The sequence below is a fragment of the Lepisma saccharinum genome, chromosome 4, assembly GCF_977018435.1.
Source record: "Lepisma saccharinum chromosome 4, izLepSacc3.1, whole genome shotgun sequence".
Taxonomy (NCBI): domain Eukaryota; kingdom Metazoa; phylum Arthropoda; class Insecta; order Zygentoma; family Lepismatidae; genus Lepisma; species Lepisma saccharinum.
This window is the reverse complement of record NC_139232.1, coordinates 63892504-64358790: the sequence shown is the minus strand read 5'-3', so window position 1 is coordinate 64358790 and position 466287 is coordinate 63892504. Positions and strand designations below refer to the sequence as shown.

At 39.1% G+C, this 466287-nt stretch overlaps 3 protein-coding genes across 8 annotated transcripts; 1 reads left to right on the top strand and 2 right to left on the bottom strand.

The window, feature by feature from the left end:
• Positions 1-31303: 31303 nt before the first annotated feature.
• Positions 31304-308176, top strand: LOC145986526 (transmembrane protein 47). Of its 4 annotated transcripts, XM_083120640.1 has the most exons (7): positions 31308-31446; positions 168456-168497; positions 191033-191102; positions 283678-283867; positions 290715-290864; positions 297304-297366; positions 304605-308176. In XM_083120640.1, the coding sequence occupies exons 3-7, from the start codon at positions 191052-191054 to the stop codon at positions 304763-304765; spliced, it is 615 nt and encodes a 204-aa protein (XP_082976766.1). In that variant the 5' UTR covers positions 31308-31446; positions 168456-168497; positions 191033-191051; the 3' UTR covers positions 304766-308176. The 4 variants fall into 4 exon arrangements, with proteins under 4 accessions (XP_082976764.1, XP_082976766.1, XP_082976765.1 ...); XM_083120638.1 differs by lacking the exon at positions 168456-168497 and having other exon boundaries at positions 31304-31446; XM_083120639.1 differs by lacking the exons at positions 31308-31446; positions 168456-168497 and adding an exon at positions 111273-111333.
• An 832-nt stretch (positions 308177-309008) lies between these two features.
• On the bottom strand, positions 309009-372414 carry LOC145986525 (aromatic-L-amino-acid decarboxylase-like). Of its 3 annotated transcripts, none has more exons than XM_083120636.1 (8): positions 372245-372414; positions 337702-338041; positions 334961-335012; positions 333383-333453; positions 321993-322229; positions 318427-318963; positions 315781-315946; positions 309009-311097 (listed from the first exon to the last, which is right to left on the bottom strand). In XM_083120636.1, exons 2-8 carry the CDS (start codon positions 338014-338016, stop codon positions 310679-310681), a joined length of 1797 nt encoding a protein of 598 aa, XP_082976762.1. In that variant the 5' UTR covers positions 338017-338041; positions 372245-372414; the 3' UTR covers positions 309009-310678. The 3 variants fall into 3 exon arrangements, with proteins under 3 accessions (XP_082976762.1, XP_082976763.1, XP_082976761.1); XM_083120637.1 differs by lacking the exon at positions 372245-372414 and adding an exon at positions 351499-351585; XM_083120635.1 differs by lacking the exon at positions 372245-372414 and adding an exon at positions 357307-357528 and having other exon boundaries at positions 309010-311097.
• Positions 372415-382211: 9797 nt separating this feature from the next.
• Positions 382212-392738, bottom strand: LOC145987179 (tyrosine decarboxylase-like). The gene is made up of 8 exons (XM_083121691.1): positions 392628-392738; positions 390750-391117; positions 389888-389939; positions 388518-388588; positions 387599-387835; positions 385654-386190; positions 384399-384564; positions 382212-382896 (listed from the first exon to the last, which is right to left on the bottom strand). Exons 2-8 carry the CDS (start codon positions 391062-391064, stop codon positions 382583-382585), a joined length of 1692 nt encoding a protein of 563 aa, XP_082977817.1. The 5' UTR covers positions 391065-391117; positions 392628-392738; the 3' UTR covers positions 382212-382582.
• Positions 392739-466287: the final 73549 nt, after the last annotated feature.

Sequence of the window (466287 nt, the reverse complement as noted above, 5' to 3'; positions counted from 1 at the left end):
AAAGTTCTAGGAACCCATAAATTCTAATGGGTTCTATTGGGTCCCGCTGCAGGACCGAAACCTATTTTCTCGCACAATTTAAATTCGGTACAAGTTGCGTATTGTTACATTGAAAAAGGTTCCTGGACCGAATTTAAATTGATGAGAGGAAAAAAGGTTCCTCGATCGAATTGAAATTCTTCCGGAGAAAAGGTTCCCGGACCTAATTGAAATGCTTTAAATATGAAAAGGTTATACACTGTCTAGAACTCATTTACGTTTGCTGATTTTCTCTCCCAGTCCGGAATTGAAATTATTTACAATTCTTGGGCCAGGGTTGACCGATTAAACGTTGCCTTCTAAAAATGTCCGCGAGTACGTTTTACATTGGAATGTCACGCTGCTGTTGCAGAAAGCGTAGCACAGAATAAATAATAACGCTGTTGTTCTCTCGTGGGTCAGATTCAAAAACTCCCTTGTCGAAGAGTTGCTGTACATAACGCAATGGACTATATTAGCATGGCGTCACATTGAGCTCAGACAAACCTATTACGTGTTGCTCAGGCATCCGATCCAGGAACTGCAGCCAATAGGAGCCGCCCAGCAGATATCACAACAGGGAGGTGTTGCTACAACCAAGTGAAGGACTGGAATAAAGATTCCCAGACCAAATTTAAATTCATTCGGAAAAAAAGGTTCCTGGACCGTATTTAAATATGTTACAGATAAAAAGGTTTTTTATGGTCCAGAACCCATTTACGCTTGCTGATTTTCTCTCCTGAACCGGAATTGAATTTATTTAAAATTCTTGGACCTTTAACAACCCTGCTGAATATGCCTTGGTTCACCAGTTGCCGTATCTACAGTGTTTACCATGAAATTCATCAGATGACTGTAGCTACTAGACCCTGATGCGGAGTGTAATCGAGCATGCACAGACCACTTGGATCCTAATTATAGGACCATTGAAGCAGGAGCAGTGCCAGGTGGTCACAAAGGGGTGCTTGTGCACCCCCTATTCAAAACCTATGTTGATATGGTTACCAGACGTTTGGATTTTCCTGGACATGTCCTACATTTTTGCCTTATATCCGGGAGGAATTTGAAAAATATCATAAAAGTCCTACATTTTGAGCATCACTTAATATATTAACTAGGAAAATACGTGATTCAGTTAAAGTGAAATTATGCAAGTTACAAGTATATAGACTGCACTCCCAAACTCAATAGTGAAATTTATTTTTATTCAGTCATTGCCCAAAAGAAAAGAAAAGTTTCTGCTAGAACAAAAACGAAAGCAGTTAATGAACAAAGTTTTGGGGCCACATTCTGATGATGTCACTGTTTATTGCCTGAGTGGAATGTCTTGCCTTGGGGTTTATACTGATGGAACAAGGTGTTTCCCATTCTTATTCAATATTTTGGTTGTAAAGCATGGGGTATAGAGAACAAAGTTATTGAACTACCCTAGATGAAACTTCTGAAACCATTTCAAGTTATGGTAATTGCTCAATATTTGTTTGCCATTCCAGGTCATAATGAGAGAGTACTTTCATTACCATGAGCACAACAGAGTCATGACAGAAATATTTTTTTTCAAAAAGTCTGTAGAAAGTTTGGTACTGGAGGTCAGTATAATTTCAAAGAGTTCGACTGTTCAGTTTCTCATAAATATACTTTGTTATACTTAAAATTTTGATAAAATTTGGCTCCTCTGAGAAGTACGAGTTAAAACATGTGTACTGAGAAGTGTATTGTTTAGTATTGATTACAGGTTTGGAAATTTTGCATTTTAAGAATTCATTGAGATATGTTTTTTAAAAGCTGCAAACTGTAAACTTTACATTACTTTCTAACGTGTTCTAGATATGTGCATTATTTATTGTGAATGTTAAAGTGTCCTACATGTTATAGCGATCTGGTAACCCTATATGTTGAACACATTACCTCTTGCAGTCAGAGCCGTCTTCTGAGCGCATGCGTCAATTGTGGGAAAATAATTATTACTTTCTTTCACTTCAGATCCAAGAAATGTAATATAAGCTTAGTTGAGCGCTCTTGTGTAAAATAAATACTTCTCCTATATTCCTATATGAAGAAATTAGAATGTAGAAATGCTCATTAATGTCGTCGCAGAGCAAGCTGTCGATGGACCGCATAAGCGAAGGAAGATTTTAACTTGGGGCTAGCGCTGATTGCTTCCGTGCTTCTCCCCTTCTTCCCCCTCACAATGCGTGAATATCGCGTTCGCTGCATGCCGTGAGGTGACAGCTACAGAGAAGTGTGTGCTTGTTCTTTCGTTGAACAAAGAGGTGGCAGCGATTCATTTTTCTCCTTGGAAGTACAGTGCAATGCACATTTAGTTTTAAAAGTTTGGTTTAATTTTATTTCTGTCTCTCTTTCAAAGTTCCACATGACTTAGTGCAGTATTTTCCCGAAATATTTTTAAAATATGACGGAAAATGAAACAGAGGGTGTGATACAGGATTATTATTATTATTTGAATTTGTAAAGCTAAAGAGAATGAGTTGATTGCTCTCTATTCTTCCCCCGAGTTTGAAAATAAACATGTACATGAACTAGTACCATACATGAACACGAACAATATTCATAACATTAATGTGAAACTTACAAGTTGGCTACACTCATTTTGTCAATACCAGCTTCAACTGCATCAGTGTAACGATCTTTTTCAGCATTAAGAGGAATTAATAATTATATTAGAGCAACCCAATCGCAAGAAAGATTAAGTGCGCTTGGTATATTATCCATTGAAAACTGAAAATTAAAGCATTGTCCTCATTTTACGAAGATGTTATAAGGAGCAGAATTTACATTTAAATTATTTTAATTAAGTCTGGTCTTTTGTTCCTGAATCTCTGATTGTAATTTATGCCTCTACTATAATGTTATTTGCATAAGCCAAGCAAACCTAAATTGTGAATCTCCAATGTAAATATAAACTGTTTATAAATATCAAGTGATTTTATAATTTTATGAAGACTTTCACATCAGGCATCAAACCTGGTGAGTTTTAAACTTTATTATCCATATTTCATTACTTTTTACGTTATGCAATATTTAGTAATGTTAATGTGCAAATCGTCAACTATTGAATATGTATAATGCTATCCCCCATTCCATAATATATACGTTTTAAAAATTTTGTGTACAGCATGCCCTTTATGAAAATCCAGGATACGCCACTGCTTGCAGTGCCATATGTCAGTTGCATTGAGTGCCCGAATGTTAGGCATTGTAGTGATACCACTGTTATTGTATGCAACAGCCAAGCATTGAAAGAGAAGCTGCATATATCTTCCTGTACTGTCGACAGTCTCTATGAAGATGAGAGGCCGTTGTCTTTTCTTTCGTCAGTATTATTGTTAAGAATTGTTTCTTCTTTTGTTTTAAATGGCCTGTTTGTGTTTTTCGGTATTTGCTTACAGCTGTGAGGGGCGCATTGGAACAAAAATATTAGGTGCTTTCAAGATATCATAAGGTCATGGTCGGGAAATTATTTGACGCGAGTTGTATCGTGACGGGTAGTTTACCTCTTAGTATGTGCTACATGTTTAGTAAAGCACCATTTCAGACTTTGTTGAGGAGCTCAAAGTTCGCGAAGAAATGTTACAGTTCGTTGATGGGGATAGTGCGCCAGAAATGGATTTTAACACAGATGAATTTGCAGTGCACTTCGCATTTTGTCCTGACACCGCAGCATCTGGGGCAACCACAGGGGGCAGGGAGGCATTACCCCCAACCTTGGTCGGAAATAAATTCTATGGGGGGGGGGCAAACATTGAAGTAGAAAAAATCAAGGCTAGCATAATAATCTAAGAGTACCAGGACAATATAATACTCAATATTGGAATTAGTTTTCATGTATTTCTTTATTTTTCTTCCAGGTGGCCAAGAGCACCTGCAGGGAAGGGGGGGTGGGGGGCAGGCCCGTAGCCAGGCAGGGGTCAAGGGGGGTTCAGCCCCCCTGACGCTGCCGCCAGCCCCCTTGACATTAGTCAAAACTATTTTGAACTCTAATTTGTTTGAGGTGAAGAGTGAAAATGTAGACAGAATATATATTTTGTTCACAACTTCGTTCGTTCATCTTGTTTATGAGCAGAAGTCTAAGCAGCGGCAAGTGTTTAGAAGATTCTCTAGACTTTAGAAAGTTCTTTCATAGGGGAGCTTCTTTATCTGTACCTTCTCTGGCCCTGTTGCAGCCTCTCGTTTGACAGAAATCTTTGACTTTGATGTCATTATCCACATTCCTTCCGCATCTGCGTCAAATGTCAACAGATCCCAAGTCTTATTGCTTTGGCCGGGGGTAGAATGTACGGTAGGCACTATGATTGAAGTGAATATTGTATATTTTAACATGTATGATAAAGGGTCCCGGGTTCGAATTCCGGTCGGGCTTGGTTGTTTGTGAATGTCCATTCATCAATTTCATCATTTCATCACTCATCCCCATCTTCGCAAATTAGCCAAGAGGCACAAAACGCGAAGTAAAATAAACTATATCAAATCAAATCAAATCAAAACATGTATGATAAAGGGCCTCCCCGATGGCGCAGTGGTAGTGTCGCCGCCTTGTAATCAAGGGGTCCCGGGTTCGATACCCGGTGGAGGTACAAGTGGTTCGGATCCCACTTTAAACTGTAGGTCCAATCCCGATTAGCCTTACTGTGCATAAAGTGGACTTAAAACACCAACTCAACAACATGTATGATATAAATATCTGTATCATCAAAAATAGTATGGAGTGTGTATTAAGGGATGGTGTCAGTAGCAGTCATTAGCACTTCAAGAGATGTTTTAGAAGATATATAAAAAAAGAACTGTAGTATTTGTATGATATTTCAGAATTTTATATTAACTTAGTGCCCCCGACACACACAATTTACCTTCATTTAATACTACGTATTAAATTTTTGAAAAATGGTCTTGGTTTACAAAGCCCCCCCCCCCTGATAACCCGTGAGCCCTCCCTGGAGGTCAGTTCTAGCTAAGGGCCTGAATAAGGTGTGTTTTAGACAGCGTATATTGATTCAATTGTAGATTGAATTGTATCTTCTGCAAATATGCTCTATAAAGAAACAAACTGCCTGAGTACTAAGTGAAGTGAGTGTACATGAAAGTTATACATGTCGTAAATAATTATATTCGTCATTCATTTTCTGTCTTTCAAAAATACAGTTTGTGTGCTTGTTTTCATTTATTATCTAATGTGAAACTGAATGTGTTGAAGAAATATTTCAATCAACACAACTGCACCGACTTCTCCTCTTTTTGCATGTTTTACGAGGGTGATAACGTCTTTGATACTACTACTGCTATTGCTGCTACTACTACTACTACTACTACTAGCCCAAGATAATATTTTCATCAGTCATTATTATTATTATTATTGGCACGTTTATCCTGGTACTTGCTCCTCTCCAGACAAAAATTCGTGGTTGCGCCTCTGCTAAAACATGCATGCATATTTCATGCTTTCTTTATTTTCAACATCGCCCCCCCCCCCTCAGCACCCCCAGATGATTAATCCTGGCGCCGCCACTGCATTGAAGTGTTGTATTATTTTCCCAGGCAAGTGAATCTTCATATCATTATCTCTTATTAATATCAAAACTGATGTAATAGCTTAGGCTGTGTCCGAAAGCTGCAAGACCATACTTGAAGCGAGCATACTTCGAGAGCATACTCGCAGTGCGGTCTTGAAGCCTGGAAGCGGAAAGCTTTCGAACTGCACTTCGACTGCAGCGCCAACACAAGTGAGGAATGCAACAAAAGTTGCTTCGAAACTAAAATTATCAAACATCGACTGTATGTGCCACTCTTGTTTTCCGTGAACAACACACACATGACTCGGCGTGCAGTTTATATAACACAGCACGTTATTAATTATAGAAATATGAAAGAAATTTTCACACATTCCGCAACATGGTTTACGATCGCGGGAAAAGAAATTGTTTTCTCACTTTTAAACACCTTCTCACTATAGGAGAAAGAAACCACGCATATATGAATAAAACCAATAAATAAAATTACATAGTATTTTAAAAACTTGTTTACTTACATTTCCACACAATGGAAGAACTACAACTAGCAGCTGATTGACTTCAGACGTCCATTTTTTTAACAAATGAAAAGCAAGCACAGATCGCAAGTGTGCACCGCTCGTGTGCTGCGTCCTCTGGTCTTGTACACTCGTTTGCTTGGCGCTTTCGAACTGCACTACGTGACGTCACTTCCGTCAAGACTGTACTTCAAGTATGTACTTTGTACCTTTTGGACACAGCCTTAATATCGAAGTGCTGTTAGTGTACACTTCGCAACATCTTATTTGACCGCCCGGAAAGAATTCTAAGTCCCGAAATCGTAAACTTAGCAACATTGCACTTCAGCTCCAGGCAGTGACGTGCGGTGACGTCGACACTTGGGGTAGCAGTCAGTGGCGTGCTCAAGGGGGGGGGGGGTTGGTGTGAGTCACACCCCTCCTCCCTTTAGGGCCAGTATTCCTTCAAAAAAGAAGAATGTCATAACAGGAAAAGATTGCAAAATTATGAATGAGTAATAGAAAAAAGTACACGTAACCCCCACCCACATTCGAAAATAAAAAACTATTTGATTTGACTCTAAGCCAGAGATCCTGGGTTCGAATCTCGGATTGGCCATTTGTGTTCTTTGTGTGTGTTACTTCATCTATTTTGTTGTGCCAAAGGTGGCGGAAAAGCGAAGTAAAATAAACCAATTTGAGCAATCAATCAATGATTTGATTTCATTTTTGTTACTTAGCGTCGCTTTTTTGTCACATTTGGTTAATTGTGAAGATGATACGATGAAACTGATTAAGGGACGAGCACAGGGAACACCCATGCCAGGGTCGGGGTTCGAACCCGGAACGCCTGGTGTCGTAGCGTGCTGTGATAACCACTCCCCCGCGCTTGGTTGATTTGGTGACAGGAAACAAAACACAACACACTTTTTGTAGTTTCTTCAATGATATTCATTTCACTTTTTGAGTTCTGAGATACATTTTTCATTCCAAATTATTTCATTATTCACTGCAACACATAGGACAAGAATGCGCACTCATCACGGGTTCGAATCCTGGCCTGGATTGTTCATATGAGGTCCCTTCACCAATTTCATCATATCATCACTCAATCCTCATTTTCGCGATAACCAAATGTGGCAGAAAAGCGAAGTAAAATAAACCAAACCAACAACAATATGAACACGCGTTCTCTTGCCCAAATAAATACAGCCGTATTTATGACTGTTACAGGCCAATATATTAGTATATTTAAATAAAACACTACTAAAACGAGAGTCAGAGAGAGCCTGAGCACATATTTGTAATTTAATCATTATATATTCCATATTTGAAAAAGAAAAAAAGAAAGAAAGCATAACATTATTGTCTGCACATAACACGTTCCTATTTTATAAATAATAAAACTACATCCCATATTATACATACACACATATTGTACAACGTGTAAAAGGTTGTGTAAATACAGAGAACATAAGTACTGCAGAAAATTTTACCCTGTGTTCTTTAGAGGATTTACAAAAAAATTATGAGAAACCAATCCCCTATCTGTCCTATAGGAGATAGACTGGGGGACCTGAAAGCCTGGGCTTTCAACCATTGCAGCGGGGGGCGTGGGGGCAAGGGAACTAGAGGTAGAAATCTTCCTTTTCCTTGGGCCGGCCGTTTCTACCTGGAAACTGGCCTGGCTGAAGAAGAGCGAGCTAGGGTATCCAGCCAGCTTTGCCCGCGGAGAACATCGATGGACGAGAAGTGCGTGGAAAAGAAGGTGTTGCATATGAGCTGTGGTGGCTTTAACAAGACAATAAATATTGTGATTTGAATATAATTCGAGATGTGAGATTGATTGATCTATCTCTGCTAGACTAGCTACTCCTCAGTGCACGTCACTGGCTCCAGGTGAGAGTAGCCAACTTTGAGTAGGTCCTTCCACTATACGATAAACGCTGCGGTGATAGGTTTTCAATTTAACACTTCCCATGAACTTAGAAACTATAAACCGCTATTATAATACGCAATCAAACAGAAATAATAAATTGGAAAAAGAAACTTGAAGGTTATTTACGATTCTGCTTGCTGGACTTGAAATTTGGGGGGGTTTGAAACACTGAATAGAGTTTGTCTCAACCTGGAGAAAATCGCCATCAAGTTTGTGCAGAACGAAGCAAATTTGTGAGGAGTTGATGCGACATTTCATTTACAATACCTTGCATAATATCGAACAGTTCTCAAAAAAATATATTTTACACGACTTTTCGAGAAAATGTGCTTGAAACACAGGAAGGTGGGAGTCTTCATAAACGTCAACATGTTTTTAAGGGTATAACGTCATTAAGTTAACGTAAGGCAGTTGGTTAGGCATGCTGTCCTTATTTTTCATCAAGCGTGGAAGGTCGCGGGTTCAAATCCCACCTTCTCCTCTTTCTTTTTTTTTTTTTGTTTGCTGAACAGATACCGTTGATGTTAGAATATTTAAAAAATGAATCCGATGCACACTTGAGGGACGTCCCTTCTGCGCATATTTCCTCTTAGAAGTTGGAGATTTCCAAGATTTAAAGTTAAAACATTTATTTTTAGTTATTGTTCATATGTTGTGTTAACACACACTTCATGATTAATTCACAAATCACATATATGTATTCAGGATGCAAAATGTAATGTTATTTAAGTTATGTATTGTTTGTTCTTCACTGACACCTAAAATATTGATTATTTGATTTCGATATACTAAAAGAGATATACAGTTATGTTAAGTAGTGATGTAGTGCAGTACTCTAACGATGGAGAGAGTTCAATGAGTTCAAGTTGCTAAGATTGGTAATTTTATGTCCGTTCCTTCGTAATGACTGTTATCAATCCCCTCACCACCATCTTACCATGCGTCTAAAACTAATAGTAAATCGCTTATTAACATAAATAAATTGTTATTGCGACGAAGGCCCATTCGATAAGAAACTACTAATAAGTATTTATATAGTGAGTGACAAACAAAGAATTCAAAACCTCATAATGATCGTAATTCCTCGCTGCTTTGTATCTAAAATGTTTGTCTTCTTTGAACAGAAAGTACGAGAATCAGATATAACAAACTTTCCGCACTAACTTTGCAATATTCGAAACCACATTACAGACTTAGCTCTATGTAACTTGATTCTGCGCATTCCACGCGGCATCGAAATAACTTTCTCTTACTATTTCCTTTCCTCTCGTGAAATACAGAGACCAATGTTAACTTCTTAGCACGGTGGATAAACTTTACACCCAACGATATACTCCTGAAAAAAATCTTGCCTATGTTAAGAATCGAACCTACGACCTACCTCGTAAGAATCAAGCACGCTACTTCTTCTCCAGGTAGCTTATGTTAAAATTTGCTACCAGTTTGAAGAAACCAATTCACACATAATGTCATATCTATAATTTCCTCATGGCAATTTTCAGGAGGAAACGAATTCAGATAAAATCGAGAAACGCTGAAAGGAAAAATGATGAACATGTCTATTGGCGTTTTGTCATATTTTGTAAATTGTGTAAAAATTCCGTGTTTTGAACAAGCAATCGGTTAGTTACGAAGTACCGTGCGTCCATTTCGATCTTCATCCGAGAGATCGGGAGAAGCGTGGCGGGCGGCGCTGACGGAGATGCCGACATTTGCGGCCTTTAATGCCCGCTTATTTTTATGGACATATGCAGACATTTACATAAATATTGCAAGAAACGAGCACTAACCTGTGTTATAACACGCAAAAGTTATTCTGTAATTCATCCAAGTTCTGCTCTTATATACACAAATAAATACGCTATAGAAACGATGTTAAGAGCCACAGATAATAAAGCATTTTAATCATAGTTTTGATCAGTAACGTCCTGCTTAAGTTTATATCCTTGAAAGAGTTTTTTGGCCATGGGAATCGTTTGGAGGTTTCGAATGTGCAACACTGTATCAAGATTACGCTGCAGACGAAACCGTTAAAAGTGAATGGTTTTCGTAAGCTTCCTTGCAATCCGAAATATCCGAGCTCGAGTTTTTTTGTTCCTTCGCGTCTAGATGAAGACAGAGTTGTGAATATAGTGGCGAGCAGATGTAAACCAAGAGCGTGTTAATTTCGTACTGTGCGCAAGAGTGTTATTCTTGGTTACTTGCTGTTATTCTTGGTTACTTGCAGTTACTTGTTTGTGTTATTGCAGTGTGTATGTGTGTTGTGTCAGTGAGACGATTGGAATGCCAGCCGCAAGGTTCACGTTAGAACAAAGATTTTTTATGTATGACACGTACGTGAAAACAGACTTGTGTCGAGACGTGTGTAGGCAATTTGTACAGAAATTGCCAGGCGTTTCATCTCCACATAGAGATACGGTTAGACATCTTGTCCTTAAATTACGAGAAACTGGATCGTTAAATTTTAAAACACCTAAGCAAAAACGACGGATTCTAACCGAAGCAAAACCCGATGATATTGGTGCAGCGTTAGAACGTTGTCCAAACAAACCTCTACGCCGTGTTTCACAAGAGGTGGGCGTGTCAAAATCATCGGCACATACAGCCACTAAGCTACTAAAATTAAAACCGTACTCTTATAACACAGGTTAGTGCTCGTTTTGCAATATTTATATATATGTCCATAAAAATAAGCGGGCATTACAGGCCGCAAATGTCGGCATCTCCGTCAGCGACGCTTCTCCCGATCTCTCGGCTGAAGATCGAAATGGACGCACGGTATATTGTTGTTTGTTTAAAGTTGGAACAGGAGAGCGAAAAGGAGTCACTTGAACCAGACCCCGTTTGACAAGAAACTTCAGCTTTTTTCCAAAGACTGTATGAAAAGAGAGAGGAACGTATGAAATATAAAATATATGTGAAATTAAAACAATGCAAACCTTGAAAGATAATACTAACGAACTTCAAACTATGAAAAACATATTTTCGTGGTGGAAAACTCCAAGTCATTTTCGAAATATGAACTTGATGTTTTTCTTTATTATGAAGTGGAGATATGGGACGATACGATCCCTCAGCAAGAAAAATTTTAAGTAAGCTACCTCCAACTTTTTCAATGGTCATAATTACTAATTAGGGTCCGGAAGTTGACGAAAAATTAACTTTTTTTCTGACCATTAAAAACAATGCTAAAACTGATATCATGTCCGTTTCCATTCAGTTAGAGCCGGAAAACACTTCCTATTTTACATTTTTTTTGCATTTTTCGGCCTTATTTGGCTTTTAGTTTATTTGTCAGTATTTTTAACAGTTTTTGTTGCATTTTTACTTATTTTTGAGGTTTATTTATCTCCTCCCCTGTTGTTTCGTGCATTTTAAATGCATTTACTAGTAAAACATACATATTTAGATTTCTTGACATGGTCCTTTTAGCAAATTCACCATGAATCGAAAATACGGTCAATGGAAAAGCATAATATTATTTTTAACTGAAATGTTTGGCAATGGATTATAATACTTTGTGTGAAGATCTACTTTGAGGTTCTTTTTCTGGACACTATTATCGCTTTAATCTGTACTTTTAAAGTAAAATTAGTCACAATATTAAATGCAATTACACTCTGGTATACGCGAAGCAGAACTGTATTTTCGGATGCTGGCCGACTACAGTATCATAGAAGGCCCACTCTGAAAGGAGATGAATTGGTTGATTTGGTGTTTTAAGTCAACTTTCTGCATAGTAAGGCTAATCGGGACTGGACCTACAGTTTAAAGTGGGATCCGAACCGAGTGCATAAAATAACGTGAACCGTGTGGTGTTGGGGGATCGTTTGCTTATGGAATGGAAGGTCATGGGTTCAAACCTACTTCTTTGCGAAATCTTTTTCGGGAAGTAAACGGCTTTGGACGAGAATGCTTAGCTACGTTTCTTGGATATTTCCGTTGATATTTATGCGATTTATGTCCAGCATTTCCGGATGCAGAAAGTTGACATGTAAGTTCTTAATATGTGTTAACGTATAACAGCTGAATGAAAGGAAAAGTATTTCCTAAAATCCTGCCAATCACTGAAAGATTAAAAACATTAGTAGAAGCATTACTTGAGGCATGCACAGTGGCGACGATTATGGAGTGTGGAGGGGCAGATGACCCAGCACTATGCTAAACATAATCTACCAAGAGAAAGAAACTGTCCTTGCCCTTCCCCCCCTCCACCTTGCCCATCAGTTTTGAAACCCACTCGCCGCCACTGAGCATGCATCGCATAAATATTTACAGTAATATTATATAATATTATATTACGTTATTAGAACACTTCGTACTCGGTAAATAAAAGGGAAAAAATAATAAGAAAAGGGTGGGATTTGAACCTACGATGTTTCGATCTTGACGAAAACAGTAAAAAAACGAAAGTGCTGTCATCTAACCAACTACTCCAGGAGATTGCTAACAGAGAGCTTAGTAAAGCACGTTAATCTCTTTTGAAGCAACATTGTGCCGGAGTTTTGAACCATTTTTTGCCAAGAACCAAGGAAAAGACACAAATTGCAGAATCGTTTGGTGTTGTGCAAGGTGTCTTTACTAAACATTTCGCATAACATCATCATAAATTTGCCTTCTTGCATTCAAATGTGACCGCAATTGTTTCCAGGTGGATGAGAACCTGTTCAGTGTTTCACAATGCACATACATTTTCCTATTTTCAAATCCAGAAGTAAGAATCTTGAAACATTTTCAACATTCGTATTTCTACTTAATATTTTTCTGTCTACTCATATATTTTATTACTGGTTTAGGGTATCTTTACTTTATGGAATGTGAATTAATGAAAAAAACACGAGCGTTTTCATTCAGGAAGAAGAAATATTGCAAAGTTGGCTACTCTTAGTTGGCTCTGAAGCGCTATGCTGCCAAATTTACGAATTCCCGACTTTGAAATTTTTCAGGGCGGTCAAATAAGATGTTGCGAAGTGTACCTTCAACACACAATCAGGTTGTTCCATCATGTTCCATTTTGAGGAATAGGGACCATTTCATGGCCCAAAATGTGAAATCTGAGTGCATACATTGTTATTACATTTCTCCTGTTAGTGAAAAGTTGTTCAGATAATTACACAATTATACATTGTGAAAATCATTATTTTATGATGATAAATCTTTATCTGCATCATGCATCTTTTTATAATTTCTTTGTAGTATGTATTAAGTGTTTTGTATTTTTTTAATATTTGCAAATCATGTCACATTAACCTTCTCTTTTTATTAGACTAAATTGTCAAAGCATGGGCATAGCTTATTCGGGTGATCTACTTTAGAGCTGATGATTTATTTATTTACCGTCCATTGGATCATTTGTTGTACAGTTGCACATTGATATTAAGCAGGTCAATTTTACATCTCTAAATTATCTAAATATATTGTAATTTGTAATGTACAATTACATTCAAGTATGGGAAACTCTCATATCCTGTGATAATATGCAGTTGACACAGGAAGAAATAACAGTTTTGTTGTACAAGTTATGCAAACATGACACCATATGCATTTAAGAAAGTAACATAAACAACCAAAACTAAACCTATGTACAATATGATATACTTAGTCTGTTTAATATGGTGTTTCATACTTTTAATGGTTTTAAACTTTGCTAGATTATCATAAAGAGGAAGAAATTCGACTTGAAATGGTGTAAAAATAAAACAAGTTCAAAATGCCAAGATAATAAGGGCGATGATAATAATAATAATAATAATAAAGATGATAGTAAGTTATACTGTAGGGTACATTTTATTTCTTCGGGCCCTCCAAAAATCTGAGCGTATGATCAATGCTCAACACAAAAAACGAAAATACCTTTGATTTCTTCAGCGATAAAATTACACGCCATTTAAACTGATAAGGGAATGGATTCCACTGCTTAATTGTTCCACGTTTACTTTCAAATCGTTCTTCATTTGACGGGGAGAGTCCCATTACTTTTCTTGCTCCGATCCCTATCTTTTACAATGGGCCCGTTCCGAAAGTCGCACGAGTTTAACGCGTTAAACGAGTTATGGTAACTGGCCGTTCCATAAGTGCTTCCGTGCGTTTCGTGAGTTTCATTATGCTGTCCCAAAAGTCGCATTCCGTGCGTTTCGTGCAAGAACGAGATTCACCAAACGCACGGGCCAGGATGCTGGTTTGTTCCGTGAAAATCGTCTGCTCCTTGCAGACATTGCGCGTGCTGATGGATTCAAACTGCACTAGTTCGGAAAATGTATTATAATTTTAACAGATAGCGATATGAAGCAACATGCACAAGATAAGTATGCCTTGACCGTTCTTAGAATGTGATTAAAATGAGTAACAGTGGCCATAATAGAGTTTATTTTTGCCATAAGGACATTCCTTCCGCTGACGCCATGCGGAAACTTTCTCTAAACAAAACGCTGCGCCTGCGCTTTCGCCTAGCGTGTCCCATAAGTCTGTAAAATAACTGGTTTCACCAGATTCACGAGCCCAGTTATTTTCGTTGAATGCGTTCGTTTCGTTAAGACTTTCGGAACGCACCCAAGGACTTGTTTCTCCCTGTTCATTTAGTGAAAGGAATCGAGGGTAATGGCAACACTGTTTATATCTGATGGATTCAAGCCAACATTCAGTGAAGTGGTTTAAAAAAGAACCGCCAGGCAAGAGTGCAAATGGGAGTAGCGGCGGTTGGAACGGGAACAACAAAAATGGTTCGAGTGCTTTTGTTGTGTCTGAAGTGTGGTGCACCAGCACTCGCGAGTCTGCTTAACTAACAGGTTTATTTTTAGGAAGAGAGTGTTTCCACGGTAACTCAAAAACACCTAAACCACAGAATTTTTAGTTTGTGAGAAAAATGGATCAAAATGTTTATTTTTTTAGCTATTTGTAAAATAAACAGTTTTTGATTCGGGAGGGAAAATAAATAAGCAACCACAATTTGTTCTTCATGTGTAAACAAAGTTGTTAATGCTTTCGATTGTTCATTGCAGATATAGCCTATATTCTTGTTCGACCATCAAAGCACCTCGTTTCAGGTACAGCTCCTAGCAGTGATGGTATTATTTTTTTCACGAAGGCAACTTTGCTTACGGTCTATCCACTAAGGTTTCCGGTTCGATGCCTGGCTAGGTCAATGGTGTGTTTGCGAGTGTCGCTTTATCACTTTCGTCTCATCATCATCATTCATCCTTGCCGCGATTATCCAAAAGTGGATGAAAAGCGACGTAAAGTAAGAAAAACACAAAATGTTTGGAAGGAGAACAGTTGGGTACCAATTCTTCCATAGAAGTATGTGAAGGCTATAGATTTTATTGAAATGTCACTTTGGCCTTACCCTTTGGCCTTAATTGATATGCTATCGGGCTTGAACAACATCGAAATGTCCTCGAATCCCCCTAAAAATATACGAGACATGTCCCGAAAGTAGTAAACGTTTGGTAATACAAAAGTACTATTACATGAACTATTCCTATTTTTCTACATAGGCACTTATCGTAACTGGAGACAAGTTGTTGTGTACCCTTGTCATACACTTCTGCTGCCAGTCCATTAAGAAATGCGGTTACAGTTTGGTGGAGCTCTTCGTTGTCATTAAAGTGATATTCTCCCCAAAAAACTACTTTAATTTTGTAAAAATATGATAATCGTCAAGGGCGAGATCGGAAATGTAGGGCGGGTGCTCCCAAATCTTCCATCGAAACTTCTGAAGCAGCTGTTGTGTTTCTGCGGCAACATGCGGCCAGGCGTTATCGTGGAAGATGTTCCCACCACACTGTCAGACAAGAGACCTGTTATGCGATTTTGAATGACTCTCCTCAATCTCTTCTTGTCTCACAATATGATTTTGCATTGATGCATTGACCATGGGGCATAAACTCAATAAGGAGCGGACCATGTCTGTCCCTGAGCCTTTGGTGAGAGAACGCGGATGAAGCCATGCCATGGATTGTCGTGTACTCTCGGACGTAGAGTCGGCAACCCGGGTTTCGTCATCTGTTACGATGCGAGACAGAAAGTCATTAACTTTGTGTTTGCGTATCGTGTCAAAATGTCAATGTAGCTCCCATGCGGTTTTATTTTTATTTATTTATGTATTCTTATGTTCCTCGGTAAGCAGGCGTGGCACCCACCTTTCGGGAATAAACACATTGAATTTAGTGTATCAAACACATTGGTCAAGATATGAATTGCGAAAGCTACAGAGAAATAAAGGCATTAGTGGAAGCAGTGACGTGCGGTGATGTCGACACTTGGGGTAGCAATCAGTGGCGTGCCCAAGGGAGGTTGGTGTGGGTCATAATCCCCCCTCCCCCCTTCAGGGCCCAGTATTCCTAAAAGTAGAACGTCAAAGAAAGGAAAGGATTGCAAAATGATGAAGGACTACTGAAAAGAAGCACGTGTTAATCCCACCCACTTTTGAAAAACCAAAACATGTTGATTTGACTATTAAGCCAGAGATCCCGGGTTCGAACCCCGACCTGGGCATGGGTGTTATTTGTGTTTGTCCCTTCATCAATTTTATCGTATCATCTTGACGATTAGCCAAAAGTGTAAGAAAAGCGAAGTAAAACAAACCAAATGAAACAATCAATCAATGATTTGATTTATTCTACTTAGCGTCGCTGTCACATTTGGTTAATTGCGAAGATGGTAATACAATCAATGAAGAGACAAACACAAAAAAACACCCATGCCGAGGTCGGGGTCGAACCCAGAACTCCTGGTGTCATAGCGTGCAGTGATAACCACTACCCTGCGGTTGGTTGATTTGGTGTTTAAGTCCACTTTATGTACATAAAAGCTAATCGGGACTGGACCCACAGTTTAAAGTGGGATCCAAACCACTATGTGCGTCCACCTGTACCGATCCGGGGCCACTTGCACTCCCCCACGAAGGTCGGCCGACAACAAATATGAGTGGAAAGCTCTAACTATTCGGATACTTGGGTATCGGTAAAGCAAACTGCGTATTTACTCAGTGATACGTAAATTTCAATTGGATTTTTGAAACACCATATTTGCATATGATTAACGTTTTTCCAAAAAAAATGCATTGGTTGATTTCCCTCATTTCTTCATCTCACGATCTCGTTACTGAAGGATCCAGGCTCGATCCCTGGCATGTGCATGAGTGTTCCTTTGTAACCACTTTTCATCCGTTTAATTTAATCAACGTTCATCGTCATGGCAGAAGTTAGGTAAAGTAATGGAAAAGCAACGCTGAAGAAAGGAAAAAGAAAATACAAATAATTTCCTCCCAGTGCATCTGCAGGGCACTATGAAATCAGGAGTCCAGAGTTCTCTGTTTATGATTGTCCCTCGTGACTTCCATAAGTTCATTAGCTACTTATCGCTGGAAGGTGGCAAAAATGAAATATATTAGAAGGGATGAACAGGTAACAAAACACACTTTTTTGTAGTTTCTTCAACAATATTCATTTGGCTTTCTCAGTTCTGGGATACATTTTACATTCCAAATTATTTCATTATTCACTGCAGAGTACAACACATAGGAACAAGAATGCACGCTCGTCACGGGTTCGAATCCCGGCCTGAATTGTTCTTTGTGAGGTCCCTTTATCAATTTCAATATATCATCACTCATCCTCATTTTCGCGATAACCAAATGTGGCAGAAAGGTGAAGTAAAATAAACCAAAACAACAACAATTAGAACGCACGTTTTCTTGCCCAAATTAATACATCCGTATTTATGACTGTTTAGCTTACCCATTTCTTTTTATTGGAGGCCAAATTATTAGTATATTTAAATAAAACGCTACTAAAACGAGAGAGAGCGTGAGCAAATATTTGTTATTTAATCATTATATATTCCATATTTTATAAAAAGAAAAGAAACCATAACATTTTTGTCTGCACATAATACAAGTACGTTCCCATTCATATACAAATAAAACTACGTCCCATATTATACATACATATTGTACAACGTTTAAAAGGTTGTGAAAATACAGAGAACACAAGTACTGCAGAAAATGTTCCCCTGAGTTATTTAGAGGATTTACAAAGGAATTGAAGGGAAACCTATCCCCTATCTGTCCTATAGGAGATAGACTGGGGGACCTGAAACCATGGGCTTTCAACCTTGGGGGCGGGGGGTGAGGCGGAAAGGGAGGTACAGGCAGAAATCTTCCCTTTCGCTTCGGGCGGTTGTCTATACCTGGATCTGGTAAGGGTATACCTAGGGTATCCAGCCTTGCCAGCTGATCACATCGAGGGACGAGAAGCGCATGGAAAGAAATGTTGCTTATGAACTGAGGCTTCAAGATAATAAATATTGTGATTTGAAAATAATTAGAGACGTGAGATTGATTGATCTATCTCTGCTAGACTAGCTACTCCTCAGTGCACGTCACTGAGTGGAAGACAGGAACAAATGGAAAGGAGGAGATAAAGGAAATATGAAGCGAGCAGGTGGGGGCTGGGGGGGGGGGGGAGATCAGAATTTGCGAATAGCAAAAATGTATTGAACAAAACAACCTCCGCTCTGCACACTTAAGAATAATAATACTTGTCTTCCACTTTTGCAGAATATATATTTTTATGTGTGTCTTTATATAAGGGGTGTTGTGAAAGCACCTAAATGCCAACCTTCCTACACGTAGCACACCCTGGACTGCATTTTGCAGACCAGCGAGGCTCTGGATTCTCAGCCAGTGTAAATAATCAATCCTCTATTGAGCTCATGCTGTGTCGTTCATATAAGCTACTCGTATACTTGTGATTGTCCCTTCATCCACCTAATCATATCACAATTCATCCTGATCTTCGCGATTAACGAAAAGTGGCAGAAAAGCGAAGTAAAATAACTTAAAGCATTAATCATTATAATACTAATTTTCATAAACGGTGTGCATTTACCCTTGTACAGTGCGTTCGTTTTGTTTCTGGGCCGAGATAGCGCGTGAACAACTTTGAAATAACACAGGATAGTACTCGTTATGCAATATAAATATAATTGTCTACATGCTAAAGACATGTGCGTAAATAAGCGAGACGTTACGGGACGAAAATGCCGGCATCTGCGCCATGTCACGCGCTATCTCGGTCCAGAGCCAAAACGAACGCACTGTATGTACCTTATATACATGTGTGTATCCTTAAACGTACATATTTTGTGTATGCTATGCATGTTTTACTCTGAACCTGTAAACGGTACCGAATCTCCACCTATATAACCGTAACTCTGCGTCTGCCTATGCTACTCATATTATGCGCATCCAGAAAGTAAGTTTCCCTGGGGTCGTGCACAAAAAATAAACATTATTTCATCAAATGATTTATTGTCACAGATACAGCACTTGTTCAGTTACTAGTCAACATAATTCCCGCCGGAATCCAGGCACTTGTCATAGCGTGGGACCAACTTCTGTATACCTGAGTCATAGAAGTCCGCCGACTGGGCGCCGAACCACTGTCTGACAGCCGTCTGAACCTCTTCGTCGCTGTGAAAATGTTGACCGGACAGGAACTTTTTCAGGTGCAAGAACTGGTGGTAATCACTGGGAGCGAGATCCGGGCTGTACGATGGATGATCGAACACCACCCAGCCGAACCTGTCCAGAAGGGCCGCAGTGCGCCTAGCCATATGCGGCTTCGCATTGTCGTGCAGCAAGATCACTCTGGCACTGAGCTTACCGCATCGCTTATTCTGAATGGCTCGTCGCAATGTCCCCAGTGTTTCACAGTAACGGTTAGCGTTCACAGTCTCGCCTCTGGGCAGAATCTCGATGAGCAGGATGCCTTTTCTGTCCCAGAACACCGTGCACATCACTTTTCGCGCCGACACAGTCTGTTTGAACTTCGTCCTGCATGGAGATCCACTGTGACGCAAATGCATGGACTGCTGCTTGCTTTCTTGGGTGCTGTATGAAACCCACGTTTCGTCCCCTGTGATGATCCGGTTGAGAAAATCGTCATCATCATGGTAACGCTGCAGAAATGTCAGCGCCGTGCCCATGCGTTTTCCTTTGTGTTCGGGCGTCAGTTGTTAAGGTACCCACCGAGCACACAATTTCCGGAACAAGAGGCGTTTGGTAACAATGTCGTGCAACAACGACCGAGAAATCTGCGGGAAATGGCTGCTGAGTTCCGTTATCGTGACGCGACGATCCTCCAATATGCTGCTTCACCTGCTCCACAAGCTCGTCCTTAACGACCGATGGCCGCCCACTGCGCTCGTCGTCATGCACATTTTGCCGGTCTTCAGCAAATGTCCTGCACCAACGACGCACCATCTGCTTGGTCATGACGTCTGGCCCAGCTGACGATGAATTTCGATCGGCTGTATGTTTTGTGCGTTCAAGAACTTGATCACCGAACGTACCTCGCACGCGGCGGGAGATGGAATAAGAGCCGACATGTTTCATCGCTGCCGCGACCGTACTTTCGGGAGGCGTCTTCTAGGACATTCAGTAGCTAGGGCATGTGCCTCTCACGCATGCACAAAACCGGTTTCAATACGCATGGCCTGCCACCTGTGGCCGAGTGGGAAACTTACTTTCTGGATGCACCTAATGTACATTATTAACACTGAGGTACACTCAAATTCAAAGCTACGTGACCGCAAAGTGCCCATCACAATTTTGCTTCAATCTTCTTTTAATATCTCCATAGACATATGCGAGAGGGTTTTGTACAGTCACGGTCACTTCTTCTTCAATTTTTCGAACCCAACATTTCCCAAAACAAAATTAATTAATAATATGCTGTGGAGAACTTGTGCACATCGATCTTTGAACTCGACGGCCAAGATAACAGTAGGCAAGTTGATCATCGCTATTTTCGATTCTGTCTTCTATGTAGTTTTAAAAAATGAAATGATGCTTATTCAGAAATAGACTTGTCCTTTGCTTACTTGCGGTTTTTTTTCTTTTTTTTCATGATGACCCTCGCATCGCAGAATACAGAATGAGTGAACACTGTGCTGGACAATTACCATACCTTTGCAATTGGCTTTGTAACACCAAAGAAATCTAAGAAGTTGCAGGGTGGGAAGATACAAATTTCCCACTGAAATTAAATCTAAACACACCACTGGCATTATCTGAAAATATAATGAATATCTTCTGGGATTCCATTGGCCTTCCTTTTCCTACGAGTTTTTTCTCAGTTTTCTCCCATTTCCTCTGAAGAATGATCTTACCATATCTCTCATCATTTCCTTCACTGAATCAATACGTTGTCACAAGAAGCATGGGTAAGAAATAGGCATGATTTATTACTTCAAACAAGCACTTACGTTTTACGAGTGAACCAGGGAAAAAGAAAAACCGATTTCACGTACTTTGATAAGAGCTTATTGTGAATTCAAAATTTCCTGAGCTGGCAGCTCTTGTGAGACGTTTGGTATCGTAAATAAATTACTGAAAACGCGATGAAATGTCACGAATACCCTTTATCTTTCGGAATCGCTTGTTAGTAATTAATCGACACAGTTTATTTAATATTGAAGAACAAGAACGGCACATGCCACTTCATCATTCTCAAACCAACATTATTTTAAATTTCATTCAAGGAGGTGGTATTTTTTAATGACCCATGCACATATTTCTATCATTGAAGTTACCGAAGCAAATTCAGTAAGATACTATCTCGAAAACTACTCTGGTACTAACCTTGTGAGAAATCAAAAGGCAACATTTCATTTGTACAAAAGTGTCAAAAGAGCATTTCTTTCTATTTGTTTTATTGCTATGATGTGGACGTCAGGGACGAACTGGTCAACAGGGATGCATCCTTTCCGGTCCTCCCCGATGGTGTAGCGTTAATTCTATCGCCTTGTAATCAAGACGTCCTGGGTTCGATTCTCCGTGGAAGTATGGTTAAGATCCCACTCTAAACTGTAGGTAGAGTACCGATTATCATATATGTGTCCCCTTGGCCCTCTCTGGTACCGCCACTGTCATAAGAAAGTTAATTTTACCAATGCGACAGTACTGTTACGTTTACTATTTTGTTTGTATTGTGATTTCTTTAGTATGTTACTTCGGTCAGTCGGGTATCTGAAATTATTTCGTGCTGGCACGCTACTGATTTTCCGCTTGGGGGGGAACATCCACCATGTGAATTATAGATATGTAACATGTTCATTTTTTTCTTAACGTCACTTTACTGTGACCCTTTCTTATCCGTGACGATGAGATTAAACCATGGACCCAGTAATTTATCCTCCCCCAATACCTCTCAAACTTTTCTCAACACTTCCTATTTTTTCATAAAAGGCCGATTTACGTATGGGCATTTTTGGCTACAAATATACCCTTACAACTCCCTAAATGCAAACCCCCAAATGGAAATCCCGGATCCTTGTCTGCTATATATGTAGTTTTGCTAATTGTACATGCCTCCATTGGGGTAAATGCTATTCCCATAGTCTACACTCCATTTTAATATTCACACGAAAATAGCAACTCTTTAACCTCGTAATGATCAACAATTTTGTTTCATCTGCAATACAACAGCACTCTATTGTTGATTTATTGATTGGTTTGCTTTACTTTACTTCGCTTTTCGGCCACTTTTGGCTAATCGCGAAGTTGAGGATGAGTGATGATATGATTAAGGGACGCTCACAAAGAACACCCATGCCCAGGACGAGAATCGAAGTCATGGCATCGTAGCGCGTAGTGCTAACCACTCCGCCACGAGGGTCGGCAGAACTATTTTGTCCCCAGCACCAAAAAATCTTTTAGTTTTCGTTGTTTAGCATCGCTTTTCTGTCACTTTTTGGCTAATCGTAACGACGATGATGATTGATGATTAGGTACACTTGATAAAGGGACACTCACAAAGAATACCCATGTCCCAGATAGTAGAGGAAATATACGGTTTCACCCGAAAGTAATTGCAACACAAATGTTTATTGTGCCATATTGTGCGGAATGGTATAGTGAATAATATATTAGAAATTCACCATCCAAATGTTTGGGGAAAATCCGACATCTTGGAAAATGGCGGCAAAAATTCAACTTAAAAATTTAGAAAAATTTATATCTCTAAAACGGTACATTGTACACAAACAGTGAAGATAACCAAAATGAAAGAACATAAAATTTGATAAATTATGTTTTTTGTTTGATAGAGCTACCATAAATCTTAATTGAATTAGAAAGATTCAAAAATTTTGTTTAATTAGCGTAAAAATTGGTTTCTGACACAAAAAACAGCAAATATATAAGAAACTATGTAATTTACGTCCTAAAGTTACTGAACCAAATTCATAGCTCATGATTTTCTCTAGAGATTGGTTTTTGTTTTGTGCTTCTAGACTCAAGGGTTGAGGAGATATGTAGTCTAATGCAGAGTCATGTGTTTCCTTAAATGTATGTGTTCCATTTCTTATGATATTGATTGATTGATTGATTGGTTTGCTTTTTGTGTCACTTTTGGCTAATTTGCGAAGATGGGAATGATTGATGATATGATGAAATTGATGGACACTCACAAATATCCATGCCCAGGCCGGGATTCGAATCAGAGACCCGTGGCGTCGTAGCGCGATTATGATATTGGCGAGAATGTAATACATTGTTTTATGCAGTGTTTCTTTCGTTCACGTGGCGTTTGTTACTTACATGTTGTTTTTGTTGTTTAAAAATGTGTCCACACAGTGGCGGCGACTAGGTGTCTTAACTGAGCAGGGCGGAGGAGGGGGGGGGGGGGGCGGCGGCAAGGATAGTTTACTTTCTGCTGACTGCAATTAGGGAGAAGCGTATTGAAAATGGAATTCTGGCAGATGATTTTGGGTCAAATCCACTGGTAAACAAATCTTAGCATTAAGAGACCATAGTGCGGGGACAAAACGTGTGTATTGGGGGGGGACTGCTCCCAATTACCCCCCTCCCATCCCTAATCGCCTAATATGATATGGTAAAATACGGTTCTAAACCATTCATTTTGCCTTAGAGTCCATTGCAGAATTTTTCGTAGATACCTGGTGCTAACATGTTAAATTTCATCATTTCCTCTACATACAGATGTGCACTTGTAGCACAGGTGTTTCTCCCTGATGCAGCAAAAGGAGAACATTTGCGTAACTGATTGAAGATGTAATCTCCACTTCCCAATACGCTCGGGTTTAATGAAATTCCGAAGAATATAAGCATCCTAATGTATTGCAGCCACATAGCAGCAGTGTCCTGTTATCTTTCAGAGTTGAACGAAAAGCAGATAAATATTTTTCAGCACCTCAGAGCTTGAACTTACATTAGTGCCTACTTCTGAATTGAGTAGGCTAACGATTATTGAACGTATCTCAGAAGTATGTTCATTTGCAATATACACTTTGCTTCTTCCAGTAGCGTGAACAGTGCTACATAAACTTTGAAATGGCCCCCTGTGCCTCTGGCTATGGCTTTTTCGGATTGATTTGATTGGTTTTATTTTATATTACGTCTTTTGCTGCCACTTCTGGCTAATTGCGAAGACGAAGACTGATGATAATATGCTAATATGGATGAAGGGACATTATGGACAACACGAGCCCCACAGATGATTATACTGACTGTGAATCTAGGCCCCAGAGCCTCGCTAGTCTTCAAAATGCAGACTAAGGTGTACTGCTTGGAAGTGAGGCGCTTTTCCTGTGATCATAGGTTGAACAGTATTACCTCTGTATATGATCTCGAGGATTTGTTGAAGACTTGAATCTGCCAATAGATAAACATCGGCTTTTTCGTTTATTTGCCCCAGAACCTGCCACAGAAGGACTCGTGTTGTGTCTTCCATATATGTGTGTGATTGTCCATTCATCCATCCTATCTTCGTGATTGGCGCAGTGGTAGCGTTGTCGCATTATAATCAAGGGGTCCCGGGTTCTATACCTGGTGGAGGCACATTGCACAGTGGCTCGGATCCCACTTTATACTGTAGGTCCAGTCCCGATTAGCCTTACTGTGCATAAAGTGGACTTACAACACCAACTCAGTGGTTCAGTGACTTTAGGACGTAAATTACATAGTTTCTTATATATTTGCTGCTTTTTGTGTCATAAACCAATTTTTACGCTAATTAAACAAAATTTTTGAATCTTTCTAATTCAATTAAGATTTATGGTAGCTCTATCAAACCAAAACCATAATTTATCAAATTTTATGTTATTTCATTTTGGTTATCTTCACTGTTTGTGTACAATGTACCGTTTTAGAGATATTATTTTTTTAAAATTTTTTAAGTTGAATTTTTGCCGCCATTTTCCAAGATGTCGGATTTTCCCCAAACATTTGGATGGCGGATTTTTAATATATTATTCACTATACCATTCCGCACAATCTGGCACAAAAAAAAACATTTGTGTTGCAATTATTTCCGTGTTAGGCCTCTTTTTTTTTTTTCGTTTGTTTCCTCTACTAAGACAGGAACTCAAATCCAGGCCCGTACCCAAGAGGGGAGGGAGCATGATCCCCCTCGAGGTATGGAATATTTTAATGTGAACCTATAAAAACCTATCAAAATAACGTTCATGAGCAGTGGCGGCGATTGGGTTCCAAATCTAAGGGGGCAAGGTGGGAGGTAAGGACAGTTTACTTTTCATTGGTATATACGTAAGGTTTAGCATATTGCGGGAGCTGCAACTTTTCATGAGTTTTCAAATTTTGCAAGAACTTAGATTTTGTCCTTGCACAAATGAATGGGTTGTTACTGGAGAAAGGCAGGCTCCAGAAGTCTGCAATATTTAGTAATTTTAGGTTTATAACCATTGATGCAAGGCTAACAGACGATTAATCGTCTCGACTAGGACAGTACTTGCTTTAAAGGAAGATTCTTGCACCACTTTATGTAGGACATTCTGTAAATTACTGTGTACATTGCAGTGATCTAATTGGGCCGGTATGAGCCGGTATGGCATACCGGTAGTAAATTAAGATGCCGAAAAGTAAACCGGCAGTAAATTTTTAAAACTGTCACTTATTTATTGGAGCTGATCGCGCAAGTAGCTACGCAATGGCCACAGAGGCGTAACGAGACTCAAGGGGTTCCCGGGGCAGACTATTCAAGGCCTCAGTTTCTGTTGTTATTATACGAATAAAAAAAATGCGCAACTTTTGCATATGAGGCGAAAGCAAATATAATTATCTTTATTATGATTAAAGATGTGTTTGTTTTTGGTAAATGCTAGAGACTAATAGTACAAAATAACTAATAAAATAGGAACTGTGAAATACATTATTTACTCATTAACAACTTAAGATTAATTACAATGCTTACATTACAGATCAGTTTATTATTATTTACGACAAAATAGGGATGTGCCGAAGCCGATTACAGATGTATGAAAATCGGCCGAAATTGACACATCGGCATCAGTATCGGAATCGGCAAAAATCCGATATTTAAACCGGTACAGATTATACTAGAGTCTTTACCTTCTAATAAGTTTTATATTCTAGTTTTGTAAGATTTATTGAAAATTTGGTTATGATTCGTCATTATTGTAGAGTTTTTGTAATAAAATTATTGCAAACTCATTCAGAGGATCAACCTAACTATACATCGGAAATAAAACAGTACATTGCTGAACCAGGATCTGCATACAGATCAAACCTGAAGCAAGTCCTGAGAACATACTTGGGCATACCTGCTGCATCAGTATTCAGTGATTGAGTGTTCAGTGTTGCTGAACAGATTTGAGATATGAGAAGAAGTAGGTTACTTCCTGAAGTGCTTCCAAATCTCGTGTTTCTGAAGTTGAATCTGGCAGAACAGGAATTCATTTTGCATTTCAAAGAACTGCTTGTGTTCTAATGTTTAATCTCTTGAGAATTCATGTTCTTCTTAAAGGTTCACATAACATTTTGTAGATGCAAATGTACATTCGCATCTCTTGAGAATATATATGTATATACATATGATATGCAATAGAAATGTACATAGCAAATCTATTTTTGTCATGCAGAAAATAACATCCCATTTCTGTTTAATAATCTTATGTAGGAATCGGTTAAATATCGGCATCGGTATCGGTTCCAAAAATTATCGGTGAGTACATCGGCATCGCTAAATTTTCAGCTTCGTCACATCCCTACGACAAAGCATAACAAACTTGATTTTTTTGGCTCTGTCATTTTCAGTTGAAAGTAAAGCCAGGCCACTATGATGTTCCTGACTTGTAGTACTGCCTAAACAGGTTTTTATAATTTGAAATTTGGAAAACGATCTCTCTGCCTCAGGGATGCTCATCCCGCCCAATATCATATCATGCGTCCCCGCAAATCATATTATTCGCGCCCTCAAACCATATTGTAATCCCTACAAAGAATTTAATTACGACAGCGTGCCTGCCGAAAGCAACTTTTTCCTTAGCTTTACTGAACACTGTACTTGATCTGCCCTTCCTCCCTAAACAGGGGTGCCCATCACTCAAGACCACCCCTAAAAATCGTTCATCATAATGGAGATTATCGAGAATATCGCTTGTCTTGTAATGCAGCTATAGTATAAAAAACTTCACATTCACCTCATTAAAGCACCAAATACGCATCCTAGCAACACATGCGAGCGAAACGAGCAAGAAAATGTTTACATCCATTTCTTTGCAGGCTTTCAAGAATATTAATTTAATGGGCTGCCAATACTTTCTTAGGATTCCGCGATATTTACTCTCTTCCAGCTTCTCTTTTCGTACTTTCGGAGCCGAAAACGTGTGGATACCGTATCGCTAAATACAGTCTCCAAAATTTAATTTTCGAATTCTCTCTCCATTACAGAAATTCCTTGACAATCTACGATTTAACATTTTATCAAGATCTTTCTATCTCCCCCTTTAAATGGGCCTCCCTGATAGCGCAGTGGTAGCGTCGTCGCCTTGTAATAAAGGGGTACAGGGTTCGATACCCAGTGGAAGCACAAGTGGTTCGGATCCCACTTTAAACTGTAGGTCTAGTCCCGATTAGCCTTACTGTGCATAAAGTGGACTTAAAACACCAACTCAAATAATCTAAGACCTAGAGTTGGATACTGCCCCCCCCCCACCATAGTTTAATTCACAATCCCCTCCAGAACCCACGTGTCAATTAAGGCCTAATATGTAAGAGTTGGATATTTTTCCACCCCCCCCCCACCCTTCGATAATATCCTTAAACACTTTCCTTTCTTCATCTAATAGATTAAATATGGTGCATTTAAGGTGTAAAATTTTTACATATATGTTGGAAAAAGATATAAATGATACATTTTATATTATCTTAAGGGGAAAAAAATAACAAAAATCTCGATGATGCAACCTGCGCCATAATTACCCCTGCTCTGCATTTGCTACTGTTAGAACAGTAAGGTATAGTCACCGGCAATAAAAATGGGACACCTAGATTCTGTGTTATGTGTGTTGCCTAACTACGACGATACTAGCAGATCTTCCTATTGCAGGAAAACCAATATTTCAGAATATAGGTGTCCCATTATGGAGCCGCGGTGGTCTAGTAAGTAGAGCGTCTGACTGCCACGTGAAAGACTCCCGAGGTGGGTGATCTAAGGTGAGATTTTTTCCGACCTTGTCCGCGAATAAAGCGTTTCCAGGGCTCACCCAGCCTGGAATCAATGGGTACCTGAAGGATAAAGGCGGCCATCGCAGAATACTGTTAACAAAAAAAATATATTCATTCTGAAGTTTCAAAAAAAAGGCTCTTGTCCTGTAACCTTCTACAACATTAATACAGTAACTACATTTAAATTATGAATATCGCAATTTTGAGGTGCGTTTCTTTGCTTTGTACGTGCACCGATTTTCCAGCCAGCATTGCAATTCTTACTTAATTGTGTTAAAATCCCCATAATTTTACCGCGCTGACGTTCTTTGCTTAACATATTTGAAAATTATGGCATGCGTGTAGCTCTACGAAACTACTAACTTTGGGCCTCATACTTCACTATAATCGTGCCATAATAACAAAAACATAAGTCAGAAAAATCCATTACAGTCACACGACGACCTTTCGGGGCTCCCTTTATCTCGGGAGCCCCCGGGCACCGCCCCGGCTGCCCCAGCCTAGTTACGCCTTTGAATGGCCAGCAATATACTCGCAAACCCGACTAAGTTTTATGTATGTACAGTCCAATTATCATATTCCTTACACTTCTTCATAAAAGGACAGAAATTCACTTCAAAGTACATCAATCATTAACTTTGCAATGCCTTTTCGGCGCCATAATGAACTAAGCTGTCAAAACTTAATTTAAACTGCGGACTGAACAGATAGGCACCCAAGCTTCCTATACATTGGAAGAGAAAGTTAACTGAAATTCAGCTCTTTCAGCAGACGGCGGCGCCATCGTGAAGTCAAAGATCTTTGCAGCATCTTCTTGTAACTCGATGACTGAAGACTAAAATTGGTAAACGCTGTAAGTGCCACAATAATTCAAACACCGTTTTCCACGTTAAACTGTGAAATGTGCCATGCTTTATAATGTGGTAAACGTGAAAAGTGGCTGGTGCCCCTCTAAGTAGTTCAAAGGGCGTGTGAAGAGGTCACTAGTGTGGACGTTCTTACGGGCTGATGTGCGGAACGATGCGATTTCCCAACACTTTCGCTTTTGGCACTTACAACGTTTACCACTTTTAGTCCTCAACTCTTGTACGTATTATCGAGAGGGATCGGTTCAATGTACAGGTAGATTGTTTTGTAAAATGAACATTTTAAAATTACGTCCACGCATTTAGATAGAAATAAAGTCCAGGATAGTATAGTCTTAATCATTTCTTCTTTCCCACTCGATTTCAGGACATTTGTGCGTCCTGAAGAAACTAATTAGGACACTGGGGCAAATGATACCACTCCGGGACTGCCCCGGAAAATCCGAGACGTACAGAAACCCTACAGGTATGATCTGCCACCACAGAAAAGTCCACAACTTTATTAAATTAGGTCTATCTACGAACTTCTACCTTCTCTATATAAAATGATCAGACAGTGCTTTTAAAAAGCTATTCGCAGCTTCACTTTCAAAAAGAATTACTATTAGAATCAGTCTTTTCCTCCTTGTTGCAAAATTTAAAATAAAATCATCGGTGTTATTTTAATATTCCTATGTACATTTAATAGTGCAGGGTCCATTAGTCGAGTATTTAGTTGAATTTCGAAGACATGATTTCAACCTTCTTAATATTGAAAACATCCTCTCGGGTGTTGCAGTTAAACTGACAGTTCAGCCAAGATCACCAAGAATTTGTTTATATTTTGGTAAAAAAAAGCTTGTCAAAATATTCTACTGCCTATAATGCAATCCTTGACGTGTCTTTTAGATTACTGTTTGCAGCTTCTTTGCTAGATTTGTCAATCAGATTTGAAAATGTAAAAATCATCTTCCAGTTCAACCAACAGTTTTTGACACACTGTTCCAATGAATAAGAGATAGCAATTTCACATTTTTGGAAGAAGTTATTGCAATTTTGCAATGTGCTTACTGTGTTCAGAGAAACGTGACTTCATTTCTGCCATAAAATGGACGATAGAGGTTTACCTTGTAATATTCTTTCGTGCTCTCAGCTGGTGCATTATTCCTTCCGATTTGACGGCTGGATGGATGTTCTACTTAGGTCTCTTCATAAAGTTCTCTCAACTACCTCTTAGTTTTTCTATAATAAATCTGTTACAATAAAAGGTCCCGGGTTCAAATCCTGCTCGGGCTTGGTTGTTTGTGAAAGTCCACTCATCCCCATCTTCGCAAATTAGCCAAGAGGCACAAAACGCGAAGTAAAATAAACTAAATCAATCAATCAATCTATTATAATACTGACATGTTCACAGTACTAAACAGTCCACCTTTTGAGGGCTGTTGCGCCACGGGTTTTAGTATTACATTAATCGTTACTTGGTATCCTGCACACAGCCTAATATCACTAGGAACAACTCATGTACAATAAGTACATATTTGATATAACTTAGAGCAACCAAATCTTTGCTTTCGATCTGTTTCTATGCAAATAGGGCTCACTTAAATATTAATACCCAACAAGTTATCTGGTTAATGTCTATATTGTAAGAAAAAGGTACACAACATCGGTGCAAATCGCCGCTCCCCCTTTTCGGCGACCCTTCCTGCTAATACTCTGCCTCCCAATAAAATATTCTGGCGTATTCACAGCAAATGAAATAATATTAAATTTTACAATGAATGAACTTCAGCTTGAGAAATAGACTATTCTATTTCCACTGTATAAATATTTCTTTACCTTGCTGTTTTTATATTCAACATCTATCAACATGAATGTAGCAGAAGCAGCTGTATGTAGCAGACGACTCATTCGCAGTGCAAGTTTCATTCGCTGAAGCTGCCGAAAGATCCCGCTAGGTGGCAACGTTTACGCTGCGACGCCATATTACAAACATGTATGGTTCATCTCGTGGTAGTGTATTGGGTGGATTTAGTTTTGAGGGAGAATCTCTCCCAGATTTTAGTGAATTTGACACAACGTCTATAGTGTTGGAGTATCAAAAAGAAAGGTAAGGTTTCGTGTTTTTTACTTGTTTAGTTAGTTTTGCATGATGCTTTTTGTGGAACCTAGGAAATTTGTTCTAAATATAGCTTGCACCGGGAATCCGTACCAGAAGCTAAGCGTACAATTTCGGAGACGGTGAAAACTTTCTTTTCACTAAATTGTTTGTGGATCGTGCACCATGTTACGAGGACAAATTGTTAGTGACAAGCGATTGAAAGTGCAGGTTATTTTATTGATGGTCTAAAGTGACAGAAAAAAACTTTCTGAAAGTTACGAAAATTAGGTCAATCTTCGACCTAACTTCATCCGTCCGAAACTTGAAGGAACGCCTCCTTCACGTTGAATCATCGCATGAGAATGCACCGAGGTATACGTTACGACATCGTACTTTTTGAAAAATGTGTTTACGTTACACACATATTTTGTATCTGTATTATTTTATTTATTTCAAATGACTAAACCTTATAGCAAAACTCGTTTACATTTTCATTTACAAAATCTATTTTGTTATTATTAAAACATATATCTTCCCAAATTACTTAGTATTAGTACTTTTGTACAATGTATACAGTACAGAATTTGATTTTGACCGCGGTTAGGATATATGTTGTGTATGCTACCTTTGCATTAATTGGTGGAACTTATTTTCGTACGCAAATATTCTACATAATATATTTTTTTATGTGTGGTTTATTGGAAGAAACATATTAGATAGCATCCTTTCCGATGCCGGGGGGAGGGGGTGGGGAAATGGGAGTCGTGATAGTGACCCATTAAGATTATCAGTGGTTTCTCCAGGCAGAATTTATAATATAAAAATTAAGGATTTTACACTGACCTTTATTGTTGTAAGTATTTTTTGCTTTAAAAACATAGGCTGTTTGCTGATTTTAATTTTTGTAGTTTTCCAAAAAGAAAATACTAAGGTGATAATTTTCATAAACTATGTCTGTGCAACAAACAATTCCACAGAATTGTGGATTATTCCTATTTTATGTAATTCATGCTTATTCTGCCCTTATTTATTTCTTCCTGTTTTCCATGGTGGAGTTAAGGTTTTGGAGCCCTTTTTTCACTTGACCATTTTTACATATAGATTTTTGTACATGGGAGTTTAGCAGACTACATACATTACATCAGGTGAAATGTTGAAAAACAGAAAACAATATAAAAAATACAACGTATGAAGTGCAACATGTTAGGTTCTTTGTTGATTACAGAATTGGTTTTTGCATGTATTGTAAAGGTATTTGTGCTCAAACAGAACATCACTTGTCAATAGTTTGACTGGGTGAATGCATATAGGGGTAATTCCATACAAAAAGGGACGAAATAAACAATGTTTGCAAATACATCTAGTGAAATGTTATCTGTATGGGTAAATAGTATACTTTCCATAGTTGTTTGGCAACAGTGTAAAATTCCCTACTTTCCACATGGCAGCTACGAAAAGTTCCCTGTAAAGTGACTGCTGGTTTCCAAGAGAATTTCTTTATCAGGTAATGTTTTTTTTCATTTGAATACATAATGAGGTAAAATTTTCGTATCACCAAAACGTATTTCTTCAATTTTACAGGAGAAAGTACTTACCGAAATGGGTTTATTTATACTTTAGGAAGGTCTTGGAAGTTTGCTTTCAACTCGTTGAAATTTTTTTGCCGATAAATCATGTAATTTTCGACATTAATGTCCCTCCGATGCATGAAAGCTGTTCCCTTGATGTCCGTCTACTACGTGAACCAAATATTTGCGAGCGTTTCATGACGTAACAACCGGTCAATGTTTCCAAATGCGCGGTTTTGTAACTGTGTAACAGTTCTAGAACGTAAATAAACGTGAGTTACTGTTCATCATTTCTGATTACGAACTTGCGACAACATGACGTGCACAGGATCAGTGGCGTGCTCAATGCAAGGTTGATGGGGGTGATGACCCCCCCCTTTCACCCAGTATCTCTAAGGCTATTTATGAATGGTTCGTGGGCTATTTATGTATGGTTCGTGGGGCTATCAGTGAATGGTTCGTGGGGCTATCTGTGAATGGTTCATGGGGCTATCCATGAATGGTTCGTGGGGCTATCCGTGAATGGTTTGTGGGGCTATTTATGAATGGTTCGTGGGGCTATCTGTGAATCGTTCGTGGGGCTAGCGCCAATGGTTCGTGGGGCTATCCGAGAATGGTGTGTGGGGCTACGAATATTTTTTTTGAAACCAATTTTTAACTATTGAAACCTTTGCGTGGCCCTACTAACCTATCCACGCGCCAATGGTTCGTGGGGCTAGCACCAATGGTTTGTGGGGCTAGCGCCAATGGTTCGTGGGGCTATCTTTTTCACTATTGAAACCTTTGCGTGGCCCTACTAACCTATCCACGCGCCAGTGGTTTGTGGGGCTAGCGCCAATGGTTCGTGGGGCTATATTTTTAACTATTGAAACCTTTGCGTGGCCCTACTAACCTATCCACGCGCCAATGGTTCGTGGGGCTATCTTTTTCACTATTGAAACCTTTGCGTGGCCCTACTAACCTATCCACGTGCCAATGGTTCGTGGGGCTAGCGTCAATGGTTCGTGGGGCTAGCACCAATGGTTCGTGGGGCTATCTTTTTCACTATTGAAACCTTTGCGTGGCCCTACTAACCTATCCACGCGCCAATGGTTTCAGTTGCTTTGTTTTATTTCAATCACTTATCGCACAACACTCTTGCTACCTTGCGTTCTGACGTCAGCAGACTGAAGTTTATTTTTAGGCTAAAGGCCTATGTTGTTATCATTAAAATTTCAGTAACCACCAAACGTCTCTAATTCCCTTATTTTCGTATTTTCCACATTCATACTTACGTATTCTCCATACTAGTACCTAGATATTTTGCTATCAAGAAGGTCGCAACACTGCATAACCACTGATCATGGACTACGCTAGTCCATGTCGCGTGTAACGCAAGCAAAAGCGAAGAAAATAAAAATACTCCATATTTCGAAAATTGAGATTATTTGCCTGCAAAAAACCAAACGCGAAATAGAAGAATCCTTACGAATGCAGAATATGTAAGTATCAATGTGAAAAATACGAAAATAAGGGAATTAGAGACGTTTGGTGGTTACCGAAATTTTAATCATAATGATATTTAGGCTTTGGCTCTGTGGTCATCTAACCCACCCTTGATTTCGCAAGGAAATTTTTTTCTTATGAAGATTATGTGTTGCTAAGTGTGAAGAAAGAAATTCTGGAGTGCGGAAAGTAATTTTTGGAGTTCTACGTGCTATGAAACTTACATTTTTTAATATTTAAATTCCTTACCTATGTAACGTTCCTATGATTTTCCATGGCTTCCATCATGGCTGTGCATCATGGATTCTTGTCACAGGTGCATGTCTACATATTCTTTTTTTCTGCTTATGATTGACTTGTGGAATGGGATAATTTGCGATATGTTGTTGTGATGTATTGGCAGGTTGGACATTTCAGACATTACAATTGATTTGTGATCCTCAGCATGTGTAAATACGTTATCCTGTGGAACATAGTGCACATTTTTTTTTTGGCAACTGCAGGCTGTAAAGGGGAGGGTTGTATTTTCTGAATGACTTGTGGGATGGGATAGTTTGAGACTTCTTATTTTTATGATGGAACGGAAGAAAATAGTAGTATTCTGTGGAAAAGGACAAGAAATACTATTGACATACGACTTACTTCTCTTTTGGACTTTGAAATTTAATTTCAACCTGCAATTCAGTGACTGGCCTTGGAAGAAAGAGGTAAGTTACCTTCTGAGGTTAAATTTTAGCCTTAATTTTTTTGTACCTTCATCTGTCAGTGCGGAAAATACTGTTCGGGGCAGGTGGTTCAGCCAGTTTCTAACATGCCTTCCAAAATAACTCTATAGAGACAGACGTTGCCACGATAGCGGTTGCAGGTGACAAGTTACTTCAGGAGCGGAGCCCAGAATTGGCGGGAAATTTTGACAGCAATTTTCGTGACATTTAGTACGGGTGCTACGAAACTAACATGGCCGCAAGTAAACTTCCACCTCGCAACTTCAAACTTTTGTATCTCAACTATAAACGGCTGTACAGTACTAAATACTTCTTTCCGCGCTCCAGAATTTCTTTCTTCACACTTAGCAACACATAATCTTAATAAGAAAAGAAAAAAATCTTCCGAAATCGAGGGTGGGTTTGATGACCACGGATCCTAGGCTTTACAAAGTTAATTAATGGCTAATTTGCTTCAAAATTTAGTGATGTGCTAAGGATTATATTTATTAGAAGTTATCTAATTTAGCAGGTTTTTGTAGGTAGACTAGCTTGTAACGTACTTAGTAGCTTGTAAGCGAGTGCTGAAAAAACAGCTTACCGCAAGCAACTAATATCTAGTAACAGTAACCTGAACTTGTGTAACGTAAGTGACCAGTACTTTTGCAACTTAAGTGACTAATTGTTTTACAAATTAATTGCTGTTTAAAATTATATAATGAGCCATCTATACATGGTTTAATTTAATTAATATTAAAAAAAATAAGGTCACACTTTTACTTTAGTAGATTTTCATGAATTTGTCTTGATAGAAGGTTCCTTTATAATCATGAATGGGCCTCTGGAGTTGAATAAAGTAATTCTGTTGCCTTGTAAAAAGAAGGGGCCGGAGTCTTTATTTGCTTCAGTTTTAGTGCCAGAGTTTTTCAACCACCAGGCTGCAAAAGGTCCGCTGTGCTAGGGGGTTGACGACTAATTTAAATGTAATTTTATATTTGACAGCAAGTCTATACATAATTGAACTATGATTATGCCATAGTTGACATATTAATATTAATTAAGGTTGCATATTAATTTCCATATAAACTTTAAAGATCATAAATGTACACTGCCCTCCAGAAATTAAGCAACAACAAGAAAATGTGAGGTAAAAGAGAAAACAGTTGGAGAAAAGAGAAGAAGAGTGGTGGGCACGCTGAAAGAAAACAACGAATGCGTTAGGGATCATATTCCTTATTAGTGTCAGACAACGGTCACTTTCGTTACAAATAAAATATGTACACCCTCCGGCCTTGCGTTTGATTCTATTGGATGATCACCATTTGTTGCTTAATTAATGGAGAGCAGTGTATATATGAGTGAAATTTTTGGGTTTATGGCATCAACTTGTAAGAAATAATTTACTGGGCTGTGGTCTCACAAAGGTTGAGAACCAGTGCAACAAGCAGCCAAAATACACCACTAAGTACCGCGTGACTAGGTTTAGCAGCCTTTTAACCAAATTCTACATGATGTCTTTCAAAAACCTGCTAAATTTGATAACTTCCAATAAATATTATATTTAGAACATCACTAAATTTTGAAGCAAATTATCCATCAACTTCGTAAAGTCTAAATACTAAATATCATTATGTATTCAAATGAGAAAAACATTACCTGATAAAGAAATTCTCTTGGAAACCAGCAGTCACTTTACAGGGAACTTTTCATAGATGCCATCTGGAAAGTAGGGAATGCTGGGGAATTTTAGACTGTTGCCAAACAACTATAGAAAGTATACTATTTACCCATACAGGTAACATTTCACTAGATGTATTTTCAAAAATTGTTTATTTTGTCCCTTTTTGTACCTGGGGTAATTCCACGGTCACTTATGTTTGAATTTTTTATTACTCACACACTAATACCCTCTTCCTAATTCGGACTGGTAATGTAAGTGACTGTTATTTTATTTTTTCTCTCTTTACACATTAGTATTTTTAATACCTCAAAATAGTTTTGAGTTCCAAGATACTATATCTAAGTTGACACAAAGTTATATTTTTGAAATCGTGAAAACAGAACAGGAATAAAATTGCAAGTTTGCTTTTCACATATTACTGTCACATTTTGTGTAACGTAAGTGACCTTTTTATTTCATTTTTTTTCATTATACAATGAATAACATTGATCAAATTTGAGTGAGAAAGTTGAATTATAATTTTAATTAAGCTAAGGAAATTTTAAACTGTGGTAGTAAATTATTGTGAAATCACATTTCAAATAATTTTATCTTCTCTGAATGTAACGTAAGTGACCGTGGAATTACTCATAGTGGTTCAGATCCCACTTTAAACTATAGGTCCAGTCCTGATTAGCCTTACTGTGCATAAACTGTTAATTTAAAATACATTGTTTGGTGCAGTTTCATGTCACCAAGTTTACTCCTTTTGCGTAAGAATACAATACTACTTGTGGTATACACACACACACACCGCTAGTACATATGTACAACACTGAGTGTTTGTTTTCTGTACTATGTCATTTCTACAGAAGATACAGATGTTGGCTGTGTGATGCAACAGTCCCTCCTTGAATTTTGTGAATTTTAGTTATTTTTCTGTGAATGTTCAGTGTTTTTGTACCTTAAGAGTATGAGGTATTCACTACAGGCATTTGAATGTATTCTGAAACTTTTCAGATTTCACAGTACTGCTTACTAAATTGTATTTAGTAATTATTGCATGCTTTAGATACATCTCACCAAGATTAATTCACATGGTCGGTGGCGGTGGTAATCACAGCATGCTGTGATGCCATAGGACCTGTGTTCGAATCACGATATGGGCATGGGTGTTCTTTGTGAGTGTTCATTCATCAATTTCATCATTCATCCTCATCTTCGTGATTAGCCAAAAGTGGCAGAGAAGCAAAGTAAAATAAATCCAATCAATTGATTCACATGTTCGGAATCGTAATGCGTGGATCAATGGTAAAAATTATTAAATTTTGAGAACCGTAGAACCTAACTGCCTAAATGTCTTGTTGATTATGTTGAGAGAGAATAGCATAACTACCAGTGAGAAAACTAATGTTCCTTGACAGCTACTAGCCTATAGCTGTTCACAACTCTTCAGTATTTCTTTTTCTGCTTTGTTTGATATGTTGTGGTGATTGTTAGGTTAGTATGTGAGTCTGTATACCCCCCATCCGAATATTTGTTTCCGTGGTGGGGCAGCTTGATTTTCCTTCTTAAAGGATAACTAATGTTTTCCCTGTTTATTTATGATAAGGTTTGGATTGTGAAATGATTGTTCTGTGTTAGAATTCAATGTTAATAATGACATTTGACAATGATTTGTCAAAAAATCTGATATATTACAGGATAGTTGTTTGATGCAAGTTTGTGCACTATAAAAAAATTGATATTGTCTTCCAAGCAATATATTCTTGTAACAATAAAAAATCAAGGGGGTGGGGTTGGCCATATCCAGACTAAGTTTTTCAGTTTTGGTGCGAATAGTTGTTGCAGTCAATGCCAAATGCCACCTAGATATATTGAACTGGACTCCATGGTACAGCAGCCCTTTGAGGGCCAAATGTAATGTGTGGTCAGCACCAGTGGCGACTCGTGGCTTTTTCGGAGTGTAGGAAGAAGTTATGGTAAACCGAGGAAGGTTTGAAAAATGGGTTCAATTACATTCACACGTCTTGCTTAGTACTACCCATTGCATTTAGAATGTTAGCTGCAGACCCATGCTCAAGATGTGGCAAGGGGCCCTTGCTCCTCACTTTGAACTATAAAATATTTAAATGTGAATCTATAAAAATGAAGGAAAATAACATTGGCGATATTTCAGATTTTGCAAGAATTTAGATTTTCTTCCCCCTCCCTGTCGTGTGGATTGACGATAATAAAAAAAGTGTTGCTTAAACTTCAAAATTATGCTAAATGCTTCTAAATTGTGGTAGGATTTATTATTAATTATTTTTTTTTTTTTGGATATTTGTAATTCTGCATCTGCTTCTCTAGAGTTATCAACTTGTGTTACTTATTTTTAACAGTTTGTAATAGTGTAAATCCCTCCCCCCCAATTGTTTAAAATGGTGCAACAAACAACATGGGTTCAACATTGAACATAAAAAGGTTTGAGAAAATTATTTACCCCCAACTTTCTACCGATTTCCTACCATAAAATCTCCTGACGAACTAAATTGGGCAGGATGAAGAAAAGATAGAGGATGGATTGTGACATGGTTGTATAAAAGCTTTCCGCTGGATCGGCATACTCCCTTTCGTTTGAAGCATGTCTGCTGGTGAAGTAGAAATAAGATTTGGACACAATTTTATTTTTATTTCCTGAAAACATATTCCTTTGAATTCGATTTCCCTCTCCCAGGGGTTGACGTTTACAGATTATGCTAGAAATTGTGCTAAGTGCCAACAAAGATCAAATTGTGCTTGGTTGAGTAACATTTTGTTGGGGTTGTCATTGCTGATTGAGGAAAGTCTTGCTGGTTCCTCGATCGTCGTAACCTTTCCCTACTCCCTTGCACTGCCCCTTCCACCCCTCCCCATCTGTCTGTAGGATGACCGCCGAGATTCCTCAGCGATCGGCAAAAAAGCCAGTGTTCATCATCTTGGGTGTTTGGACTGCTACTGGAACGAGCGAGAGTAGTCAACTCTTGACAGTAGCTAACCTAGGCAATAGCACGTGCATTGCGTTCATAATTTTATAACACACATTAAACTCCTAAAAAGTAGAGAACTGGAAATAAGTAAAAATGAACTGTAGGAGGTTCCTCACTTCCTACATGGAGGAATCTCCTCTGGTCAGAACATTTAGTCCCATTTCTTCTGTTGTCTAGCCTTCTAGCGCAGTATATTCCTTATACCCTTTCGTTAACCTTACTCATTAGCATATACCTTCAACTTTCATTTCGTTTATGATAGGGCTGAGCCGATACCACTTTGAACTGATGCCGATACTCGTACCGATTCCCACCGATATCGATATTTGAAAATTGCAATGATTAAAATTTGTTCAAAATATTGATCAATATTGGTGTGTAAATATTCTTTTCCAATTATATGCATCAATTTACTAAGAAATTTTGCTTTATAATATTCAAGAATTACACCAGAATATTAAAATACGTATTATGTAATCATAAAATTTTCGGGCAAATTTGGTGCAAAATGAATAGAAAGTTTCAATTTTGCATAATTTCCAGGATAATGAAACACCATGGAAGTATCACCCAGCATTTTTTGCTGACCCCATGAAAGACCAATATGCGGGAAAAGTATCTGTAGAGGAATTCATACAGATACTTTCCACCACTGGTATACATCAATTACCTTGGTTTCACGTGATCACTTATATTATTGAGAATGGGCGAGGGCGAGAATATCTATGCAACTCAGCATTCTATCACCATCATTTGACTGCTATAATAATTTTATGAAAATGTGTAGGCCTACAGTTAATTTTAACACAACCTTCACTACCTATATTGGTTGAGATCTTCACGCAGGTCCTTAGTAACATGAGATCTGCCTTTTGTTATCAAAACCAATATGGAGGAAGTTTACTTAACATAATTTCAGATTTCAAAGTGTCGAGTCTCAAAGTTAGAGAAAACATGGTCTCCACTTATCGCTGCATGAAACTTCGCGTATACCCTGTGAACATTTTGGGACTACAGCACTGTCGTGTATTATTAAATCAGAATAATGGCCTCCCTGGTGGTAACCCTGGACCACTGATAAATCCTCCCTGGCACCTTCATGTACAAGAGGTCCTTGTAACCGGCAGACGAGGTGAAGCCTTGGCTCCGGAGAGTAATCCTCCAAGGCAACCATTTATTCTCACTCTCCATATAGACAACGTTCTCAAACACATCATTTGTCCAGGGATTGAAGTATGATTTAATATATTACACACTACCCTGAAGACGGAAGCTGAATCAGCCTCCGAAATGTTGGTATTTTTAATATTCACACAGTGGTAAAAAGTCCAAAACTAAGAATGCATGAATTACCACTGATCAGCTACAAAGAAGAATCTATCAAATATTATATGTAGATCTTATCATGATTTCATGTTCACAATCTGGTAATTATATAATTACTCAATTCTGAAGTGAACTTTGTGTTCGGACAGATCTAGGGATACCATGTAGAATATGAAAATTGAATTGACACGCTATTTTATGAAAAACAGGTTTTCTTAATCTCCTTTTCAGTATATGCTGGCACAACTAAAAGCCATGTAAATTATTAAGCTGCTTTTATAAGATCAAAAAATTAATGGTTAATTGATTAACGCTACTTTAGATGGATATTTAGAAAAGGGTGGGGATGGTAGAAGTTAAATGGATTATGTTGGTAGGTTATCTTTCTTGGTGACTAACTTTTCCAGAGCAGTTTTCTTGTCCTTCTAGAAACGTCTCTCGACTATTTCTATCCTTACACACTGAGTCTCATACAAGTGACCAGTATCGTGTCAGGTTTGTGTCCTTTGCTAACAGCCTCTGTGAGATGTAATGCATGTGGTACGACAGTCTTTAAGTGACTACAGAAGATGAAATTTCCAATTGTGGAAAAGAAAATATCAGTGATATGTTCTCATTTCCAAGTGTTCGTTTTAACAATTTATTTTATTGAAATTCTTTAAGTTTTGCTTTCAAGACTAGGATTTACAGCAACAATGATGTTCTGTTGTGCTCTGTTTGCAAATCTATAATGATCAGTAACCTCTGGTGTAAATCATTTCGCATGGGTGGATGGTTTCTTGCAGTAGTTCATTGATATAATTCATTACAATTTCTTCAAGCACTTCCTTCATGTTTAAATTTCTGGAATATTTTACACTGTTGGAACATGTCTGTGTAGGGTTGTCGCTCACATGAATCTGTTGGAGGCCACTGTTCTGATCTTGTCTAAAAGTAAATTATATAATGTACATGCTTCTGATGAGAGCACTTCCATCATCTGCATCGTACTGATAAGGAGTGGACAGAGCACTTGAAGATTTATTTAATATGATAGTGACTCCTGATAATTATGACATACTAGAATGTGATAGATATGCTGTTACATTTTCCTCCTCACAATGCATTTTTGTTTTGTGTTTAGTGGCATTTGACTGTAGTGTATGGTCCAATTTTCCTTAAAGGATTGTCAGAGGTATGGAGAGATCATAAGGAAAGTATCACTGTTGCATACCCCTGCTGTGGTTGATGTATAAAATTAAACTCATTATTTCCGCCTCTCACTTAATCGAGGTGGCTGGTGAATGACAAGACGTACAATTGGAATTTGAAATTTGTGACATACAAGGTTGGATAATTTATTAAAAAACTAGCTGATTGGCCGGGTATTTATTTATACCAATCTTCTATTAGACAGGAAAATAATGAATTCCAACTATAGTGTAAAATGAACATGGAGTTGAACGACATTGGGAGTGTCACTATTAATCTTGGCGGCTCCGAAAACTATGGATTCCACACTAATATCCGTCGTTTTACATGTCATCCTCTTCCCACCTCCACCCCTAGGAGTGCCAATGTAACTAATTTTATTTACAGGTAAATGTCATCGTGAATGTCACGAATTAGCTTAGCGACTCTGAAAACTATGGATTCGACACTAATGTAGTTCATTTTTGACATTTTTTTCATCCCCTTTTCATGCCGATAGGTGATGAACTTGGAGTTGAACGACATTGGGAGTGTCGCTATTCATCTTAGCTACCCTGAAAACTATGGATTCCACACTAATGTCGGTTGTTTTATTTTTACATGTCATTCCTTCCCACTCCCACCCCTAGGGGTGTCTTACCCCCATAGTATTTCTTTCGAGATTGCAAGTGATCCGTGTACCAAATTTGGTTGAAATCGCTCCAGGTGTTCGAGAGTTATGCCAGAACAAACACACATACTGTATATAAACACATACATGCATTTTTATATACGAGGCGCATGTAAAATAAAAGGGCCGATATTTTTTAAAAAACAAGAAAATGATAGAAGAAATTTATTGTGATTGATAAACAAGTACATACCTTGGCTATTTTTCGACGTAGTCACCATTAACCTCCAGACATTTCTGATAGCGTGGCACAAGCTTCCGTATACCCTCTGCGTAAAAATCTGCTGCCTGAGAGTGCAGCCAGTCAAGAACTGATGTCTTGAGCACGTCACTGTCGTTGAAACGCTTCGATGCAAGCCACTTTTTCAGGTGAAGAAAAAGAAAGAAATCGCTGGGGGCAAGGTCGGGACTGTAAGGGGGATGATTGAATAGTTGATCGGGATGGTGGAATCTTGATGGATGTCAGCTGCATTCTGTCCTTTGGCGTTCAGAAATCATGTGACAGATCTCACTTCACATTTGGCGGGATTTTGTATTATGGCAGGCATTTCACGTTACTGCTACTCGCACGTACGCAACCCCACTCTGACGATTCTATCTCTGTTGCAAGCACAGAAAACTAGCGCATGCTCTACTTCATCAGTGTTGCCAACCCCGCGTAAAAAATTATCGGCCTTTTTTTTTTTTTTTACATGCGCGTCGTATATAGAGATTAATGTCTTACAGTTCCCATTAATTTGCTTCCAAAATTCATGTGTTACTGTAGTCATAAAATAATATTTAACTGTTTACACAAGTACCACATCCATTGTCTGTAGTGCACGCTTTTCCATTGTAACAATATATGCACAAGTTTAAAGCAACAAACAACAAAGCATTCTCCGTCTGGCAAATCTTCAGTTCTGAATTTTTCAAGGTAATATAAAGTAACAAAGTATCATTACAAATCTAGTGTGTTCGGGAAAAGTCACAAACTGTTGCTTTCATTGAAGTCGGATTGAATCAATTAAAGAAAGTTTTATGAGTATATGTGCATATGTAAATATTCTAAACAGTTGAAAGAGTACATAAAAGAACTGTCTACTGTAAAGTAGAATTTTTTGACTCTAAGTGCTTTTCCCCGAACATCTTAGAATTATTCTTGTGATTACGGTAACTTGTTTTGTTAATCTCGGACTAGTTGCTCAAGTATGTAGAATAAATAAATGTAGAAATTCCGGTTTCCATGGAATGGTGATGTGATCAGCCTACACCAGGCCACACTGATATCTATCCATTCATGAGAGACTGGTCAAATTGAGAAAATTCATATCAGAGAACCATTCCGGGAATCGAATCGGGACCGCCACAGCTCATTTTGAAAGAATATATATATATATATGGCATAGTTGAAGGTTTGTAAGAAATAGGCCGGCCTAGCAATTCGGTTGTGTGTCTTCTTTCGGATAGGTGGCTTGAACACCGGCATTTACATTGGGATAACTGTGTTTGTAAGCGTGACTGTCCGGAATGAGAGTGTTTGGGCGTCTTATCCATAGCTTACTAATCTTTATCACCAATACGTTTCGCAACTTCCAGTAACAAGTGACGAGTAGGTTGAGCGTAAACACAGGTTTCTTGAACATTGAGAACTTGCTTCTTGATGTTCAATTATTATGGTCAGATATCTAGTGCTCCAAGTGGAAAGTTTTAGGTGGGGAGATGTTTGCTGGAAACTTGGGGTTGTCTGGTGATGCTTCTATATTTTAAAATGGTGACAGGTGAGAAGATGCTTTGCATAAATGTTCCTAGCACCAAGGAGACTGTGTAATGCAGTTCTTTGTCGGGTAATTTCTAAGGCTACGAATGCTGTCACATTACCAAGAACTATTTAATTCCGAGTTCATCAAAATTCTAAATCGTCGTAATATAATTTTGCTAATTAATGAGGGACCCTTTTCTTTTTATGTCAAGTGTTGAACGTGGGACTTCCAGTGTAGCCGGAGAGGATTTTTAATAATAGTAATTTAATCTCCGAAGGACGTCACATTGATTGATTGGTTGAAAGCGAATTACTCCAGCTTTTGTAAGAAAAGCAGGGGAGTGAAGAAGGGTGACAGTGAATCTCTGGGGATTCTCTGAGTCGTCTTCAGCTACCCTCGTCATCAGGCTTTCAGCGGACGTAATTGTCAGCTACAGTGCTTGCCACAGAGTCACGTGATGGATTTAACCAGCTAGATTGATACACAGAAGGAATGATATGATGTCGGGGAGTGCCAACGCGTCAGCTGTATCTCCAAGGCTCAAGCACCTCCCACCTAAAATCATCTTCAAGCAGTGGTTGACTTGTTTGTCTTAGTAGAAACGAATGTTGAACAGTTGTTTTTTTATTGGTTTTGTGTGTTTGTTTCTATATTTCCATGACATAATAGAAATAGTAATTAATATTGTATCATTACTACATTTTAAAAATTGGAGTACGTGCTCTTGCTAAGGTTAGGGCAGCTTTTGGTTAGAACTATCACAGTAAATAAAGATACTGTTGTTATTGCCCCCATTCCCTACCCTGGAATACATAGCTTGAGCTTGATTGATTGAGTTGATGTTTTAAGTCCACTTTATACACAGTAAGGCTAATCGGGACAGCTTAAAGTGGAATCCGAACCACTATGTGCCTCCACCGGGTATCGGATCCGGGACCCCTTGATTACTAGACGACGATGCTACCACTGCACTATCGGTGAGGCACAGCTTGGGCTTCATAGCCTATTTCAAATGAAGGATATCAGGGCTCCCGCCTTCCAATCCCGGCCTGAGCATGGGTGATCTTTGTGAGTGTCCCTTCATCTATTTCTTCGTATCGTCACTCATCCTCCTCGTTGTGATTAGCCAGAAAAGCGAGGTATAATCAAATGAAGGACATTTGAGCAGGTTTAGAAAAATACAGGGCGCCCGATCGCCATAGCGCAAATATGTGCCAAGAAAGACATGAATCCAACTAGGATTAAGCTACACATTTTAATGTATTAATTAATACAAGATTGGATTGAAAGTAATTAATTCTTCCGCCAGAGTGACATTCCCAAAGGCTCAACTGGTAACAGCATGAATAATCGCAGCAGATTTTAGAATTCGTCTAGGAATAGTGAAAAAAAATATAATGGCATGTGTATTATTCTGATTTGATGATACACTTGATACAGGAAAAAACACATACTGTACTCGTTATTTTTTTTTTAAAAAAAAGGTAATGCAAAGTTCCATAAGCGAACTACTAATATTAAAAAAATATATTTTTTGACACTGAATTTGAAAATTCAGGAGGCAGGTGAAAATTTTCAGACGCTATGGCCACGCATGTAGTTTAAACCATACTTTGTTTGTGTGTGTATGTATAAAATATATACATACATGAGGTTCTTTACCGGCTCATCTTAGGTTGGTGGAATAATTGGGAATGCAATGGCAAACGTTGCCAAGAAAATATGTTTCATCAGCTATTCGGGATACTGTTGCTTTGTACTGCAACCCTTTCTGCTATGCTTTTATGTTATAATGCGAGCATTGATAAGTTTCCTCTTGCCAGTTGGTCCGTTTGTAATAAACGGCGTCTCGAGTTTACAGCCTTTGTGAGCAGCACTACCTTAAGTAGGCGTAGATCGTTATGAACCTGATATGCACGCTATTCGCATGATAAACCTTTACATACGTGAGCACGTGTTGTTAATAGCTTGGACAAGGCTAGATCAAGTAGCAACAGAGAAATGAAACATTCGTTCGCCGATAGAGCAGGCAACTGCTATCATGTCGAAAGCAAACATAGCCTAATCTAATGTACCAGCGCGTGTCTCCTATGCAGGTAGAATTCAGTCGATTGTGTAAGGGAAATAATTGAGTACCTTTTGAAGGTACGAGGGGCGATCAGGTTGCTCCGACCCTAACATAGAAGGAATGACGTCACGATTGATTTTTTATTTTGTTATTGTTTAGTGATCCTTTATATGCTTTCAATCTGAATTGCAAGTCTAAGTAACGTACAGTTTTCTTTTTACAGGGGTTTAACTGAGTGAAGTTGTGTCAATGTGCCAGAATGGAGAAAACTGAGGCGAGAGCTGTGATTAAATATTTTGTGAAGAAGAAGTGGACGGTATCCAAAATTCATGAGGACTTGGTGGATACATTAGGGGACAGTGCTCCTTCATACAATATGGTGAAGAGATGGTGTCGTGAATTTAATTGTGGGAGAGAGTCGTGTGAGGATGAACATGCAGGTGGAGCACCAAAAACTGTCGTGACGACCGAAAACATTAACAAAGTCCACGATATCGTGCTGAAGGATCGTCGAGTCACTATCCGTCATGTTGCTGATATGTGTGGTCTGTCATATGGCACTGTGCAAAACATAATTACCCAGGAATTGCAAATGAAAAAAATTGCTGCAAGATGGGTCCCTCGAAACCTCACCCTAGATCAGAAGCGCACCCGAGTGCTCATCAGTCAAGAACTTCTTGACAAGTTTCGTGCTGATATAGACGATTTCCTTGCCCGATTTGTAACTATGGATGAAACATGGGTCCATCACTTCGACCCAGAAACAAAATCACAAAGCATGGAGTGGAAACACCCACATTCTCCACCAACGAAGAAGTTCAAGGTGCAAACGTCAGCCAAGAAGGTGATGGCCTCAATTTTCTGGGACTGCAAGGGTGTCCTTCTTGTGGACTATCTACAAAGAGGCCAAACCATCACTGGCACATACTACAGTGACCTAATCAAGAAATTACGTGATTCCATCAAGAAAAAGAGGCGTGGGATGTTGACGCGTGGTGTGCTCCTTCACCAGGACAATGCACCTGTCCACACCTCACGCATTGCGAGGGCCGCTATCGCAGATGCATCGTTCGAATTGCTGCCCCACCCACCCTATTCCCCAGATTTGGCCCCCAGTGATTTCCATTTGTTCAAACATTTGAAGAATGACATTCGTGGGCAAAAATTTTCTGATGATTCTGAGGTGATAAGGGCTGTGGACTCATGGTTGGAGGACCAGTCGGAAGATTTTTTTTTGCAAGGTATCCACGCGTTGGAGCACCGATGGGAGAAGTGCATTGGAGTTGCAGGGGAGTATGTTGAAAAATAAAAATAAAATTGAAACCCTATTGCCGCTCTTTCTATGTTAGGGTCAGAGCAACCTGATCGCCCCTCGTAATAAAGGCGTTGAATTTAATCATGCGGGTGTAGACCTTGGATAATGGAATAGTTGTACTTTGTAACAATGAACGTTGCTTCATTTATAAATTTGTCACTTAAGCATTTTGAATACTGGTAGAAGATGGAAATATGTTGCATTAGAAAATGAAATGCGGAATAATTGTGTGCTTGTTTGTTTGAGTTCAGCTTTTAAGTTCACTTCATGCACAGGTAGTCTAATCGGGACTGGAGCTACAGATTCAAGTTGGATCCGATGTGCCATGTGCTTCAAAACGCATGATTTTTACTGGAATATTACAGATGCCTATTCTGGCGCTAGGGTTACGCGGCTGAAGCCAAAGGTCAAAGAGGGCCTCCGACATGGCGCAGTGGTAGCGTCAGTGCCTTGTAATCAAGGGGTCCCGGGTTCGATACCCGGTGGAGGCACAAGTGGTTCGGATCCCACTTTAAACTGTAGGTCCAGTCCCGATTAGCCTTACTGTGCATAAAGTGGACTTAAAACACCAACTCAAACCAAAACCAAACCAAAGGTCAAAGAAGGAAATAACTTACACAAAATGCTTGTGCTATTGTTTTCGCCATTTTAAGAGTATTTTTTGCTTCTTGAAATTGTTTTAAAATTCCCCTGCACTGAGAGAAATTTCGTTCCAATTACCACCACAAGCAATAGCTTCACGAACGTTGAGGTAGTAACTGACATGAATGGAAAAAAAATAAAGATAAATGAAATATGGAATGGTTAGTATGCTCGGAGTCTTGAGAATTTTAAATTGGTCGTGCATCTGAAAACTGTAAATTTCAGTTTATTTGTGAATGTTGAATGGATAAACCACTCCACTAGGATCCCAGTGCAGTAAAGTTTACCTGCATATTTGTCTTTTCATGTCCTTACCTACGCTCCTTTCCAACATGGATAAAGGATTACCAACACATTACTGCTGTTCGACTTTGACGAGGCACGGATTGGTAGTCTGTAGGGTTCTTTACGGTTACAGGGAAGTATAGGATCGTGCTGGATTGTGCATTCCGGAGATTAAGAATACAATCTTAGAAGGCTTTCAGTGGATCACGATTCTTAGGGTGAGAGAATTCGTGTGATGACACCTCCGTTACCTGGGTGAATGCTTTTTGTAACATGCATCCCTCTAACGAGACGCGATGTAGTTTTTCTCCCCTTGCTTTATCTTCGTAGGCTGCGCCTAATTACTTTCCCCCCTGAAACGAACTTTAGATTAAGGGACTTGTAGAGTGGAGAATGGGTATCTTGTGAATGAGGAATGGGACTGGAATTGCCAAATTATCCAGGCTGTGTCGAGTTGATACTGTACTAGAAAGACAAAATCTCTGCTGTAGGGTGTGATAAATATTTCGCCTCAGATATCATTCCTTCCACAGTATGTGGAAGTGGGTAGTACATGATGTGAACTTCGAAACGAAACTACAACTAAGCTACACTCGTTAAAGAGTTGCGCATAATTCCAAATTCCCCTCTCTTTCGTCGTATGATTTTTTCAACCTAATAATTTAACACTTTAAAATTACTGTAATAACACAGCCAGTATAAGCTAAATGTTAACTGTTACCTTAAAAACTTTCTCAATTTTCTTTTCATTTTCTTGCGAAGTGTACAATTTGCTACCAAATAATGTTTATTATCTGTTATTTCCTCCATTCATTCAATCAAACCTTATATTCCTGTGAATTAATGTTTGATTATTAATAATAGAACTTTTGTGAAGCAAGTTAAAAATTGGGTGGAAAGGGGAAATTTTGCTCTTGGTCGTTGCAACACTGACAAGGGCTACATGTGGCAACCGTGGCCTATCTGGAAGATTGAATCGTTGCTTGCAGCTGATTTCTAGGAGAGGTACAATGGACAATTTGGACAAAGCCTTTTACCTGATCGGAAAATAGAAATAGTCACTCCAGGGTGGAGGATGATTGACATGGCTATCGAACACCGTTGTATGCAATATAATGCGTTTAGAATGTAGTATTATACACATGAACAAAATTAATGCGGTAATTATGTTGCTGTTTTATAATGCTGAAATAACTGTCATATTACGTTTGCCGAAACAAAATCACGGGAGAATCTGTGGTAAGCATAGTCCCGTATGTTCTGTAAGTAATGTCAAAGTAGGTCGTTCATTCGGTTTCTTCCAGCATTCAGTTGATTATGGAGATCAGTGCCATCTGTTGATCACATGCTTAGTTACAAGATCTTTGATTGCCTGTTAATTTATTTCAGTAATCAGGCTTCTCTGTCAAAAAGGAATTTAAATTATAGGGATTCTAGAGCTTGTTTTTAAGGATTCCATATTGGTAATTGTCTTCCGACTGTGCAGTGGGTTAACGTAATAGCCATGTTTACTCGAGAAATGAACGAAAATTGCGTGCTGGGGAGAGGACAATATACTCGGGCAATTTCCTTCATCCTTGCCTTGTAAACAAAACCCAGCTCTTAGTATCATTTCAGAGTAATTGCGTTGACTTTCTTGCTGAAATGTAACAGGCCAGAGAACACTCTCCGGCACAGTTTTCGTTCCCTTGGAACTTTCGGGAAGTCCTGCACAGCATCATAAATCTTGGTGTCGCATAAACTTCAGCAAGACGCTGCTCCGGACCAATACATGGTGGCTGTTTTGGTGAGATGCCATTCCGGGGAGCGAGATAAGTTCAAGATAGAATTTGCGAGGGAGGGACGCGATTACAATCGGGGCATGTTTCCCTCGCGAGATTGCCTGGAGGTTCTGGTGAGCCGATGAGATGACTGGCCCGACTTGATCTTGCGGAGTCCGTCCGTATCGAACCGTCTTCCTTTAGGCAAGGATGCAACCATAGGACTATGTGACCAGAATTGCAAATCCACCTCTCCACACTGCGCAATTTTGCTTCGTACTTCTCTTTGAAACAGTCCAATTCGTATAGGGAGGTGTGCAGTGACTAACGTTGTTGCCTTGTGATCAATAGATCCCTGTGGAGGGGTGTTCCCCAATAGTTCAGTTATTTCAATTGTCGTTTTAAGTCCACTTTGTGCACGGAGAGGCTAAGCGGGACTGAACATACAGTTTAACGTGGATTTCAACCCTTTGTGCAATGTGCCTCCACCGGGTATCAAACCCGGGACCTCTTGATTATACAAGGCGGCGACGCTACCTCTACGCCATCGGGAGGCTCCTACAATGGTTCGAATCCCTCTTGCAACTGTAGAGCCAGTCCCGGGTAGCCTATCTGAACATAAGTTCCACTTAAATGTCATGTACAGTCAACGGCAAAGATAATAGTAGATAAATTGTCCATCGCTATTGGCATTCTTTTCTCTTCTACACCCTGTGCTGTTTTAAAGAAGGGAATTCTGTTGATTTTAAGGAGATGTTGGCCTCCTCCCGCATGTTCGCTGTTTTATTTCGTGATCTGTTTCTTGTTGGTTACTGACGTCAGTGCAATCGGCTAGCGGATGGGTGTTGTGCTGCTTGCAAGAGGGAAGATGGAGGAAACTGCAGTGGAATGTCTGACGATCGCAAGGTTCGCTGCGTGGCAATGTGCATTACACCCAGGGACGGCGCTACAGGGGGAGCTAGGGGGAACTGAAGCCCTCCCGGTAGCCCCCCTAGATTTTTGTAGTACGGTAGACGCATTTAAACCGAAAACTTAAAAAGTGAAATTTCAATTTTCCATTATGAAACTTCCATTGGGGTAAATACAATGTTGAAGTACATTTTCTAGTTCGGTTAGGTCGCAATTACTTAATTACGTTGTGTTCTGAAATCAATGGGCCACTGGTCATTCGATACTAAGTAATTTTCCAATCAGGAGTCGCCAAACTTGCTACGAAATCATCTGCCTGCCTGGAAGATGGACGTATTCAGTGGCTGTGAGATTGTTCTTTGATTGTCGTTGGCAGCCTCTGTAAACCGTATCACTATATTTCGGAATAGGTCTAACAGGTACAAATGATTTTTTATAAGAAGGACGACTTTCAAAATCTAAAGAAGTTTTATATTTCCTTTCTGTTTGTTTATTCCTCATTGGAGTACCGATAATTGCATGAGAGTTAGAGATAGATGTTCTCTCATTGGTTTCATCGTTACCTATATATATTCTTAAGTAACTAATTCTCCAGCATTCTTAAACCCGAAGGTTTATGGCTGCAGCAACACAAGCCTTCCTATCCTTATCACTGCAAATATTCGAGAGGGAGAAATACGAAGTTAAAGAATGAAAGAGGTCACAAACTACCTAATTCCTAAACGCTAAAACATTGGAAATATTAAAATTGGCCTCCCAGCCGCCATGGTCTAGCGATGCTGGGAGGCCAATTTATATGCTGCTTTATATCAAGGGGTCCCAGGTTCGATCCCAGTGAAGGTAACATTTCATTAAGTCATTCAGATTCCACTAGAAGGTCTTCCTCTATGTCGTAATGGCAACGTCGTCAACTTGTAATAAGGGGTCCCGAGTTCGATTCTCGGTGGAGCCACATTGCACAGTGGTTCGGATCTCACTTTAAACTGTAGGTCCAGTCTCGATTAACCTATCTGTGCATAAAGTGGACTTCAAGAAACAATTCAATTCCGCTAGAAGCTGTAGCTCTCTTCCCGATTAGCCTCTGTGAATATAATAGACCTTAATACAAATTCAATGAAGTAATCATTGAAATATCAGCAGGCTTGGGCAATTTTCTTGCTCGCAGTCCTAGTCTTACGTGTTAATTAATTATAATTTGTGAGGTTAGGAAATAATTTCTGCAGTACCACCATAGTGGACAAACTTGATTCTGTGCAGAAGAATCAATCTTTGAAGCAAATCTAAAACTATTGATCCAATTCTATGCAGTATTTATACACAGTATATTCTTAAAAAAAATCTTCAGTAGTTATAGGTATTTTCACTAATAAAAATGCCCAGTGTAAGAGTTGCAACTATACTCATTGCTTTTATGTCAATGTATTTCTCTCCTAGTGGAGGCGAATTTGTAGTGAAAATATGTTTGTTCCTTGAGAGTGGCACCTCCTAAGTGGACGGTATTTCTCGCATCCTCCCCATTTTTATCCCTAAGTTCTGAATTCCAGTTGTTGAACAAGGAAAAAATAAGATATTTCATCATAGCAGAGAAAATGATATCATTAACATACGTACTTTCTATTCAAGGGTGGTATTGTTTATTTGATGCCTACTTTATTAATTTAGTTCCGCTTTTTTGAAGCACGAAAAGCTTACAATCTTTTCGCTGGTCCCTACTATTGTGATTTGAACAGTTAGTTATGGCACACTGAGTCAGAAAGGAACTTAAAATAAAGACCCTCCAGTAGCTGCTTGTATTGGTTGAAATATTTAAAATTGCCTTTTACGAACTTTATATAAGATTTATGTTATTGAAATGTGCCCACCCCCCATCAACGATTGCTTACGGCAAATCAAGTGTTGCCTTCATAATCGAAATGGTAATGAGAGGTTGAATGCCATATCTATTATGTCCTTTGAGGAAGAGCTTGCAAAATCTTTGGATTTAAACAAGGTTGTAGCTGTTCATAAAAACAGACGTACCTTATCGTAGTTTCTTGCTGTGCTTATTTTCTTATTTGAACAAAAAACTACTTACATTTTTTACATAGAAAGAGTGTTGTGTAGTATTTATACATATATTCAGCGAGTTGATAATGAGTGTATTTTTATGGTGTATTTTGTTTACTGTTCATATGAATATTAAGTATGTGATACTATTCCTCTCGATAATGGCTTAGCAAAAGAAACAATACAATTATTGCATTTTATTTGACATAAAAGATTCGTGCCTGTGGAACAAAATGCTACATAGCATCTCAGTGATTTATCTTTGGATCTGACTGTAAAGTATGTCACTGGTAAAATTATACCGTATTAAAGTATTACTTTAATACCTTTTAGCCGATATTAGTTAGCACCCCCGAGAATTTGACTCCGATATCTGTAGCCCCCCCCCACTTATTTTAGGCTGACGCCGTCACTGAATACACCCCTTCATATCATCTCATACGCACAGGCATATCGTCACATTTTCAATCAGATCCAGTGTTGCCAGTTGTATTCGAATTATGATATACCAACTCTCGCTAGGGTATTCATTTCTAAACTTATGCTTGCTGTTTCGTTCTTTCTGTTATATAACAAGAGGACTTTTAAAAAGATGTGTTCTCTTATATAGATATATCCGTATTGGGCTTGCCTGTGACATGAAAAGTCATAGATTTGAAAAAAGTAAAACTTATAAAAATCATTTCGAACCACTCCCGCTTAATCTTAATTACAAAATGTCCAGAATTATTGCAAAAAATATACAAGAACAAAAACTCCTTATCGTTAGTTCAATGTATCAAATACGTTGTAAATTATGGGAGGCGTATAGTAGAAATAATTAAAGAAGGAAATGGAGAAGTACAGAAAAGAGAATTACAATATATGTAAAATAAAACCAAGTATTTAGTTTCTGCGTGTAATTGTAATTGACATTGATCAATTGTCCGTCATCTAAGTATAAGTTTCATTTTCACTTTTCCTGAACCTACAGTTTTAAATTGATTCCGAACCACTGTGCCTCGACCGGGTATCAAACCCGTGACCCTTTGATTACAAGGCGGCGACCTTACCACTTCGCTATAGGGGAGGCCAAATTCTCGCAGCACGCATATTTCGGGTTTCTACTTTTCAAGTAAGTTAGTCATAACCACCATACCATTTTATTTTTTTAATATTTCACAATTTGGTTAGATTTGTGGTAGCTAAGCAGTACACCGTTTCCAGTTTTCTGTATTCAGAAAGTTAAACATACAGTAACACTGTATTTTTTGTTTCAAATTGTCTCAATTTTCTTAAAGCCACATTGCCATAAGTAAGCAGCATATCGATTTCCAGGTTCTACTTCAAAAATTAAAATTGGCACCATGCTTTTCCAATTACTTTAAACTCAAGAGAGTGTTTCGAATGAAACGACTCCGTCATTTGTCCTCTGAACACATTGAATCACTTTTCCTCTGCGCGCCTCACATCTTTCTGGCATTCCGTAGGTCGAACCGATTGTCTGCAGTAGTTTGGCCAATATCAGTTGCTCGAACTATTATTCCGGACCAAAACTCACCTCCGCCGTGGCGTGGACTGTATTCTCAAACCGATATGTCGAACTGTTTCCCCCGAAACTGGTTTCTGAAGTGGTGCGAACCTGAATGCTCTTGCATGAGGAGCTTCGAGTTTCGGTTTGAGTGGGCACGAGTAGAAATTGCCAGCGTCAATTCCAGTTCGAGTCCGAATTACCTATCCGATTTCGGTCGGCAGCGCCGAACCAGAACTGATAAAGCGAGGAGTGACTCAGTCTGACCCGAACCAGAACTCGAACTGAATTGAATTGCAGTCGCGATCCCTGTCCACAACTCCTTTCGCTCTCCCCCCTTTGTTGTCTATTGTATGTTTTAAATTAGAATAATTGTTCTGGTGTTGTACAGTCATGGATACTTCTGGGTTGTGACAATGTCATTGATTTTCGAGCCGACTTTTGTGCCTTATCACTAGGGGGCGGATTTATATGCTCTAAAAATAGCCAAAATGTGCACTAAAAATTTTCAAAACAACCTATTTTAAGGTTCTGTACGCCTTACATGCAAAGTAAATGTATCAGTATCTCGCTGAACGCAATTATAGAAATGAAAGTGTGATAAATTGTGCTATTTAGTATCACCAAAAAATACTAATTTACAAATGTTTTTAGTCTCATGTAACAAAATGAATATATTACATGCATTTATTTATCTGAAGGCTAGCTCTAAAATCTGCAATATTGCAATTATAATTATATACGCGTATCTTGTTGGAAACATCTTTTTGTTGTATTAATCAATATCTTATTATTTTACATTACCATTTCAATACACTAGACATTATTTATCGTTCTTTTCATGTAGACGGCATTAGATATATTAATAAGTACACAAATCCCACGGACGCTATCTCAGTTTCTATAGGACTGCCATCTTTCTCTTTCCAATTACTAGCACTTCAAATCACTACTACTTTCGTGAAGAAAAGCACCCAAAAATCATGTTCAATCCTCACCAGTATGTTGTAGAATATTTAGCTGTAATCCATTGACAGATATAATCGCAAAAAAAGTTATTGTATTTTTATTATGTCTAATTTAAGAATAAATACGCTCATAGTGCATATTTTCATCATCTGACTATAATTCCTTTAGTTTCTACTGTCTTCTAATTTTGTACACAAATAACAGAATGATCTTTAAATAGATTATACAGCAGCATTGTCCGCAAAAATAACATATGTTTAAAAATAACAGTGTCCAGGCCTACGCAGGCAACAAATGCTTTCTGTTACCAAGAATTAAAGCCCTGTTTCAGCATGGTAAATTTGCATTTCGGAAAATTTCCATTCAAGCTGTCAAAAACTACTCTAAATTCCTGAAATGTATTGCATGTTTAGAGCATACTTGAGAATGAATAACTCTGCCGGCAGTGGTAAATGCATCATTGCCTTCTACCCACTGTTGAAGCAATATGCTGTTACTTCTTCTCTCCTTCGGCATTTATTGTCACTTCTGCAGCACACACACACACACAGACACACACACACACACACACACACACACTTTTACCCACTCTCTCTCTCTCTCTCTCACACAGATTTATCAAGATGTCACATTAACAGATATTTCTCAAATAACGCGACCCCAGTGTTGTCCCTGGTATTTGGTAATGTGACTCACATCTCTGAAAGATCTTTCATTGGTTGATGAAAGGGTGTGGGTTTTCTCTATTTCCGCAACCAGAGCACCTGCAACGCTACTAGATGAGTTTTGGAATGTCCTTGACCCAAGTAGTGCCCAAGACCAGACGAAGTAGGCTATTTTTTTAATGCTGACACAAAGAATGGGGAGAATGAAGCAGACAGACTTGAGACGAACAATTACATGAAAATTGCTCCCAAATTCCCAATATACCTATGCAAATTATATGAACTATAAAACTTCACCAAAGTAATCCACATCAAGTGAAATGGATAAATCCGTTGAGAGTATATGCATTTCTCTTAAGGAAAAAGGTCTCGGGTTCGAATCCCGGTCTGAGTATGGATGCTCTTTGCGAACTGCCAAAATCACCAAAAGCGACGCCAAATAGCAAAATTCAAATTAAATTCATCGACTTTCAACCCAGCAGTGTCCGTGACTGTACGACGACAGTCCTCACCTTTTTTTGGTGTTTATCTTTTCTTGAACTTTTGTCGCCCTTTGTACAGTCATGTAAAATTCTGGGTTGTAATGATGCAATTTGCTTCTAATGGTATCGTTAAAAACCAGAAGTGTTCGTTGACTGTACAACTCCTGATTCGGCGATGCAGTCTGTACATGTGCGCACGTTTTTAAGGTTGCTATTTTTCGTCTTCTCTGTACCTCTCGTTAATAGAGACGATGAACAACAAACGATGTACCTTTGGAATATATGGGATTATGAGCATATAAAGCACCCACATTTTCCCCAGATTCGAGCTCAGGAGCCTTCACTTCACAATTCGTGAACTAAAGCCAGTTGTTCACTAACAGTTTTCAGATTTTACACCTCCAGAGAACGCGACCCAGCGTAAAAGAAACTGTTTCTTGTAATATTGAAATTGAGAAATGTACACTGTCACGTGATGATTTTTTTGTAAGAAATAAATATCTTTATGCTGCAGTAAGCACAACGTTGTGCAACTAATTAGAACGCAAATGTTGTATTGCGGAGTGGGCTTTTTTTGGTAGATAAACTCAGGGTTGCTGATTCAGCACAAGTTACACGTGTCGAGATATACGGCCCTGTTGAGTGCCATATGGTGCGCCAAATTTATTTCCTTGGTTGGCACGTAGCTCCACCATCCCGGCTTGAGCATTTGGTTATGTCACATTTACACGGCGATCTTGTCTGCAGACTGTCTTCCAGTTCGACGGTGTTTATTTCAAGTTTCAAGTTGTGCAAAAATCTCCCTAATAACGTGCCCCAAAATAACAGATTCGGGGTGTCAGATAAAATTCCTGAACTTTTGTGTTCTCAGTCAGGGAATTGTTTAAAGTATGCGAAACCGACAAACAATAGTCCGGCTACGCATCAGACTTTAGCCAAAAAATCAATACCCTAGCACGTGTGCTCACATGGTGATGTGTAGGATATCTGTTGTGTGTACTCCTAAGTTCGCATTGTTATAATGTGGGTGGAAGCGTCCATAATAAAAAAGATTTCATCCACTTTTCAAAGAGATCAGGATCCGAATTTTCCCCCAACACCTTTGTAACAGATCTAATGGTTAAATTCATTTTTTTTAGGTAATCGTAAATGCACGTTTCTTTGAGTTCGTTACTCCGAAGGCCAGTAGGAACTTGTAATTTTTCCGATGATTAATTCACAACCCTCAAGCTATTGGCGTAGTAATAAGAGGTCTGATTTTTCGTGGTAAAAATGTGACCCTTTGTTAAAATTTTGTGCCCTTTGTGAAACTGGAATATTCCCGACACATTTGAGTCCTCGCCTTCCTTCATATGTCAGATTTTCCGTGCCATGCCTCTGCACCTAAAATAGTTAGTAAGATAATAACAGGACGGGAATTGGATATTGTCTTGTATTGTTGTAAATTTAGAAGTATAAGATCACAAAAAGAAGTATATGTCTTGTGTGATTTATTCCATCGCTGTGGTCAGTCGGTAGGTCGACGGACTACCATGCGGGAGGCCCGCGGTGGTGATCTAAGGTAGGAAATTTTTCTGCATAAATATACTCTAGAGGCTCATCCAGCCTCAAATCAATGGGTCACTGGTGGGGTAAAGGCGGCCGGAGCGTGATGCCGATCACATCTATTGCCAAGAGACCGAGATCGAAAATGTGTTCTTTTGCTTTTCGTGTAATAATTAATATTATCAGTAATAATAAGACACAACGAATAATATATATAATAATATACCCACTATATAAGCGTGATACTTATCGCATCACCTCCAAAATAGCAGAGATCAAGATGTGTGCGGCCCTACCCCCTAAAATGTGCCTTCATGGCACGGTGCTGTATGCACGGGGAACTTTACCTGTACCTTATTGAAAATTTGAACTACCTCTATAGTGTATACATATTGCTTTTTCACGGTACATCAATAGTTTTGTTTTTTGTGTGTATGGCGTTCCCTCCAGGAATCATGACGTTTAGTCTGAAGACCCCATATCAAGGGATTTGTATAGGCTTTACTTCCCAGAGGGAGTCATATTTCAGTTCCCATTAGCTATTGTGCATTACTCCCCTTGAAGTCTTGAGTTGTGCCTTCAATTTTATATCCTCGGTTCATTGCCTGGAGATTGTAATCCCCAATCAATCTGCTGATGACCACGGAACTTCTTTTACGCAGCTAATTACACTTGTGCTCTACTGTTAAGCCGGAAGGACGTTGTTTCTTTTCAGTTTTGAAAGGTCTTGCTGATGGAGAGGTGCAACTGTGGCAATATTTCGCCCTTAACTTGGATTAATGTCATTTTAATGTCTCCGCTACCGTATCTGAAATGAAAGCAGTTAAGTGACTCTGTGCTAATGGTGGGCATTTCCCATGAAACATGGTATTTGAGGATCCATTATACGGTTATCAAGTTGGTTGTTTTTCCTGACCTAGATTTTGAGTTCCTCGGGTAAAAGGAACTGTGATGTTTCATCACAGGTCTTCACTAAAAGAACAGAAACGTGTTTCCTCTGTTGTAAAACATGGCGTGTACGTATTTTGTTCATATTGTATTGCGAGCATTCGGATAATTACGATATTATGCGTTTTTTATTATATTTTGGGTACTCTATGCTACAGTGTAGTGTTGTTTACGCTGTTGGCTGCATTGATAATGAGATCAGCAGTTGCAAGATGTGATGGTAGTTGTGAAGCTTTGTGTTTGGTCCAAAGGTCTGCGTATTTTGGGTGTCCGTTTCTTTGCTTTCTTTTGATATCATTTTTCAGGGCGTGCGTACAAATATTCACTATATCGCCAAAATTTACATGTAGTCGCAAAACTATATCGCTGGTATCGTGATAGGAAAGGGTAAACTAATGGTAAATCTTATGGTTATTGACAATTTGTTTCTTTTCTTTTGTTTGTTATCTATGACCTTTAAATAGGATAATGTGCTATTGATATTACTATGGAAAATTTATAGTTTCTACGTGAAGGCTAACACAGGAGGTAGTTTACAGTTTGAGATTGCATTATTTATTTAATTTTGACACATTATTGTAATATCACACCAGCAGTAAACGAGATTTTACCATAATGACATGTAGGGCCTCCCCGATGGCGTAGTGGTAACGTCGTTGCCTTGCAATCAGTGGGTTCCAGTTTCGATACCAGTTGGAGTCATACATAAGTGGTTCGGATCTCACTTTTAAACTGTAGTTCCAGTCCCTATTAGCCTTCTGTGCATAAAGTGGATTTCAAACTTCAAACCAAACTGACATCATGGATAGCTAATGGGAGATGGGTAGAAGAGCTTGAAACTGAGTGTTGGTCGTACGAGAACATGGAATTCGAATTAATTTACTTATAAGATTTTGATCCAGTCAGACATTTTTTGTCAAGCATGTTGATATTATTGATATTTTTTATGCGGAAGGCGTGTGTTCCAAACAATAGCAGGAAACCATATACATATTAAATGATATAACAGGTAACCAGACGTTGTATGACAGGTAACCAGACGTTGTATGAAGTAACAAAAGTGACTGGCATATCGTCACGTATCATCTATTTGGTGTTGCAGCAACGGAAGTTGGAACCTCCTTCTTTGCCCGATGCGGATGTGTGTCCCCGTGTTCGTTCTCATTTGCTTCACTGTTCTTAATGAATATATTATGAATATTAACTGAATTTATTTGTTCTGCAAGGAGACTGGAAAGTGAGATTCGATGTATTGGTAAATTGATTAAAAGTTTTATGAATGCTTGCTTCTGTTACACTTGAATATTTTGAACAGTGAAGAAAAATTCCCTCTGTGTACCTTTCGCAAGAACATTTACTCGTTATGTGTAAATGAAAATTTGATATTTATACTTATGTAATGTTCTAACGTAATTTTAACATTTGTGTGTTTCTTAATTTTGTTTTTTTTTCAGTGCTTTCCATTCTAAATCCTGCGTTGTCACTTTCGCCCTAAACTCAATGTCAGCTGTTGCTCTGGCAGTGGTTGCTATTCGAATGTCAATTTCCCCCGCGGCACCCATTTCTACATGGGGAGTTGGAAGGGGGGGGGGCAATGTTTACTTGGCAACTGTTGACATTGGGCTGGTGGTCAGGATGCGCAACCCAATTGCAAGGAGCACAATTGCCAATTACAAGTTACACGTTTCATGATTGCATTGACGCAGGTGTGGTATTATCGCAGTTATACAGAAAGTAAAATCAAGCCCATATACGTACATGTGAAGTTAGATAAACTGTAACATGAAAATCATATTGTTAGATTTCTTACTAAATCGGTATAAGCTTGTTTGTAAAATGTATACAAAGTCATAGCATGCAGGGAAAATCCTTCCTGGCGACCGTGATTGAAACGTTTTTACCCCTACAAATTGGGGAAGGCTGGGATTTTGAATAGACTTTTCTGTGTTTTCCTTATTTTACGTCATATTTCTGCCACTTGAGACTCGTTGCGATGCTGAAGGAGCGCTCACAAGAAGATAATTCCCATACCCAGGACGGGACTCGAACCTGAGACCTTACTGCGAGATGTTATTCGATTCATGTTGGACCACCAAGCAGCTCCGTGCATTTATGTGTTTCCTTTTTCAACTGACTAATCCTATTGATTCGCATCTCCACGATTAACCCATTGAGACGAAGGCAAAAATAGAGAAATACTTACATGCAGAAGAACTCTCTTTTTTAAAATTTTATCAACACACAAGTCTCAGTCCCTGTTTCGTTATAAGGTAGTGATTAGGAGAGTTTACACGATATGAGCTTAATATATTCCAAATAACTAAACTTGTTATAGTCCCCTTCCATATAAGATCCGCTATAATAAATAACTATAGAAGAAAAATATTACTAGCCCTATAAAAACTAAAGATATTCAATCAAAAATTATTGTTATAATATTTTACCCATTTAAACTAATGTTTCATTCAATAAAAATTATGGAATTTTCAATTAAGAATTATATTCCTAGTAATAATTAAATTAATGTGCTAATTGAAGGACTCGGGGTGTAAAACATGGTAACATTTTGGTAATTTTTGACTTACAAAGTAAAATGTGCCATCATTCAATCTTCGAGTGAAATTGGTAAACACAACACGAAAATAATTTATCTACAGTTTAGCTTCTAATAACGTTTTTTTTAATGAACTCGGAAATGACAAAAAAAATTCACTTACCATGTTTTAAACAACATTTTAAACTAAGCAACCCAATTTACACAACGCGTTGGTGGGTTGCGTGTAGAGTTAGGCTCAATTTCAGGGTTGCCACATGCACAGTAGATACTTATGAAATACGCGAAACAAATAACTCTAAGTATTATTGTATAAAACTAGAAAAAATATCAGTATTACATTTATAGCAAATGAGAAATACGAAGAGGAAAACGAGATGAGAGAAGAAGAGTTTTGAGAGGAGAGGACAAGACTAGAAGAAGGGAGTGGATAGTAGAGAAAAAGAGAAGAGTGTAGTGCAGTCGTAAATCGAAGACAGGAGAGGAGAAGAGTGGGATCTAGATAAGATGCGAGAAAAGTAGGGAAGGCAATATGAGATAAAAGCAGAGGAGAAGGAGGGGAGAGAAGAACAGAAAAGACTGGAGACGAGAGGAGAGAAGAGGAAGTTGCAGAAAATATCGTCTCAGCTTCAAGAATTAATGCATTCGACATGAAACATTCAATAACATTTTGAAATGTATTAGAGAATGTATTAGATCGGTGCGAAATGCCTTATGCCCGAGTTCAGAGCAAGAAAAATCTTCCATGTAAGATCTTTGATTTTACCTGCGATTAACGTATGGTGAAAAAAAATTGAACAAAAAGAAAACGCTGTGGTCAAGGGCAAAAACGCACAGATGTATTTCGTGTGCTGGTTGGTATACAAGGGTGGTATCTGAACATCAATGAACAAACACATTCACACCGAGTCTGCTGGCCTTGCGACAATTTTGGGGCACTTTCTGCATAGATGGAGCAAATGTCGATGGATCAACATCGTGCAAGCATCTGCGGATCCGTTGGATGAGGGTTGCAACGGTTCGTGGTTGATAATTATTGGCATACACCATCCGCTTTAAATTTGCCCAGAAATCTTCAATGGGCCGCAGTTGGGGAACATTAGGGGGATTCTGTTCTTTGGATATGTAAGGGATACATACCTAAGTGCTCCATGGCGGCAAGACTTTATGCAGCGTAATGGCAGCTGGCTAAATCTGGCCAAAAGACAACATTCTCCCCACGATGGTATTCATTGATAAACTGCTTCACTTTAGGCAAACAGAACTTTACATACCGGTCGGCGTTGAGTGCAAGGCCAGCCTTGAAAAACTGAGGGTTCGACAGTCCTTTCTCACTCATGGCAAGCCATAGCAACACCTTCTGTGGGAATTTGGTTTTGGCAGCAAAACGCACTGGATCGGGCACGGCAGCAGTTCCAGGATCATAGTAGGTTTTCGGCTGCCACTCGTTGCCATCTAGGGTGAAATAAATCTCATCGTCCATGATACAAATCACGTCATTTGTTGCAGTGAACGTTTTTGTCACAAGGGTTCGTAAACGCTGTTTCTGGACAACAACTTGTTGCTCCGTCACTTTTGGCATAGTTTTTCGTTCATATCTCCGTATCCCCATCTTCTGTAATGCTTTCTTCACTGTGTTTTTATCACACTGAAACCTCCTGCCAAGCTCACGGTAGGATTTTGCCACCTTACCTGCAGTAACACGTCGCAGTTCTTGCAACACTCTGGGTTCATTTAACTTCGACTTCCGTCCACTGCCCGGCTTTCTTTGTACATTGATTCCCTTCTCCAATTGTGACACAATATTATAAACCGTACGACGGGAAAATCCTACACGTTGAAAATGTTTCACAAGCTCGGACTTTCGAACATCAAGATTCTCTGTCCAATATTGCACGATCATTTTCCGACGGTCGTCTTCTTTCATCTCCATACTGACTTGTTTTTACACCAACCTTCTCTTGCTCTTCACACTACATAACTGGTAGACATACAATCCAACACAGCTCAAATGGTGTGTCAGTGTTCAATATTGCCAGTTCCGCAGGGTTGCAAACTTTGTGCAAATTTTTTTCACCATACGTTATATCACTAAAAGCATGAATGTCATTTTAATATTTATAAGAATTATCCAATTTTTCTCCACTTCTCGGTTCGTTGAAATGGAGATGTTGTTATTTAATATTTCCCCTCCCCCCATCGTTAATTCCAAACTGAATCATTCCGTTTTACACGGCGTGGTAAATGTACACAATGGGATATGTCTAAAACTTACGAAAATTTTCTGCCATCTAAGGGGTTTGATCCTACGACCATCAGGTTGACAATCCTTAACGGTAACCATTACCCTATAAGCTCTCGCTCCTGAAAGCAGGTAGAAGGAACCGACCAATGTGTGGATGCAACTCTCCTCCTACATGTAATGTGCATGGAATACTTGTTTGTAACAAAGAAAACGAAGGTAGTACGAATCGGCGAAAATATTTAATGGAGAATTGCACATGATGAAAACTCTTCAGTCGACATTTGTGGAGGTATCTTTGCATTGAACTCGAGTGGGAAAATGGGTAATATTAGTATGTGCTAAAGTGCCACAAATATAAATAGTTATTTCATTTATATTTGTCAACGAACCGAGAAGTGGAGAAAAATTGGATAATTCTTATAAATATTAAAATGACATTCATGCTTTTAGTGATATAATCGCAGGCAAAATCAAAGATCTTAGGTGGAAGATATTTTCTTGCTCTGAACTCGGGCAAAAGGCATTTCGCACCGATCTAATACATTTCAAAATGTTATTGAATGTATCATGTCGATAATTTGATCAATGCATCAATTCTTGACGCTGAGACGATATTTTCTGCAACTACCTCTTTTCTCCTCTCGTCTCCAGTCCTTTCTGTTCTTCTCTTCTGCTTCTTCTCTCTCCCTTCTTCTCCTCTGCTTTTATCTCATATCGCTTTCCCTACTTTTCTCGCATCTTGTGTCCATCCCACTCTTCTTCACTCCTCTTTATCTCCTCTCCTTATCTCCTCTCCTGTTTTCGATTTACGACTCCACTGCACTCTTCTCGTCTCCTCCCCTCTTCTCCTCGTTTTCCTCCTCTCTTCTCTTCTTTGCTCCATTTTCTCATCTTCTCGAATCTTTTTCCCTACTTCTCCTCTCCTCGTCTATCCGCTCTTTCTTCTCACCTCCACTTTTCCTCTTCTATAGACTTTCGTTTTCTCTTCCTTTCTCTTCTCCTTTGTCACTTTTCGTTTCCTCTCACCTCTATTCCTTTCTGTAGACTCATCAGCGATGAAATACTAGATAACCTATTTTTCTTTCAGAAGGAATTTTCTTATTTGCGATATAATATTGAGATTTTTATAATTTTATATAATAATACTTGTTTTTATTTTTTTCGCGTATTTCATAAATATCTTTGTGCATGTGGCAACCCTGGAATTGAGCCTAACTCTACACGCAACCCACCAACGCCTTGCATAAATTGGGTTGCCTAGTTTAAAGTGTCGTTGTCCTAAAACTTTTGACAGACACTGTACAAGAGAATGTGTACACTTGTGATATAGTGCATCTGAGAGGGATGACGGCAGACCTTCCGATCGACCAGCACCCCATTTCCACCAAACAAGACAAACTTTGAAATGTTAGCGTAATTTTTACCCAAAATATATTTGTATGGTATTTAGGGATATATTTAATTTGTTCCCCCCTCCCCCGAGAGTTCAGATCTCTGTTCGCTTTTTGAGAAATTCATGTTTCTAGCCCTGACTCATGCTGAAAAGTAATTCGTTCGACCCACTGCAGATACAGTTAATAGTTATGTGAGAGCATTCTCCAAATAGCCATTTTATGTGTAATTCGATTGCAGTTGCTTGGAAAAAGCCATCCCACAAATTGTCAGTTCTCTCTCTCCGCTGATTTCACACACATTCTGTTTGCTTTTAGAACAGATGGAAAGTTTTTAAAGCTTCTTCCTCCATTTCAACATTTCGTTCGTTTAGTGCACCGTGAATTTTTCGTATTATTCTTCCGGTGAATATACGCAGAATTCGTAAATGCGGAATCGATTGCGCAGAGTGCGTTGCGATGCGGAGAGTGCTTGGGGTTTTGCTTGGAAGAGAGGGCAGGATGAGGCTGAAGCAGCAGCATTGCGGATGCGAGCTCGAAACTGATTTGGCGGGAAGGAGGCCAGGGCATGTTTATTCAAAAGACCCCGTCGCCACTGAAAGCCGGCAGAACATGTGTTGGCTTAGTCGGTCGGTCGGTCTGTGACGTGACTTTTGAAGGGCACGATTTTTTGTCTGTGTCGCCTAACTTACTTTATTTAGCATAATGAACATCCTAATGCCCGGATTTGCGACCCGGTTGTCTTTCCTCTCACGCTTTGCAAAGTACTCCGGATTACATGCTCACACAGTCCGTTTTACATTCTCACATGTTGCAGATTGTAGGTTAATTTGACGCCTTGCAGTTGACTTAGTTTTGAGTTTTCGCATCATTATTTTCTAAATCCTTTGGCTGATAATGCATTCCAACTTTTCTTAATAGTATTGTGCCACAGCAGTCCTCGAGTTAACAGATTCCTGAAGGACATTCCTTGTGGTAAATGTTTATATAACTAGTGAGCCAAACTAAAATATTGGAATATATTCACTTTAAAGTAAACAACACCTCCGTGATATAGTTGCGTATTAGGATGCGAGAGGCCCAAGGTGTAAAGGTAAGGCAAGCCCCATGTTCACTCATCCCATTGCGTTTGTTACTACATTTCTTTTTCCGAGTGAAAGATGAATGCAGTTGAAATGTGATTGGACAACAGAAATATTTGGAATGATGGTTTCTTTCCAAAGTTATTGAAAAGAACGGTTCTTACTTAGACATTAATTTTGTTCCTCAGCTGTTGAAGAGAGTGTAGAGTGCTTAGTCGTAGTCAGAGATATCTTCGTGTTGTTTTCATTGATTACTCTCCTCTTCAGTATCGGACCCCGTAAGGAATACATAGAAAAATTGTATAAATTTTGTTTCAAATGTGCGCGGAAAGTAAGAATAAAAAAATCCTGCAACAAAACGTTCGAAGTGCACATGTGGCTTTTAGTCTGTTCTGCTGTGCAATTCAGATTTCGTTATTGCTTCATTGAATTAGGTTATTTTACAATCCTTTTCTGACACTTTTTACTAATCGCGACGATGATGGTCATTGATGAAGAGAGACTCGTGAAGAGTCACCTATATCCAGGCCAGGACTCTTACCCGGAATCCCTTGAGTTGTTGCGCGCTGTGCTAACCACTCTGCCACGGAGAGCGTCTGCTTTGCGTTATTATCTAGCATATTAGCAACATTATAATGCAACATTCGTATTTTTATTAAAAAGCAGCTCTGCTCAAACTCTTTCACGCTACTTTTCGTATCACATCTTCATTAACGAATTATACGAATTATTCAGACGAAACCGAAGTAGTGTCAGTTTAGTTAATTTAGTAGTGTCAATACTTTTCCCGAGGCTCAGCGTTATTTGCTCTTTTCCGACTGTCTTCTTCCTCTTCCTTCGCTCGTCAGCTACTGCTCAACTGTCGAAGAGTTTCCAACTTCTTGGTTCATCTTCAAGCTTTCCGTCTGAAGTTTGTAAGTAATGTCAACCAGAATCGCAGATAGTTAAGGGCATCAGTTAGTGCAGTTTAATTTTCGTAAATGGAAGAGTTATTATTTTTTTATTATCTTTGAGGCAACAAGCGGCCCAAGAAACACGGAACGGGACCACTCTTTAGTTTATTTTGTGTGTTTCGAATCTTTCCACGATAGATAGGGATGGTGAGACATTTCCCGGTCCACAGAGAGAAAAGACATCGCGGTCTTGTCTCGAAATGTATGGTATTTTAAAATTGTACCTAAACGAAGTTAGTGTACTATGCGACTTATTCAGACAACCCAAGCAGATAACCACCGTTTTATTATTTAGATATATTATGTTGTTTATCGTAATTGTGAACCAGTGCCACGTGGTTGCATTCATTTAGGATAAATTTCCATTTTCGATGGGTCATTGCATCGAAACAAAAATTTGGTATGGTTCTACGTCGTAGAAAAAAGGAACAGGTTTGGTTCAGATTTTTCATATCCACAAACAGCCAAGAAGATACTGGCACGATTACTAAAAAGACAGGTACTGGTGAACAATTGTTTATTGCGTATTTAAGCAAGTATCTAGTTACCAGAGACTAACTTTTGGTCTTCCGAAACAAACTTTTTTTTGTGTGTGTATATGTTGTATTTGCTATAGCTATATTTTGAAAAGTGGACAGGTGTTTATGGGCCCGTTCCGAAAGTCGCACGAGTTTAACGCGTTAAACGAGTTATGGTAACTGGCTGTCCCATAAGTGCTTCCGTGCGTCTCGTGAATGAACGAGATTCACCAAACGCACGGGTCAGGAGGCTGGTTTGTTGGGTGAGAATCGTCTGCTGCTTGCAGACAACGCGCGTGCATGATGGGTTCCAACTGCACTATTTCGGAAAATGTACTATAATTTTAACAGAGAGCGATATGAAGCAACATGCGAAAGATGTGTGTACCTTAACTCTTCTTACAATGTGATCAAAATGAGTAACAGTGTTCGCAGCAGAGTTTATTTCTGCCAGGAGGACATGCCTTCCGCTGGGTACCATGCTGAAAATTTCTATAAACAAAACTCTGCGCCTGCGCTTTCGTCTAGAGCGTCCCATTAGTCTTTTAAAATAACTGGTCACCAGGTTCACGAGGCTAGTTACTTTCGTTCGATTCGTTCGTTTAGTTAAGATTTTCGGAACGCACCCTATAATTCGAGAAGGGAATGACGCAGGCTGCGCACTCGGGACGGGAGACACTCGACCAAGTCTCATAGAGACACTAAACAATTTATGTGGTCGAAGTTTCTCCAAGTAGAATTGAACTTCATATATGCATGGTAGTGTGCAAGGACTCGGAGATTTTGCGTGTGTATTTTTATCGCTTTAACTTACGCATAGGATGAGATGGAGACGTTAATTATTTCATCAGCACCATGCATAAACACGTGAAGAATTACATGCTTGGGTGCTCAATTTAGCCTTTTACCTTGACCGTGATCTGAGATTAAGATCAGCGGAGAATTCTTAATGAGGCTGCGCAGTTATGTTCTTTGCTTTATTGGCTTGCAGACATAATTCCGCTGCCCATTGTAATTCTATTCACTGTCGTATATCATAACGTGGTACAGGATGTATTTTTTTTAGAGGAACCATATTAACTTTTGTGAGTCACTTTTATTTTATTTATTTTTTACAACTTCAGCAATTCCTACGTTGTTTTTAATTTTAGGGTGGTTTTCAAGTTGGGGAATATTCACTTCTTTATATATTACTCGCTTCTATTAACTGGTATTTTTATTTTTAAGAGTAAAAATACTGACTTATAATATTTTCAGTGGGAAACAAAGTGAACTTTTAATTCTCTGAATATTAGTGCATTGCTAATGTGACCTTTTGCTAAACATTTTATATTTTATGATGTACCCTCCCCTCGAGAAAAGCAGCATATTTGTGGCAATTCGTATGTCGCAGAACTTTCTTGGTATTGCTTGTTGCAGCTTGTTACGCGTGGGAGGCAAAGCCGTTAGTGCCAGGATGAACACTGGGAGGGGATTCCTTTTGTCACGAGCCGGAATAAAATGCTGTATAATCAAAAACGCCAGACGAGAGGTCGCCAGAGAAGTCTGGATCGAGAGGGCGAAGCGCGAAGGTGTTGCGAGTGACAATGTCAAGGTTTGGGCGAAGCCGCTGTGGACACCTTCGATGAACCGACACAGCGCCGCGTCATGACTCAGCCGAGGAACCACGAAATAAATCAGGTAGAGTGGTGACACACTGGGTTTATCATTATCAGTGTTTAGATATCTTACTGGCTTGTGTGTGGTCATCTCCCCACTCGCTTGTATAGTCTATGCAATATTGGTAAAGGGCGATGAACGTAAATTATACCATTCCTCAAACACACATCCTCTCGCAGCCAAGCAGTTTAAGCCGGCGAACGGCCTAAACGTCGTAACACTTTAGTTTGCATATTTTCCAAGCGTATAGCAGTGACGGCGCCAGGAAAAAGTGGGGGGAAAGGCGACAAAATATTGTTGAGGCTAGTCACATTAAAACGCCCGAAAACACTACATATATAAAAACAGGGTGGCTACTCACTGTGAATTCCGGGAATTATGCATGAATTCTGCTTGAATTTTTCTCCGTGTCTTGAAAAATTGCAACTTTAATTAATATAAAGAATTCATATATTTACAAATGCCCCGAGGCAAGTTTTTAACGGCGTAGCTTTCATTTTTACCGAAGAAGGAAAGAGGAAGCTGCGTGAACAATAAAAGGGAATTTTCTCAATCTGTTTACTTTGTTAGTGTCCTTTGCAGAACAATATAGCTGATAGGGAGAAGATTATTGCAAGATAATAGTATATCTTGAAGTTGATTAGGTAAATTTGAATTTGAAATTCTTTCACAATTAATAATTTTTCGTAGATTAGTAGACTATAACCCGCAATATTTGTAACTTTTGTTTGTAAATATATTTCAAATCTGAGTATATGAAGTGGCAAATGTAAACTCCGCGCCTTAAATTAAATATTATAAATAGTATATATGCCGTTTAATTGAATTACACTAGAAGTTTTGGATAAACTAGAATCACACATACCCTTATATTGTTAATATATTTGTGTGTGTGTGGGGGGAGGGGTGGTGAGAGGCGGTAATATGTAAGGTTGAAATAGAGAAAATACATGTGCTTGGACCCTTGAATTTTTGGAAAGTTTTGCTTGAAAACCGGGATTTATACTTGAATTTTATCATGGTCCTAGAGTGGCCACACTGAATAATAATAATTAATATTATTATATTCATCTATGGTGTTTGTCCTTTATTGAGAGTGGACGTTTACTGCCTAAATTTACTTCTTGATTACGAGTTTATCTCTATATGATTCGCTTTAATAAAGCGTTAATTCTTTTGTTTATTCGTGGGAACTGCCGCAAGTTGCATTGTTTCTAGTGGCCTATTTCAGTATTGACTTACTTGACTTATTTCCTGTTACTCCTCTACGGAGCATAGGGCCTCAACGAAGCATCGCCTACGGACTCTTGTTTCCAGCCATCTTCCCTATCTCGTTCCAGGTCTTTCCTGCTTCCAATATTTCTTGCTCTATTGTCCTTCTCCAACTCATTCTTGGCCTTCCTCTCCTAAGTTGTCCTTGTGGATTCCAGCTCAATGCTTGTCTCTCTATTGCCGATGGATCTTTCCTCAATGTGTGGCCAATCCACTTCCACTTTCGTCTTTTGATCTGTATTGCCACCGTTTCCTCTTGCGTACGTTTCCATAGATCTTTATTTCAGATAATATCTGGCCAATATATTCCCAGAAGTTTCCTTAGGCATCTGTTTATGAATGTCTGTAGGTCTTTAGTAATTTTCTTTGTTACTTTCCAAGTTTCACATCCATAAAGGAGAACTGACTTCACATTAGTTCTAAAAATTCGCAGCTTAGTTCTTATTGAAATTTATCTGGCTTTCCAAACTTTATATAGCTGAATAAATGCCACATTAGCTTTCCTAATTCTTGATCTAACATCTTCTGTTGCCCCTGTATTTATCACCAAACTCCCCAGATATGTAAACTCCTTAACCTCTTCAATATTTTCCTCATTCAAGTGGACATTTTCCATTTTTTTAACATTTGTTCTTAATGATTTCGTCTTTGTACTATTTATCTTTAAACCAACTCTTTTCCCTTCCTTATCCAAATCTCCTAATTTATTTTCCATATTACGGTATGTGTGAGACAGCAGACAAACATCATCTGCAAAACACAAGTCTTCTAGCTATTGAGTGAGACTCCAATTTATACCTCTCCTTTTTTCTTCCGTTACCCTCTTCGTTACTTTATCAATTACCATCAGAAATATTGTTGGTGACAAAATACATCCTTGCATTACTCCTGAAATAACTGGTATTGGATTCGTAAGTATTCCCTCATGCACAACTTGGCATGTGGAACCATCATAGGAGTTTTTAATAAGATCAATGATATGTGCTGGAATGCCATATTCTTTTACAATTGTCCACATTTTCATTATATTTACAGAGTCAAATGCTTTCTGGAAGTCCACAAATATAAGGTACATATTAGAGAAGTATTCCATACTCTGTTCTATAATAATACGCAGTGTATTTATCTGATCTATACAGGAACGGTTGCTTCGAAAGCCTGCTTGTTCTCTCCGGATCTTTTTCTCAACACATCCTTTAATTCGGTTTAAAATAATTCTACTTAGAACTTTACTAGGAACTGAAAGTAGTGTTATGCCTCTCCAGTTATTGCAGTTAGTAATATCTCCCTTCTTAGGTATTTTTACTAGTAAACCTCTTTTCCAATCTTCTGGTATTGATTTTGTTTTCCATATTTTTGCAAAAAGTGGTTGTAATATTTCTATTGTTATCTCCATGTCTTCCTTAAGAATTTCTGGTGGAATGTTATCAATTCCAGGTGCTTTACCACTCTTTTGTTCTCTCAATGCTTTTTTAATTTCTTCTTTTATTGGTTCTTTAGTAGTTATTTCATCTTCTATTTCATATTGTGGCATTTCTTCCGGTATTTGAAGCAAATCTTCTGTCCCTTCTATGGTTTGGTCTAATACTTCTGAAAAATGTTCTTTCCATCTATTGAGCTGATTTTCCTTATTCGTAAGGAGTACTCCATCTACCGTGCGTCCATTTCGATCTTCAGCCGAGAGATCGGGAGAAGCGTGGTGGGCGGCGCTGACGGAGATGCCGACATTTGCGGCCTGTAATGCCCGCTTATTTTTATGGACGTATGCAGACATTTATATAAATATTGCAAAACGAGCACTAACCTGTGTTATAAGAGTACGGTTTTAATTTTAGTAGCTTAGTGGCTGTATGTGCCGATGATTTTGACACGCCCACCTCTTGTGAAACACGGCGTAGAGGTTTGTTTGGAGAACGTTCTAACGCTGCACCAATATCTTCGAGTTTTGCTTCGGTTAGAATCCGTCGTTTTTGCTTAGGTGTTTTAAAATTTAACGATCCAGTTTCTCGTAATTTAAGGACAAGATGTCTAACCGTATCTCTGTGTGGAGTTGAAACGCCTGGGAATTTCTGTACAAATTGGCTACACACGTCTCGACACAAGTCTGTTTTCACGTACGTGTCATACATAAAAAATCTTTGTTCTAACGTGAACCTTGCGGCTGGTATTGCAATCGTCTCACTGACACAACACACACACACACTGCAATAACACAAACAAGTAACTGCAAGTAACCAAGTATAACACTCTTGCGCACAGTACGAAATTAACACGCTCTTGGTTTACATTGCTCGCCACTATATTCACAACTCTGTCTTCATCTAGTCGCGAAGGAACAAAAAAACTCGAGCTCGGATATTTCGGATTGCAAGGAAACTCACGAAAACCATTCACTTTTAACGGTTTCGTCTGCAGCGTAATCTTACAAAACTCTTTCAAGGATATAAACTTAAGCAGGACGTTACTGGTCAAAACTATGATTAAAATGCTTTATTATCTGTGGCTCTTAACATCGTTTCTATAGCGTATTTATTTGTGTAAATAAGAGCAGAACTTGGATGAATTACAGAAGAACTTTTGCGTGTTATAACACAGGTTAGTGCTCGTTTTGCAATATTTATATAACTGTCTGCATCCCAGATAGCACATAAGTTATCTGTTATATGTCTATAAAAATAAGCGGGCATTACAGGCCGCAAATGTCGGCATCTCCGTCAGCGCCGCCCACCACTCTTCTCCCGATCTCTCGGCTGAAGATCGAAATGGACGCACGGTATTTCTCACTGGACGATTCCGTATGGTTTTCTTTTGAGACAAGATCTTTGTAATTTGGTATACTTCCTACATATTTCCCTCATTTACTGCTTTTTCAGCCTTCCCGGCTAACTCACTGGTCCATTTTCTACGGTCAGCTTGCGCACTATATTTCACTTCATGATCTTTTTCCCTATATTCTTCTTGTAACTCGGCTTTCTTTTTCCTAGTTTTACACATATTAATCTTCTGCTTAATGTGTTTCCTTTCTTCTATTTTCCTACAAGTTTCCTCTAACATCCAGTTCTTTTTCTTAGGGTTTCTATATCCCAAATAGTGTTGTCCACGGGACGAGACGGGACAGGCTTTTAAAAATTCGAGACGAGACGAGATTGACCATGTGTCATGAGACAAACGAATATTTTCGAGACGAGACATGCCAAAGTCTCGTCTCGTGGGCAACACTAATCCCAAAACTTCTTTTGATACCGTTGTAAATGTGTATTTTTCACCTTTTCCCAGTGTTGTTCCACCTCATCACCATCCAGCTCCCCTAGTTCTTGATATTTGTTTTGAAGTTGCAACTTGAAGTCCTGTTTTACACTATTATTCTGTAGTTTTCCAATGTCAAACTTCGTGCTTTGTTTATTAAATTTCTTCTTTGCGGCCATAATTTTTACCCTAAAACTGGCTGCCATAAGATGATGATCACTGCTAATGTCTGCTCCACGTTTACTTCTCACATCTAATAAAGATGTTCTCCATTTCCTACTTATAGCTATATGATCAATCTGATTTTGAGTTCTATGATTGGGGATACCCAAGAGATTTTATGTATATTTTTATGTGCAAATAGTGTACCTCCAATAGTCATTTCATTTGAGACACACCAATCTACAAACATTTCCCCATTTTCATTTCTAAACCATGCTTGCCAATCACTTGCTCCAGTCCAACATTTTCTGAGCCAATTTGGCATTTAAATCGCCCATTACAATAATAACATCTTTCTTCTTAACCTTATTTTTAGTGTCTTGTAATTCTTTGTAGATCTCTTGTTTTTCTTCTATTTCTGCTTGGTTTGTAGGTGCATAGCATTGTATGATGCTCACAGTTCTAACCTTTGCCTGTAATCTGACCATAATTATTCGTTCAGATACAGGCTTCCAGTCCAATATACTTCGAGCAGTCTTCTTGTTTATGAGTATGCCTACTCCATTACGATGTTCATCATCTTCATTTGGTCTACCTGAATAGAGGAATATCATACCACTAGATGTTTTCATCTCTCCAAATTCATTCCAACGCACTTCGCTCATTCCCAGGATGTCCAACTTATATTTCTCCATTTCTGCTTCTACTTGTTGCAATTTTCCTGCCTCATATAATGTTCTAACATTCCAAAACCCCACTAGACTTTTCTTTTTAAGTCCAAAGGTCGTCAACAGTTTGTCCGTCCGGCTATTTCCTCGTTTGGTTTATTTTAAAATAGATTATTAAAGAAGCCAAACGAGGAAAATTTCAGTATTAGAAGCCATTTATAATTTTGATAGTTTTTCTTGATGAAACTACTGATATAAATATTTAAGTTATAATATGATAATATAAATGACGAAAAAACGTTTCAAAGAGTTTCGTTTTCTTGCGAAATAAACATGACGTTGGGAGAAATTAATATTCTTTAAGTATTAGTATTAGAAACAAAGAAAGTCACTTAGTGAAGTGCAATTCTTCTGTAGGACAATTCTACTGTATGTGCTTTGGAGAACAAATTGCCCACCTTCGGCACGTCCAGGACTTGGACATTTCTTAATAGCAAGGACAGCCAAATGAGGCAGCTGGCATCCAGCATCCTGTTTCGAACAAGGCTTTTCAAAGGTTTCAAACAAGAAGAGGTTCTTTCACATGCTGCATTGGAAACTGGGATTGTTACAAAGAAATAAACTAGTGTGTGAACCTTGTGAAATGCCCACTTTTACTTTCCTAGGATTTCGAAGAAATCCATTAAGTTGAGTACTTTCGTTCAATCTTCGTAACGCTGAAAAGGTTTGGGCAAAATCTGCGTTTCACCTATCAGGGAAATGTTATCACGGGAATAGAAATCTGAAAAAAAATACAGTTATCTTCTTCAAGGAATATTCTGACCCTGGTGCACCTCTCACTCCACCACTGCAACGTATGTTTGTGCTACACAATTACAGACATGTATGGAGTTCTTGGGAAGAAGTTCTTCCATTTTGATACGAGAAAGAGCGAACCTGCATCTAATGATTGAAGAGTGGCAATCTTAAGAAGCGTTCTTTTACCTGCCCGCGAAACAAATACTCGTATCTGTCCTGTTCCCTTCTCGCAATGCCTTTGTTTCATCTGACATCGTGCGAATACGTTCGCTTCTTCCACTTCCTGGCTTATTTTGTTGAGAATAAGTGTGGACATTACGCAGATTAATTTGTTTTGAATCTAATTTTGAGTGTAATTTGCATTTTAAGGTTCAAGTTCAATACATTTCCGAATAATATCCCCTCATTTTGAAATTAACTTCAAGAGTATCGAAGAAATTCCCTTTGTTAAGGTTTGCTTCAGACTCATCCCGAAAATCAAGTCCCTGAATAGTAAGAAACCGCGATGCATCCACAACTGACATGTAATGTCGGTTTTCTTGGATCACCAATTTAAACTGTAGGTACAGTCCCGATTAGCCTTACTGTGCATAAAGTGGACTTAAACACCAAATCAACCAACCAACCAAATCTTGAATCACCTTTGAATGTCTGTTACTAATTATAGCGTTGTTACTAATGACCCACGATTATAATAATTTGCCTGTACTACAGATGATGTTTTGTGGTCCTCAGAATGCTTTCTTCTAGTTCTTGAAACTGGTTAAAACTTAGGTTAATCGGACGATTACAGGACATGAATGAATAAGGAATCGCATATGCCCAGGTCGGTGCTCTAATCTTGAACGAAAGTCACACACACATATAATAGCTATATACTAAAACAAATTAATATTTGTTAGTCAAGTTTGTATTATAAGCAGGATAAGTGATATCATGCAGAATACACCACTTTGAAAAGGTGATAATCGTCATACTCTTAGAAATGAACTATTTTACTAATGGATATTTATTTCATTAACTTCAATTGAAGGGTGGGGACGAAGTGTCGGACGGGGGGCGGCCCCCCCTGCCCCCTCTAACGTCGTCACTGGTGTATAGGTACATATTATGTGACAGTAAAGTTGATATGTTTTTTTCCTCTACGAATGACGTAGGATCATGCGCGCCTATCAGCTTTCATTTATCTGCTGGTGGAACGTGTGAATTGCAGTCCCCTGAGGCACGCACATTAATGTTTTGGTGGGACATAACTTTGTTAATCTGTACTAATGCAGCATGCGCACGCCTACCTAACTACCCACCTTCTGTTTTGCATTGAATTGTTGAATGTCTGTATTCGAAGTAGAGCCCAGCGAACCAGATAGGACTTTAAGCTGGGATCTCGGAGAAGAGGTGTGTTGTTAAAAAGTTTGCACACAAGTTGAACGTTTAGAATTTATAAAATTAAAGTTTGGTAGGACGGGTACGATTAATCCGTCACTGTCCTTCCCCCTTCCCCAAAAATCGTTTGTAAAGGCGTGATCTATTTTTGTTCGTTCGATGACCTTTGTTCGCGTGATAGTTCACGGTGTACAAGGTATCGATTATGCTGCGGTTTTGAGTTAACGTGCACACTCGAAGCAAATTGCATGTTCCCCCCCAAACAAAACCTTCTTGTTAGCAGATTTCTCTCCTTCATGAGGATTCATGTGAAGGATGTATCCATTCCTAGCTTGTAATGTTTTCTCCTTACTACAGTACACCATTACCATAAATTGTGCGATATGAATGGATTGTGTGCCCCGTTTTATGTAGTGGTTAACGTTGTAACCGTGTAAACAACTTTTTTTTAGTTCGATTCCCGCTGACACACACTTCAATGTTTCGGATCAATAAAATATCCGTGGCCTATTTGGGAAACGAACGCACAACTTTCGAGCTGGCGACTCGACTACTCAACGCACCGTTAGAGGGAGTAAATTACTTTGAAACATAATGGTGTATGTATATCATCCCCCAGGGCCACTGTAGGAAGCATCCTCACATCCCCTACAATGATAGCGTGTAAGTAGGGTGATAATCCTTTGAAGTGGAAAATCAATATGAGACTACTTTAGAGTGTATAGATTTTTACCATCTGTTGGATGACTGTGGAAGGAGTTGGCTCATTTGAAGCCATCAATTCTTATCAGCAGTGACAGGGCAAACAAAGGACGCAGCAACCTCTTACTGGTGACATTCCCTGTTCATCATCAGAAATAGGCCTCGTTCAGCAAGTTTCGAAGCTTCACTTGGAAGATAATTGGAAGGTTTGTTTGTCCTGTACGATATGCGAATGGCATCTGGTTTCTTTGTCCAGTCTTTCGTGGGCTCAAGCACGATCTAAGAAAATCATAGCTAAAATATGAGTCGCATATTCGAAGAAGTTTTATTGTTTCTGACGTGGTATTTGCAAGACAATTTTACATTGTTTGCTTATTTCAGTTTGCTTTTTTTATCCGGTTATACTTCGCCACCTCTTCAACGTGAACTAGATGAATGTTCCATAGCGAAAGTTGATTTGCAGATTCCAGTTCTGAATTTCAGTTCAAGTATCCAGGCGTCGAAGAATACTTTTTATTTATTGAGTTACTTTAAGTATTGTACAGAGTTGTACAGCCTGAACACACTTTTATACGCCTGTGTCCCCTGATTTCTTAAAACATGAAATCCAAACCCAATCGTGGAAAATGGTCAATAATACCAGTAACACTAACTTTTTACATCTTGGTTTATAACTGTGCAGTTTTTATGTTCGTGACAACCACTTGTTGTTAGATTAACTAGATTGGTCCAACACATTTGTTAATTCCTCTTTTATGTAACAAAAGTGCATCGAACAAGAACTTTAGGTTTAATTGATGCTTTCACTACCAGACCCGACACACAAACAATTTTAAATTTTACACTGGAATATGAAGGAACGAACTCGCACAAAATGGATTTTCGATTACAGTTTGTATTGTAAGTAGCAGAGAAGAAAATGGACATAGTTAATATGTTTTTTGGACGTCTTCCAAAGTTTCAGCGCATACACCATGCACAATGAATCTTAATACAGTCTTGCTTTCTGTCCTTTGGAAGTTTTCCAGACCGGAATTACGCTGTATTCGGTCGGTGTTGAGTTGGTGACTACAAGAAAAACATTATGGGTTGAAAATAAATTAAAAGAAGCAGAGATCTGAGGGTTCGAACCATCCCGGAGAACTCTTAAATAACTCATTTCAAGCCTAATAAGTAGACCTAGTGGCCCGGTACTGAATCATCATTTGAGGCTCGTGAGGCTCGATCGCCTTAATGGATTTGTCTCGTAAGGCGCAGTGTTGCCAACTCTTACCCGAAAAAAATCACCAAGGTTGTGGCGCTCGTCGTAGCCTTTTATGATGTATATTTTGAGGGCAGAGTTGGCAACACTGTGGGGGCACTGTAGCTTTTTATGAGGGGGGGGTTTATTGCCCTCTGTTTACATCTGGCAACACTACCGTAGATTGACAGTGTTGTTAACCTACTGGGTTTTTTTTTCACTGTAAATTTTCATCAAAGGACCTGAGGGGTCCATGTATTTTTTATGTCTGGCAATACTGTTGGGGGCCTAGTGTTGGCGACACTGTGGGTTTTTACTGTAGCCTTTTATGAGGGGGGTCTATTGTCCTCTTTTTATATTTGGCAATTTTATTGGATGTTTTGTTTGAGGCTTGGGTTTTGCCAACCCAACCGAAGAAAATTCTACTATATGATCTTTCACTGGCTAAGCTAACCTACAAATAGGAATTGGCAACACTGACGAGTCTTGAATTATTATTTGAGACTCGTCGGTGTTGCCTACCCACTCTACAAAAATTCTACTATATGATATTTTGAAACTTTTGAATGCAACTTATCGTAATTTTCCAACTGTGGGACCAAATGTTTATATATCGTGACTTTTGTAAACCTCTTTCGGGAACAATGTGTCGCACACACACACGTGCGCGCGCGTGCCTGTATTGTGACGCAAGCAAACAAAAAAAAAACTTTGCGTGTCATTACAAAAAAAAAACTTTGACCGTATTCTTAAATAACTAACAAAGACAATGAATCTTTTTGGCTTCCGCAAACAGATCAACATGGAGACTGCACCGCCAAATTCCAATAACCTCTTACCTTCCGTATTATCTAAACTCAATGGTTTACTGATTGTTCATCTCAACAGCATTTGGACGAAACTGAATGACGATGTGGGCAAGATGTTTTATGTTTTTAATAACAATTTACATTTTTACGAAATTCCGATCGACGGGAAACTTCAAATCACCGTGAATCCGGAAAACGCAGGCGAAATCAAAATTTCTACCGGCAAGAATATTTTTCGAATCAAGCACGACAAGATGCTTTCTAACATTACGTACGATGTTTCTGCAGGAGATTATCTTTACATGGAACTTCTCGGAGATTACGACAAACTCATTCCTCTCTTTGTAGAATTACGAATCGTCTATCCTATTATAAATAACCGTTAACCAAAAATGCCTAACGATATTTTCGGCAACACCAAGCGTGTAGACCACGCAGAAGAGATTCTCATGTTGGACATTCGAGTTAAGAAGTTGAGGACCGATTTGATCGCTTTGCAGGAGACCTTAAACAAAAGTTTAGAGTCGGAAATCGCTACGCTCCAAACGCAATGTCTCGACCCCATTCTGAAAATCGATTCCGAACTGAAAACGCTCATAAAAAATTATGTCGACGTACCTTCTTACGACAGCGTTCAAAATATACAGTTGAGCGTGGATTCGCTTCAAAATGATTTGGCCAAATTACAGCAATTTCAATCGAAAAATGAAGATTTGGAAAAACTGAAACTCGAAATCGAAGAACGAACTTCCGCAATAGAAAAGAATTTCTCCGAACTTCAAACCGTGGTGAACGATATAGACGCAGAACGCTTGCACGTCGTCGTTTCCAAATTACAAGAAGAATTCACCGGCACGTTGGAAGAAATTAAATCCAAGTTGCAGACTTTGGAAGATACCATGACGAACCTACCATCGTCGGACGAACTGCAGGTCATCGGTAAAAGCGTCGCGAACATAAAAATTCAATTGGAGGCCTATCAAGATTTCGAACACATTCAAACCACCATCGCTACGCTTCAGGCGTCCTTGGAATTGATCAACGAAGAAATTAAAAATATTCACGCCGAAGCGAGAGCGTTGACGAGCATTCAAGACACGTTGAGCACGGTTCAGCATAAAATCGAATATTTAGAAAATTTAAACGTCGAATCCAATCTTGCTCATTTTCATCACGTACTGGACAACATACAGGGTGACTTGGAATCGTTACGGACGAGCGTGCCTTCGAGCGAAGATTTGGAAAATTTGAAAACGGCGGTGACGGCACTATCCGAATCGAGCGACATCAAAAGTTCTTTGAGCGATCTCGAGAGTAGGGTGGCCAATCTCCCCACCTCCAAAGAATTGCACGCTTTGAAAAGAAACATATCTCGAATGCTGAAACGACTAGAAACGGAAACGGCGAACGTGGAACAGATTGGAGACGAAATTAGTTCGCTGGTGTCGACGCTGCCCACTTCGCAGAGCGTCGCCGACCTTCACACGCAGTTTACAGAGATGCGAAGCATCGTGAACGATCTTACCGAGAAGAGCTCGAAATTGAATCAAGTCGAGAACCTTCAGAACATCGTCGTCAACATCAGAGATCAAGTCGGAGTGCTGGAATCCACGCAGGAATCGACGCTGGCTTCTTTCGGTGCCAAGTTGCAAGAACTCAACGAAAACTACAAGCAGTTGAACGTGGAAGTGAAAATCAAACCGTCGTTTTCTGCCGTAACGGATACCATAATCGAGCATTTGCTGCCCATCGAAAATAAACTCGGACAAGTTCACAGTAATCTGCTCGGCGTCGACACTAAATTCGCCAAATTGTTCACCCTGCAAGCCATCGAAATCAACAGCGTACCCAATCAACAGAGAATCTCCACGTTCGTCGAAGGTAACAAACTGTACATGTTGCATCCTTATCATCCGTACTACAAGTTTCTCCTCGATGGCACGATTCAGATAAACGAATTTTCGTACTGGTCTCACGGTAGAAAAGCTAGCGTTCCCACCATGACTTTGATATCGAATCGTGGTGTCCAGAAAGCAGGAAACATTCCTCTGGCACGTTGGAACGAAACGCGCAACATATATGAAATACACGAAGACGAAGATCTCACCGTTTTCGACGTGAGTGCCGGCGATAAGCTGATCATTCAAAACACGAGCGAAGTGCCACCCTCTTTGAATCCCATCACGCTTGTGCTTCTCTTGAAACGTAATCTCTAAGAAAAAATGTCTAGGCAAGCCATCGTCGAAGAATTGCATAAACCTGCACGCCGCAACTACGAACGTTTGGCTGTGGTAACCAAGGGCATCGACGACCTCTGGCAAAGCGACCTCGTGGAGATGAGTAGCGGCAATTTGAAAAACGTACATAAATTGAACAAGGGCAACAAGTACCTTCTCACCGTCATAGACACGTTTTCGAAATTCGCATGGGCTCTACCTTTGAAGGCGAAAACGGGAACGTGCGTCACGGAAGCATTCAAGACAATTTTTCGCGAAAGCGGTGGCAGACGACCACGGTTTCTGCAAACGGACAACGGTAAAGAATTTTACAACGCCGTATTCCAAAAGTTTATTCAAAAACACAAGATTCGACATTATTCGAGCTTCAGTCACATCAAAGCCAGCATCGTGGAAAGATTTAATCGAACCTTGAAAACTCACATGTGGAAACGATTCACGCTTCGGGGAAATTACAAATGGGTCGACATCCTGCCGGAACTCGTCGACACCTATAATGATACGGTACACAGAACGATAGGCATGAAGCCAGCCGACGTTACCAAGTCCGACGAGCAGCGTTTAATTTCTACCGTTTACTGTCCAAAGTACACTCCCACGACAAAAAAAGCTAAATACAAAGTTGGAGACCAGGTGAGGATCAGCAAATTCAAACGCACCTTCGAGAAGGGATTCACAAAAAATTGGAGCACGGAACTCTTTACGGTGGTTCGAGTTTTACCTGGAAACCGACACACGTATATAATAAAAGATAGTAGCGGCGAGATTTTGAAAGGAAGATTTTACGAAGAGGAACTCTCTAAAACAAAACACCCCGACACGTACCTCATCGAGAAAGTATTGCGTAGGAAAGGTGACAAACTGTTTGTCAAATGGCTGGGACTTCCGGAAAAGAGTTGGATCGACGCGAACGAAGTGATCTTGTGAGTACGTGGAACGTGGTGAAGCGTCTACCGGATCTGGAAAGTCAAACGAGAAAAAAAAAGAACGGCGAGCTGCTTCCCGACAGCATCCGCTGTCTGATCGTAGGTCCTTCGGGATGTGGGAAAACGACACTGCTCGTGGACAATTTTCTCCTCGCACCGAACTGGTTAGATTGGAAGAACAGGCACCTGTACGTGTTCTCGAAAAGTTTGGAGCAATCCAAATACCAGCAACTGATGAAACTGTACGATGGTCTGGACATTGCAACGTTCGCCTCGGAAATAAAACCACTCGACGATTGTCGTGAAAATTCAGTCGTCGTGTTCGACGACGCCATCCTGGAAAATCAAAATGAAATTCGGAACTTTTTCACGCAAGGTCGTCACAAAGAAATGGATTGCTTTTACCTAGCTCAAACGTTTTCCAAAATTCCAAAACAGTTAGTGCGCGACAACGCTAATTTCATATGTTTGTTTCGTCAAGATCACACCAACCTCAAGCACGCGTACGATGACTACGTAGGCGGAGACATGAACTACAATCAATTTTCGGAACGCTGCTGCTCTACTTGCTGGAACGGTGACGATTTCGGATTCGCTACGATTGACATGACGAGGAAACCCAACGACGGAAAATACAGAAACAAAATCAACGACTTTCTAAACGTTGCAACGTTGTGAGAAACGACGTGTATAAATAACGTCATGACGAAACGAAAAATCGAAGACGAAAATCTCAAGCTTCGCGATTACCTCGCGAAACGCTTCAAAGGTTGGAAATCCGAGAATCGCGGATTCTACGAAGAGAAGAAACGTCAGGATCAACCCGTGATCGATGCCATCAGCAGTCTAGGTAAAGAAATTAAAAGTGTCACGGAACAAAATAAAAATTTGATCAACGAACTCGTACCGCTCGCAGCTAAAAGTTACGCCGTACCCACGCCCATTTCGAGCATTCCTTCGACGCCGTTCGAACTGAAGGATGCACCGGCACGACGTCGTGCCATAGGCAGCACGTCTTCGGATAAAATCGAGTTGGGACCTTTGGCACGAGACTACCTGAGCACGGGGAAATTCGACAAGGATGAAGTGTTCGGATTGTATCCCAGCATGGAAACCAGCGAAGGCGGCGGTGTGGTGTGGAAGATTGGGAAATCGAAGGTGACCTTCGAAGGCAACGACATTAAAGTCAATTTAGGCGACAAGGATAGTTGGAACAGGTATCCGGGTACGGCGGGACTGTGGGAACTCGTCGCCAAAAAGCAGCCGAAAGATTACACCGACGAAGATTACCAAAGTTACAAGGAAATTCTGATCATGACGGATGCCTTGTACCAGAACAACGACGCCTCGCAGAATAGGGTGAAATCGAGCAGCGGCGAGAAGTACAGGAATCTCATCAAACCGATTTGGAACCAGGTCAAAACAGGCAGCGGCGTCAAACGCTACAACACGTTACCCAAAGAATTCGTTTGGGTGGACGACGTTAGGAAGCTCGTGGACCGATTGTTGGTGATAGCCGGCGAAGAGAATGCAGGCAACCGTAATTTCTACAACGAGAAGGTTGGCATCGTGGACATGATCAGCACGAAACTTTCCAACTTCATCGTGAACGACGACAAGGGCATAGGTTACCTGATCAAAATCATCAACACGCTGCCTCCGAAATTTTGGAACGTGGCCGAAGGAAAGGGACTCGTGAACGACATCATCAACAAGTTACCTTTCGAGATGCATCTACCTGGCTACCAGTACTGCGGACCGGGCACCAAACTCGAGAAAAGATTGGAGAGAGGAGACAAGGGTGTGAATCCGTTGGACGCGGCATGCAAAGATCACGACATAGCCTACAACACCACGCAGACGGATCTGGACGCACGTCACGAAGCAGACAAAAAATTGGAACATGCAGCTTTCGAAAGGTTCGTGAGCAGAGACGCATCGTTGGGTGAACGGGTCGCCGCACTGGGTACCACCATCGCCATGAACACGAAACAAAAATTGGGGTGGGGTATATAAATAACATACCGTAAAAAAACTACACAAGAAAAAATCTCAGAATATATATATAAATAACATACCGTGAAAATAACACATAGAGCATCAACATGAAGCCCAAGGGTGTCGTGTACCAGATACCATACTCCAATCTTAAAAATCTAGGTGCCCTCGATGGGTTACTCACCAAGAAACAACGCGAGAAGAAACGTTCTTGCTTGTCGAAAGGACACGGAATGAAATTGCTGCTCAGCACACCTCAATTGAAAAGATTGCAGCGTTCGCGGAAACAGCAAAAGATCGGAGGTTTCATATTCAGCATCCCGGCCATCCTGGCAGCATTGGGGGCCGTTGGAAGTTTGGCCGGCGGAAGTGCCGCCATCGCGAAAACCGTCATCGACTCGAAGAAGAACAAGGCCGAGTTGGAAGAACAGAAACGTCACAACCTGGCTATGGAGAAGAAAGGAGGAAAGGGCGTGATGAAGAAGTTTAAAAAAAAGAAACAGAAGCACTCACCAACCGAGACATTGAATCTCTGATCGAACCGTTACAAATCAAACACTTCAGAGGAGTTTTCATGTCCGACTCGTTACCTTCAAGCGTTAAAAAAAGAGAATGCGGAGTAGTCAACTTGGACGGTCAAGAAAATCCAGGCACGCATTGGATATGTTACCACAAAAACGACAATGATAAAGCATTCGTTTTCGATTCTTTCGGAGGTGTCCCACCTACAAATTTAATTCATTATCTGAAAACGAACAAAACCTCTATATACTACAACGACGAACGCATTCAAAATTTCGGAGACGTGAACTGCGGTCATCTCTGCCTCTCCGTGCTCGCGTTTCTCTCTAAAATAAATAACCCTACGATCGAGGATTTCCAGAAAGCATTGTGGAACCTCAAACAGCATCACTAGGATGGGCGTGTTCCATCTCACGAGCGAATCTTCAATCTTGAAACTCACGCTGCACGACGACATCGTCTATCCTAAATCCGTGGCTCTGCGTGCATTCTACAGCATGTACCTCATACCTAATGTTACGCAGCACAACAACAAAATTAGCGTCGGAAGCGAACACATCGTCGTCACGCCAGGACAATACAATCTTTCCACTTTGCAAGCTCAATTACCCAAAGGCACATACCTTTCTCAAAATTCGGTCACGCACAGAGTGGAAATCCTATCCGCGACGGAGACCGTGGACCTGGGCACCATGGGAGAACTTTTAGGTTTCGAGAACGACACCAAACTCGAAGCTGGCATCAAGCACGTAGCAACCAACATTCCTAAATTCTTGGCCATAGAGACTCTGAACGTGCACTGTAACGTGGCCGAAGGTATGATCACGAAATCTTCGGACGGATTGTTAGGAAGTCACAAGCAGACGGGAATCATAGCCACTTTCAAACCAAGTTCCGAGTTCATGGAACCGATCATCTACACGCCCTCTTCGCCGATCTATTTTCCAGTATGTCGCAACCGCATAGACGACATAGAGTTGGTGGTGACGAACGAGAAAGGAGACGTGGTGGATTTCGCAGGTGCCACTACGACGGCCATCGTGGAGATCAACGTATAATAAATAACCATACATGTAAAATGGAGCAAATCGAAAGTTACGAATTGCAATCTTTCCCTCCCAACCGTCGCACGTTCGCCAATCTGAACGAAGCGAACAGGGAGATCGAATACGACGTGGACGTAGGCGACGGGTTCATTCATCCTCACAGAGCGGACCTCTACCTTCAATTCGACGTGGTGAAGAAGGAAAGCGGAGACGCGTTTCCCGCAGCAGCAAACTTGATACTCGTGGACAACTTCGTGCCTCACCTGTTCTCGCAGGTGGAGGTGAGGAAACACAACACCGTCATCGACAGAATAGATTATCCAGGCATCACGTCGACGGCGGTGGGAACGTTGAAATTATCCAAAACGGACGCAGCGTACTACCAGGCCGGGGGATTCGAAGCCGGAACCAAAATATCGACGAAAAGTCACACGGTGCTCTTTCCCATGCGTCTGCTGCCTGGTTTCTTCTCGGACTACAAGGAGATCATGTGGAAGGGAGGACTGAGGATCACGTTTCGAAGAGCGGCCAACGACAACGACGCACTGATGCGATACGCTACTTTGGGTCCGGACGGCACCACGCCGATAGCCAACACTTTACCCGAAGCAGCGAAATGCGTCATCCGGAGCATGGAATTGAGAATGCCGGTGGTGGAATACGAAACGAACTACGCCCTCAAGTACAAAGCGGAGATCTTGAAAAGTCCGCAGGTGCCGATTCACTTTCACGGTTACCAGTGCGTGCAGAAGATGGCGTCGGGAAGTCACATGGAATTCGACGTGACGACGCAGTTCAACAACATACAGTTCGACATGCCAGATTTTGTCGTAGTGCTTTTTCAGACCGGACGCGATAACGATCAGGAAAAAGATTCCAGCAAGTTCGACGACTGCAAGATCAAGAACGTTTATCTGAAGAACGGTAGGAACGAAGTGTTCCCGCGCGAGAATTACAACCTCGACATGACCAAAGACGATTACCTCAAACTTTACGAAGCTTACACGGCTTACAAACGCGTGACCGAGGGAAGCGTGGACGTGTACTACGCGCCCAGCGAATTCAAAGCACGGAGACCCATGACCGTCATCAACACATCTAAGAGGAAGCAAGTGGTGGTCAACGATCGTACCAACATCAAGATTGTATGCGAGTTCCACGATGCCTTGCCTGCAGATACTCTGTGCAGTGTCATTCTTATTGCAGAGAAAACATTTGTGTATGACGTCAAGAATGAAAGAGTGACTGAACAGTTTTAAATAAATAAAAAAAAAAATAGCACACAATAAGAAATGTGGAATTTTATATATATAAGTACAAATTGCAATTAGCAGTTTCCAGAAGTTTAATTTTGCTGTGCCATGCGTGCATGTAATCGAGGAAGTGGAAGTAAATTAAAATTGTTTTTTTTCGCATTGCCTATTACTTTTTGTTACACTCTGGGCAGGTCTTACTAGTTTGGAGGCGATAGTGGCCCCACGGAAGTGTATGGACCCCACATTCAAGAATACACCTCTTGTCGTCGTGTGCATCCAGAGCAACTTTCCTGACAATATTAGTTGTAAGCACATGATCGACGCTTTGGATACGATGCTCTTTTTGTAGAATGGGCGATTTTGTTCTGAGGCACTCGAGGTAATCCTCAAACTTGAGGTGCTCCCGAACCACTTGCCTGCTTACACCCTTTGCCTTTTTTGTTACAGAACCCTCAGCCCGGATCGCATAGGCTTTGGCACGAAGTCCAGCAAACTCCACAATCACATCCCCGTCTTTCTCGTCCTTGAGTTTGCCGGGTATTTTTTTGTTCCGGGGCAGAATTCCATACCGGTTTAGCTGGGGATAGCCCGATGTGTCGAAGAGCTTGACAAGAGCTGGAACTTTGGCTATATCACCATACGCATCGGCCGTGCGAACATGGTACACCAAGCTGTCTGTGTCTGTGTAGAGGAGCGAGATATTGTGGTTGTAGTGTGCACGTAGTATGCCGTAATATGTCTCGAACATGCACAACTTGCTCAGATCCAAAACTGCAGCTCCCACATAGATGGGCTTGTTGAGTAGCACCTTGCCCCGGTTCATGTGAATCAGAGACATCTGTTCGTTGTAAATTGTTCGAGACCTGAACAGCGGGCTTGCAACAAGTCGACGACACTGTGTTTTCTTCGTCACCAACCTCACATCAACGCGATTTCGCACATTCTCCATGGTCTTCCCAAATACCGCATTGTTCATTAATTTGAAAAAATCGCGATCAAGTTCCGAAGTGGCAGCAGTGCGATGGTTGGTGTTCAGTTCGATGTACGGCTTCAACCATGGAGACTGCCTGAACAAGAGCACGTGGTAAACTGCTTTGACCGAGACCCCTTGCTGCATTAACCACTGGAGGTTCCGGTAGTGTAGCACATAATGCTTTTTGGGCTCCAAGTCCATGACTAGCTTCGGTTGATCCGAGCCAGGTGGGCACTTCAATTCCGGAGCAGGCGAAAGGTCACAGAATGTATCCTGCAGCTTCTCGGGGAAGTCAAGGTCCACCTCGGCAAAAAACCCAAACTCGTCGCACTCTTTTTCGATGTCGTGGTATAAAGGATCAACCCACTTAAACTGTCCTGTTGGGAGTGGCTGCATCATGGAGTGCCCGTAAAGATTATTCACGTCAGTGTACATGATGTAGCTTGATGGTTGGGAGGGGTCGTAACCAGTGGCCATGTGGTGATTGTTGGCGTGTGCGAAGCGTTGCGACACTTGGACCATGCCGCCCCGGATAGCTCTCTCGATGAAAAGCATGATATCATTATCGGAGATAAGTGAAAGTTTAACTTTAGTCAGCAGGAGCATGGCCGACCATGCCAGTCCAGGAAGGCTGTAAAAATATACAGGGTCCAGGTTGTAAATATTTATCGCAGTCGCCCGAAACGCCTGGAACACATCGGCAAGAAGCGTCACATCAAGCTTCAGGTATGCATCGTGGTAATCACCGAAAGTTCGGCAACCCAACTTGACCCACATAGACTGAGCATGCTTGTACTCCTCGTCGGTAATACCTGAATCTCTCAGCTGGCTGTAGAACTTATCCTGGGGAGGCAGCAACTCTTCTTCGAACTTGGAAGGGTCTGTGACGTATTCGTAGGGGTAGACCCCTTTACGCCTGATGAGTGCGACATCTAAGTTCGGGAAACTTGATGTAGTAATGGCTAGTTGGTCGTCTCTGAGCTTCCCAGCAAGAGCATCGAGGCTTGCCTGGAGGAACCTCAGAGAGTCGAGGAACCGAAGCTCGATGCTGCTGCTTTTTGAGTCGGGGATCGGCACCCACTTGCTGACGCTAATATAACGCTCCTCGTTCTGTGCCAGGACATTGATTCTCGCATTGTCGTACCCTAGATGTGTGACCAAGTGATGGAAATCATATCCCGAGCCATTGTGAAAAAAGACCGGTATGAAGCGCGGGTCCCTGGCTCTCAAGTTACATCTGTTGCACCACGGGCCAATGTAGCTTCCACTCCCATAATGGTCATGGTGGTGGACCTTTTTGTTATCGTCAGTGAAGACCGAGTTGCAAACAGGACAATTTAGAGCCATTTCGTGCTGATGCTTGTTTTTGGGAGACAGAGGCAGCATGGGCTTGGGGGCCAACAGCACCTTCCCTATCTTGATGGCTTCCTGTTGCATTCTCTCCAGGAAGTGTTTGACCGGGTCGGGACCGCGATACACATAGGGCTCGGAGGCAATATGTTGGTCTCGCCACACCACAACATAGGAGTAACTCGAGGCCTCGTGGATTTGGAAAGGAATGGTAGAGGATGTTTCGGGGTTGGGCTCGCAGTTAGACAGAGGTTGAAGAAAGGCCTCGAAGTCTGCTACAATATAGGCAGGATGCTTCACCATAGCACTGTGCATGCGAAAGCACTCTACTGCACCAGGTTCGGGCAGGATAATTTGTGCAGGCTTGTTGGTACCACAATAGAGCATGTGGCGAGCTAGCTTCTCAGCAGCAATATTGGGTCCTCTGATGCGCCGGTAATCCTGCTGTTCTCGATTATGAAATATAGACAAGCACCTGCGACATACCTCGACGTGGCGACTATCACTGCTCCGTTGGGTCGAAACAAGCCGAGAGAGGGAACGGATAAGGGTGTAATGGTGATGGGTCTCGTCCTTGATGAGCAGGAGGTTGATTTCTCGTACCTCGTTGTTGTTGCTCACGTTGCTCACCCGAATGGGGTGGACCTCATTTTCGTTCTCGGTGAGACCGTAAACATTGATGGCTAATTGCAGGCCCAACAAGTCACGAGCACGAACCTCAAACTTGCGAATATGCGAGACTTCTACAGGGTAGGCAATCCCGGCCATTGCAACCTCCAGTTCCGACTCATACTGCGTGTAGTGGTTAACACGGCGTGGATTGTTTTCCCTAGGTATAGGGTGCAATGCTGCCAGCACCGACCAGAGGAAGCATTTGGTGTCTTTGTTCTGAATATTGAGAACAGCTTTCCTTGCTTCAACCTCGGGTGGCAGGGCAATATAGCTAGACCCTGCCAGTGGCAGGGACTTGCTAAGTTTCAGACGAAGTTCGTGGGGGTCGCCACACAGCGAACCGCCCGAGCCTTTAGCCTGATGCTCCTCATGCTTTGCCACAAACTCCTCGACAAACTTGTCGTAGATGCTGTCGAGGTCAGTGACATCTGCCTGATGCAGTGTTTTTGCTTTTGTGGCATGGAAGAATTTATATATTTCATCAGACGGTTTCTTATACTTGCAGCATAGCACAGCATAGAATTTAGTGGAGTATGTAGCCAATGCATCGTTGAGGATGGATATTATCTTAGCTCGCTCGCTCTCCAGAAAACTACGCACATCGCAGAAGCTGTCTGATGTTATGTTAAAGTCTTCTAATAAATGCTCAAACGCAATTCGGTCTGCTTTCTTCGTCAGCTTGACGCGTTTGGTAGGTGGCGATGCATCGAGGGAGGTTACTTCTACCTTTCGCTTGGAAGGTTGCGGTAGAGATGTTCCAGTGCTCTTGCAAGTAAGCTGGTGTCGCTTGAAGTTGTCAATAGAAAAATTTATTCCACACTTAGAGCACAGTTTGGTCGCACATATTCGCTTTCCCGGCACACAAGTACGACAGTGTCTTTGAAAATTTTTACTTGACACAGCAATTTGGCACGTAGGGCAATTTTTTTCAGAACGCATAATGCAGAGATTTTTTGGGGGTATGTTATTTAATACCTAATGCTGTGCAATGCAAAATATAATTGTTCACTTTTTTTTTTAACTATTTTCTATGACCTTACTTGGTTTTTTTTTTTTCGCCAAATTATATGCTTCTAGTCTCCTATACAATACAATATACGTACAATATTGTCAACAGTATTATATTTGAGCAGGTCGCTTGTCACCTAAACACTACAGCTCACAGGTTGGTAAAATCTGACATGAAAGCAGATAATACGCTTATGCCTTATTTATATATAATTTTCACTGGGCGTTCAATATTGTCAACAGTATTATATTTGAGCAGGTCGCTTGTCACCTAAACACTACAGCTTACAGGTTGGGAAAATCTGACATGAAAGCAGATAATACGCTTATGCCTTATTTATATGTAATTTTCACGGGGCGTTCAATATTGTCAGCAGTATCATATTTGAGCAGGTCGCTTGTCACCTAAACACTACAGCTCACAGGTTGGTAAAATCTGACATGAAAGCAGATAATACGCTTATGCCTTATTTATATGTAATTTTCACGGGCGTACAATATTGTTAAGAGCGTCAGTTTCCGTAGAGCTCTCTTTTTCCATCTTCCCTCTATACAGTGAAGCTGTAGAAGACACAATTAGCTAGCCTAGCATACAACATACTTTCCTAATTAATATGGATATTGTCACACATTCCTCTTATTTTATACTGTTGTAAATGGAAAAGATTATGTACGGTAAATGTTTTGTACATTATAGGGAAAAAATGCAAAATATCCCCCAACTTTAATTCGATCCACCTCTGAATCGAATTTTTTACATATTTTCACGCCGCCATATGTTGTTCTATTTTGCTTCTTTTACTTGCCTTGCTTAATTAACTCTCGCTAATTAGCATTTTGTACACGCAAACATTCACATGTGCTTTTTATTATTTTGTGTTCGGTAAGTACAAGTATATTCTTACATAAATTATTGTTTAATTTAATAAATTGTAAACTCGGAGCCTGCTATACTAACATTCCTTCTGTCTATTGAAAGCAAATGTTGCATACATGCGGAAATAACACAGAAAAAAAGCGGATGGAAGCAATTTAAAATCAGTGGAGCAAGGTTAGTATTACGAGAGCGTAAAAACATGTGCTTTCATTCAACTTCGAAAAATAAGAATAAATGTGTGCATACAGAACACATATGCTTTCTTTTCACAGTTGTAAAATCATATAAATTGTACATGAAGTAAGTTGCGGGAAGGCTCTCTCTTTTATGTCTGTGTATATGTTGTACAATTAGGTACAAGTTGTTGTACAATTAGGTACAAATTGTTGTACAATTATTTTCCCCAGTTGTCCAGTTGGAGTTGGGGGCACAACACTGGTACTATTTGTAATCACAGTGCTTACTCATGTATTTTGTTTAATATTTTATTTCAAATTCACTGTCAGAAACTAGTGTTGCCAGTTCCTGGATGTAGGTTTACCTACTCTGTTGGTTGTCACTGTCAAGCTTCCAGTATTCGTACAGCATAAAAAAGCTATAACCCCCTCTCAAAATATATACATTGTATACGCCAAGATGCTCAATAGCCTAGCAACACATCATGAAAAAACATGCCAAGAGAACCCAGTGGGTTTATAAGTCAGTGCTGCCAACTCATATTTGAGCAGGTCGCTTGTCACCTAAACACTACAGCTCACAGGTTGGTAAAATCTGACATGAAAGCAGATAATACGCTTAACTCTTCCCTCTCTTTCTCTCCTCTCTCTTTTTTTTTGTAAAAAGCTGTAGGTAGGCTGTCGGTTGTTTAACTCTTCCCTCTCTCTCTCCTCTCTCATTTTTTTGTAAAAAGCCATGGCAAAAGTACCAGTAGGTTGGCAACCTTGCTTTAGGTTAGGTTAGACAAAAAAAAAGCTGTAGGTGGGCTGTCGGTTGTTTAACTCTTCCATCTCTCTCTCTCCTCTCTCTTTTTTGTAAAAAGTTATGGCAAAAATACCAGTAGGTTAGCAACCTTGCTTTATGCACTGTAAGGCAAGCCTCAAGCAAGGTTGCCAGCTCCTTGCTTTAGGCTAGGTTAGACCTGGTTAGGTTAGGTTAGGTTAGAGTAGGTTAGGTTAGGTTAGGTTAGGTTAGGTTAGGTTAGGTTAGAGTAGGTTAGGTTAGGTTAGAGTAGGTTAGAGTAGGTTATGTTAGGTTATGTTAGGTTAGGGTGGGTTAGGTTAGGTTAGCCAGTAAAAGATCATATAGTAGAATTTTTGTAGAGTGGGTTGGCAACACCGACGAGCATCAAATAATGATTTCAAGCCTCAAATAATAATTTCGAGCCTCAAAAAAAAAAGGAACATCCAATAAAATTGCCAAATATAAAAAGGGGGCAATAAACCCCCCCCTCATAAAAAGCTACAGTAAAAACCCACAGTGTCGCCAACACTAGGCCCCCAACAGTATTGCCAGACATAAAAATACATGGACCCCTCAGGTCCTTTTATGAAAATTTACAGTGAAAAAGCTTTCATTTTTCATGATGTCAAGAGCATCTACCTCTAGCGCAGGTTGCTTGTTGCTGACTTACAGACTGATAAGAGCTTATGCAAGAGCACCCTGCTTGCCGAGCTGTAGAAGCCACAATTACCTAACCTATTTTTTTAAAAATATATTTGTAAAATCCATCTAATGTCTGAATTTAAAAAAAATATATATTATATTTGTTAACTGTTTAAGGAAAATTTTTGCAAAATACCCCGACAACGTTTCAGCTACTAGGACCTCATTACCATGAGCCTAATCCTAGTAAGCCACATACACACCTGTTCTTCGTATCGCATATACTAGTAAGTCAGATGACATCATGGGAGAATCACATTTCCCCCAAGAAGACCACCACAACAAACGTCGCACATGCTAGAAGAAACAGGATCAGGATATTTTATGCTAAATTTACGGCTGCCTGTATGCAGTTATAGGCAAATCATTAAAAGAGCGCTCTAATATACAATGATTTCTCCTACCATGTACCCTAACATACAATTTAACATAACAAATAAAATTTCGATTCGTCTATATATACCCAACAAAACTCAGAAACTGTCATACGCGAGAGCTAATATTTTGCAACAACTGTAATTACCCAACACTAGCAACAAGAACAAAAAAAAATATATCAATTATTTGTATAATATTAATTAGTAACTTTAGATAATATTAATTATTAGTTTTCAGTTGTAATTAATTTTAAAAAACAATTAATAACATCTTAGGTGATGATAACCAAGTGCAAAAAGCATTGCATTTTTTTTTACACACAAACAAAACACCACATAGTTCACAAAACCTCTAACAGATGGCAGATAGTTACATGGTTCTAGTTAGGATGATTTTTGGGTTGTTGGATTGGGGTTGAAGAAGACTATTTGTTGTAGTGACCACAGTATTGTTTTTTTTTGTGTGTGTGTGTGTTTTCTGTTCTCTTACGAGAATTAATATAGGTTGTCATAGAACCCTCCAATTCATGACTTAGGAAAAATCTGTTTGGTGATTCATCTAGGAAAAATCTGTTTGGTGATTCATCACGTACACCTATATGTGAGAAAAAGTATGAATAGTGGTAGTGTTGCCAGATGTAAACAGAGGGCAATAGACCCCCCTCATAAAAGGCTACAGTAAAAACCCACAGTGTCGCCAACACTAGGCCCCCAACAGTATTGCCAGACATAAAAAATACATGGACCCCTCAGGTCCTTTGATGAAAATTTACAGTGAAAAAAAAACCCAGTAGGTTAACAACACTGTCAATCTACGGTAGTGTTGCCAGATGTAAACAGAGGGCAATAAACCCCCCCCCCTCATAAAAGGCTACAGTGCCCCCACAGTGTTGCCAACTCTGCCCTCAAAATATACATCATAAAAGGCTACGACGAGCGCCACAACCTTGGTGATTTTTTTCGGGTAAGAGTTGGCAACACTGCGCCTTACGAGACAAATCCATTAAGGCGATCGAGCCTCACGAGCCTCAAATGATGATTCAGTACCGGGCCACTAGGTTATTGTGTTTTGTATTGAGAGAATGTCGTGATCTCTGTAAAATCGAGACTTGCTGCCTGAGACGCTCGTCTCGTACCATACTGCAGTAAATAAGTTTGGAAATTTTGTACGAACCAAAATTTGCTGTATTTTGCGGTTTATTCGGATATACTAATGTTTTGGGTAACATTACTTTTAGATATGCCATTTATTTTGTTTAATGCAATTGTAAACTTAACTGTGGAAACGTGCACTCCTCGGTTGCATACATTCAGGATAAAAATACAGTTTCTCGAGTTGCGTAGTGATACTGCATATGTTACTTATATTGTATTAAGTGCTGAAACGTGAATCTTATCCTGTTGTCACTAAATACAGATTTATATTGATGGAACTCCGTTCAGGATCGCATGATGTAATGGTTGTTGTAATAAAATATACAATGAATTGCACCACGAGAATGTTCGAATAACGTGTGCATTGTCTATTATTGTCAGGATGTAAAATAAACAGAATACAGATGAACGAAAAACCTTTGTATTAACATGGGAAGAAAAATGTGGTAGGAACATGAATATGGAATATATGTCGGAAATGTTTGAGTATCTGGAAATTATATGGAGAAATAACTAACGCAGGTAAAGTATATGCTAAAAGTTTATATGAAAAAATAGCAATTTTCGAGCTTATGTACCACGGTTCGCAAAGATAATACAAAGTAATTGATTTTTAGCATCATACCAAGATATGAATTTACATATAAATCTGTTCTCTATTTGCGATAGCTGAAAAGCTTTCCGAGAATCTTTTAGTTTTGAAGGTCTCTATTACCTCATTATTGATTTCGCAATTATTTTGTCGTTCGTATTGTTCACAGTACAAATACACACATAGGCAAATGCTTTTCGTAAATATGGCCGTCTCCTCCTTTTCCTTCGCGTGAATTGTATTTACAACAGATTTATTCTCCACGTTAATGTTGACCTCTCTGTGCTCTCGCGGTTAATTGCACATCCAATATTAGTGCTTACACACAAATGCATACCTTGGGCAAATGCTGATTTATTTTTCTCTTGTTTTTTTTTTTCAATTGATTTTTGAGAATACAATTCTTCTACCATTCCGCAGTTGTTACCGTGCTGGCGCCACTTCATACATTTCAATGAAGTTCTGCGAGGACTATTTTTCCCTTCAATTTCTTTTGGAGAATAAAAATATCACCAGGTCATGTCCTTAAGGATTCGGTTGAAGAGTCACGAAGATAAGAGGCTGTGGCAGAAGGTGACAATCGCGATGAAGATGGAGTGATAGAAGGAGTGATTCACAGCCAGTGGAAGTGATTGCGAGTTTTTGCGTAGTTTTCAGTTGACGTAGCGAACATCAATATTTCACCTACAGATCGCGACGCGTCTGAAAATAACTTCTGGTAGTGTGTTGCAGAAATTAAAAAATTTCGCATCCCTAGCTTTATTATTATTTATTTTTTTCAGCACAGGATACATTCCCCAATTATATTGAACATAATATACTATGCATAGAAAAATAAAAGAAAATATAAAATGAACATCTTTATACACAATATTTACACTAATGTATGCACTTGTTATGTGTTTTTTTCTTCAGTGCACTAAATGAATCTGAATATGTTACAGTTTTTAATAGTTCGTTCACTGTGTCCTGCATTTGCACTGAAGGTAAAAAAATTTGCACGTTGACTCTTGATTTCTGTGTGTAGAATAATTTTCGTTGTCTTGCACTGTGGCGGCCTACATTAAAGGTTGTAGTTTGTAATAGCTCGGATCAGATAATACCATGACAGTGGTAACAAATCTATATGTATTTCAAATGTCCTTAGATCTGTTACAGTGGTATAGAGACTTGTTTTCTCGTATTTATGAAAATGAAGAAAGTTAGATTTCAATTAGTTATGCAAAACCACTCTTCTTAGCCTCTTTCTTTTCTGGAGAACAAAAGCTTCACCGAGAGCGTAGTGGTAACGTTGTCGCCTTATAATTAAGGGGTCCCGGGTTCGATACTCGGTGAAGACACATAGTGGTTCGGATCCCACTTTAAACTGTGGGTCCAGTCCCGATTAGTCTTACCGTGCATGAAGTGGCCTTAAACACAGCCACCACTTTTCTGGAGAACAGTAGAACACTATTCTGCAATAATCCTGCTAAAACCATATCAGTATTGCGTCTGTGACAAAAGAAGTAGGAAATCTGATTCGATAGATCCCCAATGAAAACTGATCGTTCCTCCTCCTCAGACGTCCCCGAATTTTGCAAGTTGAATGCCGAAAATTGAAGTTTGGCGTTTGAAATACGATTTGAACCGTGCAAGAAAGTGCTTTTCCCCCGGCATTAGATTTTTCTCTCACTTACGTACATAATAAGAAGTAAAGGACATGAATACATACAGAGGAAAGAATATTCAAGAGTCGGCTGTGTACCGTATGGCATGGCTGAAAGTACAGTAATTGCCAAGAAATGACCTTGTTTCAACGGGGTTAATTCCGCTAATTGTCCCATAAGTGCTCTCCGCTGGTCCGAGCGAACGAGCAAATGAATATGCACGAATTGCACCTTCCCTTCCTTGAAGGCATAAGAAGGTCGCCTCGTTGCTAATAATTCTTTGGCAGGATGTTAGCACGGATTCTTCGTCCGGACAAGATGACGTGCAGAGAATTTCACACGCCATTTGTCGTGACTGAAATGCGTACAGCGAAACGTCGACCTAACCATCTAGGTGGCGACCAAGATGTTCTTGCCTTTCTCTGATTTTTTTTTGCTCCCCTGTAATTGCTTGCGCATACTATGTCCTTTCAAGGTTATCCCCCGTTTTGGTGCTGCTGGGAGATCGATAATCACATGACTATGTTTCTCCATCCAGGGTTGTTTCAAGGTCCAGGAACATAAATTCTAATGGATTCTCACACAATTGAAATTCGGTACTAGTTGCCTATTGTATCATTGAAAAAAATCCTGGACCGTATTTAAATTCTTCCGAAAAAAAGGTTTCTTGACCGTATTTAAATTCTTTCGGAAAAGGGTTCCTGAACCGTATTTAAATTGACCCGAAGAAAATGTTCCTGGACCTAATTGGAAATACTTTACAGATAAAAAGGTTCTTTACGGTCCAGAACCTATTCACGCTTACTGATTTTCTCTCCTGGACCGGAATTGAAGTTATTTAAAATTCCTGGACCTTTAACAACCCTGTCTCCATCCTCACGTGATAGCTATGGAAACGACACACCATCTGAAATATTGACTTTCTTCTTGAATTTCCCCTTTCCAATGATTTTCTGTCTTCCTTTCTTCTTTGCCCCGATTAACCCAGCAGTAAAATTTCAAGTCAAGCAATAAATCCAACCCATGCAAAATTATAATATTGAAGTATATTTCACTTGATTTCGTTTCGTGATATTTTCCATTTCCAGCCCTGGATGGGTCACTAGCAAGGTAGCTTGATTTAAATCAAGATTTAAATAATCAGAATCACTTTTGGTGAAAGTACATTCATCTCGTAATCATTTGATGGTGTTTATTAGGCTCTATGAAAATAAAGGAAATAAAATATATGTACTTCTGGTGTGAAGCTCATACGAAAGAAAATGTAAACACACATTTATCTTGCTTTAAAATTCAATATTTTTATAGGCAAAAATAGCAAACATTTTGTGTTGAAAAATATTCAAAATAACAGTTGGGCTGAAAAGTTCGTAGGCTGACTCATAGATGGCGTTACTAGAATTAAATCCATGTGATTTTTACTTAGTACTAACCTTCAAAAGATACGTGTATAAATTTCACAGCTGCCGGATAATTAGTTCGTGAGATATACCATTGTGAGTGAAACAGCTTTTGTTATTGTGAAAAAAATGGATAAAAACAGAATTTCGTGTGTTAATAAAGCATTGCTTTTTGGCGAAAAAAATACTGTTGAAGCCAAGGCTTGGCTTGATAAAGATTATTCGGACTCTGCACCAGGAAAATCAACCGTTGAGAAGTGGTTTGCTAAATTTAAACGAGGCGCAATGAGCATCGAAGACGATGCACGCAGTGGACGCCCCAAAGAGGCTGTTACCGACGACAACATCAAAAAAGTCCACAAAATAATTTTAAATGATCGTAAAGTGAAGTTGATCGAGATAGCTGAGATTATTACATAGCGTTGTTGGAGCGTTTAAAGGATGAAATCACGAAAAAACGGCCCCATTTGAAGAAGAAAAAAGTGCTGTTTCATCAAGACAATGCACCGTGTCACAAATCAATGGAAACGATGGCAAAATTATATGAATTAGACTACGAATTGCTTCCCCATCCACCATATTCTCCAGATGTGGCCCCCAGTGACTTTTTCCTGTTTGCAGACCTTAAAAGAATGCTCGCTGGAAAGAAATTTAGCACTGATGAAGAGGTAATCGCCGAAACTGAGGTCTATTTTGAGGCTAAAGAGAAATCGTACTATAAAAATGGCATCGAAAAATTCTATGACCGCTATAATCGTTGTATCGCCCTCAAAGGCAACTATCTTGAATAATAAAATCGAATTTTGTCAAAAAAATATTTTTTACTATGTTAGCCTACGAACTTTTCAGCCCAACTGTTACTAATCATGTTAAACCATAAATAGTGTCATTATCATTAAACTGTGAATAAACATGGTAGTTGACAAACTATCATCAAAATAATCTCTAAAATTCTGCAAGGCATTAATAAATAAATAAATAAATAAATACAAAGACTATAAAAATATTTAAGTTAATATTTTAAGTTACAATTATGGAGTACATCCAGAATGTTTTATTTTCACTGGAAGAAAAGTTACTGAAATTATTATAGTTTCATTAGCACATTCAACGAACATTTCCATAATAGGTACAGTATCAGAAACAGAAAAATGGTATATTTACGTATATTTTTTATTTGTTTTAATCAAACTGTTCAAATATTTTGCAGGGCTGTTTGCTAGAAAGAAGCCTTTCTATATATCTATGGTGCCAAAAGCCATACAAGCAATTTTAAGCGTGTTTTTTAATCCGATTTAAATAAAAAAAATTAACAAACTATTTTTTAAAATAAAAATCATGATTTTTATCCACCCTGGTCACTAGTATTGTCTTCGCCATGTTGAATGCTTAGCAGAACAGCAAACGAAATCTTAGGAGTGAGAGCTCCTAAGTAGCAGCCACGAAAGTGGCGTTTGGTCAGAAATGCAGTGTTGCAACTTATGAGAAATGCATTGTTGCCACCTATGAGAAATGCAAAACGAGCAAAGCGAAAGAATCGCTAGTTTCCGCAGACAATATGGCAACGTTGACATGCGGTGTTGACGAAACCAAACGTTCCGTTTCTCTCTCTGCAAAGGGAAATACACAGATGGCATCCATAGGCATGGCCAGAGCCAGAGCCTTGGTAGTCAGCAAAATGCAGTGCAGGGTGTACTACGTGGAAATGAGGTTGACATTTGGGTGTGTTTAGAAAGGGTTAGCCCCTAACAGTGGATAACAGACGTAAAGTTACAATAATATTAAAATCAATCCACTGCAGTACATCGTGTCAGGAAGGCACATATAGGGCGTGGAAGTAAGGTTTCAGACATTCTCGATCTGGTCATGGTGGAGGGGATTTAATAAGTCACCTTCAGCCTCACAGGCGCCCATTGATTCGAGTCTGGGTAAACCCCAGAGCCGTTATAAACGGACATATTGTCGTAAAAATATCGTGTACTCAAAATATAGTTTATAGTATTGTAATAATGCAAGAAATATGCACTAATTAAAAACTAACGACGTAATTGGAGTGTCACCTTCCCGCATTGCAAGGAATTAAGATTTGAGTTGTGGCTCATGTAAACTTCACGATTGCGTATATGTTGAAGGATGTTTATCAGAACCTGTTAAACTTGGCACAGATTGGCAGTAACTTGTAATTTCATCGTTCTTGTATATATGAACATGCTGCACGAATTTACGTAAGCCGGACATCTTGAAATGTTTCATGTTTAGTCTTTGCTAGAAATAGCGCATAGCTACTTAAATATTTAGTCGTGAGGGCTCGTTTCTTTCTCGTCTCTCTGTCGGCCTCATCCCGTTCTGTCAGGTCGTACCACGTTGGACAATATATTTACACTCCAAACATTGATGGAAGAAAAACTGAAGAAAAAGAGAGGGAAGCTATATACCTGTTTTGTCGACTTCCAAAAGGCATTCGATACTGTAAATAGAGAAAAACTTTGGGACAAACTGTGGGAAATGGGAATGTCGGCCATGATGATAAACGCAATAAAGGCAATATATTCAAAAGTCGAATTCTGTGTACGGTGTCAAGCGGATACCGTGACAGAGAAACGAAAATCGGAAGCGGGGGTAAAGCAAGGATGTGTTCTGTCACCCCTGCTCTTCACTCTCTATATAAATGATATAGTGGCATATATAGATGGTGAACAAGCCGACACCCCCAAGGTCGGGACGACAAGGGTACCGGCGCTCTTGTTCGCAGATGATGTGGTTCTGATCTCAGAGACAAATGGCGGCCTACAAAGGGCTCTGGACGGGTTGGAAAGATACAGCAGAGAATCCAAACTGCAAGTAAATCTTACAAAAACAAAAATTATGGTGTTCAAGAACGGATATGTATATGGAAGAGACGAAAGGTGGACTTTCAGAGGGCAAGAATTAGAAAGGGTAAAAAGAATAAAATACTTGGGATTAGTTCTCACTATGGCAGGGACATGGACAGGACATATGCAAACGGTACAAGGAAAGGCTGGGGCAATAACAAATGAAATAATGCGGACAGTATGGAAATTGGAGAAATACGATATACATTTTGTGGAAAAACTGTATCGTACATTATTAATAGGGTCAATAGGGTACGGGAGGGAGATATGGGGAGCAAAGGGGGGCGATGCACTAAACAAAATCCAATGCACATTTTACAAGAGGGCTCTGCATATCAGCATGGGCACTGCAAACTGCGGCGTACTACGGGAACTTGGATTGGTAAGGGAGAAAACATTGTGTATGTTGAGAAGGGTTAAATACTGGGCGACATTAATATCGAGAAGGGAGAACTCGGTAAAAGGGCAAGCGCTGATGCAACAGGTACAAGGGGAGGAAATGGGAACATGGGCGAAAGAGATCAGAGGTAAACTATACGAAATTGGACTGGGATGGATCTGGGAGGGGGAACACGTCGACCAGGGGACATTGCAATTAGCGAAACAAAGATTAGAGGATCTAGATAGGCAGGAAATAATAGCGGAATGCGAAACCAAGAGATCGCTCGAACTCCAAAGAAGGGGACCGCGGGAATGGGGACAAGTACCGTACATCAAGAAGGTGAGCATGGTGGAAAGAAAGGGGTTGGCATGGATGACGCTAGGGGGATGGAGACACAACACAGTAAAAAATGAGGAAGGGTTATATAAATGCGTATTATGCAATGGTGATGATGGGACAGAACATTTATTCTTATGTCAGGACACGCGCGTTCTGCAGGAGGAGAAGCTACGCAACATCAGTTTAGAAACTGTGTTCAAATCAATCGTAGTGCAAAGGAACATGGAACTATTGGAAAAAGTGGGGGTATATTTACAAACAGTTAGGGGGAAAAGAAGTGTTGCACAGAGACGGGATAAGGAAGAAGAATAGTGTTAGTTTAAGTGAGAACAGTTAAAACGACCAGAACTGCTATTTATACGGAATGTAATGGAAAGTGGAGTCTGTAAGGAAAATCATAGTTGTGTAATACAAATAGATGTAGTGCGCACAGCCGATGGCTCGCACATGAGATAAGCAATAAATACTTACTTACTTACTTGGATCTACAGAAAGTAGATAGTTTTAATATGACAGAAATGTCATTTTCCTTTAGAAAATTAGAAATCCTTCTCAAAGAGATATTACGTTCTTAATCTTCAGCATGTGATTCTCTCCAGCAGATGAGAAGATTTTACTGACATTGTATGTAAGTTTCTCCTCGTGCTAAGAATCAATCCATTACATATTTATGTGGACGCGGTATTGATCTGAAAGATGTTTTAAAAAGGAGACTTCGCTCTTGTTAGATGAGTCAACAATGGAATGCGATATCGCAAGAGAATTTTTGCTAATTTTGTACAACGTTTCATAATGTGATGGCCGAGACGATAGGACTACATTAAAGTAATTGAAATGAACTGGCTCTGTAAATAATTGACGGTATTGTACAAATTTCCCGCCTAAGGTCGTGGTCTCAAGTTTCAATTAGCCTGTCATTGTCAATTCACATGTTCATTTAACCCACCATCTCATATTTTCTTCAACTTTACTACATTTGTTTCTCAAGTGGTCCTCACAAAAAAATCAAATTTTATATATACTTGAACATTTGGTTCAAAAGATTCAGGTGTGTAAAGTTTGCCGAAATACTCATCCGACAAAACATTGATATCATGCATGAATTATTTCCAGACTTCATCGCTCCTCACTCAATGGATATAATTTGTTTAAAATGTGCATCTTTTTTTAAAAAAGCAACCGAATTTGCTTGAAAACATACAATCTTATGAAATGTTCGACCTTCAAAAATTCTCTCTACTGCTAAAGACAAAATTTTCAAATATTTAGGGGTTCATTTCAAGTTAGTTTTCAATCATGAGCCCCGCTTTGAACATCGATGGAAATTGCCACAGTGATGCGTATATGTATATTAACAAGACCAAAATCCATAATGGAGAAATGTGAAACAAAACTACACTTTTTTAATCTCCTTCCACTGTGGCAAGTGAAGACCGGAACACACTGCTCCTGAAGTGGCATCAAATGTTTGGCGTATATCCTTGTTTGAATTATTTATGTTGTGTTGGATTCCTTTTAATCTAAACACATGATTTTCGTTCAAAAAGAAAAAAAAGTGATTCAAAAGTTTGGCACCGTAGGACAACTCCGTTATTATTGTAGATATTGAAAAATGGTAAGAGGGGAACGTTTTATTTAATGATTTTCAATTTATTTATTTATTTACTTGAATTTTAAATGTAGAGAATGTACCGTTAAGACTACACACTGGTACGATCCCCAACGAGTAAGGAAAATACCTTGTTCCATATGCTTTGTATTTGAAGGAGACATTTACATTACCTTTCCTTTGGTGGCGGAATCGTTTAGCACTCAACGCACAGCTAAAGAAGTTGCTGTCATATTTATTCTGTGATGTGCATAGAGATCAGACTATTGAGTTTAAAGATGGCGTTGTGCTTGAAGATTTGATTTGGCGAATGCTTTGCCCACTTTATTTCTATGTTGTTCGCTCTATCATCCAGGTTGAGGCGAAGAAAAAAAAGAAACCTTGCTCATATGAGCATGAGGAATTACTTTCACAGTTGAGTTCGCTGTGTGCAAAATGATTTCCTGCGGAGGCGGGACTGTCAGAATCAACAGCGTGCTTCCTTGCATCGCAACAGACTCGGCCTGCCCTCCGAGGTTACATTTGATTTCACAGCCGCGAATTCCAGAGCGATTGCTGTTGGGGAAGCTCCCCTCCCTTGGCATGCTGCTGGGCGTCAAATTGAATTGCACGGTCTGTGACCAACCGCCTGCAAAGCAGGTCTTGTTGTGCGCAGATTAGCATGTAATTTCCTTTTTCACACTGGCCAAACCCGTAACGAAGTGTGAAGCACCGCCATCGCTAAGTGGCAGCTTTTAAGGAGAAGAATTTCGTGATTAATACACTCAATTTTGAGGATGTAAAGCGTTCTCCCCAACCTAGACTTGTCTACGACCAGTGAGCGTATAAAATATTAGTACACCAGGAATGTTCGATTGAAAGTGGCAATTCCTGCCGTAGTTTCGGTCATATTGTTAAATAACGCTATAAAGTATGATAGAATGCGATGTTATGATTTGACTTGCATAAAATATTTACGTTAATTACAATACATAGAATGGATGATACTTAATGGAGTCATGCACTTTAAACCCGAGGAAGTCGAGTTGTAGGAAGACCAAGACTAAAGTGGCTGAATGACGTAGAGGATGATCTGAAAACTGTAGGTACACAAGCATGGAGAGAGAAAGCACTCGATAGAAAAGAGTGGTCGGCAGTTCTGAGTGAGACTAAGGCTAAACTAAAAAAGGCCGCAGAAGAAGAAGAAACAAACACATGTAAGAGATTATAATAATCTCAAAAGTATCACAGAAGATACGCAAGAAGTATTTGTACACCCACGATACCGCCATGTTAAATGTTATTTTTTGCATAAATATACACTCTCGCTTCCCTACTTGGATCTGTAGGGTCTAATTCTCGATATGATGAATTGGTTAGAAGCTAAACCTTGCAGCAGCGAAGCTTCAAATGGGAAGCTAAGAAAATTATTCTGTTGTGTGTGTGTGTTTTGGGGGGGGGGTGCAGAAATGACTGAAAACTAAGCTTCATAGCCAATGCAAATCGTCACATGATGTATCAAGGCTTGAATGTCAAGTTAAAAAGTACAATCTAGGATCAATCTTTTTGAAGCAATCTATATTAGAAAACACGACCGAAGTACTGCACGCCCTCAACCTCTGGTGTCAGCGACATTTGTTATGGCGATAGGGTAAGAATCTGGGAGTAAAATAGGCCGATACACAGAATATTGTTGGATTACGAAATGAATCCTTTAGAAATGTAACATGCCCTTTGCTCAAAAAATTCCAAAATAGTATTTTCGGAAACGAATAATTATTATTCACGAAAGCGAAGATATCATCTTGGAATAGTAAGCCATATATTTTGCGACAGTAAATATGAATTCATTCCCAACATAAGTACGTCATTCTTACTATCAAACTATAAGCTACAAAATTAATTTGTAAAATCCTGGACGACCACGCAGGCGATAAACTGATGTAGTACTGTCCTCGAATAAGGATAAAATTAGCATAATTTTTCCTTGCGATGAGAGATTTGCTTCGAGTACCAATATTACCAATATGAATATTTGGTAATTTTTGGCGAGTCTTCTTCTCTTTTAGCCAGTAGTAAATAGTTATTTCCTTGCGTTTTCATTTCCAGTGTCGTAAATCGTTTAAGTAATATCTGCATCGTAAAGTTAAATGTGATTGCATTCGCGTGTGTGTTGTAACGCGTGCGTGAAAGTGGTACGAAAGTCTAAAACCGGGAAAGTCTCTCCGAGATGACAATCTGAAGTTTCATCGTTAAGTCGTAAAAAAAAAAAAAATGTGGAAGAGGATTTTGGATCCAAGGAAAGATGATTTCCTGTTTATGTTCCACTTTTAACAGTCCCCACGAGCCGACGTGTGAAAAGTTCCCATCCAGTGGAAAGCTAGCTCGGTGCCTGGGAATTAATAGTGCGAATGTCACACGGAGAGAGCTGCGCTAAGTGAACGTGGATCACTCTCGTTACAGGAGCTTGTAGCGGTTGTTTGTTTATGTTGTTCAGTTTGTGCAAAATCTGACTCGGATGTTAATGGTTTGGCTTTGCGGTAACTTCCTGTTTTGGCTCTTCACACTGTTGGGTGTATCGTAGTATCATCTGCAATCTGCATAAGGTAAGATGAAAGATTAAAGTACCATTGTGCCTAAAGTTCTAGGCTTCAATCCTTTCTAATAGCTAGTTTACACCGATACGAGTATGTCGAAAATAAGAACTGGGATTCAAATGTGGTTAGTGTCAACAGGACACTATGTAGGATACAAGCATAAAATCAATTTAGACCGGACGACCTCTGTGTCGGAGTGATCATCACAGTGCGCTAGGACGCCAGGAGTCCCGGGTTTGAATCTCGGCCTGGGGATTGATGTTCTTTTTTAGTGTGTCCTTCATCAATTTCATTATATCATCGCGGTTAGCCAAATGTGGTAGAAAACAGACTTAAATAACCTAATTCGATTACTCAATCGGTTTACACTACCTGAGTTACATCTGAGTAGCCACTGGATCATACAATTAAAGGTACTCGTTGTATCGATGTTCCTGTGGTTCGTATGAGTCCCATTTTCCGAGCTACTCGGATCGATGTAAACTTGCTTTAAGGCATTAACATTTCATTGTGTTTGTTTCCTCATCTATTTGTGTTTGTTTCCTCATCTATTTCAACAATCACCTGATACCGTAATCGGAGACCATGGATTCGATTCCCCGTGGGGCACATTGTACGGTGGTTCGGAAACCTCCCTAGTGGAGTTGTGAAGTTCTCAGCGTAACGCACTACGAGGCCAGACGCTTCAGGTTCGAGTCCTGGCTAAGGCAGTGGTATATCGTTGTGTTTGTCTCTTCATCCTCTTCATCATTTCATCAGTCTACCTCATCGTCGCAAATAATCCAAGGGATAGAAGAAAAACAAAGTAAATAGAAAGCCGATCCCATCATTCCTGATTAACTCGTCTGAAGATAGGCAAAAATGGATTTGAATCAAATTTTACTGAGCATTACGTCAATTCATCATTCATCGTCGCGATTAATCTAGAGTGGTAGAAAATCGGAGTGAAATGAACTACAAATACAAGAATGACGCTCTGATTGTAAGTAGTTGATTGATTGATTTTACTTCGCTTTTTGTGCCACTTTTGGCTAATTTGCAAAGATGGGGATGAGTGATGATATGATGAAATTGATGAATGGACACTCACAAACATCCATGCCCAGGTCGTGATACGAACCCGAATACGTCGTAGCGCGATGTGCTAGCCACTCCGCCATGGGGGCCGGCTTTATTGTAAGTAGTGAAAAATTACTAGTTTGTCAGTGCTTTGTGTTATACCAACTTATAATGGATTTTGTAGTTTTGTAATTCTGTACATGTGGTTTTGTGCACCTATGTTATTTGTGCCAAACAAACACAGCTTGTTTCGTGAGTTTCCGAATGAAGAATAGAGGGTATTCAGTATGAGTTATTGCGTATTTTTTGTGTGGATTTCGACATTATGTAAACCTGGACTCGAATCCGGTGAATAAACCCATCGAACACAATCGATGTTGGAAACCCTCTCTTGCGTTTTACTTCAATTATTATTGGTAAACTCACAGTAACCATATGGAAAGGCAAATGATGTTCCCTACATTTTTTTTTCTCGTGAGCTTTTGAAATGTTCATTTGCGTTAAAGAGAGCTTTTACCGTGAGAAAATTGCAGAGTTGTTAATCCCCTTATGGAATGGAGTGAGAGCGCTGTTTTGCGTTTCAATGGGGACGTAATTTAATCATTTCAAAAGCTGTATTTCATGTTCATTTTCATGAATGGGATGCTCAGGAAGAAATGGTTGAATGGAGAGGATAATCAGGAAGTTTCTGTTGCTTTTTCCCCTCTCTCTTTTTATTGTTTTATTTTTGGTTCGTTTCGTTAATTTGTTTGGAAAACGTGTGTTGCAACCAATATGGTACGTGCAGTCCTGCGGTACATCACTGAATAATAACGAATCCACTTTTTCATTTCTTTTTTTTATGTTTATTTTTTTTCTGATTGCGTTGTTTTCCGGGACACACTCATATCTCCTAACAGTCCCCCCTTCAGCGATACGATTTTGGGGAGAGTTCAATGTGGCAATGGCTTTAGGAAATTTTTAACTAATGTGGAATCAACTAAACTGTCCTTTCTCCCACCATTGCAGTACTCCTAAGAACACAACCACTTTTCACCGTAAATTAACCTGGCCACAATCGATGGAACAGTTTGTTATTTATAAGTTCACTTAATGCTGAGATAGGCTAATCAGGACAAGGATACGAATAACTGTGCAACATGCCTTCAACACCTGGATTACAAGGGGACAGGTTAGCCACTATACCACTCGGGGAAGTCCACATTCAGCCATGGAAACTTAGACAATGTTCACTGAATATAAAACAAGATAATTTATTTCGGCTAAATAATATATATATATGTACCTTACAAATACTACGCGTTTCCAGACACCGGTTATTGTATTTCACAAAGATGGGAAATTATTGTATTCTTATTGCACTGATCGCTTCTTGTGCACACGGGCTATTGCAGATTAACACGCAATTAAACCCAGGACCTCTTGATACCAAACTTATTAGATGTGGTGCAGCCACAGGCAGATGCTTTTTTAAAAAATACATTGGCATGAAGCAATATTTAAAGTGTTATACTTTCCAGGATTTTGGAATGAAAAAATATAACTTTTTCCTTGAACCAGCTTCTTGATGGGAGTGTGTGTGTGTGTGTGTGTATTCTGGTTTTTCTGTTTATTTTTGTTCATTTATTTTGAACAAATTCGAATAAACTCTATTCTCTTCAACAGTAAGTGTAGCTCAAAGCTTCAAATTTGGTTGTTAGCACATCGAAGCACCACGGAATAGTCCGGAAATTAATTTTAGTATTTCCTGGAAAGCTTGGAAAAATCAGTGGAACGGTGATTGGGTTCGAGTCCCAAGCGAGGCACGGATGTTTGTGCTTTTAATTCATTGCGTGGTCATCATTGTGTTTATATAATTGCACCGTATAGGGCTACCAGAGACCGCATGCAACTGTGTATCAGACTTGATTTAATAGAAGTAATGTTATATTACAGTCTGGTGCAAGCCTGTAAGTTCCGTTGAAGAAATTCTTCGTTAGTTGCTCACCATGTAAACAAGCAATCGAGAGAAACCGTCTTGTGCTTGGCGCTGTTTTGGGCGTTAGGCCACGCGGTAAAAAAGAAAGAAAGACGAATCTGTTCTGTTTGAGCGGCGCGTTTGCTGGCCAGCTCAGTGGTAAGAGTTTCTTCTTGGAGGTGTGTCGAGGACTCCGCAGTCATGGCGGAGACGGAAGAGAGGCGAGTAATGAATTTTAAATCACTTTTGTTTGCTGCATGCATGTGTAAAAATGCTATGCCGTTCCAAATTTCTACGAAACGAAATATACGTGTTCGTTTTCGCTGGCTACATTTCAGCCTAAACTCGACGCTCTTCTTCGGGCCAAACATATTTCATTTCATGAGCCTCCCAGATGGCGTAGTGGCAACGTTGTCGCCTTGTAATCAAGGGGTCCCAGGTTCGATACCCGGTGGAGGCACATAGTGATTCGGATCCCACTTTAAACAGTCGCGTTTAGCCTATCTGTGCATAAAGTGTACGTAAAACAAAAATAAACCCTTACATTCCATTTCATCAATAATGAAATATTCGATATATAGAAATCACAATAGGTAAAGGCAAGAATAAATATATCCCTTGCATTTACCGTGCCATAAAGGTACATTGGCATATGGAGGTAGGAGTCTAACACAGTCTCGATTTCTGCCGTATATCTCACACCCCGGGAACCGAACCCAGTTCTCCCGTATTTTATAATTGAGAACTTCCGCGGAAAATGGACCCCAAGTCCACTTTTTGTCAAATTGAATTTCCCACCGAAACACGAATTCCAGTTTCGCCCAAAATGGCGGACCACCTGTCAAATTTGATTTTCTGACGTTGATAAGCCCTACATAAAGAGAAGTCACCATTGAAAAGGTTCCAATCATCCATGCATTGTCCTTCCGGTAATCAAATCTGATTCTGGTGAATGTACTCAGTACTCAGTCATAAGCAGTCGTCTCTCAGCAGTTACATCACTGGCGTACGACGAACTTGATCACAGTTGCGACTAGTGTGTGTTGACCTGTCAAGTTTATTGAGCGGAGTGTCGAGTTACCTACAGATGATGATCATTTGCTTTTGTTTATGTTGTTCTCAACGGAGCTTGTTAGTGGTAATTATTTGGGTTTAGAATTGGCATAGTTGATACTCGGACAACAAGCTGCGTTGCAGGGTGTTGATTCTTCTTTCCAGAATCCGTGTTGTTTGTTTCCAAGTGATTTTGTTCTGTTTTGGTGATAAACATGTTTATAAAGTTACGTTAGCAATGCTGCTGAAGTGTCAATATCGCATCAGATACTACGATACAGCCTCTTGTAGACCAGCTGTCGAACTGTGAAATGTGTAACATGTTTGTTGTTTGTCCAGTTTAGGCTAAATCGGACGGTTTTAAAGCGAGTTACCAGTGTGTGTTCCCACCGGGATTCGTACCCGGGAAAATGTGTGCAACACCTCTACCTGACTTCGACACTGCTAATACACCGGCTGCGCAGAGCCGTTTACAACACTCTAATCACTTTAACAAAGTAAACGGCATTGTTATGTTTACCCATGATTGCTAGCATAAATAAACAGTCGAAGAACACAAGATTCTAAAATACCTCTGAGCTTGCTGGGTGTGTAAATGACCAACAAGGTGACCATTACGTAGGTGACTAACTACACAGTGAAATATGGAAGTTCCAAAAGATAAGAAAAGGTTTTATTACAAATTTTAGCTGATTAAAACAGGTTTTCGTAATTTTACAAAAGGCTTCTCTTTCCTACGGAGGTATCCGGGCTCTATACTAACCCAGTGACAAAAATACACCCTTTTCTATAACATATTTATCTCCGTTAGGCACTAAATAAACAACTGTAACAGTAAAAACAACTTTATCTTAGATAGAAACAACTTCATTGCCAAATAACAACCTTTACTCAGTTAAGCAAGCTGGATTTATTCTAACCAGATGAGCCAATCTTAAATTTTTAAACCTGTTTATTTCAGTTAGATTTCTGACCCACTTGAGACATTGCCTTGTTAAATGAAAGATAAACTTTTCCCCCTCTGCCACCTTTCGAACATATGCTTATTAGAGAAAAGGAATAGGGGAAGAAAGAACCGACCGGGGACTTCCCGGTGTTTGAACCTGGGAGTCTGTTCCTTAAACTAAAAGAAGGGAGAGAGAAAGAACCGGCGGGGGCTACCCGGGTTTCGAACCTGGGAACCGAAACTTTACCGGGGCGCATCAATTACGGGGGTCTGTTCGGGAACTACCCGGGGTTTGAACCTGGGAACCAGAGTCCTTGGGGAGACCCAGCCGAGGCTTCCCGAGGATTGCTCCTGGGATCCGGGTCGTTAAGGGCTTCATCTCTTACGGAGGGACCTGGTCGGGGGCATCCGGGATTTGAACCTGGGAACCAAGTCCTCCACTGCTGTTGCTGGGCTTCTCTGGCAGGTAGGCCTTTCCCTGGATGTCTGCCAGTTAACATCTGGGAGCCAAAAAGAGACTCAGCTCTCGGCCCGTGTGAGCTTCTTATATAGGAAATGCAGGTGGCGCTGCATTTCCTATACGGTATACGTCACAGATTTACACGTAGCAAACCCTATATATTTACATATTGCTAACTGAGAATATTTAGATTACCCAATTCCTTACTATTAAAAACCCTAAAGTAGGACATCGCCAGAAAATATACATGTCCGTGAAACACAGCTGATATAAAGCATTTACGAATTGTTTAAACAACAATGAGCAACGGCGGAGCGCAGAGCAGATAAGATAACACGACAATGGAAATAAATGGACCCCAATGCAGTACTTCAACAATTAGAAATCGGAGTTCTCAATTCTCAGCTGACAAAATCAAACAGTGCGTAGAATTAACATACCTTGTAACTGCGGGCACGTTACATGTGTCGGTAGTGTCCGTTGTACTTGGAAGTTTCGCTAGCAGTGAAACGTAGTTCGGTACAAACTGTCGATTCCTTCGGTCATGGAAATTACAGCAACGACTGGGGGTTCGTCGTGTTGACCACTACTGGTTTGGTGATTTGCCGAGGCATGTGAGAGGGAGGCCGGCATACTCCACGGGTGCATGAACGTACTAGAGATGCCCACAAGACCTGGATATCCAGATTTTAAATTATCCGATATCCGTTTCGGATGCAACGGATAATTCGGCGATAAGCGAACTTTGTATTTAAGATTTACTATTGATGTTCGTTCATCGTCGTAGAACTTGGCAACACGAGAACTCCATGCAAGGATGCGAGGATTTCAGAATATGTGTGGGTCTCATTTATATTGCTGGCGTCTGTGAATTTGAAACTAATATATTACTTTGTCATTGCATTTTAGTATTATCAGGACTGGAGCTATTTATCTCGCGCTCAAAAGCAGCAGTGTAGATCAAGACAGTAACAAACTCACGGGCTGGCTAACAGATAACCATTCTAATAGAAAAATAGTGAATGCGATACTACATGGCAATTCGACCAACGTAAAGGAAAACAAGCCTCACTCTGGAATCGTATTTAAACTACTTTGCAGTATATAACCGGTTCTAGAATTCTCACGTTATAATTTTTGTTGTGTGTACAGGATGTAATATATTGGTTCAGTACTGAAATACGAGGGGATATCAAGAAGTAATTGAGTAAATTCTTTACAGCCAAACGGAAATGTATTCACAAAAACTGAAATATTTGGAAGTACGTGTATTTTGCCACCTTTTCACGAGATGGCAAATGTGTGCACCTCACGCACGCCGAGATGCCATTGTTTCAAAGTGACAGTTGAGCTGCGGAGTGTGATTCAGTTTCTTTGATCAAAGGTACAGAAACCACCTGAAATCTATTGTGAGTTGTGTGTAGTGTATGGTGACACGTGCATAGACATTCACAAATGTCTGTAACTGGTGTGCAAAGTTCAACGCAGGGCGTGTGAATGTCTTCGATGAACCACGTGGACGGCCTCGCACATCCCACACACAGAGGAAGGCATTGATTCAGGAGGGCCTGCGGTCAACAATCCCAACAACAGCGGATGCAGTGGGCATTTCATATGGCATGAAGAACTTGGGTATCGCAAAGTGTGAGCGAGATGGGTCCCCAGACAGCTCACACCTCAACATATGGAGGACCATATGGGATACAGACTTGAGCATTTGCTCCGGTGCCATAGGGCTGAAAACTGATTCCTCGACCGCATTATTACCGGGGACGAATCGTCGGTTTTTCATTACACCCCAGAACGAAAGCGACAGAGTATGGTATGGAAACACCACATTCGCCCCCACCCAAAAAATTCAGGACAACCCCGTCTGCAGGAAAGGTTTTGCTTACCGTTTTCTGGGACAGCCAGGGTATCATTCTTGCTGTTTTTGGGGTATAAGGAGCAACTGTAAATGCTGTTGCATATTCTGCCACACTGGATCGTCTACGAGCTGCTCTGCGCCGTAAACGTCCCAACAAAATATGTGGATGCGGTCATCGTTCTCCACGACAATGCTCGTCCCCATGTGGCTGCATCAGTGACGCAAAAGTCAATTCCTGGCATTGGGAAATTCTCAAGCATCCAGCATACAGTCTAGACCTGTCCCCATCGGACTTTCACCTGTTCGGCCCTCTGAAGGAACACCTTGCTGGCAACTGCTTCAGCTGCGACAAGGAAGTTGTGACAGCCGTGCGTTGTTGGTTACGCGTCCAGCCGAACGATTTCTACCGAATGGGTATCGAAAAATTGGTGTCACGGAGAGACAAATGTATAAATATGAATGAATGTTATGTGCAAAAGTAGAGCAATGTTCAACCTTCAAAATGTATATTTCCGTTTGGTTGTTAAAAAAATACTCAATTACTTTTTGATATCCCCTCGTAGGTGACTTATTTTTATCGTAATTTGCCGACCTGAATGTCTGACAGGGGTTTGGCACAGTTTGCTCGAAGCGAAACAAAATAAGCACATGAGAGTCGTCACTTGTCGTTCACGTTTTCACCAATGTGCCAACAGGAGCTGCTGTTCCTATTTGCCCAAACCAAACGTCCACATTCCACAATTTAACTAAAATTACTTCTTTGTGTTATGGAGAGCAATTGACGGTTTCATCCTTTGGCTTCTAATGGTTCATTACAATTTTACCTCAATTTAAGGCGTGATTTTCCCCTGTTCAACGTGCAAAGTTGTTCCTCATTTTCGTCAAGTTTTTCCCTCCTATGAAGAAATTCGCAATTCACAATCAAAACTCTCATCATATTACTATTCCTGTTCATCAATTTTCGTCCGTATAAAAAAAAAAATGTGCGTGTGGAGGTATAGAGTTCCACATAATCCTGATCTCGGCCATAGTTGGGATGATGTGATCAGCATCACGCCCGGCTGCCCCCCCCCCCCCCAGGTACACATTTATACGAGGCGGGGTGTGCCTCAGAACCGCCCAGAATCAGGGAAATAACTGGGAAAATTCCTGGTCCAGATCACCTGCCCCGGGATTCGAACCCACCCGCGTGGTAGCCAGATTCTCTACCAACTTATTTTATTAAGCAATAATATCCCCCGTTATTGTTTTTTTCTCAGTTTACACGTATATAATAATAATAATAATACTAATAATAATGCAAGCGTAAAGGATGTCTTCTTAAAAGTACTCAGTGTTAGCAAAAATATGAAACACATGCGAAATCCTGGGGGAACGGGAGGATTTCCCCCAACCAACAATCTTGGCCTAAAAAATCCCCCTCACCAAAAATTTCCGGGGGGGGAGAGTTTTTGTCATAAACAGAAGATAAGGAATTGTTTTTAATTTCAAATAGGCTTTACTAAGAATAATATCGAAAACACACACAAATTAGTGTAGTTGTAAATATTTAATGCTCTCTCTCTCTCTCTCTCTCTCTCTCTCTAAGAGACATCAATACGCACAATAAAAGTACAACAAGAATGCAAAACAATAATATCTATGAAATCTAATTGATTTATATTAACATAAAGCACAAACTAAACAAAAGCTTACACATAATACCACTTGAGCAATTTCATAATTTATTAACATCTTTAACCAGTTAGTTAAGGAATTAGTTAGCTGCTTTGCAATATCTGATATGTATAAAAGCAACAAATTAATTTCCTTTATGTAATTAATAATAATAATAGCTATATTTTTAATTGAGTAATATATTTGTACTTTTAATAACATTACAAGTATGCATATCGTGTAATTTACACATACCTATGTTTGTGGGGGAGGGGGTTTGTCGATTAAGAACTTTCTCCCCCCCAACAGTTTTCAATGATTCCGCACCCTGGCTGCACACCCCTGCAAGCAATTATGCCGGCGCCCATGCTTATGAGTCCCATGAAGTGGGATATCCTTGAAGGTGGGTCCTGGATGGTTGAGAACCACTGGTCTACTTGGTTGAACATTTTCTTCCAGCAACCTGACACCCTCATACACCTCCACTACACCTAGGGTCAAGAAGTGGAGCGAACTAGACAGAGCTATTGACTCTCGATGGAATCGTTACAACCCAGAATTGTCCGTGAGTGTACTACGGTTCATTTTCGCTCAGGTCTCTTGAAGATATTCAGACGTGGGGAAATTGCTGAAGCACAAGACAAGTTCAAGTATAAATTGTGCCAAGGTCAGCCTTGCTGTTTCAGATTCCATGTCGGAGCGGCCAATGGCTCCCAAAGAATTCCCAGCAAGGCAGCACGAGATAGTAAAATTACAATACGCATTAAGTCTGCATGATGAAATATTTACTTGGCACGTAATCGCCGGTCAAACATGCAGTAAGTTATAACTCTTCTCTCGCGCGTGCTTCACACTTCACGGATCTGTTTGAAGTGAAATGTTTGGTTTTCATTCCTCTTTATATTATTTGCGTGTTGGAAGATTTGTAGAGCGAACCCGAAAGAAGCCACGGTAGCTCAGTTGTTAGAGCGTCTGACTTAATGTCCTAAAAGTAACAAAATATGACAATTTTGGTATTACACTATAAAATATTGCCAAAAGTCAATAAACAGTGTTCCTTAATACGAAGTATTTTTTAAATATTGTGTTGACCCTCTAAAGGGATAAGTTGATCTCCGTGGCGGAGTGGTTAGGAGAACGAGCTACGACGCCATGGTCCCTGGTTCGAATCCCAGCATGGGTGTTCTTTGTGAGAGTCTCATTATCAATTTGATCATATCATCCTCGTTGCAATTAGCCAAAATATGGAAGAAAATCGACCCTAAATAACAACAATACAAAATACTATAAAGGGATAAACTGGATTAATATTTGTGGATAAAGAACAAAGAAAACAAATCAGATACCCTTAGCAACAATTTGTTTCCTGTTTTCTCCCTTCAGTGTAATTCTGACATATTTATAAGACAAAGAGAACAAGGCAAGCAACATTCCTTTGCATACCTGCTAATGGTTTTACGTACATTATCTGAAGAAATGTTAGGAACACCCTGTGTTTGCCCAGAAATGTGTTTTATACCATGCTTTCTTCAAAATGGCCTAAAGCTAAAATACAATGATTGATTGATATAGGGACACTCAGAAAGAACACACATGCCCGGGCGGGGATTCGAACCCGGAACCTCTGGTGTCGTATTGCGCTGTGATAACCACTCCGCCTGGGAGGTCGGTAAAATATAGTAAATATGTGAATTTGTGCACCTTAAAACAGCATCATCGTGTTCGCAAAAGCCAGAAATGTGTTTGTTATTTTAGGCCAGTATCAAACCAACCTCATGATAATATTCAATGCAGATCGAAAGGAACTTATGCATTTACTTGGTGTGTTGTCGGTTCTTTTTTAAGTACGCCGTTTTCATTCTCCCCAAGATAATTCTTCCTTGCGAGATATTGTCAACAGAGCGTGTGGGGGTGGAATTACAAAGGAAAGAAGGACATGATGGAGGTTATTGGCCGTTTTGCAGATGAACACAGAGGGAGCGGGGCTGCAGAAGCAAAAATCAAGGGTCTTGGAAACAGTGCTCGCTTTTGTTTTTGCAGGCCAACAAGGATATGTTTACGCTCTGCTGGTTTCTCGATGGATTCTCGGGATTCTCATCCCGGCAATTCTCACGCGAACGTTATTTCACAATATCCTGATGAAATGCTCTTTGTCAATGTAGAGGAAACAGATGGTTGCAGGATGTTGGTTTCACCACAAACGAGTCGTTGGTTGCTGTAGATTAAAGGGTGAAAAATCCTTTTTTTTCTTGTATGTATGTGTGTATATGCGAATTAGCTTGTTTGACAAAGATGGAAGACAGTTCTAATTGAGAAGACTTTTTTTTATCAACATCAGTCATATCGTTCTTCATCTCATATTCCGTTGGCTCTCAATCGAAACTAGTAGCAATTACCTTGAGTGCATTATGTACAGCAAAGTAGGTTTTAAAAGTATCACTGTTTTGTAAATCCAGTTCGATAGCGAATTCTGCTAGTAAAAGCACAAAGTTTGGTGCGTTCGCCCTTTCCAATTTTTATGTACCAACGGATTAAATTTCTTGTTGATACGGATATAGGTAATTGATAGGGATTCCCTCACCGTTGGAAGATTCATCACAAAACATTGATAGATTTTTTGGTGGAAATTGTACAGTGGAGTCGCGTTTCAGCCGGCTTGGGGACCTTTACGGCAGTGACCCTCTGTTGCCGCGTTTACCTACGAAGGAACTTGCGGTCGAACAAACAATTAGGCCTACGTCTTGGGCTAGAAGCGGCAACCTTAAAATCCCTCCTTCCCGAAGCAGCCAGTAGGGAAACCAGATTTTGTCAGATAAAAGAAGAAGGTTTTGCCCTTTGAATGGGCACCGGTTGATACAACGACTTCACTGTAAGGATAATCACCAGCCTGCAATTTTTTTTAAAAAACATCTGATGATTTCAAATCAATAGGTGATTCTGAAAGTATTTTGAGTGCTGATCATGGAAATGACATACATTTTACTCCATCGCGTCAGGATTTTTCACAATTTCACAATCAAAATTTCTCATTTTTGCAATTCCATTACGCCTATTACAGAACGCAATAAAATAAATTTAAACAAAGGAAATTTCTGTTATTTACAAACCAATAGGTGATTCTGGAAATATTTTGAATGGTGATGACGGATATGACATAAATTTCTTCCCATCACGTCAGGATTTCCCCCTAGATCAGGATTTTTCTCCGTCATTAAGTTCAATCAACACACAACATTATAACATTGAGTTTTGGATATTTTGTGAATGAAATTTTGATGAGAGATTTGAAAATGTAACTTACGTAATCGAAGTTTACAATTTTCATGACAATGTGTCTTGTGAAGATAAAAGGTGGATTAAATGCTTACTATTCTATGTGCATTTGTAGTTCAAAATTGGAGGATTTATATTCTAGAAAACCAATATTTTACCATTATCTAAACAGAGCCATCTATTGAGGAAATGGAACTACACATTTGATTGTGAAACTAAGGCAGTTAATATATTGCTATTTTCTGGGGGGGGGGGGACGTGATGGGTAAAGATGGATTTAATTTTTTGAATCAGTATGCTGAAATTATTCAGGGACAGTCATCTGTGAGTCATCCAAACCCATGCATGCCTGTGGTAATCGACGTGTAAAGGTCAATAGTGTTTCAAAGCAATTTCTGTCGCCTCGGTGACCTAGCTCGTTTTGTTGTGGACTCACGATCTCGTCACCGAGAGTTCCGGGTTCGAATCCTGGCATGGGCATCTGTTTTATCCCGTGGTCATTTAATCTCATACTTGGGATTAGTCCAAAGGCAGAAAAGCGACCTGAAATACAAGAAGATGTTGGTGTATTCCTCAAGATGAAGGTCCTCTACTTATCAATTATGACTTCTATGAAGATTTGAGGAGATTTATGACGAAAAACTGGCTTCTTTCCTTTTCAAATTCGACTCGGTGGCAGCGATTAGGGGTCAGTTTCCCCCAGTCTTTGGTTTCTTAATGCTAAGCCTTGCCTATACCAAGAAAAAGTAAACTGTCCTTGCCCCAACCCCCAGTTTTGACACCCAATCTTCGCTACTGATTCGGATTGTTTTAAATGAATAATTCAAGGTCGTTGAAGCCTAATTAATATGCAGTATTACATTTGAATTAGGTGTTCGAAAGGTGAGGAGCTAAGTAGCACTCGTTGGTTACGTACTGTTGTATCCTCATTTGTGGCTAAGATTGATCGTTGAGTTTGGCTCGTTACGCCTTATTTTTGGTTTGGATTAACCTAGCGACACTACACTTAATATATTTTCCTCGTCGGTGGAATTATGTCCCTCCACACGCAGCGAATTAACCACATCCCCCTAAATTTTTCTCAACACCCGCTGAAATTCTCCCCAAAGGCGCAGTTTGTGGTTATTTTGACACTTAATTTACACCCTTCCAAAACGGTCTACCCCCTTTCCTCCTCTCTCTACCTTTGTAGAGATTTGAAACGGCAAAATGTGGATGAAAGAAACGCTGGGTTGTTCTTCCTCTTGTCTGCTGCCGCTGAGCCATGGAATCCCAAGGTTCCCTGCAGAATTGAACCCTCGAACGGATTCTCCGTTTGAGCAGAACAAGTGGAACTCGCTGACGTTCCCTTTCCACTTTCTAGCTTTGTTTCCGCCCTCCTTTGCTCTCTGTGGAGCAGCCCGAAGTATCTGCATGTAATGCGGTTTGGTATTCTGCATGGTGCTTTTGCAGTTGGAGCGAGTGCCTTGGCTCTCTGCGTCAGGCGAATGGGGAGGCTGGCAATTTGATTTTTGACTCTTCATCGCCGGTTGAGTGTCGTCGGTTGAGCAGTTGCGAGGGCTATTGTCAGTCTGTAACAGACTTGCGTTACAAAAAGCGAATCTATCGCTCATGCGCTCGGTTATTTCAATGATCTGATCTCTTGAGTGAACGTTAGAGAGATAAAATACACAAGGGTGACTGTGTTCGTTTGATATCTTAAACTTGTGATCCAAATCTAAGTGAGGTTCAAGTGTCGACACCTCTTCTACCCAGGCATTTTTAGAAGTTTGTTAACACAGAATAACAATGTCCATATCAAGTGAAGGAAGATATATTTCAAGTTTGTTGCCACTAAACGTTCTTCGCTTAATGGTACCGAGACAAGATGAGGAGACATATACAATATCACGGCGCACCGATTTTCACGACATAATACCTACAGGTCATTAAGACAAACAACTTTTCGCAATAAAGTTTTGGCTTGATGCCTCGTTTCAACGCTACGAGCAGTCTAAAAATACGGATTTATCGTGAATATATACAACCACTCAGCACAAGTTAAAAGTTACACGGAGGCCTCCCGGACGGCGTAACGTCAGCGTCGTCGCCTTGTAGTCAAGGGGTCCCAGGTTCGATACCCGGTGGAGGTACATTATGGTTTAGATCCCACTTTAAACTGCATGTTCAATCCCGATTAGCCCATCTGTATATAAAGTGAACGTAAAACAATAGAATTGTCAATAATGGATTGACTATGTAATTACTGTGAACAAATTATGTGACTTGATATGACTGAAGAAGCTGCATAATAAAGTAAATTTTGTTTAGATAACTTTTTCAATATCGCACATTCACGGACAATAACGATAGTAACACCATCCCTATCGTTTATTTATTTTTAGATCCATATAAAATTCACTTAAGGAGAATGAAAATTTTAATAGTTAAATTAAGATGTAAGACTGACGTTTTGAATGTATTCGGCCATAAGTGTCTAAAAATGATTGTTTCAGAAAATAATCTATCGTTCACCGTCTGAGTGCATTGGCTTGCAACATGAATTTAATACATTCCACAGTTTAAACGGTGACTCATGTGGTTGAATTTAATTTTTATTTCCTGGAAAATTGAAAGCGCTGCTCCTCCTTCACTTCCTCTCCAGTAGCGTGGATCCGCCCTTCCGGTTCTGTGATGATTGTAATTAAAGTATGATGTCGGCGTTTCCCGAGACAAACTTCCATCGATATGGACTTGCATTCGTTGCCAGAACGTTGTAGCAGGTAGAATATGAATGGACATGCACAAATATTTCGATTGGTCATCGTTAACTGCGTAAACTCAAGCTGACAAAACTATAGGATTTCAAATTTTGCTATTGAAAGTACTAGTACTTGGAAGTTGAAAGAAAACGTGTTGAGAATAAAACATCTGTGTAACATGCTCATAATCTCTTGATTGTTACGGTCAGTGTCGAGTTGCAATGCAATTTCTTTTTAGTTTTATAGTTTTCTCGTGTGAAAATTAAAAGTAATTGTGTAAATGCTTTTATTACTTTTATCACGGCATGCAAAACAGTCTCCACGGGCTCTTCCCCCGTGGCAATGTTGCCAACTTAGCTCTCTTGGAGCCAGATCTGACTCTTCCGTGCACTCGTTTGGCTGTGAACTGGGGCGCCTGCCCCCGTGCCCCACTATGATGCCATCACTGGTTCCAGCCCACATAGACCAACTTTTGCCATGATTGTACATTTTGCACGTGACGTGATATTGTTATATTGGCTGCGTCGCCCCACCCCCTCTTACCAGATACTTTCTTTATAGCGCTGTGTTGACGTTAAATTGACATAATATTGTTATCAGGGAATACTTTCTTTTCGCTTTCATACGACCTTTGGTGGATTATTGAGATGGGTGATGATGCCACCGGATCTAAATGGTGAAAACTAATAATAAATTGTCATAAATTTAGAGTTAACGGTAATAGCAGCGCCCCATCCCTTTGACAAGTAACATTACCCTAGGAAGCATTTTATCCAGCCTCAGGTTTTGCAACACTGCCAGGGTGGCCGTAGGAGGCAAGGAGAAATGCATTGGGCTTATGGGTGTATTATTTGATTTATTCTCTTGGGAATATCAAACTTCCGATGGAATAGAAAAATATATCAACGGGAAGAGAGCAGTTTGAAGATGAATTTCACCAGCGGAAAAGTCGAAACTTCCATTTGATTAGCCGTAACTTGACGTGGAAGTTGATTCCCTAGAAGGCATACATGGGATTCCGAAAATTCTTATTCATCATATTTTTCAAACATCGTGTCCAGCTTGATAAAAAAAAAAAAAAAGACGCTTCCACTTGCGACATGGAGAGAAATTCATACTCTTGGATACACCCAGTTTTTTTTTTTAGTAGCAGTGCCCATTCGGACGATATTGAAATATATGCACAATTGGTGCGTAACTGTAACTCCTCCCCTTAAAGCATTGCAGGAAAACAGAGAGAACCCTTTTTTCGACTTTATTCATGAGTCATTCCATGCCAAATCAACACAGATATGTGTAATTTTTAACCTGACCATCTCCGATTTTCATGAAATTTGGGGAGTTGAAACTATGCATAGAACTTAGTAACTATGAAAATTTTTAGTCTCGTGCGTCTTGTAATTGTTAAATTATTCAAGGTCAAAGTTTGCAGAAATTGCCTTTTTTGAGCCCGCTTAGCTATACTAAATCTGCTGTAACTCCGCCCCTATTTCGCCTAGGAAGCTCAAATAAAGCTTATTGTACAGGGAATTGAACAAGCTTTCCAGTGATATATAACAAGCCTACCTTTGGATAAAAATATAATTTTGTCACGTGACCTTGACTTTTGACCTTGAATATCTCAAAACATGTCATCACCAAAAATCGTGAAAAAATATATTTGGTCCCTCATACCATACTCTAAAACATATCAAAAAATCATTCTGGGACTGCAATGGGATCAGAAGATACAAAATAATATGTGTAACTATGTGACTGATAAAAGCCCGATTACATGAACTATGCAGAGTCAAATGTCCCTTAACACCCCCTACAAAATGTGAAGGAGTTATCCTGGGTATAATTGGTCATGAAAGAAATAGGTTAGGCACAGGGAGATCCCTAGCCGTGTGTGTCAAGCGCAGATCCGGCATATTATTGACCGCCATATTGAATTCAACGCAAAAATTTGAAAGGAAAGGGGGTGATGTGATATATCAAATCAGGCTAGAATTTCACGAGAAATGAAGTGACGAAGGTTTATCCAACATATATTTAACCAGCAAAAATTTATTACTGCATGCTTGTAACCATTTTCTCCTTTTCGATGTGTTAAAAACAAAGCATTGGAATGCTCCTAACGTGTTAGGAACTCATCGAGATACCGCGGACACCTTTTTTGAGAGAAAGAAGTATACGCACCATTGCATATGATTTTAATCAGCTACATTCACCAAATAGTTGAATAGTGAAGAATATTGGGAAAAGTATCTCAAACAATTACGTGACACTTCCTTTGGAATGAAAAATTCTTCAGTGACGAGGCAAATTTTTATGTTCACGTTAAATTAATAAAAATAATATGCAATACCTGTGATTTGCTCAGTCGAATGGTTGTTGCTGGTAAGCTAATTATGTGGTATAATGTATGGCGAACGGAAATGGTTGGTCCATATTCAACAACGGAACCTTAAATGGTGAGGGCTTCTTGGATTTGTTAAGTGAACAGGTTTTTTCACCCTTGCTTACGGGATATGTCACTTTTCGAGAGTTTTGAAACAGGACAGAGTGTGACCACACTATGTAGACATTTTCGCAATTTCTTCATGGTAATTTTCTAGTTAGAAATATGGGCACACGGGGATCTATTAAAAGGCCTGCACATTCCATAGATCTAACATCTTAGGAGGACTTTTACCTTCAGAAACATTTGAAGAGAATGGTGCATGCACTAAAAGTCCCTGATCTTGACCGTCATAGTTGCTGCTTGCGATGTTGTTGCACATGCTACATTACCAAATGTTCTATGCGAGTGTGAGAGACGTCAACGAGTGTGCTCACAGGAACATTGACAACATTATAATGTGCACATATCGTAAGTGAAAGGTATGTGTATAACTTTTTGCTGGCGTAAGATACGTTGGAAAATCCTTCGTCACTTCATTTCTCGTGAAATTCTAGCCTGATTTGATATATCACATCACCCCCTTTCCTTTGAAATTTTTGCGTTGAATTCAATATGGCGGTCAACAATATGCCGGATCTGCGCTTGACACACACGGCTAGGGATCTCCCTGTGCCTAACCTATTTCTTTCATGACCAATTGTACCCAGGATAACTCCTTCACATTTTGTAGGGGGTGTTAAGGGACATTTGACTCTTCATAGTTCATGTAATCGGGCTTTTATCAGTCACATAGTTACACATATTATTTTGTATCTTCTGATCCCATTGCAGTCCCAGAATGATTTTTTGATATGTTTTAGAGTATGGAATGAGTGACCAAATATATTTTTTTCACGATTTTTGGTGATGACATGTTTTGAGATATTCAAGGTCAAAAGTCAAGGTCACGTGACAAAATTATATTTTTATCCAAAGGTAGGCTTGTTATATATCACTGGAAAGCTTGTTCAATTCCCTGTACAATAAGCTTTATTTGAGCTTCCTAGGCAAAATAGGGGCGGAGTTACAGCAGATTTAGTATATCTAAGCGGGCTCAAAAAAGGCAATTTATGCTAACTTTGACCTTGAATAATTTAACAATTACAAGACGCACGAAACTAAAAATTTCCATAGTTACTAAATTCCATGCATAGTTTCAATTCCCCAAATTTCATGAAAATCGGAGATGGTCAGGTCAAAAGCTGTGTTGATTTGGCATGGAATGACTCTCATGACTCAACAGTAGTAATTTCCCCATGCTGTCACTGTTCTGTACACTTTATTTGATGTACTTTTCGCACTGCATGGAATTGTAGAACTTCAATTCGTCACCAACCCCTTATAATCTCGCAACTCACTTATGCAACAAATGGCATGTTGCATACATTGTAAGGATATGGTTGGGATTGGACAACGAATGTCCCAAGAGACTCGGGCACTTGTATTGGTCAAGACACACCGTCCGATATTCTCTAGCATAGTGTACAGTCACGGACATTGCCGGCTTGTAACGATTCCATTGAAAGTCAATGCATTTATTACAAGCCGGCAGAGTCCGTGACTGGACAAAGATATTCTATTGTGTTTGGTGTCTTCCACGTCGTCTGCTAATATCCGCTGTATTGCACAGTGAAACTACAAACTAAAACGTAAGACGAAAGAGACAACCACCCTTGCATTATTGCAAACCTTTCTTTGACGTGCCAGTTAGCTGTTACTTTCGAACTGTACACGTGTCGGTTACATGGTTTATTCAACCTAGTCGCGCTTCTTTATTTCCTTCCTTCGGCACTTCTGTTGGCGCTTGCCCAGATTTTTGGTGTGTTGAAAAGTTCTATTCTTATTGTATGAACGTTGTCATAATAATTGTGGTCGTCCGATATGCTGATTGTGGATATGTGGGGTCTTTGTGAAGCAACAAATTTTGAGCCGCCGACAAGCATCGGTAACATGCACTATACACGCCCTAGTAATTCAAACATGATGCTGGCAACCGTGCCTCAACTCGGGACAGACGTTTCAAACTGGCAGGAAAACACTGCCCAGGCTAATTTAGGCGGTTCGGTCATCATCAGAAGCGAGGAAGTTTGTAAGAGCTTCCTTATGTGAAGGTACCCAAGATGCTCTCTGCTTACTTCACGTGCAACTCGCCTCTGCGTATTCTCCAATCAAGGAATTTCTGTGTAACACACGCTCGCATATATATACATATAATCAGCGTAATCATTTCTTTGGTTTGTGCTATCTTCACTGTCAGAATTCCGCATTCGATTGATTGATTGATTGATTTATTTTATTTCGTTTTTGTGTCACTTCTAATTGCGAAGATGGGGATGAGTGGTGATATGATAAAATTGATGAATGGACACTCACAAACATCCATGCCCAGGCCTGGATTCGAACCCCTGGCGTCGTAACTACTTCGCCATGGGGGTCGGCAATTCCGTATTCGAGAACGCCATATGATGATGATTGCTAGATTTATTCATGTCATCAACCAACATTGCATATTTCCAAAAATGCTCGAAATTATCTTCTGTCTGTGTGTATCTGTCTGTTGTGTAGTTAATGATTAAAATTTAATTGTACATGCGGTTTATATGTGATTTGCAATTATAATTTGTGTCATTTTACATCTTATTTGCGAATTCTCATTTCAGGCACGAAGCACCCGTTCCCTGTACGTACCTTTTGGTGAGGGTGTGTGTGCTTCTGTAGAGTAACTGCACAAGCTGCTATGAATATACACAGTGCCCTCGTGGACAATATACATTTCCACCTTTTGCTTATTTCTGAGGTTTTTCAAAAGGTGTGTTAGAGCATTACTTTCGCTACAATTTCACAATGAACTTCGATACATACGTAGGGGAGGCGGCGATTTGGGGTCGTGGGGCTGTTGTACCTTTTTGTCCTAAGCCTTTTCTACCAAGAGAAAGGAAACTGTCCTTGCTCCCCTAGTTTTGGCACCCAATCGCCGCTATTGGTACGTAGATTACGAGCGGCAGTGCGCCAATGGAGCGAGTGTGTGTGTCACGAATTTTGTGTGCACACCAGAATAGTTTTTAAGCTGGAAATTCTATAGATATAAACCTTCGTGAATTGGTCTGGTATTACATTTGAGAGAAGTATGTCAAGGCATTTCAAGATGCACCGTGAAAAAATCTTTGGAAAATACACGTGACGCGGTTGACACGCGGAAGAGCTATTCCATTTGCGACAATTCTGACGATGCGGCAGTGTACGTAACTATGACATTATGCAGCAACGCATGTTACAGGAAAGAAAAATATTCTATGATAAAATTTCTGCAAGTAACAAGAATGCCTAATTTGAGTGATTGAAAAACACTTTTCAGAACTTTAGGTCAGTGCTCGCCAAACTGCCGATCGCGAGCAAATGGCGATATTTTCATTCGCTCCTGAATGATTGGATTGGATACACAGCGGATGTTAGCAACGTCTCTTCATGCTGTTTGCACCCCTCCCCACCAAAATTCTAACAATAATCCTCCAATATGCTAGAACCATTCTCAGTATCACACGCAATTAACCTCGACATTGACCTCATCTCGCGCACCAATAAAAATAACGCATTTAAGTTTCTGAACAGTAGAGCTAGGAAAGAAGAATACACTTGCGCCGTTCATATCTGTGCATCGGTATTTCAGCTACTAATAGAGAAAAATAAATGTACTGATCAACTAATAGCTACATACATTAACTTCAACGACCTGTCTGGCTCTGAAAGACTAGTCAACCTGACGTGATTTGTGGATATATCAGAATCAATAAATGTGAAGATGTAAAACTTCCTACGTTAAAAATTTCGTATTTTATAAATTTGACGCGACATAATTTTTATTGTCCCGTTTCTCTTGTCCATTGAAAAGAATAATTTCATTACATCTCACAGTTTTTATGAACAGCGAAATAAATTGTCATAATTGAAATAATTGTCATAATTGTCCTGGGGCAATTTGGCGATGTATGTCCAAAGATTTGTTGACATTTTTCAGTAACGTGAAGCTGACCTCCGTGGCCGAGTGCTTATCACAGCACACTACGAGTCCCGGATTCGAATCCTGGCATGGGTATTCTTTGCGAGTGTTCTTTCATCAATTTCATCAGCCATTCTTATCGTCGTGATTAGCCAAAAGTGAAAGAAAAGCGACGTAAAATAACCTTATTCAATCAATCATTGACGCGAAGGCCATAATTACTATAATATCTTTCCCTCTGTGAGTTTGTCTCGTGTTCTTTAGTTTTGAAAATCTGGCCGCCTTAAACTTTCAAGATTGACCATAGGAAGTGCCCGACATACAACATGATTTTTGATGCCGCAAAACGTTCATGTTTGTCAGCCTTCTACGTCCTTCAAGGTTCACTGCGGCGTAGGTGCGCAAACCGTGCTGTAAGCATTCCAGTCCTTGCCTGCCATCTGTGGGTCGATGCGGAAACTACGGGCAAGAGGCATCGCTCGTGTGTCGGCGCACTCGTGAATCGATTAACATGCCCCGCTGTGTATTCTGGTGCTTTTTCCAGCGTTTTTCTTCCGTTGGCTGAATCTTCGGCGGAAGGGGCCGTGCATGCTAGGACACGCGAATACAATTCAAATCGAAACGCTCCCACAATGGGAGATGGAAACTGGATTGGGCACAGATTTACAGGGAAGCTATTTCATTCGGGAACTGGCCTCGTAACCCCACGTTGTACTTAATAAAGTTTCATATAAATATTAACAATCTAATGTAAAGTTACCACAGGCTATTTTAAGTCTGCCTATTCGCGTAGTGATAACGTCGCCGCCTTGAAATCAAGGGGTCAACGGTTCGACACCCGGTTAAAACATACAATGATTCGGATCCCACTTCAAAATGCAGGTGTAGTGGAAATTAGCCTTTATGTGCAAGAAATGAACTTAAAAACACACTCAAACAAAGTGTGTGTAAGGCATGTCAAAATATTTTTAAATGATTACATGTAAATTACTTGAAATACGTATAAGTGTAATTATGTAGCTATGCTATTCATAGCCATATAAAAGTTTAAATAATAAGTAAATAATAAAAATGATCCGGCGATAAAAATCCCCGGTGGCGTAATGGTAACGTCCTCATCTTGTAATAAAGGAAGCACATGGTACAATAGTTCAGAACCACTTTAAATGTAGGTCCAGTCCCGATTCATATTCTTTGCATAAAGCGAAAACAAAATCAATCAATAAATCAATTGAAGTATAATTAGGATAAAAGCAGCATTTTCTACCCAAAAGTAGCTCTTTACATCATGCACAATTTTTTTCTGAATTTTTGTTTCTTCTTTTCGCACTAACTGTTTTAAGGTTCCAGTCTGTACAATCTAGCGGTTCCGGGTTCGAATCCCTACCTGGGCATTGGGTGTTCTTTGTGAGTGTTCCTTCATCAATTTCATACCTGTTTGTCACGTTACTTAGCTTTTGTGTGTGAATCACGTTCTCTTTTGGTCCCGTTTTGTCATTTGTGAGACCTCATTTCCACTCTGCCGATCCCCGTGGCGGAGTGGTTAGCACATCGCGTTACGACGCGAGGGTTCCCGCGTTAGAATCCTAATCCGAGCATGGATGTTTGTGAGTGTCTATTCATCAATTTCAATATAATCACTTATCCCCATCTTCGCAAATTAGCCAAAAGTGGCACAAAAAGCTGAGTAAAATAAAGCAAATAAATCAATCATTTCCATTCGGGGCCTCCCCGATGTCGCCTTGTAATAAAGGGATCCCAGGTTCGATACCCGGTGGAGGCACATAGTGGGTCGGATCCCACTTTAAACTGTAGGTCCAGTCTCGATTAGCCTTACTGTGCATAAAGTGGACTTAGAACACCAAGTCAATTCATTTCCACTCCGGCCTAGAATTTGATAGAACGACATTCTTAAAATTAAATTGTCCTTGTTCGTTACAAGCCACACACACTATTAAGCCTTGTTTCCATATTAAAACCACTACAGATGCTGGCAAAGGCAGTTTTATTAAAACTAAAAGCACTTTACATGTTACGTTTCCACTATATATAAGGGTCTCCTTCAGACGGAGAACGAAACTGATTACTAGTAAACTAAACTTAGTTCTCCTTCAGAAGAAGGCCCTGATGTAGGGTGGCAACGTAAAATGTAAAGTGTTTTTAGTTTATAATAAAATTGCTTTGGTCGTTACAGGTGTGAAAACATATAACGAACAAAATGGAAGTTACACCTGAATAAACGATACATTCGTTCATATCGTGCGATATGAAAAATAACATTTATTCAGGGTTTCTACTAATCTGACAATTTTGGAAAAGTCTGGGATTTTGAAAATACAGAAAAATCAAATGTTTCCTCTAATTGCCAGGATTTGGATATGAAAATGAATTCCACTATAAACTATCAGTTTATTTTTGTTAATTTATTTTGGAGAGTGTTAAATAAACTTTATTATTTTTATTAGCACGTAATATTTAATACTTACAACTTAATTTTTAGCACGTTAAAGTAGCGAACAATGGTCAGGAAATTTATATAAAACTTGTTTTGCCATGTTATTTTGTGTGGAAACTGTTAAATATGACAAGACATGCTGAGTAAAGTGTGACTCCTCACATCGCCAGGAAGGAATTAAAAATTACTTTAGACCACGGGTTACGTTGGTAGTCAGATTTTGGAAGCTACCACCCCATGTTGTTTCCCCAGCGTACTGAAACTCGATGCACAAGCTGCGCGCTAGAAGCGACGTCCTTGATTAGCTTCTCCTAATTACGCAATCGCTTAATTACTTGGACACGAATCAATTTGTATTCAAACAGCAAAGTGAATGCCGGGCTGTGTGCTGGATTCCCTGTTCTGGGTCCATATATTTAGCATTTGTGGGGGAGCTAAAGTACGGATACCACTGCTATTCCATAGCTCCGAGACTTGAGGCATCATTACTGAGTTACAATCCTGGCAAGGAAGAGACAATGTGACGTTCCCAGTAATAACATGAATGGGTAGAAGAGGAAACTTGTTTACTGTAAAACAGGAAAACATAAAATGACCCCTTCCTAAGATTGACTTCTAGTTACTGTATTTCATGGCATAATCGTAGCTCCCTCATAATGATCGCACGATGCTTTTTCAATCCAAAAATTGATTTGAAACCTTTCATCGCGTAAGGCGCGTCAGATAACAGCTGAGCAGAACCTTGGAACACAAGAGATTAAATTCTGTAAGTCCGTACTTCGCAACACAATAGTAAATTTTCTCAAGTGTAATATTTCGACTATAATGAACGAACAAATAACAACTGTAGTGTGTTAACGTTTTTTCAGACCGGAAAAATGATTGTTAAACTGTCAAGAAGAAATTGTGCGTCGATTTGAACTATATTCAATTTTAACATATTCATGAGCATTCCGTGCAACATAATCTTGAACCAAGGACAGTGTACCTAGTAATACATGATTTTTAAGTATTTTTTTAGAAGAGGAAAGCTCCACACAATAGTCGCACCTCATTTTTTTTTGCGACGATTATGCTGTGAAATACTGTCTTTCCAATACTACACGCAGAATTCGGAATGAACCAAATGAAGGTGTGCTGGATCAATTGTCACAGCTAATCTTGTAATTTTGTAAAAACACTAAAGCTGTTTACCAAGGGAGTATTTATTTAGTGAAAAACACTTTTCACGTGACTTTTCCACCCTATATGCGGTCTTCTTCAGTCTTAAGAACCAAATTTGGTCTTCTTAGTCAGAAGAAGAGCATTATAGAGTGAAAACGTCACGTATAAAGTGCTTTTTACGTAAATAAATACTACTGCCTTAGCAGCTTTAGTGTTTTTCTGACATAGAAACAAGGCTTCATTGTGTAATTTTTTTTATTTTTTTAAAAAATGATCGTGACTGGTCTTCAGTTGCATTTTCTAGTGCACCACACAGGACACCAGCTGATAATGCGTTCATTTTTATGCAGTTCTTCGTGTATTTTGTACTGTTGCTGACCAATACCCGTAGGCGAGTGACCAGCTCAACGCGCTACAAAGCCACAGGTCCCAGGTATGTGCTCGTGGCTAACACATGAATGGATCTTTTTACTTGTCTCATCAGATCAACATTCATCCTCATTGTTGCGATTAACCCGAGAGATAGGAAAGCGACCAAAATAACTGAATTAGATACCATCTATTTTAACTTACTTATTGCACATATAGCACATTCTCATAGTTGTCATTAAGTATGCATTTACACCCGCACAAATCGTAATTTCCAGAATCCCACTATAAAATAGGATCGAGAATTTATACAACTTTGTGTCCATTAGAATTTAATAGTAATTTTCATTCAAGTTCGATGCAACTAAATTCTCCTTCCCTACAGCTCAGTTAAACAGTGTGGTAAACGAACACTATTAAGATGGCTTCATGGGATTACAAAGGCGATTACTCTCTGGACAACAATTTGCCCCACGATTACCTCCAAAAACCTATAAAGCTGCACTCCATGTAACCGACGCAGCAGAATGTACGCAAGGAAACCACACGCAGTATATCACGTAAATGCTCTCTGGGTAGAGCAATATGCCAAGAATTTACAATGCTTCACATAAAACCATACATTATTTATGTAGCATCTAGCCAGAACATGTGAACTCGTTAATTTGTTTACGGACAATATGTATCGATAGGGAAAACTTGATGTTAAATCACATCTTGTGCCAATTGGTGAGATTTTCTGGTGAAATTTGAACCAAACCCTCTACTCAGAATCGATTTTAAGTCCATGTTATTACATTGCCAGAGGTGCTGTAAGTTGTGTTTGTATTATATAGAATGGCGCATGCTTAACAAACTACCGGGTTATCCATTTGGGTATGGATAAAATAAAACATTAATAGAAACGTAAATGTGATAGGAAAATTTTCGTGTTGGTGTTTTCGTGCGTGAAACATGAGAGTTTTGCTGTAGTGTGTTGGCAACAATGAAGTTTGAACTGATTTTGGTGATTTTCTTGACCAACATTTCAATCGTCGTTGGTGTGGCCGTGGGGGACCAATTGCTTGGCCTCCCAACTCCCAAGATTTAACCCCTCCAGACTTCTTCGTCTTGGGTTTCGTTAAAGACTGTTTATTCACAGAAGCCCACAGACATTGATGATTTGAAACTCAAAATCTCACATACTTTCGACAGAATCACCCCAGAGATGTTACAGAATGAATTGAATCACCGTTATGAATTGTGCAGAGTTCGCAATGGAGGCCATGTAGAAAACTGAACCAAACTGTTAGTAGTGTATAAAAATAAAAACTCCCACCTTTCAGTATTTTGTATAAAATATTTCAAGTAATTACGTTTGAACCCTAAAAAAATAACATCCATTTTATTTTATCCATACCCAAACGGATCACCCTGTATATTTAACAAGGTTTCCAATTCAGCAGTTTTCACCGTCACCTAATCTCATTTTCTTAATGGAAACCAATAATTGTTTTGGTGAAGGGTCGCCACCTACGATTTTGACGGTCTTTCGTTTTGTTGTTAGTTTTAATAGTCTTCAATATTCATTAGTTTTAGTTCTGTGCTTGAAAAGACCGATAGACTACTCTATTTGGCAGGATAAGGAATTGGTCAAAAAGAATGCGAAGAGAGAGACACGTGCAGTGAGGAAAAAAATAGTGTTTTTTTTTAATGTAATCGAATCGTTCTTCACGGGTCCTTACATTTGTTTGTTAAATTTGACATTGAATTAATTATATGGTACTACACCATTTTCTGTCTTAATTCCAGATGTTGATAATTGTCGACTAGGTTGGAAAATTCTACAAGTGGTGAAACCATAATGTTGTAACAATTTTGTTTAATGCTTTTTCACATGTAATCCTTCTTTGTAGAACCTTGTCCTGAGTTAGGTGGTAGAGCAGCCCTAGACTGTACCTTGCCTAGCAGAGAATAGAAAAGACTATTCCTCCTATTCTATTCTAAATTCGTACTATACTTGGTGATGAGGTTGTCATAGTGCACCTCAAAGTAAAGTATCATGGGTTCGAAGTTTCATTGTGTTTATCGTTCGATTGCATGAATTCACAAGTCAACCTCATCGTCGCGATCAACCCCAAGTCAAAAATCGACATTACGAAAATGCAAAAATATGCAGGGTACTATACAATACGTTTGACGTGTGTATGCGCAGGAATATAACAGCCTTTCTGTAGGTAACTAGTACCATGTATTTTAGTAACCATTGTAAGTTGTGGTTCTGGCAGATATTTTATTGGGATATTTTCCTCCGTTTACAATTGTCGTCAAAATTCATTAAATTGGTCTGATATTTTATAGTAACGCTGTTAATTGTCGTTGCAGATGTCCACCCCAATGCTAGGATAACTGTAATCTTCCTCTAGGAATACAAAGGAAGTTTTGGACAGCACTGAAAAGATATTTCCGTACTCGAGCTTGAAATACTGTTATGGCTTACTTTCAAGTGGTCATTATTCTGGATAATACCTTCCAAGCGTTAGGCTACTGCGTTCCCAGAAACCAACTGGGTCCTGGTTCTTGAAAGCAAGTGGTTATCCAGCCGCCTCCACATTCTGCAGCAAAATCGTTGGCTCATATTCAGTGCGGCTTGTTTTATTTCACTTGGGCTAATTTCAATTGCAAATCTAGCTGTTCAAGCAACAGAAGGAACATAAAAAAGCTTTCGTTTTTCAACTGGTCCACATTCAGAGATTTGGGCAGGGTAGTGGAAAATTTCTACGGTATTCCTGCTTCGCGCTTTTGCACCTACCAACTTTTTCAATAAATTCGCACGTCTTATGCTTTGAGTGCGTTCGGGATGATACCCAGGAGTAGTGGTATTTGTGGTAGGGACAGGACCGGAAAGTATGAACCCCCTCCATCAGCTTTGCTTACACTTAAAACAAGCTCAACATGGCCATATGAGCTTTTTGCTCTAGTGTGGAACCCTGCCTAATCCAAGATTTTTGTAAAAATGCTCTCGGGAATATTTCGGAAAGTATGACCCCCTCAGATTGATGAGGCTACACTTATAAAAGGCACTTCTGTGAGATTGTTGTCCATAAACTTGTCAAAAATATGCCCCTCTTGTGGCCACACTTAAAACTAGGCCAAGCTGCTTATAAGAGCCACCTACACACACACACCCATACATATTTACTTCCGGTTTAAGTTCAATTGGGCACCAGGCTCAACTTGCATATTTAATATTAAAATAATGTAATTCTTCTAGAATTGTTCTGTAACTCTCTCATTTCTTACATCATAAACATATGATTTTTCACCTATGAGAATAACACTACATATAGTGTCATCAGGTAATGCCTCATGGAATTCACAGATAATTTTAATGTTTGTCCTGTCATTCACCACAACTTGTTTTCTTTTTGAAGTGTTGATTACAAACATGGGTCTCTGTGCTTTGAATTCATCTGGTGTGTAATACATGTCAGTATTGCCAGTAGTGACCCTCTTGAAAGCCGAAAATGCCTCATATAATTTGAGGAAATCATCCTTGGAAATGTCTAAATTGTAATTTTCTCTAGGAAATACCTCATTTCTGCCATTTTTAAGATATATGTTCTTGATGTTGCAGCTATCAAATTTGCTTGAATTTTTTTCCTGATTGTTGTGTCTTCCAGTCTGAAACAGAACCACCACAAAATCCGGCATGTCATATTGTATGCTGGAGAATGAATTTGTAGCATCAAATTCATAATAAGAACCAGTTGCGGGCTTCTGTACACATTGATATGTATAAAATTGCAGAGGAACCTGTGGATTTTTTATTATATCAGCTTTGTATTTAAGAGCATAACTGGCCTCATATTCAACAACTGGGATTCTTAGCTCCATAGTCTGAATAATGCATTTGCCTTCATCAGGTAGGGTATTAGGCAAAGCTTCCCCTGTAGGGTTTAATGTGCTGTACCTCATCAATGCATTGTTATCATTTGCAGCTCTTCTAAATGTGATTCTTAACCCACCCTTCCACATAATATTTTTGTAATCTGAGAAGAATCCTGGCAACAGGCGCATCGGAAACAGCACTGTGTGGCTTTTAGATAATATTTTATCACCAGCCTCAAATCCACCTATTTGGTAGTATGAAGCCTCTGTTTTGGACAATTTTAATGTGGCCAAAGCTGTGGAGGTAATGCCGGGATAATCCACTCTGTTTATGACAACACCATGTTTTCTGATCTCAATTTCAGAGAACAGATGCGGCACAAAATTGTCCACCAATCTTATATTTGAATTTGCCGGATAATCTGTTCCATCGAGCTTTACAACATCAAATTTGATGTATAGATCTGCTCTGTGAGGGTGTATAAATCCATCCCCTACATCAAGATCAACCTCAATTTCTGTGTTGGGTTGATTTAAATTTGCAAATGTCCTCCTGTTTGGGGGGAATGATTGTAGCTCATAACTCTCAATATTTTCCATTGTATGTATTTTTATTTAAATATTAATCTCTATGATTGCAGTTGTTGTGGCTCCAGCAAAATCAACTAATTCTTCTTTTTTATTAGTGACCATCAATTCAATATAATCTATTCTATTATGGCACACAGGAAAATATAATGTTGGGGATGGATTGTAGATGATTGGCTCCATGAATTCGGAATTAGGTTTGAATGTTGCAATGATGCCAGTTTGTTTGTGAGTGCCTATGCCATTTGATTTGGTGATCATACCCTCAGCCACATTACAGTGAATATTCAGAGTCTCTATGGCTAAGAATTTAGGTATATTAATAGCAGTGTGTTTGATGCCAGGTTCAAGTTTTGTGTTGTTCTCAAAGCCTAACAGCTCTCCTATAGTACCCAGATCCACTGTTTCTGTAGCAGATACAATCTCTACTCTGTGAGTGACAGAATTTTGACTTAACACTACACCTCTGGGTAATTGAGCATTTAGAGTGGACAGATTATACTGCCCTGGAGTGATGACAATTTTTTGATCCCCTACTGCAATTTTGTTGTTGTGGTGTGTAATATTAGGGATCAAGTACATGCCATAAAATGCTCTGAGAGCTATTGTTTTGGGATACACTATGTCATCATGCAATTTGAGTTTCAATATTGAATTTTGGCTGGTGAGATGGAATACCCCCATGATGTTTCAAATACCACAAGGCTTTTTGAAAATTTTCAATTGATGGTTTATTTATGAGACATATATCTGAGAACAGATAAACACAAATGTCCGCAATTAACATCTTTGAAGTTTTGAACACGGGCATTATTGTAAAAGAGATTAGCTGAATTTAGATATTTTATTAAATTTTCAGGTGGAACACCTCCAAATGAATCAAACACAAATGCCTCATCGTTTAAATATTTAAGATAACAAATCCAGTGAGTGCCCTGATTTTTGTACTCATCCAAATTAACAATGCCACACTCTTTGTTGAGTGGTTGCTCTGGTAAAGAATCAGACATGTACACACCTCTAAAATTTTTGATGCCCAGTGGCTTGATTAAAGCTTCAATATCTTGGTTTGTAAGCGGCTCTTGTTTTTTTTAAACTTACTCATGGCTCTCTTAACACCTTTGCCTTGTTTCTCCATGGCCAGGTTATGGCGCCTCTGCTCATCTAATTCCGCCCTATTTTTCTTGGCATCTATTACTGTTTTTGCTATGGCAGCTGATCCCCCAGCCAAGCTCCCCACAGCCCCGAGAGCAGCTAAGATGGCCGGGATAGTAAATATGAAACCCCCCACTTTTCTTGATTGCTGTAATTTTTTTTAATTGGGGGGTACTAAGCAACAATTTCATACCATGCCCCTTTGCAATACAAGAGCTTTTTTTCTTGCGCTGCTTTTTGGTTAAATGACCGTCAATAGTTTTAAGAGATTTGAGACCTGCATAAGGTATTTGATACATAACACCCTTGGCCTTCATTGTAGGTTTATTATATACATATTCACAGCCCCCACCCCAGTTTTGGTTTGGTGCTCATAGCTATGGTGGTTCCCAATGCTAATATTCTCTCACTCAAAGAAGCATTTTTGCTTACAAATCTACCAAATGCAGCCTCTTCTAATTTCTTGTCTGCAACATGTCTCTTGTCAAGATCAGTATGTGTGTTGTATGCTATGTCATGGTCTCTACAAGCAGCATCTAGGGGATTTACACCAGGATCACCTCTGTTTAATCTATGATCCAATTTTGTGCCGGGACCACAATACTGATAGCCTGGAATGTGTAGTTCAAATGGCAGCTTGTTTATAATGTCATTAACCAGGCCCCGACCCTCAGAAATATTCCAAAATTTAGGTGGTAGAGTATTAATAATTTTTATGAGATATCCAATCCCCTTAGGGTCATTCACTATAAAATTAGATAATTTTGTGCTTATCATGTCCATAATTCCAACCTTTTCATTGTAAAAATTGTGGTTGCCAGCATTTTCCTCCCCAGCTATCACCAATAACCTGTCTACAAGTTTCCTGACATCATCAACCCAGACAAATTCTTTAGGCAGGGTGTTGTATTGTTTGATTCCACTGCCAGTCTTGATCTGTGACCATATGGGCTTGATTAAATTATTGTATTTTGCTCCACTGCTAGACTTGACTCTTTTTTGTGTAGGATCATTGTTCTGGTATAGAGCATCTGATTTTATTAATATTTCTTTGTAATGTTCATAATCTTGATCTGTATAGCTGCCAGGCCTTTTCCTAGTCATCAGTTCCCACAACCCAGGTGTTCCGGGGTACTTAACAAAACCACCTTTTTCTCCGAGACGAGATTCTGAATAAACAATCAGATCATCCCCCATAAATGTTACTCTGAAATTGCCAATTCTATGTATGATGCTACCATCAAGCTCTGTGTCAGCATATAAGCCAAACACCTCATCTTTGTTGTCTTTAGGTGTGGTTAAATATTTTTGAGCAAGAAGACCCAATTCAATAGGATCCTGAGTAGCTTCAATTCTTCTAGGAGCAACAGGACTAGGTGTATGAATACTGGAAAGTGGGGTGAATGGATAATCTAATATGTTCCTAGCAGCAACAGGTACAAGCTCTGTGATCAAATCTTGATTTTGCTCTGTAACAGTTTTGATATTCTTACCTAAATTATTAATAGCATCAATTACAGGCTGTTCTGTTTGTTTGTGTTTTTCATAAATTCCCCGGTTCTCTGATTTCCATCCCTTAAATCTTTTTACAAGATAATCTCTTAATTTAAGATCGTCAACAATTGGTCGTTTCATGGTTGTTTATATACGTCTCTACGTCTAGAAAATTGTTGATTTTATTTCTGTATTTGCCAGTATTGGGTGTTCTTGTCATATCAATTGTGACAAACCCATAACTGTCCTGGTTCCAGCACCTGCTGCAAAACTTGGAAAAATTATTGTAGCTCAAGTCCCCACCTACATATTCATCATGTATGTGTTTGAGGTTGGTATGATCTTGATGAAACACACATATAAAATTGCTGTTGTCTCGGATCTGTTGCTTCGGTATTTTAGAAAAAGTCTGTGCCAGGTAGAAACAATCAATGTTTTTGTGCCGCCCCTGTGTAAAGAAATTTCTAACCTTGTTTTGATTATCCAGTATAATGTCATCAAACACAACAACAGAATTATCGAGACATTCATGAAGTGGCTTAACATCTGGTTCAAAAGTAGCAATATCCAATCCATCATATAGCTTCATCAGCTGCTGATATTTTAATTGTTCCAAGCTCTTAGAAAAAACATACAAGTGCCTGTTTTTCCAGTCTAACCAGTTGGGTGCCAATAAAAAATTATCAATTAATAGTGTAGTTTTACCACAAGCAGATGGCCCAACAATAAGACACCTAATATTATCAGGCAGCAAGTTGCCATTTCTCTTAATCTGCTGTTCAGGTTCTGGCAGCCTTTTTATAACATCCCAGGTGCTCATATTATCACTTTGTTTGCATCGATCCAGCTGTGTTCTGGAAGTCCTAGCCATTTGACAACTAACTTGTTACCTTTTCTACGGATGATTTTCTCTATGAGATAAGTGTCAGGCTGTTTAGTTTTGCTGAGTTCTTGTTCATAGAACCTGCCTTTGAGAATTTCTCCTCGGTGATCTTTTATTATATATGTGTTAAGGGTCCCGGGTTTAACTTGAACCACTGTAAATAATTCGGTGCTCCAGTTTCTTGTAAAACCTTTTTTGAATAAGTGCTTATATTTGCTGATTCTTACTTGATCACCCACCCTGTATTTGGCCCTTCTTGTTGTTGGCTGGTATCTAGGATAATAAACAGTCCTGATCAATTTTTGCTCATCAGATGAAGTTACTTCAGAGGGTTTCATGTTGATTGTGGAATGGACCGAGTTGTTATATTTATGTAGAAGTTCTGGAAGAATATTAATCCATTTATAATTACCTTGAAGTGTAAATTGTTTATACATAAGATTTTTTAAGGTTCTGTTGAATCTCTCTACAATTGAGGCTTTGAGATCACTGTAACTCGAGTAATGTTTTATTGCCTGGCTTTTAATAAATTGTTGGAACACTGAATTATAAAATTCTTTGCCATTATCTGTTTGCAAATAGCGCGGTGATCTTCCACTCTGATTGATGATTGTCCTGATGGCTTCTGTAACACATGCTCCAGTCTTGGATTTGAGTGGCACAGCCCATGCAAATTTTGAAAATGTATCTATCACAGTGAGTAGATACTTGTAGCCCTTGTTGATTTTGTCTAAGTTTTTCAACTGTCCACTTGACAACTCAATCAAGTCGCTCTGCCATAAATCATCTATGCCTTTTGTGACTACTGGCAGTCTCTTATAATTATGTCTGGCCTGTCTGTGTAATTCATCAACAATAATTTCTCTAGACATAATATGAAAACAAGAATATTGCAACTATAGGGTGTTCAGCAGCTGAGACTGCAGGATTTTCTAAATATAATTTGTCCCCTATTTGTATTTTAAATTCCAGAGATCCATCATCTTCAGCATAAGATGTTTCTAATGTATTGGGATCTGTAAAATCCTCTAACTCTACACTGGTGATTTTTGGTTTGTTTTCAGCGTTTGTTATTGATAAGGTGGGGTAGTGGTGTGCCTGTGGCTGATGCCAATATTTGATCTTGATTGGTCTCAGTGTGCCCCCAACAAAAAACTGGTAATAAAATTGTGCAGGGGACAGCATATATATTTTGCCACCTGGTGTAAATGGTGAATCATATTCTTTGTTGGGGATGCTGTACAATTCAAGAATTACTGTATGTTTTGGATTCTCGATTATGCCTGTTATTTCCTTTTCTGCTGTGAGCAATCTGCTTGTTACAGATTCAAGGTGCTCATTGATGGTCCTAACAACATCATCATGGCCTGGCTTGATTTTTATGTCCACAATAAGTTTCTTGTATTGTTGCACAATCTCTTGAAGCTGGGTGGCAAAAACAGACAGAGCATTTGCTTGATTGGATTCCATGGTCCCTAGCTGTTGCTTGATATTAGCTACAATTTGTTGCAAATTTTCAACAATTGCCAATTTTGAATTTTGAGCAGTAAGATCATGTGCCTGTCTTCTGATATCCTCAAACAGGGCATGCAGTTCATTAATATGTTGATTGGTTGGTAGAGTGGCCACTGTCTGAGTGAGTTGTTTGATCTCTGTCTGGATATTCTTGATATCTTCTGATTTCAATATCCTATTCACTGCCCTCTTAATATTTTTAAGTTCCTGTGATGTAGGAAGATTTGATACTGTATTTTGCAAAGATTCAAGTGCCAATTTTACATTGTTTAATTCAGAAGCATCAGCCACATTTTGCATAGCATTTTGGAGCAGGGCTATATCTGCCTGAGAGGGTGTGGATTGTTGTAAAATTTCAAGTTTTGTTTGAATATCATCGATCAAATGATGAAAATGTGAAAGCTCAGATTCAGTGTTGAGGTTTTCAAGCTTTGTGATTTGTTGCTGGACACTGACAAGTGTATCTACAATCCCAGGCAGGCGGGATTCTTGTACATTTGCCAAATCACTTTGCACTGCTGCTATTGTACCTTCAAGATGGGTTATGGTACTTTGAATTTTTCCAAAATCTTCATATGTTTCAAGTTGCAGCTTAATATTTGCTACACTCCGAGTTATTGCACTCAAAGCATCAGAAGATGGCAAATTGTTCATAAAATTTTCAAGTGTCTCAATTTTTTCTTTAACCTCGGCTATGGCATTGTTCAGAGGATCCAGATTAGGTATTTGGAGTGATTGAATCTGTTCTTTTAGAGTGGAAATCACTAGATCAAAATCTTCTTGTGATTTTATGCTTTTGACAATTGTTTGGAGCTGTGCCTGGACATTATTTATCTGCTCTTCCAATTGTTGTTTCAATTGCTCAGAGTTGTTAGCCTGGGTCTTAAATTTGGCTTGAAGAGCTGCTACAGCTTCTTCCAAACTTTGAAAATTATCTAATGTTGCCAGATCAGTATATTTCTGAAGCAGCACTTTGAGTTCAGAATCAATTTTAAGAAGAGGGTCCATGCATTGTGATTGCAAATTTGTAATTTCTAATTGAAGACTGGCATTGAGTGTGGTTTGTAAAGCTTGTAAATCACTTCTTAATTTCTTGACTCTGACATCAAGCATAAGAATCTCATCACTATGATCTTCATGTCTTGTATGGCCAAATATATCATTAGGCATTTTTGTTTTAATGGTTATTTATTATAGAGTATCTGATTCTTAATTCTATAAAAAAGGGTATAAGCTTGTCATAGGATCCCGGGACCTCAATATATAAGCAGTCACCAGCAGAAACAGTATATACAGTGCCAGAAATCATGTTTGAGTGCTTAATTCTATAAATATTTCTCCCTACTGAAATCTTGACATCACCCTCAGGGGTTGTAATAAATTGCAATTGCCCACCTACAGGTAATTGATAGTGGTTTAAATTATTGTTAAATATGTACAATGTTTTACCTGTTTCATCATCAACATCTGTAAGTATGCTGTTCAGATGAATAATTAACAAGCCACTCAGTTTAGACAGCATATCAGAAGAGGGTTGTGGTGTCGGCAGCTCCATAATAGCCTGTTTTTTGAACCCAAATAAGTTCATAGGCATGTTTATTTATTTCAAATCATGCTCTGTAATTGGGCATTGTTTGCCACTTCTCAAATCACAATGCCCCCATGGTAGAGTATGTATGCCACATGATAAAATGCATCTCTTATCATCATGTGGGTCCAGAGCCACTTTTGTTACAATATTTGAAGTCAACAAGTGATCCTTACTCTGAATTCTATTTTCTGATGTTTTGATTGAATTCTGGGATTTGATGCAATTTTCATAATCTTCAAATACAAGATCTTTGTCAACAGTTACTTTGCCAATGCCCTTGGCTTTTTTGACAACAGCACTACATGTTTTAAAAGTGTACATCTTGGCACTTAACCCAGCAAATGCCACAATAACATCACCAAGTGTCTCATCTTTTAACTTGCCAGGCACCTTTTTGTTGTGGGGTTGAATTATTGTATGTTCACTGGTATCAAAATATTGAAACAATTCAGGCTGTGACATATCTTGATAAACATCTTCTGTTTGAATATCAAGAATAAAACTATCCGTGTCCATGTACAATAATTTTACACGATCACCATAAAAAGGTTTCAACACGTCATAATACAATGTTAACATATGTAATTTGGACAATTCCAATATCACAGCCCCTACATAAATAGGTTTATCAAATTTGATCTTTGTTTTCTTCATGTTGAAGAGTGCCATGTGCTCATCATAAATTCTTCTGTAATTGAAGTTGGGCTTTGCAACCAATTTTTTGCTCCGGCTGGGGTCAGTAATTATTTTAACATCGGTATGTTTTCTGACATTTTCAATTGTTTTGCCATAGACAGAATTAACCATCAATTTAAACAAGCCCTTATCAAATTGGCTCTTTGCAGATGTTCGAAGCTCCGTGTTTGTATCAATATATGGTTTCAACCATTCTGAGTGCCTGAACCTCAAAACTTTGCCAACTTTGGTTACTTGAACACCATGTTTCATCAGGAACTGGAGGTTTTTGTAATATATGACATAATCCTGTTTCGGCTCCAGGGTCATCATGAGCTTCTTCTGTTTAGAGCCAGGTGAGCACTGAACCTCGGGAATTGGGGGCAGATCAGAAAATTTATTGTGCAAATCATCAGGAATTGTCAGATCAACCTCTAAGAACAGGCCATAATTACTGTCATCAAAGTTCTGAAGATCTTCAATATTAAAATCTTCAACCCACTCAAGCCCTGCATATGGCAGTTTTTGCATCATGGCATGACCATAGAGGCTGTTTGCATCTACATACACTATATAATTTGATGGCCGTGCTGGATCATAATCAGGCAGCATAATATGCTTGTTATTTGCTCTGGCATATCTCTGGGAACATTGCACCATCCCTCCTCTTATACATTTCTCCATAAACAGATACATATCTTGATCGTGGATTAGATCCAATTGCATTTTGGTGTTCAAAAACGTTGCGGCCCATGCTAGACCCGGGGCACTGAAAAAATACACTGGGTCCAGTCTATAATTTTGCATAGAAGATTTTCTGAATGCTTGCAATATATCAGCTAAGAGGGTGACATCAAGTTTCAAATATGCCATGTGATAATCACCAAATGTATTGCATTTTAAATTGTTCCACATCAACTGAGCATGGTGATAATCATCATCAGTGATTCCAGATCCTCTGATTCTGCTGTAAAACTCTTCTTGTGGTGGCAGGGAACACTCATCAAATTTAGAAAAATCTGTAACATAATCATATGGATATACACCCTTCCGCCTAATTAATTTCAGGTCCTGATTTGGAAACAATGCACGTGTGATTTTCAAGTGATCATCAGGTAATTGAGTGGCCAGTGTAGCCAGGCTAGCCGATAAAAATCTGTAAGAATCAAGAAATCTTATGTGAATAGGAACACCATCAACTTTAATTATCTTGCTAATAGATATATATTTCTCATCATTTTCAGCTAAAATATTTAAATTCTGCTTGTCAAACCCCTCGTACCTGATCAGATGATGGAAATCATAATTGGAACCACCATGGAAAAATACAGGGATAAATCTTGGTCTCTTGATCTGAATATTACAGCTATTACACAGGGCCTGTTTATATCGACCATCTGCATGAGAATGGTGATGAACCTTGATATTTGTATCTGAAAATTCAGAATCACATACCAGGCATTTTTCTGCATTGTTGAAATCTTCAATCTGTTCCTCTGTTAAAGGCAACATAGGCTTTGATTTTAATAAGATGTTAGATGCTATGTCACGGCACTCATTTTCTATTCTATGTGCAAATATTTTGATGGCATCTGCTCCCATGTATAAGTATGGCTCACTAGCTACACCATCCTGTACAACCACATAACAAAAGCTGGAAGGTTCATGTAGCTGGTATGATGTACTTGAAGATTCTTCAGGATCTGGATTGCAGAATGCAATAGGTTTGACGTTCGATTCGAAATCACAGACAATATATGCTGGGTGTTCCAACAAGGCTTCATACTTTTTGAATTTGCAATTTTCACTTGGATTGGGCATCACCATATGAACAGGTTTATGGTTCCCACAGTATTTCTGATGCTCAATTAACTTGTTTTTGGCAATTTCTGCATTCTCTTCACAAACACCATTCACCATTTTTCTACCATCAAATTCAGTTAAACATCTTCTGCACAACTTGAATATTCTATTAGATTTGTCTAGTTGTGTTCTCACCAAAGCTTCAAGACTGTGTATCAGAGTGTAATGATATGTGCCATCCCCTTCAATTAAGAGCAGATCAATCGGAATAGCAGATTCATCATCAAGTGTACTGATTCTGAGAGGTGCTATCAAGCAATTGCCACGGCCAGTGGAACAAATAAATACATTAATAGATAATTGTTTGCCATTGATGTGCCTGGCTCTTTTTTCAAATTTATCAATATTCTGAACAGACATTGGATATTCCAAACCCTCTATTGCTTCATCAAAATCATGTTCATGTTGTTTGTAATAAGTTATTCTCTCAGGATGCCTTGAAACTGGATACAAAGCAGCTAAAATACACCACAAAAAGCATTTCTGGTCGGTGTTTTTTATATTGACCACAGCTCTTCTGTTTTTGATATTAGCAGGTAATGGCACATAAGTGGAACCTTGCAATGGGCTGAATTCAGAAATATTAACATATAACTTGTGCGGAGAGCCACATAGACTCCATCCTGACTCTTTTGCCGCAAATTCAGAGTGTTTGATATTCAGTTGATTTATCAAACTGCTTATTATTTTGTCCGAATTTGCATTTGAATATACAGGTACAGTTTCTGTTAAGTGGGGCTGTGTAAATTTTGTGTCATTTGGCTTCTTATATTGTACAAACAATTTGAGGTACAGCTTATAAGAGCCATTTTGTGCATTGAGAATTGCCTGCAGATCAGAATTTATACTGTTCAAGAAATTCTCAATGCCACATCTTGGCTCTGATACAAACCGATAATCTCTTAATTGGGCATTAAAACTGCTACGGATGGGTTCATAGCGTGACTGCTTTGCTGCTCTGGCATTAAGAGGTGCTTCGTGCCTTCTTTTCAGACCAGAAGTGGATGGTTGTGCAGAGCAAGTATTTTTATGTGTATATATGAAGTATTGCATGCTATATTCTCTATGGCATTTGGGGCAAATTATTGTGGGAGTTCTGTATTTGTCTGGGTCACAAATCTTTTGGTGCTTGGCCCAATTGGGGCTGGATATATTCTTATTGCATTGATTACAATATTTTTGATTCGGCATTTTTGTTGTTGTTTATTATATACAATTTCCTGGGATTCAAATCAAAATTCTATACTGGATAAAAATATCAGTTGGGGTTCAGCACTGTGCTTTGTATGTGTGTATGTATATATGTGTGTATACACTTAATATTTTTGGCTTTGGTATTTATATAAAATTTCTTGGGGTTCAAATCAAAACTCTATGCTGGATCAGTTGGGTTCAGTGCAGACAAAAACTGCATAGCTCTATGTCAATTAGTTCTTGAGATTTTGTATTTAGGAACCACTTTAGCCCCCCTGCCAAAAATTGGCTTTTATTGGATCAGTGTATATTGTCTCTATGACCTTACTTAGGTTATTCCGCCAAATTATATGCTTCAAGTCTCCTATACTTTGGTGGAGCCTGTTCAGGTTCTATCCCCCGCGATGTGGGTTCCACTGCCGATCCAGCAATGGTAACAAACAGCACTGTGCCCTGGCTTATATAGATTTGTTGGACCAATCAAAACCTTGCTTGCTTTAGCCAATCAAAACTTTGTTTGTTTTAGCTAAGCAAAATTTCTGTTTATTAATTGTCCAATCTTGTTTATTCTTGTCCTGTCTTGTCCAATCTTGTCTGCACTGGTTCTAACCTGTAATATTGTGTCCTGTCTTGTTGAATCTTGTCTATTCTTGTCCTGTCTTGTTGAATCTTGTCTATTCTTGTCCTGTCTTGTTGAATCTTGTCCTGTCTTGTTGAATCTTGTTTATTCTTGTCCTGTCTTGTCCAATTTTGTCTATTCTTGTCCTGTCTTGTTGAATCTTGTCTGCACTGGTTCTAACCTGTAATATTGTGTCCTGCCTTGTTGAATCTTGTCTGCACTGGTTCTAACCTGTAATATTGTGTCCTGTCTTGTTGAATCTTGTCTATTCTTGTCCTGTCTTGTTGAATCTTGTCTATTCTTGTCCTGTCTTGTTGAATCTTGTCTGCAAGTAAATATGTATAGATGTGGGTGGGTGGATGTGGGTGGGTGGGTGTGGGTAGGTAGGGGTGGGTGGGGGTGTGTTGGGGGTGCATTCAGAAACATGAGCTATTCTCTAACATTTTTGCCGAAGTACTTTCTTCTGAGTGTATCCCGTTTTTCTGCTGAGCGTACATGCAATCCATACCGCAGCGCCATGCCTGCCCCGGCGCTGCGGTGGAATTGTCTGGAACTAATTGATGTCAATAGAGAAAACCGCGCCGCAGCGATCAGTTGATAGGGAGAAATTACAGTCAATAGAGCTCCCGCTCCAAATATTGATCCCATTGCTTTGGGGCCGTCATGCGCACATATTATTCAAGTATTGATCTTATACCCTCTCGGTGCTTGATTTTATATATGAATAGATTACAACAAACAAGCTGGATGTAACAAATGCAAAATATCCCAGTTTCAATTCAATCCATTTATCTGAATCGAAGAAACCAACAATTCACATATCCCCATATCATTGTATGCATGCCCTATTGGTACCTCTTTTGCTGTTGTGCTCAATTAATTTTCACTAATTGGCAATTTTCTTGAAGAGGCCTAATAGAACAAGATACGGCGGTATGAGAAATATGTGAATTAAAGATATTTTAGCAATATACGACGTCTTAAGAAAGGCATATTCAGCTCCAAAGTACTTTGTCTAACACTTACTACCATTCCCTATTACTGGCAGAAAAAGTTAAAAATATTGACATAATGAAAAAAATTGACTTGTTCCCAAGTGTTCACCGAGTTCAGACATTTGCACATAGATGGCCCTGTTGTTGTTGCTTATCAAATATATATTATATTGTTATAAGAATTACATTGTTTTAATATTAGATAAACAAATTGAAGCTGGTATCCAATTGAACTTAAACCAGAAATAAATATGTGTGTGTGTGTGGGTGTGGGTGGCCTAGTTTTAAGTGTGGCCACAAGAGGGGCATATTTTTGACAAGTTTATGGACAACAATCTCACAGAAGTGCCTTTTATAAGTGTAGCCTCATCAATCTGAGGGGGTCATACTTTCCGAAATATTCCCGAGAGCATTTTTACAAAAATCTTGGATTAGGCAGGGTTCCACACTAGAGCAAAAAGCTCATATGGCCATGTTGAGCTTGTTTTAAGTGTAAGCAAAGCTGCTGGAGGGGGTTCATACTTTCCGGTCCTGTCCCTACCACAAATACCACTACTCCCAGGGGAGTCGAAATTAGAGACCAGATCCTTCGAAACCGGAAACGAGACAAAGCTCTGTAATTTCGAGACTGGACGTGACATAAGTGTCCGAGACTTTGGTAATCTAAAATCTACTGTGATGATTTGAAATTTGCCCTAATACAATATAACTTCACCATTCCACTTAGACACTAAAGTGCATGTCCATCTGGTTATTATTTGTGTCAATTGTGTCATACTTTCAGGGTAAAATGGTTGTTCGTTGTTAGCATCAGAACGAGGCACCACCGAGCTTTATAAAGGTAACTTTTCACCTTAATGACCTCTATATTACAGATAAATATTATTGTACGTTTATACGTGAAGTATGGGTTACATAAAAGTGTCCTCTTTCTATTCCGTTTGAATCAACGTTAGCCTTAAGAGATAGATTGAAGGTTATGTGAACTAGTTTTTATGTCTTATTATCATATGTCTTCCCAAAAAGAAATGGCATTGACTATTTTGGCGATCTTTTTAAATAAATGTATAAGTACATTATAGATTTTGAACAGTTGCTAATGCCATTACTTTCACAGGGTTTCTACCCTTTCATTTTACCCTCATCGATGTGTTTTCTGATCCTACCCTCCTCCTATTGCGAAGAAATACTCTCTGAATAGGGCAGATATGATGTCTATGTATATATCTCCACATGTATATATCATGTGCAAATCTATGGATTCAAAGTATTAACTGTTAAAATTTCAATTCCAGTAAGATTATATTTTCTCTAGTAGGATAGCGAGGTAACGTGTCCATTGATACGGGAATTTGTTGGCGTACTTTGTAGGTATGTGTAAACACTCACTTATTGCTTATATTGACAGCCACTCCCTTTCATGTTAAAGGGAACATTTTCAACGTTCTTATCAATAGCAAACACAGGTGTTGTAGAAATCAGTAAGGGCAAGTCATATCGAAGTTTTTATGATGGGACTAAGGAGCTTGCGATAGTGCTTATGCCATAAACATCGTTGTTGCTTTTGATAATATTTGCGTGTGTCAGTATCAGTAACGATAAATGATGTGCTATTCGCTGATACACAAGTCGTAGAGTGGAATGCAAAAGTATTACCAAGCAAATTGTCCATCAGATGTTTGTTCTCTTTGCTTTACACAGTGGAAGCTTCCCTAATTGAAACAAAACGCCAAATAAGCTGATGACAACCTCTGTGTCAGCATTCGTAAAAACCCATTGCTCAAAATCACGTAGGGTGCAAGAGAAAAATTAATGAAGATAGTAATGGATAATTTGCCGAGAAATGCTTGTGCCTTACACTGTACATGATCCAGAATAGTAATTGAAATTATGTAATCCCAAAATCACAATGTACGAGGTGCGTTTAATTATTAGGTGTACGGAGAACACACTTCGTGTACTTGTACATTTATGCACTTGTCTCAGCGTTTCATTATTTCATGATGCAATATGAGCAGAAAGATTTGTCAGTACTCCGGAACAAGGATCGAAAAACCTGCTTCACTTTACCATAAATTTTGAAAATTTATCCTTTGAGAACACCATTGAAGGGCCCCTAAAAGGTGGAAGTCACTAGAGGGTACGTTCGGTCTGTAAGTTCGATTCGAGTTTACATAAAGTGCATATAGTGTGGTGAGCAGTATGGGATTGTGCTTTGTCCTGAAGGACGCTGCCGTTGGTTCACACATCCGTCGATTTTCAGGCTCGGCCACATTACACGATGAATGTTCATGTGAGCGACTGTTGTGAACTTACTTAACAGCTTGGATTGTCATCCACTGACTCGAAATCACCTACCTAGAAAGCGTTCACACTCTTCAAGTATTTGATTATGAGTGATGGTATCATCAGCGTACTGGGCATGAAGTCTTCTCTACACCTTCTTTCACAAGAAACCTCATCATAATACAGTGTCCCATGCACACATTCACGTTGTTTTCCGCCATTTTTAATAAATTGCTATTGATTGACTTGATACATGCACGACGCCTAGCGACAGAAGAAACTTGTCACCATGAGAACTCGTCGCGTTCTCCTTCTCTTTTAGCCCTACGAAACTAAAGCTTGAATTCTCTTGGTAAGAACCCTAGAAAGACATTTCATTAATAATAAAAATCCGAGTCGAAATTATAATTGAATCCGGATTCGACGCTGTGAAAGTTGAAGAAGGTCTCCTCCCACGTGGCAATTCGAAACCCACAACTCCAGAAACCACGAGTCTTCTCAGGTTACAATGGAGGCTCTGCGGGAGTTGTTCTCGGTTTTCATTTTCCTTTTGAATCCCCCCTTTTCTCTCTTTGCACGACGAGTTTTGTCTGGGAATGTTGTCCTTAAATATTTATGAGTGTCTGTTTTATTGATCTATCTGTTTAAAGCAGGTGGGTCGTGCCGCCAGGACGGAGAGGCCCCTCGCATTAAGTTTCAGCTGCAACTTTCGACGTCCAAATCCCTGCAAAGTTTTCGAGCAGGAGTTCCCTAATTAGCTTTGTGTGCATTCTGGTGCAACAGTCTCAATTAGCCTCTTTTGCCTGGAATTTTGCGCCTCCACGGGAGCCTGGAGATCCGCAACAAAACTTCGTCCGACAATTCAACTTGTGCTGAAGTTTATTTCTGGTGCTTCTCCTTTATTTTGTGCTTCCATTTTAGCGGGAGCCCCTAGCCGCATACCAAGACTTATCTGTAGTTTTTGTAGTCGAGACCTCGGCGTCGGATAGTATGGTACCTATTCACTTTTGAGTGGTTTTGTGTGGTAGGCATATGCGTGCAAGTCTTGCAATCCATAGTGCGTCATGGGTAGAATTTAACTGGAAAAAAAAAAACGCCTTAAAATCGTTATTGCATTTTTGCACACACTGCTCCGGGAATGTTTGGTGCAAGCGAACGATAAAAAGTCTTCTGCGTAAGTAGTTGTATCCGAGGGTGAGAGGGAAAACGAGTGCATGGAAAGTAAACGCTGGTGCAGCTATCAGCAGTTTGCAGCAACGCGCACTGCTTTGCTCTACCCATTCGCTCTCTCCTCTTCTCTACAGTTATGCGCGAACTTAATCCACATCTTCCAGAGACTGAGTGTAGTTACTGGTTTCATAATATCCTGCAAAAAAATCACATCATTACTCTGTTTAAATAGCTAGATAAGAATGTTATAATTTCTTCTTCATTATGCAGAAACTTTTCACTTTCTGGCACAACAATTAATTATTGCCAATTATAGTATATTTTTCTCATAAATTCTAAAAAATGCTTAGGGTATTAACAAAATAACATTATTGAAATTGAGGAATATGTGACTATCGAGTATAAAAAAAACAAATAATTTTTCAAAATTATTTCAAGTAATATATTGAAATGATTAATTGTTGATTTAATTATGTAATTAATTCAAAATGTTTACTGAATCAGTGGGAGGGCTTGGAACCCTTAACCCTCCCCTTACATACTACCATGAATGTTCGTGTAGGAATGGGTCAGTTTAAGTCGGATCCTTATTGATAGACTTGTATTCCTAAAATTATCTTATCTTACGTAGTTTTTGTTATAATTCTCCTCAAATTGTCTCGTCTGATGTGCTTGTCATTAGCATTATTTGTTACAATTTCTTCTCGTCAACACAGGATTTATTTTTAAAAAACTTTATCGTTTGCAAATTGTAAGAACTCGTGCGTTTACTAAACTCTGATAAAAAAGAAGTTACGAGTATTGTGAATTTGTAGTATATTGAAGACAGATCTTATTCTTTGCCATGTGATAATTTTAAATTCCAGCTTGCTGTTCGATTTCAGTTTAGTTCTTATTTCAATTTTGTTTTGCCACTCTTATCTTTGTTGCAAAAACATGGTGGGACAACATTCCTTGTTTTATTTTCGTTCTCCCGTACCAAAAAAAAATGTTATTTTTGTGTATAACTGGTGTTAATTTGTATGCTAATTTAGCATTGCTTTCACAGTATGTTGAGCCAAATGACTGTGTTGATATATAAATTATGCGTTTGCCTGTTCAAAGAATGAATAGAATTTTAATCCCGATCAGGAATGCAGTGCCAAAAGCTGAATATGAAACGCGAAGAACAAACTGAATATTTTTTTGCGAACATGAATATGCAAATACAATCATCTCTCCTTTTTCGTACCTACCTGAACTAACAATACTACTGTTCGGTTCTGAAACGCAAATATTAAAAAGTAAACACGAAATAACACCAGAGTGCAACAAATCAATTAAATTTGTGCACATGAAGAAACTTATACACGAATATCGAGTCTTAATGCTGTATATATTGTACACCCAACGGCGAAAGAAACAGTAGGAGAATTGTCCACCACCATTTTAATTTGGTCTGTATTACACATTGTGATGACAATGAATTGGAATAATGTCAATAAACAGAGAACAATGCCTGCTTCGAACCAACATAGTTTCATTACTTAAAACAACACAGAATGTAGAATAAAAAGGTAATTACAATAGCGGTGGACAATTTGCCTACCTTTATATTTGCCGTTGACTGTAAGTATTTAGAGCCGGCTCGGTGGCTGAGCGAAATAAGTGTTCGACTTTCGATCTCACCACCGAAGTTCTCGGCTTCGAGCCTCGGGTGAGTCACTCTTCATCGATTTCATGTAACAGTGACGTGCCCAGGATTTTCGAATTGGGGGTTACGTATACTTTTTTTTAATGATCAGTTGTCATTGTGCCATCCTTACTTGCCTTTTTTTTAATACTGGGCAAAATTTGGATAGGATATGGACCCCACCAACCCCCCTTAGGCACGCCATTGCTCATCCTTATCGTTGCTATTAGACAAAAGTGACAGAAGAGCGGCGCGTTTCATTAAGTACTCAATTGACGGTCCATCTACAGATTGTTCCGGGTTCGAGTCACGACTAAACATTGGTGTTTCATGTTATTTCGTCAATTCCATCTATTCATTGTTGTGAATAACGTAAAAGAGGCAGAATTTTGATTTGATTTTTGTTATTTAGCGTCGCTTTTCTTGAACTTTTGGCTAATCGTGACGATGAGGATGAGTAATTATTAGATGCAATTGATGAAGGGACACTCAGCCCGAGATTGGGACCCCAGACGTCGTTGCGCGCTGTGCTAACCACTCGGCCACGGAGGTCGGAGTATGAGTCAGAAAAAAAAGTAGAAAATAACCACATGCGAACATCGTTCGTTTTCTCATTATTACCACATTTTAGTAGGAAAAGTCTTATTGTATGAGAACAGGACCTACTGAGATAATTCTATAATTCAGTGAATAATATCACTCTTGTATTATATCACTCAACAAAGGTAAATTTGTGTTCTCTGACCTGTTTCTTTAGTGCTATATAAGGTTATCAAATACCCTCTCAAATTAATATTGCCGGAAGACATATCCTTCCCTCTTAGAATTTCGATGAGTAGCTAATCCGCACAACCTTCCCTATCTATTCTACCTTACTCTTTTCTCTGCCCCCATCTCTTTCGAATTCACTATTACATTTGGCACCACTTCCTTCAGTTTTCTCCAACCAGCATGAGTATCGTGGGGGCGGGGGGTAGCCTCTTCCCGTCCCGATGCACCGGTCGGTATCTGGATTTCAAACAGCCATCCTGAAACCGCAACCTACTGAAGGAAATTACAACATGAAAGCGAATTGAAATAAACAAGAAATCTTGGGATTTCATGAGGTTGCAACCAAAGAGAGCGAGAGAGATGGAGGGAGGAGGGTTCTAGGAAGTAGGTTGGTAGGTTTGTATTTTTTAGAAAGCAAAATAAACCGCACAGTAACGAAGGTAAGTGCTTGTTGTGAATTAATGAATGTTGTGAAGCTGAGTTGAACTCCTGCTCAGACTATTCTACATAGTTGTAAATAGTGTGAATTTTGTTTTGAGACTCAGTTTTTCAGCTTTAAAAAAACGGAAAACTGCTTCGGAAACAGTTTTATTAATTTCCCATTTTGTTTTTCAAAAAATTGGTTTTCGGTTTTTCAGGAAGCCAGTTCTTCACAAGTTCATCTTAGACGTACCACGTTCATATTCATTAATTCAAAGCAGGCACTTACATTTCCATACTGTTGTAAATGTGCTGAAAACTTAGAAAATAAAGTTTTTAATTGCCCATGCAGGATGGTCCAAACATTGTCATTGGTTGTTTATTCGTGTAAACTTGTTGTATACCTAGTCATATTAAAATTCTGTTACAAAGTTAATAATGAACTACAGGCACAGTGAGCAAGCTAATGTATTAATATTTTGACGTTACAAAGGTACAGGTTTTGCCAACACAGAGCACCAATCACTGTTCAAAATGGCCACAACTGGCCTTCACACAGGCCCAAAGACTCTGAGGCCAGTCATCGATTGCAGCACGCACGGTCTCGAGGGGAAAGTCCGCCACTGCCTTCACAGGAGAACGCTTGAGACTCGCAAGGTTTGGATGCCTCTTCCTACAGACCATGCCCTCCAAAACGGACCACAACCTGTAGTCCAATGGACTGAGGTCGGGGCTGCTGGAGGGCAAATCAGCCGGAGCAATGAAATCAGGCCCATTCCTCTGAAGCCACTCCTGTGCGGTCTTTGCCTTGTGGGCCGGTGCCGAGTTATGCTGGAAGCTCCACTGCTCGTTGTTGAACATGGCGCGGGTCAACGATTTCACAAGTGGCTCCACTTGGTACACTTTTGCAGATGTTTTCACACTATGTTCACAGAAGTGGAGGTCAGTTGTGCCATCGTACGACCCCCCCCCCCCACCACCACCACCAAACCATCACTGAGGTGGGATGATGGCCTCTGAGGATCCGTGGCGTGTTTCCACGAGCTTCCTGGGATGTCGAGTCATAAACACGGTCGTTTTTGACGTTTGTAAGAGACTTCAATCGTGAAGATTTTTTCGTCCGTAAAAAGGATCCTCCTGTGGCCACCATTTGCGTAATGCTGAAGGAATGTTTTTGTTTTCTGCTCCCTCTGGACCTTAAGCTGTGGGGGTGAGGAAGTGACCAGTACTTCGCCGATAAGCACGGAGTCCTAGGTCACTTCGGAGCACACGCGACATCGACATTTTCGAAATGTTCAGCTCTCGAGCCATCACTGCTTGTTTCCCGACAGAATTTTGTCGAATCCGCACCGCCACTGCTTACACGAGCGTCTGGCTCCTCACGCTGCGAGGTCTACCTTTCCTGGGGCGGTCCTGTGTCACAGTATCTGTTGATGGTCCGATGCACGAACATCCTGCTGATATTCAGCTTTTTCAGGGTCTTGAAAATGTCCGATGGTGATTTGCCAACTTTGTGCAGTGCGATTACTGCCACACGGTTCTCGTATACACCCCACTCTATTCGACTCGCAGTGAAATTCACCTTTCCGCTACCACAGCCAAACACACAATGATACTGGTTGTTGTTTGATCCAACATTGTGGGGTTACCTTGCCAACCAGTGTTGCCATCCCTGTCTAAACTTTGTAACAGAATTTATGATGTGACTAGGTAATATTGTTTGTAACGTATATTGTTATTACCTTGCTTTACGTTAAATGCAAAGTTGAGAGAGAACCAACTCGCTACGATATAAAGAGCGATCAAATATATTTGCTACTGGGTATTCTGACACTAGATTACTGGTAGAGTGGGATGCATGGGTATTACCAGGTAAATTCTCCATCTCCTTGTTTATTCTCTTGTTTTACGCAACGCGATCTTCAAGAATTGATGCAAAACGTTATAAACACGCTTCTGACAACCTTGGCTCCATCATACGTCAAAGTTATTCCTTAAAGTCATGTATGTCAGAGAAAAATTAATGTAAACTGTCATACATATTCCATTGTATGAGGCTCCAGATGTCTAGCTCATAAATAGAATAATACACACAGAAAATTTAATTGCACGAGTTGAAACGAAAAATAATAATACATGAACTCTGTCTTTCAGACGAAATGTTTAAATGCATCGTCGAGAAAGATGCAGGAAGGTGCATCAAGAAACATCAATTGAGTAGCCTACAGCTCGACATAAGAGAGAACTACTCGCATCTGGAGTCAACATATGTAAACCAGTTGACACGTTTTGTGTGCTGTGTATAGAGCTAATAAGCCGACTGGTGATTCAGTAGAGAAGAGTATGTAAGGAGCGATGAAATGAGAAGGTGTGTCACAGTATGGTGTGACTTTGCCAGCTGCTTGAGGCGAAAGTCTTCAAGAAGGATTAATCTTTCAAGAAAGCCTTTTTTTTACACCGTGATCTCATTTCTCTTGCCGCTTGCCTAATGGTAGCAATAAACAACGTCAAATAGATTGACAAACCATCTAACCTCAAATGTTCTTGAACTTGATGCAAATACCTACCCCAATCTGAGAATGTAAACGCCGAATTATTAGCACTTTTTCATTTGACAATCTGTAGTTAGTAACCGATCCAGAAATACGTTAGTACTTGTGCATTTTCATCCATGCTTATATATTCTATTCTTTTCCATTACACTGTACTCGTATATACTCCAACCAGTCTTGGCACCAATGCATTTAACTTGATGTTTACTTAAGGTTTTATCGCTAGTGTGTGAATACAATCCAGTCATGCATTACTTTGTTCGACAATATACTTCTTTACTTTCTGAATTGTGTTCAAATAATTACTTTTGACCTTTTTGAAAAGGCACTTATTTTAGTTACCATATCTTTGAAATGTAAATAATGAAACTTAGGTTTAGTTACTTTTGCTTTCCCCCGTACAGCAGAGGTCTTTGGAAAATGTATGTTCTGGTGTATTTCACTAAGAGAAGAGGTTTGCGCAGTCGGGATATCTCGTTGGTACACCTTTGGAGCAATGCCTTCAGTTTGTCTAATTTAAATAGCAACTCTGAGAACAAACGCACAAAGCTTCTATAAACAGTCTGCCAAAGAAATCTCTTATTTCTGGATGGTGAAAATGCGGAGGTAAGCAATTCCAGCACGCGCACTCTGACGTACATTCAATCCGTTCAGAACGCAAGAAGTTCGAAGGTTTGTTTCTTTTCAGAAACACGAACTTTGCCTTCCATAATAAGCAATTACCTACTCAAAAAAGCCACCTCTTCCATCAAACGAGAGTGTCTTTCTCCTTTTCCTTCTCGTGACATCTTTTCCTCTTTCCCCCGAGGTGTTTTCGATCTCCGACTCTTCCCCTTCGAACAGTTACCATGGTGACTTACAAAAGCCCTCTTCTTCTTCCCCCTTCTCCAATAGCAGGCAAAGTCTCCCCTCCCCACCTCCGGAGTACATGTGACAGTAAAATGATGAAGACCGACGATATCATCCCTCTACCCTCTTGGGGGTGGGGGAAGTGTTGCCAGGACACTAAAGATGCAAGAGTTTCAGAGTTTGTTCTTTCAGAAATTGGCTGGTGCAGAAATGAACCCTTTTTTTCTTCTCCTTTTTCTTTTTTCTGGCAAGGGTCCAGCCATCTTCAAAAGATGATTTTGAATAGTTCAGAGTCTGGAAGAGATCTAGTGGGTACACTGTTGCTCTTGGGAACTTCGGTTTCATGCATCAAGATGATTTGTAGCTGGCCTCAAGATTGTATAATCCGGGCGGATTGCAGTGGTCCGGCTTCTGCGTTCAATGCAGGACGAGACATTTTATCTGCGTCTGATCTTGCTTCTTAGGACGTCCTCTTTCCCTCATGCGATAGTGTGCAAGGTTGTGCTAATTTTGACTGAGTAGTAACAGAAAACAAATTGGACGCCGTCTACCTTCGAATAAAAAGGAAGGTACCAAATAAATTGTTTATTTCTTTTCATCGACTTGAACCAGTGCGTGGTTCAGTAATTGAAACAAAACGCTAAGGAAGCTGTTGACAAACTTTTGCAGCGCAATTAGAACAATTGTATTCACTAAACACACTTAGAACGCAACATAAATATGAATAAAACTGCTTCAGTGTGCTTGGTACAGTAAAACCTGCCTTAGATCGGAAGGAACCATTACATTTTCTCGCCAAAGCCAGGTTTTCCGGTTTAAGCAGGTGTAAAAATCAAGATGTAATTGAATTCACACCGTACTGATGTCTTTTGCGAAAACTCTAGAATCATGTTACATGCTTTGAAGTCTTCTCCAGTTTTTGAGCAATATTTTTAAAGCATATTCCTGTAACATAGCATCCGATACGCGGTGATTTTTCTCCCTGGTACAGACAAACCACTCCCAATCTACGTATTTTATTAATGTCCTCATATGCGGTTTTCTTAAGTTATCTTTTCATTAGGACGGATTTCCCGTAGCTTCACAATTTCCGTTTTCTTCTTCAGAACACACACTTGACCTTGACTCGACCTTAAATATCTTCATGATCTGCTTAACAAACAATGAACATGTATCCCCTCGCTCATTCGCATGAACAATTTGTACTCTCGTGTTTAGATCAAACACAACTCTTTTCTTTGTATTCATGATGACAAGTGCCAGACTAAAATATACACACAAAGTAGGCCTAGACCCTTTCTCGAGTAAAATTTCTGGTATGGGAAAGCAATTGAGTTTCAACACAGCTGCAGCTGACTTCTCAATACATGTGCAAGCTAAACAAGAGATAAATTACCTTCATGTGCACGTTTTATTTGCAAGTCCATTTCGCGCTTGATTATTGAAAACTCGTCACCAATAAGCTATATTGATATACTAGTATTTAATGTAGCTCATTGGCCGTCACACTTACGTTGAAAGATGCACGCTGAGAACCGTGACGAACGACAAGGCATATCCATATTGGTTCAGCCCCGGGACGAGTCTCTAGCATGACGTTGCGCATCCGACACCTCCCACTAAACGGGCTTCATCTTCCAGGTGCATGCGCAGGGCATAATCATTTTGACGTCAGATTGGTCATATTACACTTATGTGCAAGATGGTACGTGCGATAGCAAACTGCGCATGCGCAATAGTCCTGACCCGTACGTTCTTGATTGAAACATACGGCTTTTGCAAAGTGGTAACTATACGCACGTCCATGAAATTAGGCGGCTGGGCAGAATTGCGCTGATGCCACATTTGGGAAGAGCAAAGCGATAGCGGGACAATAGTCGCTGGTTCCCGCGCACTGTGTGGCAACGCCAACCGGGCTGCGTTGCCTAGTTTGAGAATCAGACCGGCCTCTCTTCGGTACACTTTCGTGTCATCCCTGACCTTTCGAGCAAATACTGTCAGTTTGTATCACATGGATTATAAAGAGCAACTCTACAACGAGATCTTTCATTCTCTTAACGCTCAGAACAAACGGGTTTGTGCTCCGACATGACAACAGCACGAACTTCTGCCACCACCAACCAAATTCCACGGCCGTGTGTTTAATTTTACACTCCTTTGCTTAAAATTCAAAGATAAAGCGCAATCTGGTTAAAATTTGATGACTGAAAACTTGGGTCTGTGTGAAGTTGTTAGCGTGTTTTAGAGTGTTCCTGGAGATTGGGACTGAAGACAATGTTTAGGACAAGAAAGCTATTTTAACAAGAGATGGAACTGGCCTCAGCTCGAGACGAGAAACGTCGCTTTTATGCAACATTTGGCTAATCATAACCATGAAGATGGTGAAATTGATAAAGGGACACCTATAAAGAACACCCACGCCCAGGATTCGAACCCAAACTCCTGGAGTCGTAGCGCGCTGTGCTAACCACTCCGCCAAGGAGGCCGGTTTATTTCGAAACAGAACTAATGCGTCTGCTGAGGAACCTGCACTCGCTGTGCTCCTAAAGGAAGGAAACTTCGCCGCAAGCAGGGAACCAGAAAGCCTGTAATGGAATTGTTCTGGTCCTCTACCCAGACGTTAGATCTTCTTACCAACTCCGGGAGCAACAAAGTTTGCACGGACCTGGGGTTGTCTTGCGGCTTTGCTTCTAAAGTTTGTCCTTTCACACGCCTCTTAAGATTGTGACTGGTATAAAAGCCACACGTGTCCTGTATTTCAATACAGTATTGAGCCACAATACTTCCTCATGCTCAGCACGTACGTTTCCGAGTGTTGTGTTGCACACGTCTCGCCCATTCTGTTTGTCTAGCGATAGGAAATGGCATTAGGAATGCAGCGGATAGTAACAGTGTATTTGCGCGAGCAGACCTGTCATAGTGCTACGATATAAAATCGAGTAGCCAGGGATTACCATGTACGTGTCTTCTCACAGGGTTCATACTGACCTGGAAATCCAGGAAAACCCTGAAAATCGTGTAATTTAACCTGAAAAGGTCAAGGAAATTAAATGCTATTTTACTTGATTTGGATTGGAAACTAAAAATGCACTTCAGTCACACCTACCCACTGGTTTCTTTTGGGGGGACATTTCTCTTATTTTATTTTTCTTAATTTATTTTCAACAGTGTTGAATTCGTTTTGAATTTTTAGGTTTACTTTGTGCACACTTTTTGCACAAATAGGCTAATCGGGACTGGACGTGTAGTTTAAATTGGACTGAACCGCTTTGCAATGTGCCTACCCTTGATTACAAGCCGACGACGTTACCACTACGCCAACTGGGTGACCTCAACGATGTTGAATTAACCTCATTCGTTTGATTAACGTGCAAAAGTGCAGAAATAACACATATTTATTAACATGTTAAAGTATTGTAGAGTATCCCAGAAAAATATACTTAAATAAATGACGTAGGAATCGCATTTTTTTGTAAAATATTTAATTTCATGATTAATGAAACATTCCACCGTGCTTTCATGAAGCATTTTTGTCAGTGGTGACATTAAAGGGGTATCAGGATGCGCCACGCCTCCCTCTCTCCTAGAAAAGCAACTTCCCCCTTGCTACCAATTTTCAGAAAAAAATATTTTCTATATTAATACATAACGGCATTAATATTAACACACAATAATGTGTATTAACATTCGAACTTCTGATGTTTTCTGTGTACCTTCATCTGTACCTCCCCCCTTTCTGGCGACCTCACTAAAGTTTCTCCCTATTAAAGCGGTAGTCTTTTTGTTTCCGCAGCAAGACTACATTGAATTTTCCTTTCTCGTCTGTAGCCTGCGCACCCTGACACTGCATGACGACAACCTCTCCAGGATACAAGGGGGCAAGTATCTAATAACAGAACACAATGAGAGAGCAGCAGGAAGCCTCACCTGTAATTAACAAGCTTGGCATGTATCGAATACACAAACGGAGGCGGGTGGGGGCAACAACAAAGACTTTTCTCCCCCTTTTCCTGTGATATGGCGTCGAGGTTGGGCTTTCTTCTGAAATCTCGACATGGCAAGCCGACAAGGTTTTTGCGTGCCTCTGGAAATCGAGTGCCCCCATGTGGCTTGCGACGTGGGTAGCGATGCAAAGGCACGAGATTTTAACTTCTTCGCAACTAGGGGGGGGATGGGCAAGTGGCGCAAGGAGTTCTGATTTGTCTCGGCTTTAGCATGGGCTGCTACTCAAGTCTGTTGGTATTGCTCGTTTTAGGAAAGTTTCAAGGTTTACATAGCAACCGGTAGAAATGGGTAGATCTCGTTGGGGTTTCGAAATGTACCGTATTCTTTGAAGACAAAAAAGACATGCATTTATGATAAAATTGCAGTTTCTCTGCTATTGATCTCTCTTAAGGCAAATGGAATAGATTGTTTGTTGGATTAACGCATGGTTTTTGAAGTTTCTTTCGCTTTCTTTGTTCAGTCTGCACTAAACGTTCAAATAAGTGAGATTTGTTAGTTACTGAGGAAATAGAATTCGCTTCTGATAAGCAAATAAATAAATTCAAGATTCATAGATAACAGTTCACTACTACCAAACTGTACAGTTTCAGTGATATTCTGCTGCTACATATGCATACTGTGTACTTTATATCTATAAAATGCAAGTTCAATACAAATATTTACACTTTTTTTGAGGAACAGTGTATATTAACAGAGATACAAAATGTTGAGAAGGTCCGTTCTATATCTGCAAAACGAAATGAATAAAAAAGATGGAGGTACACACACACACACATATATATATATTATAGTTGAAGATTTTGAACAAGACGACACACACATAATCGAAAAGTATTGTTTACCTAGGTACACTCCTTTTCAGATAAAGTGGCACAATCTTCAACTGTTGAACCCTATAAAGTGTGTTCACTTTATGTGAATAGGAGTGTACAAAGTTGTAAGGTACTGTATATGTATTAGAAGTTGTGTTGCCCACGAGGCGAGACTTTGGCCTGTCTCGTCTCCCAAAATTTATTTTATCCCTTCTCGTCATCAGCTCTTAACAGCCAGTATTTTTAATGTAAACGAAAGAATTCGAAATAAAATCTAAATGCGACCTAGCATATGATGCCACTGACATGGTATTTGTAAACATTTTTTTCATTCGGTTCCGGGAGACGAAGCACTCGTTAGACCTCAAGAAATTAAAACTGGAATCTCATTCAGCGACTGGTGATCATGCTGCATCATGCCAATTTCAGTGTACGAGTTTCCTTTAAAAAAAATAGTAATTAAAAAAATGTGGAAGGCGCGGCTGGGGAAAATGACCAGAAAACATTTTCTGTGTCAAGAGAAGGAAGATAAAAAAAAGCAGGGAGTCTCATTTAGACAGGCCGTTAATCCTGGGTCTATCTTGTACTGGTGAGATTAGCGGAGATACCTCTAGAGCGTGTTGCCTTTCCTGGATGCGACATGGCTCTTGTGTATAATACCATCCGTGCTGAGGTAACGCAATTCTGACAAACTGCATTCTTTATTAGTAACTTCAAAACTTGCTCTAACAGTTTCAAAAACAAAAGTTTGGCTGCCAAAAGCTAATGAGTGCGAAAGGCATTACCCCTGGAATTATCTGAAAGAAAAGTGGCTTTCTCGAGCGTAGATATTTAGTTTTTGGTAAGTTTTGTAATTTTTCTTGATGTTCTCCAAATTTTCAAGAAGATAATTCTGAATGATAGAGAGAAAAAAAGAAAGAAGACACGTGTTTCTCTTGCGAGCTCTCCCTGTCTATAAAGTTGGTGCTAGCATATAATTAGAACCTATGGTACGTTTAAAACTTAATGTAGTACCATTTTGCATTATTTTCAACGCCCGTATTCACATTCTAAGGTCATCTTGGAATTTAAAGAATACACTTTGAAACGTGAATGAACATTCAGGAATTAGTCTACAAAGTGTTTGTACGACGTGAACAAATCGACATTTTTGTACGAACCTTCTGCAGGACCTTGGAAACGTTAACACCCTCAAGCCTCTGCATGTCAGGAACTTGAAGCAAGTCTAAAGTTGTAATAATCTTACGTGAGCTTGATTTTTCAAGTTCTCCTGAGAATGTAGGAAGCATGGTAAGTTCATTCAATCTCATCCATCGTCGAGGTATTGGAGTAAGCGAACGCACACAATCGTCAGAACGATCACAGCGACGATTCTGCTGTTTTAATGACTTTACTTGCCTCTTTCTTTCTTGCCCAGAACCATCAGAGTGCAAATAACGGTTTGATTGGCATGACTTGTCAGTATTACTAACTCTCATTCTATTATTTCTTGAATGTTTGTGTCTGTAAACATAGCCCGCTACGATCCTTCCATCGCCCAGCTTTATTAGTGTTTCGTGGACAATTAAAAAAAAGAAAGAATAATCGAAAATGCTGTTCGTCTTTTACCCAGTGTGTGTTTGAAGTGAAACCTACAAGAAAATATTGAGCCTAATACCGGCTTTGATTCAGTGCAATGTGTTGTTCTGTTCCACGATTAGTGATCATTCAGAAGACGTGGTAAGTGATCTTATCAGCAGATTTTTCATTCCAATTGTGCTGAAATGCATTTCTTCCTCAACGACAGAAATGTTTGAAGGACGTTGTCACAAGCCTCTCAATGGTAAAGTTCGCCTGCTTTAGAGGCGTCTTGGTAGAAGCAGACCAGTCTGATATTATCGCCATTAAGTGAGTAGTCGCAGAAATTGTAAGTTCTTGGAATAACATGCGAACTGGTTGAGTGCCGAGGCTGGAAGGATCATAGAACAATGCGATCGTGTTTATCTAAACGAGGCGCCCTTCAAGGCCTGTGTAGTGGGTGTCGAATCTTTCTCTCTCTTTCCCTCGTATCTGTTTGATTATTTTCCCATGCATCCTCATCACCAGAATGAGCAGAGGAGATTAGAGAAGTAGAAATGTGACGCAAGAAAGTGACACATACGTTTGATACTCTAAACAAGAGTCTGAATAGCACGCTTCGTTGCAGTGGCCAGTGATTACTTTTGAGTAAACGTTGCCTTCCCTGTGTAGAGCCAACGAAGAATTAAAGGAAAACCTCTCTCCCATCCCTGTTTGGCCGAGCTGACCGCAAATCCAAATACTCCTTCCACTGAGAGTCCGTAGTTGACTTGGTCCCTCAGGAATAAATCCAATTTCGTAAACTCCAAGACGAAGCGACTGTCGGAGCGTGGAACGGGAAATATTTACTGATGGAAAGGGGGGCCTCTCTCTGCTCGACGGAGAGTGAATACCAGGGACCACTACATCGGAACAAAACGACGCTGTGATTCTTCATGTTGGGCTCCGTTTACTTGTAACAATAAACGTAGTGAACTTTTTGTGTACATGATATTTTTCTGCAATCACTTTCTAGTCAGGTGGAATGAATATACATGTTCTAACTAGCCATGGATAGTAGATACAATCCTCTATACACTTTATATACAGTCACAAGCAGAAGTGGGTTGCAGTTCAGTTACATCCAACGGTACAAGACACGATAGGTAAATTGACCATCACCATTTTCATTCAATCGGTTTTCCACAATGTGATCATAAATTGAAATAAAAACGTCAATAAGTAGAGCACAACATCTGCTACGAATCAACAGAATTCGATTCCTTATAACAGCACAGGGTGTCGATTAAAAAAGAATGAAAATAACGATGGATAATTTGCTTATATTATCTTTACTGTTGGCTGTACAACGCAGTAAGAGAAAATCGAACGTGAAATTTACATCAGCCACGAACACCTTACAGTCAGGCAACCACCAACACACAGCAAACTGACGAAAACCATATCATGGAAGGATATCTGCTGGCATTATGAACAGCTCTGGAGAACTCTTACAAAACAATCGCCCTCGACATAGTTTTTCATTGTCTTTAGTTACTTAACGTTGCTATTCTACCTCTTTACACGATGGGGGGAACTATGAAGAGATGAAATAGGTGCAAGAACAAACAATGAAATATATTTGGGCATACCAGGGCTCGAACGGTAGAATCGTGGGCGACCGGATCGTGACACACTCGTGCAAATATCTTTTCCTTTTTGCTTTTGACTTGCAATTTATTCTATTACGTTTGTTCATTCGACATTTCTCCGCTAATATTTCCGTTGTTTAGGTTGCCTGCCCGTCAGGACATGAGCCGGCCCTCCTCGCGGAGTGGTTAGCACATCGCGCTACGACGCCAGGGATCTCGGCTTCGAATCCCGGCCTGGGCATGGATATTTGTGAGTGTTCACATATCAATTTAATCATATCATCACTCATCCTCATCTTCGCAAATTAGCCAAAAGTGGCACAAAAAGCGAAGTAAAATAAAGCATATCAATCAATCAGTCCGTCAGGACATGAATAATTCAATCAATTTTTTTTCTTATTGTTCTTGTACCGCATGAACTCCAACCCTCATTTGCTTGTGACTTCATTTTGCTTACTTATTGCAAGATGACAAGATCAGCCACAGTAGCATTAACGAAAGCCCTTTGGTTGAATGATCTGATTGTTCCATATAACAAGCCTCAACCCTGATTTCATATCCTTAATTACAAAATAGATTTTTTTCAGGTGCATTGATTTTATTCTTTAGTGTTATTGACTATTGAGTAGATCCTTCACCAGTGTGACCAGTTAACAAAACTGTATTAAATCACTTTGTAATACTTAACTGTGTATGTTGTATATGCCATGACGTATAAGTAAAACTAACATAACCTTTTCCCTCTTTGCATGTTTTGTGTGCGTGTGCAGAGGAAACAGCGATACCCGAATTTCACTGCCTGTTTACTAAAGGTAAGTCCCATTTTGTTTGTTACTCTGTGTCAGTGTTGTGCAATCTTAATTTTTACACTTTATTCCTGTAACCGCATCTTTGGGTCAAATTTTACCCATTATCTACGATTAATTATGTGTGTGTGTATTATAATAATAATAACTGCTGGCAAGAACTGTACGTATCTCGTGAAATTTTGAAGAAAAGTATGTATAATACATGATACTTAGGATACCTATGATGCATGTTATCACACCATACCATATTTTTTTCTTTTTTGTGAGATGATTGTAACAAGGACAACATTAATATTGATTCGACAGCAATTAATTAATCCAAGAGGACCAAGGAAGATGATTTTCATGTTTAGGCGGTTTTGATAACATCATCCCAAAACATTATGGCTAAGTCGTTTGCAAAGATGAGACCTCGAACATCTAACTATTCATCGAATTTGTTTCCGAAGTTCTTTGAAGTTTGCAATTGTGTAGTGGTTAACTAATTCGGCTTGTAACAAAGGGTATTGGATTATAATCCTATTAAAAGAACATTATCCATCAAAACTAGTGTATATGTACACAAAGGGGGAAAAATAACCCTTTGCATGAATTTTCAATCGGCCTCAAAAATGGAATGGACAAGGAATGGATATGCATTTGCTAGAGTATTTATTTCGTTACCATTTATAATTTGAGGTAGGTTTTTTGTTGTTGTAAAGCAATCTAGTCCTCAAATCCCCTGCTTTATATAAGCTTATACCCATGTGCACGTAATCCTATTCCTGAGAGAGCAAAGTTATCTATTTTCGTCGTCGCCGTGGAGGTCTAACTTTTTCCCCAATTGACTTACAGGTGGGCGTGTGATGGAGTGTCACTTACAAGAGAAGTAGGATTGGAAGTTGGAATGACATTTCACGCTTGTGTTCACTGAACAGTGTGGGCTGAATAGGTGGATGTACTTCAATCAATCCGTCCTGCATTGATCACGTGACTTCTTCGAAAATAATTTAGATTTGATATCATCTAGAACAGATTTTAGTTTTAGCAGTAAAGTTTTCTGAATTTAATGCAGGATTTCCATTTCACCGTGCAACTTATAATTTATTAAATGTCTGTATGAACGTAGAAGATCACGTGGGACTCCGGATAGCATTGTGGCTAACGTTTTCGTTGGAGGACCATTTCCCAGTGGTTGGATCCAATTCCGCTAAGCCCACACAAACTCGAGTGGGTGGAACAAAGCAGTGCGCGCTGCCGCAGACGGCTGGTAAGCTGCAGCTGCTTGCAATCCCTTCCCCCCCCCCTCACTCGTTTACTGGTTGAACCTCCTCGAGAGACTACTTGCGCAGATGACTTGTTTTCGTTATCTTGCTCTACAGATTCCTGGGATATAGTATGGGGAGCAAAGAGGGTGGGCAATGGGACAGTTTGTGACGTTCCCTTTTGGGGCAATCCTCAGGATTACTACGTCACGGTATTTGCCCAATCTCCGTGTCCGGCAAACTTATGCGACTACTTTGTTATTGCTACACTGAGCATTCTCAGGACGTGCAGTTAGAAAAAAATAACTAGCTTGTCATTGTACAAAGTTTAATAAAATCATATTACTTTAAACATTCACTGCAAAATAATGCCACTGTAGTCACTAACGCAATCACATTACAATAAGCTTCTTCTTTTCTTTTAAAACCGTGTATTTTAAAAACTTTCACATCGTCTCACGCAACTCAACTTACATTCAGTCTTTTCACGTACAGTTGTCGTGACAACTCATTTAACAACAGATATATCTGTGCCAGACTGGATAGTTTTACAAATGTCTAGAAACCGAAAATGACTTCGCTTCCGATATTGCATGTAATCAGTATACAGCCAAAAATTATAAATTTAATGTCAACACAAACAACAATATTAAAACAAATAAATCAAGACACTTTTATGTGAAAAATAACAAACAAATAAAACATGCATATGGTAAAAATAAACAAGGCGTAGTAAGTTGTCTCGGAACCCGGAGTAAGGACAGCAACGAAGAGCAAAGCGAGAGTACAAGCTGGTAAAGAGTAAACGTTGCGACCTCCTTTGAAAATATTCGGCTTCTATCAAATTAACATTATCAGTTTACAAGGAAATAGATCTGAAAATGTCTGGCTCACTTAGTTCGCTTGTTTCTTCGAGTTGCATCAAGTTTTTTCTTATTGCCTAAAAACAGGAACAGTGTACGATTTGTTCATGATGATGACAAAATATACAAGGTGCTGGTTCAGAAGGGCGTTTGGAGTATCGAATGAGCTAAAAAAATGTGTGTTTAGCGTTTTAATGAGGTATTTATGGATAACGATATTCTCAATTTTGATTAATAATGCCAGTTGAATAGGTAAAGAAAAGGTAAAGTGCTCGCTCCCCTGTGATTTGCACCACGTCATGAAGGCGTAAGTGGAGTAAGGTGGGGGTGATGTGATGTGATTAGCACCACGCCCCTGGCCACCTTTACTCCCCGGAGTTTCCTCCAGGTACCCACTTTATATGACGCTGGGTGGGCGCCGGAGCCGCTTGAGCAGGTGGAAAAAATCACGGTTCTCCCCGCCGGGGATCGAATCCGGGTCTCTCGCATGGTAGTCAGACGCCTCAACGACTGAGCTATCGCTGCCACTTGAATAGAAACAGTTTTATTAAGCATTCGCTGCATGCCCTAATAACTGTACTTAGTATAGTAATGCATTCTAACAGAAGCACAGAACACAGAAAAGCAATTCCAAATGCATATTTGCTGTGCTAACCTGTTCGCCAGAGAGTTCGGTCCTTGGTTGGTCTAAGTGAGTGGTGCACGCCAAATATGAAATAAAAGTGTAAAATTGGAGCAGGGTAACGCCTTGTATGCTAAAGTGGAGTTCGTAGCAAGGGCGCCAAATTCTGTTCGCTGAAATATGCTAATTTTTTATTGTGCTGTTGTGTTATGACAGCAAAGTTTTGTGGTAAGGTGAAATCGATGATGACTTTTACCCTTTTTCCTGTCGTGTCGTGGTGAATTGCATACACACATCGGTTTTCTTTCCATCTGAGGCAACTGTTATTTTATGATGGCAATACAGAGTAGGCACATTATAGGGATTTTGAAGTTGGTAAATGCCACGAGGGAGAAGAGGCTTCCTTGCCGGGCCATTTGGAAGTAGGTCATGGTGATGACTCCACATTATTAGTAATGAAAGTCAGAACGCGTAGATCATAACTCAGATTGCGTCCGCATCGTTGAACCGTTGCGGTCCCTGTGCTGCTTCATGATGCTTGGAATATTTTTTTCATCATCAACAGCGTGGTTTGCCAAGCATGTTCGTTGCTTTTCACCCCCCTTTTTTTCGTCCGGCGAAAAACGGATTCTCCTGGAGATGCTGTTTATGCTATATGTAGGTATGGCGATTTTTTTTTCCCCATCAGCTCTTCAGTGTCCTTTAGAAGTTGCTGTTACAATAATTCGTACGAAATTTTAGTATGATTGACATTATAATGTTGTAATTCCTTAACCTCACCATCCAGCAATTTGTGGGTTTTCGCTTGCTCCATTAGACGCAGCCACTCTTTCGTCTTCTGTTGTTTTCCCATTGCTTTTCGTTCTTTCTCGGTATCGTCAAATGATATTTGTGTGGATCTGTTACTTTTCGCCGTGTAGTAACAGTTATTTAGGCAAAAACTGTAGCTTCAGTATTATTTATTAACATTACTTGCTACAAAACTCCATAAACAACAATTTCATTGGCAACACACAATCTGTATGAACACAGTCTATCTTCACATTTACTTCTTATTCTCAACTTCTGTCAACTCTTGCTCTCAAACATTAAAAAAAAGGGGAAAAAATGTGGTCTTATCAAAATTAACTTTCAGTGTGTCAGGTTTTTTTGTAGGTGTAAAGACCGAAATTCTGTTTTCTGTGTTCTTTTCCTTGCAAGATTCCAGCTGCACCTGCATCCCTAGATCTGTGGAGCAGCCGTACTATTATCCTTCTTTTTGGTAGACCACGATCTTCCATTCTTTCTATGTGCTCGGAAGAATTTTAATTGTACTACTACTAGGGTAACTTAGGGAGAGTCGGGTCAAAAAATCAAACAATGCAAATATTTCCTACAGTTTCATTAAAATTTAAAATTATCGGGAATATGGTAATAAAGCAAATCCTTTAACTATAATTTCCAGTAGGGTAATTAATAATTTGTTAACTTCTCTTATTATTTTGCCCGTAACATTTAAACTTCAACTCTGCATGACCCTATTCGCCCTTAAGAGTTCGGGTGAATCTGGTCAGTTAGTTACCTGACGTTGAAATATGTATTATTAGTCTTTAATTCAACGCCTTGAATAACGTAGTGTGGTAAACGACCCAAGAAACTAGTTCCCTAGACGGATGACAAACATAGATGGCAGTGCGATCGGACCAGGTGCTAATTTTGTTATGAAAGTAATGCGGCTTAGTTAGTTTTTGGAATATATTGTGTAGATTTGTTTGTCTAGAAAGGCGGTAAGTGAATTGATGGATACAGTTATATTTGTGGAGTGATTTGCAATCACGAAATGACATTAATTTGGAAAGAAAAATAAAATTAATAAATAAATAGCATGCGTAACACAAGAAGAAACATCGCAAAGTGATTCCGGACGTCAGGTGTTGGATTGTGTACTAGAGTTTTATTTTTCTATGTTATTAGATTATAAATAGTATCCTGAGAGATATTTCATACCGAGGCGACAAACCACAAGTGTCGCTTGGAAGCGAGCAGTCTGTAATCAATCCAGCCTTTCGAACCGTAGGGACACAAGCTCTGACTGCACAGTTTCCTCAAGGAGATTTTACACCAAAGCGACCCGCGACAAACGATACGAGGATTTCACACCAAAGCGACACGGGTCCTTCGGTCCAAGGCAACTTTCATACCGAAGCGACACATGTTGCTTGGAAACGAGCCATTCAAGAGCAACATTTCACATCGTAGCGGCATGACGGGAAGCACAGATCAGCATTCGTTTGGTGAAATCCTCAAGCGATAAGTGTCGCGTGCCGCTTGTCGCTTTGGTGCGCAATGTCCCTAAATCAAGACACTCATTGCGTCGCGCATGCGCGAACAACAAACCACGGCAACATGTTACAAACTATTGAGGAAATGGCCCAGTTTGAGCGACGTACAAGCGACAAAGCGACACGTGTGTCTTATCGTGTCGCCTAAATTATTTGTTGTATTGTGCGGTTTGTCGTGTCGCCTATCTGTTGTTCGCACAATTAGTAGTGAACGCTTGCCAATAGACTGAAGGCACCATGTCGCTTGTCACTTAGTTGGGAACTCCCCCTGTAGCGTGTCGCTTCGGTCTGAGCACCCTTCCTTTAAGGAGCTTTCCCACCGAAGTAACAAGTAGCACGCGAATACGCCATATGAACGTGTCGTTTGCTGTTTGGACCCTCATGTGCAATGAATGCTGTTTTAAAGTCTGGAAGTGTGTGTCACTAGTGTGACAGTGTGAACATCCCGTGTCGCTTGTCCCATTGGTTTGAAAGTTTCCTTACACTCATGTCGATGGCACTAAGAAAGTTTTTTGGGGATCCCCTTGTCGTTTCATGCAATCATCATTATCATAATCGCCGCGATTAGTTTAAAGCGGAAGAAAAGAGACAGTAAGTATAAAAAATACAAATGCTTGAGTGTGTATATCTTTAAAAGAAATGATGATGATGATAATAATAATAATGGAACATACACAAAATTTTAGTTGCCAAGAGCATTCCACGCGTATTTTTCTCCCGTATTATTAACGTAAGTATGACGATAACAGGACGTGGTCGACTGTCTAGAATGTTCGTTAATATCTTCGCGACCACTGTACCAAATATCATATCAATTATCACATTCGTAGAAATGCTTCATGTAAAAGAATCGGACGTTGCAGCGAAAACTCCCATTTACTTCCATTATAAGCAGGCGAATACCAAACACCGGGTCCAACACCAGCGCCTCTAGCGGTATCATTTTCGAGTGGAACCAGCCAGAGAGCGCAGAACCGTGCCGTTTTCCACACTACGTTATTCAAGGCTCTGTACTTTAATTTCTATTACAAACCTTATGTTCAGAGTGTAGGGCCTTATCTTTTGTTCCCACATTTTACATAAATAAACTTTATTCTCCCTTGTGCATTCACACATTTCCTGTGATAACCATCTTTAGATTTTCTTGCCACTACCAAATCAAAGAATTTCACAGAAACAGGGTTGTTGTATTAGTACTTCACATAACAGGGCCCACAAAAAGTATTGTTTACTTCATCACTGACGTTTTCCGACTCTGAACATAATGATGATGATGAGAGCTAGCGAGCGACTTAACAAATTCGAACGCAACATTTCTCACATCACTGGGGTCGACCGAAAAACCACACGAACATAATTTGAGTAACTGCGATACTAGCTCATCCTTCTGCTCCACGTTCAAATTAGAAATTTTTCCGTCCACTCTGTATTCTTCTTTGGAGATAGAAAGAACGAACGCCGAAGAGTTCTGCTACGCCCCTTGTGGGTACGTACTTAACTGTTATTTACAACGGCTACAGATATCTTAATCTCAGGGGGATAGGTTCTTTATTTGAGAATTCCAAATAAGAAAGCGTTTTATAGCCAAGAGGATATAGTAAAATGCGGATCTATATTCTGAGAACTTAACAAAATACAGAGAAAATATATGTATATGTATAATCGAAAAGGCTTCTTCTTCTTTTAAATGGCTTCTTCTTCTTTTAAAAGGCTTCTTCTTCTTTTAATATGGAAAAAGCTTCTTCTTTTCTTATGGAAACGGCTTCTTCTTTTAAAAGGTTTCTTCTTCTTTTAAAAAGCTTCTTCTTCTTTTAAAAGGCTTCTTCTTCTAAAAGGATTCTTCTTCTTTTAATATGGAAAAAGCTTCTTCTTCTTTTATTATGAAAACGGCTTCTTCTTCTTTTAATATGGAAATGGCTTCTTCTTCTTTTTCTTTGAATTTCTTCTTCTTTTATTAAAGCGTAATCTTATTTATGTGCTCGCTTTCCCCCCGCTTCTTTGTCAAACAATACAAGCTATACTTGTAGAAAGAGTAGGGTCGACTAAACTGACAATAGCGCCACCTCCTATTTGACGACCAAAGGGGAATAACCAGGATCGCTAATAACGAGCGCTGCCAATGGCCCAGTGCGACTAATAAAAAGCGCAACCGAAAAGTGCTTCGGGGCGTCTAATTTGACACAGCGCCACCGGGGAAACGGACAAATGCAAAAGCTGACGATGTTCTCCTCGTCAGAGAATCAAAAAGAAATTGAGATACATTTCTGAATTCATTTGCTCGTTTAATAACTTTCCTAAACGTTTCGTATGCGGCCTTATTCTTAATTCTTTTAAATTACTACATACATCATTCTATTTACTTCTATTATAGTATTTGAACTCTTCTTTTATATATTTCTCAATTTACTATAATATATATCATCCCTCTTCTCCGCTTTAAGTTTTTTATAATTTTCTTCACTCCTCTTTACATACCGTGCTGCCATCTCTTGTCGATTCCGAGAAACCATTCCTCCTTGCAACATTCATTGTGTCATCGAAACTGGCACGTGACACAATATCCCCCTCCTTGAGGATGAAAAATTTATATATTGGAAAGTTCATTTGTAAATAGATAAATTTTTCCACTTTCTCTACATCTCGTTTGACTTTTCTCATTGGTTCTCATTTCTACAGCTTACATTGCTTTTCACTTTCACTGTGAAATTATATCTCCTGGCAGGCAGCATTTTTCCTCATCTCTCGATTTATCTCTTCTTTCTATTTTCGTTTCTAGATATCTTATCACCGTTCCGGAAATATTCGTGACCTCTTAAGTTATTTTTAGATACAGAATATAATTCTTCAATAGTTCATCTCCTGCAAGTCTGCTCGTCTAATTTCTCCAAGATAGTCTTTACCTGACAATGTCATGCCAAAATAGTAATTTTCGTTTCACTCTTTTCTTCTTTCAGCAACCTCTCTACAGATTATCAGTTAGCTCAGATTTTTCCGTTTCAAAGAACTCTCTCTCTCTTCTCTAAGTTGACCATCTAAGTGTTTTTATCAGCTACACTAATTCTTCACATCAGCCTTAATTTCATATCAGCATGTATCTAGATATATTTATTTTCTGGGATTACAACCCTTTTCTCGGAATACAACCGATTCTTCTTTAACTTTTGGGATTACAACCCATTTGTTTTACACTTTTCTAAATACACGATGACCTTTAGTCGTCTAAGCTTGCAAAGAATTCATTTTACTGATACTATTCGATCTTCTTTCATATTATCTTATCCTTTTTCCTGAGAATTTTCTTCGTAATTAACTTCCTTCTGTGCTTAACTGTTCTATCTTCTTTCTCTTCTGTTCGTATATTGAAAAGTTTACATCCATTTTCCATATTACTTTCTTTGGCATCTCTTCTTTTACAGGTTTGATCTTTCACTATCAGTCTCATTGTTCAATGGGGGTGGTGACATAAATTAGCAGTCATTATTCTTTTTTAAGATATCACTTGCAGAATATATTTTCCTCCAACGATGACTATCATATATATACATATATCTTTTTACAGGAACTAAACATCAAAGAATTAAAATTTTTCTTCCTTCAAATAGATCATTATTATTTGCCCCAAACTAATAATTCCACGAATTTTTCTTCTGGAGAAACTGGAACTTTTTCAGAGAACTTTTTTAATCCTAGAAACGTCTGCTTGCCAGTCTAAATAAGTCATAACATCTCCTTCCTTTGCACTATTCAGTCATATTTGTTTCTTCCGATTCTTTCAGATACTCGTTGCTTGTTATTATCTTGTTTCTCTTTTCCTTCCTCTTCTTTTCTTCTCTTCCTTCTATTTTCTTTTCTATTCTTCTCAAGATTCTTCTTCCTCCTCTTCCAACTTTCTTCCAGTAAAGAAATTACTTTCATATCTCTCTTCTTCCAATCTGGTTTCTGCCAAGTCTTCTTCTTATGTTCTACATCTTCATCAAATGCATGCTCTCCTTGTCTTTTCCGTCTCGTCTTCTTCTTCCTTCCCTTTGGCGAAGTAGCATCAGAATCCATTTGATCTATGTCGACTCATTTTAGCGTATTCTTAACTTTCTTCAGGTTCCTTTCTATTTTTAGTTTCTTTCTCTTCCTCTTCTTCCATGTCTTTACGTGAATATATCTAAATCTCATTTTACTTCTCTTTCCTCTTTGTTTACATCTTCTGCTCGGCTTATGCTTATTTTCTTCCTCCGTCAGAGACTCGTCACTGGAACTTTCTTCTATCATCTTCATTTCGACATTGATCTCTTCATCATTACATTCACAACTACATTTTTCATCCCTTGCTATTCCTCTTTCATCTTCTTCTATTTTCTTATCTTCCTCTTCTTTGACCTCTTTAAGTTCCTGAGTGGTTTCTTCTCTTAACTTTATATCTACTTCTTCTATCTTGCCGTCATGCTCGTCATTAGAACTTTCTTCTTTTATCTTCATTTTGACATGGATTTCTTCATCGTTACATTGACAACTAAATTTTTCCTCACTTTCTATTCCTCTTTCATCTTCTTCTATTTTCTTATCTTCCTCTTCTTTGTTTACTTCGCTTAACTTTATAACTTCTTCTTCTATCTTGCTGTCATGCTTGTCATTGGAACTTTCCTCTTTTTCTTCTTCTATTTTCTTCTCTGTCTCTTCTTTGTTTACTTCGCTTAATTTTATAACTTCTTCTTCTATCTTGCTGTCCTGCTCGTCATTGGAACTTTCCTCTTTCATCTTCCAACTTCTATCTTCTATAAGGACCTTCGCTTCTTCTATCTTGTCCTCGTTTTCTTCTATTCTGGAAACATCTACTTCTGTCTTGCTGTCATTTTCTTCTGTTCTTGAAACGGCTAATTCTATATTGTTTTCGTTTTCTTCTATTCTTGAAACGGTTAATTCTATTTGAGATTTACTTTCAACCAGCTTTCTCTCCAAATTTTCGTTTCTTTGTTTATTTTCCTCTCTGAGATTCGAAACCTCCTCTTCTATTCTTCTATTTGTATCTAAACTTATACTTTCGATTAACGACGTTGTTTCTTCTATCTTTCTTTTCAACGACTTTCTATTTCCTTCACACATTTCATTCAATCTCAAGAACATCTCATGGGTTTCGGATCTCGAGGCTTCCAATTTCCTACTGTTTTCCTCGAGCCTTTCTTCCATCTTTTCATTACTTTCCTCTAACTTTTCTTTTAATTCTCTCCTACTTTCATCTATCTTTTCTTCGAGTCTTCTATTATTATCTTTTGCTTCTCTGTTATTCTCTTCCATCTGTGTTTTTAATTCTCTTTCTAATCTTCTGCTATTTTCTTTTGCTTCTCTGCTATTCTTTTTATTACTTTCTTCTATCTGCATCGATAACTTCTGGAACATTTCTATCATGTTCACCTCTTCTGTCTTCTTTGGTTTTTCCTTCGTTTTCTCTTCATCCTTTTCCCTTTTCTTCTCTTCCTTTTCATTTATCCTTTCTTCCTTGCAATTTTTGCATACGTAATCTCCTCTTTCACTTATTCCTATGTATTTTTCTCTTCTTATCTTCTCACATAGCCAATGTTTCATTTCTTTGCACGAGCTGCATAGGATAGTTTCTTCCTTATTTCCCTCTTTTCCACAGCAGTTTAATATTTCCTTTCTGTCTTCCATTTCCTCCATTATAGTTTCTCTGTTCTCGCCTTCAATTTTATTTTCTTCCTCCATTTTGGCTTTCTCTCTCTTTGCTTTCTTATTCACAATTCTGCTAGCCGCAACGTTGGTCGCCACTAATGCTACGCCCCTTGTGGGTACGTACTTAACTGTTATTTACCACGGCTACAGATATCTTAATCTCAGGGGGATAGGTTCTTTATTTGAGAATTCCAAATAAGAAAGCGTTTTATAGCCAAGAGGATATAGTAAAATGCGGATCTATATTCTGAGAACTTAACAAAATACAGAGAAAATATATGTATATGTATAATCGAAAAGGCTTCTTCTTCTTTTAAATGGCTTCTTCTTCTTTTAAAAGGCTTCTTCTTCTTTTAATATGGAAAAAGCTTCTTCTTTTCTTATGGAAACGGCTTCTTCTTTTAAAAGGTTTCTTCTTCTTTTAAAAAGCTTCTTCTTCTTTTAAAAGGCTTCTTCTTCTAAAAGGATTCTTCTTCTTTTAATATGGAAAAAGCTTCTTCTTCTTTTATTATGAAAACGGCTTCTTCTTCTTTTAATATGGAAATGGCTTCTTCTTCTTTTTCTTTGAATTTCTTCTTCTTTTATTAAAGCGTAATCTTATTTATGTGCTCGCTTTCCCCCCGCTTCTTTGTCAAACAATACAAGCTATACTTGTAGAAAGAGTAGGGTCGACTAAACTGACAATAGCGCCACCTCCTATTTGACGACCAAAGGGGAATAACCAGGATCGCTAATAACGAGCGCTGCCAATGGCCCAGTGCGACTAATAAAAAGCGCAACCGAAAAGTGCTTCGGGGCGTCTAATTTGACACAGCGCCACCGGGGAAACGGACAAATGCAAAAGCTGACGATGTTCTCCTCGTCAGAGAATCAAAAAGAAATTGAGATACATTTCTGAATTCATTTGCTCGTTTAATAACTTTCCTAAACGTTTCGTATGCGGCCTTATTCTTAATTCTTTTAAATTACTACATACATCATTCTATTTACTTCTATTATAGTATTTGAACTCTTCTTTTATATATTTCTCAATTTACTATAATATATATCATCCCTCTTCTCCGCTTTAAGTTTTTTATAATTTTCTTCACTCCTCTTTACATACCGTGCTGCCATCTCTTGTCGATTCCGAGAAACCATTCCTCCTTGCAACATTCATTGTGTCATCGAAACTGGCACGTGACAGTTCTGCGGCATATTGTTGGTTCCTACCTTCCCTAAATGCCTTAATCGCTTTCTGCGTGTCCTTCTCATTCCACGAAGTTGACGATTTCCTTAGATACAATGTGATCCAAAAATGCCGCCCCTTTTCAGTTGGCTACTGCAAAGCCAACACTGGCCGGCGCGCGCTGGCAGCAGTGAAGCTTTTTTCTCGAATACTGGGAGAATCAGTTGCGATGGAGAAGTGGAATGTGCAAGACCGTGTTCGCGCGGTAAAGCTGTTTATAAAAAGCAAGTCCATTGTTGCAACCCAACGAGCTTTCCGCCGACTAGGCCAGCGTAGAGACGCACCGGACAAACACACCATACGGCGCTGGGTAGCGCAATGGCACGAAGAGGGTTCAGTACGACACAGGTCGTCTCCTGGACGACCCCGAGCTGTAAGGACACAGGAACACATCAACCGTGTGCGGGATGACATCCAAAGAAGTCCACGAAGATCAGTGCGCCGCAGATCGCAAGCATTGCATATGACGTATGGCAGTTTACATCGCATTTTACACTTGGATTTACATACACGAGCGTATAAGCAATGACCGCAGCCGACAAAGTGGCACGTGTTCAGTTTTCTGACACGTTTCTCGACATGTGGGCACAAGATGCACGCATTGTCGACAACCTTCTGATGTCTGACGAGGCACACTTTTTGCTATCGGGGTCGGTCAACAAACAGAATTGCCGTTTCTGGGGTACAGAAAACCCGCGGCGATTGCATCAGCGTGAGTTGCACAGTCCCAAGTTAACTGTGTGGTGTGGGATCAGTACATCAGGAATCATCGGACCATACTTCTTTCGCGATGCCACTGGTGCCACGTGTACTGTCAATTCAGAGCGTTATGTGACCATGCTCCAAGACTTTCTCGTTCCGGCACTTCAACGCCTTCCTCTGATCACATGGTTCCAACAGGACGGTGCAACGGCACACACAGCCCGTGTGTCCATTGCCAAATTGTGCGACCTTTTTCCCGGCCACCTCATCTCCCGATATGGCGACGTGGCTTGGCCGGCACGTTCGCCGGATCTGACGGCAGCTGATTTTTTCTTGTGGGGATACCTGAAGTCCCGGGTCTACGAAACCCGCCCAGGAACGATCCAGGAACTGGAGGCGAACATCCGCCGTGAAATCGCTGCTATTCCGGTTGCTATGCTGGAGAATACATTGCGGCGTAGCTTCGTGGCTCGGCTTCATGAGTGCTCCAACAACGGTGGTGCTCACCTGAGTGATGTTATACTCAAAACTTAAGTGAGACGTGATGTGATGTGACATTCACAACCTGATTGACATATCTTGTATCAAACTCCCATGTCTGTGCAACACTTCTGTCCTTGTAGCTTGCAATTATTCGCCTAAATAAAGTTATGCTCACCAATTGAAAAGGGGCGGCCTTTTTGGATCACCTTGTATTTTCCCATCTGTAAGAGACAAATTAATTTAGAAGCCTCTTTCAGGGCAAATGGCCATATCATGTGTTGACCCTATTAACCCGATTTTGGTGACCCTGTTCGCCCAAAAGTGTAACACTTTTCTGTTCATCAGTTGGATACATTGTATCAACGACAAAGATGGCGGTAAATCTTATAATCTCTTCTACGAAAACTAAATACCATGTTATGCACAAATGGTCTTTAAAATATCTCATGTAGTTCAGTACAACGCAACGGAGGCATTTTTAAAACACGCTTTTCCTCGTCTACTGACGTGTAACACGAGTATTATTTGTAGTTTTTGGCAGCTCCAGATACACTACTACTTGGTAGCTTCTACGTTCAACAGATACTAAGAAGTTCCAAACTTCACTGCCAGATCAAAACATTTCCTTCAGTTTGTTTGGTTTTGAGTTGGGAGGGAGAATTTCAAAAGTGACCCGATTCATCCTAAGTTACCTTACAGTCTAGAATGCTACTTGCTTCATTTGTTCGGACCATGATTTGACAAGGAAATGACCATCACAAATTGTTCCCCGTGCGAAGAAATTCTGTGATGAATAAGAACCTAACGTATTTGATTTAGTTTGCTATTCAATGGTTTCCAGATTCCTGGTGAATATTTTTTGAGAAGAACACGCCTTTTATTCTATTTCTTATTACAAACTGAATCAAGGGCTTCTCATATTCATTAGTTTCTCAATGTAATGAATCGTTTCCATTAACCTGTGTGAATACGCGTAGGACCATTCCACCTCCTTTAATACACACGTACATAATGTTAGACACACATGCTCATTTGCTTTCTCCCCTCCTTTCCCGTCTTTTTCAAAGGCAGAGTATGGAGGTTAACCCAGCAACCCCACCCTCTTCCCTGCAGAGACACAGCTGGAAAAACTCCCACCTGAAATCAACGACCCCCGCCAAATCGGACTCTGTTCTTCTGAGGGGCAGTCACCACATCACCGCATTTTTCTCTCTCCCTCCCTCCAGTTCTTAAATGGGACAATTTGTCAGTTATTAAATAAACAGATTTAAAAATTAAACAAGTTTCACAGCTAAAAAGTGAATATTCTTTTATAGTTTTTATTCATACTTGGAATTCTCTAAAATACAAAACTTCTCGATTACAATAATAATACAGGGTGCGGCAGAACCGACTAAGCAGTTTCTATCGATTACCGCGGGAGCTGTGGTGGGGGTAGGCAGTTGCACGTGGTCTGCCTTTGTTCAGGCGTTGACCCCATTTCAGTAGCTAAGATGGTCTGGACCGGTGCACATCGTGGTTTTGCCGTTCGCGCGTATTATGAAAACAACAGATCTGTGATCGCTACACAACGAGCTTTTCGGCGCCAGTTCAACATTCCACGCAACAATGCCGTTCCTAATGCAAACACAATTCGGTCGTGGGTTCGGCAGTTGGAGGAAACTTGTAGCACACTAAGAAGAGATACACATGGCCGACGCAGATCCATCAGAACGCCAGAAAATGTGCAGCGGGTGAGAACAGCAGTTCAACAATCGCAACAACTTTCTACTCAACGACATTCTGTTGCATTGGGGATTTCAGACCGCAGTTTGAGAAGGATTCTGCACTGCGATTTGAAGTTCCATCCATTCAAAATAATGATTGCTCAAGAATTACGCCCAGCAGACTACGCCAACCGTAAAAATCTGTGTCAGCAAATGCTTGCTCAGATCCCTCCGAATGCAGCTTTCTTCAGTAGTGACGAGGCACATTTTCATCTTTGTGGGTGCGTGAATAAACAAAACTTTCGCTACTGGGCTGAACATAACCCCCGCATTATTCATGAAAGACCGCAACATTCTCCTAAAGTGACAGTGTGGTGTGCCATATCACAATTTGGCGTGGTAGGCCCTTACTTTTTTGAGGAGGAAGGAGTGACAGTGACAGTGAATTCCACACGTTATGTTTCAATGTTGCAAAATTTTCTGCAACCCAGAATGGACGAGATTGTTGAAGAACATGGATTGGGGGACTTGTGGTTCCAACAGGATGGAGTTACTGCTCACACAGCTCGAATTTCACTTGATGTTTTGAGAGAAATGTTTCCGGGACGCCTCGTCTCTTTGAGGGGTGATGTCCGATGGCCTGCGCGGTCAGCAGATTTGAACATTTGTGACTACTTTCTTTGGGGATATCTGAAGGAAAAGGTTTTCAAAAGCCGCCCTCACACCCTACCAGAGTTAAAAGAGCGATTATTGACGAAGTGAATGCCATACCCCGCGATATGTGTGCAAGAGCTGCTCGAAACTTCAGGGATCGTCTACAACAACGTATTGATGCTGACGGCCGCCATCTTGAGGACATTATTTTCAAAACTAAATGAATGTAAAATGGTATGTTGTACTAATTTAGAAAACAAATACATTTTTCCTCTATATATCCAGATTTACTTTTTATTTCTCCTTAAAACTGCTTAGTTGGTTCTGCCGCACCCTGTATTATTACAATGTAATCATAGTGAAATACCCTTAAGGAGCAAATTTAAATAAACATTTGATGCATTTTAGGATTTCAAGTATTGAGTGCACTACCAAAATAACAAATTCAAAATTCTTGCCATTTTCACGACCTTCCTTCGTTTTTCTTAGCCTTTATTTATACAGTTCCTACTTAGGTAAAGTTGGAAATTATTTATATATAAATATTTATTTAATGAAAGACCTCAACCAAAAGGTCAGTTAGGATTAAAACTGAATCTGTATTTAAGAAAATAATTAGACTTGCTTTAACTATTAATACGTCCTGGACTGTATTTGGCAGACTAGCGAGGCTCTGGCGTCTGGACTCATAGCCAGTATAATCTTGTTATGTTTGTGATTCTCCCTTCATCCACCATTCATTCATTCTTACCAACATTCATCCTCATCTTCACGATTGTACAAAGGGGCAGAAAAGTAAAATAAACTGAATGGAAGCATCAAATGCCTCCGTATGTCAAAAAATTGTAATTATATGAGTAAGTGCGAGAGAGACCTTTACTGGTCTATCCTCGGACTCCACAAGACCAACGGTACGACGCACTACATTCGTTAATATGCCGCATAACATCGCCAATCAAAGGAAGTTATGGTCGCCTTTTCTACGCTCATTAAATTCCTCGGTGATATATTCGAATCAGAAAGACGATTTTCATCAATAACCCGAAATTGTCTCTGACGAATATCATTATTGCAATTTAATGGAGAAGAAGGATCCTGTAGAATTTAATATCGACCAGATCCTTGCTGCAGCTTCTTCCTCTATTTAAGCATACCCTAGAGCTATTACCAAGGAGATAAGTTCATTTTCTCCCAATTTATACCGCGATATAAACTTGCTTTCGGTGCATGGAGGAACTAATGTTCGCCGAGATATTGAAGCGCAGTAAATGCTCCAACTGAAACAAAGTTACAATGTGCATTTCGCTACTCTATCTCAATTATATATAGTTTCTTTGTTTTCAATTTAGATTTTTCTTTCAATATTACGTAGCGCGAAATACATCCGATGGAAAGAGAACCCTTTGAGTGTCAGATTCTATGCAGATCAGCTCCCTCCATTCCCAGAACTCTTACAATAGATTATCTCCGCTTAGGGGGTTTAATCTTTGCTGATTCGGGGTTCCGGGTTCGAATTCCGGCCTGGGCATGAGTGTCCCTCATCAATTACATCGTATCATCGCTCGTTCTCCTCTTCGTGAGCCAAAAGTGGCAGAACTGATTACACTATGATTACATTGTAATATTATTATTATTGTAAATGATAATAATGAGCAGTGAATGGTAATATCGAGAAAGTTTTGTATTTCAGAGAATTTCAAGTATGAATAAAAACTATAAAAGAATATTAACTTTTTAGCTCTTAACAAGCTGCGAAACGTATTTAATTTTTAAATCTCTTTATTTAATAACTGACAAATAGTCCCATTTTCCTCGAGTTTTTCCAACAAGTATAACAGTTCGTAACATTTCGTCAAGCCCTTGGGGGCAGCTATGTTCCCAGGAACAGGTAATTTTGGGGCCGAAAATTACTAGAAATGGGAAAAAGGGAGAAACATCCGAAAATTTGCAAGAAAAAGGAAATTAGACTTCATACACTATACATTTGCTTATTTTTGATTCACGGTTGCTTCAGTGGCTGAAATTTCGTATTTCGTTTCATTCTGAACTCGGCTGATTTATTGTAACGAAAAGTGTAAAAACTTTCAAGTTATATATTTAAATAAATAGGTAGAAGGTATAAATTTAATGTCTATTAAAAAGAAGGAAAACTGAGTAAATAGTAAAAGATTTATACACCCCGAAAAAACATACCAATAATTTTTTTGTGACAAGTTTTCACGAAGGCCTAATTTGAAGCTAAATCTGTCTCCACACCCTCTAAAGTCGTTTGTAAATCCACCTAGATCGAAATCTCTGAATAATAAATGCGTTTTTGGTACGTTGTTCGTGAAAGGGGGAATTTTAAGGTCGAAAAAGGGATTGTTTTGGAATATTACAGGAAATTTCCCTCTCGGCCAGGATCAACACTGCTTGCGGGTCCCCTGGTACGGTCAGTGCGGAACGGTACCCCTCGAACCACACATTTAGAAAAGCTTTTTTCGTGTATTGTCTGCTTATAAGTGCTAGTATAAAGTACGTAAAAAATAATTCAAGTTTAACTGAAGCAAAATTGGTAATGCACAATATGACCTTCACGTTAACCTTCTAATGTTGCGTGAATTCGCAATCCATTCGGACATGCACTTCTATTTCAGTGCCAGGCACTTCATGAATGCAAGTTTATAATTTTGAAACATTGTATCATATCTGCTACGTTTCCTCTTTGTGAGCTGTGATTTTTTTAGAATCGAAGTATTGACCGAAGAAACGGCGAAGGCCGTATGCATTCGTGTAAAGGGTTCACTGTAGAGTACAGATCTCTAAATCGAGAGTTGTTTACTTTCAGTAATACATTTTCGAGCATCTCTGCTTAGCTTCTAGTTATACACAGTGCGTCTGTTAGGTATAGAGGCATTTGTTATCAGATAAAAAGGAAGCGCGGTGGTTGACACTGCCTCTTTATTGCTTAAAATAGGCCACGTTTCTTCTTTGTCAATTCAGCGATGGGCATGCCAATGATTGAAACCACCTCTGCAAGTCTTTGTGAGGCGTGTTCCAAAGACTCGTTGCCACAATCTGCTGAATGTCCTCAACATCGTGAAAAGTACGTTCTTTGAGCAAAATGTCTTCTTACGGGAATGGTTGCAACACAGGAGGGGTAATCTGGTGAATGATTCAATACAACAGTATTTATTCGAGCTAGGGCAAGGGACAGACGTCTCCCCAGTCGACCAATCCGACATTTTTAACGCCCCTAGCAAGGACATTAGATGACCCCAAATATCTTCCTGAAGAAAAAACGGGACGGTAATACTGTATATATGTACAAACTTTAATGGTAAACTGTTTCGTCAGAAAACTTATGTTTGAAAAGTAAATAAATAAGTAAATATACAAATACTGTGTAAAGAACATAATTTGGTGATATGCACTTCACTCCAACCAAGCAGTCCTTTAGAATTAAAAAATCATTCATCATAATAGTACTAGTAGAGAAGGTGTATTGTTCCAGTAATTCTTTGCCGACAAGTTGTCACAAAAAGGGACATTTTGGCGACCTGTTTTAAGTTTAAATAAAATCGGGACGTAGACTAAAAGACTAATACTGGACGTCTGGTCACTTTACCCAAATATGCATTTTAAAAATACAAGTGTTGCTGCCCCTCCCTTACCTCTGCTTCCCCATTCATTTTCCCCCTGACAACGTCACCGACAACAGGTTCGTCCCCTGGAACAAATTAATGATGGATGATGCCTTGCTGTCCTATGAACACAGGACTGCCGAACAGCCTCGGTCCTTGGTACTTGATCCTGCAGAATGTCTGCACAAGACACCTGTAGAATCAAGGAAACTTGTAAAATTTAAACAATAAAGAAAAGAGAGGAAAAACGGGGAATCGACTTTCATGTAAATGACGTCCTGGTCTTTTTAGGCACCAGGACATAAGCGCATACCCTCGAATGTATGCGGGTGGAGGCTGGGCATTCTTCGCCCCCCCCTCTTTTCTGTCCTATAAATGCAATAACATTGTATTCACCTTGATTTGCGGACCCTCGTTTTCTTGTCTTTTGTTTAAATTAGCGAACTCCATTGTGCACTTTGCCGTTGTGTGACGAAAATGCTTCTTTTCATCTTCCACAACAATGGCATTTAAGGAATTTTTATTCCTGCGATCGCCTTCAGGTTGTGTTTCGGGAAATTTGATGTTCGCTCGATTCTCCATTGATTATGAGAGACACCCTTACTCCTCTTTCTACGCATTGCGACATATTTATTTAGTTAATTATTTAATTACTGCCCTAAACAGAGGTAAAATCTTCAATATCTCCCAGCATGCTATCTCAAGATTATGCAGTGCTGTCAAACTGTGGACCTCATTACTTCACACATATTCAGTTTGGCTGATAGGATATCTGTAACAAAATATCAAGTGGGCTCGGCTAGAATTTCAATACTTCTAAGTGTAATTCAAGTAGAAACAATCAACCTAGTTTAGATATTTATTTGTGTTATCGAAAAATCTCTCACCTAAGATTTTTGTGGCCAGGTGGATGGGTTGGGAGGTCACTATTAGGTGCCTACTTTGCGTCCCTGTGGGCAGAATGGGTGAGCTTGGAGTGACCTTTGTTGGTTAACCTCTGATTGTTCTGTGTTTCAGATGCTAAGAATGAATTCATACGGCGTGTATGAATTTCAATAACTTGTTATGCTCTATTTCTCTTCTAGGGAGAGTAGCGTGCCTTGGCTCGACCTGTTACTTGTTTTCGTTACTTCCCCAGGCAAAATAATGAGCATAGCACTTAAAAACTCGAACAATGCGGTTCAATCGAATTAAAGACATAGAATAACTACCATATTATTTACAATGGATATTAGGGGAAAACTCAGTTATCTTATCTCAATGATACCCAGACGTTCAGTTTAAAAATATATAAAAATATTATTTATTTCGTTGAGTAAATATGTATAAAGAATTATATATGAAATAACCCCCACATAAAAAAATGACATGATCCTCTTTAATTTAAACACTGTAATATATATATGAGCTTCGTACGCTGGCCTAGACCGGCAGTACTAGTTAAGAAATGTATCTAGCTTGTCACTAGTATACATGACATGTTTCTCGAATTCCCTCCTTTTCTTGTTTATAATGAAAAAAGGCCTCAAAAAAATAACTAAACTTCGTTGAAATTACAACAACTAATTATGCGCTGTTTTTGAAATTATATAAAAACAAAACTGTTGTGATTCCTTTCCACCCTGTCATTGTCCCTTTAATCCCAGATTAAATAAAAACCGGACCCTTGACTGACTGGAATCAACAAATATAAACTAATACTTTCGCGCAACAAGTTATTTAGTTTTTCGGACACGCATAGACATATACTGTACTTGAAATGAAACGTGTCCCTTAATTCCCTCGGATACGACGTTTTTCTAATAATAATAACAAATGTCCACCGAAAAACTAAGCGTTGGCTTGTCACCAAAGGAATCAAGAAAAAATGCGTGGACTTATCTATGTATTTCGATGAATGCTTGATCCGTGACCGCTAGCCATTTGTCTAGCCCCGCCACTCTGCCGGCTCCGAAGAACCTTCCAAAGGTCTCCTCCTCTTGCCCAAAAAACGTAAAAATACCAACCCCCGTTACTCAATCGGTTCTTTTATATAGGCGATTCGAAGAAAACCAGTAAACTGGGCTTTGTCCACCCCCCTTCAGGATTGAAAGGACAAGATTTTGAAACTACCCGCCTTCTGCAAGCTGATTTTGACCGTCACGTAGGCCATTCCTACAGCAAGTTACATTGGAAACTGCATAAAAAGGAAGTATAGCTGTTCCTAAAGAAAATAACATTGAACACACATAAAAAAACTAATAATAAAAAGGATCTTGTAGTGATTCTATCATTACAAACTTACACCCTATCCACGACATTATATTTCACGAATCCAGAAATACTGAGGTACTTGGATCGCTCTCGAAAGCCACAAAACAGCGGCAATGGGACTCGATCCGCCACGGAGGTTTTTTTTAAAAAATATATGCCGGCGCGTGTGTGTGTATATAAATATATATATATATATAATATGATGATAGAAGTGACGATAACTTACAATGTCACCAATGCCTGCTGCTCTATATCGAAGCTTTCAGAATATCCCTAGAAGTAAGTACCTTCGTGGAACACATTCCTTCAATGATCTGACGTTTCACCTGCTGAGGAGGGACACATGACAATGGTACCTGTACAAACATCCACAGTATTTTTTTGAGAATTATTCTCGCAATAGTAACGAAAGGCGTGAACCTGAAATACACACTGTACATGATATTACAACACCCTGCATTCTACTTTCAGAATACAACGGCAAATGCAAAATATTTCTTCCTTTTCGTGCATTTCATGCTGCAAAGTAAAATATATTCCGTGTTATATATTTAGAAGATATTTCAACTTACCGCCCTTGACATTGGAAAAAATCCCTAACGATTTTGATTTACTGTTCTGGTTGCGACTAAAAATTTTTGTAGCAATTGAATTGAATTGTATTGCACTCTGCCTATTTGCAAGTAGAGGAATTGCGATTGATGTAAGGAATTTACTCTTGCAATTATTTATCGATCTCGTGTACAATGTTCCTTTGTGATAGAACATAGATATATATGTGACAATCTCCTTGCATTTATTCGTCCAATTCCTTAGTTTAAACCTATTTGAAAACCAATTTACAAATTGTTGTTTTTTTGTGACAATTGCCACTTGTTTGCTTGAGAAGTTAAAGTAAAAAGAGTTACCGGCACATATGATTTACTTGTCTTTGGGCATGCTACTTTATAGGACGATGTAAGGAATTCAGCTTCGAAGTTTCATAACTACAAATTGTTTTCGAGGAGTTTTTAAGAAAACGTTAACTGTGAAACACAACACGAACATTTACCCGTGTCTGAAGAGTTTATTCATAATCCATGTGGAATTTTTCGTTCAAAATTAATTTGCACTGTGTTCGTTAGATATCTCTGTGTAACACTATTCTTTATTTATTCCAGACGTCCGTCCGAAGGAAAAATGGCGCCCACTACAACCATCGAAACAGTCACCATTACGAGACCGCTCAAGGTAGGTAACTCATACTAAGAAATATATTTTCGAATTGTTCCTGCTCTTCAAGTAATACTAACACAATCACGCACATACATAATTTTACAGTATGATTGCGACTTAAAGGGGTATATGTAAATCTCCTTGGCGGTGTTTGTTATCGTAATCCCAAGTTCAGATCTCGATGGACTCGCAACGCAGGCTGGGAAAGAAATGGAGAACAACAGCATTTTCTGAAACTCGGAAACTCCTGCTAAAGATAGAACCCTCCATCGTTAATAACAAGCACTCCGGCGTACCTATGGCTGTGCAGCTTCTACCTTCAATGAATTGAGACCGATAATTGGGTCGTATTAATTTGTGCGTAATATCAGCAATATTGAGCGTTGCTCTAATTCAGAATTTCAATTGCGCTGCGTATCAATCATGTTCATTGTTCACGATCGCGGTGGCACGACACACGCCAGTCACACTAAGTGGATGTTAATGAGTGTGACGTAGTTGGGGAGCTGTCACCTATTAAATTCCATACCATTTTGGAATTAATTAGCCTCGTAAATCATATCGGCGTTCGCCAAACAGCCTTTTTATGTTTTTTTAAAAAATAAAGTACTGGAACGAAAACTCCTTTTGTGGTGTGTCCTTAGCGAGGCATGAGTTTTTGATCAGTGGCATTTCTTAAAACTATCATTTCGGCTAAAGAAAATCTGGCAGTATTTTTGTTTAGTTACTGTTGCGTATGACGATACACAAGTTTGACTTGCACGATTGCGCAATATTCTGAAACACACACTAACATAAAGAAGCTTCTTCTTTTTTCTTTTGCAGATCTTGGTAACCAAAGCCCGTTCTGCAACTACTAGAATTGTTCATTCCATCGGCGATATGGTCTTCCTAAATTTATTTTTCCTTTTGGCCTGTAATTTAATACTTTTCAAGGCAAACTGCTATCTGGCATCCTCACAACATGTTGATTCCACTTTAACTAATATTTTTTTAATTTCTTACACCATTGCTTCATCCATTTATTTCGCATTTCTTCTCCTGTAATTTTGTCTCCGGAGGTTACTCCAATTAAAGACCGTAAAAATCTCATTTGTGAACAATTTATTCAAATTCTATGTTGACGAAAAGTCCCAACATTCGCTACCATACAGAAGAGCTGGTTTTGAAATTATGGTACCTAATTTGAATTTCTTTTCTCATTGGTTTTCCAAAATTTGTTTTCAGAATTCCATTTAATCTATTAATATTTTATTAATTTTTTCTCAACAGCTTTTTGGCGTTGGAACTGTGAAATATGGCTTCCCAAATATACACATAAAGCTATGGACACGTATAGCAAGACATTCGATCTCCATTTTCTTGATAATCATGTTAATGCGTGAACTTACACGTGCCCATCAGTCGATACACTTAATGTTGCCGATACTTATCGAAAAAAAGTGACCAGGGAACTCTTGCCGGGGAGCCATTTCCTTTCAAAATACACAATGGTTTTTTTTCCTCCCCTTTCTTCCCTGTGCTGAAGCACAAACAGCTATGGCGACGGGGAAGAAATGGACTCTTCCTTATTAGAGTCTGACAGGAAATTGCTGACAGTTTTTATCCTGACCAGGGAAAGGTTTGTTTACCTCTGACCTGAAGTCCTATTAGAGCTACGAAATGATCGCGTAACGTCGTGAAACTTTCTCATTTACAAACTTTTGGATTGTCTGTTACATATTTTGTGCTAGCAACTTCGCAAAATACATTGAACCGTCGTTTTGTCATTTGGTAAAAAATGAATAGCAGTGGATAAGGAAAAAAATCTTGTTTTGATGAGAGGGAAATCGATACATGGCAATTTTTTAATTTAGAATTCCTCTAATCGGACGCAGTTCTACATTTTCTGATCGAAATTGCGAATTTCTGATCGGCCGCGCGCAATCTATCCTTGGTAGTTGCATTACAAAAGCAATTTTGCGAATTATTCTTTTATCCTTTGATCAAAAGCAACTTATCTATTTTTTACAACATAAAACAAAGATGCAAAATTTCATCAGTTGATATCACAATGCATATTACATCAACGTGAATTGGTTGTTGATTTGGTGTTTTAAGTCCACTTTATGCACAGTAAGGCTAATCGGGACTGGACCTACAGTTTAAAGTGGGATCCGAACCACTTGTGCCTCCGCCGGGTATCGAACCCGAGACCCCTTGATTACAAGGCAACGTGAATTGGTGTATGTTAAATATACTATCACGTGGGGAAATATAGAAAACTATAACAAATATTCAGAGTTTTCTAGTTGGTAATTTAGGAATTGCGAAGAAAACAAGAATACAAAATCAAGAACATGCATGGGCCTCCCCCATGGCGCAGTGGTAGCGTCATTGGCTTGTAATCAAGGGGTCCCGGGTTCGATACCCAGTGGAGGCACAAGTGGTTCGGATCCCACTTTAAACTGTAGGTCCAGTCCCGATTAGCCTTACTGTGCATAAAGTGGACTTAAAGCAGCAACTCAAACTCAAGAACATGCAAACGAAATTTACCAATTTCAAATACATCATGATACCGTATCGCCGGCTGAATGCTGTTTTGTCGTCGGAAATGAGTATGACGTTATCGTGTTCCGTACGTGTTAATGCGTCATGTTCCGAAGCGACGAATCTGGTTGTCATGTGGTGTGAATTGTCAACAATAAAAAAATGTGTGCAAATCTTGTAGTAATCTTGTAGTGTATTTCAAATCCACGTAAGTCAAACTGTAATCAGCTTTCTTGAGATGCTATTGCAAATGGACGGACATACGATCAAACAACATTCAGCCGGCGATATGTTTGAAATAACATTTATATAAAATATTTATATCCACAGCGAATAAATTGAAACAAATGCTTACAACGAATCACAAACTTCTTGTTTGTACCATTGGAACTGAGGAATTCACATCCAGAAGATAAAATCAATTCCTTGTGAAATTCTACAAGTGGAGAAAAATTATGCTTCCTAGTGTGGATGAATACGAAGGTCCCAAAAAGTTAGGTTTCAGCTCTCTCAGGAGGAGGAGGAGGAGATTGGATCATTAATATTGACATGCTCGAATCATGAATGTGTACCTAGTATGTACTTGCGGAGATTACAATCGAGAACAAGGCTGGCAAATCTTGGAAGATCGTGCCGGATAGCGTGATTCTCGCACGTTAGTTACATGCCCTTTGAAATGATAGTGCCTCTTTTTTCTTGTTATTTTTAGCGCAGCTTGGACCTGCACGAATTAATTCACCGCTTTAGCAAAGTGCAGGTGAGAGACTGAGCTCCAAAATACAAGGAATTGGCGTGTGAGCACGTCCTTTGCATGTCTTTTACTGCATTTCTGTGGAAATTCCGTCCGTTTTAAGTGTCTGAATGGAATCTTTCACGCGACTAGTTTCTAGAGCCCTTATTAGTGGAGTTTGATCAGAATATGTACGTTGATAGATAGTGAAAGGAGGTACGTGTTTGTTTACGGGCTAGGAATAATAGAATTTGCAATAATGATACAGAAAGTTCAAAATAATAATCAGATATGTGTTTAGATTCAGAGAAACGCTGCCAGTCTCGGTTTTTCTAGTTTTGGAACCTTTCAAAGTCAAAATTCTAGAGTGCACCCCAGAAACTTTTTTTTAAAAATAAAAAATAATAATAATTCTAACGTTATTGCGACATGCTCCGCGAATCGCTTATCAACAGTCAGAATCAAGATAAATTCACATATGAATAACCGAAAATCCCCGTGAGTTGACTGATATTATTTCCATATCACTTTTTGCTTTATTCAGTTTGATTACTTTTGTTTTCTGATGTACTGCTCTTGTTGTTTCTACTGTCCTATAATTTTATTCTATTCTATTGTCTTTTAATTTCTTTGTAATTTTTAATTTTATTATTAATTTGTAGCTTTTTGGGTTAGTAACAGGTGACTCGCACCCAGCAAAAACAGGTCTATTCACTTCATTGGATAGTGTGCAGGGTCTGTAATTGTGTATGGCTATCATATTTTAAAGAGCAAAATATGGGGCATTTATTTAACTACAATCGCAATGACAACACACACTCGAAATATTCCCGTTCGTAAGATATAATAATTACTGTTTTCACTACGCTGTTGCTTCCTTGCTCCGTTGGCTTTACATCAAAGAGGAAAGTGGTTCAACATTTGCATTATGAGATAACACGGAAAAGAAAAATGCAATCTTCAAAGATGTGATTTTCTCAATGAGTGGAACTGCTGAAAATGGTATGTTTGGATTATGCAGACATTCGTGGTATGTTCGTGAAAAATCGTAGTTGTATCTCACTGCCAGTGGCAAGAACTTAAAATTTCAAGTTCATCTGGTGTGACAGGGATCCAGGAGCACAAACGTTGCAATTCCGGCAAAATTCCTTCGCTATGACAAGGTCTGTGAGTAGATTTTCAGTGGGAAAGTTTGTACATGTGGTGTGGCATCATCGTGCAGGTGAAACCCACCCATGGAGATGCATAGGGAAGGTTTTTAACGACAGATCTGCACTCACCCTAGGACAGGGAGGAGGAACTCACTCCAAAGGGTGAGAATTCAGAGTATTCTGACCTTCCAAGCCTCCAAAGAGCGAAACTCACCCCAAACACACCTATTTTGTTTTTCAGTGTACTTTAAAATAAGAAAGACGCGAGAAAATTATTCGAGCCACAAAATTTTCGCTGCTCACTTCTCCAACCTTTTCTTGACCTCTCGTTGCCGATGGACGAGACGTTTAATTCGCCGCACGTAACAGGATACCGAATTCAGAGCAGGAGCCAGCGTGGGTCGAGGTCAGGCCAGTTTCATGTGCTTTGTTAATTAAATTCTTAATGCTCGTAACTTTTCATTCTCAATTTACCCGTTGGCGGACGTTATGAAGCTCCCGCCGGGAATTCTAGTTTGCAAGCGAGAATATTCTCGAAAAATCACGTTAAGTACAGAGGCTGCGTGCAACAAATTACAACTGGCTGGGTGGTGATGCTTCGTTGATGCTGCATTTTAAAAACACAGATGCGGTGGTGGGTGTGTTCTGACCTTGAATAAGGTACCGCAGAATGAATTGAAAATACATTATAATCAAGCTCATCATCAGTGGTAGATTGTTTGACAATATCAAAGAGAAACCAAGTGCTTGATAACTCCTCTCACTGGTAAATTATGGACAGTCATCTCAAATTTCGAAATAATACATACCGAAAACCAACCAAGATATTATTTTTTTTACCACTTTGAACCGATACCAATACTCTTATCACATCTCACCGAGACCAATACTTGAAAATTGTAACAATTAGAAGTTGTTAATTAATTAGTTCATTAATATTATTGTGAAAGCATTCCACTCCAATTATATGCATCGCTTTGAAATATTCGAGAATTACATAAAAATATTAAAATTCTTGATATGTACACGTCCTCCTCCGTAGCCGAGCGGGTTAAGGCGTTCACTCGTCTTGAAATCGTTCGCTGCGGTGGCGTAGGTTCGAATCCGGCTCTGGTCGGAATTTATTCGGCCTACGTATAGGGCCGGTGGCAACCCACCATCGTGAGGAAATTGGTGAGCTTCGAATGAGTAAGCGTAATCTGGTCCCGGAAACCTACTATTCCAATACTGGTTGCAGATCTCCACGCTTTGAGGTGACGAAGGAAAGCGCGGGAGGGAGACCGGCAGTCGGTAGGTACGCCTACGCGTACAACCTTCATTGGCTGTTGCGCAAAGGATTATTATTATTATTTTTGATATGTACACACAAAGCTGGTGAAAATACTGGTGAAAAATAAATGAAAACTTCAAATTTTGCATAACTTTCAGGATAATTAGAATAAATATTAATATAATAAATAAATATTAATAATAAATATTAGAAAAATAAAATTACTATGTCGCGCGGCGAATATTTCGCGAAAGACGAAAATGCTGAAAAAGTATCTACAGGTATCGGTAAATAAATTCCAGTTGGTACCTTCCGATGGCGATACATCGACATCGGCTCAGCCACCATTAAACAGTATCAACAGTTTTAATGTATGAAATTTTTCAGGAGAAAAGGTTTCAGCACAGATAAGCCTACGCTTATCTGTGGTTTTAAATATACTATTAACATTGTTCAGTTCTGCAGATAAATATCTGAAAACTCTTTGGGTCACAGTATGCGAATTTTATTGCTAATAATAATAAATTGCCTCAAGATTAGAAGGCATTCCACGTCACACAAAGTACTCCTCCCCCTTTTTAACGAGCTTTTTTTTCCCTACGGTTCCTTTTACCAAATATCGAACGAGTCCCGTCTCTTTGGGTTGGAAATTTTGGAGCGCCGTGCATCCAGCAATTCACTGTGGCCACAATTAATCCCACCAATTATCGTTTTTGCATTGACGTCCATTACTTGAACCAGGATTGGAATTGGTCGACAAAATGCGAAAATTTTCAAACACCGCAGCAGTGGAATTTCTCTCATCTGGAGTAAAGTTATGAGCACTCAGAGAGACTATGGAATGAACTTTCCGACCGAGGATTGTTGATGCCTGGTGCAGTTTTTGGTTTCGGACGCTCCCTGCCTTTATCGAATATCATGACACGGAAACGCGGGAGCGATCAATAATTTCTAAAGTGTAATTTGCTTCCAGCTTTATCGTTTTTTTTTTTTCCTTTTTTCTCGGAAAAGCAGCTCTAAATTAAAATGGACAGAAGTTAAAAATGCGTACTCGAGTTACAGCCGTGTGTCTATTTTCTGTGTGTACTCGTTGTTTAACTTATTTGCAGACCTGCTAACCCGCCGTGTTTGTGTAAGAGCCCTCTCCTATCACACGTGGAGTGCAGAGCAAGCAGCGGTGCTGTAGCGTAAGAGGGGCGGAAAGGATGGAAGCGGGAGGTTTCGTCGGTAATATGGTATTAAGAAGACATAGGCCGTTCCGTGAACCGGGTTCAAATCTCCGTATTCCCTCATCAATCAAATCATACCATCACTCATCCTCATCGTCGCGATTAGCCAAAAGTGGAAGAAAGCGACGCTAAATAACAAAAATTAAATCGTTCCGCGAAAGCGGATTTCCCCCCCTCTCCTGCTCTGCTGTTTACCGGTATTGTGCAGGTGAGGAGCTTGTACCGCACGGATCCCCCACTGGCCTCCACTGGTGCACGCGAGTTACTCGAGCTTCTATATATGGATGTTAGGGAGACGAGAGGGAAGCCATTGTTTAAAATTTGGACGAGTCTCGTCTTTTGTGACAGTACAGAAAATTGGAATGTACTTATTGTAACGGACATAAGTTGGTTTTGTATGAGTTGGTATTTTAAGTCCACTTTATGCACGGATTGGCTCATCGGGACAGAACCTACATTTTAAAGTGTCATCCGAACGACTATAGATCTCCACCGTGCATCGAACCCGGGACCTCTTTTTTACAAGGCGACGACGTTACCACTACGCAATCGGGGAGGGTAATGTAAGAGACGTGAAATGTCACCTAGGTCAAAATTGCCTTAGTGTAGAACTGCTTCAAACAGCAAACAAGTTGCCGTCTGATGTATTTATAGATACTTTTATGACTCAAATCCATACTTTGCCGTCGAGGACGAGACAAGATCGAAACTATCGCCGGTACCTAGAAAGGATCATGAACGGTTCAGACTTCCACATTCAAGTCTCGTCTCTCAACCATGCCTTGATGCTGTCATTAACAAAAAACAATGAGAGGTTCAGATCACAAGTGCCGTAACTCCACTTTTCGTGGAAACTGAGTTACATGTATATAACTGTGAAGTATGAACGTTTCAATGCTAGAAGTAAGTATCTCATAAGTTTTAAATTCTTGTTCATATAGTCACCACTATGTTTGTGCTCCGATAGCTAAACATAGGACTAAGCTATATAAATGTGCCTTTTTCTCAAAACTGTCTTGTATACGCCACTTGTGCTCTGAATGTCTCCTGTACAAGAAATGTGCAGGTTCCCTACACCCTGGAATATAATCTATCTAGCTATACTTGTGTGGGCTCTGCATACGTAGGTGTAAAATTTGTTCGTTGAAGTAAGCACACCCATACAGTACACACTAAATAAAGCCGCGTGTATACAATAGAACCAGACAGTATGTTTTATAACAAACGTGCTTTTCAACATCTTGGAAACGGTAAAACAGACACTACCATTGTTAAACGCAACATCTATACATGAAAGGTAAATCGACCTACGCCTCTAACTCTGATATACAATAGACATTCCGTGGAGAAATTAGGACAAGGGCGCATTGTGTGACAGCCCAAGGGGATACGTGGAGCTACTTCCAATGTGGTGTAATATTGCTGATCTCTCCGTGGGCCAAATGCCTCGTATGTTTTTGTCGCTCTGTTATCGAAATAAAATGATTCAGCCCAGCAGTGGCAATACATCTCTTGCGTCAAACCACAGCTGCGGCAGATTCTGCGTGTGTGTTTTGGGTATTAAGATGTAAAATCGATTGCCCAGGCTGAACGTATGGAGCCAGTATGTTCCATTTTGTGTATTCCGTGTAGGCTCAGAAACCAAGTAATTAATTGTTGTTGTTGATTTGCTTTATTTTACTTCGCTTTTTGTGCCACTTTTGGCTAATTTGCGAAGATTAGGATGAGTGCTGGTATGATGAAAATTGATGGATGGACACTCACAAACATCCATGCTGGGATTCGAACCCGGGACCCCTGGCGTCGTAGCGCGATGTGCTAACCACTTCGCCACGGGGCCGGCACCAAGTAGTTAAGTAGGGAATCGAACCAATTTTGCGAGATTATTTTCACGACGCACGTGGGAAAATTTTAATTGCACTTTTCCCCTTAATTTCACCTCGTTCGTTTAACGATCGCTATGAAGAAAGACGTGAATATTTTTATCATTTTAAAATTGAAATTTGCACGCAATTTGGTTTAATGCGCGAGACAATAAGTTGCCCAGTTTTTGCTTCGGTTGTGTCCCAATAGAATATTTTCTTTTCCCCACGTATCTGCAGACTTTTTGATGATTCACAGTCATAAGCGTTGACGATTCTGTGACAACGTTTTTGATTGCAAAGATATGCCAGTCGGCTTTAAATTGGGTGACGCATTGTCAGCGCATCGAGTCTCATCGCTCTTGTTTTATTTGTTTCGAGATCAAGAGCCAGCTACTGCTTCAAGCAGATCCTGTTCTCGGGATGCTGGGTCAACATCGAAATTTTGGCGTCTCGGTGCCATGACTTAACGGGCTCCTGGCCTGAATATGGGTGCCTCTTTGTAAGGGTGAGTGTCCCTTTATCAGTTTCATCTACTCATCAATCGTTCTCGCGTCGCAATTATCCAAGAGGCAGAAAATCGACGCAAAACACAAATACAACACCTGATTTTTAAAATATACTGTGATTGTATCTATTTTTTTGCTGCTTGTTTATTCATCTGTTTTATCCATGAGCGTGGTTGAAATCCAGTGGAGTCAGAAGCTATAATTTTCGAGTAATCTTATTATTTATATATACGACATTAATCTACAGTCAGCGGCAATACAAATGGGACACCTAGATCCTGAAGTACTCGCTTCCCTGTAAAGCGTTATGTATGTTACGTAACCTACGGTGAAAAGTGCATTTTAATAGTAATTTTTCAATGGCAACTTCTACCAACGCCGTAAAGTTAGGCAACACACATAGCGCCTCGCAGGGAAGCGAGTATTTCAGGATCCGTGTGTCCCATTTTTATTGCCGGTGACTGTACTTGTCATTATCAATGCTTAGCACCATTGATATTTTCACTTACGATTAAACTATATATACACATTGTAGAGATTTTAATGCATATATACTACTCGCTTTGTATAACCCTAACAATTAGCAGTGAGTATCCATCCAGTAGATGAATGGAAGTATTTAAAAACTACAGGGTGAGTCATATGTCTCCATATAAATGGTGAAAACGGTGACTAATGTTTATTTTTCCTTTTCAGGCAGGTGAACCAATGAAAAGAAATGCCACTAACGAAGGAAGAACGGGTTGACATAATTCTGTTGGCTGGGAGTGGTACCACCCGTCATGTAGCACGTACATTCAATGCAACCCACACAACGCAGATAACCTATGACACCGTGGCCAAACGTATCAAGAAAATCAGAAGGACAGGTTCCGTCGCCGACGAAAGTAGTCCTGGAAGACCAAAGACAGCAACAGATGAAAGGAGGTAACGCAGGTGCCACGGTGTCATGGGTTATCTGCGTTCTGTGGGTTGCATTGAATGTACGTGCCACATGACGAGTGGTACCACTCCCAGCCAACAGAATGATGTCAATCCGTTCTTCCTCGTTAGTGGCATCTCTTTTCATTGGTTCACCTGTCTGAAAAGGAAAAATAAACATTTGTCACAGTTTTCACCATTTGTATGGAGACTTATGACTCACCCTGTAGATAAGAAATCTAGCACAGCATGTGCAACATCTGGTGTAGTCTAGCAGTGGCTCAGTTGTCTTGTACAAGATGTGACGATATTGTAATTAATTGGTCATATTGATGGATAATTTGTTTGCAACTGTTGTATGGATGATATACTCTTAAGTGATCGGCTAGTCGAGATTGGACCTACAGTTTAAAGTGGAGTGCATTCCCACCAGGAATATTGCTTTTTAGCTATAGATGCTGTTTGTAGTTTCCGTTGTTTGTGTTGAAAGCAGGTAGACAAACAACGGGTAAATAATACTGACGTAAAGTGCAATGCACTTAGTTTGTTATGGTTGATGCTTTATAATCTCTTCGTTAATAATGGGTTCTGATTGGCCAATCCTTCATTACAAAAAGAAAGCTTCTCTTTGCATGTTGGCTGTTTTGTTGATTACAGTGGCGGCTTACAAGTCCTTTGAATAACCAGAATCCGCGAAGAAATAAATAGCTCTCTTTGTTGTTGCAGTGAATAGCATCCCTGTTTGTAATGGCAGGTTTTTTATTTTCCCAGGGTTTCGGTACGCACCAGATTTCACGTGTGCGTAACTCCGGCAAATAGCTTGTCATGTAGCTTCCCGAATGATGTGGAATGTGGCGTATCGATCTGTTCGTCGGGATCCATTGCTGTTATTGTTTGGAATAGGCAAATGAGAAAGCGCTGCAATCTATTAATCTCGTTCGGATGGTCCAGAGCTTTGGTACACGCCGCATTAGTGTTTTCGTGCGCCCAGAGAGCCAACACCTGATTATCATGGATGGGCGGGGTCACTGCTGCTTCTGCGAAAGCGGCTCGTGTTCATAGTTTGTTCCTTTTTTGTCTCTTGTTTTACTCCCTGTACCTGCGGAACTATCCTGAATGCTGTAATCGCTATCAGATTTAATTATACGCATGCAGTACGAAAAGGTGAAAAGCTGTTTCAGGCGTAAGGCTACAGTTGAACTCCATTTTCAGAGTCTTGACCGACCTGGAAATCAACTGTGGAGGGAAAAAGTCATGGAGTGGAGAAGTCAGGGAAATTTGTAAAAAGCATGAAAGGTCAGGACATTAAATCCGTTTTTGCCTGCCAGTGTTGGAAACTGAAAGTACATTTTAATTTTTGCTCCCGAGTATTTTTTTCCCTTGAAATATTTGGCATAAGAATTATATTTTATTTAATTTTTCGTAATTTCTTTTCAACAGTGTTGAAAACGTGATTGGCTTGATTTACTTGCAAGGTTGAACAGTTGTTTATTACTAGAGTCTAAACTAAGCTAAGTAGAACCGACGCGGGGCCCTCCTTCGTGGCACGAACGAACTTGTGGTCAAACAGCCAATTAGACCTTCAGCTGCTTCCTGTTTGGGCAACAAGTGACAACATAAGAAAACACGATTTTGTCAAAATAACCGTTCTGCGCTGTGAATGGGGAGCCGGGAGAGAGCGTGTCGGAGATATTGTTAAATCAGTTGTCTGCAAAGTTATTCAATAGTACCTGCAAACCTGGAAAAGTACGAGTAATGTCTGGTTTTGTGGAAGCTGTATTGTCCGTGTCAGTTATTTTTTCTTTTCCAATAGCGTAGTTATTCCTGGTGGTATTGAAATTTCATTGTCTTCTGATTTTCTGAGAAGATGCTAATTTTTCCTCAAAAATAAAAAAATAAAGAAAACACTGGTCCAGCATTTATGATGGTTGGGATACGTAGAGAACGGCAGAGTATCGGTCCCTAGAAGACTATAAATAGACAAAGCTCTGTGAAAGAACTAGGATGGGTGGATGGTGATTTGAGGACAAAGATGTTTGAGTAAAGATGGTTCACCAGTTACTGTAGTGAAACACACGCGCACAGAGAAAGATATATTGTCGGAGGAACCACTATTTCTGGTGTGAACCGGAATTACGTTTTCAATTACCTACCACCGGGTATCGAACCTGGAACCTCTTGATTACAGGACGACAGTTTCCACAACAACATTGAATCCTGAGACAGGGGGAATGAGAGTTCAGTGTACTGTTCCACAATATGTGGAAGATATTGGGAAACTTTTAAGTTCTTGATCTTCATGCGAGAATTTGCTTCAACATGCACACACTACTTAATACCAATTTTGTGCAGTTCGAATAATAGGTTTTTGCGATTCAGGAAAAAACGCTTCGATCAAAGTTTGTTCTATTAGCATCCAGAGTTTGTATGCATTTGATGTAATGGGACTGTCTGTCTGTAAGGGTGATGTGCAATGCCACTTATCTTCCTCCGAACTGGGTCTACATATTCAGTAGAGGTGCAGGAAGCATCTTAAAATTCCGATGAGGTTCTATATTTGCAAGGAATTGGTCATTGAGGTTTACCAGTCTCTATTAGCTTATCTGACCTGGTGATGCGAATACTCGATGCCCTATCGCCGAGATGATGTTGCCAGTATTGGTTAACTTGTTTTGCTAACACAAGACATGTCAAACTCAGGATGAAGTTCTGAGTGCTGCTGTTAAGTTTTGTCGTAACGTACAGATCCTATCTTTCACTTGGGATAAGATAATTTCTCGGCGTTCTCAATACCCCAATGGAGCACGAGAACCTCATGTTTGAAGTCTCGTCACCGATGTCTTCCCAACTTCCAAACTTGTGTCAACTGCACTTAACTCATGACGGGCATGGCTCTCATCGACTTTCGCACCTTCCTTTGAGTTTGCCGTCGGATATAACAGGAAAAGAATAGAGGGGAAAAGTTTCAAGTTCTCATCCTTCCTTTCCTTTCAACAAACGTTGAGGTCAGCCCCTGTGATACTGGAACCCCTCTGACCCAAGACCAACCTTATCGGTAATCGATGGACAACCCCCTCCCCCTCTCCTCCCCAACTGCCGCTCTTCCTCCATTACGGAGTGACAAAAGAAAAGAACACCATGGGGGAGGGGAGAAGGTTTCTCTTCATCACAGGACACCCCGCTGCTTCAGGACGTAGCGTGCTACACGATTAAGATCCGTCTGTGAAGAAATCTCTCTCGGCTTTTCCTTACCTGAGGGTGAGGGAGAAAGCTCCACATGGTGCAAAAACCCAGAAATGCTGGACCGGACTGGTTTGAGAAATTGGGTTTTAACCCATTGGAGGCTGGCATGGGACCCCTCCCAAAAGTGAGGATGTTGTTATATCCCAACGACCAAAGCCATATCGTCGCACCAATATGAAAATCAGGAATGTGATAAATCTTACAGCGCATTCGGTTTAGCCTGAGCTCTGGCATGCGCAAAGCGGGAAAGGTTTGTCGTTTACACAGGACGTCACGTGACTCATAGGAGCAGTGTTGCAATTCGCGGAAGTTAAAATTCTACTAGACATGAAACTGCAAAATGTTCTCATTAATATATATATATATATATATATATATATATATATACACATACAGGGTGACTGGTAATTAGATGTATTCCCTGAAAGGGGTTATAGTAGAGACAATTTAAAATAAATTTGACCATATGATACCCCGTCCGAAAATTAGTAGTTTTCGAGATAATCGAGTTTCTATTGTTTTTTCTAAAAATGACAATTTTCCACATAAAAAGATGAATTGAGAAAAAACTGATAATTGTAGGGAACTTATTTAAGCGTTTTCTGATAGCTAACAAACAAGTGGTTCGTTTAAAAAAAAGCTTTTTCCAAATAACAATCACATGTAAGTACCGGGTGGGTCTAAACTTACAAGTGATGATAAAAAAATGCACTCTTAGTTTACTTGGCAACGTATTAATAACAGAAATGGTATGACACGAACCGTACAAATTACTTAAATTACTTCCTTGAGTCATCAGCTATCCAACAAGGTACAAATGTTGCTAACATTTACATTTGTGTACAGGAAATAATACTTCATTCATCTTCATGTGTATGGAATCAATGAACAATACAATTAAAGAACATTACACGTCTTGCTCAAAGTGGGCACCTCCGTTACCAATGCAGGCACGTAAGTTTTTACGGGTCATTTGGTCTCTTAACTCGTGATGTGATGGTGGCCTTGACGTGTTGACCAGCTGTTAAGATCCTCTCCCTGAGCTCTTCTTGCGAGTTTACCGGTGCCTTGTCATGTGGCTCCAAATGTAAAAGTCGCAAGGCGTCAAATCGGGGGATCGAGCCGGCCAGGGAATCGGTCCGCCCCGGCCAATCCATTTCTTTGGGTACTTTTCATCCAGCCACTGTCGCACGCCCAGGCAGAAGTATGGATGGGCGTAATCAACAATCATTTCATCGAGCCATTTTTCCTGCCCCAAATCTTAAATGGCATCACTTATGAACATTTTTTGCGGAACGGGATGGCAATGTTGTTGGAGGATGTGCCTCTAGCTACAAGACGTGACATGATTTATCAGCATGATGACTGCCCAGCTCGATCCCCCGATCGATTTGACGCCTTGCCACTTTTACATTTGGAGCGACATGACAAGGCACCGGTAAACTCGCAAGAAGAGCTCAGGGAGTGGATCTTAACAGCTGGTCAACACGTCAAGGCCACCATCACATCACGAGTTAAGAGACCAAATGACCCGTAAAAACTTACGTGCCTGCATTCGTAACGGAGGTGCCCACTTTGAGCAAGACGTGTAATGTTCTTTAATTGTATTGTTCATTGATTCCATACACATGAAGATGAATGAAGTATTATTTCTTGTACACAAATGTAAATGTTAGCAACATTTGTACCTTGTTGGATAGCTGATGACTCAAGGAAGTAATTTAAGTAATTTGTACGGTTCGTGTCATACCTTTTTTGTTATTAATACGTTGCCAAGTAAACTAAGAGTGCATTTTTTTATCATCACTTGTAAGTTTAGACCCACCCGGTACTTACATGTGATTGTTATTTGGAAAAAACTTTTTTTAAACGAACCACTTGTTTGTTAGCTATCAGAAAACGCTTAAATAAGTTCCCTACAATTATCAGTTTTTTCTCAATTCATCTTTTTATGTGGAAAATTGTCATTTTTAGAAAAAACAATAGATACTCGATTATCTCGAAAACTACTAATTTTCGGACGGGGTATCATATGGTCAAATTTATTTTAAATTGTCTCTACTTTAACCCCTTTCAGGGAATACATCTAATTACCAGTCACCCTGTATATATAAAGGAGGACCTTGTCCTTCATGATCACGAAATTCGTCAATTGTTCTACGAATAACGCACTTGTCAAATTCGTCCATATCACTTTAAATGTATTTCTTCTGCGTGGTTTGCTAGGCGTTACTAATATCTTCCCAGTTACTTTGTTGCGATCATTTTCGTTTTAGATGCATTTCGAAGTACTTAATGACACGTCAGTAGCAGCGGAAACATGCTTTCGCGCTTGTTTAACAGTCAACGCAAGAGCACTGTCAGCTTCTTTCTTCATAAACTTTTGCACGTTGAGATAATTTCTCTACTCTGACTGTGAATCACTTTGCATTTTCCAATATTTTTTCCAGTTTTCACCCCAGCTTCCGTTGAATAAAAACACCCTGCAACACAGGTCAACAATCACCTTACTAGCGATAACAGGATCTGTCCCCCCCCTCCCCTGGAGAGGAAGAGGGGGAGGAACTGCTTTTTTCGCCGAGGGGGCGTAATCAATGGGGGTTTCACTGACAAAGAGAATCCTCTGTCATTCTTTTCCTTGAATTATCACCTTCTCAAACTGTCACTTTAAAAAAATAAACTAAATGCAAGTGCCGAACACCCCTAGCAATAAGCTCTGAAGTCAGATTATGGATGTAGGTAATTCTTAAGGTGGTTAGTAAGTCTGCTATCAGTGGAACCCTCGCATCGTCGCGCTGACGGCACACTTCTCCGCTGTTGAAGGTCAGAGCTCAAGCTAAATCGAATGGCCTGTACTTTTGAGATATAATCATTTTAATATTCAATTTCCCGGAAGAAACAAGTTTTACCTTTGGATAAATCTTGTCATCGGTAAAATATTAACTTACCTATGGCTATTTATTAGGTCATATAAGTTAGCATGGGAATCAGATCAACAAAAGTAGTATAAAACTGCATTAGGTGAAAAGTCAAAATTCACACATTCGTGGTTTTGGCATTGATGCAACCATATTTGAACAACATGAGGTAGAACCCTTTAGTAACTGTTAATGTGCAGTAACTAAGATGTGCGCCACTAACGACAATCGAATCCCAGGCTTCTTGATTACAAAGCGAAATGATTAATTATACGCAATCGGGGATCATCGCGCAGGAAAATGTGGAGAAATAAAGATTACACGTACATTTACATTGATGTGTACATAGCCGATGTGTTCTGTAAGGTCAAATCTACCATGTGTTTCTGACGAAGTGAATTGTCAAGCTTACTTCCCTCTGTTCTTTAATTGTTAACACCAAGTACTGTCGAACTGCTTGTACTTGGTTACAAGAAATTTACTAACTCGACCACTTTTTAATCAAGTGTTCCCGGATTCAACCACATTGTACGAAGTGCCCCTAAACTTTTTTTCAATACAAAGAACGTAATATATGATGTAAAAAGAATATTTTGTTTCATATTTGTATTATATGCTGGCTTTAATATGAAGAAAAAATCAACACGTTAATTACAATTTCCAGTGATGTTTTATCTATCGCACGACTTCAGCATATTCTATGCGTCAGACCCGCGGCGCCGAAAATGTATAGGTGATTGTGACGTTAACGTGTTGCATTTTAATAGTAACAACAGGCACTATACTTTCTCTATCTGGCCAATTTCAGAACTGGCCAGTACAATCATGGACCTCCTTTAATAAATGTTGTTGAGAACTGACTTAATTCACCACCAGGTAGAAATGTTAAGTGGTAGAGAAGGCCACCACAGCCTTACTTCGCCATAGAAACCAACTAACTTTAGCCTTCTTGAACCCGAAGGTTCATGGCTGTAACAACACAGGTCTTCTATCTGTCCCTATCCAGAGCAAGATCTATATACTCTTTTCCATCCCTACCAATTTCCTTTAAGTCCATCTGAACATTATCCCTCCATCTTCGTCTTTGCCTTCCTACTTGTCTCTTACCATCAGGTTTCCCAACAAGAATCCTGTAAACTCTTCTTTCCTCTCCCATTCGTGCCACAGGGCATGCCCACCTAAGTCTTCTTGATTTAATTCATTCTAATAATATGTGGACATGAATACAAATTGTGTACTTCTAAATTATGTAACCTCCACTCACTGTCTCCTCATCCCTCTTAGGCCCAAATATTTTCCTAAGGATCGTATTTTCAAATACTCTCAATTTATGTTCCTCTTTCAATGTAAGGGGCCAAGTTTCGTATCCATATGTTACAGCAAAATTACTGTTTTGTATATTTTAACTTTTAGTTTCTTAGATATTAAACGAGAAGACAAAAGTTTATAAAAGTAACATGCATTACCTGAATTAAGCCTGCTTTTTATTTCCTCTTTAATATAATTTTCATTTGTTAGTATTACTCCTAACTGGTTCTCTATGGAAAGTGAGGCGAAATAAATAAATACATGTGGAGTGCATGGCAGACCCCTGGGAGTCCGTGGGCCACAAGTTAGGAACTACTAAGTTGGAACATTGCTAGATTAATGCAATGGTCGGTTTACTTTTTTTTTTTTTTTTTTTTCAGAAACCAGTAGCATCGTGACGCAACGGTGTGAGCACAAAATCGTACCTGTTCTGGGTGTACGTGTTTCGTATACTGAAGTAAAGTGACGAATTCTGGAGGTAAAATAACAGTAACGCATTACTTATTAAAGTAATTTTCCATACGCGTTACTTTTTCTACTAACGTCGCTAACTACTTCCCCAAGTTTTCTTCGCAGTAGATCATACCTGGAGTAGCACGCAAGGCAATTTTTTTTTTCGAGGAGCATGTTCACTCGTTAGGTAAGCCTGCAATTAATTACAGGAGACAGAGATTAATTATCAATTCCCTAATTAAATTCGTCCGATTAGTAGAAGCGAGCGAACGCCCTTGAGCTTGAATTACGCTCTAAGCTGTCAAACGTTTTTATGCATTTGCGAGCTCTTCCTCAACGCTCTTGCGGTTTCGGGTGAGCTCCTTCGTGCCTGTCGTCACTTGCAGTTTCAATTCCGGGAAGAGAGAGGAAAGGAAGGGGGTACATGCCAAATTTTACTTATCTGCATTGAAACTAGAGTGCGTTCTTTTACTTTTGGGAGAAATATCGTGGAATTATAAAAATTGAATGTCATTTTATGTGAATATATGTATCGGCACATCTTATAACCAAACACTCGGAATTTTTTGACAAGTCTTGAGAGTAAACATTTCGTTTCATCATTATCAGTCAAGACTGATATCGTAATAATAATTGTAAAATGTTGTAATTTTTTCTTCAAAGTCTGTCACAACACCCTAACGATAACGCCACACTTAACTTGGTAAGCCAAGTTGGTAGACCAGTCTGTATATACCTGCCTAACGACGGCCACTATTAAGTTAGGAAATATTATATTTTGATACGAGGAATTCCAATATTATTGCTCATTTCCGCGCCTTCAGGGAAAAAATCAAACTACATAATCATTTTAAGAAAAAAAAACATTACGAACCCCGACCGTTTTTTATACATGTTCGCAGAGGCAGAAGTTTTCTACCAAACTGCTGTAACGATCGATTTTGTGTTGGCTGCTCAGGTCGACCGTGGGCCCCCTTGACCTGCTGTATTTTCCTTTTCCAACCCATCATTTCGTGAAGTTAGACGGGCCTGCCCTGAAATCTTGTCAGGGGGAGCTCCAGCGAACCGAAGATTGAGTCGGTCAGCTTTTATTTCCGCTCCAACTAACTCTACCCTCGTCCGGCATCTTCGAACTGTTCTTCAGGGGAGCGGCGATGCTTCTTCCTGGCCTCGTCGGTTTAAGAGTGCACCCACATTTTATTGTAAGATACGCACAGCCGAAGGGCTCGTATCAATATCAATAAATATCAATATCAATATGGATTTTCCACACACACACAGCGGTTAGTATTTTTATTCTCTACTGCAGATAGTGCACATGGTACTTGAATGCTTTCATTTTCGTAGAGTGAAGTAAGTAACCAGGATTGTTTGTTCTCTTCTGTTACGATACATGTGTTATTATTGTTCGATAACAGAATAAATAAAGCAACATTATTACAGTAAAACACTTTTGATTTAGGAACCACTTCCGTAAACCACACATTCTAGTTTGGTCGCGAACGACATCTCTTGCCTAAATTGTACGTACACCCTGTCTCATCTTGACAAGTTTAGAAGGGTCTGGTCTTGTTTAGATTTGTAGATGTCTCGTGTTGTGTCTCTATCATTCCTATTTGAAACGTTGGGTATCGGGTATCCTAATGTACACATAATTAACAGTAAATCGTTTTGGTGGTCTTAGTCGGACTGGTTCTTTACTAGAATACGAGTATAATTCTATTTGGATTTACATATGATATAGTTTATTTCTTTACCTATTCTAGCCAACGACTCTCGTCTACAGAGCATGATAGTGTGCCAGTGTTTTACAGGTCCGCCATAGGTTCGATTCCCACCATCCGCAAAAATAGCTCCTTTGACTTTCAACAGAAAATTTCAGTATAGAATTGAAGGGTTTGCTGCAAATAGGAGGTAGCTTCACTTTTATATCTAAACGTCTTTTTGCCAATAATTTATGAAGTTGGAGCTACCTCCTTTTTACAGGAATCCCTTCAATTGCTGTCGATCATTGCTCCCTGTGGCACTGTATATATAGCGCTTCAGGTGCCCTTCCGAAGCTGGTTATAGGTGCACACTGCACATGCAAGACCACAAATGGTAAGAAACATTCCGAGATTTTGAAGCCTGTAAGTCGAGTGCAACCATTGTGTTTGTTGCTGGTAGGTGGATAAATTCACCTGCTGCTCATCACATGCACTGGAGGGGTGGCGATGTGGAATGAGGTGCTGAAAGTGGAAGCCATGTGGTGGAATGTGTGTTCTCGTTGAGCTGCTCGGTAGTAAATGAACTTTCCACTTTGCGCAAAGCGTGGAGGAAGCAAAAGGGCCGTAACAACCAATTCTTTCAGAATTTGTGCTGAGTGGATACTCTGGAGATGGAAGTTTGTATACTCCCTGTTTGCCTCCCAGCCACCCAATCCCGGCCTTTCACTAGGTGGTTGCCGTGGTTACGCAGATATGTTTAACATAAGGACGTGACAAGTTTCAATTTTTACAAACAATTAGTAATCTTACACTGAATTGTATAAATTTAACCCCCCCCCCCATAAAACAACTTCAAAGACCTGCCAAGCTGCTTTTCATTGGGTGACGTCAAGTTCCATCGCCGATGTTTTTTGATTTATAATCAAACGGCTATTTCTGCTTTTCAAGTAGCTCTCCAATTACCTTCATCATGCTTGGTCAGCACGTAAATTATGAAGCTACCACCTGGGTTCGAACCTGGAACCACCTGCACCAAAGGCGAGGCTGCTGGCCGTTCGGCCACTCGGAAACTCAGATTTGTAAAAACATTTCTGTTATACATTAAACAACTGCTTCCTACAATCGTGTTGATGCTTTTGTCACTTTGGACAGTAACATTTTATGTCGTCTTTTGGATTTAGTACAAAAGTAGATATGAAGTGATTTACTCGTTTGGTAATTTTGCTTTTGGTATTTATGTGCCATCTTCGTCTCGTACAGGGTTCGGAGGCGAAAGCCTTTTCTTCACGAGCTGAGCAACTAATTAAGTTGGAAAATCCAGTAATGTGTATTGACGTCGTTTCTTTTTGATTCCAATGTAAAGGGGTTTTTCCTTAGTTAATTGGAATTCAGCGAGTCTTCTTGATGCCTCTCCAAGTTCTTCAGCTTCAAATTGATTGGTACGTAGGTGTAATTTGTCTCCATTAACGTCAAAGATACAAATCACTAGTGGATAATACGTTATCTACTGTCTTGTTGGAACATAGTTCTTACTTCAACTGGAACCATGTAGATATTATAGGCTTACTGTGCCTACATTCACTTTGTGGAAACTATTCTATATTTTCTACAATAAATGTACCTTGAGGGACTATTGCATCGGCTTCTCCGAATGGGTCTTATAGAGAAGCAGCACGTGTCATGAAGATTTTCATGTCATCCGAACCGCGTGATATTATGGGAAAAATGGAGGAAATTATGTGGAAGTAGGTGCGTGTAAGAGCGTCAGGGTTCATTCAAGTTCCCCATGGATCAATTCCTCTGGAAAAGTAAAAGGGGATGTCGTTACGTGTAAGAACCCATATGCTAGTCTGCAAGTGTTTCAAAAGTTTATTAACGCCCCCTATAAAATGTAAAGGAGTTAGGCTGGGTATAAATGTTCATGATATAAATAGGTCAGGCCTATGGGGAACCGTATTGGTGTATTCCAAGCAGATGCCCGCCATATTGAATTCAACTAAAAAAAAATAAGTGGGAAGGGGGTGATGTGATATATCAAATCAGGATAAAATTTCACAACAAATGCAACTGTGAAGTTTTTTCAGCCTATCTTTAATCAGGAAAAGTTATGGCTGCAGGATTTTTACAATGTCTCATTTTCCCTGTGAGAGAAAACAGTGCCAGAATGCTATTAATGCGTCGGTGAAAGTTCTGCGAAGTCGTGATCGTCGCCTGATCCTGTCTCCCGGAACTTTTGGAGTAATTGTGCAACTGTCACATGCGATACTGGATCTCGTTGGGGGTGTCGTTGATTAAAATCATTTTCAATGGCACATGAACTTCTCTCCCCAGACAGTAGTACGATCTGTATGCATTAGGAGCATTCTGGCACTGTTTTCTCACACCTGGAAAATGAGACATTTGTTAAAATCCTGCAGTCATAACTTTTCCTGATTAGAGATAGGGTGAAAAAAACTTTCACCATTGCATTTGTCGTGAAATTCTAGCCTGATTTGACACATCACGTCACCCCTTCCCATTTCAATTTTTTTAGTTGAATCCAATATGGCGCGCGTCTGCTTAGAATACACCAATATGGTTCCCCCTAGGCCTAACCTGTTTTTTTCATGAACATTTGTACCCAGTCTAACTCCTTTACATTTTATAGGGGGTGTTAAGGGACTTTTGAATCACCCTGTAATTTTATAAAACGGAGCGTGCGTTGAATGAAGGTGAAACAGTTGTGCCGAGGCGTTAATCGTGTTGTAGGGGTTCTTTATAGCATAGGAGGAATAGAGTACTTTTTCACTTCATAGTATTGCTAGCGATGAGCTGTTTCGAAAACTTCTAAAACTCATTTATCACGGGGAGGAACACCTGCCACTTCTAGGTCAGAGAAGCGAAGAGGGAGTTAAAGAAAGATTTTGTGAGAACTTGGGGTCGTATGAATAAAATAGAGCACCTGCTCATTTTTCAAGCCTTTTGAAGCACGTATGAAAGTGCTCGCACATGGAGCACCAACCCCTTCTACGAGTGGTGAGCACGTGCTCACATTTTGACCTGAATAAAGAAAGGGCACGTTCTCGAGGAACTGAAAGGGATGCTTCCAACTCTTATGGAGTGGCTCAGCTTGGTAGAACTGACTGAAATTATGGATATCGGTCCCCCTTCAGACAGTGAATTTTCTATAGGTGACAAACTAATAATTTTTCTGCATTCTGCTTTAGTTATGAGCTTGTACGTGATTCAAATAGTATCAAAGGAAATATGAGTATTGTTTTTGTTGCTGACCATCAGCTTTTCCAACAGGCATGTTTCAAAACAAGTCTTCTGCCACAGGACGTCTTTGTGAATGCCTATCCGAAGCTACTACCGAAGCGTTAGCAGATCAGAATATTGATGCAGCCATTGAAATCCTCGGGGCTTAGAGGATTTTGACAGCATCCGCTCTGGATGGGTTTATGCGAATGCATTGTGGAAGTAGACAGACAAAAATGCCTGCTGGGTTTTCATTCATTGCTAATGGACATTTTCTCCGGCTGTAATGGGGTGAACAGATTTCACTAGGAGACCGGCGCTTTCAGGCCTCTCCCCCCCTCCCCTTCCCCTATTCTCCATACATAAATTACCTCAAGTTTTGTGTTCAGGTTTCCTCGACGTTTCGAAGTGACGCCATTCCGGGATGTCACCTTTATTAACATTTCAACATGGCTTTTGCTCCGCGTTCTCGTTGCTGATGCATGCTTTTTGCGTTGCACTGTAAATAGCTGGTTCACTGGGCCGTTCCGGGTTTTATGCCTCTTTTATACACGCAGTAGATGCTGCTTTGTTTTCGGAGCGCGAAATATAATGCTTTCAACCCTCGTCCACGACTGTAACAGTTGCTTCTGAGTCTGTTTCTAATGAAAACTCATTGAATCACATGGTAGGCGATTCAGCTTTCAAACAGCAACGTCATCGTGGACCTTATTGAGTGTTATACAGCCTAGATTAGCCTCCCTTTATACAATAAATTAAACTTTCTGGCACCAATATTTGCTCTTAAAAAGGTAATTGAATTTCATTTATTGAAAATTCATTTCAAAGTTCGGTTGCAGTCGGCATTTTGTTACTTCCAGAGTGAAAAAACAATGCTATTGATTTGAGTTTAATGCCGCAAAACTGGTATAGTCAACAATATTTTTATGTAAGGCAATAGATGCATAGCTCGTTCCCTTTGTTGACGTTTTTTTGTAGCACATTTATTCCATGAACTATAGAAAACTTCAGGTTTTTATGTGACTTTGACACACCACACTTCTTACATTATTTTAAGCCTTACAACCTTTTGCTGCCCACAGCTACTACTTACATCTAATACAAAATGTTGGAAAGGGACGGTAGTGAGTGAGAAACGCTGTAAGTGGAAAAGTAATTATGATTCATCTTTGTTCCGGTGATTATGAATGCTGTACACGCTGAAAAGGTTAACGAAACGCTCCACAAATCAGGTCCTGGATAGGTATACCTGACAGGTAACAGTGCACTGTTACAGCCTATAGGCTTAATTAAATTGGTCATTGTTCGTATTTGTATCAGTTAAAGCCGTAACCTTGACTCTTTGATTAGTTTCCAGCTCTGATATGTTGAAATATTCGAAGCGAGACCAAAGTTTGCATTTTCCTGCGAAAATAAGTGCGAAATCTAAACGAACGAGTGTCGTGCTTTAGTTCTTACTTTTTTTAAATAATTGCGCAGCGTTTGGCAATGGTACGCCATATTACCGGTCACCGTAAAAATGTGCAGTTAGAGTGCTGGTTCAGCAGATGCACAATAGTGAAGAAGAATGAAGCCGTAACGTAGCTTGGGCAGAGATAAGTCGTAAATTCGCGAACGCGACTCATAACTGTTATGTCTCGCCGTTTATTAAGTTTCCGTTGTAGTTTAAGCGAAAAGCTCGCTCTCAATGTCTGTGTGCAGAGGAAGGGCAGAAGTGAGATTGCAGAAGAGAAAATTCAATACTTTTTTTTGTACTGCTTTTTTTTTTTTTTAAAAAAAAATCGTGATCATTTTTCATCCGTTTGTTTTCCCATTACCATTTTTAATCCATTTATCAGTGGGTAATCATTTCATTTTGATCCTTTATTCTTTTTTAAATATTAATTTAATTTGAAACTTTTTAAAAATAATTTCGTTGCATTTCCCTTTTGTGGTTCAGTTCCGACGTAAAACTATTACACAGCTCCCGTTAATCCGTTTACATAATGAAGTCATCTGTCGAATTGTGATGTTTATTCAAACTGAACACATTTAGATATAACATACCTTAGTATACCGTCCACAGGCGAGTTTAAGCTTGAAAATTTATCCTGATGCGTACAACCAATGAAATTGTTGCCAGACACTATTCATAAGTGTTCTTGTTTTGAAAACAGTTCGGTAATACAGTGCGTCCATTTCGATCTGCAGCCGAGAGATCGGGAGAAACGTGGCGGGCAGCGCTGACGGAGATGCCGACATTTGAGGCCTGTAATGCCCGCTTATTTTTGTGGACATCTTGCAAAACGAGCACTAACCTGTGTTATAACACGCAAAAGTTCTTCTGTAATTCTTCCAAGTTCCACCCTTATATACACAAATAAATACGCTTTAGAAATTATATTAAGAGCCACAGATAATACTCTGTAAAACATTTTAATCATAGTTTTGACCAGTAACGTCCTGCTTAAGTTTATATCCTTGAAAGAGTTTTGTGTCGATGGGGATCGTTTGGAGGTTTCGAATGTGCAACACTGTATCAAGATTACGCTGCAGACGAACCGTTAAAAGCTAATGGTGTTCATGAGCTTCCTTGCAATCCGAAATCTCCTAGCTCAAGTTTTTTGTTCCTTCGCGACTACAGAGCTGTGAATATAGTGGCAGGCAGATGTAAACCAAGAGCGTGTTAATTTCGTACTGTGCGTAAGAGTGTTATTCTTGGTTACTTGCCGTTACTTGTTTGTGTTATTGCAGTGTGTATGTGTGTTGTGTCAGTCAGACGATTGGAATGCCAGCCGCAAGGTTCACGTTAGAACAAAGAATTTTTATGTATGACACTTAAGTGAAAACAGACTTGTGTCGAGACGTGTGTAGGCAATTTGTACAGAAATTCCCAGGCGTTTCACCTCCACATAGAGATACGGTTAGACGTCTTGTCCTTAAATTACGAGAAACTGGATCGTTAAATTTTAAAACACCTAAGCAAAAACGACGGATTCTAACCGAAGCAAAACTCGATGAAATTGGTGCAGCGTTAGAACGTTCTCCAAACAAACCTCTACGCCGTGTTTCACAGGAGATGGGCGTGTCAAAATCATCAGCACATACAGCCACTAAGCTACTAAAATTAAAACCGTACAGAGTTTCTATAGTGCAAGAATAACGGCCCCCTGACAACGTAAGTAGAGTAAATTTCTGTAATTGGGTTTTGCAGAATATTGTAGATGGTATTGTTGATCCACAGTTAATATTTTTTTCGGATGAGGCATGGTTTCACTTGCGTGGTCATGTTTGTTCACAGAACAATAGATACTGGAGCACTGAAAATCCCCGAATAATACACGAAGTTCCGTTACACGATGCAAAAATTGGTGTGTGGTGTGCTGTAAGTGCCAAAAGAATAATAGGGCCTATATTTTTTGAAGACACAATAAATTCAGAGAGGTACCGCACACAAATACTCGCGCCGTTTTTTCAGTTGTTATCAGATAATGAGAGACAATATGGGTATTTTCAACAAGATTCGGCCACAGCCCATACCGCCGCTGATTCTTTGGACGCTATAAGGGAGGTGTTTGATGACAGAATAATTTCAAGAGGTTTATGGCCTTCACGTTCGCCAGATCTTACCGTATGTGACTATTATTTGTGGGGAACCTTGAAAAATAGAGTCTACCGAAATAACCCTCATAGCATCGACGAACTAAAAGACAATATAAGGGCAGAACTAGGAAGAATTACGGAAGAAGAACTTTTGCGTGTGAATCAAAATTTCATCAAACGATGCCAGGAATGTGTGAATGTAGGTGGACATCACTTTGAACAACTCTTATAACACAGGTTAGTGCTAGTTTTGCAATATTTATATAAATGTCTGCATATGTCCATAAAAATATGCGGGCATTACAGGCAGCAAATATCGGCACCTCCGTCAGCGCCGCCCGCCACGTTTCTCCCGATCTCTCGGCTGCAGATCGAAATGGACGCACGGTATTAGGCTGAAAATTTATATGCATTAGAATGTGCAAAGTTAAAATGAATATGAACAACAATTATACGTAAAGACAACGCTACTGTTCCTACAGAATACGAAGGAAGGTAAGACTGCTACACAAACAAGATACGGTGTATAAAGTTAACCATTTTGCCGAAAATTTTTGTATCAAAACTACCTAACAATGTTGCAATATTCAAGATTATTTTAAAAATAATTACAAAAGTATCCTACATTTATCTAGCCTGTAGGTTGAGAATACAATCTCTAACATTACCTGACCTAATAGGAGCGATTTTTTTTTTTGGGAACACATATTAGACATAGTTCCTTTATTTTGGCTGGGAAAAAATAATTCTCACCTCCTGCTAACAAACGTTACAAAAGAATGTGTCTATTCACAGTATGGATGTCAGAAGGGAATAGAATGATTGGGCATCTTTCCCCCAATCAGACGTGTCGTCTCCCTCCAATGGGCAAGTGAACAGTAAAATACATATTTAAATTAAACTGAATGGATTACTTCTCACGAAACATGACATGAACACTGTGGTAATATGGAGAATTACAAAGTCTGTTCAAGTTTTCTGTACACCATTGGACCACCGTTCTTCTACCCTTAGACTAGCACATGAACAGAGGCTTAAAAGTACTTCTACGCCGAAGGCAAATTGCATAAAAGGCAAAGGTCCTTTTTGATCTTCTTGTTGAGACATGTTCTTCGCCTCTTTGCTTTACATATTCGTAAGGTTTGAATTAACTTCTTCAGAAGTTCACACGAAGTTAACTTTCCTCTTTCGGGACCCACCCTCAACCCAAGCCTCGTTTTTCAAGCTTTTTTGTTTTTCAAGAGCCGGCGAGCTCTGTTTCCCTCCCCCTCGTCTTTTACGCGGATTTATGTTGCGTGAAGTTCAGGGTTATCGAGGAGAAAGTGTAAGAACAAGCAAATGGCGAAAGTAATCCGGTAGCTGGTTGCAGCGCGTCATTAAAAATAGCTCTTATTATTTTTTCATTTCTGTGAGCTGTAGTGGTGTTATGCCGTTGAGCAGCTAATGTTTTATTTTAATACTGGTTATCATGAGTTTTGCTGCTTAGATTTTATTTCTATCGCCGCCTTGTGTCACCCCATCATTGCTTACATAAGATGAGTCTTAACTTGCGTATAGTTTTAAAAAATTAATAGCCTTTTCATTTATTAAATGTAATTATTCTTTTTTGATAATGAAATACTGAAACTGGAGATTATTTATGTTCCTAGTAGACAAATGCAGTTTGGAAATTTATTTTATTTCTGTTTTCTTATAGATGTCCTTTCTGGGTCAACTTTTAGGGCAGCCGGTATATGCAGCACTGACATTGGAATCGTCCATGCCAGGGCTACCGGAATGTGTGGCCTTTGAAACACAGTAGACGTCGACGTTGTTTCTTTCCTCCCAGCGTAGAGATGTTACCTCATTAAATTAGACACGCACAGGAGGTGTAGTACGGAGAACTTTCAGCGAAAAATGCAGGCTCGACCAGGACTCGAACCCGGGTCTCTGGCATTCAACAGATTCCGTTGCGATAGCACTGGCAGAGACTATTCCACACAGGTAAAACAGCAGAAGCGAAAAATCAGGCGAAACCAGGCCGGCTCATTAGCTCAGTGGTAGAGAAATGGCACGGAATGCCAGAGACCCGGGTTCGAGTCCTGGTCGAGCCTGCATTTTTCGCTGAAAGTTCTACGTATGCCAACTCTGGTCTCGGATGACTTTTTCCGTGGTATGTGTCCGCTTTTTTCTAGCGTTCACTTCTTTGTGATAGGAAACCCCCTTAGAAGTGAAAAAAATAAGATTTTCCCGTCTGCGTTCCACTCCCAACCGTCACCCCCTATTTTGCAACTGGACTCGTCCAGCGCACTTACGTCTACAGTCGTGACTAACGCAGACGGGCTGTGCAATTTTAAATTAACTTCTGACATGAGGGTCTACATTATGTATATTGTGCGAACGAATGATTTAATTGTGGCGTGTTTATCCAAATGAAAATGAGGTTTGACGTGTTCGTAAAACGAGAACGAGACGTAATAATTACGATGTGAATTGCTTTTATGCTGCCATCCCTGGCCCCGAACAAATGCCTAACACCGTTAATGTCATTGTTGGGAGCAGCATGCCACAAACCTTGCTGGTTAGGAAGCTCTGCTCGTTGGCATTGTTTTGGGCAACGCATCCCTGTAATGAAGATGAATGGTTCTGGTGAGCTTGGCCCAGAGCTCGCTTCGATCCGCGGGCGAAATCATCGGACGCGGAGCTGCATCTATGCCATTAGCATTTTTGTTTGAACACCGCTGCGTGATTTCGAAGTGGTAAAGTTCCATGCTGAAAGTTTTTCTGCTCTTTTTTTTTTCTTCTTTCTTTTTGACGTGAAACTAATACTGGGTTTATTCGATTTCACTACATCAGAGAAGGTGATATGACTTTTGAGAACTACATACTAGGCTACTTACAGTGATGGCTGTGACATTTTTTCTTTTTAAGTCCGTATATAAATGACCCATGCTCCTTTAGCAGCTAACATTGAGAATTAAACAGCCTAATCTGAGACCATCTCAGGCGTAGGGTAAACTATGATATAATACCATATATATCCGCACTATGGTAGGATGGTGTATTTTATTCAGCTTGTAATATTATTTTTGTTCATACTTCAAATGAAATACTGAAGGAACTAATAATTATTAATATTGAACACCTTTCTTAAATTACGGTTGTTAAAATTTAACTTACTAAGAAACAGCTGGCTCGCTATGAAAGCGTCGTGGTAACGTCGTCTCCTTGTAATAAAGCTGTCTCGAATTCGATACCCACGTAGTGGTTCGGATCCCAACTTAAACTGTATGTCCAGTCCCGATTAGTCTTATCTGTGCGTAAAGTGGACTTAAATACTAAAGAAAATTACAACTTTGGATTAGGATATATATACACTTCTTAATCTCCAAACAACAATGTCATTGCACCCGATAATCTGCAGGTTCGTCCACAACCACTTCGTGAAATTAACACAATTGAGTCATATACTGGAATTGACGTTATACCATAAAGATGATGATTATACTTTAATTCTAACATTGCAAGTGCCCAGGTACTCAATTCGGAGGCGTAACATAGTTCTCGAATATATATTATATAGATTTGGTGAAAATGTGCGTGTATGTGAACCAAGCCGGAGCTAAAAATCATTATTGAGTGAGTGAAGAAGTAGTTTATTATTGTTATTGCGTTTATCATTAGTGCCATTTTTCCATAAACGCAACGTTTATAGTCCATCCCGTCACCGAAGGGTTCGGATTCGAGATCCGACCTGTACACGGCTGTTGTTTTCAGAGCGACCCTCCATTTCATCCAGTGAAAATTCGTCGTCGTCGCGATTAGCTAAGGACGCAGAACAGCGAGATAAAAATAAGAAACATGTAACGTTCATAGTAATTCTACGAATTGTAATTACATGAATCTGTTAAAAGATAAATTGCTGCATCTTTGTCCGGCGCTAATAAGGCGCTTTTGTTTTCTTCGCCTGAGGTCCTTGCTGTAACTGTTATTGCAATGTCATTTTGGAGACAATATTGTTACCGATACCACCGGGTATCGCCTATATGCATTATCAATACATGATACACTTAATAATGTTTTAAAAGTCTACTTACGCAGAGATAATCTAATTGACTTAGGACATATACGTGTATGTATGAAATCGAACAGGAGAATGGAAGAAGCGAAGTCCAATGGAGAGATGGGTTGAAACTGGGAATGAGAAGATTTGAGGCTGGTTACGAAGGAAGCGAAAAATATAACTACCTATATGAAATCGAACTGTTTTCCTTTCACGTCTTCAACTTTTGCTTCAGATTTATAACTTGCAGTGAATTTGCATTTTTGCAATGCATTTTACATCCCTCCCTCGGGTAGTTTGCTTAGTGCATTATAAAACCTGATTGTGGAAAAATCATTAATTTTGTTATGCAGTTTCTTTCCTTTCGCGAGATTTGTTATCCTTATTCTTGTACTATCCTGTTTATCTGCAGTGTAATGTGGGTTGCATATGTGTCAAGGCATTTCCATTTTTATCTGCACTTCAGCTGAATTGAACGCATTTTGACGCCTGATAAATAGGTCCAAACGGAGATTTATGATTTTAAATCACTTTATACATACTCGGAACTATATTGCCAACTGTAGCTGCTCCTTGTTGTGTATGGTAAAACCTCTAAACGTAACCACAAATGCATAATTAGATCTAACCGGAATTGTAGGTTAGGAATTGTTAGGTTAGAATGGCCGGGTTTAGAGGTCTTAGCAATTAGCTTTAGCGTTTGGATGGAGCTGGGTGTGCCCCGCACAAGACCTACTCCTTGCTCATTTCCCAGTCTAATCCATCCAGTTGCAAGAAACTGCTCATATGTTTTCGGGAGCCTGCTCGTTTCAAGTGTTGCCGCGTAATCTCACAGAGGCGAGGATAGAACTTTTGCACAAAACAAAATTATTATAGACACGTTTTGCAATTAGCCTTTCTATGCGTGATGCGAACTTAGAAACAAACGTTGGTGTACTTTATTACTAAAAAATAACAACAAATAGTTGGTAAATGTTAGGATCGATGATCCAAGTGCAGAGAAAAGGTGATAGTGGTTTCCGTACCGATTGAACGCCATCTAATTATTCATTATTTTTGAAAGCAGTATCTTTCTCTGTTTCATTTGTTATCATTGTAGTAAATTTTCCCGACACATACGGCTCCGTTCCGCAGTACAGTTGTAATCTCTGCATTTTCATTGCAGTTGCGAATTCGGTATCAGAGGGCCATTCTTTGGTCGTGGAGATATCGCCGGACAGTGCGGGCTCTGCAGGACTTCCGTTTCTCGAGGAAGAGCGAACATTTCGGGAGTGTTTTGATGACGGGGGAGGTCGGAAGTGGGGGAGCGGATGTGTCCCTTTCTCCTCGCTTCCCGTCGGAGGAGCAAGAGTGGAGGTTCCAGTTTCCTCTGTATGCGGCAACTTTGCCAGCGGGTGGTCCAGTAATCCTCCTCCGCCATCTTTAATAAGAGGAGTCCGTTCGTAGCAAACGATCTGGAGTTTTCGACTGCGGCAAGAGCTGTTTTGCTTGTAATCGCGCCCAAAGGATGTTTTTTTTTCTTGTTCCTAAATACGAAATTTCAACGCCCCGAGAAGTGATTAAGGGAAACTTCATTCAAGTCCAGTAGGAATTTGGAAGTACCATTTCCCTAAGTACGCCTCTCCCCATTTGCATTTGCTAAGGATCGGAACCAAATACAATTATAGATAAAAAAAAAGGTAAAAAAGGTAAAGTGTTCCCCTGTGCATAGCACCACGCCATGAAGGCGTATAGGGGGTGTGGGGGTAACGCCCCACACTTTCTTGATCCGGTCGTGAGTGGGGGTGATGTGATCAGCATCACGCCCCTGACCGCCTTTACCCCCCAGGGTTTCCCCCAGGTACCCATGTTATTCGACGCTGGGTGGGCGCCGGGGCCGCTTTCACCGTTAGAAAAGTTCCCGGATTTGAACCGGCCGGGGATCGAACCCGGGACCTTGAGCATGGTAGTCAGACGCGTTACCGACTGAGCCACCGCGGCCACTCAAAGTTTATAACTACACCATAATCTTCAAGTATCAAAAATGTAATAGCATTATATATGTATATGTATGTGTGTATATATATATACACACATACATATACATATATATATATATATATAGACCTCCCCGATGGCGCAGTGGTAGCGTCGTCGCCTTGTATTCAAGGGATCCCGGGTTCGATACCCGGTGGAGGCACATAGTGGTTCGGATTCCACTTTAAACTGTAGGCCCAGTCCCGATTAGCCTTACTGTGCATAAAGTGGACTTAAAACACCAACTCAAACCAATATACATATATAATGCTGTTACATTTTTGATATATATATATATATATATATATATATATATATATATATATAGAGTGGGTGTGTGTTTGTGTATAACCTCAACAACCTTTAATCTTAACCCTAGATTATCCGGGCGTACAAGAAACTTACTTCGGGGGAGGCCTCAGAGGCTAAAATTCAAGAAACCATTTCGTTATTGAATCACTCCTTTCTCGTTTATATAGTTATGTAGTTGCAGTTATATAATAATTATAATAGTTACAAAAATGACCATCATTAATTAAAAAATAACTAATTATTGTAAGTGTGTCACACACGTATTCAATCATTCATTAAGCCTTAAACATATTAATGTTCCATCAGTGCTTTTTTATATACGTGCATTTATGTAGTAATTATAATAATTACAAAAATTACCATCATTACCAACCAATTGTACACCGTTACGCTCATGAGCGCCATGTCGGAACACACATCTCATCAGGCCACCACGTGAATTTTGTCTGCTCTATGATTTTATGAACAAAAGTGATACAGAAACGTTGAGTACACGTTAGGCAACAATGTGATTTATTTTAAGTTTTTAAATAAACATATTTTCACATTTGAAATTCGAAAAGCAAGAGAAGTTGCACCCCCCCCCCCTTTTCGGATAAGCTAGGGTTAAACCACCCTTGGCAGTCGAGTGTAATACTCGATGTTTCCGAAAGTACTCAAATGTCCTCTCGTCCACCAAGTACACCCTTGAAAGTGCATTCATTTTTCTTGCTAAACGTTACCTACAGAAGATAATTTTGCAGAAACAGCAATCCAATAAGATCTGTTCTGGTAAAAATATCTTTACACCATGTCATCCCTTTTTATCGTATTGAAGATATGGAACAAATTGCATAATTGCCTAGTAATACTTACCTATAGTATACATTCGAAAGGAAAATTGCAAGGAATATTAATATTATTAATATACATTTACTACTCGTAAATTGTTTTATGTTAATTGACTAAACATAGACATTATTATTATACGGTACTTAGTGTTTTGAACATATTAGGGGGTTGAAAGAGCGATCTTCGAGGTCGAAACACCTGCTCAGATAAACATGTTTCTACCTTTACGTAGAATTATACTTTTCCAAAATATACTCTAAACCAAAAATTGTAATACGTAAATAACTTTATCGTTGACATTACGAATATTCTTGTATAATATATACAAGAAAAGGGGAACTCGCATATTGGCTGGAAATTTTCCAACAACAAAAGTTTTTTGCTTGGTTGTGTGTGTGTATGTGTGTGTGTGTGTGTGAGAGAGAGAGAGAGAGAGAGAGAGAGAGAGAGCGAGAGCGAGCGAGCTTTGTGTGTATAATTGAGTTTCCAAAATCAAGCGTTAATATTTAGTTCGACGCATTAAAGATAAAATTTCTTCAAATATCGTGTTATGAGAGCACATCAGAGTTCCTGCGTATCTTACGATTACCGCTCTCGTCTTTGGTGCGAGCGGTTCCAATCTCTAGTGGGGGCTTCGAAGTTTTTGTGTCGACCTAGCATCTCGGGGTCACTTGGGCAGTTGCTTGTTAGGAGCCCCTTGACAAGGCGTTAGCTCTCAAGATGGTTTTGCACCACAGCGTTTAGTTCACGACACAATTTTTTACTGTGAAGTTTTGAACACCATATTACATCGTTTGTTTTTCTACATACTTATGCAAAGATTTCTCTGCTTTAAGTACGGGTTTGCTTCAGTACCTCAAACGACCCGAAATCCAGTGGAGAGTTTGCGTCCACGTAACGTTTGCGGGCGACCGTATCCTTTTTTGTTAAATGTTTGGGAACAATGGAAATGAGTTCAGGAAAATTGTTTGTCAGTTGACGGGAGTCAATTATGTAAATATAGAATGCGGAGTTGCATTTCGGGGACCAAGCAGCTCATATGCTCTGTTTACCCTACGCTGGTTATTTGTTCCCACGGTTTGGAGCATAGAAAAATATTGAAGCGGCGACGTTACAAAAACTTTCTGCAAGGCGCAGACTGGTATTATCCAAATAGAGGTTCCCCACTAAACCTAGAGAAGTCGGGGAATTTTGTAAAAACTAGAATTAGATTTTATTTTCTTTAACTTTTCCTCCCAGCTGATTTCTTTTTTTGGGGCGGGGGGAGAATATTTAGTACAATATAGTTATTTTATTATATATATTTTTTGTAATTTATATTGAACTGTATTCAATAAACTTGATTCCTTTGATTACCATTCAGAGTTGGACAGAATACTAATTCATTACTATTTAAAATATCAATGTAGAACGCTTTTGAGTTTTTTAAAAAGTAGCTATCGCATAATTTCTTCTTATTCGTGGTGTGTGGTGATTGTAGCACTTTCATACAGCTACAGGAATCCAACACGGAATTTTGTTGTAATAATTCCGAAACGATATCCATGTCATTTTTAAGTTACTAGATCAAATTGTATATTTCAGTACAGCCTCCTCGATGGCGCAGTTGTAGCGTCGCCGCCTTGTAATAAAGGGGTCCCGAGTTCGATACCCGGTGGAGGCACATAGTGGTTCGGATCCCACTTTAAACTGTAGCTTCAGTCCCAATTAGCCTTACTGTGCATAAAGTGGACTTAAAACACCAAATCAATCAATATTTCAGTGCACTAATTCCGCATAAACAATTCACTAGCAAGACACTTATTACGTAGACATTTGAGCGTTCGCCCACAGATCTAATTTTGCCTAATTTTTTGATGTCGCTATTTTACCTCTGTGGAATTGTCCCTGTCAGTGCTTCCGCATCGGGATCTATTGCCTTTGAAACACAGGTGACAGAACAATGGCACGTTATGCCGGAAATACAGTTCGAATCCTGGTCGAACTTGCATTTCTCGCTGAAATTTCTGCATCGTACATCCCCTTTGTGCGCCAAATTTTCACGTAAGAGATGTATTGTTTTGAATTGTTACAGAGGCAGCAGAACAGAAGGTTTCAAAACGCATTCATTTCAAATTCGCAATCTGAAATTCATTTCAGTGTTGTGCGAATAATTATTGCTCTGCTCTAATTGGTGATATTAATTTCTTGCAATGTTGTAGGAGAATTTGCAAGTGCGAGAAAGGGAAATGGAAGACATTATAAAGGCTTTGAGTTGTAAAACTTTTCTTGGATGAAAAATAAATCTTTATTTTTCACCCTCTTTCAAAATTATGAAGAAGAAATAATTTAGAATACAGCTATCTACAATTATTATAATAAAAAAGACAAATGTTTTGTTCGTGAAAAATAATCCATAGCCTATATTAAGAACCCGCTCCCCGTTGAAATCCCGCTTAATGTTATAAAGAAAGTGATTGTAAATTCAGAATGTAGCACCCTGCGTTTAGTTTCGTCATCACTCTGTAAATGTGGCATACATGCTGCTTCGAACCTTCTCACACACGTGATTGTTCATCACTTGTAATTTCATTGCTTCATGAAAATCTCTTACGTATTTTTGGAAGTCTCCTTTTTTTCTGGAGAAACGGGCGTCTCCTACGAAACTATTCCCAATGCTAATAAGATTTAATAAATATGATCAACTTTGACTTAGCGTTTGTAGGTCAAAACTTCTCTCGTGCATCAGATTTATTTGTACACTTTTGATCACTAGCGTATCCAATAAATCCTGATAAGTGCATATGCCAATTACATTTCAATAATGGAAACTACTATTTGAGTTATCTGAACTGTTTTATGTACTAGAAACAAATATAAAAAAGATGAAATTTCTAAAAAATATAATGCTAACCATTTTAAGCGTAAGCATGTGGCATATATTCTTTATACTTTATTTTATGGTAATAACAAGGATGAGTGGAATGAACCAATCACATTTATTCATCATTGCCTGGCATAGTTCATATGTTCTCTGTAGTTTATGACTGGTATGATTAGGTCGTATGATGCCGTTTTGGCTCACATGATATACGTTTATACTGCTTGGATATTAATTGGGTTTGTACGTCAGTGGATTTAAAAAAAATGTTTTGAGTCCACATTGTGCACAGATAGGCTAATATTAACTGCGTCTACAGTTTAAAGTAGGATTCGAACCACTTAGCAATGTACTTCTACCGGGTATCGGAACCCGGAACCCCTAGATTACAAGGCGAGATGTTGTTCAGTTGACACACTTTTAGAAAAAATCTGTCCACAACCATACACGTGGGAAACGATAGGAGGTTTCCTCAAAAAAGGCAGTACTACAAGTTTACTATGTTTCAACAGCATAGTAGAAGAAAAACTGAAGAATACAAGCATGTTTTACACGAAAATTTGTTGATTTACCCCAGGGGAAGTTAGTTTCACTTCCATCTTACAGGCATAAAAAAAAAAAATTAACATCTGCAGGATGTTAACTCGATAAAACGGAACTGAAGATTGAGGCAGCCGAGTCGGCGACCAATCTTCGCGTGTTCTCGAAACCTTCGGCACTTTCCTAATAAGCTGTAAAACATTCATGCCCTGAGAGGGTCGTTACACTGTACTCCACCACCAGCTTGGGTGTGACGTCAGTAGCATTAGTCCCAAAGGGACTCAATTTGCCTCGGCAGCTCTACAGAATAGACGTTCTTGTGATGTAGACCCGCATGAAGATTATCTCAACTGCTACGGAAGGCAGAAGGAGAGAGCTATAGTGTTTCAAAGCGCCGTTAGAATACCATGTATAGGGTTGTGGAAAGACGAGTTTGAAACTTCACTTCTCAGGTAGTACTTATTACATGTTCATAAAATGAAGGCGGTGGTTTGGTATTAAGTTGTCATTTGATGTGCTAAAAAGACCTAGAAGTTACGCCCAAATCCAACTGTGCTGCTTCTATCTAGTAGATGTAGCTGTTCGGAATGTCAGTAAGGCTAGTCTGATACATTTTTTCAATGTATTGTGTCAGTGTACTGGCTTTTGAATGTTTTTTTATGGGATTAATTGCATCCAAATTTGTTTATCGTCCACCATCATGGACAGTGATAGTTTTTAAGCCTGTCTGATTATGATTAATGTAAAGCAAATATAAAGTCTTATAATAATACAAAAATGAAATCACTGCTGAAGTATTTTGTTAACATTGTCGCTAAAATTTAAATATTGTCGTTCTAAGTCTGTTTTATGCCTTAATCTAGTGTATATGGTGTAAGGACTGACCTTTGTAGAAGATACCCGAAAGTCAAACTCGCTTCCACGTAGTACACCACGGTAACTGCGATTTTGCAGGGTGACGAGGTTCTGGCGTCTAGACCCACAGGCAGCATACATTTATACAGTAGGGCTCTGGCTTGTCCTTAAATGCGATGAACGCCCCTCTGCAGTCTGCAGCCGCAGCTTTTAACTAGCTTCCAACTCTCTCTCTGCAGACTGAGAAGCAGCCACCCCGAGACGGCCGATACGGTTTCAACCGCCTTTTTTAAGAAATACAATTTAGGTTTTCGGAAGGGTGAGTCGAATTTTATGGGTGTGGTACCCAGGGTTCGTTACAAGAAGATTTTAGTCTTTAAAGACACGTATAGATTTTAGTTATGGTAAGGGGCTTGACCCCGTATTATGTGTAAATAGCTCAAGTGCTGACGCACCCAAAATTTTCATGTCGATCAATCAAGCAATAAACTTTGAGGCAAGGATTTTAGATAGGGGGATTTTTCTCATTTACTTTGAAGGATTCAAAATGTGCCTGCGTACCCAATCACTTGAACTCATTCATTCATTCTACGATATACGAGTACCTACGGTATTAAGTGGGATCCGAACTACAAAAATGGACCTTATTATTACCTGTTGGCACTGTTAGCCAATACGTTATCCGAAAGTTCCTCATAAATTCGTTATGAATGCGACGTCGGGGAAACACTTACCTTATTTGGACTCTCTGTGCACATTTCTTTTAACATGTGTAATTTGAGACGTTTCGTCAGCTTGCATTCTGCGTGATTGAAGCGGAAAAGAACTGTAGTGTATGAGGACGCTAACGCCAACCATATTTTGTAGCAAATCCCATCGCAGTTCCCAGCGACTAAATTGAATACCTAGTGCTTCCCGAAGCCCCACAGGGCCCTCCAGTTTGGAGCCGCCGGCCGTTGCAAATCGCATTAGCCCGAAGGATCTCTCCCCCCCGGCGCGTCCGGACGAATCGCAAAGCCTTCGGTGCGAGCATGGTGACCAGGACAAGAATTCACACTCTGCGCTCCAGGGGCGGGCGTCGCCGAGGCCCCACCGCGCGGAGGAGGAAGGCGGACTGCAGAAGGGATTGCGATACGCAGGCGAAGGTAGGTTGCCCGACCGTCGGAGAACGCGATCCGTGGGCCCGTACGGTCTCCAGTTCCGACGACGTCTCCGTCCTTTCTCCGAGTAGGCTCGCTTCGCCACTTCATTACTTGGACCCACCGCGGTTCCGGCTAATCCCCGGCTTCCGCGGGGATCAGCGTGACGGCGCTACCGAACGCGGTTGCCATGGGAACGGCGGTATCATAACGCTGGCTACTATTTACCGAGGATCGGAGAAAAATGGGAATATCGCAGATGACGGCGGCCGACGCGTATCGTATCGTGCGTCGGAAGCGGCCTTGCCCGGGAAGGTGAGTCTCTCCCTCCACCCACCCCCTTGGTAGACGCTAAGAGCTCGTTGGTGGTCGCTCGGCTTACTAATCACCTCTGTTTGGTAGTCCAGTTGAAGGTTGAACGTTTAGGTCTTCAGCATACCCTTTCTAGTTCATATCCCCTTACCCCACATCCTCATCATGTAGAACGTACACGTCAACGAATTAGTAGTATTTTGTCATTTATACAATGCAATATTGATCCACTCATTCTCACTCTTGGTGAACTCGTTACAAAAATCATCGCTTTCGATAAGAATGAGAGAGATTTTGGTGAAATGATAGAGAATCAGGTTTAAAAGGTTGAATGATACAATTAGAGAATTATGCTTAAAAGTAACTGAAAAATATCAGAATTAGACTTAAAAGTACTGGAATCGCATAATTTGCAAATGTGCTGTATAAGAAAGAAAAATTCCACATTATGAAGTGAAGCGAGCTCTCTGCTACCGTGTTGGGTTTCGACTTCGGATCTAACTTATAACTGTAGGACTAGTACTGGTGTACTAAAACAATCTTGGACATAACCTGCAAGTTTACTTCAGGTTACGTCTGTGTTTAAGTGAAAATGAAAATACTAGCTTCCAAAAGTGTACAAGGAAAGGAAATATGCCAGACAACACATCATCATTGCTAAGTACAGTTGCTAGATATGAAATTTATAAATTTTCATCAAATGTATATTTTCTATATCATTGAACATAAAATTTCTGTGTCCTGGCATACTAGCGAGGCTCTGGCATGTGGACTCAGTCAATATAATCTTCTGTTGGGCTTGTGTTGTGTGCTGTCCATGTGCGCTCGTGATTGTCATTTCATCAATTTTATCTTATCACGTTTCATCTACATCGTCGCGGTTAGCCGAAAGTGCAGAAATTCGACGTTAAATAAATCAAAGAAACAAACAAAATTCCTTCAAAAATTTCTGCTTATGCTTGTATTTAAAATATTATAAACATAGGTGTATCGCCATATAATCGGAACGAATAACCATCACAATGTAATGTTTCGACCCTGCTAGTGTAAGTTTTTGTTTAAGATTCTAAAATAGTTTTAATGAATTGCAAATATAGTTTCCCATAGTATTTTTTTAAACAGCCTTTATTAAAAATATATAAAATATACGCGGGGCCTATATCCAATATTTTTTCAGAGGTCTGTAAAATTCAGATTTTTGTTCCCCAATATGTAATACAGGATTTCTATATAATCACATTGTAAACATTATTACAATTAATTTATATATTTCGCATTATCATCTGAGAGCAACAAGTTGAACATGTTGCAGGAAGAATATGGGGGGCGGGCAGTAAAAGTTCATACATTATAATTATATAATAATTATTGTTTCGTTGCACTTCAGATGCGTCACTGGTGTGATGTTCATTACATTTTATTACGATACTGTGTATGTTCAATAACTATTATTTTACCTATAAAAATGGCAATTTTTAATCCTATCCAATAACGCTCTATCATAATTCTCTTTTGTTTACTTTTCGTTGAATTTTGATGCGGTAGTAAATTTACATTTTCTTATAAAGCAATACATTATAATTTAATTCTGTAATTAAACGATTAGTGCGTCAGCTTTTTTTTTTTTCAATATTTGAACACTATTTTTTAGATGCCAAGGACTTATTTAGGAGGGGGGGGTCTAGGGGGTCCGGACCCCACGAAAGACTTAAGTACAAAAATTAAATAACGAAAATAAAGATATAATAAAATATCTAAAATTTAATAATTAAAATGTACTTGTTTAATCGAAGGTTATTTATTTTCGCGAAACTAATTGGTAGGAAAGGATTATATTGTCATCATACCATTTTGAATGACACTACTAAAGAAGATTTATGAAAGATTTAATACTAATTCATAAAATATTACCAAGAACTTTACTTTTCGTCAACTGTATCTAACATTATTCTTCTATATTCAATAAATATTACATTCTTTATTTATTTGACATTAATTTTTTTCTTACAAATTTTGCCGGCCTTAACTACACGTAAGCTAGATAATGATTACGTGCTGTTATACCACTATTCGTATGCCGTCCTTTTACCTATTCATGCAACAAAAATATATTAATTAATTTGCATATTTTAATTAGCTACTTTTTTATTTAATTTAATATAATTAGTTTAGTTTGAACATTATTATTATTATTTTGAGACACTTGGTTTGGACCCCCTCCGAAACATATTTCTAGATACGTACCTAGTAGGTATTCCTTTGTTGAGAATATGATTTCAGTAATTTTGTATATTTTTAAGTATGTCAGAACAATCCATGAAATTACGAAAAATCAGATTAGTTGCTTAATTTGAAGGACCAGCGCCCTATAAACTCTTGATAAACAGCACACAAACAGTGAATTTTATCTGGCGCTGGATACCCCGAAGCGCGGTAGCTCGGGCGAGTGTCCACGTTGCTCCTCCCTTAGAGCCCCCTCCGTGTAGAATCCTAGCGAAAATTTTGCATCTCGGGGCTTTTGGAGAAAAAAAAAATGAGCCCTTAGTGCTAAGCAAGGTGGGAAGTGTAGACTGCCGACGTTTCCGCTCCTCCAAAAGAGCTTGCCAGCGCTCATCTGCGGAAGTCATTTACACGAGCAGCGCATATTTCTGGCTGTAAGCTGTTTGTAGAAGAGATTAAATTTATGGCTTCCTGCTCTCAGCACCCTTAGTATTTGAATAGTTCCTACACTTCCCGCTTTTCCGGTAGTTCGTTTTTGCTCCGTGTGATGGCGGGATAAACTTCTCTTGATGCTAGCGGCGTTCTCATCTTTCCACTGATAACATCGGAGGTGGGGGACGGAATAACGCTGGGAACGCATGGCTAGCAGTAATCGAAACTAGACCTCGATACTTTGGTGCCATTTGGCTGTAACTTTTAAAACTTTGGCGCCAAATTATACCTCGGTTAAATAAGAAAAATAACAGTGTATGAAAGACACAAATATTTTTCACTTTAGTATTGGTTAAGAATTTTAAAAATAAAATTAAAAGCATTTGCAGTTCATTACAAACTTTTAGCACATAGAGGTCACAAAAGCTGCCTAAAATTACTCCCTCTTGACGATCATAACAATGAGCAATACAATTTCATTTCGGTGCCCCCGAAGTGTGGATATTAGTTAAATATAGAATATTTTAATCACTACTTACACTCTGTCCCAGCAATCTATGGAGCAACAGCACGCATAACTGCAGAGAAAGGGAGAAAGCGAGTAGGCGGAGCAAAGCATTGCGCGCTGATGCAAGCTACTAGTGGCTTGTTCTTTCCCTCTCACGCGTTCACTGGTCGAACCATCGCGAGTCCTACTTGCCAAGATGACTTGTTTTCGTCGGCTTACTCCAAGGATCGTTGGGACAGAGTGTACTCGTATTTATTTAGTTTTTGACAAGTGCAATTTGTTGCATAAAAATGAAAAAAATTGAAACAAGTATTACACTTGTTTATTATAAGTCACCCATTTGAGCCATATTACATATTTTTTTTAACATACTTTGCTACATGTTTATGTGCATATTTGGAAAGTTAACGTTACCAAAAATTCCAGGTTCCAGTTATGGATAAAGCAACAAACGCGTCGAGTAAGTAATTGGGGTGCCGGCCTCCGTGGCGGAGTGGTTATCACTCCACGCTACGGTGCCAGGGATCCCGGATTCGAATCCCTGCCTGGGTGTTCTTTGTGAGTCTTTCTTCATCAATTTCATGATAACACCACTCATCCTTATCTTCGCGATTGCCATTGCAACTGCTTTCGTATTTTTTCTCCCCTTTCGAAAAAACGCTATGGTATTCCAAAATCTGAAAAAATATATCTGTTTAGAATTCCTTCTAGAGCATTCAAGCGAATCTTCATGTGGTTTCCTTTAGCTGTTTCTTGGATATTCTCAATGGTTTTGTGGCTACGTAAGTCTTATTAAATTATTGATTCACTATTACTATTCACGTGAATGCTCTATAGGAAATTCTAAGCAGATGTAATTTTTCAGATTTTGTAATAACAAGGTGGAGTTTTGTGCGTGTGCTTTTTTAACACTAGTGTACTCTTTTACTGTTCCGGTTTAAAAGTGGCTTCTGTGTTTCAATAAATATATAAATAAATAAATACAATTCGGGAACAGGGTCACCTGAAATCATACAGTTAATAAATGTGTCACCTTAGAAAATCAGCTGAAAAAATATGTATGTTAAAGGACCACATGACACATGTCCAAAAATAAAAAAATAAATCCTTTTCTGTTGATTTCTTACAGTGTTGCAAGGTCACAAGGAAAGACTATTGATAAGGGGGGAAAACGCTATGAAAATTATGCAAATTTCAAACCACTGTAAATCTAAGACAAAAAAATTGTAGAAGCTAAAGGTTTCCTTTATTTGAAAGGTTGTTCAAAACACTTCCAAAACCTTATTAAGGAACATATTTATAAAACCCTCTTCAACTCTAAAAATTAGAAATCAAAATACAAATATTTGATTTTTTCCCCAAAATTCTGAGATGAAATCACCCAGCAGCTGCCCTAGCATTGGCCAAAGGTCCAGCCGAACCTTAACTTCAAAAAGGACAAGAATCAACCCTTTACTCAAAGTAGTCACGAGCGAGAGGGATGAATTATCTTCAGATGGATCTCTGTTCTCGTCTTCTTCCCTTCTTCCTTCCCGAGAAGAGCGGAGCCTGATACATTGCTGCCTTGCGTGGAGGAGGTCGGGTGTCCGAACATGATAAGGCGAGCCTTTGTGACGGTTCAGATATTTCTGCGACAAATTGACGTTCCCGTTTTTATCGCGATCTCAGTTTTTCACCGTGGCCCCCTCTTCCCTCTGGCAAGACAGCCCCGTCCCGTATAGAGAGGACAAAATAGGTTGGTTGAATGCGACCTGGAATGAGGGCCTTATCTTTGAATAACAGTTGTGCGGAGTTAATTATTGAAGTTACGTTGTTTTTCCTCCTGCCCGTCTGAAAATACTATTTTTAAGAGTTATTGACAGCGGCTCGCTTGTTATTGACCAGGGGTTGACGAACGTGTCAAGGGGTTTGGCATTCCAAGCACGGAATGAGCGTCTCTTTGTGATTATCATACATTTCGTCGTTAGCGTCGCGATTAATCTAAAACATTCGAGAAACGACCTAAAATAGCCAAAAAAAACTAAATAATACTGATTGATTTTTTTTAGAAAAATGATCTGGTAATCGATTCGGTTACATACATACATGCAACACGTAAACAGTGGTTGAAAGAAATTCTGATGTAACAAGTACAATTTATTTTAAATTATCTTTAGTCTGTTGGTATTAATACGAAATATGATTTGTGCAGGTCTGCATTTTGAAATAAAAAATCTAACATTGTGTATAATATGCAAACACACACTGGGTTTGTGTAAATGATTTTAGTGTGTGTGTGTGTCCTAGAATGACATTTTAAATAATTCCGTATCCGACATATTAGATTTAAACTTTACTTGATGCGGGTATACCCTTCTCGTTGTTCCACCTGCAGTCAATAACAACAGGCGTCTCCCTAAATGACCTGTCACCGTTGCTCGTACATATTTTGGAAATGTGGATGTATAATTTCTTATCGAAACTGTACTTCCGATCGATGGTAATTCTTGGTTCTTATTGTTCTCATTTCTCACTACTTCCTTCTCCATTATTTGCGACCAGGGCCCATTATAGGTATCGCGAGGTTGATTCGACAGTAACAACTCTGCAGGAGTTTTCTCTGTTGCATGGTAATGTGTAAACCTGGCAACTCTGAACGCACCTTCCATTATGGCAATTTTGATCTTGTGCTGCGTGGTTACATGTACGGTCACCAGCATTAAAAATGGGACACGCAGATCCTGAAATACCGACTTCCCTGCGAGGCGTTATGTGTGTTGCCTAATTTTACGGCGCTGGTAGAAGTTGCCATTGAAAATTTCCTATTTAAATACACTTATCGCCTTGGAGTTGGGCAACACACTATACGCCGTGCAGGGAAGTCAGTATTTCAGGATCTAGGTGTCCCATTTTTATTGCCGGTGACTGTACATTCAGGACAAAATTCATTTTTCGAGGGCTCGTAGCGTCGAAACGAGGCGTCGAACATAAAACGGCAACAAGGAAAAATTGTTTGCCTTAATAACCTCATCACGCCGGATAAATTTCTGCAGTGGCACTGTGTGTGTTGTTTTTACGTACTATATTTTTCGAGACGAAACCGAGATGGGACCGAGACTGAGAACGAGACAAAGCATTTTATAGCTCGAGACAAGGTCGATATACTGCTAAGTCGCTCGTCTCGATAGCATTCACAACAAAAACGTATTGAAAATTGTATAAAAATCATTTATGTCTGTACAGGTTACCAAGAGCCGAAGGTTTTGATATGAGTGGACCGGTTTATATGCAGTACTGTTTCTCACACAGACACATACGATTCTTTTTTTATTTGTAGTTGTGGAACATATTATATTGCCTGATTGTACCCGACTTGAGTGATTGGTCCATTCTACAGCAGCATAATGCGTTGGCGTAACCATTACCGTGATTATTAGCTCGAGGGACGAAACTACAGGAACATTCACGGTATTGTGTCATTTGTATGCAATCGACCAATTACTAATGGTCGTGGGCCAGAGGGAATGTGATACCACCGCTGTCGCACTGTGTCAAAACAACCGCCTTTCTTTCCTCGCAGTTTTAGAAATTGCACGGTGCAAAATTCTTGCTTTCCGCGGCTGTTTTTTACGTAGTTAAAAGGATGCAACGAGTGAAATGATATCGCGCGTCCAGCAGGAAAGAGCTCTCGTGGAGAAAAAAAAAAAGTAGGCGGTAATCGCCAAAGCGGGACGCTCTCTAATTAGGACTGGCAAAAGGCCCGCTTCCCCCCTTTTTTTTCAATCTACGTTCTTGCTAAGGTGCCAAAAGTGGAAAGTGGGTGGAGGGAGGGATGAAGACTCGGAACAACATGAAGTAGCCTTTTTAGTTTTGTGAATGGTCTCGCATAAAAATGAAAACCGTTCCACGGTCTTTCATTATGGGGGAGCAAGCATCCATGCCTCATTTAGAATATGACGAGAGTGCTACTGGGTGTTTACTGACCAGAAATTCCTCGGCATTCCTAAAAATGTGAACTGGTACAACCGATCCAACCAAAGCAAGTTCTTCTGCACTTTGTTGGTTTGACCTAATGCTGACGTATGTATTCTACTGCGACGTTTCGTTACTGTGCACGCATTAATTTTTTTTTGTAAAAATGAGAATACGTCCATGTTGATTTCTTGCAGTGAAGTATTTCCCGTATTGTGTATGTTTGGTCTAAACTTTCGGGGCGGTCCTGGTTTTGCAGTGTCATATCACATTGTAAATCATGGCCCTGATTTTTTTATTTGCTGTGCCTTGTTTTTTTCATGGCTAAGTTACATCTGCAGTAAGTGTATAGTAAGATATAAAAGACAGAATAAAAATGATGTTTTTCACATATCAGTTTCTATAATTTATTCTTGTCTACGTTACCATAAAACAGGAAATAAGTGACGCACAATCAAAACACAATTTACTTTCGGATCGTCTCTTATATAACCGGTTAATAAAATACGCAGTAGACTACTCCCATAAGATATTTTGAATCTTCTTAATTTTTTATCAGTTTCTTTGACAGGAGTGCCAAAGTACAGTTCATAGTATTACCGTTTTCCAGTATTTTTTCCAATTAAATGTGGGGTATTTTCAATTGATATTCCTGTAATCGTAGTCTTGCCTCGCAGTTTCATTTAATTATAGACAATTTTCAACTTTCATATTAACTTTACACTCAGTTCAAGAAATGGCTATGTTATAATCCTTAATACACACGTATATTAAGCCCTTCCACCACCCAAGTTCTGAACGAAACACACACGAAAATACACTTTGACGCATAGTTCACATAGTAAGAGTATTTAACCTCTACTGGCATTGCGCACATGCAAGGTATCCTATAATCCCATCAAAGGGATTATGCCATTGTTGTTCCAGTTTTCAGGACACTAGAGAGTTGCCGAGAAGAGATTGTTTGCAGCATCTCGTCATTAGATTGATCCTTCCTACATCGAATCCGTATTATTGGAGTGGCTCTTTCCACGGGTTGTGACTGTTGTAAACAAGAGCTTCATTTTTTGAATGTGTTCTTTTAAATCCCTTATGATGATGCAATTACAGCACAGTTTCTCTCTTTCTCTCTCTACCTCCCTCCCACCCACCCTCTCTGTGTAATATAAAGTAAGAATCTCCATATCTAGTGTCTATTAAGCGAGTAGACGCAACTCAAGGTCACGTATTTATCCTCCACTCTTGGTGGTTATTCTCCCTTCTTCTATTTCTCCTTTGAATACGGTGGTATGGTTGCAGCGTTGCCAATAGCCTGCTAGTGATTATCACTACATTCATCTGTCCGTCTTCTGTCTAAATTAATATCAACCCATTTTATGTTAGAATGGAATATTCCATATCGACAAATGTTTAATTTCTTAATCAGTTCTCCAGTTGAAGTATATACTCTGGTTCCTCGCACCCCCATAGGACCAGAAGAACTGCCTCAATCTCTCAGAAAAGTGAACACCCGCATTTTGCGGCCACGAAAGATGATGAAACGTAAATATTACTGCGCAGCAAGATTTTTCAACAACTGAATTCTGGTTTCGGGACAGTTAGTATAGGAAGAACCAAATACATAGTTGAAATCTTTTTCAACAATACTCTGCTACTTATCATCTTTGAACATTATAATTCCCCCCCCCCCATCCTTCCCGCAAACTGCTCAGTTACATAAAAATTCTACCAGAGAGCTAGTAAGCTGACAACACTGACCAACAAGGGGAATAAGCTGCCTGCACGAATCTAGCTAGCGAGCCTACCAACAGTGTAGAGCGTACTGATTGGTCCTGTATTGAAATGACGTCAGCGGCTCACTTGTTGATTGGATGCTTAGGTAGTTACGGCTCGCTTCCAAGCTGCAAATGCAGAAATACGGAAATAATCTCACTACAACAACGATTACAAGTTGCATATTCCGAGAGGGTGAGAAGTGGAAGAGCTTGCTTGACATTCACCCGCCCATTAAAAGGTAACAAATAATATCAGTTTTATTTCTATGATCGTTTTCTTTAACCTGGAATGTTCTCATTTCAAGACTTGAAGTAACAAGTTTTTCTCGGGAGAGAGTATAAACTTGGGTACACAATGTTCCTGCCGGTGGAACCAATAGTTAATTCCAGAATACAAAGCGAGAAACCCTTCTCTCCTCCTTCTCCAGGTTCCTCGAGATAACAATGGTCCATTTGTTTCCTCCACGGCCTTGCCTTTGGATCGCTCACCAGAAAGTGGTTTGTTATTTGCTAGCGTGTCGGCATGTTCCCACTCTTGGATTGATTATCGATCTGCACACATTTCTTGCTTCCCTCCCCCCGTCCTTCATTTCAGCTGCATCTTTCCCGCAGGTTGTGGTGAGGAGGGATATTGTTAGGCGAAGCGAATTGATCGCACTACGGCTCGAGGTATGGATGATACTTATCGCCGGATGACATACGATGCGTTTCTCCGCTTGTTTTTTCTGTCCCATAATTCATTCACAAATTAACTCTTAGAGAGGAATGGTGTCATACAAGTTACAGACGATAGCCCGACAGCAGGTGAATACAAATATCAACCAATAAAAATCTAGCTTATATAGGGTTCCCAACGTTCTGAAAAACCCTGAACAGTCATGGATATCAACCTAGAGGTGAAAAGCCTTCGGAAAGTTAGGAAAATCAACTCGGACAAGTCAGGGAAATTAACTTAGAAGTGAAAAGTCTAGGAAAGTCAGGGGAATTTAACTTAGGAGTGAAAAGTCAGGGAAATTAACTTAGAAGTGAAAAGTCTAGGAAAGTCAGGGGAATTTAACTTAGGAGTGAAAAGTCAGGAAAATTAACTTAAAGAGTGAAAAGTCTGGGAAATTAACTTTGGAGTGAAACGCCAAGGAAATTGAGTGAAAAATGTTGGGAATGGCAGGGATATCAACTTACAGAGTGAAAAAGTAATTTAGAAAAGCCAGGGAAATAAACTTAAGGTGGAAAGTATTGGAAAAGTCAGGGAAGTCGACTTACGGTGAAACGTATTGGAAAAGTCAGGGGTGAAAACCAGGGAGGTATTTGAAGGGGACGAGGGCGGACTAACACTAACACGTCATCGCACCCCTCTCTCAGGCTGCTAAGTTTTGTCAGTTGGTGGGGGAAGATGAACTATGCATGTAATTCATACAATATACTACTGGTGCTTCAAGAGGCGTTACCAGAATATATTCTCCCCTAGAAAATTTTCAAGTACCACACTGGTCAAAACGTTCAAAAACCTGGAAAAGCCAGGGGAACTTTTGTTTTGGTCTTTTTTGGGGAGAAGATATTCCATGTAAAAGGGTTACTTTATTTTTCTTCCTTTATTTCAACAGTTTTTAATGAACTTGCTTTATTTGATGAACATGTAAAATTAAGCCATAACGTTTATGTGTGTCTTAAATCATCATAGACTGATCTGGGAAATTACTTGAAACTGGACAAAGTCCAGGAATCCCATTTTACAAAATGAATGACATAGATTACGCTCAAACAAGAGATTTACACAAAAGATATACAGGTCTTTAAAGTAATCTCCATTTTTCTTTATCACAGGAGTTCAACGTTTAGGCCAGTCTTTTAGAAAACTAGGAACTCTTGCTGAATTGTCTACGTATGGCTAGAGTAACTAATCTGGTGACTCATCCTCACTGATCAGTATCAAGCCTAGTCTTGGGGTGTCCTCGAGAAAGAACTTCCTGCAGTATTAATTCCGAACGGAACATTGGATGCTATCGATTTGGGCCCCTCCCGTCTTGATTGCCGCCGGCGTTCGAGGGTCCCATCATTGGTACCTAATTGCTCGCGGCTTAATTTGGTCAAGCTGCCTGTCTTAATGTTGCGGGAGAAACTGGGCGCGTCTTCCCCTCGTAGCTGAAGTAATTGTCCCCAGCTGTGTGGTAGGGGGGTCGCAGGGATCCTATTCTTCATCCAATGCAAGATCGGAGTTAATGTAAACAGAACTACGTTCTACTGAGTAGTAGTAAGGACTCACAATTACAATACAGCAGCTACATGCGAGCAAGATTCTTGCCCGGTTGTCATTCCAATAACCAATATGATTTTACACAAGCCATGCGCATTGAGCTTATTCTTACAAAGGCTGGAGTATAATGTATCCAGTAGCGTAGAGACTATATTGGATCTCTTCGGTTGAATCAAACGGTTGGATAGTAATCCAGTTGATGATGGCAATGATAAGGGAACCGTGATGAGATCATTTGGTTAATAACAGCTGGACCTTAAATGTGTTACGTTTAGGCTGTCGGCCTAAACTGCTTGGCTGAGAGAGGATATGTGTACTATGAGGAATGGAATTACCAATATTTAATAGTGACTATACAAGCGAGCGTGGAGATGATCACGCACGAGCCAGTAAGATATCTAAACACTGATAATGATAAACCCAAATCCCACCACTGTACCTGGTCCCTTTCGTGGTATCTCTGCTGAGTCACGACGCGGCGCTATGTCGGTCCATCGAAGGTGTCCTCAGTGGGTTCGCCCAAACCTTTTAACCGGACCGACTTAAGGCTTGACTGCACCTTTGGCAGCCGTGTGGGCGATTTTTTTCTCCCTTCGAAAAACCGCTGTGATATTCCAAAATTTGAAAAATTACATCAGATTAGAATTCCTTCTAGGGCATTGACGTGAATTTTCGTGTAGTTTATCTAGATATTATCAATAGTTTAATAGACTTGCGTCATGGCGAAACTATTGAAAATATCTAGATAACAGTGAAAGCAAACTACACGAAAATTCACGCCAATGCTCTAGAAGGAATTCTAAGCTGATGTATGTAACTTTTCAAATTTTGGAATAACACAGCGGTTTTTCGAATGGAGAGGAATATTTGAAAAAAATCGCCCTGACGGTTGTCAAAGACTTGCGACACTTTCCCGCTTCGTTCTCTCGATCAAGACTCTTCCGGCGACCTCTCGTCACCCGGAGACTGCTGGCGTTTTTTATTATACAGCATTTTATTCCGGCTCGTGACAAATGAGCATTCTTAATCCATTTTCATAATTTCAGTAGAGCTGGAGCAAACAATTTTCGAAGAACTTCAAAGAGGTTATGATTCAACTAAAGTAATTAATGTAAGAACTTTATTCTCTGCTGTAACGTATTGATAAGTTCTATATCTTGCTAAGTATGCAGCAGTAGATCCACTTTTCAGGATCGTACTTATCGAAAGGTTCTATCTTATACATTACAAGACTTGAATAAACTTGCAATTAATCAGGTTTACCTTCTCATCCCCACACTGGAAGCTGTCGTGTATATACAAGCGTGTTTCAGGTACCTTTACTTGAAACATAAAATGACCACTTTTTTAATGTGCAATAATGACTTTAACGTCAAACACTTCATCTCACAGCTTCCACTTTGGATTCGTTCATGAACAAACTAACAAACAAAAGCATAACGATATTTAACACTTAACACACTTTTCCCCATTTAACTCCCCCTTTTGTTTACTACTAATATTATGATACTATTGTATCTCCGTGCCGGAGTGGTTAGCACACCGCGCTACGACGCCAGGTGTTCCGGGCTCGAATCCTGGACTGGGTATGCATGTTCTTTGTGAGTGTCCATTCATCAATTTCATCAAAGGTGCTTTCGTCCCGTCCTATTTATCGTTGTCGGTATTGACGACCCAAGAGGTAGAAAAACGCTGTAAAATAACCGAAGTAGAAAGATAGAAAATGACTGATGCATATGTTGGGAATGAAAGCAAAAGCTTGGAAAAACTAAAAGAAAAAAAAAAGAATGTCAGTGTAACCGACACTGAAATGGGAACGGTCGAGAAAGCTATTTATGTGATCAATATCTCATCAAGAAGGGAGGATTTTGTTGTAAATTGATGCATCTTCTCCTGTTTAAGCGAACATTCCAATTCACACGCTGCACACCTTCAATATAATGACGCAGTGCATCTCTCGCATGCAGTATTCATACTTAGATTCTGAGAGCGTGATCGCGTGAAGTAACCTCCTCTTTTTTTTTCCTCCAAATGAATACATTCCTGTTATGTGTTCCGTTGAAAGGCGCCCACGGTAATGAAGAGTTTTTTTTTTTTTTTTCGCAAAGTACTGCGAACGCGTTCAATTTGAAGGCTTTGCAGAACGAGGAAGCCGGGCGCTAAAAATGTCATCCACTTAGGAAAATGAGCGTTGTGCGATGAGGGCGACTCCGCTGCAGAAAGAGTGGATGCTAATGGAGAAGTTTTCTGCGCCACACACAGGAGCCTGTAGCGGTGCATTTATATGGAGGACCTTTCGCATCTCAAGTTAACAGGAAATGCTAATTAGCCCAAGGTATTCGGCATGATTATAACAACGTGACGAATTCAGCTTCCTCTCTCCAATTTCGTTTTGTTATTTATATTAGTGGCTCGGAAGTTGAGGAAAAATCCTTTTTCTTCCTAGTGTCCGAAGACAAGGTCCAACATATTATATGTTCATTTTGGGTCATTGTAGGCCAGAAAAGAGTGGGTTTTATTTGTCCTTTTCTGCCTTTTTCGGCGTTTTTTTTTAGCTTATTGGTCCCTTTTTTTAGCCTCTCTTTTTTTTTAGGTCAACGTTTTTTTTTTGTGCAACTTCACCTCCTTTCGACTACGTTTTCACTGCCCATTCTCAATTCGAATAATCATCCATCACCTCTTAAACATCCTTTCTGTAGTAAAGAAATAAAAAAAAGAAATAAACAAATATATTTGAACCATCCCTGAAACGAGAGAAAAATATTTTTGGACGACTGAAGCAGGTACGGTACAAGGTCCTTTAACCCTAACTTGTCTGGAAGGTCGCGTTGTAAGTGGCAACTTTCTATTGTTGTTCAGCACGGTGTATACGATCAGACAGCACGCGCCTGCAAAGATCTCAAGTCAGATAAGGATGTGCCGCTCATATTCATTAAATATGTAAATTTTTCAGTTTTTAGGTCCTTTTTTTGATATTTTGAGGTATTTTTATAGGTCTTCAACATCCGAGCCCTAGTTATAATAAATGCAATGGGAGTAACTTTTCTGTATTTATTGATTTTATAATAATATCTCTTATTATAGTTTCTTTACGAAAAACCTTTACATCAGTTGTTAGGGGTGTAACGTGTGACACTACCTGAAAACATCCAAATGTCGATCTCTCTCCCACAATAGTATACCCGGGAATGTATTTTGCAGACTGGCACGGAGTCTGGACTCTCAGCCAGTATAATTCTCCGTGGGGCTCTTGTTTTGTCGTTCCTACATGTTTGCGATTGTTCCTTCATCGTTATCTTCATGATTAGCCAAAAGTAACATAAAAGCGAAGTAAAATTAAATCAATCTTATTGATGAGCTGGTGATATTAGAATAATAAGCGGGCAGTATAGTAAAGGCACCCTCTACTGCATGAGCCACTTTCGTTCGTTCGAGTCTCCCACCCTCGCGCGTGTACATTCGAATATAATTTTCATGCGGTAATAATCGTATGCACATATACGTAAAATATTCGCATTGGCAGTTTCAGCCCACAATCGTTATTTCATTTTCATACATCACAGCCGTCTAAAGCATGGTCACTTCCTGCAAGGGCTGGACCCTCCGATGTGTCGTGTTTGTAACGTTATTCTAAGTGTTCGGCGTATTCTTATTGAATGTGCCGACTTTGCTATCCTCAGACAGACTTTTAATCTTCCCAGATGTTTGTCATCCCTGTTGGGGATGTTTTTTTAGATTTTTAGCGAAGACCTGGCCTCTTCCACCGTCTGTGAGGAAGCTTTTAATACATTCACTTTTTAATGTGTTATGCGTGTTTTGTGCAGGTCTATTTACAACCTTGCACTTTTAATTTTTTCCAAGGGGTTTTTTACACCCCTTAACTTTTTCAATCAGAATTTTAGATAAGGGGACATTTCCCCGCATACATAGAAGGGTGCAAAATGGCCTTAAGTGCCGACGCACCCAACACGTTTAATTCAATCAATCAGACATCACTGTGTATTGGTAAGATAAACTACATTTTTACATGAATATGATGACTGCGTTCTCCTGAGTTTTAATTTTACTACGTCTTTCACTTCACGATCCGTATTTGGGATCCTACTGTGACAAGCAAATTACGGTTATACGTGTACGGACAGCGAACTTAGTAATAAAGTATGTTTTATAGAACGTATATAGCAAATATGCTATATAAAGAAACAAACTGCCGGAGTACTGAGGTGAATGTACTTAAGAGTGTATACCGCAAAGAAGCTCTGGATTCCGTACGCTATCTAGCGTCTCCCATGTGAACTTTTTGGCGCTCGAGCGAAATCATCTCGCATCAGCACTCTAGTACCTTCTGTGTGTTGCACCGGACTCTGCTCGCAAAGAGGGCAAGTGGAGTAGGGACTCCAAATCTTGGTCATATTGGAATTGGAAGTGATGTAACTTAACCTCTGGCAATCCTTGCCCCCCACCTCTTCGCCAGTGTAGCACACAGGTACCCATTAAGGTTGAAGTAGACAGTGTCGGAAAAATTCCCACCTTAGGCGCACCCGCCTAAGAGTACTGCGCATTAAAATGATAAAAAGTTCTAATCCATGTTTGCACTCAGCAGAAATTGAACTACATCATTTCTAAATGAATCAACATGTAACAGATTTCAATTTCAAAGGACCAAGGAACGATAGAACCTTTGCTGTACTGAATATATGATTTTAATATTTTTTATACATCATTCAGTGATAAACATGTGATTTTTACCTTCACTGCAGATTATGGGGCTGAGGAAAGAACAACCGACTAGAAATTTTGAAATCGGATTCACCATCGGTAGAAAGGTATGGACGTGTATTCCATAAATTGATGTGTATCAGTTGTTGCAGAGACATTTTGAAGCACTTCGAAGAAATTGTAACCAAAAGAGAAACTTGAAATAATATATTAATATGCAGTATGTACAGTCACGGACACTTCTGAGTTGTAACAATCACATTAAAGGTTAATGGCAGTGTTACAACCCAGAAGTGTCGCACACAACGTAATATGGCAAACTTAGTGAACACCAGAAATGACACAAGAATGTTATCGAATCATCTTCAAATTTCTGATTTTCGAGGAATTTTTCGCTACATGCATGTATCAAAGAGATGAAACACTAAAAATCGCGTAAAGGACCAAATTCGCGTAATTTCGTAGAGTATGTGTTCAATACATAGTTTTAGTCACGTACACACTTTCTTGAGCTATCAGTATTTCTCGGCGTTATTGCGAAAACTTGAGGCCCGTAACATCCATTTTTATCAACATCTTTATGCACACGGAAATACACGACAAAAGCAGGATTGGCAACACTTAAAATCTTGATCATGGATACAGCAAAGCAAATTCCTCTTGGAACATGTTGCCCGCCTGGTGCTGGTAACCTTCCATCCGAAACCGCGAATTTATCGATTCAATCGCTTGCCATTTCGATCCTTGAGATTCGGACGGTGGAGCTTCTCCTTGCCCGACGCAGCAGTGCGTATCCTTTCCTCGCCAAACATTTATCCATTTGCTGACCCAACAGAGAGGTGCTTCGCAGAGCAAATTGATCGTATTTGAGGTTGTCTTTGCTTGGTAAACAGCGGAGCAGGAGCGATCCGATTGGATAAGATGGGAGCCGCAATTGGGCGAGAGGGTAAGCTAACTGAGATAATGCCGAGAGAGGATAAGGAAATCTAGTTTGCATTATCATCATTCGGATGCGGCGAGCAAGGAACTAAGTCCACAGCAGATGTTAATTCGCCTCGAGCTTGGTGGGATAGTGAATATTGCATGCCGGAAGAGGGAGAATGCAAAGCCAGCGTCTGATTCTCAAAGCGCTCGACCGAAACACTGTGCCTTTGTTAGTAATCTGTGCTTTTTAAAGTGAATTACCGGTGTTCTATCCTTTGATCTGAACAGATTTTTTGAAACCCTCCTCCCCACTTTGTCTATTGGGCAACCTCACACACCACAAACTTCGTTCTCTCACTACCTGGGAGTTCCATCCACACAACCTGTCTCAATTTTATTCACTCCCATTTGGGCTTCTGTGTTTGTATGATGTAAATACTACCGCCAACAGGGTCCCAGGTTGCAATCCCAGCCTGGGCATGGATGTTCTGTGTGAGTGTCCCTTCATCAGTTTCATCGTGCCACTCGTCCTCATCGTCGCGATTACCCAAAAGTGGCAGAAAAGGGACGCTAAGTAACAATAATCAAATCAAATTCGTGCTCGAACTTATCTCTTGAGGCATATTATATTTCTGCCACTTGTAAATATGTCTGGACTCCTCAACCTTATATTTTCAAACGTCTTACCGCCGACTTCCGTAGTGGAGTGGTTAGCACAGCGTGCTACGACGCTAAGAGACCCTGGATTCGAATCCTGACCTGGGTAAGGGTGTTGTTTGTGAGTGCCCCTTCATCAATTTCGTCATATCATCACACATGCTCATTTTCGCGATTAGATGAAAATTGCATAAAATGGAAGTCATATAAACCAAATCAACCAATCAATTAAACGTAAATATTACGATGTGTTCTTCTTCATGCACCAAAATACTTAAGAAATTGACCACTATGACAACTACTGCAGTTCACACTCGAAAAAGATTTTGCCAGTAGACAATACTAGGATAAAGAGATTTATAATTGAGTCAAAAGAAGAGCATCCATAAAAGTTTTTGAATTTCATGTACGTACATAGACGCAAGATTGTTCACATACCAGAGAACGGAACATTCGCAGTACGGTTGACTAGAGCATTGATTGGTTGTTTTATTTTATTATACTTCGCTTTTCTGCCACTTTTGGCTAATCGCGAAGATGAGGATGGGTGATGATGAAATTGATGAAGGGAGACTCGAACCCGGGATCCCTGGCGTCGTAGCACGCTATTTTAACCACTCCGTCACGGAGGTCGGCGTTGATGGGATTATTCTATGCAATTTTAGCTGGAGATGGAAATGGAACAGAACTTGTCTAGGCGACGTCATATTGAAAAGAAATTCAAGCCCTTTGACGACGACGCAATATGTAACAGGAGGCTAGGTCAACGGAAACAGTGATGACCTTCCGGCCATTCCGGGCGACGAAAATGGCGCTCGGGTTTCCATCTCTCGCCCACCGCCGTTCTGTTTTTCCTCGTGAAAGACAAGGAATATTAAGGAGAAGTCTTGGAAGAGTGGAGGATCTCTCCGGTTCCCACCTGAGCCTGCCCCACCCCCTCCTCCTTCCATCTTCCAGGCCGATGATCGATTGTGACGAGGTGGAGTGGGCGCAGGTCGTGCAGAGCAGGATGGAGATGAGCCACGGAGCGGAGAGGCAGTTGCGAGGAGGCTTCCAGCGTGAACGGAGCGTTGTTCTTGGAAGTGTGTATCCCCGCCGCCTCTCGAGTGCAGATTTTTTTTGTCCCATCATTTTCTCGTGTCGGGTCTCGCGAAATTTTCAATTGTGGATACTGAAGGGCACGCCCCCGATATGGGGAACCAGATTGCCGAGGTAAGCCAGTGGATGTGCATGACCCCCGTAAGTTGCGGTGTACGTATTCTGCCTCAGTGTTTTGATGTTTGGAGATAGTCTTCTGTGGCAAAAGTGTGTGTGTTGTCTCGTGAACGTGCGTGCGTGGCTGGTTTGAATTGCCCGCACGCCGTGTGCTTCCCCTCTTACTGTGCTGCAAATAGCCTTTATTGTTTACTGTTGGACCAATATTTACATGCAGGGATGCTCATCTCAACGTTTTTCTCGTCATGTTTTCTTACTTGTGTGTCTAAACAGCCTACTTGTTTCGTGTTAATTCAAACGGTACAATTAAGTACGTGTGCTTTGCTGGTGATAGCTTCGGATGGATGGACGGACCTCTCTGGGTTATAGGTCCTTCATCAGAGACGTTTGGTGCTGAACCGGGAATCGAATTGCACTTCAACAGGTTTCTTTTCAAGTTGACGTAAAGCGATTCGTTCCTCTGAAATAGAGCATGGCATCAACAGGTTTGTTGAGTTCCAACAACGAGCATTTGCTCCTCGAAAACTTGCTGTTGATGTTGAAGCTCCGAGAACTTTCCTCCAGAAGTTATAGTGAGTTAAAAAGTTAGATTTTCTGTCAGGCTTCGTGTGTTCAAGTTCTATTTTAACTGCAAACCCAAAACCCAATATATTTTTTCTCGTTATTTCCCTCACATTACATCTTTTTCGCTTTCCCTTTTCAGCCCTTACAACTTCGCCTTCATACCTCAACACAATTCCACAATATCTGCATTTGGGAACCCTCACTGCTAATCAGTTCCCTGCTCTGTTTCTTGTTTCCTTCTGTCGTCATCCGAGGTTCATCTTGCATTCCTTTTTTTTTTTTTTTTTTTTTTTTGCTATTGATTCTTTTCACCCTCTCTCGTGCTTGTCTCGAAATGCCTCTGGTCTCAATTTCGTGCCCTTGTCGTTGCTATGGTAACATTATTGTAGTGAGGGATGGAGGTGAGGTCTCGCCCAGGTACGAGGGTGCGTTACCGTTGAAGGGCGAGCTGACCGAAAGAATAGAAAGGAAATAATGTAAGACTGCTTCGTAGTAGGAGGTTGTAGGTGCTCTGGCTGCCTGCACTGCAGAGTTAAAGTTGCATACGTTTGTGTCTAACATGAGATTCTCTGTTATGTGTACATGTTATTGTTCCTTGCTTGAAGTCCTCTTTATCGAAAGCAGGCATTTCAGGACTGTCCCTACAGTTTAAAAGGGTTTCGAAGTGTACAGTCACCGGCAATAAAGATGGGACACACAAATCCTGAAATACTCGCTTCCCCGCAAGGCGTTCTGTGTGTTGCCAAGGCGATAAGTGGATTTTAATAGCCAATTTTGAATGGCAACTTCTACCACCGCCGTAGAGTTAGGCAACACACACAACTCCTTGCAGGGAAGCAGAGTTTTTTAGGATTTAGGTGTCCGATTTTTATTGCCGTTTATTGTACATAATTGCAACCATAACCTAAGGCGTATTCCTTCATTGCAATACCTTACCTCTCCTCTTCCAGTGCGTGTGTGCAGTGGCGCAGGAACGGGAGTACAGGGGTACATTGTACCCCCCAAAGTGGGGGGGAAGGTGTACAGCACATCCTAAACCTTTTTATCCAAATTGTATCCCGTTCAAAGAATCTCGTTATTAGTATCTATGAAAAAGTTACCATTATCTCCATATCTCCCCGTCCAAAACAATTCACACAACCGTGAATATGTACCGCATTGTGGTACATCACTTTATCTGTGCTCTCGGAAACCTTTATAAGAAAGTAAAATCTATTTATAACGAGTGCAAACAATGAAATGAAGCCTAGAACCTATCTGTTCCTGTATAGTTTTGTAAATAGTCATAAAATGTAAGAATTCAAAATTAATTTCTGAATATTGTTTTTTTTTTATTGAAAGTGCAAGGTTATGCAAATTTTATTGTAAAATTGTAGCCTGTTCGAAAATACATTGGCTCGTGTGTGTGTGTCAGAAAGAGAAGGCAGAATCCAACGAATGAAACCAACCATTATTGCTGTATTATATAAAAAGCCCAGAAACAATGCTTCTTAAGATGTTAGTAGTAGAATACATGTAGATGTCCTCACAGCGCACAGGTATGTTTATCACAAGCACTGAAATAAACACTCCACCTGCCTCCCTACACATATTGTATGTGCAGTATCGATTGATTGTTTGAATATTTGTTTTTTAAGTCCACTTTATGCACAGATAGGCTAATCGGGACTGGACCTACAGCTTAAAGTGGGATCCGAACCACTATGTGCCTCCACCGGGGATCGAACCCTGGACACCTTGATTACAAGGCGACGGCGCTACCACAGCGCCATCAGGGAGGCCTATATGTGTGCAGTATCGTTCTACTCTTTTTCAATTTAATACTCTTTTTCAATTTAATACTCTTTTTCAATTTAATGCTTTCCAACGCCAATGGATTTAGACTTTCTCAGGTCAGGATTTACTGATTACTGGATTCCGCACGCTTTCTTCTGCGAAGGCAGAAGACCTGGCAGTGTTGATATTCGTTTGCTTCGACAGTTCTGGTCTCGGTGTCGTCTCGAAATTTTTTTAAGTCGTTCTCGGTCTCGTCTCGAAATTGGAGATGACACTGACACTTGTCTTGGTACCGTCTCCGGCATGGATGTTCTTTGTAAGTGTCATTTCATCAATTTCATGAAACAATTAATCACCCTCGTCGTAGCGATTAGCCAGAAGTCTCAGAAAAGCGACGCGTGCGCACACACGAATCGCCTTGACGTAAATCCAATTGCTTTACGCGTCCCTCCTTTTTAGATTCAGTTTTTCACATTAACATTCTGGAACGGCTCTTGTCGTCTGCCCCATTCCACGCGGCGTGACGTAGACGACTGCAAGGATCCGAACTTAGCTTCAGAAGCGGAAGGCATTGGAGCGTGGTGCTGAGCCGACCGAGAAAGTTTTGCCTGTATTTCAAGTATAGATAATTGGTTATTGACAAGCCTCCGTTAGGGCTCCGAAAAGATTAATGTACTATATACCCGTGCCGTTAGAACAGCCCATTCATATTAACGCGTCTATCCCCATTAAGCCGCACTTGATTGACAATTAAATTACGATCTAAAAACATGAAGCTTGCATTTTCCTCTCATAGATTGCATCACAGGTATTCAATGATTTTAAGAAAGGATATGATTCCGTTAAAAGAGAGGAATTATATAATATATTAGTCGAGTCTGGAATACTTAAGAAGCTTGTTAATATGATAAGAGTTTGCAATAATAAAACAAAGTAAAATTGTTGTGCGTATTAATATGTCTGACAGATTTACAATTTTGCCTTAAAATATGCTGTTAGGAAAGTAAAAGAAACCAATGAAGGACTAAAATTAAACGGTCTAACTCAGTTGTTAGCATATAGAGATGATGTAGACTTACTAGTGGATGATATAAATAAAATTAAGAATAATGCTAAAATATTTTTAAAAGCAACTAAAAAGATAGGTTTGGAAGTTGAACATCCCTTCCGCCAACGAGCAGTGTGTTCCATGCGCGCACTGAGCACAAAAAGGAGAAAGTCTCTCGAGAAGAGATCTGGCCACCTGGCACCAGCGATTATCATCGGAAGGGGACCGGGCCGATATACGCCCCACAAAGCTGACGTGTTGGACAGGACTCATCTGCGAATTTTCCTGGGAATGACTTCCAAAAGAAGAACGAAACGTAAATTACCAGTTTCAAAAATCAATCTTTAGAGCTGTCTTGTTAGATGTAACCACTTTGGACAGAGCGGCACAACAACTTCTTGCAAGGGGAGATAATGACCAGGTTGTCATTGACCGAATTTTCAATATGTTACATTCAAAGCCTCGGACACCACATAAGAGCACACATTACGAGGGCGTATTGAGAAATAGTGGAACTAATTGTATTATTGCAATTAAGACTATTGGCTCTCTCTATTGAATTTCAATTATTCTTGTGAAGCTGTACACAGAGATTCCAACGTTCAATCCACTTTTCAAGGTAATAGTTGAAGCCTTCTTTGACACACTGTCTAGCACGCCTATAACAGCGTTGTTCAGCTCATTGTCCGATTGAAAATGGCGTCCTCAAAGCTTTTTTTTCGCCTGCCCCTCTTCAGTGGTATCAACGTGGTACTCCGCAGTGACTGTAGACTGTTTAGGAACACATGATCATGAACAATTCCATTGTAGTCGAACAACACCGGATTGCCATGCTCTGCTGTAGCTTCAGATCCACTCTGGCTACTAGAAACACGTCACACTAATGGCTGCCTCTCACCAATTGCATAGTTCCAGAACAGTGTCGTTTATCTCACGACGTCGCGCGCATTTAAACAAGAAAATCAATCCCTTTTATATTGATACACCCTCGTACATAGAGTAACTTTATTTAAAACAAAACATTTTGATTTTGGGTATTCCACATAAAAAATTATCGTAGCCGTTCATAGTACCTGCATTAATGTATATAGCAAATCTTGTGTATATGCAAAATTCATATACGAGGGTAACTATTTATATTTTGAGCCTTGGCAACACTGATTGAAGTTAGGCGCGATTTGACGTTTGCACGGAATCGTCTGGCATTATTGACCATAACGTACTTCAAATGTTTTGTCAATAGCTTGATTTGTGTTGTTTATGTTGCCTTGGAGATTGCGCGACAACAATAAAATGGAATTAACTCGTGAACATTTTCGTGCGATGATTTTTTACGATTTTGGACGTGGATTATCAAGACAAGAGTGCAACGATCAACTTACTTCCACATTTGGAGATGAAGCCCCATCCTTTGCCACTGTGAAACGCTGGGTATAACGAATTTAATCGTGGTCGCCATTCGCTCACCGACGAGATTCGCGAAGGTCGTCCAAAATCAGTTGTTGTTCAAGAAAACATTGATGCTGTGCAAAACCTAATACTGCAAGATCGTCATGTGACATACTGTGAGATTGAGGCAACCATAGGCATTAGTTCCACCAGCATATATAAAATATTACATGATCATTTAGCTGTGAGAAAGGTATGTTCTCGTTGGATCCCACAAAATTTGACAAAAACTCAAAAAGACGCTCGCGTCAATTGGTGCAAACAAATGCTCAATAAATACAATCGTGGTGCTTCAAAATACGTATATAAGATTGTAACATGTGACAAATCATGGATATATGCATATGAGCCAGAACGTAAACAGCAGTCGCCTGTTTTTTCGGGAAAACTGGTCATGTTGCAACTGTGCCTTTAGAGGAACGTAGAACGGTCAACTCTGAATGGTACACAACAATTTGTTTGCCAGAGGTCTTCGGTCAAATACGGAAAACAAACAAACGCCGTCGGATCATTCTTCATCAAGACAATGCCAGCTGTCACACATCTCGTCTAACAACCGACTTTATGAACAGTCAAAAAAATCGAATTGATGGGTCATCCTCCGTATAGTCCTGATTTGGCACCCAATGACTTCTTCTTGCTCCCGAATGTCAAGAATAAATTGCGTGGACAACGATTTTCGTCGGCGGAATACGCCGTTGATGCGTTCAAAAACCATATTATGGAGGTGTCTCAAGAAGATTGGAAAAACTGCTTTGACAAATGGTTCGAACGAATGCAAAAGTGTATTGACCATAAAGGAGAATACTTCGAAAAACAATAAAGCAGTTTTCAATGCCAAATTCCTGTTTTTTCATTGTTAGACTCAAAATATAAATAGTGACCCTCGTATTTGACCAAAACATTATATTGCAATATGTTGGAAGACGTAAGTTAAGTCTAAGCGTAATATCAATAAGGAATAACTGTAGAGCAGATTCAATTTCCAAACGAACTGTGTCACCACAGAAGTCAGTTATAAGCTTATTTTTATTATTGATTTGATAACCCTAGAGCTGAAGGGCCGGATGGTAATATTTGATATCCGCAGACCTCAGACGTGATAACCGCTATTTGCAACCATCCACAAGGATATGATTTTTTAGAAACGAAACTCGTTGCAGTTTATGAATCCACCTGATTTGCAGATAGGCTATTCGGGGCTGGGCACTACAGTTTAAAGTGTGTTCAAACCATCATGTGCACCCAGTGGGAATCGAACTCTGAATCCCTTGTTAAAACTAACTGAAGCAAACTGCCTGGAATAAATGTTTTCATTCAGTGAACAATGTGGTACCACAATTAATGAGCAGTATCTTTGTTTGCCACGATGTAAAATTGAAACGGGATCATCTGAATATCCTTGTAATACCCAGCGTGTCCCATAATTTTCCGGACTGATGTCGTAGTGCATTTACATTTTGCATGATTTAAAAAGACACTCCTTTTCCAATTACCCTGATGTTTTGTCTCTGTTGCTGGTAAATTTGAACGTTGGGGAAGGATCTTCTTAAAAGTTACGGTAACACAAGCGACACCACTCTAGGCCACCATGTCGGAAGAACCAAGGGGTTCAACATTGTCGAGACCTGATTATGGCTGCGGATCGGGATTCCAGTTTCCTAAAAAATATCGTGATCGGTGACGAAACATGGTGTTTCCAATATGAAGCGTTAACAAAGTGCCGGAGTTCAGTGTGAAAGAGCCAAGGGTCCCCAGAACCCAAGAAAGTCCCGTAGGTATCAAGACGATGCGTTGACGTTCTTTGACTCGACGGGACAGACGATCACAGGGAAGTTCTACCTTGATTATTTGAAGCGTCTGTGGGGCGGAATTCGACGGGTACGCCCACAATACTAACAACAGGGCACGTGGTCCCTTTTGATTGACAATGCACTAAGTCACTGGGATTGTGGTTGTCTATCAATTTTTGACCTCCAAGGCAATGGTTTTGCTTCTCATTCCTCCTGACCTGATCTGTCTCTTTCTGACAAATTCAGGGTGGCCACTCGCCGGAAATTTCTCGAATTCTGGGAATTATGCGCGGATTCTGCTTGAAATTTTAGATATTTATTAATGCCCTGAGCCAAGTTCTTCACAGTTTATCTTTTACTTTTATATATGAAGGAAAAGAAAGATGCGTGAAAAATAAAACAGAATTTTCTCAATATGTTTACTTTGTTATTGACCTTTGCAGAACAATTTGTAAAATACATTGAAGTTGATTAGGTAAATTTGAAATTCTTATACAATTAACAATTTTTCATAGATTACTATATCCCGTAACATTTGTGACTTGTGTTTGTAGATGCATTTCTAGTCTTGAGTACGCGAAATAGCAAATGTAAACTTCACACCTTATATATACCGTTCAATTTATTGAATTACAATTTTTCGATACATTGGAATCGCACAAACTTTTACATTGTTAATATACTATATGTGTGTGTGTGTGTGTAGGTGGTGAGGGGCGGTAATACGTAAAGTTGAAATAGAGAACACATCTGCTTGTACCCTTGATTTTTTGGAAAGTTCGCCTTGAAAACTAGGAATTGTACTTGAATTTTATCATGGTCCTATAGTGGCCACCCTGTAATTCATTTTCCTGAAACTGAAATTGTGGTAGAAAAAACCCAGTTCGATGCTGTTAAAGACATTCAAAGAGCTTCGACCGTGTGTCTCAACACTATTCCCGTCAATGACTTCTAGAAGTGTTTTGACAAGCTATATGAGCGTTGCATTTAGTGTATTACAGCACAAGAAATGTATTTTGATATATACCAAAGAGTGTCATTGCGTGTGAAGTTTCTGTTTTCTCGCCCTAGTCCGGAAAGTTGTAAGTTGGGTTGAGGGTATTTATCTTTTTAATCATAACAACGAGTAGTGTTCTTTTGCAAGGAGTTAAATACAAGCTATCAGTTTCACACTAATCTTGAATATTATTTACTGTTTTTACTGATGAAAACTAAAATAAAATTAGTTATCTGTACGAGGTTTGTAACAAATTTAAGAAAACTTTTTATGTGGATAATTAAATAAATGTGGATATTCTTTTGTCAAACGCTGATTGGAAGAAAATGATTGGTACTATTCTGTTTTCCCTCTCTAATGCGTGAAAATTGGTCCTTTGTGCTGATAATAGAAATGCAGTATATTGTTTTGCTGGAAGACAAGGAGGGAGACCAATTGATTTTCATGATACCAATTTCACGGTAATCAGAAGAACCAGAGAATTTCAACCTTGTGCGAAATGGACGAAATTGAAAAGCATGGTGGAAAAATCCTCTCGGGTTTCTGTAATCAGATTTCACGTTTAACAGAGTTTGACAGATGATGAAATCTAATTGTGTTGCCTCCGATTTGGTGTTCGCTGAATAAACCGAACAGAATGGGATGGGAGTGCCATGCAAATTAGAGCAAGAAATAAAATTGTTTCGCAGATTGCTTACTTAAAAAACATAATTTTGAGTGATTTTTTTAAATTGTGTTTATCGCTCGAGATCGATTTTTCAAGGTGAAAATAAAGTCATGGGAAATTTTGCAGTAGCAAAACATGATTCCTTGGCTCTTCCTTCAAGAACAATCAGTATTGTGATTGCTTTCTCTGCCAATTACGTTGTTACAATTCATAATTTTCTTTGCTTTTCAATAAGGTATTACGCTTGCTTATCTGTCACTCGCGTCCACGTTTTTCTGCGAGTAAAAATTGGAGAAAGGTGGAAATAATCGTTCTGTTTTTCTTAACTGTAAACTGGTGATTTGCAGTGAGGTTTAGAGACTAAGAAACGTTTTGGATTACTCTTGAGGATTCACTCATGCAAGTTTAACATAAAATACGTGTGTAACTTTAATGATTCCACCAGAGGCCCCTACAGTTTGTCCCAGGAGTGTGTGGAGCAAGGCCGCGCATAACGGCATAGAAGTGGAAAAACGCGAGTGGGCAGAACAAAGAATGCAAATGGTTGGTAGCTGTCAGTCCGGTTACTCTCACACGTTCATTGGTCAAACTCTCTCGAGTAACTGCTTGCGCAGAGGACTTGCTCCGCAGATTCATGGGACAGACTATAGGTGCGAATTCCCGTTAAAGCATGGGCTCGTTTCTTTTTTACAAATTATGAATAGGACAAAAATACCGATATAATGGCTTGTTGCGGATTGATTATTCCTATGATATTTTGTTTCCGAGATTTTACTATGAGCTAGGAATTTCAGATGTAGCCTCGCCCGTAAAGGGAATGCTGTCTGAGCATTTGTTTCGCCACACGTGTTACATTTATTTTACACTTTTGGGGCACTTTATTACACTTCAGCTACATAATATGCCCAGATATGTTTGAAAAATACATTTATGGCGTACGTAACAGGAATTTATAATCATTATCTATCGTTATGCATGAAAAAATAATCAAATTTAAATAAAAGAAACTGTTGCTTTCAGTTTATTTTTTGCAAATTAACAATCCAGATTGTTAAAATGTTAACGGTAAAACATTGTAAATATTACGGTAAGTTCAGTGTGGTGTAATGCTTTACCGTATTGCTTTGTCAACATGTACATTTTGTTTATACCAAATCGTGAAGTTAACATAATCTTTCAGCAGGATGAAGCTCCACCACACTTGGCAGCAAAGCATCTCACAACGTAATAAAGTTGACTGGAGTCTAAGACCGTCAATTTCCGCTGCCATTCATCTACTGTAAAAGAGTAAAAATGATCACGTTATTATTATATACGTTTATACTGCTGTGAACAACATTGATTACTTATTTCAGCAGCTTTACTTAAAAAGAAAATACATGACATACAATTACAAGTTGAGAAAATACAAGGTATTTGATAAAACATACTATTAATTAAAATCGCTCACAGCTGAACCTCAACTAACATAAATATAATAAAATACTAGTAAATATAAACATTGAAACCTTTAAAAAGAGATACACAATCAATAAATTAACTTAGAAAAAGTATTCTGGTTCATCTACTTGATGAATGATTCTAAAAGGATAATTAACAATTCTTGAATATTTAACCTTGCTAAATATGAATTGTAAATCTTAATAAAAAAATGGAAAAACACATTTTTTTTAAAAGATCCGGTAACAATTATTCACAATTATCCATAAGATTGTGCTGATTCACTTTGAAACGTAATAATCTTAGTAGGTTAGATACCTGAAGTCTTCTTTCTATAGTACTCTCCAAATAAGATATTGTGTATATTTCTCTTCTAACTTCAAGACTGTCTAGTTTGAAAAGCTTCAATAAGCTACCATACTCCTAATAGTGTTTAAAAAGTCTGAATTTATGGTATTTCCTAACAGTGCAAGAGCTTGATATTGGCGAAGGAACATACAATGGAACGTCCATGCCTTTCCCAGGATTCCAACCTAGGGCAACTGGTTGCGTAGCGACCTACTCTAACCTCTTCGCCGCAGCGGATGGCATGCAATCAATCTATGCAAGCATTTGTCACAGTTGGGGTAAACAAGGCTCAAGCAGAATGTCAAAGGTTCTACTTGTATATTGTTACGTTTCACTTTGATGAGGTTGTGTGCTGGGTCGATACCTAAGCGCTTGTTTAATTTGTGGGGTGGTTGACATTTTGGAGCTGTCTTCCGTACAGAGCGCATTGCTCTTTACCATTACTGGCCTGAGGACCGAAAAGCACTAAAAACTCTCAAAGTTGCCAGACAAAAAGAGAAAGGAAATGACAAAATAGTCGCAGGAAAATATATTTACAGCCAATTATTTTAATGAAATCTCAGTTCTGTTTTGAAATACTAATTTATCTCTAGGCTGTAATTAAATTGGTCAGTAATTTGTAATTGGTCAGTTAAAATTTGCAAGTTTTACCCTTTGAACAGTGTCCACTCCTACAGACTAACCCATGGCTTCAAATATCGAGTTAAATCCTGGGTGTCTTCAAAAGTTTCGGGCTATTTAAGCCTATTTTCCATCACATATATCTAGACAACAGCGAAAGCAAATCTCGCGGAAATTCATGTAAGTAATGCTCTACAAGCAATTCCAAACAGTTGCAGTTTTCAGAATTTGTCATATCTTAGCGATTTTTCGAAAGGGAAGGAATTTTCGAAAACTGCTTGTGACAGCTTGACGTTAGGCCCACCCTAGGGCAGCTGTTTTTGAAATTGCCATTCGTTTCAAAACACCGCTGTGATATGCCAAAAATGTGAATAATTGCAAAATTCCATCTGTTTGGAATTCCTTCTGGAGCAGAGCTGTTCACCCTCCGGAGGACAACCCTAATGAGGGCAGACCTCACCCTCACTCTCCGAGGACATGCGAAGGTGAGGCGAGTGGTCTGAGTGAGGGCGAAGGCGAGCCATGAGGGCGAGGGGTGTTGAACGAAAATGACCACCTCTGTTCTAGAGCAATCACATGAATTTCCGTGTGGCTTCCTTTCGCTGTTGCCTAGATATTCTCTATTTAGTGGCTACGTAATCCTATGAAACTATTGTAGACAGCGAAAGCAAACCAGATGAAGATTCAAGCGAATGCTCTAGAACAGCCGTTCTCAAACTTTTTCCTCATTGTACCCTTTAGTCGTAACTAAACGTATAATGTACCTCCCCCCCGCATAGGTTTTCTCCGAATAGTGGGTTTTGGGGAATTTTTTTGGCTGATTGGTGGAGAATTTTTAGTAAGTTGGCATTTGGGCTGTATGCGGAACGATAGTAAACAAATAAACATTAGAATCATATGTTCATTATTTTATTGGGTGTTCCTGCGTTTACAATCTTTATGCTCAGTTACAAAAATTACAATGTGAAGCATGTAAGCTAAGAAATATATTAAAAAGAACTTTAACTTTCATATACTTTTTCCAGAGTTATTAAAAAAAATAAGAATAAAAATAAGTTTGTAAACAAACTGTGAAGCAAAATTTTGGAGTTTCCTCAGAGTTTCTAGTGAGCAGGATGTTTCTGCATAGCCTGACCCAGTTTCTTGATGTCTGGCTGTGCACTTGAAACTTTCAAGCAGAGATTCGTCTCCAAATGTAATCTCTTTCGGTACCGTTCCCAGTCGTACTAGTGACATTTTTACACGAACAAATGTTTGTGGGTTTTTGAGTTGAAGAATGAAATAGACAGATTTCGAACGAGTATTTTATTTCAAAACATGTGAAACGAAGTGTGTCCGTGACAAAGAGAACCTTAAGGCTATGAAGTTTCAAACAATGAAGTCTGCTCTACACACCTGTAGCCAGTGCCGGATCTACAAATCGTGGGCCCTCCCGCAAAATATTACCAAAGGCCCCCCCTCTACCTACCTATCTTCACACAGACATGCACACACACACACAAATTATGCATATACGTATGTATATGTGTATATATACATAATATATATACATAGGGTAGACCAGGGCATTATGGATCAATGTAAGGTTCACGTGACCTGCAAAGAAAACTGTTGCAGGCACGAACTTGAAAAATATAGCGGATCATGCTGCCATCTGTCCGCTTACTAGCTGCCTGTCTTTGTTCGCTGTGGCAGTTGGCGCGCGTGCGTAACAAGTGATTGTTGTAAGCAAGTTGGTGGAGACGGTGCAGAAAAAGTACCCATTGTAAGTTTTGTTCGACGTTTGGTAAGGTTGCAATGTAGAATGTAGGGGTTTAAGTGCTCTACAATTTAACATGTCATAAGGTAGGGTGTGTTTTTGCGATGTGCCAGTATTTGATATGACTAACCCTATTTGTTATTATTTAAATGGACATATGTCGAGAATATGCAAATCAGGGCATTACGGATCGGCCAAAACGGGGCAAAACGGATCTCCCACTTTCAGTACGTTTTACGTACTTTTACTTAACAGTATCTCTTCTAACACGACGCTTTCAATTTCCAGATAGTTCGCGATTATCAAAAGAAGTCCACCAGAAATTCGTGGTCTGTAGTAGGAATGTGTGAAGCTGTGCGTTTGGTGACATCCGGAGAAAAGACTATTTGGCAAGCTGCGGAACTTTGTGGTGTGCCATATACTTCATTGCAACGAAGAACATTTGGTGGATCAGATGACGTTGGTCGTCCTGGTGTAAAGCAAGTGTTTAGTGATGAGTTTGAGCAGGCTGTTTCTTCGAGATTGTGTGATTTAGCTCGAAGAGGATTCGGGCCAACACCCAAAGCTGTGCGAAGATCCGTTTTCAAGTTTGCAGAGAAAGAGAACATACCGCATCCCTTAATAAAGAAAAAGGACTAGTCAGGGCGTACGAACAAATGGCATGTCGAATGTAGACATGATTTTTGTAACATTTCATATGATGATCCAAGATGTGCACAGATGGGAGATTGGATTCAATGTCAGTCCTGTCGTAAATGGTATCATGAGCGTTGCGTAAATGCTGTCGGAAGAAAACAATTTGTGTGTGGTATATGTCAGATCCCAAAACTGTAATACAGTATACGGTACTTGTTTTTATGTTTTTAATCTTATGTTATATACATAAAATTAAACTGATCCATATTGCCCTGTTAGTGATCCGCTTTACCCCTGCTACCAGGGCAATACGGATCAATTGTAGTGTCTCACAAAATATTTTTTTCTGAATTGTATTTTCAACTTCTGGTTCTCTCAATGCTATGCACATGTAGTAGAAACTATAATTAATTTTTTGGTAGAGTTTTGTGTTGCTAGCATAATTCCTTGTCCAATAAAAACTGTTGTAAAGAAAAATTGATCCGTAATGCCCTGGTCTACCATATGTGCATTAATTGTGCACTTTTTAGTCTACATTCGAGTGAATTGTTAGTATAAATAAGCACCCACAGAAAATGTGGGGCAGAATCAGAGTTTCCCTATACTACTTGCACCACAGGGGCCTTATGTATGTATGTATGTATGTATGTATGTGTGTGTGTGTGTAATTATTGATCTCATTTTGACAAAGTCTCATACAAAGGCCTACAGGGTGATTCAAAAGTCCCTTAACACCCCCTATAAAAAGTAAAGAAGTTAGGTTGGGTATAACAATATGAATTATATTTATATGTTCATGATAGAAACATGTTAGGCTTAGAGGGAACCACATTGGTGTGTTTCAAGCGGACGTCCGCCATATTGGTGGCCGCCATATTGAATTCAACTAATTTTTTAATGGGAAGGAGGTGATGTGCATAGGCGCCAATTTATTGAGAGATTTGGAGGGCGCAAAGCTAAGTAAAGCAGAAATACTGATTTCTTTCTGTTTTCGGAGGGGGGGGGGGAGAGTTTTTTTTAATCATATTCGGTTTATAATACTTATTCCTACAATACTTTATAGGAGTTTAATGTCTTTACACATATTTATATAAAAAAGGAAGGCCCAAGATAAATCCAGGCGAGGTCGATTTTTGGCCTCAACTTTCTACCCTGATCCCACTACTTTCCACCTTCGGCCAAATAGCCTTGTTTTTTCAATACCTTAATATCAAAGAACGCGTATATTGTAGGTTGATATCAAAATAACAGTAGTCTCTTAATTTAAATTGCTACATGATTTTGCAATATAAATTTGTTATTGAGAAGGAACTTCATTTTTTTTTGTACACAAATCCAACTCTTCATAATCAGAAATAAGGATTTGGCTCTACACGCCCGTGGGGATGTGATATGTGCTACATACATGACACTGTTTTCTCACACCTGGAAAATGATACATTTGTTACAATCATGCAGTCATAACTTTTTCCAGATTAAAGATAGGTTATAGAAACCTTCACCACTGCATTTCTTGTGAAATTCTATCCTGATTTGATTGTAGTCTGACTCCCACGCGGGATAGCCGGAGTAGGTGATGGGACGGGCTTTGTCCCCGCATAAAGCGGCTCTAGGGCCCACCCAGCCTCAAATCAAATGATACCTAGCCCTACCCCCACATGCTCTAAATGTGCCTCCATGGCACGGTGCTATACGCACAGGAAACATTAACTTTACCTTTATCTGTATATATTGTATATCTGTACACCTGAGTAACTACGTTTATTTTTTACATAAACGAACCCTCTACTATGTCAATGGCTGAGGGCTCCCTAAAGGCTTACTTGTCTCCGGTCCCCCCCCCCCCCACTGCGGGGTTTTGCGGCTTGTAGATCCGGCACTGCCTGCAGCAAAGAATGTTATCGTGTGGGTTGTCTCGAAGTTTCTCTTCCAAGCTGATCGCGTACCCCCTTCAAATCGTTCATGGACCCCTAGGGGTACGCGTACCACAGTTTGAAAACCACTGCTCTAGAAGAATTCTAAGCATATGCAATTTTTCAGATTTTGGAACATCATATATCGGATTTTCGAGAAGAGTGTAAATTTCGAAAGCAGCTGCTCTGCCGTTGGCCAAAGGTCTTCCATTTGTACCGATATCCGAGTGGGCGTGCATAAGCAGCTGCGGGTGAACGCGATTCCTCGAATCCCTGCAGAGCAAATTACTCGGATGCATGTTCCTCTTTAATACGCAAAGGCGAGTTCGCGGGGGTCTGGCAGTAGTGTAATTAAACCCCCTGTAACGTCGGGCAGCGGATAAATCCGAGAGGCTGTGGCTCCGGCAAGCAAATTCCCTGCGCAGAACGCCGGAGGAGGGCTGCACTTGCGGGAGTGGATTGTTTTGCCTCCGTACCTGTTACTTGCATGTAAGTGGAGTAGGTGAAATTCGAGACGAGCCTACACTCTCTGAGGATATACTTCCTAATTGAGTTACATAAAAAGTAACGCCGTTACGGTTATTCTATTCGAAATGTAGCTACGTTACACTTACCGTTACTTTAAAGTTTCTCTACTGTCTTGAGATAGGCTAATCGAGAATGGACCTACCGGTTAGAGGGGGATACGAACCACTGTGCATCCACCAGGGATCGAACCCGAGATCTCTGGATTTCAAGGTGAGATCGTTAACTACTTCACCATTAGGAGGCCCACTTTAAAATGTTTACTGCTACTTCGTTCTCAGTAATATGTAACTTTTATAACTTTTTTACGTGCTTAAAGTGCAGGTGGGTTGCGTTTTCCCCCCACTGATAATGAACTAAAATTAACACTAATTTACGTTCAATTGTAATAAATCTCATATGTTTAAATAACGAAATTATAGAGGGAAGAAAATTCTGAGTAAAGCTTACTTCCAAATTTATTTTCATTTCTGAAGGCGTGAAACCTTTAAGATTTGGAGAAAAATGTGTAATGACAATGAAGTTCTGTCTTACGAAGAGCTTTAAAACAAAACAAGAAATATTGAAACCTGATTACCCACTGGAAAGTTACAGGCTGAAAATTGCCCGCGTCCGCCATTTTCCAATATGGCAGCTCAGTAGGTATTCCGCCGATGCGTGCAGCGTTTCAAATCTTGATTGACACAATTTTTACTTAATTCTTCGGACTAACTGTGTTTGTAGTACGTTCAGTTTTGAAGGTTGTCCTTCTTAATTCGTCGAAAAGATCACCCAAATTAATATCTTAAAACAAAATAACTGCTTAAATGTTACTAAACTTGAAAAAAAGTTTTCGAAGCTCTATGTTATTTCACACTTATCTAGTCATTTTTTTTCTTTTGGCCTCCTCGGTGGCCAAGTGCTTTTGAGTGCTGGACTCACGGTATCTCGCTACAGACGATTCCACTTTCCAGTCCTGATACGGGTATGAATGTTTCACCTAAAAAGGCAGGAAATACGACGGAAAGGAGAGGCATATATAAATGGTGATTTTTTTTTTATCTAGTAGGTGTATGCGTGTAGGCTTGCATAAGTTTGCTTAATTTTTACTGCTACTTCGTTCTCAATAATATGTAACTTTTATAACTTTTTTACATGCTTAAAGTGCAAGTGGGTTGCGTTTTCCCCCACTGATAACCAACTAAAATTAAGACTAATTTACGTTCAATTGACCCATTGCTGATCTACATGCATTTTCAAATTTGACATAGTTCCTGTATACCTTATGAAGTACTATAATTTTAGGGATGCACGTGCAGTCGCTTATGAGCCACTGCGAAGGTCTTTCAAACCTCAAATAAATTAACAGTAATCTGAGCATAATAATACATGATATTAATTAGACACAATGCGTTTCGCAAAATGTAAATTGAATTTTGTAACAATTAAATATAATTCAGCAGTGTAGCAAGTAATACCAAATTAAACTTCTGAACATTTTTCGGATCTGTAACAAATTGACACTGCGAACGCGAAATAAATAATTGTGTGACAGCAGCACACATCTGGCTCCGTGCACTAATTATGATTGTTCAACGACCAGTGCGACATACTGGCTTGATTGCCAGGGAGAACGCAACCTGCACAGTCAGTTCTGAAAATACGCTGAATTATTTGCATGATCCCAGCAGGAAAATTTCGGTGAAATTAACTCAAGTGGCTTCTGTTTCTGTTCCAAATCCCACAGCACACCACAGCAGCCCAACTATTGTTTCCGGTCCGGGGAACAAGTCAAATGGTTTTGCGCCTTCCCGTCCAGAGCCACCGGATTCCGTGGCTTGTTGACAACCGACAGCTTGAATACGGACCACAATAAGTACTCAGGTTAAAATAGGGATGCATTGTTAGCCCTGAATGGAACACCTGGTTTTAGTGTTCACCTAAATCTCGCCGATTGATTTATCGCCAAGAGACGCATTATTAATACACGTACGCCCAAGCTATTAAACACCTTTCTGATAATTGCTTAAGCGATAGGTTATTACAGTTCGGTCGCAGGCGTCTGTGTATCTCTGGTCACAGAATTACTGTTAATTATACCGTTAATTATATATCTTGGTATGGGCATCACAAATTGGTAACTCACTTCCCCCGTAACTATACTCTGTCCCGGGGATCTGTGGAGCAAGACCGCGCTTAACGGTAGAGAAGAGGAGACTGCGAGTTGGCGGAGCGAAGCAGTGCGCGCTTCGCAAATGGCTCGTAGCCACACTCGCTTCCCCTCATTGGCCGAGCCCTCTCGAGTCACTACCTGCGCAGAGACTTGTTTTCGTTCGCTCGCTCCAGAGATTCCCGGGATAGAGTGTACTTCTTGAAGGCCAACGAGGCTCTGGCGCCTTGATCCACGTCCACCATAATCTCTATGGAGTTGTGTTGTCCTGCTTGTCCTTGTGTGTGCCGAGTGCCCATTTACAGCTTCAGCTTTGAATGGGTAAGGAGACTTTGAACTTCGGAAACACTATAGTTTCAGTTCTTGCTAATGAATGAATGAGTTTCAAAAATTGAGTTAGGAAGTTTTTAATAGACATATTTTATTTTCTTCTCAGAGATCTGTCCTTAATTTTCTTTTAGTTAAGTGACTTATCCCCCTATTGCGTGACTGGCAAAATAGCTTATGTGCTGAGTCCATAATATCGAAATCAATCAATCAATCCACCACACATTGTGTCGTCTACTTAGTTTGAATTTGGCCAGGCTCTGTACATTCTCTTTTATCTTGATTCTATTCTGTTCATGCAACATACACGAGGTGCGGCTATTAATCACTGGACAGATATGAAAACCTGGGTTCATTTTCAAAATTTCACAAATCAATCTAGTTTATTTTTGTTATTTAACATCTTTTTTCTGCCAATTTTTACTAGTCATGGCGACAATAAGTGATGATTAGATGAAATTGATGAAGGGTCACTCGCAAGAACACCCATACCAAGTCCGGGAATTGAACCCGGAAACTTCGGTGACGAGATCAAAAGTCGCCCACTTAACTCACTCCGCCACTGAGCCGTCATCACAGGGGACCGGAGGATTTGACACTTGAATTGAGAAGTGGGGCATATATTTCGTCGAAATAAATTACATTTACGAGTATAGTTTTGTTTAATTTCGTTAAGAAAAATACAATTAAATCAATTAATACTCCGCACTATTATGAGTGCGGCGTTTTCCTCGCTCGCAGTTTACGTCGTCTTGTTCTGAGTTAATTATGGTCTCCATCTACACGTATCTATACATGAGTCTCTCATATTTTCGCCTCGCTCTTTAGAGCACACATGATGCATGCTCTACCTACCCAACCAGAGGAAAAGGACGTCTCCGATTCGGCAGACAGAATGAAAAGCCGAACAAATTGAAACATTTTAGTTTGGTAATTTTCTTTAATAAAACTAATGTGCTGTAGAGGAGACGCGCTTCAACCTATATGCCATAATTTTTAGTTATTACATTTCATTGCACTCGCTAATCAATACCACACTTTTTAGTTCACATGTTTGCTTACGTAAGGTATCACTCGGGTCAAAAAATATACTCTGCCATATTTGTCACGTGATTTAACGATTGAGAAATTAGCCAATATACGCGATCTAGCTGGAAAACCATTTGGACAGAGTATGGATATCTTTCTGAGTTCCCATGTAGTTTACTTGCTAGTAAAGCCTTGAAATCGTAGATCTTATTGTCTAGGCGTATATTGATTGATTGAATGAATGAATTAGGTTAATTTGCGTAGCTTTTCTGCCATTTTTGGCTAATCGCGAAGATTCACATTGATGAAGGAACACTCACAAACAACACCCATGCCCAGGTCGGGATTCGAACCTGGAACCCCTGGCGTCCTAGCGCACTGTGCTAACCACTCCGCCACGAAGGTAGGAGAAATCCTGCAAGTACGGTATATGGCAAGTGTCTAAGATTGCTGATTTCTATGGACGTTGATAGCTTCAATTCTAAACAGAACGGCATTTTCAGTTCACTTATTGTATTACCCATGTTATGCACTTAATTATAATTATTTCTGCTATTTTTTAAAACAGATATTACCATTGATAGGTGTGACCATGCCTCCCACTCATGTCTGTTAGATATGAAGTCTGTCTCTTGTTTACCATTTATACGCTGAGTCTCTTGTTGATATTATTATTATTTCAACCCAATATATATATTATATTGTCTTTACTGAGTGGTTTGTGTTTTAATTGGTAACATGGCGTTTTGTTATTTTGTAGGTCCGTTAATTACTACAATAATATTTCTGTTTGTTTAACTTTAAAATATAATCCCTTGGTGCACCAAAATAAAACCTAACCAGTATTAAAATATCAAAATAAGAAACAAAAATGTAATGTCCCTCCTAAACCACCGTCGATCAATCGTCCGAGATAATTGCATATAATAAACTTGCCAAAACAATAACCAATGCAAACTTTCATATAATTGCCAATACTGGGTTTATTGATCTAAAACCAGCGAAGAACATTTTTGCATTATACATCAGAAAAGAGGTCTACCGATAGGTTTGTTGTCATTGCTGTGACTGACCTGGCTTCGATTTCACCGGACGATTGTTCACTAGAAAGGATAAATTCCCTGCCGAAAGTGTTGTACATAAATTAAACTCGAACGCAAACTTCGCTCAGTTTGTATCATCAGCAAAGTCATAATCACTGTACAATCTATCTATCTATCTTCTTCTATATAAGAATGGATGGATGTATGTGAGTGTGTGTGTGGGTGTGGATATTTGTTTGTTCCGGCATAACTCTCGTACGCCTAGAGCAATTTCAACCAAACTTGGTACACGTATCACTTTCAATCTGGAAATATAGATTTGGCACCCCTAGGGGTGGGATGGGAAGGGGTGACGTGTAAAAGTAATCCAAAACGACCGATATTAAATTCAGCACAAACAGACATTCGTGACTATGCAATCCCGCACAACGATAGTGTTTCTCGGGTTGTCTAACATTCAGGCTGATATGACTTTGTGTTGCGAAAATGACCACCGATATTAATGCTGGAATCCATAGTTTACGTGGGGTCTAAGATGAATAGTGACACTCCCAATTCCGTTCAACTCCAAGACACCCCTAGCACCCCTAGGTGGGGGTGGGAAGGGGGTGACATGTAAAACGACCGATATTAGTGTGGAATCCATAGTTTACGGGGTTTGTAAGATGAATAGTGACACCCCAAATGCCGTTCAACTCCAAGGCACCCCTGACACCGATATTAGTGTGGAATCCATAGTTCATTTTGCACTATAGTTAGATAGAAGATAATAGAAGATTGGGGATAAATAAATACCCGGGCAACGCCGGGTAATCAGCTAGTGTAATTATATAAGTCCAATAGGTCCAGTCGGTATGGTGTCTCGCTGTCGCCGAGATGCGCAAGTTTGATTGTCGGCGAGGTTGATCTGAATCAGAATTTTTTTCGTCGATACCATGCCCAAGCGAGGATAGCTTTATATGTGAGCGTCGAGTCATTGCTATAATTTTCGTTTTTCTACATTGTCAAATTTTTCAGTAATGCACAATAAATATTAATGTGATAAATGAAATGCTCTCCTCTCTTGGCGATGGTAAATTCCGTGTTTTGCTTCGACAATTTTTATTACGAGTTTCAGGTTTGATTGTCCGAAAAGTTTTCTTTTCTTTCTTTTCACTTCTATCACCACCTATCAAATTTTCGAAATTTATCGATTTAAAATAAGTATTTTAAAAAATCCCCGGGTATTTATATTGTTTTAAATCCATCGGTATACAGGGTGTCAGAAAAGTCCCGCACCATAGTCAAAATGGTAAAATTGTGATAAAATTAATTTTGTCGTTCTTTGGAGCCGCCGAATGGACCCCATTGACAATGTTTTCTAGGGGGTATGTTAAATCTCTGGTGTACAGCGTGAAGATGCACGATGTGGCTCATCTTCGAACAAGAATCAAGGACGTATGCGGAGCCATTGCCACAGATTATGTCCCCCGTGTGCTCAACAATTTGCGATTCCGCCTACAAACATGTATGGAACTGAACGGAGAGCACATTGAACAAATACTGTGATTTTGCCTATGGTGTCGGACTTTTCGGACACCCTGTATATATACGTCGCTTTACAACGCGCACTTGTACTCGCATATTTTTAAGTAATACACAACAATAGCAACAGTAGAATGGAAATTGGATATATATTCAGCGTGTCGTGATAAGAAAGAAAACGTATCGGATAGACTAGTGCTTGGAACACTTGGATGTCCCACAGTTAGTAGTGTCTGAACTTAGAAGCTGCCACATCTCTTTACATTAACTTGCACAGTATCTGTAAAGTGTAGGTATTATCCTTATGTCCAACACCTATTTGGATAGTAGCAGCTAAAGACTTACAGAGGTTACAGTTGTAGATGAAGTGTGTGTTTCTGGTGGTGTGTGCTATTTAGAAAACTACAGACGTACTTGAGGTAATGTCCGTGGAATGTTTTAATGAGCTGTGATTGGGGGACTTTTCAGATGACTGGCTTTGAGCCAGTAAATTAGTCTCTGTTGATGCGAGTCAAGGTTAAAGAATTTCCTGGTGCAATTTTGAACGTCTCAGCAGGTTCACTGTTTCAGAAACCTATATGTTTTACTGAGTGTGTTCGACGTTTTTTAGTAATTGGCACTCCAAGACCTTGAAGAGGGTCCTACGGCGCCAGATTTCGCCGAATAAGGTAACAAGGAATGAATCCTTGTAAGAATGTTTTGCTTTAAGTTAAGTCTTGGATGATAGATAACCTTTATGGGTAAGTAAAACATAATTTTAATCCTACCACAAAGTTATCAGTAGTCTCTGAAAGCCCTTTGTTTACATTCAAAAGCCTACATTATGTATCTACGCAATTAGGGGCTTGCTATGCTTACCCACGGAATTCAGGGATTGAGTAATTTTCATCTCTTCTCGAAATTCTCGTTCCTATCTATTTCGAAGATTTTTGAATTGCAAATTTCAACATTTTCGTCAGATCAGAATCCCAGTATGAGCTCCATGACAACAGTCCTGTGAGGGCCTAGTGGCTTTGCAATGCGCATGTTATCGAACTTCTTCACTGCTGACATGCCTAACCGGAATCTCATACTTACTTTCAAGTAACTCCCCAATTGTTCTCATGTGCTGAATTTTAGATTGGTCAGTACCAGGATCGAACTCGGGACCACTGTGTCGTTGGGTAACCGTATGTTAAGTGGCTCGCTTGGACTGTAAGTAAAAAGTTCTGTCCATAGTTAAAAAACTCAAAACAGTTCTTACATTAATTCATGATTTGTTTTGTTTGTTTGTTTTAGTTTCATCAGCGCGGTCAGTTGTATTGCAACATTCGATTGATTTGTTTTTAGTTTTTCTGTAATTTTTGGCTAATCGTGAAGGTGATGCAAGGTGCCGAAAGGATTATACTGGCTGCGAGTCCAGACACCAGAGCCTCGTCAGTCTGCAAAATCCAATCCAAGACGTGCTACGTGGAAAAGAGATTGACATTTGGGTGTATTTAAACTCCAACATTCAACAGTCAAGAGAGTTGAAAATGAGGAATTCCAGCTTGTCATTGCCTGAAGAAAAAGTCAACTCGATTTGGCTGACAGCAGAAAAGCGTTAGTTACCTTGACTTCCGGAAAGAACGGTTCTTCGCTTACTTACACTTAACGTTCATTATCGTTTTCTGTCCCATTTTTTGGGCCCGTTTCCTCTCAACCTAATCCCCTCCTTTTTGCCTGGCAGGTCTGATGTCACATTTCCCAATGCCGAAGAATGGGAGAAGAAATAGACGCGCGATTGGCAATTCGATCCGAGTTTTACCCCTTCTCAACATGTCGTTGATGGAGAAGAACGGGCAATCCATCACGTCCATCCACCTTGCACAGCCAAAAGAGACGTTTTAAAAGAGAGCGAGACGAAGAGAAGGTGGGGTTTGGAAAGAGACGGGAGAAGAAAGCCCTGTCAATACATCGATCGCTGATAGCATGAATAAAGAAACGTGAGACGTTGGGTGAGGATGGTCCTTGGGTTTTTTACTTTTTCGCGTACCTTGCGTTTTGCTCCAGGTTTTTGGAAGAGCGGTATTGGAAGCCATGGATTTTATTTGTTTTTGAAAGCAAGATCGATAAGGTTTCGTTTCTTGTGAATGTTTTAAGTGAGTTAATCAGTTTTCCGCATCACCAACTAAACTCACCGAAGACGTTCACTTATGGTCCGGTTGTGTCTAGGTCAGTGATGTGCGTCTACACCTAAACAACGATGCCCTCCATCTACGCGTAGTGTGTAGTGTAAAGCCCTATCTAGTTCGCTGCGCTTCTTGACTCTTTCCACTCGGCGTGTCTAGTTGGTTACAAACTGAAAACTAAGTCGTCTATTAGGTGTACAAATCAACTCTCGGTATTTTATCAAGAAGGAAAATACGTATTCATGAAACTATAGTCTTACATTTTAATCGGCTAAGTGATCTCCATTGGCATTTATAGTTTTGCCTTCTTTCGGGCAGCTGGCGAATCCCTTGGCGATAGAACGACGGCCGTTTAGAGTATAAACTCAGCAATGCTATTTCCCACCTCTTGAAGATTTCTGAAGTGTAAATACACCAGATGGTGCCGCAGGGACCGGAAAGGTTGGTAGTCTGAAAGGACCAGGTCCGCAACCCAATGAATTGAGCGTCTCCATAGTTCCTTTTGCCGTGTGCGGCCTGGTTTTATCGTGCAGCAATATCACCTGCCAAGTCCTACTGCCGGTAAATAGTCTACCTTTCAATTTCTTTACTCAATCGAATCAGTTGACGGTGATTTTTTTAATTTTCTTTCAACAATTGCTCCAGTTCCTCATCCTCTACTGTTTTGGCTGTCCAAGGCGCTCTTCATCTTCCAGATTGAAATTCCCCAACCGGAATCGCTGAATACCATTTGCAGGTGCTCTATGATAAGACATATTCACCCAAGGACAAACAAATCATTCCCTTCGCCTCAGCGGCATTTTTTCCAGTTGATATGCAAATAGCATGCGGTGCCTGACATGCTGCTGCTCAAATGACATCGTTCGGCCTCAGGGCCGGATTAAGACGAAATTGGGCCTGATGCTTGAAATCTTCGGTGAACAGTAAACACAACGACGTTATAGTTACGTCACAGCGCAAATAATAGTAACTACAATAAGTAACGTTGTGTCTAGGCGTCCGAAATTGGGGCTCCAAATTTCATTGTAAGATTTATTTTCAGGTTAATATAGCAAAAGAAAACTGTTCAGCTTTCGGAAAATTCTCGTCTGTTTTCATCTGGGCCTATTTCAGGAATGGGCCTAATGCTGCAGCATCAATAGCACCCACCTTAATCCGGCCCTGTTCGGCCTCACTACTGCTTATTTAAGTTCGTCTGCTAGTCGGGTATTTTACCTGTTGAGTTTGGTACTGGAATGCCCAAATGTGGCAGGGAAAGTTCCAATTTGAACATTCGCAACAGTAAAATATAACAAGTGAATCAATTTAGGGACGGAAAATTAATTTGTATACATTATACTTCGTTGGTTTTGTGTCCGCGCCGGTTGCAGAGGTGCGTGCTAACCAATCAAGTGAACGTTAAAAGCAGCAGGCAGGCATTTGTTGAATCTTCTTAACTTGAACATCGCTCTTTTTGCATGCTACGTCTACTTGATTGAACACAATGCCCTTTACACCAGCCTAACACTGAGACGCGCCTGCACTATACGCTGCAGTTAGCACTATATTCACGGGTACTGCGGATGATAGTTTATTTTTATAATTTGTTTTAAATTAGTTTAATTAAAATTACTGGAAGAAATTATACCGCAATTAGTACAGACCTCCCCCTTTTTTTTTAGCAACGTAAAGAGGAAGAAAAGTTAAAATAATTGCATGTACAGTATCGTGATATTTGAATTTAAGCTTTCGATTTGTATAAATATACCGAAAGCGTGGGCGATCCAATCTGGAACTGCTAATGGCACCTGTTTATTTCTGCTTAACAGCTAATCCCCTTAAATGATTTTGAAAGTTTGCTTGTATATACAATTCCGAACGTGGACAGAGCCACGTGAAATATTTTCCTGCCCCACCATTCGTAAGCATTAGTTAATTGATCGTGGAATGAAACATGTTCAGTTGAACAACACGCTAGGATTTTTCTTTCCCCATTTACCTATTTTGTAGTGTTGTGGTATTGACAGTTCTACGTAGTAGAAGTGAATACAGTTTGTGTCATTACATTAATGATACCAAAAAGTGTACTGTTCAAGGTCTTGTTTATTAAAATTTGCAAACCTTTTTTGTTGTAAAAAAATACAAACTTGGCTATCAAGATTAATATTCTGTCCGCACAGAAGTGCCAGTAGTGCAATTATAATTATGACGTAGTGGTAAAGTCTATGACAGTCAACATAGCTTGCTGTCATATTTTTTTTGTTTTTCAACTTTCAAGTCATAAATATTTCAGAGAGAGCTCATTACTCAAAAGATTACACTGGTCGACATTTTGAATGAAGTTGAGCGATGTTTTGATATGAATGGGTGTTCCTTAATCCATTTATTCGTACTAAGTTCGAAAATGATTTCAGTTTTTCTCTATCACGTCAAGTGTTTTCACAAATGACTTACTACTATGCCGGGAATTCCATTCTCCTCGACCTTCTGGCTGTGGCACCTTTCGAAGCAGGAACATCCCTTTTTAGCATCCAGCAGTAATTTGCCTTCAAACTTACATTCCACTTGCCCCGGTATCGTCTTTACATTTCTGCAATGTCTTTGTGGAATTGCTTGCCTTGTTCCTGATTGAAGTCACCAAGATTACCTGGAAAGATATCGAGGTGTGAGTACAGAATGAGTAATTTTAGTCTCATTTTGCAACCACGTTTACGGAATTTTTCCACACTGTTCTGCACATGCTCTTAGTGGTTTTCTTGATTATGGTTTCCCAGAAACTGTGCAACTACGTCTTTAAAACTTTCCATGGGGATTTTTCACTTTGTGTCGTATCGTATTTCCAAATTGGCTGTCGGTCATCAATTTTCTGATTTGTTGGCCAACGAAAATACACTCCTTGAATATATGAAAATTGATTTTATCCAAATTCGGAAATTTCCTGGCAATACGCTAAAACATTTGCCTCCTCTGCTCAGTGCCTTCACGAACTGTTTCTTTATTTCTATCTTGAAATGGAAAGCTGGAAGTAAGACTTTAGATTGATCAAGCAATTGTTGTGTAATTTTTTCACACTTGTTGACAGAAAATTTCAACGTGGCTGAGTTTTTTAATATATATATATTTTTTTTTATTATTTTTTTTTTCAATTGATGGGCTCTGTCCCGGCTGTCCCATTTACAAGGGAAGCAACGATACATGGTGCATCCAGACTTTAGTCCTAGCAGTCCTATTACTTTGAACTCACCGTACACCCACCACCCATATTCCTCATATGTCACTTAATTCAGCATCATCGTTAGGCTTTCATAGGATTCTTTCTGCGAAAGTGAATATGATTCGTTGCAAGAAAACTGATTTCACCTGGTACGAACTATTCATCGTAAAGACGCAGGGAAAAGGAGGTGACCTCATATTTCGCTGAGAATCAATCTGTGGTGTACTGCAACAGTATTAGAATGCTGGTTGAATTTTACGGGGAAGTTTATAATGAAATGAAGACAAACTTGATGAGGCCACTGTGAAATATGTTAAGTTGATTCATTGTCGTGTAATTTTTTCACACTTGTTGACAGGGATAGGAACAAATAGTGGTTCGAACACCAGTTGGAACTGTAGGTCCAGTTTTGGACAAAGAAACCAAAACTAGCTCAATCACTCAATACTTTTCCGCCTTAAAATTAAGCTCTAATAATAATGAAAAACTTGACTAATAAAAAGTAATTAAGATTGTATACGTATTCTCAGAAGACAGGGAAATTTTCTTTACCACTTTTATGTTGAACGTGGAAAAGAAAATGCAGCAAGTAGGTACAGTCTAAAAAGTGTCGTTGCAACAGTACAACGTAGAGGAACATCACTTTGAATAGCTTTGGCAAAAATGTGGGAGGAGAGATATAATTTACTGCACATGAGAGATTTTGTATTTGATGTTCTAGCCCTGAGGATGTTATAACCGTGGACCGCTATTCAGCTAGTTCTCTGTTCGAGAATTAACCAGTATCACCGCTGGGCAACTGTACATGTGCTCCCTCATCCCCCCCCTTTTCCCTGAGTATTCCCACCACGCACACACGCTGTGCATTTCTTTGTATTATACATGCCTTTTTTTTCGGAATGCGCGTATGCCTTTGTTTTATGCTTGTCAGTCAACGAAGTAATTTTACGTTGCTAAGCTGGGAAGTCTCCAAACGGATGAACATTCTGCGGGAAACGAAGGGGCGGGAAGGGGGGGGGGGTAGTGGATTCAAAAAATCCTCTGTTAAAACCCTGTTCGTGTGCTGGTATCGGCACTAGCTAAATGAAATTTCCCTGCCTCTGGACTTTCATTATTTTTTATATTTTTTTGCTGGTGTGTGCTCTCGCAATTTTCCAAATTGTAGTAGATAAATCTCAATTCGAAGGCAGTAAAAATGAACAAAGTTAAAACGTTCCTTTTTTGTGATGACAGCGTGAAATGAGGTGAGATTCATGAGTTTACAATATAAACAGGGCCTTGCTTTGTAAATTAATGCTCTATCAACTACGGTAATGTTTTTTTTTCCTTGCCTACTCGCAAAATGCATCTAATTAAAGAAATGTTCTTGAATTAATACCAATCATTTATTTATCCGTCAGTTACAGTGTCATTTTGTTCTCCAGAAAATTAATTTTCACCTAAATTGTGGGTATATGTGTGTATAAAACAGTGATCAACATTTCTTTTTTCGATTTATAAACACACGGCGTACTACTACTTTTAAAAATTACCATGCATGTTACGCATGGTCATCTTGGCAGAAGCTTTTGTTTTTTATGTTTTGAATGCTTGATGCCACATTAATTCAGCACACGCAAATACAAGAATGCATTTAAAGTATGGATCAATACATTTTCCTATATGTACTTCGAATATTGACTACCTAATGGCATTACAAGTTAGTTTAGCACTCAAACAAGATTACATTGATACAGGTTACCAGCTCCTTAACAATATGATTTACGTATAAAAGGTACACTGGTAACAGATACATTCATATTGCTTTTTCTAGTGTATGTGCTCTACAGAATCTGAGAATTGTCCGATGAAAAAGGTGTACAGTTCACTGAATAACCAATAATAATAAATAATCATATAAAAGCAGTGCAAAAATGTGGATTCTTGCACCAGAGTGGTATTCCTAATGAAGGCTCAACTGGTAACAGCAGGAATAACTATGCTAACGTATGACCATATCGCAGCAGATTTTAAAATTCGGCTACCAACAGTGGAAAAAGAAAATGCATGGTTATTATTCTGATTTAATGATTCACGTGATACAGAAAACACAAAAACATTAAAAACATATGCTGTACTCATTATTAAAAAAAAAATAGCACCGAATTTTGAAAAATCAGCTGCCATGGCGACTACCCAGAGTCGAAGAAAATCTAAAGCAAGAGGTTTGCTTACCTTTCAAAAAAAAAAAAAAAAAGCGATAAATACAACAGGTTCAGGTTGTATCTTGTTTTCCCGATTTCTAACGCATGCTCCTAATTTTCAGCTAAACGGCAGAGTTGTTCCCCGCGGCTCCTAATGAATTTTTATATTGTACAAATGACTCTGAGAGCCCTGTCGCCGTTGTTTTATCGCCGGCTCATTCTGTATTCCGGAGTCGCATTCGCGAAAAGCCGACTTGGCAGAGTTCGCGCTGGCAGCGTCAAAGTCTTCCTTCCCAGGAGCCGGAGAAGGAGGCTGCATCTGACATTTCATATCTCCCGGAGATAGTTTAGTATCCTCTCTGAGTAAGGGGGGAGGTAACATGTAATTAATCGCAGCTTTTGGCCGAGGGATGTCTCTGCTATTGATCGACACGGATTTTCTCCGAAACTGCTATTCCTACGGCAGTTTTTTTTTTCCCCTCACTTTTTCCTGCGAAGTTGAACAAGTCTGCCTGCTAAGATTGATTTGGAGATGTTAATTGCCCCATCAGCCCGGGGCCATCATTATTTCTTTAGCTGGACTGCTGCTCTTTAGTGTACTAATTAGCAGATCCGAAAAACCAACCCCGCGCAACATTCAACTTGGAGTTCTGAGATTTCAGCATTCTTCAGGCGAGACTAAAAAAACAGTTGCCCAACCATAAGATCTTGACCGTATTAGTACGGTAATTATGGCATTTTCACGCATCTGTATTAAAATCACAGTCTAAGGCGAATTATCGATGAGGTCCAATTCAATATCTCCTTAAATACGCCCTTGTTATGTATAGTACATACGAGGGGTGTTCAGAAAGTAAGCGCTTGTCCTGATCTGGCAAGTACTTTACAAATAATGATGACTGTGTCGAGAAGTGGTTTATGGAGCAAGTAGAAAAACAGTCAAGTTTTTTGCAGTAGCATATGAAACAAAGTACGTATGCAATATTATAGGTGAATATTGTATTCTTATGAAAGTATAATGCAAAATCTACTTTTCTACATAATCGCCAAGATTGTTTAAACACTTATCGTAGTGTGGCACGAGTTTTGATGTGTCTTCTTGGAACTCATGGGAAACCTAGGTGAAAGGTTTTGACTGTGTGGAGAGGGTTCCAACACTCCCCCTTTTTTTATATATATACAGAAGGTTGTTCGGGATCTCTGGTGACGATTTTGAAAGCCGCTGGCGGCGCTGTTATCAACGTCAGTCCGTCCAAACCGTGCATGCTGAGTAACGTCAGTACCGAGAACGCGTGTGCAGAGTGTTGTGCCATTTACCTACAACGATGCCGAAGAAAATTGAACCATGCTGGGAGGGCTACATAACAGCCCTTTCCAATGCTAAATATAGCTATTCGGCAATCAAAGGTATGTGCAAGAAGCGTGGTTTTGTGATATCTAAGAACGGGATCGGTGCGGTATTGAACAAAAAAGGCAAAGGCCGACTGGGCCTAATTCCACAGGGGAAGAAACAGGCAAATCCACGAGCAGCTACGAGTCGTACACCGGACATAGTGAGAAAAGTGAAGGCCCTTGTGTCAGGTGGTAACCCTGCCCCCCAAAGGAGTATCGCACGTAAGTTGGGAATGTCTGTGTCAACAGTGAACACCATAATCAAGAAGGACCTGCTACTAGAAATGCGGCATAAGCGGCGAGTTCACAAGCTGTTGCCGCGTCACATTGCGGAACGTCGCACGAACGCTAGAAAGCTTTATGGGACCTATCTTGCAGGGGAGAGATGGAAAACTGTGGTGACATTAGACGAAGCATATGTCTACCTTAGTGACTGTCACAAACCCCGCGCGATTTACTACCGCCCTCGCGACAAAAACAATTATCAAACATTGTATCGAGAATGCCAGGAAAGTTTTCTACGGGGTTTCATGATCATCGCTGGATACTGCTATAATGGCAAGCTAGCAATTCGCCGTGTAGCTAATAATGTGAAGGTGAACTCCACGTACTATCAGGATGAGGTTTTAACACCCATTTGTAACATAGATATTCCGGCACTGTATGGGGGGGTCAAAAACCAGGTCTGGGTGCACCAAGATAAAGCATCCAGCCTCTCGTTCGACTCGTCTGATCTTACAGCGAATGGAGGTGGAAACTGGCATCCATGCAATTCCTTACAGTGACATTCCGGTCAAGGCGCCAAATGGGTCACCCATGGACTTCTGTGCATTTGGACTCATAAAACGGGCCTTAGGAAAGAAACGTCCGCGCACTCTCAATGGCCTCCGGAAAGCCTGTCAGGAGGAGTGGGAAAAGTTAGACATAACTCTTCGGAAAAGTCTGTTGCAATAGAAATTACGTTGTCGGGCTATAGCGTGGAATGCTGGTTTTCCAATTGTGCATGATCGTTGGTGGCGACATGGGTTTTTATGAACTTGTCACCCTTCCAACATTGTCCTCAGAGATCCCGAACGACCTTCTGTACACACGACTGGTAACGGACGAACTTTTTTCCGCTATGTTGAAACTACGAAATGGAGGAATAACTAACGTTTTGCACTTTCCTGGCGAATGCAACAGACCCTTTCGACTGTCCCTCGTACCGCAATAAATGTGTTTTTCTTATCATCCTAGTGAACTTTACTTTATGAACGCCCCTCGTATTTGCAGCTTCAGTGAAAAGTGTTTTTTTTTTTGTGCCCACACGTACACACAAATACATACTAATATACACATCCGTGTTTGCACTTCGCACCATTGTTGATTAATTAACTGGCAGAATAACGCGTGTTGCGTGGGAGGTGCGCTCAAACAGAAAATGCGCCGAATGAAGTGCTTTTAGTTTTAAACAGGCTGGAGATGTCACTAGCATTGATCGCGGAGCTCCAGTCTTTAAAACAGGTTGTATTTGGCAAGAGAGAGATTCACACGCGCCCCCTTCCAGAACGGTTTTATAATATACCCGATGTATGGTAATGATGAACGTAAAAACACTTTCGAAGTTCAGCAACGACCACCAGTAATGACCACAGGAAGAACGAGTGGGAAAGAGATGTGTGTGTGTAGAGGGGTGGGCGAGCTACAAATGCATATTTGAGCCGAACGTGCGTATATTTTTCTTGTTGGTTGGATATAACTGCAAAAACTGTGGCATCGTCAAAGGTGAATTCATTGTAATGCTTTCTTCATTAACCTTCCTTAGAAAAAGTGACGTGGTTTAACTTTATGTCTAACCGGATGTTTCCATAATTCCATAATTTCCATGTAAATGACTAAATGTTTTTTTTTGTTATTAATACAATACATTGCAATTCTTTCATACGAAAGGCAACAATCCTGATATAAAGTAGTAGTCACAAGAATACACTTTTTTCCGTTGATATAATTTGTATAGCAGTAACGAGAAGAGTTGGATAAGTTTTTATTATTATTATTATTAAAAGTAACATGGTACAGTTATAAAAAATAACACATTATCGTTACTTTGTCATACAATAAGAACCAGCGTTTGAAGTGGAAATTGTTGACTGGAGGGGGTGTTTAGTCGGCCTTGGGGTTGGCTGGGGGAATGCTTTGAATAAAGTTTGTTAGCTGGTGGGGATATCGTCCCCGCATCCCCTCTCACTTGAAGCACTAATAAGAATATTTAACTATTTACTGATCTGTTCTCTGTAGTGGATGTATTCACGGTATAACTTTACACAACTTAAACAAAGCATTTTTCAATCTGACAGACCTTTCAGGTCTGAGATTATCAAGGTAACGGAAAGTAACGAAATACCGGTAAAATTACAACAATTTGGTAACATGTTACTAACTCGAGTACTGAAAGAATAACGTGTTACTTGCATTGCGATACTCCTCAACTCTGGTAACGAGAGATTCCATATATGGTGACATCATCGTAGGAGCACGTAGAGAGTTTATCCAGAATCTACAATCTGGGTAAGGTGTATGGATACATTACATTTCAGTGCTTGGATTTTATTTTTGATATATTCTTTATAAAATTTAATGGTATATTTCTTGTAGACAATTTTTTAAAAACTCAATAAAAGGAATTGTGCGAGACATGGTATTCTGCAGTTAAAAATGTTACTTTTTATGCATTTCAACAATTCTAGTCACTAGTGCAAGATAGAGATAAATACTGAGAGAAGTTCTAATAAAATAATAATAATAATAATTATTATTATTAACCAGATTTCATTTAAGCAAGACCTATTTGTTTCAACACACACTTTCACTAAGTTATGTGTTAATTTTGTTGTCCTTAATATTGTTTACTCTTTTTTTGACCAGTTTTATGTTACATTTAGGTGGTAATTTTTAATTGACATAAACCATCTGCCAAAGGGTGTCATAATTAACTAACTCCCTAGCCTTCTTAAACCCGAAGGTTCATGGCTGCAGCAACACAGGCCTTCCATCTGTCCCTATCTTGAGCAAGTTCTATATACTCTTTTCCATCCCTACCGATTTCCTTTAGGTCCATCTCAACGTTGTCCCTCCATCTTCGTCTTGGCCTTCCTACAGGTCTCTTACCATCAGGTTTCCCAACAAGAATCCTGTTAACTCCTCTTTCCTCTCCCATTCGTGCCACGTGGCCTGCCGACCTAATTCGTCTTGATTTAATTATTCTAATAATATTAGGACATGAATACAAATTATGTAGTTCTAAATTATGTAACCTTCTCCACTTACCTATCTCCTCATCCCTTTCATAATGTCATAATTAACATTTTTGAAAAATCATAGGTTTCATTTTGACGTATATTGGCAAAAATTAAAATTAATAGAATTAAATTAGGTTTGATATATCAATGCGAGGTAGTGTCAAAATGATTCAATTTCTGTGCAACATTCTAGTAGGGCAAGAGGGATAATTTAGGGGTATTGAGTATATATTATATATATATATATATATATATATATATATATATATATATATTAGTAATACAAGGGAAATTGGGTGAATCTGAAAAATGAGAAATACATCACTCTCTCCGTACAGTACCCTAACCCAACCAGGTCAAACAACATTGAGCATGCCGCTAGCGAAACAAGGAAATTCCTTAGGTCAAATTTGGTCACACAAGAATATGTGTGTTCTTGAATAATGCATTTATTTAAAATATTATAACGTTATAAAGTCCTAAATCAACAACTATGTAGCATTATTTGATGCTAAATAAGTTTTGACACAAGAAAGTGTGTCATAATTTATTCATTATTTTTGTATTTTTTATTTACAGGTGATTGCCTTCATCTGCGGCCTAATTGTAATTGTTCTCATGATAATGGCACTGGCAAGTACAGATTGGTTAATGTCTCAAGGATGGCGCCAGGGTCTTTTTATTCATTGCATCGCAGAAAATGCCAACACACCACTTCCCTTCAGTGTCACACAGGAACCAGGACGTTGCTATCCCGGTAGAAATGCTGGTAAGTTGCTCACGCACTCGTGCTTTCTTAGCTTAAACGTTGTCACCTTTTGTTGTAGCAAATCATGTAGCATGCCACAAGAACGATGTTCTTGTATTGAAATGTTATCATTCAGCTTCTCCCCCCTTCCCCCATTTCCAATTACCTTGCATCACTGGTAACTTCATGCTGGAAAATCCTATGTAGTTCTTAACATTCACCAGAGTGCAAATTAATATTTTTAGTCTGGAGGCTGCAAGGAACTTCTACCACCATCACCATTACTACTACTACTATGTCTACCAGTAGTTGTAGTGCTAGTACTACAGATCATTCCCTGACATTCGCTACGAGACTCAGCGGAAAGCGGCCCGGCGTCAGCGCTTGTCTTTCCCGGTGAACGGTTCCGCGACAGTCGCACGCTACAGTCTGTTTTTTTTTTTTTTTGTTTTTTTCGCTCTCCCTTCCTTCGCTCTCTTTCCCTTTCTGTTGACGTTGCAGACTGACGCCAGTATAATCCTCCCTCGGAAGTTGTGTTGTGTCGTGTCTTTGTGTTGAAGATTGTGGCTTAATATGGCACAACAAAAGTTTACATTACAACAAAGGATTTATCTTGTCCAGTGTTACTTCGGAAAGAGGAATGGTGGAGAAGTGCGACGACGTTTTGCAACGAAATTTCCTGGTGTTCCCGTTCCACATAGGACTTCTATATTAAACCTCATAAAAAGGTTTAGAGTAACAGGGTCAGGTCTGAATAAAAGTGGAAAGAAAAATGGGAAAATTAAAAAATAAAGTATACAAAGACAATCCGCACACCATCCGTGAGTTAAAAGATAGTATTGTGAGAGAAATCGGGAGAATTGCAGTAGACGAAGTTGCATGTCTAAATGCCATCCTTGGGAGATGCCAGGAATGTGTTGCAGCAGAGGGACATCATTTTCAACACCTTCTGTAGTCAAGGTTAGTACACAATATGAGAACTGTAATTTTAATAGCCGACTCTACCGACTGTTGCGGACCCCGTTCACCAGGAAAGACAAGCACTGATGCCGGGCCTCTTGCCACGGAGTCTAGTAGCGAATGTCAGGGAATGCTCTATACTATTAGTAAGGTAATGTTCCCCAAGCATTCTTTGATCTCTGCCATTTTGGAGGTGATGTGATCATAACCATGCTTCAGCTGCCTTTACTCGCAGGTACCCATTTATTTGAGTCTGGGATAGCCCGAGAGCCACTTTATGCAGGGACAAGGTTGGAAAAATTCCGACTTAGATAACACACCGTGGGAATTGAACCTGTCTCACACGTAGCAGTCAGATGCCCTAGCGACTGGATCACTGAAAAATCGTCTTGAAAAAGTGGCTGATCCCCAGGAAATAAATTCTGGACAAAAGGATGGAGATGATCCCCCAGAATGCTCCGATAGTGATTGGCGTTGATCTTCCCATGCAGAAAAACAAGTGGTCCCACACCCTGCCAAGATATCGCACCCCATACTATAATGGACCCACCTTCATGCTTCACAGTCTGCAAGAGGCAGTCAGGATGAAACACATCTCGGGGTGTTCTCCACACGCACCCGGTGGTCTGAAATAACGTGAATGTTATTCATCAGACCAGATGACTCGTTGCCTACTGTGGGGACCAACTTCTGTGTGCTCTGCACCATTGGCGTCGGTTGACAGCATTACGTGATGTCACCAACGGCTTACGAATTGCCACTCTGCCATGGATGTTTGCAGCATGGAGTTCCCTTTTGACAGTTTTGGTAGAAAGGGGGTCCTGGAGATGCCTGTTCATTTCAGATGTTATCTCGGATAACGATTGCTTGTGCTTTCGGGCCACTATGCCCTTCAACACCCTCCTATCCTGAGCAGGAAGCTTTGTCTTTCGTCCAGTGTTGTGCTTTGAAGATGCCATCTTACCTTGTGTTGTGTACACTGTCATAATGGCTGATACTGTGCTCCTTGCACACCCCACAAGGTTGCGGTATCAGTCACCGTGGCTCCAGCTGAACGTGCTCCAACAATCATGCCTCTTTGGAACTCTGTCAGGTCTGACATTGCAGCGTCTCTTGAGAGCATACGATAGACGAATGCACCACCAATGACTGCTGTTGACTGACTAATACCTTCCCCTTCACAGCCACTAGGTGGCAGATTTCAGTGCCAGGTGCTGCTGCTGTACTGCCGGTGTGAAATGTGGCATACTTTTACGCAGGTGTTTGAATTATTTTGTCTCCCATCTGTAGATATATATATATGAATAGAATGAAAAGAATTGGTATACTACCAAAGTTCAAAAATGAACGTGTGTCAATTTGTAATATATTAAGATACATCAGTAACCTTGAAACAATTTGTTCAATTAATTGCATAAACATTCAAACAGGTTGGCCTCCTGGTTAATGCTGTTGTCTTGCTATCAAATCAATAATACATGTAAGGGTGTGCATATTTATAATAGTTGTGCATAAAATATGGCGATGCCTTCAGTGAGAACCACGAAAAAATCACTAACAGAATTCATGTATTTGTTTCAAGTTTTTCCATGATGAAATGATTTATTTATTATTATTGCTCAAACAGACCAACTGATTGTTACAATTATTATCATTTGTGTAATGTTAATTATCAAATCATGGTATTCCTACCATATCTTAGTTTTTCAGGAGAGCATGTCTTCTCTTGAACCATCAACATTGATGAGCACAATATCTTTGCATCATTGAGGTCTGTGATAAGCAACTTGTCTAGATGCCATTACAAGGAACATTCTGGTGGACTTATCTCAATTTTTAAAGATATGCCAGTTTGTCTCAGTAGGGATGATATGCTAACTGTGAATGTTTTAGAACTACAGAAACTTTAGTTATAATTATAATATTCATTAGTTTGTGCCTACCAGACATGCTTAGTATTTGTGTAACAAAGTTTGTTTCTCAAAAGTAAAACAGAATGTGTGTACATTACAAATGTTAGTTTTGAAACTTGGAAAATTCATTGAAAATAATCTGAAAATATATTTGAATTTTGAATTGGCACTGGAGTAGGCACCCTGTAGGGTATAAATAACCTCACATCACATTAGACAAAAAAGTTTTACCTGTAAACAAATTGAGTAATAACATTTCTTCACAAAAATGGTAATAGATGCTCTGGAATTAAGTTATTTTTATGACTTTACTACCACATGCTGGAGCATGACGCTAATCACATCACCTCCAAAATGACCAATATCGAGAATGTGTGGAACCCTACCTCCCACATCCAGAGGCGAGACGTCCGGTCATCGGGAGATGCAACGATGACAAAGCAAAATAATAAAAATATTGCTTTTTAAATATTTTAGGGAAGAAGAAAAATAAATCAGAATATTCGCCTATTTGAACGAAATTAGTCAAGTAACAGCATTAAACAGCTAGAAATACGCAAGAGATTCGCTAAGTTTAGCGTATCGAAAGGAGAGGCCAGTTCTACCCCCCCCCCCCTCATGCCCAACCATCCCGCTGCATTTTCGTTGAGTGCAATGTTGTCGGGTGGACCAGCTCATCTGCGAATCCAAGGCCCTTCGACCGCTTTTCCCCCATTTTCGAAGGTCTGTAAGGTCCTGAGAGACTTTTCTTCTTTTTTTTCCTCTTCTTCTTCAGCCTCCTTGTTTACAAACACGGCAGGGTTTCTGTGACATCAAGATGAAACTTCTCAGAATGTCCAGCACTGTAAAGCATGCAACGCTCTTGTTTTTTAATAAAAAAAAAACATATTGAAGAGCATCGCAACACAACTTACACAGAATACATGATGAAACTAATGGTGCATAGAAAAAAAATACGTATAAGTAAGCAAAGTCATAAATTTCCCCACGATTAGTGCTAGAAAGAACTGAAAAAAAGCAGTTCTGGATCCATTCTATTTTCTTCATAGTATTTCTTCATTTAATTTTTTTGGATCCTGCGGTTCAAATATCGATTTTTTTTGGTGGTAAAATGTTCTTGGTTTACAAAACACAAAGTACTTCTTGCTCTTTTGTGTTTACTATGCTTACAAATGACAAGATTGATCAAGATTTTTGTTCTCGAGGTGATAGACATACATACTCAAACAGAACCTTTTCCCTAACATATCTTACTTTTACACCAGGGAAGGCCAAAAATATCAGGATTCCGGAAAATCTAAAAATCTCGATTCAAAAATTCTACTACCCGGGTTTCGGAGAGAGAAGTTTTGACAATTTTTCCATGTTTTTTTTTTTTTTTAAATTTTATTTTTTAAGAATAGATTTAGCCATCTCTACTTCACACATCATGTAATAACACTGTTATCATCATTATCAATGTAGGAATGCCCCCTCCCCCTTCCCGGGTTGAAAGATTGACCCTGACGTTTGGCAAGTCTTGCGATGACTACGTAAGAATGTCACGCTTCGCCACTGCCCACATCCCCTAATTGTCCCTTCATGGCATTGTGCTATATGCACGGGAAACTTTAAATTACCTTACCTTACCACAGAAAATAAACTCTACCATTGCATGTACACTTTTCTCCCTTGGTTGGAGCAAAGCCAATGGGAAGTTGGGGACAGTAAGTTGTCGGAATGATTCCTTGTTTCTCCAACACTAGTTTATGACTTCACGTGCTATTGTAAATCTTGGATGGTGTGATAGAATTCATTGAGGAACATGTTTGGTACTTTGGGATTGCTTCCAAATTCTGCTAACACTGATATATTCCGGGCAGCTGCACCTATCCTGAGTGACTCTGACCTCCTCTTTCAATATATCTTTCCATCCACTACCATACTTCCTTGCAACTTCAATGTAATTTATTCCGGAATGCTGATTTTTTACCTCCTTTTGTATTTGGTGATTGTCTTTGTGGTTTATTTGTACAGAATTATTTTCCTGTAGTTTACGGTTATTACAAGCATAAGAAAACAGTTTTTTCTTTGTGACGTTTCAGGAGAACACACGCTCCTTTCATGCTTGTAATAACCGTAAACTACAGAAAAATAATTCTATCATGCAAGCAATGCGTACATACAAGAAAAACTATTATTTGTACAGGCTTATGTTTTTATGTCATCTTTAATGTCGTAGTATGTACAAGGGAAAGTCAGGAAATCGAATGCAGGCAGTTATTGGATAGCTGATATGGTAGCATGCTAGATAATTCCTGTGCCCACACAACTACAAGGTGGCGCAAAAGTCATCACCTGATTTTCTTAGCTAGCTTGGGTTTTAAATTAAACAAGGTAGTTTTTTTGTGTTAAACTTGTATTGATACTTGTAAATTTTATGTCCTCAATTTTTAAAGATAACGTCCAAGAAATGACCACCATTCAAATTTATGCAAATTTGGGCTCTTTTTATTGTGTTGGTGGTGTTGGAAAGAATGCAGACCAAGTGGTACACAATTAAGTGTATAAATTATCTCAAAAGTTTTCAATAAAGACTGGCCTGGTGGTCCTGTTGAGATTACAAATGAAGTGAATGTGAAGAATGGAGCTGATTGAACATGACAAGCAAGAAACAACACACTGTAGCACCTGTAAAGAGTGGTCTCATGGTTTAGCTTAAACTTTAAGCATTATGCATGAGCCTTTGAATTTGCGAAAAAATGTGCTCATGATGGGTGACCAAACTATGGTTATGGATGAGGTGGAAATTTTACTGTGATAGACCAGAAACTCCTGTTCTGCAGATTTTGTAAAGCAGTAGGATGGATAACTATATCAATTACAATGGCAGTTTTTTTTAAAAAAGTAATAATTTTGTCTGTTTAAGTAAATTTTTTTACACTGATTTGCAATCTATTTTCTGACTTTTCCTTATACTTGGTATTTTTTGTATTACTTAAAACACATATTTTAACAATAGCTTGTAACAAATGCAGTAAGTTTTTAGCTGCTAAATAGTTTTTGAATGGCATTTTCCCCTCACTGTCATAAAAACTCATAACCATTTAGACTACATTGTGACATTGTACAACATACTAATAAATTTTACTGTTGAGAATAATGTTTAATTTTATCGTAATTAAAAATTGTTTTAACTTAGTAATTACCATATTTTATTATATACATATACTACAATTCTTGACAATTATCCATATTACCACACTCATTATTATAAAATAGCACTAAAAACTTTCCTGGAGCAGTAAATAAATAACAAAGGAAAAATGTTCAGTATTTCAATTCTTCTTAACAAAAGTTCTCTATTCATTAGAAAGATTATAGGGCAGGAGGTTAAAAGGCATTCATATTTCTTCCATCTAGTCTTCTAATCTCCCATTTTGCAACATTACTAACAAAGATCTTTGATTAGCATACTGAAGCGTCAAACTGTTTTTATTTATTGTTCTAGATACATCTTTTAATATATTTATTATAATTTTATTATTATCTTTTATGTGCATATTCATAATGTGTTCAATTACTAACATTCATTACTATCATCCATGTTACCACATTCAGTGAATAATTTGAAAAAATGAAATTTATTTGTGTACCATGTCATGGTGGGTCTTGTAATCACATAGCATTAAAAGGTTAAAATGTTGTAGTTAAATAAGTAAAATAAATAAAACTTGAACACTGTCAGTGTCGTTTGGAGCGAACAGAACAACATTTTAATCTTTTAATACCATGTGGTTTTACTTGAATAATTTCTTCCTATGTTTATTGGTTGAAACCGTTAACAACTACAAGGTGAATGTACAAATTTCATTTTTGCAAACGTGTTTTCTATATTTATGTGCATAATCAGAATCTGGTATTTTTTTTTACATTAAACATTAATGAACCATTAATGTTATTTGAAATATGTTGAAAGATGTATTTCCTCATTCTGATAATTACTTTTTTTCCAGCACACATCCAGGCAGCTGCAGCCTTGTGTATTATTACTCTCCTGACTGACGTTTTTGCCACTTTGCTCACTGGTTTGGGTTTGAGAAGCAAAGACCACAGGACAAAATACACCTACTACAGAGTTGCTGTGTATATCATGGTTCTTTCACGTATGTTCTTATAGTTATACTATGCTTGTACACTATTATAATTTTAATGATAAGAATTAAATGGTGTCATAACGTTCATAATGCTAAAATTTGTAAAATAAGCAGAAACACATGTGTGGAAACCATTACATTTCATTAGACTTCAGTGTCAGTATAATTAGCAATACATAAACAGTGATTCTGTGAATAACCTGTCTCGCCTCTGACTTAAAACTTTTGTCCTTTTGAGTAACATAGTGCCATATGAAGGATTTGATCCAGTTGATGTTCCAAATGCCTTTCTCATATGTCTACAAAATTACTAAAGTTATGAGTCATTGTTCTATGTAGTCTAATTTAATTTAATTTTAGTTACCGTGTTATCACCAATAATACTTAATATAAAATTACATTAATTTTTCTTTCTTTTTAATCCTTCTATATCATTGGGGAAAATAAAAATGGTTGTTTAAATAATAAACAGCTTATTTAAGTTGTATATTTTAACCAAAGATGAAAGAAAATTTTATTTACCTGCCTCTTTTTTTTTTTAATAATATATATTAGAGGTGATCGGAAAAAAGAATACGAAGCCTACAAATTCCATTAGGTATTTATTAGACGAATACAAACGGACTCACGTGAAAGATACTTCACACACAACTTCTCAACATAGTCTCCTCCCCGATTCAGGCAATTATCCCAGCGCTTCACGAGGTTCATGATGCCTGCCTGTCTCATAGAACTCGGAGTCCTGTTGTCAGAGCCCAACCCTTGCTTCGTGCTGGACATCATCATCCAAGTGAAACCTTCATTCTTCTGAGATGCTTCTTCAAAGGAACGAAGATATGGTAATTGCTCGGAGCAAGCTCCGGGAAGTATGCTGGATGATGGAGCACCCAAAACCTGCAAGCCCTGGACATAAGGGTTGAGCTCCAACAGCAGGACCCCCAAGTTCTATGAGACAGGCATCATGAACCTCGTGTAGTGCTGGGATAAATGCTTCCACCAGGGAGGGACTATGTTGAGAAGTAGTGCATGAAGTCTCCTTTCTTGCGAGTCCATTTGTATTTGTCTTGTAGGCTTTGTAGCCTTTTTCCCCCCCCAATCATCCCTCGTAATGTTAGAATAGTCGATATTTTAACTATATTGCTCTCTTTTTGTCTCTTGTCGTTGCTTCAGTCCCAGTTTTTTCATGGTGCCTAAATGATCCTGGATCTTAATACCCCAAGAGTACTTCACTACAGCATACAATCAGATTTTTAGCTGTTTGCCAATCAGAGATGTTGGGACCCAAACTTGGCCAAAATGAAGAATGTACAATATTGATAAAACTAATAATGTGCGAGGGGGCATTCCTCAAATTTCATGTTTGGTTCAATACTACTAGATGTGCTTTATCAAATAACAAATAATAATTTCTCAGAATTAACCATTTCCTTTGTTAATGACACTTTTTTTTGTAACAAAAGTAAATTTGCTTCTAGACTAAATGTAATGTAAGAAAGGAATTTACAATTTATAACAACATGAATTGTACTCCAAAGTAATTAGAATGATACTTCTTCAGGGCTTGCCATTGTTTCTCTTAATTTCAATGACTAACTAACTAACTCTCTAGCCTTCTTAAACCCGAAGGTTCATGGCTGCAGCAACACAGGCCTTCCATCTTTCCCTATCTTGAGCAAGATCTATACTCTTTTCCATCCCTACCGATTTCCCTTAGGTCCATCTCAACGTTGTCCCTCCATCTTCGTCTTGGCCTTCCTACAGGTCTCTTACCATCAGGTTTCCCAACAAGAATCCCGTAAACTCCTCTTTCCTCTCCCATTCGTGCCACATGGCCTGCCCACCTAAGTCGTCTTGATTTAATTATTCTAATAATATCTGGACATGAATACAAATTATGTAGTTCTAAATTATGTAACCTCCTCCACTCACCTGTCTCCTCATCCCTTTTAAGTCCGAAGATTTTCCTAAGGATTTTATTCTCAAATACTCTCAATTTATGTTCCTCTTTCAATGTAAGGGACCAAGTTTCAGATCCATATAATACTACAGGCAAAATTACTGTTTTGTATATTTTAACTTTTAGTTTCTTAATTTCAATGGTGCATATTAATTTATGCATATTTTTTTTAAAATAAATTTAAAATAAATATTAAATAGAAAGGTGTTTATGAATGAAATTGTTGGGATCAGCACTCAGACTTTTAAAAGAATTTACCAGGCTGCACCTTTCCATATATATTAACAATTGCATAATGATCTGCAAACACAAAACACACACCACGAGTCATGTTGTAAACATGATTACCATTTCTAAACCACACATGATAAATATAAACTGTTAACTTCCTTAAAAAAATACTATAGATGGTGTATGGTCAATTGACCTAGGTTAGATCATTGGATATGGTTTGATCATGTTGTGAAGCATAGACTTGTAAATATGCATTAGTTACATAGCCAGCAATCCAAGAAATTATAGTAATTCTAAATGCTACGTATCCACATAATAATAATAACAATAATAGTGAAGAAAGTTAAGTTATAACATAGGTGAAAATCATCATTAAACCATAAATGCCTGCATCAACTTTTTTCTGCATTTACTACTTTTTGTACTTTATTCACTTGAAAGATATTTGCATAGTTTTCTAGAAAAGTCCCGACATGAGGCATATCATAATCATCATCCTTCACCATTTCCTGCCTCTGGTTGGGTCGGCATAGACGTCAAGACTCCATTTTTTCCTGGTCTTCCACCACTCCTCTCTTTCCATGGTGTTCCAATCTTGTCCTCTTCTCCTAACACTCTCCACTATCTGCTCTTCCCACTGACATCTTGGTCTCCCCCTTGGCCTTATTCCCTCTTCATGTGTCCGAACCATCTCATCTGTGCCTGATCTATCCTGTCCTGAAACTTCACCACACCCACTGTCTGTCGGATCTCCTCTTTCCTTATTCTATCCCTTCTAGTTTTCCCCAATATACTCCTTAAAAATTTCGTCTCCACTGCCTGCATCTTTCTTTTGTCTCTCTCTGGCATTGTCGTGCATTTCATAGGTACATCCCTGTTCCATATTAATCTTCAAACACTTTGATATAGTCCACCACCCGTTTGTCCTCTTCTGTTTACCTCCACTTCTCTCAATTATGCTTCCTAGATATTTGAAGCTCTCCACTACCCTCAACTCTTCTGTTCTCAACTGTTCATTTCTGGCTCTTGTTTCTTGTTGTTATTAGCACCTCATTCTTTTCTGCACTGAATTTCATTCCTGCTCTTCTGATTTCCTCATTCCAACTATCAGCTGTCTCTGTACTTCTTCCCTGTTTCCCCATATTACAAAGTCATCAGCAAACAACAGGGCCTTCATCTCTTCCTCTCCTATCTTCTTCCCCACCTCTTTGTTAATTGCATCCATTGTAATTGTGAAGAGCAGTGGGGAAAGAGCACTTCCCTGTTTTAGTCCATTACTTACACTGAACCACTTTGTTCTTCCCACTGGTGTCTTCACACAGCTCTGGTTGGCTTTGCATTTGCTCTCCACTCTACACATTCTCTCTTCCTCGACTCGTTTCTCTCTTAGAGCCTTCCAAATCTTTGTTCCGTCCATGCTATCATATGTCTCTTCTATATCTAGGAATGCCATAATTAAATCATTTCCATACTCTGAGCCTTTCCTGCATTTGCCTTATGGTTGATCTGCCTTTTCTAAATCCATACTGTTCCTCTCTGATGTTCAGCTATGTTACTTCCCTTATTCTTTTCTCTAATATTTTCTCATACACCTTTGCTGAGTGGCACATAAGTGTTATTCCTCTAGTTTTTACATTCCTTTCTGTCACCCTTCTTGAATATGGGAACTATTAGTCCCTTTGTCCAATCTCTTGGCACTTCTCTCTCTTGCCACACTGTTTTCAACACACTGTACACACCAATCACTCCTGCTCCTAGTATCATTTCCACCGGCACTTCATCTACTCCAGGTGATCTACCTCTCTTCATTCTCTTCAGAGCTTCCTCCACTTCTTTCACTTTTTCTTCTTCTTTTTTTTTCTTCACGTTCAGTAATTTCTCGAAATGATTCTCCACTTCTCCTTACTTCTTCATCCTCTTCTACAATGTTTCCCCTTTTATCCTATCGCTTACAGCTGTCTCCTCTTTCTCTTCTCCTTTCTCTCACTAATCCATACAATACTTTCTTGTTCCCATCTACATCTTCTTCTAGCACTTTGGCCCATTCTTCCATCAACTTTCTTCTTTCCTCCTTTACTACTTTTCTTGCCTCTTTTCTTCTTTTCCACGTACTCTTTTCGTGCATTTTGTGATTTAACTTTAAACCATTTTCTAAATGCATCACTTTTGTTTTTCACTGCCTCTTTAGTTCTTTCATTCCACCATGGTGTTTCTTTCTTCTTTCTTTTCTTGCTTGTCCTTCCACATACTTTTTTGGCTACCTCTACTAACTCTGTTTTAAATCTTGTCCATTCTGTTTCTACTCCTTGCGGTTCATCTCTTGGCACTTTCTTTGCAATATTTCGTGATATTTCTCTTTTATCATCTTATTCTTCAATTTCCACACTCTTCTCCTTCTCTCTTGTTCGTCTCTTCTATCTTTTTATTTTCCATCTTACGTCTACTAGTAGCCTGTGGTCACTGTCTAAGTGAAGAAAGGCAGATATGATATATATGATATATAATTGCGATTCAGTATAATTATTAATGTTTACATTTTAGGTTATAAATTGAACTTCTTTCGAACACATAGTAGTTTTAATCATATTTTTGGCTAATACCATGCATAAGTCATATTCATCCTCAACATTTTTTTTTCATAATGTAAACCAGGTCAATTTTCAGAATACACCACTGCTACCATGTTGGTAGTTTGAATAACTGTTTGCCTCCAAAATGAAGTTAGGGGAATCTGGGTTGTTGTGCACTTGATGAATATCATAGTTTTATATTGAACAGTTGTACAGATTTTTGTTTATTTCCAAAAGTTCCAATGATTCCCTCGCATTTTGTCAATTGCAAAATAATTGTTCTTTTTCTGTGCACATGTTTTTATTTAATCAAACGTGAAGCCAACGTTGTTAGGTTTTCTTCGTCTTACATTTGCTCTCTCTTGAGCTTTCTTGTTACCTGACAACAGTTGTGGATTGGATTTCTTGTTCATTATGCAATCCAATTTAATATCCACTGGTGCATTCTCTTCCTGCAAAATTCAAGCCAAATTTTGAACCTCAAGAAATTCTGGTATTGTGTGTAGGTTACTGGGTTTTCTTCCTAGTTAAGTTGTCAATCTCAGGCTGCCTACAAGAACATCAGTGTTGCAAGTATATTAACTGGAAAAAGTCCCTAGAAACCCTATTGTGTTACACGAGGAAGGAAGATGCTCATTCTGAAGTTTATTGATTAGTTGTTCCACTCAGCATTCTCATTTGAGGACAGAGTAATACACTGCACACATAACATTATTTATTCAAATTTTGGACTGTTCTCTATAAACAAATTTGATTTTCACAGTTTATACTACATAGATGATAATTATTCAAAAATAGGTTTTTAAATCGCCAGTCACTGTTTTTTTTAAAAAATATATAATATTCATGAAGGGAGACAAATATAAATGTTTAATTCAGACCAAAAGTATAATTAACATAACAGATCAATAATTAATTAATGCCAAAATGAACATGGTAATATGTGAAAAGAATCCAAATGAGGATGCTGGGTAATAATGGGTTAAGAAAATTTAAACTGTGAAACTGGTTTCCTGTATCTACTGTGTCCTGTCAAGATGCGCTCCTAATTTTACCATTTTAAACAAATACTAAGGATTATACTGATAGGTGTAGTCTGGACGTGTGATAACTTTGCCAATTCGATGACACACTTGCACCTTGACCAGATGATATGTAATTGCAATGATGCCCACTACTAAACCTGTTTCTGACCAAATGTCTGCCTCTTACAGTGGTTCTATTATTAAACCTATTTCCAAAGTTACTGGAATGTACTGTAGTATGCCTTGGGCTTAGAAATACATAAGAACACGAACTACTCTTTTAATGTGGTACAACTGTGCAAAAATATCTTGGTTAATATGTTACATGTTCTTTACGTTGTTCTGAAGATCACTTGTTTTGATATGTGACCAGCGTTAGTGCATTTTGTGTGCCAATTATGCTTTACAAAGATTAAAATTATTGTTTTACTCATTTCCTTTATTATGAAGATGTAAACATTGCCATCGTTGGAAAGTTCTTGCTTGAGCAATAGTAGGCCAAGTACTTTTTATATTATGCATTTTTTTTTATTTATTGGATGTGCATGAAGCCTCATTTATGCACATATTATTGTTTGTTTTTTCTTTACATTGTATCCATTATGAGATTTACAAATTGTATTTTTAGAATGCCTTACCCTGTTTCCTTTCTTTCTTTACAGTGGTATCAATCCTTATTGCCTTGGTCGTTTACCCAGTATGCTTTGCTGCTGAGTTGAAAGATGGTAAGATTTGTGATAATATCTACATTTGTCTACATAATTTTACATGTAATATCTATCACCCATCTTAACTTGGAGTTGGTTGGGGGGAGTGAGCAACAGGGCTGCCAGTTACACAAAGAAAAAGAATTACACCTCATTGTGACGTAATACACCTACACACATGCCTGCCGACAATGAGACATTTGATACTTCAAATGTCACATTCCTACACTTTGGTCTCCATATATGTTCATAGGGGGCTGGAACAAAGAACAAATTATTTGTTTTAGCCAGCAGTCCATGGAAAATATAACAAATGGCTACTTCTCTGTAAGTTTGATTGATTGATTGAGTTGACTTTTATTTTACTTCACGTTTTGTGCCTCTTGGCTAATTTGCGAACATGGGGATGAGGGATGAAATTATGAAACTTCTCTGTTAAGTGAACATGAAAAATATGTAACAATGTACTCCGCATATACCCTGCATACTACTGGGCGAATTAAGCTTTTTACTTTAGGGAGGCAGATTTGTGATCTCAATTTGGGAGATGATTACTTTTTGGTTATGCAAATTTGTATGTGTTACCAGTTAGTAAACTAATGCGGTTTTAAGTAGCCTAGTCATTAAATCTTATAACGTTTACATGTAATTTAGGAACTTTTAGTAAATTTACATTCTACAAAAACTCATACGCAAAAGGAGCTACCGAACCAGTAACACCAAAAACTTGACCAAATTTCTATTAAGTTCAAACTTAATGTTCACCTAACCTACATACAAGTTTCTTGTGAACACTTTAATGCGTGTAAAATATCAGCACTATTCCATGAAAATTGAAGTGGAAAATGGCCTGCTGGGTAAGGTTGGTCAGTTTCAGAATGTGCTCTTGAATCCACAAGGCTGCACACTTTTCGACAGTGAATGAATGATTACTGAATCATGATTGATTTTTCAATCGTGTTCGTTACGTAGTTAAGAAATGGTATATTATTTGGTTTCAATCTCATTTTATTTGAGGGGAACAAAAATATTTTGTAAAAAGGGGGGGGGGTGGAATCCCTGGTATCCATCCCATTAATTCGCACATCGCAGAATACTTAATTTCTTTTCCAAAGATGACGATGGATGGTTGCCGGAGCCTCTTGAGAAATGCAAAATAGAGACACTTATATTTATCTAGATACAATAAACCAAATCTCATCCAAATTTGAGGTGGTGAAGTGGATGATTGCTTGGATAATTTGTCTTGGAATGATTGGATATGATGACCAAATAAGAATACTTTCTACCTAATTATTTCTGATCAGTAATCTTTAATTGATTTTTCTTGTATGTATGCATTGCTTGCATTGTATAAATATTTCTCTTGTAGTCTACTGTTATTACAAGCATAAAAACACAGCTTTTCGTTCTGACATTTTAGGAGAAGACACGCTACCTTCATCAGATATTTATTTTTAGTTTGATTAAAGATACAGTTATAACAATGATTAAAAATTTTTAACCAAAAAGAATCAGTTATACAATGGATGTTGTCATTGTCACATTGCTGTAATATAGCAACTTAACTGTGAAATAAGCAGTCTGTTTTATTATTATTTCAGATAGAAAAAAAATGATAACTTTTTATAAAATTATGAATCTCAAATATCATCAGGCAATTGAAAATCATCATTGCTTTCACAGAGATTCTTGATGTTTTCTGTTACATTAAATTTTAAGAGGAAGACCCTGGCAGAGGGTAGAAACGTTACATGTAAAGTGTTTTTAATATGGAAACAAGACTTAATCATATTAAATTTTAAAGGTGATGGATGGCCTACTCCACTTGTGAAAAAGAAAACTCCATAGTGGGTCTATGTTACCATTTTCATTATTTAATTTATTCCAGTGTTCTGCAAGGAACGAAGCTTTCCAGACATTCAAATCTATGTTTCCCGTCATACTCTTCTCTTTTTAATCATATGTTTCTCCTCGATGTGCGCTGACAAGTCTGTTCTTTGGTTTAAATTTGTAAATTTATATTCGGCTACATTACAAATTTAAACCTTTCATCTAGACCAGCTTGAGGGTAGAAAGAAAATATTTAAGAAAGTTGAAGAATGGAGTAGTTGGGCATTCAGATAACCAAAATCAAGCATATGATGAGTCCTAACATAGGTCAATAGTCCACAAGATAAACTAAAGGCATTGTCACATTTGCTTGATTATGCTCAGCTTTTTTTAGTGAATGTGACATATTTGAAATTTTCAGCAGATGCTAAAAATCTACAGAAAATTTCTCTTAACACAACAGTAGAACCTATGAGCCCTCATGCCAAGATAATTAACAGTTCAAAACTGATTACAGGTTTTGAAAGTTTGCCACCTTGTAGAGAAGCTTGAGATGCCCCCTAATTATTTTAGAAGTATACTGTGATGAAAATAAACATATGAAATTCAAACTTAGAAGAAAACGTAATGATATCAACTAAACCTCTTGGATATATTAGCCACCACAAACAAATAAATCATTGCATGTTTTCCAAGCATTATTTAAGAGTTTCATTAGTTGTTTCCAGTGCAGTTTCACACCTTTGATTAAAACTGTGTTGATTAAAGTTGGCTCACCACTTCCATCATTTGTTTGTTGAAGCCACCACCAGATCATTTGAAGCAGTTTGTGTTTCCTTGTTACAGGTACTTTGTAGCTGTGCAGTTCTGTTAAATATTTCTCAGTTTTTGTGTCCAGCGTTAAATGGAAAAAATACTGTTTCTTAAAATGTCTCCTTTCGTGTTTTGTGGTATTGGTCAGGGCCCAGTGGATTTTGAATCATTGCAGCCCTGCTCTGCTACTTAGTTTTGAAATTTCTTAATGTTGCAATCCATAAATCCAGTGAACCAATCTTCATGTGCCACCTTGGGCCATCTCATCTCAAATCATACAGGTAAGTAATAAATGTGTCCCCTTCGAAATTCAAAATCAGCTGAAAAAATATATGTTAAAGAACCACATGATACATGTCCAAAAATAAAATATTTTTTCTTTTCGGTTGATTTGTTACAGTGTTATAAGCTCACAAAGAAAGACACTATTTGATAAAAAAATTTACTCAACGAAAATAATGCAATATTCAAACCACTATAAATCAAAAACGAAAAATTTGAAGAGACTTAAGGTTTCCTTTATTTGAAAGCTTGATCAAAGTACTTCCAAAACCTTATTAATAAGGAACATATTTATAAAACTCTCTTCAACTCTAAAATTAAGAATCAAAATATGAAAATTTGAATTTTTTTTCCAAGTTAAATTTTTTCTTGAAAAAGTGAAGAACAACAGGACATGAGTTTTGCTGGGATAATAGAATATGTGAACTGGACTAACTATTTGCAATGATATTTCTGCACTAACTTCTAACATTATGTAGAAAATTCTTTGTAAAAAATGAAAAATCCATTTTGACCTTTTTTCAGAAAGCATTTTATCAAAAACACCCATCTCAAAATCTCTGAAAATTGTGCAAGTATAGTCTTTGGTTACTGTACTTGCAGGAATCAGACCGGACAATATTTTTGTGTGTAACCGAGGAGAATTTTTTTAAGAACGTCCTCCATGTTCCAATTTTTTTTTTTTTCTGTATAATATGTTACACCGGCAACATTGTTTCTGACTGCTGCTTATCAGGAAATCTGTAGAGCATGAAAGATATTACTGGTAACATTTTGTGCATGCATGTGTGTGTGTGTAGTGGTGAAGAACTCCTTAAAATAGGGTCATTCCACACTTTTTCAAAAAACCCTTGTTGCATCATAATTTCTAAAAATATTAATACAGTAGAGCGTCGATTATCCGAACGTCGGTCAACCGAACGACCGCTTAACCGAACTGTGTACTCGCTCACTTTCAGATATCTGTAATGAAAAAAAGTACGTGACTTAGCTGCTCGTAAGCGTGTAGGCTTGCTTAGACAGACCAAAATAAAGGATTTTTTTAAACGTTAATTTTGTGTACTGTGTGTATTGTTCATGCAAAATGCGTATGTAATATGTACATATTTTTGTTTAATAAACTGTACCACATACTATATATTCCTACTAAAGTTGCCTTTGTATGTTACTTTGTAATACATACTTAAAGAGATGCCTGTTTTTATGAATAAATTTACTGTACAGTACTTCTTTTTGGCAAATAAACATGTACAGTTCGATTATCCGAACAAACCAGTTTTCCGAACACCCATGTCCCCTAATTACTTCGGATAATCGACGCTCTACTGTAATTTATTTCTACATCCTTCCAGTGTTTAAAATCAACATTTGAGGCTTGCTTGTAGATCTGTTGGCCAATTTTGATTTGTCGCATGCAGTGATTTTACAATTTTCAGACATTTATTAAAATCACTATACTTCTGTTGTATAATTCCATATGTAAAGATCCAAAATTCATTTTCTTCAGCAATAAATGCTCTCTCATTTTGTTGATGCCATTCGCCACGAATATCCAAGATACATCTGTTGCTTTGAACATTTTCACTCCAAGCGTTTTAAAGCTATTTGGCTGGTTTAAAAAGGCTAAATGTATTTATATCTACCTTTTATTTATATCAATTTCTTCACTTCCCAATTTCACATGTGTTTTATTCAGTATTGTAAAGGGGTTGATTTTGTAATCTTCAATATATTTCTTATTCGGAAAAACACGTTCACCAAATTTTAATATCATATTCAGTCTGAAGAGGCCTCAAGTGTGGTGCAAGATGTTTCCTCTGTCCCCTATTTGGGATCATGGAGAGTCAAGATTTATTTTTCAAGATCTTCAATTTCAGAGAGTTTCTCGACAAAAATAGGACCCAGGCACCTCAGACTTATTTATTGTATATATTGTAGTATAGCATGGAAGTTACTAGTTTGTCGATTTTAAACACTTGAAGGGTTTAGAAATAAGTTAGTGTGCATGCATGCACAAAATGTTACCAGTAATATATTTCATGCTCTGCTGATTTTCTGATAAGCAGCAGTCAGAAACAGTGTTGCCAGTGTAAAATATATTATACAGAAAAAAACCAAAAATTATGGAAAAAGTTATTCCAGTTCCCATATTCTATTATCCCAACAAAATTCATGTTTGTTGTTCACTTTTTCACGAAATATTTGAACTTGGAAAAAAATTTCAAATTTTCGTATTTTGATTCTTAATTTTAGAGTTGAAGAGAGTTTCATAAATTTGTTCCTTAATAAGGTTTTGGAAGAACTTTGATCAAGCTTTCAAATAAAGGAAACCTGAAGTCCCTACAATTTTTTGTTTTTGATTTATAGTGGTTTGAATATTGCATTATTTTCCGATGGTAAAATTTTCTATAAAATAGTGTCTTTCTTTGTGAGCTTATAACACTGTAACAAATCAACAGAAATGAAAAAAATATTTTATTTTTGGACATCTATCATGTGGTCCTTTAACATATATTTTTTCAGCAAAATCCGTGATGGAGAGTTGAGAGCACCTGTATGATCTGAGATGAAATTACCCATTATACTTTTTGAATGATTTCCATATTTTCTTATATTATTGGTATCAGTTAAATTGTAAGTAAAGATTTTTATTTTTGGAGGGGTGGAGGTTAGAAACCATTTAAGTTCCTGTCACTAAGTTCCATCAGCAGTAAATAAATAAAGTTGTCTCTGTGTAGATACAAATATTGATAAAGTGGAGTGCCACTCTCGCCAGACCATAACAAGCTGATGTTATCTATTGTGGGAATACACACTGTGAAGTAAGAAGTAACTACCTATTAGACTAGTGGCATGCTACCTATGTAACAACCACCCTTGCTGTCCCCTCTGACTCTTTCCTTTTGTATTGTTTGCTCTTCTAAAACAGAATGCTTCGAAATGTTTCTACCTTGTTGAAACTAGAGAAAATTGTGCACTTGAGGCTACCATATGTGCTTTTAGGCAATATTGTACTTTCTTTTTATCCCTGTCCTTACTTTTTTCCGACTGCAGTCCAGATATGAAAACTCGTTAACACATATTCAGGCATGTTCTTTTTCTTTCCAAAAATCACTGCTGACATATGTCATTAGATTAATTCTAATTTTTAGTTAGTTCAAATGCGTGAGACTGATAATGCCGAACTAAATTTGTGGCATGCAGAAGAAGCCAAGAAACTTTCTCTTCCATGAAAATAAAAAAAAACTTTGTTTCATTTGAAGATTTATCTCAGTGCATATGTGTAAGGGTGTGGGAGCTATTGTTGATTGCTGCATCTAATTCAAAGCTTCATGGTTTCACATCATGTAGATGGTATACTGCAGCAACTTCGACATGGGAGTTGCTGAAGTCCAATAAAGGCATGTGTTTACTTTTCCAGTTACTCAAGCTTTTGCCACATAATGTGGCTTTTTCAGGAGTTAGCATAAGAAATCTGTGGTCTTTTACCTTTTGTTTTTACCCAACTTACTTTCACATGTTTTAAACTTTGACTGTTCTTTCCTAACTCCTGAAGAAGCCTCATGATGTGGCAGAAGCTTGAGTGAGTGGAAAAGTAAGTACACACCCAAACTGGACTTCAGCTACATGGCTGGAGCATAAATTATGCCTTATTCAACATTGAATGTCGCAAGAAGGCTTGGAGTGGGAATAGAATAGCGATTAGGTCAGTTAACTCTCTTCATATGATCCCAATTCCTCTTGTGAGTTTTCTTCATAAACATGGCCCATCCCTATTTCATGCTTTAAAATATGGTAGCCTCACACTATTACTAGTTCATTGTTCTTACATGCAGTGCATGACAAGTACATTTTATTGTCTGCTGCAGATTTTACTCTATCGGAATTAGCTGATATAGGCACATAGGTGTACCGATTATTTTACCGATCTGATATATCTATAAATATCTTATAATTTAGTGCAAAATTCTGCCATTTTGTTATTTTTATGGATAATCTCCTTGCGCTACTTTTTAAAAATGTAAATGTTTAAATATGCAACTTATTTTGCACTGCCGTCACCTTAAACACACATGTTTATGAAGGAGGTCAGTGGACCATTCAGGTTCTTCACGAGCCATTTGGAATTTTATATCAGTTATCGGTATCAGTAAAATTTATATCGATACTTGATCAGTGCCAGCCAAAAGTTCTTATAGGCCCATCCCTATTATTTATGGGGCTGTTATTTTGTGAATATTTCTTCTGTCAAGGTATTTGGTTGAGAAAAGTAATAACAAATTTGAAATTGTTGAAAAGTGGTCTGATGAAAACATGCTTTGTTTTAGGCAACCGAAGTGAGTGGGAATTCGGCTGGGCATATGGTGTTGGTTGGGGAGCAGCTATTTTCTTGTTCGGTGGTGTGATCCTTCTGCTGTGTGACAAGGAATCTGAGGAGATTTACTACAAGGAGAGGAAAATCGTCCATGATTCGGATTCTCGAGCCTAGTGGGTCAGGAGGGGCACGGTGACATCACTGCCACCATTAAATTGCCAGGGGCCACTTCCTGACGTGACACTTGTGACAACCAGACCCCAAGTGAAACAAATGTAAGGTGTGTTGCTTTGTGGCCTAGTGCAGGTGGTTGCAGAATCGTCCCCTTGCCAGTTTTAAAACCATTTTTCCAGTTATCTAGACTTACAATGCAATTTTGGAAGACTGGCTTCATGGTTTTGCCATATGTTGAGAATTAACTAGCCCTGTTTTATACAAGAATTGTTATCGCAACAATATCCAGGTGATACTACTGCAGGTATGAGTAAGTCCACATGTACCTATACATTGTACATAACCAGATTGAACTACAGTAACATGACGTTTTTCATGTTAAATTTTTACAATGGATGTTGTACATTTATGTGATACCTTAATGACTAAATTACTAAGGAAACACTACTTGGTAATCGAAGTAAATAAGCCAGTGCTATGTTATCCTTCTGTTGTTAACATTCCTGCAGTGGTTTCATCTTACGAGCATTATACATAATGAAATATCAAGTAAGAACTAAAATGTTCAAACATTTTTCTTAAAATATTTAACAGCTTCATAGGAATTGTACAGTGAAGTTACCCTTCAGCTGTTGATATATATAGTTGCCATGTGTATAATAGGGCATTAAAGCCTACCAGATGTTTAAAAAGAAATGGAGAGAGGAAAGTGCATGTTCTTATATACCAGCTATGCCTTTCCATAAATCCTACAGTCCAGATTTGCCTGAAAGTTTGTGTCAGGAATGCTAAAAAAGTAAGTTCTGTTGATTGGTCAATATTGTAAGTTGGAAAGGAGTTGACTTTACCTTGAGTGTTTTTCCATACGTTGGTCCAATGTTTGACGTTACCATATCTTCCATTTTAATATCTAAATCTTTCCCTCCCATCTTATTAAAGTAAATGAAAAACTAAACACACAAAGAAATAATTAGTGTAGCACTTTTTTCAATATGAAATGTAAGTCAGTGTCATCGATTTATTAATGCTAAAGATTTTTCTAAACTTCACATTAAACTTTCTAACTAACTGGCTAGCAGAGATTAACGATGATGATTACTTTTTGTGTGTTTGTGTTATTGATATAAAGGATAATTTTTCTATTTATGTAAAATATAAACACAATTACATGAAAACAGTTCATATGTAGTAAGTACACAGGCGTACATAATACTTGTAAAATATCCTTTTACGAATGTTGTGCATATCGTGAATGTTAGGTGAGTGTTTGCAGAAAATTTACAAGGTTTTCCCCCACAGGGAAATGTAGTTTTATGAACAGTACATATAAATAGAGAGAAATATATATATGAATATATAATGTTAGTTTGTGAGCAGCTAATTTCTAGTCAAGAATTTTGTGTGAAGCTTAAGACCCTATGATGGTACGGTGCAGCTAATCGTCTCCCTTTTCCTCCAATATCCCTTTGCGGTAATTTCTCTCTCTGTATATAAATATCAATACAAGCACTTAAATCTTATATACTAGATTCTCTTGTATATCTCTATTATCCTACCAGTGTCCTGTTCTGCACTTAACGTTTTTATTGATTGTAAGTTCATGTGCCCATATGTACAGGCATAGAGTAAACTGTAAGTTCTTGTAAAAGCAGAACTACATCGAAATAGTATACTGTCCAACAAAAACCATGGCCTTATGATGGGTCCCATATGTTCCTATAAGTGTTTTGTTACAGAATTTAGCACCATGTTAACAAAAATCTGTAAAAAAAAAATGAGAGCAAGCTTTCTTTTCTGGCGAGCATATCGGGTTTCGTTAAGTGTCACTTTCCTTTTGAAGTTATTATCAAAGTTGCACAGCATAATTTGGAAAATAATGCTCCATGCATTGTTAAATCCATTACCGGAGCATTTCAAATTTATTAGTAGTACAGTAGTAAAATTGACATAACAGACCGAATGAAACTCACTGGTACAGTACCAAATTTTTACCCATAAAAATGTTCATATTCTGGAGCATTAACTTCACTGAGTTATCATCTTGTGGTAATTTTATAATATGTATATGGAACTTTTAATTTATTTTTCTTGAAGGTTTTTAGACATATAACTAGATTGGATGTTTATAGTAATGTTATAATTTGCTGTAATATTCAACAACTCTAATTAGTGTTGACATATTGTTCAGTTGTATAAAATTACATCAGAACTATCTATTAGCTACTAGGATTCACTTCTTTGTAAAGTGCTGGCATCCAGGAAAACCCTGGTAAATTTCAGTTTTATTATTTTTATTGGCTGTGTTTGTGTAGCTTCAATATATCATATATATATATATATATAGTTTTCAGATGAAATATAAAATTTATTTTTTTAATTTGTATATATGTATGATCAATCATTTTTGTCACAATCATCACTTATAAATAGCATACAGAATTCTGTGACAATTTCGTAGCTATATAAAACACAAGACAGTGCTGCTTTAGGAATAACATTTGCAATTTCAGATAAAAACATATGCGAGTACTGTTAACTAAAAAATAAATGCTTATAGTATTTGCATATAATTTAGAATTTTGTACTGAAGGCAGTTGTACGTGTAATGAATTGTGTTCAAAATAATTACTTCGGGGATTTTTTTTTCCTACAGTACAACTGTAAAAATATCATCTCATTTAAGGATTAGCCTAAATTCAAAGTTGCTGCTTTTATAACAACATGGGAAATGAATTTTTATAAAATGTTATAATAAATTTTTGAGTGCTTATTTACAAGCAACAAAAGTTCATTTTTTTTTTCTAATTAACGATGCCATATGTAAGTTAAGCTTATAGGAAAAAGGACAAGTACTGGAGTCAATGGTCAAGTACTCTTAAGGAATTGATTAATGAATGAAAGTAAGAAAAGATGTTTGCATGTTTATGGTAATGACTGATTTGTACGCTGGTCATGGAAACTTGAGATTCATGTCCACTGTTGAAATTTGATGTAATACTTCACAGCTCAAAGTATGAGCTGAGAGTAACCTGCACAAGTGATTTTAGTACCACAAGAATAATGATTCAGTCTTGCCCTGTTGGTTCTGTATAACTTTAAAGATATGTATGGAATGTTGTGTATAATATAATTTATTTGACTGGTCTATTTTTTTTTTAGAAATAAAAGTAATATAACACAAATTTGTGTGTGTTTGTCATATTTTACACTGAAGTTCTTTCTGTTCAGTGTTATTGAAGAAGTAATGGTAGCAATGTTATTTATAACTATAGAATGCAAAACCTATTTATATTTTCTGCAAAAAAAGAAAAGTTATCTTTCACAACAAAATGAAAAATGTTGTAGACATTTTTCTTTTGGCTGTTTTCTTTGTTACTACCATCATCATAATAAAATTCAACAAAATATTAACCACTTGTGTTAAGTTTGCTTTCTGCTTTATCGTATAGATATAGTAATATGTTTTCTTCCCATTTTAGTTTGTAACTTCAACAAACATCTTTGGTAATGCAGATTATTAATATCCAAGTGTATTGTTGATACCTGCTGAGGTGAGGATATTATTCAAAGATGACATCTTGGTTACACTGATAGATTGTTTTGTTTTTTTCTGATTAGCAAGTCAGTTTATTCAAAATGTAAATCTAACAAGGAAACATCAAAAGATGAAAATTAAAGTTTTCAATAAAAACTATATTATTCAATCCAGTTTTTGAAACTCTATATCTTATGTGAATTTATTGAAACCACATACTTGTTCGATTTTGGTTTAAAGTCCATCCACTTTATGCACAGGAAGGCTAATGTGGACTGGATCTACAGTTTAAAGTGGGATCTGAACCACTATATGCCTCCACTGGGTATCGAACCCAGGACCCTTTGAAGTTGCATACGTACACAACAACAATTAGAATTGTGTTTCTCAAGGGTGGTGAAGTGACAGATTGGAGTAGATATCTACAATGGTGAATGTTGTAGATTCGATCCCTGGCAGAAAACAACATTTTTTCAATCCTTTTTCAATCACATTTCATTTCTGAGGTAAGCCAATCTTATTGTCAAGATAATTTCACATAATTATATTTACACAAACGTTTACACTGTGAATTTATCAAATACAGCAATAATCAACACAATTTATGGCATTTTAAATGTGAACTAATTAGAACAATATGTGTTGTAGTTATCAGAATGAAATGTTAAAACTCGCCTTTTTTGACAACACAAGTCTGAACCAAGACAAATCTGCACCACAGCTTAATATTTTATTTCAGCACTGTTTGATATGTTCTCTTGTCTGGTCATGTATGATGGACACTATACAAGATAATTGATACAGATCAAATTATTGTTGTAGATCTGAGAACAAAAGAAGTTTCCTATTACAGATGAATACTTACCTTTGTACCTATATTTTAAAACCAATTACAATAAACATTTCATAAGTCATAGCAATTTATAAGTCACACAATTTAGATGAGCAGCTTGTTATACAGTTCCTAAAATCTGGCCAATTGGTTATTCAAAATTTATATGTATTTATTTGTGCAAGAAAGTGTATTTTATATTATTTATTAAATAATATTATTTGTCTATAAAACAGTGAGAACCTCTAACAGCATGTTCATATAAACTCACAATTGACTTGTCTTACTCGAGATCCATCTTTGCACATTTTTTATATTTGTATTTTTTTTTAAAGTTTGTAATGAAACAATGATGTGACAAGTTTTAGAGATTTGTTTGCAAGGTAGATATAAATACATGTTTTCTCATATCGTGACAATTTCTGTAAGCTGTTTTCGGCTGGAAAGAAGTAGTTTGAAAAATATGAGTTTCCAGCCAGAGATCAAACCTCAAACCTTCAGCATTGTAGGCTACTGTCTTAACCATTCTATCATTTCATCATCTTTGAGATACACAATTTCGATTGTTGTTGTGTGTGTACGTAGCTTCAACATAATACTCCTTGCTCATAATTCCTCTTATTCATGTCAAATATACAGTTTTAAAAATTGAATTGAATTATATAAGTATTATTGAGAACGGTGAGTTTAATCTTGTGATGTTTCCTTGTAAGATTCATTGTGGAAAAATACAGTCGCTGTATATTTTACTCTGTTCAGGTTCCACATTTTTATGTAAGCCAACATGAAATGAGCAGGCAATGAAACTAGCATCAATTTTTTTTTTTCAAAGGAAATATATGCACTTTCAGATAAATACAATATGTCTCTTGGCATATCATTTTATTTTCACAATGTAAAAATTTCAAGATCCACAAAACTTAACATTTCAGAAAGTTAAATTGATATCTCTCTCATTGCTCTAAAATATATTATTTTGGAGACTTGTGCATTTCAAATCTTCCTTTGTATCGGTAGTAGTGAAAAATGTTCGTTGAAAATTTGCTGTAGATCTTATTTTTTTAATTCTTTGATTAAACTCTAAACTGGAAAAGTATGTAAAATTATAATAATGAGGTATCATAAACTAAATTGTTTCTTATGGTAACAACAAAAAAATTATCTGGAGCATAGAAGAAAAATTGTTCAACAATACAAGAAGAGAGAGACCAACAAAATTATGAATGTATTTTTTGGTATTTATACTATCTACCCTATATTCGTACTTGTGCATAACCAGTAGACCACCATAGAAATAAGTTTGTACTCTCGTTCAGTTCACAATGTCTTTGCCCATAATGCACTCGTATATTTATTCATTCACCATTAAATGCCATCTGGATTTAAAATGAGAGCACTTGTGCGTGAGGTCCGTTACCATGAGCCATATTCATTTTATCAATATCACTTGAACATCAAGGAACTAAAGTCCGATGCACTGCAAGAAAACTGTAGAAAGTGGCTTTATAAGGTCTTTTGTGCGATATACACAGTTTCACATCATACTTCATTCTCCATTAAGTGGTTGTTGAGTGCCATTCACTTGTCCTTGCTCGCCATTATTTTTTTTTTGTATGCCATTAACTGTTTGTTCATCGCCATTAACGGATTCTTCCTCTTTTATACATCCATTGCTAACGTCCTCCTTGATGAAACCGTTGCCAAAAAACACATCTTCTTGATCATCATCCAGTACAATAATGGGCGAAACTCCATCGTATAAGCTGTTGGTTCTTGACATCCGGAAGACATCCTTCGAAACACTCCTGGTGAAACTGAAGCGTTTGACAAGCCGCCTCCTTCGTGCAGCCCAGTCCTTGCCAGCCTGTATAAGGTCTGGCGAAAGCATTTCTTTTGGAGTGGCAGGAGTTTTATAGGCCTCAAGGAGATCTGCTGCTGTCTCGCTAATTGCATTCCAGGCATACTCTGTAAATGTTAAGGAGGATTTAGTTCTAGACAAGTAAATATCTACAATAATTTAGATATTTAATTCACTGTTGTTTATTGTACTGCAGTAAAATTTTGCAGACAAGAGCATCAAAGTTATATCATTCAGAGTTTTACATGCTTCAAGCATCAGTAGGAGATACGGTAAAACTCCAGGGTTTTGAAGGCTTCAAGTACATTACATGAAAATATATTTTAGTGAATAATGTGTAAACTATTCAAAATTTGTCATTGTCATGTACAATCAACACCAAAGGTATTAGGAGGAACTACGCCGAAGTGGGTTAGAAACCCTGCGTGCTCAACAGCAGCTTTGATAAGGCACCTGAATTGTCTTGAGCTGAACCAGGAAGTGGGCAATCTTTAATGCTCAAGGCCTTTCTGCAAAACGATTGCCAAAAGAGGTTTGTGTGTGGATTTGGTCAGCATGAAATTGCTGGGTGATAAGTAGATATGTTGTTGTTTTGGTTACTTTACCTTGCTTTGCTAGCTCTGGTAGCTGAATGGTGCATATATTTATTTGATGAACTGATAAATACGAAAAAGCCAATCCCGTGGCAAATTGGTTTGCATAATGCACTTCGAAGTCGAATATCTGGGGTTATAACTTGGTCATCAAAATATAAATGTGTGATTGTCTTCATCCCACTGCCATCTATCACATCTTAATCTTTATCATCGTCATTAACCGAGAGTGGTAGAACAGTAATGTGAAATAACAAAAATTAGAACCTTCACCTTCTGAGTTTGAACCATTGTTGTTTCTTCAATAAATGGTGGCAATATATTGCGACAGTGCAGGGACTGCGATTAGGGGGAATGGGGGTGCAGTTTTCCCCTCCTACTTTTTGCCACATTTGCTCCCGCACTATATTAAATCTAGCAAAGGAAAGCAAACTGTCCTTGCCCCTCCCCCCCCTCTCAGAACGATAGATATTCCTCGTATTTTTGATTTTCTCTAAAACTAATTTCCAGTCTGTGATGATAATATTTAATGTCCGAAATATGTTTAAAATCAATTTATGTTATTCTATGCAGATGTAACTAAAGAGATCCTCCATGACGGCGTAGTCAAAATGCCATCACCTTGCAATCAAGGAGTTCTCAGTTCGATGCCCGGTGGAGGGACTTAGTGGTTTGAATCCCATTTTAAGTTGTAGGTCCAGTCCCGATTAGCCTTTCTGTGCATAAAGTGGATTTAAAAAAAATACATCCGCGAAATTTGTGGAAGTTAGTTATTGATCGTAAGTTGCATTGCTGCAGGATTTGGGGATAATAGACATGTTGAAATGAGCTTTTAATTTTCACATAGATTTTTATTTTTGTTATTCAGCGTCGCTTTTCTGCCAGTTTTGAATAATCACAATAAAAATGAGTATTGATAATGAAAATACACTCGCAAAGAACATCAATGCCTAGACCGGTATTCGAACCCGGTATCGCTGGCGTTGTAGCATTCTGTGCTAACCACACCTCCACGGAGGTCGACAGTTTTCACATAGAAACTTTCACATCTTCCTTACACATATTTCTACCACTCTCTCTTATAATGAATACTAGCCTTTCATTTTATATGTAGCTAACATTTACAGCTTTCGCTTGGTAGTGAATGAGAACTAATCATTTTATGTTGAGGCACAAATTCCATCACCCAGGTTTAACATTAAACAATGTAGGTATAGATTAACAAATGTGAATTCACATAAATTAGCAAACATTTTGCGTTGTTTCGAGATTATCAATTGGGATAAAATTTACCCAAAGAATCAGAGTAGAAAAATGCAACTTTTATATCACAATTGCCATGTCGAACTGATCTCCGTATGTAGTGTTTAGCATGTCATACTTAAAGTATAGGCTATGATTGTTTCTGGGTTATGAACGAGATGTGTCCCTCGCCCTCTTCCCGTGAAACAAAATGGGATTGTCCCCGCAGAATGAACTCCTAAATTAAAGTGTCCAAAAAGAGTTATTAGGCTTGAATATGACAGAGAAGCACCTTAGCATTACAACTAATTATAAGCTACGTCGAGGCCGAGAGCTAGGACGGTCTGACTAAACTTCTCCACTTTTAGTTCCGAGTTGTCCTGGTCTCTGCATGCCTATCTCTTGAAGGTCTCTTTATCAATTTAATCTAACATCCATCCTCATAGTTGTGATAACATGTCATAGAAGCAAAGCGAAACAAGAACAAAAAAATATTTGTAAGATTATTGCAATGTCAGAACTACATTAGAAAAAAAAAACGTGAACACCAAGATTCATTTTCAAACGCATTTGGGAAGAACTGTGTAGAAGAATAGACAACATGATCCTGAAAGTTACCAATCGACGTGTAGTGTGACCTCAGTGCTGAAGTTGTGCGTTGAGAAAAATTTGCTAGAGGATCCTCAAGCATCTTATCAAGAATGCTTCGGTGTGTGCAGCATTGCCAACTTATTTTCCGTCGGTCAAAACTTTCTCCTACTTTTATATCTGTGGTCGGGTGTAGGAGGGGGGGGGGGGGCTGGAAAGTTCATGAAATCACCCAGAAGAAATAAAAATTGAAACACATCGTTGTAGCCATTAGAAAGAGCATATATTGTAATATGATCCTTTTGTCATTGTTATTTTTTTTGTTTCACGTTCAGTAAGAAGCGATGGCGGAGGACCTAAGGATATTTGAGAAGAATGAGCTTCGCAGTGTCATCAAGTTTTTTGTGTTGCAAGACAAATCCCCCATGGATATCCATAAAACTTTGCATGAGACTTTGGAGGAACATGCCACAGGATATACAACAGTAGCTAAATGGGGGATTCGTTTTAAGACTGGATATGGTGAGACTGAAGATGAACCCTGCTCTGGCAGGCCTGCAAGTGCAGTGACCACGGAAAACATTGACAAAGTGCATGACATGATCATGGAGGATAGTCACATATCCACCAAAACCATTACTGCGTATCTGGGGATATTGCGTGAGCGTGTGGGTGTCATAATATCAGAGTATCTGGACGTGCGGAAGCTCAGTGCGAAATGGATCCCAAATGTCTGACTGCTGACCAGAAGAGAACATGGGAGACTGTGTGCAAGTTTCAACACCCTGATGATTTTTTGCGCTGTCGGATAACTGAAGATGAAACATGGATTCACCATTATGACCCACAGACTAAACAGCAATCCATGGAGTGGCACCACAGTGGGTTTCCTCGACTGAAAAAGTTCCGAAGTCAAAGGTCAGCGGGGAAGGTTCTGGCATCGGTCTTTTGGAATAAGGATGGTGTCATCCTCATAAAATATCTTAAACAAACAGGGTGAAACCATCAATGCTGCTGTTTATTCCCAATATTTGATTGAATTGAAGGCATATCTGAAGGAAAAACATCGGGGAAAAGTGAGCCGTGGTGTGCAATTTCTCCAGGATAATGCAACCTTGCACAAGGCCTATCAAACAATGCAATTGCTGGTGGATCTGGGCTATTCCTGTGTACCCCACCCACCCTATTCCCCTGATCTGACCCCGCCCGACTATCACCTCTTTCCAAACCTCAAAAAAACATATCAAGGGCACACATTTTCAGTCCGAAAAGGCACTGGTTGAGGAGGTGGAAGGCTGGTTTGCACAGCAGGACAAAACCTTCTATTTGAAAGGGTTACAAATGTTGAAACATCGTTGTGAAACGTGTATTGAGCTTTGGGGGGAATACGTTGAATAATGTATTAAAATTGTTGTTCCAGCTGTATTTCTTCCGAGTGATTTCATGAACTTTCCACCCCCCCCCCCCCCGAATCGTACACTGACGAGCAGAAGTAGGTTTGGATTTGGTTCATAAGATGATATGGTTTCGTTTTCTTTACATATATATATGACACAAAAAAGAACTGAGAGGTGTAATTAATTCACTATGTGAGAGAAAGCTCAACTAGGCTAATTGAGACTGGACCTACAGTTTAAAATTGGATCGAAACTGCTGAACTGTGTTTTTGCCAGGAATCAATGTAGTACTACTACCTTAATTCCAAGTTGACAGCATTGATCATTACACTACTAGGAGTACTCTAGGTTAACTGAAATTATGAATTAACCACATACCCCTTGCGATCAGACAACCCACATCACACAGGAACTTGCCATATTGCAAACCATTCAAGGATATTCATCTGATAGTTAAGGTTCATGTTGAATGACTCCAACATTGATGCTTGACTCCTTGACATATTTTTTGTAGATTCAAATGGCATATTATGTGCAATTGGAATTTGGAGCCACTGAATCCATGATGTGTAGTGGTAACATCATCTTGTAATCAAGATGTCCTGGGTTCAATATCCATTGGAGCCACATAGTAATTTTGATCTCACTTTAAACTGTAGGTCCGGTCCTAATTATCTTTCTGTTCATAAAGTGGTCTTAAAAACAAACTCTAGCACAAACTGCTTGTCCACATAAACTCGCATGTATGTGTGTGAGTAGAAGATGGAGGAGATATTTCTCGCTCATTAGTTAACAATAAAAAAAAATGTTTTCAGTTTCATGAATCCAACTGATTATCCAAAATGCCATGCTAGAGAACAATATTGCTATGGTAGCATGCATTTTCTTTCTGATGTTCCCTGTTCCCTGGTGAAACAACACCTTTTGGTATTAGTAGATTAGTTGCAGATTGAATTAAAGTTGTACTCACCAATATCAGAATCTGTTGCATTTTCAGCACAAACACAGAAACGTATTATGTATTTGTCTTTCAGGCGGGATGGTATCATGTGGAGTTTCCCGGAAGCATTGATAGATGCCAGTAGCTCCTGGTTAATTTTGTCAGGTTTCTTCAACCTGAAACACACCAGCCCCATCTGCAAAGATGAAAATGTAGACTGTAGGGTTGCAAGATGTCACTTAGAAAGTATTAATGAATAAGGAAGAAAGTAAGGAAAAGATAATTCCTTTACAGCACATGAGAGATGGTCACATGATAGATAGTAAGACACGCACTACAAGTAGTTGTAGTGTGGGATGCAAAAATATTCATGGAAAATTGTCCATCACTAGGTTCATTCACTCAGTTCTATGCAACACAAAGTTGAAGAATTGAAACAGAAATGCCAACAAAACAGAGTTACCCTGTACACAAGCATCAGTACAATTTCATTCCTCAAAAACACTTAGGATGGAATAGACAAGTGAGTGAAAATGTCGATGGATAATTTGCATGATAATACATATGCATCCCACTGTACATAGGTATTATTGATGGGTGTTGCCAGTAGTTCGAAATGGAGGCTTTTATTAGTATAACTAACGTCGAAACCAGGCAATAAAGATATAATAAATTTAAAAAGTTTGTTTTATCATGTTTTTCCAGGATGGTAAGTTTTGCAAAATAATTAGGGACTTTGCATAATTGTTCGCATCTGTTTCAAAGTATTTTTATATTATAAGAAAGTTACTGAAGAGCAATGTTTCCAAAAAAAGAATGCGAATAAGATTAGTTCCAGAGAAACCAAATTTCTTTACACTGCATTTAATTTCAGATTGGAATGAGAATCTTTACCATTTTACATTTATATTCATGAATGATAGAAAAGTTGAATATCCAAACCATTAAAACCAAAAGAAGATATATAGAAGCAACTCTTCTGATGGGAGATTAAAATCTGAAAAATTTCTGATAAAAAAAAGTAATTTGCAGATCTGTCAGTATTATTAGAAACAACTATTAAGTTGTGATATGCGGAAAACATGGTTAAAAATTACACAAAAACCACTGTTGCTTGTTTCTTTTGATTTGAACCGATTACTTCAAATGGGTCACCCACCTTCATTGTCTGATGTGTTTCCCACCTGATGATTGCAAAGAATGAATCTATCTTAGACATCTCAATGAAGGCAGTGAGCCTTTAAAATTAAAGCTCTGCTGGACTTTTGGCCTACACCAGGGCAGTGGTTTTCAAATTTTCCTCTCTTTCTGAAAGACCATTATGATATTCAAAAATCTGAAAAATTACATATGCTTAGAATTCCTTCTAGAGCATTCATATGAATCCTCTTGTGGTTTGCTTTTGCTGTGGTCTAGATATTCTCCATAGTGTCATGGCTACATCAGTCTCTTAAACTGTTGATAATATCTAAACAACAGCAAAAACAAATCAGACGAAGATCCAGATGATCTAGAAGAAATTCTAAGCATATGGAATGTTTCAGATTTTGGAAATACCTGTAGTGGTTTTTCAAAAAGATAGGAAAATTTGAAAAACGTTGCCCTGGCATCAGCCAAAGGTTCAGCCGAGCCGTAAGAGGTTCAAACCAAAAGAATCAACCCACAAATGCAACCGCCCAAGGTACAAAACCTGCCCCATATTTGTCACTTCCCACACCCTCCAGATCCACACTGCCACCAGCAAATTCACCCTCTACCCCAAAGGAACCTGCAACAGCTCTAACCTAATTTATATCCTCACGTGCAACATCTGTGGGAGCTTCTACCTGGGGGAAACATCCACAGCCCTGAACCTCCGCATCAACAACCACCGCTCCTCTACCCAAAACCTGGACTTTGCTGTTGCCATTCACACCAATCACCACAATATTCTTTTTAATGACTGCTTCCAGGTAGTGATCGTCCACTCCTTGCCCCAATCCACCAACACCTCAATACGTAGAAGATGGGAGAGGGCCTACATATCGACCATGAATGCAACCACACCTCCAGGCCTGAAGAAGGCCACCCAATAACGCCCCTCATCCCCTATCCTCACCCTCACCACCACATTTTCCCAACAAACCGCCCCCCCCACCACCACCACCACCACACCACCACTCACAGTTTTCGACAAGCCAGGCGAAAGAACTAAAAAAAAAAAAAATTGTGGTACTGTCAACACTTTTTTTTCCCCTTTGGGACCTGGCAACACTGCAGGTCATGCTTACTCTTCCCTCTAGTCACTTAATTATACAACGTCTCTCTACTCCTGAAGATGTGATATACCATCACGAAAATTTAAATTTTTTCTTTGTCCGGTGAGTGTTTCCTCTCTCCTCTTTCTATATATATATAGGATAAAAGGAAGGAGGGCCACAAGGGCTAAATAAAAAGTGAATATATATATATATATATATATATATATATATATATATATTGTAGTAATTGTATGTCTTGTTGGATGACAAAAATAGCAAATTGACAGTAACAAAGAAATAGAGGATGGATGTAGGAATTAACAGAAATGAAGATCTGTAGAAGAGATTTAACATGGATTGTATGTGGAGAAAGGTATGAATTCTTTGTAAATGTTGCATGTAAATAGAGAGATCAGTTATTGCATCTGCTTCTTACCTTCACTTCATTGACCACTTGGAATCTGTCGTCTTTTCTCACAAAGGACTCAAAGTACTTCGCCAACCGGCAATGTTCCCGTATGTAGTTCTGTAGACCCTCAATGCCGTAGCACCTGAGAACAAACCACAGCTTCAGAGCCCTGAACCTCCTACTGAGAGGAATTCCCCAGTGGCGAAAGTCGATCGACATGTCTTGGTGACTGTGCTGAAGGTACAGGGGATCCACAACCAGACCCTGAGTGAGCTTGAACCTGTCCCTCGTCCACATGGTGGAGCAGTCGAAGTTCACCAGGAGCCACTTGTTGGTGTTGGTGTTGAAAGACATGGCGTGCTCGATGCCATTCATCAGAGGCCTGAACTCTGGACAGATGAATGCATTTCCAGCATATGCACCATCCACTTGGAGCCACACATCAAAGTCCTCACAGACGGGCCCAATCTCTGCGATGTTGTCGAAGGAACAGCAAGAAGTTGTCCCTAAGGTTGTAGATATGAAGAATGGTACACGTCCTTCAGCTCGGTCTTCTTCCATAGCCTGAACAATTGGAGGAAACAACAATTACAAATATGCTCTTAATAAATAACTTATTTTGTCTTATCTGTATGAGAGAACCACAATCTCCACAATGGGAACATATAGGGGAAGAGTACCAAAGTCAGACCCCAAGTTGTTTTCCCTCCATATTTCTTAATGTGTTGAATTCATTTTGCAGTGTCCAGATGGCTTTTTCATTATCTACCTAAGAACTCCCTTGTGTTAGACTGCATTTAATGAAAAACTGTACAGACTGTAACCAAATTTAGCATTTGTGAGTTATTATTTGTTTTCTAAACACAAATTATTGTATCATGATAGAATCCTCTTTTTATTCACAAATTTGGAGGAAAGTATAACAAACCTGGGTCTTGTAGCAGAATAATTTATTTTAACCAATTGCATTGTAGAGATTCAAAATATTTAAGAAATTTTGTACTTTGTATAAGGAGAAAATGTCTTAATTTGATGAAAAAGTTTCAGTTGCAAATCTGACAAATAGGTTCAACTCTCTTCTAAAAACAAAGGAAGATGATAATGTATCTCAAAATATTCAATGAAAGGTCAGCATTTGAAACATATGAACATTAGGAGGTCTGACTTCAGAAATTGATTTATTTATTTCATCTTATTTTCCATGACAAAGTTATGGCTCTGGGCTTTCTCTATCACTCAACCATGGTTACAATCTACATTTTTTTTCATTGACATAAAATCTATACATACGGAGAAACTAGTACTTGCTTAATCCGCGAAACTGTTTTTTCTTCTTTGTTCTATTAATTTCAGTGGCCACTGCCACATCCTTGTTGGAACTTGTTGTACTGTTGCTTGGTGTGCTTCGATTGTTCATAGTTCTCCGGCTGCTGCTAGGTGTGCTGTTGTTAACTGTACGTTGTTAACTGTACGTCTGCGTCCATGTCTTCTGCTATTTCCCGGTGCTAACTGTTGCAGTAGAGGAATCCAAGTGTGTGTGCCTGTCCGCTATCTATGTTTAGCTTGTGCGGGAAGTTCATTATGGCATGTGTTTCCTTGATTTTGGTGTCTATGAGTGTGTGGGCAGTGTGATTGACTTGTACCTTTTGAATTTTATGGCTATTATATTTGATGTGTTTAGCAAGACCAGTAGTGAGTTTTTTTTTTTTTTTTTTTTTTTTTTTGCATCTGTTAGATGCTGTTGGATTCTTTCATTGACACATCTGATGGACTTGCCAATGTAATGGGCCTTGCACTCACACTCTGCATCATATACACCTGGGTTATTAAGGGGGGAAAGAGAGTACCGTTTGTGTTTGTTTAGTTGATCAGCTATTTTGACACTGGGTTTGTGGGCTACTTTGTGTTCCGCAACAATCCCGATGCTAAATATCTGCTGACGTCAATAGTACAAGCTGACAGTGCAAAATTAGCTAGCATTGACATAGTATATATGTACAATTCAATCCCCATAGACCTAACTCTGTGTTCAGTAGAAAGATGCCTGACAGTAAACAGAATCCTTGCTCTAGATGTACAAGAGACAACCAGGCTGCTGGAAGTTTGTTTAAAACACAACTATTTTCAGTTTGAGGATAAATTCTACAAACAGTACGAGGGCCTTGCCATTGGCAATCCGCTATCAGCTCCTTTAGCCAACATCGTCATGCACTTGGCTGAAAAAGAGATACTCCACACTCCAGAACTGCAATACATCCAATATGGAAGGTTCGCGGACGACACAATAGCCATATATAAAAAGGCAGAAGAACTCAACCTTCTAGTGAACAAGCTAAATAGCATCCACCCCAGGCTCAACTTCACTGTAGAACAAGAGAAACATGGCAAGATCAACTTCCTGAACATCACCATCAGCCGCTCACTTAACAAATTCATAACCACTATCTACAGGAAACCAGATGCAGGCAACCAGTACATACATGCTCTTTCCAGCCATCCCCCCAAACAAAAAACTAATGTGTGACTGAACTTTTATCGAAGAGCCTTCTCCTACTATTGCAGAGAAGATGATCTATGAGAAGAGAGAGCCAACATTATTGAAATAGCCCTGAAACATGGCTACACAGAAGCACAACTTTCCACTTGGTGCAGTGAAGCAGAAATACAGGTACAGGTCAGGCACCCTACCAGCTACAATCAACCCATCCACAAGCAACCCAGCCACAATCTACCTCCAACGGCAAATATAAATGGTTTGCCTTCACCTACCATCCCACCACATCCAACCGCATTTCCAAAGCCCTTCCTTCTCCCATATGGCATCAAAGTAGCGCACAAACCCAGTGCCAAAATAGCTGATAAACTAAACAAATGCAAACGGTACTTCCTCTCCTCCCCTTGATAACCCAGGTGTATATGACGCAGAGTGTGAGTGCAAGGCCCATTATATTGGCAGGTCCATCAAATCTGTCAATGAAAGAATCTAACAGCACCTAACAGATGCAAAAATTTCACTACTGGTCTTGCTAAACACATCAAATATAATAGCCATAAAATTCAAAAGGTACAAGTCAAGCACACTGCCCACACACTCGTAGACACCAAAATCAAGGAAACACATGCCATAATGCACTTTCCGCATGAGCTAAATATCTATCGCGGACAGGCACACCACACTTGTATTCCCCTACTACAACAGTTAGTCCCGGGAAATAGCAGACAACCCAGACGTACAGTTAACAACAGCGCAACTAGCAGCAGCCGGAGAACTATGAACAATGAAAGCACTCCAAGCAACAGTACAATAAGTTCCAACAAGGATGGTAGCAGTGGCCACTGAAATTAATAGAACAAAGAAGAAAAAACAGTTTTGCGAATAAAGTGAGTATTTGTATCTCCGTATTTATGTACTACAGCGTCTCTCTTTTCCCAATTATGAACAAAATCTATATAGCAGAATTAAAACATTACAGCAAAGGACATTGCACACAAGACAGTACAAAGTAAGTTTCCATAAAGGGAAAAGAGAAGTAAACACAAAAATTCTAAAGCTAGACAAAGATGTTAGAAATCATTCATACAAAAATACATACCTCTCTCACAGTGTCTCCTCTTAAGCTGTTGTTCTCATCGGTCTCCAGTACGTGCAGCTTCACAAAGGTAATCATAGCCCCCTTTTCCACACAGGAGTGAGATTCCTTCGAACAGTATGCAACTAGCTTAGCCAGGAGGGCTCCATCTTCTTCATCCGGATAGATTTCCTTCAGCTTTCGGATTGCCTCAGCTCTTGCAGCCAGCATCGCAACCAAAATACATTCGCTGGCAGAAGTCTGCAAACATGTAGAGTATGCATTAAAAGCAACACCTCATTTTACTGGTACAATAGTCCCTAATATGTCTGCCTCTAGCATCCTTGTAATGTCAAAAGGATGGTATTTGTTGGCAGGGATTGCAAGACAGCCTGTCTCTGGAATGGATTGTGCTACCCCACACATTCCCCTAAAAATTGTTTGTAGTTAGATATATTTTACAGAAATACTTGTGTACAGTCGAATTCAATGCATACTTAAGATATAATTGTACACATAGTAGAGGAAAGACTTATTTCTTCAACAGGTAGCCTCCCAGATAGCACAGTAAACTTGTGTCAGGCTTGAATTAAGCCAACTAGTTACCACATGTCAAAATTACAGCAAGCTCTTCCACCAAGCTGGTCACAGAGAGCTGCATGCTTGATACAAGCTTGTCAAAGCCATCTTTCAGCTTGATTCATGCTTGCCATATCCAACTGGGTTTAACAATCTACAAGCAAGCTTGCCACAAGCTTTCATGTTATCTGGGTTGATTTACGGCATTTAGTAAAAACAGTTTATGGTTCATTTCACATTGTTTTTAAAATTTCATCAAATTTTCCATGGTGGAGCGTTTCTTCCATCTTAACCACAATTTATATCTGTACTATTTTCTATACAGTTTAAAAAGGGCTCATATAATAACCAGTGTTAGTGAAGAGGAAAAATCTGGGCATTCTTTCCCTGCTTCTGCATTTCTAGATTCCTTCCCAATTGGTGGGGAGAGGGGAGTGGAGGCATGGGCGTCGGGTGGGGGGTCGAACGGGTCGGTGGACCCCCTGGAAATTGACATCGTTCATTTAAAGATACAAGAAAGCCGAAAGTTTGTTACTCTTATTGTTATGAACAGAAATAAAGTTCATTTAGTTAGTATTCGAACAGAATAATCAAAGTAAATATGCAATGGATCGAAAACATTGACTGAAAAATACAGGAACAATATTATATTCTACCATTTCATTCAAAGAACAAATGGTTCCACAGTTTTCAAAATTCTAATAATTACAGTTGTAGGCGAGAGGTCATACAACAAACTTTATGAAAAAAAAATCCCCATAACATTTAAAGCCCTTTCTTGAACGAGACGTGCAAAAGTTAATATCAAAATGTATTTCAGATACTAACTGCGTAAAATGCAAAATAAATAATGGAAAATAGTTGTGCTGGTATTCACTCGTTTGGTGGATCGAGTCTCCACATTTATATAATAATAATTATTATTTCGAATAAAATTTGTTTTTATTAGTTTATATTTATTATTGTATAATGATATACAATACTCATTGTTATTTTTTCTGCTATTCAACTTTTATTACTTTCCCGACAGCCCTCTGCAAAAATTTCTGGCGACACCCATGAGTGGAGGAAGGGGATCTAACTTTCCTAGAATCACTTTACTAGTTATTTTCCTTAATTAAAAATAACGTCACCAAATGTGTAAACGCTGCCTAGTATTACAAAGTACTGTAACGTTTTCCTGGTAAGTGTTCCTTCTTGTTCTTTTTTCCCTCGTGCAGATTAGTTTCTTCATCTGCACCTTGAGAAATCACTGTTGCCGTATAACTCTCTTATCATGTGATATTTGGAAACGGAAGCAGGATCACTCAAGATCCATGGCCACGGATTCTTTCCTAATCAGCCAAAGCGTTCCTGTTTCCTTGTATTTTCCTGTTTGTTGCTCCGACACAAAAGGAACAATGTGGATGTTTGATAGACTCTTCTAGCAATGTTGAATAGAAACTCTATGAATCTCTCTCCAGCGAGTTGTAGAAGGTAGCTGAAGGCACTGTCCAATCTCATTGTTCATTGTGCTCCCGATAAATTCCATCGTAATTATATCTTGTGTTATCCCTGGAAATGATGGGTGCTCTCAAGTTGACAGTCTTATGAAAATTGTTGTTTGAAAGATGTGAAAATAACATTTTTCAACAGTAGAGATAAATGTTTGGAAAATAATTATGTGCATTTTTGTTATTTCATGCTACTGGTTCGTATCCCACTTTAAACTGAAGGCCCAGTCCCGATTAGCCTTTCTGTGCATAAAGTGGACTTAAAACAACAAATCAATCAAACAAACAAACATTCTCTCTCTAGGTTGATCGTAACAACGAGCAGTGTTCCTAGTGGAGAGTCCTAGCTGGGGGGAATTCTTAACTGAGTGTTTTCCTCCTCACTGACCACTGAAGACGTGAAAATAACGTGTATACCTTACCCAGGATTCGAACCTAGGACCTTTGACTTTGTAGCATACTACGATGACCACTGTGCCTCAAGCTACGGATAATATAAATTCTTAGTTCTTTAGTTCATGACAAGTATGCCCCCCGACCCTTCCCAAAAGAACGAACTTAATCTTCCCAGATTTTTTTTTCTCAATAAAACAATGGTCGTGCATATTTTTGCATAACTGAAAATGCGGGCTTTTACCGGGATTGCCTACCTTGAGAGATTGCAATGTCGTTTTTAATTGTGAAAAGATGAATTTTGTGCCGAAATGATCATAAATTGGGCATTTGTGGAAAATCTGAGGAAGGTGTTATGGGTGTGTGTGTGGATAAATCACTGTGCACAATCTTTGCCACAGTTACACTATTCTGCCACATCTTGTCCATCTTCTCTGCTGTCTTACTTAAAATAACTGTTTTGACCCCTTCATCGCCCCTCCCCTCAGCCCACACACCACTCTAATCGGAACAAGGACCAAATATGCATCCATGCCAGGTTTCCTGGATCCTTCAGTGAGGCAAAAGACCCGTATGATAGTAGCCCTTCTTTGTCGGTGGTTCCATGCCTAAAATTGCATGTACCAATGTGCTAATTTGGCACTTTTATGTGAGGGGCAAAACACTTAATTTACTAGGAATACAGCGGTAATCTCTATCTCTTTACTCAATCAGTGGGTACTAGAGATTATTCTATTTTACCGTGACATTGTTTCAGCCCATGACATCATAGGCGTGACTTCGTGGGGCAAGGGTAATCTTTGCCATTCAGCTCCGCCCCCAACAAAATTAAGCCCCAAATTCAATTCGCCCCCATCCCCCAAAAGTTACGACCATGATTGATTGATTTGGTGTTTTAAGTCCACTTTGTGCACAGTAAGGCTCATTGGGACTGGACCTACAGTTTATAGTGCGATCCGAATCACTATGTGCCTCCACCGGGTATCGAACCCGGGACCAGTTACGACCATGCATGACATAATATTTTAACGCGCGGGATTCATTCGGCTAACCATGTATCTATATTTTGTAATGTTGAGGGAGTTAATAATGGGTCTATTATTATTAATACAAATAAACATAATAATATTAGGGTTACACCCATAATTATTATTTTTGTTCTTATTTTGAATATTTCATTTGGTGTAAGTCTTGTTGTATAAATAAATAGAACTGTTCTATCTTCATCCACACTTGAGTGACTATGTTAACATTTTTAAAACACGACCAAAATATTTTTCGAATTGTCATTCCCTTCCGTCTAGATTCTTTCATACGGGATTTTCCAGCATTCAAATTCGAGTTTCCAGAGCTCAAGACTCTTTCGTAGTGCCCCGAGAAATAGTTTTTGTGAAAAAATAATAACATTAACTTTCATCGGACACCATAGGCGTGCGCAAGGAGGGGCAGTTGCCCCCCTAATCACGGACGTTCGCATATTTTTCCCCACGAAGAGACAAGGTATTTTTCCATGGGCATATTACCCCGATAATGGTGTTGCCCCCTCAAAAAACACCACTTGAATTTTAAATTATCGCAAAATAATTAATGTAAATTACTATGACTGAAATCAAGTTATACACGTAAAATAGGTTGACATTTGTTTTCGAAGGGGAAGATGTGGATATCCTTGCTCCTCCCCTTCCAGACGTTCCATGCCCCTATATTATTATACTTTCACTTAGAAATTTAATGTAGAGGAATCTTATTGCTGTTTATTTTCAAGCCTATGAAAGTTCGAAGCAACTACAGGGGAAGGAGGTTCAGTGGCACAACCACAAGGGGGCAGGAGGGCATTGTCTTATCCCAACTTTGGACGTAAATCAATTCTAGGGGGGCAAACATTGACGTAAAATAATGCAAGACTAGAAGAAGCTAAGAGTAGAAGGACGAAAGAATACTGAAGATGGAATTAGTTTTCACGTCTTTCTTAAATTATTTCTTCCAGACGGACAGGAGCACCTGCAGGGGGCACAGAGGGTCATTTGCTCCCTCGACTTCAAATTTTATACAAATAAAAATTCATTTCGTAAATTGCTTCGCTCGCAATGTCGGCTTTTCTTACAGTCTTGTCAAGTTCAGAGTAGTAGTATAGTGGAACCACGAGTAAAACAACGTGCGCACACCCGCGACTCCTGTGCAAGTAGGGTAGGGGGAGAGTGGACCATGCTTCCTTATGGCCCGAGGTGGAGGGAAGAAGGGAAAGCTGCGCGGGGACTGAATGAGAAAAAATGTAAACGAGAATGCCATGGCATCCCATGATTTTTGTTTGCATGCTATTAAATCAATACTGTTTTCAATTATATAAATTTGGATCGAAAAATTTATATAATTTTTGCATTTGGTTTGTTATGGGGCGGATGAATTGATTATGTAAGAGTGAGATAAAATTAGATTTTTATTTCCCGACTGAACTTTCATCAAGGCTTTTGCCCCCCGCCCCCTAATCAGAGGGTCTGCGCACGTCTATGTCAGACACTAACTGACCGCTAAGGAACCAAGCAAGCGCCCCTCGACGAAAACTTCCATTTAATTCCATTATAAGCATAAGAATTCCTCATACAGCAAACGCCACCAACGCCTCTAGCGGATTTCATCATGAAGTTGAAGCGCAGAAACATGCGCCCCCCCTTCCCTTTTAGTCGCGGTGTGTGGCCACGGTCTTCGCTGAATCATGGCGCGCTTCGTTTGAAGTTGTTTCATCAAAATTATTAACAATAATATTTGTATATTGCACACAAGTTATACTGTAATTTCGTATTGTGATACCCGTACAGCGTGTGTATAAATCTATTGAATAAGCGGACTGAAATTGTTCTGCTGGCCTTGTGATGGAATTTTCCAGGACAGCTTCACGTGGTGAGTAGATTTACAAATTGTATTCTTTAGGTTTACTGTAATGTGATCTACAGGGTGGCTCAATAAGTCACTTAACACCCTCAGTACAAGGCCACTGCGGCATGGAATTTGAAATTGGCGATGACCAATCGTTATCTGGCCAAGGGGGAACCACATTGACGCCACCCACACGGTCGGCGGCCATCTTGATGTCCGCCATCTTGAATTCAACTTCAGAATTTTAAATGGGAAGGGGGTCGTGCGACATATCAAAATGGGCTAGAATTTTACGAGAAATGCAATGGTGAAGGTTTTTTCGACGTATCTTTAACCAGTAAAAAGTTATGACTGAATTCTTGTACCAATTTCCTCCTTTTCGAGGTGTTAGAAAACTGCCTTAAAATTTGTTTAGCGCTTCGGTAATACATCGAGATCAAAGTGATGTCTATGGAGAGACGTTCGCATGCCATTGCACATTATTTTAATCGGATACATCCATGAAGAGCTGTGCATTATGAATGGTTGTCGCGAACAATTTACAGTGTGACGCTTCCATTGAAATAAAAGTCCTTCACAGTGACAAGGCTAATGTTTATGTTCATAAGGAAGTTCATAAACAGAATATGTGACCCTTGTCATCTGATAACTAAATTTGGACAAAAACTGGTTCATAACGTTCCCATAAGTGTTCTGTTGTTCTTCCCTATTGAAAAAACTCTGTAAAAAGTACCTTCTTCCATAAGCAAGGATGAAAAAAACTGTTTATTTAACAAATCCAAGTATCCCTAAGCATTTAAGGTTCCGTTGATGGAAAATTGACTAACCAATCGTGTTCCACACAGCACGCCACACTATTAACTTACCAACACTAACCATTCAGCTTTGATTTGTCGAAAATGGGTTATCAGATAAAAAGCATCGAATATTCTGTTTATGAACTTCCTTATGAACATAAACATTAGCCTTGTCACTGTGAAGGATTTTTAATTCAATGGAAGCGTCACACTGTAAATTGTTCGCGACAACCATTCATAATGCACAGCTCTTCATGGATGTATCCGATTAAAATAATGTGCAATGGCATGCGAACGTCTCTCCATAGACATCACTTTGATCTAGATGCATTACCGAAGCGCTAAACAAATTTTAAGGCATTTTTCTAACACCTCGAAAAGGAGGAAATTGGTACAAGAATTCAGTCATAACTTTTTACTGGTTAAAGATACGTCGAAAACACCTTCACCATTGCATTTCTCGTGAAATTCTAGCTCATTTTGATATGTCGCACGACCCCCTTCCCATTTAAAAATCTGAAGTTGAATTCAAGATGGCGGACATCAAGATGGCCGCTGACCGTGTGGGTGGCGTCAATGTGGTTCCCCCTTGGCCTGATAATGATTGGTCATTACCATTTCCATGTTGCGCGCTGCAGTGACCTTGTACTGAGGGTGTTAAATGACTTATTGAGCCACCCTGTATATTGTCGTCAGTATGCTTTTCTGTGTGTCCGTGTGTGACTTCTGTAATGAGCCTGCTTGAAAAATAACTATCATTCCGGTAACATTCTTTTCTAAAGTCTAATTTCCGATCCTTATTAATACTGCATTCAACCATAGGTTGCAAGACTCCTATCATAAAACACCGTGACCTGTACATTGAAACCAGTATTCTACGGTGCCAAATTTACAAATGAATCAGGGTTCAAGGGCATGCTTCACTTCACAAACTGTCCAACGTTTCGAAGGTGGCACGGCACGGCTAATAATGTAACCTTTCCCTCGATAAAATATTGTTTAGTTATGCCTAAAATTTTACATTTAGCTATGATATAAACACATCCTCTGCATAAATGCAGCACGTAATGAGTGCTATACATTAATCGTAAATGCAGTTACGTAAGAATAGATCTCGTTACCGATGGTTTCGGGTTAGAGTTCTGAATCGAGGTGGGTTCTTTTTCCTTAATTTCATAAACACAGATGGCCGAGCGCTTTGAGTGCGGACACGAACTCACCACCGTCGGTTGCATGGCGTGGTATGATTTTTCCTTTATGAGTGTCTTCGTCAGTTTCAGCTAATCATCATTCATTCTCATCATCGTGGCAGAAAGCGACATAAAATAAGATAAAACATATACAATCGCCGTTCATGAACATCGTGAATAGCCTAAACAGGCAGAAAAGTAACATAAAATACGAAAATAAAACAGACCAAACTGCAAATCAATGCACTACTTCACTGCTATACTCGTCATTTGTGAATAAAAATCACGTTCAACATCGTCTGTCAATTAAGATTTAGTCGCAAAATTTCACCATAGACGTAGGTTTAAAGATTGATTGACTTCGTTTCTTTTACTTCGCTTTTCTGTCACTTTTGGCTAATCGGTGCCACAGTGTTTCTTTGACCTTGCACATATTAAATGACTCTGTTCAAGTCTGAAGTGTGAAACTTAACTACGCAATTCCTAAATGTCGTCAAGAGAAAGTTGGTATGAATTGCAGTGGCGTAGCATGGACATTTCGGGTGGGAACGCCAAATCCGAAGGAAGGGTCGGCCCTTTCTTGCTTAATAATTTACTTATGGTATGATTCGCCACAGGTATTGTTTATTTGCCTGAAGTCAGTTGGGTTGTCAATAAAACATCATCAATGCATGTTTTAGCTAGAAAATTAGATGCCTCACTATTCCACAAATGTTTTGAACTCTGGTGTTTTATACCTTTTTTTAATATCTTTCTGCATGACGCAATTCATTAAAAAACTACCTGAATCACAAGCGACTCTGCACAACAGTAGACGTCGTTGTTGTGGATGATCCAACTACTGATTGATTTGTTTTATTTTACTTCGCTTTTCGACCACTTTTGGTTAATTGCGAATATGAATATGAGTGATGATATTGATGAAGGGACACTGACAAAGAACACCCGTGCTCACGCCGGGATTCGAACCAGGGACCTCTGTCGTCTTGGCGCACTGTGCAAAGCACTCGGACACGGAGGTGGGTGGATGATCCTAATATCGTACACTCTACTGACGTAACAGTGCCGATTAGTAATTCAGACCACTGTTTATTACATCTTGAAAATGCTGATAAACATTTTAAAATAATTTTGTCCAGATACAATTCGATGTTAAGAGTTTTCAAATGAATGGTAAACATTTCCATTGACACAATATTAAGCAGTTAGATAATAACGAAAAAATAATAACAATAAAAAAATAATAGTTTTGCGGGTTAAGTGGTAGAGCAGCCACAGGCTGAATTTCTACCACGAGGACTTCACCAACTTATTTGACAAAAACTGTGTTGATATTTTAGTTTCTAATGCACATCGCTGTTCGTGCGATAAATTATACAATGCAGCGGTATATTTGAGATTGGTAAAGTTACGTCAGTCATTATTGCGTATTGTAGCATCACATAGCACGACTGGCAAGAGCGCGAAGAACCAGGTAGGAATTCTACCGCTGTCGTCTGCTTCAGAAGGCAGGAAGGGTCACATGAACCAATTACGGTAGACCTCTGCTGCTCCGTACGCTGACGTATGAGAGAGCATTTACGCGCGTGCTGTAGACATCGAAGCTTTTCCTCCAGAAAGGCAGCAAGGAATATAGAGTTCTTTACGCCGAACCTGCTCGTCGTCCGGCCAGGAAAGGCATTGAAAAAGATGCTAGAACGAGTGTTGAGAGTGGAGCGTTGCAAGCGGATCGCGAAAAATAGCTATTATAATGCCATGAAAGTCAAACATATATGAAATTAGTCAAGTTTTACTTTATATTCACAGCATTTACGCATTTTTGAAAATTTAAATCTGGGAACGCCGGGCGTACGGGCGTATTATAACGCTACGCCACTGATGAATTGGTACATTTGCAACACCATGTTCTCTCCATTAATTTGAAGTAAATTTTAAGGCGAGGAAACCGATAGCGAGAAAATTACATTGTGTACGTACAATGCAATTATTGTCAGACTGGTATGAGTTGTGCTTATATTTCAACGGAGAGGTTTTAAGTAATTTCCGATAGTGCAGTTAGATTGATTGGTTTGATTTACAGTATTTTACTCTGCCATTTCTGACTAATCGAGAAGATGAAGATGAGAGATAAGATGAAATGGCTGAAAGGATAATCACAAACACACTGTATGTAGCCCAATATTTAATGTTGGAATCAGGCACGTATTTAGAAATTTATTTTGGGGGGGTCCGAACCAAGTGTCTCAGAAATAATAATAACAACAAATAAAAGTTTAAATTATAATCATTATTATAATTATATTCAATTAAAATAATATTAATTAAAATATATACATTAATATTGTATTGCTATTATTATATGAATTGGTAAAAAGACTGTTTATGAATAGATATATAAAAGCATGTATACCTAGGTACATTATCTAGCGTACTTGTAGTTAAGATCGCTAAAATTCCGTATGAAAGCAACTGTCCTGACAAGGAAATCAGTGCCAAATAGATAACAAATTATTAAATAACAAAAATGTTAGATCCAGTTGACGAAAATTAAAGTTTCAGATAAAAAATTTTGATACTGTCATTCAAAGTTCGGCGGAAAGAAATAATCCTCGATTATACAGCAAATGCTAAACAAGTATATTTTTATTATTTAATTTTAGTACTTGGTAAGCGTTTTGGAGAGGGGGGGGGTCCTGACTCTTGGGGCTCGCCCTTAAATATGTCCTTGCCAGTCCGGTAGAATAGTTTTGTCTCAAGAGTCTCCCAATAAAATAATTATGCAGCAAAGGAGTCATTGGACTACGTTAGGTTTTGATTAGACAGACACACATCAAATTAATGTTAAATAAAGCAATTATAAAACTAAATATTTACTGCCTTCAAATAGGTTCGGTGGAAATAAATATCACTCGATCAGACAACAAAAGCAACGTATATTTTAATTACTTAATTTTTGAACTTGATAAGTCTTTCGGGGGGGGGGGGTCCGGACCCCTGGACCCCCCTAAATACGTCCTTGGTTGGAAGATATTTGCAATTGACATGCACTTCTCAGCATTTATCCATCAAGAGAAGCTTATACCATTTAGATTTAGTTGCCTTAACATTTCTACACTCTTTTTCCATTCATGTACGTCTATACAATAATTAAAAAGAACCCAAATAGATATTACGAACGCAAACTGCCTTTCGTTGGATACAATATCTAACCAGAAATCGTATATGATACTTATATATACGTAGGTGGTTCAATATATAAGTTTCCGTATGCTGTAAAACATTTTATTTTTAAGATACATTAGAAAACTATACATACATGTGCAGGAGGATCCGTCCTCACTTCTCCACATAATCCCCATAGAGATTCAGGCATTTGTCCCACCGTTGCACCAATTTGTCCATACCCTTTGCAAGAAAATCAGGGCTCTGGCTATTGAGCACTGTTCTCACATTCCACTTCACTTCTTCATCTGTTTCGAAACGGTAACCTTGCAATTCAGACTTTAACACCGGAAAAAGATGGAAATCACTCGGTGCTAAATCAGGGCTGTATGGAGGGTGGGGCAGCCGTTCCCACCCCAATTCTTCAATTTTGTGTTGTGTTTGCACTGCTGAGAGTGGCGAGCGTTATCGTCAAGAAGAATGACACCAGCTGACAGGAGACCTGGTCGCTTATGTCGAATTGCGTTTTTCAGTTTATCCAAGGTTTGACAATAACGGTCAGCATTAATTGCTCTTCCTCGTTCCAAAAAGTCAATAAGCAGAACGCCCTTAGCATCCATGCTTCTGAACTCCTTATGACGCGAGCCCGCGTTTTCTGAACAAGCATTTACTTTTCGCCCTTGAGCGCATGCGCCTTCACGTCTGATAAGGAATCGATTGTTGTTCCTTGTAGACGAAGGATGGCGCTTGTTAACCATGTGCTTCGTTTTAATGGCATTGTTTTATACAATATTTTATAGCACAGGGAAACGTATATATTGAACGTCCCTAGTATACCGGAATTACTTCTCGAGACTTTCCCTCTTCTACCAGCATAACATGCGAAAAATCATGTACACGAATGTCTGAACGTGACGTGTGCTTACCTGAATAACGCCACCACCTTTACTGCCCTCTGTGAAAGCTAAGAAATCGGCCGGCAAACCAATAGCCTTTCCTGGAACGAAATAAATTATGTTAGGAAGTTGCCCGTAATCTTGTTGCAATCTGTCCTATGGGTACAATGATAAGCGAGCTACTTTTCGGTGAGGAAAACTAACTTAGTAGTAAGGTTTATTTTCTGTCAAGTTTTGTACAAGTAGAAGCACAACCACTGTGCAATGTGCCTCCGCTTGGAATCGAACCCAGGACCCCTTGATTATTATTATTCTAGAACCATCATCGCACATCGTCAGGTTTCGATTATGTCGAAAACGGCTCGTTTGCAGACGCATGCTTGCCGAGACTTCTTTGCTTCTATTTTCGTTTATAACATTATTAAGCCTTGTTTCCATGATTATGAAAAAAATATAAATATGCTGACGTTTCAACCTTCTATCAAGGTCTTCTTCAGACTCTGTATCAAGTACAAAAGTAACAAGATACAAAACAGGGCATTATATATACACAAAAATTACTACTCCCTCCAGACTATTAGAAAGTTGTTCTGGAACTTTCTAGCCGGTGGCTTTCCCATGTCAACTGTACTTTCACCTAAAAGGCTAAACATATTTACTTCCATATAGAATGTGGTTGGGATGTATATCTCACGTCCTTTTTCCTTCATTTTTCTTCCTTCTCCTCTCCTCTTTCTCTTTGTCCTTTCCACTCTTTCTAACAAATTCTTCCATTCTTTGTTTAACTTCAGTCCCCCATTCCAGTTCATTGTGTGTTCTTCACCTTTCTTCTCTATTTCCTTGGCTTCCTTCCATTTTTTCACTAGCATTCTCTTCTCCCTTCCTATCTGCTTAGCCTCATCCCACTCTATGTCCTGTCCTGTTTCTCTCGTGTGTTTAAATATCGCATTTCTCTCTCTCTGTCTTAAGTCGTACATCATCCCTATGTTGTTTCAACCTGTCTTTCAGTCTCTTTTTCGTTTCTCCTATGTACACACACTGACATTCTTTACATTTTACTTCATAGATAATCCCTTCCTCTTCATCTTCTCTGTTTTCCTTTTTTTTGTTTGCATTCTTCGCTATTGCTAAGATGCTATATAAATCCCAACCACATTCTATATGGAAGTAAATATGTTTAGCCTTTTAGGTGAAAGTACAGGTGACAAGGGAAAGCCACCTGCTAGAAAGTTCCAGAACAACTTTCTAATAGTCTGGAGGGAGTAGTAATGTTTGTGTATATATAATGCCCTGTTTTTGTATATTGTTACTTTTGTACTTGATACAGAGTCTGAAGAAGACCTTGCTAGAAGGTTGAAACGTTACGTTTAGTTTATGTTTTTAATAAAATAAATTACTGCCTTGGTCAGCATATTTATATTTTTTCTATTTTCGTGTACTTTCAAGTGTGTCAGTTTGCGCTATTACTTATGATACACCCTGTATACACATGGACCATTCTATTTTAGAAAAGCTCACGTTGAAGTACACAGTTTTACACAGATACATTTTCTAGGAAAAAATAGTCTTATATTCTAGACAATTTTAAGAAAAGAGTAGCCTACTTACCAAACCAATCCAATACAATTGTTTCCAATTCTGAGCATGCAGGACTGGCAGCCTGTAAGGAAAACAATAAAACAATTGACCTACTTTTGTTTAAAAAGCAAGAAAAGTATAGAACGCTACATTAATGTTCAAACTATACATTTAACGTATTTAATGTACATTTTGTGCTGAAATAAACTATTTGAGGCTGGTTCTACAATTTAGAGTGGGATCTGAAACACTGATTGTATTCTGAACTAACTACCAACACCAATCTTTCCTCTTTATGTTATCCATGTTTAACAAGGGATTGAGTTCAAGTCTTGTAAACATAGGGTTCCATATTTTTTTTCTAGATTCAAGCATACTATAAAAATCTTTACCAGTGACATGTTCGGTAGCAGAGAGCTGTCAAGTCTCCTTACCCTTCCCTCAAGTGAAAGTACCAATGGGTCATTGTTGTCCTATGCGAGGGCATCGGCTATTATAATGCTTCTATTGAAAGGGCGGGATATATATATTTTGCACAGGAATTTAAAGTGATTTTTTGCTAATATTATATTATAGTTCTGAATTATAATATTCCAAAAATAGATGTGTTTTAGTGGTTCGTTTGTTTTACTATACCGTATTGTATTGTGTTGCTCCAACTCCGCCTGTGACTGTCTGGTTCTAGATTCTTTTGGACTGTTGTCCTCGTCGACTTTAGGCCAGTACTGAAGAGGCTGCTGCCTCTCTTCAGGGATTTTTTATCGACTTCCCAGTCTAGATCCACAGTCTTTAGAAACCTCCGCCTAACAGCACGAAGGGGAAGAAGAATTAACTAAAGTATTGTATAGTGTAAATGTTAGTTTATCACGCTAAACTTGTTCTAGAATAGAAGGCATAACTCTGTTGCATTTCCGTGACATCTGCAGACGACCGTACGGGGGTGTACCTGCGAAAGAACCAACCACGTTGGCGAACTTGCCACCACCGTTGCCAAAGGTTTCTGCATTCATGCATGTCTTGACCTTTCTTGTGCTGGCATCGGCAACAGCGTTCAAGTGGACATAGCACTCAGTGTCGGGAAGATCATAACTAGAGTCCGGAAGTTTGGCAAAATGCCTCTTTTTATCTACTGCATATATTGGTAAAATTTTTCCGGATATACGTTTCTTATGTTGTTTCGAATGTTTTGGAAGCCTTTTCATTTTGCCTATTTTGCCTATTTGGGACCCCACTGCCTATTTTTAATTATAATGCCTTTTTTTTGCCTTTTTCAATGAAATTTGACAATCTTTTTTTAAAAAAATGTGTATATACATTATTTTTCTCCCAAAGAACGTTGTTGGCATTTATTTTTCTTCCGTTTATTATGTGAATAATGTTCGCCTTATTTAAGTAATATTGAACTCACGCATGTTTCAACATTGCTGAAGGAGAAAAGTGTGAGAAAAAAGTATTTCATGCTAAGTCAGGATATTGCCTTTCGGTTAACATTTCTTGTGCATGATTGACTGCTGAAGTGGACAGGTTGATTTCGAACACAAAGAAGATATTTCTGAAATCTCCTTCTCGAACCCGAAAATTCCAGGAAGTTGCGATTAAGCTTAGTTTATCTCAGCAACCAGTCTTGACGAGAATGGGAACCTGGATATCAGCAGCTATATATTATGCTAACAACCTTCAAAAAATCAGTGAGGTTATCGATGCTCTTCCAGAAAATGAAGCGGCTTCAATTCGTGATGTGAAAAAACTCCTGTGCTATTCAAATTTATTTTTGCACATTATGGTGCATTGCCAGTACAATTATAGCATCCATGAAAATCTTCGAGGAATCTATGCAGCAGATGATGGAAGTGCCAGGAGAAAAGGGGTCAGCTGTTGCAGAAAAGTGCAAACGGGTAGTGAGTGCAAATGAGGACTTGAAACAATTGAAAACAATTTGTGATATTCTTAAAGGTAAAAATGCTGTTACCGAAATGAGTCCAGCTACATTAGCTTGTTTTATGTATGCTCCAATAACTTCTGTCGAAGTAGAAAGATCATTTTCTGTTATGAAAAACACTCTCTCTGACAGACGACTATCAATGAACGTTGAGAACTTAAAAAGCACCTTGTAGTTATGTGCAATCAAGACGGAGAAAATTGAAATGCTCTTCCCAATTTAGATTTTAACATTTTGCCAGAAATTATAGATAAAAGTACGCGACTTCCAAATGTGCCTTTTTTCGGTTTATTTTGCCTTTTTTCATTTTTAGTGCCTATTTTCCACATTATAAATGCCTTTTTGCCTGCCTATTTTAACGAAAATAAATGCCTGAACTTCCGGGCTCTAATCATAACGTTATACTCAATGCATCTGAGTCCCCTTCAAATCCAATCTCTGGCTTGTTGAGGAAACCACTGTGCGAATCAAGTTTTTTGCTTTGGCGGGATGCCCACTTAGTGGAACCGAAGCGGGAATTTCCGTGCCAGAAGTCTGCAGGTTAGCTCCCACTGAGACGCCGGAAACGGGTTTGTTAACGCGTTTCTCCGCATCTCAGTGGGCGTCAAGCTTAATGGACACGAATGATTTTTCAATTGTGTTTGTATGGTATATTAGGTATATGGTTTCAATCTCATTTTCTTTGAGGTGGATAAAAACATCCCTCGTATGGATAAAAATAATTTCCCTCTGCCGGGGATAATTTTTTTTGTGAGGGGGAAATCCCCGGCATTCCCCCGATAATTCGCACAGTTCGTGAAACCAACTGAAGAAAGAAACCGCGAAGACTTACCCAAGAGAAGCCGATGCAGCCAATGGCGTCCGAGAGCAGATCCCCAAGGATACTCGGGAAGGAATTCCCGGAAGGGAAGTAGGCGTGGAACCTTGGGTGCTGCCAGTGGGTGATGCCGGGCATTATCTTGTCCTCCACGTCCCGCATGATGTCCTCCCAGTTCTCCGGCTTCTGCGGCGCCTCTGACGGAAGGAGCTTCTTCAGGTAGCCAGGCTCGGCTGTGGAGGTGACTCTTCTGGAAGCAACGGTGTCCAGGTAGTCGCAGACGTAGTCCACCATCTCCTTCCCTCGTTCACGGAATTCACTGCTGTTCATGGTTGGTCCTCGGAATCTTCTTTACCTTCAACAAACACAAATTATTGTGAAGCTTAAAAAAAATCTGGGTAAAAATCTGATATTCCCAGGACACCTATAACTTCTTCGTTTTGTCATTTTTTGACATTTGTACTTACCTATCTGCTTCGCGGAACATTCTTTAACGTGTATTCACGTTTTTTTGATCAAAGTAATTGCAATTTTTTTTTTTTTTTATATATATAAAGTGTTTTGTAACTGAAGAACGTACGTTTCCGCAAATGGTTTGTGGGGCTATGTGCCAATGGTTCGTGGGGCTATGTCTCAATGGTTCGTGGGGCTGTGTCTCAATGGTTCGTGGGGCTGTGTCTCAATGGTTCGTGGGGCTATGCGAGAATGGTGTGTGGGGCTACGCTTATTTTTTTCGAAACCAATTTTTAACTATTGTAACCTATACGTGACCCTACCTAACCTAACCTAACCTTACCGGAAATGGTTCGTGGGGCTATGTATGAATGGTTCGTGGGGCTATGCGTCAATGGTTGAATTTCCGCTATAAAACATTCCCACATCACACAAGAAACCTTCCAGATGTTAGACAATGCTACAGGAACTTATTACCGCAAGTAGTTTCTTCTGTAAAAATGAAGAAATCTGTCCGGGGAATATCACATTAGTACCAAAATGTGGAATATATTTATTGCTAGTCTAAATATTCCCACTAAATTGCACTTTTTAATACATGGAGTAACCAAAGCAACTGTATAATCTTGAGCCTTGCTTAAAGAAATATCATAATGCGCATTTTTTTTCTTTACGTATGAAGGACTAAATCTGTTTTCAGGTTGTGGAATCAAAATTCCTTAAAATAGCTAATCTACAGACAAAGCGTATTTCTGGTTTCAAGTCTGTTACACACTTTCGACGAACGTTATCACGTAACATATCCTTATAAATGGTTAGCCAGGTGTCCTGGGTTCGAATCCCGGCCTGGACAAAAGTGTTCTTTGCGAATGTGAACCCGGGACCTCTGGCCATGTAGCCAGGGCCGGATTAAGGTGGGTGCTATTGATGCTGCAGCATTAGGCCCATTCCTGAAATAGGTCCAGATGAAAACAGACGAGAATTTTCCGAAAGCTGAACAGTTTTCTTTTGCTATATTAACCTGAAAATAAATCTTAGAATGAAATTTGGAGCCCCAATTTCGGACGCCTAGACACAGCGTTACTTATTATACACCTACTATTATTCTTTGCGCTGTGACGTAACTATAACGTCGTTGTGTTTATTGTTCAACGAAGATTTCAAGCATCAGGCCCAATTTCGTCTTAATCCGGCCCTGCATATAGCGCTTTGTGGAAACCATTCTGCTACGGTGAAGTTATGAATTTTGGGTATACGGTAAACCTCCCTTCCTGCGGGACTAGTTATATCAATTCATAACGATGACAATCAGAACTTTCACCGACTACTCAAATCCACACAATGATTTTTCTAGACGTTGCTGTACTGAGTAGCTCAACAATTAAAGATAATGCAAAAATTGTCTCATTGAATGAGGATTCACAGCGAAGGTAAAATAATAATGGGAATAGCTCATATTGTTGTGTATAGCATTGAAGATCGAATTTCAGGTTGCACGACTTTCGAATCACCACATAGAAAGTATCGATTCGAATGATTGATTGCATTGATTCGTTCATGAAAGACGGGGCACTAGATCACCCGAACGATCTCGACCCACAAGGTCGGCTGCTTGTCACTGTGAGTGGGATGATGAAAAATCGTTTGTCAATTGTCAGGAGGTTCGCCGCTGGGCGCAATGGGTTCCGCATTGCGCCTCGCAATCTCCTAGGAAAACCAGTGAACCCAAATATCTTGCACGTTCGTTGCCTCTTGCGTTAAAAACGTCTCCCATAAAGTCATTTTTTCAAGGAAGATAAAATACGTGTTGCACGCGAGAGAGTAATACTGACCGACAATTTGTCTGTTGGAAATATTGCATGCATATATATATATGGTTCCTGTGTATCTGGTAGGGATGTAGTCAGAGTTTTTATTAGTTCTCATACCCAGTAAGTTCAAACTAATTTAACTGTTATTTCTGTATTGGTTAAGTTCCTTTTCTAGCTCTTGGGTTAATGGTGACGATGAAAATGAATGATAAAGGTTAAGCTACCCCTGCACATTGCAATATGCCGTAAAGTCATATGTGGAATTACAGCTCCATACATTCGCAATCTAGGTCATTTGTGGAGATGATGTGATCAGCACCACGCTTCAGTCGCATTTACCCCCACATCGTTATGACACCCAGGTACCCATTTATTAGAGGCTGGGTGATCCCTAGAGTCGCTCCAGCGACACAGCTGGAAATATTGCCACCTGGATTTACCAACCACTGGAATCGAACCCGGGTGTCTCGCGTGCCAGTCAGAAGACTACCGACTGGACCACCGTAGCTTTTGAGGATGAATGATGCGACAAGCATAATGATGCCGCCATGGCTAAACCAGGCTTCGAATCTAGAACCTCAGCACGCCACGGAGGGCAGCCAATTTGAATCGGCAAGCGACAGAGACAGTGTGTTAACTCATTCCAGACTTCTGCAAATGCCCCCAAGTGTAAACCCACAATTTCTGCGCTACATGTATATAATGCATAATATTTTCACATAATTACAACCATGTTAAAACACCTACACGGAATTTTTTCCAGACACGCCTCTCTGTAGGAAGCTCTGGACCAAAAATAGCCATGCTGCAAAGCCCAATAAGGTTGATTTTGCAAAGACTGATCGAGCCTGTTTAAAGTAGTAATGGTCTCAGACTTTGTGATTTTCTTACACCCATACAAAGGATGTGGTCGGTCGCGATTGCATTTGCGGTTTCAAGTTTCCTAATTCCATTTGTAGCTTTTGGACAAACAGTACACAAGTCCTCCTAGATATTTATATCCTTGTGAGTAGGAAACCAATTTATTTTCGTTGCTGGTCTGTACCTGTAACTGATGCAAATGGCTTAATGGACTGAAGGTGTTGCTTATCCGCATGAATACACTTGGAGAGTTTCTAGAAACTTAAGTTGCCATCATTGACTTGAAATATAATGCTTCACTTAACAGTTGTCAATCTTTTTCTGTTGATGACAACGTTGGTGAAAAGAATCTGCCTCTAAAAAAGGTAATCCGTCAAGTTAAATTGTTTTCACGAACTGTGTTGAACTCGTGCGATAACCAGTTTATTTATAACCCAGGTTTATGAATTTCACTGTAACTACTGTTCAAAGTCCTGTATTTAGCCAGTAGATGGCATCTAATGTTCTTTATGACATATCAAATGCTTAGAAAAAAGTAGTAGAATATGTTAGGTTGATATCTTTGCACATTTAAAGAATAACTACGCGATGCGAGAAAATGTGTACATGTAATCAATCTGAAATATATAAGTTCACAAATTTTCCATTGTATACTAAAAGCCGTGAATATTTGATTGAGAAAATAATTCTATTTATACTTGAATTACCCCAATTGTATTGTTCACATAATTCTTGGTAAGTTTTTAGTTGACATGTCTGAGCAATAGGAAAGAGCAGAGTAAGAGATTTATAATTTTTGGCTTTTATTTTGCGTCACTTCTACCTATCTAGGTTAATCGCGAAGACGAAGTTGCACAAAGCAAAATACTCAGTCTCATGCTAACCACTCCGTCACGTAGGCCATTCATCAGCTATTCATTGATTTCAAAGAAGCATATGATTCGGTCAAAAGAGATAAATTATATAATATATTAGTCGAGTTTGGAATACCTAAGAAGCTTGTTAGTATGATAAAAGTATGTACAAGTGAAACAGACTGTCATGTGGGTTTTAATGTGTCTGACAAATTTACAATTCACGATGGGTTAAAACAAGGAGATTGCTCTTTAATTTTGCCTTAGAATATGCTGTTAGGAAGGTAAAAGAAACTAAGGAAGGGCTCAAATTAAATGGTGTGAATCAGTTGTTAGCATATTCAGATGACGTAGACTTATTAGGGGATGATATAAATACAATGAAGAATAATGCAAAAATATTTTTCAAAACTGCTAAAGAGAAAGGTTTGGAAGTTAACAAAGAGAAAACTAAATATATGCTTACAGGCCGAAACCAAGTGTTAGGTAATAATCAAAATCTAATTATTGATAACAACTCGTTTGAACCAGTTTCCAAATTCAAATACTTAGGAGTAATATTAACAAATGAAAATTATATTAAAGAGGAAATAAAAAGTAGGCTTAATTCAGGAAATGCATGTTACTTCTCTCTTCATAAATTTTTGTCTTCTCGCTTAATATCTAAGAAACTAAAAGTTAAAATATACAAAACAGTAATTTTGCCTGTAATATTATATGGATGCGAAACTTGGTCCTTTACATTGAAAGATGAACATGAATTGAAAGTATTTGAAAATAAGATCCTTAGGAAAATATTTGGGCATAAATGGAAATAGGAGACAGATGAGTGGAGAAGGTTACATAATTTGTATTCATGTCCAGATATTATTAGAATGATTAAATCAAGAAGACTTAGGTGGGCAGGCCATGTGGCACGAATGGGAGAGGAAAGAGGAGTTTACAGGATTCTTGTCGGGAAACCTGATGGTAAGAGACCTGTAGGAAGGCCAAGACGAAGATGGAGGGACAACGTTGAGATGGACCTAAAGGAAATTGGTAGGGATGGAAAAGAGTATATAGATCTTGCTCAAGATAGGGACAGATGGAAGGCCTGTGTTGCTTCAGCCATGAACCTTCGGGTTCAAGAAGGCTAGAGAGAGGGTATAGACTTATGTTTGAATTTCTTCAGGAAGAAATGAGTCGTAAGTGTAGAAGTTCTGAATAATCACTGATGTGAATACACTAAAAATTTGTGAAAAACTGCGATTTTACAATTTTATTTAAAATCTTTACAGTTTTATACTTGCATACCTAGTACAGTCGCGGACACTTCTGGCTTGTAAATATACCATTGATTTTCAATGGTAACGTCACAACCCAGAAGTATCCGTGACTGTACATAAGATAGCATTTGTCACCACTCCTTAAGGCCTGCTTTAGACAAAAACATTTTCCTTAGCATTTTTCTTAATATTTATACCATGACCAAAATGCTACCGTGTAAAGTAAAAAATCTTATGGCATTTCAGATGCCATGGCATATTTCATGGCATTTCTCAAGAATAGAACCCGTCCTATTTCCGTAGCATTTTCCGTAGCATAACCAATCAGAAGCGAGCTCTAAGTCACGAGTGCAGATATAATGGCGGACGCGTGAGATGTAAACAATATATCACTTCACATTTTTAAAAGCCGATAACTATTCAACCGAGATGAATAACGTTTCGTATAAAACGGTATTAGGTACAAGATAATGGCGCTGCTTAAATATATACTTTACAACGTTTACTGTACACGTGTGAAAGAATATTTTAGTGTTTCAATTGTAAACACCGTGCACTCAGCATAGGTGGTGTAACTCCACGTGCCTTTCGTGCTGTATATGTTATACATTGTAATCGCAAAAGCTAGCCGAAAACTTACATGAAATGTTTGCGTGTAAAGAACTATCTGCTATAAGATTTTTGGAAGCATTTACATAGCATTTATGCTAGCAAGAATGTTAGAGAAAATGCTTTCGTCTAAAGCCGGCCTAAGGAAGATAATTTAATTAGCCACCACTTGATGACCTTGCGCGCTACATTCGCTTCTCGTGCAAATTAGTAGCGCAGCTTCACTTGACATTTCTTCTTCAATGCTTAAGATGAAGCGACGATATGTATGTACTAAAAGAAAATGGTGGGAAGGTCACGACGTCTAATCCCATCACTGTGCAGAACTGGATTTGGGATTGGTCGAACCAAGGCGTTCAAGGAAACTATTTTATTTCCTTTTCTTGCGCGTGTTCCTGCACGTGTCTTTCTGAGACCAGTGTCGTTCTTTGTCTAAAGCACCTCACGTCCTGTTTCATTAAGGAATTGCTATTTGTGCACAGGAACGAAAAAAATTGAGTAAATGTTTGCTTCATCGCTTGGGACATGAAAATGAAGACAAGACACAGTTATACACAAAGACAAGGATGCTGGATTATCAACACAAAGTATATGTTCTGGAAGGAAGTTTGGCGGTGCTAGTAGCTCCATGATTGACTGTAGGTCGTGTTTAAGAATGATGCAAGGGGGAAAAAACCTTCAGAATGACCACACAGCCCCAACAAATAGAACTTACTGAAAGTTACAGCGAGATGCTATCCTGTAACGCAGTTTTATTCATAAGGAACTAAGACAACTGTTAGGGACTGTCCATAGACGAAATTTGATACTGTCTCTTCTCGATTTCTAAATTCCAGTCTGGTTGTCTGTCTTACTTAGAGTAACCAGTGGGGAGTGGGTTCAGGACACTTTCACGGAGTGACACTTGCACGAATTCTGCCCCAGATCAATCGACCTTGGCTGAATCACTATTTGGGTTGTGACACTTGCACGGTAAGTATGACGGCGCGGAGAGGGGGGGGGGATTTCTGGGATTTTCTAGTTCCAGTGGAAACCATGGTCTTTCTTTTTCAGTTCATTTTTGTTCAAATAGAAATAGTTATTTGTATGTACATTATTTACAAATTTACATTTTTCAGGCGATTACTCCAATTTGTGAATATAAGCAATTGCTTCAAGAAATTTTTTCACACTTCCGTTCTCTTCAAGTTTCCTCAAGGCGTCACTTATAATCTTATTAGTTCTAATTGCAGATTTCTTTCTTCTTTTGCTGTCCTGATTGAGAGTTATCTTATTGTAAGTGTGGCCATGGTATTCAGCGTCTTCTCGGAATGGGTTCACTAACTTCCCAGATCAGCATGGATGCAGAAGAGTTGTCCGATCTCCGAACTGCTTACTTTAACTTTTGAATGTTCCATCAACAAAAAATGACTATATTAAGGCTTGCGTTCCTTTTGCGCTGGCAGACAGAAGTACTCCACGTTGGTCATCGTGAAGAAGAAAATTTAGTGTTGGGCAGTTTCTAACATGCCTTTAAAGGAACTCTATAGAAAAAAGGCGGGTAACCAGAGCGGAGCGGAGGCGGGGCCGCGGTAGCGGTAGGGGGTGGTAGGTCAATTACCTCAGGGGCGGAGCCCGGAATCGAGGGGGCAATTATAATTATATTTTTTTTTAGCCCTGAAAAAGCGGTACGGGTGGTGGCTGGTACTTAACTGACATGGCCGCAATAGACTTCCACCTCGCAACTTTAAACGGCTGTATCTCCACTTTAAACGGCTGTACACTCGTAAATATTTGTTGCCCCGCTCCAGAATTTTGTTTTTCACAATTTGCAACACACAATCTTCGTAAAAAATATATAAAAAAATTCCTAGCGATATCGAGGGTGGAGGATTTCACGATGGACCCGTCCAACTTCTTCTGTATAGATTTTGGAGATTGTCTTTCCAAGGTTTCTGGCGAGGAACGAGTTTATTTTGCACTTCCATGCAATCGTCATCGTCGCAAATTAAACGGTCATGGACATTGACCTCTCCGTGTAACAGTCACTAAATTCACCTCCGTGCAAATGTAACTACGGGCAAATGTCACAAACTCGTTGGGAGTTATAGGGGTCAGAACTTCCCTCGACTTAATTTTGTTGCTACAAAATAGGTTAATAAAATTATTTAATTCTTTTTCCACCCCATAGTGGTATTCAATATGCTTTTCCATCAGACTGAATCCGCGCTTCTCAACTTTCCGAACGTCCCTATGGCTCAGATAGACTGATCGAAATTGGACCTACGCTACGGTGTGAAGTAGGACTAGGTTTTACTGTACAATGTGTCACCATCGGGGATTGAACCTGAGGCCCCTCGATTACAGTGTGAGACAGTGTTAGCCAGCCATTAAACTATTCGGAAGGTCCTGTTTTATTGGGAATTATGAGACAGCCACTTTTAATTCTGAATAAGACTCATAGTAAAATCATTTTGAAGTCTTTAAGGGGTGACCCTTTCGAAGATAAGCAAATGTTAACATCCCTCCCACGTAGAATACTCTGGACTGCATTTTGCAGATTAACGAGGCCTTGGCGTCTGGACTCTCAGCAAGAATAATCTTCTGTGGAGCTCGTATTCTGTCGTCCATATATATTTGTGATTCATCCATTTCATCTTCATTCACCCTCATCTTCGCTATTAGCCCAAAGTGGCAGAAAAGAGAAGTTAAATAAAATAAACCAAAGCAAAATAATTTTGATAAAATATGTTTTCATGTAACACATTCCGTTTCACTAAACCAAGACTGGTGAACTCGTCGTATTTGTGAAAGAGCGTTCTGGTATGCAAGTGTGGAACGCAGAGCGAGCACCGTTACTGTAGCATTGTAAGAGAGGCAGAAAGGAGGGAGTGAGCGAGCCAGGAGGCTTCGTCGGTCGCGTTTGTGCAGTGGGAAACGTTCCATCGTATTATTGAGTAACAGTGCACTGCGTGCATTGCAATCATGGCAGGTGGTTACGTGAAAGGAGCTCTCCTCCTTCCGCAGTTTTTTTTTAAAACTCACTGCATAGATGGTTTCTCCACTCGCTCTGCTGCTTTATTGTCTTTGAGTTGTAGTCGGGAAACTCGCACTGCACGAATCTCTCGCTGGCCTTCACAGGTGCAAGCGAATTGCCCCAGGCCTGTACTGAAGTCTCGACCTTTTGTAGAATAAGTCTCGTTCTCGGATTGACCCCTAAAGAGTTGTCTCTAAATTTGTGTATACCTATATACAGGAAGAGAGCTCAATCTCTATACAAATTACAGAAAGAACGATATACAGATTACAAATCGCGACCTTTTTTTAAAAAAAACAACAAAAAAAACAACATTTCTATCTTACTAGGGACCAAGGACAACTGTGTCAACAGTAAAATATTATTTCCGCTTATATAACCCTTATTGACTCTTTCTTTCTCTCCATTTTCCGAAGGTCAGTAGGATAGGAAATCAATGGAAAAATGTTAACGTAAAAGAAAAAGTTTCTAATTGTCATCAACATAACCTGTTAGGCGTGGCAGAATAAGGAGAATACTTTCAAATTCGTCGCAATTCTGATAAATAAGAAAACAACATAAGCTTATGAAGCCCTGTTTACGACAGCAGATGACGTTAGATTTCACGCAATGGTGTAACAGATTGATTAAATATAGCCGAACATGCATGGAAGGACATAGAATTCAGTGGAACAACGTAGCAGTACTACACAAAAAACGACGTAGGAACCGAGGGTAATTGAAGAAGCAGCCTTCACGATAATGGCGCAAAACAAAAAAAAGTTCATCTCAAAACGAGAGAAGAGGTGTTCTCTGAAAATCTAAGTATAGCTAAAGGCACTATTCAATGGATAATGCCCAATTGATTCTGCATACTAGTTCCGGTATAGTCTAATGGTTATCACTCCTGCCTCTATTGCGAGTGGTTCTTGATTCGATTGAGGACATTATGTTGTTGTTGGCAACATCTCGCATATCGATGATGCTTCTGCGTTACAGCGGTAAGCGGATCTAATCCTGGGTAAAACGTAGACATGTCTTTGTATTATAATTTGTAGAAAAATCGACGGAAAATATCTGCAAGATAATCACAATATGCGTCCTTTTTCAGTATTTATCATATCGGTAACTAAAAATAACGCTTAAATATTAATTAAGTTTTGGAACGTTTATGCAGTAAATGAAAATATCAAAAAGTGGTTCTGTAGAAACATGCTTTCTCAGTGTTCAAGTCAAGTACAGACATTTTCTGTAGACTGGTTTTCGAGTTAACCGTGACCAAGTTACTCCATAAGCTTACGCAGGCCTGGCAAGGAAAATGCTCGAATTTTCGTCCGGGTAAGATCCCCTTAAGTAAAGTATACCTTACTGTTAAATCATTTCAGTGACCCCGTCGCTTCTCTGCCTCTTTTGGCTAATCGCGAAGATGATGATGAGCGATGTTAGATGAAATTGATAAAGGGATTCTCATAAAGAACATCCATGCCCAAGCCGGAATTCGAACACGGAACCCCTGGCATGTTAGCGCGCTGTGCTAACCACTCCGCCACGGAGGTCTGCAAACTAACATCCTCAATGAGTTGATCAATATTTGTAGATAATTTGGTAGAATTTCCAAGGGGGGGTGGAGGTCACTGAACCCATGCCTTGTTACACCAATCGTTGAAAGCAACGTAAAATTAGGGAAATATGCAAATACAGATAAGGATTACATTCTCCTATTTCGCAACGTGCTTCTAGGAATGGGCTTTCCCGTAACCGTAACAGTAAACCTGACGTTCGCAAGGAAACATTGTAACCCACTGGGTTATACCGAGTCCTGAGCAACATCGCACAGTTTGGAAACTACTGCTCGAGAAGTTCCTAGCCTTGTTAACCCTATCACAAGAGCGAACTGATTGGTTAACTGCAGAAACAGAGTAGACTTCGTACCTTGTCTTTAGCACAAATCAAAGCCTTTGGCTTATTGCGTTATTACTTGTGAGAATTCTTGGGCGAAGATTGCTCCAGTGCCACATTCTCAACAAAACGTGCAGGTATTACCACACAACAAACCCAAACCCAAACCCAGGTCGTTGTCCTGGGAGATAATTGCATTCTAACCACAGGCCTCGTGACCTTGGGGATTTATTGCTTAAAATTCCTTTGGGCCTTATCTGTCTCAGAAACAATGTCTTTCGAAAATACTCTCGTTTCCAGAAGAAAAGAAAATGGTGATATCCCAAAATCTGAAAACAGAACTCTTCGACTATTCAGCAGAATCTTCACCATGTGGGCTGAGGGCCTCTTTGATGGCGTAGTGGTAACGTTGTCGCCTTGTAATCAAGAGGTCACTGGTTCTATGGCCGGGGGAAGCATAGGGTAGCCCGGTGCTATATCGATCACGGGGCTTCGATCGACGAACGAATATTCGATCCTAGCGCATTGTTAATGCTCGGGTTGGCAAACTGCATGACATCAGTGGAGAAGGAGAACCTACTCGGTTGCTGTTTGTAAGTTAATGTGCCTGTAAAAAATTGGTTTTGGAAACAAGGTATATACTCTGCATGTGCATTTTCGCATAGTTAAACAGATAAGCTTTAGAACGTAAGCTGAGTGAGTAACTAAATATGTAACAATGGGATATGTATATTAGTTGTACACGTTCGTGGCGCCAAAGTTGTATAGCGCAGTGTAGCCAACCAATGAAAGAAATATCGGCTTTTGGGGCTTTTACGATCGTTACGATCTTCTTCCACTTCACTATTCTCTGAAATAATCCCATCTTCCACCACACAGCCAGAAAAGACAAAACGATGTAAAAGAAAAGTGAGAGCATGTCATTTAACATCTGACGAGCATACGTCTGTAGGGAAGAAAATGAAAAAAACGACAGCAAACTAAGAATGTCGGTAACGATGAAGACGATATCCCTTGCGGTTTTTACGGTCAGTTGTACTACTACAACGAAAGTGCTGTTAAAGGTGACACTTGGGACTTTTGGAAAGAAACAATTCATTTGGGGAAAATGTATGTAGACATGTGATTTTGCAAGTGATCAGAATAGCCCCGTCAATGATCAGAATTACCCCGTAGTATTGGAAAATCTTGCAATGTGTAGTGTTTCAGTTTTTTCATTTTTACAACTATCAGAAATATGAAGATATAATTTTAAATTGTGCACTTTCGTAGCCAAAATAATGGTGTTTCAGAATAAAATAACAGTATTGGAGGAAAAGTTTTTTTCGTTTTTTGTATATACTGTTCAATGTGAAATGATCGATATAGCCCCGGGCTACCCTATAGTGGTTCGGATCCAACTTTAAACTGTAGATTCAGTACTGATTAGCCTTCTGTGCATAAAGTGGACTTAAAACAAGAAACTCAATCTCAAACCATGTAGACTGTTGCTTGTTGGACATTTTTAACAGAGACGTCATGATGACATTAATCGGTAGTTGTTCAGATTTTTACAATCCTCACGCCGCCCCCGGGCTTCCTACCGTACCATGAAGGTACTCAAAGGGTGTGTGGAGATAGGGCTCTACTGATTTTTTGGAAAGTAATGTAATCAGCACCACTCTCCGACGCCCTTTACCCCAGGGTTGCCCCTAGGTACCCATTTATTAGATGTTGGATGAACCCCAGGGACATGGCTGAAAAATCCCAACTGAGATTGCGCACATCAGGAATCAATCCAGGGTCCCCTGCGTGGTAGTCAGACGTCCTACCGGTTGGATCATCTTGGTTGCTTATTCTTCCATCCTTTCGTTTATATCTATATCCTTTCCCATTGTTTTTTCTTTTTTCGTGTACACTCACCGGCAATAAAAATGCAAGGCGTTGTGTGTGTTGCCTAACTCTACGGCGATAAGTGGATTTTAAGAGCAAAAAAATCAATGGCAACTTTTAAATTTTTGCCATCATTTATCAGTCTTATAATTAATTATTTGTTGATTACTTATTCCCTCGTTGATTATACTACATTTTACTACATTTTTCCTCTTATTACATTCGATGTACTATATTTTGTTAGCAATGACAATAAATGATCAAACGAGGAATGTATATCCAGTTGAACTGTTCAATTCAGAATTGTCTCTAACGTATGCAAAGTCTTTTGTGAAAAAGAGAAAGTTAACAGAAATTTTTGAGCAACTTCAAATGTTAACTGTCTAGTATATGAATAGTTTGTAATTTATCAACAACTCAGCTGCAGGATTTCACCTGAAACACTGCATTCTTCTCAAGGTTGATGGCCATAACTGTTTATTAAGTTTAATTATTTTTATTGCTGGAAACTGTTGTTGTTTTTTTAAAATTCTATTTATATTTTGTTTTTACAAGTTGACTTTTCTAGCTCTCTAGATTGGTCGCACCTATGAAGATGAAAGATGAAATAGATGCTGCCATAGATCCTCCCCGAGTGGTATCATTGTTCCCATGTAATCAAGGGGTCCAGGCTTCGATACCCGCTGTGGTCACATAGTGGTTCGGATTCCACTTTAAACTGTAGGTCCAGGTCCGATTATCTATCTGTGCATAAAGTGAACTTAAAAACAAAAACTCAGATGATGGGATAAACACGTAGCTATGTCTGCTGGCGCGCTTCGTCTAAAAGCATCACAGATATATTTGGACACAATGTTAATTGGACGTTATCCATTGTCTAGTCTTCACGCAAACAGTTGCTGAAGACGAGAGAAGAGTGCTCTCTCGAAATGTAGTATTAGAATAGGTGTAAGTACAGTAGTTGAAGTATAAGACAATTAATACTGTAATGCTAATAAAGAGACATTGGCACTAACATTCTGATAATTCTCAGACGTACTTGCTTTTGTAAATATATTACGGATTAATTCAGAGTTTTATTGTGCTCCTGCACTTAATTTGACAATGAATGTGTAACTCTCTAAGAATTGTGTGCGGGGAATGTATTTTTTTAGATCGTGTACGCGTAGTATTGTCTAATGATGATACTGTACCTAAATCCAGCAAGGAAATGAAGCAGTCTGTTGATGTTTCTTGACTTGGCTTCAAGAAGCGACACAGCAGAACTTGTCGAGTTCAGTGAACTAAGAGAAATGATCCTGCACCTCTCAGCAGCCTCGCATAACGGGACTTATTTCGTCCTTTTCCATGAAGGTAGTCATTAAACAGCTTTTATCATCGGGACAGTGATGGGGGCTTAACAGTAATTGTTATCAGCGTGGACAAGATGGTGGTACATGTACATAGTGGAAAAAGCGGCGAATTACAAAGTGAATAATGGCTGAATGCGAAATATTGAATCCACGTGACATTCATAGCAATCGCGCTTTCTCCATCAGGAGGGTTTCCCCGAAGATGAAGCGGGAATCGTGTGTGGAGAAAAATGCGGAAAGAGGGAAAACAACAATAACTGAGAAATTTGTGGATGATTTACTGAAATAGATCTAATGCTTCCAGTCAAGATCATAGTTGAAATTGACAACAAACTATTTATCGCATCACGTTGTTGTTGCAGGAATTCCGACAAGATATTTAATTTATTGTCTGATGCTCAATTGGAGCTTTTTCACTGCAGCCTTGAGACTTGCATCTTTCAATTTTAAGTGGGGAGGGTAGATTTTAAAAGCAGGGCGCGAAATTATTTCATATACCGACACACACACAGGCAGACTATACATATGTTGTGTGAAATAGGTCAATTATTAAATAATTAAATATCATTAAAGGAATTAATTTGCTGCGTTTATTCACACACACACGCACAGATATATATAGCATGTTTGTATAAAGTAGAAAATTAATTCCTTTACCAACTAATTTAAAATTTCAAGAAATTACAAAATAGTTCAAATGTTTTTTTTTTATTAAGTGTTTCTATTAATAATCAATAAGATCTCATATTTATATTAGTCTTGCATTCGTATTTTATTTTCATTGTGTATGTGTTGCTATTGGTATAGATATAGATATGTTATCTCTCGAAACAAAATGCTTCCTTATCAGAGCTGCAACTAGCTAGGTATTTCAGCGCCCAGGATGGGAATAGATTTTCGCCCCCCTCTCCCCTTGCACCGAATTTACGCCTTCTCTACCCATAAATGTAGTTGGCATATTTAGATATCAAAGCAATATTATGTACCTACAAACTCTTTTCCCTGAAAAAAAAACTACTGGGGAAAACTTTTATAATAAGATCGTTGGTGGGAGGAAAATCCCCTCGTCCTCCTGGCATTTCGCACCGTGGATTGATCACCAACGCAGCTAGATGCAATTACAGAGTTGCAATATCATGGTCCAAAGTAACGGAAAAATCAACTCGCCGATAGGCCCTCTTGACCTCACAATCAGCAATACAATCGCTTACAAAGGCAAAGGCTGTCACATTGTACAGCTTGGTGGTTATTGTTTACATTCAACCAATGCTCGATGTGAGGGGGATGCGAGGAGATGGTATCCAGAGGCCTGCACAAGACCTGGAGCAGACCCGTTCGCGAGACATCGCTCCTAAAATACCATGCAACCTGCGCAACACCCTCGCTTGAGCAGCTTGTCTGGCCACCTGCCCAGATCGTTCCTGGCAGGCATTGTAGACCCGCCGGGTACCCGCAGTCTTACGATACCTAGTAGGTCTCAGTTAGTTCTTTCCATCAACTGCAGGCCCCTCCCTCTGCGTGACGTAGTTACTTCGAGTAGAAACTGCACCGGACCCACACCGTTCTGCAGTGTTGCCAACTGCAATAGATTTTCACTACTTAAAAAAGGGAACTCAAAGCTTCGTAAGCCACATCACCAATGAAATGAAATTTACGACGATTGTTGCTACCCCCCCCCCCCACACACACACATTGAAATAGGTTTTCCGTGGCACAGGATCCATAAGTATATGTCGTAAACAACCAATATACGTGTATATAGTGATATAGGGCAGGACTGAAACATGTCACGTTCGACGCTGAGGTCGCGAGTCGAACAACACACTCTTCTACTGCGAACACCAGGGTCGTAGCCAGCCAGGGGCATTGCCGTTACCCTCGTTTGGGGTGGGGGGCGGGGGCAAGTACTTGGATAAACGTGCCAACAACAACAATCACAATAATAGTAATAAAGTAGCATGAAAGGCATTATTATCTTCATAAATCATGCAAAAAGGGGGTAGAAGTCGGTTCTCACGCATTTGTGTTGAAACAGAGGATTGTTAGTTAATAATGGAAAACAAGCACACAAACTGTTTTTGAAAGAAAGAAAGTGCATGATAAATGCATTCCGAATGTACATACATATGGCATGTAAAATTTCCATCTACAATATTTTCTTTTCACATGGAGCGACGTATTACATAATCAATTCATCCAACTCGTAACAAACCAACATTAATAGCAAATAATATCACGGGCCGCCATAGCATTCTGTTTTAAAACTTTTCTCACTTAGATCGTTCGGCGCTCAGGATCGTCTCCCGCTACCCCTTTGCTACGGCATTGAACTTGATGAGACTGTATAATATTTTATAATATATTTCTACTTTCATAAAATTTGAAATCAAGGGGTTGCAATTACCTCTCCATTCCCCCTCTGCAGGTGCCCTTGGCCGTCTGGAAGGAAAATGCACGAAAAATATGAAATTTAATTCCATCTTGAGTACCCTTTAGCCCTGCTACTCTTTAATTCTGCTAGCCTGTTTTTTCTTGTGCTTTAATGTTTGACCCCCACCCTGACCCCTCCGCTAGACTTAATTTCCGTCCAAGGTTGTGAGCAATGCACCCTGCCCCCCCTCTGGTTGCGCCACTGCGTGCCTGGTTAAGGCACCATGCAATAAAAAACAATTAGTTTTCAGTGAAAAGATTTTTGTTTGCTCGATCATTCATTTAAATAAATGAAACTGTAATATTGCGTGCATTTCCTGGCAATAAGATAAAAACTTCTTACAATGAACTGAAATCACTAAGTATATACTGTAAATTCTCCTTAAAACAGAGAGCTCCCCCTAGGACTTCGTAGGATTTAGGAGCTACGTAAGTAGGCAACACTGGCTGCAGCCGTCCACGTGGTGATGAAACTCCTGGAGCGACACGCTGCCGGAGGGCTGTTTCCTTCCAGCAGGTTTTGCAGGCGCCCGGGTCTTGTTAAATGCCCAGTTACCTTGTAAGCGCAGAGCGCCTTGAAGACCAAGAACCCGGGTAAAGACGCAAGTCGACTCGTTGCCGTGGGCAGGCGAGCAGGTATACCTGTCCTCGCGAGCAAGCGGGCGTGGGTAGGTAAAAGGCACACAATGCAGCCCTTTGATGGTATCGTTTCAGCCAGAAAAAATTTCTCAAGCATCCCCTAGCTGACTCATTGTTATCATGTTAAACCCTAAAGCATTCCCCTTTAATTAATTAAATATACTAATAACACCATAATTTCTAAATAAATTAAATATATAAAATAATTCAGTAAAGTAACTAAAATTAAAATAATTTTTTAACAAAAACAAATGAATTGTAACAAAATTAAAATAAATAGCAATCTCCAAACCAATAAATCCACCTAGCTATTGTTTTCCACACAAGCGCTGCATTGAACTATCAGAAGTATTCGAATAGCAGTGTATTCCGCAAATTAACATTTTTTCAAATTCCCTTTGTCTTATACCAGCACCATTGAAGAGGTTAGAAAATAACGTATTTATAAATTAAATGGTACGCAGTAGCAATGATTCTTATAATGAAGATCATGTCTGAATGTGAGTTAAGAAACAAAGAAGAAAACAAGATATATATTCTCATCACGACCGTTATTCATTGTAGTGAAGAATTGATTTATTTGTGTAAGGAACAGCAGTTAAAAGTTGACACGCAGGAAGTACCGCATCGTTTATAAACAAATATCAGATCCCCATTCCCTATGTGGAAGCAGTTACTGTGGTTGCACCAGAACTCTGTTCCCAGGCTTATATTGTTCTTAAACTAAACTGCAACCCAACACAGCAAATGGCACTAAAGAGAGAGACTCTTTTATTGACCTGTTGTTTTTAAATGATAGTTTAAGAGCAATAGATCTATTTACAATGTAATCGTGAGTGGATCTACAATTTTGATATGTCCATCCTTACCCAGAAACTAAAGCATGCCACATAATTGTAACCTACACTACAATAAACTTGTTTTCTTCATTGTTGTGAAGATAGACTGGGGGTGTGGAACTGTAAGAAAGATTGATTGAATAAGGTTATTTTATGTCATTTTATTCTCACTCGCTCATTTGAGAACATTTATTATTATTATTACGTCACTTTTCTGGCAATTTTTGGCAAGTGGCGACGATGAGGATGAGTGATGATATGATAAAATTGATGGACACTCGCACCAAGGTACACCCCAGGTGCAGACAATCCAACGTAATCATAAGATGATGATGATGATCATTTTCTTCCTTTGCTCGAGATAACTGAACGACCTTTCAGGTTCTGATAAACGCTTTTGAAACCATCTGAGTTCGTGCGCAGTGTTTCTCTCGTCTTATTTGCAAGTCACTTCCGTTAACACTTTTTACATAACCTGTCCCTCCCTCATTCTTTCGCGTAAATACACAAAATATGACATTTTGTATTGCCTTATTTACAAACCGAAAGCTACGACAACATTTTTTTTTTTATCAGGCATATTTAACTTATGCAACTGTTGTCAACCTTCGTGACATCGTAGCCAAATAGTTTCTTTTTACTTTGTAGTTTCAAAATTTACACATTAATTAACGTGTACACTTGAAATTAAATATTAATAAATAATGAAAATCATAAATAATGATGGCTCAATTATGCCTAAGCTTGTTGACAAATCACAAATGCAAAATTGGTTTAAATTGACTAGCTCAAATTTGATTTGATTTTTGTTATTTTGCGGCGCTTTAATGTCAATTTTGGCTAATCTCGACTATGGGGATTAGTGGTGATATGATAAAATTGATGAAGGGACATCAACAAGAAAAATCTTCCATGACCAGAACGGCTTTCGAACTTGGGACCCCTGGCGTCGCATCGCACTGTGCTAAGCACTCCACCACGGATATCGACATTTAATTTGGCTATTGCTAATTTTCTTGGGCATGTTGCATTTTGAACACCGAAAATTCTAATTAATACTAACAGGAAAATATGGATATATTATTATACTCTGAAAATTTATAACTATATTATTGTTTTGATTTTAATGATGTTAGTTGAAGAAAAACTGCAATGAGAAAACATTCATCCTATTATTTCTCAGCAGTTCTGTCAGCTGAACAGGAGATTGACTGATTGATTTGTTTTAAGTCCACTTTATGCACAAATAGGCTAATCGGGAGTGGACCTACAGTTTGAAGTGGGATCAGAACCGCTATATACCTCCATCCGGGGCCCCTTGATTACAAGGCGACGACGTTACCACTACGCCATCGGGAAGATCCTAGCTGAACAGGAGAATCGGTCGAATGACTTCAACTTGTCGACGAGACACTTGTCACATGCATACATCAAATATTTATATATGCAAGGGGATGCATTATTGATTTAATGAGTTTGCTGAGAAAACAATAAAAACATTTGGGGGGATAACCTCTCGCGGCCTGATGTCAGGGCCCCTTAACGGGTCGCGGTCCGTCGGTTGAAAAACACTGTCTTACTGTCCTTTTTTTACTTAACTATTCTGCTTAAACAGTAATAGCACTGAAAAGTCCTGACTTGTCATCTCCACATAATTCCTTTTTATATATCCCATGCACTATATTGACATGTAACTGTAAGCATACCATAATTCAACAGACTGTCAAAATTAAACACTTACCTTGTGTAATCAATGGACTGTTGCCTAGGCGCAGGTGGAACAAGCACTCCTCGGATCACTTAAGCCTACGTCTGAAGCGACAGAATATGGAACATCCGGTAGGCCTACAGATTTTGCGGAAGTTTATTGTTAGCAAGCTTGGGCGACAAAGACTAACAAACCAGAATGTCCAAACCGCAATTTTAACATCCTCCTTATTGGTCGAGAGTTCGGAGTGCCATACAGCCGGGGAATTCTCATTGCTGGCTTTGCGTTTGACGTCACTGATGTTTTTTTTTTCACCAAGAGGTAAAAGTGAAAAAAACAAGTGTGGAGGGGAGACTAAGGGAGACCGAGTGTTGCCTGAGGGTTCCCTTAACCTTCAAGATAGACACGTGCATGACGGGGTATCTGGCGGCTGCACCTCGAACTAATATTTCCTGAAAAGCCTATACTCTCGGCACTTGTTTTATCTGTTTTCGACCGAATGAACGACAAAGCTTGTTAATGATTGCTTTTTTACGAGCTTGCTGATCCATGTTGAAGGTTATTTTGTAAACCATATGCGTCTCAGGTGCACTAGAAGTCGTGGCTTTCGAACTTGCACTCAGGTGACAATCTAGTTGTCAGATTTTTAGTAATTGGACAACCACTTGTAAAGCACAAGTATCGTTTATGTAAGGTTGGTGATGGTTTAATAAGAGCTTTTTCTGAGAAAAGGTGTCGCTGTTCTTCTGGGGAAACTTAGGCAACTGTTACAATGCTTTTCTCAAGTAAAACAAAGTGAATCCATGCTAACCAGTTGTCTATCAGGGTTTATTACTGCGTTGCTTATTTCTCCCGCAAGGTCACAGTGCTGCTAGCTGATGAATGCGTCTAAAGTCAAAATATTTCGAACCCGGAACTTCTAATTTCGCAGCATCGTAAAGTGGCGCACGGTGTCTTCACAATTTTCATTCGTTTGATTCTCTCTTTTCAATCTTTGTATTATCAGCAGACCTCGGATTTTAGGTTTTTAACCTATTTTGTTCCTTTACAGGTATTTAAGAAATAATAACTTATAACACAACTGATGAAGTTTTATAGTGCCTAAAAAAATTGCTTGTTGGAACCTATTTTTGGTATATGCGCCTAAATCAAGCCTTTTTATAGGTTGTTATATATTTTTAAAGGTTTTACAGGTTTTTTTATGTCACACAGAGGCATTTGCTTTGTTTGGTCACGAAAAAATTCAATAACGAACGTGTTTGAAACTTACTCTCTGTCGATTTCCCTTCCTCCAAGTCCATGGTTGTTTTTCAAAGCTCTAACCAAAGCAAAACGTCTGGTGCCACTGTTACCCGTACAATCCAAAGTGGTATATTTTGTGCTTTTAAGCTGATTCTCAGCAACATACACGATATACATTACCATACATTTTTGAATCCTTGTCCCGAGGTTCAAAACTTGCAGTACCTGAAGTTCTGTGGATGCTAGTTTAGGCAATAGACACGTACTTCTTCAAATTATAGCTTAACGCCCATTTCCTTTTAGATATAAATAGGTTTATTCATAATATATTTACGTAAGTTAATTCTTGGCCGTTATTCACAAAATTACATTCCGGTGTACCCTGTCCCCCCTTCCCGAAGAGAGTGCGTAGACTCGCGCAGCCACTGGCTCCACGAGTAAAAAAAAATATAACCCTCAGTACCAAAAAAGGTGGCTGATGGTATGTGTGTTTCCCACATGAAATGAACTATTGGAATAATGTGAAGAGAGCAAGTGTGTGTATTAAAAGAAAGAAGGTTAACATCCCCGCCGTCGGTTCACACAGTGTTGCCACATGAAGGGAAATTTCCCTTTTTGAAGGGAAATTTGGGGCTAATTTTAAGTGAAAAGGGAAAAGGGAAATTCGATTAAAAATAGCGAATTTTCAGGGAAATTTTAAGACAGACTCAACATTAATTATATTAAACATTATAAGAGATTCCAGTTTTGAAAATGAGAACTTTTTTAAGAAACAATTTTCGTATACTTTGTTCTGAGAGGAAGGGTGGAATTTGGGTTGGTCCACATCTGGCTACCGTTTGGGGCCGGAGGCTACTGACCATTCACCCTTATGTCCCGGCTTTGTGAGTGGAAGTCTGAGGGTATTGTTTATGTAAAGCTTTCCGCGATTCTCTGAATTTTGCCTCAACACTGCACGTGCAAAACATAAAGTGCTCTTGGTCGCAAACTATCTTTACTTCAGTCTTCATTGGACACTGGGTTATTCGTGTGCGAGTGCGATTGTTTGGTGGAAGGTTGTGTCCGTCTTGGACGATGGAAGAACAAGGAGAGCAAATGAAACGATCTGCAGCTCCAGAATATATTATAAGACGTCGTGGAGAATTATTGGAAGATGAAAAAACACCGCGGAAACAAGTTAAATATTTCCGTGCGGAGTGGCAAGAAGTGACCAACAATACCTCTCAGGCTCAATGGATCAAATTTTATTAAAAAAAACTTGCTGTGTTTTAGAAGTTTTCACCTAATATGTGAAATTTACCAGAATGGAACATATACTCAGGTATGTACTATAATTTCTTTAAAAATAAAACGTGTATACACATGCGCCGAATTTAAAAATTTTGATGGGGAGGCAAAAATGTGATTATCCACACAAACTCTTCATATCTAAAGGAAGTGACGTTTCATCTGCGCCTTACTAGAATATTTTTAATTTTCTTCTGATGGTGTGATGAAGACAAGGGGTATTGTCCTCCCTAAATGCAATCTCTGTTTCCTTTTTTTCTTTTTACTTAAGAAATCTTCAGTTTCCATCTTTAAAGTAGTTTTAGTTTTCCTCTCAAAGCGAAAAAAATGGCTTGGTTAGCAATAAAATCTAAATCTTCCAAAAAAAATCTTTAAAGTTATTGATTAATTGATTTTTATTGCTTATTTTACTTCACTTTTCTGCCACTTTTGGCTAATTGGAAAGATGGGGATGAGTGATGAGTGATATATGAATGGACACTCACAAACAGCCGAACCCGAGACCACTGGCGTCGTAGCATTTAAAAGTTAAATTGTTTAACATTTTATACATACATACGAACATGGGTCAACGATAATATTTATTATTATTATTATTAATTCTTTAGATGAAGGGAAAAAATCATCGAAAAAGGGAAATTTTACCCCTTCCAAAGGGAAATTGTGCTTACAGATTGTGGCAACACTGGGTTCACATAGTAATGAAAGAAAGCTCGCCCAGCCGCTCCCCTTAGAGAAAAAGATACCTCTTACATTGCTGTACTCCTCCAAACATCTGAGGCCGACTGCTCCCCTGCCCTTCCTATTTATAGGCCCGCTAATGACCTAAACCGTTACTGGAAACTTACCGCTCCCCAACGGTCAAGAACCCAAAAGTACAGGAATACATAGCCATACACAATTTATAACATAAAAAAGGATCCAGTAATGATCGCGTCATTACAAAGTTTGCACCACTGACTATGTTTTTGTTGAAATATTATTTTCAGCATATAAGATGATCTTCCCAGACAAAATTGCGGAGTTTGACTGTGGATAATATGAAAAAAAGATTGTTGCCTAACTATAAGACGAAGAGTGGATTTTAATAGCAAATTTCCACTGGTAAGTTCTGCTATCGTCGTAAGGTTAGGTATCACTCATAACGTTATGCAAGATAGTGCATATTTTAGGATATAGGTGTCCCATATTCATTGCCGGTGACTATACCTAATCAGTATTTTTCAGGAATTTTGAACCATTTTAAGTTTTTCTGAACCTACTCCAGGATTTTTCGAACCTAGCTTAAGATTTTTATAACCTATTTTAGGATTTTTAGGACCTATTTTAGGATTTTTAGAGCCTATTTTAGGAACCTACTTTCTATCATCTCGTCTCGAAATAATCGATATGATTTTCAAACTTAACACTGCAGTGGTCGCGCGGATCACAATGGTGATCCACTCGTATATGTTCACATGCTACTGCCTTTTGGTAACACTGTTGACCTTTGCCCCCAGTGTATCTTCCTGGAACAGTCCAGGAACTCTGTTCGTTCAGCATTTGTTTGAAAAAGACCCATTCTTGACTTGTTATACAGCTCACATTTCAATGGAGCACAATAGTGATCTGCGCTACTATTGACAGGAGCGTTTTCGGACATGTAGTATTTACATATAAGTACGTGTACCTAAAATCTGTTATAAATGTATGAAGAGGGTGTGTCCAGACCACCAAAAACTTGTTGGATCTTGTGTGGAATGAGAATAATGAAAGTAAAATTCTAAGATATGTATTTTTTCCCATCACATTCGAATATAATTCACTAGATATGGATTTTCCTCCATCCTGTAATGTGTTGAGTGAAATAACTTGTTAAGTGAACCAGAATACCTTGAAAAGGACACTGGCTATGATATCAGATCAATTTTGACAAATAATGGATGAAATCAATAATATCTGATGGATCACAATAGGGATCCGCGCAACCAATGACGAGTATTTTCTTTTCACGCAACCACAGCAGTGATAAACTAATTTGAACCAAATATAAGTAATGAAACAATCACATGGCTTCTCATGTTGTGTCTTGCATTATATTTGACTAACAACTTATATTTGACTAACATGGCTTGGGAAATTGAATTTGGGACGGGACTTCGTGTAGTGGTTGCGTACCCTATAGGTATTGATATGCCAAGGCACTAGCTCGCACTAGCCAGCCATTTCCGAGAAAAAGCGCTCCAAAATTTCGAAGGCTTCCAAGTGTGTCTCAGGAGGCGCAGATAGTGTCGGATTTCTAAATGTCCCGATGGGGCCGTGGTAGCATATGCGTTTCACGCACTGAAGGTTCTCGTTCGATTGACCTAGTGCACGCTTGTACCTTGGCATATCAATACCTACAGGGTACCCAACCACTACACGTTGTTCTGTCCCAAACTCAGTTTCCCAAGCCATAGCCTCATCTTGTAAGATCTCGAACCAGACAACACTGTCGGTCTCGTCAATAAGAAAGCCTGTTCCTATCGCTATTTCCTCTCGACTTGTAAACGCCTGCCTCTTACCATTCCGACCTTTATCTCGAGTTACCAACGTGTTCCAAATTTCTTTCCCATAAATAAACATAATCACGACTCAGTTTGGTTCTTGCCTCGGCGTCAACAGGAATGTCTCGATCTACTTTCTATCATCTCGTCTCGAAATAATCGATATGATTTTCAAACTTAACACTGCAGTGGTCTGCTAGGCTTGAAGAGTTAGATTTCGTTCCTATTTCGATTTTTCCAGACGTCAGACTTGTATTCTCTGCACAATTCCTAGATTCTGCAGGATGGTACAGGCAAAATCTGCTTCTTGTTCACTTTTCCGTTCAATGCTTGAACCTAACATCACCATTGAACGAAATGTACAACTTTGGAGTATTGGAGAACATAACCAGTCAATCTCGAACCGAATAATTACAAAAATGCTGTCCATTTGCTAGTCCGTCTGAAAGTTTTGGATCTTCTGATCCGCCTATAGTCTCCTGAACCATGAGTGCCGACTGGAGGAGGACCAGGGGAGTGGGGCAACGACTCCTCTCTTTGTTAAAACTTGATTGCATCGCATTGCTTATTTATACCGCAAGGTCACAGTGCTCTGATAGGATAATCGCGACTGGACGCACAGTTTAAAGTGAGATCGATATCACTGTGCAATATGCGTTCACTGGGAGGTCAAACTCGGAACTCCTTTTATTAAAAGTCAACAGCGTTACCACTTCCAAATAGAGCAAGGCCCTTCTCTATTTGGAAAGTGAAGTTCAGGCGAGTGATGAATTCGATGTGTGTAACTTTTCTTGAAATTTCATTAGTTCTGATTAACATGGTCAGAATTGCAGAGATTGTATTTTACTTTTACTTACGACTAATTCTCAGGTTGTATAACAGTTCATAAATTGTTAGAGATAGAAGAAAATATGTAGGTGATAACGATAGAACAAGAAGAGAAAATCTTGAAGCTAATAAACTGTTGTTAGAGTGGCAACCATGCTTGTAGATATCATGGGCTATCTTTTTGTTGCAGTTTGATATTCAACTCTTCTTCTTTTTATAATCTTAATAAATTGACATTGACACGTTTTCGGAGTTATACCTGAAGCTTTACTTCAGCCATGTTAAACATAAATAACATGGAACGGGTATCAACACTGAATTGGTAGTTCTTTGTGTTTATTATTCGTCCTCATCATTACCATTAGCCGAGAAAGAGAACAGAAAATACTAATAAAAATAAGGTGAAAAAAATATTTTGTTCGTTATGCCGTGACTCCATGAGAAGGAAACTAATAGAAGAATTAGTTTCTGTGATATTCTTTGAAGAAAATATCAGGTTGGTTGAAGTGATCAAAAAGCTGGCCAATTAGAGAGTCGGAATTCTTCTGAAGCTTCCACGACAGAATAACTTTTCATAATTGCTTAACGAGTATTTTGCGAGACATTATAATTTGACAGCGCTGTTTCTTGTAATGAGAATATTGTCTGGCAACTTGTTAGAGTTTTCATAACAATCTGAGTATCGAAGGTCGAATTCACGTGCTCAGGAACGCCGCCGTCGGAAGGAAGAGAATAGCAGGAAGCTCTACAGTGTTCGTTTCCGGTTGATAAAGAAAATCACGGTTTAAGATCCTAAGAAATGTGAAAGTGTGAACAGTTCTTTTCAGATTGATAAACAATGACCTCGTTAAATGGTGTAATGTTTAAGATTAGCGGATCGGTATAAGGAAAAAGAAAGGCACACTGTTCTAAAAATGTAAAGTTTGTCAAAATGTAGTACACATGGAGTTTGGGGGATGTCAGTGATGACTTTCGAAAAACACCCAAATGACAATCTATCTTCCACGCATATGGAGTTAAATATGGACTTAAAATTGTAAAAAAATACTTTTTTAATAAGATAAGACACTACATGTGCTGTATAAAATACAGTAAAAAATATAAACAGTATAAAATACATTGACATTAATTGTAAAACAACACAAAATGTGTTTTCATTTTCTGTTTTTAAAACAATGAATAACAAAATTTTGTTGTATGTGTTCGAACTGAATTTCCTTCTGTTGTCTCTTAAGATGGGTTTATATTGGTCAGTTATTTGCAAGAAATTCAGCCAACTCTTTCGGTCACACGGGGACATGTATAATATGATATGTAAAATACGAGCCAAAACCTAATATATGTAAAAATATGGAAAGTAAAGACTGGACTTTCGTGCGTGAAGATAATACAAAATATAACTGATTTCAGCTTCATACACAAATATGTATTTACATATAAATCCGTTCCCTGTTAATGAGGCTCCGCCGTCTGAATCCATGCCATGTGTTCTGTGTATTTATCAGTGGCGTAGCGTCCTAATACGCCCATACGCCCGGCGTTCCCTGATTTAAAATTTTAAAAATGCGTAAATGCTGTAAATATAAAGTAAAACGTGACTAATTATATACATGTTTGAGCATAATAGCATTATAAAAGCTATTTTTCGCGATCCGTCTACAACGCTCCACTAACAGCTCTCCTTGTAGCATTTCTCTAATGTCTTTGCTTGCCGGACGCCGGCTAGGTTTGGCGTACAGGACCATGCCGCCCTGTAGGCAGAGAGAAGGAGGGAAAGCTTGTGGCTTGGATCTCTACAGCACGGGCGAAATGCTCTCGCCATACGCGGGCGTACGGAACGGAGCACCTGATTGGTTCTAGGGGCCATGTGACCTTTCCTGCCTTCCGATTCAAGGCGCTGTACTTCCGATGCAGACGACAGAAGTAGAATTCCTACCGCTCGTGCCTCTGCTCGTGCTGTGTGATGCTACAATACGCAATATTGACTGGCGTATCTTTAATGACCACTGCATCGTGTAATTAATTTATCGCAAGAACAGTGAAGTGCATTAAAAACTAAAAGAAGAAAAAAGTTTTTGTCAAACAAGTTGATTAAGTCCTCGTGGTAGAAGTTCAGCCTGTGGCTGCTCTACCACCTAACCCACAAAACTATTTATTTTAAAAAAATATTTTTTCGTTAGTATCTAACTGCCTAATATTGTGCCAGTGGAAATGTTTAGCATTCGCTTCAAAACTCTTAACATCGTATGAACTCTTGACAAAATTATTTTAAAATGTTTATCAGCATTCTCAAGATACAATAAACAGTGGTCTGAAACTCTGAATTACTACTAATAGGCACTGTTACGTCAGTAGAGTGTACGATTGTTGGATCATCCACCCACCTTAATGTCAGAGTGTTTTGCACAGCACGCTAAGACGCCAGAGGTTTCCGGTTCGAATCCCGGCCTAGGCATGTTTGTTCTTTGTGAGTGTCTCTTCATCAACTTCATCAATATCATCACTCATATTCATATTTGCGATTAGCCAAAAGTGGTAGAAAGCGAAGTAAAATAAATCAAATCAATCAAAAGTTGTATCCATGCGCGTCGGAAGGGGGTGTGGCCGTGCAAAATACTCCGAATGGTGTACGGTGTTTCTGACTTGAACAATCTAATTAAAAATGGTATAAAACACCAGTGTTCCAAGCATTTATTGCACACTAAGGCATCTTATTTTCTAGATAAAACAAGCATGCATCATGTTTTATCGGAACCCGGCTGACTTAATGTAATAAACACAATGAGATTGTGATTTTAAATAGACAATACATATGTCGGCTAATTCCATAAGTAAACTCTTAAGCCAAAAAAAAAAAAAGGCCTAGCCTTCCTTCTAACTTGGCGTTCCCATCCGAAATGCTCATGCTACGCCACTGGTATTTATGGGTGTAAGGTCTGACCCTTTTGAGGACACTCGATGTCAGTCTCTATTCCACATAGACCTGCAACCTGGATAATGTTCTGTAGGACTTGTGTCGTCCCTATATGTTTGTGAATGCCCCTTCATCCATCTAATCTTATCACCATTCATCCTCACCGTCGCGATTAGCCAAAATCTCAGAAAAGCAAAGTCAAATAAAACAAGTCAATCAATCAACATGGAATTTGATTAAGGTCACGTGTACAAAGGTTGTAAGGACGTGTGTACTAAAAGTATATCACGAATGTGTCACGAGTGCTAAGTTCTTATAGGTTGGTTTTATCTATAATAAATAACCCTTTTTAAGGGTCTGTGTCTTGACTTTACCCCACAAGCCATAAATGACTATCCTTGATTCTAGCCACTGTTTCTGCTAGCTTATAGGCGTACCTGTCATCCAATCATCAGTAACGTTCAATCGTAGCTGATAGACTAGCTAGGCAATAAGAAAGTGTAGCAACTTCAAGGAACTTGGTAATGAAGGCCAAGCGTGAATTGCTTTTGTCCACGATATGCACAAATGGAACACACACGTTGCCTCGGCAATAAACTTTCGTGTTAGGAATGCCAAAGAGTTGGTTAGTTTCATGGTGGAAGGTGACTGCCAGAGAAGTCGAGTGGGTGAGGGCGAGGGTCTTAACCACTTTCCTGTCCACCTAACTAGGTTTCATGACATAATTTCAAAATTATTTATCAAGAAACACACACTTGAGCGCAGAGGGTTGAGAGAGAGGAGAATGTAGCCCTATAAAAATAATAAGACACAAGGGCAAATAGACAAAAAGGAGTCAGAAAGGAAGAGAGAGAGAGAGAGAGAGAGAGAGAGAGAGAGAAAGAATCAAAAGAAGAGAAAATGATAGATAAGGACAAAGAGAAGAGTTTTGTAGGTGTGTGTGAGTTGGGGGTCTTCGTCTTAATTTATACTTCTTCTCTTTGCTACATTTTTTACCCTTCCCGATCGTGAGAACACAGAAATAGATAAAATGGAAAAGAAAAAGAGGGAAAGAAAGAAGGATAAAGGAAAAGAGACAGAAGCTAAGAGAGAAAAGTTACAGGGGAAGAGATAAGAAGAACCAGAAGGGAAGATAAAGAAGAAGAAGATAGACAAATGGAGAAATAAAGAGAAAATGTCAAAACGTGGGGCAGAGAAAGAAAGAAGCTGAAAGAGAGAGAGAGAGAGACAGAGTGAGAGGGAGGGAGTTAGGTAGGTGTGTTTCAGAGTTCTCGTCTAAATTTTATACTTAATTCAGTTTTGACCCTTCTGGAATCCCGGTATCATGAAAACTACTTATATGCGAATTCTCGTCTGTGAAACAGCTTGCGGTAGAAATCCGTGAACAGACTTCAATTTTTCTTATTTGACGTCGTTTTCTTGTCCATTTAGATTACTTGCGACGATGAAGATGGTAATTAGAACCACTCTCCTTGTTGGCCTAGCGTGTTGACAGGTCGAACCATAATCTCGTCATTGGTGTTCCACATTTCTTAGCCAAGATTAAATAAGAGATAAACTTGTGGAGACCTGTTGATGGCTAATACGACCAGCAGAGAGTGATACCAGCTCTCGAAAGCTCCGCACCGCATTGGGTTGCTACCATGAGAGGATCTTTCTAATTAATTGCGGAGATCACGTTATTGCCATCTCGCGAGCACAAAGTTATGAGAACCAATAGAACACTGCATAGCCTATATTGTTACGTACCCAATAGGACCAATTAATGTAAATAGTTTGCTAAAGAGGAGTAGAGATGGCAGCACCAGGCGTGCAAGATTAAGAATTAGCATAATATATGTGAATAACCTTATAAATAAAAAGTAAAGTAAAGTAAAGTGTTCCCCTGTGCATAGCACCACGCCATGAAGGCGTATAGGGGGTGTGGGGGTAACGCCCCACACTTTCTTGATCCGGTCGTGAGTGGGGGTGATGTGATCAGCATCACGCCCCTGACCGCCTTTACCCCCCAGGGTTTCCCCCAGGTACCCATGTTATTCGACGCTGGGTAGGCGCCGGGGCCGCTTCCACCGTTAGAAAAGTTCCCGGATTTGAACCGGCCGGGGATCGAACCCGGGACCTTTAGCATGGTAGTCAGACGCGTTACCGACTGAGCCACCGCGGCCACCACCTTATAAATAAGAACAAAGCAAATTGGAAAGATGAAGAACAATAGAATATATTATAAAAAGACAAAGAATAAATATAAAATAAATAAATTAATCTATTTACTTGATAAATCAAACTAGTGATCATATGTAAATTGATCAGAAAACTAAAGAAGTCAAAGCGCCGGTACAAATTTGTGTTTTTGAACAGATCTTGAATTTGTTTGATTTGATTTACTTTTCCAATAGTGGAAATTTTGTTTACCCCAGTGCCGGTGCATTCGGTTGCGCGTTTCAGCCGTGGCACTTACTTGGATGACTCCAGGTTGGACATATTTAGTGTTCGCGCGTTCCAATCGCAACCACAAGGGAGGACATTAGAGATATGCCCAAAGTTCGAGGAAAGAGAGCAGAAAAAAGAATAAAGGAATTCTTAAATCGGCGAAGAGCTGAAATAGGCGGTGAGGACATCAATCCACCACTTCGCACACGTGATCCCCTAGAACTTGGAGCGATTGGAGTAAAAGAGAAGCGGTATCAGCTTGATAGAATAGAATTCAGCGAAGGATGTAAATCTGTGTATGAAGAGTTGAAGTAAGCGGAACGAAGGATCCCCGTTCTCGAGATTACCATAAAGCACAAAAGGAAATCCAGAGGGAAGTTCCCAAAGAAGACAAAGGAGGAAGTCCAGATCCAGACCGTCCACTATGAAGGAAGTCCAGATCCTGAAAAACCATTGAGAAGGAAGTCCGGGTCCAGATCGTCCATTAAGAAGGAAGTCCATATAGTAGAATATTCAAATCGAGAAGAGAAATAATAACAAAAAACATATTGAGATGAAAATTAACTGTGAATGAAAATTACAGAAGAATGTAGCTTATCATGTAAATATTCTTATTCCATGTATTCTGTGCTCAAATAATATATACGTTTAAACGTATTCATTGGAAGGCATCCTGTCTGGTTTCGTTTTCTACAAAGAACCTTACCCTGTAGATATTCTAGCTGAGGTTTAAGATTAAGATTTATGTACCTTTGCACAAATGCTCATACTGTAGTACCTTGATACTAGTCCGGATAGAGTTTGGGGATAATATTGCTACTAGTTGTAACCTATTTATCGGTTATTCATCATTTGGTTTATAACCAGGTTAATATGGAGCAATGAATTATTGTTGAGCTTTGTCTTTCTCCAAACATCTTACTCTTTATTGGAGAAAATATATATATATCTTCGTTATCATAGATTTGAAGTAATGAATTGCGTACTGCTGATCCAACTGTCAAATCTCTGATTCTTAATAGGGTTCCCGATTGTTCAATGCGGTCGCCTTGAAATCAAGGGGTTGCGGATTCCCTTCCTGGCAGTACCATATTACTCAATGGTTCAGCTTTCACTTGAAACTGCAGGCCTATTCCCGATTAGTCTATCTGAGTTAAATGACCTTATTTTCCTATGTCTATCAATCCAAGGATAAAATTAGATATTTCCAAACGTGACTAATTTGTAGAGAACTGGATACATTGAAGAAACAAACAAACAAAACATAACAGTTTGTTTACTTTTCATATACAGTCACCAGCATTAAAAATGGGACAGCTGGATCCTGAAATACTCGCTTCCATGTAAGGCGTTAATGTGTGTTGCCTAACTCTACAGCAGTGGTTCTCACCGGGACCCACCTTGAAGGATATTACACTTCATGAAACCCATAAGCTTTGGCGCCGGTAGAATTACTTGTAGGGGTGTGCACCCAGTTTATAATCAGATTTCTGCTAACATCGAGTACTTTCAGAAGCCCTCTTGTACGCTTACTTAAACAAATTACACATTCTTCATTCTAGAAAAGTAAAATGTAATTTAAAATACTAATTTACTCTAGTGTAACATCTAACTGATGATGTTAATGATGACAGTTGACACCTCTCGGCAACCGCATAAACACGCACACACAGGCTGTCGGAAATATCAAGCGACACCTTAAGTCGACTTGCATGTGACAAACAGATAATTAAGAACTCATTGCTGCCACCCAAACGAAAACGACAGATATCCGATTCCCTTGAGTTAAACAACAGGAGATGCCGGTAAAAAGCAATGGTAGAGCGCTAGTAACGGAAATGTGGAGTTTAGACTACGTACAACACGGGTTGAATTTAAATTGTTAAAACAATTTATGTTAGGAATTTAAATGTAATAAGTTTTTAGGACAGTAAATACATTTTCGAGCCCGACTTCGCGACCCAGCATACGCCCTTTCGGAACCCTGCTGTGGGTCATCACTTTAAAGTTACCGGTAATAACAGCGGGCTCGTACGAATTGTGCACCCGTGGTGCAGGTGTCTCACCGAACCCGAATTGCGCACTGGACCTAAGATCGCCCCCTTCCACAGACACGAACTGCGCACAAAACGGAAGTTTGCTGGAAATACATACAGAAATAGAACAAATGGACAGAAATGGAACACATTCAAAGCATGTAACAATTAATGAAACTAAGAATAACAATAAGAATTTTGGCAAATCAGTAATCATATACAAATTACATCCAAAGCCAAACGAGTCACATGTACTTAACAATTACATTTTAATATAGACATTAACAAATTTATTATGATTAAACCGCTCACTTCTAGTTAACAAGACCTTGTACGATACGCATTTCACAAAACTCAAACGATCAATATTATATATTAATATTATTATTCAATCTCATCTCCTTTTCTCTTGATGCCGTTTCTCAGGGATTTTCCCCTTAAATCCTGGACTCGGAGGGCATCATCATTGTGTTCCTTTTTCCATCCACGAGAATGTAGTTCCATCGCAGAGTGTGTAAATGATGGCCCAACATGATTTACTGGTACACCTCCAGCGTTCTTCACCCTTAGATTTCAATATCTTCCTGAAACTTATGTTTTAAGTAAACGAGAAGTGCGTTTCCTCTCTCACTCCAATTTTTTTGAATTTCTATATTGCTACACTTTATTTCACAGTATGCAAGTCACTTTATTCCCACGAGTTCAAATTAATGTCACAGCTGCAAATGAAAGAAATGGCTTCACAATTTAACAAATTTCACATTAGGTCGAACGTTATTGGCTTGAATCTATCTCGAACACTTTCATTTCACCGTTCTGTGCGCAATTCGTGATTGACATCCACTTGCCAGCGCACCTGGGCCTGCTCCTATCATGTGCCGCCCTGTGCGCAATTCGTGCTGGGAGATTAGTAAACCCTTATCAACGATCATCTCTGGCCAGGTTTTGTGAACAATTCGAGTTTGTCCATAACAGCGCCCCCCACCCCCTTGACAACTAAAAGTACCATGGGAGGTACTTTATCCAGCCTTCCTAAATCTAGCTCCTTGAAAGTCAACTTTAGCTCAATTTAAGGTGACATTTAGCTCTTTCGTGCGCATCAGGTTTGGCAACACTGCCAGAATGGCCGTAATAGGCAAGGAGAAATGCACTAGCTTATGGAGGAATTATTTTGTTCGTTTTCTTGAGAATATCAAACTTCTGATGGCGGGGAAAAAACACATGATCGGGTAGAGGATCTATTGAAGATGACATTTGTGCTAGAAAAAGTAGAATCTCCCATTTGTTTAGCCGCAACTTGAATTTAAAGTAGTTTCTCCATAAGGAATACATGGAATTCTGTAAATACTTATTTATCATATTTTTCAGACACGGTATCTAGCTTAATGATCAACTTTAAAAACAGCTTCCACTTGCAACATGGAGAAATTCATACTCTTAAATTATGCGTGGATTTTTTTAGTAGCAGTGCCAATCCCGACGATATTTAAATAAATGCATGCCTGGTGCGAAATTGTCACACATCATCTTAAGCTTAATGTGCACCGTAAAGTACCAATGTTTGTCCCAACTGGGACTCGATCCCTGAACCATTAACGTAAGCCAGTGCAGGGATGCTCAATAGCAGACAACGGACAACGCCCAACAGAAAGCACACGATTAGTACACAGCATTCGCTACACTAGAACGGTGTGCATGCACTGACTTACCTTTATAGCAGTGTGGAATTACGTTGACAGGCAGATGTGCCAATGTCGGACGCTCTTGCGAGTGTTGATGAGGCTCCAAAGTAAATCTGGTGTTAACACCGCACTTTGTTTTTTCCCACTCCGAGAGCGCTTGGCAACTGTCGGAGATGTTCATCTTCCATTCAAGCGCGATCTGTCGGGAATCGCTACGAAAAACTGAGCATCATCTTCAAGGTCGCCGGAGGAAGATTAAGCAGAAGGAGGAAGTCGACAAGCGTTTATGCTCCATTCCAAGCTCATCTTCCGTGTTGCTTTAAGACATCCCAGCGAACTGGCGGGGAGAGAGAAACGATTCGATTCGTTCATCAAATCTTGCCAGTTTTCATAGTTTCTGTGCTTCTTTTCGGATTTATTCAGCTGGTATCAAAATAGCTGCCGGCCTCATGGCGAAATGGTCAGTGTAACGCGCTGGAAAGCTGAAGGTCCTAGGTTCGAATCCTGGCCAAGCATTGTGTTTGTCCCATCATCTGTCTCTCCTGTTAATTGTTCATCCTTATCGTCGCGATTAACCCAATAAATTGAAAATAGAAATAGAAGCATCTCAATTTTAGGAGCACAATAAATCTCTCAATGGACTGATATGAGCCCTCACAGATGCGGTTAGACAACTACTAGAATCACTTTCCCAAATATTCCCGTACTTTCAATTGCACACCGTTTCATAATACCACAAACTATTCCTATATATATATATATATATATATTTGGTTGTAGCTTTTCAGCTATGCACCAGTTACATTTGTTTTACATTTCATAATTTTACAATTTCATAGTTTTATAATACAATATTTTCTCTCACAACATAGTTGGTAAGTACATATATTATTTTCTTAGTTGGGTTCCTCAAAAGTGTTGACAAGGCGTATGCGCCATTATATCCTGCTTCTTTTAGATCTATTAAGAAATAATCACGTGTAGTTACATTAAGACTACATTGTACAAGTATTTAGGGGCTAGGGTGTAATTTAGCCGACATCTAAGAAGGCTTGTTAAAGAGTTTCTTGAAAGGTTAATGTCTTGATACCAAGGTTCTTTAGGTGTAAGTGGTTGAATTGAATAATATTTTTTCCCATTAGTCTTCCCTGTAATTGTCCATTGTTTCTGCCAACTTTTCAACAATTCTGTTTTATCATGCGACTCTAGCGCTTTTGCAGAAAATTTAATCCGAAGCGATCGGTGACTTGATTCTTCAGCTGCGTACTTGGCTAATGCGTCTGCATTAACTAATCAATTTTGTACCATTACAAAATAAATCCAGTTTTTTTTTGTTTACCAGATTGGTACATACAGGTTGCAACCATTCCTCACCAGCTATATTGATTGGATTATTATGGAAACCCGTTGGGTAGTTATTGCTTAGTATCAGATAGTCCATATATTTCTAAAAGGATTTATAGTTATATTTTGGAAATTATCAAACATGAACTCTACAAAACGAGTTTCTCCAAGAACTTCATGGTCGTCAAAGGGTGTGGTGGTGGATAAATAACTACGCAATTATTATTTTCTTTTACAATGACAATTCCAGGAGGGAGGCCATTATATGCCGAAAACATAAGATTTGTTGCAACTATCTACTGGTTTTGATAAGACGTCATTACTTTTTGAATTTGATTTCAAATTTTGGGTGCGTCAGCACTTAGGCTATTTTGCACCCGTCACATTATACGGGGTCAAGCCCCTTACCTTTACAAATAACAACTCTAACGTTACATAAGTAAAATCTGAAAATATTCTGACTTCCGTTAAAAGCTGAGGAAGGACAAAAAACAAGACAACACACAGAATTATACTGGCCATAGGGCCAGTCGCCAGAGTCTCGTTTGTCTGCAAAATGTAGTCCAGGTTGTACTATGTGGAATTGAGGTTGACAGTTGGGCGTACTATATGGAAGATCACCCCTTACACCCTAAGACGTCATTACTCATCTCTTTCTTAAAGAAGTTTAACGTTGGTAACCAAAGATTCTTGTGGAAGTATAACACATATTGTATTTGAACATGTAGGATAAGTCTGTAGTCGCGAAAATCGCTAGAATCTCGAGGAGTCTCTAAGAGTCTAGAATGTCCGTTTCGTTTCTTTTTGTCATGCTTTTGCTTTGGTTAGTTACTTGACCTTCGAATATCGCCTGGAGCTCTTTTCGGCCATTAAGATTACATTTGACTTGCTGTCCTGCTCTATCGTACGAATTCACGGTGATAATCATGGATCCTCCAATACCCACTATATTATCCACAGAAATAGAGCTACATTTTCTTCGCTATCAGGGATTATTTTCCCCCATAAATAATAGTCACAATTGTAACAACTATTTCCATGGAATTTCACATGTAAACTACAACGGCTCTTGTATATAGAAAATGAACTATTTCTCAGAACTGTTTTACATTAACTTCGTTCTTGCAACAGATGAAGAATAGTAACTTGAGCTGGCGTTCTTCAGTTTCACGTAGGACTAATTTCTCTGGTTATTGGGTACTTTACTTTCCTTTTCATTGTACATTTGGGATGTAGGCAGTGGCGGCGGTTGGGTTCCAAAAATAGGTGGGCAAAGTACCAAAAATGGGGGGCGGGGGCAAGGACAGTTTACTTTCCTTTGGTAGATAAGGTTTAGCATAGTGCGGGGGCAAAAGTGGCAGAAAGTGAGGGGGCAACTGCCCCCACGCCTTCCCTAATCGACGCCACTGGATGTAGGAATAATACAGAAGCAAAACCCCTTCTGTAAATATCTCGTCTTCCCTTGAATTCGCCCCAAGGAAAGTCTATGGCGAAACCACTTGAACAAATCGAATATCCTCAACGGAATCAACTTAAATTATATCCTTCCAAGTTAATTCATTGTTGCGCGACTGCGACAATGAAGGCGCTTGTCGGCAAAATGATGCTGGGCGTAATGCGACGTGATATAAAGCACACATGTGCGACAACGACCTAAGTAATTTGCTCCAATTAAATCTCTTGCAACATAAGCAAAGAATGTTGCCCAAGATGCCACCACGCGAATGCATCTTCAGATGGTTCGCTTCCTTATTTTGAATTCATTCGAAAGCCTTTGCATATTTTCACAATTTTCTGTGCTTCAGGAAACACTGTTGGTTGTCTCATGTTGCGTTCGCTCTACACTCAACTAAACAATGAGTGCAAAATGATTAGAGGAATTACACCAATTAATTCATAAGGATATCTGAACTTATGAATGAAATCTTGCTTCAAAACTAACGAAATACCAGTGTTTGGAAGTAAAGGTTACTTTTATTTGTCAAATTCTAACTATAACTAGCTACTGTTAAATGTAAGTAGCTATGACTGTGTAGTTACTTTTTTAAATAGAAATAAGGTTATTAACAGTTACTTTTACAATTATTTTACGACACTTAAATTGTTAACTTGAAAATTTGTTTATTGCAATTCACTACTAATTCCACTTAAGTGTTTTGTTCCAAATTATTTTCTTTTGTCTTTGTAATAATGTTGATATATGAAGGCTTATATTATGTACCAGAGAGATCAATAAAGCCATTATAAGCCTTCATATATATATTTTTAAAACGATTAATGATCATTGATCGGGTGTAATTTGTTTGCAAGCAAATTTCAGCAGAAAGTAATTGTTAAAGAACTTACCTTTCAAGTAGCAGTAGGTAATTGAGTTACTTTTTAAAATGAGTACCTACAAGTCCGTCATTTTTTGAAGGAAGTAACTAACTGCAACTCTGTTACCTTTAGAAAGTAACTTTCCCAACGCTGTGAAGTACAGTTCTGTGTATCTTATTTTGCATTGTTTTTCTACCTCTTCGGGAAGATTAATATTGATTAGATGAAATGAGTAATCAATGGCGAACAGGAACACTCCTTTCAAAAGAGTGGTAGCTGGAGCTATACAAAACACCCACCCTCCCTTTCATATTGCACAGAGCCTCTCACACTCACAGTGTTGATAAAAATGTTTAAAATCTGCTGACCACCCACCCCCTAGACTGGGTTTGTGCGCACTACCTCTGCGTATATAGTGTTCCCCACTGGATTGAGGTACACTCACGAAGGAACGCTCAGGTAGGACTCGAACCCGGAACCTTCGGTAGTGAGATCGGAGTCAATAACCCCTACCACCGAGGTAGAAAATGTAAAGTTATGTCTATGGTTTTCAAGTAATTTCTCACTGGACGGAAATTACTGATAGGAAAACAGCGGAAAGTTCTGTCAGGGTGAACGATTTTATTCGCATCTTCAACTTCGTACTCCTTACGAAATTACCATAGGAGAGTACTCGAGAATACTGAAACTAAAGTTGATTTGGATCTGGCAACACTAGTTGCAATTCCATGCAAAATGATTTTCAATTGCTGGAGAAAGTGCCAGTTTCCCTAGAAAAGACAACAGAAGGTACAATTTCAACTTTAGATCTCCACTGACAAGGACAAACCACCACAAGATTCAGCACTGTCAAAGTATGAGACTTCAAAGTGTCAGAGTAGGATCTTAACCCTTTAAAACCCAAGGTGGGTCTATCGGACCCTTTCTCTCTTATTTGTTTATTACAGGAGTAACAAAAATTTATCAAGTTCTTCGGTTCTTTGTGCCTACTATGTTCATGTTCTTATTTTCATTTGTTGGTAATATTACATAGTATGAAGAAAAGAGCGACGTTAAAACCCAAGGTGGGTACATTGGACCCCTATGATATAAACAGCACTTTCAATCCAAATAGCGCTGCGTAACAGGACAAGGCAGTCGTTAGAGTTGGCATTCTCATTTTGAGAATAATCACTTTGCATCAGTAGCTATTGTAATCATTTCGCACTTGTTTTTCAGTCACTTGTGTTGCAATATGTCATACATTACATATTGCACTGCTTCTAAATGTGATTGTTGACAATGTTTTTGTGTTTCTTTGTGCCCAATAGCAAGTAACAATATGTCTTTAGAACACTCATTCAGCTATTACTAGCCATTATTAGGCCATGTTAGCGATTATGATGTTGATTTGGGGGAAATCGGTGTTCAAACGAAAACTTTTGTACCAGTGAGTGAAGTTGATCATGAGAGTGTGTCTTCCTCAGAGGAGATTGATTGTGAGATTGGTGAACTACAAAGCATACAGTCATCAAGCAGTACTGTGTACCTACAACGTAAGTACAGGTGAATAATTATAATACTGTAATAAGAATCATTTCCCCCGTTTACTAGAACAGAGAGTTTCAACATTATAAAATGAAAGCTGAAGAAAGTTGTATTACCTCAGTTGAAAGTAGTTGCTAGACAACAGGACTGCTTGCAACTGTATTTTGGTAATGAGATGCTTCAGATAATTGATCAGGATACAAATCAAGTGTCTTCAAGGCTACTCTCTACTCTAACCCAAACAGAAGACAATCTAAGTTTATGAGATAACTGAGCTACAGTTTGATGCTTCCACATCTTTAGCAAACGGGTAGGGGTTGGACTTTCAAAAAATATCCAACTGGCCCAGGCAAGATTTTTGTGCGAATATGAAGTAAAGATAGACAGTAATCCTTCGAGTAGACAAGGACCTGTTAAAAAGATGTTTCTTGTGTCCATCGCAAGAAGCAAAAAAACAGAAACGACCAGACCTCTGAGAAATGGAACAGATATGTGTGTACTGAGTAATCAATTGAAAAGCATATTTGTGTTAGCTGCAAATATAAGTTTGCCTTGTATCAAGAAGAAAAATACAATAATTTTAATTTAATAAAGTTAATTTTTAATTACTTTTCTTAAAATATAGCTCATTCTGAATTTTATCCTTCTCCGATTGAAATTTTAAACCACTACGTTAGCTTATATGTTCTTCATTTTTATGGCTCACACCGCGTTTGCAGTTTCTATCCAAAGTTGCTGAGTTCAGGTTCTATTGTTAATATCTATGTTCCAAACTGTTGTTGAATATCATTCACTTTCTTCGAAACACTAATGTCTTCCTGTTCTTATGGTATAACAGTTTTGTGAGGTTATTCATTTAAATTGTAGTGTGAATCATCGTGGTTGTTTAAATAGTAACCCTATGATTTCTAGCGAAACTATAAAGAATCCAAATAACTGCTGTGCGAGGTTCAGATATTAGTGTAGATAAGGATATCGGAAATGGTACCTGTGCATGTTGTAAGTTTTTATATAGAGAGTCTCGGTATTGTTGTCTTAAGGGACATTCAAAAAATAAATGATGAAGTGTTTGATTAGCTTCTCCGCATTGGCAGGAAGTTGATGGCACAATCTTTAAACGAGCCAAATGTTGATTTACTAATACATGACCTGTTCGCATTCTTATATAAAAACAATCACTGCCCGAGGTAGATTCATGTTTTGGTACATGATTTCTGACTTGAGCACGCCACTTATAGGATGTGGTATTTTGTAACTCTTATTTTGCACCACTCCTCCCACTGTTTTTGTAACTTATATCTTCACTGATGCATTGAGCGTCTTTCTGGCTTTGTCGAGAACAGGTAGTGCTGCTTACAAGTTAACAACATTTGAATACTTCATTTTATGCACGATGAAACATCTTCGACAAAATGGACAGAAAGTGGTTTTCACTTACATCCGTGCGCATAGTAATCAAAATAAATATCATGACATAGTAGATGCAAATGCAAAAAAAGCGAGAACCCAGGATTATGTAACACCTTTTCGACTACCTTATACGTACAGATCTCTTACTCAGAGTAAAATATAAGTTAACTTAGAAGTGTTATGGAATACAAACTACGTACTCATAGTATCGCATAGAAATGTCATTTCATTATGATAGAAGAATGTTTTAATTGTCACTAGAATTACTGAAAACAACAAATTTACGCTATGTAAATATTACATATTTTATGTTTAGGGACAGTTTTCAGAAGTTATAATAGAAAACGAATAGGGGTCCAGTGGAGCCACCTTGGTCGTTTCTGTGTGCAAGAAAAGCTTGGGGTTTTATGGGTTAAGATCCAGTCTGATGGATGACAAATGCACTGCACGTCTAAACTCAATATGTATGCTTAGATTACATCATTCAGGGTGTCGGCTACGGGTAAGTTCCTCTTCCCACGAAAGAAAATGAATGCAGTGGTCAGTCAAAGGTCAAAGCGATTTATAATGCTGATTATTAGAATGTCACTTGTCGTTTGGGAAGTGATTCCACGCTGCACGTGAGGCACTTTTCTGCTAGACAAACGGGGTGCAAGTAAAAGGAGTGCCTTGATTCTATTGGAAGGAATCCAGTAATGAAAACAATGTAATTATACGCTTTTAAAAACTCCACGATACACGCTGGCTGTTCTATACATCGTATGTATGTAGTTGCTGAGCTTGTTGGGTGCTGGACTCGCTATCGCTTCCAGGTTCGAGTCATGGCGTAGTCATTTTATCTAATCATTCATCCACCATCCCCACGATTTGACGATACAGGCAGAAAAACACAACTCCGTGGCGCAACAGCCCTTTGAGAGCGAAGACTTGCCAGAGCAACTTTTTTTTCATTTGGTGACGCGTTGCAGAGCATCGAGTTCCATCGCCGCTGTTTCCTGGGTTTCGAGACCGGAGCCCGTTAAATTAGCATCCGATTTGTCTTCATGCTATTGGGCCAACGCCGAAATGTTGAAGGCTCTCAGCGGGAATCGAACCCGAGACCGCTAGAAGAGGTAGCGTTAACAATTTGGCTATGCGGGAACCGTAGAGGTAGAAAAGTGACATTAAATAAGGAAACTGCACTCGAAAGAAGTCTTACTTCATTATTTGTCAAATTACCAATTGATACAACATCTTACCTAAAAGTGTAACTACACGTAGTACTTTTTAAAATCTAAAATATCGTTGCAGAGGAAATCGCAGGTACACAACATTTTGGTAAATTTCATATTTTTTCGTTTATATATGAATAAAAACCTTAAAGTTTAATATCTACATATGTAGTAAAGTAGACAAATAAAGAATACGTGTGTCGATATCTGTTCTGATCTGATAAACCACTTCCTGGTAGCCAGCCATAAGTGGTAAGACTACTTCCGTGGTAGTTGGACGTGTTAACTAGTGCACAAAGAAGAAAATATGTTTCTGGCGTTCCAGAAATTTTGTAAGGTAGCTACATGTTTAGGCGCTAATATTTGCGAGTATATGTGAAGGTTTCAATAAACCAAGTGTTCATTTATCTGTCAAAGAATAACGACCACTGTGAAAGACGGAAATTGAAAGTGGTGAAGCGACAAATTTGGAATACCAAAGTAGCGATAAGTATGGAATAATATACCATATTTATACACTCAAACTATAAGAAGTTTTCCCAATTTTACATGAGTAGTTCTACTGAGAATAGAAAGAATAGGCAAAAATGGGATACTAAAAATATGAAACGTGCCATGGAAGAGAACAATGGGGTTTCTGAAGGCTGCGAAATATTTTTTTGAGTGCCCCTTGCAACATCGTTTCGTTTATATCATGAAATTCGCGATGTAATGGAAAAATGTATGTCAATTCAGTTTTGTTTGCCACGTTGTTTTGATGGAAAATAGATTTTTTAGCAAGTTAGAAATATGGGTCAATTTGCCAAATGCAATGTTATAGAACACCCTTCTGAAACCTCAGGCACTACAACCTAAGGCTCGTTTATAATTATCCCTCAATACTCACAAGAATAAAAATTTCACTTCGAAAGTCTACCGGAACGTCCACTGCAACCATCAAAGGTTTAATAAAACTAACGTAACCAGCTTCTTCGAAATCCTGAAAGAAGAAATGGGCAGGACTGTTTTCTCTCCTGACACAATATTTCATGTCCACGGGAGTGGTTTATGTATTGCTCAGTGATAATGTCGCAGATTATTGCCAGAAATGGGAGACGACAAATAGGTACATGCTGTAACTGCAGCTGAAAGGGAAAAAGGGGCACTGATCACAATTGTAGTCTGCAATGGTGCAGGAGGGACACACGTTCCTCCACTGATCATCTTTCTAAGAAAAATAAAATATTATCCCTCAACTGGCCAAAGAGTATCACCAGGCTCTATATTTGCGTGCCATCGTTTGGGTGGAACCAGACGAATTTATTTACCCTCTGGTTCCGTTCCGACATTTTTTGGCGAAAGTGAAAAGTTCTGATTGCGATGGAAGATCGTACAGTGTCGAAGACCGTTCATCTGATGACGACTTCACCATAAGTAATGAGACACTCAACTCGTAAGATGCAGAATGCATTTTCTGTATTGGTAATTTCTTCGAGCGTCATAAAGGCGAATAGTGGATCCAGTGCGCTTTATGTAATAAATGGGGACACGACGATGGTGCAGGATAGGTAGACGGAGTGTATCGTTTCATGTGTTAAATTTCGTCTATATTGAACCAGAATATTATGTTCCAAAGTAAAATTGGTTTAGAAATGAAGTACTTTCGGTTTTTAAATTAATACAATTAACGTGACGTGTCATCTCATATTCAGTTAATTATCATGCAGCACCATGTATTCCATATTTCTGTCGACAGTCAAAATTTTAGGTACGGGCAGTTTCGGCATATTATTTTCCTCGTTTTCTCGTTAAGTATCTATACGTCAGCATTTGCCAGTCTGACATACGGTCATAGGACATAAGGTTGCTTAGCATGAGTAGTAGAGTTCCCAGAAAATATGTAAGGTGAGGATGCTTTATTTACTGATTGGTATATTGGTATAGGTAGTGATTCTTTTACAATTTACTGACAAATCAAGAGACAGGAACTTGGAAGTCCTTTCGTTTCTCGGTGAGGGGGCAAGGTAAATGTTAGTGCAGGCATGTTGTTTAGAAATCAAGAGTTATCAAACTCGAAATATAGTAAACGATAGCAACAATTGATAATTTGGGAGAGTAAATAAACAATAGACACACATATTTATGAAAATTTGACTATATTTATTATTTTAAATTATATAAATAATGTTATAATCTTCGGTACAAAATATTATCAATATATACAGATTTAACCAGGCATGCAATAAAAATTACGCAATGACTATGGTTACGCACTTATGAAATTCGTATGCAAGTGCTTCTAACTACTAATTAACATCAATATTCGTTAGGAGACCGTAGATTTAAAAAAAAATACAATAGCGATAATACTGATTGTTTCGTTTGCAAAGTTAAAAAAGACACATGTTAATGTTGAAGACGGAATGTGTTGACTATAGTAGATGTCCCGAAACGGTCTTCCGTTGCGTATCTTAAATTATCACAGCCTATCTGTCATCCTCCTGTTTGGTTTCCACGGCTTCACTTGCTGTTGCCGTGTTGTCTTTGGTAGTGCTCTCTCGGTGCACGAGGGTCGGGGTCAGAGTCCCTTCTCCTCCACGATGCAGTTCTTGCCGAAGAACACGTCATCTTTCACCTCGTTCTCGTCTTCGTCCATGATGATGATGGGCGACACTCCGTCGTGAAGGCTGTTCCTGGACATGGAACGGAACACTTCCCGGGACACGCTCCTCGTGAAGCTGAACCTCCTGGATAGTTTCTTCCTGCGTCCTGCCCACTCCTTGCTGGGCTCGGCTGGCGTCTCTGAAGGCGTCTTCTCGATTGGGGTGAGGACCAACTTGTAGGACTCGAGGACGTCTGTGGTGGTCTCGCTGATCACGTTCCAGGCGATATCTGCAGAAGAGAATATGAAGTTAACATGAGTTAAGGAATAAGCGTCGCCAGAAGCTTTTGTAGAGGGGTCAGGCCATTGAATAGTAGAAATAATAATAATAATAATGATTTTGATTGTTATCATGCAATATTAAATACTATAAACTAATAGCAATAAATCACTTTTATTCCAAATATATTATTATATCTTTGGGAAGAAACTTCTATTTGATCCACCAGATGAATGAATATCTAACACAACTTTTTTCATTATTTTTTCACATTTCATACAGCTAGTGTACTGAGATGTATAGTTATTCTATTTATGTTACTAACTTCTACACATAAACGTTAGGTAGAAATTTTAGTCAAAGTTTGTGACCTCTCACATAAAAATCTAATTCTTGGAATTTTGAAAACTGTGGAACCATTTATTCATTGAATTTTTGAATAGATAGAGTATGAAAATACAACCCCCTACTATTTTGTTTTAATCTAACACAGTTTTTACTTTGGATATTCTGTTCGAATAATAACTAACTGAATTTTATTAGATTACTGATAATAAAAATAACAAGCGTTCTGCTTTTTTGTATCTTGAAAGGAACTATGCCAATTTACATGGAAATCAACGGACCTGTTCGACCCCTCCCACTTCCAACAACTATGGGCTAAGGAGGACGTACTTAATAATTTATTTCCCTGTTTCAGTATGCTGATTTTATTTTAACGTTTCACAGAAAATTAAATTTGTCTTTGAGCTTTCCTTATTCATGGAGATTTTCTCTGGAGTGAGTTGTGGAGATTCCACCAACAACCCTAGAATCTTCATACACAACAACTACATAATAAGAGTTAGCTCATAACATCTACACTTCAATATCTGATGTCAAAGTGTCATAAGATATCGAAAGCTTGGAGAAGTTATCCACTACTCACCGGACCTACATCTCGACAAAATTTAATATGAAAGCAATAAAGTGGCCATGCGGTGTAAGGTCTACTTGAATTATAAATCATCTATCAAATGTTCAGGTTTATTATTATTGTTGTTGTTGCACCGAATATAACGTTTTATATTTAACCACAATAAAATGCAAACAAGTTTTCCCCCCTTTATTTTAATTTGCAAGATAGTTGTGGTCAGTTGTATTAGAACTGTATGTCACACTACGCATGAGTCAGAAAATCATAACCAATTTTAAGATTTCGTTGTAAGTAAAAACCAGAATATGAAAAATTATAATTCCACTAAATGAAGATGAACTAATGCTACAATAATACAACAATGTATTATTTAATGCATTTGCATCGAGGCTCTTGTACGAGCACTACTTGAAATAATTTTTCGCCATGAGCAAATATGCTTTTCCATAAATACAGACCTCGGCCAATATGAAAGCAATAATCAAACCTTGATTCAGAGAAGACAATTTGGTTTTTGTGACGAACTAGATACGAATTAGATTGTTAATTCTGTAATCTAATTCTATATTGATATATTCGGAAGAGGAGAAACGTACCTATATCTTCGTCTGTTGCGTTCTCTGCGCACACGCAGAATCGAATGATGTATCTCCCTTTCACTGAGGCTGGAATCACGTGAAGTTTCCCGGATGCGTTTATCACAGAGAGCAGTTCCTGGTTTATCCTGTCAGGTCCTCGCAGCCGGAAGCATACCAACCCCATCTGAAGAGAAAAACATGACAATTTATATTAATTAATATATGCTCGCAATACACCTGTAATGACTTTCCTTGAGTTTATATTAATTAATATATGCTTGCAATATACCTGTAATGGCTTTCCTTGTAAAATACAAGAGCACACAACATAAGTTTCAAGTATTAGTAACTGACATTACTAAATCTCGCTATTAACAAAATAAAAATAGAATCTTTTGATCTGAAAAAAAATTAAGATGTCAGTTATTTTTATACAACTGTTTGTACTTCGTGTAAGATAATTTCAAAGGTAAAATTTTATTTCGATCTATTGCAGTTTGGCATACGTGAGCGAACACTAGTTCAGCGTTATTATTAATATTTGACTCTCAACACATTTTTAGACAGTATGAGTGATGTGCTAACTTAGATTGTTCCATTGTAGTGTTTCGTTACATAATTTGAATGGCAATTACTCTGAAGATTGTTCCAAAATAAGACTTGATATATGATTGTAGTATTCCGTTACATAATTAGAATAGCAGTTACTCTGAAGATTGTTCCAAATGAAGACTTGATATGCCTGGTATAACTGTAGTGTTCCATTGCATGATTGGAATGGTAGTTATTCTAAAGCTTGTCCCAAATAAAGACCACTTGATGTATAACTGGAATGTTTTCTTACATAATTGAAATGCCAATTACTCTGTATATTGTTCCAAATGAAGACTTTATATTTAACTGTAGTGTTTCATTACATAATTACAATGAAAATTACTCTGAAGATTGTCCCAAATGAAGACCTGATATATAAATGTAGTATTTCATTACAAAATTGGAATATCAGTTACTCTGAATATTGTTCCACAATGAAGACTTGATATATAGGCTAACTGCAGTGTTTCATTACGTAATGGAATGGCAATTACTCTGAAGATTGTTTCAAATGAAGACTGGATATACAGCTGCAGTGCGCCATAATTGAAGTGACGTTTGGCCTGAAGATTGTTTTTCGCAAAGACTGTGTATGTAAATTGGAGTTTGGTAGTGTATATTTACAGTTATGACTATAGTTAGTCTATCACTCAAAGATAAGAGACAACATAAGACCTACCTTTACATCATTGACGACCTTGAATCTATCGTCCTTCCTAACGTGCTCCTCGAACCTCTTGGCCAACCGGCAGTGCTCCCTTATGTACTTCTGCAGACCCTCAATGCCATAGCAACGGAGGACGAACCAGAGCTTCAGAGACCGGAACCTCCTGCTCAGGGGGATGCTCCAGTGGCGGAAGTCGATGGACATATCCGAGTGGTTGTGCTGAAGGTACAGGGGATCCACCACCAGTCCCTTGGTGAGCTTGAACCTGTCCCTCGTCCACATGGTGGAGCAGTCGAAGTTCACCAGGAGCCACTTGTTGGTGTTGCAGTTGAAGGACATGGCGTGCTCGATGCCATTCATCAGCGGACGGAATTCTGGGCAGATGAAGGCGTTTCCTGCGTATGCACCATCTACGTGGAGCCACACGTCGAACTCTTTGCAGATTGGTCCAATCTCTGCGATGTTGTCGAAGGAGCAGCAGGATGTTGTGCCTAAGGTTGTTGAGACGAAAAAGGGTACAAGTCCCTTCTCTCTGTCCTCCATCATTGCCTGTAGAGAGAGAATCATATTACTTGATGTTGTGGTTGAATGCTTGTCAGCAAATTTTGCGCTGGAAGCAGCAAGTATATAATGTTTTCAGTGTCGAAATAGTCAATCTTGTGAAATAAAATCATTTTTGTGCCACCGACCTCTACGTCGGAGTGGTTAGCACAACGGGCTAGGACGACATGGTTTCCAGGTTCGAATCCCGGCCTGGGCTAGGGAGTTCTTTGTGAGTGTCCTTTCATTAAATTCATCATATCATAACTCATGCTAATCTTCCCGAGTTGCCAAAAATACCCAGTGGAGGGACATAATGGTTCGGATCCCACTTTAAACTGCAGGTCCAGTCCCGATTAGGCTCACTGTGCATAAAGTGGACTTAAAACACCAAATCAACCAACTGAGTTGCCAAAAGTGGCAGAGGCGAAGTAAAATGAATCCAAAATCAATCACTTTTGTGCTATTCAATTGCTTTGTAACAGACACACCAACATTCAATCATTTTACTAAAAGGTTTATTTTGATAAAATTTACAAACTTTTGTATACATATCGGCGCTAATCGGGAGAGAATCATATTACTTGATGTTGTGGTTGAATGCTTGTCAGCAAATTTTGCGCTGGAAGCAGCAAGTATATAATGTTTTCAGTGTCGAAATAGTCAATCTTGTGAAATAAAATCATTTTTGTGCCACCGACCTCTACGTCGGAGTGGTTAGCACAACGGGCTAGGACGACATGGTTTCCAGGTTCGAATCCCGGCCTGGGCTAGGGAGTTCTTTGTGAGTGTCCTTTCATTAAATTCATCATATCATAACTCATGCTAATCTTCCCGAGTTGCCAAAAATACCCAGTGGAGGGACATAGTGGTTCGGATCCCACTTTAAACTGCAGGTCCAGTCCCGATTAGGCTCACTGTGCATAAAGTGGACTTAAAACACCAAATCAACCAACTGAGTTGCCAAAAGTGGCAGAGGCGAAGTAAAATGAATCCAAAATCAATCACTTTTGTGCTATTCAATTGCTTTGTAACAGACACACCAACATTCAATCATTTTACTAAAAGGTTTATTTTGATAAAATTTACAAACTTTTGTATACATATCGGCGCTAATCGGGATTGGACCAATAGTTTCAACCACTGAATGTTCCACTGATACCGAATCAAACCGCAGAACTTTTAACTAAAAGGCAACAGTAACAGACGTTATGGATGTAAAGAGGATTTATGGTTTCATTGCATATTTTGTAATCATTAATAAATAATTTGAATATAAACACATCTGATCACACATACAACGACACGAAAACATATCCAAAGTTTCAAAGGAGCAAGAATTTACACATAAAAAATATTCAATAAATCTGAAAAACCACAACATAGACCCTAATAGAGAGTATTATCCTGTACGTACCTGTTCGAGAGTGTTTCCTCTCAGGCTGTTATTGTCGTCAGCTTCCAAAGTCCTCAGCTTGACGAAGGAGATCATTGCGCCCTTCTGTACGCAAGAATGGGCTTCCTTGGAGCAGTAGGCGACCAGTTTGGATAGGAGAACCCCGTCGTCCTCATCTGGGTATTCAGTCTTCAGCTTCTCTATAGCCTGTGCTCTCGCTGCCAACATGGCTACCAGAATACATTCGCTTGCAGAGCTCTGAAAGATCAAAATAATTCAAATTTAGCTAATAAAAAAACTAGTGAAATCAGTAGTTAGCTCTTTTCAATAGATATGCAGAGCTCTGAAAGATCAAAATAATTCAAATTTAGCTAATAAAAAAAACTACTGAAATCAGTAGTTAGCTCTTTTCAATAGATATGCTGTTGGGAAATGTATATTTAAGTATAAGAATAGTGTATATATATATTGAAAATTTCATCTCTTCTTCTTAGGTGATTCATTGGAAATTGGACTTTCAATATCAAGCCATCAACACACATCATTATCCTGTTTTACAAGGTAAGTATTGAAACATTTACAAATGGGTTATTACTAGTTAGCCAAGTATTATCTACAGAAAAGCCAATACTGCTTGCAAAAATATTGCATTTGTAGGATTACTTCCTCTCGATCAGAAGAACAAAAGTAGTCAATCTGACCGTGAAAGTCCAATCCCTATTTGATAGTATTTGCCACAAAGTTCATAGAGTCATAGAAGAATTAACTTCATTTGTCAGAAATAATACTTTCGATTTTTTACTAAAAAGTTCATAGATTCGAATTATACGAAGCTTGAGCGGTTTGAGTTAATATCTTTCTTGTATTGATCTTTCAATTAAAATATGAAATATGAAGCATTGTTAAATGTACTGCATTCGTGGTGAAGTGAAATTCTTACCTGTATGACACCTCCGCCCCGACTTTCAGGAGAATGTGCAAGAAACTCTGGCGGAAGACCAATGGCTTTGCCTGTTAAAAGAAAAAAGAACTAAGTAAAAATGTTCTGTTTTACCAAAATCATATAGTCTAAAATTATATGCATTCAATTTCGATTACAAATACTTGTAAGGAAAGATGTTACGAATCTACGAGTAGCATCAGTTTTGATGAAAAGTTTCAGATATTTTCTGATGATCCCTCGCAGATTTTTCTCGCAATCAGTTCATAATGATCGTGAATCTACCGGTTAATATAGTAGTCACATGCGATGACGTAAATCAGAGATAAACAAATGGAACTGTTGGATGGAATTGGATAACCTGGTTTCCAAGAGAACAGCTACTAAGCATTTATTTTCATCTGAATTCACAGAGCATGCAATGTTCGGTGCATGAAATCGAGGGCCAACTAATATTTTGTCAGATATTTGGCTTGCTTCAGAATGTTAAGTTAATTTTTTTAACCGAAACTGAAGTAGGACTTCGGTTGTTTTGTGAAGTTTTGTAGGAGTGTTTCTTTTTCAATCTGTTTAAATTCTCACATTAAGTTTAATGTGGGACGTCAAGCCCATGACACTAACACTATGTAGATATGTGCTTTCAATGTATCCGCACAAGTAATAAATTAATAATAATACTACCCACGTGTCTGTTCACCGAATACTCTTAATTGATTCAAAAACTTTGTGTCATAAATAAGTTTTTGCACATGCTTCTTGTTATGCCAAAAATAAGGATGCTATTGCTCCCTTGTAGAGATTTTTATAACTATTTGATGAAAACACATTGTAAGACTGAAGTTCGTGATGCGTTGTACGTACAAACATGCACACGATGTGGGCAATTCTAGACATATGGCGGCGAATCTAACAATAGAAGCGGAAACCGAAGGAAAAAGAACGACGCGCTTCCTGTAAATATTTCCACATGGAAATCGAGGTTTGTTGGGATCTGGAAGATATCTGCGAACGCATCTATTTTCACGGACGAACTTTTTTCACAAGGTTTTTAAGAACCAACTGAAGTAATAAGCGGGCGATTTTATTTTGAAAGAGCTCGGGCTGAATAGACAAATATATTTAATGAACATTATTCTATAAAGATATACGGTTGTGTTAGTAACTGGAGTTCAGTTAATTATCTCTTAATATGTTTTGTTGATGTAGTGATCAATTGCATAATGTGACAAGGTTTTGTTTTCTCTGAACGCATCAATCAATATAACGGTAATGACTAATTCGAAATCAGTTCGTAAACCTGTACCACAATTTAACATGGCTAGTAATGAGCTAAATGTACATCAATAAAAAATTCAATAACTTCTACTCACCGAACCAGTCCAAAACAATGGTCTCGAGTTCAGCACAAGCTGGGCTTGAAGCCTGCAAAACAAAATAGAAATAGGTTAACCATAAAATATTTCATATTATATAGTTAAACTGGAAATTGTATACACGGTAATGAATACCCTCTTCGAAATCCCGGCGGATTTATAATATATATTATACATTTAGATCCGCACATACATGCAAAGTGGGATGTATAGGTATTACCAAGCAAATTTTCTTTGTTTTACGCAATGCGGGCTTTATGAATTCAAACAAAACGCCAAACAAGCTGTTCACAACCTGTACACCAGCATACGTAAAAACCCAGTCCTTAACTTAAAACTAAGCACGTAGGATGCAAGAGAAAATAAATTAAAATTGTCATGGACAATTTGCCGAGCAATACTCGTGCATCTCACTGTACATCGAGATTTGCTAGTAAAATACAAATTTATGTATTGGACTACTAGTGAAAAAGATATGATTCTCGCAATGTCATATTTTACGGCTAATATAATTCTATATAAGGTATTTCAGTTGATTCAAGTTTCTTTCTAATGCTTCAATTTACGTTAAGCTCGTATATTGAAACAGAAATACGAATATTATTGATTATTTTGCGGTGTTCCACAACCATTTGTAAATTCATAAATAAACTAGATTTAATTATGATATGTGTTGATCAAATAGCGTGAAATAAATATTTCTAGTTTCATAGGATTTCGTTCGCCGCTAATAACATAACATAACAGTCTACACATTGTTGATAAATTTGTAAAGGACCACATTCGTTATTATTCTGTTTGTTTACATGTCAACCAAAATTGTGAATGGATTTTCCTTAAATTTTGCTGTTCAACTTACCCATGAAAATCCAATGCATCCTATGGCATCTGACAGCATGTCGCCAAGTATGCTGGGGTAGGAGTTCCCCGAGGGGAAGTAGGCGTGGAACCTCGGATGCTGCCAGTGTGTGACTCCTGGCATTATCTTTTCTTCAACGTCCCGCATGATGTCGCTCCAGTCGTCTGGCTTCTGTGGCGCTTCTTTGGGCAACATCTCTTTGAGGTAGCCTGGTTCTACGGAGGGTGTGACTCTCCTGGAGGGGAGGGTGTCCATATACTCGCAGATGTAGTCCACCATCTCCTTCCCCTTTTCACGAAACTCGCTGCTGTTCATTTTTGTGCGTTATAATAAATTAACTGAATAAATTAATGAATAAATAAGGATGCCTGGAAAGACAAGAATAATATTTAATTATATTTAATTAATATTTAATTTAATATTTAATTATATATATTATAATTAAATATAATAATATTTAATATTTAATATTTAATTAGCGCGCAGTGAGTGCGATAAATTATGTAGCATTACATTACTTTAATTATTACATTGTTCTTTACAAAGCGGAACTAATTATAAATTAAATATTTTTTGTTCAATCTATTGTTGGCCTCTTGGATTTGTACAACAATCAATAAACTCAAGCAGAAAATATAAGGGCAGGTATGAAACGTATGGTTTCTAGCCTGTTGCTATTTATCTGTAACTATCTACATTTCTAGATAACTAATTCTTCATTTTCTCAGCTAGCACTGTGTTTAGGAAAACTATAGCTAATCTCCAAAATGCAACTTGTTTAATGTACATTTATATTTATCTTTCAGTTATTTGATCATAATTTAAAGCCTTTTCATCGTAATATAAATCTCGTTGTCAGTAGTTTGCTCTAAGACTACTTTCACGTCCGACAAGAAAGATTCAGAATGTACATTTTTAATCTACAAACATGGCAAATTTGATTGAGAAACATCTTTGCTTTTTCGGTATTATTAACCAGTAATAAAATCCGAAATCGCACATGAAAGAGTTAAAGTTCGTATCATACTCTTGCGTTTCCGTGAAAAGCAATCAAGAATGACAGATGAAGCTTTTATTTTGGGCAGAGTTACGTAAGATCTTTGGCACGCAAGAAAATGTGAAGTAAAAGCCTCGATGTGAAAATGTGAAGATCTCAAGTTCTATTTTGTCTTCAGATTGATTGATTGACTAAGCTACTGTGGACTTTGTTAATACAATAGATGTGATTACTGTAGCAGAAGTTCGAAAAATTATAATCCTCTTGTTACTAATAGTGCCGGGACTTTTAAAAATATAATTATAAATTTCACTGCGTGTTGAATTATTCTTAGGAAGAAGTTTGTGAATATGTATTCATATATGTAGGTAAATGTCTTGTTTTGTGTAAAATGCTTTCAAAGTTGCCCTTGTAGAGAAGGCAAGGAGTAATGTTCAGAAATCGTACTTTGCGTTAAAGAAATTGCATCTTCCAGTTAAATCACACAGAGATGTATGCGTGTAATATCTTTCATGAGGATTTTATGCCCCACTGGTAAGATTAATTTTGTACGTTTGGAAATATGCTATCTATCCGCTGTCTTTCTCAAAGCAACGATTATAGAAAACGCTTGTCTCATTTTGATGTTACATTTGGTGTTTGATGTTGATTTAGTATTTGTACGAATTATTAGTAATTTTGCTACAAATATATAAAAAATAATATTTATATATACCATATTATTCAAATTGAAATGTGAAAACATTTTACACTTTCGAACAATGTTCCATCCTTCTTGCACACGGTCAACTAATCGCCTGACGAAAGAGTGAATTGCAAAATCAACAATGCGCTCACCATCACGTTCACAAATCACAACAGTTGCTCAGTACTGAACTCACCTTATAGATGCGTTCAGCTGCAAAGGTTATGTTGTTCTCTCCTTATAACCTGCGTTCTGGAAAAAGCACACACACGATGTTCTCATGCACATACGCGCAAGGTCAACTTGCAGAACGTTCTTGTTTGTGAATGAAGTTGCGTGCCTTCTTAAACGTGGAAGCAGATCGTACGTCACACACGTGTTCCTTCCTCTCATTGGCTGAGAGATTGGCGCTCATCAGCTGGTCGGGGGAGCACCCCGACAAACGAGAAAAAAAAGAGGACACCTTCTTTAGCGCGATATACCCAATGCTGACGTCACAAGAGCAATGCCGCGTCACTCGCTCACCAAGAAAGTGCTTGAGGCGGGCTAAAAGATAGGTTTCCAGTTAAGTCAAAGTAGTGTTGCTAAGTGATGTGGTTATTCACCAAAATCTTCCAATCGCATGACTACGTTACTTTCTTTTTCTGTCGAGGCGGATGTTTGAGGAAAGGCGTGGTTGAAATGCCCTGTACATGCCAGGATAAGATCAGGAAAATAAAATCGATAGTTCTTAGTTGATTTTATCTTTAAACAAAGACTGAAGTCAGCGGTTGTAATGAATCTTGAGACATCACTAACATTCTTGACCATGTACTATATTTGCCACGAAAATTCCAGCTGAGATCCTGAACTAGAGGTTGATACGGAGCGTTAATTATCTAAAGGGCACTGGGTTCGAATGTTGAGCATGCATGTTCTCAACATGTATAAATATTTCTGTTTGTTCGTACTATATTCATTCGTTACATGATTACATGTTTATTAATTTTACGGTGTATAAGCTCAACATTACACAATCGAATAAACAGAGAAAATGAAAGTAGGGAAATTGAAAATATTGCACCAAAATTACTCCGGCATATGGGTAGTATTTCACTCTTTTCGCGTGCAGTCCCGTTTCGCCTAATCCTCATGACAAGGTAATGTAATTGAAGACTAAAATTGGTAAACGCTGTAAGTGCCAAAATAATCCAAACACCGTTTTCCACGTTAAACTGTGAAATGCGCCATGTTTTATAATGTGATAAACGTGAAATGTGGCTGGTAGCCCTCTAAGTAGTTCAAAGGGCGTGTAAAGAGGCCACTAGTGTGCACGTTCTTACGGGCTGATGTGCGGAATGATGCGATTTCCCAACACTTTCGCTTTTGGCACTTACAACGTTTACCACTTTTAGTCCTCAATTTATGATCCGGCCACAATTTTAGGCGAAACGGGATATCCGCTCTTGCCAAATCCCATTTCGCCTAAACTGGTTGAAAGAGAAATATTTCAAATGAGGGAAATCAACAGAGAGATACGTGTTTTATGTTAATTCATCCTTAGCTCTACTTGATGTTAGGTCATTTTTCTGTTAATTGATGATGTTTCGTGTTAATTGCTTATCAATAATCAATCGTGTATTGTGATAATAGTAAAATAAAACAACACATCAAGTCCTTACTTGATTATTTAATGGAAGAAAGCAGAGGGAAGGAGTTTCTGGCGTTAAAATAACTTCATAACTTTTCCGTACCTCCCCTCGAACAAGCCAACAGCATGCTGGATATTTAATAAACTAAGTGACCCCCTTAACAGTGTTCATAAGCCTATTTTATATAGGGCAACAAACACACGTGATGTATGCATGTAGTATATAGTCCATATATGATATATGCTGGCTAATATTTCACTGACGACATAAGACTTGTTTCATTATGGGAAGTGCGACGCCTTGAAACTGCTGTTTTTCAAAATGTGTGTTTATATCTATTATTAATCACAATATATACGCAGTGAAAGAATCGGGGGGGAGGGGAGGATACCCACCGGTTGACCAGTTCACCCTATTCCTCACCCAGTCTACAATAAAAATGAATTATTAAATGCTCTTTTAGCATAAATATGTATTTTTGTGTGGTCTTTAGGGACCTATTACTTTCGGCTGCCTCCAGAACATATTCCCACTTCGCATACATCTCCCATTAATTTTGTTTTCTGGTGTTCTCGCTCCATACAATGATTTCAAACAATATTTTTGTCTTTAATATTCATGCAAGTTTTAGAAAATAACAACAGTAACAGTAAATTGTTGAGCAGAGCGTAGGAAACGTACGCCCCTGATAGGAGTAATATATGCCAACTCATGCAGACGACGAGCTTCTCTTCAAACTTGTGAAAAGCAAAGTCACCTTGAAATTCCTGTTAGCATTTTTTCAGTACAGAGATGGAAACACTGGTCCCTTATATTTTAACTTTCCTTGGTGTTTACACCTGTTGCAAGATGCCATAACTGAAGTAGCCCGCATTGTTTCATTTGGAAATACCAGAATCGCTAAAAAAAAATTGTTTCTGGCCTTTGGAGATGCAAAGTGGGCGTGGCATCCGGACGGTCATTCCCCGTCAAGGCCGATGACGTCATTTTGAACGCAGGAAGCATGATACCAAAGAGACCTCGTGGTCGCTGGGAATTTTATTTTAAAAATTAGAAGGTGGGTAACTGGGTCCCATCATGGCAATAGATTTTATTGCTTCTGTTAACGTAATTTTTCCTGTGAATCATACTTTCACTACTTTTCCGCCTTGTTTAAATCTGTTGATTCTTGATTTGCTACATTTCAAGACCGTTTACTGGAAACGAAATTATGTCAATTGTGTTCTTGTACTTTCAGAGGGCAATGGCCTACTGACGTTACTTACTTTGTGTTGCAAAACCTGTCTGTTAGTAATGCATTATTCGTAGAAGTTTGGAACACTTGCTGGTGCCTCTCTGTAGGTCATTTAGAAATGTAAACATGTGCTTTTGTTGCTAAGGATGCAAGTAGGAGAATGAACAACACATGGATTACCCAATGTGGCCAATCTGCTCTAGATTACAAGCAGTAGTGACAATACCGGCTATGGCACCCTCCTGCGGAATGGCCCTGTGTACAAGTAAATGATTGTCAACTTTCTTTCATGCAGAGAGGTACATCAAGGTTGGATCTGCACGAAAATGATTGACAACACGTTTCAAGTACGGTTATTGTTTAATAGGGAATTTAACGAATAGTTTAAAGTGAACAGCACTGTGCTGTGACTGGCAATCAAACCTGGGATATATTTATTTCAAGGCGTTAGCTTAAACCAGCACGGTTTCGAACAAAAGTCTACTTTTTCGAAAATGCATCTTGTTTCAAGGAACCACGTCGAACTTTCAAATTTTGAAACAAGTGCCTCCTTTTTAAGCATTTGTATGGATTTTTTTATTGATTGTATTCGTTGTCATGTAATTAGTAATACTTTCTTGGCACCGAAAGCCTATTTTCTACTACATATACGAGTATCTAGACTACAATGATGCAATCTAGACAATATCCAAGAATTTTCGGACGTCATTTCTCAAAATTTGAAAACATGAGAATCTGTTTCACATTTCTGCAAATTTACACACAGTCAGGAAATCAAGGTTTGAGTGTCTGAAACCAATCTCATCTCCTCTGTGCGCATTTATAAAGTCACTTCCAGCATGTCCGTCATGACTAAGAGCTAAATGATCCATTCTCGTCTGTCAACGCGCGCGTACAGATCTCTATTTGGCTTTCTCTCAAAAGAAACATTTCCGAAGAACGGGTTTCGTCAGCTCTGCATCACCCTCGAATTTGTCAAGAACCAGTTGACAGGTTTTAGTTGTAGCCAACATATACTGTGGCATTCTACATGGACAAATCATGTTAATGGAAGTCACGCTCTGAAATTCAAGAAAACCCACCAAGAAGAGTGTGTCTAAATTTGGAATAGGAGTGGTCCAGGCGACGTGAGAATTGGTCGTGGTTTCGTCTCGTGAATGAAAAATCTCTTGTCTCGTTTCGCCTCATTTTGGTAAAATTGTAATACAATGAAATGTTAAAACATATTAAAGCAAACTAAAAACTAAAGTTTCTACATATTAGAATCATACAGTATAACATATCTATATGTAACGCTTTTTGGACGTCTCTCAACTCGTGCAATACAGCTATTTTGAATTAGGTTAGCTGAAACTTGTATTCTAATTTGCTTAAAGTCCCCAACGAGTGAGGACTCTATGATAGTCTAGTCTCGTCTCAAATACATGCCTATCTTCACTAGTGTGCAAAATTAAAGCAACACACACATACATGAAGGAATAACACATGAACATTGATTTATTGCACATAATTAGTATATAAACCACAACAGAAGAAACACCGCTTCTACCCCCAGAGCTCTTCGTGGGGGGGGGGGGGGAAGGAACACTTTAGTATGCATGCACACATTCAGTCAATGGTTCAAACCAAAAACAAAAACCGCTTACGTCCGTTCAATATGGTGTGTGACCATCTCTGGAAGCAATACAAGCCTGACAACGATGTGGCATGCTGCGAATCAGGGCACAAATGTCATCTTGTGGCAATAATGCGAATTTCTCCCGTAGAGCATTGCTCAATTCCTGGAGAGTGGTTGGTGGATGCGATGCTAACGTGCTGAATTGCGTTGTCCTAGAGAATCACCAACATATTCTTTTGGATTTAAGTTGGGTGAGCGAGCAGGCCACTCCATGAGCACAATATCTTCACCTGCCAGTAAGTCATCCACCAATCCCTGCTCTATGAGGATGAGTATTATCATCCATGATGACAAACTCTTGGCCGACAGCACTTCAAAACAATCGAACATATGGAGCCAAGATCTCATCTTGGTACCTGATAGCATCTCCTCTGTGCCATAGTGTATTGTTTACATGTTACAAGTTAATGATACGAGGGTCACTATTTATATTTTGAGCCTAACAATGCAAAAACAGGAATTTGGCAAGGAAAACTGCTTTATTGTTTTTCGAAGTATTCTCCTTTATGGTCAATACACTTTTGCATTCGTTCGAACCATTTGTCAAAGCAGTTTTTCCAATCTTCTTGAGACACCTCCATAATATGGTTTTTGAACGCATCAACGGCGTCTTCCGCCGACAAAAATCGCTGTCCACGCAATTTATTCTTGACATTCGGGAACAAGAAGAAGTCATTGGGTGCCAAATCAGGACTGTACGGCGGATGACCCATCAATTCGATTTTTTGACTGTTCATAAAGTCGGTTGTTAGACGAGATGTGTGGCAGCTGGCATTATCTTCATGAAGAATGATCCGACGGCGTTTTTTTTTCCGTATTTGACCGAAGACCTCTGGCAAACAAATTGTTGTGTACCATTCAGAGTTGACCGTTCTACGTTCCTCTAAAGGCACAGTTGCCACATGACCAGTTTTCCCGAAAAAACAGGCGACCATTTGTTTCGATGTGCTTCGAGCGCGAACAACTTTTGTTAGATTGGGTTCATCTTGAAACACCCATACAGTCGACTGCTCTTTACGTTCCGGCTCATATGCATATATCCATGATTCGTCACCTGTTACAATCTTATATACGTCTTTTGAAGCACCACGATTGTATTTATTGAGCATTTGTTTGCACCAATTGACGCGAGCGTCTTTTTGAGTTTTTGTCAAATTGTGTGGGATACAACGAGAACATACCTTTCTCACATCTAAATGATCATGTAATATTTTATCTATGCTGGTGGAACTAATGCCTATGGTTGCCTCAATCTCACAGTATGTCACATGACGATCTTGCAGTATTAAGTTTTGCACAGCATCAATGTTTTCTTGAACAACAACTGATTTTGGACGACCTTCGCGAATCTCGTCGGTGAGAGAATGGCGGCCACGATTAAATTCGTTATACCAGCGTTTCACAGTGGCAAAGGATGGGGCTTCATCGCCAAATGTGGAAGTAAGTTGATCGATGCACTCTTGTCTTGATAATCCACGTCGAAAATCGTAAAAAAAATCATCGCACGAAAATGTTCACGAGTTAATTCAATTTTATTGTTGTCGCGCAATCTCCAAGGCAACATAAACAACACAAATGAAGCTATTGACAAAACATTTGAAGTACGTTATGGTCAATAATGCCGGACGATTCCGTGCAAACGTCAAATCGCGCCTAACTTCAATCAGTGTTGCCAAGGCTCAAAATATAAGTAGTGACCCTCGTAGACTGATAGAAGCAGTTGCCAGAAGTTACACTTGCAGCAAGCAGCGCTGCAGTAATCATCAGACGGTGGCTATACAGTACTGCAGGACACAGCTGCCATCTTCCATTTACAATACACATCCATAACACCCTGTATACCTTTACCAACAATCAGGGAGATTTGTATGGGACGTTTCTACCTTCAGGGCGAGATTTGTGTTTGTTGCTTTAATTCTGCGCACTAGTGTAGTTTTCGTGTGTAAGGGCATGGCTTGCGGTCCAAGCGTCCGGTCGTGGTTATCTTCCTCTCTCTCTCTCTCTCTCTCTCTCTCTCTCTCTCTCTCTCACCAGCTTTCCCCTCTTTTTATTGTTTTTCTCTGTTTTATTATCTTTCTCTCTTTCGCCTTCTCACTCTTTCATTCCCTCTCATTCTCGCATTGTCTCTTTCCCCCTCATTCTCGCATTCTCTCTTTCTCTTTCTCTCATTCTCTTTCTTTCTCTATCTCATTCTCGCATTCTGCCTTTCTTTCTTTTTCTCTCTCTCATTCCCTCATTATCTTGCTTTCTCTTTTTCTCATTCTCCCCTTCTGTCGCTCTTCTCTTCTCTCTTTCTTATTCGCGCCTAGCGTGTCTCTTTCTCTCTCATTCTTTCCTTCTATCTTGCCTTCTCTCCCGAATGATTTTCTGTCGTTCTTCTTTCTCTCATTCTCACTTTCTGTCGTTTTACCTTTCTCTCTCTCTTTCATTTTCTCTCCTTCATTCTTACCTTTTTTCGTTTTCTCTTTCTCATTCTGGCCTCCTCTGTCTCTATCCTCTTCTCCTTTTTCTCTCTCCTCTCTCGCACTATCCCCTTCGCTCTTTATATTTTATTCTTTCCTATCCTTAGTTCTCTCTTCTGTTAGCGTTAAATTCTTTTCACTTCACCTATGCCAATTCCATGCTTTCTATTAAATATACCCCATGGAAATTACGAGGGTTAGCATACTAAGCTTTGGACCGCCTCGCAATCGAAGGTTCAGGATTAGAGTCTTGATTTAGGGAAGGGAATTTCTTTAAGGTTATCCCTTAATTCCATCTGGTAATCATCGTCCCGATTAGCCCAAGAGAGTCAGAAAAGGGATCTACCTCTATTGACTGTACGCAAAATATCGCTACGGGTTAACTACCTGAATTCTACTAGGTGATCACGTGAATGCCATTGTTTTGACTAGTGAACATACGCAAGCCTTGGAAATCCAACAACGTTGCGTTATGTACGTTTACTACGTTGCTTTCTTTACATGTGACGTAATGGCCACTCATGGCTGCTGGCACTGCTGTAACTTGACTGGCAATTATGTTGCGGACCTCATGGTCAGGTGACGTGTGCTAATTGAAAAGAAAATCAGTTAGGAATTTCCACTGTCGCAATTTCCAGCGCTTAGGAAATTGAACTTGTAGAACTCGAAAAGGAAGATATTTTTGAATGTTTTAGCAGCAGATAACTAATACTTTTCACGGCATTATAAGTGTTTCTAATATGTGTGGAAACATTTTTTCTCCCCATTTCTGTTATTTTATACCACTTTCATATCTTTTGGTTTAATCGCTACGATGATGATGGGACAATCACAATTATACCCCATGCTTTAAACAGGATTATAATCTGGGACCATTGCTTTGTGATTGTATCCCGTTTCTCCTAATGGCTTATCATCACAATATTATCTAATCTGACACCCGTCCGCCATTTTAGGCGAAACAGGAAGTCTCGTTTCTCCTAATCAAGTTAATAGGCATACATAGATATTGATGGGACACATTTCGAATGCTCCTTTCTAAGAATGGAACAAGTAGTGTTGCCCACGAGACGAGACTTTGGCATGTCTCGTCTCGTGGAAGTCTCGTGGAAATGCTGTCTCGTCTCGAAAATATTATATTGTCTCAGGGCACATGGTCAATCTCGTCTCGTCTCGAATTTTTAAAAGCTGTCCCGTCTCGTCCCGTGGGCAACACTAGGAACAAGCACACTTATTGAGCGCTATGTGCAATATACATACCAAGATACAATAGTTCACGCAGCAACGTTTATAGTTTGAATATAATATGCTGTAGATGGGCACCACCACCAAGAAAACTTTCTTGGGCTCTCGTAGTCATACTCTCTATACTGGAGTGCAGCAGATCGGCCGGAATGGCCTTTATCTCCCTCTGGAAGATTCCCTTGAGATCAACAATCTCTTAAGATCCTTTAGGTAAACTTGCAGGCAGTACGGTGGGGCTAGATCCGGTGATCTGCATGGCCAAATGACATTGCCGAATCTGGAAATGAGGCGCTCAAGGAAATATTTTCGGAGCGGCATCGCATCGCACGACGTACATGTACGTGACACTGTGAAAACACTTGAATAAATATATCACTGGTAACACTGAACCGAAGATAAGTTAGTAGGTCTCAAATGTTGAAAAGAATACACAAATAAGTTGATTGTAGACAAAATATGTTCGCAAGAAAAGTTCAGGAACAATATTAATTCGATGCGAAATCTGCTTGCCACTTATGGATGACTTCCGGATGTACTCTGGAGAAAAGACTTCATCTTATATCTATGAGAAGGTACATTAGTGATGACACAGCAAATGATGATTACTATCAGTGTTTAGTTTGTCATAAAATAAAATTTTGAGCGTGAACAGGAGCAAATGGTAAATTTAATCAGGGTGTAAATAATAAGATTAGATACATAGTATGCATTCGATTATAGCAAAACACAATGAAAAGTCTTCAGAAAAAATAAATGGAGTGAGAGTATCAAATATGTAATACCAGTTAATGTAAATATGTGTCATAAAAATGGCAGATGTAACAATAAGAGGTAGGGACTTGATTTGGTATTTCTGTCCATATCGTGTGAGTTGTGTGTCGTATCAGTAAAAAAAAATGTGTTTCTGTGTGAGAGTTTGGTCGGTTTTTAACGATGCAGCGCTCTCAGTTCGCTTCATCGATAGCTGGGACACATCTGCACGATAAAAATTTAGAAGTTAAAATGCTGTCATATATTAATTAGATTGGTAATATTGCCGTTTATATGTAAGAAGTTATATGAATTGAAGAAATATGAAGAGAAAAGGTGGAGAAGACGTTGGCCCGTACATGCTCTGTAAAGGCATTTTGGCGTGTTGAAGGTAGTTATGAATTATTGAAAAGTCACAAAATGAGAATTTTACAGCGTTGGTGCATAGCGTATTGTCTCCGCCAACAGTGAGAACACGTGAGCTCTCTCCCATATGCAGTAGATATATTCATCGCGTTCGTGCGCTTTGTTTACGTACACAAAATGCTGCCGAAGCAGAAGGTCGTGTTGTTACGGTATCGTCTTCAGAATTCCATCCTACTCTGTGTAAAATCACATCATAAAGTGACGTCACGGTGAAAAAAGGGTCGGCACAATCTTGTATGAGAAAGAAAAAAAAATGTTGCGGCGAGTGCTGTCGCGTGTACGAGATATATTTAATTTTCTTCTTGTTCTGCGAGTTATTGGTGCAGAGAAAAAAATAGCAGAATTTATAAGAAGAAGCATAATTTATACGCGTTATTCAGCGAGGTAAAATATATAGTTGAGGAGTTGTTACTATTTCTGTTCGAATTTTCGTCGTGGCGAGGAACTATGAAGGATGATGATGATGATGATCGTCTTCGTTAGGAAGTAGCTGTTTTATACTGCCATTGTTTCAATGTTTCTAGCAGTGTTGTCAACTTCTGATATATAAAGTTCACTAGTTGTGAATTCTTCCAGATAAAGTCCCTCTAGAGTACGAGGGATATAAGCTTGCACTCCTGAATGTAACTTTAAGGCATTCACATTATCTTCCTCTGTACGTGGTTGATCGAGAGTTACCATTTGTGGTGTGTAAAGTTTCATCCTGACCGATGCTGCCTTTTGTTCAAACCGTTTTCCTTGCTTGATCCCTTCAATTCTGTAATGGTTTTTGTCAAGTCGCTCGATTACTGTGAACGGGCCTTCGTACTTGCCTGAAAACGCTTTGGACGTCTTTGATAAGCGTCGATCGTTCCACAAAAGTATTTGATCGACAGATTTAAACGCTGCTTGAGAATAGTGAGGATCAAGCCGTGCCTTGTCCGTTCTGTGGCGTTTGAGGAGATTATCTTGTGCAAATCGACGCGAAAGCTTCATGTGTTCCAGTCGTTCATAATTGCTCACATGCTGCGGCGGGGTTTGAAAAATCGCATCCGGTAAGGTGCGGGGATGATAACTAGGGAAAGGAACTTTAGGTAAATAAATGTTTTTTCTGCGATAAGATAGAGACCCTCATTTTTGCCAAAATTCTGATCATAGCCTTATATGTCAACACAGCAAATTTTATTTTACATAAAAACACATATTTTCCAGTTTTCCGTATGTAAATACATATTTTGCGAATTTTCATTTTAAATACATAAAATCGCTCTTGGCTTCATCTACCTCGAAATCCTCGAAGGAAAAATGTTTATTCTCCGCACCTCTTTCATATCGAGAGTGCTAGGTTTGTTTTGTCTTTGAACAACCTCGCTGGCAGACTTCTGGCACCTCGCGTAAGATCCTATTGGGAGAAAATAGCTGTAAGTAGCTGGGGCTGGCTACACGTAACGATAGCAAGGCTTTTTAATGAACCAATGCAGCTATTGTGGCCGGAAGGCATAAAATTTGACAATGTTCTTCTCTTGACAGATGCTGCAGCTTACATGCAGTAGGCCTTGCCGTTAGCTACTCCAAAATGGTTCACGTTAAATGTGTGGCTCATGCGTTGCATAGAATATGTGAAAAGATAAGTGCTCTTTATCACAATGTCGATAAACTGGTTTCAAATGGGAAGAAAGTTAGATCAAGTCGCCTAGAAGAATAGACATTTTTAAACAAAAATGTCCTGAGGTTCCCCTTCCCCCTACACCTGTAGTTACGCATAGTGTTGTCCACGGGACAAGACGGGACAGGCTTTTAAAAATTCGAGACGAGACGAGATTGACCATGTGTCATAAGACAAACGAATATTTTCGAGACGAGACAGCATTTCCACGAGGCTCCACGAGACGAGACAGGCCAAAGTCTCGTCCCGTGGGCAACACTAGTTACGCAATGGGGCACTTGGTTGGATGCAGATGTTATGCCCAGAACTTTGAAAAAATTGTATCTGTTGTAAATGATCTCGACAAAGAAGAATTCTGCAAGAACTGTTGATGGAGCCCTCCTTAAAAGTCGAATTGGCATACATCTCAACAAACCTGTCCATTCCTTCTAATTCCATATGAAAGCTTGAATCGTCCGCGAACACTTGGTTGAGATCATATGTCCACCTAACTTGTACAGAATTTTTTGGGAAAAACCAAGGTTTTCAAACTTTGTGCCAAATTGCACGTGTTTTGGAAAGTGAAGTAGAGGAAGAGGAAGCTTTGGAAAACTTCAGCGTTAGTGACATTTCGTGCTTCAAATATGCAAGAACTGTTTCTTGTGACGCGGAGCGATCTTTCTCACAATATAAGATGCTTTTTAGAGATAATCGTCACAGATTTACAATGGAGAATTTGGAAAAAACTATGGGGATCCACTGCAACTCTTCCAAAAAAATAGCTCGCTAAGAGGTAATCATTTAGAAACTAATTTCAGGTGTTTAAAATGCATGTTATAGTTTGTTTTTGTTACCAAATGTTTTTATTTTTGTCACATATTTTCCTGTTTTTATCACATATTTTCAACATTTATGACACATAAAAAATAAATATTTCTGAGTTTTTTAGCACATAAAGTTCCGTTCCCTAATGATAACCCATCAGTAAATAAGTAGGTGAGTACCGTGCAGATGAATGCGGCGTGTTGTTGATAGCTGAGACCGCTGTTGGTAAGAAATTGGACCAATTATTGTGTTTGGCATTGACATAAAATTTGATCATTCCTTCCAGCGTTTGTTGCGTTTTTTCAACTAAACCAAGGCTCTGATGAAATCCTGGGCTGACAAAGCTTAGTTCAATTTGGAATTTGTTGGCCAATTCTTTGAATAAATCTGAAGTTTGACCTGGAAGTTGGTCCACTATGATTTTTTCTGGAAAGCCAAATGGTAATATGATTTCCTTTTCCAAAAATCCGCCAGAACTTCAGCAGTGAGAGAATGTGTCGGTGCGGCTACTACGTAACGCGTGGCTGCGTCAGTGCACGTGATCACGTAGCGATGTCCCTCTGGTCCTGATGTGACATATGGACCGCATTGGTCCAAGGCGATAATTTGGAAAGGTGTCAGAGAAGTCCTTGTTTGTAGTTCAAAGTGCTTCGGTTGGCGGGACTGCTTAAGTCGTGCACACTGTTCACATTCTTTGCATTTCTTGTAGATGAAGGATTTCTGGGAAGGAAAATAATAACGGTCCTTCGCATAGGCATATGTTTTATAGTATCCAAAATGATTGAGAGCGTGTGGAGAAGAGTGCACTTGTTCGAACCATATATCTTGTAATGCATGTGGGATGCAAGTCAGTAGCCTTTCTTGTTTGTCTGAACTTCGGGTCCTCCTGTAAATAATATCATCTAGGAGACGGAAATGCTGGCTGGTTCTGTCATATTTAGGGTCGGCTTCTTTACTTCCAATTAAATGTAGGTAAATATTTTTGAGAAAAGGGTCTGCTTGTTGTTCTTTGGCAAGGTCAAATTCACGTGTTCTCAAAACAGATACAATTTCATCTTCCAGGAGAGGAGAAAAAGCTTCATCTTGGATCGTCGTGTTACGGCTAATGGCGTCCGAGGCACTGTTATCTGTTCCCTTTAGATGTTGAATGACGAAATCGTAGTCGGACAGAAATTGTGAAAAACGCCAAAGGCGGCCTTTGAGGGCAGTTGATTGTCGTAAATTTTGAATACATTTGGAATCGGTGTGTAATATAAATCTTTTGAAAAGGATGTAGTGTCGGAATGCTTTTAAAGCAAATATTATGCCAGAGAGTTCTAACATGTTTATATCTTGTTCTCTTTCCTTATCATTTAGTATCCTGCTTGCATATGCAATCGGCTTAACATTTCCTTGGGGGTCTTCGTGAGCAATGACAGCCCCTAGAGCTATTTTGCTACTGTCCGTGTATATGTGAATAGGAAGAGAGGGATCGTATCTGGCTAATACTGGACTCGTGATTAGTGAATGCTTTAAAGCATTGAATGCCTCGTTTTGTGCTTCTGTCCATCGAAATTTTCTCTCCTTCTTCAGCAGTTGTGTAAGAACTGATGCGTGTTTGGAAAAATGTGGAGAGTAACGACGGGAAAAATTAGCCAGGCCCAAAAATTGGCGTAAAGTCTTCTTGCTTGTAGGTGTCGGATACGACTTAACAGTTTCTAGCATCTTAGGTGAAATAGCGCATCCTTTTTCGGATAAATGGTGTCCAAGATAGACAATATCATCGTACAGGAATTTTGCCTTTTTAGGAGCCAATTTTAATCCAGCGAGCCTAAGTCTTTCAAAAGTGTGACGCAATATCTTCAAGGAAGTGGGTACGTCGTCAGAGACTGCCAGGAGATCATCTGCATAGAAGAACAAATGGCGGTTGTCAACGACGTTGAGGGCTAAATTCAGCGCTATCGCTAACGCTGTTCCCGACGTGACAAATCCTTGTGGGGCATAATTAAAAGCGTAAGTCCCCATCTGCGGCACTTGAAAACTCACTTTTTCACGGCTACTTGGTGTGAGGCGTATCTGAAAATAAGCCGAGAGGATGTCCATAGATGAATAATATTTGAAACCTGCCGCCCTCTCTACGATGTCTAGGAGATGAGGTGCCGGAAAACTTATCTTCTTGGCGACGGCGTTGATTCGACGAGCGTCGAAGCAGACGCGGTACGTGTTATTTGGTTTCTTCACAAGCAAAATAGGAGAATTCCAGCGTGGCGCTAAAATAGGAGAAACGACACCCTGTTGTAGCAGTTTCTTGATTTCTTGTTGCATGATTGGAAGTGTATGGGGTGGTATCCTGTGGGGTCGAGTGTACACCGGAGGCGAATCTCCTGTATCGATATCCAGTTCATACAGGGTGCAACTTCCTATATCGTCCTCTTTCCAACTAAAGACATCAGCGAACTCGTGCGTCAGTTCTAGTAGTTTATCTCGGTCTTCTTCACAGACGTTGGGGTTGATGGCGATCTTCGTTTTGTCGAAGTTGTTCCGAGATTCAGAAATGCGCTTTTGGAGTTCTTCAGAATTTTCCTTCAAAAAATGTCGATGTGGCTTCCTATCGTCGCTGTTATTTTCCTTTAGCGGGTTCCAGATAGGTTCCGTCCTTGCCTCGGCAGGACCGTTTGTATCTCCCGTTTCCTGCTGGCCAATTATTTCCAAGACAGCATCAACTTTCCCTATCGTCGTGAATGTCGGAATGGTAACTGGATCATTGGAAAAATTTGTAATGAGGACGTGTGGTTCGTGTTCATGCATGAGGGAGGTAGGTATGCAAGTTCCTTTAGGGGATGAAAATCTAGGAATTGGGTTTAATATATGGCTACTGTCGCTGGTTGTGCAATTTATAAGCTGTACTTTTACCACCGCTTGTTCTCTAGGGTTTAGTTTTACTTCCTCCTGTGTTGTGTAGGTGGGTTGGATACACTGTTCTAAATGTTCCGTGGCGATTTTTGATAATTTGTGTACTTGTTCCTGAGAATTCTTTTCTCTTTGCAATTTCCAGGAGCCAAAACGAGTAATTTGCAAGGTTCGTCTACTTGTGTCTATGACGGCTCTATGTGCCGTTAGAAAATTATTTCCCAAAATGTTGAGGTTTCCTGACCCTTCATACAGAAGTGCCGTGTGCAGAAAAGGTTGATCGGCCAATTTGAAGTGTAAGTCGGTTTCGTTTGTTAGTGAAAATTTTGAATTGTTAAAAGCACTTAAGACATGAAATTTCTGTTTTACCTTGATATTTCGAGGTAAGTCTTGCCTGTTCATGACAGTTGTGGTACTACCTGAATCTAAAAGCATTGGTATTTGCTTGTTTCCTACAGTTATGTCAACGAAGAAAAGGTTGTTGATTTTTGTTAGAGGAAGTGTGATTTTCTGAAATTTTTCTGAAATTACAGCGTTACCTTCCTCTGCACTGGCAAGTGAAGTAACAAGATTACGATTTTGCTTCTGTTTAGGTTTCTTCTTTCTCGCATGTCGTCCTTTCATTTCATCTGTACATTCGGAAAACGAAAACAGCTGTTTGAATTCGCCTTCAAATATCTCTTTGCCAGAATTTGCACGAGTGCAAAACGTAATACAGTCTATTTCATCAGGATGTTCTTCTAAAAATTGCTTCGCACATGAAAGGGCTATATTGGCTGCGGCTGCTGAGTCAAACCCGAAAGCACCTGTGGCTAGGTGTGGGAAAGCAATGGATCTTTTGCCTAAAGCTAAGAGTAAATTTAGGCAATTAACATAGCATTTTTGCAAAATTTCAGGGTCCTTGTTGTTTGGAGTGACGGAATGAAAAATATAATGAGCAGACAGATTGTACGCTGGGGTAACTCTGACGTCGCCAGGCTGTGTTTTGTTGAAGATTTTAAGTTCATCGTCCAGTTGCTGTCCGCATGCTCTAGAAAAAGCTAAAGCTACTCCGCCGATAGGTAGAAAATCAGGGTTGCAAGCTGAAACCAAAACATTTGCATCTGCTTTTGTGATATCAGCTGTTATGATGTTAATCTTGCTCGTGTGCGACGACAACCTGTGTTGTACTTTGCTCTCGGTTTCAGCGGGAGCCGTATCGCTCGAACTCTGTTCGGTCGTCTGTGAGCACTGAGGTTCGTGCTGACGAGAGAAAAATTTCTCGACTTCTTTAAGTAATTGAGAGCGCTGAGCGGCATATCCGATGAATTGAACGCCCTTTGCTTGCGAGCTGGAATGTGCTGACTGCCGCCTAGAGTTCAATTCCCTACGTACCTGATTTCTAAGATCGTCGTGATCTTTACGGAGAGCAAGAGTCATGGAGACTAAATTTTGTAAGACACATACGTGTGTTGGCCGCGGTGGCTCAGTCGGTAACGCGTCTGACTACCATGCTCAAGGTCCCGGGTTCGATCCCCGGCCGGTTCAAATCCGGGAACTTTTCTAACGATGGAAGCGGCCCCGGCGCCCACCCAGCGTCGAATAACATGGGTACCTGGGGGAAACCCTGGGGGGTAAAGGCGGTCAGGGGCGTGATGCTGATCACATCACCCCCACTCACGACCGGATCAAGAAAGTGTGGGGCGTTACCCCCACACCCCCTATACGCCTTCATGGCGTGGTGCTAAGCACAGGGGAGCACTTTACCTTTTTTTTTTACATACGTTACCCTGTAATGCATCAAAAATGCCTTGTTGATTTTTAGAGAGCTGGTTGTGAACAATTTGTGATTCTGATATATGTGACGTCAAAGCAGGGTCTCTTAGCACTGTGTTAGGCATAGCTCTAACTTGCAAGAACGGATTGTTTGCACTAAATGTATCGAGGCCGGTGAAATTGTTTCTCGCCTGCGAATCCCTGAGAACTTCTTCCGCGGCTTTAATGAGCTCCTCGTTGGGAAATTTTGTGACTTCAGAAAACATAGTCATTGTTACAATTGACGTGATTATTTTAATTTACTTATTGAAGGGGGGGACCGGTAGCTATTTTGCCTATACTACGACAAAACCGGCGCACTAACCACCATGTTACGTTTAGGCCGTTCGCCGGCTTAAATTACTTGGCTGCAAGAGGCTGTGTGTATGAAGAATGGAATAAATTACTCTCATTGCTCTTTACCAATATTTAATAGAATCGCACAAGTGCGGGGGGGGGGGAGATCACGCACGAGCCAGCAAGATATCTAAACACTGACAATAATAAACCCAAAGTGTCACCACTGTACCTGATTTCCTTCGAGGTTCCTCGGTTGAGTCACGACGTGGCGCTCTATCGGTCCATTGAAGGTGTCCTCAGTGGGTTCGCCCAAACCCTTTAAATGGACCGAATTAACACTGTCACTCGCAACACACTTCGCGCTTCGCTCCCTCGACCAAGACTCCCTCGGCGACCTCTCGTCACCCGGGGACTGCTGGCGTTTTTGATTACACAGCATTTTATTTCCGGCTCGTGACACTTCATTTACTTCTGATTTATCTCCTACATGAACATTTAAGATGTAGTTCTTCCATCTATTTAGAATATCGCTTCGGTCAGCCAAAAAATCACCGTCTTTATCTTTTATCAAGTTTACTTTAAGGTGCCACCCCTTTCTAAATTCATTTACACCTTTATATAAATCTGTGATATTTTTGTTTTTGCTGTTTGTTTCCAATTTTGCTTTTCAAGTAATCTCTTTTTTTACTTCTAAACGTGCGGTCAACTTCTCACTTTATTCTATTATAATTGCTTAAATTTGTATCATCAGAGTTATTTAACCACCGAAGTCTAGCCTGATTTCTTATTTCTATTAGATTATGACATTCATTATCAAACCATGGCTTACTTTTTCTTGGTTTATATCCTATACTTTCTTTAGCTGCTGATTCTATTGCATTGCGTATGTGCTCCCAATTCTTATTTACGTCTGTTTCATTTATATTTTCATCATCATTTAAATCCTGCATAACATCAAATCTATTTGACAGTTTAATTTGGTAATCTTTCGTAATTCTTTCATCAACAAAATTTTCAATATGGCCCACCCTGTTTTTAAAATGAAAGAAATTTGCTGTGAGGTTAATATTTTACCTTGGTATAGGTTTTGTATGCATAGACCTAATTCATTTATTAAGAACACAACAATAATTTGTTTTTGTTTCATTATAAGTCAATAATGCAACAGGTGTCTAGGGGTTCGGTGTCCATGTTTACAGTTAACCAATGGAGAATAGAAAGGATCAATTATTGAATTTGTTTTATATACACAATACACGCATACATTTATTTCTGTAATGTGAATAAAGCTATTGACTACTATGTATTGTTATGTATCATTTTAATACTTTCTGTTCACATAAAGTTTATCTTTCATTTTCTGTTTATATTAAGGATGTGTTCCAAATTTGTCGATATATATTTACGTTTATCATCATGTTTATAAGTTTCCTTAATTTCCATCATTTGAAACATTAGACGAAATAAGAAACAGGAATTGCCGCTTGGACTAAAATGGCGGTTGGATCATAAAAATCATAGTATCGTGTACTGATAATGAATTAGGCGAAACGGGAAAGGCGTTACGCTGACCACTCAACCACTGAGGCCTGTTTGATACTATCGCGCTCAACATTTCCACAATTTAATGGTTTTAAATATGCGAGGAATTAACTTATGTTTTTTGTTTAATGAATTTGGTTCCGTGGGAATTCCGGAAGGTAGTATGAAGACCGATTATTCTAGGAAAAACGTATTATTTGCCAGAAATCTTCGTAGGATGTGCGACTGTCAAAGATGTTGCCATCCACGTTTGCCTGTAAAGGAAGTGGATGCCTGGGATTCTTCAGGGCTGTACTCACAGCGCCAAATCGGCGACAGCGTCCCGATATTTGTTTTTCTGTTTAATTCTTACCTGAGGAAGTCCACCTCCGTTAGTTTGTTGCATGTCCTTACTCTTGAGTTCTATGTTTTCCTACTTTTTTGCCCTTGAATTGAAGTGCGTCTTGTTTTCTTTCGCTACCAGTCCGGATTTCTAAGAAAAACTACTATTTCTAAGCTCCTTACACGAATCATTCACATGCACTGTGAAAATTGCAGTTGTTCCATCGTCAAAAAGACTCGCCTAACTGTAAGAACAACAACAAACATAAGCACATGGAAAGCAATACATCAGCGCTCTTCGCTTTCCATTTGTTTGAATGCAGTGCTCTCTAGTGGTAGTATTCTAAACCAGTTGTCACTTGAATATCGCACTTGTATACATTTAGTATTAATCTGGATCCCTCATAACAACGAACGATTTACAACAATTGTACCGTGTCCGAAAAGTTCCCGTAACAATAAATTTATATTTCATAGTATATATTAACCCTAAATATACAGGGTGACTTGTATTTATATGTATTCCCTGAAAGGGGTTAAAGTAGAGGCAATTTGCAATAAATTTGACCATATGATACCCCGTCCGAAAATTAGTAGTTTTCGAGATAATCGAATTTCTACTGTTTTTTTTAAAAAAATGACAATTTTCCACATATAAAGATGAACTGAGAAAAACTGCTTATTGTGTGGCACATATTTCAGCATTTTCTGATAGCTAAAAAATAAGTGGTTCGTTGAAAAAAAGAAGTTTGTCCCAAATAACAATCACATGTAAGTAACGGGTGGGTCTAAACTTACAAGTGAAGATAAAAAAATGCACTCTTAGTTTACTTGGCAACGTATTAATAACAAAAATGGTATGACACGAAGTGTACAAATTATTTAAATTACTTCCTTGTGTCATCAGCTATCCAACAAGGTACAAATGTTGCTAACATTCACATTTGTGTACAAGAAATAATACCGGTTACAAATTCTGCCAAGCAAAAATCATTTAATTCCCCTGACTTTTCCAGGTTTTGAAAGCTTTTTTAAAAAATAATTTGTTTCCAATGACCTCAATCCTAGCCTTGTTTTCATGACTCCTCCAGTTGTCCAGGACTTTGGAGTCAGTGCGAATCCTGTGAATAAATTATCTGAAGGGAACGGCAAAGTGACTTCACTCTGTCAGTCTGTCTGCTGGCATAATATTGTTTCTATGACGTATTTTCGCTTTTAGAATCTTATTCGACAGTAAAAATAAATGACAGTGGCAACCAAGAAGCTATTAAATGGGGTTGCATACATGTGGGATAGAAAATGCCACTTTTAACGGCTCCTAGCAACGAAATTTTTGGCCTTGATGTCCTCTGCACACTGTGAAAGTTGTCTGTTGTACGGTCGCACCACTGTGTATTTATGTTCCAGACAATTACAAGTAGAAGAGAAGAAAAGTTGCAGTAAAACAAATTCCGATTGACAGAATTTCGTAAATAATAATGTACAGTACTTAATTTCTTGAGTGTTTTAGACAGATAACAATACATGTTAAAAGTACTTCAGGCAATTTTTTGCCCCAAAAATCTAGCAACGATTCTGCTGTGAAGTGGATTCTCCTATTTACATAATATTAATTAACGCTAAGCCATTGAGTGGCAGAATGGACATCAGTTGCAGAAACACCCTGATGTCTGAGAAAGAAAACAAAGATTTTTATCCTTCTGCTCAGTGGTGGCGAAAAGGGACCACAGACCTTGCGGTGTGGGTGGAGAGCTAAATGCACCTTATATGGTTGGTTTTGTATTGCAGTCAATGAGGAACCCTTCTTCCATAATGTAAAGAGAATAGAAAATTACCCTCTATTCTAATTATGTGAAACATTACAGACACTGTAAAAGAAGAAACCATTCAATAATCAAGGGTTCCTATTTGTCGAGTGTCAAACAACTGTTTTTGACTAATAAAAAGTTCAGGCAATTTAAAAAATGTGCACAGTATTCTACAGAAAGTCCTACATAACCAATACAATGTCTGTAGTGGCGCAAGAGTCTTGCTTCCCTTAGGCCTATAGCAAGGAGTGTCCGAGGCGAGACGAAAAAGTCGGGACATAGATTAAAAGGGACTATTCCTACTAAATCTGAACGTTTGATAGCCTTGCATCAATGATTATAGAACTAAAATAGCCCAATATTGCAGACTGCAGACTTCTAGAGCCTGCCTCTGTCCAGAAACAACCTATACATTTGTGCAAGGACAAAATCGAAATTCATGCAAAATTTGAAAAACCATCTACGTAATTTTGTAGGTTTTTATAAGTTCAAATTTAAATTTTTCATGGCTCGAGGGGGGGGGGCATGGTCCCCCTGCCCCCCCTCAGGTACGGGCCTGGTCCTAGGGCTTGTAATCAAAAGCTTGAATTAGTTCACTACCAATCGAGCTGTGGGTATGACGCGAATGTAAAGTTGAAAATTTAAGGAAACGGCATATTTTCAACACAGTCGCAACATGATAAATGCATAAGGTGACCAGACGTCCCGTATCAGCCAGGACAGTCCCCTTTCTTGAGTCTATCCTAATTTTTTTGGAACGTATAACGGGACGCCAAAATGTACTTTTTTTTTTGGTGACAATCTTGTCGGCATAGAATTACTAAATTATTTCACATCTCAATGTCAACAATGTGCCATATTCCAATTTTCTTAAAATATTGAAGTTTTTTTTCTGTTTACGTGGAACTAATGCCCCCCACTGAACGAGTGTTTTCAGGGTCCCTTGAAAATTTTCTAAACGGGGTCTATATCATCCGACAAGTTAAGAGACCCATGAAAAAAAAAACACTTTGCAACGTCGACAGTTAATTCCGTAAACAAGTTGAAAGTTGCACGTATGACATCTATCTCCATGAAATATATCGGGGCACCATCATGGTGCTGTCATGTTGCAATCTCAATTCTTTGAAGTTCGCCGCAAAATTGAATGCAAAGTGTGACAGCATATGCGGGGAAGAGCCAACCAACCTGCTTAGCAGAGTGGTTATCACACCGTGCTACGGCGGCAGGTGTCCCAGATTATAATCCCGGCCTAGACACGAGTGTTCATTGCGAGTGTCCCATCATCAATTCATTATGATTATATCACCACTCATCCACATCGTCGCGACTAGCCAAGAGTGGAAGAAAAGCGGAAACCACGAGATATGCTCACGCAACTGCAAGTTGGTCGGAAGTTGCCTCTCATGAGTCGAAGGAGCAGTCCGTTAGCAAAAATAGTAGATTAAGAATACACGTTCAATTTGCCACATTAAAAGATGACCTGTTTCAGCAGTTCCACTGCTCTACCTTATCTGCACTCGTCCCAAGCTACCGACACAGTTCTGCATTCCGCATATTTCGTACCTTGTGGCGTCTTGTTCTTCAGACACTTAGTTCTTCCTGTCCAAAAAAGACCACAGACAAGTTAATACTCGTAACTTGTCTGTGGTGTAACTGTTGCCTTATGCAGCCATGCTCTACAGGCAAGATAATTTGGTTGCATACATGTCAGGCGTACAAAGTTAATTACTAAAGTGCGGATCAATATGCACTAAAAAAGTGGATAATATGCATGCATCTATGCACTAAAAACAAGTAAAATATGCACTGAAACATGCAAATTATGCACTAAAGGAAAAATATAGGCACAAATAAAATTCCTCGAAATACATTTATTTTTTAAAGTACTACACACACATAGTAACCATTGAAGGTAAAGACTTCCATGTTAAGTAAGGTTGCAAAATCTTGTATTAAATTGAATTTACTATTTCCAGTTGTTAAAAACAATATAACGAAAATCGTTAAGTAGTTTTGCATTTATGTAAATTGCAGTGCACTACAACATATCTCTCTAAATTGGTTAGAGTGAAATTTTTCCGTTTATCAGTTAGTATATCCTTGTATGAAGAAACGGTGCGCTCCACGCTACAACTTGTCAGTGGACAATATTTCAATGCAGCTATGTCCTCTGGCGTGAGATCTTGTAATAGTTCTGTTGATTCACCTTGTTTCTCTGTTTCAGTAAAACAATCTTCGATGATTTTTCCTTCGGAATCTTCACACAATGCAAACTACACTAATTCAAAGGAGTACAGACTGTTTACGAGCAAAAATCTCTGTTGCCTTATATCAAGGAAGATGGCCGGGGGAGGGGATGCACGTGTTCTCTGTGTCTTTGCCAGGTATGCGCGGGGGAGGGGGGGGGGCGTCTGACCTGCAGCGCAAAAACATAGGTTATCGAACACCTGTGCTTGAAAATTTTACTCTCAGAAACTCTCCACAGACGAAACATTAACCAAGTAAACAAATATATTTTTTAAAAAACTATCAAATTAATGATTTTTTCACGTAATATGCATTTATATGCGCTTACGCAATAAATATGCACGAACACCTTAAATATGCATTTATATGCACTATAAAACCCCCCTACTTCGGTTCGGAATGCTCTGAAACAACTTTAGAACCCGGTTGCATATTAATTAGAGTACCGGAATAAAATATGCAAATATGCAAAATCCGCACTCTATAATTACAAATCTGCGCCTTAAAACACGAAAGGGAAATAAAATGCAACAACCACGAATTAAGGATGACCAGATCCGAGTGCATGGAAATAATGGATCAGGGTACCTGACTTTATTTAGGCTATGGATCCAAGTAACCGATTATAGGTTCGAAACGCGAGAAACCAATTTTTTTGTTTCGGATCAGGATACGAGATTCATATCGAATCCAGATATACTGAAACCTCGTAACTTATATCAGGATATTTTTTACCATTCCAGCAACAAAACATATCTTGTAGATTTGTGCTTTTTTTTGTCTTATTGTATGCTCAGATAGTCTAACCGGGACTGGGTCTACAGTTTAAAGCGCCGAACCACTGTGTACAGTACCTCCACTGGCCATCGAACTCAGGACCCCTTGATTGCAAGGTAATTGCATTACTAGGGCTCCATCAGGGAGACGTGGCCTGTTGCAAAGTCCTCTAGGTTTAGCAGAAAGAAACGAAGCGGCAGCAATTATAATAATATTTGAAATATATGTTGTTTATCGTATTCCATTCCAGCGTGTTTTTTTTTTGGTCATTTTGCGGCCCTTTTCAAACATTTCACCTTACCAGTGGGGGCTTCTTTTTGGATTGAGACCCTCAAATCAAGGTCATACCGGTGGAATTAGCCCATTTTTTTATGCACTGCTTTAACACTAGAACTGTATGTTTCAAAGTCCTTGCCCACTCAAATGAAGCAAAAAATTACTACAGAGTACATCCAGGTCCAAAGATAACATTTATTTTGATCCCTTTGGTCGAACACGTGCATGTGAATAGAGTAAATACTTACGACCAAACTGGCCAAAATTTACGAAATCCATTCTGTGTTTATTCTTGACTTTATACGTGAGGGTGGATAGGTCATTCCTCAGACAATGGAAGCTTTCAAGATCACGAGAAAACCTGAAAAGAAGAAAGCAGAATTCTAGGATGACGTAACCAGACTAGAACGTCTCTTCAGGTAAAAATAAGACAGCCGCCTTCCCTTCTTCGTAAACAATATGCTGGCCACCAATAAATGCCTTGGAGAGTGGTATAAGAATCTGTCTTTGAAGCGATTCCTTACATATCTATTAAAACTGTAACACCTTTTCAAAAATGAGGGGGAACAGGGAAAAAATATTTTGGGGGAGGGAACAAGGATATGACATCAATAATGCACACTTTCTGGATGGGAATAGTTTAAGTATACAAAAGTTCTATCATATCTTGGAAGTGACAACAAGGGTCCAGTCTGACTGTCCGACTGACACAATTGAAGTATGTTTCAAGAACAGAAACATTTGAAACCCAAGTGTGAATATTTTGTTTCTCGCATGAATATTTTGTTTCTCGCATGAATATTTTGTTTCTCGCCTGAATATTTTCTTTCTCGCCTGAATATTTTCTTTCTCGTATGAATATTTTGTTTCTCGCATGAATATTTTGTTTCTCGCATGAATATTTTGTTTCTCGTATGAATATTTTGTTATTCGTATGAATATTTTGTTATTCGCATGAAAATTTTGTTACTCGAATGGAAATTTTGTTTTTCGCATGAATATTTTGTTTCTCGCATGACAATTTTGTTTCTCGCATGAACATTTTGTCACTCGCATGAATAGCCGCATACATGGATTAGAGATTTATTGCATGACCACAAGTTCTGGTCAGCACATGGCTGTTTCATTGTGTTTGCGGCTTTCATTTATTTAATTCAATAATCATATTCAGAATCATGTAGCCTCCCCGATGGCGCAGTGGTGAATATTTTGTTTCTCGCATGAATATTTTGTTTTTCGCATGAATATTTTGTTTCTCGCATGAATATTTTGTTTCGCGCATGAATATTTTGTTTCTCGCATGAATATTTTGTTTCTCGCATGAATATTTTGTTTCTCCCATAAATATTTTGTTTCTCCCATGAATATTTTGTTATTCGCATGGAAATTTTGTTTTTCGCATGAATATTTTGATTTTCGCATGAATATTTTGTTATTCGTATGAATATTTTGTTATTCGCATGAACATTTTGTTACTCGCATGGAAATTTTGTTTTTCGCATGAATATTTTGTTTCTCGCATGACAATTTTGTTTCTCGCATGAATATTTTGTCACTCGCATGAATATTTTGTTTTTCGCATGAATATTTTGTTATTTGCATAAAAATTTTGTTACTCGCATGGAAATTTTGTTTTTCGCATGAATATTTTGTTTGTCGCATGAATATTTTGTTTCTCGCATGAATATTTTGTTTCTCGCATGTATATTTTGTTTCTCGCATGAATATTTTGTTTTTCGAATGAATATTTTGTTTCTCCCATAAATATTTTGTTTCTCCCATGAATATTTTGTTATTCGCATGAATATTTTGTAATTCGCATGAAAATTTTGTTACTCGTATGGAAATTTTGTTTTTCGCATGAATATTTTGTTTCTCGCATGAATATTTTGTCACTCGCATGAATAGCCGCATACATGGATTAGAGATTCATTGCATGACCACAAGTTCTGGTCAGCACATGGCTGTTTCATTGTGTTTGCGGCTTTCATTTATTTAATTCAATCATCATATTCAGAATCATGTAGCCTCCCCGATGGCGCAGTGGTAGCGTCGTCGCCTTGTAATCAAGGTGTCCCAGGTTCGATACCCTGTGGAGGCACATAGCGGTTCGGATCCCACTTTAAACTGTAGGTCCATTCCCGATTAGCCTTACTGTGCATAAAGTGAACTTAAAACACCAACTCGAACTCAGAATGATGTAAAATATTGTAGTATTTGTACAATTCTATTTTTATTTTTGTTATTTAGCTTCGCAGTTTTTCTACTTTTGGTTAATCGAAAATATAAGGACGAGTGATTAGATGAAGGGACAGTCACAAAGAAAACTCATGCCAAGGCCGGGATTCGAACCCTGGAACTTGACCACTTAATGCGATCTGCTACCGATCCGGCTTGTGCAATTATGGGCTCCAATTTGATTCTGTGGCTCTGAAATCGTTATGGGATTTGGTGTGTTTGGCGATATTATGCCAGACTGCCTTATTCTCTGTTTTGCTTCATCTTTGATTCACCTGATTATATAATTAATCTGAACTGTCTTTTGATAAACCGTTGAAAGAGTTTCTTGTTGTTTTTTAATCCGTCGTATTCTGCTCTCAACGTATTTAGTGACTAGACAATAGGGAGAGGATTTAGCTCGAGTGCAAAATAGTTCGTCCGGACGACGCTAGATAGTGTACGAAATTGAGTGCTTCTTCGCTCGAGCGAATAACGCTCGAACAGGCAAAACGAGCGGTATACACTCGAAACCCAGTAGTACACCTGTAAACGTTATTTGTAGGGCTCGGAATTTGAGGAAAAATCTTTTTTTCCTAGTGTCCGGAGATGAGGCAAAACGTAATATGTTCATTTTGAGTCATTGAGGGTCAAAGGTGAGTTTTATTTGTCCTTTTTTGCCTTTTTCGACGTTTTTTGGCTTATTGGTCCTTTTATAGCCTTTTTTTTTAGGTCTTAACGGCTTTCTTTGCAACTTCACCTTCTTTCGACTACGTTTTAACTGCCAATTCTCAATTCGAATCAACATCAGTTCATCACCTCTTAAACATCCTTTCTGTAGTAATAAAAAAATAAATAAATAAATATATTTGAACCATCCATTCATATAGTTTTTTCGCACTGTGTGTTCCATACCACCAGAATTATATATTTTTTTATTAATTAAATATGTAATTAAAACTGAAGTTATTAATTAATTTATACGTCCTTTTTTCCGTTTTTAGTTCCTTTTTTATATATTATAGGTCTTTTTATAGGCCTTTTTATTGGCAATTTATAGGTCTTCAACTAACTTCCGAGCCCTAGTTATTTGTCTGTGGCAGTGAGTCCTCAAATATGTATCCTGAAGTTAAAGACGTAGTGAAATCGTTGATTGTCACATTAATATTCTCGTATATATGAATGTGTACGCTCGAGCATAGCACGCTCGAGGCTGGTGGGAGACGAGCGAGAGAAAGTGGGCACATGCAGAACTCTAATAATGATATGACTGTTTTGTCAAACGTGAGTTTCAGGAAAATGAAACAAAACCACCTGCAACATTACGTCTAGATTTAGATGTGCATAGGATGTAAAGGTAAGGTGAAGGAAACAGTCATGCTTCCACTTATCTTTGGACTTGACTGTACCATGACAATAAAGTCTAGCAGAAGCAATCTCTTGAAAATACCGAGCTCAAATTCCTGAGGAAACTGATGAGAGTGATTTAGTTTTATTTACCTCACCGAAACAGGTTATTCCCCTATTTTGAGTAACTGTAACAATTACAGCAACTAAACAAACGTTCGTGCACTTTGGAATGCAGACTTCTGTCACATGCAACTGAACACTCGAAGGGAAACAACCTGCCTTCCTGGTGGAATTCCCTCTCCTCGTAGGACATGACTCAGACGCTAAAGTGAGCCGAACATGCACGCGATGCAACGAGGAAAGTGAAACTGTCACGAAACGAGGCTTTATGATCATTGTAAATCACGGTTGTTTGAACAAGTTTACCTCACAATAATACAACCTCGAGAGATGCCAGATAAGACGATAATTCGTGTGTGCGTTTACGTTGTGGACGAACTTTGAGCATCGTCATTGTCAGTAGTGCCGACCTTCGTGGCTGAGTATTAGCACGACGGGACACGACGCTATGGGTTCTGGGTTTGAATCCAGACCTGGGCGTTCTTCGTGAGTGTTCCTTCATCAATTGCATCATGTTTTCACGCATCCTCATTGTCGCGATTAGCACAAAGGGGGCAGAAAAGCTACGCTAAATATAAAAAATCAAATCATATACATCGTCAGTTGTTAATAAATGATAAACCTAGGCCTCGCTAATAGGCACTACACGTTACAATGGCAACCAGGATTTTCTAAGGTGGAGGGGGTTATACTGATTTAGTAGTCAGTCCTTACTTTGCCCTCTCTAGCGACCAGTTGTTTTACAAAAAAAATTACAACCGATGAGTACGTCATATTGTACAGGGTGTACCAAAAGTCCCATTACCCCCTTTTGAATTGTAGACAAACCTGCAAAATGTTATTTTAACAGCATGCGTATGATGAGAGGATGGTATACCATTAAATAAGACAAATAACCACCATTTAGTCCACAGGATCTGTGTGCACGGCCATTTTCATGCCACAGTATTATTCGCCTCCAGTGCGATGTGAAATCCTCCGTAACATAGTTGGCGTGAGGGAAGCAAACGCAATGCGAACAGCTTCTTGAAGTTCCCAAGTTGTCTGATAACAATTATGGGTGACTTTCTGTTTGATGTGCCCCCATAGCGCATTATCACAAGATGTCAGATCTGGACTTCGGGGTGGCCATTTCAGAGGTGCTGGTACGTGTAAGAGAATACCTCAATGATGTGTTCAGAGACAAATGGATTGGACTATATTTTAGTGTTGTGATTAGATTCCTATTCACAGGGCCCAATCTTTTACATTAGGTCATAAAGTCACCAGTGGTATTTCTTAGCATTAGTCACCTAGCACGGGTGCACATCCAATTCTACAATCAAATAACAAAATAATAAAGAAGAGCAATTGATATACGTAGAGCAAAGCAGTGCGCCCGGCTTTAAACGGTTGGTAGCTGCAGCCGCGTTTTCTCCTCCATGCACTCGCTTCCTCTCTCATGCGTTCATTGGTTGAGCCCTCTCGAGTCACACTACTCGCACAGACACTTATTTTCATTTGTTTGCTCCAGATATTCCCCGGACAGAGAGTAAGACAGTAGTGGGATTGGTGGTACTATAAACTCGAGAAAGGAAGAGCTCCTCTCTAGCAGATTTGTTACACTTAAAACTTGCTCAACATGCCCACATGAGCTTTTTGCTCTAGTGTAGAACCCCGTCTAATCCAAGATTTTTGTAAAAATTCCCTCGGGAATTTTTCAGAAAGGAAGAACTCCCTCAGATTGATTTGTCTATACTTACAAAAGGCACTTCTGTGAGATTGTTGTCCATAAACCTGTCAATTTTTGGCCACACTTAAAACTAGGCCAAGCTGCTTATAAGAGCCACCTACACACACACCCATACATATTTACTTCCGGTTTAAGTTCAATTGGGCACCAGGCTCAACTTGTTTATGCAATATGCAGAGACCTTCTAGAATTGCTCCGTGACCCTCTCATTTCTTACATCATAAACATATGATTTTTCCCCTATGAGAATGACACTACATATGGTGTCATCAGGTAATGCCTCATGGAATTCACAGATAATTTTAATGTTTGTCCTGTCATTCACCACAACTTGTTTTCTTTTTGAAGTGTTGATTACAAACATGGGTCTCTGTGCTTTGAATTCATCTGGTGTGTAATACATGTCAGTATTGCCAGTAGTGACCCTTTTGAAAGCCGAAAATGCCTCATATAATTTGAGGAAATCATTCTTGGACATGTCTAAATTGTAATTTTCTCTAGGAAAGACCTCATTTCTGCCATTTTTAAGATAAATGTTCTTGATGTTGCAGTTATCAAATTTACTTGAATTTTTTTCCTGATTGTTGTGTCTCCCAGTCTGAAACAGTACCACCACAAAATCCGGCATGTCATATTGTATGCTGGAGAATGAATTTGTAGCATCAAACTCATAATAAGTACCAGATGCGGGCTTCTGTACACATTGATATGTATAAAATTGCAGAGGAACCTGTGGATTTTTTATTATATCTGCTTTGTATTTAAGAGCATAACTGGCCTCATATTCAACAACAGGGATTCTTAACTCCATAGTCTGAATAATGCATTTGCCTGCATCTGGTAGGGTATTAGGCAGAGCTTCCCCTGTGGGGTTTAATGTGCTGTACCTCATCAAAGCATTAGTATCATTGGCAGCTCTTCTGAATGTGATTCTTAACCCACCCTTCCACATAATATCTTTGTAATCTGAGAAGAATCCTGGCAACAGGCGCATGGGGAACAGCACTGTGTGGCTCTTAGATATAATTTTATCACCAGCCTCAAATCCGCCGATTTTGTAGTATGAAGCCTCGGTTTTGGATAATTTTAATGTGGCCAAAGCTGTGGAGGTAATGCCGGGATAATCTATTCTGTTTATAACAACACCATGCTTTCTGATCTCAATTTCAGAGAACAGATGCGGTACAAAATTATCCACCAATCTTATATTTGAATTTGCCGGGTAATCTGTTCCATCGAGCTTTACAACATCAAATTTGATGTATAGATCTGCTCTGTGAGGGTGTATAAAGCCATCCCCTACATCAAGATCAACCTCAATCTCTGTGTTGGGTTGATTTAAATTTGCAAATGTCCTCCTGTTTGGGGGGAATGATTGTAGCTCATAACTCTCAATATTTTCCATTGTATGTATTTTTATTTAAATGTTAATCTCTATGATTGCAGTTGTTGTGGCTCCAGCAAAATCAACTAATTCTTCTTTTTCATTAGTGACCATCAATTCAATGTAATCTATTCTGTTATGGCACACAGGAAAATATAATGTTGGGGATGGATTGTAGATGATTGGCTCCATAAATTCGGAATTAGGTTTGAATGTTGCGATGATGCCAGTTTGTTTGTGAGTGCCTATGCCATTTGATTTGGTGATCATACCCTCGGCCACATTACAGTGAATATTCAGAGTCTCTATGGCTAAGAATTTAGGTATATTCATAGCAGTGTGTTTGATGGCCGGTTCAAGTTTTGTGTTGTTCTCAAAGCCTAACAGCTCTCCTATAGTACCCAGATCCACTGTTTCTGTAGCAGATACAATCTCTACTCTGTGAGTGACAGAATTTTGACTTAACACTATACCTCTGGGTAATTGAGCATTTAGAGTGGACAGATTATACTGCCCTGGAGTGATGACAATTTTTTGATCCCCTACTGCAATTTTGTTGTTGTGGTGTGTAATATTAGGGATCAAGTACATGCCATAAAATGCTCTGAGAGCTATTGTTTTGGGATACACTATGTCATCATGCAATTTGAGTTTCAATATTGAATTTTGGCTGGTGAGATGGAATACCCCCATGATGTTTCAGATACAACAGGGCTTTTTGAAAATTTTCAATTGATGGTTTATTTATTTGAGACATATATCTAAGAACAGATAAACACAAATGTCCGCAATTAACATCTTTGAAGTTTTGAACACGGGCATTATTGTAACAAAGATTAGGTGAATTTAGATATTTTACTAAATTTTCAGGTGGAACACCTCCAAATGAATCAAACACAAATGCATTATTGTTTAAATATTTAAGATAACAAATCCAGTGAGTGCCCTGATTTTTGTACTGATCTAAATTAACAATGCCACACTCTTTGAAGAGTGGTTGTTCTGGCAAAGAATCAGACATGTACACACCTCTAAAATTTTTGATGCCCAGTGGCTTGATTAAAGCTTCAATATCTTGGTTTGTAAGCGGCTCTTGTTTTTTTTAAACTTATTCATGGCTCTCTTAACACCTTTGCCCTTTTTCTCCATGGCCAGGTTATGGCGCCTCTGCTCATCTAATTCCGCCCTATTTTTCTTGGCATCTATTACTGTTTTTGCTATGGCAGCTGATCCCCCAGCCAAGCTCCCAACAGCCCCGAGAGCTGCTAAGATGGCCGAAATAGTAAATATGAAACCCCCTGTATGCAATTTTTTTATTGATTGCTGTAATTTTTTTAATTGGGGGGTACTAAGCAACAATTTCATACCATGTCCCTTTGCAAGACAAGAGCTTTTTTTCTTGCGCTGCTTTTTGGTTAAAAGACTGTCAATAGTTTTAAGAGATTTGAGACCTGCATAAGGTATTTGATACATAACACCCTTGGCCTTCATTGTAGGTTTATTATATACATATTCACAACCCCCACCCCAGTTTTTGTTTGGTGCTCATAGCTATGGTGGTTCCCAATGCTGATATTTTTTCACTCAAAGATGCATCTTTGCTTACAAATCTACCAAATGCAGCCTCTTCTAATTTCTTGTCTGCAACATGTCTCTTGTCAAGATCAGAATGTGTGTTGTATGCTATGTCATGGTCTCTACAAGCAGCATCTAGGGGATTTACACCAGGATCACCTCTGTTTAATCTATGATCCAATTTTGTGCCTGGACCACAATACTGATAGCCTGGAATGTGTAGTTCAAATGGCAGCTTGTTTATAATGTCATTAACCAACCCCCGACCCTCAGAAATATTCCAAAATTTAGGTGGTAGAGTATTAATAATTTTTATGAGATATCCAATCCCCTTAGTGTCATTCACTATAAAATTAGACAATTTTGTGCTTATCATGTCCATAATTCCAACCTTTTCATTGTAAAAATTGTGGTTGCCAGCATTTTCCTCCCCAGCTATCACCAATAACCTATCTACAAGTTTCCTGACATCATCAACCCACACAAATTCTTTAGGCAGGGTGTTGTATTGTTTGATTCCACTGCCAGTCTTGATCCGTGACCATATGGGCTTGATTAAATTATTGTATTTTGCCCCACTGCTAGACTTGACTCTTTTTTGTGTAGGATCATTGTTCTGGTAGAGGGCATCTGATTTTATTAATATTTCTTTGTAGTGCTCATAATCTTGATCTGTATAGCTGCCAGGCCTTTTCCTAGTCATCAGTTCCCACAACCCAGGTGTGCCGGGGTACTTAACAAAACCACCTTTTTCTCCGAGACGAGATTCTGAATAAACAATCAGATCATCTCCCATAAATGTTACTCTGAAATTGCCAATTCTATGTATGATGCTACCATCAAGCTCTGTGTCGGCATATAAGCCAAACACCTCATCTTTGTTGTCTTTAGGTGTGGTTAAATATTTTTGAGCAAGAAGACCCAATTCAATAGGATCCTGAGTAGCTTCAATTCTTCGAGGAGCAACAGGACTAGGTGTGTGAATACTGGAAAGTGGGGTGAATGGATAATCTAATATGTTCCTAGCAGCTACAGGTACAAGCTCCGTGATCAAATTTTGATTTTGCTCTGTAACAGTTTTGATATTTTTACCTAATTCACTAATAGCATCAATAATAGGCTGTTCTGTTTGTTTGTGTTGTTCATAAATTCCTCGGTTCTGTGATTTCCATCCCTTAAATCTTTTTACAAGATAATCTCTTAATTTAAGATCATCAATGATTGGCCTTTTCATGGTTGTTTATATACGTCTCTACGTCTAGAAAATTGTTGATTTTATTTCTGTATTTGCCAGTATTAGGTGTTCTTGTCATATCAATTGTGACAAACCCATAACTGTCCTGGTTCCAGCACCTACTGCAAAACTTGGAAAAATCATTGTAGCTCAAGTCCCCACCTACATATTCATCATGTATGTGTTTGAGGTTGGTATGATCTTGATGAAACACACATATAAAATTGCTGTTGTCTCGGATCAGCTGCTTGGGTATTTTTGAAAAAGTCTGTGCCAGGTAGAAGCAATCAATGTTTTTGTGCCGGCCCTGTGTAAAGAAATTTCTAACCTTGTTTTGATTATCCAGTATAATGTCATCAAACACAACAACAGAATTATCGAGACATTCATCAAGTGGCTTAACATCTGATTCAAAAGTGGCTATATCCAATCCATCATATAGCTTCATCAGCTGCTGATATTTTAATTGTTCCAAGCTCTTAGAGAAGACATACAAGTGCCTGTTTTTCCAGTCTAACCAGTTGGGGGCCAATAAAAAATTATCAACTATTAGTGTAGTTTTACCACAAGCAGATGGCCCAACAATAAGACACCTAATATTATCAGGCAGCAACTTGCCATTTCTCTTATTCTGCTGTTCAGGTTCTGGCAGCCTTTTTATAACATCCCAGGTGCTCATATTATTATTTTGTCTGCATCGATCCAGCTGTTTTCCGGATGACCCAGCCATTTGACATATAACTTGTTGCCTTTTCTGCGGATGATTTTTTCTATGAGATATGTGTCAGGCTGTTTAGTTTTGCTGAGCTCTTGTTCATAGAACCTGCCTTTGAGAATTTCTCCTCGGTGATCTTTTATTATATATGTGTTAAGGGTCCCGGGTTTAACTTGAACCACTGTAAATAATTCAGTGCTCCAGTTTCTTGTAAAGCCTCTTTTGAATAAGTGCTTATATTTGCTGATTCTTACTTGATCCCCCACCCTGTATTTGGCCCTTCTTGTTGTTGGCTGGTATCTAGGATAATAAACAGTCCTGATCAATTTTTGCTCATCAGATGAAGTTACTTCAGAGGGTTTCATGTTGATTGTGGAATGGACAGAGTTGTTATATTTATGTAGAAGTTCTGGAAGAATATTAATCCATTTATAATTACCTTGAAGTGTAAATTGTTTATACATAAGATTTTTTAAGGTTCTGTTGAATCTCTCTACAATTGAGGCTTTGAGGTCACTGTAACTCGAGTAATGTTTTATTGCCTGGCTTTTAATAAATTGTTGGAACACTGAATTTTGCCATTATCTGTTTGCAAATAGCGCGGTGATCTTCCACTCTGATTGATGATTGTCCTGAGGGCTTCTGTAACACATGTTCCAGTCTTGGATTTGAGTGGCACAGCCCAGGCAAATTTTGAAAATGTGTCTATTACAGTGAGTAGATACTTGTAGCCCTTGTTGATTTTGTCTAAGTTTTTCAACTGTCCACTTGCCATCTCAATCAAGTCGCTCTGCCATAAATCATCTATGCCTTTTGTGACTACTGGCAGTCTCTTATAATTATGTCTGGCTTGTCTGTGTAATTCATCAACAACTAGACATAATATGAAAACAAGAATATTGCAACTATGGGGTGTTCAGCAGCTGATACTACAGGATTTTCTAAATATAATTTGTCCCCTATTTGTATTTTAAATTCCAGAGAGCCATCATCTTCAGTATAGGCTGTTTCTAATGTATTGGGATCTGTAAAATCTTCTAACTCTACACTGGTGATTTTTGGTTTGTTGTCAGCATTTGTTATTGATAAGGTAGGGTAGTGGTGTGCCTGTGGTTGAAGCCAATATTTGATCTTGATTGGTCTCAGTGTGCCCCCAACAAAAAACTGGTAATAAAATTGTGCAGGGGACAGCATATATATTTTGCCACCTGGTGTAAATGGTGAATCATATTCCTTGTTGGGGATGCTGTACAATTCAAGAATTACTGTATGTTTTGGATTCTCAATTATGCTGGTTATTTCTTTTTCTGCTGTGAGCAATCTGCTTGTTACAGATTCAAGGTGCTCATTGATGGTCCTAACAACATCATCATGGCCTGGCTTAATTTTTATATCCACAATAAATTTCTTGTATTATTGCACAATCTCTTGTAGCTGGGTGGCAAAAACAGACAGAGCATTTGCTTGATTGGATTCCATGGTCCCTAGCTGTTGCTTGATATTCGCTACAATTTGTTGCAAATTTTCAACAACTGCCAATTTTGAATTTTGAGCAGTAAGATCATGTACCTGTCTTCTGATATCCTCAAACAGGGCATGCAGTTCATTAATATGTTGATTGGTTGGTAGAGTGGCCACTGTCTGAGTAAGTTGTTTGATCTCTGTCTGGATATTCTTGATATCTTCTGATTTCAATATCCTATTCACTGCCCTCTTAATATTTTTAAGTTCCTGTGATGTAGGCAGATTTGAAACAGTATTCTGCAAAGATTCAAGTGCCAATTTCACATTGTTTAATTCAGATGCATCAGCCACATTTTGCATAGCATTTTGGAGGAGGGCTATATCTGCCTGAGTGGGTGTGGAAGATTTTCTAAATGCCTGAAGTATATCAGCTAAGAGGGTCACATCAAGTTTCAAATATGCCTTGTGATAATCACCAAATGTCTTGCATTTTAAATTGTTCCACATCAACTTGGCATGGTGATAATCTTCATCAGTGATTCCAGATCCTCTGATTCTGCTGTAAAACTCTTCTTGTGGTGGTAGGGAACACTCATCAAATTTAGAAAAATCTGTAACATAGTCATATGGATATACACCCTTCCGCCTAATTAATTTCAGGTCCTGATTTGGAAAGAAGGCACTTGTGATTTTGAATTGATCATCAGGTAATTGATTTGCCAGTGTAGCCAGGCCAGCAGATAAAAATCTGTAAGAATCAAGAAATCTTATGTGAATAGGAACACCATTAACTTTAATTATTTTGCTAATAGATATATATTTCTCATCATTTTCAGCTAAAATATTTAAATTCTGCTTGTCAAACCCCCCGTACCTGATCAAATGATGGAAATCATAATTGGATGCTCCATGGAAAAATACGGGGATACATCTTGGTCTCTTGATCTGAATATTACAGCTATTACACAGGGCCTGTTTATATCGACCATCTGTATGAGAATGGTGTTTCACCTTGATATTTTCATCTGAAAATTCACAATCACATACCGGGCATTTTTCTGCATTGTTGAAATCTTCAATCTGTTCCTCTGTTAAAGGCAGCATAGGCTTTGATTTTAATAAGATGTTAGATGCTATGTCACGGCACTCATTTTCTATTCTATGTTCAAATTCTTTGATGGCATTTGGTCCCATGTATAAGCGTGGCTCACTAGCTACACCATCCCGTATAACTGTATAACAAAAGCTGGAAGGTTCATGTAGCTGGTATGGTGTAGTTGAAGATTCTTCAGGATCTGGATTGCAGAATGCATGAGGTTTGAGATTCGATTCAGAATCACAAACAATATATGCTGGGTGTATCAACAAGGCTTGAGACTTTTTGAATTTGCAATTTTCATTTGGATTGGGCATCACCATATGAACAGGTTTATGGTTGCCACAGTATTTCAGATGCTCAATTAACTTGTTTTTGGCAATTTCTGCATTCTCTTCCCGAACCCCTTTCACCATTTTTCTACCATCAAATACACTTAAACATCTTCTGCACAACTTGAATATTGTATGAGTTTTGTCTAGTTGTGTTCTCACCAAAGCTTCAAGACTGTGTATCAGAGTGTAATGATATGAGCCATCCCCTTCAATTAAAAGCAGATCAATCGGAACAGCAGAATCATCATCAAATGTACTGATTCTGAGAGGATCTATCAAGCAATTGCCACGGCCAGTAGAACAAGTAAATACATTAATAGATAATTGTTTACCATTAATATCCCTGGCCCTTTTTTCAAATTTATCAATATTCTGAACAGACATTGGATATTCCAAACCCTCCATTGCATCATCAAAATCATGTTCATGTTGTTTGTAATAAGTTATTCTCTCAGGATTCCTTGAAACTGGATACAAAGCAGCTAAAATACACCACAAAAAGCATTTCTGGTCGGTATTTTCTATATTGACCACGGCTCTTTTGTTTTTGATATTGGCAGGTAATGGCAAATATGTAGATCCTTGCAATGGGCTGAATTCAGAAATATTAACATATAACTTGTGTGATGAACCGCATAGGCTCCATCCTGACTCTTTTGCAGCAAATTCAGAGTGTTTGATATTCAGTTGATCCATCAAACTGCTTATTATTTTGTCTGAATTTGCATTTGAATAAACCGGTACAGTTTCTGTTATGTGAGGCTGTGTAAATTTTGTGCCATTTGGTTTCTTATATTGTGTAAACAATTTGAGGGATAGCTTATAAGACCCATGTTGTGCATTAAGAATTGCCTGCAGATCAGGATTTATACTGTTCAAAAAATTCTCAATGCCACATTTTGGCTCTGATACAAACCGATAATCTCTTAATTGGCTGTTAAAACTGCTGTGGATGGGTTCATAGCGTGGCTGCTTTGCTGCTCTGGCATTAAGAGGTATTTCATGTTTCCTTTTCAGACCAGATGTAGATGGTTGTACTGATGACTGTGCAGAGCAAGTATTTTTATGTTTATATGTGAAATATTCCATGTTGTATTTTCTATTGCATTTGGGGCAAATTTTTGTGGGAGTTCTGCATTTGTCTGGGTTACAAATCTTTTGGTGTCTGGCCCAATTAGAGCTAAATATATTTTTATTGCACTGATTACAATATTTTTGATTCGGCATTTTTTGTTGTTGTTTATTATATACAATTTCCTGGGATTCAAATCAAAATTCTATGCTGGATAAAAATATCAGCTAGGTTCAGCACTGTGTGTGTGTGTATGTATGTGTGTATACACTTAATATTTTTGGCTTTGGTATTTATATACAATTTCTTGGGGTTCAAATCAAAACTCTATGCTGGATAAAAATATCAGCTGGGTTCAGTGCAGACAAGTTCTTGAGATTTTGTATTTAGGAACCACTTTGGCCCCCCCCCTGCCAAAAATTGGCTTTTATTGCATCAGTGTATATTGTCTCTATGACCTTACTTGGGTTATTCCGCCAAATTATATGCTTCAAGTCTCCTATACTTTGGTGGAGCCTGTTCAGGTTCTATCCCCCGCGATGTGGGTTCCACTGCCGATCCAGCAATGGTGAAGAATCTGCACTGTGCCCTGGCTTATATAGATTTACAGAGCCAATAGAAACACTGCTTAGAAGACAGAATAATAATCAATTAATATTGCACAACACGATGCAATGAAAATGGACCGGGAAGTAAATATGTATAGATATGGGTGGGTGGGTGTAGGGGTGGGTAAGGGGTGCATTCAGAAACATGAGCTCTTCTCTAATATTTTTTACCGAAATGTTTTCTTCTGAGCGTACATCCCGTTTTTCTGCTGAGCGTACATGCAATCCATTCCGCAGCGCCATGCCGCGGGACTCTCTGGAACTGGCCGTGCCGCAGATTCTCGCACCGAGTATTGATCCGTGCAGAGGAACTGGCCGGCTGGGAATATTGATCCCACAACTCCTCAGCGGCCTTCAGAGGCCCTGACCTAGCACAAAAATACCTGCACAGACATGCATGTCCCAGAAGGCACTGACCTAATGCCCTAATGGACAGATATAGGCCTGACTCTAAATATGAATAGATTACAACAAACAAGCTGGATGTAACAAATATCAGATTTTGTATAAAAAAAAATGCAAAATATCCCAGTTTCAATTCAATCCATTTATCTGAATCGAAGAAACCAACAATTCTCATATCCCCATATCATTGTATGCCTGCCCTATTAGTACCTCTTCTTGCTGTCGTGCAATTTTACAATTTTCTTGAAGAGGCCTAATAGAACAAGATACGGCGGTATGAGAAATATGTGAATTAAAGATATTTTAGTAATATACGACGTCTTAAGAAAGGCATATTTGGCTCCAAAGTACTTTGTCTAATGCTTACTACCATTCCCTATTACTGGCAAAAGAAGTTAAAAATATTGACATATTGAAAAAAATCGACTTGTTCCCAAGTGTTCACCGAGTTCAGACATTTGCACATAGATGGCCCTGTTGTTGTTGCTTATTTTTTTGGAATATCTCTAAAACAGGCAAATTTTGTTTACTGTTTTCTACAATTGGCAATACTGACATGTATTACACACCAGATGAATTCAAAGCACAGAGACCCATGTTTGTAATCAACACTTCAAAAAGAAAACAAGTTGTGGTGAATGACAGGACAAACATTAAAATTATCTGTGAATTCCATGAGGCATTACCTGATGACACCATATGTAGTGTCATTCTCATAGGTGAAAAATCATATGTTTATGATGTAAGAAATGAGAGAGTCACGGAGCAATTCTAGAAGGTCTCTGCATATTGCATAAACAAGTTGAGCCTGGTGCCCAATTGAACTTAAACCGGAAGTAAATATGTATGGGTGTGTGTGTAGGTGGCTCTTATAAGCAGCTTGGCCTAGTTTTAAGTGTGGCCAAAAATTGACAGGTTTATGGACAACAATCTCACAGAAGTGCCTTTTGTAAGTATAGACAAATCAATCTGAGGGAGTTCTTCCTTTCTGAAAAATTCCCGAGGGAATTTTTACAAAAATCTTGGATTAGACGGGGTTCTACACTAGAGCAAAAAGCTCATGTGGGCATGTTGAGCAAGTTTTAAGTGTAACAAATCTGCTAGAGAGGAGCTCTTCCTTTCTCGAGTTTATAGTACCACCAATCCCACTACTTAAGACAGCTTTAGTATCATGATACGTCATATCAACGTCGAATTTCAGTGGTCAGTTTGCAGTTACGAAAATTCAATTCTTGTAACATGCGGCATTTGTGTTTTCTTTTTCTCATTACGAAGATAATTCAACGCGGTTTCTTGCATTATATTCCGCACAAGATTACCTTTTAACATTATATATTTAGACGTAGATGTCAGAGTTGTCTTCCAGAGATGTCTTTGACATCTAACGTCTAAATATATAATGAAGAATAAGTCTTGAGAATTGGCGTAAAACCAACCACTGCAATCGTACTGCTGGAGTGTTACGTTCCAGATCGGATTACAGACCACAAATTCACAACAGAGAATGAATCTAGACTGTCCAGTCAGAGGCGCAACCACGAATTTTTGTCGGGGTGTGGGGGGGGGGGGCAAGTACCAGGAGGATAAAAGTGCCAATAATAATAATGGCATTATTAATAATAATAATATAATAATATTATTATTGGCATTTTATCCTGGTATTTTTCAACACGTTCAATTTCGCATTAGCTAATAATGGAAAACAAGCACACAAACTGTATTTTTGAAAGACAAAAATGACGAATATAATTATTTTCGTACGTATGACATGTGTAGCTTTTATGTAGAACATATGTTTCACACATATGAAACATAGAGCGACGTAAAATAGAAAAATACATATGCAACATGTTAACACTACATTGCGCACATATTCAATGTTTCTTCAATACGTATAAATGTTATTTAAATGCATTACATAATCAGTTCATCCACCTCAAAACAAACCAACAGCAAAAATAATATAAATTGTCTCTCACACACGTGTATGCTCCTTTTTCTCAAAACAGTTGTTCATACATTTAAAACAAAGTTGTTTAACAGAAACAGTCTGAAGTACATATTTGGTCTTACTTCTCTCTCTGGAAATTTGCAATGTATTACAGAAAAGAATGGTATTGGGAGCGAAGCGAGCAAGAATTTTTTTTTAGATTCCAATTTTTGCAAGCTGAAAACAATATTAATAGGAGTAAATAATATCACGAGTTACCATGACATTTTCTCTTTTACAACTTCTTTCATTCAGATCTTTCCTTGCCCAGGTTCGAATCCTGCCGCTCCGCCCCGTAGCCACAGCTCTGAACGTGACGAGTCTGTAAGAAAAGCAGGCATTGCGAGCGAAGCGAGCAAGAAAATTTTACGAAACGTATTTTTATTTGCATAAAATTTGAAATCGGGTGGAGCAATTGCCCCTCTGTGCCCCCCTACAAGTGCTCTGGCCATCTAGAAGAAAAATGCAAGAAATATATGAAAACTAATTCCATCTTGAGTATATTTTTTTCCTGCTATTCTTAGATTCTGCTAGTCTTGCTTTTCTTTGCTTCAATGTTTGCTCCCCCCCCCTAGGACTGATTGGCCTCCCTTGCCCCCCACCCCTCTGTGGTTGCGCCACTGTGTCCAGTGCTTCCACCTGCTGCCTCAAGGTTATGAGTTGCTTAGGACTACCAAGCATTGCACATCGATATGAAGGTACATTTTCAGCTGTATAGTTCTAGGAAAGGTCTCTAATCTTTATAAATTGAGCCATAATGTTTGTGCTGCCTCTCTAAGTTTCGTCAAGAAAGATAGAAGAGCTGATGCCACAGTAATGAAACAGATCTCTAGCATTAATGGGTCCAGGTTTTGGCCTTGGAGGTATGACAACAGTCATGCGTGAAGCGGCCTTGAAATAATGGACAAAGAGCGAGAAGACAAAAAGTATGCCTTGCTTTCCTGCTAGAGAGCGCTGACCCGCTCTTGGTGGTGGTCCAGACAACTCCAGACACCGCTGGTCTGCAAAACCTTACCTCTTTCGAACGCTGTTGTTCTTGGTTGGTACAGTGTTCATCTCGCGTCCACTACATCCTATATTGCGAGCCAGAATCACCAATTGAATTATTTATCTTGCATTTGAAACGGTACAGTTGAATCAAATGGCGTCTACATTTGTTTAAGCATAAACCTTCCTTCTTTACAACTGGCAGACCCCTCCTTTTCCCATATTTAGGGGACACTATTTACTCCTCTCGAAATATTCTCTCCCACCTCCTTCTGCCACTTATTTTTAGCTGTCAGCAGCAGCATTCCTGTTTCCTTGCTTCTTTGGTATTTAATTCCAATTAAGTTGCTTACGTTGTTTTTGTTTGTAAATATTTTTTTTGTAAAAAATATGAATTGTTTGTAAACATTCATTGTATTCTAGGTATGATATCGGGACGAGGCAAGATACTTCGGTTTCATCTCGAGTCTTGAAAAACTTAAATATAAACAAGATATACGACGGGAAGAAACGCATAGACGTCATCAAGTCAAACAACTTTTCTTAATTACGTTTTTTTTTGTTTGAGCTTCGTTTTGACGCTACGAGACCTCAAAAAACAGGATGTTATCATGAATATATTGCGTAACTAGAGTGGCAATTGATACTAGTGGATTAAATTTTCAATTTCTTTAACCAAAATATATAACTTATCTACAAATAACCTGGTGGATATCCGTTTGACATATCTGAAGTCTCGTAAAAGTAAATTGGGTTTAGCTAAGCTTCCCGATACCATATTAAAATCTTCAATAGACCGAAGGCCTTGGGCACAAATTCTCGGTCTCGTCTCGAGAAATCTGGGAGGGTCTGGTTTTGGAGACGAAATAGAGACATGACTCGGCATCATTACCTAATTTGTTCAATAGCTGTTTACATTTTCAGAAAGTTTCATTCCAAAATATTTTATCACAAGCCTTCTGTAAGGTTATAATCAAGGATATAAGTCGAATTCTCAGAATTTTAAAATGTTTTCTTCTCCATTTCGTCTGGGGACATAGGTTCGATTCCCAGAGTGGGGGGACCTCCAGTTAGATGGAGAAATGGACTTATAACCCTTATCCACCATGGCCGAGAGCAATAAAGTATGGAACCCTACCTCTGGTCCTTCATGGCATGTTGTATAGGTAGGATTTACTGTGAACATTGAGAACTTGGAGAAATATTCCATAAGGTGCAAGACTCCACGTATAAAAATTAGCATTATGAAGCGTGATATATGAAGCAATTTTTGTTAATATAGTTGCATATATTTATTTTTTCCCATACTGAGCGTTACCATTCTACCGAGCTTTTTATATAACCATGATTTAAGAGTTAAGACTACTTTTCATGCAGAAGAGTGCATCAGACGAGCACAAAAGGATGAAGACAAGAACATTCAATCAGGATAGGAATAATAGAAAATAAAATAACATTTTATGAGGAAAAAGTACGCGACAGAATAAAATCTGCAAAGGACGTATATACTACGTATATAGACGTATGCAAAATATATAATGAAGTTATTGTTATGTTCTAAGATGTTTCATTTAAAAAAGGAAGTTAGCTTACAAACATGTTAATTCGAGATATCTTAAAAATTAAAAATAATCATTCCACACAAGTTGAATATTTAAAAGCAAAATATTGCCTCTGTTCGAAGTTGTGCTGTATTTGAGAGAAGACAGTGTAGTGTGCTTAACAGAACTTCGACAAACCAAAATTAAATAATTCTCTCAATGAGACTCACTCGCTCTCCGAATTGCTCCATCGCATTTTAGTGTCAATATTAATTACAAGTCTCTTAATAAACTAAGAAAAAAGAACTGTATTCCAACAATGTTACATTACTGTCGATTTGCAAGTTTGAGGAAAAATACAGCATCATTATTTAGATTTTGAGAGTTATGTACTTATTTAGCTGTGAGAAATTGTAATTTTCTAGTTTGCTATTGAATGTACAGTTAAATGCAAATATATTATAGGCTTCATAGATTAGAATGAACCAAGCGAGCAATGTTGCTAGGTTCGTACCCAGCTGCTGATGCCCGGAATACAAAAACGTCTGGCAGTACATTGTGCTTTCATTCCATAAAGACCATTGTCTTAGTGCCAATGTAAAAAAGGGGAAGCAAATTGAATTGCATTAGTGTAGGAAAAGTTGAGGATCACGAACCAGTAGGCTGACATAAACAAACACCCGGAAACGTGCAAGACAGGAGCAGCAAGAATTTGAATCACAACGTAACCTCTGCTATGGTATTCCTCCGTACCAAGATACACCCGTTTCCCAAGAACTCTGATTCACTCCTGTACCTTCTTAAATTAGAAGCAATGAACATAAACCAGACGCTGCCTCAAGTCAATTACATTCCGCGGGCCTTTGCCTCACCCCCCTCCCCTTGCCGCCGCCCTTCTCCTTCAACCCAGAGTGGAACGTAAAGGCAGACGGAATAATTTTACGTTTCTGAATCAGGTACGAGTGACGTCATCTCAATCTATATGGATGCGAAGCTATGTATGGGAGTCATTCTGGAGGGTGCGATTGGGAAACGCCGTCGGTTTTTTTCTTTCAAATCTTAGTTTTTTCTCTTTTTTATTTCTCTTCGGAAACCCAGATGCTCATGAATCACACTCCCTGGAGGAAGACGGAGGTTCCTGTACTGGGCAGAAACAACAAACGTCCCAGCGTATATAACTTTGCCTTCGTTGTGATCCAGCAAAACGTTAAACACGCGATCAACGTTCCTTGTTTGTTGATGCTGGTTCACCTGCTGTACAGCTGACTGTCGAGTGCATTACGGTGCATTAAGTCACAAATATCCAGTGAACGATCATTCACTTATCGATATCTGTCGACTACTTCTCCGAAAGTTTGACAAACAGAAACTTTTGTAAAAGGGACAGTTTAAAAAAAAAAGTTTTGAATTCGAATACCAATCGATACAGTCCGTTCATTTTGTTATTGAGCCGTTTAGCGGCTGGAAGTGCACGGCTTGCCGGCGAAATCAGATATACCTGCCCCTTCAGCGGAAGGGCATTTGGCAGCTTTCCAAGCAGAGGTTTCGTGCAATGTCTCTTCGATACACACTGCGGCACACTGCAACTAATAAACAAGATCCTATCAAGAACAGATCCATGTCGTCGCCAGGCGTTTCGCTCACCATTTAAGTGAACACCTTAACCCATTGTTGTTCGCGTGAAAAGTAGACCAAGTTTTAGTGACTTTTTAATACATTGGTACAAAACTCTAGACCCTCAAATTGTGATATGTAGTGTGGTTATTTACTTTAACTTTGAAGTTACGATCGCCGCACAACCGCTTCCTCATAAACATCTGGCGCGATCGTGGCTTAACCCCACTATACCATTACAAATTTTGGTATCAGAGCATCGTTACTTTTGATCCGTTGTAGTAACATTACTATTGTCATCATACAACCTCCCAAAAATTTTTTCCCCCCCTTTTGCCCCCCCCCCAACTTTTGAGTAAATTGATTTTTTTTTTGCAATTCACCCTTTTTTCAACATATTTACTGTTTTTGCAATAATTTTTTTTGTGAAAATTGTAACTAGGTGTGGTACAAAATTGACCGCGGAGCATTTGATCTCCGGTACCCACAATTTGCCAGTAGAGCATTTGACATACGTGATATAATAAATAGTGGTTAATAGTGCAATACAATTTCTACCTGTGCTTTTGGGCCTTTTGATCTGGGGTGTGACCATTAGCCCTGCTATAACTTGTTCTGGTGGGACATTGAATTTTTTTTTACTTTTCCCCTAACAATTTGTATTTGTATCCCCCCACTTTTCCTTTGAACAATAAATCATTTCTTTTCTTTTCTCATTCTGGTCCCCCCCCCACTTATTTATATTTTGATAGATTGGATAGATTGGTTATATTTTCCCCTTGTACACATACATCTTTATATTGTTGTTTTGTGCTTGGGTTTTTTTTTTTACTTTTGCTTTCAGCGCAATGACATCTGCCATACCTTTTCCATATACGCCGCCACATTTACCTCCACCATCCCCCTCAACTTTGGATTTTGTACGCGGCTTGGTTTTACCCCAGCCTCCTACCCCCGTGCAAGATTTGGCGCGCGTTAGTGCCATCAATTTCCTTTTTAAGGACTTGCCAACATTGCACGGCCGAGATATACATACTCTGTTTATCTTTTTGTTTACCTTACATAAAATCATTTGTTTGGATTTGATGGAAGTCGAATCCATTTTGTTATTGGCTTTGCAATATACATTGTCCCCTCTTACAGAAATTTGGCTGGAAGGCCTTCTGCAGAAACTGCCCTGGCACTTGTTCACCTTAATGATCTGGAATCGTTTAGTTCCACATTCTGTCTTACTACCTTTTCAGATCGCTGTTCTTCATAGGGTACAACAACCGGATGAAAGTTTGTACTCCTACGTTCGGGATATCTATGATGCTAGCCAAGTATTCCCCATTGTATGGTCTGAGTCACAGTTAATTGATACCATTATTGAGGGTATCGGTTTTCCAGCTCGCTCGTTACTCTTGGGACGCTCTCGTCCCCAGACCATTCGGGATTTGTTTCTTTTGGCGCAAAATATATGGCAGCCCGAATTAAAATGGAATTCTCAGCGAGGTCCAGAGACACCGGGTATACAACATAAAGTCCCGGTGCAGCCGTTGTTGACAGATAGTTCCTTCGCTTGTGGTGATCCGCCCATTGAACCCGTTTCGGCTTATTCATGTATGCCCGCGGTAGAAATTTCACCGCAGGCTGAACGAAAGACACATGTTCAAGATGACAGCGATGCCCCTGTTAGGGACATTTCTTCTACCTTGCTTCATACGGAATATCCGTTTTTGTTTGAAGGCCATCCGACACCCACAATTCGAGTTCTCATAAATCAACAACCTGTTTTTGCATTACTCGATACAGCCGCATCGGTGTCCTTAATTTCTTTTTCCTTTTTGAATACACTTAAAGACCCCCCCCCTCTTCTTACTGATCACTCTATAGATTTGCGGGATGTGACTAATCATCCATTTTCCTTATCGGCCTATAGTCATTTGACCTTGCGCCTTGATCGCCTATCTTGGAAGTGGCGCTTTTGGGTATCAGAAACCCTTCCTTTTCCATTAATATTGGGTACCGATTTCTTGATGCACACAGGAGCTATCCTTTCCTTTGAAAAGAAGCTTTTGTCTTTCCCTTTTCATACTGATGGCATTCAAATGGCCTTTTCTTTACCACCCCCAGTAAATGTTCTTGATGTATCTCTTCCTTCACCGCACGTGCCTTCAGAAGTTAATTATCAATCAGATGAAGATTTACAGTTTCCTGTATCCTCAGACAATTCAACTTTACAATCCTTGTTGTGTCAGTTTCAGGATGTGGTGACAGACAAGGTGGGTTCTTGTACTTTAGATCCCGTTTCGATACCTGTAGTGTCGGACATTCCCTTTCGATCCAAACCGTTTCAACTAAATCCTGTCCAAACTGAAATTTTGAGAAAACAGATTGAGGATCTACAGGCACAACAAATTATAGAGCCGTGTCGGTCACCTTACTCTAGCCCTGCCTTCCTTGTACCAAAGAAGAACGGTACCCACCGTTTGGTATGTTCTTATAAAAATCTTAACCGCCTAATAGCCTATGATCAATTTCCACAACCACGTATTGATCTTTTGTTTCAGCATTTACAATCGGCAGCAGTATTTTCTTGCTTGGATCTATGCCAATCGTTCCATCAAATACGATTGGATGATCGAAGTAAAGACTTAACGGCTTTTGTTACGTCGTTTGGACAATATAGATATACTCGTGTTCCATTTGGTATCAACTTGGGGACTCAAATACTGTCAAGGGCACTGGATGAAATTCTGGGAAAATTCAAATACAAGTTTCTTATGACATATGCCGATGATTTGCTGATATATTCACCCGATATGCCGTCCCATTTGCAACATTTAAAAGAGGTTCTTCTCGCCTTGCGGCAAGCTGGTCTTACCGTAAATCCTCAAAAATCTACTTGGATGGCTTCCGAGATAAAATATTTGGGCTATATCATTCGCAAAGGTCAGATGCTTATGGATCCTGATCGGGTTTCCGCAATACAGGATATTCCCTCTCCAAAGAGCCAGAAGGGTGTTTCTCAAGTCATGGGGTTACTTTCATATTTTTCCCGTTTTATACCTCAATTTGCGGAGCGTACATGTTTTCTTACCGATAAACGTAAGAAGGATCTTCCCTTTGTTTGGACTTCGGATGATCAGATCCGGTTTGACAATCTTAAAGCCGCCTTTGTTGAACATACGGTACTAGCATTACCTGATTTCACTCAGGAGTTTGTTTTGCAAACGGATGCTTCAAGTTTGGCCTTTGGCGCCACTTTAAATCAGAGAGAAATGGACGGATCCTTACGTCCCATTGCCTTTGCGTCAAGGAAACGCACCAATCTTGAGCGTAAGCAATCCATATACGAAGCAGAGTGCGGCGCCATCGTCTTTGGTTTTAAGAAATTTGAAACTTATTTGACGTCTAAGCACTTCACTCTGCAAACGGATAATCAGGCCTTGTCCTGGTTACTCAAACATCCAGAACAATTTGGCAAGTTTGGACGTTGGTTGTTATACCTTTCGCGTTTTTCTTATGATGTGGAACATATTTCATCAGCAAAAAATCCGGTAGCGGATTGCCTTTCTCGCATGCATTCTCCGGAAGATTTTGCGGTATCTTCGCTGCCTTTTACCAGCTTGGCCTGCGCTGCCCCGAAGTTTAATATAATCCCCTTCAATAAGTCAGACATTTCAGCTCTTCAAGACCAGGATCCTGCTCTATCTCCTATTATTGCTCAATTGAAGGACAATTTACAGGTTAAACATTACCGCCTGTACCAAGATCTTTTGATTTGGCAGCTGCCTCGTGCAACCTCTTCCTTGGTTGTGCTTCCTAAGGCCCTGCAACACTTAATTTGTCGCTATTACCACGATACTCCTGTAGGTGGTGCCCATTTAGGCGTTAATAAAACAATAAAGAAAATTGCATCGCTCTTTTGGTGGCCAAATTACCTTTCTGATATCCGTCTGTACGTGCGCTCTTGTGATATTTGCCAGAGGGCTAAAATAGCTGTACGCAAGCCTCCGGGCCTTCTTTCTTCGGAGGTTATTCGCCATCCCTGGAGACGTCTATATATTGACCTAGTTGGTCCCTTGGTTCGCTCGACTAAAGGTAATGTGTACATTTTGGTTGTGGTGGATGCCTTTTCAAAGTGGGTCTCATTGTACCCGCTTCGATCGGCCACGTCCCATCATATTATTGATAAGCTACGAACTTTATTTTTGTCCTTTGGTGCTCCTTGTGAGTTGGTATCTGACAATGCCTCCTACTTCCGTTCACATTTATTTAATAATTTTTTGTTTGAATCCAATATTAGACATATATATACTAGTGCATACTACCCAAATCCCTCTCTGGCCGAGAGATTTATTAGAAACCTTAAGGCTTCCTTGATTTGCTACCATTCCCAAGATCATACTAAATGGGATGTTCATTTAGGTAGCATTGCCTTTGCATTTAATACTGCACAACATGACAGTACTCACACTACTCCCTCCAAACTCATTTTTGGTCGTGAAATAGATGGTCCCATGAATTTTTTTTGGGAACTGCAAATGGATAATGAACTGGCTGCTCCTCCTTCGCCGGAACGAGCTCATCGTTGGGGTGAGGCGTACCAACATTTGTTAAAATCTTGGCATTCTCGCCAACGTAGATATGACCCATCTAGATCTCAGGCTTCATATAAGAAAGGTGATATGGTCCTTTATCGTACCTTCCCTCATAGCAATGCTTTACAACGCATTTCTTCGAAACTTCAAGAGCGTTGGTCGGGTCCAGCCCAGGTTTACAAAATGCTGGGTCCTGTGACTGCCTTGTTGGTTGATCCCGACACTCAGCAGATAGTCAGAAAGGCTCATGTGTCACACATTAAACCATATATTATACGCGACTTGGAGGTTGTTCCCCAAATAGAGGATTTGGCACCTTCGGACATAGCTCAGCAACTTCAGTCCTCTCCAGCCACATGTTAAAGGACTTTCATTCTTAATTATGCTTAGTCTATTACGTTTATTTTTGTACCTTCCTTGTAAGGGTTACTGGATATAAGTGTATCTATATATATATATATGTGTATACCCTTGGTTCGTAATATTGTTGACTTATATATATATCTATGTGTCTTGTATAACCTTGATATTGAATTGAGAGTGTTAATATTTTGTTGTGTGTATTTTTTATATGAGAGAAACTCATGCTCTCTTGAATGAAATTGTTTTCTTTGCTATGACCTATGGTAATTCCAAATTCTCCGTACTGTTGTAATAATGCTATCTCCTTGTTCCCTTCAGTAGTAACCTTCTCCTCATCTTTCCTATTTCTTCCTTCTTCTTTCATTCTTTATCTCGATTTTGATTGCGTTCCCTTTTTCTTTCTATGTTTTTTTTGCTCGACGAGGATACGTGTGTGCTACCTGAACCTATTAATGGAACCGCCAACCTTCTACATCGTCATGGTTACGAGCTTTTCCTTCCATCTTCAAGTGTACGGATTACCTTGGCTACGGCAAAAGAGGCAATGTGTGCTGTTACTACACAATTTTGTTGTGAAGAGTGTTACATCTAGGTGTTCGACCGGGAGGCGAACACGGTGTAAGGTGCCTTTTGTCGTCGACATGCGTCTTATCATGTTTAATATGCTTATATGCATCATTATGAACCTTTGAGTGACTATTTTCAAAATTGGTAACCTAAAAATTTTAGGCCTGTGAATTTTGAGTGTGGATCAATTAAGTGGGATTAGATCCTTCCTGAAAGAACTTGGTATTAATTGCAACAGTTTTTATATGTTGTTCAGGTTATTTAGTGTATATATGTTTGTTTCTTTTTGGATTTTGGAGTGTGATTTTTTTTTGGGAGTCTGGGGGAATTTGTAACGTTTTCATATCCGATATCACAAACGCTACATAATTGGAAAATTTCACGTTAAATATTAGTTTAATTTTCCGCCATCAGAGGTCGTTTGCCCTCGATAGCTCAATGACCAGTGCTGCCTCTTGCGGCAGACTTGGTACAAGCGCAGAGGTCGTAAAACACCTCGGCAGTGCTTCAACGACTTTCGTACCGACGGGAACCAGAAGGTCAACCCTTTTTGCACAACATATCCAGCGAGAGACGTGCCCACCGAGCTGCCTTAACGGAAGGAAGTTTCCTCGTTTGCCTTTTTGTGGAATGGGCCAGTATCATAGAAGACAAGGGCATAAATAGGGCAGCCGCGTTACAAGGACTTTGAGGCCAAATTATATTTGGCGTAGGTACGTAAACTCTCTCTGCTGTGATAATGAACTTAACATCTTTGTGCTGAAGTTCCACGTCGCATTCCTTTTAATCATGCATAAGCATTGCGCGTAAAACTTTGTTGCACTCTGGTTTCCCCCCCTTTTTCCCCTTGTTGTGTGCCGCCTTTTTGGGCGCCTTGAAAGCTTTTAAGTGAACTAACGAAAGATACATATACGTTAAAATTAGTGGGAACAGAAACAATTAATTGTTGCTTGGTATTCAAAAAAAAAAAAAAAACTATTTTTTTTGTCGCTAAAGATTCTGGTTTTCGTAATTGATTCCTAACAAGTGAACCTTTTGTGCAGCGAACGAGTATTGCAGTTTTTGTCAATCTTGTGATCGTTCCTTAGCTTGGAATTTGGTGATTTGAGTTGGCAGTGAAAAAGGGCGTCGAGTTGAAGTCCTCGTCCACAAAGGCAAAATTTACGAACCTCTATATTTCCCCCTTATTAATTGATTCGGGACGTTTGTTCCATTTGTACCTTCCCACCTTTTCCACGGTAGCATTAAGAATCAGGAGAATTAGAATAATATTGTTTAAATGGGAAACTTGTTAAATGGAAAAGTAAATCAGCGTGATGCGAAAGAAAACTTGCTTGTGTTAAATGCATGAATTGTAACCTATCGTTAATTGTTAAATCTTTATGTTTGAATGGGTCGAGGAAGATCTCAATATACGAACTGAATACGTATTGTTAATGGAGTGAATGGTTGAAGTCAGCTAAGTTTATACACGCAGGACGTGTTCTTGTAATTTAGACGTGGACGCACGTCTCTTGTAAAATTGGTATTTGACTTATCCCGATCCTGTTGATATTGGGCTATTTTTACATATTGATTGTTGTTTATGAAATATACGAAATTTGTGCAATGCAACACGCTGTTAATGATTGAACATAGTAAATTGTAAATTTACCTTATTTAAAATCCATTGCGCACCAACGAATAAAAACGCGCGTTAGATACGCGTCACGTGATAACCATAGACAGATATCAAAGATACTGCTGGGTAGTATCGTATTTACGTGAGTGCAAGACTAAACAACAAGGGTGGATGATATAGCAATTGGGAGTGTTAATGAATTCAACGGAGAAGGCACAGAGTGCTATTCGTTGACGGACCCTTTATTTTTGCATGTGCATTATATACATATATATATAGCGTTTGTGATATCGGATATGAAAACGTTACAAAATGCAGTAATAAATATGAACCTTTATTTGCATGCAGTGGCGGCGATTATGGAGGACAAGCCCCTCTTAATGCTAAATCCGGTCTACCAAGAGAAGGTAAACTTCTCTTTCCCCCCAGTTTTTACACCAAATCGCCGCCATTGTTTGCATTTAATGGAATTTAGATAAAGCGAAATAATTCATAATAAAGGAAAATGAAAGAAAAAGTGAGTAGTTTTTCTATGTCATAAAAAATACAAATCTACTTGTAAAATGAATCTGTTCATGGTGGAAAAGGTTATTTTGGATAGCACACTAGCAAACGCTGTTTTGATTCTTCAGAATAAGACAATATTATTCAGGGCATAATAACTATCCTAATCGGTTGTGCTTTTCCTTTCCGTCCAGTGTATTACACTAAATATTCCCTCTTTTAGACAAAAAATGCAGTTTATTAGAAATCATAAAACGCACATCGGAACGTCAGACCGAATTTTCAGTGTGTACTGTGCACACTGTTATTCACACACGGATTCGCAGACGAGTGCATTGATTTGACACACACTGAAAACAAAGACAAAGCGTCGCAGAGGGATGGTGAGGATTGGATTTGTTGTCAGCTTTGTTCCTTGCGGTATCACAATCATTGTGTTGATATAGAGGAAGAATACATTTCATCTGCACCACTTGTAAGGAGGATGAGGAAATTTGAAGACTGCAGAACATGTTTATGATCATAGGCGTGGGCAGACCCTCTGAATTAAGAAGGGCAATAGCCTGGATGAAAGTTCAGTCGCAGAAAGAAACATCTAATACCATCTCACTATTTTATTGTATTGATGGGTACTAAACAGGGTTGTATATATCGTGTGTTCGGACCCACCAAAAATGTTAGAAGAATTTCAGTTTCTGTGGCACATAATTTCGTTATTCCCCCATTCCCTTTATTTTCCTTCTCTGTGGTTGAGACTAATTTACATATAAACATGATTTCATACAGCAGATTCAAAACAACCACACATAATTTATTCATTTTCAATGTGTGACCAATTTATTCTGCACCACGTAGGTGTTACACAACTAGGCTAACGAATAAAATGCGTGAGTCTTAATAACAAGTAATTTGGTGGAGAACGAAGTGCATAGGAAATAAATCCACCGTAGTTGCTTGGAACTTTCTCCGGCTTGCAAATACTTTATTTTTTTAAAATATAATAATATTGTTTTATGAAGGTAATAAGATATCTCTACATTAAATTTATAAGTGAGAGTATCAAGAGGGGCAACTGCCCCCTTGCCCTCCCTCCGTGCGCTCTTCTATGTTTATGATATGCATTCATTCAGTGCTATTCTGTGACTAATTGTTACGTGAATATGTCCTTAAATGTGTCCATCAAGCATAACTTTTTGCAGACTTTTGTTTGTGCATTTCTTGTTCCTTAACAGAAAGAGATTTTTACTCATGTGTACTATCAGCTATAGTGCAAAGACTGATCTTCACCTTGCAATATGAAACTTATTTTTATTTCAATAAATCTCTTTATTATTAGCAATTTTGCCATAAGGTGGTCGGTCATATTCGCTCCACTTCCAATAAGTATGCACACGTGATAAAACAGTTTACCTTGATACAGCGATTTCTTCACACCCACTTCTGCAAATTTTTCTGATAACCTCCTAAATTTTGCAAGACGCCAACTTGTTAATATCGTAGGTGAAACTTTTACCTCTACAAATCTTTAAAATGCCTTTACACATCCTCATTTTGAAAAGGATGAGCAAATTACTGGTTTGGTGCTTTTGGAATGTACGCATAGACAATTGTTTAGCTGAGTCGCTGAATCTCTTTCCAAGGTTGCTACAACGGAACTTCTGAAAACCAGGAAATTCAGATAAACTCATTATGGACAAGAAGTTAAAAATTGAAATCTTTCCTGTGTGCTTCAGTACTGCAGTTTTAAACGCTGGATTCTGTTGAGTCGAAAATAACATCTGGTCACTTTTTGAGTGCATTTATTTCAAACATATGAGTCACTTTTCAGAGAAGAGGACTATGGCTAAATGGGAAACCTCCACGTAACTGAACCTCTGGTCTGGAAATAGCCATATAATGCAGAAACGGCTGACGCAATCTCGATGAATGCGGATGTTTGGAGTGTAAATTGACTTATGTTGTTATATCTCCACCATGTTTATTGCTGTGCACAGAAAACACAAAATGTGTTGCTTTGAATCAAACATTGGCGTACCATGGCAAACAAACACATACAGGGTGGCTCAATAAGTCACTTAACACCCCCAGTACAAGGCCACTGCAGCGTGCAACATGGAAATGGTGATGACCAATCGTTATCAGGCCAAGGGGGAACCACATTGACGCCACCCACACGGTCGGCGGCCATCTTGATGTCCGCCATCTTGAATTCAACTTCAGAATTTTAAATGGGAAGGGGGTCGTCTGAATATCAAAATGGGTTAGAATTTTACGAGAAATGCAATGGTGAAGGTATTTTCGACGTATATTTAACCAGTAAAAAGTTATGACTGAATTCTTGCACACGACCAGAGGCATGCACAAGACCTGGAGCAGACCCGTTCGCGAGACATCGCTCCTGAAATGCCATGCAACCTGCGCAACACCCTCGCTTGAGCAGCTTGTCTGACCACCTGCCCAGATCGTTCCTGGCAGGCATTGTAGACCCGGCGGGTACCCGCAGTCTTACGATACCTAGTAGGTCTCAGTTCGTTCTTTCCATCAACTGCAGACCCCTCCCTCTGCATGACGTAGTTGCTTCGAGTAGAAACTGCACCGGGCCCACACCGTTCTGCGGTGTTGCCAACTGCAATAGATTTTCACTACTTAAAAAAGGGAACTCAAAGCTTCGTAAGCCACATCACCAATGAAATGAGATTTACGACTGTTGCTACCCCCCCCACACACACATTGAAATAGGTTTTCCGTGGCACAGGATCCATAAGTATATGTCGTAAACAACCAATATACGTATATATAGTGATATAGGGCAGGACTGGAACATGTCACGCTCGACGCCGAGGTCGCGAGTCGAACAACACACTGTTCTACTGCGAACACCAGGGCCGTAGCCAGCCAGGGGCATTGCCGTTACCCTCGTTTGGGGAGGGGGGTTTCAAGTACTTGGGTAAACGTGCCAACAACAACAATCACAATAATAGTAATAAAGTAGCATGAACGGCATTATTATCCTCATAAATCACGCAAAAAGGGGGTAGAAGTCGGTTCTCACGTATTTGTGTTGAAACAGAGGATTAGAAATTTTTTTTTTCAACACGTCAATTTCACATTAGCTAATAATGGAAAACAAGCACACAAACTGTTTTTGAAAGAAAGAAAGTGCATGATCAATGCATTCCGAATGTACATACATATGGCATGTAAAATTTCCATCTACAATATTTTCTTTTCACATGGAGCGACGTATTACATAATCAATTCATCCAACTCGTAACAAACCAACATTAATAGCAAATAATATCACGGGCCGCCATAGAATTCTCTGTTTTAAAACTTTTCTCACTTAGATCGTTCGACGCTCAGGGCCGACCCCCGCTACCCCTTTGCTACGGCATTGAACTTGATGAGACTGGATAATATTTTATAACATATTTCTACTTTCGTAAAATTTGAAATCAAGGGGTTGCAATTACTCCTCCATTCCCCCTCTGCAGGTGCCCTTGGCCGTCTGGAAGGAAAATGCAAGAAAAATATGAAAATTAATTCCATCTTGAGTACCCTTTAGCCCTGCTACTCTTAAATTCTGCTAGTCTGTTTTTTCTTGTACTTTAATGTTTGACCCCCACCCTTGCCCCTCCGCTAGACTTAATTTCCGTCCAAGGTTGTGAGCAATGCACCCTACCCCCTCTGGTTGCGCCACTGCGTGCCTGGTTAAGGCACCATGCAATGAAAAGCAATTAGTTTTCAGTGAGGAGATTTTTGTTTGCTCGATCATTCATTTAAATAAATGAAGCTGTAATACTGCGTGCATTTCCTGGCAATAAGATAAAAACTGCTTACGCTGAACTGAAATCGCTAAGTATATAAATTCTCCTTGGAGGAGAGAGCTCCTCCTAGGACCTCGTAGGATTTACGAGCTACGTAAGTAGGCAACACTGGCTGAAGCTGTCCACGTGGTGATGAAACACCTGGAGCGACACGCTGCCGGAGGGCTGTTTCCTTCCAGCAGGTTTTGCAGGCGCCCGGGTCTTGTTGAATGCCCAGTTACCTTGTAAGCGCAGAGCGCCTGGAAGACGAAGAACCCGGGTAAAGACGCAAGTCGACTCGTTGCCGTGGGCAGGCTAGCAGGTATACCTGTCCTCGCGGGCAAGCGGGCAGTGGGTAGGCAAAAGGCAGACTATGCAGCCCTCTACACACGACCCCCTTCCCATTTACAATTCTGAAGTTGAATTCAAGATGGCGGACATCAAGATGGCCGCCGCCCGTGTGGGTGGCGTCAATGTGGTTCCCCCTTGGCCTGGTAACGATTGGTCATCACCATTTCCATGTTGCGCGCTGCAGTGGCCTTGTACTGGGGGTGTTAAGTGACTTATTGAGCCACCCTGTAGAATGTTTTTTTTCCAGTACTGAAATGTATGGAGTAGTTGAAAGTAAATAGAAGTTATTTATAACATATAACCTATAAAGTTATATTGACATTGTCATTCTTTTTCATGAATAAGAAATAATAAAAAAACCCAGTAAATTGTAATAATTATTCAACAAGAACAAGAATACGTCTAGCTAATTGACCTATGTGTTGTAACGTTCCTCCTGGACAGCTCCTGAGTCTACTGTGAGGCCATCTCGGAAACACGAAATTCGAACACGGTGACTTCAGTTTATAAATAAGTTTATCATTACTTATTAAAGAAGACAATTCACATTTACTGGATACTGGAGCCGGAGTAAAAACTCAGATACTTCCACAGGATACTTCGTTTAGAATTGCTTATTCTCGATTTGATTAGATATCGTAGACGAAATGCTGATCTAAACCATTCTGGAGTCTCCGGAACAACTAATTCAACTCACGAAGATTCCAGAGTGATAATACTCTCTAAATTGTTGAAATTCCGCTACTTTTATACCTGAGGTTTTACTATCCAACCCCTTATATCCAAAGATTATAACACCATCTTTAATTTACATTAACAGAAATATTTTGATTGGATATTACAATTTTTAAAGATTGAAATTATATACATTTCTTTCTTTTTGCTGCTTTTACATCAGAGAAAATACATTTCCAATTCGTTGCTACCTACAGGTTAGTCGATACAGAACAATTGAACATCGCCTTTCGTGACAGATGAAAATTCCCAACCCAACAAAATACCAAACCCATGCTGCAAACGTTACGAACGTACAGGGGCATTACAGTGTACGTATCAGCAACACTGTACAATTTTTACTTCACTTTTTTCGAAACGGTGAAAGAAACTCGTGAATTATAGATTTCTTGCCCTTAATAAGTGTTACTGAACAATGTGGTATTTATATTGGTCCTGTTACTACCAATAAAGAAAATCCTCTTACCGAATTTATCGAAAATTATATGCGTCGGGTTATGATTTACTCGCATTTGACGCCATTTCTCTAAACCAATGGGCATTTACTAACCTTGATGAACCAGCCTGTACGTATTCAACTTTGGATCCTACGCAGAAAAGGTCGCTGGATGACGTCTTGGAAATTCAACATTTACACTCTTCTATTTACTGAACTTCGTCGTTTAGCTTTAACATAGCGTATACCTGACAGGCAAGTCTCGTATTCTCTTTGTCCTTCGTTGACACAAAACCAATCGAGCTGAACGTAAATTGTTACCTTTGCTGCGTTTTATCCAAGCAGACCAAAGGAATCCGATTTTAAGCACAGTCACCGGTGGAATTCGCGGAAAGGTAGCTGTTGTGTTCCCTAACGGGGGAAGCGATGAAGTATTTGCAGAGCCGCGTCTGTGGTTAGCGTAACCTGCACCTCATTTGTTTGAAGAGCCTGCCGAAGATTTACCTCAGCCCAGACCTTCGCCGTTCGTTTTTGCGCCAAATCGTAGGTTTTCCGGTGTAACCATAAATGGGTTCAAGGGGAGAATCCTTATATTCCGGGTTCCTGCTTAATCCAATGCGTTATTTTGAGACGAAGTGTTTTCTTTGAGTTGTTATTGAGGATGATAAACTCAAATATGAGTATTGCAGACATGGTCAATATTTCCGCGTCGGAGTGGCCTGCGTTAAGGATGATATCGGAACGAAAACGGACCTCAGCAATTTTTTTTTAAACCAAACTGACTTTACTATGCGAATTCTTCAGACATATCAAGCGGATATTCACCTTACTACTTATGGTTAGGTCGTATATTTTGATTGCAAGCCCATGCAGTGTTATTGCATATACATTCAGGATACAATTTAGTTTTCGAGGACTTGTAGCGTCGGAGCGAGGTGTCAAACAGAAAAATGTTTTCAAGAAAAGTGTGAAAGTTTTTCAGTAACATGTTTATACTATATTTTTGGAGACTCGATACGAGACCGAGATCAGTGGCGTATCCTGCAAATTAGACCTGGTTTAACGTAACACTCTTTAAATGCCATACCAAAGTCTCGATCGGGGCAGAGTGTCTCGGAGTCTCGGTCATCTCTCGAGTCTAAAGATGTCTGTCCCGTTCTCGATCTCGTCTCGACATGTCTGCTAGTGTTTGGTCTCGTTATCGTCCCTAAATTCGAATGGAAACGCGAGATTTACCTTGTCTTGATACCATCCCCATGTTGAGTGCTGTGAAGACAGACGTCCCAGGATGGAACCCTGGTCTGACATTTTTGCAGCGTGTTGAAATTATTTCTCTTATTTATGTCTGGTATTTCTCTTCATTGGTTTCTTTCTTTAAATCAGCTTCTCGTCTTTTCTATTTCTCCCCTTCTCTTACTTCCTTATCTACCGACTGTGTATTTTCTCTTATTCCGCTTATCTTTCTTTCACTCTGTTTCCATGTTTCATTCTTTCTTACTGTATTTTTCTGTCTTTCCCCTCCCTCTATGTTCATTCTTTTTCTTTCTCTGTATCATTGTGTTTGTTCCATAATTCATGTCATCAGTCAGTGATTCATCTCCATCGTCGCGGTCATGGGCACACGGAGAAAATTTTCCAATGGGTGGGTGGTAGATCAAAATTGAAAACCTGAGTCCTTGTGTGGGATAAAATTAGGTTATTATAGCGCGTCATTGGAGATGTTTTAAAGTAGAGAGAAACTAAAACATGAAACAAAGTGTGGAGAATGTGAGAGAGGGAGATGAATATAAAAGAAACTATACGCTATATATAACTATACACAGAGAGAGAGAGAGAGAGAGAGAGAGAGAGAGAGAGAGAGAATAAAGAAACCTGGAAGGAAAATGTAGGAAAGGAAATGTTTGGCGAAGAGTGACAGTCTTGCACCAGGTGTGCATTTATATCAATTTCGTCGGAATGTGCACAAACCCAACTCCACAGGTGAGTATGAATTTCTCCCCATGTTACAAGTGGAAGTGGTTTTCCAAAACTGATTATTAAACTCGACACAATGTTTGAAAAATATGGTAAATAAGAATTTTCAGAGACCCATGCATTCCTTATGGAGGAAAATAATGCAACAACATCAAGTTACGGCTAATCAGATTGAAGGTTTCGACTTTTTCCTACGACAAATCAAATCTTCAACGTGTGCTCATTCCGTTCATGTGTTTTTCTACGCCATTGGAAATTTGATATTCCCAAGAGAACAAGTAAAATAATACTCTCATAAGCGTAATGCTAAGTCTTGTTCTTCTCCTGCAACCATCCACTGCACCGATCTCTCTTTCATCCAGGTCGTCGGGAGAAAAGGTCGGTGGGGGAGGAGCAGTTTAGGGTCCTCGCGTCTGGCAGGGCACACAATGTTTCTCCTGCCCTGAGAAAGGAGGAAAAAAATCAGCAAAGATTACAGTATTCAGTAAAAGAAATAGTGCAAATAAAAGGAAAAACGAAAGAATAAATAGGTATTTTTTTTTATTCTAGTTGGAGGTTAAGTGAGTCCTCTTGACCCGCGGACATTCTTAGACGCGATAAACCCCAAGAAGTAGAAATACGACAGGAAATAACGTAAATACAAGGGACAACGAAAATATTCAAGGCACTTGAAACAAAATATCAGTTTCGAGATTTGAAAGCACGATCTTGAAAGGTAAATGGATGAAGCAACACATCCAATATGACTGTTGTATAGCCTGAGGCCAAATACGCGTTATTTACTTGTTTGCCTCTAGTATCGTCACTCGTCTAATCATAGTCTGTTGTATTTGGACGATTAGGGATTTTAAGGGATTTAACATTACTCATCAAGTAATTTCTTCCTTTGGGAAAGAAGTAATATCGTCTACTAATAATTTCAGGAAAGGTAATGGGTTATCATTGCAAACATTTTTGCGAAAAACCACACAAATTTCCTGCCATTCTGTTCTGCAGTTTCCAGACTTTGCTCTCTGTGGTTTTTCTTCACGTCGGGGATTCACAAATGAGATAAAAACTTGGCTTGGCTGAAGCAACCATGTTTGGAGTTGAGATTCGGTTAGGAAGAACTCGGCAGGAAGTTCTGTTTTCCTTTCAGAGGATCGGGCGATAATATTATACAACTTAATTGTTTGCCTGATTGCAACCAAGTCGCAGATTACTTCCTGCTAATATTGTTCTGACGTCAGTTTAATTTTTCAGTGTGCAATTCGTACATTTTACGATTGCTTTGCATAATTATAGGCGCCAATTTCTTTAGATATTTGGAGGATACAAAGCTAAGCAAATCACGAATACTGATTTCTTGTCGTTTGCGGGAAGGGGGTGGGGGAGGAGCAAGTTTTTTAAAACAGGAGGGACCTAAGAATCAGCACACTTGAGTTAATTTTTGCAAAATATGTCTGTGTGTGTTTAAGAGCTTGTTTAGTAACTATAGGTCTTGTTCATTCTTACGGCGGGCGCCCTACATGCTGGCAAGGGGCGTGGGGAGCGGGGAATCTACCAATCCACCGCGATAAGATACACAGCAGCCTGTAGAACGAGGTGTGCTCAGCACATCCTCCCGTGACGTCCTAACACTCGGCGCCATCGCTGTTGTCTGGTTGGTCTGCTGCGTATTACCCGCCCCCTACTTCCCTTGGCAGCATGTAGGGCGCCCGCCGTAAGAATGGACAAGAGCTATAGTTCAAATTAACTAGCTCTTAAACACACAGATTTATAAAGGTAAACTACCCAAATAAGAGACAGGTCCCTAACAAGAGACACCGGGTTAACATCCCCAGTATGGTCTGCCATTAGTCAGCAACTACTGGAACTTAATGCTTGTGCTTTGAAGGCGTCGTGGTCTTTCTCTGACGTCAGTTGAAAGCGAACAACGAAGCTGAAAGCACGCCAAATTATTTGCCACATTTTGAATTTTTGTAGTAGTTTTTATTGACGAAAAGAACTGTAGTAAGGGTAAGCTACAACAAATTTAGTATTATTTGTATCAATTTGCTGACAAAATGTTACATAATGGGATAGATTACTAATGAAGAATATTACAATTTTGATCTGGAGCGACCATTTATTCATTGCGTTCCCTAATAAGAGATAGCTAAAATCAGTCATAAAATTAGGCGGGTGGCAGAAGTTCGCGCTGTTGGCACGTCGGAGCACAACTCCGTGTGTTCGGAGGCTTAAGAGAATGAAAGATCTCGTTGTAGAGTTGGTCTTTGTAATCCATGTGATAAAAACTGACAGTATTTGCTCGAATGGTCAGGGATGACAACCGAATGCCCCGGATAGAGGCCAGCATAGTCTGCATTTTACCTACCCACTGCCCGCTTGCCCGTGAGGACAGGTATACCTGCTAGCCTGCCCACGGCAACGAGTCGACTTGCGTCTTTACCCGGGTTCTTCGTCTTCCAGGCGCTCTGCGCTTACAAGGTAACTGGGCATTCAACAAGACCCGGGCGCCTGCAAAACCTGCTGGAAGGAAACAGCCCTCCGGCAGCGTGTCGCTCCAGGTGTTTCATCACCACGTGGACAGCTTCAGCCAGTGTTGCCTACTTACGTAGCTCGTAAATCCTACGAGGTCCTAGGAGGAGCTCTCTCCTCCAAGGAGAATTTATATACTTAGCGATTTCAGTTCAGCGTAAGCAGTTTTTATCTTATTGCCAGGAAATGCACGCAGTATTACAGCTTCATTTATTTAAATGAATGATCGAGCAAACAAAAATCTCCTCACTGAAAACTAATTGCTTTTCATTGCATGGTGCCTTAACCAGGCACGCAGTGGCGCAACCAGAGGGGGTAGGGTGCATTGCTCACAACCTTGGACGGAAATTAAGTCTAGCGGAGGGGCAAGGGTGGGGGTCAAACATTAAAGTACAAGAAAAAACAGACTAGCAGAATTTAAGAGTAGCAGGGCTAAAGGGTACTCAAGATGGAATTAATTTTCATATTTTTCTTTCATTTTCCTTCCAGACGGCCAAGGGCACCTGCAGAGGGGGAATGGAGGGGTAATTGCAACCCCTTGATTTCAAATTTTATGAAAGTAGAAATATATTATAAAATATTATCCAGTCTCATCAAGTTCAATGCCGTAGCAAAGGGGTAGCGGGAGTCGGCCCTGAGCGCCGAACGATCTAAGTGAGAAAAGTTTTAAAACAGAGAATGCTATGGCGGCCCGTGATATTATTTGCTATTAATGTTGGTTTGTTACGAGTTGGATGAATTGATTATGTAATACGTCGCTCCATGTGAAAAGAAAATATTGTAGATGGAAATTTTACATGCCATATGTATGTACATTCGGAATGCATTTATCATGCACTTTCTTTCTTTCAAAAACAGTTTGTGTGCTTGTTTTCCATTATTAGCTAATGTGAAATTGACGTGTTGAAAAAAAAATATTTCTAATCCTCTGTTTCAACACAAATGCACGTGAGAACCGACTTCTATCCCCTTTTTGCGTGATTTATGAGGATAATAATGCCTTTCATGCTACTTTATTACTATTATTGTGATTGTTCTTGTTGGCACGTTTATCCAAGTACTTGGCCCTACGAGGGTAACGGCAATGGCCCTGGCTGGCTACGGCCCTGGTGTTCGCAGTAGAACAGTGTGTTGTTCGACTCGCGACCTCAGCGTCGAACGTGACATGTTTCAGTCCTGTCCTATATCACTATATATACGTATATTGGTTGTTTACGACATATACTTTTAGATCCTGTGCCACGGAAAACCTATTTGAATGTGTGTGTGGGGGGGGGGTAGCAACATTCGTAAATCTCATTTCATTGGTGATGTGGCTTACGAAGCTTCGAGTTCCCTTTTTTAAGTAGTGAAAATCTATTGCAGTTGGCAACACTGCAGAACGGTGTGGGCCAGGTGCAGTTTCTACTCGAAGCAACTACGTCATGTAGAGGGAGGGGTCTGCAGTTGATGGAAAGAACGAACTGAGACCTACTAGGTATCGTAAGACTGCGGGTACCCGCCGGGTCTACAATGCCTGCCAGGAACGATCTGTGCAGGTGGGCATACAAGCTGCTCAAGCGAGGGTGTTGCGCAGGTTGCATGGCATTTCAGGAGCGATGTCTCGCGAACGGGTCTGCTCCAGGCCTTGTGCAGGCCTTTAGCCCCGGAGAGAGGTCGGTCTGACGCTCGAACTAGGTAATGCAGCCCGTTGCCACACAGTACGCGGGAACCAGCGACTTTTGTCCTGCTCTTGCTTTGCTTTTTCCATATGTGGTACCAACGGCTCGCCGGCTGCCTATTTCCATGGCCTTGCGTTTACGGTTCCTATTAACATATAGCATATCTTGCTTAGAACATTTATTTTTTATATATATATATATTTCAAACAAAGACTTAGGTAATAACTGTTAACAATGTTAAGTTTAATGTAGTTTTCTGATTAATGCTCGATTTTCATGAAAATCCCCTTTAATATAATTGTTAATTTGCTCTTCATGTTAAATGTAATTTAAACAACCATTCCAGCGACGAAGAATCCGATGTTGAAATGGAATTAATTGATTCTAGTGACTCGGAATATAGAGGAAATTATGATTATGATGCAGAGTATTTACTTTGCAATGAAAATTTGTTTCAGATAAATTGATATACATTTTTAGCTTACCTAAGGGCATATGTTACTTACCTAACTGTCTCATCGAGTGTTGAATGTTAACATTGAGATTTATACATCGAAAGTTGAAGAGACATTATAAGCTGATGAAATTCAGGATATTGTTATTTGGAAATTGCATTTAGAAATTGGTAATAGAGTTGGCTGACAACTATGCATCGGGGCGAGTAAACTCTGCTTTAATTTGGTCCTGGTTTGTCTGAAAAACAGCTGCGAGTCAGGCAAAAAATGTTAATTAGTTCTGAAATTCAGAATGATTTGCTTAGGCTTCCCCCTTCCACTCTACGAGGAGCGATTGTATGTAATTCATGATTCATTTTCAATGGAACAAAGAATTAACATATATTAAATTGAGAGCTTTCTGAAACATTTTCTCGCATTACAAGAGGAAGAACTATTCTATGTTCTCGGAACACAAACATAAGTAGTTGAGGTCAAAGTTACTCCCCAAGATTTGCCGTCTACTTCCATGCTGTACATTGAAAACATTGAAAGTAGTAAATGACGACATGATATAAGAGATTGAAAGGCTTGTAACTAAGGTCTTACTTTAGTAAGAAGTGTTTTAAAAGCCCAAACTAAACACAACCTTGTGTTTTCTTGTGAGAATTAAAACTCTGTTACCCAGTGTATTTTAAAAGTCTTTCTAAATTTTCTGCTTAAAGAGAAATGGCTATAGAGGAAAGGTTGCATGTCCATAAGAAAGTTGGGTCTCTGAGGCTGTAATTCGCCCCTGATGGGTTGTCAAATAGTCAGGTGGTGGTCTCCACGTCGCTAAGACTGACAAAGCAGACGGAAGATTTTGAGGCATTTGAACTGCACGTGAGTCACGACTGTAGTCATTGCGCACAATGCGTTTAAGATCCCATGGCCTTGCATGTTTCACGTGCTTCCGCTTAGCAGATGTTATGCAACCTAATACACTCCCATCGTTTCTTTTCTTCCCTGCAGCATGGTGATTCCCCGAAGAGACAAATGGTTTCAAGTCTCTGCGCATCATCCCATTCCTGCTGACATAATCTTGCTTGTCGGGCTCACGTGCGAGGTTCCGTTGTACAACATACATCATATTTTCAATGGACAACAAGGCACAACTTTTCTTGGTAACGAGAACGGTATTACGGGCCCACCTTAAGGCGAAGAGTGACAGTTTGGCACCAGGTGTGAATTTATTTCAATATCGTCAGAATGGGCATTGATACTAACAAAAAAGACAAGAAAAGAAAACTGTGAATGGAAGTGTTTTTTTAAAGTTGATTATTAAGCTAGATACGATGTTTGATAAATATGATAGATAAGAATTTTTCAAAATCCCATGTATTCCTTATGGAGAAAGAAACCCGCAACAATTTCAAGTTACGGCAAATGAAATGGAAGTTTCGACTTTTCCGCCTACCAATCAAATCTTGAACCTGTCCTCTTTCTGTTCATGTGTTTTTCTTGTGCCATCCTAAGTTTGATATTCTCAAGAGAGCAAGTATAATAAAAAGCTTGACACGCACCGAGACGCCGGAAGCGCGGCAACATAACGGAATAGTTTCGCTTCCGGCGTCTCAGTGAGCCATAACCCTCAAAATAACCTGCAGACTTCTAGCCGGAAATTCCGTGCTTCGGTTCCGCACGTTCCCCTGTAGTAAGCGTTACACCATTTCATTTCAATAGAAGCGGACGACAGAAGTTATGTTGCCGGATTTTTCCGTGTTTTCCTGCATCTTAGTGCGCGAGGTCCTTAATACTCTCATAACATAAGCGCAAGGCTAAGTTTTCTCCTCCTCCTACGACCATCCATCGCACAGACATCTCTTTTCCCAGCTCAGCGCGGGGAAAGGTCGGGGGGCAGATTAGGGTCCTCGCATCTGGCTGGACACAAACTGTTCCTCCTGACTTACCATTTTCAACCTGTGTGCATTTTCTGTCGAAAAATATACTACCAGTCGCATGATTTATTAATTCCCCTTTATTCGTTCATGATCAACATCCGTATGAAGTACATTCTCGACGTGTTTGTTTTTGGATTAAAGAAGCAACTGGTTTGTCCAGAGGTATGCACACTCCAAGCCTGACAAGCCTGTTTAATTGCCTTGTTCGAACCAAATTAGAATATACAAGTGTAGTCTGGTCACCTTACACACAATGTAATAGCAAAAAGATATAAATAATTCAGAAGAAATTTGTTCGTTACTTATATTACAAAAAACACAAAAGATCATCTTTTCAGGATCAGGTATCATATAAACAACTACTCAGAGAATTCAATGTTACACCTCTGTACGAAAGGAGAGTAGTAACACTAACTAACTCTCTAGCCTTCTTAAACCCGATGGTTCATGGCTGCAGCAACACAGGCCTTGCATCTGTCCCTATCTTGAGCAAGATCTATATACTCTTTTCCATCCCTACCAATTTCCTTTAGCTCAAATACTCTCAATTTATGTTCCTCTTTCAATGTAAGGGACCAAGTTTCACACCCATATAATACTACAGGCAAAATTACTGTTTTGTATATTTTAACTTTTAGTTTCTTAGATATTAAACGAGAAGACAAAAGTTTATGAAGAGGAAAAGTAACATGCATTTCCTGAATTAAGCCTACTTTTTATTTCCTCTTTAATATAATTTTCATTTGTTAATATTACTCCTAAGTATTTGAATTTGAAAACTGGTTCAAACGTGTTGTTATCAATAATTAAATTTTGATTATTACCTAAAACTTGGTTTCGGCCTGTAAGTATATATTATATTTATTTTATATTCATACCATTTAATTTTAGTCCTTCGTTAGTTTCTGTTACCTTCCTAACAGCATATTCTAAGGCAAAAGTAAAGAGCAATGGAGATAATGCATCTCCTTGTTTTAACCCATCATGAATTGTAAATTTGTCAGACATATTAATACCTACACGAATTTTACTTTCTGTTTCACTGGTGCATATTTTTATCATACTAACAAGCTTCTTAGGTATTCCAAACTCGACTAATATATTATATAATTTATCTCTTTTGACCGAATCATATGCTTTTTTGAAATCAATGAATAGCTGATGGACATTTTGATTGTATTCCCACTTTTTTTCAAGTGTCTGTCTGATGTGAAAAATTTGATCTCTAGTTGATCTGTTACGTTTAAATCCACATTGATAATCACCTATAATTTCATTAGCATATGGGGTTAGTCTTGTTAAAAGAATGTTAGATAATATTTTATGTTGATGAGAGTAGAGAAATTCCACGGTAATTATTGCAGTGCATTTTATCACCTTTTTTAAACACAGGAACAATTATGGATTCTTTCCACTGTTGAGGGATTTCTTCTTTATTGGATTTGGATTTGGATTTCGCTATGCCATACATGCAATTCCTGTCTGTCCTTCGAAGAATATGATGAATAAATAATAAATAATTATAGATGTTTTCTGTGTACATGGGTATGTTTGTAAATACAATTATGCCTGTATGTATGTATTTTTGTTTATATATGAGTATTTACATGTGTATAGTTATAAATGCCTCAGTCTGTATATAGATATGTATATTGTTCTACCTCGGTGAATATCATTTTTGGATTTATGTTCTCTAGAATACTTGTGCTGGTGTTCTTTATGAAACGATTATTGTAGTTTTGATCTCATTCTTCTTTTGTTTTGTTTTGTATTGTTGGAATTATAATTTTTTAATTGTTTAATATATATATATATATATATATATATATATATGTAAACCTATTGTAATTGGAGCGAAAGCTCTGTTATAGGTGAAATAAATAAATAAATAAATAAATTGAGCCTTGCATCGATTAGGTACGTAGTCTGTCCTAACATACTAAAAAATGTCATTTTCCGACATAACATATAACTATCACTGGCAACTGTGATTCTGTACTTTAAGGCTGCATATGCAGCATAAAAATTGCTGTTTTTCGATAATTGAAAAATTGTTACTTTACGTCGCTTTTGTTAATCGCGACGATGAAGATGAGTGATGATATCATGGAATTGATAAAGGAGCACTCGCAAAGAACACCCATGCCCAGTGGATTTGAATCCGGGACTCCTGGTGGCGTAGCATGCTGTGCCAACAACAAAGCCACGGAACTCGGCTTTTTTCCCCCCGAGAGCCCGTAACGCCTCAACGAACAAATCATTACCGAGAAAAGTTGTTCTTAAAAGTGTGTCGGTGTGTTGTGCGGCACTGTATAAGGACAGTCTTGTAAGACCACGGGTTCGATCCCAAGTACAGTGCAGATTACGAAATACGCAGTTTGCACTGGTTCCAGGGACTCACGCGTTTTAGGGGTCCCTCAACAACGAATCAAAATTATAATGATTTGGTCTTGAAAGAAAATTACAATCAAAGTTTCTTAAATTGCTCCAAAAGATAGAAATAAATCATCAACTCAAAGAAACTAAAACTTTACATTAAATGATTTGTAGAATCAAGAAGACTTAGGTGGGGAGGCCATGTGGCACGAATGGGAGAGGAAAGGAGAGTTTACAGAATTTCTGTTGGGAAACCTGATGGTAAGAGACCAGTAGGAAAACCAAGACGAAGATGGAGGGATAATGTTGAGATGGACCTAAAGGAAATTGGTAGGGATGGAAAAGAGTATATAGATATTGCTCAGGATAGGGACAGATGGAAGGCCTGTGTTACTGCAGCCATGAACCTTCGGGTTCAAGAAGGCTAGAGAGTTAGTTAGTTAGTTAAATGGTCTGTAGAGAAAACTCTGTATTAATGTAATCAGGCATTGTTATTATTGAGTTTGATAATATTTTGCTCACAATAGTCTGAAGAATATGTATCGATTCACATTGAAATTTCAAATTTGAAGAATGCATGTGCGCCTCCATGTTAATCTCGCCAAGTACTTCGCAATATGTTGCTACACCAATGTCCAGTCTAGACACTTTGCGCAGTGGTTCGGATCCCACTTTAGACTTTAGATCCAGTACATGGATGAACAGGATAACACACAATCTCACAAAGGATTATACCGGCTGTTGGTCCAACGGCAAGAGCCTCGTTAACCTGCAAAGATGCAGTTTCCAGTGTGCCTTAGATGGAAGGTAGGCTGACACTTTGAGTGAACCTTCCCACCGAAAAGTTCACTCGCACGCTCCGCAGCATGATGATGGCTTGTGCTCAAAAGGAGCTCATGAGCATAATGCAACGTAATTTGTTCTATTAACAGCCTTAGAAAACCAATACTTTAACTGTTTACCATGGCAACAGATGCATTACAACCGTGATTCGTGCTCACGATTCGAACTCCTCCACTTCTTAACGCCACTTCATGCCATTCTCCCTTTCCGCCCAATAAATGCAAACAAGTGGACATCACAAGATCTTCAAAGAGGAGCGAACAGGTGCCGTTGTTGTTGCTGGACAAAAGCCTCCTGTCTTCTGGTGGCTGGGGACACAGACCATTTGTTCCCACATGAAGCGCCGCCCGCCATCAGATGCAATGCGGGGGGGGGGGGGGGTTCTGTTTTCTGAGGATGAGATCAGCCACGTTCCGAGTGTTTGAGGAATGTCCTCAAATCATGACGTCACAAGGAGCACTTGTCCTAGCGAATCAGAGACCATTCACTTGAAAATTCTTGCAAATTTGTTTGAACTACCCGTCTCAAGACTCTTTGGTGTCCGCAGAGACGGAGCTAGAATAGAGTCGCCTCCTCCCTTCCCTGCATATAAGTCGCAGAAAGTATCTCATTGCGCAGTAAGCGAGCAAGAAAATTTAAGTATATTTCTTGAAAAAAATAACAATGATATTGTTTTATTACGGCGCCTGTATTTTCAGGGGAATCACCACACTTGCTCGTTTTCAACTTTTCGTGTTTTCCACGTTCTGTGTCCCATTTGATCCGGCGCCCGGGACGACTGCCCCCTTTCCATCTACAGCTCCAGCTGTATGAGAAACGTAGATATAAAGCCAAAAAAATCATAGAGTAGTCAGTCAACTATTCAGTTTTTGAATCAAGGGTTTTTGATTGATTGATTTAGTTAGTTTATATTACTTCGCGCTTTGTTACTCTTGGCTAATTTGCGAAGATGATGAAATTGATGAATGGACATTCACAAACAACCAAGCCCGAGCGGGATTCGAACCCGGGACCCTTAGAATCAAGGGTTTTGTTTGTTGTTTTGTTCTCTCTACATCTTAAAGTTCAGTTTCTTTTGTAAAAGTACTCGCAATAAAGCATTAACGTAATGCGGTTACTATTAATGCAGACGACAATTTAGAAGTTTACCCATCATGATGAAAGTTAGTAAATTTTAATTCAAAATGACATTGTGAACTTGTCTCTCTCATCGATGTGATGTTATTTACATTATTGAAATTGAAAACCATTTCCGATTTGATACCATCCGATTTATTTCATTCGTGACTCAGAGTCATTTACTTTCTGTCCTTTTAACCTCTCTTGGGAACGTATGGCCTTGAATGAATGCCATCTGATTTTGTTCTTTGTCAACGGTTTGATCTTCATTCAGCTTTACCACTGTCCTTCTGTGTCTCTATGCACTGTGTTTCTCCAGGTATTTCTGTGCTTTCCTCTTTGATTTGATTTATTTTACTCCGCTTTTCTGCCACTTTCGGGTAATCGAGAAGATGAGAATGAGTGAATATAGTGAAATTGATGAAGGTACACTCATAATGAACACCCATTCCCAAGCCGGGATTCGAACCCGGAGCGTGCTGTGATAACCACTCCGCCACAGAGGTCGGCCATTCCTCTTTGCCTTGTACATTGTGGGTTGCACTCTAAAGCTAATTTTGTTAAATTTTGCCCATCTTACTTCAGTGTATGCCCTTTCTATTTTCTCTATCTCATTTCTATCTGCACTTCAATTTCATTTATTATTCTCCATAGTTTCTGGTTAGTTATCACTTCTGGCCATATAATTCCTAAGATGAATCTTGTACACCTACTTGCAGTTTGGTTTTTTAGAGCTTGTTTCAACACCCATAGAGTAAATACGAGAGGCTTTTAAGCTAATTATTAGAGGCACATATTTTTGGTAAACAAAGAAGCAAAATTTCGGTACAAAAACACAGTCGATTTCGAGTTCAAAAGCGGTAAATAAAATACAATTTCGGTGTTATAGCGGTGAATAATCACATCAAAAGTGCTATATAAAATGACATTTTGGTTTTAAAATTGTGAATATAATCCTAAATTTGATTTAAAAAATGCACTTATTACACAAAATAAACTTACCCCTTCTAATTGCACATTTATGTAGTATTAAGTTTATTCCTGTGTAAAGCAGTCCATTTTTGCTTCTCAAATATTTACAGCAGAATTATTCAATTTTCCGTGAATTGCATAACTCACAGGATACTTCAGACTTCAGAAAGTGTCGCGTCGGTATATAAACGGTAAATTTCATGTTTAAGAGTATATTTCGCATTATGCAGTTCATTTCGCATTACTTCGTGACAAAACAGGGTAGAAAAATGCACCTCACACCTTTCAGAAACATGAAAAGTGAACATTACAGCATGTTATTTAATATTTCGTTTTTTCATCAAAAACGAAATTTGCATGCCTCTAATAATTATAAATTCCAGGACGACGTAGCCTGACAAATTTTTAAGCTCGCAAGATAGACGAAATATTCTCAGATATTGTTTTGCTGTTCATGACTTCTATGGTATCATTTTACTATAAAATACACAATCAGTTTACTGGAATTGTTAATGTTATCAGGAAATGTATCGACGGCACAGTTCGAAGTGGAGGTAGACTTAGGTTATTTCATGAAAGCGGTAGTGGCCATCCTGCCCGCCCAGTGAGGACACCCTGGTATTGAATTTAGATATAACCAAGCCGGATTCTTCTTTTTTTGTGTGTGTGAAGTGGGAATTTTCATCTACCTTCGTCTCCGAGAACTGCGGCTTCGGGAGAAGCGACATTGAAGGTGTCTCCCGGAACCTCTCTCTGGAAAATCGGAGTGCTTCGTGGAAGATTGATTGCTTTGCTCTCAAGGGCTTTTCCCCGCTGACGCAAAACACTCCTCCTCCCATTCACGACATCCCGGTTGCAGCAGGAACGGCGCTTTTGACTACACCTGCATCTCTGGATTCCGAGTTGATTATTCTGCATGCATATGGTGCTCTGTGACCTGCTGAAACAACCAGGAAGATGTGTGGAACGGCAAAGAACGGAGTCGATATTCTTGGAAGGTTGGTCTCCCATGTGAGCACGACGAATGCGATGGTGCGGAATAACAGAATGAATGGACATTGCCTTAAGGCGATCTTAAGCACTTTTAGTTTCTAGGAAAGGAAATTGATATTGAATTTAAAAAAAAAATTATGCATGTTTATGTACACGCGCGTGTGTAGAATAATTAACGAAAAAAATGAAAATATTACTGTGGATAAAAATATTATCTTGGTAAAAAGCAGAAAAGCTTTGTTATAAACAAGTTATCTGAAAGAACATCTGCTTTGTTTACTTACATCTTGAGATAAAATTATCTGCTTGGTGTTATATTTTCATGAACTTATTATGACTTGGGAAGTGCAATCTCATTAATATTATTTAAGAAAGGAATAGATGCTTTGGAGATGGAAAGTTTACCAAGCTCTCTCTGTGCACTTACTCAACAAGAAATCTGTGAGTGGATATTGATGGCTGCGGAAATCTACTGTCCTCGAGATATAGTACTATTGGAAGGAGAGCAGAAAACCACAGAATTTTCAATTAGAAATGCTCTTTTTTCTTATCCAAATGTATATACAACAATTCTGAAGTCCCAAACATCTCTGAGACAGTGGCGCTTATGAACAGGTATGGACCGTGCTTTAATCTATTGAAACTTCTGCGAGTGCTGTTCTCACTGCTCCTCCGTGTTGACCTTAGCCCCGTTTAGTTCGCTGCACTTATTGACTCTCTTTACACTTCCTGTCTAGTTGGTTGCACCGAGTCGTCTACTTCGTTGATTTGGTGTCACGTAGTG

Coding starts and splice junctions, on each gene's coding strand:
- LOC145986525 (XM_083120636.1), bottom strand. CDS start 338,016: ATGAACAGCAGTGAATTCCGTGAACGAGGGAAGGAGATGGTGGACTAC. Junction 335,013..337,701: donor GCTGCATCGGCTTCTCTTGG/GTAAGTCTTCGC, acceptor TTTTCCTTACAG/GCTGCCAGTCCTGCATGCTC. Junction 318,964..321,992: donor GAGGAGACACTGTGAGAGAG/GTATGTATTTTT, acceptor CCAATTGTTCAG/GCTATGGAAGAAGACCGAGC.
- LOC145987179 (XM_083121691.1), bottom strand. CDS start 391,064: ATGAACAGCAGCGAGTTTCGTGAAAAGGGGAAGGAGATGGTGGACTAC. Junction 388,589..389,887: donor CATTGTTTTGGACTGGTTCG/GTGAGTAGAAGT, acceptor TTCTTTTAACAG/GCAAAGCCATTGGTCTTCCG. Junction 382,897..384,398: donor CGCAACAGACGAAGATATAG/GTACGTTTCTCC, acceptor TCTCTTCTGCAG/ATATCGCCTGGAACGTGATC.
- LOC145986526 (XM_083120638.1), top strand. CDS start 31,331: ATGTATGGTTCATCTCGTGGTAGTGTATTGGGTGGATTTAGTTTTGAG. Junction 31,447..191,032: donor TTGGAGTATCAAAAAGAAAG/GTAAGGTTTCGT, acceptor TATTTATTCCAG/ACGTCCGTCCGAAGGAAAAA. Junction 290,865..297,303: donor GTATATCATGGTTCTTTCAC/GTATGTTCTTAT, acceptor CTTTCTTTACAG/TGGTATCAATCCTTATTGCC.